The following is a 536,952-nucleotide window of genomic DNA, read 5'->3' as shown; positions in this document are numbered from 1 at the left end:
TGCTTTGTCATGTTTTATACTTGATTTCCTGGCTTAGTCTGCTGAAAAATGTCTCACTGTTGCAGGAGTTTTTGGTCTGTATTATCCTTTCTATGTGATTGCTCTTCTAAATTTGTAAATCCTTAGGTATTGTGATGAGGGTGGGTGGTCTGAATTCAAATAATAACCATTGCTCCAGGCAAAAAGAACTACTGTGTTGTGGAGGAGAACCTTTGCTCAAGTCAAGAACAGGACTTTTACATGGGCAAAGTAGGTTTCATCTTTCTTTAAAGCCTTGTTGTTACTTTCCTCAGCAGCTGGATCCCTGAATTGTTCAGATCTGCTCAGTCTTACATGTAAAGACCTAGAAGATGCAAAGTTGAAATATGCTCAGCTTCTGTTCTGACATGGTCTTCTGTAAAATACTGCTTTGTGTAATCTGATCTGGCATCTCAGCTGTCACAATACAGCTTGTCAGATCAAAACCTTGAATTTCTGGTTTGTGAGAAGCTCTGCGTTCCTGAAGCCTTGATTAAATTCTTAGCAGAAATTAGGCTTTCCAAGGGGGAGTTACACGGCAATTTCCTGAAAATCAAGATACTGCTGCAAGTTGGCCTTCTGGCTGGAACAGAGGACTGGAAGGAGTAGCCTTGGATATCACATCAATTTTCTGTGGCCACAGGGGAAAGTATGCTAACTGTACAACTGCCCAGAAAGTTCCACAGATGCTTCACAAGTCTTCAAGTATGCCAGAAAACACTTCCCCATCTCTTCTACTAAATGAAGAAGTACAGTGAAGACCTAAAGATGTAATCTGAATGTGTCAGAGGAAGAAAGCAGAAGCCATAAAGCATATGCCTAGTTCCTGCATGAGTATTTGCTAAATTCCTCATCTGTACAATCCTACAAGCTGGGCTATGCACAATACAAAAACATACCAGAAAGTCCAATAATCATCCAATTCAAGAACCCTTGAACTCCTGTCCCGGTTCCCCTGCCAACCTGAGGTGATTGGTATTGTGCTGAGGATGTCAGTGGGAGGTAAAGAGCAGGTCAAATGCTGGGAAGTGCACAACCCCACATTGATCTCTGTCTTTTTTCTAACAAGGACCAAATCCAATGCCTTAGAGGAAACTGAAAAGCAAAACAAACCTCCAAGCTGGATCACAACTGAAGGATGGAACAGCCTGACAAGGAGGCTAGCAGAAACCCTGATAGGGGTTTGATGCAAACACACAGTTTCTTTTGAAAGGCCCTTGTATAGGTACATCAAGTAATTAATGACTTCCACAGCAACCTTACTTTCCTCCCCACTGACAAAGCTACATTATGTTAATAAAAATTGCTCATCATTGACATTTGCTTGAATTCACACTCTTGAAACTTTAATGTACTGAAGGTATCCATTTCATTGCACCTGCTTACCCATATCACTACAAAGTGTATACAGGACAGAACCATCTGGATTTGCTGGCAAATGGGTATAAATAAATGTACCGTATGTGAACATTACAGAAAAGGGCAGAAAATCTAAAAAAAAATAAAAATCTGAAGAGTCATAAACAATACCTTGTTTAAGGATGATTTTACTTTATAGTCCTTTTTCCTTTTTGTATTTATTGGTGTTAACAAGGAAGCTAGTTATCAGGGTTAGGGCTGAAGGACTTTGTGTAGGAAATGCTTAACAAGCAACAAGAATAGGCTGAGGCCAAGTCTCAGAAAAACATAGGAGACATATCAGCTCAAAATTTTTTTCATTCCTGCTAGAATTATTGACAGAAGGGACACTTTGGGTGGCTGCCTCTTTGAGAATGTCAGTCATGACCAGAATCGGAAGCAGCTGTTTGATACGTCAAATATAAATAACCCAGATGCAAGCCTAGCAGGGAAGATGTTGGACCCGGCATAGTGAGGCCAAATAAAGTTTGGATGATGCAAGAAGAAGCTAAAAAAGAGACACGATGGACTTTATTCCAAGGAAAGAAATTATGGTTGTTCTAAGCAAATTAATTAAATTAGCAGTGACCTAACTGTTCTGCTTGCATCCATTTGCTTTTCATATGAATGCAAAGTACATTAGTACATCTGTTTCCTATAAACACTTTCATTTTATGTGGTTTTTTTATTGCATATGCATATTTTGTTTAAATATTCCTTAACCTGATCTTCCTCCATCCAGGGTAAGTCTTCCTTGCTCTAGACTCTCCCACTGGTCTTGGGAACCTGGGATGCCTGAAGGTCAGTTTTACCAGTAAAGACTGCGGTGAAGGAGGCATCAAATACCTTAGCCCTTTCCACCACCAGGTCCCCTGTCCCTTTCAGCAGTGAGCACACATTTTCCCTACTGTGCTCCCTATTGCTGCTGAGGTACTTGCACAAGCCTGTCTTGTTGCCCTTCACATCTCTCACCATCACTTCACATTCCGTTCAATGGGATTTGGCTTTCCTAACCTTGCCCATGCATGCTTTGACAGTGTTTCTATATTCCTCTTGGGTCACTGGACCCAGTTTCCACCTCTTGTATGCTTCCTATTTATATCTGAGTTTAGTCAGGAGCTCCTTGTTCATCCATGCAGGTCTCCTGCCACCTTTGCTTGATTTCCTTCTCATTGGGATGGACCTTTCTTGAGCTTGGAGGAGGTGATCCTTGAAAATAAACCATCTCTCCTGGATCCCTCTTCTCTCCAAAACTGTATCCCATGGGGTTCTTCCAAGCAGATCCCTGACAGGCTAGAGTCTGCTCTCCTGAAGTCTAGGGTTGTGATCTTGCTTTTGCCTGGCTCCCTCCTCTCAAGATCTGGAATTCCACCATCTCATGGTCACTGCACTACAACCAAGGCTGCCCCCAATCTTCAGATCCCCAGCTGGTTGTGATCCGTGTGGACTAAAAATGCATTATATGTTATAGTATAGGATAAGCCCTAGGTTACTCATTAGCTGCCTACAGATATGGTGCATACTTAAAAAGAAAAATGTGCACCAAGAATAATATTTAAGAAACTCATGCTCACTGCCACTATGTTTAGACAACCGGAAGAAAAAAACACCTTAAGTGAAAACATTTATGCCAGGCTGCCTTTTAGACACCTCTCTAAAGGCAATATCAGAATCAAAAGAAAAGATTTTAAACGCTTGGAGTCCCAAACAGCTATTATTTCTATCTATTTTATAACATAACTGGATGGCTTATTTGTTTTCTAATATTTATTCTCTTTATACGAAACAGAATTCCAGCCATTACTTTCTGTTTCTGAATGATACTGTAGGATGTTAGCCCTGTCTTTCAGGGCTTCCACCTATTCCTTTTTCACAAAGCACTCTGCTGCAGTACAGAAAAAAATATTGGGATATATTCTCTTTTCCTCCACCTTAATTTCTAGTAAATTTTATCTGGTGGGTTGGAAAAATTATGAGAATAGACCTACTCATAATATTTCTATTTCCTCTCCTGGCAGATACACATATCTGCACTTCATGGTTCATGTATTTATATTTAATCATCAAGTATTTTCTAAATTCAGGAAAGCTTCACGTCACTTGTTATTTTATCCAAACTGCTCCCACTAGAAAAATGCAGATGGAGACAGCAACTTAACAAGCTGACTGTAAATGTTGACCTTCTGCATCCACAGGGTCGCAAGAGCTTTCACTGCATTTGGCTTATGAAATTACTTTTGAATGTAAGCCACAAATATGCTAAACGTTAACTAGGATTCTATAGTGAGCCCTATATCCTGTGGCAGTGGTGGGGAAATCCTAACCACACTAAGGATGTGCACACTGAGGAATGCCATTTCTTATACTGGAAGTAACATGCTTTCCAACACTGATAGCTGTGCTTGCACTGGTACAGTGAAGGGAGTTTTCCCTAGCATTGCCAGGGCAGACAACCAACCTAACAGGAAGAACAAAGGGAAAGGGAAAGATTCCTCTGACTACAGCATTAACCTGAACTTCCAGGCTCTCTTGGCTTTAGCACAGACTTGAACTGTGGGCATGAACTTGGGCAAATCCCACAGTCTCTCCACAGCTGAGACTGACATCTCTAGAATAAGAAAGATAACATTGTGCTTCTATCAACTTTTGTCTGTTCTGTCAAATTAGATGAAAAAATTTGCAGGTAAATTGTTTGGAGGGCAGTGCTTAGCCTAAGAGCATTAGCTGGGGTATCTATACACAACATGGTATTGTAAATATGTATGTTCAACAGACTGTATAAGGCTTCAATGATAGATGCCTTAAAATCATGTTCTATAACTCCCATGAAAAACTATATCATTTGAAGGAAAAATCTAGGCTTTGCTCTCAGTTTGAACTATAATCAATCACATGGCAATACGATTACATGACTTGGAAAAGAGGGCAAGATGGGATAGTGATGGCTTCAGGAAATTTAATATTCAGGGATTACAAGCAAGGCATCTAATTTATTTGTTTGACTGTTACTGTTTGTCTTTTTGGAACTGTGCTGGGGAGCAAGGACTGTCTCATCCTATGTCTGGAGAGCAGTTAGAATAACCTGGCTGTCACCACAGTTCACGAAATAATACAACACATGTCCAGCAACAGAGGGATATTCACTGTGCCATGACACCTTAGCAGATATGTCAGACGGAGGTCAAATTTGTGCAGAATCAGTTAAGTGTGAACAGGTGCGACCAGACCACTGTGAAATAACTCTCTGGTTAAGTCGTTCTAAATGAGGCATGAGACACTCTACCCTAGGGGTATTTGTAACCTTAAACCATCCTGTAGCCACCGAGTATCTGACACTATTCCTAAAGCAAGCAAGCAAGAGAAACAGACACCCTTAATTACTGCTGCATCATGAAAAATATTTATCCTATTAATATTGTGGATTGTACCCTGATGGGGGAGTAGTCAAAGGATATTTTCCTTTCCTACTGTTATTGAAAGAAAGGAGGAAAACTGTAAGTAGTCTGCATGTGGGGTGGCACGCTTTCACCAGATAATTTCAGCAGGGTGGGAGAGAATCGTATAGCAAGAGTATTACTTTGCACTTCACACAACAAAAAAATGGCTCTGAGAGCCCAACATGTAGCTGTCTCACAATCTGCAGGAGGCTGTGCCATTGCTCACTAAGTCTCAGTGCCTTCACACCAACTTAAAAACCCTCTAAGCTTCCCCACTTAACTTAGAAATTAATTCATTCAGACTGTGTTGGCATTGAGCAATGGAGACACAGTGCACACCGAGGCTAAGATCCTTCAGTGGAACAGCATCAAGACATAGCTAAAGCATGCCGAGCTCCCCTCTGCCCCCTATATTCGGTTCCTTCTACTGAAAACTGAGCATAGGAATGGAAAATGAATGTCTGCTTGGGTCCTGCTCTGATCTCAGACAGGATGTTGCCAGGGCATACCCCACAGCCAGAAGCCCAAGAGCACACCAGTTGATGCATAGTCCTAGAGCTTTCCCCTGCTGGAATTGTGGGGCTTGCCTCTTCACCATGCACCTTGCAAAGTGTCACTCAGATGAAAGTGTGCCCACTGTGCCTTGTTTTCTGTGTATCATATAACATGACAGCAAGCAAAATATAAATTACACACTTTTCCATTTGTAGGGCTCCTCTTGCAGTTCTGAAAACTGAATATGGATAAAAAAAAAGTCCTACTGCATCCCTCTCTTCACTGTTAACTTGCATTTGCAAGGTGCATTCTGAAAGCTTCTTTACTACATTAAATCATAACCATTTAGCCCTTGGCATGTTGGAAGATACATCATGCCAGTGGGCAAATCCGAGAAAAGAACGTAAGTTAGTGGCTGACCCACTGGGTAATGCAGCTCTTTCTGGTATAGAATAAAGCTCAATCTATAACATTATATGCATACTAAGACATAAGTATGCACACTTATACAAATAAACCAGCATTGCTAATGCATCGTGGTTTTTAAGAGCTTTCACATCTTTGGGAGCAGGGGGAAATCCTGTTGTGTGGATTCTCTCATGTCTAAAAAAGGCTCCTTTCATGATACAGCCTTTTCTGCATTGGGGGAGCATAGGCATACTAAAAGGGTCTTTCTCTGCTGTCTAGCTGCTTATTTTCATCAAGTTTGTGGCAAGCAGAACTGAGCCATTTACCTGTCCATCAACTCTGACTGAAACAGACCAAGGTTGCCAAAAGTACTTCAGGATCTCACACACATATGAACCCATAGCAAGATTTCCAAACAGCTTTTCTTTAGAAAGCCAGGCTAATTGTGTACTGTGTTGTATCCCATACGGAAGTCTAGGAAGTCAGGCAAAGTATAAATTGATGCTGAATTTGACTTAGTGTTTTGATATTCAGATGTGTGCTAAGTGCAAATAAATTTAAATACTGTGGAGTCCAATTTTGGATTGTTTGTTCATTGTTTCTTAACACATCTTTTAATCTGCTGTGGACAATACTATCTCTTCCTTTTTAGGAAATGTCTAAAAGATATAATTTAAACTATCTTGTAAAAAGTTCATCACTGTCAGGCAGAGATATGTACAATTGGGCTTGCGCATGGCTATTTTTTGGATTCTGTGAATTGTTTCCTTTTAAGGGAAAATCTATTGACAGGGCAAACTTCCACTAGTCTTCATTCAAGGGAGGTAGATATATACTGTTATTTGCATTCTATACCTGCTTCTTCATATCCATTATACTTTCTACCAGCATTACATTTATATTAAAATTATTAGTTGATACATGCCAGCTTTTCAGATCAGCCAAGTCTTTTCATTTATGTATGCAAAAAGTCTGCACATGATGGAGTCAAAGTAGGGAGGACACACAATCTGAAATATTGAACTTCAACATTTTCCTTCTAAAACTCATGCAATAATGAATTCCATCACATTTCCTGATTAAATCTACATTTCTTTTGAACATGTTTTCCTGTCCAGTTAAAGTGCTTTTCTAGTTACAAATGTGTGTATGATGTAGCAGAGTTCAAAAAGGTATGAAGATTTTTTCAGTTTGAAAGCTGTGCTACTGGGAAATATCCTTAGATATTTTAACTGAATAAACCAAGAGTTCATAACTTAAGCTGCAAAAGAATACCTTGAAAAGCAAAATATGACACAGTTTTGATTGTTTTCCTTCTTTCCACAATGTCAGATGTTGCTTTAAATAAGATTTCACATACGTTCTATAAAACTCTGTGATGTCTGGACTTGATAAAAGGAAGAAAAGAAACAAAGATATCTCAAATCCATCCATAAAGCTTTAACAATTTACACCTGTGAGGGATTCTCACAGTACCAATTAGGCTTGAGGAAATTAGGATTTCTCTACCGTAAAACTGTTTAACAAACTGAAAGCTGTAGATCTGACCTGAGGATAAGCGGAGTCCATGGTGCTCTGTGAATTTTCTTGTTGAATATCTTTCAGATCATTTTTACAGTGAAGCAGAGTTTAGCTCCTGTGGAATGAAGGAATAATTATCACTTTAAAATATATTATCTATAGATCTGAGTGGCTGTCAGAAAGCAATCAGAAAATAGAGCTGTCTGTAGGAAGCTATGTGTTTATAACGCTCCAGTGGTTCTGGGTTTGCCCCCTTCCTCTTCCCCCCAGTTCCTTGCAACAAGGCCACAGTAAAGTACTAAGTGTGTCTTTCTTCTGGCCACCACCCCTTGACCAGGCTAGAGCACAAGAAATGCAGGCAGAAATGAATACTGAGTTGGGAAATCCTTCACAGAACCCTCAGTTGTATTTCCAGTAATACACAGGTGGCCTTGGAAGTTTCCCATTCAGCCCAGTTTAGACCATGGATCTGCAATGTAACCATGACAGGATCCTACTCTGGAATAACATGATTCAGTGCTCCTCAGAAAGAATCAAGTATCTCTTGAACTCATAGATAATCACCACTTGTTTTCTATGGTAACTTATTCCTGATGTTTATCTCGGGGGAATTTCAAGATGATCTCATAAATCTTCTTCATCTCATCCATTTATAGGATTGTTTTCCCCTTCTGTTATTTGCATTGCTAGATGCAACTGGCCCAAACCCTCCTTACAGTAACTGCTTTACACCAGAGATCATTTTTTTAATTGTGTTTTATAAATAAATAGTTTAGATCTTTGGGTAAGATTACCCATTAGCTGACTATGCTGAAAGAGAATAACTGATACTTTTATAGTCTGCCTGCAAGCACTTACTGTACTAAATGAACAGTTTCTTCTGATCAGACAAAATATAACAAGGAATTTAAAACCAGCAAATCTAAACCTGATCATAAAGAGATGTGGTTTTAATGCTTTGCTTCTAACTGTCTGTTTAAGACTTGTGAAGAGGAGTCAGTCATTTTAAGACAAGCCACACACCCAGGCAAGGCCTTGCTGTGTTGCACGGAAATGTGGCAGCCCAGTGGACACCTCTGGGTCTCTCTTCATCAACAGGACAGGAAAAAGACAGATTGTCTTTAGAGACCCTTTTTATCTGTTCTGACTAGAGGATCAGAAGGACTTTCATTGATAGCATGAGAATACAAAGCCATAACAAAAGTTATGTATAGTCTCCGGATGTAGTACAACAGAAAGAGAATTCCAGGAACAGTCATAAGCCTGCTCATAGGTAAAGGCAAAGTCTTTTTGCCAAGTTATTTTTTAATACAGCACTGCAAAGCTTAAAGTAGCTCTGAAATTATTTTTCTAAGTTCCTAAGATGTCTAAGAACACATATCCTAGAAGAAACTGCTCTAAGGAAGTGGTGAAGAATTCTTCATTAAAGTTAGACACCTGCCTATGTTTCTCAAAAAAGTTTTTAAAATGAACATTTTATAACAGTTATGAAAATCACAACCACATATTTTCCCCACTCGCTTTCTCTCCCCAGTTGTAGAAATAATGAAAAGATCATTAAAATCAGAACGTGTCTATGTGCCTATAAACCTTACTGTAGGAAATAAAGCAAATCAGTTTTATATTTAGTTATGAATGCAGTGAGAGCTGAAGCTCATCCTTAGTTCTACAAGTAACATATTCCAAATGTAGTAAAGCCAAGTCCCTGTCTCTCTTGCTTGTGAGGGAGCCTGGACTCATTTCATTGTTCTTGTGGAATGCAGCTGCTGTGTGAAGGTCCTGCTCACAGCTGGAGAGGCAATGGCTGGAGTTATTTCAGTACATGTTTGTTTGTAGACTAGGTCTTAAAAAGATAAAACTGCATTAAGTATCACAGTTATCAAGACCAATCTCCCACATCATAGCTAGTCCTATGACATAGACCCTTTCATAGCTAGGTCAAACTCCATCTTAAACCCTTTGTTTCCGTTGCTGCTGTTGTAACTCCAGCATTTCACTCTTGCAGCAACCTTCTCCTTGTTTTTCCACTCTAAAATCATTAAGGATGAGTTTGTACCCTTGTGCCAGTGCTGTCTTTTACCCTAAATAGCTTTTCCTCCTAGTGTTTACCCCTCTTCACCAGTGTATTTATCGACAGTATTAATTTTCTCCCTCGATCTTCATTTTGCTAGACTAAACAAGCTGCTCTATTTAAATCTCTTAAAAGGCCTTTCACTCCCTAATGATCCTTCCAGCTCTTTTCTGCAAACATTCCAGTTTAAGTTCATCCTTCCTGTACACAGATGATTATGCAGTTTCCCAAAAGTGATTTCACAAGTGCCTGGACTTCCCAATTTGTACTGGATGAGCCTGCTAGAGTCTTGGGCCTTGATTAGCATTAGTGATTCCCTATATCCTGCATGAAATGAGAAGCCACTACAGACTGCAAAGCAGCAAAGTGAGATGCTAGTGCTGGCTTTTGTTGCTAAGTAGAAAGCCTGCCATGCGGTGAACCAGTTAGAGGCTACATTAGTGTATGTGTTTTTATTCCTAGCTGAGTGTTATGGTAACACAGTCCTGAATTCCTGAACTTACAGATCACTGCGGTCAGGCCTACTTCTGAAAGGGAAGTCCAGCCTTAGGCATAAGCAGATATTATTTGGATACCTAATAGCACTGAAATGCTCGAAAGAACCTAAAAGTTGTTGAGCACTTCTGTGAATTAGATGTTTTTCCACAGTACTTCCCTCTTCTTGCTACAAGGCCATCTTTGTGTCCCCCTCACTTCCAGCTGGCTGTTCTCAAAGCAGTGGTTGATATTGCTTTGATAGAAAGTTGGAGGTTTGGGCCGTGTGCATCTGAAAGGAAGACCCTGTAGACCTGGATACTATCCACCCATTATTAGTACTCTATGCTGCCTTGCCGCCCACCCTGCTGCACCATGACCCAGACTGTAGCAGCAAAACGGTTGGTTCTCTGCAGGTCTGTTACGGAGCACGGAGCTGTTGTCACCAGTAAATCCTCATGAAGCAAAAGGATGCACCTGAGCAACACCCCTCCTGCACATTTGTGGTGGCAAGAAATCTTGGAGAGTTTTCACACAGTTTCCATCTCATCCGTTATTGACAAGGTGTTGTGGGGTCCCATAGATCTGGGAAGGCTGGAATCTGATAGAGCTGAACCACCGAGGGTCACCCTCAGGAATGGGGGAAATGGATGCATACCACAGAGGTAGCTCTCAACCCTTCTAGAAACAGCGGCTATGAAAGTATTGTGTGGATATGATTCTCATTTTCTGAGAAAATTTCTCATTTTTTCATGTCATTGTGAAGGGGGAAAAAAATCCATCTTGAGTGTATCTAGACATATCTAGTTGCAAAATCTGGTGAAAACTTGGTGTCATTTAAAGTAATGGCAAAACTCCTTTTGACTTTCCTGGGGCGCAGATGGCCTGGATGTTAACCGTAAGGTATAATATCACAGCTTCTATTTGTTATCCTCTTTGGTAAAGCCAAAAATTCTGCACATGACTTATTTTTAATAGATTTTAATAGCTGTAATAATGCAAATATTATTGCAGAGAAGGTGAATTATAGCAATATGTGACAACTGAGCAAGAGATCCTCAGCTGCTGAGAATTGTCACAGCTTCGCTGAAATCACTTTATGTTAGCAAAGAATGTTCCACACACATTTAAAATACAGGAATAGTGAAGGTGTTAGGAACTTTAAATGTGTGGGAAGCAACTTAATGATTCACTTTGGTTTAGTGTTGGGAAGCCCCAGCTTCATGTATTGCAGAAGTTCTCCGGACTATGTTAGAGAAACTGAATAACATATTCAGAATGTAAAACATATCAACTTTGAAAGAAATGAAGCCATTGTTGTATATTACTGGCTGCAAGCACAGACCCACAAGCAAAGAAGTAGTGTAGAAAAATTACTGGAAACTCGTATTTAAAATATGATACCTTCCAAAATAATTTCTACAAGCAGTAAGAATTAATGCATTGTGAACAAAACAGTGTTTTCACTATAAACCTTTAAAAAGGAAAACGGTTCAGCACAAAGTCTGCAGTTAAATCTCTGATGATTTAGGCTTTTTCTTTTTTAAGTGTTAATAATTTATCAAGAAGCTCAAGGGTTTTCAGAAGAATAACTCCATGCTCACTCATTTTGAAGCAACTTCGGGTTTTTCCTTTTGTTTTCAATTTGTTCTAGTTGCATTCCTTCTGAGTGGGAAAAATAAACCAAGTATTTCTAAGATATAAATAGTTTAGGATGAGATGAGTAATTAAGTGAGAAGAAACCAGAGTTGATTGGTGATAGATCTAAGTGACATTACAATGAAATTTCATTCTTTCCTACTAGCTCAGCATTGAGGAGGTGATGATTTTATGAAACAATGCTCCATAAAAATACAATGTATTGCAGAACATTATTACACCTCCTCCCACAATAAAAAGTAACAACAAAAAATAAATACGAAAATTACCTTTTAGTTTACAAAAGACATGCAAACTGTGGCACATTAGGTCATTTCAAGAGTTTTTCCAGGTGTTCTTGCTGCAATTTTGGACCTTGGGAAACCAGCCACCCCCACACTAAATAAGCCTTACTTTTCTCCAGCTGTCACCAGCTCTCACTCACCTGCCTGCTGTGGAACCTGCTCCTTCTCAGCAGTAGGAATAGTAGCTGGTAAGGAGGCGGCACATTTTTCACAGTTTGGCACTCTTCTTATTACATCTTTAATATTTTGATTTTCTTTCCTCAAAGTGTAAGAGTACAAAGCAAAAGACCATCAAATAGTTTATGCCTCTTGTGTACTCCAAAGTTAATAATGCTCACATTCCTCTAATAGGCTCAGTAAACAGATGTAAATACATGTAAAATGTAAATGTAAATACATGTATTTGCTTTATGGAATTAATTGGTTATTTATAGAAGTTATTTTAATCTTTCTTTAAAGAATTATAAATAGACAATGATTGAAATGAAGCACATATTGGCTTTACATTGTCTTGCCATACTCCATTTTTACTTTTACTTCCCTGTAGACGGAGTATCAATGTGTCTATTATGGTGAAATAAAAGAGCTTAAATGAACTGAAAAGAAATTATTAAGGCTTCCTGGATCCTCTTTTGCCATCCACCTACTTAACATGCTTAAATTTTCCTTCAATGTGAAAGATCTGTGCTATTCAAGTATATATTGCAAGCCACTTTACATCACTGATGGAGAGAATATTTTAAATGTTAAAGATCAAAAAGTGAGTCCTAATTTAAACGAGCAGGTGCCAAGTGAAGAATATAACATACCATTGTTACTGGGGAAGGGAGTCACATTCATTTCACCTGGGAGGAGAATGAAGCTCATTGATAAAAACTGTATGCCCTTTCTCTGTATTGTACAACAGTTTTGTAAAGTTAGGTTCAGGGAACAGGGGAAGGGCTTATTGTTTATTATTCCTAGACCAGCCATAGATTGCTAGGGGAGCCTTATCTACACTAGTTTTACTGCTACAAGGTTTTACAGAATTTCCTTAGTGCAGATGAACATGCTTATTCAAATACAGCTTATTCTAGAAGCTGTATTAGCTATTTCAGTGTCATGCATTTACATACGGGTGTCCACCCAACAGCCTTTCCTGCATATAACTATTTTGGTAAAACAGTACACTTCTAATCAAAACAGTAATAACAGTAAAACTTTTAAAAGTATATCAGATTTGAATGACCTTTTGATTCTCAATAGTCTGGCAGTGGAAACTTCTCTCCCTTCCTTTTTAGGAAACACTCGTCAAGATTAATTTATCTCATAGAAAGATCATCACAGGGAAACAATAGATTGGACAATAGCGGTCTTGTGACCTCAGTCACACAACTGATGTGAATGTCAAATCTATTGATACAAAAGTCAATGTGAAAAAACATAAAATTATCAAAACTGGGAATGCTGGAAGGTTAAATGTAAAAATAGTCTTTTTAAGCTCTAAAACAAGCCAAATATTTGTGCTACTTAGAAGCACCATTGAAACTATTCAGTAACACGGAACACTATCTGAGGTAAAGCAAACTTAGGTTCATTTATACTACCTCCTGTTATTGTAAAAGAATACTGTTAGAGAATATACAGATGGTGCTAAGTTCAGAATGATTACCTGCTGAACTTGTAATGGAAGGATTTTATGCCTAGCTGGAGAGCTGTTCCTTGGGAAAGCTTGTGCTCTCCTTGGATTTCTGCTGGTAGTAAGTAGTATTTCTCCTTGCCATTCACAGCAACATTTTCCTTCTCATCTGAAATGAAGATAACTGCAAAGGAAAGGGGAAAAATGGTGAGGTTACCAACTTTTGTCAGTAGGAGCAAGTATAGTAGTTGAAAAGGGCCTTGTAAGTGGGTTTCTGTGCTCTGTCCTGACAAAGACTCCACAGCTTGTGCTTCTCTTTTGTCTTAGTAGCAGAAATATTGCATATATGTCAACTAGTCCATCCCACAGGCTCACTGAAGCAAAAGTGGTCTCCTTAGCAACAGCCTTTCAGATACAAGGAGGAAAATCCCCAGTCTCTCTGACCTGGAGGCTCAAACCCTTCCTCTGGGGACCAGCTGCTGTCTTTTGTCTCCAGCTTCATTTTTAAAACATTTTAGCTTTGATCTGTGTTTATATTGACAAAAAGAATCTGTATAAAATAAAGGAGGAAAGTTCACCTGTATAAACCTGCAGGCTGCCTCAGCAAGAGCCGGAAGCTCCAACGCTGAAGACAGAAATCTTCAGCATATTCCATTAATGTATAGAGACAGGTAAACTGGCATTATTGCTGTCTTCAGCAGTTCTTACAAACACGGTGAAGTATGTACTTCTACATGGACAGAGAGCAAAGGCCACTTACATTCTCTCTTCTGTGCAGACCAATAGTTTTATTGGACCTGCCTTCAACACCAGTCCTTCAAATATTAACTTGTGTTTAATTTCAAATACATGAGAAATCTATTCATGCTAGGTGAACATTTGTAAAACATTGCAAGATCAGGGTATCTATCATATCTGTCTGTTACATCCATGCCAGCCTACTGCAATATGAGGAACTACGTTAATATGCCAGTTCTGCTGCTGCTGGCTTTTTATGTGGAAAAAGTTAGTAGGTCATTGAATTACCACTTTTCTGCAGCTGCAGTGCAAAAAGAGCCTGAGAAAGCAAGTGTAAATCAAAAAATTCACACTGTCATGCTCTGGGAAAGCTTTTTAAGGAACAGGGCTGAATCCCACCTGTATCCAGCTAGCTCCCAGCTGGTAAAAAAAGAAGTGGCATTAAGAGCAGTTGATGGTGCTGCTCATAGAAAAGCTCTAGTCCAAGGAATTCTGACAGGGTTATAGGTCCTGGCTGAGTGACCGAACAGGCTGAGGGTACCTCCTAACAAAGTGGCAGTAGAAGTTTTGCACAGGGCCCTAGTTGTTGCCTTTGCTAGGATTCCTCTCAGTGTTGAACTGTCTGCCACTAATAAATGGATACTTCAGAAAAGGAATGATATGCTATCTCCAGTCAGAGTTTTGATGATGCATTGCACTGGCTGGCTTACATGGCAAGGAAGAAGCCTGGTCCAATGCCAGGCTTGATGGAAAGCTGTTGTGCATATACATGTTTATACCCTGGTTTGCTTTCTGCCCCAACAAGTGACTGAATGAGCCAATGCCTAGGATCAAGTTTGTTTCCCTTGGTGGGAGCACAGCAGTAACATTCAATGTGCTGCTTGTCTCATTCTGCTATTGCTTCACTGCCTGAGAAGACCTACAGAACATGCTAGTTTATGGACCTACTTTTACCTCCATTTCTTCCTACACTGTTATTCATGAGGTGGGAACACAAGGCAGCTTACTCAAATATTCCACTGTGTAAATCAGTCTGGCCCTAAAGCTGAATGCTAAAATGCAACTTGTAAGTAAGCACATCTAAAACTGATATTGAGGTGGAATTACTGCTCTGCTCTAAAATGGTTTTGTTAAGAATGCAAACAAGCTAGTGTTAGCTTGAGACATTTTCATCTCTTACTTGTAAGAAAAAGAAAACATGCTAGTAGTGCTAGCAAACTTCAGAGCTAAGCAATTTCATAGGGTGATTATACAGCAGAGTTCTGGAAACCTTCTGTCTACTGCAGCTCCTAGATATTAACACAAGCAGCAGACTAAACATTTGTACCCTGTTTGTACTGCCAGCTGACAAATGAAGGTAATTAATGGGCAGCTATAAGGTGGAAGAGTCTGGAAAATACCAAAACTTGTCGTCCTGAAATGCATAGCACTGATGCCAGAATATTGATTTAACTGCATTACTGTTGCTAAGTAATCTTGTATAGTTTTACATTATGTATTGATGTTTACAGCTTATTATTTTTTCCTATTTCTTTTCTATCAAATTTTCTCTCTGAACATTTATTGCTAGCTGGACATTAGACAAAAAAAAATATCCCATATCAAGTGCAGCTATTCAAGTCAACTGGTAATAGGACTTGACATTTGTCAGGTTTTTTGGAAGTTAGGTTTCAATTCTCTTCTTTTGTAACATAGACTCTGTTAGTGGATAATTACAATGAATACGCTCAGTGAAATTAAAATCAATGACATGTGTCTTTGCTCTTTGGGGAAATTGCCAATATAGGCAAAAAAGATTTTCCAAATACTGTTTTGAAAGTGGCCAATACTAAATGAAACTGGAAAGCGAAGATGCCTGACTGTATACCACTTGCATTGCTCTGGGCTGATTACTTTCTCTAAAATCCGTAGTCATGTAAGGTGAACTAACTGTATTTGGCTTTAACTGTAGAGTATCCTCCAAATTCACAGTTCTCTGCAGGCCACTCGGGGCATCTACTCTTCAGTGGAATCAGGGAAGGAACACTCCAGCTTCAGCTTTCAAGTCAACCTTGTTAGGAAATGTACTGCTTGCCTGGAAGGCTATCAGCCTATGGCTTGTTAGGTACAGAGGATGATAATCATGTTTTGTAGTAAAAAGGGATGGTTATAATGGTCTGGCCTGACCTGACCTCCTGCCTATCCTATCTGGCAATTCCATGGTTACCCCAAAAACTTCACTAGGAAATATCTTTTTATAACGACAGCCAATTCAAATTTAAGGAGTGCAAAACATGCTGAGTCTTCCATGCCTGTGGTAAACTGCTCCAGTAGTTATGTATCTCAGTGTTAAAAATACATTTTATTTCCTGTTTAAAATTTGCTGATTTAAACTTCAACCACTGCACTGCTATGCCTACATCTTTATACTAGAAACTCTTCAATCTACCTGGGGTGAGAAGAGGGATAAGAGTAAAGCTAAAAAGCAATGGATTGGCTCTCCAGTTTTCCAGGAGAGGCATAAAAAGATATGTTTCATTAGTTGCTAAATTTTATCACACCCAAGAGAGCTTTCCAAGATTATGCCAATGTGAACACATTATTAGATCATGTTATTAGATTAATCCATATGCAGATTATTATGCTTTCTTCTGCACAGCACTTTTCTCATGGTTTTATTGTGTGATTTTTAAGAAAAATATTCACATCCCACTTTAGAAAAGTTACAGGTATTTGTATGAGTGCATTGGCTTGCACAGGGGAAGCTAACATTACTCTCTAGAAGGATGTTTCTCTGAACAAAACCTTGGGGATGTGCACATCTAGCCATTGTGGCAGGTTCTATTTTTCATTCATGAAAGCGGCTCAGGCTGCATTTCAGCCATTGTAGCATAATGGTAAAATCAGTTCCTAAATTACTTTTAAAGTAATTCCTGTCCTAGGAATTTTTTTTGTCTTTTTTTGTCTTTGTCTTTGTCATTGCTGGTAGCCCTTGTGAGCAGTGACAGGAGCAGTGATGGCTGCCTGAGACAGGTCCCAAAATGGTGGCAGCGCTCCATTGGCACGTACCAGTGACTGAGGGGAAAGGCCTGACAATGCCAGACTGATACGCCTGGGTTTCAGAGTTAAAATAAAACAAAGACTGAAATTCAATAAACTGATTAAACATGGTTGAGAGGAGACTTAATCTCTCCTCCCTCCTCTTCCCACTCCTGCTGCTGCTGGCTACACACCTCCTTTCTTACACCTCCTCTGGCACACTCTGGGCCCTGCTGTGATCTAATTTAACTCATTAGTATGACAGCGACCTATTCAATTTTTCATTGTGGGTTTTTTGGGTCAGTTTTTTGCCATTTTAGCTAATGGAATTGGCACATAAGAAGGGCTCTGGCAAGCGCCAGGACCAGCCTGATGGTGAGGAAGGGAGAGGAGGCGGGTGAGCACGCGCACCCCCCTTAGCAGCAGTGAGCTTTAGATCGGCCTGCTGTGCCTTTTGAAACCATACTCTTAAGTTTTAATCAGAGCGTAATAAATACATGTAATACCTTGAAATGAAGAGACCTGTCGCAGATCCGGAAGGCAGCAGGGCAGTGGGAGCCTGGAGAAGCTGGGGCTGCCTGAAGCACGGAGATGGGGAGAGCAGAGGGTTTCTCTCAGGGCTCCCGCTCTTTCTGCGAGGGCCCTGTGTGTATCACTTGCCCCTTCCTGCACACTGAGGCAAAGCAGAGGCAGCTCCGAAGCAGCCCCACACACGGAGGCAGCCCACCGGCGTGGAGACCACTGAGGGGACGGCAGGGCCGCAGCAGCTCAGCCGTGGGTGGCCAAGCCCAAGGGGCCTGGGTGCAGCACCCTGGGGAGAGCCTCATCCTCTGTCTGCCCCAGCAGCTGAGACTGGGCCAGCCTAAATCTGGGGGTTTGCCCACTACAGACAGCGAGTGGTGGCTGAGGGAGGAAAGGCAGCCCCACACCCTGGCAACCTCAGGAGGAGAAGCGGGAGCCCCTGGAAGACATCACGGCAGTAAGAATCTTTAAAATATTTTTTTTTTAAATTCCTTTGAATTTACATTCTCCTTTCCTTCATTTGCTTTTGAACGCGGTGGATGTTTACCCACGCCCGGGGGCAGTGAGGGGAAAGTGTTGTTCCTGAGGGACAGCGTGACAAGACAAAAGAGGGCCCTGCCGCACAGCTCACGGGGGCGAAGCAACAGGTCCCACCGTGGCGCCACTGGCCCTGGTGCCCCCGTGGGCCCAGGTGCTTCGGCACGGCCATGTGTGGCACGGCCGCCCTTCATCACAGCCTCGTGCGGCACGGCCGCCTCTTCAGCCCAACTGAGGGCCTGCCGCACGAGCCCGCTGCCCCACCACATCCAGGCCAGGCTGCTGCCCCAGGGCCTGGCTGAGGCGTGCCAGCAGTGAGAGCTGCGTTTTACCATACAGCAAAAAGCCAAAACTTCTGCAGCTGATGCACATGCGCATCAGATCTGCGAATGGACGCTTGAAAGATGAACATTGTTCAGGCCTCGTGAGTGGTAAGCTGACAGCCCTAACATCACATAGGATCTGAGGTACTTTGTCAGCATGTCTGGATTTTAATGATAGATTCAGCCACATGTAAAGAAATTTTAGAAATTGATTCAGACTTCAGGTGGTCATTTTTATCTTATGTTTATCACATTGACCTGCTGAGTAAAAAAATAGCAGTTATTACAAGAAACATGTAGTTATATAACTTACAAATTACTCCAAAAAACATCCCATGCTATACATGTAGCTATTACAGAAAGACTGTCAGATTGGATTGTGAAAATAGAAATTATTTACACAAATTGCAATATGCTTTTCTGTGTGTCTTCTTGCTTCTGTTCTGTTGCTGTTGCATGCTTAAATTGAAGACCTACATTCCTGGGCATTTTTTATTTTCTCCCTACTCTCTTTTGTGCTGCTACTTATTTTGTGTCAGTCTGTTGTTTCCATTAACTTAATGTTTTTGAGGTAAAAAACTGTATTATTCACTGTTGCTTGATATTTTCATAATTCTATCACTGGGCATATTCAGATTGATTAATCATATTTAAAAGTGTCTATAACCACAATTTTGTTGTAGCAGAGGAAAAACCCTAATTATAATATCCTACATAAATACTGTGACACAGTGCAGTAGTTCTAAGTCATGTGTAAAATGGCTGCTATTTAGTTGTGTGGGTCTGGTGATGAAACAAACCATGAAAATAAAATTGACTAAAACCAGAAATGAGAGAGAATAGTATTCTTATGCCAGTTTAGATAAGGCTGACAAAAAGATATGGTTCTATTTACAGACTTAAGTCTTTACCCTTCGTTGTGTCCTGTACTCAGTGCCCTTTTCACCAGAGTGCTGCTGCTCTCGCAGTGCATGTTTCACTAGTGTTTGCAAACCACCTCCATATGGTTTCTAATGATTTTTGAAAGCAGAAATACCGGAGCATTATACTTGAAATCCAAATTTATCTCTGTTAAATAGAAAATGAATATTATAAACCCTAGAGCTGCTAGTGAGCAGTCAGAGATTAGCTAACATTTATTTTAAATGTTATTTTCAAAGCAGTGGCAATTTTTTATTTTCTAAATTGAAGAGTAAGTACATGACTACTTTGGGATGTTTTCTATTGTCAAAGTAATGACAGCACCCTTGGCTGAACAGACACTGAAGAAAAAGGCCAGGCTGATACAGAGTCGGAGCTGTTGTAGCAAGTCAAACAACTCTGTGAGGTGTTGGCAGGCCTGCCTGAATAAGGCTCATGTGAACTGGGTTTGGCTTGGGAATCATGGGAGCTAAAAGTTGGTAATTCTTTTCGTTTGTTCGGTTACATTCTCAGGCTTTACAGTATGTGTTTTCAAGGTTTTCTCTGCAGTCATGAGGGATATAAACATAAGGGAAAGGAAAGTAAAAGTGCCAATATTACAATATAGCAAATGACTGCAGGACTTAGGGCTTATAGCACCTTTCATACATGGAAGGACTTACAATAAAAGTTATGAGAGTTGGCAGTGCTGGTGAATGGTCTGTTCAATTCATATCTTTTTGCAATGACAGGAAGGACTGTCCAGGTAATGGTCTTTACCTATCTCTGTTGTTCTTAGCTACTATTGCTATCACCAGGTAGGTAATGTAGTATATGGTAGGGAAAAGGATTCTAAAGAAATGCGGGTTGTAAATGGCTACTGCTTCTATGAAATGTTGCTACAGGAGCGGCACCTGTGCACAAAGTCCTGCACATACTTCAGTTTCCAGGCTGGGGCACAAATCGTTTGTTGTGTGTATCCTTACCAATGTTTTTGTTGCCTTTTCCATGTGCTGAGTATGTCTCTAGGATACTTCATCTTTCACAGCCTGACATGAGTCTTAATTTACTATTCACTTGCTTTTCTAATTCTTTGGAATCAAAATGTGGTCGTCAGCATAGATACTTTAATGCTATGTACTTCTATACTCATTCTGTGGTTTTAAAAGGTTCAGTAAATGATTTGGACCTTTCAAGTAGTCTCTGATTCCTATCTCAGATTTGTGCCTGTTTTTTCTTACATGTTCCATGAATGTGGTGTGCAACCAAACAGAGAGACTATGATTTGTCTCTTGCCATTAGTGGTGTAAATAAAGGATAAAATTATTTGCAATCTAACCACTTTGAACACACCTGCATTTAAAAACACAGACACGTCTTCTAGTCAAGAAAGTTCCTCAGCTGCAGCTTGTAGGAACTTGGGGGGGAAGGAGGGAAAGGGTATAGCAGGGCATTTATCATGTCATGCCTGCCCTGCTTTTGTGTTCTTCTGTAGAAATCCACTACCCAGTGCTGGCAGAGATGGCTGTCTGTGGTAAGGAGACAGTGGATCTGGCCCAATATGGCCATTCTTGTGCTTAAAGAAAGATTGAGGGCATTCTGGCCCTCAACAAGATATTTTTTAATACCAGAATAAATACTGACTGCACAGTTAACCTGAAAGAGTTAAGTTTAATTTAGCTTCTTTTACAAACTGCTTCTTAAAGGCTTTTCTGTTTGCTCATCTCCACTGGATCTTAAACAGAGACATTGTGTTGCTATGGAAAATAGTGAGCAAGCAATAACAAATGCTTCCTCACACAGAAGCCAAGCACCCTGTTAACCATCAGCCATGCAGATATGACTGAGAGTGGAAAAGAAAATATGGGGAAAAATATGAAACCAGTTCCAGCTTTCATTCTGTCCTTAAGCGAAATACAACCTCATTTTCTTCTTTCAGCACAGCACAGTGGCATTCATGTGATCCTGGAGAAGAGGGTCATTTGCTGATAGCAATTTCATTGTTCAAGGATACCCACCACAGTCATGACTATCAGTCTGAAACAAGACATTTTGAAAAGCCTCGCCTGAGTTAGTTACAGTATATACTGTGCATATCCTTCACATATGCACATCTTATACTAAGCCAAAAAGAATAAGGGATTTTTCCTTCTCTGATTTTCTTAGTCCCAAGAAATTTCTTCATGAGACATATGTAGGAATATAATACCCTCAATCCAGTCAGACTTCGTCTTGCCTCCAGACTCTGAAAGCATTGGAGAAATATAAATTAGAAGAATTTGACATTGGCCTTGATCTTTGCTTTGCCACCTAAGATGCTTTCCAGGGTCAGCCTTGAAATTCAACACAACACCATTCTGTTGGAAGAAAGCAGAAGTTGCACAGTAGAGCTATTTTATTTTCAAAAATATGACTGTTACAGCTTAATTTTTTTAAATGGTCACATAGGACCCAACCTATTTTTAAACAACTGAATCTTTTCATTCTGAAGTCTCTGCCTTTTTTCCATCTATCTGCAGTTTTCTTTTTATAATGTTCTTTAAGCAAAGTTAAAGTCAATACTCATACAGCGTACTGAAGTTGACATTGTAGGTCTTTTTTCAAGAGGCCATTTGTGTTGTGACAGGCTAAGAACAGACCACAGTTACACTGTTGTTCTTACTGAAGACAGGCAAAACTAGGCCAAATCATATAGGACTTACTTACTCAAGCAAAACTCCAAAAGAAACTTTGCCTCAATTCATCTAAGAACAGTCAGAAATGGAGTTTAGCAGTTCCATAATTTTCACAGTGTGCTCTAAAAAATCCAGACCATCCTTTTGCAGCGCTGCTCATGCATGGTTCAAAAATGTCTAATTCAAATGTAATGCAAATGTAAAAACTCAGCTAAAAATATACATCAGAAATTCCTTCAATATAAAGTTCCAATTATATGTGAGATGAAACCTAGTAAATAGAAGATTCCCCACTAGCTGAAATTAAGCTAATTTGTGTTAATAATGAATGGTGAATAAGACGGTCTGAAAAATGCTAAATGCCTTGTGAACTTAATCTGCAGCAGCAATTGCACATCAGTCTCCCTGAATCAGCAACATATCTATTTGTGAAAAGAATTAAATCATAAAATCCAGAGTCTTTTGTTACGTGTGCTTCCTTAGTCTTTTTCTAGTTCTAGATGCTCATGTAAATGAGTAGCTGACTTTTCTGATTTGTTTCTCCTATCAGGAGGCAGCATTACTTTGTAGGGAGTGCGGTAATCCACCCATGCACATAAACTTTTTTTGGCAATACATCTTTTTTTTTTTTTTACCTAATTTCTAGCTGTATTGCCTGAAGCAGATGAGATCCTGGGATATGCCCATGATTATGTTTTGAGTCAGTATATGAAACAGCATTAATAAGAGACTTTTACTAACTTTTAGTCACTGCTCTCTCTGTAAACAGAAATGTTTTCCAGTAAGTGATTTAGAGTAAGTTCAAGTTTATAAGCTTGGCTCCTTTAATTAGGTTTCCTGCACCAGAAAAATAAATTAATTGTCATTACTTACCAGGAAGGTAATGTACCTGCAACATAACAAGGCGATCCTGCAGAGAAAGTAACATAGACTTCTCTGGACATCAGAAACATGCAATAATATTTTACTTCTCCCTTGGTAGGGAATCAAAGAGAGCCTTGGGTACTCCAGTTCAAACCACATCACAGCTGAAGTGTCCAAAGAGAATCTAAAGTTTCAGATTCAACCACTGCTATGTAAAACAATGCCACAGGAACATTCCCATGTCAAAACCACAATTTTTATAGCCAGCTGAATAGCTCTTTCAGGCAATGAGCAATCAGTTCAAATATATACCTTATTCCAACTAAAACAGAGATCCATTGTGTATCTGTTCATGGAGAGTACTTAGCCTAGACTCTAATCTCTAGAAATTGGCATAATTTGAAGGCACTCAAGAGAACAAACACTCGAATTACAGACTGTTAAAATAGGAAATATGCTGGAGTTCTACTGGCACACTTTGTTGGACACTTCTCCAGTTATGCTGCTGTCCAAATATAACTGCTTAGTGTATTAGTTTGAAAGGCATTAAGGGTCACGTTTTCTATACATGAACTGAGATGAGGGCTGCAGATCTAACTTGCAAAAATAAAAGATGGGAGACCTCAAGATTATGCCCCCTAATCATGTGTATGGAAAGCTCTTCTATGGGTATACCATGATGGCTATAGGGACAGAGCTGGCTTTACATGGAGGAGGGGTAGAGATTGGATCTCTGTCTTCTGTTGATGTCTTGAGCTGCTTCCTGCTTTTCCTCCTTTTACAGCCTAATGCCTCTGGAGATTACCCTAGTTATCCCAAAAAACAGTTCAGCTCCAGATGCGGACAAAACAGGCCAGAATAATGGTAGTGCCTCCTTCAGTCCCTAGAAAAGCTAAGCACGTGTGAAGACAGCTCACATCCATAATAACTCATACAAGTTTGCTCCTTCTTTCTCTCTTCTCCTGTTGCAAGCAGAAGATTTTCCAGACTGTGCAAAGCGGGATGAAGTATCCCATGATTGATGGCTCTGTCCTCCAGTTTCCTGAGTTTTGCTCACAGCTGAATAGGAAAACATTTGTTCTCAGGGTCCTTGCTCTGCAAAGCAACTGAAGTTCCTCTTTTCAATGCTCTTCTGAATCACTAAAGCAGGCTTAAGCAGTCTGTGGAGCTGAGAGTATCAAGGTGAGGAGAAAAAATAAGTTGACTTTGAAGTTCTGTGTTTTCCCCAAGACAAGCAAGAAGGGAGAAGCCCAGTTTCTCACTAGTAAATGTGATCGCATTCTTCAGTACTGTGTTGTTTTTTAAAAGATTATTTCTAGCTGTCTCTTACAGTTTCTGAGGACTGATTTCACTGTGAGTTCACAACACCAGGAGCATCTTAGGAACCTACCCCCTGTGTTTAGACATCCAAATGCCTTGAAAAGAACCTGTCCTGAACAGAGGGAGCAAAAGGTTTAACTTTATGTACTTTAGCAGAAAACTGAAGAATCATCTCCCATCTAAAAATCCTTTATTTTCTCAAATCTTCCTTAATGGTGTCCTTGACTCCTTTTGCCACAGGACATAGAAGAACTCCAGTTTTAGTTTATTGTGCTATCCTTTGTGAGGCTGAAAACAAAGGGTATTTTTCCCCAGCTACATCAGTGTAATTATAGACTTTCCTTACAGATGCTAAATTTTAGAACAACTTTTCAGTTAGCTGTTCTCAAAATGAATTAACTAAATCAAATAACACATTAAAAAAATAAAACAAATTATTTGCTCAGAAAGCATAAGTTGTCTTTACATGCTTGAATTCAGGCTGTACAGAAAAAATACCTTTCTTGTGTAGCTAGGATCCCTGAATGTAAATATCAAGCAATGATAAAGAGTGTATTTTGCTTTTAAAACCTCACAGTTTGGGGAAACCTCACTGAAAATGGTTAAAGGCCTTGAACTTTCCTGACTAGCACTCTCTGCAGTTTCTGGTGGAAGTCCCATGGAAGGAAACAAATGTGTCCCTGTCCTTTGGGTACCAGGGGAGGAATTTATGGGCTGACTTTCCTTCACATAAAGCTGCGCTCCCAATCCTCACACCAAAACATCTACTGCTAGAAAAAGCTGTTTGAATGGTGTTTCAGTAATTTGAATAATTCAGGCCTGCACATTCACCTGGACTCCAGAGCGATTTGAGGCTTGGAACTGGGACATTAGAGCTAAAATAACATAAATGGAATGACACATGTGACCTTCCAGGATCTGGAAGCCCGCTACCCTCCAGGTCCCTAGCTTATTCAGGAAATCATCTTTTTTATAATGTTGACATTTACATACACAAATGGAAATCTGTAGTGTTTCCCAGACCTGACACTGAAACCCACACAAAAGGGAGCAGCAGGCTCAGAATGAAATGAAGTGCTAAAGGAAATAAGAATAATAATCTTGAATTTCATTTATTGTTCTTCTTTAAATCTTTGTTTGGCAATGTTTCTATGAAAAGATTGAAGTTTAGTGTTTCACACATATTTAACACCTGGTTAAACACCATGTAAACCCATGGCAGTGGCCAAATACACCTCATTAAGGAAAACTTGCGACTACTGTCCTAATTAAGTCCCAGACTTTTCTGTGTACTATTGTGAATTGATTCTCTAGAAGCTTTTTCAATAAAGCATCTGTCCCAATTAAGTGTGTCCAAATTAAGTGAAATACATTTTATTGAAATAACCACCTCCGGCTGTGATTCTTTATATCATTTGAAAATGTGTTTCTAATAATGCTGTTTGCAGGACAGCAGAGGGCAAATGTTTTTACAAAGTAAAATAAAAATATTGACACTGTAAAAGAGAATTCTTCTTGACACCTGTCAGTATTTGGTCCTGCGGCTGACATGTCCCCCCTTCTTTGACTTGCTTTATGTACTAATTAACTCTTGCCAGCATCTTGGCAACATTCTGGCTTCTTATCTTTTGCGGAGTGCTACAGGCCAAGTATCTTTTACCTCCCTTCTTTCACCCCCAGAGGTCAGAAGTTCATTTACATCACTTTGGAGCAGCCTGTTTCAGTAACAATTCGTGAAACAAGATTATGTTAAAGAAAGCAATGTTGATTATATTAGAAACTAGAGAGAAGAATTAAATGAAACAAAAGTTGAACAGAACAAACTTTGTATCTGGCAACTGCACAAAGTCTAGCTCACCAGGTTACAATCTCATAGTTATTACTGATATATTCAAGCACACTAGAAAAATGTATCAGTGCTCATCTGACCTTTCTTCTCATAATATGGTCCACAGATCTGTTACAACAGGAACTTCAGCCAGCAGCAACTTCAGGGAAGAACAGTTCTGGCAGTCATGAACAGCAGGGAAATGCTTCACCTTTTGAAGCTCCTTCCAGCTGAGAAAACTCTCCCTTGTTAGGATAACTGAAATCCGATTTTTTTAAGTGGCAGGTTGTCTTAAATATATTTTGAGGACACAAAAACCAAGCAACTGTTTCACCAGCTGCAGAACATGGCTAATTCTACCCAGTGATGACAGCATTTCCAAGCCTTTGCATGGCAATTCCAACTTTCTGCTAGATGTGTCAGAATACATTGTCCTTATGAACTGATAAAAGGAAATCTTTAGCATAGCCCACACACACTTTTGTATTTCTCTTTATGGAAGCTCCACTGATCTGTCACTGGGGAAATACCTTCCTCAAAGGAGAGAAACAGAATTATTCTTTAAATACAGTAATTCATAATTAGGTATATTGTATTTAAGTATGTCTTCAGCAGGCAAACACTCCTGCCATAAGGCAGGAAACTGCACAGGCTGAGGCTGGCTTATCAATGTGCAGAATTTGTTATACTAGTTCGTACATTGTAGTCTTTAATACAAAAGGCAAGGATACTCTGCCTTCAGTTTGTCATTGCTTTTAAAATTGGACTTAGATGCTTCCCTAAGAGTTCAATATTCCTTGAATTTCTTTAGTTGGTGAATGCTAGAAAGTTTGAAAAAAATTGGTTGTCAGAATTAAGAGTATAATAGTTGGTCTCATTATAGAAATCTGTCAACATCAGGTTCAAAAGCCTATCACGCTAAAGAAAAAGTGGTCACTCAAAAGCATAAATCATGGATGGGAAGTGCAAGGGCACCCATTTCCGTGTTTGAGTCTGCACATGGCTCAGAGTCTGAAATTTTACAGGATTGGAGTGAGGTTGGTGGCCTAGGAAATTCTTTAATAATGACACATGAACAAAACTGTTCAGGACAGGGAAATCCAGCTCTAACACAGGGATGCGTTCAGGGGATGCATTCATGTTCATCTTGATTATTAAATCAAACTGTCACATCCAGCACCGGTCTCTTATCCACTGGAGGAGCTGTGCTCTCTCTTTCCAGTGCCTGTTCTCAGAATAGAATTGCAGCAATCTCTTCAAAATGTCTCATTTCCCACATGTGCCGATTGTGAAAGCACACGATACATAACCAGAACTGACAGGAGATGACAGCCGCGCAAAGGAAAGTGTGAGATGATACACAATGTTTTGAAAGAGGAATGAAGGGCCAGAAGTGAGAGCAAGGAAGAGCAGGGAAGAGCAGGCATGACAGCCTTAAGACAGCTTGAAAGAAGGGAGGAAAGCCATGGAAACAGTATCAGACAAGGAGCAGGAAACTGAAAACAGGGAATAGAAAGTATTCACTATATTTGGGGTAGGAAGGGGGGGTTCAAAGACAGTAGAACCAGGAAGGAAAGACATAGGAGAGTGAGAGGGTTATGAAAGTGAGGTTAAAAGTGGTATAATAGAAAACCGTTACAGAGGAAGTAGAGACAGCTAGGGGAGGTTAGAGACTGAAGCAGACATCACTAAATATGAGGAATGCTTAAGGAAGGGAGAGTTTACTTGAGACTTGAATTAACTGTTGATGAAAGCAAAAAGAAATAGAGAATGAGGAAAACGTTTGGGGAATGATAAGGAAAAGAAGGGATGTGAAGACATTGGGACATAGGGAAGAAGACTAGACAAGAAAGGATACTCTGATGCAGACGAGGAGCATAGGCAAAAATAAAAACATAATTCCAAACACAAAATAAGCCAAAAAAAAAAAAAAAAAGACTTTCTTGTCTTAAGCCGTCAAGGTAGGAGAAAGAGATGAGGTGATCCATTGTTCACATATTCTTTCCTTTTGCAAAAGACTGTACACTGTTTGCAAATTACAGAAACAGCAGAGTAACTTTTGTTACCACACTGCTTGCTGCTGCAAAGCTAATCCTCTTCTGGATGCCCATGTTAATTCCTCCAGAGATGACCTTGTCATGCACAACTACATTGAAGGATCAATATAAATGCATCCAAATGTACTAGAAAATTTCCATTTATCCTCCTAATCAGCTTTAGATTAGTCCTGTAATTGTACTGAGTGACACTTGCTTTGTCTGAACCTTTTCACAGTAAACCACTCCTCCAGGAAACCGTTCACCAAACTTACTTGAACACACACCAGTATTAATTGGCACGTTCACATGAAGTAAGAGAGACATAAGCACAACACAATCCTTGCTATGTAATGTAATCCTCAGTGTAACAGATGAAGAAGCTGACTTAGAAAGGCATTTGGGGACAAAGGTGTTTCATTGTAGCCTAGAGATTTAGGCAGATGTCTGTACTGCTTCTGATTATGATTTTGCCATCAATTGGATTCATCGCCCCAGGAAAGTTACTTTGCATTTCAGGTTAGTGGGTATATTTTGATTTCTATGTATTTTATAGGAATGCTGCAAATCTTTCCTAAATAGTAGCTTTATCCTGGAACAAGATAAGAAAATGCAACTTTTAGGTAAGAGTAATGTTAGAGGGAGTGTTTCTATAAAGAACTCTCTAAGATTTGTCTATATTCATTGCCTGTTGAAATTGCTCAAGCTCTCTCCATTGATTTTAACAGGCATTGAATTAGATTGGAAGTTAAAGCCTGACTGAAGCGTTCAGTTAGAAAAATATGATGCAATCTGTGGACCACTGCATTCTCAACATTGTGATCAGGCCACAAAAAGTGTAGCTTGAAACAGGTGCCAGACATTTTTGGAGCAAATCATTGCAATTTCAGATCAGTTTAATGGAGCAGCCATTTCACGAAGCAGTTAACCAGCCGCTCACACATGCCTATTTCACTCATCTTAACAAAATTGTTCAAATATTCATAGAGTTTTCTACTACTCATACACAGAACCACACTTTCAAATGGTCATGCTTTGCCTGTATTTAATCCATTCTTCCTTCAACTGTGCAAACACGTGATACTCATTGCAGGATACTTACTGTGTAGGAGGCCACAAGCCACAAAATGTGCAGCAAAGTTGCCTGCAACCTAATCTGTCCAAACACAGTAATATTATCTGTAAAAAGTAAGCTGTAAAAGGACAAATGGAAGAAAATTACTATAAACTGGGTGTAAGTATATGAACTATAAATTGGGTTAGAGGGAAAACAGGCTCAAATTTCCCTTTCCTCTCCTTAACAAGCTACACTGAACTGAGTGAGGTAACTCAAGGTAGATTTAAATAATTTAGTTCCTAACTGAAGAATCATATCTTATTGTTATTCATTCTTTCTAGGCATGGAACACATTTATTTTTTCCCACTAGAGTGTTTAGTAAACCACAGAGTTATCCAGTTAGTGATCAAACCTTAATTAGATTACTTACATGCTAAAATAACCCCAGTCACTTGTGTGAATCACATTTACTTCAAATAATTTAGAAGGAAATCACAGGCACTGAAACCAGCTCCCTCTCTCATGGATGGGAGAGCAGCTGCCTGTAAGATCACGGTCATGCCAAGGATACTTTATGCTCTGCAGATGGTTCCCTTCCGTCTCAAGTCTGAAGATAGAGATGTGCTGAACAAGCCTTTTGTAACATTCCTATTGAAAAGTTAATAGCCAACAACCAAATCTGAACAAACAAGAACAGTGGAATATTCCCCCTAAATATAAAAATCTATAGATGGCCTTTTAGCAACAGCAACTAATTTGGTATTTCCTAAACAAGGACTTGATTGATGATACTTGGAAGGGATAATGTTTTTAAATGTTAGAACTGGAATGGAATTAAATCATTGTTGATTGTAGTGCATGCCTGCTCACACCAGTTATCATCCTTCGCCTGTCTGAAGATTAATACTCTGTATATATACTGTGAGGGGAGAAAGTTGGAGCAAATTCCTTTCCAGCATTTTTTCAGTTCAGTCAGATTTTTTTTCCCTGGTAAGAAAATTCTATTGCCAGCATTTTATATGCAGCGACTGCAGGAAAATGAGTTGAAAAAACTTAGTCCACAACAAGTAGCACCTTTAGTCACAAAGATGTGAGTGGTGAAAGCCTGATCATGTGCAGCAGAAATTTTCCGTAGTGTCAGTCAGTGCCCGATGAGCAGGGCTACGCACTCTTTTGTGGAGGTATCTTATAGTCAGACTGCATCACTGCAACAAGCTTGGTGTACACCTCATGCAACAGAAACCTTTTAGGGTTGGTGTATAAGAGTAATGAAAAGGCCTGACAACAGGATGATCTTTCCCTGAGGAACTGAAAATAATTATCCCCTGAACGCAGAAGGAGAATTTTAACAGCTGTTCATACAGATTAATTTTTGTCTTGTCTTCTGATGGCCATTTACAAACAAGTGTCATTGTGTAGCACCAATACTTCCTGTGGCTTCAAAATCAAGCAGTTTTTTTTTTTAGCAATGAGAAACACACCACAATTGTAAAATGCCATTGCAGATCTTGCCAGCAGAAACAGGGAAAGAAATTTCTTTAGCGTTCTGTATCAACAACTGTCTATGTAAACTAATTTGTGCTTTGTTTAACATTAAAATCACAGTTGGCTTTAAACAAATAGGTGGCACGAATGAAAGGCACTGGACAGTTGGTAGGGAGAGTGACAGAATGGAGTCTGAGGAGACTACCTGTTCTTAGAAGTTACTCCACACCACTCTCATTTGTCAACCCACAAAGAAATTAACGGAGCCTGCAAACTGCAGGACTCCAAACTGTAAAGTCCTGCTGTTAGTACTTTATTTTACACATATTGAAGTGGTATCCTGATGGGTATTCTTAGTAAGTTAAAATGGGATAATAGTTATAACATGAAAATAAAGTAGTCTCTGCTTCTCTGCAACATGTAGACCTAACTACTTTGGCATTGAAAAGGTTCAATCCATATATAAGCAAGTGATACAGAGATGGCAGGATTTCAATTCTTTGTTTGCTTTGCTGGTCTTTTCCAGCATTTTGTGGATATCCATTTCTTATCAATTATCCCTCCAGTATTATTTCTGATGAGGGCATTGCCTCTGACAGATCTGCCTGTGTACTGCAAGCTTTCATCAAATTGCCAAAATTACTTCACTCTTAATTTGAGCCTTTCCCCACTCAGTTTAGTGGGGAAAGATAAAGGTATCATCTGTGTTCTCCTCTGCATACATACATACATACTGATTTTTTTTCATTATGTCTAACCATAAGGAATATTTTTTGGACTAGCTTTCAAAAAAATCTTCGTTCTGTCAGACCTTAGGGCAACTACAATTGTAGATATAAACTGACAGACACTAACGTGTTTTTTTCAAATGAAAGGATAATGAAATGCTAAAATTGTAGTATATTTTTGTTTTAGATTAGCCTCAACATTTATATATCTCATAATTCTACTAAGCCTATAAGGCTTAGTACCTACTGAGACTTCTGTCATTGATTTTACTCAGTAATTGTCATATACATTCCCTTCAGATAACATGTACCTCATCTCAGGTAAGAAAGGGGGTCTGCTTTTAAAATTTAATAACATGCAAAGCAATGTCTTGTCATAGTATCTAAAAAAAAGTATGTAAACTGCTCCCCTTCTCAGTGCCATAACATAGGATCTCTTCTAATGTTTCAAAAGTCATAAGAAGGGCTTTTGCTAATAGCCCCCCAAAGCAAAAGGGCTATGAGAAGCATCATCCCAAATCTGTGAATAAGCACCTAACATATTTTGCATATATTTTACAGAGTAGACCTCTAAGATAGACATAAATTTTACTTTTTCTTATTGGCTGAGATCTAAGTGTTGATGCCACTAGCAGTCAAACTCTTAATATCTGAGTACAAAGTAGCACCTGTTTCTTTAATAGTACCATTTCTTGACCCAAAGAGAAATTTTGCTTCTGCTTCTTCTAAAAACATTTTGGCTCTATACCTGTGGATGGCTTTTTCAAGCGACTGCCTTGTGAGATGTGGTCAGTGTATTTAGTGCATTAATGAGCTGCATGCCCCAGGCTTTGTAGGCAGTTGTACAACTATGTAAATCTCTCAGTTTTCCATTTCCAAAATCATAAAGAAATACCTGGAGAAGGCAACAATGGGGGTTGCTCCAGATTTACACCATTTAGACAAAGTAAGACTGCTTCTGGCTTTGTTCTAGACTAAGTTCCCCCATGTGCAGGATAGCACATGGTGGGGGGGAGGTTCATAATAAGTTGCACTCTTCAGAGGACAAGATAAAAAGATCTTTTTTCTTATTTGCAATTTATGTTCATGTCTCATTGGCAAAATCCCATCTCTGTAATGTTACGCAACTACATATTTCTAGTGCTTATACTGCTGAATGCTGGGTAGAGCACTCACCAAATCAGTCATCTGTAAAGATACTTGGCAATCACTAAAAATCAGAATAGAACCCCCAGAGGGTAAACATACTTCAATTTAGATTAATACTTCATGTTAAGAAACACATTCTTGTTTTATTTTGGTTTTCAGGATGCCAAAGAACATGTTCTGGGCATGATTTGTACTGAAAACCAGAGAAAATTCCACTTTCTCCTATCCCATAAACCTGCTAATCATTTATAGATAAGATCATTAGAGCAAACTCAAGTTAGAGTGCAGGATCTAAATCTTTGTGTCATTAGTCAACCATTTATGAAAATGTTTTTAAAAGCTCTGTAATAAATAACATAATCAAGTCTAGCAGTGTGTTCTTGTTTTCTTTATTTTTTCTTTTAAAAAAGGCCAGTGAAAAGAAAGGTTAATTAAAAGTCTATTATTTATAAGACATAAAACTACTTTCCAAACAATGCTTATCACACAAGAAATATTCCAGAAAGCTGATTTTTTGATAATTATGTAAAAGTCAACTTGTTCAGAGCTCCCTGCAATTATCGCTCCCAAGCTATGGAAACAAAAATTATTAACTAGAGAAAATTTGTTATGAAAAACTTAGTAACTTTTGCACAAGCAATATATATATGCATGCATACACATGCACAAACACAGGCACGGCGAGAGGGGTGTCCAGCATTTGTGGTTTTATGTTGTGTTTGAGATGATAGATAGAAATCTCTGATTTAATGTATTGGGAGTACCAGCCTAAATTTTTGAAAGTGACTAATTAGCCGAATTCAAGGCACTAAGAAGATTTTGATTTTCAGAGGAAAATTCAGTTTGAAAATTAAGCTATGACCATTTTTTATCGGAGCCACCTTTTCAAAGTGCAAACACCTAAAATACATCTGAATCAGGTATTAAAAATAAGTCTGTGACTGAAAGCTCTGATGCATAAAGACCAGAATTTTGACATAGCGTAGGAGACAAATTATACACTATGGGCACTTTGATGCCATAGAGAATTAACAAAATACCATTAAAATGTTACAAATACAAAATTAATTTTCATCCAAAATCCAGCTAAAATGAAAATGTAACTGTAAAAAGTCTTCTACCAGAAGTCCTTGCTTCATTTTAAAGCTGTTCTTAAAAATAGTAAAGATTCTCTGAAAGATCTCTAGATTAAGAAAAAAGAGAAAGTAATTTTAACCAATCAGTACCTATACAATTATCTTTTCCATCATATCTTGTTTCATACACTTTCTGTCCATTAAACAAAACTTATTATGCTATTAACAGAACTTTTGAACAAAGAGAAGCGTTCAGTGTCCTTCTCCGAATACAGTAGAATTAGTGTAGCACTCAAAGTTAATTTTCACATAGTTGCTGTGTAAAAATGGTGTGCGGTTTGGAGGATTAAACAGAATAAGTTTCTCCCTATTTCTATTCAGCAGCCAAAATCAAAACAAAATCAGAACACAAATCAAATAATTTACAGCAAGTTTCCATTCTTCAATGAGAAGAAGCCAGGCTATTCTCCAGGCTATAATATTCCTGACAGCATGTGGTGTGAAGGCCCAGCCCTAACTACTGCTGCAAAATAAAAGCTCGACTACCACTAAGAAGTACTGGCTGTTGCCAGAGTCTTAGACAGATATTTCAGGGAAAAAGGGGCTTATGCATCTCTCCTGAGTCTTTGTTCTTAAGTAGCTTGTTGCCTGCCTGGTCCCGCAATTCTGTGTCTGTTGTGGGTACTCGGTGCCACAAGTGCTGTCTTCACCCCAAGGCTGAAGGAGAAACAGCTCTAATTTTTCCTTCTTCCATACCAGTGGACAAAAGGCTTTTCACTTGAAGATAGCTGATTAAGGATGCTATTAAGAGAATTTTTGAACAAAGAGAAGCGTTCAGTGTCCTTCTCCGAATACAGTAGAATTAGTGTAGCACTCAAAGTTAATTTTCACATAGTTCCTGTGTAAAAATGGTGTGCGGTTTGGAGGATTAAAGCCAAATTCTGATCTCACTGATGTCAGATGAGATACCCCAGTGATGAATGTGGTTCTTGGCTTCCCAAGCAGCCGTCGGAGTCAATGTGTTTCTAATAAGATGGAGACTCGGTAGGGGCCAGGTGCTCTAATATTTTAAATTGTTAGAGTAGCAGGAGTTGTGTAGAAGGTTAGTAGATGGAAAATGTTTTCTGCCTTCCTTAAACTCATACTCCTGGTCCAGAAATTCAGTTGCTGCAACCCAGCGTTTGTACAGGCTGAGCTTCTGACTGAGGCTTACTTTATAAGCCTTTTATGTAATAGTAATAAAGCAAATACTTGATGTATATTTGCAGGAGAACTCAGTTTCAACTGTTTAATTTCTTACTTATTTTGGTTTGAGGCAGAATTCTACCTGTTCCCTCCTAAGTAATTATTTTCCTTGTATTTTCAAAAGTACTTTCATACCTACTGTTTACATAAATCTTTAGTTCAAAGGTAGCTGATGTTCATTAAATGTACTACTGAACAAAATATTTAATGCAAGCTAAACACAAAACCTGTGGCTGGATAATAATGCTGTAATGGAACAAAATGTTTTATTACAAGATGAAAGTTAAGTGAAGCTTCACACAGTCAGACCTGAGTAATTTCAGACCATGGAGCTGTAAAGATGCTGGCAAGCAGTGGGGTGATTTGCTGTTGTATTGATGACTATCCTGACAGAGAGAGCCCAGTCACATCTTGTAACCATTCCATGAGCACTTCTGGCAGCAGTGCAGCACCCCAAGGACCACTGCTGGGGTGTCCGCAACATCAGCTTCCTGGCACTAGGCTCTTTTTCCAGAATAGGGAAGCTGCTCACCAATAGCTGGACTTCTTCAGGAGGTGCAGCGTATGTGCTACTTGGCACAGCAGAGCAGGGTTTTTTGCTTGGACAGAACCGGCAGCAGTGCTTAGCGCCTCCACCCCCTCAGCTATCATCCCCAGAAAGCCAGGCTGTGCACGTAACAGTGCTATGGCCCTAAGCCGCTCCTCTTGGCTTCATAAATCCTGCACATTTTCAGGGACCCAGGAGAGAGAGGTTGTGGAGAAAGCTGCAATATACCCATAGACAACACAAACTGAAAGAATCCTAGTTACCAGTAAACTCTCTTTTTCTTTGAGTGCTTATTTATACATGTATTCACACAGTATGTGACTTCAGGCAGTACCTCCAGCATACCGCTGTGTAGCTGGAGAAATGCCCTGGTGTCCTTTAAAGGAATCAAGACAGAAGGACTCTTTTTTTCATGACAGAGCAGTCTTGTGCCTAAAAGTATCTGTATTTGTGTAGTGCAGTTACAGAGAGGGTGAATGGAGTCCAGATGGCAGCTTTGCAATTTGCAGAGATGAAAACATTCTACAGAGAGGTCACTAGTACCATCTGAGCTGTAACAGAGTTCAGATCATACTGTGCTGCCCTGCCTTACTGATGCTTAACAGGTTTTAACATCATCTGTGACCCACTAAGACAGTCTCTGTGTGGAGATAACTGACCCTTTACGAGCCTTGAGACACAAATTTCAAAAGACAGGAAAAATGTTGTGTGTTTTTCATCCTGTCCAGTTTTTTTAAAAAAAGGCATGGATTATACAGAACATGCAAGAGTACTTTAGGCAGAAAAAATCATAGATTAATTTTTCAACTAGGATGGAAACTGGACTTTCTCTTGGAGAGACACCCAGGAGGAGTCCTAAGCATGACTTTTTCAGAAAAAAAAAGGGCTATTTTCACTGAGATGAAGGAGGTAGCTCCATGCTGACCTGTTGGGGACAGATTCAGCTCCTCCAAGGACTGGGACTGCTATATGGCAGAGACCCTCACTAACACATCAGTGAATGCCACTGTAGTGGAGCAAGAAAGGCCGAAGCAGCCTCTTACTGTGAGAACTGCTTTTCTTACTAAAAAGATCCGCTGACTACTCCTTGCCTGGGCTGATGGCTCTGATGTTCAGTCCCACTTAACCACAGGTTAGGTGATTTCATGGCAAAAATGTACCAAATGGAACATGAGATCAAGTTGGCTTTGTAGGAATATATAAATATAATCCTTTCTACTACTGTCAACTAAAGCATTTGCCATATGAGGTGCTCATGTGCTCTACATGTGAGAACTAACTAACCTCAGCGCCATCACATATGAGGTGCTGCTGTTCAGGAGTGCAGGTGGTGGACCTGAACTGAGAAGGTCTGGTAGCAAGGACAGGACCAGGACAAGCCACTCGTGTAATAGGAGAGGACGTGGCAGGTGAACGTTCTGACTACAGGTTTTGGAAACAGTGCAGCAGCCCGGCTCCTGCAGCAGGGAGGAAGACCACGATGTGTATGGGCCTCACAGTGTGAGTGTAAAAACAGTCAACTGCTTGAAAAAGAGGAGGAAAAAACCAATCTCACTTGCATGACAAATTGCCAGCGTCCACCACATTAACATATACATTGCTTTTCTTTTGTAGTCTATTTATATTTTTACATGTTTTCATTTAAAAGTAATTACTCACAACTAGTTCTATATCACGAGGGAAAAATTAACTCCCTTCCAAAACAGTTAGCTCTTATGCCAGAAAGTAAAAAGATGGGCAAAAGCAGGAGCAATATATATATCTTTTCAGGAAAGCTTAGTAACCTTTTCCAGTCCACGAGTGTTAACACTAAAAGCAAGCAGACATTTATTCTGCACGTGCTATATTGATGTCTCAAATTCCAGTTCAGTATACAAACTATAAGGCTGTTTTCTTCCCTTTGTTTCTGAACATAGACAAAGTAGGAAATAATTTCATGTTTTCACATGATGCACATCTTGAAAAGTCCTAGGAACAGACAGCCCATATATTGAACTAACTTCATACGCCCTTTTTAAATTGAAAAATACAACAGTAATTCCCCACTCATGATAATCTCTTTTCTGAATAAACCAATTTTTAGATATGGCTTACAGTGGGCATTCATGAAATTAAACAAAGAAATTAAAATTACTTTATTTCTGTATATCAAGTGGCTAGTTAGGGGCAGGGAGAATACAAAATCACAAGAATAAGAATAAAAATAAGAGACCATTAGTTAGTTTTACTCAGTAAAATACTATTTGCTTTGGCAACAGAATTTCTGTTCTTTTAATAGCTTAGAAGCATTTGTGTTTAACTATGTTTTTTATTATGTCTGTATTTGAACATTATTATACACTGCTGTATACTTTGCAGTTCTTCTAATCTCATACTTGCATATAAATGCTAATGTATTTTAATGATTTGAAAACAAGTTAAAATATTACTATTTCATGATTACATACAACTGTAGACTTTTCAAATGTGTTTTTTTCCAGTACAACTTGGTACGCTGTAAATGGAAGGTGTAACTATTTAGTCCATTGAACAAAGCATCTGAAAATCACAAAAAAAGTAAAAGGGCAAAGCCTTGTGAACAACACTGTTATTAACTTCCATTGAAAGCCATTATATAGAATAGTATATTCTCCCTCTGGAAAAGGTAACACAATTATAATTTGGGAGGAAAGAAGGCCTAATTCAGAAGGAAAACATCTATTCAGATAAATCTTCTTACTCGGTATGTGATTATCACACTACCAACACATTACAAAATGGGACAAATTCACTCACCCTTCCTGGAGGAACTGGTATGAAATAAGGAAATCCTATCTAATATAAATGTCCAAGAAACCAATATAGAAAGCAATAGCCCTGCGCTGAATGGTATTACAGAGGTTAGGGTGCCAAAAATTTCAGAAGTAGTCGAGGTTGAAAAACAAGTGCACTTGGAGATGTTTAAGGGACAGGTCAGCTATAGGTTTCCAGATGGCTGAAAAAAAGAGCCGAATAGAGAGAATAAGAACTGATGTCCTTGTAAGAGGCATCATCTAAATTAATCAATCAAGCCTTTTAAAGTTCAAGTTTAGCTTGGAGAAGGTGTTTAGTTCAGGGCTGATTTCCACTTTTTTTGAAATTATTAAGCTGCAAACTTCAGAGTTTACTCTTAGGCTTTCTCAAAACCACAGAAACTACTGTATGTCAAGATCACACACATGCTCTTTGTTGAGGCAAAACAGTTGTCCATTTGTCCGGCTGATGCGAATAAGGTCAAGGGAGTTCAACACCTGCTTTAGAAAAACACGCTCAATAGTTATCACATTTTGCTACAACAGGTGCTGAACTCATCTAACCTTGGTCATGCCAGAAAGACAACTGTTTTCAGCGCTATCTGATGGGAGGAGTAAGCTCTGGTATGTTTATTAGCAATATTTGTACTGTGGTTACATCTTTGCATTATTCTGGAAATTAATAGCTAATGGATTTGGTTAGGCAATTGAAGTCTCTTCGAAGGGACTCCTTTTGGCCTAAAACCTCTGTGTTACTTCAAGATGGGCAAATGAGGCTAGATACTTGTCCATACTCATACTTGTGGAAAATGATTCCTAGAACTGTCTAAGAAGCCGGGCTGCCATCTGAAACAACAAAAGGTGGATCTCAGTTTGTAGCATGATGCTCTAAGCCATAGTGGCACAGCACAGTAAATTGCCTAGTCCCATAAAAAACATGTCATAAAAAAGACAAAAAATTTTGCAAATAAGACCACTAAATTACAGTTAAGCATTGTTACAACCAAATAGCTCATGTACAACTTCATAAACACCAGCTGGTGCTCTTAAATTTCCAGATATATTTACTTTACTCCTCTAAAGCACATTAAAGAAAAAGTGTTCTTTGTTATCTGGGACTATTTGGAATCTTTAGCAGTTCACTTAACACATCATAATGTCTGTCATAGGCTTTCCTAAAACACCAGGGAAAAATGCATACCTCAGGAGAGGAATAAATCTCTTAAAAGGTATTAGTGTAATTAAGTAGGTCACCCTGTAGAGGTGAAGTGCCTGTTAGTATCGGTGGATCTTGATTCAGCAGAGTGCTTAAGCGAGTTCCACTAAAATCTGTAGGCAAATATATGTGCAAGTTCTTTTCTGAGACACAGTCTTTAATTGTTATTATGCTGGTTCTGGGGGATTTTGCCTTTCACTTCCCAGTGGAGAGTCTGCCTTACAGCATGTGACAGAGCCAGATGTCCAAATATAAAGTATACGTCTCTCTTTCAAGTTTATTGCTCTTCTTCTCCTGAGTTGTCTTGGTGTAAACCCATCGTATCCCAAACATACATACTTGAGAGTTGCGTTCAAACCCTTGTATATCCTGTGACAAATCTGCAAGAAAGCAGAGCAATGACTTCAATATTTTCAAGCCTGTGGATGTTCACACAGAATCACAGAGAAGGGTTGAGGTTGGAAGGGGCCTCTGGCAACTGTTTAGTCCAATCCTCCCTGCTCAGAGTGGGGTCAGCTAAAGCAGGTTGCTCAGGGCCGTGTCCCGTCGGGTTTTCAATTATCTCCAAGGATAGAGACTCCACAATCTGCCTCGGCAACCTGTTCCAGTGTTATACCAGCCTTACAGTGAAAGAAGCTTTTTCTTATGTTTAAATGGAATTTCCTGTATTTCAATGTGTCCTCTTGTCCTTTCACTGGGCACCACTGAGAAGCCTGGCTCTGTTTTCTTTGCTCCCCACCATCATATAGTTACACACACTGAGAAGATCCCCCTGAGCCATCTCTTCCCCAGGCTGAACAATCCCAACTCTCTCAGCCTCTCCCTGTATGTCACTGTCAGGAATTAAGATTAGGCTATTGCTGTCCTGTAAGAGGCTGACACTGTTTGCCTGAGGGACCTTACCCTGGAAGCACGTGGCAGTCCTGCTAAGAAAGGTTTAAGTGAAAACTTCTGGCATGCAGAGACAGGCTCTAAGGGGAAACAGCTAATTTTTTCTAGGGAATGCTAATTTAGAGTATGGACTAAGTCATCCTGGAAGAGGGATTCTAGGAGTGGCCACCTGAGGCAGAATATATGATCTGTCTTTTATGGTATAATCTTATCGTGGTGGGTTTTTTTAAATTAAAGACAAACACCATGGAGATGATGAACCAATAATTTTTACATTGCAGGAGAGCACTAGAAGATTGAACTGTCTTTCACATACGTTACTGAAGACTGAAAGATTGCTTGCAAAATATGTCTGTTTCTGAAGCATTTCATTTCAGTACAAGCTTTGGAAACAAAGCATGGATAAAGGGAAGCAACATTCATGCAGCACATAAAGCACAGCTCATCAAAACAACTGGCTTGTGTACTACTATTTTAGCTCCAAGATTCAAAGGGTGTTTGCTACTCTGACTCTGACAACCCTTCGCATGATTCTTACAGATTGTGACATAAATCTCCTGTTTCTGACATTCCCTGGCCAGGTCTTCCCTGGCCAGTTACAGATCTTTATTTGCTACTTTTCATTGCTAAATCTGTCTCATATTGGGGAAATTTTGAAAACAGTGAGGTAATCTGGCTCTGTCATTACAGTTGAGATTAATTTGCCTGCCTGATACTACACTACAATGCTATTTAAATCCATGATAGGATGTGAAGTATGCTTCCTTTACCTTTCTGTGTTCTGGCTCCTCATGGACATGGCAGGGCAATTGGTGTTTCTGATGTCCCTGTAGATAAGAATAGCCTGACAAAAAAGATGGATCCTAAAGGACTGAACAAACAAACTGAATGGTCAGAGGAGCTGACAGACCAGCTGTCACTGCACACAGAAGCCAGTGAAGGAGAAGGTATGTGAACTCTTCACTAGGCTGCAAAATTCTCATAGCTGTTCAGGCAAGGAAATTCTTTCCCTTTTTTGATCCTAAAGATTAAATCATAACCACTCAAATGCAAGCATTTTATATTTTAGTCATTCCAGAAATGGCTGAAGAACACTTTTACTGTCATGCAAATAGGCAATCCCTAATAAGCATGCAGGTATTTCAATTTCCTGCTGTCCCAGCACCTGAGAGCCTGTTCAGGTAGGAGGAGACATGCTCCTGTGTGCTGAGTCACCTCTTTGCAGGGTATCTGCAAAATGCTTTGTGTGCTGAAGTGCTCCAGTCACATGAGGGATCTCATGCAGTTGCATGTTGCAGTTGCAGTTGAGGAATGTGCCTTTTGGTAGGCCTGTTTTCCAGAAAGACCTCACAAAGCTGAGTGAGTGGACAAAAAAGTGTCAAATTAGCATCAGTGTAAAAAAAAGTGAAGTAATTAATCTTGGGGGGAAATAGTCTAAACTGTCCTTATGGGATACTGAACTTGAAATTGGCAGTTACACCTCAGGTAAAGAGAGCTAGCAACCATCACCAGCAGTTCTCTGAAGTCATCAGCTTAAAATACAATAGCAGTCAAAAGGTCAACAAAAAGGTCAAACTTCATCAGAAAGGGCAGTGAGAACATAACAGAAAGCATCATTGTGCTGCAATACAAAATCTCATACTGACATCTTGGGCGCTGTGTGCAGTTTGATCCTCACATCACAAGGAGTCATAGTGGAGTTAGAAAAGGTGCAGAGAAAGGCAAGAGAAGTGATTAAGGACATCAAGCAACTGCATTAAAAGGAGAGACTTAAAGGGCTAAATCTTCAATTTTGAGTGGAGAATGCTCAGTGACAAATGTGAAGGCACTCAGTGAAGTGAATGCAGAGCTGCTGACTCACCAAATGCTTCAGTAATAAAACTAGCTGTCATCCATTAAGACTAGTGGAAAATGGGTTTAAAACAGGTAAAGGTATATATTTTTTCACACAGCAGGCAGTCAAGTTCTGAAATTTGTTGCCACGAATTTTGGAGGCAGGTAGTTTCAGCAGAGGATAAAAGGAATTGGAAACTCCTGGAGAACCAGTCCAATACTGTATTAAAGAAAATAAACAGGAATTCCTTAATCAATGACTGTGGACATGGCAGGATTAGTAGGGAGATAGTGGCCAAGAGTGCATGGTCTCCCTGAATAGCATCTCCTAGCCACTGGTGGAGGCAGAATACTGGTCCAGCACAGTAGGGTATTTCTTACATTCTTATTTTCAACACTGAGCCCTACTGAGACATAATTTGCATCTGCTTCACAGCATCCTTGTCTCCTCCCTTTTCCACAGCCTCGTGTACAAGAGCCAGCTGGTCTGGAGATTACAGAGCAGTAGATCAGGTCAATCTAATACTTCTAGTTTGTGGGGTGACAGAATGGTAGAGAGACTGCAACAACATGTAGTAAGTGCATGAGAATCTCAGGCAACTTCTGGACAGTGCAAGATGTGGTCAAATGATTAAGTCATCTGCTCCATATCATGCCTGGCTGTTGAAGGATTTCTGTCAGAGGAAAGCATTGAGAACATCAGACTGATAGGCAGTAATAACAAAAAATATATATTATTCCTTCTGATTCCTTCTGTTTGCCTTTTGGCTCCTACTACAGGACTTGTTGAGAGTAGGATTATGGGAGGCCATGAACAAGCTTAAAATCTGTGCCCTACTTAACCACCTCCGATTTTGTATGTGGGAAGGAAGTGGCCTAAATCTGACCCATCTAATACATATAATATATTCCATGGCATGTAATGTTTTGACAGCTTAAGTAGATATATGAGCACTGAATTGGTAACTCATTCAAATCAAAATTGGTATGCCTCCTATCTAAGTATTGTAAGTTCTGGTTTTATTCAGATAATTGTGTTTATTTTTTCTTTTCCAACAAGATAATTTTGCATATTACTTCAGTCTCTGGTATGTGTTAGTCTTGTCCAGGTTTTTTCTAATGCACTCTTATGAAATTTTAGATACAGATATCATCTGTGTCAGTAATGGGGAATGTAGGTGCTGGACAGGAGCAGCAGATTGAAAATCTATTTTTCCTGCCTCACAAACACGTTGTTTAGGTCAGAATTTTTTTCCCCCCAAGTACAACACTACATGGACTGCGTGAACACATCATAAATGGGCTGCTCTTCATAATGTGCCTGTTAGGAACATTTCCATTCTATAAATCAGGAGCTAAGACACAGAGAAATTTGTGTTTGTCAGGAGAAGTCAGTGGCAGAGAGATAAGAAATAGCTCTGGAGTGCCTTAACCACAAAGCTGCTATAGATCAATTGAAACGATGGGCCACGGAGCTAGTCTTTTGGTGAGTTTGACACAACTGCAGAGCACTTCCAGGGACATAGTCTGAAGGAGAAAGATGAGTTTTATCTGCAATGTCTAGTCTCCTCTAATAATGATAAAATTTGGCACACATCAGATGATACTTTCCTTCCAACTCTGCCCTTTGGCATGCCTGTAATACAGGTAAGTGGTATAACGGGAATTATACCACTGGGAACCTGCACAGATACAAGGGGAGAGAGGCTAGGTCAGTCATTAGGAAAGGTCTCAATAGATCCCAGAAGCTTGGACCTCCAGTCATTTGCTTTAGTCACGTGAAAATTTGTGACTTACGTTTTTCTTCAGTGCTCCCCTCCTCTTCCCTTTTTCTACATTTCTTTCCTCATCATCGCTTTTTCTTTCTCCAGTAAATGGCTGGTTGCTCTTGATGGCTCAGCCTCTGAGTCTTAAACCATTTTGCGCCCCTGCTAAAGGGGCTGAAGTCTTTTCTGACTCCTGAACCCCTGCTTGTGGACTGACTGTCTGGGAAAACTGTGTTAGCGCTCAAGAACAGGGTTCTCATACTTCACACAGAGAGAACCAAGGGGATCAGGAGTGTCTCCTGATGATGCTTTGTTCATGTGGAAGTCTGACAGGCAAATAGTTGCTGCCATTGCTCACAGACAATGAATTAACAACTTGGAAATAGCGCTTCCCACATTCCCTCATCTTGTCCTCAAGCCTGGGATCAGCATGAATTGTGAGCAGATGTGCTTGCCAGTAGTCTATTCTCATACTAATCCATGTTCTGCAATAATGCTGTACTGTCTAATTATTTTTGGAAAAAAATTGCTACCTGAAAAATGTTGCATATATCTCTCCATAAATGATACCTTTCCCTTTTAAAGGACCATCAGGAATATAGGTGAACAATTTACTGTGGAGATACCAAAGGCTGGGGAACTGGACTGTTACCTCTGTCAGTTGCTACTTTGATGGCTTAGTGAGAAAATAAAAGATATAGACATGATTTTTCAGTACTTAATCCCAAAACTTGAGTTCAGCTGCTTAAAGGAATCTCTGTCTAGATATAGTCTCTGTCTGCCCTTTCCCTCCTGGATCTCATTTCATTGTCCTTTTTCTCCTGCCTTTTACCTTTATTCTCTTCTTTGCCATCTGTATTACTTCTCTTCCCAGAATTTGATAGACGCTGCTATGGAGGTCTTCTGAGAAGCCTGGGAAGGCAAGGAGAGGTTTGAGAGTCATTCTGCAACATATTTAAAACAGAGCTGGGGAAGCCACTGAAGGATCCCTACACTCATTTGGTTTTAGCTTTGAAAGCTCAGTTAAGCTAGTTGTTCCTTTGGGTTGCTAGACCTCAAAGGAGCAACAAAAGTGATTAAAAGGATAAAAAATGAAAAATTACCTTTATAAAACAGGTGTTGCCATAGGTTTCTGGAATAAAACAATCTTGCTATTTCCCAAACCCATGAGAAGAGGAATCGCTGAAGGAACCTTGCTGTCGTGGTTTAACCCCAGCCAGCAACTAAGCACCACACAGCCACTCACTCACTCCCCCCCAGTAGGATGGGGGAGAGAATTGGAAGGGTAAAAGTGAGAAAACTCGTGGGTCGAGATAAAGACAGTTTAATAGGTAAAGCAAAAGCCGTATGCGCAAGCAAAGCAAATTCATTCACTACTTCCCATCGGCAGGCAGGTGTTCAGCCATCTCCAGGAAAGCAGGGCTCCGTCGTGTAACGGTTACTTGGGAAGACAAACACCATCACTCCAAATGTCCCCGCCTTCCTTCTTTTTCACCCAGCTTTATATGCTGAGCATGACATCATATGGTATGGAATATCCCTTTGGTCAGTTGGGGTCAGCTGTCCCAGCTGTGTCCCCTCCCAACTTCTTGTGCACCCCCAGCCTACTCGCTGGTGGGGTGGTGTGAGAAGCAGAAAAGGCCTTGACTCTGTGTAAGCACTGCTCAAGAGTAACAAAAACATCCCTGTATTATCAACACTGTTTCCAGCACAAATCCAAAACATAGTCCCATACTAGCTACTATGAAGAAAATGAACTCTATCCCAGCCAAAACCAGCACACTTGCTCATTCACAGGCTCTAATTATGAGTGCAATTTCATATTGATTGAATGGCTGAGATAGGGTTATGTGCGTCTGTTTCTCCCATTTAATGGCTCATATTAGACTGGTCTATAAACAAGATTCCCATTGGCTTTAATTTTTTTTCCCTATTCTGAGGGAATAATATAGCTTACAGTAAGGTGGGTTGAGTTATTTTGGCAACAGGCTGTCTCGGGTACAGAATAAATCTGGCCCTGCAGCCCTTAGGCAGGTAAGCATATCTTGTAATCTGGAGTTCTGGGGACTCAGAAAAGGTCCCCTTATTTTCCAAGCAATCAAATCCTTGTCTGCATTTTTGAATGCAGTATCAGTACAGGCATAAAGCTGAGCAGTTCAAAGATTACAAATGAAGAGGTGTTGTTGCTCAATTTCTTTTTTTTGTCAACACAAAAATGAAAGAGTAAGTGCAGTGGGAACACTTTATACATGCATATAGTTGTAGCAAAGAGCTTAGGGATACTAATACTTTTCTCATGTATTTGAAATTTTATGCCCTTTACTGGCGACTACTGAAGTCTTTGATTAGGAAAGCCTGGAACCAAAGACAAGAAAACACAAAAAGAACTGGAAAATCCCCTGTGATATGATGCAAAACTGAAGAGGAAAAATTGTAACTCAAGGCAGAGAACATTCCATTCTCTCTGAGGATTTGTGAAGGGACAAATGAGGAACAGTAATTAAGTGTCTAAGTCTGCCTCACTATACGCTCTCTGGGTTATCCTTGTATTGAGATGAGCATCTCTCTGTAGCCACAAAACTACAGTAAAAGGTGAATTCTGACATGCTTGTTAGAAAATATATGGCTGAGCAATTTTTGTTACATCTGGAGAAAAGCAAAACGCACCATCTTTAATGTTAAATCTTTACATCTTATTTCTACACAAGTTCTCTTTGGTTGCACAGGCAAGTAAAAGATCCCTTTACAACTTTCATACTTAGACTTTTGGGTGTGTAAGTAATGAAGTTGTATTGGTCATTCAAATTTTTAACATGGCCAAGGACTCATTAAATAAGTTATATGTTCCTCATCACTTTTTTCTTTTGTTGCCATTTATGAAATTGTTTTGATGTTATTATGAGGATTTTGCTTATTTTCTCCTGCCAATATCAGATCTTATGTTATTACCCTCCTGACTTCGGCCCAGCATAACTCACTCTACTGCAGCACCATCTATGAGGATGAAGATGTAGATGTTTAATATAGGCATCCTGTTCAAAAATCAACAACTGGTCTCTATCTCTCCCTTAAAAAAATCTTCAGAGATCCAGCACATTCTTACATCAAAGAAAATATTATTATTTAGAAAACGTTCAAGCAGAAAACTATTTAGGTGGAAGATAAAATAATGTGATCATTAATGATTTTTTTTGAAGTCACAATATATAGCTGGTCTATATTTTAATTAATCTGTATGGCTTTTTGTTTCTGTGGTTACTCAGTCCTTCACATCAATAATTTGAGGTGAACTGGGTCTGAATCCTTGCATACATAGACTTCCAAATGAGTTACAGCAGCACGTTCAAATGCCACAAGGAAACCATTAGACCTGCCCACACTGTCTGTGGGGCAGAGCACCAAGGCTGTCTTCAAGACCAAATTCACTGTCTGTGCAGACAATGAACCTGAAAACATGGCCCCAGATGTGATGGGACAGTGCCTAATGGAGCACGCAAGCTCCTATGTGCCTGAGCACCCAAAGTGAGTTACCACAATGCCGGCATATCCAGGCAGGCTGGCTGCTGGCTGGCTGCAGGTGTCCACAAGTCACCCACATCAGTAAGAGACAGGCAGGTTGATGCGTGCTCACAGCCACTCCCCAAACTGCTTTTTAGAAGAGGTGCGAACATAGCTGCTAGGGGTGATTCATTGCTGCCGCTTTTCAGTTTATCATTGACACAGTCTCATGTGGTGGGGAAGGGGGGAGCTAGTGGGTAGCATGAAGAATGAAACTGATGTTATCAGAACGATGAGGAAATATGAATAGATAAAGTAATAAGCACATAGCACCTGTGTTTTGTAGTGATGAAAAGGGGGAATCGTGCAGCATGAGGCCAGCTGGGGAATTATAAAACTCAGTATGACAAGAGACACTGAGCATCTGTACAGGGAAGAATGACTTGCACTTGTCTAGGTGCATGGTGTTTTGTACCAGGAGATGCCGGTTCATTAGCATTCCATTAAGAAAGGCACTCAGACTCTGTAAAGTATCGCTTAAAATGCCAGTTATTCGGGTTAACGCTATAAAGAAGAAGAGGATAGGAAGTGACAGGGGAGTTCAGCTTTGTCAAACGTGTTCAGCCTTGGCTGGGCAGGCCAGGAGTGAAGTGTATTTTCTACACTGTATTTTCTCTGTGTGTTGAACATGTAGCAGCGTCATCTGAAAAGTCTTCAGTGCAACCACCCTGGCCCATCTGTGCCCTTCTGCCACCACCTCTGTTATTGATCCTGCCATGGCTTGTACCAAGGGGAGCCAAGGGGATTCTTCAAAGGCAGCCTTATGCATCCTCCCCAGTTTCACAGAAAAAGAAACATAATGTCCCTCTTTAAAAAAAGAGATAGGTTGACTGAACTTCAATTCTTGGAAAAACATAAAAACAGGTATTTTAACAATGTATTTGTAATTACTAGAAGGCCGCAGGGTAATAAGTAAATAGCAGGACGAGCTTATAAAGAACAAGTGACGTAGCACTAATCTAATTTCCTTCTATAACACAGTAATTGGCCATGTGGATACTGGAGAAATAATAAATGGCCTGTCTTAATTTGGTCTTAGATGATATAAGCAACTTGGGGATATATAGTAAAGTAAATCTAATAACATGGTGAATGGAAAACTGGTTAGAAAACTGTACTCAAAGGATAGTTATTAATGTTGCTCTGTCAAAACAGGTGATTGTATTAAGCGCGTTTAGAAAGGTCTTTTGCTAAATCAATATTTTCACCATTTTCACTAGTGACTTAGATGATGGAAAAAAATTAGTATTTTATTTTATTATTGAAATACTAAATAAATAAATTATGTTTCGATAAGGACAAGCACAAAGTAGTACGCTTTGAAATAATGATTTGCATGATTGAAAGATGGAGAACAAACAGCTAGATGGCCTTTCTGGGCAAAACGGTTAGGAGATTTAGTAGATCACACACTGAATATAATGAAGGATGCATAAAAATGTGTAAGATACACCTTAAAAGTATGCTTCATAACTCTCCCAGTTAGCTCTGGCAAGACCTCATCTGCAGCCTTATGCTCAGGCTTGAGCAGCCCATTTTAAGAAATCTATGAACCAGAGGGAAGCAGCAAAGATGATCAAAAGCCTAGAAAATCTGACCTCTGAGATTGAAAGGATGACATTTGTTTAGTCTAGGGAAGAGAGAACTGAGGAGATATGTGAGAGCAGTCTTTAAGCACATAGAGACTGCTGTGGAAAGGATAGAAACAAATTGTTCTTCATGTTTGTTGGAGATCAAGAAAAAATATAATGTGCTTAAATTGCAGTGTGGGAAATTCAGGTCAGACACTAGGGAAGACTTCTCAACTGTAAGATGATTAAGCACTGGAATAGATCCCTCACCAGATACAGGGCCCTTTGATGCTCTTCCAGCCTTCTTACGTGGCATGAAGAATCTCTCCCCAGCAGTTCAGTTTAGGAAATGTTTTGTGTAAGTGGAAATGAGAAATGCCAGAAGGCAAGGTGTGGAGACAAGCTCATATTTTGGATTAGATGGAGAGAGATGGGTCAGAGGAAAGTTCGTGCAGAAAGGATAAGGTGGTGTGAGCAGATGGGATCACTCAGAGGTAGAGGAGAATAAAATGGACCTAAAACCAAATGAGATTTTGGTAGGGTGTGAGCGCCACCGTGACTCCAAGTAAGGAGAATAGGTGGCCTGCTACACTTGAAACTTAAGCAACTACCAGATAAACCCACTGAAACTGTAAATATAACTAAAATATTGTGACTTTCCTAATTTTGTGTCATTGCCCAAATAATGCAATCTAAATGTGGCATAAGACATTTAATAAAAACATCTTCAAACATCCACCATTTGATTAGATGGCTGTCAATGGTGCATTACATTGTAAAGGTCAATTGCATTGTGTTTCATGAATGTGTTTGACAGAAGAGCTGCAAAAAGATTTTATGCAAGAAACGGTGTTTTAAGAACAAAGTGTAGGCTTTTGAAGAAATTCTTTCCTTTCACAGTGCTTAGAGTACATATGCTAGTCTACACGTATGTCAGCTTGCTGTTCTGAAAGATTAATCTCCCATTATCTCGTACATTGTTGAGCCTTTTTGGGAATTCATGGTTTGTGCATTTAGCCGACAAAGCAATCTTTTCCTTCAGGATTCAGTATTTTATGCTGCTTAGTGCTAACCACAGCTGTCCGAGGCCACATGATAATTCTGGTTAAAAAAATCAATTGAATTGCATTAGCAGAATATTTTAGGGACGTTCGTAATGGAATCCTAAACTTGTTAAACTTCCTGGGCAAGTTTGCTTTCTGCCTATTTATCTATAGTGCACTAGAACCAACATACTATTTCACTTATAACAGTGAACTGATAATAGAATACTAGACAAAATTACAGTGGAAAGCTACAGCTGTGGCTAAGTACAGCAGTTACAATGTTTTACTCAAAGCCAGTTAATCCAAAGATCTCCCTCGCAGATGAACATAACCCTTCTCAAAATGTATTTATATGACTAAAATCAAAAAAGCCAGAGTAACATGAATGGAGTTTAGACCTAACTGATGATGTGAAGGTAAATAACCTCTACTGTGAATATGTATTTAAAATGTTATATTGAATGTGTATTGATGTGTGATAACTGTACCTAGAAATTCCCTTCAAAAACGTGTCCTTGGTTAAGTGTGTTTGCACAGCAAGAATAAGTTTCTGCCTCAAAGGGTTTCCAAACTAAATAAATAAGAAAGAAAAGGGATGGAAGTATGCAGAGAAATGAGCATGTTCAAGATTTTGTAGCCAGGGAGTTGGAAATATTATCAGTAATATTTCTGAGTCCCAGCCCAGTGACTCAGTGAAGCACATATTGCCTGAAGAAATCTAAGTTTCACATACAAATACTTCTTGAAAGTCTAACTGTGTCTGGCTTGCTTATAGTATTTGTCTTGTTGATTTCAAAAGGCTACTCATATGAATAAGGTGAAGACAGTTTAGCCCTAGAGTTTTCCAGTCTTTCATTTATTTAGGCTGCTTATATCCCTTCTTTATTTGATAGACGGATCAGCAGATGTTCCCCATAAAGATACCTCATGAACGTAGTAAGTCTTCATCAGACTCATCCCACTTTTCTCTCACTCTGTTCTCCCTTTACACTGTCTATTCTGTGTAAGTAATTATATCAAGTTTCTGGTGACACAGAGAATCTCTCTCTTCTTTATTACGGAAGTCCTTTCAGTGTTACTGTTTCCCTACAAATAGTGCTTTTCCATTCCTAATATTATTTCCTCCTGTTGAATTCAATATGTTTCAGATTATTTTTCCTCAATGTATTAGCTTGTAAGATACGTTCTTTTTACAGTTGCTTTCCACCCATGCTTTAGTTGCAATACTGTTGATCTGTCTACACTGTTATTTGTATCTCCTACCAAATTAGAATCATATTGTAGCCTTTTACCATAGTCTACAGTGGGGATTTTTTAATCCTTAAACAGGAAACATGATGGCTTTTCACTGATCTCATTGGCATAGCAGGATACTCCCTCTTCTCCTTAACCTCCACCTTTGCTTTCTTCCTCTTCCTCTTCCTCTTCCTCTTCCTCTTCCTCTTCCTCTTCCTCTTCCTCTTCCTCTTCTCCCTTTTCTTCTTCTTACTCCTCTTCTTCTTCAAAAAGCCACATACATGCAGACATCACTGTGCACGTTGAAAGAAATCATATCTTGATCTGAACAGTGTTTCTGTATTAGTCACGGCTTTTTAAGTTAAGATCACCTGAAACTAATCTGTTCTGCCAAGGATTAATGTATCACCATTTATTTTAATTCATGCATTGGTCTGTCAGTCACAAGGTGTGCATTAACCCTTTATAATCTCACAGCCCTGAAATGATGACTTTATCTCTGGGTTCTTTGATGGAATGGAGCACCTAAATCTGTGCTCTGCACAGTCATAGATTATGAAAACCTCAGCAGAATCATCAATATTTGTCTTTCGCTGAAAATAAGGCCACTAAGCAATGTCTATGGTGACTCAAATTAAGTACCCATTACTAAGAGTTTCACCCATGAAACCTGTAGCACTTCTGCTTCTGTAAAGCTTTTATAATGCCATGGAAAACAAAGTGTAGGGCTCAAAACAATGCTTGTAGTGACCTGGGGAAGAAAGTCTGATCCCAAAGGTTATCTTTTTTTTCTGTTTAATGTAAAATAATCAGTTGATCTGATGTAAAATATTGCCTCTCCCTGCAAGCTTTGCTTTTCTACAGTGTTTAACATAATAACCTTTCAAACTTCTTGAAGCAAATAAAAGCAAAGGAAACTAATACTGAAGTATTCTGGCATCTCAGACTTTAGTGAGACAAGAATAATTTGTTAAGCAACTACTAATTTATTTGGTAATTGTTGCCCATAACATCACCTCTTGTGAATCTTGTGGTAACTGGAAAGTAAAAAGTTGAATTACAAGACTGCAGTAAGTGTATTCATCATTACTATGATCAGTCACAATTCACACTGCTTGTATTAAAGAGAAAGATGGGTTTGTGTTTAAAGATAAGAGTTGGAGTCAGATCTGGGTTCAACTGATGACTAGATCACGCATTCCTGCAAAACTCAGTGATGTCTCCCTTAGAACCTGATTCTTCCACCTACACATTAAATAAAACTGTCATTCTGGCAGTAATAGCTCTGTTCAATGGTTGCTTAAGGGCATGTCAGCCTGGACCCCATGGCAGCACAGAGATTGTTGAGATAAGACTGAAAAAACTAGTTGAAGAATGAGCACTAATGAGAATGGTGAGTTAATGAGCTCAGGGACCCCACAGTCTTGTTGGGACCCCAAGTGGAATCACTGTACTTCCAGGTAGAATTAGCTCACACAGATCTGTCTCAGGCCTCTTACACAATGCTGCAAAGTAAGGTCTGAGTGGTTAATCCTGGTCTTTCGCATCTCTGAACATAAAGGTTCATCTACTTTGGCACTTTAGTGCCAATCAGGAGTGCACTTGTGAAATGGATCTCCTCATAGCCCCCAGTTGTGCACTTTGGTTTGCATCATGGAGAAACTATGGAGTACGCAAAATGACATCCTTCCAGATAAAGCTTAGGTGGGAGATTCTCCAAGAGCACATCTAATGCATTTAAACTGCTAATAAGCATTCAGTCCATGGGATGAGACTAGTGCTGTGTGTGAAACACATGGTGTTGAGGTTGGATCCTCTGCACTGTGTTTCATTCTGCAGATCCAATTCTATTGCACTGATTGCTAATATAGACATAGCCAAAAAATATACTTGCTCCCTAATTCGGGAGGTTTTGCTATAGCAAATGCATTAAAACAAAACAGTATTGGGATGACTTTATCACTGATGGAACTCCACAGATTTCACTGGCATTACACCTGGAATGATTGTCAACCAATGACATCATAAAATGTGTGAATTTGGATCAAATCATTAATATAGGCAAAGCCGATATAAAATGTCAGCTCTTTAATTGTATATCACCTCAAGAGGGTGAAATAAGTATCTTCCAGTAATAATTTATTAACTAGTGGGAACTACAAAGTACTTGTGAATTCAGACATGTATATATCCTGTTAGATAGAAAGCCTATAACTTACAAACTCTCTTGTGTGAGTCACAAAATTACTGATAAAAAATGAACATATTTCCTAAAAATTAAACCATGTTTAGACTTCAGTTTCATGAATCCTGGTCGTGACATTACTCATTGTCTCCTAGGAAGAAAGATCCTGAATGCAGCATGCAGAGGTTTGATCGACCAAGTGACTGGATTTGGAGCAGATTTACGAGGAAGTTTGCATCCCTTCAGTGAAGTGTCTTGGAGGACGGTAGGAGCATGTCCAGTAGATCTGTGTCAATGCAGAGTCCAGTTCCTTTGTCTCTCAGATATGTGGCCAAGAAATATGCTCACAGCATAGGAAACTAGCTGTACAGCATTTGGCATCTTGGCAAGGAAGGTAGCTTTAAACAGTCTTTGCACATTTTAGTGACACCCCAGAGGCTGGAGAAGTGTTTGGTTTAATTTAGACAGCACTGTCTGTAATTTCCTAAGCATTGCATGGCATTTAACCCCCTTTGAACTCATTCTTTCTGACCTTAGAGTGCTTCTTGTACTTGGAAAGAGGTCCTATAAGAAAAGTTTTATGGTCACCTCTCTATATTGCTCAGACAGTCCTTCCCTAGACAAACACAGACATTTTAGTCTGTTTATACCATCTGGCACTTTTGTTTGTTCTGAATCTTGCATTAGAAAACCTTATCTCCTACACATAAGGTATTGACCACATTAAAAGACTTCTAGTGTTTTGACTAGATTGCATATGCCAGTGGTCCTTATGATGCAGTCTCGGAGGATATGACAGAGAATGATCATCTTTTTATACAGTATTCCCAGGATTGTTTAATGAAGCCTGTGAAGATCTTCTTTGGTCTTAAATTTTTTTGCATTTCTGTAATAGTCTTTGTAAAATCCTATCAGTTTTCTGTCTTCTTACATTTTATGGCTTTTCCACAAGTACTTCCTCAAGTAGGAGAAAAATATTTCCTGGGTGTAAGTTTTCAGGTTTATTAGTGCTGTGTGGAACTATACAAGGATGTTCCACTTGGCCTCACAGAGAAGTCTTAAAAATTTAAATTTAATTGTGGCCTAAAATTAGAAATCATCTAAAAAACACCCAACCTTACCCAAAAAAGATGACTTACTGGCATCCTGTCTTCCCAAATGCTTCTACAGCCCAGTGCTTTGCTCTCCCTTTCAGCTGGCCTATAATTCTCTGTCCTATAAAAGAGGGCTTTGCTGTCATTTTCCTGTGGTTTTTCTCTTTCTCAGGCACCTCCTTCAGCTTTCAGCACTGCGTTGCAAGCTCCAGATCAGATCCTGCTTTCACATGCAGCGCAGTGAGGGGATTACGGCCCCCTCACCCTTTTCCATTCACTACAGTTTTATGAGCAGTGCTTTGTTTCAGTAGAGAAGCGTGCTGGGCCCTATGCACTGTTACTCTGCACCACATTCGGTCATTTCTACCAGGGCAGGTGGCACTGTGACCTGATGGAGTTTTACAGACTTTGTAGCAATGTTACTAACAATGCAAAGGGCAAAAAGCAAGGATAAGTTGGACCCTAGCATACTGAATCCTCTGACTTATATAGCATGTGAGCACACCTAAATTTCAGATTCAAGAAATATATGAAACATTTTCACAGAAGATGAGAATCCACCTTAGGCATGAAACGTCCTTTCGCTTCTTGTGTTTTGTAAAATAAGCCCCTTGCAAATGCAAATGGGATGGCAGTAAATAAGATAATTCAGCAAAACCTAATTCATAAAAATGAAAATGTATACTCTCTTCCCTCTGGCAATATATTCCAATGTTTAAATCAAGCTTCATGTTTCTTTTAAACAGTCTTTAAACCTACCTCAATGGAAAAGTTATTCCAAAGTTTGAAAATATCCTCTATCATATTATTTATGAACTCAAAATATTTTTCCAGGACCATACATTATTTCTAAGCTTGTTTCCCCAGGAGTCCCATTATGAAATGAACTTTAAAGCTACAGTTGGAAGGTGAATTTAATACCGGTCATATAAAATATAAAGTTCCAGTCCTGCAAACACATCTGTGTCTAACTTTAAGCCGATGAATATTTCTACTAACTCAGTGGAAGTACTCCCACTAAAGTTAAGTACATCTATTAAGTGTTTGGAGGCCTGGATCTGAAAGTACCACAATAATAATCATAAGTAAATATTTGTACAGCCTTTCCTTTCTCTAAATGTTTAATTCTCTGAGCATCTTTAGAATTCCTAGCTAAGAAGTCTGTTTTGCAATATTAAAGGTTTTGGAGCAAACCCAAAAGCTAGAACTCTGCAGACCTTGCCAATTTTGATTTACACGGGCATCAACAATTTCTGGGTACTCCGGTTCTGGTTTGTATCCCTGCAATTTAAGATTAGTATGTTGTGTTCCACTTAATACAGACAAAGAAAATTTAGTAACTTCAGTTACAGCATTATGAAATACAAATGTGTTGGTTTTGGTTTTGATTGAAACCAGAAACAGGACAAATAGCTGCTTATTTGGAAATTCTTAAAGGTAGGTCAAATTTAGAAAAAATAAGTTTGTTTTGGAGAGGACAATGTTTCCAACTTGTCTAGGCTAGAAAACCAGACCTTGACTGAAAACATTTAAATTCTTCTTTAGACAGAAATTTGCAGTTAAAAAAGTGTAAACACAATTTGACACCTTTTTAAGTGTGTTTGTGAGCACAAGCCCACATTTCAATTGTAACTGCCACACTTTGTTTTAAATACGGCATATTTTTCTTATCAGAGCCAAAAAGAGACAAGAGGAAGGAAAATGAGTCTTCCTTAACGATACATTTCACAGGCATACAAACATACTAGCAATTCTGCTTCATAAGATTTAAGTCAGAACTGTTGCATGTTACATGTTCAATAGGTTTAGAAATATGTATTCTTTCATTATATATTCCATATTTCCTTGTATTCTGCCTGTGCACATGTGATGGCCACAGCCCATCAGCATTAGAGTTTCAGAGACTGCCAGAAGTTCACAGTAGATGTGTGTAAAGCATCTACAGCCCAGCTTTTGAAGAAGAAAAACAACCACTTTGCAACCAAATACAATATATGAGAAATGAAAGCAAGTACAAGCTTGCCACTGTGGTCCCAGCTGCATTCATGGGTAGATCAGTATCAGCTTCTGTAGAAAGTGCTTTGCAAATACCGAGATGAAGCATATTTCAAAAGGGGCATATAGAGGGTCCATAGATCTGTAGAAATGTCCTTTCACATGCCACAGAGAGTTGTGTGAGTGAGGGTCTGTTGTTAACGCAAAAGTGGTGAGAGAAATGTGTCATTTCGCGCATTTTGGGGAGGGGGAAGCATGGCTGTGGCAAAGGAGCCAACTTCTTTGGGAATAAAAGTCATCTTGATGGCAACAGGATGCATTCAGATACATGTGGAGACAAGTGTGGCTGTCAGAGAGTGGAAGCTAGCTGTACACATCTGGGCAGGATGCACTGACCATCACCAGGGACCAGAGAGGTCATTATAACAGGAATTCCACCTCAGTTTAATTTGCTGAGTGTAACTGATGGGCAAATACTAGGAAGTGATGGAATTTTAATGCAAAAATTACCCATTAAAATTTGAATGGGCTTTGCAGTGTAAACTTGTGAAGATTTACAGTGTATAATTTGTTGTCTTTATTCTTAAGTAAACTTGCTCTTCAGCTCAACATATAATCTCTCCAAAAGATCTCAGAAATGAATTATAATGCTGATATTTTAAATGACAGTAGGAAAGTTAAACAAAACATAAGCACAGAGGAAATACTGCATGACTCCTATTATATGAATTCCACCATCATTTAAATCAAACTCAACTGCCACATCAGTGTCTGCAATAAAGAGAAAAGAAAGTATCCATTTGGATAAATCTAGATATTACTGCATTCTTAAAAAAACAAAACCCAAATAAAACCACATCCCACAATTGCCACGATCTTGTGACAAAAAACCTGCATCTTGAAAGCTACTCTAAAAATAGAATGAATTGTCATAAAATACTTCTACTCAGTGAAGAATTCCCAGCCTCTTGAAGCATACAAATGCCAGTTAATTCCAGATACCCCTGACTCTCCTAGCACAACATCGTATAGAAATCTCCCTTCCCCTGGCACTCCAGTGCTCCTCCCTGCCAGGGTTCTGCCCGCAAGTTGACATTGAGTCTGATGGAGGCATTGTTTTAGATGATCTTTATCCTTTCATCAGGCTTCTAGAAAGAGTCTTATGTTGTATTCGCATACCCAGGGTTGCAGTAGTAGACAAAAAGAGAAGAAAAAACAGCATACAAGTCAGGAGAAGATAGGGTCAACAAAAGTCTTTCTTCTTCACTCCTCACCTTTTCCATGCCGAGTTGTATTAGACCCTGAGATTGGTTTCCTTTCCAAAAATGAGAAATAGAGGACAAAAACTAGGATGCCTTGTGTGACAAAGACTTAAAAAACCCCTGTCAAACCAACAGTCTCTGGGAAATAGCCAGAGAAATATCAGTTCTCCTAGTTTTATTTCTTATAAAGGAACCCAATCTGTAAAAGGTTTGCACGGGTAACAAAATTCAATCTGCTAGAGTAAAACCCTCCTTGGAGCAAAAAAGCTATCTTTTATCCATCTCTCAAATTAATCTTCGCCAAGAAAGTATACATAGCTCAAAAGTTAAACAAGATATTTTTGTTCCTAGCTACCCACAAAAGAACATCCTTCAATATTGTTTTGGAAATACTGCAGCACAATTAAGATAGAGTGTAAATCATAGAAAGAATATTTCCTGTAGCCTTTGAAATATTCTAAAGCAGCCTGAAGTGAAAGCAAAGCCCTTTACTGTTGCTTAATGCCAAGTGAATATTCCTGTCCAAGAAACCAATTTATGATTAAGATCTCACAAAAAAAAAGTTCTCTTGTGTTTCAAAGACAGAAAATATTACAATGGTTGCACATATTCTGTTTAAAGTAAAAGAGCATCCAGAAAGTAATACCCGATAACTGCAAACAGGACTTCATGATCTGCTGGGAAAGTAACAGCTTTGGGCTATGCTCAGATCCCAATTGTCAAAGTGATTTTAAAGTGGAAAGGAAATTTTGGGGCAAAGGAAGGAGAGTCATGAGAGAACTGGGAGAAGGGTACAAAGAGTTTTAATAATTAAGGGCCTCAAAAAGAAGATCCTTTATTTCAACTCTACTATGAGAAAAATGTGGGAAATGAAGCAAGCCTGCATTTTCTCCCCTCTCCACCCAGTCAGGTTGTCTGAAAGAGCTCTTGAAGACAGAGGAAATTGTTCAAAGGTCCTTTTGTGGAGGACCTTGATCTCCCTGACATCTATCAGAGTGCACACTGGCTCAGCTTATTAACACAGAAGCAAAACCATGTTTGCAGTAAAGTCAATAGTCAAATTCCCATTTAATTCCCTGACATTATCAAAGGTACTTCAGGAGTTTATCTCAAGATATTTGGTAGACACACAAGGTTTCCATTCAGACTCTGGAAACTCTTGCTTCTTGTCTCAGCATTTGTTCTCAGAACTGGCTTAGATGTATGTATCTCCCCTTTGATAATGAAGACGTATGAAATGCCACTGAGGTTCCACATACCTACTGATGATATTCTCATTTCTGGTCTTTGCATATGTGGAAGTCTGAATCTTCCTGTCTGAGGTAAGGAGATACTATGTGAGTAAATAGCTGCACTGGATCCACAGAAAGGATGAGATCAAAGGGCAGACATACCTTTTCATAATTTACAAGGTGCCTCCACATCATTACCCCATTTCTTTTAGCTGAGACAGTTACAGAGACAAAAGCAAAATAAACACCTGTGGATAAGAGGAGTTATTTCTGAAATTAAATGAAGTTTTCAATCTATGCAAGATGATTACCAGTGGATAGACCTTCATTTGTTAGAAATGGAGGAAAGTGAGAAAATGAGGATAGACACGGTGTCTCCTTTACTGAATATTATGTAATAGTAATTTGATTTTTTAATAGCATCATATAAACAAGCAATAAAGTGATCAAAGTTCCAATCTTAAAAGACATCAGTATAGAAACAACGTTAATGACACAAGGATTCTTCAAATGAATTTCTACAAATTATCAGTTTAGTAAATACAAATGCTCTAATTTAAGCGCTCCAGTGCTGGAGCACTTGGAAGCTGGACAGCTGAAACACCATTTAGAAAAATATTCATAGCTAAATTCCAGACATTTTGAAATGCAATCTGTTCAGTACTTATATTTGTGTCCAAACATTGCTAACAGTGATTTTTAAAAGGTGTATAAACTGTATAAGATTAAGTTGATTCAAATGGAAATGGCTCACAACCCCATAATGAAATTACCATGTTAGAGCACTCTCTTTCCATGTCTTGTAGTGAACTACATTTTATGCAAAATGGCACATTTCTTTTCCTAATTCTTGAAGAAGGTAAGTGGGATATCAGGAAAGGTACACCTTCTGCAGGCAATGCAAATATCGATAATCTTGTATTTTAAAGGAAACAAAAATTTTCTACTTAGAAGAAGGAGAGAAAACAGGAAACAATGACATAAAGTGGAGAGCATGTAATATGGGTTAAATGGACTAATCTGATAAAGAAGAAAGTTCCCAGAAGCTCTTACTAACATCATTTTCAAGAGGGTTGTACTGATTTCTTTGAGTCAACAATGCTTATTCAGTTTGGGCCTGATATAATCCATTAACTTTGATGGACTGACTCCTGATTAACACAGCTGTGACACTAAAATCCATCTCTCTATACTTCTAGTTATCCATCTGAGTACTGATGACATTAAAAAGTGAAGAAGAAAAATAGGCAACTAGTTTTCAATTAGTTTGACAAATGATAGCAGAGTCCTAAACTCTTAACAAACCCTACAGATATTCCTATGAAGAGTAGATACTACTTTTCTCCAGATGACATGACTGTCATGATGTCTAGTGTCAGGGGATTTTGAAACATAACCAAACCTGAACACATCTGAAATGAGTATCGTGTCAGTTACATCTTCTGAAGAAAAATACACCAGTGAGAGAGCTCTGAAATCGATTCTGCAAAGTATCAAACATTGTCAGCCTAATCCAGCAAAATCTTCAGGGATGAACTTAAATAAATTTTTAGGGTCACTGAAATCAACAGGGCTCATCTAATAGGGGGCAGCATGCTCAGCACCTTGCAGTTTGATATCCCCAATGGGAAATACAAATGCAAAAGTCAGTGTTCACTTTCTAATCCCATCACTCTCTCCTTCATCTTCTTCCATATCTGAGACGAAGGTGGCTGTAGGTGTGAGTGACATTCATAAGCAACACATCTTTTCTTTATCACTGTTTCAAACTCCAAGAAAACTGAGAAATGACATTTGCTGCCCTAGAAATTCTCTTCACTCACAGCCACTTTCCAATACGACCCCATTTTTCTGAATGTAATCTATTAAAGTATCCAGTGCTAGTGGCTGCCTTTATACCTTCATGTGTTTTGCAGCATAAGGATTATGGGGAAGCTGTATGGTCTGAGAATGGAAAACAGCCTGCTCAAATAACTCGATGCCACTTAATTTGTTGTATATGCTATAACTCAGTTCTTTGTCTCTTACCTTCTCTTAATCAACATTTTCTTCACAAATTTCAACTTGAAGTTGAGCCCAAATTAAAAAAAAATGACAGAATAAATAAATCAATGACTAGGTGAAAGATATATTTGCTATGAATGAGATACTCTGTTTTCAGACAATCCTCAGTCACTTTTTGAAAAAACTTGTTAAACCTAAATGCGTCTTCTCTAGCTAAAGACTGAAAGGGAATTGCTTCGTCACTGAAGATCTGCGCTGCATGCTAAGTCAAACAGGAAAAGAAACCTGCATGGAAGTGGTATTTTTAGCATCTATAGTACAGCAGTAAAGCATAATCGTAGTCTTCAACCTCAAGACCCAAAAGCCTCTTTTCTCTTACTGTTCTGCAGGCTCTGCACAGCTTGGTTTCTTGCCTCTTCTTGCTCCCTGGACAGACGCATAGGGAACTGATGAGGATATCATGACCCTTTTCAGCCAGTCCTTTGAACTTACCCATAGTTGAGTCATTAGGCTTATAATATCCAGAGCTTTTTTTCATCTGTGGAGAAAAGGGCTGAATTTATCCTAAAAGCTTCCTCATAAACACTGGTTTGTAGATTATTTTTCTATTTATCAGGAAAGCAGCATTACAAGAGATGATCCCACCAGCCATGAAACTGTAATTTCTTACGACTGTTTATCATAGTATGGCACTTTCATAACAAGTTACTTCAACACTAGCCATTTGAAAATAGTTGCTTTTGTATTTTCCTGGGGCACAGCTGTCTCACATCAGAAATGCTATTTTGTGAGAGGTTTCAGTTGCTCTGGCAACAGCCTTTGACAAGTTCTGTCTGTGAGGCTGCAGGGAAGAGAAATTGCTCAGAGGAGAGGTCCATGCCCTTCTCACTGATGCTCTGACTTTGCTATACAAACAGTACCATGTTTCTGAGAGCCGCCAGTAAATACATATCAAAGAGTACATTCCCTGACTGTCACAGGGTATTACAGGGAAAGGAACTTACGAAATAAATACACTGGCTAAGAGTGAAGTGGCTCTGATTCTATTATACACGATACATGAAGAAACAGAACCATGTTGTTATGCATACTCTTGCCTGAAAATTTCACTTCAAAAATGGTGGTAATGCATCTGCCAAGCCCACCATGTGTCTTTGTATGAACACCATCAGAGCTGAGAGCACACAGAATGTCAATAATAACGAGATTTTGAAGAGGTAATTTCATGCATGTTTATTGTTTACTATTTTTGCTATCAGAAAAGATTATGTTTCTTGCCATTTTCTTTCCTTTTTTTTAGGCAAGATGATAATTACGCATCTGTGTTGCAGTATGTCAATCCAATCTAATTTATTTGTTATTTGGGTCAGACAGATGTTCCTTTCTACCAATTAATCTTAGCTTTGGACAGTGGCTCTGTAAAGTTGCTTCCTCTGTCATGATCATGCCACAGCAGATCCCTCCAGATCACTTCTTTTTCTTTGGATTTTGGGTTGTCAAAAATTGTTTATTTATGGAGCCTCTTGCTACTGAAGTCCAGGGATCTTCTGGAAAGAGGCCCTTGACTTAACCCCTTCACTTGCTGAGTGGTGTGTGCGTGCAGTCCCTGGCCTTCTAAAAGCACTGCCCAAAGATTAGCTGTGACAATCCTTAAAGCTTTTTTCTTACAGAGAGGTGAGACTGTCCCAGATTATACAAAAGCTAGTTTTGGCTAGGTGACTGTACAAACTAGAGATTTCTTCTCTCAATCTTTCATTATACTTCATTTGCTGACAGAGTCGGGAAGCAGATATCTTAAGAAAATTCGAGCTCTCTAGGCTTATAAGGTATCCACAAGATTCTGGTGTCACCTAGTAAGGTCAGTGACAAGATTAAGGAACATAAGGTCAGCAGCATGCTCTCGTCTGACAGCACTAAGCTGCAAAATTAGTTCTTGGCTGGATGGCAAATTTGGGATCAGGAAAAAATCAGATAATTTAGTAAGGAATCTATGGTGTCTAATACCTGTCAAGGCGACTCTACTTACACTGTCAACAGCTTTATGACAAAAAGTTAAATGTAGGATATAAATAGCTACCATTTATAATTTTGTTTGGTGATGTTGCATAGAATGAAAATACGATAAAATTTATAAAATATGATAACAGTGAGAGCAATGAGCAAAAATCTTCTTGCCATTTTCAAAATCTGCTGCCTACCAGACTGTAGCTTCTGTCACATATAATTGCACAGAAGAGTTTATTTGGGATTGAAACCAGTGTGAGCCCACACCAGATGTTACAGTAATCCAGATCCTGCTTCTGAAGTAATGTGATGAAAGGGTTTTTTTCCCCTGTTCTTCTAGGATGAATTCTTTTCCTAACTTGCAGTAACATTCTCAAGTTCTTTTTGCTGCTGTCTTTCAGCGAAGTTTTCTCTTCTGCTTTTAAACTAAATTTCTACCATATAGTGGTTTATGTTTCACAATAAAAAGTCTTGTATCAAACATTCTTATAAAATGTGAGGCAGATCACCCAAAACTGAGACTGGCTTTAAAATAAAATTACAATATAAAAGTATTAATGGATTTCTGGTTCTCTTTAAATGTTTCTTGCTGTCAGCATTTAAAATTTGCATTTTAAAATTTTTCCCTCAAAACTGGAATGCTAGAAATTTTCCTTCCTTTTTTTTTTTTTCTGTAATGCGAACATCTGCAGACTTTAAGTATCCTTATCGTAGCAGTTGAGTATTTCAGGGAACAACAACAATTGCAGGACTATTAAAAAAAATTAAGGATTGAGAGCACTGATAATTGTACTAATTTTATTAGTGCTGAATCCTTACAATTAGATTTCCAATCAGGAGCAAGAATAGAAGTATAATATGGACTTTGCCTCTAAATTTGCATATAAATGAGTGGCACATTCACAGTATGGTGATACACGTTAGTATAAAATCCTAACATAAATAATTCTAGCATTGCTGCTATATAATCAAAGCAGTAAAGAAGCAGCAGAAAGGAGGCCCCAACAATGGGAAAATGTTAGTGCTGACAATGTCTTATAGCATAGCAGCTATAATCAGTGCTGAAAACTGCTATATGCATTCTACCAGCAGATTTTAGGAGATATGTTCTATTGAAGATGATATTCATAGCTCAGCAGTGGTTTCAACAGTGAATTTGTGACAATTGAAAGTCTCAACGAGTGTGGAATTTATGGCAGGCAAAAAGCAAGGTTTGCTTATTCATAGACTTAATTAGATGTAAATTGAAGGCTCCCAACAAAGATTTTGACCCCACCCTGGGCTTCAGAAGCCCAGCTCACGAAGGGCTTTGCAGACTGCTGCTGTGAAAAATCAAGAAAAATGAGCTTCTTTTCAATAGGTTCAGGTCTTGCAAGGCCAGCAAGGATCTAATGAGATCTTTAGAGAAGTCACTAACGAATGCAATGATACACTATGCTGAATGAAATAGGACTCCTGCAGGAAAAAAAACATACGTGATCTTCTAATTATTGGTACTGCATGTATATGAAGGGATGGAATTAAGGATTTATGGACAACATTGTTATTCCTTTTGTCTGAGGCCATCACAATGAAACCTCAATGTTCCTTCATATAATTTTCATATATTTCTTACAGTTCTGTGTAGTAAAGTATCTTCAGTCTAATAACTGTTCTGTCAATGTGGAAGTGAAATTAGAAATTATACAAGAGCAGAAGATTTGTCTATTTTTCATTGTTAGATTGCATATGCTCATAATGATTCTTTAATTATTCCCCTCTCAATCTTATATGTGTACAGGCAGAATAAAACTGTAGGAATGCTTATAACTGACAGAAATATCAAAACAAACCCATATATGTTGTTTGAATAAATCTTAATGACTATTTAAATATCATAACACTGGAGTGAAGTTTTAAGCTCATTAGAACTAACTCTTTCTCTCTATAGGTAGTCTTACAGAAGTTCACAGGGACCGTATGTATGCCCAGCATTTAAATTTGTCAGTAATCACAGTGAAAAAGAACAAATTCAACTCAAGGGTGTCATTCAGCTACGTTGTTGGTCTCTTTCTCATAGACTATGTATTATCTTCTTCCCAAGATATTCTTTCTGGGCTTTTGTAGCCCTGTTAACCCTGTGTAAGTGCTAGCTATATGTCTGCTCTGTCACGTCCCCAGAAACGAGAAACTTCCTCCAACATTATGAACAAACAAATAGAGAAGTGGTGCAGGAGAGGTAAGTAGACCACCTAGGCTCCTTTAAAGCCCTCTGGGTCTCAAATGTTTTGCGTTATTTCATTTTTAAAGAATGCCTTTTCATCATGAATGATGGGCCTAATGACTGATAAAGACAAGAAAGTACCAAGAATACATATGAATTTACTTACTGTCAGCACGTCTAGGGATGCAAGTTTGAATATAGCTGTATCAGGGCTGTTACTTTTCCTGCCCACATATATACTGTATTTTTTTTCCTACCAAAGAAGTGGACAATGAGAAATGCATTGGTGGTTTATCAAATGAAACATCTGAGTACATGCTTTGTACCTCTAGCATATTAAAGCACACACTCATTCAAGTTATGAAAACTTTGCAGCTGTCTATTACAACAGAAGAACACAGCAGGGTCTCCTATTCCACTAACAAGTTAGAACTTGCTGATACATGTCCTTCCATGACATTGGTTCTTGTCAATTATTTTCTTGTTTCCCTGTGCTGAACATAGTAAGAAGTTTTGATCAAATCAGCCAAAAGATTCTAAATGCAGTTGTGATTCTGAGTGGGAATTCAGTCCCTCTGAAAGCATTTTGAGCTTATATCTCCTCTGATTAAATACTGCAGTTTTCCACCATTTTGAGGGAACAGACTACACAAACCTTTGCCACAAACACAGATTTGCGGCATAAATTAGCTATTCCATTTTCAGTCTTAAAAAGGGAAACACGTTGAGGAATTTTGTCTTCTTTTCCAAAATGCTTTAAGCTTATGTTTCAGCTATTTTATTGTGTGGTTTCAGTCTCCTGTTGCTAATTAGAACAATCTTGGATGCCATCTTAAAAAAACAGAAAGAAAGGCTATTTTATGGTTTTCTTTCTGGATGTAGAATCACTAGCATTAAGAGGGAGTGCATTTTTCCATGTGGCTGATAGGACCTCATAGTAAGTTGCTGTGAGTAGTAATTAAGGTTCTTCCTTTAATATTTCCTCTTTTCTTTGCTTGCCGCATCTAGTAACAATCCTAGAAGTGTAACTTACATCAATATCTTCTATCCTAGCAAATGTGAATACAATTCAGTTGTAGAATTTATCCTAGAGATCCCAAAGCAAAAGTGCATGTAGAAACTCTGGATGAGGTGTTTACAGTATTTCAGAGCCACTGATAAATCATTCTGTTAGTCTCATAAAGCTGTGAATGTTCAAAATAAACAAGGCATTGATAAGAGATTAATTTTCTTCTTGCCAACTCAATGCTCTCACATGTAGGAGAATTTATTTTGGAAAATGTCACATTATCTGTAAATGAGTTAACTCTCCAGTTCCCTGAAGAAAAACTACTTGTATTCCATTAACAGAGTGTCAGCGTTTTTCTTTTAGCTAAATGTACTGTTTTCTCAAATATTCCAATTTTATCTCTTACTGTTCCTTTTCCTCCTGTATGTGGAATTCCTTGCTTGTGTGTCAGTATACCCTGTCTGCACCAGCTGGCAAAAAGTTTCCAAACAAAGTTTGGGATTTAGATTTAAGCTACATGAGCCTGCAAATAAATGTGGACCCATTTACCAGCAAAATGGCTTTCCTCCCTGCTGTATTTTTAGGATTGGAATTTAATGAGGCCTTTGAACTTCATCTTGTTCCCTTTAAATGGTAGATTCTGATGTCTTTGCTTTCTCCAAGACAGGCCCTCATGTGTAGAAAACAGCTGAACCTCAGCAGTGCTCTTGGCCAACTGTACACCCTGTTCCTTCTCTCAGGAGCTTGGGGAGAAGCTGGTAGAAGGGCTTACAAAAAAAAGATGTTGCTTGCTCTAAAAATACTGCTCATTTTAATTTCCTGAGGCTTCTAGCATCTCATCGAAGTATCAGGGAATCCAAATAAATAAAGACCTAATGGAGTGCTCTGTTCAGCCAAGTAAAACATAACCCCGTAACACTGTTCTCAGGAAGTCTTTTCTGATGGATGATAGACAACCAAGCATCACCAAAACTTCCACCCTGTCTTTCCCCTCTCTCCTGTCTCCACTTCCAAATACTAGTTAGCACCTTGCTCATACCCAACATCAGTGTCAGCACCTCTTTTTATCAGGTTGTTTGGAAATGAGAGCAGACTCCTTCCTGACCAGACTAATGGCACGCACAGCACGGAGCATTTGGCCCTGGGTGTCCCTTGGCACCACGATGCCCAATCCCACATCCCAGTTTTGCTTTAGAAGGTATTAACGAGCTGCTGGGAACACACTAACATTAAGCAGTGTGGATGGCCAGCAAATCAAACCAAATGGAGTCAGTTATTCAATACTGTAGATATACTGACCAAAAATAGGTTTAGTGGTCACTCGCATTGTCTTCCCCAAATGCCTTTTGTTACCATTGTGTGGTAATTACTCACTACAGTGAGTAATAAGCCACATTCATTGTTCTTCTTTGTATTTTGGAATAAAAATTTGTATGTCGTAAAGCAATATGTGTAGATGTTTAAAACTGTTCACACCAGCCTGCAGGGAGAATTTCAGTCAGGATGAGTAACTAATTAACTCTCCAGTACTCAGGAAGTTGCAGGGTGCTTTTCCACACTAAAATCCACATTTCACATGTGAAAACCCCAGATTGTTGGTTGGTTGAGATGAAATATTCTCTCTCAAGTGTAATTTCATCCTTATTTGAAGGCCATTTTACACCTCTAAAATGGCATCTTTGGAAGACATGGTGAATGGGGAGGAAGGCAGGGCTCACCCCTCCATCCCCAGCATGCAGACTACTCTGGAACAGTCTGGACGTGGGTCACTGGATTACCCCTGGTGCTGCATGACTGTGCTAGACAGCTGTAGCCACAAGGCTTAACTCCTCTCTCTTTTCTTCCATTATTTCCTATCAGCCATTCCTGCCATATTCTGGCACAACATTTTTCCCCATCTTCTCTCAGACTCCTCAGAGATGCCACCAAATTGCTATTCTGGGAACAGGAAGGGTGGTGGACCCGTGGCAGGAGAACAAAGAATGAAAACTAACAGAAAGAGCAAAAAACCCCCATACTTCCTGTCTTGCCCAAGAAATTTATGCCTGCAAAGTGTAAGGCGACCATGGCTTAAATGGGATATGGGCCATTAGAAACTGCAAGAGTTAGTTAGGTTGTCTTTTTTTTTTCTCTCTCCCCACTTAACTCTAATTTAAGCAAGCCTGTGTGTAGCGTTGTCTCTGGGAACGGCATTGGTTCTGGTGAGTTCCACAACTGGAAAATAAGAAACAGGGTTATATGGAAACTTTGATCTAAAATGAGAAAGGAGAAGAGTGAAACTTGTGTTTTTAACAAAATGCCTTTTCCCAAGGATTTCTCAGTAAAGAAGGAGATGCTTGAGAAGAGAAGTTTCATGCCTGGTCTCTTTTAACAGAGGTGTTTTGTACCAATAGAAGTTCATGCAGTATTTACAGTGGATAGAAAATGTGAAAACAGTCTTGCTCTCCAAACCCAAGTACTCTTTGGCATCTTTACTTATTAAAATTATCCAAGAGTAAGAGCCTATTAGAGTTATGCTCCAGTGGCCCACAGCTTCTGGGCCTGATGTGATTCATTTGCAATGGAAAAAATGAAGATTAATATCACTGAGGTAAACAGCGCTATTTTGACTGAAAAAGAATATCAGAACCGAAGGCATTGTACAAACTGTCTAAACTTTAGCTATGCTACATATAGGCAGGAATTTCAAGAAGGAGGTCCAGAAAGCCTACTGCCTCAAAATATTTAATCTTAAAAGTACTTAGAGATCAGAAGTTAGTTAGACACCTAAAGGTAGATACCGTACGTGTTCAGAAGCAACCTAATCTGGGAATTTAGCTCTGTTATTATCTAGCTCTTCATGCCTCTTTACCTATGACCCCTCACAGACCTTATCTGAAAAATACGCTCGAAGGATGCCTCCTACATCACATGTTCAGTTTCTAAGGAGAGGGCTGAGTTGCTGGGCCATGCCGGCAACTTGGGGAGGCATAGTGCCCTGTCACTTAGAGCAAGCAAGGAGAGGCGTTGATTCTGCCCTCTTGTTTAAAGAACTCAGATGAAAAAGAGAAGAGTCTATACCCCAGAAAGAGTGCAATACACAGTGCACTTTTATTGGATGAAAGAAAAATAATTCAAGGAAGCTGGCACTAGAGCCCATACCTGCCTGCTTTTAGGGCTGAAGACGCCTAATATTACAGTCTCTGGATCAAGGTTGGATTTTTCTTGCTCTCTTTCTGGCCCTGGGACTCTTGCATTCTTAGATACTCAACACAAAATAAAGGCAAGACAAAGCTGCTCAGGAATTTGAATGCTCTGAGCAGAGATACTTTGGCTGCATGAGGTGCTAGGAAAAGTATGTGCGAGTGTGTGTGTGTGTGCGCGCCTGTGTGCATGTGTGTGTGTGATATGGCTCGGGGATATGAGGAGTGAGACCACACACTGGAAGAGAGAGAAAAAGCACCTTCAGCAGTCTGAACAGCTCTGCTGTGTAGGCTTGTGGGAAGCCTGGAGAGGTGACTCTTGGATTAAGGCTCTGGCAGAAAGATTCTTGAAAGGGTAAGTGAAGAAGCTGTCATAGGTTGTTTGATTTTTTTCTGCAATCAAAGAAGCGGGATTTGTACATTCCTGTAAGTCAAGTTGCATAAAAGATATGTGATTGAATCCATTACTAAGTTTTCTTCCCAACTGGCAGATCTTAGGAGATCCTGATGTAACAGCTGCTTAGATCAAAACATGCTGCTAATAGCAGTAGCAAGTTTTCCTCTCCACTCATGTGGAATGTGAAGATATTTTTAAGAATTTTCATATTTTTGTGTTTCAGTGCTGTGCCTACTACCTCACTACTGCTGTCCCTTTTTCATGGTATTCAGAGATACTATTATTTTAGAAAATCAGACTTCAGGTATAGTCCACCATTTTGATCCTTTGGTTTTGAAATAACTCAAATATCTCTGAGTTCTCCCAAGAAGAAGATAGGCTGGTTTCCTCTGTTAGCTGTCCTTCTGTAAAGCTTCATCAATTGACACCAATTGACTCTAAGTTTAAGTGAATTCTGCAACTCAGATCCATTGAGTTACTCCAAATTTATATAAGTAATAAGAATTTGAGTCTCAGTTGACAAGTATAGACCATAATGGTATATGTTATCTGCCTTTTCTCACAATCAATGGCTTGGCACATCACCCATTGTCAACAAAGAGGAAGAGAGGCTGACAGGGAGATGTACAACTGAAAGTCCTAAATAGTCTGAGAGGGGCTAAGGCTCCCTTTTTTTAAAGGGAGGAAAGATGGTGGGGAAGTCAGACAGCTTTCTTTTGAAAGGAGCTAGGAGGCTCCTTTCCTGCCTCTGAGGAAACCCTCTGACTTTTGGAAGGAAGAACCTATCTACAGAAACAAAGATGGCTCGAGCTTAAGAAAAGTGAATGAACTGCAGGCTGGCTGCCCTGTCGAAAGCAAGTAGTGCTGGCTTCTGCAGAGACAAGGGAAGTAAGTAAGTACCTTCCCTCTGACCTCAACAACGCAGTAGTACTGACATCTTTTAAGACGTACATTTAATTTATATACAAATGATGCACGTATAAATCCTGCTGGAAGTGAGACAGTGCTCATGATTCACGTTTCCTGCTGCATGAGCATCCAGGTGAAATTTCTCCCCGCTTACTGTCAGCAGTGGCCTGGGTCAGGCTCAGGCTCAGGCTCAGGCTCAGGCTCAGGCTCAGGCTCAGCTTCCACAGCAGTTCTTGGGGCTCGTCCCATCAGCTCCCAGCGATGCGGACCGTGCTCTGCAAGGCTGTAAAAAGCCAACATGGAATTTAACTGAATAAATAGTTTAGCAATGAATATTACAAAGTAACCTTTTACTTGGTCTTTTTTTTTTTAAAACAGAGGATAGATGTTTTGCTGCCAGTTTGTGTGTTTATTTTCCAGTTGCCATAGAAAATAATTGACCTATTTTCTTCCAAGAATAAATATCTTTATTCAAGCTCCCTAAAAAAACAGGCAGCCAAGACTTGCACTGAGGCCCCACCCATGCTGTCTGCTGCTACAGCCCACAGCGGACAGATTAAGCTTTACCATTTTTACTGAGGCTTTTGAACTGTTGGATGAAAATGTGTTTCTTACAGTACATTTATCCTGCTGACTCCTACTGTTTCAGACCAGAGATATGGTTCTAATGAGAAGCCTAAGGAGATGCAAAATGTAAAGAAGGCAAGACACTCACCAGTGTCATTGCCCAATTGTCGTTGCTGTTTCCTCGCTGTTTCTTTAAATCTCCCAAACAGATAACTAAGCCACCTTTCAGAATGTTTCTCCTGGTCATTCCTTTTTCTTTTCCCTGCTCTGGATATATAAGGCTTCATCAAAAGCCCACTGAATTTACGGGAAGAGTTGATGGCATCAGGATTTCAGTGCTAAGTAGATTATCCTTTGTTGCTGGATCATTTTCTTTCTTTTGTTCATGGATGTAAAATGGGGAGAGAGAACCCTTTGGAACTCCTCATGCAGCTCCCCTGTGAGAACCAGGCTATTTGCTCCATTATCCTCTCTGTAACCCCAGAATATGTACTCAGACACTACTCCAGTCACTTTTTCCCCGCATACTAATCCCTGAATATTAATCTCTGTGCATATTGTTCATGTTTGCATACTGCTGTCCACTTGAAATCATTCTAAAATTATTTCTGTCAGATTATAGGCAGTGTTTCTATTTATATATCCTGGATTTGTTTTTTCATTGCTGCTAAGCACTGCACTGAATATTTGAGAGTTTTATCTATTGCTTTGTCCAGCAACATTTCTGTTCAATGTTCAGTGGTGTACATGGCAAGTGAGGCAGCCTTGTCATGACTGAGAGTGTCTGTAGCACTCCTACCTTATTTGCTGAAAATGTGGAAGCATGTGGTAAATGCAGCCCAAGGATATACAAAATGAAAGAACAGTCTTGTAATTCTGATTTGATTTTATGTACCTGAACAGGTAGTTGTTAGGAACAGCAATGGCTGCTGCTTCTGTTCTTCTTGTGCAAAAGAATCGGCATCTTTGCACCCATCTACTAGGCAGTCAAAAATATGACCCAGAGGGAGGACTAGGTAGAAAATTCCCCAGAATCACGGGTGCCTGTGTGTTGTTCATTGGGCCATATTTGAGCCCAGACTTGCTTCTTTTCCTTGTATGAATGCAAGGCCTGACTTGGCAATGGGATCGGGCACATACTAGGGGAAAGAGTCTGGGTGTATCCTGCACCTGAGTGCCAGTTCAAGCACCCATCTCCATGGGTGGGTACCACTCTTCCGTCAGGCCGCCAGGAACAGCCCCGAGCGGCTCTCTGAGCTGCAGGCATGCGGCTGGCGTGCCGCACGCAGCAGGCACTGCAGGTGTGAGCACAGGCCACACACCAGCTCCTCCTCTGCCCTGCAGACCTCCACATGGTACGTACCATGGGGACAGTTGTATGTGGTTCCCAAGCCTATCCATCACATCTGCAGAGGGAAATTGCTGTAATCCACACATCCTGTCTCCCAACTACCCTTACAGAACATCATGTATGCTTTAAAATGCAGTTGTTTAAACCAATCCAGCTTATTTGTAAATTCTTTTTTAAAATATGCAAATATACAAAAATGCTTTCTTAGTGCACATTACAAGATTGTTTCAGATATTAAATTAAATTAAAATTGAGAATAGCTGGAATTCCTGAGGTAAATAAGACTGATGATCACTGGGAAAAGGAAAGGGAAATTATTATTTACGCAGTGTTGGCTGTAACACCAAGTTAAAAAAGGGATGGTTTTGACCTTGTGTCTTCCCACTAAGTTTTCATGTATGTGAGTTAAGTGATCCCAAAGATGCTCACGAGTCTCACCATTCCAGCATGACAAATTACTTCATTTTCTCCATGGATTGATAGCCAGATAAATAGAGGCAGTGTTTATTTTACCACTCAGCATATCTTTCAAATATTATTACTGTGGCATATTTCCTTTGTTTTATTTTATTGCAAGTGGAATTCTATTTAAGACTTTAGGTCACTGCTTTATGCCCTTGGGCCGGGTACAGATCTTTAACCAAGCCACTGTAAATAAACGGTAGTGATTTTCATGCGATTGCAGATCATGACAATGCTGTCGGGAACATTTTCTTTAAATGCCATGTCACTTTCACCTACTGCCTTCAGGCCAGTGTATGACATGCAGTAAGTGTCAGGCGAAATGTCACATCTGGGAGGAAGAGCTTGTGTGAACGTTGAACTGGAATGTGGAAAAATGGTGTCACATACTCTGTAATCTAATATTGTTCTGCCTTAAAAGGGATGTTTTCTCTATGGAGATATGTGTTTAACCAAAATGACTTCTGCTTGAAGTTCAACAGAAACTAAACTTATCTGTTTATCCCCAGCTTTCTTGGGAAGCTCTTGCTACAGTGGTTCAATTCCAGGTCCTTGTATATTTTGCTGACATGATAAGAGCCTTTAACAAATAAACTCAGAAAATGGAAAGGAGAGGAATGAAATTAATTTGTCTTATGGCATGAGAATAGCAACCTTCTCCTAAGACATGAGAATAGCATCCTACCCCTAAGACTCCAAGTCTTAGGAGAGTCCCTATTCTTATAGGAAGAATCCAAGTATAAGAATAGGGAAGGTATCTAGTGATGCTTCCCTGGTACATACTCAGCTCAGGGATTTAAGAACTTGTGATGCATTATGTGAAGTGTCTCTTTTCTCTGTTTTGAATCTGTCACCTGCTAGGTCTATTTGATATCCCTAGTTCTTATATTAGAAAAGACAGTGGACAATTAACTCCTATTCACCTTTTCTTTGCTACTTTCTGTTTACAGAAGTCTATCACAGCATCCCTCCATTGTTTTCTGGGCTGCGTGCCATTCCTCTCAGGGAAGCCATTGTTTAGCTTCAACAGTCCTTCTCGTCCTTCTCTTTATCTTTTCTATTTTTACTATAAACTTTTTGAGATGACGGCGCTGGAAGTGCACACAGTTTTCAAGTTCTGGGTCCACTATGGATTCATGCCATACTCTTTTCCAAATAATTCCCAGCATTTTAGCAGCTTAATTGTTCATTAGTAAGGACTTACCTTTCAAAATCTCTCTCCTGAGTGATAGAAACTATTTCTGAGTCTAACATGTATATAGGATTATTTCTCCCGCAGGCATTACTTTACATTTATGCATTCAGTTTCATTTGTTGTTTTATTACTCCCTTAGCATCGTAAGGATCTCCTGCAAATCTTCACAGTCAGCTTTCATTTTAATTACCCTGAACAATACAGTATCATCAGCAAATTTTGCCACTTCTCTGTTTAACCCCTTTTCCAGCTCACTGATTATATTCTCTACCACTGTTTTTACCAGTTTAGCCAGGGTTTTCAATGGTTCCGAATTCTTATTTCTGATAAATTTAAGAAATTCCTTTCAGCTGGTATCGAGGTGGTTTTAAACAAGAAGTTTAAACAAGAAGTTCAGCTATTTCAGACTTGCGTTCCTTTACAAGTCTGCTCTGAACAACATCTGGGTATGGTGATTTGTTATTATTCACTTTGTTGATGGTTCCACTTCCGCTGACAATTTAGTCTGTGACACATCCTCAGATTCATCCACCACGAAGAAGGAGTCTGATGTGGAAATGTTCCCAAAGTCTCCAAAGAGAACACAGCTACAAAAAAAAATTTTTACTGTTTCTGCTCTGACCTTATGTTCTCTGAGTACTCGCTTTTATGCTTAGCCATCGATTGCCCTGCAAACTTTCTGGCTGGCTTTTTATTCCTAATCTGTTTGAAAAAGAATTTATATGACATTTTGTATCTTTTTCAAGTTGTTCCTCAAAGTCTTTTCCAACCTGCCTTCATATGCATTTATATTTAACCTGCCAGTTTTTATATTATTTTCCATTTTCCTCCTTTCAATGTAGCCTCAGATATTTGAAAGCCTGTCTTCTTACTTCAAATACCTTCCATTAACCTGATATCAAATCATGTCAGTTGATTGCTTTGGGCTTAGGGTGGAGTGTGCTGATATATCTGAAGTCTGTGTGGTAGAAGTCCTGCCATCCTTCTGAGCTCGTCTATAAATAGTCTTCATGTTAACTGCAAACATTTACTCTTTTAGTTGCCCCTTTTAGGTCTTTTTTTCAATAGGAGTTCTCATTTTTATATAGCTTTTTTTTTTAAATCAACTACTACTGAAGTAGATTTTGGAGACTTGCTGCTCCCCAAAATTTTGCTTCCCTAGATTTTAAATCTAGGTGCATAATAGTCAGTGGTTCATGTTCACCCACAGGGAGACTCCTCCTGACAGTTTTTTTTTCTGACACTATGCCATGTACTGTCTTGTCTGCTTGCCTCTCTTGTATCTTGTCCTGTGGCATAAGCTGCATATATTAGAGTTTGGAGCTCCTTGGTCATCTTTTTGCTAAGTACCATTTGCTTTGTCCACCTTTTGACTGATGAGAGCCAAAACTGTTGTTGACAGGAGTCTGAATGACTAGCAGCAAAAAGCTTAAAATGGGTATGGAGACCAAACTGCTCATTGATACCCATCAGTGATCTCTCCAGCACTGATATAACATTCATCGGTATCAAGGGGAACACACATGACAATGCTGTTTGACCTCCAGAGCACCTATCTCTTTATTTTCCATGCCAGAGCCTCTGTCATTGCCTTTGGGACCTTGCTGCTGCCTTCTCACTTTGAATACCTGGCCATAACAGTTTGTCTTTATGTGCCCCTTGCAAATATGATGAGAGATTCTGCCCATGTCCTACTTTCAACTAAGAGGTCATGCACCCAGTAATGCATTGCCTAATTCAAATGGGATCCTCTGCATTGCAACTGCACTTTCTTCCAGTGAAATATTCCCTTCCTGGAACTATTTAACTGGATCAACATTCAACTTGCTCTTTCATTTCTAGGCAGAAGGATAATTATGTAGCGTCATCCCAGACTCTGAAATGAAACTGTCAGTCATGCAACGGTGTCATCACACTACATTTGATAAATCAGTCACAGGACTGTTCATATATGCCAACACATCAGCATCACTACCTCTGCCCTCAAGCTGATCATCTTCTCTATGCACCCTCTTCATCTGACCTCAGAAGCAAGTCTCCTAAACTCAAATTTTCCACGTGATGGTATAGAAAAGGGCAGTGGGCTTACCGACCTCACTTAATACTTTATTAGTGAATAAGTAAATTATTGAAATACAGAAAGAAAGAAGGAGGAAAAAATGGAAACTATGCTAAAAATAGAACAAGCTTGCTGCTTGAGAGTTAAGCAGTCATCCATATTCATCTTCTAAATTATTTAACTCGCTGCTCTAATTCATTAGTTTCTTCCAGTATGAAAAAAATGCACTTGTTTCTATGGCAATCCTCTGAATTTACATTGAACTGAAGATCTAGATAGCCCCTGATATTTTATAGGGTTTTTTATCTGTTTAACCAAAACCTATAAACTCAAGTTTACCTTTATTTTTCAAAGATATCCTTGAGGTTAGCACTGGGTCTATACACTGATGACAGCTACAACACAGTAGAAAAATGAGTAAGGGAGGTTTAAATTGGTTTCATCAGGATGTTGCAGCCACAGTAACCTTGACACAAACCAGCTGCGAGCTTCTCAGGCTACAACAGCCCTGAGATGAATCAGTTTTAATAATACTTCTGGCTTGTGCGCCATTTTAACTGTATCTAAAAATCCTCCAGGTTTATTGAGTTCAAGAGATATTGTTATTATTCAAACAGTTTTATTTGCTTGAGTCCCGTAAAACTTAAGCAATAAGCTCCTCACATGCTATGTACTTTAGAGGCTCCTAAGTGACCCATAAAGAAGTTTGTGGTAAATCCCATATCGCAGAACCGGGCAGATGGGCCCGAAGTGTAACCAGGAAGCTCAGAACAAATCTTATGTCCATGTACAAAAGGCCAGAGAAAGAAAATTCTCATTCTCAGCTGCTTCCTTCAGTTCTGATTGAGGGGTGGGCCTGGAAATGCCTGATCCGTCAGGAGCTGTGCCACTACCGTACCTTACAAACGGTGCAAGGTAACCCCATCTGTCCACAGTTCAGTGAAGTTCACTTTAAGGTCAGTAAATGTAACTATTTTCAACTTGACTTACCTGAAGTGCTGAGTCTAGGAGTGCTTGCTGTTCTGTTTATTTATTGTCTCGAGTGATCAAAAGTATGCATGTTTTAACAAGTTTCCTTAGTGCATAGTGGACTTTTATGGCTGTCACTGTGTTTAATGTTGCTTAAGAGTGGACTGAAAAGTTTTGGGACTGAATCTGCATTATGGCTAGTTTGCATTCAGTCTCACTTTGAAGACAAATCTAAGAGGTAACCAGGTGAAGTTTGACGGTACCAAATTCTTGTTTGATATTTCCAGAATGCTTTGTCTCTCCCCCTCTGGTGGACTTCTTATTTCCTTAGCAATGAGGTAAATCAGAAATAGCCTTGAAAAGCAAGTCCCATTACATTTTGATTTGTCTTGATCCAAGCACTTCTGAGGCCAATTTGGATCATGTCTTTGAATCTGAATTTACTAATCACCTGAAATTTAAAGGATTAAAATCTTATTGCTGGATCTTGGTGATCCAACAATATTGCCCACAGGCCTTTTTGAAACAGGGAACATTTTACATCATTCTGAGACTCTACTCGGTGCAAACCAACAAAATCTGAGAACCTCTGCATGCACGCTCTTGGTGGTGATCTTACCACTAAGGAATGCAGTGTTAAAATCACAGTATCTGTCTGGTACCACAATTCAAAATGGCTAAATAAATAAATAAATGAAAGTCAGAGAGCACTCTGACATTAGCCTATGAAAAAAAGGATTTAGGGGTAGGAAACTGGATATACTCCGTGCCATATCATTAAGAGTTGCATTAGTGGGATAGAAAATAAATATAGCTGATAAAAGCATGTGTAACATAGTAAAACAAATAAGACCTCAGAGGTAATCCTGCACAAAGGGATTCTAAGTATTTGAAGAGAGATGCTCCTGGTGAAGATCCCTCTTAGCAGTATTGCAAGTGTCTCTAACTGCTGGGTATTTGGCGACATGTCAGTTCAATCACAGTATGTGAGTTGAATGTCAGCAAATTCCTATTAGTTCTGTCATTTCCTACCTTACGGCCCCTATTTACCTTCAACCAAGAGACATACGTCCACGGATGTTGCTTCTACATTTGCAGAACAGGGGAGGGAGTGTGTAAACACCCTGATTTCCTGTTATTTGGCTTAAGGTAATCATCTTAACCTTCCTTTCCAAAAATGTCATCAACACTTGCAGTTGGTTGCATTTGAATGAATGATCTCACTATAAACGTATGCCTTTGGTGTTCCTCTTTCTCAGCATCCTGTGATTTTTCCTTCAAGAAAGGGAAATTTGAAATGCAAACAGCAATTTAAAGTAGTGGCGAGACCCTTTGCAAAGTAGAAACTCACAGCTTGACAAAGGTCCTTTTACAAAACTGGATTTGCTGTCTGGCATGACTGGATGATGACCTCATTGCTGTCACTGAACCAGAACGAAGACCTGACTGGAGCTGTTCAGGAATTTGAGGACAAAATGTAATGTCATTGGAAAATGCTGATCTGTCAAAAACAACATATTCTTTGGAAATAGTTTGGTTTCAACAAACTTTTCCCAAATCACAGTCATATTTCCTTTAAAAACTCGTCCAGTTTTCTGACAATTCATATAGCGGGCTGTTCAGGAGTTTGTTTCCAAGGTCCAAAGCTCTGGCCAGCTCTGGCAAAGCTTAAAATGAGTTGAGTTGGAAGGAGTTGAAGACCCAAAGTTTACAGTTTGTGAACAGAAAGGTGGTTTGCAGAAGAGAGCACTTGACAAAATATTCAGAAGAAATCCCTCTAATTGGTTGCTGGCTTCACAGCCCTGCTTCTGGGCTACAGCAGCTGATGACAGCTTCTGCAGAGAGCAAGCAGGGTCCATCGCTTGGCCCTCCTGACAGAAGAAGACCAGAGCAGAAATAATCCAGCACCACAGGCTCCATCCTGGTAGCAACAGGGCTGCTCCTCTCATTTCCATCCCTGCAAAACCTCGCTGGGAAAGGGGAAGGGCCAAACAGCACCTGGCTCTGCCTGGTGTCGGGAAGGAGGATGAGGATGTTGCCATTACAGACTTGGGAGGAGAGAAGCAGCACCTCAGAGAGCAGTTCTTCATAAATCTTGCTTCCACAGGTATAGACCTGATTTGGGGCTTGAGAGATCAAATTCATTTTTGGACAGGGGATGGGCTAATGGCAGATTGATGGTGGCCTCCACATAGATTTACTCCATGCTTACAGAGCATGCAAAGCATGGGTGCCTGCTCTTCAGACTCACCGATGGTTAGAGGTCCCCAGGATTTCAAGTCCCCTGCCTGTCCAGCTGGAGGATTCCCTTCTTGCCAACCCCCCAGGCTGTAACACCGAGCACAGGAGCACTGGGAGCCTCAGTTCACGCAGGGGCTCACAGGACTTCCCCTCTCCCCGCCGGAGGACTGGGTGCCAAATGTAGACACTGCAATTTTTAGTCTGCCTGAGCTGGGGTTAGGAGCCGGGAAGCCAGGACACAGACGGGGGCTTTTGAGTGTCCTGGGCTCTCCGCCAGAGAGCGGAGCGCTGTGCCAGGCTGAAGGGCTGCGGCAGCAAACCCGCCGGGGAGTCCCCAGGAGATAAGTCAGCTTCGTCGCCTTTTGGAAAAAAAAAAAAAAAACAAAGCAAGAAGACCAGCTAAATCTGTGGGGGATGACAATGACTGTAGTTTCCATTCCAGATCAGAGGGGAAATCTTCCATGTTCCAGAGTACAAGAAACTAAGTTTTAGGCAATTCTAGCCACAGCCTCAAGGCCTCAATCTGTGCAACTACTTAGGCATCTACAGACTCACAGAGGCAGAGCTAACTGCATAGTTGCTCCAGCTCTTCACTGGGGAATGTTTCTAATGCGTATTCAGACTTCAGAAGACAAAATACGTATGGCTTACACTAAGCCAGTACTTCTTTCTCTTATTTTCGTCAGGACACTGACCTTCCTGCCTCTCTTGCTGTGATTGATCAATCAGAATATTGTCATTGATACCTGCAGCTGCCTGTCTCTATTATAAATGCTTCAGATATAGCTGAATGTATCACATGAATTTGACACTAAATAAAAAAGCACTTCACCAGCACTTTCTGTCCTTGCTCTGTGGCAACCATAGGAGCAAGGCTAAAGAAATGTTGCATCTCCTATCTTCAGGAGAACCCGCCAGTATTAATACTTTCTGCTCATGCTGGTGTTAAGTCCACAGATACCAGGAGAGTATCACCACGTATTTCTTCTGAGCCTTGCATATGTGTAGCTCACGACAAAAATTACGTGGCAGAATCATATGAAAAAAGACTGTGAGAGGCCACTCACATGTTTGGACTCTCCAGTGAGAACTTTAAAGTATCATGGTGAGCAGGATCCAGGTTCCTTTTTCCTCTGACAGCAGCACCTCTTTCTGCCTCTGCTCTACCCGCTGTCAGTCCTGCAACAACCCCTCAGCCCTTGCTGGCAGGAGCTCAGCGCAGGTCAGCTCCAGGCTGGGCTGGTGCTGGTGAGGTTAGTTTTGCTGTCTCTGTGAGCAGGACACTGATAGCCCTCACTGACAGCCCGCTCTGTCTTGTGAAACCTAAATAGCTGGAGAAGTATTTGGGGGGTGTAATATGTACAATGGTCTGTCCAGAGCCTAAAAGTCATCCTGGCCTTTGCTTCCTCGGTCGGAGTGAAAGCTGTTCGTGAAACACAGGGTTGGAAACCAGAGTTTTGAGCTGTTCTGTGCCACAATAAATCTTTTTAAAATATTCACTGAAGAAGGAACTTCCTTCTGGAGCATATGTTGCTTACAGGCTGAAGTTGATATTTATAGCTACTATGAATCTTTTAAAGGAGAATGGCCTCTAACTGCAGTAAGGTATGAGGCTTTAATAATACAATACGTGCAGAGGTTGGACAAAATGTATGGTAGCCATTTTTTTTGTAGCCAATGCGTTGCAAACAAAGAAATATAAAATGAACTACACCCATGCTAGTGCCAGCAGTCACAACTACAGATTGCATACAAAGCAAACGAAGGATTCTCTCTTTTTCCTAGGGCTACCTCCTAGTTGGCTGCTGTTTTTCTAATCATTGGCTGTTCAATATACAGAACTTGGGGTGTTTTAAGAGTTTTGTATACACGGGAGAATAAGCAACCTGACAGTTCCATAAAAAGGCACAATAATGGTATGTAGTATCTGCAACTGATATGCATTTGTTTCCTTAATCAAGCCCCTTTTAGCTGCATTTGTAGAGACACAGTGACACCCAGTGGTTGCTAATAAATATAATAAACTGACCCATAACTTATTTGGCGCACTGGATCAGATCATTGACTAGCTCATATGCATTCCAGGGTCAGAAAAGTTCCAGTGTATGCTGTTCATTGAAAGAAACATGAGTCAGTTTCTGTTTATATTTTATATATTTTATTGAAGCTCCTAAACTAAATTAAAACAGAAATACACAGCACTAATCATACTAAGGAAAGAATAACGAAAATGTCACAAGTCTCCATCTTTTTAGGTTACATTTTGTACTTTCTTCTGAAAAATTCCTTTAAGAAAAGAAAACCCTACATCTCTGGATTCTTTCAACTTCCCACAGTAACATAAAGTTAATATAATGTTTTCTTAGAGCCTTTGCTAAATAAAATTGTATTGGCTCAAGTACAATATTAACTGTTTTCATTTGCCACAAAACTTTTGCTAATCAAGTCTGTAGCGGAAATATTCTCTATTTTGTCTTTAGGGCAGGAGATGGGATGGTTTACATTCAGTCTGTTATTCCATCTTTATTTTAGCATTTTGGCTAGCAAATTTGCTCTTACAGTTGACAATGTATGAAGACCACTTCATATTTTCAAGAACAAAGCTGGCTTTCCTCTACTTCTAAAGTGCAGATTGAAATTTTATTGATTTTTTGTAGGAGCCAGGTCACACTTCAAAATAGAAACTCGGTGCCAGGTTTAATTAAAAAACACATTGCTCTTGCATCATTTTGATATAAATAAAAAGTTTCCTGCTTGAAATGAAGTGAATATTGTGGAGTGATTCCTCATTTCTAATCTAGCAGCAGTAGAGTCATTGATAGTTTATGTAGAGCAGCGGCTCAGTAATTAATTTCCCTTCAATCTGAAATTTTTGTTTAATCTTTGCTGAAAATTCACAGAGGTTATTCTTATGTTCTTATGGTCAGCAGAAGGAGTACAGCAGTTTAAGGGCAACTCTGTGCCAGGCACAGACTAGCAGTAGTACACTGCAAAAGACGAAACCATGCATGTTCAAGACTCAGGGGAAGCAAAGGAGCAGTGAAGCCCAGGCTGCACTGAAGATAGCAGAGAAACTCCCAGTGACATCAGTGGAGCATACCTGTGCATAACTGCCTATGAGTGTTGGCCCAGATGATTATGCTTTTGCAAATCTGCCAGTGAAAAACCCTCAAGGCTCGGGAAGATATATGCTTGTGAGTTGACTAATATGCTACAACAGTGTAACCCTGACTGTTGTGGTATATTAGTATACTGACTCATTTTCCAGGCTGTGGCTTTAATGAAATACTTGGTTTTGTCCTAAAGCCTGTGGAAAAAACTCCTAGTCACCCTTACTTCTTTTCATGTAGTGCTGGAAAATGTTTGCTTCCTACCAATCACGCAAGTTCACTCTCATCTTCTAATATATTGTTCAGAACAGGGGTTGTTTAGGCCTTTTTTAGGCTTATCTGTGACCTGACATGCCCTTTTGCCCTGAGTGCATGAGCTCCTACCAGAGTTTTCCAGTAAGACACTATTGCTACTAGCAGTGCTGAGCTAGGTATGCTCCACATTCGTACCTTCAAACCTTCAATTGGAAAGCCTTCAATTGGAAAACCTTCAATTGGAAGTGGTCTGGGGTAATTTTGAGTAGAGAACCTAAGGGATTGTGAGTAGAGCTCCTGAGACATCCATGTGCCATGAAGAAGGCCTAGAAGAAGTAGCAAGGTTTCTGCAACTATCTCCAGATCAATGAGATTTCTCTCTGGATACTGGGATATTCATGGCCTTGAAGAGGAACAACCCTTTGCTATTTTCCCTATTATATTTCTGTAATTTGGAGAAATTTTTGTGATTTTTAACACTGACAAATCTATTCTTATTGTTATTTTCTGCCTTTTGGAGGACGGCACCATTTGATCCAATCCTCAAGCTAATTTTTGAGGTCCCAGTCTTGAAAGAATTTGAGCAGTTGCAGCTCCCACAAAAGTAACCTGATCATTCCTATATCCCAGTCAAAATTCACTTAAATACATTTTGTTAAAAATCTCTTTGTAAAAAAAAAGGATGTCAGGGAAGTTTCACAGGACAAAAGGAACGGGAGTAGAAAGGAGTAAAGTTAAAGGAGAAAAGGAGAGCAAATGCAGAGGAGTAAATTTAAAGGATTACTTGCCATATGTGAAGGAATCTCTATGGTTAGAAATAGTCCCAATCTTATTTTCCTTCCACTGGAACCCATTATGTTTTCACACAAGAGAACTAACACAATAAGGACGTTAATGCTCTTCTTGCGTGCTAGCCAGTTATTAGAGACTCACAATAAGGAAGGTGATCAGAGAATACTTGTCACATGCCCAAACTACCCTAATTCAAGGAAATTGCCACCTCAGTGCATCATATGAGGCAGGTCAAGCCTAGGGTGAAGCAAGCTTTCTGTGTAAGAATTTTAATTAGCAATGAGCACAATAAAATACATAAGCTGCTAAAAGTTAACAAGTGCTACTGTTTGAGATTTATGTTCAAATCCATGCTGTGTACTTCCCTTTCCTCACCGCCATAATGGATTAGCAGTATACTGGATAGTAATCAACAAATATTACAATCATCCTTCTAATCTTATTAACAAACTTGTAAGAAGCATTAAGGACACATTTATACCACTTGTGGGAAACAGTCCAAATACAACGAACGAAAAGCTGCTTATCTACAAGCAAAAACAGCATTATATGACTGAAGGGGGCCAAGTTAATCAGAGCTATCAACAGACTAATTCAGATCCAGAGGGCTGGGAAGGCAGATTAAATGATCGTTCATAAATCATTGAAAGCATACACTATACAGTATTGTAGCAACAAACAATGATCTTCTGTAGGGTGCAGTTTCCTGCTTTCTGTATATGTATGTTTTGACATTTTAAGTATCTCATCAGCATCTTTTTATCCCTAAGTTGTGAATGTGTAGCAATAGCATTATAACTCAGCTTGTTAATCATCAGACCTTTAGGAAGGAAGGGGATAGACTGTAAAAACAAACCTAAAATTGTTCATGTTTACAGGCAGCGCTACTGTGCTTACTACAAGGATGTACAAAGTATAAAAGAATATGATCCAAGATATTGTGGAGGAAAACTGGGGAAAGCAACTGAGGGAGTATGAAAAATCAGCTTTATATATGTTTCAGGCTCCTTTGCTTTATAGGATGGAGGAGAGGACACTGCTGGTTAATTTTTCACTTTTAAAATATTTTGCAGAAGTACTGAAATGTGCTGGTTTAGTGAGGAAAACAGCACACTAAAGTGTAGGTTTATTCACTGACTCCACCATGGAACAACTGGGGTCTGGTCTTATTATGCCTTTCTTCAGTAGCCTTGAAGATCGACTCCTCTTTAGAACTGTCTTCCAAAGGCCCAGTTACCCATTTTTGAAAGTGGTTAAAACATTGCTCTTTGGCTGCTTACTTTTTTGCCCCCATCAGCAGTCCTAACAAAGACTTTTCCACTACTTACCAAAAGTAAAGAATTCCTCCAAGGACTACAGTTAATGGCACTTGTTTCTGATCTCACAAGACATGGAACACACTCCAGTTCTCTACACAACATAATCTTCCACATTTCTAGTGCCTGATTTTCCATTGCTATGCACTGTATGTATTTACTTACATCAGCACAAAGTGAGGGCAAAAGGCTGCCAATGCAAAGCACTCTCTCTGGAAACATGACACTCTTGGGATAAAAGACAACACAACACTTTGGAAAGAAGAGAATAGTCCTTTACTTACAATAATTAAATTATGCATGGTTTTGTTAATTTTTTCATAGAAAACAGAAAGGTCTTCAGACTGGAAGAGTAAGGCTGAATAGCATGAGAGCCTAAAAACAAGTGAAGTCAGCGGTTCAATTTGATAGCACTGTCAAACCAAACTTGTACAGATTTGTCCCCAACTATCTGAGCAACACCATTTGTTCATTTTTGTGGCTTTGTGGACTTGTTTGTTAGTTCTTTTCTCCTTTCCCTGTCTCCACTGAAAAACTTCACATATCCCATTTATAGCTCTAGGAAGGTGATTGCCTCAGTGCTTGCATGGTCCTTTCATTTTTGGCGTAGCATCAGACATAAGTCCTCATCTGGCTCTTATTTTCTCTCTCGGCCTTACCCAAATCTGCCTGCTCTATAGCTCAGGTTTCCAGCTTGGTCCTATTATGTCCAAGATGCCAACAGGCAACAAAACTGCACAGCCACCTGGAGTACGAAGTAAATACCTTCTTGGTCATTCTAATTTCTCAGCATCTTGTCTGAGCTCCTGGTTTGCTCCCGAAGTTTCTCCCTAAGGTGCCTTAATTGCAATCATCCTCAAAAAAGGATCACCCATCTCCATTCAAGCTCCAGGACTGAATTTTTACTACCATCTCTCCAAGATCTTGTTCTTACAAGGCCATCTGCCTGGATTATCCCCACTTTCTTCTTCAGGTTCAGCAATAGCTAGTAACCCTTTTCTGTCAGCTGCTTTCTAGATCTGAGTTTTCGCAACTACCTTTAAATGGAAAATGACGTCCTTTGAAGATATGTTGGTTGTTTCAAACACCTATCCGCATCCTAGTACATTAATTATGAGGCCTAATAGAGCTCTTTGGTTCATATGTCTTAACTGTCAGAATGGATTTATACATCTCAAGACAAGAACGCTCAGTATGTTGCAATTCAATATCCACCAGAAAATAGAGAGTGTGCTTTTCTACTTGTTTTTTCTTACAGAACAAAGCTGTGGAGGGCAAGAAATTTGCCTGGGTCTGCAGCATCAGGTGCCAGTGATAAAGAGTAAACAAAGGAATAGGCAGAACAAAAATGGTCTCTTAATTTATTCAGCTTTTCATTGTTTCTACTGTAAACAACAACAACTACAGTCTTTGGTAAGAAGTATAGTCTGCTGAGGGAGTAGGAAGGAAAGAAAGCAAATACAACTGTGGGAAGGGGGATGCAGGGGTTACCAAGAGCTTAGTTATTCTTTCACATTTTGACCAATCTGAAATAGAACTTTGAAGCACAAAGTTGCTCCGCTAAGCAACTAAGCAACTGAAAGGATTGAAATTCATAAATGTTGATGAGACTATCTTTAAACTGTATTATTTTGAGATCTCCTTTCTGTGTCAAAATAAAAAATAAGTATTTACTACAGAAATCCATGTGTCCGTTTTCACAGATGCACCCTAGTACTTTTAAATCCCTTTTTCTATTTTTTATTCAGTTTTCAGTCTATATATTTGATATAGGGTTTTGCTGCTTGGGAAAAAAAAATATTTTCTGGTCTGTGTCAGATTTTGTCAATAGAGATAACAAGCATTTTCACTGAATACAGTGCTTTACTGAATTGGGATCATGCCTTTGAAGGATCCTAACTACAGGGAAAATGCTGTATTTCTTTTCACTAGCAGGGCACAGGGAGATGAATGAAATAATAGTTTTGAAGCACTCTCCGGCACAAAACAGAACTCACAAGTACAAGTGCTTATGAGGAGATAACACATAGTTAATGGGTTCATGACATACAAGCACCCATGGTTCAACACTGCCTAGAGAAGTGAAACAGCAGCTCTAACTGGTCGTCCTGTCCCTTCATTCCAGTGGCAGACTGGAAACAAGAGTCTGCTGTCTTTGGTTGGCCACCACTTTTTACAGAAGTGGCCAAGTGACTCCTCTGTTTCCTTTTGCTGTGTTTGGAGCTGCCTTGTGTACACGGTTCTCTCCCGGGATATTTGTGGACTATGAGGGCCTGGAGACTGCATTCTGGCTTGTCTACACCAGGAACTAAGGGTATCAGAAAACAACCAACTTCCTGTAAAGTGGAACACAGTATGAACTTAAAAGCACACCTGGAACTTTGTTATAATGTCCACATATAAACTTTTGCCACATGTTACATGTGAGGTAGCTTACTGTGAAAGAAAGCAATAAATGCTGACTTCTTTTTACAAGCCAAAATGGTGGTAGATTAAAGATGGTAAAAGTCACTTGAAATAAGCTATCTGGTGTTTTGCTGTGGAGTAAGAATTTGTTTGTGGCTAATAACTGCAGAATAGCTCTTGTTTACATCTCTGTTTAATTCATGGTCACTTGTGTGATCATGCCCTCTTTTGTAGAGCTAATATGCTCTAATCATACTGTTGTTATTTTAGAGGTCTAACTTTTCATTGGCATATTCTGTCTCTGGAATAAGTTTTTCCATAGTGTATTCTAGAGATGTAACTATACTAGAATTGCCCCACCAGTAGGAAAAGCTTCTCTGTGCTTTATAGAGAAGAGCATTTCTCAAATATGAAAGATTGTAAGTGAATGTCCGCTGGGAAAGCTCATTCTGTTTAAGAATGCATTAGCTGAAATTGTTTTCTGCAGTTTATCTTTGCACCATTAATAAGTTCAAGATCATGGCAACCAAACTTCCATCCAGTCCCTTTAATCTCCTTTAAATAATTCAGTGTGGTTAGTACCTGACTTAATTTGCAGGCACCCAGTCTTGTTTGCTGCTGAAATCTACAGATACCAGCTTCTTGAGAGAGATCAGTGGCTGCATGAAGGAAAGCCAGCTATCGCTTGTCACACAATTCATTGCCAAGTCCAAGTGCTGAAGGTTCTGCAGGTGTTCTTTCTCAAAAAAATTGCCTGTGAACACATACTTATTTATGTATTTATTTTTGCTTCAAGCCCTAATGAAGAGAATGATTCCTGTTCAGGATATTGAAGAATTGAGTCTTACTGAATTCAGTTGAACTTCTATGCTTAAAAAAATACCACCCTTAATTGAAAAGGATTTAAACATGTGCTTGCATATTACTTTTTTTTCTTATTTAGAACCAAGAATGTAAAATATAGCAGCCACAGATCATAGATTTTTTTTATATCTAGACTTTCCTTCCTTGTTAAAACTTAACTTGCAGTACGTTGCATACAACAGGATCCTTTTAACTACAGAGAGGTCATTAGCTTAAATGGGCCTATGGACTGCTGCTTATGACCACTCACACAAAAGCATTTCAAGATCAGGCTCATGAAAATTCTCATTCATTTTGACATTTCATTTCTACTGTATCCTCAGAAGGGGTGAGTGATGTGAATCCAGGTAGTTTTTATATCTCCCTGATCTTCAGCTATCTACCTTGATAAAAGTTATACTAATATTGGCATTTTTTAACTCTACTATTGACATACATTCCATAACAGATGTTATGTTAGTGGAAGATTTGATGTAAGAAGAGTCCACTTATATTCCTGTCATGTTTATGGAGGAGATAATCAATCTGTCAATCAGAAAAGATTCCCTCTCAAGGAGATTCTTCACCAGGAATCTCCAGTTGCCTGCAGTCTTCCTTGCACTACTTATGCAGTGAAAAATGTTCCTCGTTGAGTAGAAATGTGGGCATTATTTGGCTTATCTAATGCAATATATATGTCTCTCTATATATCCCCTACCCAGACTTGATGCTATTTCACTTACATTATTAAAAGTTGCTGGGTTTCCTGAACTGTTTTTGAGTTTTGTCTGGGTGTTGTCCTTCATCTTTTGCTCAGCCACAGTACCTTTCCTTACCTAGAATTCTGACCTTCACATCAGTGAGGCTGCATTTCCTCAATCCAAGTTTTGTCAGCTGTGGCATTGTTTCCAGTAGTTCTATCAATTTTGTTAGGCAAACCATTAGTTCATCTCCCCAGGGAAGCATCAGCACTTTCGTCCCAGGTAGGACATGTAAGCCATCAACTAAATGAAAATAAGTGTAATTTTTTTTTTTGTTATAACAGCTCGCTGTAAAATCACTTTAAAAAGTTAAACCAAATCACATTTCAACAGTGAAGAAAATACTGGTAGGTTAAAGACTCCAAGACTGTTGCTTCGATAGCAAAGACAGAGCAGCCAATGGCATACAATATTCCTCACTTTTAAGAACTTCCCATTCACTGAGAGGAAATGGTTCAGGATACCAATTATACCCTACTTAAAAATGAAAGAGGAAAGACTTCTTGAATTTTTGTCTGGATAAGTCTTAGAATTGAAGCTCATTCTGAATTTAAAAGATCTATCTAAAGAAATCTTCTGAATTACCAAGTCTGTGGACAGCATCTTTTCCTTACTTTTCTAAGTAATTTTCCAACAAATCAAGTACATCCAGTTTTAGCAAAGTACAAAGATTCTGAGCTACAGGAGGAAAAAAAGCTTGTTATACATGTTTTCAGTGCAGCATGACTTGTCTTCTATTGCACATCTCTTAGCTTTGTTTTTTAATGAACAGCAAGACAAGATTTTTAAAAGCCTCCAGGTTTTTCTTGCTTTTCTGACACCTCTCTGATGCAAACTGTGCTCTCTTGTTGTTAATTGTGTCTCCAGGAACCGATAAAATGAAGGACCTGGCCAGCCGTAAGAGCTAGAGTAATGGTTCTGTGTAACTTATACTCTAGTGACTAAACGAATCTTTAGTGGCGATGAGACAACTTTAAGATGTCTTTGCAACACAGAAGCAGGGCAAAGCTGTCTGAATACATGGGAGATTCTTTAGTGGTTTAAGCCCTGGAGACTTCAACCTCCTGCTTCACAAAGCTGTCAAGTTTTTTTATTATGATATAAAAATGTATATTTTACAGGATCAGAGAATTGTGGACGAGTGGGACTAGATGGGACCTTAGAGTCTGAACATCTGTAATGGGGCAGGATACTGATAAGCCTAAACCATTCATGATACATATTTATCTATCTTGCTCTCTGAAATTTTCCATATTCTCCCTAGGTGCCATTTTACCTTCCTGGCTTTAGAAAGTTTCTGCCAATATGCAATCTAAATATTCTTTGTTGCAAATTTAGCTACTTTCTTCTCTCAGTGGACAAAAAGAAAGGTTGATTATAATCTCTTTGTAGGAATGTTTAAAGAGCATAAAAAATTTATCATATCTTTTTCAGACTTCTCTCTCAACCAAAACAAAACTAAAGCATTCCTCATAAGTCACATTTTCTTAACCTCTAGCTGTTCTTGGTGCTCTCTCTTGATTTCCCTATACCTTTCTTAAGTATGATACTGAGGTTGGGCACAGATTCGTTGCTCAGGACTCATGAGCACATGTTTTTTGCAATAGCATAATATTTCCAGTCTTCTACAGAAGAGCTCTGATTCTTTCCTGCTACACTATTAAACCTCCATTTTATGTTCATGAAATTGATGTCTCATTCCCAGCTACAGCCCTTTACATCTGTCTATACTGAATTCCCTACCATTGTTTTTGGACCACCTCTTAAATGCATCCAATTTTATTTATGGTTTTGTATTTCAACAGGGCTTGTAAGCCTTCCAAGCTCAGTATCATCTGAAATTTTATAAGCATATCCTCCATTCTGTCATTTAAGCTATCAGTTAAAATATTGTTTAGAACAAGGAAGAACTTAATTGATTGCATCAAAATGCTCTCTCACTTAGTGAAACATTTGTGATAACTCTTTGAAAGTAATTTTTCAACCAGTTGTGCACCCATTTCATTTATATATATTTTATTAGCTTCTTGTTAAGGATGCTGTATAGGATAGTGTTAAAAACCTCATTTGAGTTATGATAGATCCAGACTTACCTTTTCACAATCTTATTACCCTGTTCCCTGGAAAGGTTTGATGTGATTTGTTCACACTACCTTTTATCTCTATAATTTAAGTGCCTACAAAATGTTTATGTGATAATCTATCTCAGAATTTTTCTTGGTATCAAAGTGAGGTTGGCTTGTCTATGATTTCCTCCTTTCAAGGAGAAGATACTGGATTTTCCACTCTCCTGCCTCCACAAATTTTCAGAAACAGTTGTCTGTGCTTCAGTGATTCTTTCAGCTTGTTCCTTACATACTTAGTTGTGAATTTCCCTAAGTTCTAACCTGGGTTCATGTGTTTTAGATAAATAATTTTTATTTATCCCTATTTGTACCACTATGACCTTGTTAAAATGATTTGAGTAGGTACCTGATCAGAATGAATCTTTTTGGTAATGACTGAAACAAAAACAACTTTGAAAACTAGTTTTCCTTGCATCATCCATTATTTGCTTTCCTATTTTGTTTGTTTACAGAGCTATGCAATAGTTTCTCTATCTCTTTTATATAACTTTTATACTTATGATTTATATAAAAGCTTTATATAAACTTCCTTACTGCATTTTATATCTCTGCTAACTGAAACTCATTGTGAAGCTAAGCGTTTCTGATTTTATCCTGATATGCTTTTTTCTTCTGCTATAGAATTATGTTTTGATTTTCAAAACACACATATTCAGTTTGTAAAGTTACTATTACTATTCTTATCTAGAATTTCCACAGCATCACTGGAGATACAGCAGTTGACTAGTTGGATTTCTTCAAGTTCACTTAGTTCATCAGAGACTGATTTTACAATGTAGGTTATGCCATCCCCAACAGCTGTCAAATGATTCACGTATAATAAGCGTAGCTTTCTCAAATTTCTGATACCTTCAGCTATGAATGGAATGGGAAAAAAAAAACAGGTCACATTGTTAGGTGAACTGTTTTAATGTGTTTATAATGTCTTGATCACAGCAAATGGCTAGACAGAATTACGTGTTTACTGCCTGGCATACTACAACTATCTGTATTTTGATGCCATGAAATATATGATAAGTTTTGTTCGCAAAAAAATTATAAACACAGCCTCCTGTTCAGCTACTGTATCATGTAATCAATATAAACTGCCCCTCAGCCCAGTGAAAGTAATTCATAGAGGATGAAATGTGATCTTCCTGTGGAACAAATCCAGGAGAAGTGTTTTTGTACCATGCCATCAAAGAGAGGATGGGTAGACATATGAATTGCCATCTCCATTTCAGTTACTGGGTTGTGTGGCCCTAGCAAACATTATTCAAACTTTTCAACCTTGGTATCCAGTGACTGACCTTGCAGAAAGTCACCAATAGGTCAGGGAAGGGAACTATACCACCTTTGCAACCTCCTGACTTGCAGTTCATGCAGATTAGCCAGTCCTGGGATCAGTATGTTAGATCTGTTTGACTACAGTATGCATTACTAACTTGAAAGGAGCACTCTAATACTTTGTGACAATCAGTATACTGAACATATCAAGACTTCAATGCAAATGTATAAGAAATTACTTCTCTAGATTAGATGATAGGATTTTCAAGTCCCAATAGCGTACAAACTTCAGACCAACTTGTTAAAATATTCACATTCTCAGCACTATATACTTGATTATGGTGTAAAACAGGAGAGAGGAAATTAGATTATTTTTTTGCACCACCTCCATTCATACTTATATTGTCAAGTACAAGCCCTTCAGCATTCACAAATTTCTTTACTCCATCAGTAAGTCCACCTGCCAAAAAAAACCCCATAGATGTATACAGCATGTTAATTTAATACAGGCACAAATTCATTTGTAGAACAGATGATACACTTCAGTGATATGAGGTTCTTGTGAAAAGTAAATAATAGTTTTGTGTGAAAATATGAACATCTAAAAGGGAGAATATGACAGAGGTCTACAAAATAATGAGTGCAAGGAAAAGGACGGGTAGAGACTGACTATTTGTTTTTTTTCTTCCAGTACAAGAACAAGAGGCCACCAATTGAAACTTGTCCAAAACAAACATTAAGGACATAGTCCTTCACGCCCTTTACCAAAAGATGCTGCAGATGCAATAAGTTTACGTGGGTTCAAAGCAAAGACAGACAAGTACTGGCAGGACCTTTTGGGGAGGTCACTGAATAAACAAATCATAAGCACAGGCAACTGGTCTGAGCTTAAAACAGAAGCTGTGAGATTATTAAGAAGAAAGTATTATAGATTCTTGCATTGTTCTTTTTCTTCCTTAGACAGCCACTTATAGGTGCTATTGGAGACAATGAACCAAGGTAGATGGACCCTTCCTCTGAATCAGATGGCTGTTGTTACTATATTCTTATGCTTTTCTCCCTGACAATCTTGGCATATGTGTGCACACAGGAAAGAGAATTAATTAATACATAATTCCAGAATAATCTTGAGATTATATGTCATAGAATGATGGAAAAATTCAGGTTAGGACTTCTGAGGTCATCTAGTTCGATTTCCTGCTCAAAGCAGGGCTGATTTTAAAATCAGATGAGGTTGCTCAGGGCCTTGTCCAGCTGAGTTTTGAAAATCTCCAAGGATAGTGATTAAATGACCTCCAGATCCCTGTTGCAATGTTTGATCACGCTCCTGGTAAAAAACATTTTATGTCCAATTGGAACTTCCCTTGTTACAAATTTGAAATTGTTGACTCTTGCCCTTTAGTTGTGCACCTCTGAAAAGCTCCATCTTTTCTATAACACCCTTAAGGTAATGGAAGACTGCAATTAGTTTCCCCATTAGCCTTTTCTTCTCCAGGCAAACCATGCCCAGTTCTCTTAGCTTCTCCTTGTGTATCAGGTGTTCCAGCTCCCTAGCCACGTTAGTGGCCCTCTGTTGGACTCTAACCAGATTGTTAGTATCTCTTTTATACTGGGCAGCCTAAAACTGCCCATAATACTCCAGATTTGGCCTCAAGAGTGCAGAATAGAAGGGAATAACCGCTTCCCAGGGTACACTGGTACTAATGCAGCCCACTATGCACTTAAACACTGCAAGAGTGCTTTGCTGACTCATGATCACCTACCTCTGAGATTTGGTATCATCAGTACTTGTGTACATTTCTCAAGACAAGATACATTCATGGATAGCTTGAATGATGAAAAGCTCAGAGCACAGTGCAGCAGCAGATGCATCCATCCTCCATCAGTGCCCTGCTCTAACAATAGCGTTGAAGGATCCCATATGTGTGTGATTCACAGCATAAGGAAATACATGTCCCTCATCCTAACTGCAGAATCCTTCACCTCGGGTATGTCTGGAGCATACTACACTATAGTTACTACGCTATTCTTTATTATGCCGTTGTAATTTTAAGAGAAAACAATTATTCAAGCTAGAAGCATTTAATTAATTATGGGAATGACTTATCAAAAGATACTGCAGATTTTCCATCATATTAGGTATTAACATCAGAACTAGATTTCTTTCAAAACAATGCTTACCCAGAAATTATGAATTTTTAATATATTGTGAACCAAGAACCAAGAATATGATGGAATGACAACTTACAAGAATTCAAAGGCCTTTGTGTAGCAAGAACCAAGAATATAATGAAATGGCAACTTACAGGAATTCAAAGGCCAGACCTGACTTACACAACTAAATAACATAAGTAAATTTACATAACTAAGTAGACTGCAGTCACTTTCACCATGAATATAGCATTCTAGCAATATAACATTTCTCAAACTGATCAAAACCAGGCATCTTCCCTATACAAGGCAGCCATGAGCCCCTTTGTTTTACCTTCTCATCCACATTTATCTAAAAGATCTCACTTACTGCCAGTAATACCGTACCTTCTAGATTTTCACTTTGCAGATCTCTTATATGTAAGGTTTTCAGCTTTGTCATTGTTTGATCTGTTGCTCATCTTCCACAGTAAGAGGTGTGCACTCCACAGTAAGATCTTGTAAGTTTTTACAGGTTTCAAGGACTTCATTCAATGTTCCTGTGATACCAGCACTATTGCTGATGTGCAGCTTGAGGCTTGCAGCAGAGAAACATATTTTGCCCGGATATTTAATATCATGTTTCTTTAACTTGTTGAAATCTTGCGGTGTAATTTCTAAAGATCTGAGATTCTAGTTCCAGTTGCAGAATAATGAGACAGCCTTTTCAGGAATGTAAGTTTTAAGTGAACTAATTTGAAGATCTTCCACATTCTCATTGTCTATTTCCTTATTTGGTGAGCAATTTCCAAAAAAGTCTAACTTAATGAGTCCTAGTACACTAAGACAATTTGGTAAGTATCTAAAAAAATCAGAGAAATAAGTTGGGATATTTTGAGTATTAATGTAAATACTTTTATCACAAAAAACCTCCTCAAAATCTCTGCTCAAGGCTGATTTTGAAGAACTTCCATAAAAGAAATTAATGATACACTCTGCAAAAATGTCCTTGTCAGTTCTTTTTAAATCTTCCTTTTCTGTTATATTTTCTAATTTTTCTGTGTATTCTCTTTCCAAAGCCAGATTCTTTAATGAAAACAGTTCAGAAATATCTCTATGCTAATCAATTCTTTTCACTAAGTCCAAAATTATTCTAGTGGCATCTAGAGAGTGCAGAGGAGCAAATTTAAATAAGTATTAGTAATATCTGAAATAGTATTAATTTTCTGTAGATAACTATACCCTTTCTTCACCTCTGCTTCTTGGCAGGATGTCAGTAGTTTGCAAAGTTTTTTGCCTGCAGTGTATTCCTGAAATTATTTATGAAAAAATCTATATGTTGGCTTTAGTCTTTGAGCTGTGTATTTATTTAGAAGACCTAAAGCTAGCAGGACTTCTTCTTCTATGTCAGCTAAATCCTCAGACTGAAAATCAAAACTTTGATCAAATATTCCATCTAAAGCTAAGTCTCCACAATGATTTATGCTCACCATAATATGATTTTCTGTCATTTCTTTTGTTTTGTACCTGTTTTTCTCCACCATCAGGTCATACAAAGTAGAGAAAAGTACAGTCTGGGTGCTTGGATGAAAATTACTTTCACCCATTTGGATGGCACAAGCAATGATGACAAAGAGTGGAGTCTTCATAAGGTTCTTCATGGAAGTGGCCTCTCTAAGCTGGTTTAACAGACCATCAGCCAGCTTATTTGTCAAGACATTTTTAATGAGCTTCTTGCAACTCTCCTCCAATAGATCTTCTGTTTCAGTAATCGGTGACCCAAACTGTCTGATTTTATGGATAGACTCAGTCTTGGTAGCAATAATAACCATGTTCTTGAATTTGTGGTTTTCTTTATTCATTGCTTCTATGTCTGGACAGTTTGGGGGTTTGAATTCATCATATCCATCTAACAGGAAAAGAACCCTTTGTCTTTGTGCTAGTAGCATGTCCTGGTTTCGGCTGGGACAGAGTTAACTTTCTTTTTAGTAGCTGGTACAGTGCTGTGTTTTGGATTTAGTGCGAGAATGATGTTGATAACACTCTGATGTTTTAGTTGTTGCTAAGTAGTGCTTATCTTAAGCCAAGGACTTTTCAGTCTCCCATGCTCTGCCAGCAAGCAGGTGTGCAAGAAGCTGGGAGGGAGCATAGCCGGGGCAGCTGACCTGACCTAGCCAAAGGGGTATTCCATACCATGGAACGTCATGCCCAGTATATAAACAGGGGGGAGTTGGCTGGGAGTCGCGGATCGTGGCTCGGGAACTAACTGGGCATTGGTCAGCGGGTGGTGAGCAATTACATTGTGCATCACTGGTTTTTTTTCCTTCCCCCCTTCCTTTTTTGTTATATTCCTTTTCATTACTATTATTATTATTATATTTCATTATTACTATTGTTAGTATTATATTTTACTTACGTTATTAAACTGTTCTTATCTCAACCCATGAGTTTTACTTTTTTTTCTCTTTCCTTCTCCTCACCCCACTGGGAGGGGGAAGGGGGAAGCGGCTGCGTGGTGCTTAGTTGCTGACTGGGGTTAAACCATGACATAGCATTTTCATGAAATCTTGTTTGCAGATGGGGTATTGTTCAAAAAGAAGCTGATCACAGTCTCATATATTCCACCTCTTGTCCTAGTCAGGCTGATAAAGAAAACCAATTGGAATTTTTTCAAAGCGGAGCAATTTTCAGAAGCCCAGAGTACAGCAATTCTTTTTAGAAGAGTTGTTTTTCCTTTGCCAGCTTCTGCTTCTATAATGCAGGGATTTTTCAATTCCTCCAGAAGGACATTTAGCGTCAGCTGCCCTTTCCTGCTATTATGTATATCTTTTTTCCACAGCAAAGACGTCAGTATAGTCAGTTGCCAAATCAAAAATTATGTCAGTATCACTACCGAGAGGATGATATTTTTGAAAAGCTGAAGATAGATACACATACTTTAAATCCTGAATCAAGTAATTTAATTTATGTTGTTCCACTTGCCCAGTAGTACCTAAGGCAAACAGATCATGTATCAGTGAATTAAATAGTCAATGAGTTTGTCAATTAAAATTTCATTACTTTTGGAAGAACTGCCTGAATGTGCTTGCTAAATCAATGAAAAAGTGGTAAGCAAGAGGCATGAGATGTATTTATTGTCCACTGTCTAGGCAAGACTTAATTGATAAGGGCTGTAGTTACTTCTTGTGCAGAAGATTCATATAGTCTGCAGATACCACTCTGGCTCCACTTTTAATTCATTATTTGAGGGCCTTTTGGACTTATCCTATTCGTGCATTGGATTCCAAAAATGTAAGCTTGCATACAAGCATATGAAAGTTTATATGTGCAAATGCATGATGAGAGTACGAGTTTTTTATGTAAAAAGGTTTTAATATGGAAAGACAACATTTTTATATATATATGAAATGTATTAGAGTATTAAGAGAGAGATTTCTAAATCAGTAACAGCTTTTGACTGTTGGACTGAATGAAATTTTAATCTAGTTCTTTTTTTAAACTATGTCTTTTGCATTTTTGTTACTTTTGGTTAGTCTCAGAGTTGCTTTCATACAGTTTGGAAGTGAGGTTAGTTGAACCTTCCATCATAGACATATAAAATGTAGTAACATCTAGAAAGTCTGAAGCTTACAAAAAAACAGCTTCTAAAGGAAGTCCTGGAAGGTTTGTATGCACTGCTTTTTAAAGTGGATATATGTAGACTAAGGGACAGGGCTGAGTCAGACATGTATTTCCAGATCAGACTTTTGAAGCAGGTGGAGTAAAGAAGCACAGTCCCACAAACTGAAGGAAATCAGGGAAACCTATTTTAGAGGAATGCTTCGGTGACAAATGTCATGCCTCTCTGGGAGTGCCGAAAGATTAGCCTAGATGTATGCATTACATTCATATAATAAGATAGTCCTTTAACAACATAACGAACTTGCAGCCTGTGCACAGGTAGTTTCAACTTCCAGGGAAGAGGTTTATATTTGAAAAACTCATTACATATCCCCATTAAATTTTATATGAATTTTGTCCATAGAACTGATCTAATTCAGTGTTCAGCTCACCCAGAACTCACTTATAAACAAGTGATGGGATGTGTTTAACTGTCTGAACTTCAGCTATCCGATCACAGATGATTTTCACCCTTTCAGAATTTTTCCCTGGATTTGGGTTTCCCCTCTTTGTGTCTTAACGTTTGTAAAATTTCTTTGTGTTCACTGTCTTATTCTCTCAGATGAAACAATTCAGACCATACAAATCAAATTAGAGTTTACTTCACTACAGAATTATAAGACTATTGTAAAAATGAGTGCATTGCAAGTTTTTAATGTTTTTTTCTATAATAATTTAACTCCTCACTAGAAGACAAAAATATAACCAGTAATACTTACAATATCCTTGCAGGTCATGAAAGAGGAAAAAGGGTCGTGTTTCTCAAGTGACTTAACCAAAATATTGCAGGCTTCTGAACCTTTATTCAAAATCATGTAAATCATCATTCTTGAGGCTTCTTGTTCAACCTTTTCACAGGCAATGCTATTCACTTCTTCACAAGACATGACATTGCAGGCCCAAAGGTCATCTGCTATTTGCTTGACAGTGATCATTCCCGTTCTTTGAATGAGATGTACTCTGTTGCTTTCTATAAATTCCACTGAGAAGAGAGAATTCAATTTCTTAGAATAAGTCTAGCTCATACAGAAGCTGACACATAAACTGTCCTTCAGTATTCAATGCACGCTTTTGTGGTGCACTGAGTGGCTAATATCTACACAGGTACAAATAGTGTTCAGGAAATGGTGAGATCTTAGTAGGAATGTAGAAAAGTTTATAAAAGTTTCTGTGAATGGATGGGAAGTTTCTGATAAAAAAAGATGCAGTATGGCATGTATCAGTATGGGTATGAAAGTCATATGATATGTCTGAGATGTTGGCTGGCATTGCAGAAACATATTAAAAGTTTCAGTGGAAATTGCTTTTGAAAATTATATTATTTACTGATATGTCTAAATATGGGTTCATATTTCTGGATCTGCATTTGAAAATCTTGGCAAGTTCATGCAGGTCATGACAAATATAATTTGATTCTTCAAACAAAACCAGTATGAAGTACTTAAACATTATTATACTCATTTTAAGATTAAAAAAGTCAAACGAGTTACACTTAATGCCCAAGCTCATAGGCAGTCCTGAACACATCCCAGGATGAAAACATCCCCAAACAGGCTTCTGTGCTCTGTGGTTGGGATGGCTAAGAATCAGTGTCGGGACATGCAAGCACTCCTACCCAGAAGGAATATATATATGATATTTATTTGTATGTAGCTTGGGGAAATGTAGCTCCCAAGCTAGCCAAGAGTATCTGGCCAAAATTATTTTTTAATAGCCAGTTGAAGGTAGGTAACAGCATTGTAGAGGCAGTAAGGAGCTAAAAGAAAAATGTGATAGGAATGAGGTGGGGCTCTGGCCTGATGTTGGTAAATTGGAGTCATTAGGGACAGCCCCATTTCAGTTGGGCAGCTCTGTTCTCTTTACTTCCACAAAATCCAGGAGAGGTTTGAGATATAATAGTAATAAATATGGCAGTTATGGGAATGTCTTTTGTGGGAAGATGTGTATGTGCCACAAGCATTTCTCCAGAAAGAGCTGCATTTTGAGAATTTTACATTTTTTGCAAATTTGCAATTTCATTGTGTGGATTTTTAAAATAAATGTTGGGGCATTCATTTACCTGCACATGTCAAAATAAAACTGGACTATCATTCCTCTAAGTTTTTTAGACCTTGAATATTACAGTAAATAAGACTTTTTCAGGGATAATTTTATAAAACTTAAGCTTCTGTATAATTGTGGGGGAAAGATTGGATACTCTAGGTATTACTGTCATTTTCCTAGACCAGAAAAAAATTACCTTTTGTGAAATGCTGATATGAAACTAGTCAGATATAACAACATTCTCCCTAGGCAAATTGACTATAATTACTTTGATTTGATATCTTATATATATATTTGATAACTTTAAAGCATGTTTCAAATCAATAAGCAGGAAATATTGATTTAAGCAAGTGATTTTAATCTTCTGTGTTTTAATTCCTAAGAAACAGATCATTCTCATAGACCAGCATAATCATTAAAATATAACCTTTAAAGCAAATTTGGTCGTTACTTTTGACAACCAGAAAGATAAAGTTCATTTTTCACATTGTTTCAGTTCATGTTTCACATAGTTTCATAGTGTAATATATATATGCAGATTCTTATTGTATTGGGTTTGCATGGCAAGGTTTTGGTAGCAGGGGAGCTACCGGAGTTGCTTCTGTGAGAAGCTGCTAGAAGCTTCCCCTATGTCCGACAGAGCCAATGCCAGCCGGCTCTAAGACCTACCCGCCACTGGCCAAGGCCGAGCCCATCAGTGACGGTGGTAGTGCCTCTGGGATAACATATTTAAGAAGGGAAAAAAGTTACTGCACAGCAGCGATTGCAGCTGGAGAGAAGAGTGAGAATATGTGAGAGAAACAGCTCTGCAGACACCAAGGTCAGTGAAGGAGGGGGAGGAGGTGCTCCAGGCGCTGGAGCAGAGATTCCCCTGCAGCCCGTGGTGAAGACCATGGTGAGGCAGGCTGTCCCCCTGCAGCCCATGGAGGTTAACAGTGGAGCAGATATCCACCTGCAGCCCACGGACACCCCACACTGGAGCAGGTGGATGCCTGAAGGAGGCTGTGACCCTGTGGGAAGCCTACGCTGGCGCAGGCTCCTGGCAGAACCTGTGGCCCCGTGGAGAGAGGAGCCCACGCTGAAGCAGGTTTGCTGGCAGGACTTGTGACCCCACGGGGGACCCATGCTGGAGCAGTCTGTTCCTGAAGGACTGCACCCCGTGGAAGGGACCCACGCTGGAGCAGTTCAAGAACTGCAGCCCGTGGGAAGGACTAACGTTGGAGAAGTTCGTGGAGGACTGTCTCCCATGGGAGGGACCCCACGCTGGAGGAGTGTGAGCAGTCCTCCCCCTGAGGAGGAAGGAGCGGCAGAAACAACGTGTGATGAACTGACCAAAACCCCCATTCCCCGTCCCCCTGTGCCACTTGGGGGTGGGGAGGAGGTAGAGAAAATCGGGAGTAAAGTTAAGCCTGGGAAGAAGGGAGGGGTGGGGGGAAGGTGTTTTTAAGATTTGGTTTTATTTCTCATTATCCTACTCTGATTTGACTGGCAATAAATTAAATTAATTTTTTCCCCAAGTCAAATCTGTTTTGCCCGTGATGGTAATTGCTGAGTGATCTCCCTGTCCTTATCTTGACTCATGAGCCTTTCATTATATTTTCTCTGCCCTGTCCAGCTGAGGAGGGGAGTGATAGAGCAGCTTTGGTGGGCACCTGGCATCCAGCCAGGGTCAACCCACCACACTTATTTTTTACATTTTTATCATTAAGGATAGTGAATGAGGCATACGTTACTTATTTATTTGTTTTTACTTTGAATGATACCAAGATACATTTGGATGGAAATGGAAATTAAGGTAATAGCGTACAAAACCAACATTTGAATTAATATATTCATTACATAAAACTAAATAAAGATACCTTAAATAAAATTACTTACTTTTAATAGATACAACTGAGAAAATAAAGTACATTTGTGATAATATGTAGCAGGTCAAATTAAAAGTCCATCTAGCTCGGTATCCCATCTCCAGCAGTGCCTTCTGTAAGATGTTCCACTCCTTGGAATCTTTTCCATTTCCATTATATTCTTTTTTGAGATGGAATGCTAGAGCAGACCATGGTATTAAGATACCATATGGCTTTATGGATGGACACAGTGCCATAATAATGTTCTCTCTTTCCTTCTCCATTTTCTCACAATTCCTTCCATTTGCTTTTACTGAGCATTGAGCAGATATTTTTATAGAGCTATCAATTTTAACCCCCAGCTTTCATTTGTAAATGTTAATCACCATCCTCATGTAAGGAAAAACATGATTTATAAGAGTAACTTAACAATGCACTGAATGAGAAATACTGTTTGCTTAGACAAGCTTTTTTTTAAAAACCTTAAAATACTCAAATATCAAGTGTAGAAGCACAGTCTATTGACATCATTAACTCTAAGCCAAAACTTAAATATTCTAAAGCGTCTAGAATCTACGATAGTCTCCAGTATTACCAGCTTTACTTAGTGATAATCTCATAGTTTGTAGCACACTAAATAGTATGTTAATAGATAGTAGTAATTAATAATAATTGCTAGCATACTAGATTTCTACTTAGCCATAAGTTCTGGAAAACTGCTATGGCTTTACAGTGCTGAAAGACTAATTTGAACTTTCTCCTGTAAGAAGCATCACCTTAAATATTACAACTTTTCTAATAGTTTTTCTAAGCAAATGTCACACAGGCTTTTATTTTTTGTTTAAAGAAATAGTTAAAATAAATAGATGCAAATTCCCCACTGCCAAAGGCATGTAAGGTTTCTTAAGAGAAAAAAAATTATAGCAAAATGAAGTTAAAACATCTCTGAACTTTCTTCTTTACAAATATTCAAGAGGTAAGATAGTGATAAGAAAGAAAGCAGTTTACCCACATCAGTGTGTTCTTAAATTAAAAAGACTCAGTAAGCAGCAAAGTGTCGTAGTGCTTGTCAAAAACTGACTCCATATTTTCTGTAGATTCCTTCTCTGCAAGTTTCCTCCTTGTACAATTATTTAATATCTTGTTTGCTTAAAGTGTATGTTGTGCAATACCTTTCTGTTACCAGAAACATACGGAACTGTTTCTTGATGTAAAGCAAGTTCCAGTTCATAACTATTTGAAATTTTACAATACAGCAGTTATCAAAAACCTAGCCTTCGGTCCAGGGTTAATGGTCAAGTTAGTAAATATTTCTACTACCAGTAGAAATGAGTGTACCTACAATGCATTTACTTCATTCACTCTTTAATGGTTTCATTAAAAGATAGTAACTTTAATACATGAGTGAGATGTTCACTGTGGGGCTTTGTGATATCTAGACTAAACCACGGAGTCTTGCTGTTGCAAGAAGCCAGGGCTCAGGGCTTTCCTCCCTAATTAGAGCAGCACTGACTCAAGCAACCAGATATAGCGAGGCAGGCCCAAAGAGAGCGTCTAACAACCCTAGATGCAAATGCAAAAGTCATGTCAAAGTGGATGATTTATACTATCAGCATAAAGATTAGCCTAAGCTGATATTACTCTGAGACATTAGGAATAAAACTCCCCAGCAACTCTGCCTACTTCCCCTGTCACTGCAGTTGGCTCCAGACTTCCCCCAAGAAATCGGAAGATGACTCTTAACACCAATGATTCCGACTTCCTTTTCACACAGTAAATATTACAAAACATTCCAGTAAATTCACATACTGCATGATTCTTGTATTTCTAAAATTAAACAGGAGCCCTTCCTAAGGTAACCATTTGCAGATAGATTGTATTATTTGTGGCTATCCGACAAAGCATTTGTACACAGCACAGCTTTTTACAGCCTTTTTAAACACTTCCTTTCCCTTTTTCCTTTCCCTGACTACTACACAGTAAGCCAGAGTGCAAGCAAATTGTCCCACTGGTGGCAGGAGTGAAGCCAGCACTTGCAGTTAAGATACATGGAAGGGTGGTTATGCGCAAAGAGCTACAAGACAACTTAAACTTCAGCAGACCAACTGGAGCAATTTATGATTGCTCACATTTTTACATGTAGTCTGGGCCTTAATCAATGAAGGTCGTTTCTAAAGTGCACAGAAAGGGAAAATGCATAAAATGCTGAGAAATCTAGTAGCAGCATCTGGGTGAAACAGGTTACTCAACTGGTTTTGAGCACTTTTCAGAATCCCACCCTGAACTGAAACCCTGGGCAAGGTCTGATCTGGCAAAAGCAGTGCTAGAGTGCCCTCCGCTGGCACAGCCCAGGCAGGGGACAACGAGTTGCTCACTTGCAGAGTCTGAAGGGGAAGGGAAGGGGGCTGAAAGGAGGGGGAGGACAGCCAAAATCTTAATATTTGAGCAAATGCTGAGAAAAATCCAGAGTGCTTGGATCAGGTGTGCTTCTCGATCCTTCACTGTTCTTGTATGTCAGGGCATCAGGAAGAGCAACTCTTGAAAATCTAATCGCTGTTCTTATTTTAGGTAAGCATTGGCAGAATGTCTTTCCTCTGTCTCCTTCAGCATCTCTTCGATACGAAATTCCACTTGGATCTCAGCAGGTCAAAAAGTCCCTAGGAAAAGAAATAATTAAAATAAGTTTCCTTCTATTATCAAAATCATGTTTAAAAAGAAGATAGTGAATGATAATGAATTCTTTAAAAATAAGACTATTGAAAGCAGAGAAACAGAATTACTTACTTGCCCATATTCATACAGAGATCATAGTCAGAATTATAGACAATGAGAAAATATGGAAATTTTCCAAATAGTGAACAAGATCTCTTCTTTGCTAGGCATGCTCAGCAGTGTCACGAAATTGTCTTCTGCTTCACATCAACCTACATGTATTTTAGTTGTACTTAGAAAATCATACAGCACATGCATAGCATTGGGTCCAGTGCATGAAGCCTTGAAACGAGGAGAGAACAAACTAGTCACCCAGCCTATCATGCAACCTCATTTGTCACTGCTCCTGTTTGGCACATTAATAAAATGTGCATTTGTGACTCATCTTATTGCATAATATTCTGCCATTAATTATCACTGTCTCAAGTTTCCTCCTCAAAGCTGATCCAGTGTGGGACTTCATCGCTTTCTCTTTTGTCTCCTCCCACCCTTTTACAGTGCCCTGAGAGGTACTCCTCAAGTTTATCAAGAGGCACACTACTTTTGTGCCACACCTCCAAGTCTTGTTCTAGCAGTGTATGTTGCTGGTCTTGTTAGGAGACAGGCACCAAACTCCTTAAAGGTTTTGAGACCCAGCTTCAATAAATAAGAATTACAATGAAGCAAGTGACAGGTTTGCCTTAAATGCAAGCAATTCCTTGACATGGCATTCGTTGTCATCCCTATATGTAGTTAAATAAAAAGAAAAAAAAATTTGAAAACAAGCAAGCAAGCAAGCAAACAAAACACAAACAAAGAAAGGAGCCTAAAGGAGCCTAGGCTCTATAGAGGGATCTGGACAGGCTGGGTCGATGGGCCGAGGCCAACTGTATGAGGTTCAACAAGGCCAAGTGCTGGGTCCTGCACTTGGGTCACAACAACCCCATGCAATGCTACAGACCTGGGGAAGAGCAGCTGGAAAGCTGCCTGGCGGAAAAGGACCTGGGGGTGTTGGTCAACAGCCGGCTGAATATGAGCTGGCGGTGTGCCCAGGTGGCCAAGAAGGCCAATAGCATCCTGGCTTGTATCAGAAATAGTGTGGCCAGCGGGACTAGGGAAGTGACTGTCCCCCTGTACTCGGCACTGGTGAGGCCGCACCTCGAATAGTGTTCAGTTTTGGGCCCCTCACTACAAGCAAGACATTGAGGTGCTGCAGCATGTCCAAAGAAGGGCAATGAAGCTGGTGAAGGGTCTAGAGAACAAGTCTTATGAGGAGCGGCTGAGGGAACTGGGGTTGTTTAGCGTGGAGAAAAGGAGGCTCAGGGGAGACCTTATCGCTCTCTACAACTACCTGAAAGGAGGTTGTAGCGAGGTGGGTGTCCGTCTCTTCTCCCAAGTAACAAGCAATAGGACAAGAGGAAACGGCCTCAAGTTGTGCCAGGGGAGGTTTAGATTGGGTATTAGGAAAAATTTCTTCACCGAAAGGGTTGTCAAGGAGTGGAACAGGCTGCCCAGGGAAGTGGTTGAGTCACCATCCCCGGAGGTATTTAAAAGACGTCCAGATGTGGAGCTTAGGGACATGGTTTAGTGGTGGACTTGGCACTGTTAGGTTAATGGTTGGACTCGATGATCTTAAGGATCTCTTCCAACCTAAATGATTCTATGATTCTATGATTCCATGATTCTAAATTTGTCCAAAACCAGATGTGTCTGGCATCCTATGGAGGGCACAGCTTTCAGAAGCATCCGCAATATTCCAGCAACAACAGGGAACAGCACAACCATAACAGTGTAGGTAAATATAATCATAGAATCATGGAATATCTCAAGTTGGAAGGGACCCATAAGGATGACTGAGTCCAACTCCCTCCTCCTTGCAGGACTACTTACAAATAATCGATATGACTAAGAGCATCATCCAAAAGCTCCTCGAACTCTGACAGGCTGGCTGTAACAGTGTAAAGAGGAAGAGACATCAGAAATTGAAGGAAGCCTATTGCAAAGGTCTTGTAACAAACAAGTTCCACATAATAAAGAAAATGTTACTCTGACCAGATGTCTTGATTGCTCAACTTTTTAAAGGGAAAATCAAATAACACAAATATCTGTAGGGCTGTTTTGCATTATCAAGAGAGTTTTCAATTAAAAAATAGGTTACATGCAATATTATAGGTGATTTTTTTCTGCTGCTGCAAGGAAACAGATAATCACTATAAAAAGTCCACAGAGAACCTGAACCCCAGTTATATTTGATATAAATGCAAACTTCAGTTATGGTTGGATATGGCAAAGTAGGAACTTTCCAGTCATGCTCTCTTTGAGCATTTACTTGTTCATTTTTTCACATTTCACATGTTTCTCTTTTTCACATTTACAAGCTTTTACTTGTCCAAAATTATTTGAGGTGGAACTTGCAGTGATTTCCTTTAATGGGATATATATGAGAAAGGAGGTTTCTTCTCCAAATCAAACCACTGCTCTAACACAATTTCTCGTCCCCTAACTTTTTCATTTTAAAATACATCCATATTTATACTCCATGGCATTTAATGAGTTCTATGTATGAAGTACTGTTAAATATATGTGGTATGAATACCAAATTTAAGCCTGTTTCCCTGAGACATCAGTAAAAAAAAGTGTCCTCTGAGAATAAATGTGTTGGTATTCAGCAGGGAGCAGAGGGAAGGAGCTAATGGCTAAGCCTAAGCAAGGTTATCTGGAAGCTTTTCTGTTAAATCTAGTAGTCGTTGAACACATAAAAAGTGAGATCCTGGTTCCTGATTCTTCAAAGCAGAGCCATCGTGCTTGTCCTCTTGTTGTAACAGGGACTGGCAACAGCATCTCAATCGTATTATTTTAGAACTTCTTTAGTACTACATAGGTCTCTTTGCAAGTCAGTCAAAAACATGCTTCACAGCACTATCATCACGAACGGACCATTTGGTGATGCTTTGCAGGTTATCAGACTGGACATTAGGAAGCATTTCTTTAGAGAGAGGGTGGTCAAACCCTGGAACAGGCTTCCTAGAGAGGGGGTCGATGCCCCAAGCCTGTCAGCGTTTAAGAGGCATTTAGAGAATGCCCTTAATAACATGCTTTAACTTTTGGTCAGCCCTGAATTGGTCAGGCAGTTGAACTAGATGATCATTGTAGGTCCCTTCCAACTGAAATAGTCCTATTCTGTTCTGTCCTGTTCTATTCATCACTGTTGCTGCTAGCAAGGCCTGGTAAAGGGGCTATCTTGGATGTAGCAGCTTAAACTGTGGGAGAAGTTTTTGGATATGCTAATGCATTTTAATTATGAACTAAAAAGGCAGCCATTCTGGAGTGTACACAATGATGTGCTGCATTCTACATCTGATTTGTGACTGTGCCAGATTTCCTTCTACAGAAGGAAATCGCAGGAGAGCAGTCCAGAAAGCTCAGAACTGCAGGGGACTACCAAGGATACCACTAATATACAGAGACCAGGCATAGCTTAAAAAATACCATGCAAACTGCATATTGATACTGAGAGGGAGCAAATCCAAAAGGAGAGAAAAAAGGATGTAGGGTAAGAGAATAGATTTAGGGTTGTGTATGGAAAACAATTAGCAAAATGGTTGCAGATGACCATGATGATACTGGGAGGTGGAGCCATATAAAATATCGCTGGATAGTAAAGATGGAGGCAAATCCTTCTGAACAGTCAAAAGGAAGGATGCATTTTTTCACATCCATCATTGAAGGAAAACATTTGGCATTATGCTTTCATTCAACAAAGAAAGAAAAAGTACATAGTTGTATTTGAAAGGCTGAGTATTTGCCAGCAAATCTTTTGATACTGAAAGTTCAAAATACTATTTTTAGCAGTATGCAGGAAGCAGATTACACGCAGCACATAGAAAGACATGAAGAAAGTATCTCACTATGAAATGAGAAGCAGATTTACAATTAAACATAACAGGCAGATAGTAGGTGGGGGCAGGCAGAGGGCATTGGCCATGTGGATGAAAACCAGGAAAACTGTTGCATATGGCAGCGAGGGGGTGAAGCCGTCATCCCAGGGTGCTGCAGATGCCGAATTTCTGCTGTCAGCCTTCAGTTCTGGAAGGTCAGACTGGACTAAAACATGTGGCCTCATGTCCTGAATACTGCCCATCACGACGACGGCAGCTCTCTCACCGAAGCAGCCAGCAGGGTCAGAGCTGCCCTGGCAGTCCTCCAGAGCCTCTAGTGCAAGGGGGGTGTCTCTCATCGTTCGCAGAGCCTTGCCAGCCCGCCTTCCATAAGAAGCATTTGCTGGAGGAATACTTTGGGGGGGGGGGTGGTTTGAAAGTAGTGAATTTCCCGGGGCTACCTTTTGGCGTGGCGTTGAAGTACCGTACCGACCCGGCACACTGCTCACCCACAGGTCTCGGAACGTAAGCAGCACAGGGCACTAGCAAGGGGGCACGCTCAGGAGCCGGCAACTCTGGGCTGCAGCCCCCAGCCCGCCATCGCATCTGTGCGCCGCCAAGGGGCCCCCGCGCGGCCCCTGCGTGCGCGGCACCGACGGGCACCCTCGGGGATGGATGCTAACGGCACCGGGGGCAGACCCGGCACCGGGGGCAGACCCGGCACCGGGGGCAGACCCGGCACCAGCGGGCCGCCCTAAAGGCGGGGGGGGGCGGGAGGCAAGGAAGCCGGCCGGCCGCGGCGACCGTTGACGCATGAGCCGGGTGGCGTCACCAGCCCTCGAGGGGGGAAGCATAGGAACGCCGCGACAACACCCGCAGGACAACACCCGCAGGACAACACCCGCAGGACAACACCCGCAGGACAACACCCGCAGGACAACACCCGCAGGACAACACCGCCTTCACCCCTCCCACCGGTAGGAGTCATGCCTTGTCCAATCAGGAGGAACTTTATACCAGAGTCGAAGTGACCTCACTCGCCGACACAGAGCCGGGGAGCCAGTCAGCATTGGCCCTGCGACGACCAATCACGGCGCGCCTTGCAAGCAGCCAATCGGAGGGGCGGTGTCGCTTGTTGTTGCCCCCGTGAGGCGGCTGCGCTGTGGGCGTCGGGTGCCGGCCGCCGCCGCAGGAGGGATCCGGGGAGGCCCCAGGCCCTGGTGCCCGCTCGCCTCTCGCTGCCCCCACCGGCCCCGCAGCCCCCGCGGAGGGCGGGGAGATGCAGCCCCCGGGCCCTCAGCAGCCGCCGCTCTATGCGCCCAGCAACGGGGACTTCACCTTTGTCTCCTCGGCAGATGCCGAAGGTGAGCGCGGGGCCGCCGTTGGGGCCGCTCTCGCTTTCCCGAGAGAAGGGCTCAGCCAGGCCCCGGGGGAGCGGGCGGCTCCCTTGCCGCCGAGGCAAGAGGTGCCTTCCTTGCCCTCCTCCCCCCGCCCCCGAGGTTGGTGGCGTGGCCGGAGGCGGAGCGGGGTGGCTGCTGCCCTCGGGCCGCGGCTCCGGGGCTCCGCTGCAGCCGCGTGCCGGGAGCGGTGCGTCACGCGGGTGCGAGCAGCGGCGTTATCCGCGTGGCGGAAGCAGCAGCGTGGCAGAGCCGGCCGCGGTGTTCCGTTTCTCAGGTTCCCTGAAAGCCGTAGTCGAGGTTGCGCCCGGCGACCTGACATAATCGTGACAAGCGCTGTCACAGACCGCTCCTCTTTCCCGCGTTGCTGGAAGCGCAGTTTGGTGTCTTTTGAAGATTGTACCGTATGTTCACATTGGCTGTAATGCTGTGCCAAAGTCTCTGTGCCCTGTCTCATTTCAGCACAGTAGTGAGGGGGGGAAAAGAAGCCCTGTGTGTAGTTTAGGGGGGAAGTGTGGCCCGCTGCCAAACTGCTGCACAAATAGCTGTGGTGTACCAGCATGCCATGAGGATCTGCCTTAAGACTGCAAAAATGAACATACAAGACTCAATATTGTGCTAACTTATTTTGATGGAGAACGATCTTTTGGTCTCTACCCATTTAAACAACAAGCATTCTACTTCATGTATGTATTTAGTGACTGTTGTAATTGTGGATAGGGGTAGGGAATCATGTAAATCCTGACTCCTGCCCCACCCCGGAAAAGAATTACTGAAGTGGAAAAACTACTGTAGAATGCCTGTTCTTTGGTGAACTTCCCAGTCCTTCTGACAAGGAATACTAATCAACAGGTACAGTCTTGGCTGTGTTTTTTTGTTGTTTTGTTTTTCTGCTCCACCTTGGCCTGAAAAAGGATCCATGTACCTCTGAATGGAAGCTCTCTGGATTTCCCCTGCAAATATTTGTTGAGCAATGCTGAACCCAATCCAATACAGCCACTTTCCAGTAGGATGTGTTGAACTGGACTTGGCTGTGTGTTCTTTATGAACACAAGCAAGGCATGATCTCCTGCCTGTTCAAGCGTAGTCGTGTCTGCAAAGTGCTACATAGACAAACAAAAACATAAGCAAAGTTAAACAGCTTGATATTTCTAAATTGAAATACTACACGTTGCACTCTAATTTCTATTTGTTTCCCAAATCTTGATCCATATGAAAAATAGAAGTATAAGCTCTTTTTATTTTCCCATCTTATTTCCATGAGAGGCAGGAGCTGTTTGTGGGAAAGGATGCTGAAAAGGTGTTCTCAATTAAGTGGACAGATATGGTATAAAGAACTGACTGTTGGGGGGGGGGGTGTGTGTGTTTGCCTCTTGTAGTGCTTGTTCAAAATTGAGAGCAAAAACTGTCTTGAAAGCTGGTTTTCCACAATGCCTGGTTGAAACGAGGCATGTGAGATACCTCAGCTTTGCTTCTGTGGTGTTCTGCCTGAGGCAGTAGCGGTGAAGGCACCCTAACTCTCGCTAGCAAGCATCAGAACCATCGATTCTTGGCAGATTCTTCAGCGCTCGGTTGGCCTGCTGTTAACCATCTCATTCAAAGGAGTCTATAGAAGAGGAGGTGGCGGATTTTTTTTCCTTGGTTTCTGCAGCTTTATGTCCCACCTGAGATGTCTTGCAAAATGGTCTTAAGATCATGTTAATAGGTTTCATGATTAAAAAGTGTGGTTGTAGATATTCACCAATCATCGACTGCTGAAAGGAGTCATGGTAAATAAGACTTGTATAGGAGTTTCCCTGCCTCAGGATGGATTGTCAGCAGTCACTGAGAAAGGAGAAATAAATAGCTGGTTGGACTGTTATATTTACTTGTTTTGACAGCCACGTTTGTGCACAAAGAGTAGCAAGAACCTCTCCTTGCAAAGAAGTGTTATGTTGTAGCATAAACAAATATTTTTAAATGACAAAAGGGTCCCAGTGACAATAGAAAACTTCTGAGGCTTTCTGTACCTTGATGCCCAGGCATTAAGAATACATTTTTCTTTTTTGCTCCCTCTGTAAACAGCAGAGGAAGGCTTTGCTTGTGTCTGGTGAGAACAGTGTATGTGTGCTGATAATGACAGGAGCAAAGCAAAATTCCTGCTTTAAGTCACGGTGATCTTTACAAGGATCCTGTGCAGATGGTGTTCCAAGAATCAAAGCAGTGGATCATTAAACCTCATGATCATGAAATGGTTGAAAAGCATTTATGGAGAAGCTTAAATTTAAACTGATTTGGAAAGGACAATTCTGTTAAATTAATTGCGATACTGAGTGATCAGTGAACACTTCAGACATGCTGGCTGAAGACTGTGTGAGATTCTATCACAGCACAAATTCTGTTTCTATAACACTATGTTGCATTTTGATAGAAGATGTCGCAAATGTAGTCTACAAATATGGCCTGACTTGCCTCTGTGAGTATGTGCTTCAGAAATACTTGCTGTAGCTAGGTGTTTCGGGAAATTTGTGCCTACGAACTTTTTTGTGTGAAGAACACACAACAATGGAAAGGCAAAATAAGATTTTCTTTGGTGAAGTGAAAAGGTGTTTGATGAGAAGAGAGTTTTTGTCTCTCTATGCTTGTAATAAGGGTTGTACAAAAAAAACTACATGTTTTTGTTTGTTTTTTTCCTTTTTAGCAAATAATGGAAATCCATGATTTCCTAAAGGAATAATTACTCCTCTCTTCTATTTTTTTTTTTTTTCTTTCTTCAAGTTGCTTCGTATATTTTCAGTTATGATTTTGTATTTTTCATCTGTATATAACTGAATACAGTGAAAGAATAAAATTAATATTTATTGATGACTTTGACACAGCCAGAACATATATAAATTGCTCTTTGTTTTGTTTAGTGCTGTGGCAGAGCAAGATCATAGTATCTTGAAGAGAGCTCCTTATATCTCTTCTTATTAGCTGAAGCCTAAGGATCTCTGATAGTGTTCTTTTTCTAACATCTTCACCTGTATTAAAGGCAGGCTACAAATGAGAACATCTACAAATGTTTTCCTTTCATGAAAAGTTGGACATAAAAGCAGAGAATGGTTTTGGCTGAAACAATGCCACTGAGCAGAAATGAGTGCCAAAGGAGGTATAGTATGGTCAGCAAAAAAATGGTAAATAATCCACAACTTACAGTATGATGAAACTTTCATTCGTTAACTCCTTTTATGCCTTTAAATGCTTAATGATAAAGCAAAAATTGAAGCCTTTCTGTCATACCATAACACTGTGTCATCAAGAGTTCCATCTAGAAGCTAAAACTTGGTAATTTGAGACCTAAACCAACATTGTTACTATTGCATTAAAACCAGAAGTACCCTTTCAAATTATGTATCTGTTAAAGTATAATTTTACTCTCTAACTTTGAATATTTCATGGTGATGACCAGCACATGTAGCTTTATATGTCTGTTGTTTATCTTCCAGTACTTTTGAAATCAAATGGCTTTTGGCAAGACATAAAAAGGTATATCTTTCTCTCCCTTTTTCTTTAAGATCTTAGTGGCTCCATAACAACTCCAGATGTTAAGCTAAATCTTGGAGGAGAATTCATCAAAGAATCTACTGCAACTACATTCCTAAGACAGAGAGGGTATGGCTGGCTTCTGGAAGTGGAAGATGATGACCCAGAAGATAGCAAGCCACTCCTGTATGTCATAAGTATTTTGGGGTATCTATCTTTATTAGCTGTGTAGGAAAAACAACTAACTTGTAGCCTCTCAAATTGTCCCACAGCCTTTTGCTCCGTCTAGAATTCTCTTTGACAAATTACTTGACCAATGAATGTTTGCTGGTGCAGGACTGAAAACATTAAGTTTCTTATTATGGGTGTTATTTTTAGTGTAAAGAAGAGGCTTGTTATTCTCTGTGGGAGAGGAAGGAAGGAGGAAGTAAAATCCAATTTTATTAATCTCTATGAGTATAAAGCTTTTATGGCTTTTCTGCTCTTATCTGTTGATCTTGTAATGGTTTAAAAAATTAGATTGTATTCTTTCTATGTTTTGCACTGATGTGAGTTTCTTAATGCTGTCAAAGAGTCAAAGGCTAAGACAATCCTGTGGAAAGATTCATGTGAAGTAAATCTAAGTAAATTCTGTCAGTTACTCTGAAGTAAAAGCATTGTGAATCATGCTTACTACAGTAGGGATGCTAGAAGCAAGGTAGCACGAACTTTATAATCTTTGATGGTATCTTATCTTATATAGCTAGATTAAAAAGATGTTAGTGTTGAAAGACAAAAATGTCCTTAAAACTGAAAATCTCTGCATCCCTTGTTCTGTTCACAGAAACATGGTTGGCTGAAGAAAGTTTGTATCTTAAGGTTACTACACTGTGAGTCAGGCAGCCTGGGTCTTAGTCCTTGCTCTGCACCTACCTAAGCAACTTCATTCTCAGTGTCTCAGTGTTTTCCTGTGTGAATTAAAGATAATGATGCTTTAAAAAAATGGAGTGAGCAGGAGAGTGCTCTGGAGAACTCAAATGAGAGTGTTGGGAGAGAACAGATGTCTGGAGAGCTTAATAATGAAATTGCTACTTGAAAAGTACTTTGAAGTGTGCAGAAGTAGCTCCTTGTGTAAATAAATCTGTTCTGTAAACCTCTAACTTTTAATTAAGAAACAGAATGGTTTACTGAGGTAACAACATATGAATTCCCTCTTTTGTGTAACTTTTTGTACCACAAAAACAAGTTTGTGATTCAGAGACAGCTAGGTGTTCTAAGCTGCTGATTGCTGGAAGTGAGGAGGACACGCCAGGGAAATGATCAGTTTGCGGCAAACAAGATGAATATAATCATCCTAACAGAGAAGACCTTAATCCGACTTCCATGTAGCAGTTTTTATGCAGTTCTGATTATTCCCAGAACATGTGCTGTAATGAAGCCTTGTAACCTGAATGCGACTAAGGATTGGAAGTTCACCAATGCGGTGCTACCGTGCAAGCGTTTTGTTCAAGAGAGTGAGATGATTTTTTTTTTTCTTTCTCATTGGGCAGCCTTACTCCAGACACTTGTTTCCTGTTACAGCTACCATCACTTCTTAGGTGAGGTAGCTGTCAGCTTCATGCGAAAGACAGTTTATTCACACGAGAAACTGTCAGAAGCCCTAGGCGATGACAAAGAATTATTTCCAGACAGGAAATATTTGTGTTACACAGTCTTCAGAGTAAAATATAGGAATGCTACATCCTGTTTAGATAAATGGAGGAAAATAGATGCTTCTAGTCTACCCCTTAGATTCAGGGACGTGTTAAAGAACAATTTTTGTTATTTAGTCACAGGTGTTAGTAATACCAGTTCTGAAATAGCTTCAGTAATAGCAATCCTGAAATTGAGAGACTCAGTGAGCAGTATTTAATTTTTTTTTTTTAAAGAGAAATTGTGGTGAATCATGTCTTTGCATTTATTTCTTGCTTCAGCTTTTCTGAGGAAAAAGCCATAAATCAAAGCCTTGTACAAAACTTTCATAAATGGACTTAGGATATGATTCTACATTTTTCTCCACTGCGCTCTTAAATGTAGAGCAGAGGGATATCTGCCGGGAAGTCTCTTGCAGCTCTTCAGAGCTCCTCAGTCATGACTGCATAAGGAAAACACTAGCGTACAGTTCTGTCTTAAGGTTCCACACATAAACTTAAAGAAGTGGAATTGCCCCTTACTTGGAAAGTCTGATTGCTTCCCATTATGCTAGGACAATCAGGGCAAGATGTACCAGTTAAGAGTCTCCTATGCAGAAGAGTCCTCTGGTCAGTTTGTAGCTGCTTACAGATAGTTTGTAGCAGGGAGTGAAGAAGGCAGTTAGAGAAGAGCAAGATCTGTTGATAGAATTTATTGCTAGTTTGATTGGCTTTTATTTATTTTTACCCATATTGGAAACAAGCCAGTAATTAAACAATTGGCATAAACTGGTCTGCTGAAAACTACTATTGTTGAAGCAAGTTAAACCCCATTTTATTTTAAAAAATTGTTTTTACCTGATGTATTTTGAATGGTTTAGGATTAGTGAATGTAAAGGTATTCTTTCTTGTAGAATTTGAAATAAAATGTTTCCATAATAAGTGTGCTCATGGCAAACTGCTCAGCATAGGAATACACAGACATCCTACTTTTGTGTATGCATGTCTTTGACTTTTAAGTAGTTACAATGGTATGAATGTCATGTTATCTGTTTTCTGACATGCAGGAACACCTGTCTTAATGTAGACTGTTCGGGTATGTTGTGTATGTTTTCTATTCTCAGTCAAGTAATTCATTTTTGAATAATTAAATATATCTAACTGTGTCACACCAGTTACTGAATGCGGGATGAAGGTATGGTGTTGCTTTGTTGTGGATGAACTGTTCCTTTGCTAGTCATGGCTTCAGAAGGCCTTATGGGTGACAGGAGACTTCCTCTATAAACCTACTGTTTGCCCCTGCACTTACTTTTTTTATGCTCTGTTTCATTACTGTGGTGTATACTAATGCTCTCTTGCTTTACAATTTCAGGGAAGAACTCGACATTGATCTGAAGGATATTTACTACAAAATTCGATGTGTGTTGATGCCTATGCCATCTCTTGGGTTTAATAGGCAGGTAGTGAGAGACAATCCAGACTTTTGGGGTCCTCTGGCAGTTGTCCTCTTCTTCTCAATGATTTCATTATATGGACAATTTAAGGTAGGTATAAGCCTTCTACCTAAAAAGAAATGTGAACTAAATTTGGGGACATGACTGCTAAGCAATTTGCATTCTTACGTAGGTAGAAAGTCTTTTCTTCACATACTAATGTGGGGCATTTCAAATGCTGTTTCTCAAGTTAATGTGTAGAAAAACAGCAGTAAGAAATGTATTAAATAACCCACAGATAAGTTAATCATGATGAAGTGTCAGGTTTGTTTTTATACAGTAAAACAAAGGAAAGATGTGGTTTCTAGAGGAAACAGATTGATACTAATGGGTTTATAGTCATGTTCGTGAATCTTTCCATTTTAATTGTGACCTTTTGTTAACGTGCTTTTTGTTACTAAAAAATGTTACCGAAGAACATTTGTTTGGATGCCATGAATTTTAATTTCCTGACAAATAAAGCTACTTGTTTAATTCATACTATATCACTGCTGTTATCTGGTATATTTAATCTTCATTAGTGCCATTTGCTCCCTGCTCAATTACAATCAAATAACTTTCCTCTGGTCAATAGACTTTTTCCATAATTCCTTTTGAACTCCAGGGCGAGTTGCTATTCAAAGGCATTGTGCAGATTTAATTGGCCTCCATAAACATGTTAGCTTTTTTTCTTTATGTTCAGATTGAAATAGAGAAGTGGTATCATTTATAGGTACAATTTGAATGTAAGCCTAGGTGATCCTGCTTTGGAAATCTTTCTGACTGTATGTGTAGTTACAGTTGTTTTAAATACAACGTAGTATAGCAATAAACCATATGTAAAGTAGCAGAATGTGCTTATGCAAGGATTTTTGTGAATGGTGAGATAAAATCATTCCCTTTGCGACCTCTGGCTTCCATGTGGTGTACCAAATGCTGACTTAAGAACTCACTCTCAGTATCTTGCTTCTATAAGACTTGAAGTGAGTAGACTAAACCACTGTATTATTCAAGTCTTCTGGGTGGGCCACTTAGCTGTCTCCTAGGCAAAGCAAGGACCATTCCTTGATCCCATGACAGATAAGCTACCTTCTGCAGTTTGTGTACCTACTGTACATGAACAGTAGTCTAACGTTTCTCAGGAACAGTGGATTTACCATACCGATGTAAGAGTGCTGTATATGTGTGAGGAGGGAAAGCTAGTAACTAGCAACAGGATGAGTGACAGCAGCTAGACTAGATGAACTGAATGGTGGGCTGTAAGCTGGAGAGAGATGAGCATTCCTGCTCTAAGACTTTAATCTGGTCCTCTTCTTTTAGACAGTGGAGGAAAGCAGGAAGTAAAAGGAGGCCATGTGCTATTTTCACAAATAGCATAAAGCCATTATATTTATCTATTTTTTTTTAAGTTGTGCTGTGATTTTTTTTTTTTATCTGTTTTTCCCCTATTTGATTGTTCTGGGAATCCGGAACTTTTAATTAAGCAAAATATTGAATTGAGTACTAACTTCAGTTTTAAGTTCAGCCATTGTACATTTGGAAATACAGAGACTGGACTGATATTGTTGTTTTCTTCTAAAAAGGTATTTCAAAAGGGAGAGCTTCACTTCTAATCCTCCCAGTGGCTCAACTCCAAGAGTAGCTAAGTTACTTTGAAGGTTCTGTTAAGCCAGAGAATGATTTTAAGATTTCTTCGTCAGTTTAAGAGCAGAGCAATGAAAGAAGCAAGAAAAAATGACAGACTTTGTCCCAGGAATCTGGGGCTGTTTATTAAGTTGTAATCATCATCAACTTCCCTGAGAGTTAAAGTCCTATGTCTTCTTCTGAGCGTTCTCAGTTTGAGTAAAGAATAAAGTGGCATCTTTATGGATGAAAGAAGCAGAATTCCAACTCCTTGTATTGGTTGGGCTGACTTTTAAAAACTGTCTGAGCCCACATTTTGTAATAGACAGGATGTGAAGACATTTAGCTAGGGTGGTCTTAGCTTTAGTTTTAACTAAACTCTTCCTACTCTGCTACAATATTACAATACTTACAAAACACATTGCATGTGCATTCCATGTTCACGGAACTTACCATTAATGTGATTCTGTAAATGTAACCTCTGAATTTTATTCTCAAGTTGCATTGTGATACTAAGTAAAACTATTCTTGCCGTAATTCAGAATTCAGTTTTGCATAATAAAATCCTTGACTGCAGTGAAAGTGATTAATAGAAATGAGTTTTCCTTTCTCACAATGAAAATGATTACTATAAATGAATTGTTCTTTATCTCTTAAGGTTGTTTCTTGGATTATAACTATTTGGATATTTGGATCCTTGACAATTTTTTTACTGGCCAGGGTTCTTGGAGGAGAAGTAAGTACCTGTATGCGAAAAGGATGTAGAGGGAGGTAATGTAAAGTCTCTTGGCTGCAGTAATAGTTGGGTTTTCTTGATGCTTGGCTTTGAACCTTGTAGCAAACTAAGAATGGATGCAGTTGGTAAGTGTAATGTCTATATTTCAGGTTCTTGGCCTCCAAAATAAAATCTAAAATACAGAGATGGTCAGCTAATCTTTCTGTGCGATGGATGGTGTGCTGGATGTGATAAACAATCTGGAAATTTGTACTATGAGTCCCAGAAATTCTAACAGGTGCCTGTGATCCAGAACTGAAGTCCATTCTTGAGGGACAAGTGCTTACAATTGTTCGGTCACTGAGCTAAACGGGACCCTTTCTCCTCCTTTCCACTGCTCTTGCATGGCCCTTTATTTAAACTTTTTTGTTTTTTTTAAAATGGGGCCAACAGCAGTTGTATAATGTCCTTGTGGGTAGAGCACCTGCCAGTGTTTGTTTTCATCCTTGGCCTGATGCAGTTCAAACCCATTAAAGGATGAAAGTCAGCGCATGTTCTTCAACTGCAAAGCCAATTGAAGTTCTGGCCTACATCCCTCCCTCCAGCTGCCTGCACCAGCAGGGTTGGAATAACTGTTTGAGCTGTTTACAAATTGAGTCACTAAGCAATACAGGTGTAAACAACAAAAAATAACTTACAGCAAGGCCCACAGACAGCTACAGTGGAACAGTGAGGAGATTAGAAACTTCTTAAAATGGCTCTGCAGCATAAAATGCATTGAACTGTGTCATGAAGAACTAAATATTCAGTGCTAGTTGATTTTTGTATTTTTACTATGCATCTTGCATTAATGATGAACTAGTGTTGCAGACTTCCTACATTATTTACATTTACTTTAATTTTTTTAGATTTTCCTTTTAATCATAATTGCTAGCATCTTCTTGTGTGAACACCGTTTTGAAAGAAAAAACTTATATATATGTGATTGCATGGTATTTCTGCATACCAGCATAATCCAGATGCCCTTAAATCAATCTGTTTTGTGGCTCAAAATGTGAAATTATCAGAATGTATAAACTGGCGAGAAAGTATAGGTCTGCACAGTTCACTGTGAAGGATCAACGGCCACAAGAGATCGCTTGCAAGATGGTCACTTCTCGCCACTATTTTTCCTGTTAAATCCAAGAAGCCTAGCTGGGCCCAGGAACATTTCAAACTGTAGTAGGGGAAAATCAGACATTTTAATCCCCATGAAGCTAAAACCAGTTATGGAAATACTTTGAACAAATCTGTTGAAGATAGTCATAATAAATTTAAACTGGAAATCAGAAGGTTTCTGTGCCTTAGAGGGGTCAGGTTCTAGGTCTTCCACTGATGCCAAAAGCATTCATGTACTTTATATATTTCTTTATGTATAATGGATATGAGTATGTTGATGCAGAAAACTATATCTTTGCTGCTTGTGACAGCCAGGACTACAGCTGGTGACTGAGAGGTCTCTTCTAGTTCTGTGCTCCTGGGTATCATATGTACACTGCATGGAGAATGGCAGTTGAGAACCACTTAAGGCAGAACATGAAAATGTGAGGGGTGGGTGGAATTACATATTTTAACCTGTGTAAATACTTCCCTTGGAAGTGATAAAATTGTCATTTACAGTGTAAAAAAAAAAAAAAAAAAAAAGACAACATATTTCTCAGAGAACTGAATGATTAATTACAAAATTCTAGGGGGTAGCATACAAAAACAGTTTTCATACTAGCAAGCTTCCTTTAGCTGAAATGTCATTAATACCTAACACATTATTATCGCTATTCATACTGTTATAACGAGATCAAAATGCGTTTGGTGACAAAGATTGAGTACTACAAAGCTTATTTTTATGTGCTTGAAAATTTCAGGTTGCTTATGGCCAAGTTCTTGGTGTGATAGGATATTCCCTACTTCCCCTGATTGTCATAGCACCTGTACTTTTGGTGGTTGGATCATTTGAAGTTGTTTCTACCCTAATAAAAGTAAGTTCAGTAGCATCTATTGACAATTGTTTGCAGTTACTTTTAAGTCACTTTCCTAACACTTCAAGTATTAATCTGTTCAGGACAACATAACAACGTGTCAGAATATTCAGAACTACAACCTGAGCTCTGTGATACTTTTGGTTAGCATGGTGGACATGACTGCTAAGCGAATTCTGTTTTAAATGTTTCTTTTGAGTACTTGGGGATATACAGTGCTGTTGCTATAACAACACCTGTTGTTATCAGGTTAGCTTCTGTTTAAGTATTTTGCTGTGCTATAATAGTTGCATTAAAAATAAATAGGATTATAATTTTGAGAAGAGGATGCATAATTAAACCTCAAAATGAAGAATCTGAAAATAAGCTGTTCTATCTCTTCCCCCATAATCCAGTTTATTTTTAGTTACTGCAGCATGAATATGACGTTAGTCATTGTTTTGAGACCTTACCATAGCAGTAGCAGTACAAAGCTGTCAATACCCTTTGCAGAGAAGGCAAGTATTGTTCTGATTTTACAGGTGTGGAATGTAACACAGAAAGCAAGAATAACTTGCCTGATACCACCTGCTGTTGGACACCTTTTATGAAACTAGCAACGTTCCCTGATAGGTCGCAGAACTACATAATGTTCTTGAACACTTCCAGTACTTCTTAAAACCCTTTTAGGTAGCCTTTGAAGTTATTGCTGAACTTTTGGAAAGGTTGACTGAAAAAATTCTGTTACTAGCTAAGCTGCACGTTTTTTGAGTTCTTGTTCTGTTGATTTGATTGATTTCTGTCCTTTTAGCTTGCTGGTACCCAGCATAATTGAATTACAACTAACGTCTATGATAAATAACAAAATTGCTGTGTTTGTGATTTGATAACTTGCAATTACTATTAAGTGATACAGTCAGAAAGCAAATCATTAACTTGCCAGTTAACTAATACATAACTTGAAAATAAATATATGTTAATGAAACCTCTGTTATGTCAGGGCGAATCCGTGCAAGGTTCTTACCTTTGCATCATTGGTGTGAAAATGCAGGACAAGCCCCATATGGCCAAAACTACGTATGCTGTGACAAGTACTACTTGTTATGGCTTGAGAGCTCTGTGCTTGGGGAAATATTTCAGAGTCCTAAAGTTGGGGAATTTACAGTGAAACAGTGAAATTCCAGTCAGTTCTTTTCCAGTTGCCATCAGCAAAGTAAACCACTCAAGTAATGCACCTTGATTGTTTTAATTGCTGCAATTTTCCTGACGTATCTGAGGGCATTCAGTCATGATCTTGATTGTCCTTCTTGTCCATCTCTGCAGTCCTGGGTTAGGCAGCAAAAACTGAAGTATGCAATTTTTTTTGTTTGGGTTTTTTCTGTTTGTTTGTTTGTTTTTGTTTTGATTTTTCTTGTGGGTTTTGGTTTTGTTTTTTTTTTTTTACAGTGGCAGTTGAACGGGCCACATAGTCTCTCAAGGGACTTCAGCACCTCTGACAGAACTGTGGAAAAAGTTCTTTGCTGGAGTCCTATTATGTCTGCCCTCTTTGGTCTTGTGTTTTGCAGAAGATTACAGTGGTTTTGCATGCCACTCAGTTTTAAGTATTTTTCCTTTTTTATTAATATTCAGAGTGCTGCTGGAGGGTGATAATGTCTGATTACTTTTTGCTATAACCTTGTTTGAGGTTTGAGTCAAGTTCACTGACCTCAAGACCTTTTTTTAAAAGTATGCATGCTAACTTCATATAACATAGTGGATATTCATAAGTAATGTTACTTTCTACCAGTCTTTTAAACTGGTTCTTTCTTAACTTAGTAAGCAATATAGTTTTTAATACAGATTGTATTTTGGCAGGCTTCTCACTGCACCTGAAAGGAATAGAAATGTGAGGTTCAGTTACCTTGAGGTGGGGGCACCATAATCAAAGAAAAGCTTATGAGCCAGATGAATCCTGAAATAAAAAATGGTAATTCAACCCTCTGGTATATATTGTAGGAGGAAGAGTCAAGTATAGTAACACTTTTCCTTAAAGAAAGGGAGGGGTTAGTAGTTGGGGACAGTCAAGGTAGAAAGAAAAGTTATTAATCCCATGAAGTTTCAAATTATCAGTGTATGTAAGCTTACGACTTGGTTATGGTATCTATACGTCTTACATTAGAGAAAACTTACTGTAGATCCTTAGCTGCTCACTTCAGTAAAAATGTCTCAAACAAAAATAACATGCCTATTTGTTAAACGTGTATTCTTTTTGTGTGTGTGTATGTGTGTAGTTCTTCCCCCCCGAATCTTTTCGGGGGGGTTTCTTTTTAATTATATTGAGAGAACTGATTTTTATCTTGGTATTTGGAGAGATTTTCTTGTGGTGTCAGCTAAGACTGTTCATCTTCTTTTTCAGCTGTTTGGAGTCTTTTGGGCTGCATACAGTGCTGCATCATTACTAGTTGGAGAAGAATTCAAGACCAAGAAACCCCTTCTAATTTATCCAATCTTTTTATTATACATTTATTTTCTGTCCTTGTACACTGGGGTGTGATCTAGTGCAAGATGTGGCCAGAAACCGTATTTTATTCACTTGCAGACTGATAACGCATAAGATTAAGGAGGCTGGAGATAATACAAGTGACTGTTTTATATCCAGTTGTCAAGATGTTTTGAGATCGAAGAGCGTATTTGTGTATATTATTTAATGAAGCAATTGTAGCTATATAGATTTGTATCAAAGTTCTAGGTTTGTTTAAGACTCTTCAGATTTTAATGAACAAAATAAAAGAACCTTGTGTTTTATAAGAAAGTGTAGCAAAACCACAACTCAATACCTGTGCCAAAAGCACTAGGACCAGATTACTATATTCGAGGAGAAAAATGAGAAGTTAACTGTAACAATCTCAAAGTGCAATTTTTCTTTTGAGCTTAAACACAGCTGGCTTTTTTGGCACAGCAAATTCTGTAGATAATATATATTTATGAAACAGTCCTGATTGTTCACAGAATAGTCTGTATAATCAAGACGTGAAGATACTACTTTTAATTTAGTGCCTCAATTACTTTGATTTGGCTATTGAGTTTTTATAAATTCCAATTTGTTTTCAAAACATGTATATACTGTGTATTTTGTATCTATGGCTTGTGTGTAGCGTAAATACTCCTTGGTTAAGGATGTATATTGGGTTTTTAAAAATTGAAGATACGAGTATTTGAAGTCTTCATTTACTATCTCTGACCAAAGGAGCAAGATATTTACTGCGTGACATAATTAATTAAAATGCATATTTAGAGAATCAGATTATTTTACTTAAAAGTATAAATCTACAGAGAAACAGGTGAACACCTTTCTCAACTGTAGTGCTGGCTTAATGTTGGAGAAAAAAGATGATCTATCAAATTTGTGTGATCTTTAAACAATGTTATTTTATGATGACAAAATAAAAATAATGCTTCCCTAACTATGTTTTACAACATCTTGCTCTGTCTTGCTTTTAATAGCATGGTACTTAACATGCATCCATTTTTTTTTTCCCCAGTACTATTAATCCCTTGTAAAGAGAAATAAAGATTTGTAAGGCCAGATTCTCCCTCTGCTAAATAAGGCAGAATTACAGCCTTAGTAACAATTACAGTCTTGCTAATTTTGACTATCCAAGGATTATGTAATAATGTGATGACATGTTAAATATTTCCTGTGTACTGTGTTGATTGCTTATGTAATAGTCCTTATGGTAATGTTTCTTCACAAGGGAAGTCCACTGAAGTTCACTTTGCATGATACTAACTAGGCATTTGCAGTCTTCAGTATTTAGTATTGCCAAATAGATCTTCAGTTTCTTAATATCTTTTTTTGGTAACAGAAAAAAAGCATTCCCCATGCCTTTTTTTTTTTTTTTTTATGCTGCAAATAAACATCAGCCATGACAAGGTAATAGCAAGGGCTGTCTTTGATCCCTGATGGACATATTTCCGTATCAGAACTGTAGTTTTTCAGCTTTTTAGGCTGTGTAACTTGCCATTTTGGTAACTTATTTTTACCACCCATTACTGATGCAAAATATATATTTAAATTCCAACTCTAACACAAGCCTGTAGCTTATTCAGTCTGCTTTTCTCGCTGATGCTTGTGTTAGTTTTAAACAGAACTACTTGAAGTTGATGCTGGACATAAATTGTAATGCAATACTCTAGCTTGTAATACATTAAAGGAGGAAAACTGGTAGAGTGATTGACTTTTCACCTAATTTTTGACTTCTGCAGAAGTTCCGGTGGAATTACTGCAGAGTTGTACTAAACCAATTATACCAGCAGCTTAGTTCTTATCTGCAGGTGTTTTGTGAGCATTCATACCACATTCTTAAAAAAAAAAAAAAAAAAAAAAAAAAAGAAAAGGCAAGTTACAGTGTATTTAAAAAAAAAAAGCATGTTAGCTTTGGAATCTTGCATAATAATCTGGTCTTATTTCTTTTTTCATGACTTACATTTCTTTTTTAACAGGAATATCCAATTAGTATTAGAAGACTTAACCCAGACCCTGTGAATACATGTTTAACTAACATCACCACAAACATGAAGGGCAAGGACACATTTAGGTTACTAGGCTGTCAGAGAGCTTTAAGCTTAATTCCTCTTTGCATAGCTGTTCATTAGATGTCTGTAATGGATCCTGTGCATCTGAAATGACTATGAATATTCAAAGGATGCAAGAATGTTCTATTTAATCTCCAAATATCTTAATTTCCTCTGTACTAATACTCTGTGAAATTTATAGTTGCAGTTTTAACTGTTCCTTTCCACAGACTTGGCACATCTGTAATATGCAATGTAGATATGCACTTAACATAGTACATATTTTGTACACAATTGCAGATTTGCACCTTTTAATCTTAGTATCTCTAGGGTCACCTTTTGCATATGCTGTGCAAGAAGTATGTACAAACAGCTCTCAAATGGTTCTGATAGTTTGTAATAACTTTGCATTCAACAAACTCATATTTTTAGATGAGGTATGTGTGTAAATACAAGATGTATTTTATAAAAATTTTGAATTAAACTTGTTTACAGAATGTATGAAGCTGATTTATATTTACTGAATTAAAACACATCTATATTCCTTTACATGTCACCAATCTCAAGCTTTGAGGCTATAAATAAGTTTTTGTGATAACATATATACTGCTTCTGTCTGTCAAAACTGGAAACTTCGAGCACATCCATCTAGCAAAAAGTTCCCTTTCCAAGATGCAACACCTCATTTCAAGGTAGACAGACGGGTATCATACCTTAATGAGACATCGTCTTTGGATGATCTTCTGTATAGAGCAGCTAGACGCATATATGTGTACCTGTCTTTCTCCCTCTTCTACCCATCAGACCTACTCTGTTGTTGATCAGAAATATTATACCTACTTGAAAAATATATTAAATCAATTGCTTTGATGTGGAGACAACATACAGCTCGACATCTGCTTTAAGTTTTGTCACTACCTTTATTGGTCTTTAATGTTCTGCTTGAAGCAGTGAAGCAAGCTTAAAAGCTGGTTACTTTGCTCTGAGGACAATTTTGATTAGCCTGGGTGGCATACATACCCATGTGGTTTTGTTCTTTTTTTTTTTTTGTCTTTACACAGGCACTGCATTTCTTAAATCATTTCCCTGCTACAGCAACGTGTGCTAATTTGGGTCCTTCTAAGAAAAACACTCTTCTGTAGGAAAACCACATCGTATTTGAAACTTCATTATATATAAGACTATCAGTAGCCTAAAAGCTTTCTCAAACATTTTAGTAGAACATGTCACTTACTTAGATAAAAAAATGCCTACAGGTAGGCTTAGCTGTACAAGCTGCATTGGTATTCCAGTGGGTGAAAAGGGAAAAATCTCAACAAAATACAAAAGGTTTTATTATACTTATGTCATTTTTGAAGCATGGTGAAAACTGCTTCAGAACAAAATGCTTTCATGGGTACAATGACTCCATCCCTACTTTTTTAGGGGGGGGAAAAAAATCATCCTGGAACCGTTGTGTGTATTTACACACGGACACACGCCTCCGCCCGCAACAATCCCGCCCACAGGAGGCGGCGGAGGTTCCCCCCCGCCCCCGCAGGCGGCCAGGGACACCCTTCTCAAGGACCGAGTTTATTCTGAAACGAAGCCGTAGCAGACTAGCACTTCGACTTTTTCACTTGGTACCAAAGCTGCAGGCATCTTAAATAGGGGCTCTCTCACATCACTTTTCAAGTACAGAAAGAAAACCAGTCTCAGAGCCAGGGTATGAAAAATAAATCCCCACTCCGGTTTCCCCGAGGCGGAAGGCGGCAAACGCGCTGTCCCGCTTACGACCCAGTTTTTCTCCGAAGCGGCAACGACACCGCAGCGACGAGGGCCAGGGAAAGACGAAGGCCAGGTGACCGCGCTCAAGCCCTGGAGGAAACGGAGCCAGAACGGAGCCGACTCCTCACAAGAGAGCAACCCTCCGCCCTGAGGCAGAAACCTCCCCCCTCCGGCCTCGGGCGGGGCCCGGCACCGCAACCAGCGCTCTCCCGGCAGGGCCAAGGCCGCGCAGGCCAGCTCCGGCGCACCGCTGCCCTCCTGGAGGCGGCCCGCTCAGGCCTCGCTTGTCGCCGCCACCCGGGCCGGGCTGCCCGCAGGAAGCGAGGCACCCCCGGGGCTGACGCAGGGCTCGCAACCCGCCCGCCCAGCTCGCCCCGAGGCGCGCGCGGCCCTTCAGCGCCCCCCTCCCCGCGCATGCGCACTAGGCCGACGGCCACAGGGGAGGCGGGTGCGCTTTGCGCAGCCCCCACCCGCGGCCGCGCGCGCATGAAGGAGGGGGGAGGAGGATGAGGATGCGCGCGCGCAGCGGAGCCCCGCCCCTCTCTTTGCCTCCCCCCCCCCCCCCCCCCGCCCCTCTCCGTGAGGAGCGGCTGCTAGCTCCCCCTCCCCCAGTGTCAGGCCGGCGGTCGGTTCCGCATCCGGCGCGGTTGTGTCACTTCCTGCTCACGCTGGCGCTCTCCCTTTCCCCTCTCCCTGGACCCGGATGGTGACTGGCGGCGGCGGCGGCTCCAGGGACTGTCAGTGAGCGGCTCCCCCCCCCGGGCCTCTTGTCCTGAGGGCGGCGGCGGCGGCAGCGGCCGGGAAGATGGCTGCGGCGGCCTCCTGCTCTTCGGCGGCGGCGGCGCCGGCTGGGCCCGGGCCCGGGCCCGGGCCGGTGTCGGCCGGGCCGGGCTCCTGCGAGTGGCTGCTGCTGCGGGACGGCTGCCTGCGCTGCGACGCCGACGGTCTCTGCAGCCTGTGCTACCACCCGGCGCTCAACGCCATCCTGGCCGTGACCGCTCGCGGCGCCATCAAAGTCATCGACGGCACCTCGGGGGCCACGCTGCAGGCGTCGGCACTCAACGGTGAGCGCAGGGCCCCCGCGGCCTGCCGGGCCCCTCGGCCGCGGCCCGGGCGGCGGGGGGAGAGGGCCGTGGCAGCCCCCGGGGCGGCTGCAGGGCACGATCGCGGCGCTGCGGAGCCGCGGGGGAGGCGGGCCGGAGGCTCGCCTGAAAACAGGTGTCGTGGCAGGCGAGGGGTTTCCGCGTGGGGAGGCTCGGGGGGGAGAGGCCGGGCTTGGTTCAGGCCGTTGGTGCCGGGGGCTTCCCCTGGCTCTTTTTCACCCCTTCTTGTTTTTCATGCCTGAACGGTTCCTACTCTTCGAGGCAGAGATACTCGTGTAGGCAGCACCGAGGCGTTTTTCTTCTGTAAAATGTATTGGCGTGGTTGCTAAAAGAATAAATGGGGATGGAAGGCTGTGATGTATAGGGCTGTATTTTTTGATTTTAGTTTTTCAGGTGTGCTTGTGGATAGCATAATGTTGAACCTTCCAAAGATTAGAAGAAGCGTCTTATGCAGGATAGGTGTAGTTCTCATTCTTATTGATATGTGATACTGTAGTAATTTATTTATTGACCCTTAATCTGGGTTTGTTAAGAAGGCTTATTTCTTAAAGGTGTCATTTGTCTTATAGTTCAGAATTATTTAAGAGCAGAATCCTTCATAAAGTTTTTTGATGGTATGTTTTTATATATATTTGCATAGTTCTTTAGGCTGCTGAGTATCTTGACTTTCTCTGGTGCTAGTAACAGTATCCCTGCTATTACGTTAAGGAGGCATGATTATGTACTGACTTTGTGGAGGCTAAGACTGTAGCATCTCCATAACTATGAAGCAACTTTCTTTGTTGCCCATTGATGTTTTTGTACTATTTACAAGGTAGCTCTATAGAAAAAGATCCATATGCCGTTAACAGCTTTTGTTCCTGGTTTATTGATGGTTCTTAAACTGTGGTACTTGTCAGAATATTGGCGGGGGGCTTATTTACTATGTCGTGAGACCAGCCCTTGGAATAGAAAGATATGATTCTTACTAGTTGTGTGTTTCCACATTCAGATTCTCCTTACAGTTGGATAGTTGAGTGTTGCTAATAAGATCTAGCTTTGCTGAGTGGTGGTAGTGAAGGGTTGATGTTTGCCACCTGAACATGACATAGTAATGTCAAGAATTGTACGGAGATGCCATAGGCTAGGTAATGTGTATACTTTCACCTTGAAAACCAGCAACTGTATTACAATGTCAAACTGAAGAGAACAGGACAAAAATCTGTGATTTCCTTTCATAAGTTAAAGTCAGTACATTGTAAAGTGTAAAGGTTAAGTGTTTGGGGGAATAAAAAAAAAAAAGTTTTGTGGAATTATTAAGAAGCTGTCAGCTGCTTTTGTTGTCGATTGCTTGTATTGAAAATGAGGCTCTCGTGTGGTGTTTCTCGCTTTGTTCAGAATTCAGATCACTCTGCTTCTGTAATTCCCTTTCTTCTACCATGCTCTCTCCTAAAGTGCTTTTTTTATTAATAACTTCGTTTCTTACTTTTCTTCAAGCTATTGCCGGAATTTGAGAACTGCTTTTAAGTTGTGGATGAAGAGGGCATAAATCGAGGACTTAATCTGTAATTGGTTGTCTATGTAGGAGATGTTTCATTCTCATGAACACAAAAAGAAGTGAACTGTAAATCAAAGCCTAAGCTGTTGTTTTACGCTTTTCTGTGATAGAATCCTTGCAGGGGATTTGATTTAGTATTCAAAATGCTAATGGCAATTCTCCCCTGAATAGTAACTATTTAAAAATAACTTTTTGCTTTGCTTCTGTTACGTACATTCAGTCATGTATACTTCCTTCAGTGTCAGTCTTCTCTGTCACAGCATGACTGTAAAAGATGGATTCTACTCCTCCTCACATGAAACAACAGAATTGCTTGCAATCTACCCAAATTTTATCTGTGCAGTATAGCTAATGATTACGTTACTGGAAAAAAAATTATAACCTTAGTTTAGTTTGAAGAAACTTTAAATGAATGTCCTTATAGATTCAGACTGGCATGCCTGTCAGAAATCTGGTTCATCTCAGCAGTTGGTGTCTGTTGGGGCTGTTAGCAACCGTGTTCACTCTTGTTCTTGCCCTCTTCAGCCCTTCTTTGGGAAGAGGAGGAAAAGGGAATTCAACTGTTCTCTGATGTCTGCCCACTCTGTACAGTGTGAGCTCTTTTCATGTAGGATGGTAGTAGCTGGACACTCAGACCTGTAGACCAACTCTGTCCCTGCTCCCTCCCCTGCCATAAATGACAGGTCAAAGGATATTGTTGCTTCAGGGACTTCTAGTGCTATAACTAAAAATAGAGTCCCTAGGAATTAAAACTGCTTCTCTTGGGAGACTGCTTGTCCTCCTTGGTAATGGGGGCTGCAGGTCTTTTCCCCTGCCAAAAGATTTACGTTGGACAGAAATGCTGTTGCTCCTTGCCTGAGGAAAAACAAAACATAGCAGGCCTCTCTTTCTAGAAAGTAGAGCAAGAAAAAGGATCCCCTGTCAAGGGACGGGGGGAGAAAAGGAAACACCACCAGGCCTCAGTGTAGCTTTTATTTGCAGTCGCAGTTTACTGGGGTAGTACATTAAGCTTTGAGCTCATTCTCAGTGAAAAGACTGAACCTGTGGAATACTGAATCTGGTAGAGCAGTGGAGGCTGCCTTCGTTAGAATGTAAATGCAGATTGCTGTCTTTGGTACGTAAAAGAGCAAGACAAAAGATTCACAGCCAAAAGACAGTTCAGTTATAGATCAGGTCCAAACATTAGGATGTGGTCTCTGGTCTGCGTGCTTCAGTTTCTCATGTGAACATCATTGGTCTGATGTATGTGATGATCCAGGGATTGTTCTTCTGAGCCCAAACTGTACGAATCCAGTAAGGATTATGATTATTATTATACCACACTGAATCTTCATCAGATCTCTCCTGAAAGTGTGTGATCATCTTTAATCTGTTTCCTGCATGGGCACTGTAGGCCTATTCAATAGGGCCAGGTGATCATTTGCAACAGCCCAGAGCGTGGTAGTGAATAAGAGTACCATTGGCAAGGGGAAAATCAGATGATCCTTTAACATTAATCTTTGTCTTACCTGGTCATGAGGTTGTCCTTTTTATTCCACCAGGGCTGTTGCACGCAAACTATGCATTTCAGAGAGCCAGACTGGGAGTGCAAGGACAATTCTTGTGATTACTGGACATTATGCATTTCTGTGTGTTTGCTAGTAGTGGTTAGTCAGGACTAGTTTTGAATCTGTCATGCAAGTCTATCAAGTACTTTATTTTCCCTCTTAGGCATTTAAATATTTGTGTGCTTTCAGTTTCAAGTTGAACACTGGTAGCCAAAGAGCATGAATGATCAATCTCCAAATACAGCGCTAAGGATGAGCCTTTTCCTCTGCCTCAAAAAAACCAAAACATAAAAGCCAGACAAAAAAACCCCAAAGAATCAAAACAAACTTCCAGAATAACCTCGAGTGACTCTCTTAGAGTTCGTAGAGATGTTTGGTTTATCAGTTCCTTATATTTACAAATAAAATAAGAAAACTGCTTGAACTGGGAGTGTGCTGTAATTCCCAGAGAAGCTTGGCCAGGAACACAGTAAGAAACTAAAATGTACTGTCAGATGGACAGTGACCATCTTGAATGTTTCTGTAGGTTTTTCTAGATTAATTTGACACAGCAATAGCTTCAGAGCCTTGTTCGTTAAAATGCACAGTGTTTCATAGCTAAAGCCTTCTAAATTACTATGGAGACCCTAACAGTAATCAAAATACAGACTTCTGAATCCATACAGGGATGGATCTGTTCGTTGTACATATGTACCAGTTCCTGTAGGGGAAATGGAGACTCTGCATTATCACCAGAGGCCTTCAACCGCTGTTCCTTCAACAGAAGAATTTAGAAGGAAATAGATCCCAGTCCAGGAGGCTCACCTGTGGCAGCAAGTTCAACACGATTGTCCATCTGTCAGCGTTCCCTTTTGGGAAGTCCTGTTTGACTTCAGCTTGCTCACTTTGAATTATGGAGCCTTGGAAATCCATCAAGGGATATCCAGTTCTGTTTCTTTTTGATTCCTTTCCATGTGATGCAGGAGGCAAAACAAGAAGAAAAGATTCTCTTTTGCAGCTTGGAAGTCATATTGAGAGTGCACACTCCTTACAATCTCTAGGAAGAAGCCGTTGGGATACTCTGCCATCCAATTCTAGGCTTGAATTACTTGAAGACATCAGCAGCAGTTTCAACTGTTTCAAGCTCACTGTGGTAATACTGCTCGAGCTGCCTCCTCCATTCCTCAAAATTGGGGCAAGTTTCTTCATCTTCTTGGCTCTTATTTTCATTTGTTCAGTTATGAGAAAAAAAAATATTAATAATGAAGGCTGTTGCTATTAATACAGAATTTTCTCCTTGTTTATTTTCTCATCACATGGGGAGTATTGTCAAATATCTAGTGGTCTGCTGCAGCCCACCTTGTGTTTGAGTATACTTGGATGACAATGCTAATCTGGGTAAAATGCTTCTCAAAGAGATCATTCCATTGATTTATGTGATCTTAAGGTCATTCATGAAGAGCCTTAAGCACTTGAAAAAACAGAATAGGAGGATTGTTAGATTTGAGTTCAATGTTTTATACCAATAAAGATTCTAGACTGCTTTGTGCTCCATTTGTCTGCTAGCTTAATCAGAGTATGTCAGATATCCCTTCTTACTTGCCATGCATCTTGCCAGACTGTCAAGGTGCCGTTAATTGATATTTCCAGGCTCTGTGAAAGCACGTCTGGATTATCTTCTGCAGAAGCTAAAATAGCGTAAAAATAGAGATCTCTTCTTTTCACATGCCTTTAAAGGGATGTTTGCATTACTATGTTTATTGCAGGGATCCAGAAGTAACAACAGACAGCGATGCAAGGCATATGTTATGTTGCCAGGCAAGATAGCACAACATTTTTCATTTTATTGACAGATCATTCATATCTGAACTGATGGTTTCATGGCTATCATTGCAACAGTAGCACTGTATTACTAAAGGTTGCAGAATGGTTTAATGTCAGAAATTTCCTAGCCCTCTGCAAATGGACTTCGAAAAAGATCTTCTGCAGGAAGATGTATCTTGAAATACTTATTACTGACCCGAAGAGGAAATACTGTGCTCTGTGTCAGGGATTTGAACTTTGACTTCCTGCCCTATTCCATCTCACAGGTTGTTAAGGTATTTCTCATTGATATAAAGAATCCTCGGGAAAATACTCATTTTCAACCTCAATGCTGATTGTGGTCCAGCTTTGGTCAAGACAGCTTTTAATATGCTTATGTGATAAACCCTTCAGCTCAGCTCCCAGTCATATTGTATACTGTATTATATAAAATGTAGAAGAAACTTGGCAGAAATATGTTCTGGCAGAGATAATTGATTAGTTCAAGTCCAGAACATTATGAAAGAAAGCAGGTAAATCTCTGTTGGACTAGAAGTAATGGAAACATGGAGAAGGTTTTTGCTTTGGATTGCCCAGCCTAGTGACCTTTAGAAGCCCTGATCTTTTTACTATTCTGAACATCATGGTGATCGGTGGTTTGGATCTAGTATACTCTCCTGTCCTATAATTGGTCCTTTCTAGCAGCCCACCATCATGTTAGCTGGCTCAGTAGAACCCCTTTCTGAGTCTTTAGTTATATTGTTTATAACAGTATTTTTATGGTTGCTGTTGCATTGGTATCCATAACTTGAGCTTAAGTGAAATACAACATCTAGGATTTTATAAGACAGTATACGAAAAATCTGTCCTAGACTGAAGATTCACCTTTATTGTTTCTCTCAAGCTTTTAATAACGATTATGTCTGATTTTTTGGTATGGTGTTGATCTGTTATTTCAGGTTTTCTTTCCAAGTTACCTTCAAATCAGGAAAAAAAGCTGTCCATCCTTGCTGTTATGAGGATTCTTTAATTCTGCCTGAACAGTATGACATCTTTCAAAAATGCTTCTTAGGCTGCCTTGGAGATGGAGATAAGGCTTACAACCATGTGGACTCTTGGACAACTTTTGAGCGTATCAGTCTGTCCTAGGTCATGTTATGAGATAGCTTGTTGCATGTTGTCTATTCCACTGGGATCAGTAGCTGCTCACCATTTTTTTTATTTTTAAATAAAAAATTTACATGTGGATCAGTTCACTTTCCTGGTGGTTCTTAAGTGATGCCACAGTATTGCTTTCTGCTGTTAGAAAGCTGTCCTTTAAATAGTTAATGCTCTCTTAATTGCAGTGACTGCTTGCAGTCACCGGATGAGTGGATGACTGGACGGTTCAAGAAAGAACAGCTATTGCCCTCAGTTCTTCCGTTTGTGAAGTACACATAGATACCAACGTTTGCAGCTTCTTTTGGTTTCTGTAGAGTCAAATATTGGATTGTGTATTGGCCCAATTCCTTTGCTGCCTTGTCTTTGGGAAGAGTATGAGGATTTGGTAAGGACCCAGTGCATGCTGCTAGTCAAAAAGTAGACCAGAAGTCTGGTGTATGCAAAACACTTTTTTTTTTTTAAATTTGCATGTATGTTAGGGGAAAGAGCACTCCACATATAAGGATGATGCACAAGAAGTGGGGGAGAAAACAGCTTTTGCTTTACAGCCTAGACTAGAAGTGTAAACTGACGGAAATAATAACTTATCTGTCACATAAATGTAAACACTATTATGTTTAAAATTTTCTTGAGGTATTTTCTAGGGCTGTTCAGTGAGTATTTTATTGAGAATTTTTTTAATGTGTAACTTAAGAGAGGAGGGAATTTGCCTGTCAGTTAAGTAGTCTTGAAAATTAGTAGCATTAGTGAAAACACATATCCACATCTCAAGTGCTGGTTAGTGAAGGCTTGCATAGCATACAATCTGTCAGCAGTTCTTCAGTCCCCTGTACAGTTCGTGGAGGGAAAACTGTTTGATCCACTGCACTTTCCTGACCTGACTGAGTGTGAAGCAATCAGGGTCTCATCTGAGCATTTGGCAGCTGTAGGAGAAGAGTTTGATAAACTCCGTTTACTGGGCAACAGGCTACAGAGACTCTATCATGAAAAACTCCTTATGGAAAGGAAGAGCTGGGAGGGTGAGGGATGGGATTGAGAACTATGATGGAGTGGCTGGATGACAGTGGGGAAAGGGTTAGAAAGGGTTAGGGAAGTAGGAAGCTGGGCAGATGGCAGTGAAGACTGGGAAGATAGGGAGTGTTTTATTGGAGAGCAAGAAGGTACTGTGGTTATTGTGGAGAAATACTGTGATAGTTAGTTGACCTGTCTTCTGCAGGATCCTAGATTCATGTTGTGATGTAAACGATGACTTGCAACACTACTCAATAGACTTTTTTTAATAGTGGTTTTTTTCTGTTCAGTTTTCTATAGCTTTTGTAAGTCAGAATGAACAAGGTTAGCATTTTTCAACAAATAATCTTAAGTTGCCTCTCCATTAAATACAGAGAAAGGAAAAGTCCTTACTCTGAACTTTTGGAGTAACCTGCTTCCCATTACCTATTGAAGGAGGCTGGCAAGACCAGTCTTACAAGGCTTAAGTTAGCCTTTCTGAATGTCCCCTTTTAGTGACAGAACTAAAATCACTAGTCACCATGTTCAAATATTCTTATGCTGCAAATAGGTGTCTTAAACGTACAAGGTCCTTCAAAGAATTTGAAAAGGCATCCTAAGAATAGTTTCACTTTTAAATATAACTTAAACATGAATGGATCTAGTCTGTTCTACTTCAGCTTTCCTATGTAGAAGCAATTATTAGGAGAATGTGAGAATGCATTTAATTAATTTGAAGTACTCATAAGAATTTAGTGGAGTTGGAGCCAGGTGTACTGGACTCTGAACTGACTTAGAATGCCAGAATGAGATCTTGGAATTATGCTAGAAATACGACATACCAGCTAAACGCTCAGTAGTTATCATATAAGCAATTACTAGAGAAGTTGCCAAGAATCTAACTGAGCTATAAGTCCGTTTCAATGCCTGTATGTGTGCAATTTTGATATTTCCATCTCAAAAAGAGTATAACAGAACTAGAAACTTAAGATGTGGGATGGCTTATGTATGTGAGAAAGTATTCAACCTGAAAAAGATGATGATGGGGATGATTAGGAATGGGGAGGTAAGAGAGTGAGAGAGGTTTGCAAAATTCTGGATGTGTGAAAAAAGTAAATTGGGAGTTGATTGTCTCTTCTAGTACAAGAGCTGAGGGTATCAAAAGAAGTAACTGTGAGAAATAGTAAAATATGGAGCCCCTGGCTACAGAACGTTGTGGATGCTGGATGTTTGTGGAATTACAACAGCGTTGGGCAGACTGATGGAAGAACAACCTATCAAAGGTCATTGTATAAAAAAGAAATCACTTTTGGCTCAGAAGGTCCCTGAGCACAAATTAGCAGGGGCTGAGTGTGTTACAGGAAAGTACCATTGTATGCTTACCCTTTCTTAAAGTCTTCACTAACCACTTGGTTTAGACCACTGTCTTGGTCAAAATGTGGGGTTATGCACATTTTCCTCTGATCCAGTATGGTTGCTTCTGTGTTCAGTGTTGTATTTCCGTAAAAATAATGTCAAAAAGAGAAGGATACGTAGTAACTCAGCAGGCTAACATAGCTGTCGAACTACTGCTGCAGTAATGGAAGACTGCTGTTAGATTTCCCCCTTTTTTCTGCAGACTAAACGAGCCCAGTTATCTCAGTCTTTCTTCACGTGTTGTATGCTCCAGCCATCTAACTGTCTTAGTACCGCTTCATGGGACTCTCACGTATGTGCTGATATCTCAGATGGAGGACCGAAGCTGGACATGGTATTCTGGATGTGAGCTCAAAATTGCTGAGTAGAGGAGACTAATCTTTTCCCCTGATCTACTGCCTGTGTGATCCTCTGCGTGGTAACAGCTTGTCGCTGCAGGGATGCATTGTTGCCTCTTGTTCAGCCTGTCCATCAGGATCCCCAAGTTCTTTTCTGTCAGGTTGCCACCTAGACAGTTGGTCCCCAGCTTCTGTTGATGTATGGGGTTATATTCCATACCAGGTGTAAGACCTTGCATTTGTCTTTGTTGAACTTCAGGAGGTTTGTTTCAAGCCATTTCTCTGACTTTTTGAGATCCTTTTAAAAGGCAGCCCTGCCATGTAATGCATCAGTTGCCCTCAGTCGCCTCCCGTTTGGTGTCATCCACAATCTTGCTAAAGGTGCAGTCTGTCCCATCATCCAAGCCGTTGATGAAGATAGTAAACCATATCAAGCTTTGCTGAATGCTGCTCATAACTGGCTGCCACGTAGGTGTTGAATCATTAACTGCTAATTTTGCGCATGACGGTCTAGCCAGTTTTTCACTTGCCTTGTAGCCCACCCATCTGCTTTTGAGAACTTGCTGCTTCTCCCAGCTTGATATTTTAGAAGCTCCTTATAATATTGGGGCTTGGGGTGGGGGAAGCTAAACCATTTCCTGCCAAACAGTCTTGGGAGTTTAAAAAGTGCCATAACTGGAGATGTTTTCTCCTGTTACAGAGGCTGCAGGATACATAATGGGTGAACTCAGATGCTCTAGTCACTTCAGTGACAAAAAGAGGAACTGGTCGTAAAATTTAATCTGGCAGAAGTTCTTTGTTTTGAAATGCTGTGATGGGAATTGCTCTTGAAGAACGGGAACTTCGTGTTACTGAGCTGTGAAGTATTCCTTGCCTGTCTCTGGTTCTAGGTGGATGCTGTGTAATCTGTCTGTCTGCAATTTGTGAAAGACAACTTTCCTGAAAATTGTTAATCATAGTTTTTCACTTTGAAAAAAATTTTGAAGAAGACACTGTCCTCTGTGAGGTGTTTGCAGGAGAATTGCAGGGACTTACATTTTCACGATTTACCTGCGTTTGCAGGAAGGATTGTAGAATACCTTGTGAGATCTTTCATAATTTGTTCTCAGAATAATGGTATAAAGCTCTGTGAGCAATTGGGTTCTGTACGGTGTACAAGACGGCAGTAATCTTAGATACATGGAGATCTGAAACAACATAAAGAGCGTGGGCACAAAGAGCGCACCAGTGTCTTCCTGCTGATTCAGTCTTGGTTTAAGTCTGTAGAGTGGAAGAGGACCCTATGCCTGCAAAGCTAGTGAGATGAACTGCCTTGATCTCAGTGGGTTTTTGTTTATGTTCTGAAACCTTTTAAGTGTTAATGTTAGCTTCTGTTAGTAGTTGCTTGATCAGACACATCTAGTTAATATTCGTGTGGCAGTCTCCAATGCTTTGGCCCAGATGACACATCTTCCTACTCTAATAAGGATTATTAAAACCAGCTATCATATAATGAAACTGATACTGAAACGTTTCTGTCCTGTTTGTTGCTAAAGGAAAAGATAAACTGTAGATCACATCTTGTTCTTGATTAACTAAATACAGTTTTGACAAATAAGGGAGTTTGAAGGCACTTTGTGATTTTAAGCTGGGTATTTCTGCCTCCTTTAGCTTTCTTGCTGTTTAGAGAACGTTTTTAGTTTTCTTTCCTGTTTCAGCTCTGAATGTGTTTTTGCTTTATTCAGTCATTTTGGGCTGCTCTTCCAGGTGATGTGGCAGATGAGGTGTGTGTATATAGTGAAATCTAAAAGAGAAACTGTTGCTTGTCTATAGCTGATTTAAGCCTGTCTACATCATTTGTCTACAATAGCAACTTGAACTTGTTTTCATCCAATAGATTCCTTTCCGTCCTTTCCTCAAGTCTGAGAATGCTTTTGTTTTGGGAAAGGAGGGACCCATGGAGTGTCTTCATGGTGGCAGCAGAATGCTTTGCTGAGGTGATGTTTAGAGCAAATAAGGGTCTGGACCTGGACCTGGAAGATAAAACTGCACTGCTGAAGTTTCCACTGAAGATGTAGGTGAGGAGAAGAGGAGGAACAAGAGAGAATCTATAACTGATAAATTTAGTAATGATGAGCAGTCATGGCCTGGTTTGGCCATGCCTTAGCCATCTTCTCATTACTGTGTTCCCAAATGTTCATAACCACCATGTCTTTATTTCCTTTGGGAGCCTCTGATGTAAACCAATTTAGAGACAGCTTTTTCCTTTTTAAACCAGACTTGCAGGGGTTTGCTTTTTGTCATCTTTTGTGTTAAAATGTTACCCTTTGCAAATAATCCATAGTTGTGATTTTATGTGGTATTAGTTCAAAATAGTTTCCTGCAAATATAGCAAGTTAAGACAATAAGTTAAACTTTAAGACAGGGGTTTTTTTAATTTGTACTGTAGAACTTCCTCAAACTGTAGGTGTTCTGATATGCTTGCCTTGGCAAACTTGTGTTACTTAGGTAGCATACAATGAGATGTTATGCTTGCTAACTGGATTTTTCAGTTGGATTTATGATTATGTGAAACGGTAGCAATAGGAAAGGCACCTTCCTCGCAACAAATGAGGACAACTGGTACATATGTTTTTTTAATCCCAGGTACATGTGAAAAATGTGTGAGAAGTAGCTGAACAATGTTCTGGCAAGAAACATTTTTGTCTCTAATGGAAAGGATAGTTTTGCTGTCCGCTAACCTGGCTTCTGGAAGGAGAATTTCACACAGCATATTACCATGAGTGATAATATCTCCTAAACTTGAAGCTTTACACCCACATTTCACAATAGAAAGGGGAAAATTAAAATCTTATTTTTAATTCTAACAGCAAATTTTAAGGACTTCTGCAATTGTACCATTCCCTTCTCTTGAGTTTTTGGATTCTCTTGCCTTTAAAGAGCTTGATGTTCAAATCTAATGATACAAAGTTAATGGGATAGGTAGGGCTTTTGATCTCCTGAAACTTTATCCATTTAGCTTGCCATGGTTGCAGTATTTTGATATGAGTACTGAGGTATTGTTTAGATATTCTAGTTTAAATTGGAAGTGCAAAAACTGATATCAGTGCACATAATGTATGTGTTTTGCTGAGCTGATGGGATTTCTGTTTCTCGAAAAATGTTACTTGAATTCTTAATCTGAAGACCTAGTTGCATTCATAGATCGAAGTTATGGATGTTCCTTTGAATATTTGATTGGTCTTCAATCTTAGCATTATGGAATTAGTGCAATGATGCATGTGTTTACCACTCACTTCATAGCTGCAGATAAAAGTGTTAGTTTACTGTAATTTAGAAACTGGGTTTTTTGCATGCTATGCATTAGGAACTTCTTGTCAAGAGAATTACTGACTCTGTGATATGGTTTATTGACATTCCTGGCTAGCAGTTTTCAAAGTGAATTAACTTTTTTCCCAATACTAGAAAAGATCAAAGGTGTTACTATCAACAGTAACCTACATCTCTTCATGATGGTGGCCATGCATATTCAGGTGACAGACACTTTCTCTTAAGCTCTAAAGCTCTGAGGCTAAAGCTATCTCTAGCAGAGAAATGGAGACAAGCTTTTTCATTCTTCTTCTTGAAATGCAAGGCTAATTCTCTAATTAGTTTGGTTCATCTTAATGCCTGCAGACAAGGGGGCACAATAGGTGCTGCTTAGACTGTTATGTATTCTCCAAACAAGTTTTCTGTAATATTTTTTTGTAGGTCAGATTTTGATCACAGGAAATTGCTGATCTCTGTTCTGTATTGTTCGAAACAAAGAAGGTGGAGGATGTTCCTTTTCTCAAATTCTTCATTTCTGCAATCTGATGTTTATTTGCTTTTGTTTTAAGTTTTCAGGTTGCTAGTTCTAAGGTTGTTATAGATGACATACCATAATGTAGTATGCTCTTGGGCTTGCACTTCTGGCATGCTAGCAGCCTGCCAGGTTTCCTTACAGGAACTGACAAAAGGCTTAATGACTTTGAGTTGTTTTGTTTTTAATCCTAGACAGATAAGCTGGAGATATTGGGAGAAGTTATGATCCACTTGTGACAAGACTGAAAAGCAAAATTGTTAAAAACTTTGAATGACTATTTCTCCTTCCGCCACCCAAAATAAATTACAGCTGAAGGAATTAGGGCTAAAATGAGAATAACAATTGGGTTTTGATGATCTTGCTTAAGTCATTTAGTGAGTTTATGTGAAACTTTAGAACTGTGATTTGTGAAGATGCAGGTCACTACTTATTGCTAGTAAACTTAGCCAGGCTGGACAGGCAGAACATAATGTTGTCGTGCCACCAGTAGGTTTTTTAAAGGATATTGGTTTGGAGTCCTTTGGCATATTGTAAAATGTTGATCCTGAGTCAGAAAGGACTCTTCTGCCAATGCTTTGAGAATGATTAAACTTTTCTAGGCATTTCTTCTACAGTGATGACTTCTTCTGGAGTGGTGACTTCTAATTTCTTTAGTTTCCTGGTTCTCAACCTACTGTTTTAATCATATGGGCAGCCATATGTGAACTATAATATAGTTTGTGACTAGTAGTAGAAACATCTTGAAATGTGTTTTCTGAACTTCAAAATTAAACTCCTGAGTTCGCAAAATAGCTTGTCAACAGTTCAGAGGCTATTCAAAGTGTAAACCAGTCAGTTGCAGAATGTGTTTCCCAGGATGTTGGAACGACATTAAATATTGATTGAATCGTTTCCTTGAAGCTCTGTCGACTTAGGCTAAGGGAGCTTGTTTTGTTTTTATGTGCTTTGAATAAAATACAACTGGCAACTCTAAATAACTTTCTAGAGATCGTTTGGCCAAAGTCTTTCTGTTAATGTAACCAACCAAAATATTAACCAGCACAGTGAGAATCACAGCTGTTAGGCAATATATTTCTTGTGCTGTAGTTATAACTTCTTGTTTTGTTTCTTAACGGAGCAGAAATATTATGTTGATTAGGCATGTTATCTGCCTCATTAGTAATCTTCATTGGCTTCTAAAAATTGAGACTACTTACACAGAGGATATTAGTTAGCCATTTGGTGGTTTAGACATGAGATGCCACGAACTTCACTACAGAAATGATAGAATAAGAATGGTCTAGCCTGGAAAGCCCAAGGGCTGGGGCTCCTACAGGCTGCTGAATTCCTAGTCATAGGTCATGAGCATACTCCTGTGCTTGACAGGAGATAAGGAAGGTGCAAAAGAAAGTGTTCATGGTGTTGGGACTGCCAGAAAAGGTGAGCTGCTTTTCTCATTTTCTCTGGGGAGGAGGAGAAGTGATGGGTTAAAGAAAGTGTCCTGTAGTGATCCATCACTTGGATCACACTGAATAGACTGCAAATGCCATGTGAATCTACTGAGGTTTCTAGCTTAGGGCATCAGATACTTTCAGTTTATTTACATAATAGTTTCCAGTACATTGTTGAAACTAATACTTTTAAAGATGTTAAAACTTGTATTTGAATTTTTGTCGAAACCGTTATTTTTCTGTAGAATGACTTACTTCCTTGCGTGCAGCTGTGTTGTCTGTAGAAAGTCTTGTGTGAGGAACTCCAATGTATTGGCAAAAATACAGTTTGAAACTAGTTGATTTGCCATTCAGAGGACCCTTTTTTGTTGAGCTAGGACTAACGACTTCACAACTATCAAGTGATTCCAGGGCTCTTGAAGTGTTTCTGACTGTTATAGCAATGATTACTATTGCAGTATACTTCATGAAGGCAAAGGCGTGTGTCCTATATTTTGAGAGTATATGAGTCATTGTTTCCAAAATTTTGGTGAGAAGGGCAACTGACAACTATTCTTGACCTGAGTTTTCAAGAGAGGATACCACAAATGCAGTGTGGTCAGATTGATGTGCCCTATATTTGGAGAAGTTTTCATTTCCATTTAACTATATCAAAATGTGAAGACGACAGGATTATGTAGCTGTCTTTATGTGGATGCTTTATCTGTATGCTAGCTACCTAAATGGTGATTTTTAGTAATTAATAATAAAATCAATATCCAATGTCTGAGGAAAGAGGAGAACAGGGACAGGACTTGATTAATGCAAAATGTAATGAAACTCTTGTTCCTGTGCAACAAGAGATCTGTGTTGATGGTCCAGCAATTTCTGCTTTGCCCTTTGGATGATGTGTCCATGTACTTATAACAGACATACAGTCTGCTTCTGTAGCAGCAGCAGCTTACACTTTCTGTGAACTGAAGCAATTTGCCTTCTGCACAGATAGCATATTACATGGATTTAGTTTTACAGTCCATCCACCCTTAGACACATAATAATGTTGAGTAACATTAAACGTTTCTGGGGATAATATCCATTGCCACAGCCTTTCCTTATTTATCTGCTAACAGTCTTCCTCCACCCCCACCAAGCTTCTCTAACCTGTTACTGACATCACGTGTGCAGCGCTGAGCAGAAATAAGCTACCTTAGTGTCTCAAGGAACACGTGTAGCATTGGCACATGTTATATGCTGTACTTAGTTTTCAGAAGTTTGAGTATTGTTTTGCTTGATAAAATGGTGTTAATCAGCCTTAATGGTAGTTTAGCAATTTTGTCTTAATTTTCATGCTGATCTGTACAATTCTTATTATTGATTGTCAGCTGACATCAAGTACATCAGGCATCTACATTAGGCTTGAAAACACTAGTTTAGGCCTCCTGGTAGGAGCAGGACTTAAATGATGGCTTCCATTATAGGAATAAAATGGTTGTAGTTGTTGATGGGATGTACAGATTTTGGTTGTTTTTTAATGTAGGAAATATAAAAGTTTGGTGAAAGTTGTAGTAGCTAATGTGCTAGTTTTTGATCATCTCAAGAAGTAAAGAATTTGCTGAAGTGTTACATTACTTTCTGGAACAGATATTAAAGGTCTTTTATAAAAATCTGTTTTCTAATTGGATCTTGCTTTTTGTCTTTCCCTTTATAGCTAAACCAGGTGGACGGGTGAAATGTCAGTATATTTCTGCTGTGGATAAAGTGATCTTTGTGGACGATTATGCAGTAGGATGTAGGAAAGATCTCAATGGCATCTTACTGTTAGACACAGCTCTGCAAACGCCTGTTTCAAAACAAGATGACGTGGTTCAGCTTGAATTGCCAGTTACAGAGGTAAGATGTGGAGAGGGAAAAAAAAAAAAAGACTATGTAAATAACTCTGTCAGAAATACTGAAACCAGACGTTTGACCCTGAGTTTCTAGTGTGATATTAACAGCACGTAATGGAAAAGTTTCTTAGTTATTAGCTGTCGTAGGGCAATAGCTTTTTGCAGTTATCCGTATCTCAAACAAATAAGAGCTTCCCTCATCAAGAGCACATTATTTCAGATGAAAGAACTTTTTAGTGACCAGAAATAAGGACTCATTTCCAGAGCTTTGTCAGTGCTTATGTATGGAATCTATATGCACTTCTAGAAGTTAGTCTGGGCTGCTAGGCATCCTTGAATTTTTTTTGTTTTAGGCTTTCAGGGAAAAAAAGACAATTAAAATCAGATAATATGGTGTTGCTACATGTGAAGAATTAATGCTGGAATCTAACTTTTCTAGCTAGGTCAGTTGGCCTAATGAAAGACTTTTTTCCCTGCAAACCTGACTTCCCTTTTATGTTTGGACTATAGCAGCTGTAACGTGATTCCTCCTGGTTTGAGACAATATAACCAAGCATTTAATATCACTTTAAGGGAATCTAACGTATACATTTTTGCTTAGAATTTAATGCTTAGGATTTTGTTGCATTGGTTTACCTTCAGCTAGCATAGCATTTATTAGGTGAGGTAGCATGTACATTCTTATTTTCGAGTGCTGCCTAATACAAGATAGCTAACAGTTGCTTCTATTCTAAGGCACTTGATGATGAGGAAAGTAGCTTTCACCTTTGTAGTGGTCATGAAGTAATAGACCTGGGAAGTAAATCTGTACAACAATTCTAATTACAAGTGAGATTAATTCTTTGTTTGGGAAAAGCATAGAGCATCTGCCAATGGTAATATTTAGAATAGAGCTTACAGTCAAAAAAACAAAACTGAACTACTAGGTCCAAATTCTGAATCTTTAAAGCACTCTGAGAAAAGAGCACTTCCCACTCATCTCTGTGGGAAATAAATTTATATTGAATGATGCACCACCAACAAAAACTTATCCTGAGCATTGATTTAAAATATTTATGTGCTCTTGAAGTATTGAATAATAGGTGCTTATTAAGAACCAAAAATGTGTGTTATATGTGAGGTTTTTAACTACTTGTCTTGAGTAGGAGTAACAGCAATAAAATGTTGCTTCATAGAGGTCTCCGAAGAGAGCTTTCCAGGTTTCTCAGGCTTGCTGCCACTGGCATCATTTTTACACCCTTTGTGGGTAACTACAAAATCTTGGTATGTGTGGCTGAGTGTGAAGAGACTGACAGAGGTCAGCATTTCCTTTCATAAGTTTTGCTGTTGCTGGTTTGCAGTCTCACATGGTTCAATACAACCTATAAGTTTGTGTCAGTTTTAGCTGAAGATTCTTTGGTTCTAAAGAGTTTACAGACCCTTACCTCAAGGTTAAAATAGAGCACTTCTCTGTAAAGGTCCTTCCTGTAGAAAAAAATTGGAAAATATTATAGTTTAGTAGGAACAGATTTGGGGAGTTCATGGCCAGATCAGTGAGGTGGGAGGAAAAACATTAGCAGTCTTCAGTTCTTACTTTTAATTTTAAAAAGGAGGTACCCAGACCTCAGAAAATTTTAGTAAATATTAAGCAAATATCATACAAACGCGTCAGTCCACCTCTTTCACCAAAGGAAGGTCAAGAACCTTTGTCCAAGCAAGAGCCTTTATTTTTTGTTAGTCTCCAAAACTTTTCTGCAAATTTTTGCACTTAACTTAAGTAGTCTTTTTATAGGATTGATCTGCTGGTAATGTAGTACATCTTTATGCGTTTCTAATCGGCAGCATTGACAAGTTAAGATGCAGCCTCTATGCTGTTTTTACTTCCCCATAGAACACTGTAAATTTATGAACTTCCACAATCTATCTGTTGTTCTTCTGTCATCTGCGAGAAACTTGGGAAGTACAAGATGCCACAAGAATTGTAATTGTCTTTTTATTGAAATCTGAGAAACAGATACAGCCTTAGCTAGGGGACTGATTTGCCGTATTTCTGTCTGTCTTCCCCTGAACTCCCCAAGGATGTAACCAAGCGGCTGTTTGGCCCATTCTGTTTGGAGCAGTTTGTGGCTGTTTAAAGGACTGGCTGGCCGTTGCCCTTGGCAAATATTCCCCTGTATTTGTAACTTTTCAAAGATTTCATATAACATTTTTCAGATGTTAGCCCACCTAACAACAAATACAGAATTCTTTGTGGTTTGCACATGAAGCATACCTTTAAATCTTACCTGTCAACATGAAGTTAGCAGACAGAGGGACAAGCTAGAAACAGATGGGACTTGGAAGAAAAAAAGTCTATAAGTGGATGTTTATAGTGTTTTTTTCTAGATGCATTATTTCTGACTTTTAAGAATTTCTAGATTCTAAACTAGCCTGGTTTTTTCTGCCTCTTTTTTCAGCTTCATTATGCTAGCATTGTAAGTAATTTATCTCTAATTTTGTTGCAACGCTGTTTTTCTCATTATCATCTACTTTTTTTAAAGTACAAAGCTACTGAGAAAAATGTCAAGACTTTGTTCTTGCTCTCACTTTTTGTCCCTAAAGCTTAATGAATCCTTTTGACGGGAAAGCGTTGGGCAATAGATGTCTCATTTTTGCTTGGCTTTAATATACGTACTGTTTTAACTGTTTATATGACTGACTTGTTTAACACTTGGTAATATTGCCCTTGAGGGAAGTTGTAGTAATTACTGTCACTATTGCTGAAGTTTATCCATTGATTGGCCTACAAAGTAAAATTTGGAACTGCTTACTCAACTCTGGGTCTTTTATGGGAATTATGCTGATATAATATATGATAAAGTAGGATATGACAAATTACATTTCCCAGAGTAATGAAACAGGTGTAGTTCTTGTCTGTAGTTATTCAACATGGATGCTAACTTTTCTTGCATATCTGCATTTTAGGCTCAGCAGCTGTTATCTGCTTGCGTAGAAAAAGTAGATGTTTCTAGCACAGAGGGATATGACTTATTCATCACACAACTGAAGGATGGTTTAAAAAATACCTCACATGAAACAGCAGCAAATCATAAAGTTGCAAAGGTAAGAATTTATCTCTCTACTGTCTAACATGGATTCCCAAGTCTAATTTGCTTGGCTGCCATTATTGAAGCATACAAAATGCTTGACTTAGTGTGGTGGATTTTGTTTGAAGGGGATGGAATGTATTATGTGTTCCTTAGTTCCTCTGTGTGAAGTTTCACTTGTTAAGAGAACAAACAAGGTTAGTTTCTTGCTGATAAATCCAACTAATAAACCCAACTGAACTTAAAATCTGAAGTTATTGACTTTACTTGCATTATGTCCATGTTGCTTTTGTGTGTCTGTTCTTGTATTATTTCTTGAAGTCAAGAGAGGGTGCAAGACATGCATTTGTTTTTGCTTTTGACACTTTTGTGATCTATTTGTTGTTTAGATGTTAAAATTTTAAAATATAAACTGGGCACTTTTTTTCTTAATTTAGTGGGCAACGGTTACGTTCCACCTTCCTCATCACGTTTTGAAGTCTGTCGCCAGTGCCATTGTAAATGAACTCAAGAAGATAAATCAAAATATTGCTGCCTTACCTGTAGCATCCTCTGTGATGGATAGGTTATCTTACCTCTTACCCAGCGCACGACCAGAACTTGGTGTGGGACCTGGTCGATCTGTGGACAGGTATACTAAGACAAAATGAGTGATGAATTTGACCACTTAGTTATATCAGAATAAGCTCTTAGATGACCTGAATTTATTTGCCAAACGAATTAGTCCTATTCTGTACTTTCTTGCTCTTACACATACTGGTAATTAACTGTTTAATGCACAATGCACTGTACATACTGCTAAACTTAGAGAAACCTTTATGTTGCCACAAGACTGTTTTGTTTGGATTCCGACTTTAATGCCAGGCAAATTGAATTCACTTTGCTCTTAATCCCAACATATACTTTCAGAAAGGTAACAATTACAGCCCTAAATATAGGTCCCTAGGTGGTATTGTAACATGTGAATGTGATATGTTCACCTAGGCTTTACTCTTCATCATGTTTGATTAGGGGTTTTATCTGAACAGTCAGGTGCGTATGACTAGTTACCTGAGTTACTGGCTTTATTCAAACTAGTACTGAAACCTTACTAAGACTGCAAAGTTGAGATCTTCAGAAACTGCATAGCTTTAAGAGCATGTGTACGCTTCCTTTGAATGCAAAGAGAGCACTCATTTGCCTACCAAAGATAGAGCACACATAATATGCTGCATCATGAAATCAATTCCTCTTACTTCATACAAGAAGGACTTATGCCCATATTTTGTGTTTTAGAAGTTTAAGAAGTTGTTACCTTTGCAGAGTATATATATGCTACTTCTGAACTCACTAGTCGCCTGCTATGTGTTTGGAGTCAGAGAAAATTTTACCTCAGACTGTTGCTTTGTCTCTTTCTGATCCAAGTGATAATGTGTACACAAACGAGTGACCCATTATTTTAACCCTCATAAGCCAAGACTATTTAGAATACTTATCTTCTAAGTCTATAAATTAATTCCTTCTTGGAAGTTTCTATACAAATAGTATTTTGCAAGCATATTATCATTTCTTACAGCTCAAATAATTTAATAAAATTGATTTCTTCTCTTACTTCCCCATACCAAGCCTCCAGGTTGTCATGGTTTAACCCCAGTCAGCAGCCAAGCACCACGCAGCCGCTCCCTCACTCCCCCCGGCTCCGAGTGGGATGGGGAGGAGAATTGGGTAGAACTCGTGGGTTGAGATAAGAACAGTTTAATAACTAAAGTAAAATATAATACTAACAATAATAATAATGAAATATAATAATAGTAATGAAAAGGAATATAACAAAAAAAAAAGAAGAGGGGGGGAAAAAAAGGAAAAAAAACGTGATGCACAGTGCAGTTGCTCACCACCTGCTGACCGATGCCAGAGCCGCGATCCGTGCCTCCCGGCCAACTCCCCCCTGTTTATATACGGGGCATGACGTTCCATGGTATGGAATACCTCTTTGGCTAGTTCAGGTCAGCTGCCCCGGCTATGCTCCCTCCCAGCTTCTTGCACACCTGCTTGCTGGCAGAGCATGGGAGACTGAAAAGTCCTTGGCTTAAGATAAGTGCTACTTAGCAACAGCTAAAACATCAGCATGTTATCGACAGTATTCTCACGCTAAATCCAAAACACAGGAGTGTACCAGCTGCTAAGAAGAGAGTTAACTCTATCCCAGCTGAAACCAGGACACAGGTCTACCTGTACCTCGCCATATTGTATTTTTGATTAGAGCTCTCTGAGATCTGTCTCTTAAGATGGTATAATGTCAAGTTAAGACAACCCTTATGTGGGTGTTGCAAGACTAGTTTACTTCCTTGGTAGGAGATGTTTAATATATCCATTCTCTTATAAGACAGCAAAAATCTCCTGAAACTGAGGGGCAGAAACAAGAAGTGAGGCACTTTTCCATCTAGCAGCACTAGTTCTTGGGATGATACTCGAGAACAAACTTCTGTCAAGGAAAAAGAAAAGCTGATAGTCATTTCTTATGTACTATTTCAGACGAGGGACATGCACTGAGTGAAGGTGGAAAAGAGAGGAGCTTCTTTTCTCTGTAGATGTTGAGTTGCAGAGGAGTTCATGTTTTGTGACTTAGTAGTTTATAATTTTTAAGTATTATAGTATGCAGTGAGTGACAAATGTTGGGCGGTTTGTTCCATGTATTCAATTAAGCCTAAGATATTGCTTTGGAGTATTTTAAAATATGCATATTCGCATCTGTTCAACTAATACACCCAAATTTTTGCAGTAGTTGTCATGTTAAAAAAACCAACTCTCTAGCAGTTCTGTTGGGCTAGATTCTGCATGTTCCCTAAATGCAGAGCAGCTTTGGCTATCTGATGCTTTTTGGCAGTTAGACCAAATAGGCTACCTGAAAGCTTATTTTATTAATCTTACTTTTAAGGCCTGTAAGTTGTTGTATTGCTTTTGGTCTTTTACTGAAGATGTACTTTAGGCACCCAAGTGAGAGAACTTTGTAACTTTTCTGTAATTGTTAATTTTAAGTATAAGTTATAGATAACTATCTGTGGTATTTCTAACGGTTACTAAAGCATTGAAAATATCTCATAAATAGTTTACTTCTTTTATTCTAAGTGGCAGTTTTGGGTAATGTAGAATTTTTCACCTTTCTAGGTCTTTGATGTATAGTGAAGCTAACAGACGGGAGACATTCACTTCATGGCCTCATGTGGGTTATAGGTGGGCACAGCCAGATCCTATGGCTCAAGCTGGGTTCTATCACCAGGTAAAAGGTTTAGTTGTTCTTAGTATTTGTTCCCTAGGTGAAGGTTTGAGGAGCAGGGGGAAAAAGTCTTGTCTTTTTTTTTTTTTTTTTTTTTTTTGAATGGATTCCGTCAATGATGCAGAAACCATACTGAAAAAGTTTGTCATTCAGCTCTTTTCTTTTTTTTAAGTTTCAGATTTTTTTCATGCCTTGAGGTTTCTTCGTTTTTTGTACAGATCACAGAAAATAATGTTCTGAACTTCAGCATATAAAACACTTTTAAGTATCAAATTGATCTGAGTTAAACAACAATAATAAAGATGAAGTTGATTGTTACATAGAGTCTCTCTCTCTACTTGTTAGATTTTTGAGTAAATATCCTTTTTATATTGTAAGTAAAGCAAAAAAATCAATAAGCTTGACATTGGAGTTCTCTAACCATACTTTCCTAGTGGGACTTAAACTGTATTGTAACAAACAACGGTACTAGATCACATTACTGAATTATTAAGCTTAGTGGATAAATACAACCTCAACATTTTATTCCACTACTTTTGCTGATTTCCATTTTTCATTCTTTGAAATTATTTCTACTATAAAAAAATTATTTATGGTATGGATTTATATAACGATGGCTAGGCAGTGTGTATCATTTGACATCAATATTGTCTGCCTCATTATGTCAACTGCAAAGCCTGATAGGTGCAAGTGGATAGTTTTTGGAGGATTTCTTAAGCTTGTTCAGGAGGAGAAATGCAGGGAATTCATATGTTAGAATTACATCTGCATATTCCCAAGCATATCTCGGTGACTTGAAATGTGGTCATGAAAATGCTAAATTTTAAGAGAATGGAAATTTCCATTCTTTTTCCTCTGTCACTTCAGCTAGTAATAACTGTTCTTTGCAGAGAAGTGGTATAGAATGCTTTATATTCCAGCAGATTGAAGGCATAATAGGAAATACTTGTTTAACCTGTGTTTTTCCAAGCATGCAGAGGTACAGTTATTCCGCTGAGGTTCTAAATTTTTTGAACCTTGTGAACTTTTTCCAAAGGAAGAAAAGTCTTAGCAGTGATGCTGAGTTGTGTTCTAAGTCTGTGTGGTTTTTTTCCAGTGGCTTGCACAGGTGTTGGTTCTGAATCTCTTCTGTAGTAATGTGGTGTATCCTTTTTTTAATGTGAAATACTGCCACTTTATAGTATGTAATTTGTGGCCTTTTATACGTTTGATGTGGTGCTTTGCTATGCCACTAGAAGAAGGAGAGGACTTGATCACCTAGTTGAAGTGTTTTGTAGTACATAGCTATACAAATTTCAAGTGTTTCTTCTTATTTTTATAGCCTGCTTCATCGGGAGATGACAGAGCCATGTGCTTTACCTGTAGTGTGTGTTTGGTATGCTGGGAGCCTACAGATGAACCTTGGTGAGTTTAATGATGTTTGGAGTAGACTTAATTTTGTGCTGAAGAGGTTAGGAATCTTTGGAGGACAAAGATCAACATTATCTCAATGGGATTTCTGGTGAGTTTAGGGGGTGTCACTGACAAGAATGGATTTCCAGAATGATTCCATGGGACAAATCACAAAATAATTCCCTGTACTATGTCAAATTTCTGTGTAATACTAAACCCAAGAAATAGTAGTTGGCTTTATTTCTTAATTCTGATTTGCTATTTCATTTCAAATTGTTCCATGGCACAGATGGCTGCCAACATTTCTTTGCAGGGATCTAAACTCAGTCTTCTGTATGATTGTGACTAGAACACATCTTTTTTTAAATTCTGAAGCTGCAATGGCCATGCAGTGCTTATTTGCCTTTTATGTGAAGTTGCAAGATCCATTACTAGTTTCCTGAATCAGCTAAAATTGTGCATAGTGGCAGAAATGCAGGACCTTATATTGATTTTAAAAGGGTTCTTAACGTAATTTTTGTCTTCATTATGTGGTAATTTATAATCTTTATTTGAACACCTCCGATTCCTGACTTGCTGGAAACTTTACTTTGTAATATTATCTTCATAGTCCTTGTCTCCTCCTTTCCCTTGTTAGTTTTCAGACATTTTGTAGTAGTGTAATTGCTCTTTGCCATGTCTGTGCCTTAGGTATATATTGAGATTAGAAGGTTTTTTTCATGCTTCTTGGTCAATGTGTCATTCAGGACTGTTTTGAATTTTTATTTTTGTAAGTGTGGGTGTAGAACTAAAGACAGGACATTGCTTCATCTTATTAAGGTTTAATATATCATAACATTGGAATTCTAATGTACATTCTGTAGAATTTACTTTTCTTTATGAGGACACGATGGGCTACTGCCTATAGAACAATTTTTTTTTTAAATGAGTCCGACTAATTATATTAAGAGCACTCTGTGTAGATTCCTCCATTTGACTGTGAATATCCATTAAGTGATCAAAGGCTTTAATACAGTCTGCTATTGAGAAACAGCAGGGAAAGCTGTATTAGTAACTTCAGAACTCTCTTGTGTGGTTGACTGCAATACAGTTCAAACAGTTCAGTTTTAGCTTCACTTCAAGGGCTGAATTTGTATATGATGTGTATATTTTTCACAGTAAGAAATCAATGTTTGCTATGTTTGTTTTTAATATGAAAAGGTCTGAACATGAGAGACATTCCCCAAACTGCCCATTTGTCAAGGGTGAGCACACTCAGAATGTACCTCTTTCAGTCACACTGGCAACAAGTCCAGCACAATTTCCCTGCACAGATGGCACTGACAGAATAGCTTGCTTTGGATCTGGAAGTTGCCCTCATTTTCTAGCTGCTGCAACAAAACGAGGAAAAATCTGCATATGGGATGTTTCCAAACTTATGAAGGTATACAGTATAAACAACCAGTTTTTATTAACTAATTACTGATTAAGTGTATCTCAATATAAATCAAAGACTTCTTCTGTTTTTTGTTGTTATTTCTCAGGTCCACTTAAAATTTGAGATCAATGCATATGATCCAGCTATTGTGCAGCAACTTATGTTATCAGGAGAACAGAGCTCAGGGGTTGACTCAAGGAGACCAACACTAGCATGGCTAGAAGATTCATCTAGCTGCTCAGATATACCAAAATTAGAAGGAGACAGGTATGCCGATCTACAAAATTAGAAATACGAAATGCTGCTGTGTAAGTGGTAAATGCAGTTTAGTTAAGTTATGCTTTGTGAAACATAAGATTGGTAAGATTTATTTTTTTTCATGGAGATAATTTTTTTAAATCACTGTGTATCTGTACAATATTCAACACTTAAAAAACAATAATCTAAATTTCTATCTTTATAGCCAGTTCCATTTTATTCCTGCTGTTTCAGATTTTATACTCCACCAACAGAGAGATACCAAATCTCATTGCTGCCCTGAGCTGATGTTCCAGAGGCAGAGAAAAAAGAGAAAGGAATATAAGTTTTGGAAGAGCTTTTCATTTTAGTTATGGATTATGCATTTCAGGTTTTGAAAGCAAAGGCTACTCATGGACTTCTGGAACATGCTTTTCTCTGATTGCCTCTCTGTAATTTCTGGTTATGTCATTCTGAAAATAAATTATGTGAATGTGCTAGGAATTGCTTTCATTATGTACCTTTAACACATGCATACAGACTCTAAACAGTTAGACAGTCCTGTCACAAGCTTTTAGATAAGGTAGAGGGTGTGCCAGTGCTTAGAAAGTGTCATGTGAGAAAAAGCAGTATTCTTTCGTGTGTGCTTCTTACAGTCTGTTACTGGAAACTCCTTTCTCGTATTACCAAAACTCAAACAAAAGAGTGAATAATTGTTGGAAAACTCAGGACAAAAGGTGTTTGGGGAGTCTTGCTAGTTTTCTGAACATTTCTTCTTAAACTTCAGCATCACGGAAAGTAACACTACTGCTACATGCACAGGAAAATAAATCTTTGGTTTTAAGCTTGGTGTGATTCCTGCAGTACTGCAGACCAAATATGAAGCTTGCTTTTCTGAAGAGGGTATGTAGAAGCGTGGGCAACATCAGAGTGTGGTGCCTAACAGCCACTGGGGCCTAGACTTTTACTGTAGCTTTAGGGCTGTAAACTCCTTGAGAGTTAAAGAACTAAGCCAATTTTAAGAGCTGGTTAAAGGATAGTACAATCAGTACAATCATACTGCTCAGAATTAAGCATCTTTCGCTTCACTTAATCTATATGAAATTTACTATCACTTTCCCGCTCAAGGGGAAGCTGGATATGAATCAAAGTATTGAATTGTTGTTGTCTTGTTGTGAGGTGAAGGTTGATCAGGTTTGAGCCAAAAAAGATATATTTCTTGGGCACGAGGAGGAAACATCCAGTTTGTTGAAATTTGGGAATCCGACTCGGTACTGTGAGTAGTTACACCTGAAGCTGCAATGGCATTACTGTTATTCCTGTATGTAAAGAGCCTGTAGTAGGAAATTGTTTCTTATATTGGAAAAGCCAGATGTGTAAAATCTTCATATATTCTTAGAACTACTGAAGGGCCTATTTCTCTTGAAGAGGTATCTTGAACACAATCTGCTTTTATGAAAAAATGATTCATCTGGTAGTATTTTTAAAAGCAACACACTGTTCATACACCCTTTCTGTACTCGCTACAAAATTGCCTTGGTAGAATTGAAGACTAGTCTGGCAGCTCCACCTTTCAGAGCCTATTTTGAGGAACTTTGAAGAAGGTGTCATCAGTTTTTAGAGGTTTTGTTTGTTTGGTTTTGTTTTTCTTGGAAAGATTCCTGAGAACCGGCTTTCATTTTAATTACATTTATGTCTGAATTGTTGGGAATACAATAGTAGAATGAGGCAAACGGAAAGCTGGTCTACTGGTTCAATGACAAAGGAAAAGAAATCTTTATACTGTTAGTGTCTGTGACCAACTCATCAATGGGATGTACAATGTTGACTAAAAGAAATGCCAGGTTATAATATACATTGTATTTTTCACTAGTTTTTTTTTTTAATGTAATTTTAAAAAAGAATGCAGCTACAGCGTACATGGTGTCATTCATACTTTTTTTTTTTTCCCCCAGTGATGACCTGCTGGAGGATTCAGACAGTGAAGAGCATTCCAGATCAGAATCTGTGACAGGTAGGTTATATCTGATCCATGTAACAGTTTAGAGGTCAGGAGGGAAATTGTTCTTCTCAGGCTTTTAAAAAAGCCCTGTCAAAACCAATGATACTATATTGACTGTATTAGAAAAAAGGAAAAAGATTGACCTTGAAAGCAATGCCAATATTTAAGTCACTGTTTGTGTGGTGGAGAGATTTCATACAGGAGAAAAGAAAAACCCTACTTTGTTGGTTAATAAATGTCTTATTTGACAAGAAGCATTGCTTATCTTGCTGTCAATAAAACACACAAATCAAGTTAAAAGAACTTACTCAGAACGGGAACAAATTACAGCTGTACCGAACCCTTTAAACTCAGGGGATTGCCAGAGAGAGTTCCTGTATCTTGATTGTTTCCCTGTGGGTATGCACTTTGATAGAGTATTTCTGTTCCTGAATAAAGATTTCATATGGAAGCAGAACAGTTCTATGCATGGTGTTCTTGTGTTATTTTCTTAGAGGTTGAATCAGAAATTTTGATGGGAGGGAGGATTACATGCTTATTTTCCATAATCCAGTTTACATCTTTGAGTAAGGATCAGCAAGAGGGGGAAAAAAGAACATGTGCATGTGCATACACACAAGGAAATAGACTTGAGATGTAAAAAGGATTTTTTTTCAACAAAAGTATTGGCAAAGATGGTGCTCTGTCATTTATGCTTAAGTCACCTCTTAATCTGGGTTCGTACGGTGTCCTTTGTAATCTTTTAAATCTCTACGTTATTTAGTGGAACTCTTCTGATTCATTGTTATTCTTGCAGTACTGTTTAATTTGATCAGGCTATCTCTTAAGTTTTTACTAGGTTTTGTTTTATAATAGCTTGGAGTTCTTTCTATTAGGTGGTCTGTTACGTGGTGGGAAGTATCAAGTTTTAGAGTAAAGTGACGTGTTTTTCAACTAAGATTGGAGAATGAATCTGCAGAATTGCAAATTTTTGATGGTACTGGATTGTCTAGGAAGGAAGGGGAATAATGTATGGCAGGACATGAATTGAGTTGATTAGATTAGTTGGATTTCAGTATGGTGGTCTAGCCTAAGTAGAATAATTGGTAGGAAGTTAATGCTGTTTAGTGGGAGACTTGTTACAAAGGCTAATGTCCTGTTCTCTTTACTTTCACTCTTGTTGATAAAATTAGGAGAACCATTAGTCTATGTGGAAGGAATGTTTCTGGGCCTCTTTTATTGTTTCTTGACTATCAAATCTTGAACATAGGGAATGTTTTAACATATTGAAACTGTAGAGCAGTGACTTTTTGCTTAATTATGAGGATAAGTCCATAATATATGCAATATGATTCCTTTTTTTGGAACATATATTATGTTAAACATTTTTTGTTTTAAAGGGCATACATCACAAAAAGAAACTATGGAAGTCAGCCTTGATATAACAGCTCTCAGCATTCTTCAGCAGCCTGAAAAGCTTCAGTGGGAAATTGTTGCAAATGTTCTGGAAGACACGGTTAAAGATCTAGAAGAACTTGGGGCAAATCCCTGTTTGGCCAACTGTAAGAGTGAAAAGATGAAGGAAAAACATCTAGAACAACACAACATTCCCTTTCCTTGTTTATTAGCTGGGGGTCTATTAACATACAAATCACCTGCTACCTCTCCTGTTAGCAGTAACTCTCAGAGGTCATTGGATGGCTTAAGTCGGACTCGAGGTGAGAGTGTCTCGGAACAGGGATCAACTGACAATGAATCCTGCACTAATTCAGAACTGAATTCCCCTCTGGTAAGGAGGACTTTACCTGTATTGCTGCTATACAGCATTAAGGAGTCTGATGAAAAAGCAGGAAAACTCTTTTCACAGATGAACAATATTATGAGTAAAAGTATACATGATGATGGTTTCACAGTTCCACAGATCATTGAAATGGAGCTGGACAGTCAGGAACAGTTGCTGTTACAGGATCCCCCTGTGACTTACATTCAGCAGTTTGCAGATGCTGCAGCCAACCTAACTTCTCCGGACTCGGACAAGTGGAGCTCTATGGTTCCCAAGCCTGGGACTTTGGTTCAGTGCCTGCGTCTGCCAAAGTTTGCAGAGGAGGAGAACCTGTGTGTAGATTCGATCACTCCTTGTGCGGATGGAGTTCATTTGTTAGTAGGACTGCGGACTTGTCCTGTTGAATCTCTGAGTGCAATAAATCAAGTAGAGGCCTTGAATAATTTAAATAAATTAAACTCGGCACTATGTAATAGAAGGAAGGGGGAACTAGAATCAAGTCTTGCTGTAGTGAATGGCACAAGTATTGATGTAATCCAACATGAGTCACCAGCAGATGTACCAACTCCTTTAATAATTCAACCTGAACAAAGGAGTGTTAGTGGTGGATACCTAGTCCTTTATAAGATGAATTATGCCACTAGAATAGTTACTCTAGAGGAGGAACCAGTAAAAATCCAGCATATCAAAGACCCCCAAGACACAATTACCTCAATGATTTTGCTCCCACCAGATATATTGGATAATCGAGAGGATGACTGTGAGGAGCCTGTAGAGGAAATACAATTAACTTCTAAAAATGGCAGTGGGAGAGAGAGAAGATCTGAGATCTCTACTCTTGGGCACCTGGTAATAACTACTCAGGGAGGATATGTAAAAATACTAGATCTTTCGAACTTTGAAATTCTGGCCAAAGTGGAGCCACCTAAAAAAGAGGGCACTGAGGAACCAGATATTTTTGTCTCTGTGATATACTGTTCGGGCACAGACAGATTATGTGCATGCACCAAAGGTAAGACTTTTCTTTCAACAATTTTTTTTAATGCTTGATTTGACTGTATTTGGATTATTTTATAGAATGTTAGAATCTAAGTTTCAAAATAATAATAGGCAAATTCCATTGAATTTATGTACAGTTTAATTCTGTTCTAGGGAGCATGGACTCTAGTTAATTCCTCATCTTAAATGTAGATTTTAATCTCTCAGATGGGAATAACTCTTGGGTATGTCCAGTGTACTGGCAAATTTGTTCTTGTAGAGGCACAGATTGTCTTAAATCCAAAACAAATAAAAGTAATTCTTGTATGTAATTATTTCTGTGCTAGAGATCCACATTTCAGAAAAATGTCTCCTGTCTCCAATTAGTAATATTCAAGAAGGTAGAGAAGATAACGCTTTTATACCTTATTCCAGTGGTCAGTTGTATCTTCTTTCAGATAGGGCTGCTGGTTCTGCTTCAGCCTTTTGCAATTGGGAATGCACTTTCTTGAGCATGACAGCCAGACTATCCATGCAGGATTGTTAAATCTTTTTCAAAATGAACACAGGATATTTTGGGGGAAGGGGGCAGGTAGGAGGGGAGTGTAACTCAAGTCCAGGCAACTGCTACTTCGTAGAAGCCCCCAAACCACCACACACCTCCCCGCTTCCTTGTGTCACACTGGGGCAGTGGAAACAGCTCTGGTGTCATCCAGCTGAGTTCCTCCATGCACCAATGTCTCATTTAGTTCTTCTGCGCTTGAATGCAGCTCTGGTGGAAACGCTTAGCCTCTCAGAGGTGCTAAGCTGATGGGATCGTTCACACATTTCAAATGAACTCCCACCAATATCACCTTGAACTTTATCTCTACTAGAAGAATTTAAATCGACACATTTGCTCCTCTCATGGTGGTGTCATGTTGATTACACAGTCCTCCTATGAACAGTTGTTAAACTCAAATCAGATTGACTTGTTATTTCCAACAGATAAAGTCAAGCTTATTGTAAAAATCTCATGTCTGTTAAGGGCTCTGTGTTTATCACTTACCTACCAAGAGTTTTAGCAGTGGAGATTTTATATTTGCTTTTTTAGTATGCATGAAAACATCCCATGTTAGCAATTAGTATTTATGTTTGCAGATTCCCAATGGAAACATTCATATTTACTAAATTGTTCTCTTTTGATAACTGCTTTTGAAGAAATGTCTATTAAACTGTTTTAGCTTTATTTAATAATGCACACTTTTTCCTAGTTAAAATGGAACTCTAGCTGAAAGGTTAATTGCCTTTGAAAACTTAGTATGTCATATCCATGTCATAATGTTTTTACCTGTACTTTGCTGATCAAACTGCATTACCTCATTTAAAAAAAAACAAACCTTGCTAAGGTTTTTTTCTATAGAATTGTACTGCTATTCATTTCTTTCTTACATCAAATCTATTCTGTCTTTCTTGTGTTTTAAGATTAATGATAAAAGTTAAAGGGCTTATTGTTACTGTGCACGATGCTTTCCTATCCAGTGTTAGCGTGTATGGTAATTATATTCTTGTAGCACTTGGTATTATCTAAACCTGTTTTGGGACTTTGAGTGTAAGATGTGCAGGTCTGTTGAGTAGGGAGCATTTATTCTGTGTGCGTAGGAGTATTTGTCTCTTCTGCCTAGATAACCACCACTTCTGTTACTGACTGGAGAATACTTCATCTTCCTCATAATAGACAAGCACATCATTCTGCTTTTTCAGTAAATATCTCTGTATTTTTTTCTCTCTGAAAGTGTTATGATATCCATCTAGTAATTTATAAATAGCTTTGCTGTGACTTCTTTTGTTCTTGCTGCCTTTAAGATGACTGGGATTTTGGGTTTTTTCTCCTGTAGTCCTACATGCCACAGGTATCCCTCTGCCCTCAAGTTTCCTCTTTTGAATATAGTACTTCAATAACTCTTGATTTTTTTTTTTTTCCTTCATACGTTGATTATTCTTATCTTTCATTTACACCCACTGCACCTCCATTTGGAACTTGATTTTCTGCTCTGTAACCAAATTAGAATGAACTTCAGATTAATTATTTTCATTGTTCAAATGTCTTTAGAAACTTTCAATTTCTATTCCTTTTTTAACATTTCAATCACTTCTGGTATAATTTCTCTCACTTTTGAGAAATTAAGTCCAAAGCCATCGTAAATATTTAGGGACCAATGTCCATTGGAAGTCTGGATTTCAGGATCTGATACTAGATATGTCTGAAGCCTCAGAGTCCTAACGTTTATACCAAAATATGAAGCTTTGTAAAGAATGACTTGATCTTAAATGTTTATAAATAACTGTACTGCATAAAACTCAGGAATACTAAAAGAAAAAGCAAATCAAAAAGCTCAACTATTAATATAACTTTTTTTATCCTATATCTTATTGTACATTTGAATAACTTGCTGTAAGGAATAGGTTTTGCATAATTTTTGTTGTGTTGAATCGTAATCATCCTTTAATGTTTCTGCTGTAAGTCGGTAAAATTGCTTGCTTATCTGCTAGGCAGCTGAGATTTTTTTTTTTAAATTATTATTTTTTCTTAAATGCAGTTTTCTTAGGCTTCTTCCAAAAACACTTTGAGGTCTTTGCTCCTCTATATTTACTACCATGTATGGGATGGTGTCTGCAGTCTGACAGTGTTGGGAAGATATGTCTTGAAAGTAGAATAGCTATATTCACTGATGTATTCAACATTAATCCTTCTAGCAAGTAGATTCTAGTGCAGAGACATAAGTGAAAACGTTAAGTAGAAGATTTGGAACCTACATGCACTGGAAATGCTTGGATGTTGTTGGAAAACTATTCAAGAATATAAGCTGAGCAGTATATTCTTTCCTGTTTACTTGCTTGGATGGTGGGAGTAGGCGAAGAGGTACTTTATGTCTGAAAGTTTTGGATGCAGAATAGCCTTTTTTTTTTCTGCTGTTCCTGCTTGTTCACATATTATTTTCATTGGTAGATCATATAATTTTTCCCTTAGCTGCCTTTAAGATATAACTGAAAAGAAACCTCTGTGTGAATGGGTGTTTCAAGTTTTGAGTGGTTTTATGTAAAGGTGTTTTAGACCTGCATTTGACATCATCCATCTTTGAGTTGGGAATAATTATTCTTATCCCACTTCAAAACGTTATTTCTTGGTATCAGCTTCAGGTGCTTCTCTGTTTCTGCAAGGATTACCTGGAGCTGACCTCTGGGGGAAGTGTGCAAGTATACTCTTGGTTCCAGTTCTGTTAAGCAAACATAGTGGACTTTAATCTCTTTGTATTCTGCTTTCTTCTCTTCGCTTTGGCCAAGGTAGACTATAGTTAATATCCCTCTTAGTAGCGCTTTGTGTGTTATCATATGGGGGTTTTAAACGTTTTGTCTTGTGTCATTAACACAAAACAGCTTAAATTCTGCTTTTGTAGCATCCAAAATAAGTAAATTCTTTGTTATAAAACTATGCAGTAGGCTGACAGGTATTGTTTTTGAATAGGGTTACAGCTGTAGGGTGATCTTCTGATGATGTTTGAAGCCTATTATCTGGTGTTTAAGAGGATCAGATATAGTTTGTTTTGGATGCATAAATTTCCAGAGCTACAGTTGTCACCGCCTTCTTTATATCTCAGTTTTCATCTAATTATATTTCTTTTTTTAAATTACAGACCTACCAAAAATTATTTAAGAAAACAGTCCATAGTATACATTCTACTTTTTTCTTTTGTTGGGTTTGTTTTGGATTGTTTCCTTAGTTTAGCTGTTCAGCTGTGTTTGCCATTCAGGCAATTTTGTTGAACTTTGCTTTAGATTATGGAATGAGGTGGAAAAATGGACGTATCTGAAGTGATCCTTTTTTATCTAACATAAAGGTGCAAAGCTGTGCTTGTATTTTGTTTTGGCAATTTTGAAAATTGTGCATAGTTGTGTTTCTGGGAGTATTTTTAAAAAGATCATTAAGAATTGTCAATTTTCTGTCTTTCACCACTACTGATGTTCTCCGTGGTCAAGTTACAAACTTCAGTGTCTGAATCTCTCCGAAGAAATATTACTGAGTAGGAAAATGAGGTGGCATTTCAAACAAATGCTACAAGAAGTGGAAATGTTCATGGTGTTGTGGTGAAGCAGGTACTTCCCTGCCAGACTGTCTGATTGAGTAGGTGTTAAAGTCTGTATGATCTGTTTGAGTGCTTGAGTTCCTTCTAGTGAGTGAAACATTCCTGGATTGTGCTTACCTGAAATTTGCAATCTAATTCTTTCACAAATCTAGTTTTTGAATGTCTGTGTTGAGTGAAGGTTTTACAGTAAATCATTTCCCTGTTGAGTTCTGTTGAAAATGCTAGTATTTGTCTTTGCATTACATCTAGCAAAAAATTTCTCAACAGAAAGTCAATTTGATTTTTTAAGAAGTGGTTCTTCAGTAGTTCCCTAAATTAATTTAGTTGTATTTTCAGTTTAATTATTGTTTGGAAGTAGTTTGGGGGAAAGCAGGGGAAAAAAAGAGGTTTTCCTACTTATTTTCATCATAAGAAAGAACAACTCCAGTGCTTTTTCATCCTAGCGGTTCTCTTTTCTGCCTATATTGCGTCAGAGCTGACAGACAAAAAGACCCAGCTCCAATTGAAGTTCCATAATCTGCTTCTCACACATATTGACCTCTAGATCACATTGGATCAGTTCTTTTGAATATTGTCTATTTCTGAATTAGTCAGAGTTGGAGGTTGTAAAAGAAGACCACAAACACTGAATGTAACCCATCATGTACATTTGCATCTTACTCATTGTTTGAGGTGTCTGTTTTGTGATCATTCTTTTTTTCATGTTCTTTTCTATATACATAATTCTCCTAAATTCTTGCCTGCAGTGCTACATTATAACAAGAGTTTTTCTAGTCACTCCCCTTTGTTGGAGAAAGTGTTTTTTCAGACTGGAGTTTGGTATGTCGGAAGTGAGTTGTCTGTGCTAATATTTTGTGTTGCAAGCCTGGCAGAACTGGATGGCACTTTCATACATTTGAGAATTGATTCCCCCAAATCTTGTACCTTTCAATTATAACAGATTTCTTGCTCTTGAGTTGTATATAGTGTATTAATTACTCTCTGTAGCTTTTTTCTGGTTTTGTTTGGATATCTTATTTGTCTCTTCCATGCCATTAGGCTTTGTCAGCCTTGCATGCTGGTGTATTTGAAGTTCAGGAATCAATTTAGTGTTTTCAGTTTTCTGCCTTCATAGGCAATGGAGTCTAATGGGACTGGGGAGAGGTCGAGTTTTTTTTCCACATCAGAATTAGTGTTGGAAGTGATGCTAAGAGATCATCTTCAAGTCAGGATCAATTACACTTACCCATTCAGAAGTAGAGTACTGATCAGCCTGTTTTTCAAGATCTTCAACATGGAAATTTAACAGCCTACTCACGAAATTTCTTCTACTGCATGCTGTCCTTGATGATGATTCCCCCCCCCCCCCCCGCTGGTGTTTAGCCTGTATCATCTTTGCTGATGGGAGTCATTACTATCCTTTATGAACATGGCAAAGAGATTGCTTCAGAAAAGGAGGGGAAGACAGAGTTTATTTAGGTACTGTCGTCCTCCTCCAACCATTTATTTTCTTAAGCTGAATATCTCCAATCCTTTTAAACTTTCCTCAGGGGCTTTGGAAGAAAAAAACCCCTTACTCTCCCCTCCCAAAAAACCTGCTCAAGTCAGTCCACATATTTCTTGATGAGATCCCCAAAACCAGGCACAGTAATCCTACAGATGTCTTTGAATGGAACAGAAGAATTCCTTAGCAGCTCTGCAGTCTCTACATACCATGTGTGCGTATACATAGTGGGATGTTTGCACTTTTGAGCAGGAAATTGAATCAGGTTTATCTTCTGACTCACAAGAGCCTCTTTGACAGAACTGCTGGCTAGCTGATTTTTCTTCATCCTGTAATAGTGCATTTAATTATTTCTTGGTAGGCATAGTAACTTTCACTTGTCCCTATTCAATTGCATTCTATTTTTTCGTAAGCCGGGATGGAATTTTACAGCTGAAATCTCCAAGAATAGTGTAAATTCTGTTGGAGTGAGGTTTTGGGGAAACTTTCTTGAGGACATTTTTCAAGTGTTCTGAACTAGTATGTTTAGAGCTAACCCTTTCTCTACAGCCCAGTGGTGAGACAAGGAGAACTATAAGTTGTTTAGTGGATAGTTTCCTGTGGTATGGCTTTGTTTTCTTAATTCCTTTAACTATTCGGGTATTGTTCAACCGTGTCCTTCTGTTGTGATTTGCTGTCGACAATTGTGTCACTCTTCCAGACTCCTGCCAGAGTGCAGGATACATTTGGGATAGTGAACATTTCACCAGATTGACTTTAACTGCAGTGGCCTAGTCTCTGACATGTTCTCTATCTTGCGCCAATGCTGCTTTCCTGGAACTGATAACTGTTTTGCTAGAAGGAAGCTTGGGATTTATTTGGATGGATTTATGATTCTTACGTTATGTTTGTATAACCCACCACGTTCTTGAGTCCAAGCAAATTACAGATTTTAAATACAATTCAGAATTAAATTAACAATGTCTTGAATGTGTTACCTCTTATTTTCGGGAAGTGTAATAATGCTGGTTTCCAATTATTCTCCTTTGTGATCACTGAGTAAGTCAGTGTCAGCTTTCATATCTTCTTGGTAGTGCAACAGAAGCATTTATCGCCTCTGTCAAAGTGATGCAAGCAGAGAAGTCTTCAGATAAACTACTACTTATGATGTTTGCTACCTGGCTAGAATTAGAAAGCACCAGATGAGTCACTGTTTCAGCCTAGTAGTGCATACCATGAGCCAGTAGTAACGCCAAAAAAAAAACCCCAAACCAAAAAAACAGCATTGACTTTTTTCCTGGCACTTGACTATAGGAACTATGGTATCTTTGAAACAAGTAATTAAGTATACATCATCAGAAGGTCGTCTTTGGATGTTCTAGGAGAACAAATGCCTCTTTTGTGATACAGAAGCAAAGCTACCTGCACGTTTTGGAAAGTGTGCATAAGCACTAATATTTTTATAGGCTAATACTGTGTAACTGAAGTTCATGATAAACTTCTTTACAGAAGCTTTTTAAAAACAAATATGAGGAAGTGAGTTCTCTCAAGTTTAGCACAGGCTGTTTCTTGGAAAAGTCCTGGAGTCTTTCAGGAATGTAGGGTTTGTGACTCTCTCTTCCTCTTGTAGTATGGATAAAATGGTAAGGACGTTTTTTGCTGCTGTTAAATAGTGACAGAAACTCAGAAACTTAATTTGAGAACCAAGGTTTTGTTTCTTTAAAATCAAACCCTACCCAACCATCTATGGAATAAGTGAGACCTTGGCATAACTTTCCCTTAGAAAAACTTTATGAAGTTCTTCAGCGTCTCTTCTGCTGTGAGCCAGGAGATGGTGCAAGTCAGTGTATTGAACTTCCATTGCGTGAGGGTGTACTTTATTTCCAGGACAGGAGATTATCTGGTTTTGATCGTTGAGTAGATTCTGATCATTGATCTTTGAGCAGTAAACAGAATGGGAAACAAACTGAGGTTTGGCTTATTACCAAATGAAGCTGTCAAGGTCTGTGTTTTCTAACGTGTTGCTAATTCTCTTTGTTTGAGCAAAATTCTCATTTGTGCTCTGTTTAATTTCAAGGAAACTCATTGTAAGTGTTATTTGCTAGAACTATTTTTTTTTTTTCCCCCTCCACTCTTGAGATCTACTTGGGATGTACTGTTCTGCACCAGGGGTGGATGGGTTGAGGCTGAAAGGGCGGAAGTACAGGCTTCTTACTGGATCTACATGAGAAAGGCCCCACCAACAAATGGCTTAATGGCTTAATGAAATAGCTGTTTTAATGAGATAGACTAAAAAGAGAAATATAGATAGTGAGAAAATCTCATGTCCCTTCAGATGCTGGGAGCACTGCTTTCATGCAGCATCACCCAGACCCTGGCTGGATTTTCCCACAACACACTGTGCAGATTCTTTCCATGGAGAGATTCTTCCTTTTTGGTCATTTGAGCTATTATTTTCCTCTTTTTATTCTGTCTTGTTAAAACAGCTGTTTTATTAAGCTATTTGTTGTTGGGCCTTTCTTATTGAGATCCAGAAAAAAACCTGTACCAGCTCTCTCTGTGCCTCTTGGGCATCTTCTCTCTGTGCCTCTCACACACTCGCTCTCTGCCTCACTGTGCCTCTCTATTGCTGTCTGTTTTGTTCCCCTCACTCCTCACAGTTCAGAACATGTACCTGCTGATTATGCTTTTATCTTGAGTTTTTATTATGTATATTATCTCAAGTTTGTTTGTTTCAGATTACCTTGATAATTTGCATAACAGGGTTTGTCATAATGTTAGTCAGATGCTGAAGGATAGTCTGTAATCAGTTTTCAGAAAAACTATGGAAGGCCTACCCTAGGATTTTCCTATTTCAATCCTACTGATTAGGATTTTTGTAACTTCTGAAACTGTTAACAGTCCTTCCCCTCCCCCCAACCTTATGTAAAATTGAGCATTCCTTCTTGGTGACTTCTTTGTAAATGACAGAATTCATCTATGTATATCTGTAGTGGTGAATAATGGGCAACTTCCATGAATGATTTCAAGCTTCCATCAAAACATTGTGTCCATTGAAAATTTTGGACTTGCTCTTTTGACTGTTGACGTGATTAGTGTTGTAATTCCAGGTTTGTTGAAATAATGTGAAGAGCCGCTCAGTTAGGAGAGTTCAGTGGGGAAGTGATTTTTCAATTCTCAAATATTGAACTTTAAAAGGAAATTTATGCAGCCTGTACAAATGAGGTAGTGTAGGCCTTCAGTTGACATGATGGAATATTTTCTGTTTAAAAGCATAATTTGGATTATGGAAAGCATCATAATGGTTATGATTTTGGGTTTCTATTGAGGTTTCCTTAGTTAATTACCTTGTAACCCCCTCCCCCTATTTTTTTTTCCTTTGATGCCATTCACAACTGCAGTTCTTGTAGTTCTGTTTTGCATTTACCCTGAAAAAATTTGTAGTAGTAAAGCAAAATGAGTATTCCTGTATAATCTACTGGTTTCAGGTCCTGCATAATTACTGTCATAATTGTGTAGCACTTCAACTGCAAGCCTGTCTTGTGAGTTGAGTTTAGCTGTATGCTTGTCTAAACTTTCTTCTTTTGTTGTCTGTGATGATTTTAGGTGGAGAACTTCATTTCCTTCAGATTGGAGGGACCTGCGACGACATAGACGAAGCTGATATACTTGTAGATGGATCCCTTTCCAAAAGTGTAGAACAATCATCAGAAGGCACCAAGCCCTTATCTAACCCTTCTAGTCCAGGCATTACAGGTAAATTGCACATGTTTAAATGTATCATAAGTAAAAATGCTTTTGTAATTTTTTTGAAGTTGCGTATTAAGATGATTTTGAGTTATTTAATAGCATGCTGCTTTATACTTTTTTGCTGCCTGAAGTTGGAGTTCTGTAGTTGCTGTATGTCTATCACTGGTTATGTACAAGCATAACACTTTAGCAGTTCCTGATTTAAAAAAACCCAGCTTTTGTATAACTGATTGTTTTGCCAGTGTCTACATGTTATTTTAAGTGTGGCAGGCAGGGAAAAACAGGTAATTGTGCAGGCACTGAACTTCCCTCATAGTTTAAATAGGCTTGAGCTCTTTATTTGGAATTAAAATCATATGTTCATTATGTAAAATTGCCTTAAAGTTTCATGCAGAAGCTGTACAGCTCTACTTAATAAAACTGTAGAAAACATGTATTCAACAGGTATTGTTGCTCACAGTGAGGTTGATGCTCTCTATACTTCAAGCAGCACAATTGCTGTTGATAAATTAAGCTTATGATGTGAACTCTTGGATTTTTGTTTTTAGCAGTTGGGTTGAGCTATGCTCAAATTCTGCTGTCATTTACCTACTAGTTCCCTTCCTGGAAAGGCTGTCTACCCTTGGACAGCAAGAAATAATTGTTTCTAATTGTCCAAATTCTATTTTTACCCTAAACATCATATTTGGGTCTTGTCTTTACTGCAGTTCTCATATACCAGTCCTGCCACCAGTCTGCTGCCTTTTGTAGTATCGTGGCCCACTTAGGTAAAATAAGGAGTTGGCTGAGAAGGTTGTTCCTTTTGTAGTCAGGTAGAAGGGGAGAAATGTGAGGGTCTCCTCCTGCTTGTAAGGGAGAACAGTGAGTATGCAGGTTATGGGAGATCCTGTGTGGGCCTCTCGATCTTTTCTCAGCCCTCATCCAAAATGCTTTAGTATAGATAACTTGCTACTAGAACTTAACAACAAATCTAATTTTGCTGGTTAAGCCTGAGGAATATTTGAGTCATGCTGAGGTTTTTAAAGTGTGTGTGTGTGTGTGTGTGTATATATATATATATATATATATAGTCTTGCTTTGAGTTTTAAAGGGAATTGTTTATGAGAGCGCTGTAAAACTGTTATGGTTTTCATTTTGTTTTAACCTGCAATTGTTGAAGATAGAGACACAAAGCATAATTATTTTAGTTGGGTTGGAGTTTGGAGGTTTTGGTCATGTCTGTTGGGATAGAAATAGGGATATACTGGGAATAGATGACCTAGAATATGAAATACAAGAATAAATAATATATAGCATGAAGATAAAGCAATGATACAATGGAAATAAATCATTCATGGAGCTATGACTATTTCAGAGAAGCGATGTTAATTTTGTGTGTGCATGTGCGTGGTGGGGAGTGTCTTTGCATGCAGCTGCAGAGGACAAAAAAAGCTGGGAGAGGACTGAGTGGCAGTACAGGGACCGTTTTGGATCATGGCTTCTTTGTTGTCAACAGGCTACTTGCTGTCATTCTCCTCAAACCCCTGCTTGCTGCCAGCCCTGTAACACTCATAAGTTGTGTTGTGTTTGTATGACCCCTGATTTTACTCCACAAGAGGCAATGAAAAGAGGGAAGGAAAAGATGCTTTTTGTCATAAGATTATCTGTAAGCAGCAGTACAGCAGTTGCTGTCAGTCTTCTCTGCTTTGAGGACTGAATTTCTCCCTCTCCTCCTCTTTTTCACCAAAGGAGCCATTCCTGAAGTTTGAAAACTGCTAGGTAATAAACCATTGTACATATGTGAGGGAAAGAAGTCTGGCTTTCTTCTGTACCTTTCTTCTTTTGCTAATGGCAAATAAAGCAATAAAGAGAATATGAGTATCCAGGACATAGACGTGCTTCAATAGATGCATTCCCTGTACAATAGCTTATCAACAGATTTAAGTGACTTGCAATCAAATGGTAACTTTGACTGACCTGATTAATTAAATTGATGATCATGACTGTTTAAATTCTGCCAATACTGTAATAGGCAAAATTTTTTTGTTGTTTGTTTTCTTGTTCTCCTCCCTATCCAGCCTTCAGTATAGGCTTGAATATGGCTTATTGGAACAAGAAAGGGATTTACTTATGTAGAGACTTCAAAGTAGCTGTATCTTTAGATTGTCCACAAGCTGCAGGTCCTCCTTTAAGTAGTCATATAATTTAGTGTAGTATTGCTTGATCGTGGTCTGTAATGGTTTCCAGAGAGTTGTTGGATACACAGTAATGATGAGATAAATTGAGTACTGTTTTTTTGTGGCATCAAACTGAGCCACTAAAAGCTGTGAGAGAAGCTTAATAGTCATAGGAAGCCAGCACTGAAATGAGGGGACTGGAGTGAAGAGTTGAAACCAAATGGTGGTTGCAGAGCTCAGTCTGAACTAACCAGGTTAAGGATACTAAAGTCAATCATACTGGATTCTTAGCGTATAATGTGCAAATGATTGCTAGGACTGTGCAAACATTTTCTAAGTAATGAAGCTGTCAGCATGCGTATGGATTATGATCAGACATTGCCCCCAACATTTATAACATCAGTGTTGCTTCTATTTTGATCCAAGTACTAAACAGCAGAAAAAACGTTTTCTTCCACTATTGTCTTAGTGTGTTTTTCAGAGACATAGCTCAACAGAAAGCTTTCTATTTGGGGAAATGAACTCCTAGGCAGACCTTACTGAGCATAAAGTCTTGATCTATACATCTTGTTCACAGCTGATGGCAGGCAGCAGCAGGGTGTTTTTATGAAATCACTTTGGTGTTCTCTGTAGCTAAAAGATGCTGTAGTCAGGATAGAAAGCACAGCAACAAGCACAAGCTTTTGTCCATATATTTTTAATATATATTGTGGGTTTTGTTCGTGTGTTTATTTTTCTCTGTTGTTGGCATTCTGGAATGTATTCCTTAAATTTTATTTTCTAGCCTGCATGTACAACTTGGATACATTTTAAGTTGTATTGTTTTAGAAGGAAATATGTTAACCTTACTGAGTTGTAAATCTTAGATTAGGTTAAAATTATTATTTCCTTTTTAAGGAGCGGAGGATTTTTTGTGGTGAAGTGATCTAAAATATTTTTTTTAGAAGAAAATTGAAAAAGAATATTAGTTTTCCTGACCAGTTTAAAACTCTTTTTCAAGTTTGCTATTAGAACTTCAGCTTGTCATAACTCACTATTACAATATAACAAAAATCATGTAATTTTGCAAAAGAAGCCGAGTATACTTGACAGCACTGGAAAGTTAAGCCCTTCCTTTTTCAAATTTTAGGGGTTGATACCACATTACATGTGGTTGCTCTGAATACTCTGAATTTGTAATTGTTTCTGTTGGAGAGGGTGGGAGAAAGAAGCAGAAAAAATCCAGTCTACTCAAAGATAGAACTGTTGCACAGTTTGAGCTATGATCTCACTTCTCATTGCAGTGTCATCTAGCCAATGAGGTTCACATTTGGCAGTAAAAAAAGGAAGGTGTTTGCTGTATTATTGAAACTGGAGTTCTAAAGCATTTCTAATTTCTAATCTCTCCAGCATTTTCCTGCCTCCTAGGTTGAAAAGTAGAAAACATAGTTGTTGCAATGAGAGTGAATTTTTTGCCTGACACTGGGTATCTCATCTTGAGCTTCTCCGCTTTTTGGAAAGAATTGCATGTGCCTTTCTACTCTCAAGCTGGAGGATGTAATCTTGTTATTATGGTTTCAACCTGGCTTGCTTTGCAAGATAGTCTCTAGGTTCAGACTTCACTGGGGAGGATGGTGTTTGTGTTGGTGTATTTAATTTTTTTTTTTCTTCTTTTCCCCCTGGGGTGGTGACGGTAGTAGTCAGGTAGCAAACTTTCTCCTTCTGAAAATCATCATTTCTTTACAAGTAAAAGATTTTCTCCAAAATGCATTTTTAAGAGAAAATGCTCGAAACGTAAGAAAATTGACATTGTGCATATCTTATTTTCCCTCAAGTTTTCAATTTTTTTTTTGTCTGAGGAAACCTGGTTATTTTCAGAGTTCCTTTAGGTGTTTGTCTCCCTGGGATATTTTAATTTTCAGTACTTCTTCAATTAGTATCCTTGTTTCCTCAGGACAAGACTTGAATATGAAGACAAGACAAAATACTTGTCTAGGCCCAGTGTCTTTTAAGTGCATTACATAAAGCATGTTTGTTTTTAACTTACCCCTCTTTTAAGCTAAATTGGGAGCCTTCCAAGACATTCTAGTAATCCACCGTAAAACAAGTCTATATTCATAAGCAGGTGCCGAAGTAATGTTTTAAACAGTGATAAAAATGTTACGATTGCATAGTAATTCCATATGTCTGTTTTCATGAAATATAAAACTTTCATGGTTTTTTTTTTATCTGAGTCAATAGAGGTATTAAAAAAATGTTTTAAGCAGCTTTACATCATCAGAGTATAGCTGGCTCATTACTTTTTCTTGATGCTTCTGGTTGAATCCCAGATAGCATGCTCAGAGCTCTCAGTGCTTAGAAAATTTATTCCAAATGAGCTGCCTTCAAAGGATACTGGCTTTAAGGCTAGGGTTGTCTGGTTGCTTGTGTTTGGTTTTTTTGTTGTTGTCTTTTTTTTTTTTTTTTTTTTTTTTTTTTTTTTTTTTAGAAACTTCATATAACGTAGTTACTTTTACCTCTAGCAGTTTGGATATATTTCAAACTGCTTATAGGGTGTTCTGGAAAAAATATCTATGTAGTAATTAATGTATGTTCTGTAATTATTCAGGAGTTGATCTTTTGGTGGACCAGCCATTTTCCCTTGAAACACTGACATCCCTGGTGGAACTGACCCGTTTTGAGACCTTGACGCCACGGTTTTCAGCCACTGTCCCTCCCTGTTGGGTAGAAGTTCAGCAAGAGCAGCAGCAAAGGCGGCATCCTCAGCATTTGCACCAGCAGCACCATGGGGATGCAGCTCAGCATACTCGCACTTGGAAGCTACAGACGGACAGGTAGGTAGGGTAACGGTGCAGAAAAAATTGTGTGTATTTATTGCTTAACTAGTTCATATAGCTGGTATAATCACAAATTTCATGCAATTTAATTGTTTCTAAGTAGTTGCAAGTTTAAGAATGTGTACTTTCAAAGATAATCCCTATTTGGTAGTCTGCATTATAGGTCTTTGTGAGATTGCCACAGTTGTTTTAGTGGACCTTGAAACAAATTGAAAAGTCAAGTTTTGAATTTGTGTATTTTTGTTTGCCAAATGTTGCCATTTCATTATATAATTAGACAAGCACATTTGCCAGATATTCTTGATTGTTTCTATAAAAGTCTGATTCACCCTTCTTATGCGTACACACATTCTTAGTACATTTTTTAATCGGAAAACTCAAGCTGCAGGTGCCAGTATGACTAATTAGTTATCCTAAATGAAATTGTATCATAATTTCTTTTAAAATAAGAAGATAGAATCTGGATTTGTGTCTGTTCATGTCAAGTTAAATCTTTATATGCGAGACATTTACTTAAGCCAGTATAGAGCCCTAGTTGTGCTAAAATTTAGGCAATATTTTCATTGAAATGAACTGCACCGACATGGTATGTGTAGTACTTCTTAGTTTTTTACATGTGGCATGAGAACTTGGAATTCCTCTGGGATCCTAAAGACTAGAACAGCAGTGTTGCAGTCTACTTGAAGGTTGATTAAAACCTACCTGAAGTAGCTTTGCATAGTTTTTCTGAAAAATGCTTGGAGAAACAAAATATAGATCTAAGTTGTGTTGTGTGTTTTATTAAGGGACGTGCGTAATAAGGCACTACAAGATTTTTTTGGGTCAGGCTGTCACACATTTGTCCCACTGGTGTATAAGTTTGGATAGTAATATAGAATCTAAACGCCCATACAGTGGAAACGGTGAAATAGCCAAAGGATGCTAGGGGAGCTAGAGATCATGTGTGGCGGGGAAAAAAGCTTGTCATATAAATAAGTGAAAGCTAGCATGTGATAATGAAGCATTCCAGGTGGGAAGACAGTTCTGGAAGGTAATAGTTGCAGGCATTTCCAGGGCTGACACCTAACACGAGCTGAACTTGCTTTAATTAAATGTTCATAAGGTATGGTTAAAAACTTGCAGTGCATTATAGGCTTTAAAACCTTTATTTATCTTGTGGTTTTGCTTTGTGTAAGTAAAATATTTTGTATGTAACAAGTGGAAAGGAGGTGGTTCCTTGCAAAATAACTTCCAGTTAAAACTATTGATTATCCAGTGTGTTCAGCAACAGTTGAAAAGTAAAAAGCTACCAATATGAAGATACAAGGAAGCAAACAGTGAATGTAATAGCTGTTACTTGGAAGGTGATAGGTGGAACATTAGCTTATGAATATTGTTTCATTAGAGGAAAAGAATTATGCCTGCTGCAAAGTAAAACGGGAACTTAAAGAGGTAAAGTTAAAAGTTTTGGTTTAGTACTGGAAATCTTTGACAGCTGCTAAATGACTCATGATGAAAATGATTGTATTACAGTCCTTTTGTTCATAGGGTAGAATATACAATCTTAAGATTGAGAGCAACGTTAGCTCTGGAAGAAACTTTTTGATTTCTGGATTATTTTGTTGGTCCTTAGTATGAGGTTCCTTTTATCTCCTCTTTGAGTGTCTCTTACTGATTCCTATCAAAATGTAGGATTACAGGGTTAGATGGATGAGTGATGCAATTTGATATGGTAATTCTTTTGTTTCTCAAATAGATAGCAGGAGATAATCCTGTAAATATATTTTAGGGAATGGCATTATATTACACTCATGCTCTTTGAATACTACTTTGTTATTTTAAAAAGGCTGTGTAACAAAGAAAACAGAAAAAGCAGAGTGGTTTACCATATGAATTATCTAAATATCAGTATTTCCCCTTCGATGGTAATTTAACTGAAATGTTCAATTAGGTTAATCCTTTTTTTAAAAAGTACATGAATTCAGAGTGTGCTTTGATAAAACAGTGACATCTGAGTTTCCTGGCTTTTTCTCAAATTTATATAGGAAATATGTATTCATCTTATGCAGACATATTTGAAAATATGTGAAAGAAGGAAGAGCTAGGTACCGATGTGCTTTCCAGTGTTTAATCTCTGGAAATGGGTCTGCAGCTCAAAGTTCAGTTGTGGTGGAAGTTCAAACATTGATGAGATGTTCTAGAAAAGGAATGAAGAAGTGTATTGGAAAAATACTTTGTAGTTGTGAGAATGATGGTATATTTGCATTTAGAACAGTCTTGATTGTGTATGCTTCTTTAAAAAGATACTGTAGATTTAGAAGGGTTTCAAAGGTGAGAAAATTTGCTAAAAGAACTTGCATTAGATTATCAGAGAAAAGTGATATTTAGGATGGATATGCTAAAATATTGAGAAAATAATAAGGAAGTAAATTGATTTTTTTGCCTCTCTGAAACTTTACACATGAATAAAGAGGATGCACTTAAACAGAGCTATGAGAAATTTAAAAAGTGTTTAAAAGGGAGTTTTTCACTCATCACAGAATTAGATTTTGAAGTTCATTGCCACAGGTATAAGAAGGTCTCTTCACTGTTGGATTAATGTGAGACCTTCATGGAGGATCATTATTCCATACATGCCTATTGAGAGATACTTAAAACTTCCTTTGGGACATCTGCTGCTGAATTCTGTCAAAAATAGATTTCTGGAGTAGACAACAGTTGTAATTCGGTACGGCAGTATGTGTTGTATGCAACATATGGACTACAAAAGACTACTGCAGACAAATTGGTTTATTATTCATTTCTGATTTTGTACTAGATCTTTAACTTAAACTGGATGAGCAGAATATTACTTAGTCTTTCAGAAGACTTGGTCCTTTGAATGTCTCATTCAGTCCATGCTTTGCATGACACCTACAGGAATACTCAGACATAAAAAAAAATCCCCAAACCTCTCCCTGTTTTGCACTGGCCTACGTATTCTCCAAGCCAGAGGACAGGCATGAGTGATTCTAAGTTTTTAGTATTATATTTGCTAACAGAGTTTTTTTTTTCCCCTGGAGTTGTAGGATAAATTTTCATTATTTTATTTACCTGAGTTATTTGTACAGTTAGCTGAAAATTCTTCACTGTTGCTTCTTAAATCATAACCACAAGCTCTCTTCTGCCCATCTTTTGCTTCTGTCCATCTTTCCTCCCAAAATCACTGCTTTTCTATGTTGCTTGTTCTGGAAAGCTGGCGTGCCTTTTCATCGTGTGTACCTGGAATCCATTATAAGTGTATTATACTTGCCTGAGGAAGATATGGCCTTCAGGGATATTACAGTAAAAAATGCAAAGAATTAAATATCTTTGTACCAATCCTTAATCTATTGTAAAATGGTTTTCTGCACAATACTCGGTGTAGCATATTATTTGATTTAAAATACCTTTTTGTAATTTAGATATTAGAAAAACATCTAATATTTATAGCAGCATACTCAGTCTCTTAGTGTTCTCAGTTACACAAATAATCACAGGCTATCAAAGTTACTACATTTTAAAAAATTATTTACTGATAAATTGAGAAGATCAGGAAGTGCAGTTATTTTAAAAATGTATACAAATGTGACAATTGACACATGATTAGTTTTATTTGAATTGCTCTTTGGTTTGAACTATTTTTTGCAAACCTTAGTGTGTCAAACTAAGGGATCATTGAGGGGTGCTTATCTCAAGTTTACACTTTCAGTGTAAAACAAAGTTGGCTTCAAAAGGAAAATATGACTCATTAAAAGAAAGCTGCACCCATTTTGCACAGCGCAGGCTTCTGAGTGTGCACCTGGTAAGAAGCACTTCTCATCCTGTATAAATTATCAAATGTATTTTAAAAAGTAATTTGAAACTAGTATTTCGAGTCTTCTGGATGTGGCTGTTCTACCACTGGAAAGTGACGTTGTTTAACACTTACCAATGGAAGAAGCCAACTTAAGAGATTGCAAGGTAGTTACTGTCGTGCTTTCATAGACTTCACTGATTAGTAGATCCTTTTCTAGTGATTCCCCACCCCACCCCCCCCCATTCCTTTTTTCCTAGAAATGAGTAACTGGTATTTATAGTAATATGGAAACAGTACTGTAATGAAGGTAATATGGAATGTTTTCACTGCTACTTTTATCCGAACGTTGATTCACCCTCTCTTATCAATTGGCTTTTAATGTGTTCTTCACAAAATGAATGTGGTTAACTGCAGCTTGAAAGACTTTTACTTCAGAAATTCATGTGGATGTCAACTAATGCAAAATGAGTTTTTCTTCTTGTTAAAGAAAGTGTGCATAGATGGAGAATGCACTGGGTAATGCTGCCTGCTTGATCTGAATTTTCTCTTAACGCTGGGTCATTGTCGTCTTTTTTTCCTGACAGCAACAGCTGGGATGAGCATGTCTTTGAACTGGTTCTACCAAAAGCCTGTATGGTTGGACACGTGGACTTCAAATTTGTTTTGAATTCAAACATCACAAACATTCCCCAGATTCAAGTGACTTTACTGAAAAATAAAGCTCCAGGCTTAGGGAAAGTCAATGGTAAGAAAGAACTTAAGATATCTTTCAGAGTATTATTTATTTTCTCAAACTCATTATTCTCTGTGATGCAAATCAGAAGAATTGCTTGAAATTGTGTAAATAGTTTGGTTTTACTTATTTCCATTTTATTCTATTTCTCAGCATTGTGGTCTGTTTTCACTTACCATGTTTGAATAAATTGGGGAAACAAACTGGGTAAACAGTTTCAAAATCCTGAATTTTATATGAATAAAAGTGCATAACTCAAAAAGGTAGAACTGAATTATTATTCTGTACTGCTTGAATCCTACAGTCATTAAAAAAAATATGCTGTCAATTGTAAATCATCCTAGAGATTGACTGATGAAATAAATGGTGCTCTTTTAAGTTCTTGATATATTTTTAAAAAAATATAATAAATTATTCCAAGTCACAGAAGGAAATTTGACAGTGCCTCTTGGATGCATAAGAGAAAATAGCAAGGCTTTTTTTGATGGCAGTAGATAAAACCTGGCTTCCTTGGGAATTCTCTCATCGTCTGGCTCGTTAACTAAGCTACGTGAAAGCTGCAGTATGATTTCACCTTTTGTTCCTTGCAGCTTTGACAGGGTAGACCAAAGTTATGAATGCTCTTGCCTTGGGAAGACTCCTAGCTGGACCCTGCATCTTACTAGCTCTCAGGGAACCTGTGAAGGGGGTAGCATAAATTGAAAAGCCACTTCTTTGATGTGGAAGAGTTTGTGCCTCCATTGGGATTTTCCTGTGGTGAGAGTGTTCATTGCATGTCCTGCTGCCCTGTCTGCTAGGGTTGGAAGGTATTACATGCAGCACTTCTTTTTATTGAGTCATTAATTGGTTATCTTTATCTGGCCACCTCTTTTTGAAAAGCTTCTAGGAACTTGCTATTTCAGAGAAATCTTGCTGTCGGATATTATTAAATTGGCTGCTGGATATAAAACGTGTTGGGGAGAACAGCAAGCATGATTATAAAAGTTTGGTTTTTTTTTTTTCCTTTTCTATTTTTTTAAATGCTAAGTAAGAGCACCCCACTTAAACAAGGGTAACAGAGCTGTAAATTTTAAAAAGGAATACAGGCATACCAAAGATCATGGACATGCTTTCATACAACTTCTCACTCTGTAGCATCCCCCAGTGTTTAACAAGAAAAAAGGTATGCTGGAGATTCTCCTTAAAGAAATCCTATAAACTGGTGGTTATCCAAGAACAAAATATTCTATCATAGTAATATTCTTGGAGAAAAGCGTATTCTTTTAGGATACAAGATGGTTTAAGAGTCGTAACAGAAGTGCTAGCTGTGACTGCAGGACAGCAGTCAACAGGTGTTCTTGCAGGTTCTGCCTTTGTTTAATGCTTGAAGTAAAACTTCAGTTTTAACATGTAGCAGAATTTTGTTCTATTGAAGCAAAAAATAGGACAGATAGTCCACATTGCTCTTCTGAACAGAGCCTGCTTTGTTTTCAGCATGAATTTTAGAATTCAGTCCATTTGCAGATCTGGATGTCAGAATTAATCTGAAAATCTTCACCTGCGAAACAAAACAGTAGGAAAAAAGCTAAACTTTTTTCCTTAATGTTTCAGTTTTAAATATTTCTGGACAAACAGTTCCATGAGTTGGTAATTCTTTGAAGACATTCGATTTGGCTGTGAAATAGATTGTCACAGCTTTCTGTGGATGCTTTACAGTACAGCATACTGATCATGAGACATGACAGAGCTCTTCCAGAAAGTGACATTTCACTTCCTTTCATGCAATGTAGTGGAATTTGCTTTTTTTTGTTATGGATAGGGTGGAGAAAGCATGGAGTGGAGGGCCAGGGTATATACAGGCAATCTAGAAGGGGCTGGGGGATGTGAGAGCACCTGCGAGGCAACCTTGGCAAGGTCTTTTTTTCTTTTTGATTCAGTAGGGTTAGGGAGCCTCAACTAACCAACATCCTCTCGAGTGTTATTGCATTGCCGTTTTTTCCTACCCTTTTTCAATTTCTTCGGTTTTGGAAAAGGACCTTAATGACATTTGCCTTTTTTGTATGCATTACTGAATGAAGTAATAGGGCACTAATGATTTCATTATAAGGGAAGACAAACCTAGATAATTTATATCTGTGCTGGATATTAACCAAAATGTTCCAATCCCAGGGAGAAGTAATATTCAGGATTGTTTGGTGGCTCTTGAAAATGTATAAAATCTTCAGACTGAAATTCAGTTAACTCCCCCCCGACCCTTCCCTTCCCTCCTTCCATAGGGGGAGAAAGGAACTGAAATTTTAAGATAATGAGACCTAAGGAAGACGTGTAGGGGAGAGTTTATTCAGTCATTTTTTTGTATGACAGGAACCCTGGAACCGGTTAAATATGTAGTGTGTAATAACGGGAAGGCCAGAGGCATAATTCTTCCGGTTTGGAACTAATGTTTTTGATCTGGCAGTTAATTCACTGTATATGCTTCTTGTTCATTTGCTTGCATGTCCTCTTCATCTATGATTCATGAGAACCATTTAATTGAAAAAAGAGCTGTACTTAAGTATTATCAAAGTAATGTCTGAAGTTCACCAGGAGCAATCCAGTTATTTTCAGTTTAAATTATCAAACTTTCAATACTGGAATCTAATTACTTAGGAGTAATCTGCAGTTGATTATTAGGAGAAAATAATTTGGGCAGTGTTAAAGCAAAGCAGGCTGTTTACAGGTCATTCAAAGAAATATTTTTTTAACTATTTGCTGCAACTTCATTTGCAATTCTAATATGAAAAACATGCCTTTGTATATTTGTGGTTCTTATATTAGAAATAGTGTTTTGGGCAGAAAGCTGATAAATTTACTATGAAAACTACTGCTTCTGTTTTCTGTGAGCCTTAAGCAATGTTTATGAAATCTTGCTAATATTTTTATTTCCAGAAGCAGCAGTAGATAGGCAGATCACATTTCCTTTATCTCCAGCTCATAATATTGAAGTGGAGAGAAATGGAAAACCGGGACTGGTTGAATTCAATGAAGAAATGCAGTATATGGATGTAGAGGAACCACAATGTAAGTTTTATTTATCTTGTTATATTTTGTTTAAAATATAAGCTTGCTTTTTTCTTTTTTTAATGATACACTGGAATTTCTCTGCAAAAATTTCTCAGCCATTTAAAATAGACTAATTTCTCAGCCCTCTTCAATGTTGCCTCTCTCACTGGTCTATTTACTGTATGAGTTGAAAGTTTAACACAAACACACCAAAAAAACCCCCAAAATACTGGAGAGTTTTGGTGCTTAAAAGAAGATTAGTATTTATTTGAATTTAGAAATAAAGTAGATTGATATGGCACCTCTCTAACTTAAACTCTTACCCTGTTTCAGCAGTATTTTACTTGGTTTCCTTATCTAGTTTTAATAGAATTTTTCTTTGTGTACGTGGCTTTTGTAGAGATTGCTGCTGTAAATCAAGAAAAATAATAAACAGCTAGTAAAGAATTCATAACTAGTCATGTTGACTTTCAGCCACATCAGACTTGCTGTGCCTGTTTTTGTAACCTTTTTTGTTAACCAGTACTCTTCCACAAAATCTGTTAGAGAGACTCTGAAAGGCAATCAGATTGGATCTGAGTGAGGAGAGCTACAGACTAAAAATTGGTAGTTGGAATGAATCAGTTCCAGGCCTATGATTCTTTTTCTTGGTCCTTCCAACAGTCTTACTTTACACCTTCTTTTCTTTCATGTGGTCAGGCTTATCTAGAGCATGACTTTAAAGGTCCCTTCCAACCCAAACTGTTCTATGATTCTGTGACTCCAAGAAAGGTGTTGCAGAGGATGAGGGGAGGGATCAAAGGGTGATAAAAGAAAAAGTGCTGGAAGGAGGTGTTTCATGCTGAGAGAGAAGCAGCAGATGAGTGAATGATAATTTCAATAATTTCAATATACCACAGGAGAAACAAATTAGGTTTGGTGTGGGGTTTTGTTGGTATGGGTTTTTTTGTTTGTTTTTGTTGTTGGTTTTTTTTTTTTTAAACAGTTCTGTCCTGCTTCAGAAAAGACCTAGTGAGAGTTGTGGATCAAAATATACTGGTTCATCATTTTATCGTGTATTTTGTACCACTGATGAGCCAGTCAACGTACATATTATCCATATAATATAACTGAAAATGCTTTGAACACTGTCATTTACCTTTATTGATTTCACTGGAAAATGGCTAAAAGTGAACCTCAAGTGATTGTTAGTTTTTCGATGTAGAGTTTATACGTATTGGGTGATCAGAGTTTGATATGGTGTATTTTTAACCCATGCAAATGATCAGATTTTGTGACTTAATTATGAGTAATTCAGGTCCCTATTACTCATGTTTTTTAAGGTCTTAGATTGTGTCCGTTTCTGGAGGAACACAAGGAAGATATACTTTGTGGTCCAGTATGGCTGGCTACTGGACTTGATCTATCAGGACATGCTGGAATGTTGACACTAACAAGTCCAAAGCTTGTTAAAGGTAAACCAGTTTATTATGCTATTCACATGAAGTATGCTGCCTAAGTGCATCTCATACTTCTGTAGTCAGACTTTGGTTTGTATTTATTTTCACATTGACAAATTTTGCTTTAAAACACAATAGTGAGTTAACTTTTCAAATTGATGCTAAAGTACTGTAACTAATGTAGTTGAGCTCTGCTTGTACACTATGTCTGTGAAGTTGAAATCTGTTTACAACTTGCCCTAGTAAACTATGCAGATTCTTACCCCCCCACCCCCCCACCCCCCTTTTTTTTTCCACTTTTAGGCATGGCTGGTGGCAAGTACCGCTCATTTTTAATTCATGTTAAAGCAGTGAATGACAGAGGAACAGAAGAAATCTGCAATGGTGGCATTAGACCAGTTGTTAGAATACCATCTCTAAAACCTCAGACTAACAAGGCCATTCCCTTGCTTCATTGTTGGCAAAAGTTGCAGCAGGCAAGGTAATGAATAGCCAAGAAAGGCATCTGTGTTAAAGTTGTAGAATTGGTATGATTTATGTAATCTGAAAACAAAACAGCTGTTAGGAGAATTAAGATCCATTAAAAATTTACTTTTTTAAGAGTTGACACTGTGTTAACACCTTTAAGAATCAGTATTCAACATCTCTAAGTTTTCTTCGGTGCAAATTTAGTTGAAAAGGTCTATTCTGCCACTTTCCCATTCTGAGCACTTGTTTTTGAAACTTCTGTTTCCGTGAGTGTTTTCAGTAGCTGATACATGTCATCCTCTTACAAAGATTTTTGTGTTTGTGTATTTTGCTCTTGATCGTTGTAGTTGTAAGATTGGATGATACAATGTACATCTTGTGGACATTATTAGAATGGTTAGAACACAGTAAATTACAGACCATTGTTAAATTTGATGTTCTGTATTAAAGCAATTAATGAATAAAAGTAGTCTATTTTAGTACAATGCTCAGACTGAGTGAGAGATTTTACTGAACTGTATGCATTTCACTGAACAAGGTATACAAATGAAGCAGTCAAAACCAACGTGATTTATGACATTTTTCCCCCCCCCAAAAAAAAATCAGGAAAAGCCATCTAGCAAAATTGAAGCCACTAATTCTTCAAGAAAATCAGATAATCTGAGAGGCTGTGACTTACTTCAAGAAGTCTCTGTAACGATTCGAAGATTTAAAAAAACTTCCATTTCAAAGGAAAGGTTAGTAGGTGTTTTTTTAATTCTAAAAAACATTAGCTTTAGTTACACTTCTCATAAAATACTTAGTTCTCAAAGTAGCTCAGGTCAAACCACTGTTTCAAGTTGTCATTTCACAAACATGTTTTATATAGAAAATCCTGTAAATTATGAGTTCGAGGGCACTGTGCTGTGCAAGTTGTGGTAGAGTAACACCATGCATGAAATTGTATGTTGAGTGGTTATTTGCCTGACTTGAAAAGGCAAATGTAAATAAGTTTTCTTGGTAAATTAGATAAATTATTTGGACAGATTTTTTTTAAAGGAAGCATCGTTCCTTTCTATTTCCACATGTTGTCTTGTTTCTTACAGCAGAGAGTATATTATTTGTCAAAAAGTTTAGAATCAAATTTAACTAACAAATTATTACTGAAGAAACTGGTTAAAGTCTCTATGGATTGGTGCTACAGACGTAAATATGAATAATATTTTTAAATTTGTATTACCAACTGCCACCCCACAATGGTGGCACTGGCTGTAATGGGCTTAAAGAGGTCAAAGAGGCTGCAAAGAGGTATGTGCAAATGGTTGCCAAAGAGTGTTGTGGATGATGAAAGTTTGTTTAGGTTTAGAAGTTACTAGACAAGTTAGTAGGGAAAAAAAAATCCCTGAAGGTTACTAAATAGACAGTAACCTAGGAAGTTCTGTGAGCAGAAAATAGGGAGATTGGGAATGTGTGCACAGAGAGTATCATATATGCTTGTGTACTAGTTTTACTGTCATCTAGGCATCTTTTTTTCGCCGCTTCTAAGACAGGATGCAAAGCTGGAGGGACACTTTAATGGGAGAATGGCCATATTGGATAATTCTGTTTTTCATTTCCTTCCCCTCCTCCCTAGAGTTCAACGATGTGCCATGTTACAGTTTTCAGAGTTCCATGAGAAGCTGCTCACCACTCTTTGCAAGAAGACAGATGATGGTCTGACTACAGAACATGCTCAGAGTCTTGTACTAGACACGCTTTGCTGGCTGGCCGGAGTGTATTCAAATGGACCTGGCAGGTAAGAGAGAAATTGTGTTTAAATTAGCATGGCTATTTCTCAGTATCAGCTCTGTTAAAAAAATAAAGTTTTATATGTTTCTCTGAAGTGTGCAACTTGTTTTTACAGCTCAAAGGAAGGAAATGACAGCTTGCTTTCAAAAACACGTAAATGTGTCTCTGATATAATACGTGTTTGCTTCTTTGAAGCTGGGCGGAGCATAGCTCACAAATGTGCACGATTTCTTGCACTATGCATCAGGTCAGTGCTAATTATTTATGTATTTATATATTTATATTTTATATATATTTGGGGTTTTTGCATGCAGTCTGAATTGTATATACGTGTTTGCTATTGTTTAACATTGGATTTATAAAGCAACAAGATCTGAAAGATCTTCTGTTGAGGAAAAATGTGTTAGGGTATGACTGCAAAGAACACCAGTCTTTCAACATCATCTTCTGGAGGAGATTTCAGGTTTCATTCTTACTTCATTAAATGTTAAAGTGTCTATGTGTTTCTTTGTAGCAATGGCAGATGTGACCCGAGTCAGCAGGGGTTTGGATCAGTTCTTCTAAAAGCTTTACTTGACAATATGCCTCTTTTGCCTGCTGCTGCAACAGGTGGTATGTATACGATGTTTGTTGTCATACACAGTACATTTGTTGTTTGGCATGTTTTGTTGGACTGCCTTGTGAAATAAGAATTAGGTAATTGTTCAGTTAATACAAACTGCTTCTTGGAGTGCTCTGGTCAGGTGGTATCCAAGTATGAAGTATGCATTTGTAGGTGATGGAATTTTAAGCAAATTAGCTTGCTTAAAACAGAGTGCTAAGGCACTGACGTTTTTGGGAGAGCTTAAGTAAGTTTTGCAAGAATTTTCAAAGGTGTTCAGCAACCACAGGTTCTGTTGACATAAGTGAGAGTCAGGATTGTCTGTTATTTCTGAAAATTAGGATATTTATTCCAGGGAGCCTGGCTATCCAGTTGATGTCCAACTAGCAATCCACCTCTGTTACTTCTGCACCAAAAGGAAATTTTTAACTAAATTAAATTCCTTCCTCATCTACATTGCAGAATAATGGTATGTTAGCACCTTGTTGAAGCCTTTTGAGTGCCAGATAAAATGGGAAGATAACTTCAGCGCTCGTATTTGAGGGTGGCAAGACCTGCTTTGTGTTTTTCACAGTATGACATTGTTGAATTGCATCTAGCTTGGCATGACCAAGGGGTCTTGCAGGAAAATTAGTTTGCAGTCCAAAATGCTTGTTGTGTTACCAGGTAGAATATTTAACACGCTGCTATTGAGGGTATGGAATGCACAGGGGGAGGAGGAAGCTGAGGTTTGTGTTTCCGTACAGAACCACTGCACTGTGCTCCCAGATCTGATCTGTAAGGAAACAGTGCCTCCAGCAAATACAAAATAAGGAGACAGCAGCCAAAAACGGAGGATAAGAGGAGAGGAAGAGTTGAATCTAGAGTAAGGCTTGGTCTGAAGGGATTGGAACCCCTAGCCTAGCACCTTAGTGTATCAAGAGCATTTTGATTGTTGTGCTTAGTAGAAGCAGTAGGCAGAAGTGATGAAAGAAGTATGTGTGAAGCTGTCTCTTGGGAACCTTTTTTTCTTCAATTATGAATTAGTTGATAAGAGAACTTGAAGTACTTGTGGAAACTAATGATTACAGAATGATTCTAAATTGAAGTCTCTCAAAAAAAGGGGAGGGGAAGAATGCTTTCTAGTCTGTATTCAGTAACCATTAGATACTTCATTTGTCACTTCCATTGATTATGCTTCAAAGTATGCTTTCTGAGTGGAAAATTCACATCATGTTTCACCTGAAATTTTTTTTTTTTTTAATGCAGGATCTGTGTATTGGTATTTTGTATTGCTGAATTATGTAAAGGATGAAGATTTGGCAGGATGTAGTACAGCTTGTGCATCATTGCTAACTGCTGTGTCCCGACAGTTGCAGGATCGCCTAACGCCTATGGAAGCATTACTTCAAACAAGGTACTAAGAAATGTGGTTGTTGTAAACTTAACGAAAACAAACATACAAACTGTCTAATGTCATCCTCTGGTGTTTTGAAAAAGGTTTGCTGTTTAAAAAAGATGCATTTTGCCATATTTGTTTGAGGAAGGATTAATTTGATACAGCTCTGAAAAGTAATTTTGACTTGTGCAAAGTTAAAGGTGAATGTAATTGCTATCTTGCAATTTACAGTGCACTTTAAATCAGCAAATGTGTATGTAATGTTTGAAGTCTGTGCAATCCTAGTTAGGATTTATGATTTTTAGTGTCAGGATTAACAAAGCATGTCCTATTTTGAGTATGGGAGGGAATCAAATATACTGAATAGTTTCAGTTCTGTATAATGCTACACAAAATTGTAGTCTCTCTGTAAGCTGACCTTACATTTAATGTATTGCTACTAAAGGCCAGATTCTAAGTGTAGAGATTTGGAGTAATTTACTGGGAATGCAGGTTCTTATTATAAATTATATATCAATGTAATTTCAGACTGTGATGTTGCATCTTTTATATATTGAACTGACTGACCATTTAACTTTGGATTTACTTGATACGTTGTGGTTTAACCCCAGTCAGCAGCCAAGCACCACGCAGCCACTCCCTCACTCCCTCCCCACCCTGCTCCCAGTGGGATGGGGAGGAGAATCAGGAAAGAAGGTAGAAGTTGTGGGTTGAGATAAGAACGGTTTAATAACTAAAGTAAAATATAATACTAACAATAATAATAATAATAATAGTAATGAAAAGGAATATAACAAAAAAAAAAGAAGAGGGATAAAAAGGAAAAAAAACCCAGTGATGCACAATGCAATTGCTCACCATCCACTGACCAATGCCAGAGCAGCGATCCGCCCCTCCTGGCGAACTCCCCCCTGTTTATATACTGGGCATGACGTTCCATGGTACGGAATATCCCTTTGGCTAGTTCAGGTCAGCTGTCCCAGCTATGCTCCCTCCCAGCTTCTTACACACCTGCTTGCTGGCAGAGCATGGGAAACTGAAGAATCCTTAACTTAAGATAAGCGCTACTTAGCAACAACTAAAACATCAGGGTGTTATCAACATCATTCTCACATTAAATCCAAAACACAGGACTGTACCAGCTGCTAAGAAGAGAGTTAACTCTGTCCCAGCTGAAACCAGGACATACCTAAAGGAAATCTCTTGTGGTTCAGTTTTGTAGCAGTTTCCAAAGCCATTATGATGATGGGAACATGCTGCTGTTAGACAGCTCTTTCAGTTGTGATTTGTGGGCAAGAGTTTTCCTCCAAGTCAAGCAAGGTCAAGGTAGAAGAGGTTTGGTAGAAGTTAGTTCAGAATCTTCAGATCAAATGGAAAATGTAGTAAGCTGAGTTTGGAGCAGGGGGATGTTGTTTTATTATTTTTTTTTAAAGGACTATAATCCCAAAATACTTGTAAAAAAACTTGTTCTCAGGTGTTATACCTGGATCCTTATCATGCTCTCTACTACATTCCTCTTCTCAGTTGTTATTGTATTTCACCATCTGTAATTCTTGCAGTTGATTAGAAGACATCGCAGCAATAGAAACGGTGACTGGATAATAGGGAGTTTTGAAAAATGCACGAAGTGAACTGGAAGAATAAAAAGTTTTGTGTTTTCATGTTGAATTTTCTTTAGAAACCAAATGGAAGAGAAAAATGTGAAAATTCCACTTGACATGAGAATGGCATCTTTCTGTAGGAATTGACTCGTTCCTTCATACAGATTGTTTCCAAGTATCTCCTTTAAACAGCATATCTGAAATAGAAGTTTTTTTCCTTTCCAGTTGCCCAGTTTTGAATTTGGCACATGTGACATTTCAGATCACTTAGTGGTGAACACAGCTGTCTGCACCTCAAGGGAAGCTTTCTGAAGTGAGCCCCTGTTCTTGGCATCCTTCAAGCTTAGGTTTTCTGAATGGTGTTTTACTGATGGTGCTCTACTGATTTTCTTCTTGGAACTAAATTTGCTTTCTCTTTTAACTCAGTATCCCCATAGTTAGGATAAGAAGAGCAGCAGACACATCTATCTAATCCCATATTTGATTACTATAGCTCGCTCTATAACAAGGACTATTTCTTGACTTAGTTTACTAATTTAGACAGAATTTACTGGCCTTTTTTTAATATGTCTACAGATCAAGAGAATACTGACATGTCTCCTTTTATGTAGAAGTATTAATATATATATTTAAAAAAAAAAAAAGAATTTAGTAGGCAGCCATTGCTTTACTCTTTTTCCCTTCCCTCTCCCTGAGTTGTATTTTATCGTATTTGTGTGCATTTGTGTTGCAGTTTCTGGTATTGTTTTTTTCTTCTTTGTCATTGTTCCCAGGTACAATAGCCTAACATTTGGTAATCAAATAAAAGCAGATGTCTACTTAAAGGATCTGCACATTCATGTTGTCTTAAGGCAGAGTAGTACTTATTTTACTATCATGTGCTGCAATAAAGCAAGTAAAACTTGCAAGGATAACGCCAGATGAGTGTGTTACATGACTTGCAGTTCAGAGAAAAACAAAAAAGGGATTTTAGGCTGTCCTACAACAAAGCAGGTTGGTTTGTCTCTAGCAAATCTGATTAATTTCTCCAGCCTGTTCTTGAAAGCACTTGATTAAAGTAGTGGTGGAATTTAATTATTCTAAATATTGTAAGCTATTACATGGCTTAATTATTTTTATCATTAACACTTGAACTGTCTCCTTCTGCCCATGTCTAATCTGAAATCTCTCCTGCTGCAGCTAAAGCCTTTTAATGTTTGTGTCCTGTCCACCTTGGCGATAAAGAGCAGATTATTTCATTCTTAACAAATTTTGGATGCCGAGAGGATGTTTGTATCTTGATCGTATTCTCCAAATCTGTAGTCATTCTTAAAGCATTTCCTTGAGCTATTTTCTTTGGTCCTCATCTTCCTTGAATTGTGGTACACAAAATTGTAAACATTATTCCAGTTGAGAACTCTGAGTGAAGCAGAAGAGGTATTTCACATAATTTATATTCATTACTGCATAGACAAATAGGGTGATGGGTTTTTGATGTGACATTGTTGATTCATTCTTTGTTTTTTGTTGATGTAACTTCTATATCCTTTTCTGAAAAGTGTTGCAAATGCAGTTTTAAACTGTGAACCTGATCATTCCCGCTGAAGGATGAGTAAAAGGCACAATGCTTATTGAAATAAATGTGGGTTGGACAGAATATATTTAACTCTCTGCAATACGTTCAAATTCTGATCCTATTCTATAAGCTCTTGTAACCCCTTTTTAGGTTTTATCACCTGCTTACTTAATAAATCAAACTCTTCACTTAAATCGTGGAAGTAATCAGTGTTAATGTTGAGCTGACCTAATTTATTGAGTTTGGAAATCTAAGGTCTAAAACAGGCTGTGAAGGTACCCTACTGAATTTTGTCTGAGCATTTTTGTGTGTTTAGTAACTACTTTACAGTAGCATGTTGTCTTGCTTTGCTTATGGAAAAAAGTGTTGTGGCTTAGGCCCAGCTGGCAAAAAAGCAGCACGCAGCTGCTCGCTCACTCCTCCCTGCCAATGGGATGGGGAAGAAAAAATACCACGAAAGGCTCCTGAGTCGAGACAAGGACAGGGAGGGATCACTCACCACTTAGGGTCCCAGGCAAAACAGACTCGACTTGGGGGAAAAAAAGAAATCAATTTAATTTTGTTACCAATCAAATCGGAGTAGGATGATGAGAAATAGAACCATATCTTAAAAACATACCTTCCCCCCACCCCTCCCTTCTTCCTGGGCTCAGCTTTGCTCCCGATTCCTCTACCTCCTCCCCCCCAGCAGTGCAGGGGGACGGGGAATGGGGGTTGCGGTCAGTTCATCCCACATTGTCTCTGCCGCTCCTTCCTCCTCAGGGGGAGGACTCCTCACACTCTTCCCCTGCTCCAGCGTGGGGTCCCTCCCACAGGGGTCAGCCCTCCATGAGCTTCTCCAACGCGAGTCCTTTCCACGGGCTGCAGTCCTCCACAAATTGCTCCAGCATGGGCTTTCCCACAGAGTCAAGGCCTTCTCCAGGCCCAGCCACCTGCTCCAGTGTGGGGTCCTCCACGGGCTGCAGGGGAATCTCTGCTCCACCATTAACCTCCATGGTCTGCTCCGGCGCACCTCCTCCCTCTCCTTCTTCACTGACCTCGGTGTCAGAAACATGACTGTTTCTCTCACATCCCTCTCCTCTTTTCACGGTAGCTGCTCTTCTTCTTTAGCAGTCTTTTCCCCTTCTTAAATACGTTATCACAGAGGTGCTACCACTGTTGCTGATGGGCTGGGCCTTGGCCAGAGGCGGGTCCGAGTTGGGGCTGGGGAAGCTTCTAGCAGCTTCTCACAGGAGCCACCCCTGTAGCCCCTCCCCCACTACACAAACCCCTGCCACACAAACCCAACACAAAAGGTCATGCAGCAAACACATCAGTCTTGCTAGATGTGCAGTATGCATTTTTCTGTGTAGTACATGCTTGTAGAGAGCAACCTAGATTCATCTAATATGTGTTGTACTTAGTGTAAAGTTGTCATCTTAAATTTGCTACCTTGTAGATGCTTGTAACTTGGTTGGGGAATGTATGTTAAATGGGTTATCTGTAATTCTCAGATTTTCTTTCCCTTTTTTTTTTTTTTTGAAGATCAGTAGCAATTTTGTATAACGTCATTTTCTGACTAGTTACGGTCTTAGTATTGTGTGGCAAAAAGCATTGAGCCCAGCCAACATGGACGCGTTTTAACATTCAGAGAAGTCTAGAACCTGTTCTGCCTTGTTGCTGGTGTTGTAGTATTCATGTAGACATTTATCCTTTTGTGACTACTTGATCAAAAAAGACATTTAAACACTCCAGCCTTCTCAGCATTACCTGTTGGGGGCTTTCCTTGCCTGCTAAAGAACAAAGAAGCTGCTCGGAGGCATAGGGAAAAGGTGTGGAGGATCTTCCTGTCGCTGCTGGTGTGTTCATGGAAATATTTCATATTTGTTCTTGCTCTTGCTAGTCAAAAGGCAAAGTGTTATATGTTCTCACTTTTGTACCTACACAGATGTGTTCTTTCTTTCTACTCCTGCGTAATAATTTTGCCTGACTTCCATTTTTTCTTCTCTTGTCAGTTGCTGGTGATAGGTATTGGTACACAAAAAAACCAACGCTGATTTTGTTATTACTTTGGATTTTCCTTTTTCTTGGCTTATAAAACCCTAATTGATTTGGGACCATCTTGTTACCTGCATGATTGTATTATTTTTTTCCCCTGCAGTACTGCCAAAGTAGGAATAACAAGACTTTCTTCTGTTGAGATATTTAAAGTACTCACAAGTGTTGATTGGTATCCCTAGCAGCATTTCCTTTTTTTTCCCTTACTTCAGCTGGAAGAGCAAGCTGAGGTGGAATTTCTTTTGCTGTTTTGGAAAACAGTACTGTGTTTTTATTGACTTCAGATAAATGTCTGATTTGCCATGTGCAGGCATGCGTATTGCTGTGGCTAATTGTGTAAGGCTTGTAGTTCTAGTTTCCGTGTCTGAGTGTGATTATGTGTCGTGTTTCCAGGGCAGTATTACATCTTCAAAACTATTTAGTAACAAAGAGTTACTTATTTAGCATCATAAGCTGTTTGAAAAGGTCACCTAATAAATGACTTTAATGAAATATAAGTAAATGGTCATTTCTAAGATATGTCAATTGAATGAAAAGAATAGTTTAGAATATAATAAATCTTGATGATTAAATACTTGGCGTTTTTCTGTAAATAATTTTATGTAAATTCTTATTGTTTGAATAGTGCTGTTTCTCTTATTCCGTCTGCAGATATGGATTGTATAGTTCGCCTTTTGATCCAGTCCTGTTTGATTTGGAAATAAGTGGCTCTTCTTGTAAAAATGTATACAACAGCAGCATTGGAGTACAGTCAGATGAAATTGATTTGTCTGATGTTCTATCAGGTACGTATGTTTAACAGTAATGTATTGTGGAAGAACTGTAATTCTCTCCATTATACTGTTCTCTTTTAGTGAAGATGTAGTTTTATACTTTCTGTCTGTTTTATAGCTGTACATAATGAAGTTCAAGATACTCTCTTGCTTTGTGAGATCTGTTACATTTCCTGTAGCCCTTAGGGCAAGAAAAATGCCTCTTTCTGGAATCTGTTCTTTTCTTATCCTGTAGAAGATCTAAGAAAAGGCTAGAGATTAAACAGAAAGGCTGCGATCATTCCCTGGGTCAGAGTCATCTAGGAAGCATCTGTCACTTCTATTGAGCAGCTTCCTTGAGATATGTTATTATTCAGATGGATTTTTCTCAAGTTGGGAAGCTGCCATATGGCACTCTTCCACTTAAATATTACAGATGTAATGAGATATTTTTTTCTGTTTCGGAGGCGTTAAATTACCTTAAAAGCATATTTGTATCTATCCTCTCAGGTTAGTTCATAAGTGAATCTTTAGGCCATGGAATCTCGTAAGAATGAGACAATTTTTACCTGTCAGGAAATTCTTTTCATAGCAAGCATATTCATCAGTCATAGTGACTCCTTTCCTTTTCTTGTATGCTCTTGTCCATCTCCTTTCCATCCCTCCCGCCATACAACACTGTGAATTTGTTAGTATGTTGAATAATAGTCTAGTTTTCATACTAACTTGGTGTATGATCTTAGTCGGTCTGTTATTTTCTTTCTCTTCATTTCCAGTAACATCAATGTATTTTTGCAAGCTAATTCTCTCACAGTGTAGAAAGAGTAGAGCATCCGTATATAATTTATTTCTGGAATTAAGAAGGTTACACTAAGCTTCTGCTGTCACTTTTGATAGTTTGACTTATTAAGATACTCTGTTCAGATTTGGCAGCATTATCCATTTTAAAATATACTTCCATTTATATTGTGGATGTGATAGTGTTAAGGTGTTTGTTCCACAACATGAAGTAATAAAATATGTGGATTATATTTATTTGTCCCTTTCGACTCTTCGTGACTTGAAGTGTCGCTATCAAGAAAACATTAGCTGATTGTGCAGATATTTATTTCTCTTTCAGGAAATGGGAAAATAAGTAGCTGTGCAGCTGCTGAAGGTAGTTTTACTTCCCTTACTGGACTTCTGGAAGTTGAACCTCTGCACTTTACCTGTGTTTCAACAAGTGATGGAACCAGAATAGAAAGGGACGATGCAAGTACGTTTACTGGTATATACAATTTTTCATTTTTTCTACTTAGCATAGTTCCACAGTATGATATTTTTAATTGGACATAATGAGCACTGTTTGACAAATAGATTGCCTGTAGTTTTATAAGTGTTGAAATGTTGGGGTTTTTTTAAGTAGTTACTATATCTGAAGTTAAACTTCTTAAAGCTTAACAAACAAACTGGATTCCAAATTTATTAATTTGAATCAATTTGTTTCTATTGGAGAGTATAACATACAAGCTTGCATCTTTGCCTTGCAGCCTTATGTGGTGCAAGAATTCCAGGGCATTAGGTGGCTCTTCTGTAATGAAAATGTTGCATGTATGATGAGTGTGCATAGTCTATAAACCATACAGACTTTGTAATTCAAGATGATGTTACTTTGTAGCAAGAACTGGATAAAAGGAGATATTTCTTTTGTTTTTAAATTGCTCTTAACAATTAGTAAGGAATTAAATTAAAAGTGTGTTTTATCATTTCTTTTCTACATACATGTTTTTGTTTGGTTTGGTTTTTTGTTTGTTTGTTTCATGCCAGTGAGTACCTTTGGGGTTACCCCAGCAGTTGGTGGCCTCTCTTCTGGAACGGTTGGGGAAGCCTCGACAGCACTGAGTTCAGCAGCCCAGGTAGCTTTGCAGTCTCTCTCTCATGCAATGGCCTCAGCCGAGCAACAGCTCCAGGTGCTGCAAGAGAAACAGCAGCAGCTTTTGAAGCTTCAGCAACAGGTTGGAGGCTATTTGGCTATTTTTTAATGCTGTCTCTAAACTTCAAAAGCTGAGAAAGTAGTTGCAGAGCTAGTTGCCCCTTTTTTTTTTCTTTTTTTCTCCATAGTGTATTTGAGGAAGGAACAGCTCTGCACCGAGGATCACTCTTATTAAGCAAAATACTGAGAGTGTCTCCCATGCTGCTTTGGTCTTTCAGACTTGTTTTTTGTGTATTTTGAGGGTGGGTTGGGAGTTTGTAATCAAAACTAAGTCTTAATACATAAGTGTATCAGTCTGAAATTGAAAAAGCCCACTGAAATGAAAAGCGCAATTGCTGACACAGGGAAGTACCAGTCATAAAGCCATTGTCAGTATGAAGCTTGGCTGTGTTGACTCTACTTTGCTGTTCAGTTGCAGGTTTTTTATTATTTTTTGATTACTCCAATTAATTACTTAATTACTCATGTTCCTCAGCAAGTGAGGTCAAATTGAATAGACTTTCATTTTTCAGCTTATAGTTGGACATGTAACATGCCTATGTTGAAGGTAGCTTGGATTTATTAAATCTAGTTTTATAATGAAAGTTGAACTTGTAGTTCAATACTACTGCTGTGTTCACAAGCAGTATTATCTGCTACATACACTGCTTTCATTTTCCCCACAGAAAGCTAAGCTGGAAGCAAAACTGCATCAGACAACAGCAGCGGCGGCAGCAGCAGCATCAGCAGTTGGTCCTGTTCACAACTCTGTGCCTTCTAATCCAGTAGCAGCCCCAGGGTTCTTCATCCATCCTTCAGATGTCATTCCACCCACACCAAAAACAACTCCTCTATTCATGACTCCACCTTTGACTCCACCTAATGAGGCAGTTTCTGCTGTTATTAATGCAGAGCTTGCTCAGCTTTTCCCTGGTTCAGTCATTGATCCCCCAACAGTTAACCTTGCAGCACATAACAAAAATACAAGCAAGTCTAGAACGGTAATTATTTTTATTTGTTTTTCTTATAGAAACAAGATGCTGTAAGCCTTATCAGGATGTAATTTGTACGTGAGTGCTAGTAAATATCTGTTTATTTGGATGAAATGTGAAAACTGTATGACTGAATTTAGACCATATGAAAAGAAAGACTTATGAAAGCAAGATAGAGTTGTTGTAGTACCTCAAATGGTTTCTTTTAATTGGAGCTAGCCTAACTGTATAAGGAGTTATTAATCCTTTGAACTTAGTAGTTAATATATTTTGATGGTTCATGCTCAAATCTAAATGTAGTGAGGTGTTGTCAAAATTGTACATCTTTAAATCACAAGAGGTTTTCTTACAGTCTTTTGTAAAGAACAGCTTATTATAAATGCATAGATTTTAATGACTTAATTTTACTGATGTTTTACCACTCCTCAGAATCCACTTGGATCCGGTCTTGCTCTTGCAATATCTCACGCTTCACATTTTCTTCAACCTCCACCTCATCAGTCAATTATTATAGAGCGAATGCACTCAGGTAAAACCAGAATTCCTAATAATAATTTTGACACGTTTTCTAATAAGAAGTGGAATATTTTCCAGGATCTTAAGTAAGTTGCTTAGCTGCAATCTCACTTGGCTTTCCAAAGAAAGGATATTTCTCAGTTTGCATTTCTGTTATATCTGGAAGTTTAAGACCCAGCATTCAGTGATGTTTATCAAGTTGAAAAATCCTGGGGGGTGGGAGAATATGTTGGGTCTCTGGACAGAGCAGCTGTTCTGAAATAATGCATAAAAAGCATAACAACTTAAGTTGAAGCCAAAATTTTCTTTTCAAAGGGTGCAAGCTGTAGTGAGAGATTCTGAGATTGTGCAGCTATTTTTAACCTCAAATACACACCTTTTGAACAATATATAAACAATGGCTTTATTGTTTGAGAAGTAATACCTCTTCACTGGTTAGCACGCACTGGTGTTTTAGGCAATCCTGTGTTTTTTGCCCTAGGAGCAAGAAGATTCGTGACCTTAGATTTTGGAAGACCTATATTGCTGACAGATGTATTGATTCCCACTTGTGGAGATTTGGCATCTTTGTCAATTGACATCTGGACTTTAGGAGAAGAAGTGGATGGAAGGCGACTGGTAGTGGCTACTGATATTAGCACTCATTCACTTATTTTACATGACTTGTTGCCACCCCCAGTTTGCAGGTTTATGAAGGTAAAAGGAGATAGGCTGCATACTCTATCTTTTAAACTCTTCATCTTTGTTAGTATGTGAACTTTCTGTTAAGTTCTTTTCAGACCAAACTTTAGTTGGCTATAAATTTTTTATGAATTTTTGACTTGGTGTTTATTTTGCCTGTTTTGATACAATTGTGTTACAGTATAGTTGCATTCTCTTTCAGATCACTGTTATTGGTCGATATGGTAGCACAAATGCCAGAGCAAAAATCCCATTAGGATTTTATTATGGCCATACCTATATTTTACCCTTTGAAAATGAGCTGAAACTAATGCACGATCCCCTCAGAGGAGAAGGTGAAGCTGCAAATCAGCCAGAAATTGACCAACATTTGGCAATGATGGTTGCATTGCAAGAAGACATACAATGCAGGTTAGAAGAAAAAAATATGTGTACTTACTAGTTATTTTAACTTAAAACACTGGGATATCATAATGTTATAGATTTTTTTTTTTCTTCCCATGATATTCTTCAGACCAAAGAAAACTCTGCCTTTGTTGTCGAGTTGTTACAGTGAATATCTTTATAGAAGTAACAAAGACTACACTGTATTTTTTTTCAATATCTGTTTTAACAGTGCATTCAAAATGGACCAGAAGTCATCTTCTGGCAGGGTGACTGTCAAATGTATTGCTGTTTGCTAATGTCTATTGAATTGTGTGTTGGAATGTTTCGCTTTAGGTACAATTTGGCCTGTCATCGGTTAGAAATCCTTCTGCAGAGTATTGACCTGCCACCACTCAATAGTGCTAACAATGCCCAGTACTTTTTACGAAAGCCAGACAAGGCAGTAGAAGAAGATAGCAGAGTATTTTCTGCTTACCAGGACTGCATTCAGCTACAGCTTCAACTCAACTTGGCTCACCATGCTGTTCAGAGGCTCAAAGTAGCTTTAGGTGCAAGCAGGAAAACACTGAAGGAGCAATCTGATCCAAAAGAGTTGATTCAGATGTCATCCACAGAACAGTTACGCACCATCATTAGATACTTACTGGATACTTTGCTTAGTTTGCTTCATTCTTCCAATGGTTAGTATTTTTTGAGGTTTTGATATTTTTGTCGTGTTAGTAGAAACAATTTGCAAGGGTTTGTATTTCTTCATCTGTACTTACCCACTATAAAGCTTTTAAACTATGTTCAGATATGTTTTACTATGATTTTAGTAGCTGGTAACATAAATTGTAAAGTTTCACCAGTGGCACCAAGCTGACCTAACCACCTCCTGCTCCAGAAAAGGATAGGAGAGGGTGTCGAGGTGATTCTCCTTTTTCTGTAGTCCTGGCTGTATATTCCTTTCTTCACATAGTCATCTGATCCTTCTGCGGGCTGATTCAGTTTGCTGAAGTAACAAAAGACTGCCCGGGCAGAATACTCATGTTGTTTTCATAGGTGGAATCAGCTTGTGGAAGGATATGTGAGCATCGAAGCCTGTGCAACACTGGGGATGGATTAGGCAGTTAGAAGTGGGGAGGGGAAGCAGAAATTGCTTGGGGGGGGGGAGCGGGAGGAAGTCATAAAACCAGTATCTCTACTCAGTTCATGATTTTTAATATCCAGTAAGGATTTTTATTTCCTAAATTTGCCATTGAAAGAGTTCTTGGAGAATCGAAATTGAACAGTCTGAGTAGGAGTGGTGGTTTTTTCAAAAAAAAAAAAAAACAAACCAAAAACCAAATAAAAAAACCCAAACCAAACACCCCACAAAACAAAGCAGAACATTGTTCTACTGATAGATAGGTGTGTCTGTCTTGTAATTTTCTGTGTCAGTTTGTTCTTAAGCATAATGATGGTTTGGTTTTTGCTTTGTGTAGATTCCATGGGGGTATTTGCACTGACATGAAATTGATTTGGTTTTGACCAAATGGTCTTTAAGGGTTACCTGCAAATTACTGTCTCCCCATGTGTTCCCTCCTCCTTCCCCCCCCATGCCAATTAGTCTAATCATAATAGTTCTAAAAACTTCCTGCAAACTTTTTTCCTCCTATGTTTTCAAGCCATTGTCTCCTTAAACATAGTTGCTTGTTCTCTTTTCTTAAAAGGGCACTCTGTTCCTGTGGTTCTGCAAAGTACTTTTCATGCTCAAGCTTGTGAAGAATTATTTAAACACCTATGTATCAGTGGAACCCCAAAGATAAGATTGCATACTGGCCTCCTGCTTGTTCAGCTCTGTGGAGGAGAAAGATGGTGGGGTCAGTTTCTCTCAAACGTACTTCAGGAATTATACAATTCAGAGCAACTTCTCATATTCCCACAAGACAGGTAAGGTGTAAGTCTATATTGATATGTTACCTGTGGATCACTTAAGTAATTCCATTGTTCATAACAGTGGAATTGACAAAATGTGACTGAAGAATACTTATCCATCTATTCCATTGATTCAAGAAATAGTCCCCAAAAAGCACTGCAAATGATGAATGTCTGATTGTAGTTACTTATTGCACCTATTTGGTGCCTGCACCACAGTAAGTTGCTATTTTTCCTTGCTTGGAGATCTTCGCATACCTAGCAGGCTTGGTATTGCCTTCTCCTTTATCAGGCTTAAATGTACCCTCATCATAGAGCTGCTCTTCTAATGCATTTGGAAGTAGGATTGAGACTGGAAAGCACACTATTAGCATTTAATACAAAAGATTTGTCTGAGATAAGAGCAAACAAGCGTAGAGTTGAGCATCGAATGTTAGATGTGTTGATTATTTCAGATTATTGATTGAGGTCTTCGATATTCTAAATATTAGCATTTTATTTCAGTCAAACATATTTGCTGTTCTGTGGCTTTCTGCCTTCTTTGGACAGCAACATTTGTATTTTCGTAATTTTTTAAAATGAGTTAATTCAAGGATATAAGAATACGTGGATTTAATTTTCTATCCCTGCTATTCAGTATATCATATGTAATAGGAAATAAAACAGATGAGATCTTGTTTCAGATGTATGAAGTGGAATGCTCTGCTGACCTCTTGAGGGTGAAGGAGAAAATGTTCGCCCTAAAATACTGCATTATCCTTACAACAATAGAAAGTGAAATCCAGTTCACTTGCTAGGCGACAGTACTTCTTTCTGTAGCAATCTGCTTGTGTCTCAGATGAAAGCCTGGGGGAATATTGTTCTGTAAGGGGTGTTTCAGAATATTACTGGATCTGAAAAAGAAATAAAATCTTAAATCTGTAAATTTTGTTTTTAGGGTCTTCATGTTGCTTTCTTGCATTGGCCAAAGATCGCTTAGCAACAGTGGTGTTTTAGAAAGTTTACTTAATCTCCTGGATAACCTGCTGTCGCCACTGCAACCTCATTTGCCTGTGCACAGAAGAACTGAAGGTAGCCCTCTAATTTGGGAAGCTATATTTTCATATTCATTATAAGCTAGAAAATTGAGAGACTAGCTCACAATTTTTGGTGTATTAAAAGAAGAAATTGCTTGTTTACTGTATTTCCAAAACACAGTTGTCTTTTAAAATGTGCTCAAACTTCTTGTTCTTTAGGTGCTAAAAGAGATTCATCCCCCTACCTGCCCCCCTCTCCCCCCCTCCCGCCCCTTAAACCTGAGCAAAATCTATTTGGTTGCTTTTAATTCAGCTAGGAAGCTTTAAACTTTTAACAAAGAGAGGGGAACATCCAATGTATAGACAGCTCTAGTGGCTCTAGTGAATGACTTTGGAATTTAATGTTTTGGAAAGAAGCGCCCCTTTTTGCTCATGAGATCCTTTCTAAGTTTCAAGCTTTTGAGGTGAAACGCGGTTATGAAGACAAGTTTGTTAGATGTATCTGCATGGTTTCTGCAAACAACATGGGGTTTTTTGTAATCACAAGGAATTTACATTTTTTTTCACCCTAAAAATTACTGAAATTATATTATCCAAACTTGATTTTCTTTGAGTGTTTTCTTGGCTGCCCTAAGGTTGAAGAAAATGCTTGCTTTTGAAAACATCAAACTCTGGGCTACTTCATTTGTTACGTACATGTAGCAGAGCATTGTAGAACATATGTTGTTTTAAATTCTTAGCGTTGTAAAGTTGGTAAACGCCAGCAGAGACTCTGTCCTTACTTTTTACCTTGTCTCCTGATGTAAACAAGCCTACAGCTGGTGTCAGAAGCTGTCCTATTGCTTCTCATTGGTCTGCCGTGTACTTTCTCTATCTTGGCCATATCCTGCTGTAGTCTCTAACTAGTTTGAGGCAAACCCAAGCTTACGTCTCCTCTACCTCTGTTTGCACTCTCCCCACAGCTGCCAATTCCTTTCATAGCTCTTGCCTTACTAGTTGTCCTCACGGAGGACTTTAGGAAGCAGAAGTAACTGATACTTCAGAGCTTTATTTGCTGGTCTTCCAGCTTCCTTCCTCCTGGACAGTACAGGTGAGTACTAGGGCATTATTATGTGTGGTGGAAGCATCAAGTACAGCAGAAGAAATTCCTATTCGAGAACTATCATGCATAACTAAGGGTCAAAGGGGTGAAAACTTACTGGGGAAAAAGTCAGAAAACAAAGGACAATCAGAGCAAGAGGTGAGTGTTGTGGGTAGAGAGAAGTTATAAACTTTGAGGCAGAGGGGGAAGAAAAGGAATAAGCAAAAGACACTTGGAGGGAGGGGAGAGAAGCTGAATTTTTTTTTTTTTTTTAAGAGATAAAAGGAAAAGAAATACACTTGTTTGAACAGAAGTATGAAAAGGTATATACCTCACTCTGCAGCAGGCTCCTTTCTTTTTATTCTGCCAACCAAAAAGGTGTGTAGCAGTCACCAGTGCTACTCATTTCTATTCTTGCAATTTAGTCTTCAGTTCCTGTTCAGGTCTTGTTATGGGGAGGCCTCCTGTTCCTCTGCCTGCTTGGGGTGGGCTGCTTTCTGCCCATGTGGACAGGAAACTGGAGTTAACAGTCAGGGCCTGCGTCGTATTGCTTGGGCTGCCAGCAGCTACATATAATTTTGGACAAGTTGTTTCTGTGCCTTAGTTTTCCTGTTTGATCTGGAATTAATAATAGTTTAATTAAAGCTTTTTTGAGGTCAGTGCATGAAAAGTGTAGTGTAGTTAAATGTGGTTCAGCACAGTGCGCAGATATGAAAATGTGCGTATAACCTCTAGTACTAATGACTTTGCTGTATTGATACATAAAAGTATGCCATTTGCATAATGACCGTGATTAAGTGGTCATTAATTGGAGGTTTCTGGTCTTTATTGAGCACTCATGAGTTCACTTTAGAACTGTTCATTTAGATTTGCGCATGCACACAAAGATTTTTCTTGCATGATGTGTAAGATATGTTTATTTTCCCTTCTGCCTGTACAAAAATGCTGCATTTAATGTGTGAGACTGAAACAGGCAATAGCCAATCATTAGTGCTGCTGGCATGGTTCATCTAGTCTGAATTCAGTCTTGGCTCTCCTGCATCTTATTCAAATGACTACATGAAAATACACTAACAAACGAGTAAAAATGAAGGTATTTGGGTGCACGGTTATAACTGTCTTGTTGGAGCCCTGGTTGATGGAATTTCACACCATGGAATTTGAGACGTTTAATTTATGTGCTTTAATGCAAGCAGGTGTCATTCTGCATTTGGTATTTAGGAAATATAGACATAAAATTTTTGCCTTTTTTAAAAAAAAAATGCTGCTTAATTTTTAGCTTTAACAGTATAGGTGAAGCTTTTGACTTCTGACTTAATCAGACTAAGAGAACTGTGACATTTTCTCTTGCACCTGAGTTCTATACGGAATGTTTGATTTCTTCCTTCATTTATGAGTGCTCATCCTCATTTAAAAAAAAAAAAAGGGAGCAGAATCTTTGTGGCTTAGTGAAATGTGTGCCATCTAATGCTTTTTATGATTTCTTTAAAACTAGTTTGTTATGGCTTCAAAACTTTAAGGCACTCAAATCTATTTCTTTTGAAGGAGTTTTAGACATTCCCATGATCAGCTGGGTTGTAATGCTGGTGTCCAGACTTTTGGATTACGTAGCTACTGTTGAAGATGAAGCAGCCACAGCCAAGAAACCTCTGAATGGAAAAGAGAGGGAACGATTTTTGACAGGTATGTAATACCTATTATCAAAACTTGCTTCTATGGGTATTGGTTTGGGAGCTGTTCAAATACTTAAAATGTATTTTCAATTCACTTGAAAAATGAGATTTTAAAAACAGATGTTGTGATCATTTTATTTGCATTGTTGTCTGCTTCTTTACGTCCCCTTCTCCTTAGAAATATGACCTCTTTCATTTTTTTGAAGTGAAAAATACAGGATTGATTTTAGTTTGTAAAATGTCTGTATGTTATCCTGTGTCTCCGGGACCTGGCAATTGAGAGTACACCATGTTGAGACAGTTTGTATTGTGAGAAAGGGCAATAGTATGACTTCATAACTGCTTTGGTATTTACCGTGGTATTTGTATCCAGTATTTTTAAATGCATTTTTTGTCTGTTTATTTTTTTTATTATTAAAGTGGATTAGCTATGGTGGCTTTTTTTAACATCTTTTCTAAAAATGAAAACTGTAAAGCTTTTGTGTTATGGAAGCTGTTCAGGTATTTTTAGTTAGGACAGTCTTGCTTACCTACTTATATGTTTTAAAAATAATGAAGACAAGATGGTACAACTGCATTTTAAAATTACACAGAAATATTACCGTCAGTGGTGTTAGTTGCATAACACTAGGAGAGTTAGATTTTGCTTGTTTCTTTAGTATTTAGTGTATGGAGGTGCTAACCATTGCTGCAACATAAATTATTTTCTCTGGAGGTAAGTGAGATTTAATAAGATGGATTAATATCTCCTTTTTTTTTTTCTATTTCCTTTAGGAAACCAGTGGAGTTTTATAAATAATAGCCTTCACACTCAGAGCCTGAGCAGATCTACTAAAGGCAACAGTAGCCTAGATAGACTGTATTCCCGAAAGATCAGAAAACAGCTTGTGCACCATAAACAGGTGACTTCCAGCACGGTAGTGGCTATTTTCACAGAAGTATATCTCATTTATAGTATATATCATTTCTTGAAAGAACAGCTTTGGCCTTGGGACTCATTCAGCCTTGCTTTTGCATAGGTCTGATTCTGTAGCTAAAGGCTGCCTAACTGCTTTGACATTCGTCTCAAACCGTGGGGCATGGGATCTGCTGGAAGAACAGATATTGGAGTGTACTATTGCACTCTGTGGCCCATATTGGACAATAAATATAATTTACTTTCTAGATAAATCTGGGTACACCTGAGTGCAAGCACCTAAGCTGTGATTTAAAAGTTGGTAATTCTTAAGACACAAAATTTTCATTTCTAAATGCAACCATGCAGGTTTTATGACCCTGGGCATGTATGTCTTGAGCTCCTTTAAAAATACTGTTTCTTCTTAAACTTCATCTGTTCTGGGTCTGCTAGTAGCATCTTATGGTGTCTTAGTTAAAATTGTATATAAACTGTATTTTAAAAGCTCAAGTTACGATTTGAACTGAAGATTGCTATCATATGAACGTACTGATCCTTTTAACATCCTATTGCTTAAATTTTCATTTTTTCCTATTAACATTTTCTTTTAGCAACTTAACTTATTAAAAGCAAAACAGAAGGCTTTGGTGGAACAGATGGAAAAAGAGAAAATACAAAGCAACAAAGGATCATCATACAAACTTTTAGTAGAACAGGCAAAACTAAAGCAGGCTACTTCAAAGGTATGATGCTCTGAAACTAACTGACTTCTTGTCCTTCGTGTGAAAAGACCTGTTCCTGCAAAGTCATTTTTGTCCTACATTGACCTTATTTTAAAAAGTTGTTTCATCATGGCTGCTATCAAGTATATTCTGATGCTGAAAACAGCAGCCATCTGGAAATTTCTTGCACTGTGAAAAATAGTTTATCCTTCTACAGGGATTTTTTTTAAGTAGTCGTGGCCAAAATCACTAATAATCTTGTAGCTTTGGGAGTGCCAGTCATATCTTTAAGCTTTGGATAACGTATACCAAGAGAAATGTAAAATAATATTTTATATGGCTAACTTTTATGCATGATACTCCCCTGGTTGGGTAATCAGAAAATAATCATGCCAATGACTGTCTCCTCAAACTAATAAATATGACTTTTGAGAATGTTTTCTGAGTTTCTCAGAAGCTGCTTAACTTCCTAAAAGTACTTATCACGTAAGTTGTGGCATCTTGCAGTAAGCCCCAGATACTGAGAGTGGATATGATAGTTAAAGAATTATTTTGATTATGAGATGAAGTGCTGAAATTTATGGATTTCTGGAGATGGCAACATGGACTTTGCAGGGAACAAAAAAAAAAAAGTGTAAATCTTTCTAGCTACCAAACTTAGGTATCTCTTTAAATATTTACTCTCTAGTTCCAGACATACTGATGTCTGTTAGGATGACTGAAAGTAGGCCTGTGGCAAGAGATTATAGAATGTTGGACCTTACAGGCAATCTAAAGGGAAATCTTAAAACAACTTCCAGTAATTATGAGGGAAAAAAACCCAACCAAAATTTAAACAACAGCATAAAAATAAAGCCCTAAGTTTTCACTAACTCTGCTTGTCATGAGCTGTTCTTTCCTGCACTGTCTTCTGCTTTATTCCAGCAGGTTATATCAAGGGGGCTACTCCACTGGTGGCCCCCTTGAGACATCTTTAAATGAGTCACTGGCTGAAATATGCTGTCCAGCTATTTAAGTTTCACTTTATAGCAGCCATGTTGCATCAAAAAAGCATGTTGAACTAAAGAGTTTTCCCCTTGTAGTTTCTTAACATCCAGTTATGGCATTACCGTACACTTGATAGTTGCATTCCATGCAGTTTTTACTACTTCGCCTACTAATCACTTTCAGTTATGACAAGCTGTGAGTAACTTAAAACATTTATTGCATTTAGGAGAAAGCTGAAACCTTTGTGTTAGTAAATAGTTCTTTCTCTGGTCTAGTTCGGTAGCTACTACTTAAGTGAGATTATAAGAGGCGTTTGTGTTACCTAATTTTAGATTGCTTGTGTATCTGATGCAATGAACCGAGCTGCTAAATGTGTGCCCTTGGTGGATGGGAGGATTGATAGAAGCACCTTCTTTCTTCCTTTGAATTTGTAGACCCTCTGTCAAAAAGGTTGTAGTCCAGAGCCCTGATCAAGTATCAGACTAGTTCAATTTATGGTGGCTAATGGACACTTTGTACCCTGGAAGCATTAAGAAAGTTAGAAATTAGTGATGATTTATCTAATGAGAAGAACTTAGAAGTCAGCGTTCTTATAAGGGTAAATTTCCATATTAGCTATTTTTATATGCAGTTTGCTTCATGGTAACCATAGTTTTATATGCAGATGTGGAAATATGAAAGGAACTTCTAAAACACATATTCTCAATATGTTTTATGGCAAACATAAAGGCTTAATTGGCACTTGCGCGGAACTGGATAATTTGGTTATGAGTCTGTCACCTGAGATAACATGCTGCCAAAACAAATTTCTGCCAATAAAGCCTTAATTCCATTCCAGATTCTCATATATTCTTAGACTCTTTTTTTTTTTTTTTTTTTTAATTAAAGTTTTACAGTTAGTTATTGCTGCCTCAGATTTTCACTGGGAATAGATTTAGAGGTTAGTCTTAAAATGTAACTGTTGTTTCAAACGTAATTTCTGCAGCACTTCAAGGACTTAATACGCTTACGTCGGACTGCAGAATGGCCTCGTTCTACTTTAGATACAGAAGTGTCAACAACAAAGGAAACTCCAGAAATTGAACCACTTCCATTTACACTGGCACATGAACGTTGTATTTCTGTAGTGCAGAAGCTGGCACTCTTTCTCTTGTCCATGGACTTTACTTGTCATGCAGATTTACTTCTGTTTGTTTGTAAGGTAAACAGAATATGGAACATCACTCTGTAATTGCAATGGAGACCGCATTAAATTAGCTTTCTATTAGTGCTTTTTTGCTGGCTTGATGGTAAAAATTAGCTGCAGCATTAAAATTTCTAGTAATTTCTGGTGAGGTAGTTTTTCTGATCTGTCACCTTTTGTGTAACTCACGATATGAAGCCTTCAAAATTGCATAGAAAAAGTAACTTTAAAAAAAATATTTTTGTATAATTACACTTGTAAAATTCTAAAATTTAAGCTAGTAAAAATACCTGATTTACTTGTAAGCAAAACCTAATAATCATAGAAATTAAAGCTATTACAGATTTTCATAGTGTTAAATATGAATAGGCATATATTTCTTTTTTTTATAGGTTCTTGCTAGAATTGCAAATGCTACAAGACCAACAATTCATTTATGTGAGATTGTAAATGAGACTCAGTTGGAAAGACTATTGCTGCTTCTTGTTGGAACTGACTTTAACAGAGGAGACATCTCTTGGGGAGGAGCATGGGCTCAGTATTCTCTGACTTGTATGCTGCAGGATATTCTAGCAGGTTTGTTTTAAGTTCATATTTTTCAGAATGTACGTTACACTTGAAACTTTCTTCCTTTAATGTTTTAGGGGGTTTTCTATTATTATGTTAGAATCTGCTGACACTATTAAGATAGTAAAAAATAAATTAAAAAATCATAAAATTGAGATTAGTGTGTGAAAAATGCAATTTAAAATTGCAGTTACAGTCAATCCTGAATTAGTGACTTGTGCATTGAAAAGTTAATATTTATATGACCCTGATTATTTGAAAATTATTCAGAACTCCTCCCCTTTAAGAAGTAGCCCTTGAGAATTCAGAGCTAGATGAAGAAAAACAGACAGTTGGCCTAGACACTGGGATGTTAATTTGTAACTGGAATAAAGCTTGAAATGGAGTTGTCTGCTTAATCTAATACATAGGAGAGTTGTTGGCACCTATAGCAGCTGAAGCTATGGAAGAAAGTGCTTTGGGAGAAGATGCTGGAGCTTCGGCTGGGGATTCTGATGACTCCCTCCAGCAGTCCACAGTTCAGTTAGTGGAAACGATAGATGAGCCTTTGACACATGACATCACAGGTAAATTATTCCATAATCTTGACGTATATATGTATACTGAAAAAAGTAAAGAAAACCTTTGCTGTTACTCATCTATCAAAATACCAGTAAAGAATTTTTGGTGATAGGATAATTAGTTTCTGAAAATATAGGCAGAATATGAGCAATTCTTCAACTTCGTTTTACATCTGATCAGTAAAAAATGGTTATTTCTCCAATTATTTAAAAAAGGCAACTTGATTGCATTCATTAACTTTTTCCACTAAGAGCTGTAATATTAAAAGCCTTAAAATTATCCATTAAGTGTATGATATATCCCTGTTTTATAATTTGTACTTGGTAGTATTAATACTTTTTTAATCATTCAAAGGTGCTCCACCTTTGTCATCTTTGGAAAAAGATAAGGACATTGACCTTGAATTACTGCAAGACCTGATGGAAGTTGATATTGATCCTTTGGATATTGATTTGGAAAAAGATCCCCTTGCAGCCAAAGTCTTCAAGGTATGACATACCTGAGTTTTCAGGATAACCTTTACATGTGAAATAGTAAAATCCTTTCTCTGTTACACTTCTTCATTAGTGGCAATTGATGTCTTAGACCTGCTTTTAGCTTTTTATAAAGATCTAATGTAGAATGACAGGAAAGAATGTAAAGATTGCGTTCACATCTCAGATGTATTCATATCTCAGTTGACCACAAAATATTTTGCTTTTGTATGAAGATATGTGTATAAACAAGAGGTTCTGAGTTTACTCATACTTTAGCACATGCTAAAGACAACAAAAGCTTAAGATAAAAGAAAAATAAGATCTAGTCTTGTCCTTTTTTATTAAGAATAGAGTGCCATTTGCTTCTGCAATTGATCTTAAGAGTTAATATTGCTAGTATTGTGTTTAAAAAAAAAAAAAAAGTCACCAGTAGCTAGTGCTCAGACCAGCTTCAGACTATGAAGAGAAGCAACTAACTTCAAAACTTATTTCACTGTGGAACAAGAAAATTATTAAATGCTTTCATACTTAAAATGGAAGCTAAACATATCAGAGGTAGTAAAATTACATTTAGTTGTAGTAGTATATTGTCAAGGTATATTAAAAAACAAAAATATTTTGGTTGTAAAGAAACACGACTGTTCATAATAAAATGTTGAGTCTCTTTTCTCTGTCCATAAGCATGATGCTCTCATTTGGCGTTTTCCTGTTCCTCTCACTATTGACTTAAACCTTCAGCCTCATTTGAATTAACCTAAATTATCTTTCTCACCACTTCCTCAGACAACACTAAATTTTCTTTTTTTTTCCATATTCCCTCATATGTCCTTCCACTGATTATCTATCATGTAAAGATTTTTTTCTTTAAATCTCACCCTACCAAAAATTCCACTTATTCCTTAATTTTTGTGTTACTGATGTTTCCCCCCTCCATTATTCTGCTATCATTTCATGTGGCAGTACTCCTTAGTCCACTTCATCCACAGGTATCTTCATGATCTTATTGCCTGATTGGATGTCCTCTAAAAAACAGCCAGAAAAACACTTCTTCATTCTTAATCCTCCTTAAGATTTGCTTCTGTATCTGTAAAATGGCAGCTGATATTAGATCTTGCCATTAAAAAGACAGGCATACACAAATTGCCTTCATACAGTCTTACATTACTATTTTTTTCTTGTGATCCATATGCTTTCTTAGTGTCTTAAATTATGACACTAGACTAGAGATTATTCAACTCTTTCTTTTGCAGAGCCCAGTACAAATAATCCCTGAGCCTCACTGAGGCTTCAAGGTACTTTAATAGTACAATTAATAATATAGTATTCTGTCTTGATAAATAACTTCTCAAAATATCTTTGTGATACTCCACTTACAAATTTAAAATATGGTACAAATGTGTGGATAAAAACTGATGATAACATTTTCAAATTGGCTTCTTGAATCTTTTAGCTAACTACATTGCTGGATTTTGACAATCACTAAGGATTCGGTAGCTTATACTGCAATAAAAATTGGAACAAAATTTTCTAAAGCTATTGGATCCAATCTTCTGGTTTTAATTTTTTGTAACTTGTTGTTAGTCATTACAAATTTTTTTTTTGTACTTGGGCAGTCTAAAGAGTTGCTGTTTATTTTTTTTATTGTTTTTTTGTTTGTTTTTTTTAAGCCTATAAGCAGCACTTGGTACGATTACTGGGGTGCCGATTATGGTACCTACAATTACAATCCTTACATTGGAGGCGTTGGAATTCCAGTTGCAAAACCACCGGTAACCACAGAGAAAAATGGATCACAAACTGTGAGCGTATCAGTCTCTCAAGGTAAGCAATGAACTAAAGTTCTGTTCAGGGTCTCTTTTCTGTGATACTGTATTTGACACTGTTGCATATCAAATTATGTTAACAATCTCTACATGCATTAAGTGGAAAGAATTAAATTTTCTATATGCCACAGTTTTTCTGTGAGAATATTATGTGACGTTCATATTTAAAACAGCCTAACAGCAGAAAATCTCATTTTCTAACTTTTTTGAACACACACTTATAGGCAATTTTAAATCATTCGTGTTTTCTCAGGAAATTTTGGAAGCTGTTTTCTAGTTGGCTGATATTTTGAATAGTTGGCTCTACCCTAAGGAATGAGGTGGCATACTTGTTTAGTTTGGAGGGGTGCTACTGAACTGGGGTGATAGATCTTTCCTGTGCCACACTGGGGAAAAACAGCTTTTTGGCTCTTGTTTGAGAGCTATTACCTTAGGAAAAACAGGATTAAACATATGCAGATTTAGTCATGTGTGATATTAAAGTGACTGTGTTTCACAGAAATTTAGTATTTTATTAATTATATATTTCACGTCTATAAGAATCTTATGTTCAGTTCAGAGTATAAGTTTCTACATTCTGCTTCCATCATATATAGAAGTGAATCTTCCTGCTAGTGACACTGAGATTTTTTTTCAGTTTAATGTGTCTGTGTATCTATATTGCTTGCACAGAAAATTAGAGTAACTAATTATATATGTCTTTGATATAATTCAGTTTTACCCTGTTTGTTGCCTTGTGTAGCTTTAGATGCACGTCTAGAAGTTGGACTTGAACAGCAGGCTGAGCTGATGCTGAAAATGATGTCCACCCTGGAGGCTGATTCCATTCTACAAGCATTAACAAACACATCTCCTACATGTAACTACATGTTGTCAAATCATTCTCTTCACATAATGACCATGATGCTTTGAAATTTGTACTAATTTTTTCTGCAGTCACTTAGCAGCTTAGAAAAAGTTATATTTTCCTTGAATTTTCTTGTTAGGCCGAGCTTTAGAGATATTTCTTTATTCAGACTTTTGAATTATGTGTATACATATATTTAAGACATTTTGTGAAACTGATCAAATATGCAGGATTTCTTTTACAGTGCATTATACTACAATGGAGGAATTGTTTTCATTTTCCGATCTAGGTTGCTGTGGTTTAACCCCAGCCAGCAACTAAGCACCATGCAGCTGCTTCCCCCTCCCCCCTCCTAGTGGGGTTGGGAGGAGGAGGGGAAAAAAAAAAAGTAAAACTCGTAGGTTGAGATAAGAACAGTTTAATAACTAAAGTAAAATAAAATACACTACTAACTAATAATAATAATTCTAATAATTATTATATTAAAATACACTACTAACGAATAATAATAATAGTTACATTAACAATAATTGTAATGAAAAAGAATATAACCAAAAAAAGGAAATAACACCCAAGAAAAGACAAGTGATGCACAATGCAATTGCTCACCACCCGCTGACCGATGCCCAAGCAGCAATCTGCCCCTCCTGGCCAACTCCCCCCTGTTTATATACTGGGCATGATGTTCCATGGTATGGAATACCCCTTTGGCTAGTTCAGGTCAGCTGTCCTGGCTATGCTCCATCCCAGCTTCTTGCACACCTGCTTGCTGCAGAGCATGGGAAACTGAAAAATCCTTGACTTAGGATAAGCACTACTTAGCAACAACTAAAAACATCAGAGTGTTATCAACATTATTCTCATACTAAATCCAAAACACAGCACTGTACCAGCTACTAGGAAGAAAATCAACTCTATCCCAGCCAAAACCAGGACAAGCTGCAAGTGAATGTTAAGTTTCCTGCTTTTGTGAAGCTTCATTCGTGCATTCATTGTGAGATTTTAGCCATTTGAAAGCTGCTTTGCACTTGACAGTTTCACTTATTCAGTGATGAAAGTGAAAATATTTGAATAGAGTTTTGAACTCAGCTGTTCAGTAAGCTTTATGTTATAAAAACACTCACGATGCCAATTTACTTTTGAACGTATTTTCAGTGAGTTGTACTGCCCATCTTGTTAAGATGTGCTGCTTTGTAGCTTTCCGGGTACCTTAATGTGCATGCAGTCATTAGTTGAATATCTGATGATGGAGTAGGTTTAGTGACATCCTCAGCCTTTATTCTCTGGAATTTTATTATTGACTGCAATAGTTTTATCATAATGCATGAAAGAGATGTTCCAAGTGTTTGTCTTACCACTGTGTTATCAGGACACTCCTGTAATAAGTGTTTAGCAAGAACTGTGAAAATTTATTTGTATGGGCTCACTTTCCAAACAGTTTTTGTGAAGATGGAGATGTCTGATATTCAAGTATGCCTTTTACAGTATGGTAGTCAGTAGTCCAACTCAGCTGAACACTACCTTGAAGATGTTCTTGTAAATTATAAAATAAGTGTCTTTCCCTTAAGTATAAAATGCGAGGAAATAAATATAGGATTACTTTTAGCAACTTTCACAAAATAATCCATGGAAGGATGGTACTTTTTGTTTTGTTTTTTAGTAACCCAGTCTCCTAGCGGAACAGATGATTCATTGCTAAGAGGATTACATGCTGCTAACCAAAATGCCCAGTTGATTGTACAGTTGTCATCTATACCTATGCTGAGCGCATGCTTCAACAAACTCTTTTCCATGCTACAAGTCCACCATGTTCAGGTATAGAATTCTGAACTTTGAAATGTTTTGATAGGATTTCTCTCTAAATTTGAAAGTTGTTTTCCTGTACTTCTTACTACTTAGGATGCAAGTAACCTGTTATGTTATATGCTTTATTGCTTATGAAGCTGTCATGGACAACAGTACCAATAATGTAATAGACAGGCTGCTGAAAGCTTTTATCGAATAAGACAGTTCTTGTTACAGTGAAAAAGTGGGCATACATTTTCATATTTAAAAACAAGTTCATAAGTTCGCTGAAAGATAATTGTTAGCTTATTAGTGAAGAGTGTCACTAAGTGTGCAGTCTGCATCTGTGGAGGTTTTCAAAACCCAGCTGGATAAACCCCTGAGCAACCCAGTCTGACGTCTTCTTTGGCCCTTCTTTGAGCAGAAGATTGGATTGGGTAACCTCCAGAAGTTCCTTCCAACCTGAATTATCCAATGATCCTGAACGTTAAAATTAAAAATGTGCTTTTTGAAAAGTCATTGGTTTAGCAACGCTTTCTTGATATGTACAAAGGAATGCTACGCATGCTATATATGAGTGATTAGGTGCCTGCCTGCCTGTTTGTATTTTAATTGGGTGGCTGACTCATCCCTCAATCGTTCTTTAAATATCTCATCCAAAATACAGTTTGTGGTGTAAAGGACCTTGATGCTTCCCCAGAATATCTAAATAGTTATTTTCCTCAGGGGAGTTATTCAGACTGAGCATCAGTGTCTCTCTGATAGTAAAGGAGGTTTCCCAGTAATTAAATTGGCCTTTTGAATAATTTTGGTTGATTGGTAAACATCACTTGACTATATTGAGACATTCCAAAAGCTTACATGCAAACCAGTGTTACAGGTGTAAGGTTATGATACAGACATTTCTGAGCAGTGTGTAAAGCTGCTTTCTTTTAACATAAGTTTGAAGAAACTTCTTAATAGAAACTTAACTGTATTTAGAAGAAATCAATTACTAAAACATAGCAGAAGCATTTGCTAGTTATGCTGAATTTGCCTTGAATATTATATCAGAATCTTCAAATCCGGTAAAGGAGAGAGAGTGAGTGTGTGTTATCAGTGAAACAGTAGCAGCTGAGAATGTAGGTAAGGCTTTTAAAATCAAAACAGATAACCTTTTATGCTCTGGAGTTCTGGAAAAACGCTTGAGTTTGGTCTGATAGTGGTTTTTTCCCCTTTTTTTCAGCTTGAATCCCTTTTACAGTTGTGGCTCACATTAAGTCTGAATTCCAGCTCCTCTGGAAGTAAAGATAGTGGTGCTGATATTTTCCTTTATAATGCTAACCGAATACCTGTCATTTCCTTGAACCAAGGTAAAATACATTAAATATGGGAAATTTTATTTTCAGGAAGTGTAAGATAAGATTTTTTTTTTTTTTTTTTTAAAGTACTCAATTTCTGCTAATAAGCAAAAAGTATTACAAGAAGTATTCTTGATAAAATCAGTGTTGGGATAGTTTCTGTGTTCTTATTAAAGAGCTCTTGGGCTTATTATCTTCTTAACATGAAAAATGTGTAGCTAGTATGTAACTGAGAGATGATTCCTTGAATTTGCATAATCTACTCAGAAATTAGATTGTAAAATTTGTGGTTCTTAACTCATCATTACTCCCAAGAGGACTTTTTAAAATGCACTTCTTAGTCTAAGGTGAGCTGTACACCCGTATGCACTTCTCTGACAAATTTCTTCTCCTTGTATACCATCCTATAATCTCTTTATTATCAAAGGAGTCGGCGGAGGGTGGAAGCCCTGTTACTTTTTGGCATCAGACTACTAATCTAGTACAAAGACATGTCAAATTATTTTTTTTCTATAATATGTTATACTGTATAGTTTAGAAAATCTGTGGTATCTTGTGGTGATAGTCCAAAACATTAATGCCTGCTATAATGAACCTGTTACGCTGACTTCCATGGGAGCATTTTGAAACTCATTTCTTTGCATAGTCTTCTCTGAGATGTCAGGGTCTGGGCACTGTAGAAAGTTCTGTGAGCCAGTTCCTGTGAAGTGTTGGTGAGGCTTCTTTTCCTAATTTGTCAAAACAAAGTAAATACAACAAACGATAATATTAATAATAATATTAACAATAATAAATGTAGCACCTTACAGTAAAAAATAAGACATTTATAGTAATACCCTGAAGATTAAAGCTTGGAAAAACATGTTTTTCTTGACAGCTTCAGTAACTAGCTTCCTGTCAGTTCTGGCATGGTATCCTAATACCTTACTCCGGACATGGTGCCTTGTGCTTCATAGCCTAACTCTCATGACAAATATGCAGCTTAATGGTAAGTTTTGGGGTTTTTTTATGTTGCCTGTTTGAGGGACGTACAAATGAGTATTGATTCCCATCCAAAAGACTACCAGAATTTTCCTTTTGTCATAGAAGTACTTTTGTTGGTTCTCCATAACTTCAGGCTTTTCAAGAGTGGGCTCCTTGAATTACTTGTACCATGGGAAACTGAAACTCTAGTAGTAAAAGAAAATGTCATTGTAAGAAGGTTGGCAGTGTCTTCTAAAAATGAATTTTAGGACTAGCTAATGATCCTTGGGAATTAGCTTTGTACTATGGGAAGAGGTAGCAGAGAGGAATGATTAAGGTGCTATGAGAGAGATTGATGTTTTTCTGATACAGAAATGATGCTGCCCCTTTTCCCATACTCACTGATAGAACCAGGAGCTACGTAGGTTTAAGAGCCGATCAGATAACTTCTGTGCCAGGATTCTTCAGTAGCTAATAATTCAAGATAATATTCTGTTTCAATGGCACTGAGTTGTCACATTTAAGAAGTGAAATAATATCTGTTCAGTTCTTGACAATTGAAGGTGGGATCCATCAGAGCACTTCTCCAATCAATAATTTTAGTTTCCGTGTGCTTTAGTTCAGAACTGGGACTAATAATAGTCTCTTAAGCCATTACAGACAGTGTCTCACAGGAGTTTTCATCAACTTATAATTTTCAAGATCATGCTTTCCAGGAGAGATAGGTGTTTGGATTTTTTTAATATATACAGCTGGTAGAGAGCGAACCATTTAAAGACAAGTTGGTCCTGAGACTGGTGAAATGTAAGTGACATGTCAGCTTTCTTTGGAGTCAAGTTTCTCTTGTATCCTCTTTAATTCTGTAATGTTTTAAGCTATGAAGTACAAATTGTTCACGTATCTTCACTGTATTGACAGGTTATGGTTAGGGTTTTTTGTTTGGGTTTTTTTTGTTTTTTTTTTTTTTTTTAAACTACTAAGATGTCAATTACAGTTCATTGGGAATAATTTAGGTTAGTCTTGCTAGATGTGTATGGTTATAAAATGAGGTTCTTTCCCCTTTTAATACCCAAAATACAACAAGCCACCAAATGCGTTCATTTGCAGAATATTTTCACTGATGAAAAAACCACCACCACCAAAAATATTTTATTCAGATGATTTCAGGTATAATGAACCTCTTCAGATGCAATAAGCAAGAAGGCACCTCTTCTTGACATAAGCCTCATTAGATAATCATATTTGCCGTTTCAGAAACTGAAAAACAACTTAGAGGTGTAGCCACTTATAGATGATTCACTAAACTCTTTTTGCAGGTGGCCATTTTAGCACTGAGAAAATCCCACTATCGCTATTTTTCTAAACCATTGGATCTCAAAGCCTTCTCAGAGAACCTCCTTCTTAAGTTTGCTTTATTTAGTTGAAATTCGTTATTGCCATTTGATACATATGTTCACATTCAGCCATTCTGTTTTCCCCTGTCTTTCATTTAAAAAGAAGAAAGGAAACGAAAAGGCAAAAAAAAAGGGGGGGGGGCAGGGAAAGGGCAGTGCTTTTTCATACTGTTCCATCCATTCCAGATAAGGGTCTTGCCTTATTTGCATTTTACAAGTAGTCTCTTTGAACCCACTTCTGAACTATTGTACTCTGAAGATTACAGTTTTGGTCACAATTTCTTCAAGAGATCAATGAATTAGAATATCTTGTGATGAGAAATGAGGTGGTTCTAGACATCTCATCCTGATGTTACTTTCAAAGCTGTTTCTTAGTTACTTTTCCAAATCCCCAGATCTCTCCAGTAGTAATCAAGGCTTTTTAGTTGAGTTTTTTTCCCCCCACCCGAGTATAGGGCAGATTCTTTTTGGGAACTGTCCTATGTTGGGATTTAATAAGCAACCACTGTCTAGGGGAGGTCAGTTCATGATCAGAAAATCTTATTTCATTATGCCATTATGTGCTGATAAATGTCTTCAGAATGAGAGCTCAGGCTGTGTAACTTCTGTGCTTCAGAAGCTCTTATCTGAGGACTGCAAGATGTTGTTCAGGGATAAACCCAATACCCCCGCCATTTCTTTTCAGAACAATGACCTTAATTGGTTACAAGATCCAGGGACAAATTTTGCAAGGATGGTGTTTAAAATCAGTATTTGATGGGTGACATCTAGAACCATTTAATGCCGTGTAAAGGAACGTAGGTAGAAGCAAACCTACAATGATACCTGGCTAAGAAAAATTTCTCAGAGCTACAGTTGCTCTAAAGTAAACAGCTGTCATCTGTCAAATTGTTCTCATAGTGCATTTACTCATCTGTTCCCTTAGGAAGAACTATTCGTGCTCTCCTCACATGCCCTTTTGCTTATCTGTTATTGTTGTCACCAGAAATACTGTTTGAGAGCAGTGTTTTGAGCATAAACACTACCTGACAGAGCAGATAATGTAGATGCATCCAGAAATCTGAGTTAGAATGTCAAACAAAACATGTCAGACTACGAATATAATGTAGAAAAAAAGTAGGTTTTTATATGGCAGTGATATTTCCAGCTGTTAAATAGAAAATATAAAAATAAAATAACATAGGAAGTAACGAAGACGTTTTTATTCAGTTATGGCATCAACCCTATCATGGAACAGTAGAAAAACTACGGAGCCTTCTAATCCCGGAAGGAAATGAGTTGAGGGTTAGCATGTGGACTTGGCTACTGCTTGTCAAGAGGAGATGGGCCGGGACTGTCAATTCCGGGGAAGTTCTAACGTAACATCTGCTTGTATTAAGATGTAAAGTCTTCACAAATAGCCAGATTTAATTAAGCAGTTACAGTACAGACCTAACAAGTGAAGGTGAACACAGCAGGAAAAAGCTGGAGTTTTTTAAATAATGTTACCTTCAAAGAAACACCAAGTGAACAAATTAAACGAATTGAAGCTACACCCCAAATGTGCCCTGTTCAGAAAAATGCAAGCATACATATTCTAAAAGCTGTAGTTTCAATGGAGAGTTTGTTTTGTTTTGTTTTCTTTTTTAAAAAAGAAGAACATTGAATAGCAGTCTTGCTTGTCATGCTGATCATTATAGACTTTGTAGGTGATTCAAGGTCTCTGAAGAAAATGAAATACCTTCTGTCTATGAGGGTACCATTCAGGAATGCAGGAAAGCACAAAAGTATGTCCCTTTTTCAAATAAAAATATAAACATTTTGGGCACTTTGTACACTTACTTTAAAATTAATTTGGATACTCAGTACTTCTGGATGAACGCAAGTGACATCTAGCTCAAAACTGAAGTCATACACAAAGTTTGAATGATGCAGTTACATTGAAACAATGAAAAGTTACAGAAAATGAATAAATTCAGATTAACTTCTCATTTTGATTAGTTATGTCAGCCGCAGTTGAATGTAATTTTACTGATAGTGATTTGTCTTAAATTTCAAAATAGTTTATAAGTGGAACTTCTTTCAAAAAAACCCCCAAAAGGCAGTACAATAACAAGTCTAAGTATACATGCAAGAGCTATGAGCTTAACAAGTTAGTGTTCTTAGTGACCTGAGTGTCATTTTCATTTTTAACTTGTATCATGATACACTCAGAAACACCCCCCAAAACCAACCAACCAAAAAAAACCCCCAACAACAACCTACATACCTGGTTTTCTTAGAGGGAAAATCAGTGTATTGTATGTTTTACTTAAGTAAATGTTCAAGGGTGCAGATTCAGCAGGGGAAAATAAACTTGACCAGTACACCCAGACTGATGTTTCCAAGGCACATCCTGCAATGGAAGGCTTCTCTGTTGTTCTGAAATGTTCAGTTTTTCTTTCAGAGAACCTGTGAAATTGTGTGCTTACTTTTTCCAGACTTGTCCCCCACCCAGACAAGACCTAGCCTTTTCATCTTTTGCACTATCAAATGTAAACTAGAACAGGCTTATTGTCTTAAATACACTGGAACTGGAATGCTGTGGGATGCTTTCTTGCTTTTATTCAACTCCAGCTATTGCCATGCCATCGGTCATAGCCATACAGGCTTGTTCCACTACTAATGTTGGTAAATCAATGCAAAATAGTTTGTATAGCTGTACAAGAAACACTTTCAGCATTAGTTTTCTGCATTCATCTAAAGCAAGAAATCTGTTTATAGTTTGAGAATAAAATGGCATTTGATAAGGGGAAAACTTACTGTGAATTATCTTCTCCTTCCATCTTCCCCTAAGGATTTCTTCTTATAGCAAGTGTCTTTCGAATGCTATTTTTATTTCCTTGCTCTGAAAGCTTTTCAACTGAGATGGAAGCAGTCAGGGTTTAATTCTGTTTTTGACGGAGACATTTCCCTCCTGGTTGGGATCTTTAGTTTAACTTTCCTTAGTTTAAGGAAATTATTGTGAATGATGAAGACTCTGCTAAACAGAATGACTAGTAAGTAGTTTAGGATTTGGTTCTTTTAACGGCCTCCCTAATTAAGAATCTTATCTTGGGATGCGAAGGGTTGCCAGCCAAGCTCTTGTACCAGACCATCATTTCCTCTTCACTTAATCTTTTATATATGATGAGATAGTCTGAAAGAGATTGCATCTTCAGCATGTAATAACCTGTAACTTCATTTAGATAGGTGTAATATTATAAGAATACGTACTTTTATTTAGTACGTAGCTATGCTTTTTCAAGTTGTGTTTTGAATTGGTTCAATATACCACTACTGAATCAGTAAGACTTCACATTTAATAAAGCTCATTTGTTTGATCATTGAAGGGTGTATTCTAATTCTGGTCCTCAAAGTTCTTATCTGTTAAGCTCCCTACAGTTTTAGTGAATGATGGGAAGTCTGTGAACGTGCCAAGAACAAAAATATCTTGATTGTTTACAGGATAATAGAACATGTGGTCTCTGTCTGACAAACTAACAAATGCAGTTAAGCCTTATTAAAGTGTTGGACTAGCAAAGAGAAACAAATCAAAATGTCTGTACATATTGCTTCTACAAAATGAAGCTCTACTTTCAGGAATACTGCCTTAGCAAGCTTGGAACACTGATGGAACAGTTTGGGGGAGTTATATCTGTACTTAATGGAAAACTCTACACTCGAAATTGTAGTCCTGAGTAAGCAGCTTTCGGTAGCTGGTTTTGCTGAGAATATTTACACATCATGAAATAAGTATAAGGGATATGCAGTATAAATGTTTGATTTACGCTTAATGCTTAAGATTACAGATTTAATTTTTATGTCTTTATTTTCAAGCTGGTCCAAGCAGTGCCATTGGAGCTCAGGAAAGTACTGCCCAATTGTTGGTGTCAGATCCAAACCTCATTCATGTGTTAGTGAAATTTCTTTCCGGCACTAATCCTCATGGAACAAATCAACACAGTCCACAGGTAACTAGCAATTAAAATAAGAGAAAAACTCTTCTTAATAGGATTTCAATACACCTGACGTGAATATGTGTTATTCATAATGTATTATATCCTTGGCTTGTTTCTTTTTTTTGGTTATAGTCTTAGTTGATTCTGATAAGCAACCATAGGGAAGTTCATGTTGGTGATACGCTCTGAGTAGTGATCGTACATTTTTACAACTATCTGGAGACTTGCCACAGGGAGAGAATGCCATGCGATATGTCAGTGAATGTATTCCATGTTAGGATTCCTTAGTTGCATGCATGAAAAAAGTAATAAAGTTCCATTAGTTTCCTGAAATCTTGTTGGGTTGGGATAAAAATGCCAATGAAGATTAAGTTTAAATATCTAATAATTCCAGAATTTAAAATTATGCTTTTATTTTCTGCCTGTTTCTGAATTCATGTGGTGTCTACTGTTTCTCCTAATTTCAGCTAATTTTTTTTGCTTTTTGCAGTCTTTGAAACATCTGTGAATAGTGATTTAAAAAAACCCCAACTTGATTGTATGTAATATTTGACAGGAGTCTCAAAAACACTTAGTTTAGGAGACAGAAAACACCTGGTATTTCCAGCATTTTCCAGAAAATTTTCCAGAAAATACATAGTCTTTTCCAGAACTTAAACATTGCGCAGTGCCATTAATTTAAAGCACTTATATGTGTAGTTTGTGAAAAACCATTCAGATTAGCACAGAAATGTATTCTGTGTGAAGAGTAGTTTGCATTGCTGAAAAGATAAAGTCTCAAGCTGCAAAATTAGGCTTAGGTAAAGAACTGAATTATTTGCTTTTTGCTCATGGTTAGTAATAGAAAAAACACATAATATAAATTGATACAGAATAGTTCTCCTGTGAAAACCCTGTAAAATTTTTCAGAAAGCAAGTTAAGCTACATAATACTTTTCTGTTGTTAGAAGATGTTCTTGTTAGATACTACTTAATGTGCTCGAAGACATTTCAGTTTTATGTAAAACTTATTAAAATGCTTTTCCCTCTAGGTTGGGCCAACAGCGACGCAAGCTATGCAAGAATTTCTTACTCGATTACAAGTGCACCTTTCTTCAACTTGTCCTCAGATGTTCAGTGAATTTTTATTGAAATTAATACATATACTTTCAACAGAAAGGTAAACCTTAGCTGGTTTTTTTTTCCTTTCATGCCCTCTTTGTCTTTAAAATCTGTGCGACTGTGAATCACAACTAAGATGTGTATGTCCCGCCTTGTCATACTGTCAAGTTATATATGGATAGAGATCTTAGGTGTTGCTGCAGCACTACCAGCAGGATCTGGGCTGCTTCTGGCATGTGGAAGAGTGCAACTGGAATCCACACACAGCTGTCAGTGTGTGAGGGACAGTGAACAGAAGCACTAAACAGTTGTTTGGACTGATTTTATCTAGAGCTAAGATGTAGGCCTTGTTAAAGTAATCCCTAAAATAAGGGCACTGTTGATGAGCTTACCCATTAAAAAGAGAAAAAAGTATTCTGAGAGGCCTGAATTAATGAAAGATTCTAGAAATTATTTGTAGATTGTGAAAATAATATGGATGGCTTTTATAACATGGTAGAATGAAATATGAGATTGCATAATCCTATTTATGCAATATGCATATTTATTGCTTTGTCTTTTTTTTCTCTTCTCCTCACCTGACAGTGGAAAACCTCCTTTGCCCTACTCTCCTTCTGAGGCCTGTTGATGTCTTGTCTCCCCACTAGTGTAGAGAAGTGCCACTGGCCAGAGGAGAGATAAGAGCTTATGACTAGTGTTTTACAGCTCTGCTTCTTTAAGGCTAGGTCGATGGGCACAAGATTGTTGTGTATACAGCAGTAGACCAGAAATGTGGCAATTGTTTGGTCTGAGGTACATTAGGAATTATCATTTATTTCTGGTATTGATGTTCTGCTCATCCCCAGACAAAGGCTTTGTATAATGAGGGATGAGCTTCCTCAGTTTCTGGCTTCCCAGTAGGTGGCACTTTGGTGTTATCTATTCTTTAATCATACAGAAAACAGTTTCGGCCTTCTCTAAGAGATTTTACCTTAGTAACTTAAATTGGATGGGTGGTGTTTATCAGGTTACATTGATGATCAATCACTTATACAAGAAATGTCATAATACAATAAAATCATTAATTCACAATGAATCTTGGAATGCGTGTCTGCATGCCGTAATCTATTTGAAATGAGCTAATGAGATCACTGAAAGGATATTTTTTGAAATGTGTTAGACTTTTTTTGAGACAAACCAAAGGTGGGACTGAAATGTCATGAAATGGAAGCAAAGCACCAGAAAAGGGTTTAGATGGTTATTTCTAAAACCTCAGGTAATTATTGAAGTATACCATGTCTGATCAAAGCATAAGATTGATTGTGAAGAAAGGGAGTATTTTACTGTTAGAACTAATTAAATGCCAAATATTTTCTTCAGGGCTATTTCTAGAAACTGTTTTATTCTGTATTTAATTTTAAAAGTTATAGTAAGATTAATCAATATCAAAAGATACAGAGAAATATATAAAAAATCAGTATCTAAAACTTGAAGAATTAGCACCAGTTTTATTTTAAATATACTGATTCAAAAGGTTCATTTTGTAGTCCACCAGTATATGTGTAAAAGCAATTGGGAAAATAAACTTATCCCTAAAAGAGATCCTTCAATCAATCAACCTACAAGCACAAACCTGTGATAGTTCGAGTACCTTCTCATGGTCTTATGTATAGTTACTATTGAGATAGCTAAAACCTGACCATTCTTCTTACTGTCTCGGGGGGGGGGCGCGGACTATTGGAAGAAAAAGCCCATCATGATTTGCCGTTAGAAAACAATCCTAATGATATTCAAGTATTAGATGACTTCTTCCCATGAAATTTCCCTGCAAACATACAAAACTTTTCATGCACAACTGAACAGGACTGTGTTCCAAGCCTATACCTACAAAATTTAACTGAATGATTAAAAAAACCAGATGGATCCTAGACTTTTTCAAAAGAAACTTTAATCCTTAGCGGCACCAGGAAAGTGATAGCATGAGCAGGTTCTACAGGCTGTGTAATGACCAGTATATTAAAAAGTTATGAATGCTTGACTCATGTGAAAGATCAGATTATGCTTCAACATGCATTTCTGAAATTGGCTGGATTTTTATTTATTGAAAGTCTGGTGTACTTTTTGATTCTTAAAAATCAAGCAAAAAAAAACCCAAACCCAAACCACCAAACCTATTTAACTTGTTAATATTGAACAATGAAATATCTTTTTTTTCTTTCTTTTTTTTTTTTTTTTTTTTTTCTTTCTTTCAGAGGTGCTTTCCAGACGGGCCAGGGACCCTTGGATGCACAAGTGAAACTCTTGGAATTTACCCTGGAACAGAATTTTGAAGTTGTATCAGTTAGCACTATTTCTGCAGTAATTGAGTCTATAACCTTCCTTGTGCATCATTACATTACATGTTCGGACAAAGTGATGTCTCGCAGCGGCTCAGACAGCTCTGTGGGTGCTCGAGCGTGTTTTGGAGGGCTTTTTGCCAATATTATCCGTCCAGGTGATGCCAAAGCAGTTTGTGGAGAAATGACAAGGGATCAACTTATGTTTGATTTGTTAAAGCTGGTCAATATTTTAGTTCAACTGCCACTTTCTAGTAACCGAGAATATAGTGCCCGTGTTCCAGTAGCAAGCAGTACTACAGACAGTGTGTCTGATGAAGAAAAGGTTTCAGGAGGGAAAGATGGCAATGGAAGCAACCCTAATACACAAGGATCAACTGCATATGTGGCAGACTTGGTGTTAGCCAACCAACAAATTATGAGCCAGATTTTGTCTGCACTTGGCCAGTGTAACAGCAGCGCTATGGCAATGATTATTGGTAGGTATTTTGTAAATAAAATGGAAGATCTTTTGGAGTGGTGAAACACTTAAAACTTCTACAAACTCATAAATTGCATGTAGACATGAAAGAATGTGTCCCAGAAATGACAGGAATAAAGAGACTGGTAAGAAGTGAAAGGGGGGACAAGTATGTGAAAAAAAACTAACATGAGATGGGAGACAGTAATTAAAACCAAACAGGAATGTGTTTGCCATTTGAATTTGCTGAATCTCAGAATGGTCAATGTTGAAATGGACCTCTGGAGATTGTCTAGTCCAACCTAGGGTCAACTCAGAGCCTGCCTCAGAGAGCAGATTGCTCAGTACCTCGTCCAGTTGGGTTTTTAATTCCCCAAGGGTGGAAACTCCACAACTACCCTGGGCAACCTGTTACAATGTTCAATCATTCTTAAAGTAGGAAAGCCTTTTTCTTATGTTTAAATGGAATTTCCTGTATTTCAGTCTGTGCCCATTGCATGCCTCTATGCTTGGATTAGGATTAGTCTTCAGTTTGTACTATAGACACGTTACCTCAATTGTTCTCTATGTATTGCATTATTTTCCTTTTTTTTAATCGTTTCTGAAAAAGACAGATTACAATTGTGGCCCTTGCACAGAATACATAAACTTTTCTATTCCTCTGTTTTACCAGAAATCTCATTAACATCATGTTATGGGAGTTCCAGTCATATATTTGTGGGTGGGATCTTCCTGCTACAAACAAGTGAGGAAGCTGATGATACTTTGAACAGCAAAGTCCCTGTTTGTCAGACATGTGCCTAAGGTGCATTTTCTCAGAGAGACTATCTTTATGTGGCTTGCTTGTGAGCTGTGATGATAGCATAGAGTTTATTTGCACAAATTAAACCGCTGGCTGAAATACCATGAATGTTTCTGCATGAGCAAAACTGGAAAAACATTTTGCAGGAGGACAGGCAAAGAGCTTGCACTCCATTTCAGGTGTAATAGTTGTAAAATTTTGTTCTCTTTATAGTGATTCTCTTGTTTCGAAGAAAGTATCTCTGGCCTTTTCTGTGCTAGTCTCTTTTAAGCAGATGTGAAACTGCTAACCAATGCTATTACCAGAAAACAGTATACTTTTTGGATGAGAGCACGTGAATATTAGACCAGTGGTTCATTTTGGCATAAAAGCAATTGAGGAAAAAGTAGTAATCTCCAGTAGTCAAATTAAACAGCAGGCAGGATTTGACAAGCCTGGATTGCGCTGTTGGAACTTTCCTGAAATGAATTCCAGAACGTCTCCTCCTTTACTCTGGGTAGTTGGTGTCATATTGCAGATACGCTGTGAACACTGAAAGTGGTTTGTTCTGGGAATGATGGTTTGTTCTGTTTCTTTGGAGTGAAATTCAAATATTCTTCTCCTCAACTTTGATGTCTCTCTAAACCACCAATTTCTGTCCAGCAGTTGTTTTGCATTTTTAAAAAGGCAATTTGGAAAGATAGTGTTGTTTCAAAATGTTTTTCATTAAATTCAGGATATTGGGCCAGCTGATTCCTTCAGTGGATTGTTTCTCCAAAGGTCTTATAATATAGGTTATTGAAACTAATTTGTTTGTGTGTTTTGGGAAGGTGTAACACAGCTATTTGTGGTTTTATTTCCTTCATGAAAAACTGTATTAAGCGCTCTCCAGACAATCTCTATGAACAAAACATTTCTCCAAGACTGCAGCCAAGGTTATATATGATCCAAAAATATAGTAGTAAACATGTAATAGCTAGTGCAGCATGCTAGCTACCCAGGAAAGATAAACAAGAAGATGTCTGCAGATGTGTACTGATAAGTAGTGGCTCTGGTGTCAAAATTTATGCTAATAATGTTAATTTACTAGACCTGGTGAGCCAGCTGGTCAGGAACCAGGATGGCCTTGAGTAATTCACTTGTCACATGAAGTTAAAACATTTGTTGGATTTTCTTTTATGACTGTTTTGTCTATTTATTTCATTAGGTTTTTATGCTTTGTCATTGACAGACTATGAAAATCGTACAGTATTCCCCTCCTATTCTACCTTCTCCTCACCTCAGAGTCTTCACAGCAAACCCACCTTAGTTGGCTTCAGCTCCATCATTCATTCCATTTACTTTTCCATAACTTTTCTAGACTGCGCAGAGGCTGAGTCTTATGACTTTTCTTTCTCTGTCTCCATGCATCCAGTGCTTATCAATATTTTCTTGACAGCTTGAAAGTGATTAAAGTACTATAGCTGTCAATTCTCTTGCCAAAATGTTTCTCTAAGGCATGTTCCAAAGATCACTTGAACATGTTATTTTTTATTATTATTTGTTCGTATAACTCGAGTTTCTCTAAATGGAATGAGATTATTCCATTGATTTCCCCCCACTCAAATCTAAAAACCACTTTTAAAAGCTCTTCCAGATTGATGTCATATGCTTTGTAAGACAGTTCTATTTACAGAGGTCATCTCTTCCTTGGGAAGACTATTCTTTTGCTTCCATCCTCAATTTCAGCAATGTGTAATCAATATTGCTGACTATTGATATTCAGTAAATCCTCATGAATAAATCCTGAGCTGTAACACTGAGAAGAAGAATTCCAGGAGAGGTATTCCTGATAGAAATATGTATGTTAAATGTTTGGAGTTTTTTGGCTGCACAGGTGCACTTCTATTATTATCTGAAAAAAGTCTTAAATACTTGTTAGTTGCTTCTGGCTAGGAGTGATTCCAATCCTTGTAGTTCTTATTCTGCTTCCTTCACCAATTACACTCATTTTTATGGTCTTATCTAAAATAGGATTTAAATTCCCTGGCTTCCTGGGTCAGGTCTTCCTATTTATACTGTAAAGAAGGTAGCACATATCTGGGAACACTAATAGTAATTTATATGATCCTGAAAACTGGCCCATTTGTAGTTTGTAAAATCCATATAAGCATGTAACTGAAAAGAAATTTAAATGTCCTTGAGTTCTCTTATGTGCTGTAATGGTTTGTTAGGTCTCGGTTTCTGACCTTTGAACTGTTTCTGTTTTCACTAAGGTGCAAGTGGCTTGCATCTCACTAAACATGAAAACTTTCATGGTGGCTTAGATGCGATATCAGTTGGAGATGGGTTGTTCACTATCCTGACAACGCTTAGTAAAAAAGCAACAACGGTGCAAGTGATGCTTCAGCCAATTCTTACCTACATGGCCTGTGGGTACATGGGAAGGCAGGTAAGTTCCCTTAGGTCTGCTGTGCTTCAAGGGAATTAGTTGCTACTGTAACCTATAATAAGTTCAGAAAACTGAACTGGTGCTATGTAAAAGAAATGTTAACATTTTTCCAACCTCACTTCACTTTGGTGCTGAAGTTAGGAACGCTCCCTCTGTTGCCCATGGTAGATGGAGAGAGAGAGTGTTTCTGTAAGGACATTTTGACATTCCCGTAAATGTTCCTGGCTAAAGGCTTGAAGATGGATTGAATATTTTATTGTGTACAGGTGGGAAACACGTTTATTGTGTTCATATTAGTGAGTATTTTAAATGCTCAATATTCTTATTTTCAGCTGCTTACCCCGGTAGTTTGATCTTTTCCTTACCACAAAGACTTCTCCTACATAAGGAGTGAACCATGTGAAACATGATATTGCTATTTTGTGGCAGAGAGGTCAACTGTGGTGGTATTTCCTCTCTGGGATTTTTGCCTACTTTTAGTAGGGGAGGCTAAGAGCAGTCGTGCATATCTCTGTCATATTAATTTTGTATGAAACCGTGTATTTCTTAACTGTTTTTCTTCTAGGGTTCTCTCGCCACTTGTCAGTTGTCTGAGCCACTGCTCTGGTTCATTTTACGAGTGTTGGATACAAGTGAGGCACTGAAGGCTTTCCATGATATGGGTAAGAATGTCTTTTCTTTAGCTGCATCAAGTAGAAGATTTATTGTAGATTTTTTTGGCACTTGAAGAAGTAATACAGATATAAGTCTGGAGGAGCAAATTTACTGAATAGGCCTTTGCTTGTTTAGAATCTATTGCATACTTCTCAACAGTGTTGGGTTTTTTCCCCTCCTCTGCCCACATTATACACAGGTGGTGTTCAGCTTATTTGTAACAACATGGTAACGAGCACAAGAGCTATTGTTAACACAGCAAGAAGTATGGTTTCAACTATTATGAAATTTCTTGATTCTGGTCCCACCAAAGCAACAGATAGCAGTTTGAAAGCTAGAGTGCTAGCTTCTGAGCCTGATAACGCAGAAGGAATTCACAATTTTGCACCTTTGGGTAAGTATACTTCTCTTACATTAATATCCACTGGTCATTTGAATCTTTATCACGTTCTTAACAAAAAGTATTGTGATAGTGTCAAATGTTGCAATACTATTAAATCTTCTAAACAGAAGCGTTGCTGGTGTTTCAAGAAGGTGTTGGGGGAGGAGGTTAGCCCCTCCTCCACAGGTAATAAGACCTTGTGCGAATAGAGGAAAGAAGGAAAGGGAGTGATCTGCATCTGATGTAGTCATGCATCAAGGTGGGCCCCTTCCTCCTCCCCTAGGTCAGGGGATACCCAGTTCCAGCCCACCATCTGCCATAGACACACTAAGACTCATTGACTTCACTGAAGGCACATCAGGTTTGATGGAGCTGTTACAGAAGCATAGCAAAGTCGGATGACACAGAATGAGCCCAAGCTGGGTCAAGCAGAGCAGTAGAAGCTGGAGCGTAGGGCTTATATTGCTGGTGCTGCTCTCACACCTGCACTTAATTGCTCCAATGTTGCCTGCATGAACGTTTGTTAGAATTGCAATGCTGTTTTGGTATCAATGCAGTGGCTGCCAGTTAACTAAAATGCATGTGTTTTAAGATGTAGATGTACTCTAACATCTTATAAAGGCTCTTTTTCACTGCTGGTGTCTTAATGTTTTCTGTTGCTGCCCACTAGCCTAGCAAAGCCCATGAATGTATTCATGCAGTGTGTCTCACTGTCAAGAGGGGAGAAAGAAAGGATTATTTTTAGAATTTCTGGAAAAATTGTCAGATGAGAAATCCATTCAGTCCTGTCATTCAATTTAAGAGTGTCAAAAATAATGAAATTTAAAAAAAAGAAAGAGGCTTATTTGTCAGAACAGGGTGCTATTAGAAGTCTTCTACCTTGCTCTTCACAAATTCCTAAAAGGTAAATTTAAGAATCCTGCAAATGTTGGTACTTGGTTACTTTAAGTAGTAAAAATCCTAAGCATATATGGTGGTGGGTTCTTGCATGCGTTATCTCCCAACTTGCAAAGTGCTGCAGTTCTTGATGTTCTGCTATGAGTGCATCTATCTTAATATTTTACTTTGTCAGGAGTGTGCTTTTGAAATTAACTTCCTGGTTGTCCTCACTTACTACACTCTGATTCTCATCATGTAGTGTTCTGTGAGAGACAAACTCTGTTCATGTGGGATGAAAGTCTATCAAAATGTGTCCAGGAATTCACCTCCAGCTTCTACTAGGCATTCAGTCATGGGGCCAAGCTAGAGCTACTTTAAAGTGAAACACCCCAAGTACCTGTAGTTTGAACAGCACAAATCTGGTCTTGTTGTGCCATACTACTTGTTAAAGAAGACATAGCCGAGATCGTCCTACTTCATTCTTAACTCATGCTAAGATTAGCAAAATAAGCAGCTGCTGTGGTCAGTTTTTTTTTATTCTGGTGTCTTTTTTAGAAAAAGGTTTTCATGTGAAACAAACCTTTTTAAAGAAAAAGGTTTGCAGACTTTAGTTATAAAGTCATATATGTTACCATTGTAATACTTAAACCTTTAAAGCCTTCATTATGTTAACTACGAATTAACTGAGGTCAAGTTCTAAGCATACTGTTCAACCTGCACCTTTTTGGTTGGTTTGTTTTTGTTATGAACTCTTGATAGAAAGTTTAGGATTTTGGTAGCAAGTGTCCCTTAGCAAATTTTCAAGCATGTGCATGTGGATATGTAAACAGCCTATGTAAAACAGTCTAAGAGTAAAAGAAAAATATCTTAGCAGTTGTCATTATTACACATGGGATGCTATCAATAAACTGAAACAGGTGAGAGAGAAAAAAAAGTGGTTTCCACAGTTCAGGTTGTAAATTAATCTGGGTTTTATTAATAAACATTAATAATCAATGTCAATGGTGCTGTTTTTGAAGGTTCAATCACCTCAAGCAGTCCCACTGCCCAGCCTGCTGAAGTGCTGTTGCAGGCTACTCCTCCCCACAGACGAGCTCGATCTGCTGCATGGTCATACATATTTTTACCGGAGGAAGCTTGGTGTGACCTCACGATTCACCTTCCTGCGGCCGTGCTGCTTAAGGAGATCCACATCCAGCCTCACCTGGCCTCTCTGGCGAGTAAGTAGATTCACTGACATTAATGCCAGTTTGAAAATTTGAAGGGTAGAATTTAGAAATGACACAAAGAGTATAATCAGAGGAACTAAAGCTGACAGGTTGTTTGAAGAATGCCTGTAAAATAAATTGAAAAGCTTGCTAATTCTCTTTTCCTTGAGAATGGAAGGCCCTGCCTCTGCTTGGTATCTTCTAGCTTAGTACATGTCTTGTGGCATTAATGTTAAATATGCCAAAAAACCTTGTCAAACTTCTCAAAACTTTCACTATTGAGAATGCAATATTCGTCAGGGGTCTTCAGGCAAAATGGTTTTGTGTGCTAGTTGGAATAAGGCATGAGATTTTCAGCTCGTATTGTTGTAGCCCTGCTAGGGAAACGTGGCATTTACACTGACAGGACTTTTCTTCATCTTAAGTCTTTGAAATAAACTGTACACACCATGTATCAAAATGCTTATGCGTTTTAACATGTACTATCACACAGGTCAGATACTCCAGCTGCAGTTCTGTAGTAGTGTTTGCCTAAGATCATTTCAATCATCTTGTTCTGTATCTTTAACAGGGATACATGTTTAACACTTAAAATTCAAACCAGTACAGATTCTTAAATAGTATTAAAACTTCTTATCTTACTCTGTAGCTTGCCCTTCATCAGTATCTGTTGAAATAAGCGCAGATGGTGTCAATATGTTGCCTTTGTCAACTCCTGTTATCACAAGCGGTCTCACCTATATAAAAATTCAGCTAGTAAAAGCTGAAGTTGCCTCAGCTGTCTGCCTTCGTCTCCATCGTCCTCGGGATGCCAGTACACTAGGCCTCTCTCAGATCAAACTGTTAGGCCTCACGGCCTTCGGAAACACCTCGTCTGCAACTGTCAATAATCCATTCCTTCCCTCTGAGGATCAGGTCTCTAAAACAAGGTAAGCTTCTAGTATCAATGGACAGAGGCATGTTTGTGCCAGTTCATGGTTTGGGGTTTTTTTTATCAAGTTTTCTGCTCTGAGTCTTTCTGCTCTGCTGTCTTTCAGTAGCAAACTGTATTCATGAGTAACTGTTTTTGTAGTTGAATTTTAACATTTACAGAATCTGTTTCAAATATCTTAGAAAACTTGATTGATTTTTTTTTTTTTTTTTAACAGAAGGCAAATACAAGCAGTATTTCTCACTTTTTTGGTAGTATGCTTAATCTGCATATGTAAAAGGACATGTTTCATCTCTGCAATGGTGAAAGAATACAAAGCACAGGAAAGCATTTAGAGTTGCATTCTGTGTTTTTAATGGGTAGGCAGTTGTCAAAAAAACTGAAGTAGCAACATATTTCTTATCCCTACTGAAGTCAACGGAGTTACGTAAGTATTGGAGCAGGAATAGAAATAGGACAATGGGATGTTTTGTGGAAGTCGTATCTAATATTGTTGTTTGCAAACATTTGAGAAATAGGAACTGAATGTTGTTATGATTCTGGCGTATCAGCAAGATTTCTTTTCAAAAGCTTTTGTTTGATTAGGTGGCATCTTGAGTTTCTCACTCATTTTTAAAATAAACAAATAAACTCTTGAGGATTTAAAAAAAAAATGTGTTAAAGTTTTCCAACTCTGAATTTAATGGGTGAATTTTTGAGATTTCCTGGTTCTGAAATTTAGCTTACTAAATTGTAAAATTTCATTAATTTGAAATATTTCATCTTTGAACCTTAATGTTTATGAATTTGAAAAGAGACCATGGGAAAGTTTTAAAAACCTTTCTTCTTTTGCTGGGAAAAATTTTGAGAGAGTAAGTAAATTTAGAGAACATGAATACTGTCCAGTGTATATTTGATAAAAGCTGTATAACTGAAATTGGTCCTTGGTCTTGAATAGCAGTGAAGCAAATCTTCATAGCCAAATTATACTATGGCTATATTTGTACTTCAGAAAAGGTTATCTTAAAGTCACACGAAAATAATCAGTATCTAAAGGAAGAAGGTGAGCGTGCACTCCTCATGTCTTGAAATGTTTTCTTGTGGCTTTCAGCTTAGTTTTATAAGTATCTCAAAAAAGTAATGGTAGTAATATGATAGATATGTTCAATAAACTTGGGTATAATTTTGTTTTAGACATAGCAGAAAACTTGCTCTTTCCTAAAATGATAAATATTTAAGAGTAAATTATTCCTAAAATAAATTGTAAACTTCATTTAAGATCTGTATGCAAGTTTGCCCTTTTTTTGAACTGTGGGAGATACGGTTAGCTGTGAAAACAAGTTAACCTGTTAGTTTATAACTTGTCAGTGAAATGATACCATTTATTTCACATGCAACTTAGATTGCCATCTCATTCATAATACTAGTTTAAACAGCATTGTAGTATATTTTTATAAATAAAGTCTAGTTAATGTGTTTCCAGATTGATTCAATTACAATAGGTTTACTTTTTGAGATTTATTAAAAGGAATACTGAACGATATAGTTAAAGAATAAGAGAGACATGGGGGAAATGCAGTGGCTAACATTTTTTTATTTCTGCACTTTTTCTGTGTGCTTTTTAAATCAGGTTCACTGTAATTTATTGTGGATGTGTATGACACTAGAATTTTGTAATATCAGGGAAGCTGTGCAGGTGTATAATTTTAATGCCAACCACTATTGCAGAATCTTGACCTTAAATATGAATAAATCCAATGGTGCCTAAGTGAGGCAGTGTGCTGTTTCATGATTCACATTTATGTTTTGGCCAGCTCCTTTTTAATGTAAAAACAAACAAACAAAAAAAACCCAACAAAACAAAAAAAAACAACAACAAAACCCCCCCACATCCTCCCCCCTACCTTCGCCCTACCTTCCCCTATATAAACGCCTTCCCCTCCACCTTCTCCCCAGTAGGTTGGCCCTATTGGAGGAAATATGTATGTGAATCAAGAAATCTTGAGAACTTTAGTAATAAAACTTGCAGGCTCTTAACTCTTCCTACCCACAAACCCTGCCTTTCTTATAACCTTAAACCAATGATTACAACAGCATTATTACATTGTGGTTTTACATTCAGTAATTTTAATTTGCTTTTCTCAGATGATGTCTGATCACGTCACAACAGTTTTCTGCAGTACATGTCCTAGAATCTAATGCAGATAGTTATGTTATAGATGAAAAATAAAATAATAAGAAAATGATACATTAGCTCATTTTTATGTTTTCCTTTTCAGTATTGGATGGTTAAGATTATTACACCACTGCCTCACTCACATAAGTGATTTAGAAGGAATGATGGCTAGTGCTGCAGCACCCACTGCTAATCTGTTGCAGACATGTGCTGCTTTACTAATGTCACCTTACTGTGGTATGCATTCTCCAAACATTGAGGCTGTGCTTGTAAAAATTGGGCTTCAGTCCACCAGAATAGGCCTAAAATTGATTGACATTCTTCTAAGAAACTGCTCAGCATCAGGGAGCGATCCTGCAGGTGAGTGCAATGTTTTTCTTTTCAGTTGTTGCTTGAAAACATTGCTTGTGTAAATGTACAAATATACTATATTTGCATGTTACTTTGTGATTCTGAATTTGGGTTGCCAGAACTTGCCATTGTGCTTTGTTATGCTTCTAAGTATCACAGTTTTTGGATGTGGGCAGTTCTACAACAGTAAAGCAGTGCAAGTAGGGTGATTTCGATTTTTATGTAGAATAGATAAGTAGGTGAATGTTTTGAAGACACAAGAGTAGGACGTGCAATATGTCGTGTGTCTTACTATAGATAGTATGTCTAGATGTTTCAAAATAAAGAGCATCCATGAGTAGTGTTAAGGAAAACAAATGCAGCAATATTTGGGCAGTAATAGTCTGTAGGACAGTATAAATTCTGAATAGCACTAAGTGTTGAAAATATTTACAGGTGAAGGTACATAATCAAGACACTTGAACAACTAATCTATGTCCCACAGCAAATTTTGCAGTAGCTCTTTTGTTAATGCACTCGGTTTTTTGTATTTATGATTCCTTACCACTTTGCTTTGCTGTTTTGTGGCTTTTAAATGAAAGAAAACTGAAGTCATATTTTTCCTGTTTTGAAGTTGCTGATAAACAGAAAACACTCTTTTGAAAATGGCTTCCATGACTTATTTTGCCATGAGTTAATGTTTCAATGTAGCCTAGTTTCTTTTGCTGGAATGCTGTTAGATAAGAGAGTAGTTTCCTACAGGGCAGGAGATGAACACAGTGAGGAGATGAATAGGAAATAATCTGAGGAAATCTTCAGCCTTAGTCCTATTGATGGAAATTGGAGTTACAATAAGCTTCCATTTTGAAATAAATGTTTGCTTCTGTGAAGCATGAGGTTTGACAGCTCTGTTAGAATTAGTCATGTGTTTTTGGAATATGTTGAAGAAAATCCTGCTAGTTAAACCTTTAAGTCCTGTATCTGATGAATATTGCAATGATTTTTCATTTCATAGTAAGGCTGAACATTGCATTGAACGTACAAAATGTGCAGTTTCAAAATAGTGGTGTGTATAAGAATTGCATCCTTATGTTAATGGCAAAACTCAATTCAATGTTAATATTGCAATTCTATAATAATTTCATTAGTACTTTGAAAAAATACATATGTAAGTACTTCTATTATTTCCCCTCCCCCCCCTTCTTTTTTTGAATGCGGCAAGATCTGAATAGCCCTTTACTGTTTGGAAGATTAAATGGTCTCTCTTCTGACTCCACAATAGACATTCTTTATCAGCTTGGAACAACTCAAGACCCTGGAACAAAAGATAGGTAATGTTATTTGGATTGTCATGTGGAAGTGTATACAAAAATAATCTGCTAAATAGTGGCTTGATATTACTGCACAGAACCAGACTTTTTGAAATCTGATTGTTATGAGATAGCGTGAAATTGCAGAAATCTGAAGCTTTCCAGCTTTCCCTCCTAGTTCGTGTCCTTTGCAGAGAATGCTGTCCCTCTTTTTTTGCTCTTATAAATGTGATAAAACTTTTGTTGTTCAACTGACTTTTCTCTCAAATACTCAGAACTCAAATACCTGCTATGTTTTCTTTCTCTGTAGAAAGAAAGCTGACATTTGGCTGTCCGAGATAAGTGTTTTTAATTAAGTTTTTCCCCTGTTAGTGGTCTAAGTCTTGAGAAAAAACAGTTTGAGCTCACTCTTGAACTTTGCTTCAAAGGAAGAGATAACTATGTAAATCAGACTACAAAAAGATAGCAAGCTAATTTGTTTTCAAGCTAATTTGTTTTTGAGTGTTTCTTTGACCCTTTATAATGTACTACATCATCTTGCCTTCCAGAATTCAAGCATTGCTGAAATGGGTCAGCGATTCCGCAAGAGTTGCAGCTATGAAAAAAAGTGGCCGGGTCAGCTACATTTGTCCAAATAGCTCAACAAGAGAGTATGGTCTTTTGATGCCATCTCCTTCCATTTGCATTGCGTAGCAGCAATTTTGTGGCATAGTTATGAATTGCTTGTTGAATATGATTTACCAGCATTGCTGGACAGAGAGCTCTTTGAGTAAGTAAAGTTTTGCACCACATACTTTTTGTAACTGGATTATTTTGTTCACTGAAATGATACAACTTGAAGTGTGCTCATTGTGAAATGGTGGTGGAAATGGTCATCCCTGCAGCTAAATGATAGAGCGAATACTTAAAGATATCTAAACGGGTAGTTTTGTAGTTCTAAACACAAAACTGCACTTAATATATTCCAGGTATAATTGTGTTTAAAAACAAAAATCTGAAACAAAACAGCACATCTGTGTATATACTTCCACATATGTGAAAGATAAACTGTTGCATGTTTTTGTTTGTGTTTTAATGGATAACTCTGGGCTGTTCTTGTTGAAATTGAGTGTTTGCAGTAGTTTTCACAGTACCTATAAATCATGATCTTCATTAGTATCCTGTTATATAAGCATTATTTTATTACTCATGGTATCCAATATCTATAACTGATAGCTAAGAGCTAGGGGAGGGGGGGACTGTTTTTTTGGAGTCGCCACTTTTGTTCCGGCCAGTCTGATTTGAAGGAAACAAAGTGTAAAATCTTGAGTGAATCTTGAACTATGGATTTGCTGCATGTTGCTGGATTCTAAAGAAAAGTTCACCCTAAACACCACATGTATACTTTTAGTGACTCCAGATTGAAAATGTATGACCTAACATTCCTAATTTATGTTGCTTAACTATCTCTTCTGTTTAAACAAAACAAAAAAGAGAAGCCACATAGCTTTGTTTCATGCGTATTATAGAAATATAGCTGTTAAATTCCTGTATCTAGTAAAGCGTCTTTCATTTGTACCATTGAATACAATTCCAGTTAATGAAAGGAACTTTGATAGCACATAATTTTTTTGTTGCCCTTAGGAAACTTTCATATTTTTCTACTACTTTCGTGTTTCCTTTAGGCACAGTCAAATATTCAAACACTGGGAAATGTATAAGTTACGGTTATTGGTACAAGCATGTGGAGCTCTTGTATATGTGCAACATGATGGTCTTTAGATACATGACTACAAGCTAGACCTTTTCCAAGGACACTTCAGTGATACTGTCATATAAATAATTGTTAATTCAAAATGAGCTTGTTCATTTTGAGAATCAATTTAACAATTTTAAATTGCAGGTCAATTAGTCCTTTCAGCAATACATTTTAACAGAAATACATTTTCAGGATACATTTTAACAATTTGAACATTTGAAAAGAAAGAACTCTAATAAAAATAGACTTCCTAAAATGGATAGCCCATGTAGATTTATACTAATATAAAAGTGGTTTTTACAAGTGAATTCCTGTCTTTTGGAGGAGAGTATGTTGTTTTCATCACAGGACGAAATGAAGGAATACTAATAAAACTGTTGTACCTAGTTTGAGTATGCATATTGCAATATAGCCCTGTTCCTCTACCTCCTGCCAAATAAAACTATAATTCATATCAGCCAGCATCTGGAGCAAATTATAAAATACATTTTTAATAAATATAGAAGAATTGTTGTCAGACTTATATGGGTAAATAATTTTTCTAGTAAAAATAACTTCTCATGTATTCTTAATCCTCTTTGATATTTTAACTTTCGAAATATTTTCATTGATTCTAGCTATAACTCCTAATTTCTCCTTCATGTGATACTTCACTTTTTTTCTTGGATATATTTTTCCCATCATCCTTATTTTCCATTTCAATATTTCTGCTTTGGCCAATGGATACTAATTTATTCCTTAGTTATTTTTTAATATCTAGTTGGAAAAGAATCTTATTTTTCATAGAGCATGAACTTACCCAGAAGATTTTGGTGGAAGGATTGTGTGAATATATAGTTGGAGAAGAGTTTAAGTGTACCTTTATTATATGTGGACTTTGGAAAATTGTGGCTGTCTTTCCAAAGTTATGGGTCATTTGGTCACTGAGATGACTTTTTAATGTTTTATCTTGGAGAGGGTTTTTTATGAGCCATTCACTAGACTGGTGATAAAGCTAACTTTTTGTTAGACCTATGTTCTGTTCTAGTCTCTTAGAGTCCCTTAGACTAAACATAGACCAACACTTCCATCCAGAAGAGGAAAAAACAATCCTTGTCTTCAAATGGGAATGTGATGTATGATGATACATCCAAACTTATTTAAAAACCTAACATTGAAGTGGCACGAAGTGTGCATTCACTTCTGTATGTGAAGGTTAAGATAATGTAATTTATGTGTGGTGTCAAGGTACTGTGAATGCAGTTCAGAAAACTGTGGGGTTTTTTTAGAAATACTTCACCTACTCTGAACAAGTCTGTATGAAGAAATGATGTTTTCACTATTTTACAAATACCGCTTCTGAAATTTTAAGCTGAATAATAAGAGCTAAATTAGCTTTTGCATTCATATGCCTTGGATTAGCATTCAAGCAGATAGTATTTGGATGGAAGGGAGTTCAAAGGTAGGTGGGAGTTCAGTATCTCTGAGGAATAATTCTGTCGTTAACTTGCATCCTAAGTTCAGGTTGAGTAAGGATAGCGAGGGTAACATCATTCAACCAAGATTGTTGCTGCTTTCATTTTTTTGCGACATCTTTAGGTAGAACTCTAATAAAGCAAATTTTAAAAATTTTGGAAACATGTTAAAATACTTTCAGTTCTTACAAAGGATTAAGAGACCTTTATGTAAATGAGTGTGTGTGTGCGTGTGTGTGTGTGGTCCTAGTAGCTGCAGCTTGGAGAGTTGAAAGCACAAAGAGGTTGCAGTTGGCTCAAAAATGCATAAATTATGTGACAACTGTCAAAAGAGTGAAATCCTGTCTTTCATGTGCAGCATGCCAGACAAGTCAGCTTATACCTATTTTAAATACAGTATGATGAAAGAAATATAAACATACAGTTGAGGAATGCCTGTTGGGTGATGAATGTCCTGCTGATACTGTGATCCAAAAGAGGCTTTCAAGCTCAGCACAGTGTGTTTTACAACAGCTTCTACAATAGTTAATCGTAAATGTGGAAAGATGTTTCACGAACCAATGAAGAAAAGGGAATATGAGTGGCAAACTATGTGTTGACATGCTTTTCTGTCTTCTACAGGTCACTGTTTAACTGGTCCATGTCTCTTCCCTGCAACATGGTTTTGAAGAAAGCTGTTGATAGTTTGCTTTGCTCAATGTGCCACATCCACCCAAATTATTTTTCCTTGCTCATGGGATGGATGGGTATCACTCCTCCTCCAATGCAGTGTCAACACAGACTGTCCATGACTGATGACAGCAAAAAGCAGGACCTTAGTTCATCTTTAACAGATGACTCTAAAAACGCACAAGCCCCTCTTGCACTAACAGAGTCTCACCTGGCTACTCTTGCTGCCTCATCTCAGTCTCCTGAAGCTATCAAGCAATTATTGGACTCAGGTTTGCCTTCACTGCTTGTAAGAAGTCTTGCTAGTTTTTGTTTTAACCATACTTCTAGCTCTGACTGCACTGCACAATCAATGGATATCACCCAGGACAGGCTCAGGAGGCATCATGTTCCACAGCACTTTAATAAAATGCCTATTACGGCAGACCTGGTTGCTCCTGTTCTCAGGTTTTTGACAGAAGTTGGCAACAGCCACATGATGAAGGATTGGTTGGGTGGCTCTGAAGTCAATCCATTGTGGACAGCACTTTTATTTCTGTTGTGCCATTCTGGTGCTACTTCTGGAGGACACAATGTGACGGCACAACAGACCAGTGCAAGATCTAGCTTGCTTTCTTCAACTGTAACAACAGGGTTGACCACTCAGCAGAGGACAGCAATTGAAAATGCAACAGTTGCTTTCTTCTTACAGTGCATCTCTTGCCATCCTAATAACCAGAGACTTATGGCACAGGTGAGAGAGAGAGAAAAAAAAAAAGTTTTAATTTCTTTATTGATAACTACAGCCAACTTTCAAAACTATTTACTTTTTTAATCTTTCTTTAAAGTAACTTTTTTTTGTAAACTCTCATTGACTGGAAAAGTTTGTATTAAAATTGTTAGCTTGTTGGTCTGACTCTGAAAAGTATAAAAATGTTTTGGCATGACTGTCCATTCCTGTGTATAGATTTGTATTCCTCTTAGTTTAGAGGAATAAACTTTAGACCAAAATCCAAAATACTATATTTAATTGGATAGGTCTAAACTCTTCTGAAATGGAATTTGAAAATCAAGCTTCATACACATCTTTTATATTCGTAACTTAAGGAGACTTCCTGGTAAATTTACTTGCACAACCACATACCCTGCGCAATGTGTGAACAGGGGAATATGGGCTATTGCAGAATATGGCTTTACATTTGGCATTCTAGTGCAAATGCAGCTATTTTCCTCACATTTGTTAACCTTGCAGATCTAGTTGAATAAAAGTGTAATTAAAAAAAGATTTTTCAACCTTAAGAATGACGATGCCCTGGGAACAGGTAGACTTCAGTAAAAAATTCAGTACAATTCTCTGTTAATGGTTGGTAGTAATACTGCATTATGCAGTGGGAAATTTTTGCTTTAGGAATTTGAAAGCTATTTTTCTAAATGCTTTATCTTCAGTTTTTTATCTTTTTGAGTAATCTGTGTGTTTGCAATTACTTTGATGCTGTAGTCAGTGTTTTGAACTTTTTTATTAAAAAAACCTTATTTGCTGCTGGTATTTTCTTCAGTGGTGGTCATTTCTGATCTGGTTTGAATGATAACTGGAAGGTAGATCTTAGGCACTGCCTATTATGGCTGTCTAGAGCTGTATTTTAGAGACCTAAATATAGAAATATTTTGAATCTGATGTCATTTTGCATTCCCAGGTTCTGTGTGAATTGTTCCAGTCCTCTCCTCAGCGTGGGAATCTCCCAACCTCTGGAAATATTTCAGGATTTATTAGGAGGCTTTTTTTGCAGCTGATGCTGGAGGATGAGAAAGTGACTTTGTTTCTTCAGTCCCCGTGTCCAGTAAGAATTTTTGATATCCATATGGTGAACATGGAATAAATTTAGCCTAAAAAAAAAAAAAATCTGCATATATTCAACTTTGAAATGTCAGACGGCAGCTTTTCCTACTGTACACACTGCGGAATTTTGGAAAGGAATGTGTTGGTGAATTGTAACTCAGCATTTTAAAAGAAAATTTAAGGCACTGTTGTAAGACAAAGCCATCTTGTTGAAAATATACTGCTTCTGAAAGAAAAGACAACTGTAACTTATCTTACGGAAGACCTTTTAATAGTATCCTTACACATTAGCAGCAAATATAGATACAAGTTCTAGTCCTTCCAGCAGTTCTTCATTATCAGTTTCATTAAGGAACAGTCGTAGTTTTGATGCTTCAAAATTGGCAGAGAACCTTCAGCATTAGTCAAAACACCATGAATAAATTGTTGAGTGACAAATACTTGAATTAATTTATAAAGCAGATGTATGCTTTTATACTTCCACATGCTTCACCAGAACACAGAATTATAGTTAATGACTGAAGTGCTATGCTCTCAATTGAAGGCTGTGAATAAAGAAATATAGGAAAAACAGAAGTTATTAAAAGATCTGGTACTCCCATACAAGGAAAAATTATTTTCTGCTTTGGTTTCTGCTGTTCTGACTACATCTCAGAAGTGAAGTACTACATGAGATATATGACAGGGAAACTGGATCAGGTAGTATAAAATGGAAAAGGAGGAACAAATACAGTTTTAGCACAAACATTTAAATGTTTTGTTTTAACCTGGCTGAGATTAATTGTTAACATGGCTGTTGACAATGTTAAGGTAATGTCAATTTTCTAATAATTTGTTTTACATACAACAGATTTTTACAGAATGTTACTAGATACATAAAAGCAGAAAAAATATCTTGAAAAGCAGTTGTCAGATAATTCAGTTTCTTCTATTAAAAACACCAGGAAACAGTCTGTCTGTTGTTGCTGAGATGATTCTTCTTCTAACATCCAAAAAGAAACCTTAAAAATAATGTGGATGTGCAGCATAAACTTCTAGTATATCCAACAACAGAACCTTTCAAAGATTGGATCCCCATTTTTATCTCTCAAGTTCTTACCAAAACTGTGTTTTAGAAGCTAAATTCTGACTGTCACCAGGTATTAAATTTTTTTGATAATATTGCACAACAATAAATTGGTCCTGCGTGTGAATATTAGTAAACAGTTCTCCTGATGATAGGAGGAAGGGGATAAGTGGCACTCTCATTGCAGAAGAGACTGTAAAAAGTTACTGCAAGCAAAGACTGATACAAAAGGCGAACAGAGCTCAGGCTAAAATATGTTATGATAAAATATTTGAAATGTTTTAACTAGTAGTGACTTAGTTATCCATCATAATAGCAAAAAGTAGATATTAAGTCTAGAATAAACTTCATCCTTAAGTCAGAGCAATGGAGAAATGACATCTTTCTCTACTCCAAGTATATTGTGATTTTCCTAATTTAATTTCAGAATTAAGTTTTAATTTCATAAATAATTGCAAGTCTCACACTCAATTTTTCTCTCATATACAGCTATGTAAAATAATTGGTTTTTTAAAAACAAATATGATATCATACTGTTTCTGATCCTAAAAATAATATAGGCTTTTGAAGCAAATTATTTTGAGTTAAGAAAACTAAACTTGTCCTAATTTGATGCATTTTTACTGTATACCTCCAAAGTTGAAGGATATGTTGGTTTTCTTTTTTAGCACACAAAAGATTTAGCTTTATTTTGCTGAGGTGAGTTTATAAGAACTAGTGTTTTAACTTTTCTGAGTGTTAAAGTCATGTTAAATGTTGACTTTTTTTTCCTTTCAGCTGTACAAAGGTAGAATTAATGCTACTAGTCATGTAATTCAACATCCAATGTATGGAGCTGGACACAAATTTCGTACTCTTCACTTGCCTGTCTCAACAACTCTAGCAGAGGTTCTTGATCGTGTGTCAGGCAAGTTTGCAATAGTTGATGTTTTATTTTTTTGAGATACAGTTTCAAAAATAAACCCCAAAACCAAACCCAAAAAACCCGCATAAGCCAAGTATGTCTAATATACATATTTGCAGTGTTCATCAGTAATTGCCAATATGAAACAGTGGTTTAAGTTGTAAGCTTTTGCATGTGCCTTACATGTTGCATGTAAAATGCACTTTTACTGGTCAAATACTATTTTTTCCTTCTATAAAAATGAGGTGGGGAAGGTGGGCTTTTTGTTTTGTTCTTTCTTTGTTTGGTTGGGGGTTTTTTGGTTGGTTGGTCGTTTTGGGGTTTTTTGTTTGCTTTTTAGTATTAATGTGGTCTCAGATCTCTCATGGAGTATTTGCAAGACCATACAAATGATACTGCAAATATCAGTCTTTAAAACACCCTGTCTTTCATCCAGTCGCTTAAATATTCCCAAATTATGTCAGTTAAATATCCTGGAATTTACAAGTTTATCTCAAGATGGAGATGAAATCATGTTGCTATGAAAAGGATATTAATGAAGGCTCCATCTAATTTCTGTGGATATACATTTGCGTATTGTATAAACATTTGAGTTTGCTTACTAATGGAGATCTAAAACCATAATTTACTTTTAGAGATTAATTTTAAAATTATATATGAGAGGATAATGTTAAGGCATGAATTTGTTTGTTTGTTTTTTAAAGTTCAGTACTTTCAGTTATACTACGTGAATATACATGGAGAGATGAGCCCCTCTGTAGGAAACTCTGTTGACCAGGCCTCCGCAGACCATAATATGAATTTTGACACTGTGAATGGTAGATGTCTTAATCTGAAAATGAATCCCACCTTGAACTTTAGTGTTTATCTAATACTTTAGAAAATAGAACTATGAGATTAGGGTTAGTGATCTTTTTTAAATGTAGTTAGAGTAGTATTCATACTAAAGGTGTCATGTCCATGCCAGAGCTCCCTAGGTAAAACCAGGCAAGATGCAAGTTGATTCTACTCATGTAAGAAATACAACAAAATTCGTTAGGTCACGTTACATCAAAAATCAGTTTTAAGCATGTCTAATTTAAAAAAAAAAAAAAAAAAAAAAAAGGTGGGTGGAAACCCCAGCGCTTCCTCTTTACTCTCAAGATGCGGTTCTCAGTAATAGCAAAGAAAAGTCAAAGATCATCACAGCAATTATGATTTTGCCATATTGCAGATGTGCACTGAAGTGTGTGCACTTAGCTGCACACTCATCTGACTAGGTATGTATGTTTTTACATGTAGACATATCTGTATGTGTAATTTTTTGGAACTCAGTGTAGATCAACTTTTAATTTCTGAAGCAGATCTTCATGGAGTTCAGAGGAACTGTTGCTTTTTTATATCTACTGAAAATCTTTATATTGAAATGATTAACATTCATTAGGGCAATAAATATGTTACCTAACAAGGTGATAGAAATACTGTAATGGTATTTGGCAGAATACTAGACAGAACAAGATGTGCTTTGGGATTTTAATTAAAAAATAGTGAATCCTAGAAAAATGCTTGAAGCTTATTTACCAGGGAATAGTTTACTATTTCTGATAGAATTCTGTATTCACTTACTGTCCAGACACAGTCATGTGTGGAATGTGACTAAGGTCTTTAGATCCTTGTGCAATTTATGGTCAGAATTACTGTAATGGGTGGGATAGTCACTGCATATGAGGTAGGGCTCAGTTGTTGAGCAGTGACATAAACTGTTCTGAATAGCTGCCTTAGTGGTGTATTGCGGTCAACTTGATAGGCAGTGCTAATAGGGACTGGGGAGGGGAATGTGATGATGTGATATACTATAATGTCTGTAATTGAAATTGATCAAATGCTGACTTTGTAGGGCACCATAACTTTGGCTTTTACTACAGAATTGTTATTCCTCAGCTTAACTCTTATTTTAAATTGGAAGAATTAATTCTGGAAAAGTTCAGGTTCTCTTATGTTTCCATCCCTCATCTAATGTGATTTCTCTGATTGTATTAAAATCTTTGTGATACTTGTATATCATTCCATTAAGTCCATGGTTAGGACATAGTAAAGAAGACTTGAATGTATGAGGAGTAAACTGTGTGTTTGGGGTGAGAGGGAGAGAGAAGGGATGGACTGGGGGTGGAAAGGAAGAAAAGACTGCCACCACTGCAACAATAGGAAGTCGTGAAGATCCTGTGTCAGAGTCTGTCCCTTGGATTACCTTCTTTTTCCTTAACTACACTGTTAATGTCTCAAATTGATATTGTCATACTTTCTGCAAAAATAAATCACAATAAGCATGTTAATTTCATACTTTTTCTCCCAGCCTTTTAAAAAAAAAAAGGGGTTGTGTGTCTAAAATCATTGCTAAATCTGCTACTCACATCCCTTCACCATAGGAAGAAAATGTGCAGTATCACTGCAGATAGGATTGTCTAGGATGAGTTCCAGTTGTTTTGTATTTCATTCACCTTAGTCTTAAGTTACTGGTCTTGGCTGGTCAGAAAAGTTGAACAACAAATCTGTGTATCACCTGAGTAGTAAAAATACCATTACTTAAGCTTCCTTAATAATTTTATTAATGACCTTTAAATTCTCCAGCAGTAAGTGGGCATTCAGTGGGGCCAAACTAGAGCAACTCTGAAGTTTAATAATAATAGTAGTAGTAATAATAATGAGAATTTTTTTAAAAAGCCAACACCCAGTCTCATATATATATTTATTTTTATATATAGATATAATATAGTGTGTGTGAGAACGTTGGATCCTGAGTAGCAGCAGTTTCACACTCTCTATCTTCTTTTGGTCTGTATTACTGTCTAACACAGACATAACCAATGTCTTCAGGCACAAATCATAATATATTTCCAAGCAGTAAAACCATACCTCTTTCAGTACCTCGCCCACTGGTGATACACAGTTAAAGGTAGCTGGATGGTACTGCTAGGTCTTGAGTCTGTTGTTATAGTTTAAGGCTGCTGTGACTACGTGGAAACAAGTTACTACTCAGAAGCAGTTAGAGAATTATTTGGCCATTTGGTGCCAGTGTTGTACCTTACAAGGTGTGAAATGATCCATTGTCACCAGTCATCAGTAATTTAATAGTTGCTTGCTGATATTTGTGTTCTACACTAATGATTGAACCAAAACAGTTGAATTGCAGTAATCTAATGTTCGCTTAAGCAAATGGCACAAGTTTTGAATGTCTAATGTACTTTAGGCATCTTCCAGTTTCAAAGGAACAGTCATACTTGCCAGTTCTGAAATTGGGTCAGTATATAACACTAGATACCCAGACCTAAATACAACAATTTATTTAAATAAGTCTGCAAGTGTCCTTAAAAAAAGTTTTGGAATTTTTTTGTTGATTTTTTTGTTGTTTTGTTGGGAGTTTTTGGTGTTTTGTTTTGGTTTGTGGTTTTTTGGGTTTGGGTGGGGGTTTTTTGCTTAATCTCATTTTTGGTTGATTGCAGTGGTGTTTTAACATGAATACACTTGACTCATCAGGTAATGGTTTCAAACTGTTACAGTTTTAAATTGTCAGAGGACAGATTTTTGGGGGAAGAGGGGACCAGAATTATCATAATACCTTTATTCATAGATATTTACAGGACTATTGCTGCCTGGGATGGAACTCTAAGCCACTAAAATAGTTGAGAATAGCCTTGTTAACAGTCTAGAAACTGTAATAAAATTAACTTGATATCTTGAAATGCCTTTCTCTCCTTTTTTTTTTTTTTTTGCCCCCCTGTATAGATACACCCAGTATTACAGCTAAGCTAATTAATGAACAGAAGGAAGATAAAGAAAAAAAGAACTATGAAGAGAAAGAAAAAGTTAAAGCAGAAAATGGATTTCAGGACAATTATAGTGTTGTTGTTGCTTCTGGTATGTCTTTTTCTTCCACCTTCTGAAATATGGATCTTTCTGATGTTAAAAGTGGGGGTGGACTGTTTACCAGCAATTCTTTTTATTACTAATGATGGTTAGAAAAATTGTAGTGCCCAGTTAATCTAACTGGCTGTTAGGCAGCAAAGATTGGTTCGTGGTAGAACTGCTGCCTCTGGCGGATTACGTACTTTGACAAATTTGTGCCTAAATGTGTGTGTCAGTGATATGTTGTGGATGCTGTTGCTAGTGCATTTTACAGGATTTTGTAGAGACACACCTGGAGCTTGGATTACATGGCAATATATCAGTATTTGTGTACTATTACTGTGGTATGGGTATTACGACCTCTACCTTTTTGCAGTGGCTGGTGCATCAGAGTTTAATCACCTCTACTCCTGCAATATGCTTTGGAAATAAAAGGATCCGTATACTTTGCATAACAACTGGGGGTACTCTGCTAAAAACTGTCAGATGGAGATGTAAGCATAAAACCATGTTGTTCCTGTTGGAAACCAAAAATTACAGGATTTTCTTCCAAAGCCGCCTCCTTCTAAAAACTAATGTGAAGACCCTTCTGAAATCATTCATGTAAACCCTTTTCCTCCAAAACTACTATGGAGGTTATAGATTGAACATAGTAATTTTGCAGTGATACAGGATTACAGTTCAGATGATGGCTGTAGAGATCATTAGTCTTTCGGCGTGAAGTTCTGGGGTGTGTGTGAGAGAGATTAATGACCTTCGAAATACTCTCTTCCTGTCTAGCTTTCTGCCTTCATTGAGGTACCTCAATTTCATTTACACTTCATGAAGCATGAAGAAGAGATGCTGATTTCCTTTAACTTCTGGCACCAATATTTCTTAAGCTTTTTATTTCACGTTTTTAGATGTAGATATAACTCTAAACTCAAGCGTTGAATAGGGCAGCAGCTTCATGGCTCTTGGTATATATTTACTGCAACACAGCTGATGTTAATTACAGCATCTGGAAAGATATTTGCAGTAGGTGCTACTTAAACAGGGTAAACATGTTTTGGTAATATCTAAAATACTAATAGGTCCAAGTGAAGGGTTAAAACATGAATAAAGAATCTAGGAAGAAAAAAAATAATATGCCAAGCTTGAAGATAGAGCATAGCATAGTCAGCCACGTCTCATCCCAGTTGCATCTCTGATCATACTGCCTGATATGGCCGATTCTCTATTTAGAAAGAAGCAGACTTCAGTTTTTCCTTCTTTTTGTTTGTATTTTTTCCAATTAAGTAAACCAGTTTAAATGTAAACTTATTTCATTTGCATTTGTTTGTACTACCTGTTTGTGAAATCTTTTCTTCTTTTGTCTTTATCTTTTCATATATTCTGGGGTTTTTTTTAGTGTCCTCAGAGCCTCATGCAGGCAGTATTTAACTTGTTTCCTATTGGTAAAATTAATAGAGAGTAGAGATGGTATTTGGAGCCTGATCTTCCTGAGACAAGCTGGTTTAGTATACTGAGATTATTGGAGAATTTGTTGCTTATTATAGCTGCTCCTACTGGTCAGCTGAAACCAGAGTGTATTATAGCATTTCAGGTGCGGATGCTGTTAGTTTTGCAGCTGCTCTTGGCTAATGATAAGGCAGTAGTTGTATGTGTCTTTCTATCTTGACCTGCTGGCTTTTTCACTTGGTCTGTCACCTGCGTGGAAGGGTACATGATAGTAATATAATTTTAATGTACCTTAAGTCAACTTAAGCTGTCCCAAAATATGGCAGTCTTGCTCTATAAGCTCAGTAAGCTTTTATGTACCTATTCTGCCTTTTAATTTTCATGTAGTGCTTACTTTAAATGTTTTGACCTAGGCAACTTTAAAAGCTTGTGTAAAGACGCCTTTCATCACATGTGGCACTGTCAGTACTGCAGCTGAAGTCGCCTTCATAGGCCAGACAAGTGGTTGTTATCTATAGTCTGTGCTGAAATGTCTGTCAATTTAGAAATTTTTGCCTTTCTTGCTTTCAATTGAAAAAACAACCTAAAAAAATTTTTCTGTAGGGCCTGTTGCTAGACAGGCTCTTTAACTAAGTTTAAGAACAGAGTCAGAATAGCTTTTGGTTTTTTTATGGATGGATGATCTAGTACAGTTATGGTTTGGTTTATGTTTGGGGCTCAGGAGGATGCGCAGCCTTGTAACTGTAAAAATACCGGGGTTATATCCAAATATATTTTATACGTGAATGCTATGCTGATATTTAATTAGCCAGTGCTGAAAAATTCGACTTTTTTGCTGTCATTGAAGGTATTGAGTACATTGCATCTTGGCTAACTGAAGTTATTAAATACTAGAATGACTTTGAATTTTTTACTTCTGTACTAGGTTTGAAATCTCAGTCAAAAAGAGCTGTTTCGTCCACCCCTCCACGTCCACCATCAAGGCGAGGAAGAGTGATGGCAGATAAAGTAGGTACCTCTTCCTCAGGAGGAGAATCTTCCAGCAAGACCATTAGTGTTCCAGTCTTTCATCTATACCATAAACTTCTACCAGGTAACTTTAATAACTCATTTTAGACTTCAAAATTACAGTCTTTTTCAGTGGCTGATATGTCATCAGAAAGTAGATGTAATGCTAACGGACATCTTTATCTTTCTATTGAGCATCTTCAAATGTAGAGCCCTTCTGGGTTGGTAACAGCTTTCAGCTGGAAGTAGAGCATTATAACATCATAGTGGCTTGACAAAAGTAACGATTATGCTGATCTTCCTTGAAGTTTAGTTCCTTGTTCCTACACAAAATCTCAAAAACATTTCCACTTTCACTCAGAAATAAAAGGGGGGTGGGTTTGTAAAGTGACTCACATTTTGTTTCACCTGCAAGGCAGAACTGAACTGGTATTTGTGCCCTGTTACTTCATGTTCTGAGTGGGCAGCCGACTTGCGTTGCTCTCTGGAAGGCTGATTTGCCAGTTCAGGAATATTATTGAATTCCGTAATACTTGTGTTTTCAAAAACAGCATGTCTCAAGCAGCTAGTCACGTTTTACGTATAGCAGATATGTACTCACATTTTATCAGCTATCTGGACAAAGCTGGTAGCAATGTTGTAGTTGGGGCATAGAGATCTTTCTCCTATAGAGAGAGATTGGTGTGACTGGAATTCTTAACATTAGATCAGGGATAAAGGACAGGAGCATGGGTGAAACACTTTAATATTATGCAGAAGAGCTTCTTATCTGTTTTATAGTATAAAAACAAGGAACCGGCTAATGGAATTAAGTGGTAAACTTCAGATCAAAGTAATTTTCACCCGATAAAAAACTAAATTTGGAACTTACTACAGCATTATTGGCTTTGAGGCTATCCTCTGGCAATTATTAGAGGGATCATATGCTTGGATTAAAATATCTAAAATTGATACAGTTAATGCTGCTATTTTGGAGAGGAGGTCAAAACTCAGTGCCTGTTTTCAGTATCTAGCTGGTAAAGACTGACTGTCTGCTAATGGTAATGTAGACCATTCTGTGTTTGTGATCTGGTCGATCACACGTCTTGCACAACAGCCAGTTGTTACAAAAAAAGAAGCCATGGAAAGCGGAATCAGTGATTTTTAAAAAGGGCAGAAAACTTATTCACTTGCACAATGGCAAGACATTTTTAATTTCCATTTCTTAAGACGCCATCTTCCACTGAAGAAACAAGTTGCTACTAAAGACCTTCCTGGAACTTGTATTATATACAGTTAAGATGAAATGGGCATGCTAAGTGTATTATATGATCCAGCTCTAAAACATTTCACTTTTTGTGTAAGTCTACTTGTTATCAGGAAAAATTGTTCTGCCTTGAGAGTAACTTGTAACTTCAGGGAAGAACATATTCTTCGTAAACAACAGAGTGGCCAAAATCTTGATTTGAGTAATCAGTTTGGGCTGTATTGCATGTGCATTTCAAGTCTGCATTGCTGCTGAGAAAAGTATTCCTGGCAGTGCCATTCATTTTTTCTTGCTGAGTTCTGTCCCGACACAAGAGTAGTTAGCTATGCTTGGGACTAATAGGACTGAAAAAGGATTGCAGGTTTCTTTGTTTTCCACTTTTTTTCCACTTCAGCCATTTTACCTTATGGTTACACACCTTTATGCCACCACAGTTCAAGGGTGATGCAGGGGTGGGGCTTAATAGTAGGGGACAGGCAGTACCTGCTTAAAATGCACATCAAATTACAGCCTTAGCCATTTGTTAAATAAGCTAAGTGCTTGGGCTCTCAGCACAGAGCTGCCTTAGGGAATGTTGCCATAGTTCTTTGATGGTTGGTTCCAAACTGATGGGGCCCCTTTTCCCAAAAGAACAAATGGTAAAATTAAGGCCTTGGTTTGGAACCAGATAATATTTGGTCTACTCGGCATCTGTGGTACAGGTAATGAACAGCACCTGGACGTGTGTGTTAAAATAATGGAATCAAAATTTTCCTCTCTGACTTGATGCCATTGTTGTTTAGGCCAACCATTACCAGCTGAAATGACACTTGCCCAGCTTCTGACTCTACTGTATGACCGTAAACTCCCTCAAGGATACCGATCAATAGATTTGACAGTTAAGCTTGGTTCCAAAGTCATCTCGGATCCAAGCTTATCAAAACAGACTCATTTAAACGTCTTCACACAGAAAAAGGTGAGTGTTCTTACTTTTTTGGTATCTTCCTTTTTAAAATGCTTTTATTTTGGACAAAATTGGTTTTGATTTTCTTGGTAAGAAACAGCAGTTTTCTGTATTTTCTTGGATGATGTTCCTGAGCCATTCTCTACAAGACAAGTGCTAAGCTTCATGATAAAGAACAAATTCATTGCCTGTCTTTAGATTGTATCTGTAAGATGCACCAATATGGTGGTTCTGGTTTCACTTTTCTTTCTTCATTGTAATGTTGTATATGATACGATTATATGATTGTATAGATACCGTGTATTTTATTTCTTGACCTGTATACCAGTTCTCTGTAGTAAGTGTTTGTGCTGATAACCAGGGCAGATTAAGTAATGCAGGAGCTGTTTGAAACCGTATGAGTTATAGAAGCCTGTGAAATTTTTTATTGCAGCAACTTGGGTACTTAAATGCTTCTTTGAAAATGGGAATTTTTCTCAAGCCCATCTAAGCAGGTCTTGTAACTCTAGCATGTAAAAACTTTTTTAACATTTTCTAATATGCTCTGTTTCTTGCTAATGTTTTTTCTAATTGCTTGCTATCTACTTACTCATAGTGCTGGGCAAGGGGGAGGGAGAAGCTGTATCCCAGGAATCTGTTTTGAAATGTTTTGATATCATTCCTTTAGGGAAGGACTCAGAGGAATGGGACCTTGAAATTAAGCTAAGGTGATCTGCTGATCACCAGCCTGCTGACACAGCATGGAATTACAAAGTTAATCATTCGGCTTCTTTTAAAAACTCTTCACTTGATAGATCAGTCTCTTTCTAGAAAAGACAAGAAACAGAAGGAAGAGTTGAAAAAAAATATATATCTGTTTTCTTGCTATCTGGTCTGAGCTAAGTATTTTGTGACTCCATGTAATAGCTGGATATACAGATCTCACACTGTTGAGAGGCCTTTCTCTTTCAAATAATATTTTTGTTTTGCTGTTTATTTACATTCTAAACCTACAATAAATATTTTCCTATTTGAATTAAACTCAAAAAACATTAGAGGAGGTTCAGTTTAGTAGTAGAGTTGCATGTGAAATACGTGAAGGTCCTCTTTGAACTTTTATTGAGTTACTAGGCTTTTTTTTTTTTTTAAACTTGAGACTAATACTTTTGAAAATTTGACTTTGTCATTACGAATCCATTGATCTATGGTGCTATACAGCAAAATATTAGTTACATTCAGATGTTTCACAAACACCACTCATCAGTTATGAAGGTTAGTGCTACTGCTTTTTCATGACTAGTTTTTAATATCTATAGAAATCATTCTTACATATCAGTATTTCCTTAGTTGCTACTTAAAGTAGACTTTTTTTTGACACCATCTGTGATGGATAGATTTTATAGCTTCACATGGTGTCTCTAGTGCTGCATTTACTACTACTATACTTGAGGAAAAGTGTTGTTTATTTATATTTTTTTCTGCATGCTTCAATGCCTTTGTTTGAGATCAGCAGTTTTCCACAGCTGAAGTGCATGAGTTTACTGAAAACTTGCAGAACATTCATGGAGGTGAAATGGTTTAAATTGGGTTATAAGAAGATTAACTGAAGCAAGTACTGGAGAAGCATACTTAAGTGTAACTCCTTGCAACGATATTTAAGATGTGAAAGGAATAGCATGATATTTGCACTCATAATAAAAGATCTGCCTATACCCTTACTCACTGATAACATATTTTTCAAGTGTCTTTTGCAGAGAAGCATTTGGCCTTAGTGATCTTTCTGTGCATTGTTAATATCTGTGTGTGTCTATTTTCTTGTTTTCCTTCTTTGAGAAGGCTTACAGCTTTTTATACTGTAAAACAGAAGGGTGAGTCTTCCTTCAAAATCTTTATTTTAAAATTTTCCTTATTAAGGAAATCTAACCTTTCTTGTGGTCTGATCAATTCATGTCATCGCAAGCAATCAAATTGTAAATCATGTTCAGCCTAGCATGGTGGAATCCTCCACGTGTCTGACGGAAGGTGGTCCCTTGCTGAGACCAGCATGTTTGCAGACATCCTCAGCCACTATCTGTGGTGATACGGAAAACTTCCACAGAGGTGGTTTCTGCCTGTATCCTTAAGAACAGTAGACATCAAAGCTGTATGTACTGAAAGTGTTATGTTTGGGCTCTTTCTTACAAGGATTATCCTGCTTTGGAAGTGTATGTGACCTTTTCTGTTTCTCATAGTCAGTCAGATTGAATTAGGGTGAATTGATGTACATACTCCTACATATCGCTGATTTGAGCTTATTAAATCTGATACTTTGATCATATTGCTCCATAGCGACATGCTCCTCCCACAACATATCCACGATGTCCTTGTAACCTGGTGCTTCTTGCACTTTAAAAGTTGAGAATTAGGATGGGGAAAGACCTGCTGTTTCCTATTCCCTTTCAAATTAGGGAAGAAAAGGTTTTAAAAGATAAAGAATCTGCGGTTAAAACTTTAAAAAAAAAGTTTGCTTTGGTAGCTGCGTGAATTATGCTTTAATGTGCTTCTGTGTTTTTACAAGTATATAATAAATGATAGCATGTGTGCATACAAACATTTTAAGTATAATCATGGATTTTCAGCTGGGTGTCAGATTGCTTACAGCGAAGAGATACTGAGACCACTTGATCTATGCTGCCTTTTGATGCGGGTATCCTGTGAAGGCTTTGAGGACCACTGCATTATAGTATTTAACAACCTAATCTGCAATACAGATTTTTTAGATGAAATATATTGAATATTCACTGTGAAGTTTGCCTGTGGTAATGAGCAAAGAGGGTTGATTTTTGGCAAAATTAATTGTGGCAGGGTTCTGTATATACAACCTGTGTGCATCAGTGTATAAAATGATCATTTTTTTGTCTGTTGTACAAGATACTAGGGTGCTTAGTCATAAACTGGGAGGATGGAGTCTAGAAGAAAGTTAAAAATAGAGATCTTTTTTATGAGGAAGTATAGAATTAAATTTCACAGCTTTGGCAGAGGGGCATTTTGACACCTCACAGAGAGGACGTGAGAATGGTAGATGTGGTGAGTGATAGGTGATACTACTTTATGGATGGTGAGTTAAGTGATGGGAAGGGGGAAGCTAAAAAAATTTTTGCTCAGCATTTTTGAGGAAAAAGCAGGACTAAGTAAGGTTATCTTTCCTTTCTTCAGCTATAAACTCTTTATCAGAGAGTAACAAACCTACTCGTATCTCCTAGACGAAAGACAGTGTTAAAAAATGTCGTACTTCCAAAGTTAACAAAATCTTGAAGGCATAGATCAAGTTTTAGTAAAACATAAAATTGTAATAATTAACATGTAACCCTGTATAAATAATCCCAAGTTATTACATGAATCTGCCATCACTGGCAAAAGGTACCACAAATACTTTTATTTTCTTTTGATATTCTTGTACTCATTCATTTCAGATTCTTGACTCAGCTTTTGCTTAAGAAGGAACTGATACTTTTGAAATCCACTTTTAAGTGAGGACAAAGAAATAAACACAATATTGATGATGATGATGATGTATTAATTTCTCTTACCTTTGTGTTTTTGTAGAGCATGCAGATTTACTGGGACCTTGCCCTGAAGATGAAGCCATCAGTCCTGGGGATGAGTGTATGGATGCAGTTCTAGATGAATCGCTTCTTGAAACCTGTCCCATTCAGTCTCCACTGCAAGTTTTTGCAGGAATGGGTGGATTGGCCCTTATTGCAGAGAGACTCCCTATGCTTTATCCTGACGTAATTCAGCAAGTGAGTGAAAAAATCAGTGTAGAAGAACATGCCGAGTGTTTTGGTTTTTGTTTAAGGACAGTGTTTTCCTCATATTTCTCTGTGGTTCAGTTTGACATCTCAGTTATGTGGGCAAGCTGCTTTAAAATAGGCGAGTGCATAACTCCACAGCCCAGTCCAGCTATACATGCCGCTTCCCTATACATGTTATACGCTGCTTGAGTAGCCATGTCCTTGTGGAACAAAAATGCATGAGTTCAGTGTTGCTGCTTGCCTCACTTCTGTTAATTCATAAAATATCTTGGAGGGTGCAGTAACATAAAGTTGCTGATGTACTATGAAGCCATACTTGCTTATCATTTAATTGCTCATGTAAATGTACCCTCAGAGGTTTTTTTTTATGGTTAAGTGAAATTCAGTTCTCAAAGCAGATTATATAATTTTATTTTAGATTTATTATTATAAATAATAAATAACTGTACAATCTTAATTTCTTTATATTCATAAATATATCTAAAATAGAAGTATATAATAATATATAAGTTATTTATTTGTATACTTATTATAATTATGTATAGAATTTCTCTGGAGGCACTGATAGGTGTTTAGTGTGGAATTACTCCTTTGGCTGCTGTTCTAGGTACACAGTCTTTATTAAAAAGGGAAAAAATAACCTGTGAATTATTCAAATTCTATTTGGCTGTATTTTTGAAATTTTTGGCTGATACTCCTAACAGGAAAGATTGTGAATATTTATTCCCTTTGAAATTAAGTTAGTCGTGAATTAAGAGTGCTGTTCAGTACCTTGACTGCAAAACTGTGACAGGAATAGGAACCCTGCAGTGAGACCGGATAATTAGTATGAATCCTTTGTAGATAGTTCTGCAAAGATATTTTAAAGGTCTAGTATCAAGGCAACTTATGACCATGAGAAATTTCGTCCCTTTTTTTTCCTTCCTTTTCTATAGTCCTTGGAAGTTACTTTCTTTTCACAATTTTTAGCTTGAGATATAAGTTTAGATTCAAATACTGAATAAGAATTCTGTGATCCATAAAAACAAATTAAGTACAATAATACTAAATAGAAGATTCAGAGTGAAGACTGAATTCTCCAGACTCTTCAGTCTTTAATTTTACTTTTGTATTTCTCTAAGTCACTGATACTTCTGATTCTCTTAATGTGTAGATGATTGGAATAAATGCAGCTAAACATGGCTTTGACTTTTAGTTAGGAATTTGGTAGTCTGAATAAATTCTTCAAGGGCTTTTCAGATTAATCTTTTCTAGTTTAGATCAGTCTGGAGATAAATACTAAAATTTTAAGTATGATTGCATCAATTCATCTGAATAGCATAAAAGCCTGAAACTTCTGTGATGTTTAATTATGAGAGGGACCTGGGTGTCATACCTTCATTTTAACTGAGTGTATGACTGGTTCCTGGGGAATTGTACAACTGTTGCCCCCTTAAACTCTGATTCCCATCATAATGCCTGTCTGCATAGTCCTCTGTGCAGTGTTAGTTCAAAAAACAGAACTACAGACTGTTGTGTTAGAGCATAATAGTAATAAAGCCTGCCAAATCAACTGAAAGCCCAAAAGGAGCATGAGTTGCTGCAAGACTGCTAAGATACCCAAATTTCTTCTTAGTTTTTAAAGGTATTACGATTAATTGTTCTCCTTTTTGCAATATGTAATTAAAAATCAAGCACTTGAGTTCACACTCAATGTTTAATATTAAAAATAAAAGGGCAGTTTCTTATTTAACAGTCTGATATATAAACTAATCTTTATATTGCTTATTTCAGTGTAATTTATGTCTTCTATGCCTCTAGATTTTAAGCAACACTTTTTAACTGAGGATTTTAGGTTGGCAAAATGCAGTTGCTTGCTTGCGTAGGCAGGACTTTCTAGAATTGTATTGAAAATGCAACAAGTATGCCCTTTTTAGCCTTTTAGCCTGGTCCCCTTATCTGTAAATGGTGATATATTTCATGTGACTTTTTAATGGTGTCCTATATTAAGGCTGTGTCTCCTTTAGATCCTAACTTTAATAAAATTTTTGCCTAGGTGATTACCTGAATGACTACCAAATTTTTTTGCTGTTTTTGTTGGTTAAGGTGAGCACTCCAGTGGTTACATCAACCACACAGGAAAAGCAGAAGGACAGCGATCAGTTTGAATGGGTTACCATTGAACAATCAGGGGAATTGGTATATGAAGCACCAGAAACAATTGCTGCAGAACCTCCACCGATCAAGTCAACAGTTCAGACTATGTCTCCCATACCTGCGCATTCTTTGGCTGCCTTTGGTTTATTTCTTCGTCTCCCGGGCTATGCTGAGGTGCTGCTAAAAGAACGGAAACATGCTCAGTGTCTGTTGAGATTGGTGTTGGGAGTTACAGATGATGGTGAAGGAAGTATGTGCTGCAATTATTATGTTTCTTTGTAGATCACGGCTAGATGATTTTCCTTAAGTTTATTTACACTGTAATGCTTTTAGCAGGAAGTTAGAATTAGTTTGTGCACAACTGTGTTGCTAGCATCTTTGATAGTCTGTTGTCTCTAAATATTAAATTCTGTCTGGCAAAGTTTTGTCACAAGCATCAGTATTGCAGTGTTCTCATCTAGATGTCAGCGTAATTGTAAAATAACTGCTGATAAAACTTACAATGACACTGTCAAGATGACAGTGTGTTCAGACAGAACGATCTGAGTAGCTGGGTATGCTCAACTAATTGAGCGAACGTATAATTCTGCAACCAAATGCAGAATAATATGGATAGGAGCATAGCTACAGCAGATGTAGAATAAACTGTTGAATAATACTGTTTTAGAAAAGGAGAGAAAGATCTAAAGATCACAGTGATCAAATTAGCTGAGCAGGAGCTCTACCTTAATGGGTGTGAGTGCAGAGGGAGAAATAGGGTATTCTTCGATGAATGAACAGATGAGCCAAGAGACAATTTATAGTCTGTCTTTGGAACTGAACCTGGAATTCTGCATATAGTTCTAATATTTGTGTTTGTTAGTGTTTTGAAAAACTGGAAGAGTGTATGTGAAAGATGTTCAGTATTTTTAACACATTTCCTTTCATTATGACTTTGAAAAGAATGCTGATTTTTCTGTGCAGCAATCAACTGAAGTTAGTCTCTATTCAGCAGCCTACAGAGTGGTGGACAACGTGTAGCTCCTAAGACCAATTGAGAAACTAAGAGTCTCGTTTACCAGCCCTTCTGTTTATCTTTCTGTTTCTGTTGTATTTAAGTACAGGACAGTAGACAAGAATACACTGGATAACAAAAATTCAGTCTGGCTGCTTACTCACACCTAATTTGAGTAGTAATTAACTGAAGGACTATATGCAGTCCCTCAGATTTTTATGTCCTTGAGTGGTTCCAGTCCCTTGCTATTGCAAATAATTTTTATATCCCTTTTTTTTTTTTTTTTAATAAAGAGACTAATTCAAACCCGTAAAATTTGGGTTGCTTTCTTTTTTTGTGTGTGCATCCACTATTGCTATTGGAATACAGTTCCAGAACGTCATTTTCCTGATAGGTAGGGGCTGCTATAATTTTCAGCCTAGATTTATTCATATCCAGTTTGTGCCCATTTATCATTGTGCCAGCATTGTTCCTCATCATAAATAGCTCTTCTTTCTCCGATGCATTTGTTGACAGGAATTGTATTCCCTCTTAAGCTTTGTCTTTGCTGGACTAAACAGTCAATTTCTCCATTCCCTAAGCCAAATGTCTGAATTCAGCTCTTTACGAAATGTAGGATCAGTTGTACACAGTAGTCCACATTAGTTCTCTGTATAAAGCATTAATATTTTCCTTTCCTGTTGGAAATGCATCTTTTTATACATCTAGAATCTCTTTACTTTCTCGCATAGTATGAAGAGCTGCACTTATAAATCCATGGCTTATAGATTACACATGGATTCAGCTGTCTGCAAAGGTAGATCATGGGCAAATGTTTAGATTTTCTTTTTTTTTTTTTTGTCTCCTTGTCATTTGGCTACACCTGCAGTTCTGGAAGCCTATCAGATGGGCTTTTTTCCAGAGGTGTTCAGTTTTATTTATGAAGATCCCAGTCAGAGGACTTTTTGCTTCCTTCTTGTTATTGTCTTTACAGAGAGTATCAGATAAATATGAATTAGCTCATGTATGTATGCATGTGTGTGTGTGTAGATACATATACATACAAATAGACATACATATTTGTAATGTATTTCAGTTTAGACCTCTGGATGATGATATAGCTGATAAACTTTAAGAATGAGGGAGAAGATAATATTTAAAAGAAGAAGCAGACTTCTGAACAGAGTTGACTATTTTGAAGTATTTTCAGTTGTCAAATATCTCTATTTACGTATGCACTGGGGAAGGAATGTGAAATGCATTGTTAAATACAGAAAAAATTGAGACAGTTTCCCAAATCTGAGTATGTTGCATTAATAGGTCACTCTTTTATTTGAAATGTGGCTTTGAAAATAAGTAATTTTTGCTCATAATGCAAAAGGGTTAAAAATTTTAAATAATTCTACTACAAAATTCAAACATGCAGCTCAACTAATTAAAATTATGTTAGTATTTCACCATGTATTCAACTTGAATAGCATCACAGCTTGGATTGTGTCAGTGACTTAATTCCCACTTTGGACACAGGAATATGAAAAAAAATTCCTACGTCGTGATAAACTACTGCTCCTTTTCAGCTGAGCTGCTATTAGCTGACCATGTGCATTCTTTAATTTGCTGTAGTTGGAATGTTTTAAAAAAAAAAATTAGTCCGTACCACCTTCGTTTTCTTCATTCATAAAGAAGACCTGAAGTGTAGTCAAATACAGAAGTATACTCACCATTATTCAAAAACTAAGTTTTCTCCCTGGAAATGGCGAATCAGATTTTATAACTTTGGTTCTTAACCAAATCCATAAAGGAAATAAAGAAACATTCTTTCTTCTACACTCTTCTCCTGCTGAAATTTTTTTGTGAAGAGAAACCTAGTATTAGATAGCTTACTATATGCAAATGCTTAAGTCCTTAGTAGATTGCTGTATGTGTTGTTTATAAACTGTTGCAGAGATTAACAGGCTGTATTGAACTATTGAAAGAAAATGTGGTTTTGATACTTTTCTTCTTCAATCTAGGTCATATCCTGCAGTCTCCTTCAGCAAATGTGCTTCCAACTCTACCCTTCCATGTGTTGCGCAGTTTGTTCAGCACTACACCATTGACTACTGATGATGGAGTACTGCTTAGGCGGATGGCACTGGAGATTGGGGCTATACATCTTATCCTTGCTTGTCTGTCTGCTCTAAGCCACCATGCACCAAGAGTGCCCAACTCTAGTCCCAACCAGGCAGAGGTAAGTTTAGCAGCAGAATAATTGCCATTGAGAAGTAGTAAGTTTTAACTATAAAAAAGACAATAATCTCATTGCTTTCATTGTAGTCTAATTTCTGCAGAGTCAGCATTTGAATGAAGAAGAAAAATAAGGAGAAAGTACTTGATTAAGTAATCATCCTTGCATGTTGCAAATAAACACAGTAATCATGAAATTTAACCAACAAAGAAGGCTTGTCATGAGGCATTAAGGTGTAATCAGTTTCTTTCACAGGACCTTCTTTTCATTGCATGAGAGGCATAACGCTCAATGGATGGTGGTTCTTTAATCCTCATTAGATAGCATGACCTCATTACCTTATTTAGCATTCACCATCTAAACTCTACTGGCTGCAAATTATTTCCTCTTAAATGCTTCACAAACGTAAATGAGTTGTGAAAATTAATGATCTAATGCAGTGATTTTTTTTTTTTTAATACCCTTTTTACTGATGGGGAAATGAGATCTAAAGACAAAAATTTTCCACAATGTTCAAGATCCTGAGTGAATCTCCAAAATTAAACTTTTTCAAGGTACTTCCCGTATTATACCACCCTCTATTCAGAACATGTATCCCCTGATTTTTTTAGGATTATGAGTTGCTATTTCTGCATAACATACCAATTGTCTATAGAAGTGTTTAAAAAAAAATTAATGACTTGCCCTCTTTAGCATTGTTGTGGCAGAGGCTTGCATGAAAAAGTTCCTGGTGGCTAAATATGGCTAAGTAGCTGCAAAATATAGGGCTGTCCGTATTTTAGCAGCTCTGATACTGATGAGGCGTTGAGCAAGGAAGAGATGAAGCTGTGCCTGAGAATAATTCACTTTAATGGCTAGTCAAATTTAAGGGGAAGCTGAGATATTCTGCTTTTAATGGGGTATCAGGCTGCTGACACATTAACGCCTTTAGCATTTTTGTGCTTTTGGAGGGAAAGGGCAACCGTTAATTCTTATCTCTGCTTCAGTTCTACCATGACCCCTTAAACAGCTTGCTTTCTCATAATTCATATCTATCAGGTAGATAGATCTGATTTCAAGTTACCATCTATCAGGCCTGCACCGAGGCTTGTATTTGTGGGGCCAGGCTTTCCCTTAAGTGCTTTAAGTCAGTGCTCATGACAGTCCTCTTGAGTGTTAAAGGCACAACATGTTCATAAGTGATGTAATGAGTAATGTCTACATGAGAATAACCACACAGCTGTTTCATCACCAAGATGCATTACCTTCCCAATGTAAAAGTTAAATGGTGATTCCAGACTACTGTCAGTATGGTACTTCATAGGTGGTAACTTTTTTTACCATTGCAGTCTGTTCATACATCATTTCTTTTGCTTCAAGTATAATCTTTAACAAAGTCACTGAAGAAGATCTGAACAGAAAATGAAACTTTTCAGAGCCGTAAATCAACTATTACAAATTAAAGTTGGGCACCTGCTCACATAACCTGGTTTCAGTAAGGCTAATTGTCACTGAGTAAGTCTAATGAAAGTAGCAAGTGTTCATCGCTTCGGAAAATGAGGTCACTTGTTTAGGGTGCTAAATATACAATTAGGAAAGCATTAGTTAAAAAATGCTTATCAGAGTTTTTTTCTGCATCCTTTTCACCAAAGATGTGGTAAACTTCCAAAATTAACTTAAGTACTTAAATAGTTTCATAAGGGCTAAGCAATATAATATTGGTGTTATGTTAGTAAAATGCAGTGAGGCAGACCATTGGACAAAGCACCTTTGGAAAAATGTGATCTCTCAGAACATTTTAAGGACAAGATGTTTCCCCCCTCTTATCTGGAGAGGAAATGGTGTGTGTTTCAGTGACCCAGACAGAGATCATGCATCGGAGCTATACATGTAACTTACACCTTTTGCTATTTTGGAGCATTTATTCAACATCAGCACATGCTTGAGCATCTTAAGATTTCAGTTGTGTACTTTTGACATTTCTATTCCCATCCCCTTCATCTAATTATGTTATTAAACTTGACTAGGTGTTAAACAGTAATAATTACAGAGCTGTGATGTTTAGCATGATATTGATTAAGTAGCATTTTAATACCTTTCATCATTTAAGCAGTGATAGTATCTTAAAAAGAGAACAAAAATGGGCTTACAGTCCTAGTCAAATTGAAGAATCACTTGCAACAATGTAGTGCTGACCTGTACTAGAACTCCATGTCTGTGGCAATCTTACCTATCTAAAGCTTTGAATTTCACTGGATCCTGATGATATCTTTATAAAGATAATAAATTGGGATTACATTCTTTTGCAGAACAAAGGCTTTCTAAAGACAATGTTCATAAGATGAAAAACGTGAAATTATTGTGACTTTTCTTTTAACTTAGCCACAGGTGTCAAGTACACACAACAGTGCATCAACAGAAGAACAGCAGTTGTACTGGGCTAAGGGTACAGGCTTTGGAACAGGCTCCACAGCTTCAGGATGGGATGTTGAACAAGCTTTGACTAAGCAAAGGCTAGAAGAAGAGCATGTGACCTGCCTTCTACAGGTGTGTAATAATGACATTTTGATTAATAATAAGCACTTGAAACATTAGGACTGGATAGTAAAAATGGAGCCTGTATTTTTTTCAGTCATATAGCAGAGTAATTATGGTATTTTGGGCAAAAAATAGTTTGCAACCAGCTGTCTACATGAAAAATGGTATAGATCATATTTTGAGTGAGATTGTTTTCAAACGTCGCTAGCCTGCTGCATAAAAAAAGACCTGTGTGGGTAAGCCTGGGTGACAATTCTGAATAGACAGTGAACCAAGAAGCATTCCAAGGTATTTCCCTGGAGCTGTCGCATATCTCTGTTGACATCGCTGCATTCAGTCAAAAGTAAAGACTGTCCATTAAAGGAGGAGGATGCGGGAACAGGCATTTTGTTTTGTGTGCCAAATAATCTTACCTATTCATGTCTCGCATATTTTTGCTCTGCTTTAAGGAAGTGCCCATAGTTGTTACTGGTGTCCATGAATGTGTTATGCCAATATAACAAAGTCTTACTCAGACATACTATAAAATCATGAGTATGTCAATTAAATAACAATAGTAAATCACCAGTAAACATCCAGATCTTAGTAAAACTCTGATGCCTTCCAAATGCCTCATGCTAAGGAGAAGAAAATCCTGCATAATTAGGCTTTTCAGTCCATTGTGAAATGCGAACAACCCCTGTTATCTTAGGTCAGTGTAGGGAAAATGAGATTCTATCTAGTCATCAAAAATTTCATTCACAGAACTGTCAGCTCAAATGCATTAGCTAACCTCACTGCTGGGGTAGAGCACAAAGGAGATGAAATTCTGAAAATGCCCATGCCCTTACTGATGAAGATATCATTTTGATGTAATCAGTTATTTCAGTCACTGTAGATTACAAGGCACAAGTATCACATCCCTTGCAAAAGCAAAACATATAAAATCCGAAACAATTTTCCTAAGCAAGAAAGAGGAAAATCACCTGAATTACTCTTGGCAGAGCTTCTAGGCAGTATTCTGTATTATGCCATGCAGAGGTTTAGCTATAACTGTGATATGTCATGAGGTAAGGAGGCATTTGCTTTGGGCAGTCAGCAATTGGAGGAAGAAGGAAAAAACCCTTCAGCATTTTGCTGAAGATGTCAGTCAGTTGTACAGCAGACTTTCCCTGGTCCCTTCTCTAGAAAGGTTGTTTAGAAAAATTCTGTTGTACGGAGTGCAACAGATGCTGCAGCAAAATACCACAGGTAACGGGGTTAGAGCAAAGAGGGAGAATGAAAGAAAGAAGAGGCTAAAAAGGTGAATAGAGCCCCTGAGACTTCAAATAATACAGCCTTTCAAGCCTTGAAGTTACTTAATTTGAGAGTACAACTGCACAAATCAGACCCATGGAAGTACCTCAGACCCATGGTTGTACATCTACAACACATGGTAAAGGCCTGTAAACTCAGCCAGAACTACCCTTGGGACGAGCAGGTGTGCAGTCGTGAGGTGACTTCCCCACCGTCACTGAGGGGAAGGCTACTCTTTGTTTACTGAAGCAGGACCCATGCTCACAAGTGGTTGTTCCAAGTAACTGTCATGCTCGCCGTAAGTTGTTGTTTCATCTGTAAACCCTGAAGTCCTATCCAAAAGGAAGTTACAAAGGTTTTTGAAACATTTGCAGTTTAAAAAAAGAACCAAAAAACCCACCTTTGTTGCTAGTTGGTGTTCTAAAGTGAATGGGACTGATGAGCTGCATGTCTCAGTGGTATGAGCTGGCAAACTTCTGCTTCGAGTAACTCCAGCAGGTTTGTCAAAATTCACATTAATTGACCTCTTAAAGTCATTCAGAATTATAACAGTTATTTAATTTTATCATTAGCCGAAGTCGGAATCATGATCTAATACCTGTATAGAATTTCTTCTGAGACATCTTTGGGACTGCTGAAATAAATACCAGTACTGAATTAGCAAAATAGCTAGTGAAGTATTATGGTGTCTTCCTTAAGGGAGGAAAGTCAAAGTTCTTTTGCCTAAAATAAATCAGTTTTGATTAAATATTTCTGTGTATTTCAGGTTCTTGCCAGTTACATAAATCCTGCAGGGAGTACATCAAACGGAGAGACCCAAACTAGCCATGAGGGGAGAGGACAAAACAGCAGTGCTCTTCCATCTGTTCTCCTAGAGCTACTCAGTCAATCTTGCCTCATCCCAGCAATGTCATCATACCTCCGCAATGATTCAGGTAATGTGCTATTGTGTCCTTCTAAATCAAAGTTGGCTTACTTCTGTCAAATACATTTTTATAAAAACAATAGGTAGTTCTGGCTAGTTTCAGTACATTTTCTAATTTAGAATTGTACTAATGGAACATTTACTTGAGCCTTAGAAAACAAAATTATAGTGTTCGTTGAAATACTCATTTGTTGTAAGAGTTTAAACTTTGTTGTTTTAATGTCTTTTTTAAATTTGAAATTTAATTCTTAAACTGTTGAAACTAACAGGAAAATAGTATTTCCATCTGAAAGGTTTACATTTTAGTTCTTCTACAGAAGATACATGGAGAGAGAGTACTTTATTCAAGACCATGAATCTTACTGTGAAGAAAAATGTTAATTTTGTAAGAAAATTGAGCAAGTATATGCCTGAAGTTGGTAAATGTTGCATCTACTAGGGCAATTCTCTTTTACTTTGATCAGAGCTTTTTCTGTTTTATTTAGGAAATACAAAAATAAGCCTCTTATCAAAACTGCAAAATATTTCAAATATATGGGAACAATGAAATTGTTGAGGTTTTTTTTAAAGGAAAAACAAATGAGTTCTATGTTGTCATCACATTTCTCCTCATAATTTTAAAACAAAGGTGTTTTGATAGTTTTCATCCAGTATGTTGCACCTTGTTGTGGAAACCATTTTAGTTATACAAAGTAGTGTCAAGCAGTATGAGTTAAGCGAATGCCTGTGTGGAACTAATGGCAAAACCAGCAGACTGGGTTTGTGATTTATGTTCAGTCTCACTACATGACAGGCTTTAGTATGAAGGTATTGATAAGCATTTGTTCTTCAGATAACTGTCAGCCTGAAGTTTTTAAACATTGCCTGAGCCTTAGGTTGGATTTTTGTTCAGTTACTTTGTTTGTAAAGATGGATTTAATCCTTAAGTAGCAGAAGGAGTTGTTTCAAGTCTGAATAATTTGGGTTTGGCCCTTATTTTGCCTGCCCTGTTTTTCGAGTAACTGATAGATGTCTTGTCACATTACTGCAGTTCTTCTGGATGCCAGTTGTAGGGTGTGGTGATGTGAGTTTCTTGAAACAATGTCATAGCTTCTTGTTGAATTACACAGTGTATTTTATCTCTGAGGTAAAAGAGAAATCATCCATGTCTTAAGTATTTACAAAGCTACATAGGACTAAAACAAGAATGTGGCTCTTTTAATCTGTAGCAACTAGGGCATGAGATAATCTTGTATGATGGAATGGAAGTAGTTCAAAAAGTCTGCTGGGGCCTTACAATAAAAATAAAAATATGAAGATGTTTCACTTGCCAGTCTGCAGTTTGACACCTCTCCCTAATTTTGCAATTAATTTGTTGGTTCTATTTTGCACGTATTACAGTGAGGAAAATGAACTGTGTAGCTTATACACCAGGCTCATTATTGCAAATGAAAATAAAATGTAAAAAAATAAAGTAAACGATAAAGTAAAACAATAAAGTAATCTTTCTAACAGATACTCATAAATTCTTCTTTGTTGAGGTAGAAAGGAAAACTCATTGAAAGACCTGGCAAAAATGCTATGTTATCTAAAGGATGAAGGTGTTGATTCTGAGTTATAGATGAATTGCAGCTGTTGAAATTGCTTTTTGCTGTTTTCAATAGAAAAACGTATCTGCCTGTATAAGTCACCTTTAACTGGGGAAGAACAGTCAGATACTGATAGAAGAGATGAGATATGTGGCTGGTGGCAAGAAGTTCAGACTAGTTTGGCTTTCAGGAACCATTTGTTTTCCCAAAGTACAAAGAAAAGGCAAGGTTTCAGTGGGAAATGTTCATTTTAAGTATGTTTTCCACTGCTGGACTACTGTTATTTGTGGTTGGCAGGGGATGTTGAAATGTTGTGCTTGTGAATTAACAGTTAGTAAAGAGTGAACGAAGCAGATACTTCCTGCTTGTTCATAAATGGATATGTAGCTCTTAATGTAGCAGCTAAATTATATTAAAGCAAAGCAAAACCTTGCTTTTCAGAGAAAAGCTGTTACCTACTCTTCTGATTACAAATTCACAAAGGATGAGGTTATTTCTGTTGGAATTTAGAACTGTAAAATCTGAAGGTTGTTATGCTTTGATTGATCCAAGCTATAGTCTTGAATGTTTCCTGCTGTATTTGTTCAGAAGTCTATACATAAGTTATAATTAACAATGTTCTTCTGGATTTAAAAAAAAAAATCACAAATTTGCAGGCTTATATCAGTCAAGCTTGTCTTTGAAAATGTGATAGGATATCAGTATGAGAGGGAAATGTGCAAAAAGGATGACTTCTGGAAAGAATGTCTTCTCTTCATGAGTATTTGAGTCAGATGCATTTAGTTTGAAAGGAGTCCCTGAAAACAGTTTGTCTTGGTGATAGCCAGGCATAATTCCAATGCAGTAATTACTGTTTAGTTCAAAAGCAGACAGATAATTCTCACATTAATGAGTGTGAGTTGCAGGTGATGCTGGGGCTCTCAGTGTCACTAACAGAGTGTCGGGAGACATAGCTAACAGAGAGCCTGGCTGTCACAAGAGAGACAGAGGTTGAGAAGCTCTGGAGCTATGTTAAGCTCTGGTACAATGGTCATAAGACTGAAAAATTCACTTAACCAATGTGTTTATAGTTGAAACATTTCAAATGTGGAAGTGACTTTTTAAATTACTATTTCTTAAAACCTCGAAGACCAATGCAATATAGTAGAACAGATTTGAGTCTTTCCTGTTAGACCTGATCTAATTTCAGGCTCCTCTGTCTTGAATACCTGTCTCTTCTCCAATAGGGCTGAATGCCTACCCAGAGAGAGTAGGAAAGGGAACAGCATTAGTAGTAATGCTTGTGTGCATGGTATTCTAATTTTCAGACCAGTGTACCTTCTGCTGTCAAAAGGGACTTTCATGTGGAAGAAGCAGGTAACTATATTCTTCCTGTAACATGATGGACTGGGAACTTAGGACGCTGCATACAGAATGCTAATAGACTGTTCCCGGGTTCTGGCATCCCAGCAGGAACAAGCTGTGCCCAGTACAATGCTGACAGAAAACAGGAATTTTCAGCAACTCTCTAACTTTCTCAGACTTGAATGAATGCTGGTGAGACCAGTTAAAGGTTACCTTTATGCTGGAGGTATTCTTCTACTAGATCTTAGGTTTTGCTGTCAACAGTTGCAATAACAGTGATCTTCACATATCTATATATCTATATCTATCTATCTATCTATATATAATCTCTGCCATATGCATAAAATTATGTGGGAAAAATTTTGTATAAAGAAATACGTGCAATGAAGCTGCGGATGTGCTGTTTCCCTTTATTGCACAGTAGGCTGATACCACTGTGGTGATACAAGATAATAAGTATTTTGGTATTGATGAGAATTTTATATTTTGTTTACACATCTCCAGTTAGCTACTGGTATGATACATCCTGCTTGCAAAGTTGTTTTGGCAAAATTCTTGAACAATTCCAGTATCAGAATATAAAATCGGCCTATGTCACAGTTAGAAATTTATCTAGGTTTTTTGTTGCTTTGCTTTTGATGTTTTGCCATCCCTGCTTAATTTGCCCAAAACATACATGGACTATATTGTTATCTAGATTGTTCTAGATAAAAGGAATATTGATCAGATAAGGAGTGCTCACATATCATTTATTCTTTTAGAAACCTAACCTTGAAGCAGATCATTACAAACCAGATTGCTCTGATACATGCTGCAGCTTCATCTGCATCAGAGCAAGGTGATTGTGAAGTCCTTGAAAATTGTGAACTGACCACTTTCATTAATTTCCATAATTGCTTTTTTCTTGTAGAGAAGGAAAGTTTATCTGTCTGTGAAGGACTTCCTTATTATGCAAGGTAGATCCATAGCTTTAGTCACAAGGAACAATAGCTGCTGTAATCCTCAGCCTGTTTCTTGATCATTTTTTCCTGTGTTTGTTTCATAGTTTGTTATGGCATTACTGTGGCTTTTATTATCTTTCATTTTATAAATGAAAAGAGTTTTTCTTTGTAACATGATGAGATTTTTTTATTACACTTGTGCTTATTCCTAAGGACTGAATTTACATTTACATTTGTAAAATTGATGTTGTTCTTAACTTCTGTACATGGAACATCTAGCATGTATTCATTACCACACATTTATGCACATTTCACACCAAAAGCTGTCGTGTAAAACCTTTTCACTGTTGTCTTGTATACAGCGCATTTCATTTGAAAGAATTACTGCTGTAGGAACTCTTTCAAATATATGAACACTTCTCTCCTTGAACAAAATGCACAACAATAAAATTTGCACTGTGCAACAAGAGGTTCCCAGCAAATGTGTGACCATCAGATTCTAACTGGAGTACATGGCTGTCTTGAAGGTCTAGATTTCACTGATAAAAGTAAGAATTACTTGACTGATGGACCTAGGTTTATGAAGACTAATACAAGCTAGTATTTAGAAGTGGGAGAGAAGAAAGCAGTAGTAATAGTAGTCTTCGTAGCTAACAAGGTTTATAGAGAGAAGGCAGCGGAAGGGAATCATGAAACAGAAGGAAAATCAAGTGACTTTTGGGACAGGGACTGTCTATTTTGTTATGGGCTTGGACAGTAGAAAGCCCAGTGAAGTTGGGATTTATCAGTGATACTACAATATTAGGTAGACTCTTCTTGCTTAAAAATATACTTGTACTGGTTTGTCCCTGAACGAGTATCTAGCAAACCCTGAGATGACTTAATCTTGTTTAAAGCCGAAGAGCGAGAGAGGTTTGGTACTATCTCTTCCTTGGAAGACAGACCTCATAGCAAGTTGCAGAATTCTGCCTGAATTCTCTTTGCTTGAATTCCTAGGCTTACAGGAAGCAGGTGATATTGTGATTTTAGCTGGGGTTTTCTTGCATGCTCTCCTCTTAGCTCTCTTGGCCACCCTTCCTTCTTTGGTGGACAAAGACTCCATGTGATGTGGTCAGCCTAGCTTGTGGTGTTAGATTAGCTCAGTCTTCCTTGGGTTTGACTGCTGAGAAGAGATGATGCATATACCTTTGCTGAGAAGAGATGCTATACCTTTGTTAGTTGAATCCATTAAAGTCATACTTTTCAGGCCTCTCCTGCTTACCTCAGAGCTTGAACTACACTAGATTGCGTGCTGAAGTTATAGTATTTCTTTTCTATTAATCATACTTATTCTCAAGGCATTATATGGTGTTGCTTTACTTTTTGCAAAGTAGTCCAGTTCCACTGGACTGAGTAGGCTGAGTACTTTAGGAAGCTTGTGTTCCCTTATGCAACCCTTCTGAAGTTGGTACGCTGAGCTCATTCAGCTAAGAGTACTACATCTTTATTCATCCATTGCTGAAGGTGTGAAGGTACTGCTGCAGTGTAAATGTTGAATCATCATGAAATTCTGCTTTTCCTTAGACTATTGACTTTTTACTGTGTCTTATAAGAGGTAGTGGCTGTTAAGATAATTTTTGTTGTTGAGATTCTTATTGGATTAAACATATAAACACCAGAGCTGTATATTGGAGCTCATTTAACTAAAGTTAGACTTAGGTCCGCATGAGTATAGAGCACAAGTATTACCTGTTAGAGAGGATATTAGACTCCTGTTTTAAAACAAAATATAACTCATATGCTGGGGCAATCTCTAATGATAATATTACCCTGTGCCTTCCTTCAAAGGGTCAAAGCCTTTTGCTATAAGTGAAATTAGAAGTACAGTGGCAGTTTAGATAGACAGTATGTAGTTACCGAAATTAAAAATTCCAATAGTTTTCATTAATGTTAGTGAACTCATTTATTGGTAAAAGAATGATGCTGAACCTTTGCCACATTTGGTTGTTACTTTGGGATTGCTTTTTATCTGTTTTGCTGTTGAAGTGTTTACAAAAAAAGGTGCAGTATCTCACTCCAGTGCTGGAGTACTAGTTGATTCACAACTTCGAGAAGAGAGCTATGCACTGAAATGACATGAAATAAAACTGTTTATTTATTGCACAGAATTGACAAGTTTTAAATAACTTCACGATCAAAATAAACAGCAGTAATTTCTACCTGAATTTTATATTTCTGTTCAGTTTTCAGGTTCTTGTAACCTCTCATTTTAAGACTCATCTTAAATATCCTTGTTTTATGAGATTAGTGCAATAATATCCATAAGTAGTAGATATAAGTAGTACATTGAAAAATTTAATAATGTATTGATTCTATTCTGTAGTCTTAAATAAACATGAATAACCTGCATAATTCCTCTAGAATGTAGCTTAGTTTTACAGAATGCTTTGGTGCTTCATATACTGAAAATGAGTATACAATGCTAGAGACTTGCTGTAGACTATGGATAGTGAATAAATTTTCTTGTCTGCACATGCTTCCTTCTAGTGCAGCCTCAGCTCTGTTTATCATTTGTTCTGGTTGAGCCAGTATTGACTCAGAGTCGCAAAACCAGAATATACCATCTTCCACCTCATTCGTCCATAAATCAGGGTTACAGTGTAGTTTCTGCAACTGACTGAAATATCATTGCCAAATTCATTCTGTTCTAGATCCTTGACCTTATTTTATGCATGTGCTTGTTTCAAAGTGACTTCCAAAGGCTCAGTTGGTTTAGCAGTTATGAAGTTCTATACAGTAATAAGCTGTCACCTATACAAGGGATGTATTTCTTTGCTTGTCATTTTATGGAAGGACTGGACGTAGCTTTGCAGTCTAGGAGAAGGAACTGAGCTGATTTTCAGAAATGCAGCTCCTCCGTTGTTCCTCTGTGGCATATGTAATACTAAGAACGGTATTTATTAAAATCAGTGTTGCCTTTTTTTAGTGTTGTTTTTCTACTGTGTTTTTAATCCTGAGCTCTCAAAAGTAGCTTTTCTATTAGAAGATATATGCGAGATATATTCATGTATACAAAAACTTCTATGATCTCAGACTGTCTGCAGCTTTGGATCTAATTCAAAGACATGCATAGGTTTAATTTAAAACGTGATAATAGTTTCATCAATTTCAGTAGTCTAATTGCATGTTCCATGAAGCATGCATAAGAGTTGCAATTCCAGGCCTCAATCATAAACAGTACAAAAAGGGAAAATGTCTTCAGGGCCTGGTCCAGAAAGAGAGAGTACACTCTTCTGGGCAAAGATTATTAAACCTGTTTTCCATGGAACACCATGAATCCTTGTGTGATATGTTTTATTTTACTTGAAAATAAGCATCAGGATGAAAACATGACAGTTGTATTTGACTTATGTTAAACATATTCTAAAAATGGCGGTATAAAAACATGTAACTTAAGATTTTTTCATTTGGAGAATATGTATTAGTGTGTCATTGTAATTATTAATATTTCTTAAAAGAAGTACCGAAACTATTCTTTATTTTTTTCACACCACTTTAAAGGACTTTTAATTAGAAAAGCACATCGTCAGTATAGCATGATGATTTCAAATACAGATTCAGTAAAGGCAAGAAAATCTAACCTTTTTCAGCTTTCCACAAGACTAACAAAAATGCTGCAGAATATAGTCAATAGTTAAAATTTTATTTATAATATTACAATTTTTGGTATAACAGTGTTCCTGTTTCCACACTTATTATACATTAGTGTCAGTTATAAGCCTAAATTATGGTGATCTAAAAATAAAACCTTTTTGTCTGTTTTCTGGTCTCAGCTATGAAAAGACATACTGCACAAAACCATAGAAAGCATCATGGGGCTTGCTTATATGTATTTATATATTTAATCTCTTTCCATGTTCTGATTGTTTTCAGTGTTTGCTTACATTTCTTGTGTCTTGCATGTTTGCTGGCAATAAAACAATGCCATCTCTGTTTCTGCTATTTGGATTTCATCTGTTATCAATAAGAAGTTGAATATCATCTGCCTTCATTTATGTAATTTAGCACCCTAGCTGCGCTCGCAGATACATTTAGCAGTCATTGATGCAGTGCCCTTAGCCAGACACTTTGCTCTGGAATGTTTTTGATAATCTTTTCAGACTATGGGTTTTTTGCTTTAAATTTAGAAATCATTCTTACCATCACTGGTCTTTGCACTGTGCACTGTGCAATTGATGTTCAAAAATGTCATCAAAGTGTAGTGTAGATGTACACAAAAACAATAACAAATAAATTGAGCACAGTTCCAATAATCCCAAGCAGTGCTAAAATAGATTCTTCTTTTTCCTCTTTCTCCTCTTGCCTTTTTACATCTTCCAGTGTTGTGATGGCAGAGGTCCCCATTTTTCCTGCAAATACCTTCACCAGTATTCTGGCAGCTAGCTAGAAGAAAGAAAGCAAATGGTAAATCTGGTCTGACAAACATGCAAGCTTTGATCTTTTTAAAAACAATTCTGTACTTCTTTACACAATATTTCTTAATGCTATGTTTATTGAGTTGTATTCATCTTTGGTTTTCTTTTTGTATGAACATGTCGATGTTAAAAGTAATTGTTCTGTAGATACAGATTTGATAGAAGGAGTGAAAAATAGCTTGATGCTTCCAGCCAATTAACATGCTTTATTATAAAAGAAATTTAAAATTTGTCTTTAGCCAGCTGATTTGTTTCCTTATGAAACATCAAATTGATGAAAGCAGGTATGTGGGCATTGTCAAATACTCTGAAATGCCTGGGGAGATTATGTGAATTTTCAGCTGTTGTTAAATATTTAACTGTCACAGTACAAAACCAGTTGAAAATATTCATGTCTACTGTTTTGGAACATGGAAAATATGCCTCCTTAATACAGTGTCACAGTCTTTTTTGACCAGTGAGCCCTAAGTAGGCAATTGCAGGTAAGATCTTATCCTTTTACTTGTTTAATAGATCAGCTTTTGGACATCCATGCAACAGTAAACATTTAACAGAAAATGTCTGTCTCTTCAAATATAAAGGTGGTTGTTGTTATTATATATGCTTATTATTGCAGTATGCCAAAGGACAGTATTACTTTTATAGTAACAAAATTCTATGCAATATAAGGATTTGAGCTAGATATTTACACATGCGTGTATGATTTATTACCTTTTTTGTTGCAAAAGTGAGGTTGACAGGTCGTCTCTATTAGCTGCTCTTGTACTCTTAATTTACAGTCAGATATCCTCTAGAAACATATTCCCTGTAAAATTATGTTCATTGGTGGCAGAGATGTTGATATTATATGTAATCTGCTATGCTGTTTTAGCCTTATTGATCAGAAATTTCTAACCTTAAACCAAAATTTGATTGGGATTTCTACTAGTTCAGATAACCCCAATTTACTGAAGATTTGCAATCACATTTTGTAGTGCAATAGCATTTTTCTCTCCTGGCAAACATCCTTAATCATTGGAGATAAACGTATTTCTGCTGCGAGTCTAATTAAAGCCATCAGCTCAGAGCATATCTCACAGAAAGGTAAAAAAAAAAAAAGATGTTTCTTACCCTACATTGCATCAGGAATAAAATGTCATCAGACATGCTTCTTACTCGTCGATTCAGTGGCAAACCAGGCTTTTATCTTCATGAAGGGGCTGCTCTCCTCACTCAGACAGACCAGATAGGAGCATGAACAGTTCCTTGATGAAGAAGTTTATCAGTGAGGATAATAACGTTACAGAATCTTCCAAATGACTGGCCTTCTCTCTCAGTAATCCACTAAAGCAAGTGTAGTCGAAAAACAGTAAAATCCTTTCTGGTAATGATCCTCACTGTTGACTAATTCTCATTAAAATTGAGGCTTTTTTTCCTTAGATGATGCAGAGCAATGAAATGCATGCTGTTCGGTTTTGTCTTTAAAAAAAAAAAAAAAAACAAAACCAAAAAAAACCGAACAGCTCCTGGTTTTATTCAGTTATACTTATTTATTAAGACTTCAGAAAAACCCAGCCTTTGATTTACTCTTTGTGGCAGCCGTCTGAAGAGGCTTTCTCACGTTGACATGCTGTAATTCCAAATGCAGCGAACTACGTGCAGTGACACTATGTAATTTTAGTCCAGCCTGAAAAAGGATGAAAAGAAGTCTGCTTTGCTGGCAATAGTGTGAATGCTGTCACACACCTGCATTCAGAGCCTCTGAAAAGAATTCCAAGGTATTCTTCGGTGCATTGCATAACTTAGCCAGGCAAATCTGAAGAGAGGAATGACAGTGGCTTTAGTTGCACACTGTGGTGAGCTGTGACATTGATTAAACATGCACTTGGCACTTGCTGAATAAAGAAGGAGCTACAAGCCACCCTTGCAGACAGTGAGTTGCATAACAATGTGCGATGGCTCTGCTGTTTCATTGTCAGGCCCGGCACATTTTAATCCTGTACCAACGGAGAAAGTGTGCGGTGTAAAGAGGAGTAGAGTTAACTGTACTTCGGGGTTTTCTGAGGAAGTGCTGCATGACAAATGGTGACATTAAGGCATTCAAGCTGAAACAGTGTTTCTGCCTTTTGTCTTTTTATGCTTTATTTGACAGGCAATTGTTTCTGTGGGAAATACTACTTCTAACACTTTTCCTCTTTTTATTTGCCACCCAAAGAATGCAGGTTAGTGTGTAATTAATGAAAACACAGACTTAAAGAAAAATATTCCTGTTCTGACTTCATAGGAAGCAGTAACTCAATTTTTTCCTAGGTAAATCAGAGGTATTTTTTGTGTGCCCTACTGGAAAGGGGGGGAGCTCTGCGAAGTCTTCTCTTCTTCCCAATCTCTTCAGATAAAAAACCCAGAATTTTAATAACCTCTGCAAGTAGCTGTGTTTTCAAATAATTTTATTTAGTCACTTTGATCTATGAAGGCTGCCAATGCAATGTGTTTTCATTGGTATAGCATAGCTTCTTGATATGAAGGCAACTATTTTTTACATATATTGGAAAACTTATTTTTAAAAAAATACTTGCAATATCAAGCAATTCAGAATTCAAAAGTACAAAAAGCTTATGCATATGAAAAATCAACAGATAATTAATTACATTGAATTCAAACAGTAGGAATGTAACTGGAAACCTTGATCACTTTCCAGAACAGCATATTTTAGAAATTACAAAGCATTGTTTGAAATTCAGTTTTCAATTATCTTTTTGTGAGAAAGCAAAAGAGGGTAAAATTGCTTTAAATACTTCCATTTTCAAATTAATTTACTTGCACATTAAATTTTTTTTCTCATTATTTTTCTAAAGTGTCTAAGTACATTTGTTAGTTTCTTAGTAATGGACAAAACTGCATATTTTACATGTGCATTATTTTAATGGTAAATACCACGTTTGAAGTACCATGAGTTGTACGGTATTTGTACATGATTTGCCCTTTATCCTGAAAGAAATGTTGTCTCAGTGAAATTGTTTGACTCTAGAAGAATTAAGTAATTAGGTTAAGTCTCTCCAGCATAGCTTCCTTAAAATATATTCTAGTATGTGTATATGGTCTTTCCTTTTTAAGCTCTTCCCTTATTCTGAAAAGGCTGCTGCAACTTCAGTTGTTTGTGGAATTGTTTTCTGTCTGTGTATCTTGAACGTATTTCTGTATTCATTTAGATCCATTCAGAGATACAAAGATGGGGAAATTTTCACCTGTGTATTCTGATCATTCACATTGCTGAGAGCACCTAGCAATATCCGAATTTTCAAGCCATTGTACTGTATTAACCCTCACATGTTAAAAATCAAACCCTTTCCTTTGTGAAAGGGGGGAAATTGTGCAATGTGCATCTTTTATTTAAAGATCAATGATGTATTTGGAGGGTAGGTATCTGTCACCTTGTCAACACAATGAGGTATAAAGATTCAAGGGCAGCAGAAGAATTTCTTGCAATATTATCAAGTATAAATAGTGACAATAAAGTAATTTCAGCAGCTCCACTGCAAATAACCAACTAATTAAGATGTGTCCACAGAGAGCAGCAGAAGATTCACAGTATTTCTTGACTTGGTTATTGCAATGGTTGAGGTCTCATAGTGGTCTGCCATTTTCATAGTTGTGACACAACTGGCACTTCAGCGGCTAAGGTCAGCCCAGGGAAACAAATCTCTCTGGGCTCCCTCTGCATGCAGTCAAGGGGGAGCGACACCTCCTGCACACCGTGATTCAGATCCAACGTTTGCCATGGACCTTGGTTTGATGGCATTTCTCCCCTCCCATCCTTCCAGTGTATTGATACGCGTGTCTGTGCAGATATGCCGTGAACTGGTTTGGAAAACAGACCCAGCCAAAAATAAATCTCTTGCACAGCACAATAAGAGGGATGGGGCAGTAGCTGCTTAAGCTGTCAGTGCTGGCAAAGAGTAGCTGTTTGGGAAGAAAAAAAGAAAGGTTGTCACACGTAACATTTCTCAATTATAGGAAACTTGAGGAATTCATCCATGTTGGGTGTAAGCTGGTATTTACAAGTAACTTCCTTATAGCTACACTGCATCCAGTATGAAGAGAAAATTTCATGCAACATTTCTCACATAAGTGAAGTGAGTAGTATAGGTTGATTTGAAAAGGCCTTGATTTATGCATAATATTTGATGATATTTGGAAAGATGGCGAGATATTTTAAATTTTGTGTAAAATAACATTAGAGTCTGGGAGTACGTTTTATACAAGTCAGTAATAAACCCACCTGTTTTGGGGTGAACATTACATGGATATACAGCATTTGGGTTTGGACACTGGTATCCAAAACTGTCCTAAATTTAATTCTGTTACTTCCATCTTAGGAAGTAACTTAGAAAGCTCTTACTAAGAGCTCTCAAGCACTTAGTAAGACTTTGGCAACGCCTTGGTAACTGAGTTATGTAGCATCCCAAGAGCAGAACAAATTCTGTTGATTAGAGGTCATTCTGTTCATTACTGCTGATGTTTGAGCATTTGTATTGCATGGGAATAGACCTTAGGCAATACAAATGTATGTCATATTTTAAAGATATTCATACTCAAGAGGAAGTTGCCAGGCTATCTTGTAAAAACTCAGTGGTATAAATTCAACGATTTACAGTCTTGATCCTTAGAGATCATTACCCTGCTATATGCTACTGCTATGAGTAATGCGGTACGCCCATAACATCACATTTACAAAAGGAAAAAGTACTCTTAACCAAAGTGTAAGTTTTCTTTTTCCTCATGTATTTTTATGGATTTATATAATTTTGATTTTCATGTACTCTAAGATTATTCTATATGCTGTATATTTTTTATTAAAATAGCACGTTTTGAGTCAGATATTGTTTGCCCTTATAGAGAGCAAATGCTCTGAAGAAGATTGCAAGTTCAAGCAGAATGTAAAGGAAGATTTGAAGGAGAAAATGGAAAGAAAAATGTGAAGAGCTGTCTAGACTTAAAAATCTGTTTAGGTTAAAATGCTGTAATGAAATCCAAAAGATCATTCATACATCAGTTGTCCGTAAAGACTGTTTTCCCTTGTGGTTGTTCTGCATTTTCCCTAGGATGCAGGAAACTACTTGAAATGTAGTAAAACATGCATCCTGTAGGTGATGCATTCTAATTTTCTTCTCTGACAATCTCCACAAACTTCTCTTTATGAGATCTGACACTTTTTCAGTTAAATTGCAGAACAATAGAGCAAAGCTGTGTCTGTTGGGAGATGTAATAGTATGCACAAATTAAGATGAACTGGTTCGCTTAGCATAAGTGAGAAGTGGATATCCACGGTCCTTCCTTCTTCCTTAGTTTTTTTTTTCTTTTTTTTTTTTTTCCCCTCTCTCCTGAGAACTAAACACAGTTACTGTTTTCTTTGTGGGAGCTGTTATCCTATTTTTTATGATATAGATGGATGTGTGATGCCCTTGAGTCAGCAGTGATGGGCATGGCCAGTTTGAGCCAGGTTTCAAAGTATTTTTTTACTCTTCTGTTGAAAAAAGAGGAAGAACTCAGATCCTTCATCTGTAGCAACACGAGTTACTTTTAGATTTCTTACTATTCTCATTTACACCTCTTTCATGTGTTTCATCTCAGCATTGACTTGATGATTTTAACACTTCAACTATGTGTCTACATCTTGTTTTCCTTCCGATTGAGGAACTTCAGTGCCTTTTGGCTATTGTCTGGGTTTTTTCCTGATTTTGTAACTTAGTTACAGAATATCCTTTGAAAAATTCAGAATTCTCTCATAACTAACTACCGAAGTTCCTCTAGTTTGTTCCCATCTGTCAGTCTTCACTTACCAGAACTTTACTTGTTCCAGTCTCTCACACTTGCTTTAAAATAGTTCTATGTTAAGAAATCAATTAAACGGACACGGAGTAGTACTGGTTCTTCTGCCACACCCCTTTCGACACCAGCTTCTCTTAGCACTGGTCAAGCTCAACCACTGCTTTATTGTCTGTGAATATGGTCAGAATGCACACCGGTATTTTGTCAAGACAAGTGGTAAGTTTGACAGTTGAGTAATAGTTTAGCAAAAACTGAGCCAATCTGCCTTTGGAGGATGTCAGCTGACATACCACATGTTTGTTTTGAGGGAACTGTTTTAATCACTCTCTTGATGAACTGAAGCAACTCAGAAGTTGGTGACTGATGGATGTTCCTGAGTTAGAGGTGAGGGTTTCAGCCCCAACTGTGTGTGGTGACCTCCTGGATATGGTGGAAGGGAATGATGGAAAAAACGTGAGAGGCTATTTCTGCCCCCCCCCCCCCCCCAGTCTCTAGTCTCACATGGGACATCAAGCAATCTTCATTTTTCTCTTCTTCACCGGTGTCAAAAAGAATCTCTTGTATGGGTATTGTACCTTTAAAAAGCAGTTAGTAACTTTTAAAATGCTTTAGTCATGATTCAGTGCTGTTCTCTGCAGCTCGAGGTTTTTTGTCAGAGACAGCAGGTATCCGGGACTATTTCTTCACATTGGTTTGAGTGTAGGCTGCATGCTTCTGGAGGAGTATTAGGGCTTTCACGTAAAAGGTTTTTGAGCTGTCGTGTTCATCAATTTTGTTTTGTTAGAGGAGTCCATTAAGTGAATACTGGGTCCTTACTGAGCGAGCAAAGGGAAGCAGAGTAGTGAGAACTGATCCTACTCCAGGCAGGTGGCTCTCAGAGAACAACAGTACTAAAACAAGTTCTTCTTTCTCCAAAGCCCTTAAAGCATCTTACCTTGTGAGAAAGAACAAATCTTGTCCGTATGAGTTTCCAGATGACTGATATTAAAAAACAAACCAACTTAGAAGATACCACCATCCCAGCACCTTTTGCCACGTCTTTCCTTGGATTTGTCATCTTTAGTTGGAAATAGTTTTGGAATAAGAGGATGAAATATTATCTCATGAAATCTCTTATTTTCTATTGGAAAAGAATATTAATATATGCTTATTGTATCTTCAAAACATTTAAAGTAGCAGGCTATTTCCTAGTAGATAGTGCTTTTGGAGTAGAACTTTAATAACAGAATTTTTTTTAAATGTCAAAACCGATTATCTGTTTGAGTGGTTAATAATATAAAAGATTTATGAAAGAACAAATTGTAAATTTGTACTTCTAGTTCTACTGTGTTGCAGAAATTTGTTGTAATTTATAGGGAGTAATTATGAAGTATGTATTGAAACAACATGGCATTGAGATCTTTCAGAATTAAAAACCTAGTTGTTACAAGGCACGAAGCAGCTTAGATTTGGTTTGTAATTGGGTACTGGATTGCATGGCAGATAAAGCACTTAGTCTTTTAAAGACTGAAGTTTACTTACTTCAAAGAGCTAATGGAAATATTTTTTTCAGCAAATCATTATTTAGCAGAGATCACTGAGAGACTGTAACTTCTACTTCAATCTTTTCTGTTTCTCTACTGCACGTTGTTTTATATGGCTTTTAAATATAAATCCATTAACTGGAGAGCTCTTCATTGATTTATACAGCTGGTGGTGGATTTTGCAGCTGCATGTACAGAGCATACTTCAGACTAGCCTGCAACCTCTGGCCCTGCTCACTTGATCACAGTGAATTAAAGTGCATGTTAGATTTTCCAGAAGGAAGGAATTTTTGTGGGAAAGATAGTCAAGAAATTATCAGGTGAGAAATAGGAGGGGTAAAGGCTAGATTTCAATGAGGCTTCTCACATCTCACCTTGTTCTTCCTTCTCCTGCTTCTCACCCACATATTCTTTGTCCTGCTACCTAAATAATACAGAGTACTTTTCAGAAAAACAGTATTCTGGAATCAAGATTGGGGTGGGGGGTTTTGTCTGTTTGTTTGTTTTTATGAGCCTTAAATCACAGAAATTTTTCCAAATGATGACTAAGCCACTGAAGGTGCTTTACAGGACAATCCTGAAGACATAAGGAAACAAGGTTTCTTTCTCATTTGGAGACCACTATGAAGTTCTGGACCTCTGTGGTTACAGGATAGTATGACTGTCTTGAAAGCATGAGCAACAGACTGCTTATGTATCTGTATCTGCCTGCCAAGGACCTGTAATTTTTTTTTACTATTCCCCGTTGGATCCACTTAGACATCAGTCTGCTGGTACTAACTTTCTGGTACTAACTGGTACTTTTTTCACAGGCCTTGATGCCTTGCACTCCACTGTCTAATATGTTTTATGTAAAAGGAAACTAAAAAGGAAATTGTGGTGTTTGCCTTCCTGCCTCCCACAGATATCTTTTTTAATAAGCTTTCACGAGAAATGCAGTTAGATGCATAGATCCAGGATGTGTAGAAGCTAACAAATCATACATGAGATGCAGCTGGTGTTCATTTCATTCCTGAAGTTAGTTTCTGTATGTTTATTTTGAATTATTCACTTGAGAAACAAAAGGTAGGCGCTGTTGTCTTCGGAAGTGTTTGGTTTTGGCCATAAGTGTTCCATGAAATTCTCTCTGCCAATAAACTGTCACCATCTTGTGATAGCTGTTTAATTTACAGAAAAGAGTTCAGGTCACTGACGTGACTGTTGAAGGCACAAGGCAGTAAAGCTACTGCCTTGTTTAAAGTGGAGGGAGGCTATACTTAATCTTTCCTGGTCCATTTATCTCATTGCTAAGGCCCATGAGCGTTTCATCCAGGAGTTCCTTTTTTCCCTTCATTAATTGGAAGCCAATACTGGTAGCTATATCCTTGCTTGTAGGACAAGATTGGGAGTCTGTAAGTACTAGACTGGTTTTCCCTCTGAGGGTAATTGATGAAGGCATTCTGCAGGCCCTTTAAAATTTGAGATACCACATTGCATCTTTCAAAATTTCCAGAGTAAATATTACTGGGCATCGCATTTTAGTCAGACAGTACATCTCAAGTGGTTCCGTTTAGACGTGGTAATCATGGTTGGGAATATGAGTGCTGGGTGTCTGGAATAGATTGTTGTGCAGCACCATATGCTACAAACATTCACAGATTTTACTGGAGGCATTAAGAATTAATTTTAAAAATGATGCCTCTCATTACCAACAGACTTTGTCCTTTTTGAGAAGAGAATAGGACATCAGAGGAGAATGTGACACCATACTAGATGTCCTACGGTTCCATATTATATCACAGAAATGTACGATCTGCTTCTTTCCTTTTTTTTTTTTTAAGTCTTATGCCTTCCTGGTCCTTGTAGCTAAAGATACAGTAGCGACTTACGGGGCACAAATGTTTTCTTGGTACACACAAGAGACTCCTGAGGGGACTGTAAGTAATGCATTTTCAATTTTTTTGTCTTTTTCCATATTAGTGGCTTTGTCAGTTAGTGGCAGCCCAATTGGACAAGCTGCTAAAAATTTCTTGACCAAACAAACTAGCAATCCTTTTCTTTCTGTTCATGTACAGAGCAGATTGCCAGGGTTAGTTCTAGACATCTTTACTTTGCCTTTCCTAAGAGCGAGCTCACTGTGCTTTCAGGGAGAGTTTTGTCGGTTGAGGCGCATAGCTTGGCATGCATTTGAAGAGGAACTTACTGGAACATTATGCTGAGGGCCGGCTTTCGTTTTCAGCAGTTGAAAGTCTCATTTGATTTGGTCAAGTGATAGGTCTTCATTATTCCGGGCAGTTAACAGTCTCACTTGTCTTTTATTTCTTTTGTGTTCTTGTTTTCTCTCCTGTGTTTGAACATAAAATATTGTAAAAGTATCTGGCATTTCCCATACTCTTATGGAGACACTTCCCATTCACAGTGTTTCCTTTCTTACTGTTCTCTGAGGGCATTTATAGTATTCAGTACAAGTCAAAGGAAACAGATCTCTGTGGCTGAAGGAGTTAGTCTAGAAAAAGAGTTAATCTATTGTAGGTTATTCCAATACACAAACTCTAGCTTTTTTTAATAGTATTTATATCTTCTTGTCCTCTCTAGAGGACAACTTCAAGATAGTACCGCTCATTAACAAAATAATATTTTCTTTTCTTTTGAGTTAGTCTTTATTGTTATACTGTAACATAATGGAGGATGATCTATTTTAATAAGTGATGTGGGAACTTGCATGAGGTTGCATGGAACGTGCAGATTCTCCTGTTCCACAAGTCTGGGGCACAGAGATGATTCTCCCCATCATATGTGGTACTCAGTTAAACTGGTTGATAAATTACCACATAGCTATTTGCACTCTAAGGCACTTTCAATATGCAGTGAGGGCAAGGGGTTACCTTTCATTTGACCTAGACTCAGGGAAGCTATTAGGCTTGAATTTTTCTCCTCAGCCTGCACTTTGTGTGTTTACCAAAAGCCCATCTTGGTATTTAAACAACCAACTATTCTCTAGAAAATAGGCTGAAGTGATAAAGGTTCTGTATTGCATATGCACAGTGACTCTGCCATCTTGGCCAAGTGAAATAATTAGATATTTAAGGCAGAATGAGATTCCTAAGTAGTCTCCTTTCTGTCCCCTGAGGACATGATCTTGTAGGTGTGCTCACACATATGGAAAGTTTGCCATAAAGCACAGGAACCGCATGTCCTTTCATTCCAGTAACAATGTTGGTATCCTCTGCTGACAGTTAGAACAGAAGACCCAAGTCTTGGTCTTTTGCCATCTGCTGAAGTAATGGTTTAAAAACACCCTACAACTTCATTATCTAATTTTGAATTTCCACATCAATTTCTACAGCATGTGCAATGAAATGGCAGGTTTCCATCTTATTTTCAATTCCCATCTTATTCTAAAATACTAGTGACTGTTTTATGGGCTGGAAGGGGTAACATTCAGACTGAGGACCATTTCAAGGTGGCTGCTTGCCCACTCCTCTGCCAAAAATAGTGAAATCACTATTCCCTCCTCTGGTGCAGGGATGATGAAAGCCAGATTAACTTCCTTAAAAAATCCTGCTTCGTGTTCTTAGAGTAGCGATACCTTTCCTTTCATCTCTGTGGAGAGCCTGCAATTGAGACACTTAACATGAGGTGGTAGGCAAGCTTGCACCTGATTAGTTTTGGTTTTATTTTTACTTTTTCAAGAAAGGTTTTTGTCTGCAGAATATTTAAATCTTTTTTTTTTTTCTCTAGAGAAAATATTTTTCTTATTTTCTTGGCTAAGTGGAAGATTAGTTTGACACTTCTAGCTTACCTTTAATATTAGATTTATTTCATTACATCTGCCTCCAATAGAAATTATTGGTCCTTTTTATCTTACTAAATGCCATAGTAAAGAGTTGTATTAATAATGAAGTGGGGTTTTTTTATCGCCTGACCAGGCAAAAAACTTTATTCTCATGCAGTCTCTGAGTGCCTTTCTTTATATATATATCTTTCTTCATATCTTTTTTTATATCTTTCTTTTATCTGTGCCTTTCTTTATGTCATCATGTATTGTTTGGATAATATGGAGCAATCCTGTAGCTTTACATTAATGCTTCCTTACACTTGTTTTCTAGATGTGGATACAAACATTATTTGATTATAGCTTTATGCTTTAATTATGTTTCTTCTTATTTATTTGGTTTTAAAGAACTGATGTTGTGTAACACCAGCGATCTTTCAGAACAGAGATTCGTAAAAGTTGCAGTGGGGTTGGATCCCATGGCAGTATGGACTTCCTCTGCAGTACTCTGCTCACATTCTTTCTACACTGATGCCTACTGGGCCATTTTTTCAAACAAACAAACAAAACCAATGAATATAGATTTTTGCATTTTTAGTTTTCATTAATTCTTACTTGATGATGTATTCCCCACCCCCCATGTTAGATGGGTCTGTAGCCTCCGAGAAGCATCCCTTCATTACCTGACCACCTTTCATGATTATGTGGAGCACCATTTAATGGCAGAGAGTGATCTTTCTAATGGATTCCATTATCAGGCACTAAAGTGTGGCATGGAAATAGTAATATCTCCAAAACTGGGGACCACACATGGTTTTAGTAGTCACGCTTTAAAAGCTCAGTTTGGTTTTTATGTATTTTTATATTGTTTGAGTTTCTGTTTCCTGTCCTTTCCAAATACAGGAAATTATGTCTGTTTACTCAACTGTACACACCGGCCTAATGAAATAATGCCTCGTGCTTTTTCTGGCGAAGGTTTTTTCTGGATTCATGGATACGTTTGTGACAAGTTTTTAAGTGTTGTTTGACTTTACTTGTAAACAAAACTTTACTGAAAATACTTAACTTCACCAAAATCAAATATTCTTTAAAAATAAGCAAGCCAGAAATAGTTAAGAGCAGTGGTCTGCTCCCTTGAGCCACATTACTACACTAACTCCAGATGACTGACCAACTAACTTGAGCAATGTGTTTTGCTTCTATAATTGAACACAGTTTTCCTTTTATATTGCAGTTGAACTGTTATTTTTTTCCAAGTTTCCTAGAAGACACTTATAAGAATAGCAATGCCAAGACAGACCAAGGTTGTTAGCCCATTACTTTACCACCAATAGTGGACAATGACAGATGCCTATGGGAGAATATAGGGATGGGGCTGGCATACAGATGCTGCCTTGGTATTGCTAGTATGTGGCCAAGGGTGGTGTCTCCTCATTTATTAGCCCTTGATGGCCTGTTCTTACATGAATATACCCAACTACTTTTGAACCTGTAACAATATTTACTGCCCCAGCATTTAGTGCTAAGCTTTTCCAAAGCTTAACGGTGATGTGTTGTGTAGTGTATGTTCTTTTACAAGTGGCACTGTTTATTCTAATGGTGTGCCTATTCCTTTGAATGTATTGATCAGTCAAATTCTATTCCTTTTTTTACCACTCATAATTTTAAAAAAACCTTTATGATACACTTCATTACTCACTGAGGCTGTAAAGTCTTAGTTTATTTCATTTTAGATAGTACAGCAGCTCATTCCATACCTTGGGTTGTTTAGTCACCTTTCTCTCGTCCCTTTTCCAGTTCTGTCCTGTCTCTTTGAGAAAGGGGAAAAACACACATGGTGTTGAAGTGGTACTAATGATTGAGTGCAGTCTCATTAAGTAATTTCTAGTTTCTCTTCACCTTTTCTAACATTAGATCTGATTTTTTTTTTTTTTTTTTTTTTTACTGCTAATGGGCTCAGTGCTGACATCAGAAGAGCAAAATTTTAAGGCTGTATCTGAACAATAATAATAATCAACTTGGAGCCTGACACTGTACACGTTGAATTCAGAGGCCCACCCTTCTTGCATTGTTTTACTGCTCTGACACAGGATTTGTAACTCACGACCTGTAAGGGGGCTTAAACCCTCCCTCTCCTGCTTTATTATGCAAGGGGACTAGTCTTTTCTGATGCCATTTTTTCTGATACTCAAAATGGTACTGTGAAAATGCTTGTGTTATTCCTATAAAGAAAAGTGAAGAAAAAGTCGAGCTAATTAAATTGTTACAAGATTACAATATTTAGAAAGCTTTTGTTTTATTTTTACCCAAAGGCTAATGTTTTCTTAAAGAGATCTGATTTTGAAATACTCTGTAGGCAATCTTTTTTTGTATCAAAACAGAGCAGAACACAGGGTGTTAATTAGGCCTATTATAAAAGAGGCTTGCCCTGGGTTGATTCTGAAACAGAAAATCAAGAGGCAGCAGAGCATGATGTATTTGGAACTGACACTATTGCCTGCAGCATGGACTGCATTCATAGATCATATGTTTGCAAAGATGCAGTAAAGGAGGGCTGAGGAACAGCTCCGGTTTTAAAATATTTAGCAAAAGAACGTGTGGCCTTATTGGAAGGACAGTGTGCCTCACTCATGCTTGACAGTATCTGTGGCCACAAAACTGTGTCTGAAGGTTTTAATTAAAAATGCAAAATGAGTGTTTCCTTTGTGTAGCTTTTTTGAACAGCAGTGTTTGTAGCTACTGAGAGTCTTTAATATGATAATGAGATCCTGAAGTCTTTAATCATGGCTATGAGTTTTAGGTGTGTGAATAACATACTGAGGCATCAAAAATACGTCCTCAGTAATTACTAAGCATGTTTTAGAAATGGTGTAAAATTGACAGAACTTTAAGATCTATATTTAAATTATTTGGAGGTAAAAAAAGGTAAAATAAAATAAAGAAGAAAAATGTAGTGGCAAGCGTGTGTGGTGCTGCAGTCGTGATCTTAACATTAAACTTTTTAGTAAGTAGCGTGGTAATGAGAATGTCTTATTTTACTTTTAGTGTCTTAAATTGGTGAGACCAATGTCCTTTAAACTGTATAACTACAAAAGAAAAAATAGGTGTCTTGGAATACAAAGGTACTTTCTTGGTTTTTTTGCAGGGGAGGTTTGGATACGCTGTAGTAAATTTTGAGCATTTGTGCATGATGTGAATAGAACAGTTTTATAATATAGCTGCTCTACATAACTGTCAGTGGTTTTCTTTCACATTACTTAAAACGGAGGCAGGATTAGATGGCTGCTTCTGGATGAATATTTAACAAAATATAATCATTCATCTTTCCAGGAAGACATAAAGTCTCATTGAAATAGGAGAAAAATAGATCCAAAACAAAATAAGAAATGAGACTTGAAGGCGTCTCTTGGGTCATTGGAAACTCTACCCCATGCAAGAAGGAGGCCTCTTGGAATGGAAGATGAGAGCGTAATTATAAAATCAGAATTCAACTTCATCTTTGATTATAGAGGTCAATTTGTTCATTTCAAGTTTTAACCTGGTTTTTTCCCTCTTCTGATCTGTTAAATGTAAGCCACACTTGTAGCCATTTGCAAGATTTTTTTTGTTTAAATTTACATTTGCTGGTTTTAGATATGCAGTCTCTCCAGAATGCCTTTTTCTTTTCAGTTATTTCCTTTTAATTGTCCATTCATGACCATCCCTCTCACGTTTGCAGTGGCAGATCTCTTTGTGAAAACAAATAAAAGGGCTGTAATTTGGAAGGAGTTTCCAGTGGTGCCTTCTGCTGTGGCTGCCAGCACACCCCTTCCCTCAACAAAGGCAGAAAGTCAGTCATGTATATTGGTCAGAAGTAAAAAGAAATTGCACGTAAGAAAAAATAGTCATACTTTTGTGGGCCTCTAAAATAACTGAAATTCAGGAAGTCCTTAAATGATGTGAGTCTAGTAAATGAGAAATGATGTAGAGGAGAGAGATTGAGAGCATATATATACAGCTTTTCTCATAGCACAGAAGCAAGGAGGGTATGCATCTGGCAATGTGATATATTTAAAACTGGTATAGGTGTTTGGTTTTTTCCCTCAAGTGTCTGTTTTGTTTTATTTTACATCAAGTTTGTAGACTCCTTTGGGGCAGGAATTCCTAGTTTGGTCACAGTGAGAATCACAGTAGGAAGGCCTTCACATTAGATGCAAGTAAAGCAGAACTTCTCATCATTTTCTTACAAATTATTCTTCTCTATTTGTTTCTTTAATCTGCTGTAAAATGTGAAGATTTTTAGATATAATGGATATGCTATATTAATAGTTTCCTTTATTTTAAAATAAATGTGCATATTCTTTGTGATATGTTTTAAATATCCTTTGCAATGGAAATAAGTTTTACAATCTTATTCATAGCCAGTTAAGTTGTACTGAGGATGTTAAATGAATTGCAAAAAAAATTTATTGCTGTTCAGTACTATCTATTTGATGGGCCATTAGGCCTGGCTATTCTTTGTTTGAATATTGTATAATATTAAAAGAAAGCAAAGGAGTATTAGACTCAGTTGGGCCATTATCTTGTTACAGATATATATATATGCAGTTTAAGGTGATACCTTGATCCTATGAAACTACCTGCCCTCATATGCTTTTTCATTATATTAAGGTTGTAATTGCATATGGGTAGTCTTAGGTCTTTGGAAGAAATAGATCTATATTGGTGATGAAAAAATAGATGTGTAGAAAGCAATTGAAATGTTTTGAAATCACACGCACAAGCTCTGAATGTTAATCAATTGTTTCCCAGGAATAAGTAGGCTGTGTCTAGAAGTCTTAAAAAATGTGATCAGTGCCTTAATATCTCATGACCTTTAGACATTTGTGAAAGACTGCACTTTCAAAAGACAGGGTGCTCAGCAGTTTCTGAAAGTCAAGACTTCTTAAAATAACTTCAGTCAGACTCCTCTTCCCTCCACCACCACCCCAAATCAGACTGCTTGTTATTAGCATACAAGGGAGATCTGGTTTTATGAAATGTCTATTTTTTACCTATTTAGCCTTCAGTGTCTTTCTAAATAGCAAATATTGTGGCAAGAGGCTAAGTGAATTGTAGTGATTCCACTGAAACTTGACCTTTATTGCCGAAAGGAATGGGAGGGAGGGATAAGTCCTTATCCCACTAAATCATGAGATGTTTTCCAGATGTTTGCCGTCCCTACCTATCTTACTAAATGGCAGTGACCTTGCTGAGATTTCTGCTTTTCATAAATGCAACAGAATAAATTTAGACCTGAGACACTTTTTTGATGTGAATTGTGAGTATATATGCATGCTGCCTATTGTCCAGAAAGGCTACAGTGAACTTCCTTGCTAATTATCAAGGAAAATAAAACATTGGCCTGTTTTTTAGACATGTCCACTCATCTTGCTAGAACTCACAATTCCTGCAATTGATAAAACAAAGGTGGTAATAAAGACGCTGCTGTTACTGTCCTTTAAATCAGCTGTGTGTGGTAGCATTGGGATTCCAACCTTCAAGAGCATTGCTGTCATCGTCTTGCCGTCCACGCCGTGGTGGTGTTGCCCTGCTGCTCTCTGTCACCTCCCGGCCCCGCTCCCTCACACTGGGCTGTCACAGCTGCCTCCCAGCCACTGGTGAGGGGCCGTTTTACAGGTCTCCTGCAGCTGGCTGCTCATGCTCCAGATTCAGCAGCAGTTTTTAGCTTGTGCTCTGCTTCATGCTCCACTATTTGAGCTGGTTAACTACTGGTATAGCCAAAAGGTGAGACCTTGATGTGTATTTACTGAATGCAAGTTGAGAAGCACATAGGAAACTCGCAGGGGAAGCAGACTGGGTCAGACAGTGCAAAAGCCACATTCCAGGCACTGGTTTTGGAACCTTCTCTGAGACAACACTGTTGTCGCCAGGCAGTCCTGTCCTGCTGGCCCTGTTTAAGGCAGACAAGGAAGCAGGATAAAAACTGAGTACAAATCCCTGCTCTGAGTCTAGTAATAAAATACTTTAATCTTTACCTCTCTTCAGATGTAAGTATGTGGCATACAGTAGTCATTTGAAGAAATGTTCAGGAAACCTAGCAGAAGTTCAGATAGGCTTTCTTGGGCAGCAGTTCTGTTTGAGAGTCAACAAAGGGGAGCTTCTGAACTGGTCCCTGGTACTGGGGGTTGGACCTTCCTCAGCAATTCACTGCCCCGCAGAATCGGGGAGCAATGACAGCACAAAAATGGACAGATGTGAAAGACCCCACGGTTTGTGTGTGCTTAACAGCCAGGACGGTCCAGGTGCACTCAGTGCGGCAGTCTGCGAGCACCAAACTGAGCTGTTGGGAAAATGTATTTGTCATTATTTAATAATGTTTTTGACTTTGGGATAACAGAATCCTGGATAATGTATCCATCTGTCATTTTTACAAAGCCAAGAATTTTAATCTCCCGTTTTCATTTTCTTAGGAATGCTATGTATTTGCAGTTTGGTGTGCTTATGTGCATGCCAATATAAATCAAATGTTGTTAGTGCCTTCTTATACAACTGAAGTACCCATATAAAAAAATTCCGACATATTTAAGATGTGCTAATGCTATTCAACTTACAGCTCTGCTATAAGCAGAAGTATTTGTTCCTATTTTGTGATGTGTTGCATTTTCTTTCCTACACAAGAAGCTACCTTATTTAGTTTCAGTAAAATGTTATGCTACACCTGCATTGCCCAATTCAGTCATGCAGAAAAAAGTTAGATATGTTCCCAAGGAACAGCATACTTTGAAGAAAACAGTGGATTACTTTTACTTGTTCTTCGTTGAAGTTTATATTTGCTTAAAACCCAAATTGCTGGTGTCTTGGTAAGATACCTGTATGTGAGGTTGACAGTCCAAAGGTTCCATTGCTTCTATTTGATGGAAATAGGATTTGTTAATTTTCAGATTTGTATTTTATATTTTTATTCGTGTTTTTACTATTTTAATTCAATTCCTTTAAAGGACTATGTTACAGGATCTAAATTTTTTTTTACAAAGCTGTATCATTTATATTTCTGAAATACTCTCCCCAAATATATACATAATGGTATCTAAATGGAAGACATCTATCATAAGTCCCAACTAACTAAATATGCTACAAACACTAAAAGCAGTAAAGATGATGATGGAGTCTGAGTGGTACAGCCTGAACATTGAGGTTCTAATTTGAATGCTGCTGGGCTTGCTAAGCCTCTGTCAGTCCAGAAAGGTGTTGTTAGGACATCAGTAGATGCAGCGGGCCACACCAGGAGGAGATGGACAGGTTAGCAAACAGTAGATCTGGGCTGGGGGGCGGAGGGGGGAATATTTTACAAAGGAGTGTCTTGTAGACCTAGTGGCTTAAACATAGTGTCTTAAAAATTGAGCATTATCCAATTTGGAACATCTAATTACATGTAAATGTAGAGGTTATAAAAATGCTCAAGTCTTCTTAACCTATTTCAGAAAGCAGAGCTGTATCTTCAGAAAACATACACTGTAGTCAGTTTGGCATTCTCTTTCAATTGAAAGCAAAGTAGGCACAAGGAGTAGATGAACTGCCAAATAAAGGTAATAAACTGTAATTTGCCAATTTTGAGTTCTTTACAGCAAGTTTTTCTGATACTTATCCAGATATCCAGTCTTGAAAAACATTTTTAGGATTTAGGTTGGGGATGGGGGCGGAATTCTGGCATTTTGGACAGACAAACACACTTGCATGGTTCATAACCCTTAATAAGTATAATAAAGGCTTTGGACAAAAATAGTGTAAGACACATAATGGTATCAAGAAATTGAGTTTAGAAGAGTCTAGCGTTAAGGTAAAAGAAATTGGTCATTGTTCCCTGAAAGATTGTTTAAATTGAAACCAAGTGAATGCATTTCATTTGTTTCACATGGGAACAATTGCAAAGCAGAGTAAGGGAGTTGAACCTGCTGAAAAACTCCTATCTTCTGGAAAACATTCCCATTTTAAAGTTATGTCAGTTCAGTTTCCCTCATGACAGTAATTTTGAATTTAACTATCCATTTAGCAAAGGAGAGGGCAAGCAAGCATTGAAGGATTTGAAATTATATATTCTGGCCTCATGAAAATTTCATGGTTAAAATAAATAAATAAAAGCTTTCCAGAAGTGAAATGCTGTGGTTATCTAAGAGGTCGTAGCTCTCCTTCACTCACTATCTTCATAATAAACAGCTATTGATTAAATTTAGGAGCTGCTTGATCTTTAGCACCTCAGGTGGGAGGTGGTTTCTGGTGAGGGCTACACTATGGGGTGTTATGGTCTCCCTTTCTCCCTTTCTTTTGCCTTGCTCTCCCCCCCACACCCCTTTTTTCTTTTTTTCTTTTCTCTTTTTTCTTTTTTTTTTTTTTTTTTTTTTTTAAATTCACACATAATCAGATCTATTTGTGTTTATTTTAAGGCCATTTTACACATTGTGAGGATTTTTCTGTGGGCAGTCGTTCACTAGAGACTAAGCATAAGGAATGGATATATATAAAAAAATATATATAAAATATATAAAATGTAAGAATTGACAGATAATTGAAACTGGTTTTCTTAATGCCAATGTTTAAATTCAATGGAGTTTGCTTCGAATATATGGAATATTTTGACACGGGATATTTTTAGAGCCATGATACCAGGCCTGACAGATTAATGCTTCGTTTCAGTAAATTTTCTTCCTCTTCAACACAACAGAACTTCACCCAGTTAAGAGTTTGTGCCACTGTAATAGTTTCAAAATACGAATAGCAAGCTGTTGATCAAAGAACTCTTAGTAGAGATAAATCCAGCTTTAAAGCTGGATAAACCGGCTGGTTGAATTTTGCTTGGCTCTTTATACTGTCCCATCGTGCTGTATTTAGAGCTAAGGAACTGGTGACAGGAGATGAAAGTTTGTGATCTGCTTTAGCTTGGAGGGTGAGATGTGCTAAATGAAACATTAAAGAGGAGTTCTATGCTTTGTTCTGTCCTAATGCGAGTTGTCAGGGGCTTTTTGTTTGTTGGGGGTTTTTTGCTGGAAAAAGCATAAATTTATTTTATCATAAACTCAGTCATTTGTAAATACTTTGAACTAGAGCAATTTTTTTCTGCAGTTAGATTAAAAATAGCATGTCCTAGGGACAGAGGAAGCAGCTGTGTTAAAGTATCTGCGTATTGCTACGTTTTCAGGATTTCTATTAATGATACAAAGTCAGTTGAAGTGACATCCATTACATATTTGTCCAAGCAAGTGGAAAAGAAAAATAAACAATGTGGTGCTAGAGAATCCATTAGAATTGTGTGTCTCTGTCTTTCATTGTCAGAGGAGCTGATAGCTATATTCTATCCACAGTTACTTCTGTAATACGTATACATTACGCTGAGCAGCACTAAGACAGTGAGGTTTGCCTACCTAATACATATTCTTATTCATCTTTACTGTTTTGTGGTTCATATAGATGCAGATAAAATTTGAATCTTCTTCAGAGCCTGTGCATGCTCTAAAGAACGCATAAGGGTTTTTAAAATTATACTTTCTCCATGAAAAGAAGCAAAGCTGGACTTCTTAGTAGATAACTTCATTTATTTCATGACCATAAATATTCCTGCAATAACGCAGACAGATTTTCCCGAAGGAGACGATAACTATAAAGTGGGTGATATGAAAGTCTTTATGCTATTAGAATCAGCAGATGCTACCCTGCTACACCATAGGTTACAATTTTTCCTCCATAGATATCTGTTTGCGATTGCTGTTGGCATACAACCTGAGCCAGGATTGTATATTAAGCTACTAGAAATGAATATAGCACGTGGTAATCCTGTTCCATACCTTGTTAGCACTTTTGTCCTCTTGTGTCTTTTGCTAACCTTTGTTTTCCAGGTATCTTATCCAATTTTTTTCTGGACAAGTCCATTAAAACACAAATTATAAATGGCTATTACAAAATACTGTACTTTATCATTAAATGTCATTAATATTTTGATTATTAAAACTTAGCTTTTTTATTTAAAACATCTGTACTAAGAGTGGAAGGGTCTTCAATTTTAGTAATTTTTGTAAACTGTTTTTCTCTCTTAGTTTTGGATATGGCCCGACACGTTCCCCTTTACCGAGCTCTGCTAGAATTACTCCGTGCTATTGCATCCTGCACATCGATGGTGCCATTACTGCTTCCTCTGTCGGGAGAAAGTAGTGAAGAGGAGGAAGAACAGTTGGAGTCACAAGCTTCTGTTGGGACTTTGTTGGCTAAAATGAAGACCTGTGTAGATACCTATACCAACCGACTGAGGTAATCACTTTTATCGTCCCTAACCTTCATTTAAACTGTATTTTGTACTTACGAATATAGAAGTGAAAGAAGATTCAGTTCTGTATATTTATCTGAATGGGTGCTGCAGTCCAGAGTGAGAATATACAATCTGTTTGATCTAGATTCATGTTTATATGTACATATTCTGGTTTACTGTACTATTTACAAGGAATTTTTTTTGTATGACACACAGAAGCTGGTAGGTTTGCATACTCTTGTCACTTCATTGGTAACTGCCCACCGATCAGAAAGAGGATTGCTGCTCAAGAATCTAGGAGCTTCAAATCTTTCTTAAATTTCTTTCCCTCTTCAATGAGGTGAATCTTTATTTTGCAGGACTGTGCATTTCCTGCAGTCAGTCTGAAGGCACAAGCATTCCTTGGGAGCTGTTGAAGAAGCCCATTCTGTAAAGAATGAGGTTGAGGAGGGCCAAACCAAATGGAAGTTTTTACAAGAAATGTCCCAACTATCTTCTATATGCTTCTGTGCTGATTTACTCCTTGAGTAAGAACCAGGTTCCTAAATGGTTTCTCCATTGGAGGCTAACCGGTTAGGAGAGAAGCCTTTGGCTTCTGTCAGGAAGAATAAGTTTAAGGAGGCAAAAGATTTGGGAGTTATTATTTCTGGTGAGAACCCTAACTATATAGAGATGGCTGAAAATTTTTGACTAGTGGTATCTGTTGGTGCTACATATGAAAAGCATGTTGCTATACATTGGTGATTTTATGACAGTTAGTTTGTCCATTAGTACAGGCATCAGAGGTGAGCCGGTATGCTGGGGATGATGTGAAATTACAAACGAATGCCTTGGAGCCATCCATGCCAGACTTCGGGATCTTCCAGTCTCCTCTGAGAAACTCTGTGTTTGACAGTTCTTGTCAAACACTTGCAGTCTGGCAGAGCAGTTAGCAAACAAATGGAAAAGTATCTGAATATCCCATCTCAGCTGTGATGCCATCGGGCTGTTGTAAGTGTTGCGGTATAATGCTGTATGAGCTTGTTCTGCACACCTTGCAGAGTTCAGCTGACTTTTTAAGGAAACACAGACAGGCAAACCATGAATGACAGTTTCTTTCAGTAACCATAGACCAGCCTCTAGGTATCTCCCTTTGTAAAATGGTTATAAAGGCGATAATAAACGCAGATTCTCTTCCAGGCCCAGGTTAATTGTTAGCTGGTTTTCTTGATGATTTTGGTGTAGTCCACAGTTACAAGACAGTTTTGCTTTATCAAATCTGATATTATTGTCCTATTATCCCCCAGCTGGTTGGGCCATAGACATTGGAGAAGAATAAAGTGTAGACTGGCAGTCTTTTTCTTGTTCTACTCCGTAACAACCAGTACCCATTCTGCTAAATCAACTTTCTTTCTAAATACTCTCCTTTGACAAAGAAGAACTGCTCTTTCTGGATAAATACAATGCAGCTTTGTATTATTTTAACAGCCAAAGCTACTTACTTCTACCTTCCTGATGTTTCTTTTGCCATTTCTGACAGTTCCAAAGGTCAAATCATCTTCTCAGAGCACTTCTGAGTGATTCATGCAGTGTTACTTTATGCTTGCTTTTATCATCAATTCTCACACTGCAAAACTATGGCTGCTCATCTTCAGAAACGCTGCTATCACTGAGATCTGACTGTCACCTTCTGTGAAATGTTGCTCTTTTGTTATGGCTCACAGGGCGGGATACAAGTCTGAGAGGACCGGGGTTTTAGTCATTTGACCGATTAAGTCGGTGCTGCATGTGGTTGCTGTTTGAAGGGACAGTCAACAGACTAGCACACACAGAAGGAGCCCCGGCATGCCTCCCAATACCTCCTGCCTCTGGGAGGTGCTGTAGTTGATACAGATTTCACAACCAACTTTCCATCTGTTTCTGTATGTCTTCAACCATTCTAGTTTCCAGAACCAAGGATTTGGGGGCTTTTAATGGCTGAATCATCTTTTTCTGCCCTTACTGAGGGAGCTGGAAAAGCAAATGCTGCAATACAAATTTCCATTTCTTTCTTTTAATAATTGGTTTCTTGATTCTGTTCACTTGCTTCCAATTTAAAGATGGCTTGTTAGGAAATAATACCTGTCCTTCCCTGCAAAATTTAGTGCTGTCCCTAAGCATATACTGAAACATCATGAAAAGAAGGTAAATATAATGTCAGGAAAAGGTGTGTATAGAATGTTCTTCCTCCCACTATAAACTGAGAATATTTACCAACCAATACCCGAGAGATTTTCTGAGCAGGAATCCCATTATTGGGAACTTTCTAGTAACTCCTGATGGACTGGACTTTACCCATGAATTTCTCTAATCCTTCTTGACTGAGATTGCTAGTCTTGCATATCAAGCATGTAATGTACCTGTGGTGGGATTTTTTTTTTCTGACTTAATGCAAAAGAAACAGAATTAGGAAGGACAAATAACAGTTATGTTGGATACCCATCTAAAAATGTCAGCTTGTGCTTGCTGGCAATATTATGTAGATCATAGTATATGTAATCTCCTTAAAATAGAAAAGAAAATGTATTTGGCTTCTGTGTAATCCATTTCCAGTGTAGATGCATGTATAAAATTTACCACAATCACTTTTTTTGCTAATCTGGTCATCTGTTAGCCTCAGATTTAATAGACATGGAAACCTGTATCTTCTCATGTCACTTTCCCCAGGTTGAAGTCTAAAAAGTTTCTTTGTGAGAATGGCACATGACTACTACTCATAAGCTCTTTTTAATTTGGTAAAATAAAATACAGTATGAATAGTTCTTCAGTGTCAGCTTAGGATCTGAAAACAGAAGAATTCTAGAAGCACAATCGGTATTATTTTCATAATTGATGAATTTGATAAAAATTCCATGGTTGGTTCAGTTACATTATCTGTACAATTTTCTTGTATTACTTTGATATATCAGCACAAAAAGAAATCTTGTCTTTCACTGGTTGGTTTAAGCATAATACTGTTTGTCTTTAAAGCAGTATATAGACAAGGATGAAAACACCAACAGCCTGGAGTCATTGGGGTGGAAGGTTTTAATTCTCAGCATTTTAGTTGAAGGTGTGCCAGCAATATAAGCAAGTGTTGGCATGAATTTCTTAAATGGGACAATCTGCTGCCCCTTTTAGGTCAAATGTCAGAACAACAACATAATTATGGGATCTACTTTCAAAGACAAAACTTTCCCTTATCTGAACAGCAGTTCTACTTGCATGTCTACCAAATGTCATCTCCATGTTGGAGCGAGAGTGTCCACTTGGATCCAGAATTTAAGGGGAACAGTTTTGGTTTTGGACTCCAGTAAGCATTTGATTTCATTTACTTTCAGAGACCATAATACTCTGTTAGAAAATTGGGAAATTTCTGGATAATGGAGATGACATTTAGGCATGAGATGATTTCTCATGACTGTTTGTTGGACTGCTAGGGAGGCAAAAGCCATCACTAATTTGAGAGTGGTCAGGCTTGTGTAATGGGTTGCTACTAGGGCTGAGTTTGAGACATTTGTTTGCTATGGTGGCTGAGCTCTCTGCTGCAGAGAACTGCTGTTGTGTAGCAAAGCAGGCTCATCTGAACCACCATCTGCTAGGTGAGCTTCATGGCAAATTGTTAAATTTGGCAAGATAAGCTGATGGCTTATTTGTGTAGTGTGGAGTATAGCAAGCCTATGTCTAAAATTCCTAACTGTGCTTTCCCTTTCCACATCACCCCGGCCACCCCCATGATAACTGCTTGAGGGAGATCTGAATTCTGTCATCTTCACACTTCTGTCACTTGTCACACTGCTACTGAGGGTTAATCCTGCACAGTTCCAAGGTTGTCTGAATGTGTCAGGCCCTGCCTATCAAATTGTTTTTATGACCTGGATGTTTTTCTGTTGCACGGGGATGCTAGAATACAACCAGGTATGCCCGAGGCATTTTCCCTGCTATGACTTTTCATTGTCTTCACTGTTATTTTGCAGAACTTCTATGTGAAACAGTGCATTTTGCAAACAAAAATTTTTCTTTATAATTGGGTCCCAAGAATTGAGGCCTAATTTGTTTTAATTTATTTTTCTTTAAAAGACAAAACAACCGTCAGTTTCTTTTGGTGCACTCTCAAGCTCATGTTGGGAGCTGATGGTTGGATGGGAGCAGTCCTGCAGCCTTTGCTGGTTTGGAATGCTTCAGCTTAGTGCCTGTAAATACAGTGCTTGAAGCCCCAAGGAGGAGTAAGCAGAGCCATCTCAGAGGAGGTTACTAGCTTTCACCAGCGTTTATTTGCAAGGGCACGGTCCCTTGCTTGTTTTGCCTGATTTCAGGAGATAGATTTAAGAATCTGTGAATTACTGGAAGGAATGAGCTTCTACTTGGTAGCTTTGGAAGCCTACAGAAGGTGGGGGACCATGAGGGCTAAGTGATACCACAGTTGCAAACCTATGGCAGTTTTATCGCAAGACAGATAAAAGTGAACAGAATTCTGCTATAAGCACTGCCCCTGTAGTACGCAGGGGCTGGACGGTTCATTGGCTTTATTTTGTGAATACTTTGATAAAGGTATCATTCCATATCATCACGTTTACCTCTAAGTATCAGGCATGGGTGAGTAAGTATTAGTATTGGCTTTAAAAATTAAAGTTGCCTTGGGAGTGTATCATTCATTATTCATTTAGCACAGCATGAAGAGAAGGCTGTCATCTTCTAGCACAAGCTAAATTAATGGCTTAAATTATTAGCATGTACACTGCTGTCTCTTCTAGCAAATATATTAGTGACTGTCATCCCTTTAAATATGAGTTGACATGATTTTGTCTGCTTTTTCTTCAATGGTTGAAAAACTGTATGGGGAAGTTTCTAAGTCTAAATTAAATATTTGGCTCCTCCTCCACTCTGAAGATTGTAACGTTTAGATAAAGGTTTGGCCTGTATTAAATAACTGCATTAAATTTGCTTCACAAGCAGAATCTTGGCAGAAGGAAATGTACAGTATAATGCAGACATTTAAATGTTTTCTAAAAATAGAGAAAACATACAGCAAAATACTCTTATGGTTATCTATTTGACCGTAGTTTATTGAGTATTATTGGTTCTCATGTTTCTTTGGAATACCATTGAAAACATACAATTAGAGCTCAGGAGTTTGATAACAGTGTTAGTTTATCTGCATACATAAATTTATATGCAGGCTGCTAGAAGCAGGGAAGGAGCTAAAGGATCTTACTGGCTTTATCACTTTAATTTTGGTATTTCATCTCCTCATTCATATATTTTTGGGAGAGCCTTGTAATTCCCAGCAACTCCCTCTCTCGAGCTGGGACTCTGCTTGTCCCTCTGAAACACTTGCGTATCACACCCAGCTTGGGGAGAGCTCACTGCGGGTCTGAATCCAGGCAGGAGTGCAGCAGCAGTATAAAAGCAGAGATGACACCAAGAAGGGAGGATGACGTTTTCTCAACTAGTAATTTGGTTTGCCCATGTTACACATGCTCACAAGTGGTAGAATGGTCACCAGGTTGCTTTTTCATGTGCACACAAAGTAATACCACGTGTTTCAGATTACACTAAGAAATAGGTTTATGGACCAAAAAAAAATCATCTTCAGTAGTGCTGTAATTTTGTCCTAGGAGTAACGTTTGCACTCCCCTGAAAATCCTGCTTCCTACCTCCAAGATGAAATCCATCAAAGCCTGTTAAAGTATTTATTACTTAGGATGTGTACAGCAGGCTGCAAGGCCACAGCAGCCTTACAGAGGACATAAGTGACTTTGACCTTTGTTTACTTTGCGTGTTCTAAGATTCACCAGTGCATCGGTTATATGTAAAAGCCATTTAACTTTTTCACAGGGCTTTGAATTACATTTGTGTCTCACTCCTTTTATAACCATATCGTTTCGGAAACTGTATAGACTTTTAGATCTTCCAGACCAGGACGTGTCATTACATCAGGGAGATCGGTATATGGACCAGCTTCACACCTCTATCTTCAGTTCCAGAGCTGTTTCACACGAGGTTTTAGTCTTATAGTATATCTAATCTTTTTTTTTTTTCCTTTTAAATTCCATTAATAATCATGATAAACCATGCTTTAAGGATATGACTTTAGAAAGGGCTGCAGTGGTCTTCTAATGTAAAAGAAACATAAAATCAAGTGTAATAGCTCGTCTGCAATGAAGGTCAGTTCTGTCTCAGGTGCCAAGTGATCACAAAACTGTGTGAACTTTAAAAATTATAATCAGTGTGAAAGAACATACCACTGGGGAACCTTTGACAGATTTCCCCATCTAGAGTCTAGGGAATTACTTGATATACCATACGTTGATTGTAAATAAACTGAGAAACTGTAAAGTACTGTTAAGTATCTCCAAATATTTGTGTATAACACTAAATATGTAGAGAATAAGATAATGTAGGAGACATCTTATGAACCATGCAGGATTAATCGCACTAAGTTGGTATTCTTACAGCAAAAGATTTGAATCAAATAAAGGTGGGAAGAAAAAATTGAGGTCATCATTAATAGCAGTCTTGCAAGTTATGGCACTAGCAGTTGGGTTTTTCCCCAAAAGAGGGGGGGGGGGAAATTATCTTTACCCTAACCATTAGAATATACAAGCATGACTTGTGTGAGGAAACTAAATGTTGACAAGGCAGTATGTCTGATTTTGGGGGTTTGTGATGCCAGCTAGCTTATACTTCCTACGAAACTGACTGAAATCCCTGATGAGGCAGAATCAAGGTCAAATATGAGACTTGGGGGAGCGGGGGTTTGTGTCCGAGGCAGAATCATTCCTGCACTTTGCTTCCTAAACTGCTTTTACACAGTTATGGCCTGACTCAGAAGTTAGGCAACTTGGTAATGTAGACTGTCACACAAGCTCCACATAACTACAGGTGACAGGGTAGAGCTGTTCTGCAAACGCTTGATTTAAAAAGTATATTCTGAGGAGAGGGGGGTTTTGTCTGTTTTGCTCATGGTAACAGTGGACAGACTCGTCATATTGGTGGTAAAGGAGACATGAAGAAAATATATTCTCTTTTGATAGTTCAAAAGTGCTAAAGTGTTAACTGTTCTGGACAGCAGGGAGAATGAGAGGAAATTATATTATTGGTACTGAGAATTTGCATTTGAGTAGATGTCTCCTTTTCCGACTGCTTCAATTAGATATATATTTCTTTTCTGCTTAGGCAGTTGACTGTCAGTAACTCAGTATATCTGTAGGAGGTTTTAAGCATGTAGTTAAGCATTTTGTCTAATGAGGCCAACACTTTAATTTTTTTGATTCTAAGACCAAGTAGAAGGAAAAAAACTAGTGGTCTAAATTGTAAAACCATGTGGAAGATGAAAGACCTACAAGGTAACTGTCTTGAAAATAAATTTGTAAGAATTAATTTCACTTTCAGTACCTTCACCAATCACATTGTTATTGCTTTTCACGCATCCTTCTCTTGGATAAGCCCACTGACATTTCATTTTAGCCAAAATTTCTCCAAGGGTTTTGTAGCAAATAGCTTAAGGATTCGACATCAACAGCAAGCAGTTCTAAATCAGTCCCTTTCTTGGGACTGGTGGCTGCTAGCATGTCTGTGATGTTAAAACAGGTTATCACTGAGGTTTAGTGGGCTTAAATATACATTTCTGAGCATGCTTAATAGGTTATTTAAAAAATATTGGCCTAGATTTCCACAAGGGAAAAGGCAGTGATGAGGGTTTTGGAAAGTATGAATGGGAGGGGCAGCTGCTGCTTCTTTGTCTTAAACTGTTCCTCAAATGCTGAATGACACTGTTTGGCTCTGATGCTTTCCTCCTAACTTTGAGCACTTGAAAGCTCAGTATTGCTTGAAGTCAACAAGAGGCTAACATCCTTTTGGATTAAATCTGGAACAGCAAAAACGTACCATGCTGCAGTAATGAATTTTGTTATTAATGCACTCTTAGGGATATTCTCATTTGATTAGGTACAGTACAAAGACTTTCAGTATTACTGTAATCACCTCTACTGAATAGTTTAGAGACTCATTCTTTATGCATGATTCCAGTCTAGATTAGAATACAGAAAGGATATAGCGTGTGGTAGTTGCTAAAATATGTTTGGGACATCAAAGCATTAAATTGCTAATTTTTCTTGTGTCGATAGCTTTCTGTTTTGCTTCTAGGTATGGTAGTGGGAAACAGAAAACCAGTGCTTCTTGGCTGTTGAACTTGTTTGGGTCTTAAAATGAACAAGTGCTATTAAAACAAAACATTTACAGAAATTGCAGTAAAATAATTTGGGGGCTGTTAGCATTAAAATCTCCTATGTTTTGCAGAATAACAATGTAAATCTATGCTAGCTCTTAAAACACAGAAGCTTTTAAATATGCCCATTTAGGTTACAGTGTTATCAAATACCATGTCTTCATTTCAACAGTTGAATATATAAGCTAGTAAAGACTGGGTTGTCACAATCTAAATATTTAAATGTATCTTAAATTACTAGGCAACTAACTTCTGTCAAACAACGGTGTTAGTATACACTGTATTTTCAAATTATTATAAAAATTTGAGGTGTTTAAATTGACATTTTAATTTGCAATACATTGATTATAAACATCCAATATAATATTTGTAAGACTTATAAAATTATGTTACATTAAACTGTTTATTGAAATAAAAGGTCTTAACTTCTGTAGCCCAGAAGAGAACTGCAGAGAGACAAACTTCATTTTTGACCCACTCTCTTGTGATGCCTAGGTTGTCACAGACATGCTGTGAATTTTTACTAGATGTTTTCTAGTGTTTTACCGTTGGTGTATTTTAAATAATTGCTAGCGTATTGTGTAGTAGGAAAGAGTATTTTATTACCTATTTAGGACTTGATTTTGCACAAGGATCTGCATGGGTGGATGAAATGCACATTCATGACATGATCTTTGTTACGTTGATTTTGTAAGCTTTGAAAATGTGCAAACATAAGGTCAGCATGCAGCGTAACAATCAAAAGTATTAAATGGTTGAAGCAGAAACTAGTATACTAGTATCACTGGCCTTGTGTTTATATTTTTACTCTTCATATCAGATGTACTTCTGTTTGTCAAATCAAGACTGTATGTTCAGTATTGTCACAGTTGATTGCTACATTCAGTGATTAACCTGGAGATACATAGAGACATTCCATTTCAGAAGACTTGTTTTAATCTTGATCCTTTAATCTTTGGTATTTTTTCCTGTTGACAAATATGCTGAGCACTGTATGACTGGTTGAAAAATATTCCCTCATGCTATATCCTATTTCTTTGCCCAAAACAGGTCTAAAAAAGACAAAGCTAAAGCAGGAGTAAAACCAGATACTTCTGATCAAGAACCAGAAGGACTGACACTTTTGGTACCAGACATCCAAAAGACTGCAGAGATAGTTTATGCTGCTACCACCAGTTTGCGCCAAGCAAACCAAGGTAAAATAGAAATCCTTTCATAAATACTGTATAGTGTTTATTGGTAATACATTCATTAACAGATAACTTACAAATTAGCTTAAAAGCAAGAAAAAATACTTCCCTCCTGCCCCAACCACTGACTACGTTTTCAAAGGCGGTTGGAACCTTGTGGTAGTCTTAAATGTTTCAGGAAACAGAATAATTCAAGTAAGTTAGAGTACATCTCAGGACTTTCAGTGCAATTATGTGGCACCTTTTTTTTTTTTTTTTTTTTTCCTTGGCAGAAGACAACATACATGACCTTTAATAGTAAAGCCTTTGCTGTTAAACCTAAATCTTATTAATTCGATTAACTATTAACTAGATGAATGCAGAACAAAGATCTAAATCATGGATTGAACCTGCAGACGTCTGAAGGACCATCTGGTTGTCTAGTATAGAAAACTAAAGATTAAGTAGCTTCAGCAGGGGAGTGGATTTTAAAAAGGCATATATAATCAGCTCCTGATTTTGGAGAGTGCATCAAGAATACGTGTGTGAATGTCCATCCACACCAGCGTATGTCATACTTCCTATTTTAAATAAAAAAAAAAAAACTAGAAGCAACAATAAAAGAATATTCATAGCAGCAGCAGTCATGAATTATTTCTGAGCTGAGATTATGACCTTTATTTACTTCGAGCTGTTCAGATAATGAAATATATGGTAGTGAGAAAAACAGATTTGTATATTGTGAGTGATCCCCAGTTTTGAGACTTCTCTGCAAACAATGTAACCATAAAATGTCATTTCAAGTTAAATAATCCCCAAATGCTTGCTGTACTTGTCTCAAAATTACATGGTTAACTACACATAATCATCACATTTTATATAACAGAAAAGAAGATGGCTGAATACTCCAAAAAGGCTGCTGTGAAGCCCAAGCCTTTGTCTGTTTTACGGTCTCTTGAAGAGAAGTACGTGGCTGTCATGAAAAAACTCCAGTTTGGTAGGTTGAGAAGTGGTGAATATGTGTGTTTTAGAAAGCAGATACTGAAGAAGTATGTAATCTGTTGGATGGAATCCCTAATTATTTTTAAGTTACCAGCTTTTTTACATATGTGACCACTGATACTTTTCACATCTGGAAAATTAAGTCTGTATTTTCAGGTTACCAACTAATGCGCTCTTTGAACTAACAAGAAATGTTTTAAGCATATACTAGATTAATTCAAGGGACCAGATGAATTCAATGATGGTGTTCATGTTTTCATTCCAGTAATGATTTGTGAGTCTTTCAGTCCTCAAATTATATTGAAATGTTGGTAGAGTTTTTTAAAGCTCATATATGACTGTATATATATGTTTGTTAATGTAGCTTTGATTTTTTAAATGGAATAGAATTCAGATCAAAATGTGTTTTTTTAAAATGAAACTGTAGTAAACTTCATTGTGTCCTTTCATGGAGTGCAATATGTTGCATTTGGAAAATGCGATGGGAATTGGTGCTTATTTTGGCCATAAAGGGAATGTGTTCAAAAAAAATGCATAAAGAACAAACAGTATCTCATCCAAAAAGAGCTATAAAATTATTGCAAAAACATGTTCTATGAGTATTTTTTGAGTTGCAGTGACAGCATTTGCAATCACATTTCTTTGCTGTTGTATTTGTGAGGGATTTTCCTCACAAATGTTTGTGGAGTGTATGCCAAGAATAGGAGGTAGGGAAGTTTGTAATGGTAGCTTTTCACCCTGGCAGCCATGCTGCAGATTTTGCGTAGTAAGTGATTAAAGAAAACTAGCTTCACTGTAATTTTTTATGATTCTTTAATAACATTGCAACCACCACACAAGTAAATACTGTTGGCACTCTGCTTCACACTGATTCCTTTATTAGCATTATTATGTATTCATAAGTATCATTAGATTCCTGGTCTGGAGTAGCTGGTAGCTTTCCAAATCGGAAATGGTGTATGTTCGACAAGTTGCATATGAAAGCTTGTAAATTTGCTGCAGAAATAAATTCAACCCAGGACTGTTAATGCTTTGTTTTCTGTGATCACTGTTAACCCACAAAATATGTATTTTTTGCACTAGTATAATGCAAATTAAACTTTCCTGATTTTAATACTCTGAATCTTTATCCAAGACTAATACATTATTAACTTCACTGTTTTCCTGATGCATTAAAATTTTCTTCTCTTCTAGATACATTTGAAATGGTTTCTGAAGATGATGATGGAAAATTGGTTTTTAAAGTAAATTACCACTACATGTCTCAGGTAAAAAATGCAAGTGACGCCAACAGTGCTGCCAGAGCCCGACGTCTTGCTCAAGAAGCTGTGACTCTTTCAACCTCACTGCCTCTCTCATCTTCATCCAGCGTTTTCGTACGTTGTGATGAGGAGCGGCTTGACATTATGAAGGTAAAGCAGCAAAGTTAATTTTGTTTCCCTCTTTGAGCTTGGCATATAAATGTTTAAGAAGGTGCCTTAGATCTTAAGAAAAACCACAAGTATTTCATGTGTACTTTAATTGCTGTCCAGACTTTAACGTGTGTAGTAGTATTTTAGAGTCTGATCCTGATTTCTCAGTAACTTGGCGGGGGGCAGGGAGAGTCCATCTACCCCAGGAGGGCTCTGTTAGCCAAGGAGACTTCACAGAACAAGATTGCTTCTTCTTCAGCTATTCTGAAGGGAAAAGTTTAATTTTGTTACTCCATTATGGTCAATGTGTATCTTTGCATACAACCATTTAAGTTGATTAAAAGCAGCAGGTATGGAGAAGTAGACTGAGTATCTCTGGACCTGAAGTTTGAAGAAAAATTCTATTAATAGCATCCAATAGGAGGTAGAGTTTTAGCTCCTTCTGTTTTGCTTTCCATTTGTAATCTGGAAAAATGAACATTAGCAGAGGGCTTCACTTACCCAGAGTATCAAAATGAACAGACTGACAGCCTGCATATGATTATGATGTCTAATGGTATTTTCTGATAAGTAGCATGTGGAAATAAAATGCTTCATGTAACTTACAAAAATCTCAACTGTGTGACAAATGTAAGGGTTTTTTTGAAAACTGTCTTCTTTTTTTTACAATGGTAGGTTCTCATTACTGGTCCTGCAGACACCCCTTACGCAAACGGTTGCTTTGAATTTGATGTATATTTTCCACAAGACTATCCTAATTCCCCTCCACTTGTGAATCTGGAAACAACTGGAGGCCACAGCGTGAGATTTAATCCAAACCTCTACAATGATGGCAAGGTAGGTCGACTTTGTTCTTGTGTATAGATTTAACAAGGAAGTGAAACAGCTGAAACTTTTTTCCTTTTGCAATCAAATGATCAGCTGCTCCTAACATACTGGAGGAAGCTGTTTGGTTAAAACTGGTCTTCAAACAAAATGAAGAGTGATTTAACAGTTTCAAATGGGAATGATCTCCTTTCTGAATAGTCTTGGAGATTTTTTTTAAAGCCTTTATGAGCTGGATTGGACCAAAAAGCAAGTAATTTTGACCTAGAAAAATGTTCTTTTCCATGGTCTTTGCTAAACTAACTAAGCAGAAATCTATTTTGGCTAGCAGAAATACCCTTTCCATGGACAAAGTATGCTTCATATCAGCTGCAACTGAATATGTCTGCCAAGTGCCTTGTCTCTCTTTTTCCATGCAAAAGTGCTTTTTCTTGAGTGAAGATAAAGACTTTCCTTAACCTCGGTATCCTTTAGAAAGAAAATGTAACTCTAAAATACGGACTTAATGACAGTTTTCTCAAAAAACAGTAAAGCTTTTGGAAACAATATTAAAAGTTAAAACAAACAAGCTTTCCCCCTTCCCTCCCCCCATCTCCTTGGTATGTTGTGGCTCATTCTAAAGGCTCCAAAAGGCTAAGAGAAAGTCAAGTGCATATCAGGTAGATGCAACTTCTATTTATATTAAAAATCAGCACACATGAAATTCTCTACAGAGCTATAGAGATGGCTATGTTATGTCTCCACCAAAGCACAGACCCACAAAAAAGCTTTGGCTGTAGCACTGTGGCACTCCTTCAGCTTTTTTTTTTGTGTAAACATTTAATCCATAGGCTAACGTTTTTCCCTTATTCCACTGTTGTTCATGGGTTCCCCATGCTCCCTGTTTTCACAAGCTAGAATACTCCTTTCCAGTACTAGATATGGGGTTTTCTCTTAACATGGACAGAGAATGCAATTCATACTGGAGACTTTATCTCCTTTTTTCTTTGCCGAGCATTAAGTCTTGGCAAATATTTGCCTCTAAATTTCTTCCGTTTATTTTGTCTCTCTGTGTTCCCTCTCTTTGTTCCATTTCATGATAAGGTTCAAGAACTCCATAGACTTCCCTAAAGTCCAGAGCAGTCATAAAAGTTAAGGAATATTTTCAATTCCTTGATAGTCTGTGTGACAGAAACCACTTTTCACATGCTTAAACAGAATGACTGTCTTTAAAAAACACAACAATAAGTGTTAGAACAGTATATAAAGAGGAAAGTAAAGAATCAGATAGTATTCATGATTCATTTATTTTTGGAGCCACTAGAATCCATAGGTTTTCCTTGAAGAAAAGTAATCTACCTTGCCTTGTTCATTTCTTAACATGCTGTTCTTGCTTATCCACATTATTTTTATCTGCTTTCATTTCAAATTAGTATCATACAAAACAAATTTGTCTTTCAGAATGCAGTTATACAAACGTTCATCCAAAAAAATTTAAATGTAATGTTAACATTCTGTTCTGCCCAAGCAAAACAATTTTATCATAATATTTGTCTGTGGTATTAATAATGTCACCTTTTCAGGTGTGTTTAAGCATACTTAACACATGGCATGGGAGGCCAGAAGAGAAATGGAATCCCCAAACATCAAGTTTTTTGCAGGTGAGCTTTTCTTCTTTCTCTTCAGTAGATGTCATTAGGAGTAGTAAGTGGTCTGTCGGTCCTAAGGATTCTTTTTCTAGTGCTTTTAAACCAGAATTTTCTTCCTCAAATAAGTATAAATAAGACAGAAGTCCAGAAAACATCCTTGGAACACTAGAAAAGAAACACTGTAGAGCAGACAAGTTCTTCAAAATGCTCTTTCCAACCAATATTTCTGTTGATCTTGTCTTGGAAGAGTGGCTGTTCATGTGTGCAGCTCATTCCTGCACTGCCTGGACTTTGCTTGGATGATTTCAAATATTTTATTAAAAAAACCCCAAACAAACAAAAACAAAACCTGGAAGATGGCATCACCTCCTCGAACTCTCTATCACAAGCTATTTATGGTGAGGACAAAGCAGGCCCCACATTGTGAGAGATGAGAAAGTGAAGTACACTAGTGTGAACTGTAAAGGTACTCCTCCAAAGTCTACAAGTAAGCTGAACAGAGGAGTAAAGCTGAAGGGAGTTAAAGTGTAGGTACACTGTGTTCAATAACAATTAGTGTTCAATTAGACCGGAATTTATTAGGACATACAGTCCTTATAATTTTCAGCTTTACGTCACAGAAATGCACTGACTAATAAGCACATACATTAAATAAAAGTAAAGCTTGCAATGGCTTATTTCCTATGGCACTTTCTGAATTTATTCCTTCCTTGGAGTAATTACTACATAGCACGAGGTACATTGTCTGTTCCAAATCCCAAAAGGCTATACAGTTTCTGTTTCAGCATAGTAGAATTACAACCCTGGCCTTCAGCAGAACAGATTTCAGCTTGTTCAGGAGTTGGCCTTGGAGAGCTGGTTGATCAGTCTCTTAAAAGTTCAAGAATGGTCTGTTCCAGTGTGTGGAAGTCAAGCAAGAGCGGTAGAAAGCCAGCATGGGTAAACAAGGAACTCCTGCCTAAGCTCAACTGCAAAAAGAAAGTACACAGAAGGTGAAAAGAGGGGATGGGCTACTTGTGAGAAATAAAAAGACATTGGCGAAACATTCAGGAGAGAAATTAGGAAAACCAAAGCTCAGCTGGTGTTGAAAATGGCTATAAAGAGGAACAAGAAGGGCTTCTTGTAAGTATGTTGGCAGCAAAAGAACACATTTTCCTTAGGCTTTCCTGCTGCTCAGTGCGGTCGAGAACCTACTAACAAGGACATAGAAAAGGCAGAGGTCATCTCTGCCTCACGCTTTAGGGGTAAGGTTTGCTCTCCCGTGTCCCTGAGCCCTCACTAGGAAGGTCTGTGAGAATGAAGAATTACCCACAGTAGAGGAAACAGTATTCAAGCTGATTGGACCCACACGTTCATGGAACCAAATCTCATGCATCCAGGCGTGCTGAGGGAGCCAGCCAATATCACTGCAAAGCCACTAGCTCTCATCTTTGAAAGGTCAGAACAATCAAGGGAGCTTCCTGGCAAATCTCACACCCAGCTTCAATATGGGCAAGAAGGAGGATCTGGGGAGCTGCGGACTGGTCAGCAACACCTTCTGGTCCTTGGGAAGATTATGGAGCAAATCATCCTGGAAGCTATTTTCAAGTACATGAAAGACAAGAAAGTGATTGAGAACAGGCAATGTGGATTTACTGGGGGCAAAGAGCGCCCAGCCTGCTTGCCTTCTACAGTGAGGTGACTGGCTTTGCACAAAGGGAAAGCAGTGGATGTAGCTTACTTTGACTTCAGCAAGACCTCTGATGCAGTCTCCCTTAGCACCTTTGTAGCCAAACTGGGGAGATGTGCATTATAAGTGGGTGGAAAAGTGGCTGGACCAATGGCAAAGAGATCCTTACTGCTGTCTTCAATACCTAAATGGGGAAGGTATAGAGAAGGTGGAGCAGGACTCCTCTTAAAGATGCAGAGCACTAGGGCAAGTACCAATTGACGCAAGATGGGACATGGGAAATTTTGATTAAATATTAGGAAAAACTTTTTCACTATGAGGGTGATCAAACACTGGGACAGGTGTCCAAGAGAGATTGTGGAATTTCCATCCTTGGAGATACTAATGTTCCCTCTCCCTTCACGGGTCAATTACGATTCGGAGATCTAAGTTGTGGTTCCTTACATAGTGTAACTCTCCCAAGATACAACTTCTTAAGCGAGAGATGAACTGAAATTTTGGACTGTTAACTATAAAATCAGTGTAGAAAGGTGCAAGTATTAGGAAGTCTTATTTTCACTAAAGTCCTTTTTCTTAGATTAAAGTGTTAGACTTGATAGAAATCTTATGCAGCATTTAAGTTTCAAATTTAAAAGATTTTTAGGGTTTCATTTTGAAAATAGTAAGAAAGCTGTTGGAAACAGTCCCCCCCCATACTGGCAGAAAAACACTTTATAGCTATTAAATGGAAAACAGCTGTAGGACTAAATAAATTGCTTGGAAAGAATTAAGCACTACATGTTTTTTCTGGCTCAGAGATTAAACTATTGTCAGACCACCCAAAATACTTCAGAAATTAACTTTTATAACCCAAATGAAACTGGAAGATCAGTTTAGAGTTTCTCATTCATTACAATTATAATTCAAAGTAACAACTGGTTATTAAGGCCAAGAAAGTACAATGCTGCGTAGTGTCACATTTCTCTAGCATAGCTATTGAAAATATATACATATATCTAAAATATAAAAGTAAAAAAAGCAAACCTCAACTACTTCCAGACACATGTAAAGGCCACAGATCACCAAAACACCTTAGATACCTGAAGCCTTGGACCTGAAGTACTCTGCCTTGGCTTAGCACATTTGCATTAATATTCTGCCTTTTTTAGTGTCATAAGTGGCCATTTTCTTGCTGGACCCTGATTTGCAAGGCACATTCTGTATATTTTAATGCATTTATCCATATTTTAATTTTTAAGTGTAACACAAAATAGCCATGGCTGCTTCCAGTTGAATGCACGGCAGGCACGGGAGACAATGTGATGGTGCACACGAGACCATGTAACAGCAGCTAGCTGGAGCACCTGCCTGAGAAACAGCAAAACTTGCTTAATTTTCCTTCTCAGCCCAACGGGGGATGCTAGTTCACATTTCCCACTGCACAGCCACGTACGAGCCCTATCCATCAGGATAAAGACTCAGCTGCCCTAGATTGCCCTTCTGCGCTACAGTTAAAGCACAGCAACTACACAACTACAAACAAAGTGTCATGGCACCAAAAGGAATAAGGGTGTGTTTCTGTGAGGTGATGGTAGGACTGAGATTAACCTGGGTCATTCAACTGATTCTTGGGCTGTTGCTTTGATGTGAGTTACTGGTTTGGCACTGTGTCTATGGAGTGAGTACACATTGCACGGAGTATGGAAAGCTGGAACGCTTTTGTGCTGGCTTTGCTACAAGAGAAACTCTGAGAGAATGCCGCACTTAAGCACAGAGCACAACTAACTAGTCGTTGGGGCACTGCCCTGTGAAAGAACCAAACTCTTGAATTGTCACTGACACGGTATCTATCTGATGTAAGCTGTACGTTCTGCATGTTCCAAGAAAAAGAAGGACTGTCGTCTTCCATATCCAAATTCACAAACTGGGCTACTGGGCTAAATTAGGGAATGGCTTCAAGCTTTCCATTGTATCTAGGCTGGGAGGAGAGTCAGTTCCAGAAACAGCTGCCCTGACATTTTTCATCTACTGCAGTGGATGTCTTGCACCTAAGTATGCCAGGTGCTGGAAATGCCGTTCTTTGGCATGTAACATATCATCAGTTTTTCAATATTTGAGGAAATGTAAGTGTTCAAATCACCTTTTTAAAATTCTTTACAGTTCTGGAACTAGGCTTGTGTCAGAGAATTGTAATCCCTAAAATTCTTGCTGGACTTGGTCCTAAGTACATAAGAAAAACCTATCCTTCATTTAAAAAAAAAAAAAAAGTCAGTTATGTCTTTCTACCTATATAACAACTTTTTTGCAGTAATATAATTTTGATTAAGTACAACGACAAGTTGACAGGGACAAACATTCTAATACTGGAAAAATTAGCAAGCAAGAAATGATGAGCAATAAAACTCATCAAATCATGAATATGCAATACATATACATTTGGATTCCTAAGCGCCCTATGTATCTATTTAATTCTTTGGTTTATATTAGGAATATTTGGGTATATCATTAAATGCCTTGTATGTATGTAAGCATCTATTCCCACATGTACTTGATAATAAAACTGAAAGGGGGAAAATTGTCATTTCCTTATCACTGAATAGTTGGTGCTTTGTTGATATAGTACTGAAAACATTTTTTTTTCCTATCTTAAGAGAAATACTGAGGGTTTGTTTTAATGGCATATGACACACAGTGTTGTATGTAAAATTTGAAACTAAAGGGCTAAAAACATATGTAAATCAATTGAATGCATTTGAAAGAAAAAATGGGAGAGTGTGTACACCAAGATTAATTTCAGTGGTTTGCATTTCACCTCCCTTGTCCCTTTTCCATCTAGTTCAGAATTAGAAGAATTAGTACGCTCAGCCACAGGAAAAGTTCAAGAATTGTTGACTGAGAACTTGACAAATACACTTTCTTTCACAAAAGGGTGCAATTGGACATTTCCTCCTTTAAACATTTTCTTTTACTTATATTTGTATTTTTGTTATTTTTTTAACTTATATTTGTCATTTTCTCAGTCGTAGGACACAGTCGTAGGACTTAGGTTTTTTATGTGTAGTAACAATTTTGATTCGAAAGCATGGACGTTCCCTGCTTGCATGTAGCCTGTATTACAAATGACAGTACTTTGCCATAGAAGTGGTTTTACAGTGGGACTGAGTGCACCCTCAGCGAATTTGCCAACGACACCAAGCTGTGTGCTGCGCTCGACACGCTGGAGGGAAGGGATGCCATCCAGAGGGACCTTGACAGGCTTGAGAGGTGGGCCCGTGCAAACCTCATGAAGTTCAACAAGGCCAAGTGCAAGGTCCTGCACATGGGTCAGGGCAATCCCAAGCACAAATACAGGCTGGGCAATGAGTGGATTGAGAGCAGCCCTGCAGAGGAGGACTTGGGGGTGTTGGTTGATGAGAAGCTCAGCATGACCTGGGAATGTGCACTCACAGCCCAGAAGGCCAACAGTATCCTGGGCTGCATCAAAAGAAGCATGACCAGCAGGTCAAGGGAGGTGATTCTCCCCCTCTACTCTGCTCTTGTGAGACCCCACCTGGAGTAGTGTGTCCAGCTCTGGGGCCCCCAACATAAGAAGGACATGGACCTGTTGGAGCAAGCCCAGAGGGGGGCCACAAAGATGATCAGAGGGCTGGAGCACCTCTCCTATGAAGACAGCCTGAGAGACTTGGGCTTGTTCAGCCTGGAGAAGAGAAGGCTCCGGGGAGACCTCACAGCAGCCTTCCAGTACCTAAAGGGGGCCTACAAGAAAGCTGGAGAGGGACTTTTTACAAGGGCATGCAGTGATAGGACAAGGGGTAATGGCTTTAAACTGAAAGAGGGTAGATTTAGACTAGATGTAAGGAAGAAGTTCTTCACTGTGAGGGTGGTGAGGCACTGGAACAGGTTGCCCAGAGAGGCTGTGGATGCCCCATCCCTGCAAGTGTTCAAGGCCAGGTTGGACGGGGCTTTGAGCAACCTGGTCTAGAGGAAGGTGTCCCTGCCCGTGGCAGGGGGTTGGAACTAGATGATCTTTAAAGGTCCCTTCCAACCCAAACCATTCTATGAGTCTATATAAGGTAAGCAAAACTATGTATATTTGTAAAAACAAGTGGGTGGCATAATTTTAATACTTAGTTTCTTCTCTTAACAGGTGTTAGTATCTGTCCAATCCCTAATACTGGTAGCAGAACCATATTTTAATGAACCGGGTTACGAACGATCAAGAGGTACTCCAAGTGGTACCCAGAGCTCCAGAGAATATGATGGAAATATACGACAGGCAACAGTCAAGTGGGCAATGCTTGAACAAATCAGAAATCCATCGCCATGTTTTAAGGAGGTAGGTTTTGTGAAATGCAGTAAATATCTTCTTTATTTATTTATCTTGTTTGAGTGTTAAGAATAATGCAAATATTTCGAAACATCGTGCACAAGATGTCCGTTTTAGCCTCCTCTTTATTCCCTGGGGCAACTGACTCCAGAGACTGAAGCGAACAAGGATGCACCTGACTTCACAGATTCTTTTCTGGGAAAGGGGAATGTACACAAATTGGGGCTGACCTGTAGTGAGGCTCGGTGCACAATTTGATAAAACATGGTTCATACAGCTTGGCTCATTCTTAATGCCAGGTGGTACCTCTTACATTTCATGTGAAAACTGCGGATCAGCCCTACAAATGGGCACTCGGTGTTAGTCAGCATAGCTAACAGGAAGTATTTTTCCAAGAAACATGAATTTGAAGCAAGTATTAGGAAGCACTTCAGATACACCAAAACAATGCAAATTGGAAAAACACTTTAGAACAAATACCAGCCTGAATGTTATTTATGGAAGGATCCACAAAGCATCTGTGCTAAACTAGAAATCTATGCCTTTGAAAACAACTGTCTTGATGCTGATAAAAGTAATACTAACCTTCAGGCATTCACACTATCTTAAAAAACTTACTTGAAAGGAATCAAATTTGTTTACATTCCTGAAAATAGACTAACTCACCCATAGCATCATAGAACAATTTAGTTGTTAGGGACTTCTCTCAGTGTCTCTAGTCCAACTCCTTTCTCAAAGCAGGTCAATTAGATCTCAGGGACTTGAACATATATGGCAAAGGATTCAAGGAAAAAAGAGTTGAAGATACACTAAGTAAGAGGATCTGTATGAATATTAATGCAAAATGGTTGGTCAAACGTGAGTCATCTCACAGTACTACCAGCAAATCCTTAGAGAAAAACGCATTTTACTCTGAACTACTAAAACTGTTGCCACTTCTAAATTGAGGTGTGGAACCATCTTGTAGCATCACCTGTGCTTTCAATTGTCTGCATACTAAAATGCTGAAAAAGCGTAATTATTTTAGGATTATGCACATGGCTAAGTGTGGCATCTGAGTAAGAGGGTAGTCTCCCGTCCCTTCCTTGCTGTCCTTAAAAACATCCTTTGCAATGCAAAAACCTTTTTCCATTAAAATTACTGTGTCTTGTGGAATAAGAAACCATAGACACTTCATCTGCATGACAGGAGTTAAATATTTTATCCACATGCAGGTGCAAAAGGATGTGCAGTGTACTCTGGTGTCCTGGATTAATGAAGAAAAACATGGTGGTTGTTCTAAATTACCTCTTAAATGTTTTACTCAGTAAGTTGAAGACCATGGTAAAGATAGTATCGTGACACATAATCAAATAACCTCTGCTAATAGGTCCTTTTTTCCTAGCTAAATGTAACAATTTCACTTTTGCAAAAAAAGTTCTCAAATTACAGTAAGTTTAAAGTAATTGAAGATATCGGAAGGTGGTGGGCTCCCTGACAATGCTGCTCCATCTTTCTTTTCACATATACAGAAATGAAGGATATGCAATATTACAGTATTTGGTAAATTAATCCCAGTTTGCTGTTACTGCACTTTTCAAAAAAATCTCAGCAATATTGTGCTTACTCTGCAGCTTGGCTTTTTTACTACTTGTATGAAAAAGGCAGCTTGTAAGCTGACATCCTGCCCCTCTTCAGGGAGGTGAAGTAATAAGGTGTATCCAAATGGTGGTGTTTCAATGGAAAACCAATCATTCCCTGAGAACAGATGACTTGCACACAGCACATCGTTACCAAAAGGCAGATGTTGAAAACAATACAACTACTAGCTTTCTAAATGTGGTGTGTAGTTAGGACTGAGTTAAGCTAAGCCACACACACACACGTAAATGAAAAGTAGCATTAAGAGGTAGATAGCAGTTTGCAGAGGTATCCTGAACATTTGAAACTCCCTTCTGTTACCTGTGAACAGACAAGAGTTTTGCTGCCAACACTTAAAAGCTCTGCATCCAAATTGTTTTGTTCTGGTTTAGGTAACTGCAGTTTCCCTCATTTCCCAAGATACAGTTTTCTATTTTTCCCTGTGCTGAGGTCTTAAGGACAGTATGATGAAATCCTCAAGATTCCGGCAAGAAATCTGAAGCTATGATAACCTGCTTCTGTAAGGAGAAGTTTGAGGCTAAGATAGCTTGCTTTTGTGTTAAAAACACAATGATACTAGCTTAAGCTTGGGGCCCTACCCAGTGCCTTACCAACTCGTGCAACATGAGAGCTCCCTTTCTACTTCTCGGAACACATATTCCCTATCATTATGTAAAGTGGCATGTATCTTTCTTTACATATCAAAAAATGGAAATTACGCACTGGAAAGCATTACATTTTTCTCTGATGCAATAGCTGAATTTTGGAAGAATGCTAGATTCCATCTGCTGCCCCATCCAAATGAAAATGCATCACTTGTATAGATTATCTGACCACTTCTCTGAGAGACTAGCTTGTTGTTAAGATCTCTAGGTTTTTTGTAGGGTTGTGTTAGGAACCTTAACAACGACGATCACTCAGTAACATAAATGCAAAGGCATCCCGAAAACTGAGGTCTAAAAAAGAACGTACATCCTTCAGCTCCTAAGATCTTCTGTCTTCACAAATCTGAGCTGTCTTCCCTTCAGTGTCTTAGATGACAGGTAGGCCCAGGAGATCTAAAGTGCCAGTCTTTGGGAGTTCTTCCAAGCTCTGTTATGGATATAAGGAATGCATCCAGAACTGAAGTCAATTATGCTTTCAATATGCAGTTTTTCTTTAGACAGATAGCTACATTCTCTAACCTCTAGAGGGAAAGATGATTTTGTCAATTATGTTGCAATATTGCCAAGAACTCTCTGTGCTCAATAAAATTTCTTTGGTTTTATTGTGTCTTTCACCAGGCAGTTTTAGAAAACTGTTTAAGACAAAGCCAACACTAAGTAGAGTTTCACAACTTTGTCTGAGGGTTGATTGGTTGTTTTTTTTAAACTCAAGTCTGTACAGGAATACCAAAATTACTACGTGATCAAATACTGGTTCCCACCCAAACTGTGGGCAGCTCAACTACTATTGCCTGGGAATTCCAGTGTCCCCAGAGGTGCTGCCTCTGCCTAGGGCATGTAACTGTGGGTGCACTTCTTCCATACCAGCTGGTACGATCCTCCTTCTCTATGCAGAAGCATGTTATGTTCCTGTGCTCATACTGTTGACGGTGTTCCTGCTTATCTGTTTTCTGTTCAGGCAGCAAGTGGTTAGTGACAGGGGAGGACACGGTGCTTATACTTCCTGCCTATGCTTCTTTAATAAAATAGGACTGTGAAAGCAACAATAAAAGCCTTAATATTGTATCGGTGTAACCCTGCCCCTATGCAAACATGAACGTCCATACATAGTGCCTGCATAGTAAGATCATCTTTGAGCTGAAGAATGTGTCTGACATTCTGCTATCACTTTTTCTTTTCCCTGGTGTGATACTGTATTTCTGGCACTCGTTTACCCTTCACCCAGATAACACAAGTGAATGCTAAAATGGTAGCCTGCACATAAATTGTAGATTCATACAGACTGGAAGAGATGTCCAGACCAACCACCTCCTCAAAACAGGATCAGCTGAATTCAGACCAGGTTCCTCAGGGCTTTTTCCACTTGGGTCTTGGAAACCTCCAAGGACCGAAATTCCATGGTTTATCTGCAGCCTGGTTCAATGCTGAATTATCCTCATACTGATTTTTTTTCTTCCTTCCTTATATCCAGTTAGACTCACAGGGGTCTTGCAAATTTTGTATTGTTAAAGTATATGGTTCTTAGAAAACAATGAACACTCTGTTCTTTCATTCGGAATGTTTTCTTGCAGGTCATCCACAAACATTTTTACTTGAAAAGAGTGGAGATCATGGCTCAGTGTGAGGAGTGGATAGCAGACATACAGCAGTACAGCAGTGACAAACGGGTAGGCAGGACTATGTCCCATCATGCAGCAGCTCTAAAGGTGAGACTTGCTTTTATAATTTTATGTTCTTTAATCGAAAGATGACAAATGGCAATGAAATTGCTCAGCAGCTGAGTTTTATAATAATAATAATAGAAAACCCCAGCAACTTTAAAACATGTAAACAAACCTAGGTTTCCCGACTGTCAAGAGATAAAGCGTATGTGCACTCCACTTTCTCAGTATTTTTTTCTACAAGTTAGATTTTCCTTTAATGCCTGTCCTGCCTATTTTTCTATACTTATGTAACATATAGAGAGTTTATTTTGTTCTCTCTGAGGGTGGGTGGGAGTTTATGATAAAGTTGTATTACAACCAATTCCTTGCCAGAAAACAAGTTTTTTGAATAGACAAGCACAGTTATTGAACTGTGATCCATTACAATTTTACCCTGTGTTAACTTTTATCAACAGTTAAAACCATTATAAATGTTTTCTTCCTTCCTAGCCAAATACTATCATTTGTGTATTTTGTGTCCACACAGCCAACAGATCTATATTTTTTTATATTTTTTTTCCTTCCCCTGAGGAGCAAAAAAAATTTTTTTAAAGGCTTCTTTTCTCTATTGCTAGACTTGCATTCTTTCAATGTGACTGGTCTTCAAAATGAAGCTACTGTTAGTTACTACAATCAGTATACAACTCTCTGTATATTTCTCTGTAACAGATCTCATCCCTAACTCTTTCTAAATTTACATTTTGACTGTGTGACCTGCCTAGTCCAAGCCAGTTTCTGCTGTGATCACAGAACACAGATACGTCTCAACTGCAAGACCAATAGCGTAGTATTTATATTGATGCACTTGTTTGCTGCAGTTCTGTTTACTGCCTTTATTTGTTCCTAGTAGCACTTGCTAATTATTCCATCACTACAAGGAAAGTACCAATCCTTAAATACAGGGGGAAAGTTTATCCAGTCATTGAAACAGTACATTTAAACCTTTTCTACTTCTTTTTTTTGCCTTATGTTGTCTAACATTGTGAAAAGTATTGTTTTAACTATAGTCTGCCACGCTGACTTCTTTTTGTATATTCAGCGTCACACAGCTCAGCTGCGGGAAGAACTTCTAAAACTTCCCTGTCCTGAAGGATTGGATCCAGACACTGACGACTCCACAGAAAAATGCAGTGCCACAAGCAGCTCAGAAGAGACTATGTTGCACGAACAGGTTAAACCCAGCAGCAGTAAAGATATCCCCGCTGATTTCAAGTTATGAGTTGCATTGACATGGACTTTCTAGACACAAAGGCTTTGAAGCACAAGCCAAATATGTCAATATTTGTATGTAAGAAGCTAATTATGTAATAGGTAATGAAATTGAAACTATACTATGCCCTTAAGGATATACAGTTTAATTCAAAATGATCTTTTATTTACCTGTACAAGAGTGTAAACTTTTTTGTGCTTTTATTTTTCAATTGTGAGAACCACTGATTGGTATGTTTAAAAAGTTATGTATACAAGAAATGGATAAATCACTGATATATAAGGGAAACTACCTTAGGAAAGAATGTTTACTGAATGTTTATTATTTTTTTTTACTTGTAGAGTGAGGGCGGTTGTAACAAAGAATATATATTGGTCATTCTTACAGCTACTATTTAAAGTCAGAAAATTTTCACTGAATTTGATAGATTTTACGTTTGGCCATATATTCATGCTCATATTTGATTCTAAAGAAAACCTCCTGTATACTTCAATAAACGTTAAATGGACATGATCCCTCTTTTATGATTTACTGGTACATTTTTTAAATAAACTGCCATAAAATACGTTCTAGCTGAAGACTTGCACTTGTATGACTGAATTCATTACAGTCAACATATTTAATTTTATGCTTACTAATTCTAAAATGCAGATTAAATAAATGCACATGGTTTTACCTCATGCCAAAATTTGGACTTCTGAATTCATCTTTGGTTTGGCTATTTTATGCAAACTAACAGTATTCTAAATTTCTTAAGGGCTATTCTGGAACAAAGTCTTCTCTCTGTTGAAATGTCCGATTCCTACGTAATCAACTGTACTCCAAGTACTGACAGGGGCTAACGACGTGCCACGCAGGACTCTTAACGTTCTGTGGTTCCTACTGTATAGACTTATTTCCAATTTTATACTTGCAACCACAGATCCCTAACTAAAAAGGATAACGGATTTGCTTGATTTCATAATCAAGTCTCGCTTTTAACATAACATGCATTACTATCACTGTTCTTAATTTTTGAGCAGTCCTTGAAGGACTAAAAAGTTATTACTGGTATTACCTCAGACTAATGATCTGTTGTATTATAAATACTATAAATCAGGCAAAAACAAAGCTTTTTTGTTTTCTATTTGTTCTTTGTTTATAAGTATCACGCTGGAATTTTTTCACTTTTTGTTTTACAATGTATTATTTCTAATCATTAAAAATGGCACCAACTGAGGTTGTGTTCTTATGCTGATGGTTAACAGACTTTGATAGTTGTGACCAGACTACAATTTTTCTGTTATATTGATACGTTGTGTTAATCCAAGGCCTGTCCTGATTGTACATACCTCTCAATACACCAACTTAGGCACGGCTGCGTTACTTCAGGGGATCCTTAATCAAAAAGTAAAACAAGCAGCTCTGTGCCAGAGCTGCTGGTGAATACATGAAACAGAGTTTATGCTACGTCAAAGTGTTAGAACTTCATCAGTGTTAAAGGAGCACTGCATTCTTCTAGATGGGTATTTACTTCCCTGCTATTTACTGAACAAAACGACTGTGATGATACTCTTGTAAAGGCTCCAAAAGCAAAATTACCCACTGACTTCCAACTATATTTAAGTTAGTGGTTTCTATTAAGGCTCTTCATTTAGTGCTTAAACTGTCGGCCTACAGGAGCATAGTCTTTTTATAAAACCCTGGCACTTGTACCAAAACCAAATGTATCAGACCTGAAGATCCTCTTAAACATGAAGGCTGGTTTTTTACCATTAAAAAACAACATTGAAATAGAAAGTACCTAACTTGCATTGATTTGACATTAAGAGGGTGGCTAACATGATTGTACCTTTTTCTCTAGTGTGTATTTATGGTATCATAGCAATGCTAATGTGAAGTTACTGCTGCTTAATGAAGCAGATGTAAACAGCTGCATGGGATATTAAACTCTAATTTGTATCCACGTATCAATTATCATTTTTTTGCTCTAACCTGAGCTAGAATGGTATTGTACCAAACTAATGCAGAGATTCAATCCTTAATAACTTGACAGTCTAGTAAGTAAATTGTGAACTTGGCAACAGATGCAAAATACATATTTTCAGGTTTTTAGCTATAACACACAAGGTAGCTATGTTACTTTGCAGTAAAATCACAGTAAATCCTATGACATATGTAGACAACTATTTTTCTTAACCAGTTCCCCTCATCTTCTACCATTTTATCAAACTGACTAGAAACCTGTATAGATAGATCACAGTTTCTAACCATCATATTATTAAAGAAGTCCTGTGTTTTAACTGTTATGCTGTTTTTGTAGAAGATGTTTTAAAAAATCAACAGAAATTATTTTCAAAAGCGCAAAGGGCAGCAAACTGCTAATTAGATCGTTATGGAATTTTACCCCGTGGTTTTTGGTCCTGCCTTTGGCCCAAGATTCACCGCTGACATGTCACCATGCAGTGTAGAGTGGGATGTTACCAGCCATTGGAATCGCTGTAGCCCCTCTGCTGAAGGAAGAGCGCACCACGTAAGTCAATAGTCTTTCCTGACGCTTCACAGACAATAACGCCAAGCTTTTCCTGACTGATTCAATCTACACTATCTGCTGAAGAGGGAACAGCTCAGCAATCTATGAGACCTTGTGCTCCATGACAGCAAACCACTCATTATACTGATCGCTATGCATAAACAACTGTTCTGTTTTGCAGTTGTAGACAGTACTCTTTGTATACAGACATGAATGATACCTCTGCAAGATTTAGTGGTTTCCTCTGGAATTTCCTTTAGGTAAAAGATGTGCATAAATGTATGGATTAATGCTCCTCTGTAATCCTACGACTGCTATGCAGGAAAAAACAAAGATGACAATCTAGAAAAAAACAAGAAAATTTGAAACAAAGAACCCTGTAAACAACTTCCAAGTTTCACTCCAGTAATTATATGTTAGATGTTTAGGTACTAGCAGAATAAAGCATGTGTGACTACAGATTGACTGGGTCTACAGCAGCCTGTTTGGCATTGTTGGGTTTTGTTACTGTTTTTCTTCTCTAAATCTTTGACATAAGTTCAGGGTAGAGATTGTGCACATCTGCTAGCCTGGTTGAGGAGACTCCCTTGCAACAGGTAAAATCATACCAACACAGGTAAGGTACTGGACTACTGGTAGCTTCTAGGGAGCTTCAGCCTGGGTCTCTCATCAGTACTGTGTGGTTGGATGATGATCTATTAAGCAGCAGTAGAGCTTGAATTCTTTACTTTAAAAAAAAAAAAAAAAAGCACTCCCATACAATACAGGAAATAAATGTAATACACTACTTATGATGGCTTTAACCTCTGCTTGCTACATCAAATAGGGCATTCAGTTTCTGGCAGGAATCACATTGTTAAGAAAACATTACTACAAAACAGTCTTTTTTTCCATGCAACTATGTAATCCTACACATAGGATGTTTATTAGGGGAGCTTTTCTTCCCCAAAATGTTTTGGGTGTTACATAAACAAATGTTCTATTTTACATCCTGAGGCAAACAACTTGATAAGCAAACAACCATATTATTAATTTACCTTGTTTACCCATAAATATCTGAACACAAATCCAGCTGACCTACATTTAAGCTGGGACTATACTATGTTACTCTGATCCCTGTACAGAAAAGTAATTTAGACTTAGGTTTTTAGTTGGAGTTTCTCAGGCACATCATCTTCATTTTTTTTACCTCCATGCTGCCTTTGTATTAGTGTTGTTTAGAAGTGTTCTTTTCTTCTTTCCTTATTTGTTTCTCCAGAAGCCAGTCACCATCACGTGGACTCACCTCCCTAGACTGTCGACTCTCTGTAGTTAGAAAACAGAAGCATTTTTCAATGGAAAGGAGACACAGATTTACATTTATCTTACCATATGGAACAAGTATAAGGTACAGAAGCTACTTCAGATATATGTTCTCAATTTATTTTTTTTACCATGTATATACACGCATACATGTTTATATACATATAAATGCATCAGGTCTGGCAGTTATTTGTCTTCGAAAAACAGTTTTCTGAGCTTTTGTTTTCCCTCTCCTTTTCCACAGATGATAGTGACATCAGGTGGAATGTGCAGGTGTTTATATCGGAACATGAGCTTTCTGAAATACAGTAAGCTGAATGGGGGTAAAAGTAAGTTCCACAATTACTAAAAGAATCACAGGTAAAAATATTTCATTCTCCAGAGATTTTGTTGTTTCCTTTGTTTTACTCTCCTAGAACGTGAATGCAGAAAATGCAATATCTACCCAGTGAATTACTATAGTAGAGCTCTAAAATAATCTCACCACTGCCTATATTTTTAATAAAGGCTCAGAGAAAACAAATCCCAAACCACAATGCTCCATCTTGATTGAGAGAGTTCTGCATATTGTGACCTGTCATCTCTGCAGGCTGCAGTCTCCTTTCTATGCTTCTTGCCTCAGAAGCAACTTTATGGCTCTTGAAAAATGATAACCTGGTCCCATTAGTTCTCCAGCTGTATTAATACTACTTATCCTTTACGTTAAGAGTGCCTATAACATCTGTATCATTTAATAATACAGTATCATCCTCAGATGTCTAGATAATATTAATGCTAGAGTTGGTAACATTTCTGTAATTCAGATAGCAACATTTTGTATTTAAGGTGGTTTAGTTAAATGTCCAGAAAGGAAAGAAGCAGGTTCTTTATCAGTCAGAGACCATGCAGGGCATCTAGCAGCCTAGCTTCTGATGGGAAGATAGCTGAGTTAATCTTGGGAACCAGTGCAAGCAGAGCCCTAAGAAAATCTTCTGAGAGTAAGAAAAGGCATGTTACTGTCGCCCTCAAAGACATTTAGAAATGAGGTAACTGTGGTGAGACTTGCACACAACAGAAGTTGTTAAACCTCAAGAGTAATGCCCAAAATTATACTGAAACCAAATATTAATGTGTATTTGCAAAAATAACAAGCAGGCTGATCTACTAAGGTTGCTAGAGCAACAAGTCAGACATGGTTTTACATGAGGAACATGCTTCTCAAACATACCGTGTCTCACTGTATTTAAAAACCTGCACTTTCCTGTTGCCACTGTTGTGCTCCATACTTCCAGCTTAAACCCTTACTGCATTTTTTTTTTTTACATTTATTTGTCCTGCACCTCCATTCATTGTTTTCTTCCTCACCTACCAACCCACATCCAGACATGCACAAAGCCTTCAGTAGCTCATAAACTCTTTGCATAAAGCTCTATGGGTAGAAAGCAACCACATCCCAGTCCTTTGAAAGCAAACATATGAACACATCTTAAAAAAAAAAAAAAAAGCAATCCCCTCCACCAGAAAACTAAAATCTCATAATAAAAAAATTCAATTTGTCATCATGAAAGACTGCCTCTGTTGCTTCATTAAGCATTTTCTCATTTATCAGGAGAGCAAATGGGAAAAGGAAAATGTGGGTTTTTTTCCATCTATTTTCTTTCAGATATTTAAACAAGTATGTGATTCAGAAAAAGCACACCAACAGAAAACGTCTTCCAACCTACTGCTAAACAATGGTTTGGATGTCTCCAGAAGTCCTGTTCTCTCACCTTGAAACTGTAAGTTTTCAGCCACAGAAAACCTTTGCCCATACCTGAATTAGCAATAACCACATCAGTGCAAACTTCCAGGACTTTGTCAGTCAAAATTCCTTTGTTTGAAACCTCTGGTAATAATTATAAGCTTATTTCTACAATTATTTTAAGCAGCTTGTAAGAAGGTGGCAATGAGTTGGATGCCACACAGCTGTACAGCAGTCTTAGCTGAAGCCCAGCACAGCACAATTCTAAGCCTAGAGTACGACAGCACCTCCTTAACACTGCACAAGGGGTACCGGTGTGGTTCATTTAGGATGTAGCAAGGCCATCATCCTTACATACGCGCAGCCAGCCTAGGCAAGCACCCGCATTCTCACATTAGGGAAGCCAGGGTGCCAGATCCCTGTGCACGCTGGCTGGGGACGGTCCTGTGGGATGTGAGTGTCAGCCTCCATCCTGGCTATAGCTACAGTTCAGGCTGTCCTGAAAACCTTGCAGATGTTTGCTGGCAACGTACTGTGGCAATGATTCAAGAGGAAACAGAGGTGACATGGCAGATCAAAAACTAATAGCCAACAGCAGGATTGCTGGAAAGGAAATGATATGCCTGCCAACAGGACCCATCCTCTCAACTACCAAGTTGTCACTGTGCAAATCTCAACTGGATTTTGAGGCAGTTTCAACCAGTGACACTTGGTGTGATATACGAAATTCACAGGGGCTGGCCTCCAGCTCAGCAGCAGTCACAAGAGAAATCATGCAACCATCTGGCTGGCTGAATTTTGCCGTAGCATGTGGGATTCTGGATAAGTCCCAGAGCATTACAGAAGCCCCAAACTAGGGAAAAAAATTTCTTCCAGATGCAATTCAATACATCTCCCGTCTGCCTCATGGTCACTAAAGGCAACAGAGTATGCAGGCAGGTCACACAGACACTGAAACACCTGCTGTCATATAGCTCCCTGGGAGCTTTAAACATCAACAACATGAAGGGTCTAATAGAGACCACCTGATCCATATGACAGAGCAGGGAAGACAAGGTGGAAATTACCTCCAAGTGATGATTCAGGTCAATACAGATTTCACTCTAGTTTAAAAAGAAACAAACAAAAAACAACACTACAAATGTACACTCAGTCACAAACAATTGCTGTTGATGACAGCAAATGGAGACCGAAGCAGAGTACTCCAGAGAACAAAATATCCTTTTGTATCTGCACTTCCTACTGATGTGTTAAACCTTCTTCCGCTCTTTTCTAGCTGTTCCTCCAAGGGAATCGTTCATGTTAGAAAACAAATAGCCAGATGAACAAATGACACACAGCAGGGAACTGAACATCAATAACCTGTATCAGAGGAGAAGCCAAGCCATTTAAACAAAGAATAGGAGAACAACAGTACATGGCTCCTGATAAACAACTGTGTAATTCAGGAAAGATGGTTCTATCTTGAAGAGCTCTCAAGTCTGTACTGCTAGCAGAAATCAATGAAGGATAGTGCTGAAATTTCAAGATTGCACATAGAGAACTGCAGTAGAATGCTAAATTCAATGTATGCCTAATGCAAGACATGGATTAATCATCTGAATAACAATAACACAGTTAAAATGCTTGTTGTGATACTGCTGTCTTCCTGAAAATGTTAGTATGACTTGCATAAGTGTATTTTTAATTACTACTTTAAATACACTTTTGCTTTTACTTGCAAATGCATTTTCAGGCACAGAATCCAACACCAAGTGATTTTCCATCGCCAAGTGTGCCCTCAAAGACAATTGTCCAGTCAATGTCACTAAGGACAAACCATGACTATAAATTCATCCAGTTTTAATAGTTCATTTTCCACATTTCAACACACTGACCTTCTAGGCATCAAAGCTCCACTGAGGCAACAGAACAGTGCTCAGTGCCCCAGCATTCATCACAGGCTGCAATTAAGCGTCCTACCGGTCAGAATCTGGGGTCCCACAGCAAAGCGCGCTTGATCTGTCGTACAGAAATTATTTGCTATTCATTCCCAAATACTACATCCTGTGACTGATGCAAAGTTTCCATGCAGATTAAATTGCCAGCAGTGTTCACCTCAACCTTTGCTTTCTTTTTATCAGACTGAATTTGTTCCGTAAGCCCTCTGGAAAAAATGCCACTATTTACATTTTTCCTAAATTTAAGTATTTCCAGAGTTGAACAGCTTTTGCCTTAATGGCCTTTGGGTTTTAGTTCAGTTAGCATATGTAAAGAAAATATTTTAAAGTTCTTATTCAGCTTCATCTACACATCTTAGTTTAGGCCTTTGTGTATTACTTGTTATTTATATGACATCGAAGGAAAAAGACAGCTCTGATTGAAGCTAAAGGAAATGTTTCAAGTGTCATTTTAAGGCATGTATCAGAAAAGATGATTTGCTCTTTGTTTTCTTGTTAAAATACTATTTCGCCATTCGTACGACCATTCTGTATACTGAGTTCTCTGCCCAAAGTCCATTGTATCATAGAAATGCTGACCAGGAGGGACAACTGGAGGTGATCACCCTTTTGCCTGCTCTTCTCTAAACTAAACATCTAGCTCCCTCAATGACAACTACTCATGGAATACGTGATCTAGGTCCCCTGCCATCACGACAGTTTAGACTCTGCTTCAAACTAATTGCTTTCTCCCTTTTGTCTCTAGTTCCAGTTATGTAGTGATGTTACCATGGATACCCTGCGTTTATAGCTTACTTCAGTTACAAGACAGAATTGGTACATTTTAATTTACTCAAAACCAAAACCATTTTACAATAGGTGAAGAAAATAAGGACAAAAACTGAGCATAGGTCATGTTTCACTTTATCTTCGCATACAGAAAAGGCCAGCCATTTCCAGTTTCTCCCATACTTGCAGTAAAACCATTAATCATCATAAACTCATTTTGCCTAAAAGCAGAGGTAATACATTTTTCCATGTAAATCACTTCATTGCCATGACAGAATGATGTCAGAGAGTCTAAATAGGTGATCTAATAAATTTTCCTTTTGGAACATTGTTTAGCATTAAAGGTTACTGGGGGGGAGGCAGGGCATGATTGATGTCAGCTGCTGGTTAAGAAAAAATTGGTTTTAATTTTCATAAAATAGACCTAAATACTATATTGACACAGACATACTTTTACAGACTGAGAAAATATACATGTAACTTAATAATGGAGCAGTAACAACCCAAGACCCTTCCAGAATAAAAATCCAGCTCCAGCTAATAGTAAGATTTTCTGAAATTTGTAGAAGACGATTAAAATAAAAATTAACTTTGCAAGTTATATAATTTCATTCCTCTTTTTAAGGACAATTTTTGAGCAACAATTTAGCGCTTCGTGTTCACCATTTGTACATGTACATGTAGTTGAACACACACATTCTTTTAACTGAAATTAGCTTTGCATCTAATTTGGCTATGTGCGTAAGAATTCTCAGACAATGAAACAGTAGCACAGGAGAGAAACAGAATTTTATTTCTCCCCCCAAAAGCAACTAGCCTTGCCTGAATTGCAGTCTATACCTTAACCAAAATGCAACTATTGACTAAAATCCTACAGCAGCATGGTAGAACAAATATATATATGGCATCATGGAAAATGGAAGGACTGTGACAAAACCTAGAAGTCAAAGCTGTTACTCCCTGTTTCTTTGTATAAGATCTCTCCAAGTCAAGCTTTGGAAGAAATTACTGACTTTGGTTTGATTTAAACCATTTTTTTTCTTTTTGCTCTTTTTTCCTTTGGAGAAAATCAATGAAAAAAACATGTTTCACATAGCTTTAATCCCTACTCCTTAATGCGGCAGTGGGTATACTCAGTAACCACAGCCCTGCTGGGTAAGGCATAGCAATTCTCCTTCCACACAGTTGATCTAATCAGAGGTGTGCTACAGCCCACACAGACCAGCTGCAATGAAAGAAGCAAGTCCCCTTTAAAACAGCTATTTCCTATACAGATAAAACAGAAAGCTGGATATCCCCTCAGCATTTATCCAGCTCTTAAAATGGGTTTCACAGCCTCTAATGGTTGCAGGGCTGTAGCTCTATCAGCTTCCTGATCAGCTCCTTTAAAGCCAGCTTTTTGCACGTAAAACTTTTACATCTTCACTTACAAATTAGACACCGCAAAGAAACAAATACCATCTCGCAGAACATCTAGTCTGGGCAAAAGACAACTAACGCTTAAAAATATGGATTGGTTCATTATTTGTTTCTTTTCATGTTCAAATTATACTTCAACACCTGGCTCCAAAGGAGAAGCAATTTTGTCAGGGCAGTTTATTTCTGTAAAATAGTTACGCAGGTTTGATATTTAACACAAATGTTTTAATTATCCATGTCATCCTGAAGCACAGTACAAAGCAATGTGAGATGGCGTGACTTGATCTAACAGATCACTGCTGCGGGAATGAGGATGGTCCCCTTTTCCTCACTTCAGAGCTGCACTCCTACAGCTGAGCTGCCAAATGAGCTCCAGTGCTCATCTGACCACTGCCATCACTGTGACAGTGTCATCCTCAACTTGACAAAAAGCTGCCTGTATAAAGGGGAACCTGTCAGGAACTGCAGCCTGCCAAGGGAAGGGTCTCCTGGGTATCAGAGCAACCTCCAAGGAAGGGACAGGGCAGTGTGGATGGAAGCAAGGCAGGAGGGCAGGGTGGCAAGAGCTCTCATTTTCAGAGGCAGTGAGCTGTTTGGCCAGCTCAGCTGCTCATGCAAGTTACAGCCTCAGCTCTTCTACCTTGCTAATTTTTAAGCTTACACTATAACTGTCAGTTTCCTTCTCTGTTTAAAAAAAAAAAAAAAAAAAAAAAAATCTATTTCTAGATTTTAATAGATCCTTTAAGTAATTTGATTCATTACAACAGGACGGTTCCTTGGTGAATTCAACCTAATCCTTTCACCAGTTATGTTTGTTCATTTGTATTCAGCTTGATTAGCTCACCAATTTTAAATTCCTCTAGAAGTGCTCTGAAATATATTTTTGGGGTAAGACATATCATTAACATGCCCTTGCACCAGGAAAACCTTAGTATATTGTACAGGGGAGGGGGAAAAAAAAAAAACAACCAACAAACCCCAAACAATACATCACCAGTAAAGCATCCTCCTGAATACACACAGAAAACAAATAGAAATCTTTCTTTTTCCATATGTCTGCATACTGTCCAGGAATCCTTCTGCCTCTCACGACACGTCAAAATAAAAACAAGAGACAGATTGTATTTCTGTAGTTGTATCTGTTTGTGAGCCCACTGATCACGACAGAAAAGCAAAATCAAATAATTCTGCTTTGTTCTGACAGGGATGACATGGTCTCTTTCCTTCTGATGAGCTTTGGTAAGCTTCATTAATTTGTCAATACTGATAGGGGAGAAGGGAAAGGAAATAGATTAATGTGCAATATCAATTGCTTTGGATTATCTGTAGCTGCATATTGGTTCAGTGGCATCTTGGAGGATGCCACCTTAAATGAGAACCACCCTTGGTAGCAGTCAGTCAGTATCTGGGCGGTATAACTCCCCAAAATGGAATCTTTACTGCTGACTCTCAAGAGACGCAACACAGAATCAGATCCAAAAAACCACTGACTCAAAACAAGTATGAATTCCTCTCACTAAAACATTTTAAACTCAAACACTGTGTTCTCGAGTGCTGTTTCCCTGTGTGACTCCCTTTATCGATTCATAGATTTTTCCATTCACTTATCTCGTTCTCACTGCAAAAACCATTATCAACTTTTCCAATGTTTGCATTGTTCTTTCCCTTCTATATTCTCCTTGCTCATGCAAAGCTTGACTTCTTCCTTTAAAAAATGGTCTCTTCTGGTAATGTGAGGCCCTTCGCTCCAGACTATTTAAGTAGGGTTTAGTACTCACCTCATACTTGGATGCCCAATTCTCTTAACTCCTATAGTATTTTCTAGGTTAACAATAAAAACGTCACCATTTTTTCCTGAAATGGCACCCTAAATAATTGTGTTCCATCTAGATTATTTTTCAAGCTCTTCACCTTTCTGCCCCTTTTAAAAAGAAAATATAACATGGAATTCAGTAATTGAAACAATGATTCACTTGAGAAATATGTTAATGTAATGTTTAAATGAGAATGACAATAGTAACACAAATGAAAAGGGAAATGTACGCACACATTCTCCATATTGCATTCAATTTAGAAACAGACTGCAGCTGACAACCTTGTATTTACTTTAAGAAAACTGAGTATTCATACTTTTGTGCTCCTTGATGTTGATAAAGGTGGTATGTTTTTTAAATTCATACTGGGGCCCATTATCATCTAAAGCCATGCTAAAAGCTGACAAATTAAACCTGCAAACTATGGATACATTAAATTCTCTCTAATTCCCTCAATCTACTACATGTGGAAACCAATTAAATATTTTTTTAAACTCACAGTACTTTTGTGTGTGTATGTGTCTCACTCTAATAATTTTCTGCCAGGTGCACTGCAGCAAGCCAAAGAATAGCATTAACCAATTCGCAAAACTGTTGTACACAGCATTTGCTGAAGTAAAATTTCTCTTTCCTCCGTTTTTGACATCCCAGTGACTGCACTGCAGAACTGCTCTAACCACTGCACTTACAGGTGACAACACACTGATATCTTATTTAAATTCTGCAAGGGCACCATCTGCCCTGTATTTGAGCTATGAGGCTGAAATGTTCTTTATTCCAAAACAACCAAGAGGTCTTTTGGAAAAAAGGATGTAAACTGTGTGTGGGAGGAAAGAACAAGGACTAGGTTTCATTTGGTTGGAAAATTCTATTGTACTCCAAAGAAACAAAGCAGACTTCAAAATAGTCTTGATCAACTACTGAACCTCTTGTCCAGATGCTTAACCTCTACCAGCAATGCTGCCACAACTTACCAGGCAGTTCTTCCAGAACATTACTCTCAGCATAAAATGCTACCATTAATAATTATTTTCCTTGTCAGTAACAATAATGTATCAGACCTCTTAAATGTCTACCCTTTCCCCTTATTCATCACCTCCTGAACAATATACTAGAGCTCTTAATATATATGTATGTAAATTGGTATAGCCTGATCCCTCACTCAGCTAGCAACATCCATTTCCACTGCCTATTTACCCTTTCCTCCACAAACACATTCATGCTATCTTTCACACTGCATTATGGACAAACTAAAACAAAACCCTTCCAGGCTTGTCTGCAATGCCACTTCTCGACACTCTTTTTCTCATCCTTTTTCAGTATCTACCATGACAGCTCTTGCAACCTACTGATTGTATATACATGGAGGATTTTCAGCAATTTCCATTATTTACATAGCATTCAGATCTTTTCATTAAAAAGATAGCATCAGACAAGATGCAGCTGTTCACGCAGCTGGCTTACGAAAACATTATTTCCTCTGCCTTTTACTACATTAGCTCTCCACAGCATCTCCCAAGTACGTCTTATAACAACTGTACCTTCCTATCTTAAACACTGAAAGTTCTTGCCAGGGCCCCTAGTGCACTAATAGGCCTTAACAGCCCTGACCAGCTTCACCTGGGGCCTCCACACAGACCTCTCTGCCCATGGGCCCAGGAGCTCTATTTAAGCCCAGCCCAGGGCCATCAGTCTCTGCCTGAGCTAGGCTGTGGCAGTGTTGGTCTCCAGCTCTGTTACAGCTGTGGATCCTGTTGATCCCAACCCCTGGGCTGGCTTGACCTTGGACCTGCCTTGTCACTGTGAGTTTGTGTGATGATCTAAACTCAGTTGAACCTGACCACAGCCTATGGGCCTGCCTTGCTCAGGCACTGTGGGTAGTGGGCCCTGGCTGGTGGGGACTCGGCCCTGCCAGCTGTGTGCCTCCCCCCCCCCCCCCCCCCCGCTTGCTGGCCTTAAGGAGCAGCCAGCACTCACTGTGCCCTGCCAGTCCTGTAGCAAGGACTGTTACCCAATTCTTCTGCTGTGATTAAGATTTCTAGGCCCTATTTTAATATGGTTCATTAAAAATGAGAAAATTATTTAATTACCTCCCAGGCAATGAGTAAGCAAAGCAGTTCCATTGCAGTACTGAATTTAGACTACTATTTCTCCGGCAACTGACAAACCTCTTATGCTGAGTTTATATAGTGACTAGCACAGCAGGGTCTATGAGAGGTGCTACCCTAATATGAATAAATAACAACACAACTTTGGAAATTCAAAAAAAAAAGGACCTTATCCTTCATTTATGTGAGTTTGAAAACCATTATTGAAATGTTCTCTGTTCAAAAAACTACATCTACAAATAGGAAAAACTGCAACTGCTCTATTATGTGAGCACTCCATTTGTAAGCAAAGCTCTAGCTGGTGGCACTGAACTGCTCTGTCAACATCAGAGAAAGAACTGTCACTGTTTTCTTACATTTGGTGAATGCAGTTGAATCACTTTTAAGAGAAGTCATTCTTGGTTTTATTTCGTCTTGTGGCTTCATCCAAGCTACTCGCAACTTTAAGATTATCCTGTGCTGAACTTGCCAAGTTTCTTGCATTTGAAATCTAACAGCTGCCAGAATTATACGTAAAACCAATGCCTCACATCACACAGCAATATTTATCAACAAGACATCTCTTTCACTTTTCAACTAGTCATTTGACTAATAGGTATGAGGTTCACTTACAAAAACTGTAAGAAAATTTGAAGGTAGGTATTCCACCTGAGAAATCTGTAAAATTTTCCAAGGGCAGATATCTGACTACAGTAGCACTGAAACGTGTGCTGCAAAAAAAAAAAAAAAAAAAAAAAATGCAGACTGCTGCTGCATTAGCACACAAAGCAGTAAGCTTTAGCACTGGCTTTATTTAAATTTCAGTTATATTTTCATCTTCTTCAAAAAGTGACACATTACAGAAGCTGTGAATTCACCCATGCCTAGCAAAATTATGAAGACTGTAGAAGTACTAGGAGATCATCATTTCTGGGAACTGATTCTTTTTCTGTGTCTCAGACTACTCTTCCATCTTGAACTGTATTCAAACACATATGTGAGCAAGGAATCTATCTCACTTTTCGTTCTGATGTATAGATAAACATCATTAAGGATGAAAAAAATATCAGAACAGGGATAGCTTTTTTTTTTAAAAAGAACCAACAAGACAGACAGCTAACTCATCTTCTAGTCATATTCAGCAAACAATTTTTCCATGAATCCTCAAGAGCTTGCAGATTTCCACAGTATATCCTTTTCAGCAGTTACTTTTGGCCATGGCTGCTGCTTTTTGCTGTATGAAGGAGGAGAAAAGCTTGGCTGGCCCCAAGCTCTTAGTGGGTTCCTTCAGAAGAGAAGTTCTGAATGTCACCTAAAATCATTCTTGCCATCAAAGCTAAATTTCACATTCTCTTGGGTTAAAATGTGAAGCCAGCTACAAACTGATTTAGGAGTCCTGCAAGTTATGCAAATGAATAAACAGGCAGTAACATCTTATTTATGTTTACTAATTTGCTTTAGGTTTCTTTACAGAAAAGCAACAAGACAGAATGTTTTATACTTGACTTCCATTATCTGCATAGCTCTGATGCCCGAGAGAAAGTTTTGTAAAGAAATGTTCAAAGGAAACTCCTTTAAAACTGGTTATTTCTGATTGGCTTTAATCTGTTACCACTGTTGCAAATTATTAGTTGGGTTTTTTTTTTAATTAAAGTGTGATTTGAAAATAACTGTAGCTTCAAAAAAGAAAATTCTGGCCTCAAACACTCATCCAGAGACTGAAGCCCTACCCTCCCTGTCAGCATTTTTTAAATTGTAACTTAGAATTGCGACCTCTTACATAGTGAGGAACAGGAATCCCTTCTTTAAAGAAACTCTGTTCCAGAAATTCACAGCTGTTTTCCTGGGTCCAGACAAAGCATTAAATGTAAAAAGGAAGTAGCCAGTGCTGCTGCAGCTGGGAACCACCATGAAGGTGCCCCTGTGGCAGCAGCAACTTTCAATTTCATTGAAATATACAGAACCTAATGGCAACATTCAGCTGTTCTTTGCAAGGGCAGGTGAGGTGAGGGTATTTTTATGGGACTATTTCATTTTTTCCCAATTTTTTTTTGTTTAAATGATAAACTTTGCGAGTCCATGGACGATACTACATATTGTACTTATAAACCCCTGTTAGGCCCTGCTACCAATCAAAGATATTTCAGTAAGTTTATATATTGCATCCCAAGAGAAATTAAGAAGACACCAAAAGAAAATCATTGTCAACTTTGCAGTCCAAGGATTTTGGCAGACCTGACTCAGCAAAGAAAATGTAAAGCCTTTCCCCTTTCATCTCTCCCTCTCACACTTTCTCTTTAGCTAGTATGTTTTTTAGAAATTTTTTTTCAAGACTGTGCTAGTAACCTGAAGCAAAGCAACACATCCTCCATGTTAGAAACTCTGGAACACATTGACAACAATGAACATTACAGTGACAAACACAAGAACTTTACAAAGAAAATCACAGTACATCAGAATCCAATCTTCCCTTTCCTTCCCCAGAAGACATCAGCATGAGTTATAGTCACAAATCCTGTTTCAGAACTGCAATCTGGAGATTTTAAGCTACACGTTTTTATTGATGAAAGAAGACTTGAATGTAAGCTTGTCATATAATGAAAGAAAATGATACCGCTAATTGCAATACGGGACAAAAGTGAACTATGACAGTAGCTTGCACTGCCAATAGCAGCAGAATTTAGCCTAGATGTAACATGGATGCTACAACACTGGAAAAGTAGTAATAGGTGTAAGTACAAAAAACTACATTATACAAAGAGAAATTAAGAGAGAGAAAAATTTAGTGGGAAAAGTAAATAGTTTCCAAATTTGTGTGCTGTGAGCAGAAATTTTAAGGATCACAGTGACGTAACTAAATCAGGAGTTTTGGATACACAAGAGTTAGTGAGGCCTGGCTTCCAACTGATTTGTGTCTCAGCTGACTGCAAGCTGCAATTGAAGCTTTTTGTGCTCTCAGGGCATTTAATGGTTCCCCATTCCCACCCCTCACCCCCCAAAGTTGAGTTCTCTGTTACATAATAATACAAAAGTTTTCATGCAGGAGACACAAACTGGGGCTGTTATATTTCTCTTCTCCTTATCTATCCAGCTTTCTCACAAACCTAGAAAAAACTTCATAATCTTACAGACAAGTTATGCCTCTGTTTAAGTTTGGCTGAAAGTGGCCCGTGGGTTCTGAATGTACTAAATGAGGACAGTCAGCAAGACAAGACTGCATAGATCTGTTCTCCCTAGGAAATCAGGCTAGGAAGAACAGTAATACAGTGGCTGGATAGTTTCTTTCTGGTCCCTTTTGTTAAGTGCTCTGTTTATTTTCAATCATATGTAGGACTAAGATGTTGGTATTATCCCATTATTGGGATTTGTTAATATATTTTTATGTATCGTCATCATCCAAGAGACTGTAAAATCTATTTATTTAGGCAGTGAGTCTGAACACTCTGTTATTAGTCCAAGCTTCTGGCAGGATCTTTTCCTGGAGGTTAAATGGCATCTTTCCAAATTGCACCTTGGCAGAGATTTTGGCTGTGCTTAGACCTGTGGGATTTCCCTATTTTTGTATTTCTAAGTCATTAAGCAACAATAAAATCTTTATGATATCTAGTGTCTTGAATTTTACAACAATTATTCTAGTAGTATGATGATAACATAGTTTAGAATGTCTTTTAAGTTTTGCTCCCACATGCTGCATTACCTTCTAGCTTATGTGTCAACAATCTCAAGGGTCTACATTGTGACAACAGGTACTCTGTACATTCTGAGTGTGGGACCTTCCTACAGCAGGACAGTGTGTGTATTTTGATACCAGTCCTTACCATAAATAACATCAGAGAATATAGTAACTGCTATAGATTTTTTAAGCTTGTTTGCAAAGGCTGGAATAATGCAATAACATCTAAGACTAACTGAAATATCTGTATACATGCTAAGGCGAGACAGTATTGATTTATAGCAACTTTATAGCAAATTCAAAATATAATTCTAGGTAACACAGGTGACAAAGAATTACATTTTCAATTCTAGGGTTCAAAAGCCAGCTACTGAAATAAGGTCCTCCTCCTCCCCCAAGTGCCCCCTGTGCAAGTCTGAAGCAGTTAAAAGATTCTGTGTTTGGAGTTTAAGTCTGAAGATATTTACAAATGTTTAAAATTAACTATTTCTGATGGCACTAAACTAGAAATGTACTATATACTAAACTAATAAATATGAACCTTCCCTGCTATTAGGCCTATGCACTTCAATGCAGAGACAGAACATGGGGTTTGGAATACCTGAACACTCGGCCATTAGAGGAAACAGGGGACACATTCAAAACTCAGTTCATTTGTCAACCTGACAGCAGCTGGAAGATTTCTGCATGCAAAATACACGAGCATGTGGCTATCAAGAATATTTAAGACCTTACCTATTGATCTCTTTGATCTGCTTAAATTAATTCAAGATGTTAAGATGCCAAAAAATGGTGATTAAAGATCCCATGCATATAAAACTCAAATCCTAATAAGCAGTAAGGAGAAGATGATACAAATACTACTAAACAAAACCAGCAGCAGAGTTCCCAAATAACTGATTGAAAACCAGGAAAGACCAGAAACTTGACTGCCAGAAACGGAGGACAGTACGGCTTATTGAAAAAAAGAGAGACAGAGTACATTTTGTGACTTTGTCAAGAAGGACTTTAAGGAGAAAATTGTTGCAAGGAAAGATAAGGAACTAGAAGATGGGAAAATGTGATTCTACTACATGTTTAGGAAAAAAAAGATCAAGACACAATATTACTTACAAGTATAAGCTAGGTGTAACTTCTCTAACAAGGAAGTCTCTGCAAAACTCAGGTTTCACATACTAAATTCCTGCAGCAGATTCATTTAAGTTAGAAACTGGAGGGCTTCACAACATAAACGAACAGATATTGCTACACTAACTAGGCGACTTAAAGATACAAGCCTTATCTTACCTTTATTTATTCATTTTTAAGAGAGCAGGATGAAAATCAAGTCCCCAACACCTACTGCTATTCTTCCAGAAACAATTCAACTATAGCAAGGACACTATATCCTGTACCTTTCTTCCCTTTTTAGTACTAGTATAGAAATTTTATGGCTTGAAAATGAGATGTAAATAGAAATAGCTATTATTCTATGTCAGGAGCAAAGAGATTACATTAGAGGAGAATCTGTTCACACTGGAAGACAGACTAAATTAAGTCTTGACCTATACCACACTGTGATGCTATCAGAATCTGGCTCCACGCCAGTTAGTCTCAATGTCGCCTCTGCAATCTAAATTCGGCTATTAAAAAAAATATACTGATCCATAGAAAAGGAGGAAAGCAACACACAATTGTTGATAACCTTTCTAAGTTTACAGAAAAGTAATAAAGCATTATTTTAGAAGATGAAACACCTAACGCTATTAAGACTGAATAATACATAACTTTAAAAAACACCAATAAAAGAGCAGCAGCAATTTCCAGTCAAAGCTGTAATTCTACCTAGTCTTTCTAAGGTCATGCAAGTGTAATTCCCGCAATGAGACTTATTATTCATTTTGGGGCTCTGCCTGGGTGCACAGTGGGGACTGAGATAACGAGCTAAAAGAGGAGGGCAGAGGAAGAAGAGGAGGAAAAGTTCTTTGTTGTTGCTGTTGGGTTTTTTTGAGAAGCATTTGACTAAATGCTTTGAATCATTTGTCTGAAATCATTAGACTAAAAAGTATTAAAGTATGATAGAGCAGTACTGCAAATGGAATACATAGTTTTAAACAACACACATGCTTATTCATCAGATCACAACCATCTATGGAAAGATCTCATCTCCCTTTTCCTGACTACACCTTCAACAGAGCAGACCAGTAAAGCTCTATACTGATGAAAGTTGCTTCTATTCCAGTACAGCTGCAGAGTGTATTTTGTAGCCACCAAATGTGAATGCAACCTTCTCCCATCAAGGTGATTCACGGTTCAGAGAAAAACTTAAGAGAAGACAAAAGCACAAGGAAAAAGCTTCATCAGGGAAGTCAGGAGATCATTTAGGCAAAATTCCTACCCTCAGAAGACCACAAAAGTCCAAATGCATGCGCTGAACATCCTGCACATCCTCTTTATAGCAACTATTACAAATGGGAAGACTATCATGAACTCTCCTAAGGCTTCTCTTTTTTGGACTAAATACCATCCTCACTCTTTTCTCATAGGCTAGTTCATAAAGAAAAGAGCAAAATTTGAGAAAGAAACCAGAGAGAAGTTGAGAATTACTGATTAACAGAAAAAATAAAGCTAAGAAATTTAAGTGAAACCTTCTGGTTCCCTAACTCTTTAGCCATTGTCAGGAAAAAAAAAAAAAACCACCACCACCAAACCAAAACCACCAGTCCCTAAGGTTCAAGAAATCTTAATGAATTTGTCTCTGAGCATTCAGAGACCCTGTGATGACACATTTACTTAATTTCATTGAGGAAATTTTTAAGTTATCATACTTGATTTCTGGAATTAAAAAAAAAAATTAATTAAAATGTAAGCATAAATGTATAAATGCATTTTCACCACTCCGAAAAGCTCTTGCTGAAAAAAAGAATTTGTAAATGAGTTCTAAGAAGGATTATTTGACAATAAGGGAAAAACCTAGCTAAACAGTTTTACAAAGTTTAACTGCATTAAAGGTTGAAATGGCACGTGAGCATCCAGCATGGGAACAATGAATTGGCCCTCAGCCTTAGAATTACTGCCAACTCCAAAGGAAAACTTGAATCAAATAACCTAAGCTTCAATTTCCTGGATAAGAGAAGGCAAGACATGGGTTCGTAAAGTTTAAAAAAGTAAATAAATAAAAAATCTGGACAAGAAGATCTGAGAATATTATCAAGACACAGGTAGCAGCAGAGACCTATTCCTTGGAAGTTCTAAGAAAAGATGTTTTATTCAGGAGGGCATTATCACTATGTCTCTTTGGCCTGATCTCTCCTCATCGTGTGCGGGCTTATCAATTTTTAGAAGCAAATCCCATAGGACTTTTGCCAGACATCAACAGTCAAATGCTCTTAGCCCGAGTGTGCGGACAAGAATTTGATGGTAATACTAACATACACCTCAAAAGTCCTTGTGAACGATGCAGTGAGTAACAATTGTAATGACTTTGTGGAAGGACAGATCACCCACTGTGTCACCAAGGTTATAGAAGATGATAAGCATAAGAGGGAAAAAAAAAATCATCACAATTTCTGGAAAAAGGATGTTTTGAGTTCCGTGCCCTGCCCCCCCCAGCATAGATTTGGAAATCTGCCCTGAAAACACAATGTCTCACCTACATCCAGAGAGATTAGAAGAACATATGGCTAGTGAAGAAGCATCTTCTCTGTGTGTGCCATTCCTGGTTCACTTGTTCTAGGACTGATCTACGGTGGGGAAAAACACAGGGTATGTACTGTTTCATCCCAGGCAGGATAGTTCTGAGCTGAGTGGAACTGAATACAAAGAATTCATGGCACTGGTTGATCATCTTATTTTAGAAAGGCTTTTCTTTCAGTGGCTACTCACACTTGCTTGTTTTGTAAGGATTAGCATCTTTATTCCAAAGGATTTAGATGTTAGGTATATAAAGGAAAGGTGTACACAAACAGTACAAATCTGCAGCTGGTGCTTGTGTTACTATCCTCTTGTGCGTTAACATGGAAGGGACTTCAGTTATAGCAAAGCCCCTAGAGACACTAGATAGGATTTTATATTCCTTTTCCATTTGGTGGAGTGAATACTTGCTTCTAACACAGAAATAAATGACCTACTGCAAAACAGCGCCTGTCTTCTCGAAGAAGGCAATCTCAGCTGTAAATGTCTGTAGGAACAAAAACTTCAGTGGGAGGAGAAAACAAAAATGTGCAAACTGAAATTACTACAAGGGAGAGACAGCAGTTCTTTCCCAGCAGGGATGTCAGTATGCAATGAGAATGAGTCATTATGATGCAGCTCTGTGATTCAGGCAATTCAAAGCCACTCTGGGATGTCAGACCACCGACATTTTTGCTCTGTGTGAATCCATACAAAGACAAAAAGTATTCTCCAGCTCTTAATAGACTCCCACATCTGTAACAACTTTCTGATAAGCTTTTTTCTTTTCTCCCCCCCCCCCCCCCCCCCCCCCCCCAATTTGTTACTGCAAATCTGTTTTTAGCCAACTTTTGATTCTTAGTAAAGTGACCACATTTGCTTCAGGCCACTCTTTATCAGTAAAGTCTCTATCTACATAGCCAAATAGAACCTTAGGCAATTCAGACAAATATCCTAAAACCAAGACTCAAGACTAGATAAGGACCAAAAAAAAAAAAAAAAAAAAGAACTTTTGCCTTTAATAATTTTTTACTCATAAAGCTGAACAAGAAAAGGTCTTCCTCTGAGATGCAACATGAGTCTACAGCAACTGCTTTTCTCTCAAGGGAACAGGTTGAGGACAATATGAATATTTTCCCTACTCTCATGTTCAAAATATGGTCACGATGCCCTGTAATTTGTTTTGTGGCAGAACATAAATTAACGTGTAGACATGGACTAATCCCTTACTATTTCCTAATCTATTTTTATTAATAATTGCTACAATCAGCCTTTGAACCAAATGGATGTATAATAGATCAGCAGAGTTCAGGCACGCAACAAAATATAAAAAGTGATTTCTCATCATGTGCATTTCTAGTCTGCTCTCTAGTCATAACCCTACTAGAAAGTTCCTTAACCTACAACAGCGGAAAGCAGAAAGAATTTCCTACAGCAACAAAAGTAAGGCATAATTCTGCTACTAAGAAGAACAGTTGGAAGACCGATGGGAACTTATTTTCATCCTGTTAGCCACAGGAAACCTGGAAGGGGACTGGAATATAACAGATACCACTCACTTTACCATAGGATCTGAAAGATTGTACATAAGTTACACATGTCAATGAAAGTCAAATCCTGATCTCATCGATACCAAGAGTTCTGCCTGTGGAAAGTAAGAGATTGTGAATGACACCAACAGATTTCCTGATGTTTGTGGAGTCTAATGACTAACAACTTTGCAAAACATTGAGTGCATCATGGGTGCTGGCAGTTCACAGAAAATTTGTGAGATTTGAAGAATCCTTTGGTCACCTTCAGGGACTGTAAAAGAATAGGTTGGTTTCCTCCAACTCTCTGGAAGCCTGCTCAGAACATGTCAAGAGTTTCTCCTTTGGGCAGCCAGGAGAAGCAAGAGCTCAGCAGAAGCACTCATGAAGGACAGGGAAATGAGTCATCCTAGTCCACTGTTAATGATCTCATCAATCCTTCACTGTGTCAGATTATAAATATATAGTAAATATGACAGGCATTTTGAGGCAGGTTTTGAAAGAGAAGATTTATCTTGTTTTTGTTCTACCCAGGACAGATAATCCTCAAAGAAGCTAGTAGTTTCAAAGATTTAGGGAGAAACTCATTATGGAGAATATGAAAATTCATTTTAGTGCAGATTTTAGGTTGCTAAAGGCCAGTCAGACCTACTGGTATTTTAACTGTGAATATTCTCTCTCTGTCCACTTCCCTCCACTATAATCTAGTTATTTATTTTGCTAGAACCACCTTCTTTGCAACTTCTAACATTTGCAGTCAGTTTTGCCTACCTCAAACTTTGGAGGACCAACAGCATCCTCAGTGATGCCCCGTGTTATTCAAAATCACATTTGAAAATACTGTAAAACATTAATTTGTCATAAATATTGCTCAAGTGACTATCTAGATTAAATTTACTAGAACAATTAAATTTCTGTCATTTCCAGACGATTCCAGAATTTGAGGCCTCCTGCCTTAACACTTGGTCCTCACACACTCTTTATTCCTCTGTTATCATAATTCTATCACACAGCAAAACTATGCTGAACTTTTACTTAAGCAAATTCAAACTGAGGTGGCAAAAACAGAGATGGCAAAAAAGTACTTCTCTGACACATAAGGCACCACACCCCTAATCACCAAATACCTCCTCATCCAAAACACACATTTCAGAGAAAAGAGTAGAAAACACAGGAAGACACATTTTTGTGCCCCTGTTTAAAAAAAAAAAAAAAAAAAAAAAAAATTGCACCTACTTTGCCCAGAAGTCCAAGCTAAGGGATATTCTCCAAATAGAAAAACATCAAACTACATATTTGTGCTATTTGGCAAACCTGTAAGCAACTGGAAGTTTTGCAGGATAGTACACCTCATCAGGCAGGATGTTCCTGTCTCTCATTATAACTATAACCACAGAGCATTTAAGCTAATACCACCATTAAAGTTAAATCCTTCACACTAATTAGTTGGAAGAATCATATGGGAAGATACATTGTAACTTCTAAGAGTTCAGTGACTGTTCTGTAGATCTAAAACAATTCTGCAATACAATTTTCGTAAAATGCATTAATGCTGAATCACATAAGAATCTAATTTCAGAATCTAAGACAGAAAGCTGAAGAGAACTGCTTATTATATTGTTGTAAAAATAGTCACAAAAACATATCAGGTATTTTTCTGCTTATTCACATGGAATATTCTGTAATTCACACACACCCGTATTCATACACCCCCCCCCGCCCCCATTCACCCCCTACTGCATCTTTGTCTAGTTATTTACTGATCTTGGGTACCATACAAAAAGAGATACAGTAATATTAGTATGTAAAATTTTCTAAATGATCAATGAAGATTAATGTCAGCGCTTTTAAGAGAGTCACCACAGTATCAGAGAAGAGCTGTCCAGGGCTATTTGCAACTGGCCACGTTCTTTGTTGTAGATTCTCAAAGAGTGGTTTGAATCATTTTTTCTTTTCTTGTGTTGTGCAGTGGCCTGCACTGCCTCTCCCTGCTACTGCTTTATAAAGTTGTTAGTAAGAAAAAAGAAGAATTTCCTAACCACTATTATTTTAGCACATTAGAAGCGTAGCTCTTCTACCTCCACCTCACTGACTGAGCAGTGATTGTGTTATTCAGGGTCTGGGGGAAGCAAGAGCGTAAGTTGGCAAACTGGTCAGACCTGAGAGAACCAATGGATACAATGCTAGTTGCTGAATGTAGTGAAGCAAATATATGTTAAGTATCACATCAGTCCCTGTGATTGAGATATACTACTAGTAGGTCGTAAGAGCTGTATCATAATTGTCATTCTTTTGCCTTTGTCACCTCAAGGCTGTAAGTCTACGTTTATTTTTAAATTGCAAATGTAACTGGAAAAGCTGTAGGTATGCTGGAAGCTTTCTGAGGGACCACCTCTCCTTACAGTGAGGGCCTGTGCATTAACTCAGCAAAACTGAAGAATATAGTTTGAACGTTTAGCTGATGTTTTTTGGGGGGCACTAAGCTTCCAACAAGCTTGAAGTATGTTTCTGATGCTGTAACTCAAGATGATGTAACCTTAAATATGGTGAGCCACACAGAATAACTGGTTACTGGGATATAGCTTGACTGAACTAACCGAGCCAAAGTAAGAAAAGCTGACAGAATTCCCCAATACAAGCCTTGCAGCTCCCCTCCTCTCACCAGATACATCAAATAGTCTCTTTACAATTCCAGAAGTTTGATTACACAATCTTGCAAGTTTTCATCCTGCTATACCAATGACTGAGTTTTCTCCTCAACAATTCCTCCTCTTTCCCCACTCCTCAAATAGCACATCAACTACTCTTCAAAAATGGCATACAACACAATTGCTTCTTTCTTCACCAGTACCAGAGACCTGGAACACGGAACTGAGGATGAATTTAAAATTTATGTAACAGCAGCTTTTACAAACAGCAGCTCATTGTTAAAAATGTCATAATAAATGTCTATGCTAATAATAATTACTTTAAACTTACCAAATCTTTTTTTACAGGTAGCAGTTTTTTGGTAGTCCACAATGAGATCATCTGTTTCAAAAGGCTTTAGGAGAAAAAACCTCTGCAACAGAAGATAAATACTGCATCAAAACAGCAGCACAGGTATCTTGCAAGGTGACATTAAACATGCTAGTTCAGATACCACAGTAGCACAACACTTCAAATGGATAATTTTCTTACACTCTTGAAAAAAAGTTAAAGATGAAGGTTATTCTCTGAAAACTCAGAAGATTTGACTATCTACTTCCTGCTTAGAAATAATAAGAAGCACTACACTAAAATCCTGAATCCACACTAGACAGTATTGTAAAAGCCTTGCTTCCCTTTGAGCCAACTGGCAGAAGCAATCCTCAAATGCAAACAAAACCTGTTGACTATTCTTTGAGAAATATATTCTTCAAATCATTTAGGGAAGCAAGCTTAAGCAGCCGACGTCAGTAAGTTTGTGGCAAATGGCAACTGATAAACAATCAAAAATATCTTTTACATCAGCAGTAACAATCAGTCCACTGTCAGTCAGGAGTGCACTAATTCCTGCTGGTGGTACTCCTGCCCACATACCTGCTATAGTTTCTATATGCCTCCAGAACTTAATTGTAGGGGGAAAAAACCCACACATCGGGGGGAACTGGCAGAGGTGAGAAAGACAGCAAAATATTCCTCATTTTCATTAAGTAATTATATTTACCAACTATTTATTTCCAGAAAATTTTACTTTACCTGTTTTCCCTGAAAATAAAAAGCAGAAAATCTCACAACAGGAATTTTTATTTTAATATTATCAACAGACCATGCAAATATATTTTTCACTTATTTACTAAATTCTTAGTTGTATTTTGACAGATATTCTGAGTTTCCTGCCCCCCCTCCCCCCAAAAAAGGGTGGTGGTGGTTGTGAAAAGGAGTGTTATTTTACATTTTAGTTAGACCTCACTTAAGAATTTATCGATTTAATTTTGGAAAATCTACGTACATTTAATGCAGATCTATTACTTGGAAGGTAAAGCAATTTGTTACTGTTTAAGTTATATTTAAACACTAAGAACTAGCCTCATTCCTGACTATTATATTTTTCATACAGAATCACAATTCTATTGCTACACACACAGAGTATAAGCAAGTAGAATTGTTTTGATTTCAGACATTCTACTTTTTAACAGTGAATTTAACAAAATAAACTTCATTAATTTGATTATTTTTCTAATACAGTACATGGAAACTGAATTATTTACTAAGTTTTAAGAACTTCTGTTACACATTACTTCCAGGATGAACATTCATTTTTAGTTTGCAGTTCCTGGAACTGACAGCGAGTTGATGGCTATCTATTAACTATATAATTTTCTATCAAATTTTCTTGTCAAAACTGGTATAAATAGAATGGATTGTTTCAGGTCAGAAAACAAGTTGAAAAGCAACAGTTTTATTTAACTGCATTTTGGTCTTATAAATCTGATTAAAATTAAATTTGAAATTAACAGCCTGTATATTAAAGCCCGAACAGGCAATAACCTATTACAGTCATCTAAATAAAAAGCTGCATTAGGTCTTCCTCAAATTTTAACGATTACATTAGATGTGGAAACATGATGAAAAGACTTATAATTTTTGAAGAATAACAAACTAGGATTGACAAATACTCTATTTCATGATACTGCACCTAAGAGCAAAATGAATTACAACCTTTACAGTACAGTCATCTTCAGAACATTCATCTTTTCATATCAAGAATTTCCCCCCTGCTGTGATGGCCTTTTGGTTTCTGACTTGATTACCTGCAAGTTTCATTAGCAGCTCTGAGAGAACATTTCTATTGTCTCAACTGTTTCATTCAATTTTGAATGAGCAGGAAGGCATGGCCTTTTTTCTCCTCTTCTGAGGTAAATGCACATGATAAAAGCGAAGAGCTCAGAAACAACAGAACAGAATTATGTTCCTATAGGTATCTGGACAGGTGCTGAAATAAATACAGGAACAGACCTGAGCACAGTCCTCACCTCCTCTTAAATCTTACTAAGACAATTCAACCGCACGTCTGTGTCCAAACCACCTATAGGCATGCAGGTACCTAGACCATACCTACTCAAAAGAAATCCTGCCTGGTTACTAATCATGCTTAACGTTTTCTCTGTTAATCTACTTTAAATCTGAAACACTATCATTTTTCTCACCTATGCAGCTGAAAAATTGGTTTTACACGTTCTAACTTCCTGCTCCTGTGCGAACATCGCCTGAAACAAAACATGACGACCACATCAACCAGTAAGTAGGCGAACCCAGTTCGTACGGACAGACACACGGAACCTCCCTACAAATTAGCTGGCCGAGGTGCCCCTGGCGCTACACTCACGGCGACACGGAGCCCGCCCCAGCTACGAGGCCCTGCCCCAACGGCAGCCCGGCCCGGCCCGGCTCGCCCTGAGGACTAGGCACCTCAGCCGGCACCTGCCGCTCTCCCCGGGGATCTCACAGAGGATTCTCCACGCGGAAACGCATAGGCAGACGCCATATACATATGTACACGTACGCGTGCCTATGTCTACCCACGCCCCCCTCACAAGCTATTGCTTCGGGGTCAGCGTCAGCTCCCGCGGGGGAAGGGAAACACCCCGGCTCTTCCCGGCTCTTCCCGCCTCCCTTTCCCTTTCCCTTTCCCTTTCCCTTCCCTTTCCCTTTCCCTTTCCCCTTCCCTCCCTTCCCCTTCCCCTTCCCCTTCCCCTCCCCATGCCCATGCCGCTGCCTCCCCCCCGCCGCGGCAACGGCCCCGCGACGGCGCAGCACCTGGCGGGGGCGGGGCGGAGAGCTCCACCCCCAACACCCCACCCTATCCCCCGCTCCGCGCACGTGGGGTTCGTGCTAAGGCACGAGGCTACCGGCTGCGCCTGGAGCGTGCTCCCTCAGCCCTGCGTCACCCCTGCTCCACCCCCGCGCACCCGCCGCGCGCGCGCGCACGCGCCGCCTCCCGCCTCCCCCGCGCTGACAGGAGCGCGCGCGCGGGGGTGTGCACTCGGGCTACTGCCGCGCCTGCGCGGCGCCGCGTCCTCCCAGCGTGCCCGGCGACAGTGTCATGGCGGCTTCCTGCGGCCGGTTCCTGCACATGGGTTGAGGTGGACGTCGGCAGTGCGTGCCAGCGCAGGGGTCGCGAGCGAGCGAGGCGGCAGTGGTGGGGAGCGGGGCGGGGGCGGCAGGACCATGCTGGCCCTGGAGCGCTCCCTGCTGAGGGGCTTCCTCAGCGCGGCGGAGTCCCTGGAGTGGAAGCAGGGCGAAGTCGCGGCGGCAGGTGAGGGGAGGTCCCGGCTGTGGGTATCCGGAACCACCAACGTCTCCGCCGGCCCCAGGCCGAGCTGGGGCCGGGGCTGGCGGCTCCGTCCACCCGCGCCCGCTCCGGGGGCGGTCGCGTTCCCCCCTCGCGCCCTTTCTGCCCCTTGCCGGGCTCCGGGGGGCTCCTGCCGGCGCCGCAGGGCGGGGGGGGCCCATTGGGCTCGTCAGCCTGGAGGAGGGCGAGCGGCACTGCCGGCAGGGCAGGGCTGAGGCGAGAGGTGCGACCGCCGCGCCGGCGCTCTCCTCAGAGTTTCTCGGCCGGTACCTGCCGGTCCGACGGCTTCTGATGGAGAGGCTGCGGCTGCAGCAGTCCCTGCCCTGCGCCCGGTGGCCGGCAGACGCAGAAGTGCCCGCTTCATGTCGGGGGAATGCAGCAACTTTTAAAATGTAACGTTTGTCATGGAAAGGCACTTACATATTTCAGACAGGCTAGAAATACAGTTGTGCTCAAGTCATGTGCTATGCTGTTTAAAACATCTAGATGTTGTAGCATATTGAAAGACTCGTTTATCCTTACCCAAGCACTTACTGAATTTTGGAAAAGAACTGTACAGAGCTACTCAGCTCTATTTCCTTATTTAACCTTAATCATTGTACAGCCCAGGAATGTTAGGTGATGTGACTGACATCAGTCAGATCTGTCTTATCTCTTCACTGAGAGGTGTGTATGCTGTTTGTGGTGTGTGGTTTGGTTTTTTTTTTTTAGTTTTGGTTTGGTTTTTTTTAAGTAGTGTGCTGCTATAAGATGTGGGGAAGACTTGTTGAAGAAAGGTATCTTGCAGTAGAGATAGAAAATGGTGGGGTTTGTGATGATTCTTAGTCATCACTTACATGGGCCCTTCCTATTGATGATCCTGAAACTAAATTTAAAGACTGTGACCTTGAATTTGTATGGTGTCTTATAAGAAGCTTATAAAAACACAGAATCAAAAGTAGATTTTATGTGCTTACAGATATGTTACAGTGTTACTGGAAAGAGAAAACCTCAATATTCTGCATTAGTGTCCTCACAGCCAATGGTTATTCAACAAACTACAGCATCACCTGTCTGGGCAACTATAATCCAGTATAAAGAAGTTGTCGTTTGGTGAAAGAAAGTCTCCCCAAAGCATAGATTGGAGAAAGTTTCTCGTTATTTCTGTTCTCTATGAGAGTATGGTGTCAGCAGGGCTGCAGAACCATTACTATTCTTTTGCATATGCCCTGCCAGGTACAGCTTAAAGTGTTTTTTAAATCATCTAGCACAAATGATCTCTTACATCATTCAGTTGATCATTGTTGTAAAGAACAAAAGTAAATTGTGGTCAACAGCCTGGTCCAGAGAGATTAGAATGAATGTGTCTCTATCACCCATTCCTACCAAGTCATCCATCGCTGCTGTTGAAGTTGGTTCTGTGCTCAGTCTTCCTTTATGTCTGAAATTTAGAATACTTGTTTTAGCTGGATGAGTTTGGGGTTGGTATTTCGTTCACTTCCTTGCACAGCTGCTGCTTGTGTGGGTCTGTACCTGTGCTAGAGTTAAATTGGCTAGCTCGGGTACTAATATTAGTATAGCTATGGTAACACTGAGTGCATGGGAGCTGCAGTCCCCAACTGGAATCACAGATTAATATTAAGGCACCCATCTATGCAGACCTCTGCATTTCCTCAGCTGCACCGTTACCAGCATCTGCATCAGCTAGTTTAAAGCCAGTTAGTACATCTACATGGGTTGTAGCCACAGCTGCAGTGTAGGCAGATACTGATTTTGCTCAAGAATAGAAGGTTTTGACATGGTGAAGTTGTTCTAACAGCTGCTGGATTGACTGCACTGTAGCATATCTGAAGAAAGAAGGGAAGATACCTTCTGTGAACAAAGTTGTAGCCTGGGTCAAGAACTTGACGGATTTGAAGCTTCTTAGGAATTAAATGTGTAGCATTTCATGAGTTCTGTTTGTCTTGAAAGGCTTCAATGGAGAAACATTCATGGATCTAAATCCACCTTAGTAGTTACTCCTAAGAATCTGACTCCATATGCAGACTTCTCATTGAGATAGTAAACTTATCATAGGAAAATAATTCTTTTATAAAGATAAAATCATATTGCCCATTCTTTGTGAATATTCTAAGCATTCAAAGGAAGGACTGAGTGATTTCTGCAGTTTTACATGAGAATTTATTCACTGAACTCTGCAAATATTGAACCATTTTTATTTGTTGCATTTCCCCTAAAAGGGTTCTCTAGTCTGTGAAATTGTCTTATCTATAGGATTTTACTGTAACACACTCGTATAAAATGTTTTGGAGGAAGAAAACCCTCTTGTGATAATTGAAGTCATCTTCAATAAGTGTAGCGTACATGTTTGGAAGACCATCCATGTATTTCCCCTGAAATTTCAGCGCAAGTTTTTGTTTTACATTCATCTGGCAGTTTGTATTTCACTGTAACATTAATACAAGTTCTGTAAAATTTATTTTAAATGAAGTGACACCTGCTACTGCTGTTCTTTAGTTTAAATGCAACTGCACTTTTCCTGCAAAGTAAATCAAGATGCATTCCTTGAAAGTGGAGTGTTACATGTTTTGGTTTTAATAGGTCTTGTAAGACAAAGTTGTTTCAAAGTTGACACTGATTTCTGTTTTCTTTTTCCTTCCCCCCCCCCCCCCCCCCCCCCCCCCCCCCCCCCCCCCCCCCCCCCCAGAAAGTGGATCATTATTGCAGTTGATTTTTGATGGGAAATACGAGGCAATATTTTCAAATTCAGCCATCCAGAATGTTTTCAGTGCATCTTCTGTGACAGAGGAGAACATTGACAGTTACTTGGAGAAACAGATTCTAGCATACCTGGACTGTTCTGCAGAGGCTGATAACGTGGAAAGGTGAAAATTATTATTTATTATATGGAAGATTAATAGAGGCCATGTTTGATTTTTACAAAAGGCATTTTTTTGTATTTTATAATATGTGACATAGGGCCTCTGAAATTCTTGTTCTGACAGAAAAACAGATTTCTCAAGTTGTTGCCCACACTCCCTTGGGGCGTCTATTCATTATCATTGTTTCTTTCACTGGATAGTATTTTGATATGAGGGTTTGTTGAAAACACTAGCTTTATTTACAGTGATTACCTCTGAAGCTGCTGGTATAAAGAAGCCAACAAATGTAAATTCATGTTACCATGTATCATCAAACAATTTATTAACAGTTTGCTCTCTGAAATGCTGCATTACATTATGTGACTACTTGAAGTACCCTGTAATGTTACTGTCTAAGCAATGCCTATATTTCTAAGTCTGATTCATAGTAAGGTTGTTCTACTCTTCTTAATGTAAGATGAGTAAGGTATTACTCATGGATGCTATTCATTGATTATTTTCTTCACAAGACTTTCTCTGTTTCTCTAATTGTACTGCATATGCTAATTCTTGCTGTTAATGAGTCTGACTTTAGTGTTTACAGTTTGCTAAATAAATAATGAACAGACTGAAATCTATCACGCTAGGGATAGTAGAAGAAGAAAACTATATATGTGTGTGTGTGTGTATATATTTGTTTATGTTAAAAGATGAGGGTGGGAAAAAGTTTTGCCAAAAGACCAAAAGATAAGAGAAGATAAAGGTAAAAAGAAAGTTAGTGGAAGGTAATGTATTGCCAATAAGCGTGGCTGAGTACAAGTGCTTGTGTTTTGGTATGACAGACATAAAACCAAGAGTTCTTGCTAAAATATCAGAGAGAAACAAATAGTTGGCATCTCTAAAATATTGAGCTGAGATTTGTTAGTGATCATAGTGTGTCAAAAGCTTATCTTCTAGTGTGGTACACAGTGCGATGCGCTCCTGTTTTCTGAGTTGGAATGTCCATAGGTTGTTCCTGTGCATTTCATCTCTAGGTGTTTTGGGGTTTTTTTTGTTTCTTACTTTATTGTGCTGTTGCTGTTAAATATTAGCTGGAGTTTAGATTGTGACATAGTCTGGAGAAATTTTTCAGTATTGCTAAATTCTATCACCTTGTAATAGTTTATTGTGAATAATTCAGCAAGTAAAGAAAGATCGGTCAGGGCTTGAAGCAGACACAATCCTCATCTTAATCATTGCTTGAAATATGTGTTGCTGCTTGAAATACATGTTACTGCCTTTGTGAACCATTCAGCTTCCTAAAGATAGTCATAATCTATATCATGCACTCAGTAATACTTTATACGTATCCTGTCATGGTGATGTGTTGCCTTCTCCTGCTCCCCCTGTTAGCTTTTATTGGCCTATATGCCATTTACAGGACTCTACTGCTGCTGTCCTACTGCAGACAGCAAAGCAATTTGTTCCTCAGGTGCTCATACTCCAGCTCTTCGGTCTTTGAGGTTTTTCTTGTTCCCTCTGCAACTCTAGGCAGCATTAGAAGCCCCCTTGCCAGAAGATACAGAGGCAGATCTGCAATATTTAGCCTTTCAGAAGTAGATAGAGGGTTTTCTGCCTAAAATTACAGCCTGGAGTTTTATTCAAAATGAAAGTGTGTAGTCTTCAAAATGTGTCAGTGTCTGCCAGAAACATTTTTGTTTGTAGCAGTCAAGTGAATTTTTCAAGCTCCATTAGTAATAATATAAGAAGCTTTGAATTATATTAGTGCTGAAGGAAGTAAGTTATGACTTTCTCTTGATAGAAAAACTTCTACTGAAAGACAGATGATTTCCTATTTTAGGTAGGCACTGCTTATAGCCCTTAAATCTGTACCGTGTTTGTTTGTCTCCAATGACTTTCTAGGTTAAAATGTGTTACATAGTTATTTTTCCTACCTGCAGGCCCTATGCCCTGTAACTGCCTTATGGAAGGAATTAATGCAACTTTTGCACTCTGACCTTCCATTGCCTATGGTGAAAATGGTTTTGTCTGTTTTTTTAACGGGTAAAATGTCATTTTCTTTTTCCGCTGAGTGATTCAAAGAAGTGCAGCAAAACCTCTAAGTTCTACCTCTGAAAATTCAGTAAGACATTGGTTTTCTTGTGGCTTTTAGTAGATGGGATAAATTCAAATATATGCTTTTTTTCCTGAACTGAAAGTTGTAATTCTGGAGATTAAAAAACTCAATGGGAGTTGAATTCAATTGGAAACAGAAAGTTGGATAATGTTAATCTTATTCTTTAGCACAATATAAACACAGTACAAAGTAAGGTTTTATAATAGTGTTAAAAGAACTCTTAAGGAGTTCTTTTTCTGAAGCTAAAACTGAGCAGCTTGAGGGCAAAACAGCTCAAAATTTGGATCTAGACTGTAATTTCTTTAGACATAGCCTGTAACTTTTTCCACTTTCGAATCCATGGTTCTGTAAGGAAAATATTTAACAGTATTTTAAAATTTGCTGCAACTTTTTCTATCATTTTAACTGCTTCCCTCTTTCCCCTGCCCCAGACATTTTTTCACTATGGCACTGTTAACCTTAATGGCTTAAAAATGGAGTCTCAAAGCATTCCTTACAATAAACTTACTGAATAGGAGATTTTTTTTTTTTACTTTTTTCCCTGCTATTACTACTCACTTCAATGGTTAACAGTTATCTTCTGCAGAAAACGTAGCTTCATAGCTGTTTTAAATCAGCAAATTGTTGAGGATGAAGCAATTGTATATGTGTTAACCATGTAGAGGGGGAATGCCTTTTTATTTTTGCCTGGGCTCCATGTGAAGGAGGTGCATTCATTGCCTGACATACAGTTTGATTCTAAAGACTGGAAGAAAGTAGTGTGCAGGACACAACAAAAAGAATATTTTTGGAGAGCTTGTTTCAAAAGAGCTTGAAGGTCTCTTATTATGTTTGATTCCAAAACCTAAAGGAACAAGGAAGTGAGCCGTAACACTTGTTTTCATTGACCGTGTATTTACTACTTTTACCTTATTCAACATATAAGTGAATACCAAACTTTCAGAAACAAATCCATACAATAAAGCTTGTTATGATTTCCCAGCCTGAACGCTGAATGGCATTTCTGGTATTTCTCTTGGGGCATCTGATGGTTGATTAACTGGTGTGCTATATATATTGAAAAACAAAAATGAAGAAATTCTTGCTGTTTCTGCAGCTTGCTTTGATGTATATGAATTGAAAAAAATAACTATTCTGTGTCTAATTTTGTTTTGACTTCTCTTCTGTAATTTCTGGGTTCACTAAAAAGAAAAGAAACACTCCCAAAACCAAAACCTGTAACCTAATCACATCTTAAGCATAGCCTGGCTATTTAATATTTTCTCACTCTTATATTTTGTTTGTAAATTCTAGTATTATATGCAAATCCATTACTTTTTCAAATAGAAATGCTCTATTATTCTTTATTTTGAATTTGAACGAGATTAGGTATAGCAGTATGTCCTGGCTTTGGCTGGGACAGAGTTAACTCTCTTCTTAGTAGCTGGTACAGTGCTGTGTTTTGGATTTAGTGTGAGAATAATGTTGATAACACGCTGATGTTTTGGTTGTTGCTAAGTAGCGCTTATCTTAAGCCAAGGACTTTCCAGTTTCCCATGCTCTGCCAGCAAGCAGGTGTGCAAGAAGCTGGGAGGGAGCATAGCTGGGGCAGCTGACCTGAACTAGCCAAAGGGGTATTCCATACCATAGAACATCATGCCCAGTATATAAACAGGGGGGAGTTGGCCCGCAGGGGCGGATCACGGCTCTGGCATCGGTCAGCAGGTGGTGAGCAGTTGTATTGTGCATCACTGGGTTTTTTCTTTTTTTTTCTCTTCTTTTTTTGTTATATTCCTTTTCGTTACTATTATTATTATTTATTGTTAGTATTATATTTTACTTTAGTTATTAAACTGTTCTTATCTCAACCCAAGAGTTTTACCTTCTTTCCTGATTCTCCTACCCTTCCCTCTGGGAGCGGCAGGCGGGCAGTGAGGGAATGGCTGCATGGTGCTTGGCTGTTGACTGGGCTTAAACCACAACACAGTATGAGTATTGTAGTGGAGTGTACATAAGCACCTGATTTTACATCATGGATCACAATCCTACTGGACTTGGTGTAAACAGTGTTTAAAAAAAAAAAAAAGGCAGCAAAACCCCCATTCACGTAGAAAAACAAAGGACAAGATGGATGGATACATACATATGTCGAAGGAAATATAAGAAATAAATGAAACTATGTAGATCACCATAGTAAGTGGGACACTAGCAGCAGTCCCTCTGTTGCTTTTCAGGCAGCACAGAAGAGCAGTTTTCAGGCAGCCTTTGGGAGGTGAGCATTTGCAGGTCTGCATTGTAAGTGTGAAGGGCAGTCAGGGAGACAGAATGAAATTTTTTCTTGGAAAAAAAAAAATAGGGGCTAGGCAGGGGAGGCTAGCATTTGCAGGGATTAGAGCTTGGAATTGACTTGCTGGTACAGAATGAGTGGTAAGGAGACTGGAAGTTGGTCACGGATCTGAAAATGGGGAAAAAAAATAAATTGGTGATGACAAATTAGCCAGTGGAAAGACAGTATCCCAGCCAAAGTAATGGAATTGGTTGTCAGTTGTTCCAGAGGCCTTCTGCATGGATATAACTGTGTCAAGACTTCAAGCAAGTTTGTCTGCCAGATAGATAGATGTCAGTAATGTTAAAATAAATAAATAAAAAATTATTAGTAGAAATAATAGTGTAAATGATAAAGTAATGAAAATGCATCTTTGAAAGACTGAACTGCATCTGTCAAATCACAGTGCAGAGATGGCTGATTATTCTGTATGTTATCTTTCCTTTCAGTAGCTTTGAAGCATAATTTATCATGGGAGAGTAATTAGAAAATGTATGTCTATGTGGTTGTTTTGTGTATAATGGTAATAATTTAGTGTACAGTAATTGCTAGTGCTTTGTGTTCTTGAGTTATTTGGAAGTTTAATGGTAATCTTAGATACATATTCAAATAATATTTGCTGGTAGATAGTTACTGGCTGAATAATGACAGCTAGTAAATGTTATCTTGTCTTGTTTGACAAGAACTCTTTATACCAGTCCTTGTTATCTAACTCTCCTGAAGGCTCTGTTCACTTTTTTTTTCAATCAAGCATTCCCCACCCCTGCTTTCTCATTGTTCTACATCTTTTGTCACATTCTTGCCCACCAGCCGCTTGTTTGTATGTGGCTTTTCTATTTGACTTTGGTTTTTTTAGAGGTTGTATAACACTTTATCCTTTTGTTTCCATTTGGAGGACTCTTGCATCTTTGAGTCCCTGTGTTACAGGGTGGGGGGGGAAGAAAAGACTAAGTTTTTCCAATTCCATTATCCTCCTTAACATACCAATTTTTATATCAAACCAGCACAACTGAAACGTTAACTTTTTGTAGGCAGGAGGCATGATATATATGTGACAGGGCCCTTGTTGGCACGTGACTGATTATAACACAATAAGGTTCTAAGTCGTTAAGGAATCATAAATCAAACCAGAAGTTTGTGTAATCCCCTAAAAGTCTACACCTGTTAAATCAACCATTAAATTCTGAGGGATTATGCCCTGCCTTCTGCAGACCTCATAGATTATTTGTTACTGTAGGTGCATAGAGAAATAATATCATAATGATGTTAGATGAGCTTAGTCTTGTAAGTAAGGAAAATTTTACCATACTTAGTTTCAGGAATGAAACAAAGTCTTGTAATTCCATCTTTAAATAAAATATGATTTAAATTAAAAAGCATGATTGAATGGGATAACATTTGCTGCCAAAGTATCTGAACCAACTTGGAGGTGATAGTTTTGAACTTTTTTCAATGTTCATTTAATTGTTTTATTATCAGGGAGTGAAAATAAACGGCTATGTCAACACAAAAATAAACATGCTGTTTTGGAACATATGCTAGTGCAGTATTTTTTCTCTGAAAATGCTGAGGATTAGATGTATCATAAGAAAATATAACAACCGTACAATAGGCAAATATGGGATAATCTGCATCCTATGCTAATCTCCTTCTGATCTCTGATAGTTAGATACAGCCTTAAATTTTGAAACATGAACTAACTCTGCTTCTAAAATGTTTATCATTAATTACAACCATTATAAACAAACATATTTCCAAGCCTTTTAGTTCCCCATGTGCGTTCTTGAATACTACATTCATGTATTTTCCTAACGAGTGATTTTTTTTTTTTTTTTTAACGCTGAGGGTTTTGAATTAGTGCAAGAATTAATCAGATCTTGTAGCCTTAATTAAAAATGTAATATGTTGCTAATTGCTTTTCTTGTCTATGTTGCAGGCAGAGGCTGATTTTTCTACTTGGTGTGGGCAGTTTGCAGCTCTTCGTTCAAAGCAATTGGACTGGGCCTCCTTTTCAGTTAAAGCTTCAGGACTTTTTACCACCTGCATTGTTACAGAAATTCTGTGAGGTATACTTGGATTTTAATAAGCTGTCCTTTTGTTATCACTGCTTTTCACAAATAACCATAACACATGGATGTGTCAGAGAAGGCACATGTGTGAGGCACAGTGCTAGAATGAATTGCCTTGATTGTTGATCCTACTGGCTGCTATTGCAAGCATCTTCAGCTATACCAGTTTTATAACCACTGTCCTAAAAGTAGTTACTCTGTTTCTCTACTTAAGAGATTTCCTGCTGGAGATGTTGGTTTTGGATGGGAAAGATACGTTTATTATATGGAAGCATTTACTCGAAGGGCATTTGCAGTCAATAAACTTTTTATTTATTTATTTTGGGATGTGTTCTTAGCTGGATCAATGAAAGATATTTATAAATGGCTTAGAAATTTTCCCTCCTTAGGGTAAGGTAGAAGCTGTATATCTGGCAAATAGCAGAATATCTGGCACATACTAAGAGAGCAGTAGATTTGGATGCTCAATATTCTGTTGGGCTCATGGACGATGCCAAGTGAATTGTAGTGGTATTAGTACAAAAATGCTAACTCAAATAGAGCTTTTGGAAGAGGAGGTGAAACTGAGGTCTGTCAATTTTATTTGCTTTGGCATCTTCTTATGTAAATAACTAATCAACACCATAACTTCATTTGTGAGATGCATATATTGTTTCTCATGGCAATACCACACTATCTCGTGACTCTCCTGCACCTGTGGTTCAGCACAGTTTCTTGAGCATTAATTTTTCTCTTGGAATTAAAGTTAAGGTGAAATACTGATTACTGCAGTGTGTCAGGGAAGGACATATCATTAGTCTCTGCTAACGCTAAATCTACACGAGTTTTAATCTATAATTTCACTGTGAATAAGGTATGGACCATGGTCAATGTAAATGCTGGGAACTGTGGAATGAGGGGGAAGTTTGAGTATATGAAAAGTTGCACAAAACCATTGGATCTGTGTTGCATTATTGCGGCATGTTTTTGCAAGAATTTCATAATTTGTAAAGTCCTGCCCTAGGTTCGTTTGCAAGGTGGTATTTCTAAATAACTAATTCAGATACAGTATCTCTCCCCTTTTTTAAGTAGGTGTTTATCAGTTTGGTTTATCTTTTAGGGCTGACGTGGTCTGTATACAGGCTTATTTTTGGCTCAATTTTTGATACTAGAAATTCAAATCTCATCTTCTGATGACTAAATAAGAAGTAACAGTGGAGACCAAGTGTATTAAACCTTCTAGGATGTGAAATGAGTTAGCAGAAATTTTAAAGTATGCTATTTCTGCAGGAAAAATGAGTTAAATTTGCCTTTATATATAATAAAAAAATAAGAAATACAAACTCATTTCTTCCATTCTCCTTATAATCTGTTTATAGTCTTTAAGATTATAGTATTATATATTCTTATAATCTGTGGGTTCTGTTTATCGAAGAACTCTAATATTCTGTGTTAGTGTATATGCACAGGCTGCAGTCTAACACAGAGGCTGCAGCCCAAGATGATAGTCATAGAATTGCTGTCATTGACAGAGTTCACAGACCTGTAAAACACAATGTTCATAATTTCTATTAACCATCCCATTTATTGTCTGTCTTAATGGAAGAATGAGATACTAATTGCCTGTTGAATACAGGAATACGTGTTTTCTGTTTAGTTTCAGTTACGTTTCTACTGTGGTTGTGAATGTAATGCATTGAAAGATGTTTGCTTATGCAGAGGTGGTATTCCAGAAACTAAATTGGCAAGAGATTATAAAGGAAAAGAGATTTGAGCATACTTGATTTCTAATGAGTACTGCATCAGACTTTGATATTGCTGCAAGGTTTAGCTATTTATGCATTCAGGCAGAAGTAGTTTACCTTTATTTATATTACTGCTATCTATATTATCTTCTTCTGAAATGTTAGTGGTTTTTTTTCCAAGAGCACTAAACATTTATGTGCTAAAATATAATATCCCGTTATCTTCTTTATTAGATGTCTTAATTCAAAAGCTTTTGTATGTTTTGAATTATATTTATGTACTTACTTTTCTTTCCAAGAATTCTTAATATATAAACACTCTGTAAAAAATGAACATCTTGATGAACTGACATTTTTGTGCTTCTGTTAATCCAGCCTTCCTCTCTTGCATACACAGATATTCAGAAAAAGTGGGTTAAAAATATAGCTCTAATTTTCTCCATCTGTTGTAATCTTCCATATTCTGTCATCAAGACTGATACAATTCCTTTTTAAATAGACCTTCCATTTTTCAGGTTTTCAGACTAAAATGATCTTTTCCCATGTCAAGGTTAAAAAATTATGTCTTCATGTCTCTTTTAGCCTGCTCTAAGTAATACCACTAACTTTCAGCCTTACAACGTCTCATTTATTTCAGGAATATTTTCAGAACTGTTATTCTTATTTTCAGAATACTTTATTGGATTAGTCTTAACTTTATGCTTTCAGGCTATGGAACGGCTGCCATTTCCATCCTTTGAAAGTTTCGCCTCCGGGTCAGTGGCGTAGTTTCATTTCTGCTCCCAGATAACTTCTGAATGCATCATTAATTTCTTATGAGTGCATTAAGACTGCATGACACTATAATTAATTACAGTGAAGAACAAATAAAATAGCCTCTTTTAGATGAGTTGCTGGTGGGGGCCTCTTGGATGTCTTCCATGAACAATATTCATCAGTATGTGTACATTATTTCCCATCCCTCAAATTGATTCCAGCCTTCTCTGTAAATTACAGTTACGTTCATGTACTCTATTACGATTTCTTTTTATGTCCTGCAGAACTGGCTTGTGCTTTTCTCTTTTAAGTCCACACATAAAAGTAGTTCAGTAATTTCTAAACACAAAACCAGATAGCATTTTAGTTATTAGGTGTCTTTCAGTTTTCTAAAATAACTTTGAGACTTTACCACACCAGTTAAATAGTCTGACTGATACTAACTTGAGTTTTTAATAAGTGAATTGTGTTAAAGGAAGATTTAAAAAATACTGGATTTCAGTTAAAATGGATTAGCAGTTTTGGCTTTGAACTTGGTGGGATTAGACTAAAACATTTTTAATGAGCTATGTGCTTATAATAAGTGGGATATAGTAATAGGCTCCTTGTGTCTTAAAGAACTGTCACTGTCTCTCTGCATGTAAGAGAATAAAAGGTACAGAACTGTTGAAGTTGAAGCATGTTTATCCTGCTTTAAGTTTCAGAGTTTCTGAATATTAGCTCATACAATTGAGTTTAGTATTTTCAGTAAATGAACTGGACAAAATGTGTAGTAGGACTAATTAAGACCACTGATGACTGTAAGAATGTTGTGAGGACAAGCTGCTTTAGTTGTTTGTTGTCTGACTTCATATGCCCAAGTAGGATATATTTGGTAACAGTGAGAAGCTCCATCTGGAAGAAGATCCCAATGTGTTAATTGGTAATACATGTAAATAACTGGTAGGAATCCTCTAAATACATGTATCAACAGCTCCTGCTGGCCTTTTTGTAACTTCCAAGTTGATTCCAACTAATGAGTTTTGGAATGCATTTGAATAATTCTTTTTTCCTTATACTTGTATTACTGCTTCTTTTGTGCATTATTTGATCCTTTTGCTGGAAGAGACTGAAATATTACCACACTTCTGTTGATACCGATAGCCATGTTCATAATTCATATGAAAAACACCAATGTGCTATGTAGTACTACTGTCTCAAATCCAATATGATTCCTTAGCCTTGTTAATTCAATCTGTTGGGAATTCCTCTTTTTTCCAGACCCAGGTGCTTGGCTTCCATTAGCATAAACTAGCCAGAAAGAAGAAAGAGTTGAATTTTAGGCTGACTGATGTGCTGTTTAAATACCAGTGACCAGCAAGATACAGGCTTTGAAGATTTTGCAGATTTCTCCCTCTTGTGGGGAATATAAGGATGGATGATAAAGGCGAAATGTGGAGGCAGAGTCTTGTAAGCAGAGATAATCTGCTAAAGTAGCTTACAGTCTTGCCCTACATTCCCTTGCTATGAATATAGAAGGGAGATTCTTAATGCAGCCACTTGGAAAATACTCCCTTAAAAGTGGAGCAAAGTTACTCTCATAGGGAATATGAACAACAGCATTCATAAGTACTTCTACATGTAGCACTCTCAGGGAAGACTTGTTTATGCTAGCTCAACTTTATTATCTTCAGTCTGCAACTCAGCTCTGCATGGATTACCTGTTGCTGGTTTAGACCATGAAACTGGAGACAGCCTCGACTGTAATCTTATCTCCTTTGCAGAAAGTTGGAGAAGCAGTTACAAACAAAACCAGTTGTTCCATCCCCTGAAGTCTAGAGTAAAGAGTGAATTCTGTTGCAAAGGACCCAAATCTTTGGCTAGTAACCTCAGTACATCCTCCGTTATTCTGGAAGATATATCATCTTAGCTTTGCCAAATGACACATTGTTATGCAGTAGTCTTTGTACTGTTTAAAATCTGAGAAGCCCAGTATATAACGCTTAGTAGCCACATACAGATTCCTTATTTGATAGTTTGTTTGTTTCTGCCCCCTCCCCTCCATTTTTTAATTAATTCTTCCCAAGCCTTTAGTCTGGCTTTTTCTACCTCTGTGTGTGTCTGCACTTACCTTTTTAAGATTTAGGGGAGGGATCCCCAAGACTGAGAAAGAGCTGATGAAACGTTAGGAAGGCCAGTTCAGAGCAGTCCCTTATACAAAAGTAAAAGCATACCAAATGCTCACTTTCCCTCTAATCGTTATCATTAGCAAGAAAAGAACACGAAGCCTCTAAACTAAAATTCTCATACTCTCTATTCTCAGAACTATTGAATGTGAATGGCAGAAGGTTTTCTTTCTGATTATCATCATCGTTACTCAGGTGGCAACAGTTGTGCTGGGAAATACTTTTGAAATACTATGAAAACTGAAATAGCCAAGAGTACTGTCCAGCTTGCAGTTGATTTAGGGCTTTAATAGTAGTTACTTAACAGTAGCCATTAAGTTACTGTTTGGAAGTTGAATACATAACCAGCTGTGTTTCAGAGATTAAAAAATATTTATTTAGAGTGAATTGAGCTTCATTTGTCTGTATTTAGTCCAGGAGTGTTCAAATGGAACCACCTGCAGGTCCAACAGAAATTGAATGATTACCTCAGAGATTTCTCAGCATATGTTCATAAAATAATTATCTAGTATTTGTTTCTGTGCTTTAAGAAAATTATTCTTGAATAAAATAATTACACGTTTTGATGGCAAGTCTGGTGAAGAATGGAAAGACTCAACACTTTAACTCAGGTTTACTAGGTCAGGAACATTGTGTTAGCAAGTCTTGGGTTGTGGCCATTTTGAGATACATGAAATTCTTGAGCTGTATGAGATAAGTTCGACACTTTGAATATTTAAGTGTTTAAACACAAGAACACAAGCTCAAAATTTCTTTTTACTCTTAGCTGACGTTTTAGGGATATTTGTGGACTTGATTCCTAACTTTTCAGCCCTTGAAGCTGTAAAAGCTTAAATGTCTACCTTTATATGTAGGTGTTCTCTCATCTTAAAGACTACCTTAGGGCAATGGATTCTGTTGTTAGAGTTCTGCACTGATAATGCAGTGTTAGAGCAGAATTTAGAAGAATGAATGTTGGTTTAGGATTTCTCAGCTAAAAGAAAAGGATGTCTGCTTTCCTGTATGGGATTTGCTTCATGGAAAAGAACATGGATTTGTTAAAATAGAAGATAGCAGTTCTTTGGCTCTGAGACTTGTTGGCTTATTTGTCAAGGTTGTGACATGTCTCCCTTCTCCCTCCCTCATTACATTCCTTGTAATATTACATTAGCTGGACTGAGCTCTCCAGTGGAAGGATTTGAAATGTGAATTTGAGATTAATCGTTTGCTACAGTGCTTAAACAAGTGTAGATTACTATAGCGTAGCAAGGCTGTTTTAGAAAATGGTTCTGTAACAAAGCTTATAGCTTCTTTACTTTCCCACTGAGTATTTTAAGTGTGGTCTACTTTGATTATAGAAAGAATAAAAAAGGAGCAGGTAGAAAAAAAGTTTAAGTTCAACTGAAAATTGTATTAAATGTCCTATTATATGTGTGTGTGTATTTTAAAAATGAATCTTTAAAAGTATTGATTGATGACTTTCCCTCTCAAAATTGGAGTAGGGATGTTGGTAATGCTGTTCCTTTCTGAATCACTAGAGGTGGGAGGGATCTGGTATACTTCCACTTGGCAGTTTCTTTCCTTTATTCTCAAGTGGTTTGTCAGACTATTGTAAACTTTGTTTTCCCCAGTGGGATTGAAATGACTGCAGTGATGTCATGCAAGAATTCCACTTTGAGTAAATAATTTAAAGTCCCAAGTCATTGTCTGCAAAGTAAAAGTATTTTCAACGTTAATGCAAGATAAATAAATAACAAACCTAAGCAAATCAGAAAAAAAAGACTGAAGATTACCCGGTCATTAAAAAGTGAACTAGGGGAATAATGTGGCTTAACAACTTTTGTCTTTAATGTAACCTGTTGGTAAAGGTATTGAAGAGAGTTTCAAATAACTTAGGAGTTACATTATTTGTTTAGTTTAAAAAGCTGAAATGTGATTCAAATAACTTCTATCCTGGTTGTGCACACTGAATAAGAATCTTTCTCAGGCAAGTGACTTCAATGCAAGCTGTCATTTAACCTTCTCTTCTCTTTCCCTTCCATTCCCTTTTCTTGCTCCTTTCATACCAACCGAAAACAAAAGCCGTACTTTTTTTAGTTTGCAAAGGAAACCTGCCATATGAGAACCAGAAATAAACTGATGAACTGGCATCTCCCTGAGTCTGAAGATAAACTGCTTGAATGCTTTCATTGCGTTAAAAGGGAGAGAAGAATAGAGACTGTCATTTGACAGTCACCACTGAGAGACAGATTCACTGGAGAGCTACCTGAAGCCCATTAAGTAAAAGAATTACTGTAGGGAATGTCATACAGGAAAGCATCCAAAGCAGAGAGAGGTTTTTATTTATTGGACAAAGGAAAGAATGGCTCTAATGTTGCTGCCCTGATGCCACTCCAGCAGGAAGCTCCCTCTGGGGAAAGAGGAAAATAACACATATTGACGTCGCTGGAGGAATATCTAGTGTATTTGAGTGCTGTAGAATTAATTTAATTAACAAATTATTTTATTTCTGTGATTACAAATTGAATGGCATAGATTTACCAGAAGCTTTTCTCAGATCATGGGAAGGATTATATTACTGGAATGTGTTTGGGGATAGTGTTGACTGGACATAGGCATTTCAGGTGGGAGGAAATCAGAGTCTTTCAGATCATGTTGATATGGTGTATCAGGACAGCAAGAAACAAGGCAGAATTCACCATGACTTGGTAAAAGGTTGAGACTCCGAGACAGTGATTTTTTTTTTTTTTTTAAAGTTTTGAGCAGACTTCTTCCTTGAATACATGAGTAGTTACTTTTCCTAATTCTATATTGCGTGACTTGTTTATAAACTTACATGTGTTTCCTGAAACTTGTCTTTTTTTTTTTTTCATTCTTCTTTCAGCCAAAAATGCTGCATGCAGCTATTCTGAAGATGCTGGTTCTAGATGGTGAATCAGTCTATACCTTGACTTCTCATCCTATTTTGCTGCTTATAGCCAGAATAATCCTTGTGAATTCAAGACACAAACTTGCATCTCTTCAGGTAAGAAATATGTAACTAATGATTATGACTGCCAGCTACTCGTTAATTGGTTCTCTCATTCTTTTCTTCATACCTCATTGGATCAGTATAACTTCCATTTCTTTTTCTGTAGCTCTGAGGTTTTTCCCTCTAAGAAACAGTTCAGACAAAGTGATTACAATTAAACACAAGTATCTTTTTCTTAAAGATAAGCTACTTTCTCACTGGCTTCCCTAAAAGAGAAGAAAGATGCCTTCATTACCTGGAAAAATTAGAAAATTTAATAGGAAGCAACTTCTAAAAAAGGCACATACTTTGTGACATTATTTGAGGGAGGGTGGTGGGGAATGCCCTATAATGCAGCATGCATATACTATGTCCTTTTTAACAAGCTTTGGGATACTGGTAACCATTACCGTATGAATTCTAAGCCATGAGTTCTAGATGCCAAGGAAGTTCTCTCTTTTGTTTGTCATCGTCCTCTACCTCTTCTGCAGGCATACATGTGGAGGCTACCTTAATTCTCTATTGTACATTAAAAACAAGAAGATAAGATGAACCTCTTCTTGAGAGGGTTTTTGTCTCTACCTCCTTTGTAGTTTAGCAGCAGGCTGGTTGGTAGCAGGACTCTCTGGAACTGGGGGACTTCTAACAGCAGCAATTTCTGTTTATTGCATTCCAGTTGAACAGAATTTGGCTGGAAATCAAAATGCCACATGGTCCCTCTTTATGCTTGGCTGACAACATCCATTCCCAGCTGGGTCTTTGTGTGAGTGATGAATTAAACTGTGTGGGAGATGTTGGCTGTACTGCATTTCTGGAAGCCAAGCTCTTCCACCGTTTTCCCTGTTATTCACAGATGAGTGCTGTTGAATTTCAGCAATTGTACCTGGGACAGAGAATTCCCTTGCTGCCTCCCCTCAGACTGATGTAATGGGGGGCCGCCTTCTACCCAGTGGAGGTTCAATTACTTGTGGCTACATCAAGTTTGGATAGTAGTTCAAAGGCAGGAACTGATAGAAACTACTTTCATCAGCAGGTCAATGTAGCAATTAAAGCTTGCCATTCTTTCTCATTTCAGCTTGATTCAAAGGAAGTCTCTTAATACTTTTGCTTCTTTAAGATCAGTGCAAATGAATTTAAAACAGGGTAAAATACTCTGAAATATATTATCTAAAGCATTAATAAAGCCTTGTTTTATTCAAAAATGCTGTTGTACATGGAAGACTAAATGCTCAAAAATCATCCAAAAATTCTTAACTTGGCTCCCAAAAAACTAACATTGCTGATAGAATATTGTACAGAGCTCAGCTGGCTTACCTGAAACTTTGTAAATATGTTCTCTCTCATTCTAACACTTCTGAGTGGCAAGCATCAGGCCTCAGGAAATTGTATCATTAAGCTGAGTACTCAGTTGTGTGGGAAAATGAATACTTCATTATATAAAGCTAAACTGAAGTAATTTGAAACTTCTTATTTAAATTGCCTTTAGCTTTCTAAGTGCTGAAATGTTGGGATTTGACCTTTTTCACAAAGTCTGTTGTTTGTGTGCTTTTACTCTGTTCAGCTTGATATCAAAAGTCATCTTTCATTGCTTTTTGAAATAGATGCTATTATTCTTTTTGATGGTTCCTTTCTAGGGACATTAGAGTCAACTACATGTGATTGGTTTAGATGTTTATGCTTGAATACTGTACAGCCCTTGGGTCGGTCTGATATAAGCATACCTGTATAAAAAGTTCAGAAGATAGGCGCCTCTCAGAAGCAATCCAACATTTGTTTCATAGAAAATGATTGACGTGCTAACAGTAGCAGAATAACTAGTAATCATTAGAGCTTGTGTTGAGGTATGCCCTACGTTCACAGATGACAATCTTAAGTATAATTTTGAGAATAGAATATTATATTTTCAGTTAGCTTTTCCACGCGTTTCCACCTGGTGCAACTAGAGAGGGATAAGATATGCTGGGGAACTTATGTTTTGTGTACATAGCTGTCTAAAATCAGGTATTTCCTGAGCTGTGATTCAGCTCTACTATAGAATGATTACTTAGTTCAGTAAGGTATTTGCCCTTCTGAAATTCCACATACAAACATTAATACTTTCAATTGTGATTGTAAGGTGTTCTCATGAGCAGTTCTGGTCCTCTTCCACCTCTTTCAGTCTCCTTTCTACCCCCACCTGAAGATTAAAAAAAGATTAAACAGAACAGGAAAAAATGCATAGAAGGACAACACTGGATCATCAGAAATATTGAATGACTTCCATACAAAAAACAACTAAATAGTCTAGGACTCTTCCGGCTGGAAAGATTACTGAAGTGTGAGATCATGGCTGTCTATTAAAATCATGAATGTGACATGAAAGATGATAAGTAGGAAACAGCTTTTTTTTTTGTCGTTTTCTGTTACAAGAGTTAGGAGGTATGAAATCAAAGTAGCAAGTGGCTGCTCCAAAATAAGCACACACAAGTATTTCTTCTATCTTCTGTTCACAGAGTTTCTTACCAGGTTGTGATCCTAAAGATTTGCAGGGTTCAAAGAGCAGCTAGAGAAATTAACAGAGGAAAAGCCCATCAAGCTCTTAGAGCACTGTAGAGCTGCTTGAATATGTTCATCTTTATAAAAAGTGAGCACTAACTTAGCATATAAAACAGCTATTTTGGCTGGGTTTATGTTTTCTAGAAATTAGAATAGAATAGATTACAAAATCTATATTTTAAAGCCATTTACCTTTTTTTTTTTTTCTTTTTTTTTAAAAAGGATCTATAATTGTTATTAACTTGAAGTATCCGTATTTTCTTTCAGACATTATCTTGGTGGACTCTAAGATGTGTGAATATTCACCAGCAGTTGTTAGAGGAGAGATCACCTGAGCTATTTACTCTTGCCCAGACCTGTATAAAACAAGGTATGTTTCTAATTACTCGGTTTATTGGCCTAAAGCATCAGTAGTAAGATATCATGGGAGAGGGGAATTTGTAGGCACACCTCTTGCAACATGATGCTTATCAGACGCTTATGTAACTACAGAGAGTAGAGAGGGAACAGAATTCACTTAAATTGACATGGGCTTGTATGGCACATGCTATTTTCCGGCCTCTAAGATGAAAATGGGAATACATAATTGTAGACAAAGGTTTTCTTCCCCTGTGCTTAGCACTGTTAACTTATCACAAGCTCACTTGAAGCCAATCTGTATAGTTGTTGTTCCTTATTTAACTGAGCTCATTTGGGTTTGAAAAGGGAATGTCCTTGTTCTTCTGTATCTTCATGGGAGAGATAAACTTCTTTTTTCCTGTTTTCCCTATCCCCACCTAAGTTTTGAGATTTGTTACCTCTCTGCATTATATGTAGAGAAAATAGACACCATTAAAACTAAATTATGTAATATATATATATTGATGTTTACAAAAGCGTAATGTAGAAAGTTAAAATGTCAAATGTAATTGTATCGCTTGGGTTTTTTCTAAGAGGAATAAACTCTTATCTAGACTATTAATATCATTTGCTACAGCAACTGATAAAGCTGGAAAAAGGAGGCAAGCTTTTATGTACGTTTACCCCTCACCAGTTAGTTACCTAACGGTTCTTCACTTAATTTCACAAACCTGACATTTCCAACCAATTAAGTTTAAGAAATTTTCTATTGCATTTAGAGATGAGTTGTCATATATGTTTTCTTTTGATGAAGAAGGCAATCTTAAATGCCAAAGTTTCAAGCCTCCCCTCTCCTACCACACTTTAATGGAGCTTTTTTGATCTGAACCATATGTAGGTTCAGGCCATGCAAATTATATGTGAAGTATGAAGTGGGTTTTGGTCCTTGAAGAACTTCCAAATAGGTAACAAAGATGTTAGTACAGTAATGAAATTGAGCAGAAGATTTTATTGGGTCCTCTGCAGTGAAGAAGCAACTGACTTAATGCTCTTACTGGATGCTAAAAGGACTGGAGTGGAAGGGTTTTGTTGCAATGGATGTAAACTAAGATTTTTGTACTTTAATACTTTAGTAGAGAATTTTGAACTAACTTCTAGAGTTACCTTGCACAGGTATGGGAATCTTAAGATTAAATTCTACTTATTCTTTAGTCTGTAACTTTAACATTTCTACTTCTTGAAAGTTGGAAGTGTTGCTGATTTGATGCACGTGTTAGAAAGTAATTGACAGATGTAATTTAAGCACATCATAAACTTGTTGGCATGTTAATTTAGAGGCTAAGGACTGGGGATGGGGGTTGGACTTCAATAGGTGCAAAGAATGAAATCGAAGTTGCATTTTTAATTTCCAAATTAAATTATAGCAAATTGAGTTTTACTTCAGAAATGGGTTTTGTCAGCGTAGTGGGGTTAGTCTTACAAGTTTAGCCTGTTTGTATTGAAAATAAAAATTCCTTAAAATGTGACTTCCAAGGTATGTTGTAAAAGCTGATCTCCCACCTACTTCTCATAGCCACTTTAAAAACAGAGTTGCGTAGAGGCAGTTAGCTGTTCCAGAGAGGGTTATTTTGCTTAGTTTGATGGTTAGGGGTAAGCTTTTTGAGACAAAATTGTTGTTGCTTAGTTTTAATGTAGGAAGGCTTGAATATTTGTATGTTAGGTTGTACAGCACTTCCAGAATGTATATTTTCTAAATATTTACCTAAAAATATCTATACATTTTATATGATGAAATACGTGGTGCTGGTGTGCTTCATTCAGATAAGGAAGGGTAAGGAGATATGTTTGTAATATTTTTTTTTTAAAGCTTAGAAACTGTAAATAGTCTTCTGCTCATTTCTAGGTAATTTTTTTGTTGTTCTGAGTATGTGTTCCATAGATGCCCAGTGTCAAAGATATTTAGATGCCAGTGGTTTTGCAGTTCTATTCGAATACTGCAGTTGTTGTTTGACAGAATAGTTTTATTATGTTAACTTTGGAGAATGCAGAGCACATGAAAACACTTTTGGGTTCTGTTAAGTAGATAAAATCTGTAATAGAGAAATTTGTAGCACATTTATGTGACTGTTACTTTTTATTCTTGGAGAGACCTAAAAACTTGGAACAAAACTAAAAGAGAAGTAATCATAAAATTAATTAAAATTCATTGACTAGATGATACTGGGTAGAGATACAGTAGTTTGTGCAGTCCTGATCTGCGTAGAGGGTGCTCCTGCATATGCACAGATACTAAGTACCAAGATGTCTGTTTTCGGTGACCTGTTTTGAGACTCCTAGATATGGTTTTCAGAGAAGATGATGTAAAGTACACTTGAATCTGTAGCGAGTTTTTCCAGGCAGGTTTTGCTGCTGCTGCCTCTAACAGTTTATTTACTTTCTAGTTAAAGCCATCTGGTATTTCAAACAAGTACCTTCATATTCCATAAAATAAATACCTAATAAACCTTTTAAATAGTCTTTGATTAGGGCTTGAAAAACCCACTCGCTTGTTCTCTATCAACTTGACTAGAAAACTTTGTCTTAATTACTAGAGAAAAAGACCTTCAAATTCAAGAGAAATTATCTTTTCTATTTAAAATACGTTGTTCTCAAGTGTAAGGTCAGTGTCATCACCTGAATAGAGGACAGCTGCAGTGATTCCTTGCTGTTCTGAAGCAGCTGTTGTGCAAAACCAACAGAGCTCAGTGCAGTTTCCCGTGCTTTTGGCCCTGTGCCAAACATGGTATGGGATGCCGGAGGGATGTCTTAAGTTTGGGACATCAGTGTTTCTGTGCAGCTACATCAATATTAGTAATGATGTGAAGCTTTCCACAAAGGTCCTTGAAGTCTCAAATGCCTAAACTTACCAGGTTTTGTGATTAGCACTGTAAGTAAATTATACTTAGGGAGTGGTAAAACTGTTTCTCGATGTATCACTTAGTTCTTTATAGCAGTATATATGGCTTCAGCACAAGTAATTTTATATTCCGATCATTGAAACTTGTTAGCTATGGAAAAAGAAGTAACATATGATTATAGACTATAACTTGTTTTTTTTCTTTGTAATGGAATCAAAATCATTCAGTTGGAAAGCTGCATTTTTGTGCAGTTTCCACATGCGTACCTGCACATTCAGTATCTTGTAAGCTTTGTTGTACTGACAACGACCCTTCAGGATTTAGTGGCTCAAACTACATGAAAGAGTCTATGCAAATCTGTTTGCAGTTGTATAAAACTCTCAGTGAGTTTTTGAGTGCTTTTAATAATACCTCATAGAAAACCCCATTATATTTTTTCCTCATGTAAATACGATTTTTGTCCTTTGGGAAACCATCAGAGTGGCATTGTATATGTATAGAGTGTGAAAAGCATGTAAAGATGGCAGATGTCTCAAATAATGTCCTGAAATATTTTTTTTGGGGGGGGGGGGGAACTTTTGTTAAAGGCAGGTGTTTTATGGTCCTATGGGCATTATTCTCTTTTTTTAAAAAGAGAATGTGTTTAATGAGAAATATGGACAAAAGCATTAAAACCTCAGATCGTTTCTTAGTGAAGAGTATACATTACTTAAATGTGAGGTTAACATTCAGCTGACTTTCTCAGTTTTGAAGTAATGTGTTTGAAATAGGCTTTGTGTTAAAAGCGGTGATTAAATTGCACACTTCTTTTTTTAAATAGTTGTAGTCTCTTCAGGGTTTTTTTTAAGGATTAGGTTGTAACCTGCTGCATTCTCTATCCTACTGTAGTTGAAAACGATTGGAGTAATATTTTTAAATTACCAATTTGCTTTCATTAAACAAATATCTAAATTCAGACTTTGAAAAAAGTTAAGTTACTAGGCAGGCTTTATCCATGCAAATTCTTATTTACTGAATTAAAAAAGAATGTTATAATACTTGTTTCTTTTCTAGCTGTGTAATAATATGTTCAGACTTAGCAGCTTTCTATATTGAAAGATTTTGAGGATTAACAAGTACTCAAAAAAAAAAAAAAAGCCTAGGAGTTTTAAACAATAAAATCTGTTCAGGCTAGAGTTGACTGCCAATCTCTAAATTCAAAAGTCATAGAAAAAAGTTTAAAAAATCCTTGATAATATTAGGTTTTCATATAGTAAGACTTTTTACTAATCTTAATAAAGCATTTTGATAGGTAGAATTTAACTATAGAAGAAATACAAATGCTTCTATGATGGATGAAAAAATATCAAGTCTTCTTTCCTAAAGATTTCAGATTTATTTACGAAGGTATTTTCTCCTGTTCAGATGGAGAACGTGATCGTTATCACTCAGCAAATCAGTAATTATAAAAAAAAAAACAACCACACACAAACAAACAAAAAAACCCCCAAATCCTAGAGAGTCGTAAGTCCCCATTCAGTGCTCAATCTGCTGGTGAAACTTCCTCATTTGAAGCCTGCTACTTAAGGAGGGTATTACCTCAATATCCTGTATTCTGAGTTCCTATGTTCTTTAGCAGGTCCAAGACAGGTAGAGGTGTTTATTTCCTGCAAGAGTACTATATTGCAATTCAGCTTTTCTGTAAAATATTAGAGAAGTTTAAACTTTTGTTGTTGTTGTTCTAGTAGTAATCCTTAGATATAAAACGTGAAAAATACTGTAAATAGTGCATGTCTTTTATACACTGACTGTGGACTTTTAAATGTGTGGAGGTGTGAAGAACAGGTCTGCTTTAAGCATAACAGACTTTCTCTCCTGGTGTTTTAAATGTATTTTTAAAATCTCATTCTCTTGGACTGCATCCTGATAGCTTTTCTTTTTCTTAATTTGCAGTGACAGAAGCAGAAACTTTGTTCACAGGTGGTGAAAGCTGGCACTTAGCAATTCAGTTCCATCTTGAGTGTGCCTATACGTTTTTGTATTACTATGAGTATAAAAAAGCTAAACAATGTTTCAATACAGCTAAAGACATAACGAAACTGCAGATTAATCTGACAGGTAAGTTTTGCTTGTACAGTCTATGAGGATGGTTGGTCGGACCAACCTAACCTACGTTTTGTTGGGGTTTCTTTACGTATCCGAGTGAAAAGAACTGTATTTGGAAAAATCCTGACTTTTAACTGGTACGACTTATTTGTCTTCTAAGAATTAGCATTGCTTGGAAAAGGGAAGAGAAATATACCAGCTGGTTACAATATCATCCCTAATATGGGTGTCTGAGCAGCTGTAGTATTACGATCCTTCCTTCTCCTGTTTCATATCAAATTCTAGGTCTAGTTGTCTCTGTTATGGGACTCCTAAAACTAGTTGGTGTCATGAGGAATAATTTTGTTTGTTTGTTTGGAGACGCTTACAGAGAAGTCTGCATGATGATTTGATGCAGTTTTTCACCTTTTATGCCACTAGCCTAGATCTACTCCATGTAAACAGCATTTAAAAGTCACTTCCAGTACTGTTGTTATCACAGGAAATAAGTAGAAAAGTCACACTTCTGATGAACAGAAATATCAAGGATTCAATCACTATGGAAACTTTATAATTATCCTTTCAGAACCTATTCTTTGGAGTCAGGCAGATCAGACTGCTGCACTTGTAACTTCATTTAAAATTACATGTATAGATAAGGGACTGTTTGGTCTAGCTGGTCCTGCTAGGTAATCAAAATGACATAAAATGCACACTTCTTCGGTGTGAGAACTTTTGATTGTGCCTGAGTAGAAATGCAAAAACCTTTATTTAATTTTTTCTGTAGACTTATTAGTGGAAAGGACTAAGGAACTGAAAATTGCAGCCTCCTTACCTATTACACCACTGTATGTCACAAGGCTAGCTGTTCCTTTATATTTAGATTGGAGCTGCAGCTACCCCTGCTTATATCCTGAGTCAGTTTAATATTTTAGTTTAAAAAAAGAAAAAAAGAAAGGAAAAAAAACCAAACCACAACTTTTGTGGAACTCCATGCTCATTTTTTCAAAGGTTTTAAAGGTTGACTTTGAAAAAATCTGTAATGAAAATCTTGTGGCATAATGTTGTTGCACAACTGTGAATTGATTATATTCAATGGTATCTGATTAAAACATAAGAGGAATTTCCATATAGTTGTTTAAAGAATCCCATGCATTTCAATTGATCCTGCCCTTTTTTCCTGTGTGCAACATGTACTGTATGTGTGACACGTTCCATGCGTGGCATGTACTGCAAACTTGACATTATAAGGTGGTTTTGTTTAAAATTAACCTAAATTTTTCTTGTCTTTTCTTAAAAACATCAGTGCATGTGATGATACTCAAGCTATAAAAATTTAATTAACTAAGAACAAGTAAAATCAAAGTGGCAGGTGGCTATTCACTGATATTCCTCAACTTACAGCTACATGTTGGAGGTTTTTTCCCCTTTAAAGGAGATCTTTAGATTTTGCATGAATAATTTCCTTAAATCTAACCTAAGAAAAAAACTGTTGTTTGGAGGGGAAAAAAAAAGTTTGGAGGCAGTGGAATTATGTGTATTTTTGATTACTTTACCAAGAGGTTATGCTAGTCCCAGAGAGAGATTGTGGTGATATAGTCTCTTGGAAAAATGTTGTGAAACTCCTAAAAGTTCTGTGGTTTATCTCCATAAATCTATTAGAATAGTTATGAAGGATGTCTAACCTGAAGGCAAATGAACTGAACTGAACATGTGGGAATTGTTGGCATTCTAGACAAATTCATTTGACATGCATGTTTTGGCTAAATGGAAGGAATGTTACATCATCAAAAAAGACTTTGCTTTAATGTAAAAATTCAACCCCTAGCAAAGACATTTTTAAGGCTTTTGGAAAGAATTTCCTTTTTAGGAAGGGATTTTAAGAGGTTTTTATTCTTTAATGGTTGTAATCCTTACTAGTTGAACATTTTATTATGGCATGGAAATTTATGCTGTTCTTAAAGAGAGAATTTAGAACCAGTATTTTCCAAAGTTATTTTAGAAATGTGTGAATAAATCATACTTGTTTTGGCTTGTGTACTTTTTAAAGTCCCATTAATCCAGGTCTATGCTGTATTCATCATTTATTAAAAAGCATCCTTATGTCCCTCACAATGAGTCACAAACATCAATAACTCCACAAAACAATTTCCAGTAAAAGAGAAGACTGTGGTCCTTCTTGCATATAAATTTACTAAAATGAAGGTTAGTAATCCAAAATAAATTTAAGATCAATACATTTAAGATTAATTTCTGATTTCCCTATGCTATCTTTCCACCTCCGGGAAGAAAAGGGGGTGACTGCTATTTCAGTGCCTGCGCCAGGTGATTCTTACTGACAGTGGCCTCATCCTCAAGCCTTTGTCACGTGAGCAGTCAATCATCTTTACCTCAAAGATTTTTGTCCTGCAAAATTTTCAAAATTATAATGAAATCAAGAACTTGATCTTAATTGCTTCTGCAAAAGCAACAGTGGATCAGCATTCAGTCCTCTATTTCTGTTATTTGACTTTCACAGTTCACATTGTCTGAGCATCGTATCATAATAAGCAAGCAAACCTCCAGATCTTATGCAGTAATTTTTAGCTCCGTTTTGGCTCTGGTTAGGATTCTGTTATTCTAAGTTACCGTCATGAAATTGTTCTATGATTTCTGATTGCAGCTTGCAAACAGGTTTCTAACAGAGGAAGAACAGACATGTTTTTCTTTTCAATTTGGTATAAATGTCAGTTGCCACCCTAAAAACTAGTAAAAGTTGTCTGAGGGTCAAGTAAAGAACTGAAGAAACAACACTGAGAGGAATTTCACATTGTACATTCTGAATATTGATTAATTCAGTAGGCACCCTTCATTGGTTTGCTGTTTCAGTCTTCCATGCTACTTTTACAGTATCTTATGTGCCGTATTACGGTAACGTCATGTCTGTGATCCCTCTTCATAGACCTAAGTCTTCAAATGAAGATCTGAACTATTTAAAATGATGGCTTGTTAGATATTATGGAATTTTCATTTGCCTAAATGTCTTCATGTTGTCATTAACTTTTGTCAGGCAAATCAAACAACTGTTTGTGGTTTATTGCTAGGGAATAAGTAGGGAACTGATGAAACTTTATGACTATGAGTTTTCAAGAGACAATATGGTGGGTTATGGGGAATTTACCTAAAAGTGACTTTGCAAGACCTATCTAGCTGTGTTTGTATGTTTGTAATACTTAATTCTTTGTATGTCATAGCTAGTAGTGAGAACGCATGTAGTTCGCTGCAGACAGACAGAATTAAACCACTGCTAAATTTCATAGGTTAATTCTCAGTGTGTTTCCCTTTTTATTTTGCTTTTTTGTGAGCAACTTTCTAGTGTATGATGGGATTACTGGTTTTTAGTATTCATTAAAATAAACTTATATTAATTTTCTGTAGGTGCTTTGGGGAAGAGAACACGATTTCAGGAAAAATATGTTGCACAGCTTATTTTGGATGTCCAAAGAACAGACAAATTCCTCCTTCCTCACAGTGAACTAAGTCCAGCTCCAACACCTCTAGAAAACTTAACAATGGTATGTATTTGAGAAGAATTGTTTTAATTTCTTAAAATGAAAATGTTCTGAAGCTTTTCTTGGGTGTCTGTGAGGGAAAAGTGTGTGGTGCTTAGGAGAAACTTACTTATGATTTCTGAAAGCTTTTGGAAAAGACGTGGAGCTGTCGTTTGCCTAATATTAAAGGACATGGGGTAAAACAACATATGACTGTCTGCAAGACAGATGTGGCTACTCAACTAAAAGCATGTTTGCAAATGTGATCTTCTACAGTTTATGTATTAATTTCTAGTGCCTAAGAATGATGGAGTTAGGAAAACAGGTGAGACAGATTTTCAAAATAGCCTGCAAAGCATCACAGAAATGCACAGATTCATAAGGACTCACAGACGTGTTTAGTAACAGCATGAAGATAGGAAATTGGTCTAGGTATTCCTACTGGCATGAATTATGCAACTTGGCCCTACTGGTCCTAAGGGTGTGCATGATGACTTCAATTATAAATTGCTCAACAACCACTGAATTGTTTTGGGATGGTGTTTTTCCTTCATGAGGAGAAGTTTTGGTCGGGATTTAAAGCTATTTGAACTTGCTGAAGAAGCCAGAGATAAATTGAGGCATTATGGTCCAAGATTTATTTTTCAGGTTGGAGAGCCTTTATAAAAAAAGGTTGTGCCTCGATAGACTTCCAGGTCAAGCAGGGATCTTAAGCGAAAGAATTTGACAATACTTCTCTATTTCAAAACTGAATGCACAAATATCTTAGGAGACTATCCTAGCTTTTTTTGTTTGTCCATTACTATGTCCTTAGTGTTCTATTCGACTGCATATATGTCACAACTTGTGCTTATGATAGAACTACATATAGCAACCCATTTAAGGATAGTGAGAGCTCGGAGGTGAGTGTCAGACTTAGTTGTAGACTTCAAGTACAACTTACCTAGAACTCAATTATAGGATGCATTGTTCTCAGAGATTGCCGAACTGGGATATTGTGTCACTGTTTTTTCCAGTTATTCACAACTTTCTGAAGAATTTGCCTTTGTAGTCTATATCTGATAAGTATTTTAGTTTGGAATAAAATAATGACATCATTTCAATAAAAATGGCAATGCTGGTTTAGGCTGTAGGTATAACCTGGAATTAAATATATTATCCTTGGTAATAAAATATTATATTCATATGTACTTTTAGTGAACAGACACAAAGCTGCTGAGAAAGAAAATTGGGGTATTTGGAACCTTTAAAAATTAGTCATGCTTATGTTATCCACACTTTCCTACTAAAATTTTACTGAATGTATCTTGAAAATAATACTGGAGAAAGTAAGCATATCTACTCTTTCTGAAAACTGAAAATGTGATGCTAGAAAGGACTTGAGAGGTTTTTGGCTACAGGGAGGGAGTTGAATTTCGTGCAAGTCTGAGCAACTGTGTCATATAATTCTGTAATAAGTTACTCGGGCTGCCTATTAAGGAAAGCTAGGCTTTCTGTTCCCACAGTCTACTTCTGGGGAAAAAAAAACCCTAAAAAATCAGAACCTTTTATTTTTGCATTTTGTGTGTGTCAGAAATTCTAGAAAATAATATTAGTAGAACCATATGCTGCTTTGAGGAAAACCTGAGGTATTTCAAGTTCAGGTATTTTATTAACATTGTGTGTGAGTGTTCTGTCACAGGCATTAGACCAGGCTTGACTAAGTAGACTCTCCAATTCATGTGTGCGTTGAATTACCAATTCAAGGTTTTGGGGTTTTTTCCCCTTTTTTTAGAATGTCTTTATTGATAATGTAGCATCAAAATACAACTTATTCATGTAATTTGTCAGTGTTAACTTTAACAGTGAGTCCTAGTGTTTCTTTTGCCAGGTCTGGTCTCAAATTTGTCAGCCTTGAGTGTAGTTTGAAGTTCTTTTAGCTAAAATTGGAGTTAATGCTATTCTCCATCTGCCAAAAAACTACCACCATCATCATTGCATCTCTGTCTAAGTTTAGGGCAGATACTTGGTGGTATCTTCTGTACTTTTAAAAGACTATTCATGGCAAATGCATAGAAGCTAAGTCTTGAGAGGTGATGAGAATCTCCACAGAATTAGCTTATGCATATGGAAAGCTAAAAGGCCTGTGATCATTCTGCGAAATTATTATAGGGAAATTTTCTTCCCTTCTCCAGTGTTCTTATTTCACATCTGCCATTTGCAGATAAAGGGAAATACTCTATTTGTCTAAAGATAGGAATTGTCCTGGATGAGTGGAAAATTTTCTAAGAGAACTATACACTCTGACAGTATGTGTAAAGGCCAAGTTGAGACTGGTCACACCTATTTTCATCTCCTGTTTTGGAGTGCTTACTTCTGTGGTCTTAAAGTTCTCGCCCTATTATTGTTCAGTAAGATGGCTGAACAAGTTATTTTGCAATTAAGCAGTCAGCAATTTAATTCCATTAAAAATACAACCAATATAGCAATGTGACCAATTGTTGGACTGGTAGCTTGGCTGATTTCTGGTCAAGTGCTTCCTGCTTCCCTCTGGTGCTGAGGAATTATGTTCTCTCAGATGGTACTAGAAGGAAAACTATTTGCATTTCAAAATAAGTATTTGAGATTGTAAATTTAAAGCTTTGCTCACAGGTCAGTTTCTGTGAAAGGAAAATCTCAGGCTTGAGGTAATGCATAAGGACTCTTGATATGAAATGGTATGTTAAAATAGTTTGATTTTTAAAAATTCAGAGCTGTTTTTATGTTTTGAGGGAATGAGGAATTTCTTTTTAAATCTAGGAACGGAAGTCATGCTTTGAAACTCTAGCGTACAGTTGCAGTACAGTTCAGTTGATCAATATTCATAGTGAAGTTAAAGCAATTAGTACTGTTTATACAGGCTAGATTTTAAAGATTATGTAGACCAGAAGCTGGAAATTTTTAACTAACTGCCTTATAAATTAAATTGTAATTTATGTTACATCTAATGAAGCGGTATCATTATACTAGCATAGCGGTCTGTTCTAAAATCATTTTCATCTGGAAGTGGTAGATAATCCTTCTATATGCTAATGTAGTAAGAGAAGAAAATGATTGTATTAAATATGCCTTTAAGGGTTGGAATATCTTCATTATCCCCTTAAAATAAACTTATTTTCTTCACATTCTCTGTCAAATCACAGTTTAGTTTCATTTGTATAGTGATAAAATACTGGTGATGAATGCAAATAACCCACTTTGAAGCATTCCTGTTTGCTTTTTGTTCTTCTGTGGACCCTCATTTTGACCTTGCCAATGGAAGATATTCATTGGAAACAGCTACTACTAGGACATTGAAGGGAAATGAATAGGCAGTTCGAAAAACTGTTAATATAAATCCATTTTCTGTTTTTAATAGATTATAAAAAATACTACTGGTAACTAAAAACCAGTAGTACAATAATTGGTTTAAGGACTGGGTTTTTTTGTTTTGTTTTGGGTTTTTTTTTTCAAGGGAAGGAGAAATAGTATTACAGCTACCTCCTCCTTGCTTGCAGCCAAAGGAATCTTTTGTTGTTTCCAAACAAACACAAATTCTATGGACATAGTAATTTATACTTTCAGCCACAGATTATATTACTTTCTTCTTTAAGTTAAATGACAGACAATGAACTTCAGGTAGCATACTTGTTTGTGAAAGTTAAACTGAATACTCATTAAACAATTTGTTCCAGAGGAAATTTGATGGAAAGTCACAAGTACTAGTCCAGGAGCAAACTTTTTCAGAATACCCCTTCTTGTCTTTAGCAGGACAAAGTATCTGGAGGTGCTGGCTCAGTGGGATTTTTTCAATCTTTGTTTCTTTAATTTGCAAAATTCCTTTAAAAATAAAAAAAACAAAAACAAAAAGAAAGAAGAGGAGGACCAGTTCCCTGTGTAAGGAATTTAACTATACTGGCAGAAGGTGTGCTTTACTTAGTTGCACTTTGCTGATACTTAAAAAGAAATCCATACATTCCCAGAGGTCCATGGCCGCTAGCCTGAAAACCTGCATGTTAGGAAAGCATTTAATATTAATTTGTTTCAGCTTGTCTGTATATATATAATAGAGGAGGAAATTGTTGATAATACTATGAGCAACAATTTGAAAAGGAAAATCCCCTTCAGCCCTTATTTAAGTAGAAAATCAATATTCGGGTAACCTTAAAGTTGCTCTGAATGCTGTTCCTCCTGCATGACAACCAGTATACTTGTAGCAAAAGTGATTTGGATGATGCTTCCTTCTACTGGCTTAGTCAGTTAGTTATTCTATCATAATCATGGTAAATTACTTTCCATTGTGTAATTTTCTGATGTTTGTATTATCCTTTCTCAAACAAGTCTATATTTTTTGATATTTTGAAGGCATAAATTTCTCTGCAACTGTTTCTATCTATTTTAAAATATTTTTTTTTTCTCCTCCAACAGAATTATGATTTAAATGATGATACAGTGCTTAATGAGATAAAATTAGCAGATGCTGATCAGTACCAGGTACCTGATTTGTGTGCAGAAGAGCTTGCTGTAATCCTTGGGATATGGTAAGTTAGTTCATAGTTACTTAAAAAAAATACTGCATGAATCATTGTGATAATGAAATAATGAAGTGGGTGAGTTGCTGGGACTTTTTTTCCTTCCTTATCATATAGTCCGGCTAAAATGCTAAAAGATTTGCATTATATGTGGATAGCATGTTCAGTTATGTCAGAGTGAACGTTAGCGTCCAGTTCAGAATTTCAGCAGTTTCATTAATTGCTATATTGTTCTTTTATCCTGGAAAAGCTTCTTGTTCTTTGTGCCTCAGGTTAATCATGTTTCAAATGTCAGGTGGCATTAGCTACCATATGGTGATGACACTTTGGTAAATTTTGAAAACATATTTCAGAGTCTGCAATGGTCAGCTTCCTATGAGGATCAACCATGTCTTTCAAGCAAAACACTGCCCTGCTATTCAGTGCAATGGGAATACTTGTATAAATTCAGAGCGTCCATTGCTAGTTACAAGCTATAGTACAAAGTCCTCGTGGTTTTGCACCTAAGTTGCTTTTTTTTTTTTTTTTCTTTTCCTGGCTCTCAGAAATTATATGCTACATGGGTTTTGGAAATGGCACAGAAGAGCAAAAAGCAGCTGGAGATTTGAGGATCATAAGCTGGCTGCTAATGAATATCCTCATTTTCTAATAGAGAAATACTTTTTCTATGACGTAGTGTCATTTAGCCAATGACAGTTATCACACAATTTTTTGTGTGTGATTTGTTTCAGAAGTATTAGTATGTCAAAGTAAAAATGGTGACTTTGATGCAGTAGTCATCTTTCATACCTCTCAAAGCACTTTTCTGATCTGTGAGTTGCAAAATGATGGAATCTGCAGTACTACTGAAATGTTTTGCCCAAGCCAGAAGGGCAGGAGCCAAACAGTGAGTGAATCCTAGTTCCCAAGTCTCAGACCGGTGTTTCCTCTGCAGGGGCACATGGATGTTATAAGACCTATCTTTGTGATAAGGTGACAGCAATAACAGGCCAGCGAAAGGCTAATGAGACAATTCAATGGCATAAGCTAACGACCCAGCATTTGGCAGTAGTTCCTTTGTGGTGTGGGGCTTTTTGCTTGTTTTGTAGCACATGTTATAATATTTCTCTCCCCACTCACCAGAATTTTCAGTTATTTTTCCCCTTCTTGTCCCATAAAGTGCAGTGGAAGTCATTAGTAGAGAGAAGATTGTTTCCTTTCATATGCCCATTTCTCACACTGCAGCTTTTTGAAGGGCCAGACGCTTGGCTATATAGTTGAAGTCAAATGTGAAGTTGCATGTCTGTGGTTTCAGCTATGCCCTTTAACCATTCAGCCCATCCACAGTAATCAGGAATTCATGAGTGGAATATGTACTGTTGCTTCGTATTTTCTTTATTCGCCAAGTCTTAAACTTGTTTTCTTTTCAAGGCCGCATCTAGATCCAGTTTGAGGACAAAGGAGTGGAGTGAACAGTGGGTTGACATATATTCTTGGCCCAGTCACTTTTAGAATTTCACACTGACTCAAGTCAAGGCAAAGCCTTCCCCTTCCTGAGAAGCATTTTCACACACACTTCATTTTTTAACACAGTATTATCTTATATTCAGATTATATCATCCCTCCTGCCTCCATGCTTCTGAAGGAGATTTTAATTTGCCTATTGGTCTCTCGGTCTCTCTCCCTCTCTCTCATGAAAGGGTAGAATTTGAATTTTATATTGGCTGGCTGCACAGTAGGTTTCTTGACCACAGTATGTCACTTTGAAACCACCACTGTCATGCTCTGAATAGTGGCTAGAAACCATCTGGACTGCCATCTGTGTGTGTACATTATAATCCAAGGGGTATGTGAGTTTGGCAGGACTCAAGGCAAGAAGCTCATTTAAGAAACTAAAAACAACCAACAACAAAAAAATTTCGGTGTTGCTTCCCCATAGGAATGGTAAATGCCATTCAGTGGGTGAGATAATGTTAAACAACAGATACTATTTCAGTCATAGATGGAGACAAGATTTGATATCCAGCCATGTTGCAGAAATGTTAGTAGAATGCCAGCTTTGAGAACTGTTCTTCAGAGGGGATTTCAGATACAGCCCTTGTGACTGAGTGGAGTTTAGGCTTGGATTGCTGGCTGTGCCCTTGGTGTCTATACCAGCTATTGGCATATCAATTTGCAAGGAAGCATATACATGTTAAAGCATTTAGCATTCACTTTTAAGCAAAACATACTTCTCAAACCTTAGCTATAGGAAATTCCTTGCTTTTCTTTCATGCTTGAGGACTTCAGTTCTGTAGAATAAATACCTCATTTCATAATTAATAAGTTGGCTTTAGAATTCCTTTAAGTTTCCAAAGCCGTTCTAACTAGACTTTGTTTTAGGTCTAGCACCACCTTAATGGTATCTGTAGTTGACTGCCATTGTCAGCAGTGGATGTTTTTTCTAATGCAAATAAACTTTCAGACACTGACCTGGTTTGAAGAAAGGCAGCTTGCCTGTAAAGAAAAAGAGTGAATGTGACCAAATTTTTTCCTATACATTTCATTGTGCTTGCTAGTATTTGTTTTAGAGCAAAGGTCACAGAAATGCCCCATAAATCAACAGAGATTTTTGTAGCTAAATAATGTTAACTCAAAATCAACAACATGCAGAAATGTTTGTGGATAGCAGAACAAACTGAAAATTGCTACAACTTTCGGAACACTTAATTACAATTACATAGGATCCTGTGGAATTACCTGAATACACATAATGTTTCCTGCTGTGAAGTAAGTTTCATTTCAAGTAGGTTACAATGATGAAATGGCTAAACAAAGTACTATAACAGTATCGGTACAAATATTTTCATCTCTTCCTCCCCAATAACATTTTAAGAGGATATAAAATATTTTTGAAGTGTTGAAATATCTCATACCAGCTGTCTCTAGAAAAATCCAAGCAACATCTCATGCACTATGCTTAAGCCAGCTTGTAAATAACATGCATGAGCCTGAATCAATTACTTTTTTTTTAAACTGCTGTTACACTGATGTAAGGAAAGAACAACTTATTTATCAGTAATCCATTTGTATAAAAAAGTAGCAATGTAAACTGTACCCAGCCAGTTCTCTGTGGCATCTGTAATTTGAGGCAGTTTCCTTTAAAGTGTTTGACTGTTCTGTTTCTTCTCTGCAAATTCCTTTTCTTCCAAATACTGAACAGTCTGCAGAACTAAATCTAAAAGAAAACATGTGCCTCTTATGATAATGAAACTGTAGCTAAAACAAAGTGTAGGGAGGGGGAAAACCATCCCAGTCTGCCTCGCTTACACAAAGGTTTCCTATTCCATCATATCCAGATTTTGTAGTATCTGTATAGGAAGAAAGTGTCTAGAGGTGTCTTCAGATCATCTCACTGCAGGAGTAATGCAACCTAAAGGAAATATTAAAAGCAACTCCTAGGAGTGCAGAAGCATCACTTGGCTAGAACTTTTTTTATATTTCGTATGAAAATAACTAGTCATGATGGTATAAAATTTATTTTATAGTCAAGCCTTAAGACTGTGGCCAAAACTTTGTATAGAGCCTCGAACCAAACTTTCAGAAGCTGATGGAAAAAGATATTAAAGTTCCAATTTAAAAAAATAAATAAATAAATCCCAAGAATGGGCCAATGTATGATTTAAATAATGTGTTAATATAGTATAGATGCCAAAATGCTGAGAAACTGAGAGGGGAGTATGTTTCCCTTGTCACTTAGAAATAGCCCAAATTAGATCACTGTTAGAATAGACAACAGCAGCTCTGTGTCAGCAGCTTGGGAAGAAAATCCCTTCTCATCACTTGATTCACCATTTTTTAACAGGGGAAAGCTTTTAGAAGTTAGAGACGGCTATAGAAAATTCTAAGAAAGCAAAGACAAATGTCCAATGGCTGGTTATTTCTTAATCTTTTGCTGTCTCTCAAGGATCAAATCAGGTCAAAATAGTGTGTTATACTGGAGGTACCTCAGCTCAGCCAAAGGCTATGCACCAGTCTTCAGCTGGTAAGGAAAGCATCAGGAAGCTTAACTTTTATTATACAGTAATACATTGGATAATAATATACAATTTACACAGTGAGCTGTAGAAGCATAGTTGAAACAGCTGCATAAGCACTAAATAGCATTAGGACTAAAGGATTTTTAACAGAATTACCAAATATGAGCTTTTGAATCAATTGAGTAATTAGAAAAAAAAATCCCAATATACATGTTGGCAATGGAAACACCATGGGAAACTTGAGTAGGTGAAACAGGAAAACATACAGCTACTTGAAATTTGAGAATCTAATATTAGCTGGCTGTCTGTTCTCTAGTCAATGGAGAAATCAGCACCTGCAGAGTGATTCATTTCACTTCAGGCACTTATTTTACAATGGATTGAATCACTCTACATTTATCTGTATTTTGCATGGACTCTGAAGGGAGCATAGACAGTTAGCTAGATTACAGGCCTAAATTTTACATGGTTAAAGTTAGGTAAGATGGATCATGTGCTTATTAAGATTATACATATATGATTGCAGCCTTCTTTGCACTTTATAGCAAGGTCATGCTGTATAGCTTATATCAGAAGTAAAAGGCAATGGCAGGTAAACGACTGTTTTCATCTGTTTTTATAAGAGAGAGCATTCTCTCTTCCAACCCATTGAGATGGAAAAAGTTATGTTAAACTGACTGTGGAAGGCCAGAGCTTACACGTGTTGTCCTATGAAAGTAAAAGCTACAAAATAAAATCTTGGACAGCATTAAGGGTGATGAAGGTTTTTCTGTTAAATACTTTTTGGCACTCTGGCCCGTCTTTACAAACATATCATATAAGTGTAAATTATTATTATTTTTTTGAAACAAATCAATTACAGGTGCCAGACAGCATAGTGATCTCACCATGATCAGTTTATTGCTGTTTAAAATCATTGCTACAAAATATATTGCTGTGCACCAGTACATACAGCTGTGTGAAGAGATTCCACTGGGGAAATGAACTTCCTGTCTTGCTCTGCAGAATGCTCGCATAAAAAACATTAGTCACTTGAAATACCTTTGTGAAATTTTGAAAACGCTTGTAAAGTGATCAATTTGGGTTTGGCTCTTTTTCATTCACAGAATTAACACAGCTGGTAAAACTGCATGGAAATACAGCAAACACTCATAAAAATGCGTATGTGGAAAGTCTGACCTATCTATTCTTCATCATCTATCTCATGCTAGTTAACTGTAGTTTTAAGTAGTTACCTGAGGAACTTGAATTTGCATTGTCTGCACTTGCAGAGAGTTAACGTGCCAGGAAACATAAGCAAACAAAACCTCAGCAGTTGTCTTCATCCATCTAATTTTATACTCTGTCTTCAAGAGTGGCTGTGAGAAGATACCTAAGGGTGAATAATAACAGGGCAAGCATGTGTTTCTCCCTTTTCCCTAATACTTTCCCAGCCTCTAAACAGTGATTTCCTGAGCCTAATGTGGCTTGTTTGCGTGGAAGCCCTCAATGGATCTCTCGAATATTTGTTGTCTTCCATTGAGCCCACATAAATTTCTTGCATTGGTAGCGTCCTTTGGCAAAGGTGTCTGTCTACATATTTTGTGTCTACTGTTCAAAAAAAGTCCTCCAGGTAGTTTTGGTTGCCAGTAGCTTCATTTAGTGACTTAACTCTCTTATTTCCTGACAATTTTGAAAACCTCTGCAATGTCCCTCTTTGGTTAGTCCTAGCCTAATCAGACATTCCTTTTGTAGAAATTGTTACATGTTTATAAGGCATAAAAATTCATTATTCATCATCATAAAACAACAGTCATTCTAGCTGTCTGTTTCTGAAATTTTTCCAATATTGAATTACTGTTTTTGAAACGAAAGATCCAGAACAGAACATACTATTCATGGGTGGACAAACAAAGGCTTTATGTCATATTTTATGTAGGCTTTATGTTATTGATTTGTATACTTTATGTAGTATGCCCGAGTACGTTATTCTCTATTACTTTTCTAATTAATTACTCACATTTTGATTTGCCTTTTTAACAGCTACCTAGTACTGAGCTAATGTTTTCATGCAGCTGCAGTGCTAAAGAGTTGCTCCTGAATAGAAATGGTCGGATCAGAGCCTATCATTTTTTGTGAAGCTAGGACTGTGATTCCCATAGTGCATTGCTTGGCATTTTTATTTTATTACCCTTTTGCTCTATCCTGTAAGGTCTTTCTGCAGCTCCTTATTGCCTTTTCACATCCTTACTTCAATGAATGTCATATCATTTGCAAGTTTTCTCACCTCGCTATACATTCTCCTGTTCCAGTTTGTTTATTAATATTATAGCGCACAGATCACAGCACAAAACCTACGCAGGATTACAATGGTGACCTTCTCCATTGGGATGGCTGACTATTTGTCTCATACCATTTCCTATCTTTTAATCAGTTGCTGACCTTTGCCAAGACATTCCCTCTTATCTCATGAATGCTCAGTTTCTTTGAAAGTCCTTGGTGAGGGACTGCTCAAAATATCTTACAGAGATCCAAGTTGATTTCATCAACCAGCTTATGTATATCCTCACGCTGGTTAAAATTTCCAAAAGCCCCCAACAGGTGTGTAATGCAGGATTTTTTTTTTCCAGTAGCCTGGCTGACTCTCCCCATACACATTGTATTTGTCCAGGTATCTCTAGTCCTTCTGTTCATTACATAGTCTCTCCTTACCTGCAACAGATATTATGCTTACAAGCCAGTAGTTACACTGATCCCCTGACGCCAGTTTTAAAGGATGACATCATTTTTGCTGCCCTCCTGTCTTCAGGCACTGAGGAAGTTTTAAATGAGGACTTACACACTGCTTTTAGTGTCTCAGCTATTTCATCCCAAAACTCACTTTAAACTTTTTTTTCTGAATACTGTTTGGTCCTGTTAACTTCTTAGCATCCAGCCTCTTAGTGTGTAACCTCTTTTGCGGCTTTTTAATTTCAGAAATATTCTTCTCTCCTGTAATTCTCTCCCTTACCCAAAAAGGCTCTCTTGTAGGAATTTTACTATGTTCTTCTACAATAAATCCTAACACAGTGAATTCATATAGCTTCTCTGCAATGGCTTTTATACCAGGGCTGTCACTTGATCCTATGGACTCTCACAATTTTTTGTTCCTGCTGTATTAGAAGAAGGATTTAGTACCGGTTTTGACTCTTTTGGTTAGTTGCTCCTTAAACATTTTTTGGACTTCTTAATTATATTTTTAGAGATATTTCTTTATTATTATTTAATATTCCAGAGGTTTTGATCCTTTCTGTATTCTGCTTTTTAATACAACTTCAGCTATTTGAAGAACACTGTTTTATTTTAATAGCTTTTAACAATGTTCTTTAACATTTGTCAACTTCCTCAATCAGTTCTTGAAACAGAAATCTTTAGTCATAATCCAAAAAGGGATACTTCAGAATGATTGCTAGTAATTCCACTGTTACAAAGATTATAGCTTATTAAGTCCCAAACTATATAATTAGTTAGTTAAACTGGATACCTTATCCATTAGGCTGCAAATGTAGGTCTGATTAATCAGATTAAATAATTGGTTGTAAATTGTAAACTATTGGCAATCAGCTTTTGCTGATTTACTAGAAAATACTTTTTTTTTTTTTGCTGCAGAGTAGATCTTACTCTAAGGTTCTGTTTTATCTGTTTAAAGAAGAAAGAATGTCTGTTTCTCTTTGTTTTCTTTCCCTCTTCTATTTCATTCAGCTCCCTAAGATAGGATTCAAGAATGGACAGAAAATACATTGCAAAGCTGAATGGTGTGGTGATTAGTGACTTCTCTTCATATTGTTATGAAAAGATGCCTGATCATAGATCCTACAGCAACAGATCCTAAATTCCACTCTGATTTCAGCTTCTGAAATTCTCTGGGGTGAACTGCTTAACCTGTCCTTGAAATCAGAACAAATACAGGCATAGAAGTGAAATGTTCGTAAAGTACTCTGACGAGAGCTGACACAGTCATTAAAAATGCTTAAAACCAAGCTACAATTCTACTCTAGATTTGGCGTCAGATTTAAAATGTAGCTTTAAATTTTATTTGATTCAGTATGGAAAATCATTAAAACAATTTCATTTTTCTCTTATCTTTCAAGGTTTGCATTACTGTACTTATGTGTCTTAAAGCATTGTATATGGATGTGGCAGAAATTGCAATTAGAGACCTATTTTAGCACTGCTTTCATCTGGAAGAACGACATCTATATGCTTCGAAAAGCTGTGACAAATCTGTCTTGAATAAGGAGAGGATTAATCCTTTCTGCTTGGATCAATATATCTTTAGGATGCTGAAAAATAAGTTCCAATTTTGTCAAAATTTAACTGTCCCTTGGTTTACCCATGCTTTTCAAAAGCTGTGGTTGTGTCACTTAACATTCTGGTTGCGTAGCTGCTGTGGTGTTCTTGTTACAATATTTGAAGTTTTCTTGCTGTCTTTTTTACTTTCTTTTTTTTCCCATAGATAGAGAAACTTGTTATTTTTCACCTGAAGTCACATTTGTATTAGTGACTAGTGTTTAGTGACTTTAGTTGACTATCTCAAGCTGACTATAAGTATTTCTGCTAGCAGCTGACATTGGACAAGGAAAAAAGTAACTGAAGGAGAGAAATTCTTCATTACTTTCCTGTTTTCATGAAAAATTTTCTCAAGGAAGGAAAAAACCAGTGATATATATGACAGAATTGTTTCCTAGCAGTGTTGTCTAAAACTTTCAAAAAAGCCCATCAATAACATTGGGTTTTTTCTGTGGGAAGATGGGGGAAAATGCATTACTGTAGTAGTTAATATACTTTTCTTTTTTTCAACTAGTCTCTTCACCAAAATTCAGAACCACACAAGTTAAATCAGGAAGGAGGAATAATAGTTAGCTTTCCTTATTGACAAAGTCCAACTTTACTGAACATAACAAGAATAAAAGGTGATGTCAAGGTCTTCACTTGCTTTTTGAAGCCCTTTCACATCAGTACTCAACCAAAAGCATAGTTGGTATTTCCTTGTGGCCATGCTCACACAGCTTGCTCAAGCTGCCCAGGTGTTATGAAACATCAGCATAAATGGTGTGAAGCATGTGTGGAACCTCCATCATGGGAGGTCTTTAGGAATATATTGGATAAACATTTGTCTGAAGTTAGAGGTTTGTAGAGCCGGAAGAAGAGTTGGAAGATCTCTCAAGCTTTCTTCTACTGTAGAAATTGTTGTCTTTCAGCTACTCTGGTCATGATCTTCCCTACAATAATGTGAAAATCTTTTTTTTTTTTTTTTTTTTTTTTTTTTTTAAATTCTGGTCAGTAATGCCTTTCCCCTCTCACCCACCCACCCAATTTGCTTTATTAGGTGCCTGTGTTGTTACAGGCTAAAACTAGTTGGTTGATTAATCAAAGAGGTGAAAAAACCCTTTTCATGAAACCTTGAACCTTAAAGAACTGCAATTATATAATTTCAGTTCAGGTTTAAGCAACCTACTTATGTTTATGTCAGTTCACACAGATGTTTGCACTTGCACATAAATCTCTCAATAGTTTTTAAAAAAAAATACATACATTTTATTCTTTTGGCTTATGTTGCTGTGAATAATCATCAGCTCTAAACCTGGTATGCTTTTAGATTGTTTATTATATAACTTATATAACAATTTTAGATGTTACCATTTTAATAAATTGAGAGAGTAGCTCCCATATGCCACTTACTTTCTGTGATAGCTCTTTTTTTTTAAATACATTTTGAAAATTCACTGCACACACTGACAATTTTGTTTACTTCAGTGGGGTTTTGTAGTTGTGTGTCGTCATCATCGTCGTCCCCACACCTCAGAAATTTTGGGGAAAGCTTGCTAAGAAAGCATCAAAAAAAGCACTATTAAAGAGTAGATCTCCTAAGTTACAAAAGAAGAGGGGAAAAGGGATCTTACCTCCTAACAGAAGTAGGAAATTGAATCTCAGAAGGGGGTGTAATTATGCTTTTGCTCTGTCTCAGCCTACCTATATTTGGCTGCAGTCCTCTGAACAAATGCCATTTGCATTGGCAGAGTATAATTTATTTCAAACTCATCCCTTAATTTCCTGAATGTTTCATCTGTATTCATTCCTAGGCTGCTCTAGTTTGATGAATATTGGTGGTTCCTAAAGAATGGCCATTTTAGAAATGCTGAAGCAGTGCCCTCCAGAGAGAACTTTCTCTTCCTGTGGTTTTTTTTTTTTCCTCTGTTCTCCCATGTAATGGGGGTGGAATTTGGAAGAGACCCATGCCATCAGGAAGGAGGCTTGGCACTCTGCTACAGAGATAATAATTCTATTTCTTTTTGTGGGTATGCAAAGATAAAGAGATAAGAGTGCTTGAATGGCATCAATTTTTCTTTTTCCTATCTTGAGTGCTTTGCTTCTTACTGTTAGAATTCTTGTATTATGTCTTAATACTTTATCGTGTCTTTTCTTTAGAGGAAAAAACAAAACACATCAAGCACTCTGGCCTTTTTCCACAGCTAGCAGATAAGCAAGTGATGGGGGAGATAACTTAAAAATAACAAGCAATATAGTATAAAAAAAGTTTCAAAATTCTACACCTTGGTAGAATTTACCAAAAGAAAATCAATGTTTTACCTTTTTTCTATCTTGACCATTTTAGACTGCAAGCACTTGAAGGCAGAGGAAGGTTCTCTACTGAAAAGCAGATTCTTACTTCATTTCGGATATTCAGTCACTCTGTAAATAAACTGCAAATTACTGCATTTCTCAAACTTTTCTCTGTACTGTCTCCTTTCCACTCTCACAGCTTATGTATAGTCTCATTAATTGTACTTAGGTATGAAGACAGTGTAAACTCATTAGACAGCCGCATTTTTAAGTTGTTCCTCAGAGCCTACAGTATGTCCTGGACACAGCACAGGTTACATTTGTTATTCTTCAGGAAGAAAAATGAAACTAAATTAAATTTTTTGGCTAAGATTAAGGGGGAAAAAACCTTACAAAAAAGAAAAGAAAAACAACAAATCGTTCTGTATTCTACATGAGGTAGTCGGAATAGGATGTCAAGAGAGATCAGTGTTATGATACCTGGTGACATGCACAATGTAGAGAGAAATTTTTCAGTACAATGTAAAAAAAGTTAGCTTATTTCTAGCTTTCAGTAAGAAATAGACTCTGTTCTTCCTTTTGTTAACAAAACATAAGGCTGAAAAATGTAAACTGTAGGTATCATTAAATGGAAATTTAATGAAATTGTTGAGGTGGGAAGGAGACCTCTAGAGATCATCTAGTCCAACTTCCCTGCTTGAAAGAGTCAGCTAGAGCAGGTTGTTTATGGCCCTGTCCAATTGGGCCTTCAATATCTCCAAGGATGGAGACACCACAACCTCTCTGGGTAACCCCTTCCTGTGCTTTACCACCCTCACATTAATGAAGATTTTGCTTACTTTTTTTAATGGATTTTTTTGGATTTCAGTTTGTGCCCATTGTTTCTTGTCCTTTCAGTGGGCACCACTGAGAAGAGTCTGGGTCTGTCTTGTTTACTCCCTGCTATCATGTGTTTATACACATTGATAAGATCCCCCTGAGCCTTCTCTTCTCCAGGTTGAACCATTCCAGCTTTCTCATCCTCTCCTTGTATGTCAGATGCTCCACTATCTTAACTATCTTTGTGGCCCTTTGCTGGGCTTGTTCCAGTGTATCCACATCTCTCCTGAACTGAGAAGCTCAGAGCTGATGACAGCATTCCAGATGTGGTCTCACCAGTGCTGAGTAGAGGGGAAGGATCACCTCCCTCAACCTGCTGGCAGCACTCTTCTAATGAGGCTCAGGAGGCTTTGGATGACTTTGCTGCAAGGGCACATTGCTGACTCATGTTCAACTTGGTTTTCACCAGGACCCCAGGTCCTTTTATGCCAAGCTCATTAACAGATGGTCTGCCCCCCAGGCTGTACTGGTGCATGGGGCTATTCCTCCCCAAGTGCAGGACTTTGCATCATGTCCAATCAACAAGGTCATTAATGAAGATGTTAAGCATTATTTGATCCCTGGGATACACCACTAGTCACTGGCCTCCAGCTGGACTTCATGCTGCTCGTCATAAGCCTTTGAGACTGACAGTTCATCTAGTTTTCAATGCACCATGCTGTGCATTTACCTGGTCCATATTTCATCAGTTTGTCTATGAGGATGTTATGGAAGACGGTGTCAAGCACCTTTCCAAAGTCAAGATAAAGTCCACCAATCTAGTTACCTCATCATGGAAGGCTATCTGTTTAGTCAAGCATGATTTCTTCTACCTAAATGCATGCAGACTACTCTGTCACCTTTGTGTCCTTCATATCACAGATTGGTTGAGGTTGGAAGGGACTACTGGAGATCATCTTGTCCAACCCCCTGCTCAAGCAAGGTCAGGACTTGGCATTTCCCTTTGCAGAACTGCATGAGGTTCCTGTCAGCCTGTTTCTCCAGCTTGTTGAGATCTCTTTGGGTGGTAGCACAACCTGCTGGTCTATCAGCTGCTCCTCCCAATTTTGTGCTCTCAGCAAACTTGCTGAGGGTACACTCTGCTCCATCACCCAGATTCCTAATAAAGCTGTTGAACAGTATTGGACTTTGTATTGACCCCTGGGGTACACCACTAGTTATTGCTTTCCAACTAGACTTTGTACTGCTGATCACAACCCTGTGGGCCTACCTGTTCAGCCAGTTTTCAGTTCACCTCACTGTCTGCTCATCAGCTTCTTTATGAGGATCTTATGGGAGACAGTGCTGAAGGCCTTACTGAAGTCCAGGTCGACAACATCTACTGCTCTCCCCAAATCTACCAAGCCAGTCATTTCATCATAGAGGTTATCAAGTTGGTCAAGCATGACTTCCCCTTGGTGAATCTGTACTGACCACTCCCTCCATATGTAAGGAAATGGCTTCAAGGAGGATTTGCTTCATATTCTTTCCAAGGAATGAGGTGAGGCTAACCTGGATCCTCCTTCTTGCTCTTGCTGAAGATAGGAGTGACCTTTGCTTTCTGTCAGTCCTCAGGAACCTTTCTTGATCACCATGACCTTTCAAAGATAATTGAGTTTTCAACAGCCAGCCTCTATTCTGTACCTTGTTCTTGTGGCTGGTAACCAGGTTTTAATCAAAGTATTGACTGTTATTTCTGCAATGGTAATTGTATCATATGTACAAAGAAGAATTAACAAAATAGCAAGAAAAAAGTTAGATTAGGGCAAAGTCTTGTCTCCAAAGTAAGGTATGTAATGTAGGGAGCATAATTTCATTCTGTGACCTATCATCACAATTAATATACTATCTTTGCAATTTTAACCTGTAATATGAAGCCTGCTGCAAAGTTTGAGGAATAGTGTGATGAATTTAAGCTTATGTATATAGCCATTATATAGGTTTGGTGATGATCCATACTCTGTGGTATGATTTAGGATATATTTTTACTTGATATCTTTTTTTTTCACAGGGAGCTTGAATTGTAGCCTTGTTTCTCTTTGTGCCACTTGGAGGTATCTCTTGTAGTATATTTGTAAATGTTGGTGGGCTGTTGTCTAAGGAGAACATCCACCCATGTAGAGTTGTAACCCCAATTTCTTTATCATTTCTGTAAACATGTCCAACTGTGAATAAAGTAATTTTAATTGTCATCTCTGTGTATTCTTCTGGTTTTCCTCCTTTGTGTGCCATAACCTAGTGGTAATGCCAGTTAGTGAGAGACGGACCCCTGTGGTCGTGTTCCTTGAGTGACTAGAGAGTGAGTGTTTGAGATTACCCTTCAGCACTTTTTGAGCGTTAGTGGTTTTTTGCTTTGCAGAATCTGTGTTCAATTAGTCATAGAATTTTAACTGAAAACAGACCTCTGTAAAAACAGAGAATGGATTTAAAACTGCTTAGGATTTGTAAAATTGTTATTCCCAGAAGCTTTAACTGAGTAAGACTTTTTTCAATTTAGAATGGTATTGGAAAGGTACTACTAAAATATCTTAGTCCCCTAAATCGATCTTTTTTTCTCTGACTGCTCCTAGGTCTAGGCCTTCTTCTGCACATACCATGCTCCCATTTGTCATTGTAACAGGTTTCCAGAATGTCTTTTAGGTTTCTGCAACTTTGAAAAATTTGTTCTGCATAGTGGTATTCTAAAGATTAAATCAGCGTTGTTTTATTTTAATTTGTTTTTCTTTACAGTATAGACTTCCAAAAGAACAATCCAATACACAAATTAACTGAAGAGGAACTTCTGGCTTTTACTTCAGTAAGTAACTTATCTGGACTTCTTAGTACAAATGTTTTCACTTAAATATTAAGTTAAGTACCAAGCAGTAACCTGTCAATCACATTAATCATGAAACTGTTTGTAAACCAAATTTTAGTACTCAGTCATTTCATTAACTTTTTCTTATTTCAAGAAATTAAAATGATACTGAAGTTCAACCCGGTTTTCAGCCGTCATCATGCAGGATAAGCTTGACACCTAAAAATTTAATTTCACCTGAAAACACGCACAAAACATTTTTTTACATGTTTCTTTTAGTTTTTATTAACTATATGAATTATAATGTAATATTCAACCATGCATTTTTACGGCAAACTCTTCCTATGGCACTAGTGTTGAAAGTGCTCTTCTTTGAACAGTGTTTAAGTGGAGTTCAAAAGGAATTTTGGCTTTATTCTGTCAGATTTATTCAGTCTATGTATCAGATGTTCTGCTTAGACATGTTTCTTCCCAGTTCAGTGGCTGATTTGCTGCAGAACAATTCTGTAACTTCCAAAGAAGCCTTGAAAATTCTAACTCAGTATTTTTTCAATGTAATTTTTTTACTCAAGACAAAAGAAAATTTGCTTCCTTCCTCGATCTTTTCTGCCTTTGTGTGTTTTTCAACAGTATTTTAGGGGGGGGGGGGGTGGAAGGAGGAAAGGCCAGTGATTATATTGCCATTTTTGCTTACTTTCCACAATGTTAGACTTCAGCTTTGGTGCAGTAAAGAGGGCTTGCTCTCCTACCTGAGCCTTGTAGTCTGAGACCTTTTTGCTATAGTAGTGCCATCTGAAAAAGTAAATTCTTGTTAAGAGTTTGCAGATAGGATCTCAGCAAAAATCCTTTTGATTTCAATTGAGAATTTTATCACTGACACTTGTAGTTATGTGAAAGGACTATGGACAGCAATCTAAGGTTAACTATGGTAATGTTTGGTTGGGGGTTTTTTGTGGTGGTAAAAGGAAGTTCAATCTGTAAAAAAGAAAATCCTAATCTTTTTGTTAGATAAATGTAAAATAGGTTGGTTTTAAAGTAATGTTTGTTTAGGTCTCTGTGCTAATACAGTACATGTGAGATCTGCATGAGGGAGCTGAGTGAATCACTGTAAAACAATTTGGTTTATGTAGATTTTCTATTTGTTGCTACAACGATCATAGTGTTTTCTCATGATATAGTTTCTGAAGTATTTTGTTTTCAACTACAGTTTTGTTTTGTTTTTTTTAAAAGGTGGGAATAGAGAGCAGGAAAAAAATTGAAATGTAGAAAAAATTAGACTGTCCACTCTCACTTCATATTGTAGTAATTGAAGTACCCAATAAGGAAATTAAAGAATGATGACCATTAAAGGAGGTGAAAAAACTTACAGAAAGAATAAATATGTGCAAAGTAAGGAAATGCACACATGGAAAAAGCCATAGGAATGAAAAAAACTGGTGAAACGAGTGCTGCAAACTTTTTTTAAAAATGGTGAAACTGTTACAGGGGGTTTTTTTGCAAAAATAATGGTAATACAAATGTATGAAATTTTAAAACATGCATATAATTTTGTTAAAACAAACCCTGCCATTTTTGTTGTTAAAATAATGTATTTTAAATTGAGGGTTTTCTATGAAAACTTAGAATTTTGCTTCTCATATTTTATTTCCTGTCAAACTCCCAGGACTACTTTTGTATACTCTGTGCTCCAGTCTTCCCACTACCCACTATTGTTTGCATAATTCTTGGGTGGAAAACCAGCCATTATGTACCTGAATCTTGAAATAACTTCTCCATATATTCTATCATTTTAATATTAAATGGAGTGATATTGTGATAACAGAACATCTTTAACAAGATTGGCCCTACTCCTGTAGTGGTGTACTTTCCAGAATAATGAAACTAGAAGTGGGGTTTAGCTGTTTTAACACTTGAGTTTTCAAACATTTAAACACTCTTCAGGTTTTACAGCAGAGGAGAAAAAGTCAAGGTAGCACATATACTAGGCAAGAAAGATAATCGGCTTTAGTGTCATCATTTATCTGACATTGCTTGACAGATCGTATTACCTGTTACCTGAGATGCAAGAGATCTGTTGGGTGAATTCTTCATAATGATGAGAAAATTAAACTGCATTTTTCTGCCATCTAGTGGCTGATTCCTTGAAAATCATGGGACAGCTGATGAACTTGCTCCTTAAATATTTATTGCAGCAACTGTGGGGAGCTTATGTTTTCATTCATTTATTTATTTATCTTTTTATAGAGCTTCTAAATCAGCTACAGCTTGCTTCACCCTTGTAAGATCAGCAGCCACTATCAGGATAGATGTCCAGAGAAACACAGCTGAAACATATGTGTAGGCTTCCCTATCACTTTGTGCTCTGAGTAGCAAAAAAGAAGGGTCTATAGCAATAAACGAACAGAAATGTAGATCTCAGTAGTAGTGCAGAATTCAGTGGACAGCAGTGATGTAAAGAAGTAGCTGGTAGCCTAAAAATGAGAGGAAATAATAAATTTCAATATCAGAATAGTGTTCTTTTAAACTTTTGCTTAATGTTTCCAAGTTAACTGGATGTAGAGACGCAATTCAATCTTACCATTATTTTCTCTTTTGATCTTGACCTATGCTCCCAAGACACAAAAAAGAACAAGTATGAATTGTAATGTTACCATCCCAAATCTTTCCTGGAAACTGAAAGCAGGAATCAGATATTATCTTATATAAGTTCTTTTCAATAAAGGCATCTTTTGTGGAGTTTGCACCTGAGCCTAAAATTGTGAATAGTCACTGCAGAATTGCATGATAAAATCTCTGAGCTCTTTTGCATCTTAGCTCTGAGTCACTGAGGCAAGCAAATCCATCGCTGTGCTCCCTGGCAGTAGGGATGTTCTGTGTGAATGTTAACACAGCCTTGGTTCTTACAGTGTCTGCTAGCTGACATAAATAAGTGGCACCACAAATGTTGTCACTTTTATTTAAGGTATTCACCAAGCTTTGGTACTACCTAGTGAAACAGGCAAATGAGCACTATATCAATGCTGCTCTAGTAATTTCTTTAGCATCATTTAAACTGCTGTGTGTGTGTGTGTGTGTGAGCAGGCATCTTCTCAGCCTACATGTGGATTCCTAAATCTGCAGGCTGGTTAGATGGTTGTCATGCATTCATCTGATACCTGCTGAAATTTATGTTTCCTGAAGAAAGGAGGGCGTTTCAAGATATCTTAGGAAACTTGAGAAATTGTAAGGCGTTTTTAACAGATCAGTGAATCGTCAAGAGATCCTCTTGCTTTGGACATTGCAAAACAAATGCATGTGACCTGCAATTTCTCTCAAGCAGAGACAATTAAGGACCAGGTAGTGTGAGAGGGAAAGGATGATCAAAGTGAACTCAAGTAGATGATGTGGTCCTGCTTCATACTAGGTGTAGTTTGGCAAACAGGCATTCTAAACTCCCTTTTATATCTGTAGCAGTTGAAAATTACTAGATCTGTAAGATAAATATTTTAAACAACATAGCTTACAGTCCTAAAAATAACACTATTAAGTCACTATTAGTCACTGTTTGGTGACTGCAGTCAAATATAAAAGGATTGCTGCTTTTCATTTACTGAAGTCGCTTGGGAATAGTTGCCATTGTCCTAAAAGTACTATTGTAACTAAGAATCACTTTTAGTATTGCTAATTTTTGAAGCAAGGTGTGGGGGTGCATCAGATCCTGTGTACTTGTGTATGTAGTCTGATTGGCTGGGATAGCTCCTCTTGGTACAATAATTTGGACTTCAATGCTTGAGGTGTTCTAGTCAAATCTGTTGACCTATCATCAGCATAATATTTCAACCTTTAAGCTGTTCATCTATAGCTGAAATCAGATACGTTTGATTTTTTTTTTCTACTTATAGTTAAATTGTTGATTTGATATCTTTACATGAGAAGAAAAGCTCACATGCACTTAAGAATAAACACAAAATTAAACATTTGATTTTAAGGGGAATTAAATATTCTTTTTCTCACGTGTAACGGTTTAGGGAAGCAGTTATAATGTTTTTAATTAATTCTATTATGGTAAGCTTTCTTGGACTCCTAAGAAAGCTAGGATCTTATTTAGAAATCAAATATCACACAAGCTGCTTCAGAGACACAGTTATGTATAGGATATTTGGCAAACTTTCTGATTTAGCTAACTGAATATTGCATTTAAAAGACATTTTTAAGAGAGGAAAAGAGGGACAGTAAACCAGTAGTGAAACCCAGTGCTTCTCTGTTAGAATTCCTGGTTTCTTCCTTATGATAAACTTTTTTCCCCAGAGCTTTCTGTATAGGAAGTAGGAAGTATACGATGCAAGAAACCAAAGAACTAACTCAGTACTGCTTTCACATTGAGTTTTTGTAGCTTAGTTTACTCCCAGCTCCCCAAGTTAGTTTTACAATGCCTAAATATGCTTCCTTATCCCGTCTTTAATTTCAATTGATTGTTTTTAATGTAAAAATACAAATGTGAAGTCTGCTGGGTTTTATATTGAGCAGCAGTTTTTCCCTAGAAGTTCACAAGTACATCACTGATCTCTGTATATCAGTGGCCCAAATACTTTTTTTAGGAAAAAAAAAAAAATCCTTTTTGTAAATGAGCAAAAGTAAGGTCTTAACATCACTTCTATTAAATATTTGGTGTTTGCATTATTTTGAATAGGTAATGCCATTAAGACAATATACCAAAGAGGAGATTAAACAAACAACACTGTTATATAAATGTACATGAAATTTCAGTATATTTTTTAAAAGAATTTTTTAAAAATTGCATTTAAAGCTTTATAAAAGATGTCCGTCATGTGAACATAAACTTCAGAACAGGAAATGAAAAAGTATTTCTGAAATGTAAAAGAGTTCCAGGAACATATGAAAGCTCCATGTAAGAACTGGTAAATCTTCCTTTATGTTTTAATTTTAAGGTTGTGCAGTTCTTGCAGGGAAATAGGGGAAGGATTAAATACTGGATGGTGTTACATTTTTCTCTTTTGTAAGAAAAAAATGTTTTTTAAAAAAAACCACTAGTAAGAGTAGACTCTGCAGTACAAGTTCTTAGAGCTTTATAGAAAGCTTATACTATAGCTTATAGTTTACATTCTGGGGAGGCAATTCAATGTTTCACAGTCTGATATGACACTCCAACAGAATATCCAGGATTAAGGAGCTGCAGCTGGTCCTTAACATTACCCCTTGCATCTGTCCCAGCCCAGTCGCTTTGTCCAGGAGAAACGGGCTTTGTGGTAAATGTGATGAGCACTTAGCCCAGTGTGGGAGAATATTACTTTTTTCCCTTATTTGTGTGTTATGATCAAGGTACTTTGAGTGGTAGCAACAGTATTAACCTATAGGGGACTGAGGAGAAAAAATAACCAGAAACTGGGGAAGAGAAGCCTCTTGCTTTGTGCTTCCCACATCTTAGCCCCATATTTGTATCCTTTGGAATCCATAGAAGATGAGAAGAGAAAGAAAAGGGACAGTGGAAAATTTAGTTGCATTGCTTTTGTTATACTCCTGAGATTTGTATCATTTATGGAGAGTAGAGCAGTTGGATTCTTTCTTAAGTGGTGAAAACTGGGAAAAGGAAGCTCTGGCAGCTCTTCTGTCTATCGACACTTTGAACAGGTGAGGATATCTTTCTTAAGGAGGGAAAAAAAAGTGTAATAGCTTTTATTTTGCTCAGAGTACAAAACTTAAAAATTATTCACCATCTTCTAACAAAAATACCTGATCATTCTGAAATTGTTCCAATAATGCCATGAAGCATACCAAGGTCTGATCAAGGACTTGGAGAATGTGGAGGGAGTCTGTCAAAATCCAAGGAATATTGTGTATTCCAAAGATGGACTAGATGGGAATGCTTCATGTCTTTTGTTTTTCCACTCTATTGAGCTACTGATTCCATAAGAGACTGCTTTTTCTAGGGAATTTGAGAATGGTTGGATAGATTTTTTTTTATTATTATTTTTTCTTCAGAGGTGGGCATTTATTGAGTGTAATAGAAACTGATGTTGTATGGTACCTTTGAAAATCACAGCAAAGAATTATAGTGCACATTTTATTGAGTGTGTGTGTATATGCATATATTAATACTTTTTCTGCTTTTCACTGTGGGAAGGGGACTTTGGGAGGAGGGAGTGGAAGGTGGAAATGGGAATGCTTTGTTTTTCTCATCTTTTGTATGGCATTTGTGATATTAATGTGGAACTAGGGAGCAATCAAATCACAGCATATGATATTTTTAATGTTAAGCCTTCCTATCAAAATCTCTATAAAACTAACATGCCAATTTGGTTTCTAAAGAGAAGTTGTTTATATAGCTTAAATAAAAGCAGTGCATTTTTCTCTGCTGAGAAAATGGCTGCAGTTTTCTTTATGTTTTATAACCAGCAAGAGTATTGAAAAGCTCATTAAGAGTGCCATGTGTCTCTACTGCTGTAACTTTTGTGGCTTTATAAAAAGTCTCTTTCACTTCTTTTCTAAGCTGTGTTGCCCATTTTGAATAGCCTCTGTTGGTTACAAGATTATAACACTGCAAAGACTTTCTCTCAGCAAAGCCCTGCTAGTACTAGTATGACTTTTGTTTAAGTAAATGAATTCAAAGCTTTTCTATTCTTTTCTTTCTTTCTTTTTTTTCTTCTAAGCACTTTTATTCAAAAGTCTGAATCATTTTCCAGGAATGTCAGGATCTAAACACTTGCTGCGAATTTAATGTGTGTAGGCTTTCTGGCCCATCACACATTACTAGGAAATCGGATTGAGTACAGCAAAAGAGAAGCTGCCCCTTTCTGCTGGAGTATCATGTGCAAAGACTCAACTAGATTTCTTGGAAGCTTATTCACAAAGCATCTAGTACTTATGTTTACAATGTATTGTGGATAGGAAATTAACCTAGTGTTGTCAGTTATTTTTGCTGCTGTTGTGTTGTATGCATTTAGATGTTTTAGGGTAAAGTAACCGGGTGCTGTAGTACATGTGTTGCAGGGCAGGGGGGAAGCCTGCATTCCATTCCAAAACTGGGATTAAGTAACAGTCTGTTTGAAGTTGTTTTATTTTACAAAATATCAGATTTCAACATAATTGACACTTTTATCCCTTTCAACTTTGTTCTGCTCTGTGGTCTACATTCTTCCCTGAGTCCATGGGATCCACAGCTCTGCTTGCATCATATCTTAGAGGAGATGATTCCTGATTTATTGTGTGCCTTTCTGAGCAGGAAGAAATTTGGGATAGCCTTTCCTTTTTAGAATAGTCTGCTCTTTCGTATAATCTGTACAGAATTACTCAAGCAATAGATTTTAGTGGTCTCACTGAAACCGCAGTGGTAAGAGAACATGAACATCATGTTTAAATATTAATAGATTATTTGCTTGTCTAATGGTTTGAGAAGCTAAGCAGGCAAATTTGATGACAGTTATAACATTTTTTTCCCCACAGCAGCCCTTCTTCTCCCCCTCCTCCTTCCTCTTTATCTATCAGCAGCTCACTTATTTTTTTTCTAGCAACCTCTCTGACAGCCAGTTGACATGTCACAGGCTTCCCTTCCCCCTCTTGTGTCCTTCACCAGTTATAACTATTATAATTTACTTCAGCAAGAAAGATTTCATTGCAACAAGATGAAATTAAACCTCCTATTCAACAAAATGCTGTCTGAAGTATCATCTGAAGGAAATAAGACATTCTCACTACTCTGTGTAGTGCTTAATATTCCCTTTTTGACAATATTCTGATGATCAGTTCAACTCATGTTATCAGTACTAGCAGTCACTTTTTTAATGATTTATATTCTACTGATCTGCCTGTTTGGCTGGAGAGGGGGCAGATGAACTAAATGAGGGGTAAATCCAAGTCTCCCGTTCTTCAAAGTAAACTTACATTTTTGTTCTTTTATCATATGTGAGGAAGAATTTTTCTTCAGGTTTATTTAGCTGTCCTAATGTGTTGCCCTCATCTCCTCTGCCTAGTTTTAGTATTGTCCCTTCATTTGTTTTTTTATCTAACCCAACATTTCAAATATTACTCTAATCTTGCTTGTTCCATAGCATCTGAAAAAATTAAGGTGGTTGAATTCTTGTTTGCTGGTCAACTTGCTACTGTCTTTAAGCAACTGAGTTTAATTTTCTCTGATCATATCATGTCTGTAGTTTGGACTGGAAGTAGAACATTTCTCGTATCAGCACCCCAAACATTCTTTCTGGTCTATATTAAAGATGAAATATCGAAAAAGTAACGGAGTTTTTGTGACTTATTATACAATTTAGGATAGGTTTGATTAGAATGACATAGTCCTTGATTGCAGTCATGAAGTGTGTATTTTTTCTTCCCCCCAAGGTGTCTGAAGTGTGAAAATCTGATAGTGATTTATCATCACTAAAATGTCACTGTTTTGTTGTTTTCTTTTTTTTTAAAGAAAAACAGATGCAGTCAATTCTAGCTATTCTTCTATTCTAGCTGCTTTGGGAAAAATATAAAATGAACTTGATAAGAAATAAATCTGTCTTACCCTGCTTCTGCATGAATTTCTTTTTCTGTTCCACCAAAACTAGGGATGAAAAAATGAAATGTCTCCAATGATCCCCCCCCCCCCCCCCCCCCCCTTTTTTTTTTCCCTTTGGTCTTTTTAATCCTGCACTTCTAGGTAGCCAAGCTACTGGAAGGAATTTCTAATTGGCATTTTCTTCTGGCGATTTATTGATGGTCAATTTAAGATTTTTGTGGGAAAAATTATGTTTAATCAAGTTCTAAGTCTATAAACCATGGGCTTTTGAAAGGAGATGTAAAGGGGAAAGATTTAGGGTTTTTTACCTATTTTTGAAAAATTTTCCTGAACAAACACAGCTTAGATTCAGCAAAATATCCATTTACATGCTTAACTGTCCTCATTTGGGTAAACCCCATTCTGTTCAGCAGTGATCTTGGGTATGTTTTTGCACAGTGTGCTGCCCTTGTATAAGTAGTTAGTTGGCTTCAGTATGTTGTGGAAAAGCATGGTGCCATCTATGTTATAGAAGGACGAAGGTTAAGCAGCTCTGAATCTGGTATTTCTACAGTATTTCCTTTCCTGTCTTTAATAAAAGCAGCAAGTTTAAATAGTAAAGTGGAATTTTCAAGTGCTATTGACCAGAAATTAAGATGTTAAGATTTGTGAAACATTTAAATACACCTGCATAGAGGTTGTATGCACATTTATTTTACTTGTATTTACAGAATGCTTGAATTCTAGTACCGATCATGTACTAAACAGTACATTATGACTAATAGGGGGGGAAAAAAAGCCTGTATTCTTGCCAGCATACCCCATCACTCAGCTTTTTTTTTCTTCCACAAATACATTTTTGCTGGGATAACTTACATACTGATAAGCAAAGTGTTATTTTTAATAATTATTTGTAACATTAAATATGCAAGAAAATTTCATAAGGTAATTTGCATGAAGTGTTTATGAAAACTAATTTCCAGTTGTGCGAATGCATGAATAGGAAAGGGTCATGTTTTGTTTATGAAGGTTAGCTCATTGTATCAGGAAATAGAAACAATGCCAGCTCATTTAGTGGACTGTTCATGCAATGTATATCATAAATGAGTCTCATGATTACTGTGAGAAAATTCAGACTTTTTTTCTGTGTATAATTCATATGCTTAGCATATATGATAATATAGTATGGCATAAATTTGACATGTTTGGATTGGCTGCATTAATCATGGCAAGTAGAGCTCATAGGTATGAAGACTGTTCAAATAAATGGCAATAAAACGTTTAAAAGCATCATGTTCTATTTGTTTCAATTTGCAAAAATGTTTTAAAACTATTTAAACTATTTAATGTTTTTCTATCTGTGAAGCTGAGATTTGAGGCCTTTTCTGAACTGAAATAAAAATCATGACACTAGATACTAGTTGGTGTATTTTGACGTATTTGAGGAGATTTTACTGCCTTGTCTATATTATCCTCGAGCATGTCTTGCATTAATTAAATTGGAGCTTGGGCTTTTTTTTCTTGAAAGACTTCATGTCTTGTGTCAGCTAGATTTTTCTTCAGTACATTTGTCAGAACATGTTGGCCAACACATTCTACAATGACTTCTATCTAGTCTAGACAAAAGATGAGAGAGAAAATAACTTACAGATTTCTATAAAGAGACTATGAAAGATTTTTCTGCACTGTAAAATGAGATGTTTGATTTTAAAATTACAACACTTGGAGAGGAACAGCATATGCATTTGCATTCCCCCAAATTAGTATTGTACCTGGTTTGGTTTTTTATCATTGGCTAAAACTGAGTATGTTTTCTTTGCTTTTTAGTTTAATATTTGTCAGTGAAACCCTTTCAGTTTTAGAATAAAGGAAGGAAATATGTTTAGAAAATTGTTTTTATTTTGTTTTGAACATGTTGTATGGTTTGAAGCTGTTTAATAGCTTAGTAGTAAGATTCAGAAAGCAAACAGGTCGTTTAGTTGCTGGAATAAGGCTGTATTTCTCATCCTAGAGCTTATTGTGTAAGAACTGTAGTGTGTGTATTTATTTGTCTGTATATTCTGTATCTTTCCCTTATCTATAGTAGGCAAACATTTATTTATGTGTGTTGAATCTCTAACAGAGCTGGGAAAACACGAAGCTTGGAGGTGCGTAACTAAAAAGATTACCTCTTTTGTTTGTCTAAGAAAAATATCTTGTAGCTTCTTCAGACTAGATATAAGGAAGAAATTTTTTATGAAGAGGGTGGTGAAACACTGGAACAGGTTACCCAAAGAGGTGGTAGATGCCCCATCCCTGGAAACATTCAAGGTCAGCTTGGACGGGGCTCTGAGCAACCTGGTCTAGTTGAAGATGTCCCTGTTTATTGCAGTGGGGTTGGACTAGATGACCTTTAAAGGTCCCTTCCAACCCAAACTATTCTATGATTCTTCATCCGATTTTCACAGTTATTAAAATAACTGCTGTTATGTGCATAATACAACTAGACAGGTGCTAGACTGTTGTGTTTGAATCTTAATCCATTACAGCTCATGCTTTTAACTTCTTTCAAGTCTAAACACATCCCAGACATTGCCTTTGGTCTGTAATAAATATATTCAGAGTATAGCTTCTCTCTACACAACTCTGCAAATTTAGGAACGTTACTCACTTTTGCCCACCAAGAGAGGATTTTCTTTCATGCTCCCCAGCAGTCTCTCACTCATTTTTTTCAGTATTAGTCACTTGTGCCTATGTCAGCTTCCCTTTTTGTTTACTCGTCCATGCCGTATTCCCCTCAGCTCTCCTTTGTCAGCTCTCGCCTCCTGTTTATCTGACTTTCACTCTTACTCTCATCTTCCCTAATTCCTTTCTTTCTCATATATTTCTTACTCTGTTTTTATTCCTTTCCTTTCTCGCTTTTGGTTGCTGCTTGAGGAGTTAGTCTTCTTTCAGGACCATTGTGTCTTCAGTCTCTGAAAGAAAGGTGGCTCCAGCTTTGTTTTGCTCCTGGAAACTAAGCTTTTGCACATAAGGTGTAGAGCCAGGCTGCTGGTGACCTCCAGCAGGTTGATCCTATTGCATGTAATGGGAAAAATAGCTCTTTAAAGAGACAGAATACTTCTACTGGTGAAGTCAGGAACTGGACGAAATCAGAAATCAAGTAGTTTTTAATGGACATCGAGACTTGTTAATTTGCTGTTTCCTGGGAAACTGCTGAGACCATCCTAGAACTCTCACTGAAATTGTCGTCTCCAGACTTTGACCCTAGCCCACCAAACAGGAATTGAGGCATGCCTCTTGCATTCAACATGTAACACTTATTTGTGAACACCCAGTATTGCAATATGTAGACTGCTGAATAGTAGAGACTGTTGTAGGCAGAATTCCTGTGGTGGATGCTGGCAAACAGGGGAAAACCAGGTATGACACGCTCCCTGTAGAGTCCTGTCTGGCGTTGTGTGGATTTTCCTCTGCTGTGCCTCACCGTTCTTTTACAGACAGGTGTTCTTACAGACTGAAGGTTGTGAAGATATGTTATAGAAATTCTATACTTTGTTCTGACATGGCTTAATAGTAAAGTCAGTGGCAGCCTTACTATAAATCACTGGTTTAGGCATGTAATTCTTCCTGAATTTTTTTGGCTGTTTCTGTTACAGAAAAAAATGTGATAGCTGATTTTGACTAGTTAACGTCATTATAGGATGGGTTCACAAATGGCATTTTTGTAATGTAAAAACTGTATGCAACTGTTAAAGTATTCTTGTTGTGCCATTGACTAATCTCAAAGTTTTGAAATTATGAAAACACTTAAATTGGTTCTTTTACTGAGGATGTGAAGGGAGCTTTTAGGGCTCCACTGTGTTGTATAATTTTTATGGTTATGCTCCAAATCTGTCTGAGAACCAGTATTTTTGCTACCCTACATTTTCTTCCTGCAAAAGATACTCAGTTAAGGTATTTTAAGGATAATTATTGTGAATGGATATTTGTCCTGAAGTTATCATTGCAAAAGTAAAGATAAAAGTTTCTGTTAGAGTAAGAATCTATGCTGCATCAGATAGCAGCAGTATATAAAGCAGTATTCTTCCAGAGGCTGTTGATAGACCAAATAAACAGGAAGCGTCACTGGCAGTCTATGGAAAAAACATAGCGGTGAGCTCATAAATGCGAGTAGGCAGGCAGAACAGACAAATCCCACCACCCCGGGGCAGTTGCATAAGGATGCAGGATCTGTCAGGCCGAAGGGATTTTTTCGGTGGTTCGGAGTGCTGCAAACATTGATTTTGCCCTGAACAGTTCAAACAAGCAAAGAAGCAGAGAAAAAGAAACAGGAACCTTAATATGTAGTCTTACCTGGATTTTGCTGAGTAAGAAGTACTATTTAAAAAAAATAATAATACGCATGCTTAGAAAGAGTTGACCAACATAAAGAAAGTATTGACAAATCATGGTTCTTGTCTGTAGCCACAGGCAGCAGTACCAGAAATGGAAAGATGAAAAGTCATAACTGTCTCCCTCAGGAATAAACTTCTATCAGCAGAGGACAGGATAAATTAACCTGTAGCACTGTCTGTTCCAAAAATGTTCCTTGTCAGAGGAGAGGCAAGGCTGAGGGTGGAGTGGAGCAAGCAAGGCAGAGGATTTAAGAGCCTGCTGTGGTAGTTTCTAAGCAGTGGAAAGCACTTTCCTAGCAGTGAGTAGGACGTGTTTCTTCTCCCACATGGCCGATCTGAATGGAACAAGTTAGAAAATATACTCCATTGGCACCAATTTTCTATCTTTCACCCTTTTTTCAGTCATTTGCTTTGTTTGTCTTGAGGTTAAACAGATTGCAAGTCCTCAGACAGTGTGTACCATTGCATATAGTCCTGAAACTATATCTCTTTAAAATAGGATATCTAGCCATTCTCAAACCAAGTTCGCTGTTTTACTACCTGTGCAGAGAGCAATTTCTTTAACGTGCTTTTCTGTTGTTCAGGATATTATAAAAAGAGCACATGATGTGTTCAGAACCTTGGCATAGATGGTGAAATTCCTGAGGCTGAGCAGTTAAAACAGGAAATTCACTGTTGTTTAATACCTAGGGAAATCCTTATCATTGGTACCAAAGAGTTAAAGTCTAATCTTTTGAATCCAAAAACCTGATTTATTGCTGTTGAGATTGGGCATTAGGAAATAAACGCAATACTGTGATGTGGTGTGGAAGTCTGTAGTTACGCTGTTTCAGGAGTAAGTCCAAACCACAGACCTGAAAAAGACAATGCTACTACAGTCAAATCTGGCTGAAGTTGTTTTCAGCATAACACAGAATAAGTGATATGTTTGGCACAACAGAGTGAGTGTCAGTAATATGGCTGGACTCCATTCTAAGTGAAAATAGGAGCCATATCTTATGTGGTTTACCCTTCGCTAGTCGTTGAAAGCAGATTCCTTTAAATAAAACAGTATCTTCTTTCTTCATGACACTTCCTTTTCTTCTCTAGTTTCTTCCTTCCCCCCCCCCCCCCCCCCCCCCCCCCCCCCCCCCCAAAAAATTAGTTGAGAACCTCCAAGGAAAACTTACTTCTAAACTTAAATAGTCTCTCAGAATGAAAAGAAAAAACAACCCAAAAACTGGCTTAAGCAACAGCATGAAAAATTATTCTTTTTTTAATTGTTACAAGAGGATACAATATGTATACCACTTAGTATCATCGCAGAGCGTTAAGCTCTTAGAAACTTGCTAAATATCAGCTCACCGATGCCTATTAATGTGGAAGAAAATTTAAATAATTTTGGACATCCAGGATAGATCTGCAGTTTGGATGTATAAGTAGAACTGAACGAATAATTTGACACTCAGATAATACCTTGGTACTATTATTAGAAAGTAGAAAATCCTAAGGGGGGAAAAAAGCATTAAAACATTTTCCTAGCAGAACCTGATTTGGGTTGATTTTTCCAATATGTCTAAAATGACTTTGAATTGTGATTTTTGTTCCTTCCATAGGTGTCTCTGAAAGTTACATACCTGCGTGCGTGCAAGTTAAATAACAGACTGCATTATGCAGAATCAAAGAATCATGTTTATAGCTCACTATGTCTCCCTACTTTTAATTTTTGTTCCATGCAAGCTGATGTGAGCTTGCTTTTCTGTGTTTCTGTCATATTTAAATCCATACAAAGCTTTCTTTGAGTCTTTCATTTCCACTGAGAATTCTTCAGTAAGTGTAAATCTTTTTACTCCTTTCACATAGCTTTTTCTGTGAAACATATGAGGCTTCCTTTGCAAGGGAATGTTTTTCTAGCGCTTGTTTTCTTTGACCTTTTTCTCTGTGAAGTGTGTAATGTAGGGGACACTGGGCCACCATTTCAGTTTTATCTGCAGAGCTACATGCACAGCTAGCTGCAAAGAAATCGTCACGTGCTTGTGTTCCTTCTACTTCTGACTAGAGATCAGATTCCAGTATACCTATGTCCGCATCAAATTACACCCTTTAATTTCATTTTCTTAATACAGACGATATTTGCATGTTTCTGAGTCACAGGGTTATGGAGTAAGACAGGAGATTTTCAAGAAAAACCATAGAAACATCCAACTTAAGAGAAAGCTCAGGAAGTTCTTGATGTGTATTCAGAAGATGTAAAAACGATAGCAGGAAGAAGAAGAAATAGATATGGACTGAGCTTTGGACATGAACATTGTTCTAACAAGTGCTTAACCATTTCCCTGTACACTACTGAAAAGTGTGCTTGGGGAGACGGGGAGAGAGTTGTTTTGACTGGTATTCTTTCTGCGTGTGAGGAAGCGTACATGGAAGCTGAAGGAGGGAAAAAGAAAGATGCAGCCTTTTACAGAACAACATATTTATATGTTAGTAAAAGCAGCAGATGTAGACCTTTTGTATGTTTCTTTTCACTCCCTGTCCTTCAAAAATAAAACAAAATTCACTGCAGAGGAGAGCTGGCCTAGGGAGGACTTCAGATTTCAAATGAGATGGTCATGGGGAATGGAAAGGGAAGTTGGATGTTCTCCTAACTAATGATACCTACAAGAACCAGGACCAGAGAGGTAAGGCAGCCTCATTTTACCTGAGTGTTACCTATGTTGCCTTTGCTAGAGAAAACAAGATGAACAAACAAGCTGTGAAGTCTGAAGATATTTTATTTTGGGAAGTCATCCTTTTTCCCCATTGGGACTTCTAGCCACATTGTCAGCTGAGTATGCTGAGTCTGAGTATTGACTGAACCAAGGAAAAGGATGCTAGTGAACATGGAGTAATGTTACTCTTGCTGAGAAGCAGCTATGTTGGATTTTGTTCAACAAAGAATGCTTCTTTTAAGGGTAGGCAGAAGAGACAGCTGAAGAAAGATACTGAATTGTCTTGATATTTCTAATGAGGGTAGTAACACAGTATCTTTGAGCAGATATCAGATTATAGTCTTTGCAATGTTTTGGCAGAGTTGAACTTCTGAAACCAGCAGATGCATTTATTTTGTGGAAAATTCACTCATGATTCTGTTTTCAATACTCCTTTCCAATATCTTCGGTGAAAAGAGACAATGTGTAGTCCTTTTAATGCAAATTATTCTTGACTTTCTTTGGCTGGCTTTTATAGTGCCATCTACAGAAATATGATTAATTGTCTTTCTTTAGAGGAAATTAAGAAGAGTGGTACATGATGGGGTGGTTTGTTCTTTTTAAAGAGACAGTTCACTTTAGTAATGGGACTACTGATTCATACTCCCTTACGCCTATTGCTAGCGTACCAGCTAGTGTAATACTGAAACTGATTAAATCTGTGCAAACACTTACATGTTTCTCAACTTGGTCCTTGCCTTGAGTTAAAAACTATAGCAGGATGTGAGGTACACCTTAAGTTTTTTTCACTTTGAAATCTGTGGTCTCTAAAGTCTCGTTTAGAGCATATCTTTTCCACCACCCAGATGAAATGGTCATTACAGAGGTGTCTGCAGCCCCATGACCAGCTCAAGGGAACTAAATGAGATTTGAGACTGGAAGATAACAATAAAATTATTGAGAACCTGTCTAGAGGATTCATTGGCAATAAGCACCTCAGTTGGGCATCTAACCGATGTGGGTAAGCTAGGAACCTAGTTTCCTTCATAAAAATCAATGGAGAGTAAGAGGCTTTCTCGGGGAGCCCCTAAGGTTGATGCTTGTTCAAAATGTTGGGGTTTTTTTCTAGAAAACCTTCCTGTCATTCCTGCCTGTATAAAAAGACCCGGGGGGGGCTAACTTCCAAGCTTTCCTGCCTGATTTTTTATTCCTTGAAGTCCTAGGTACTGCAGAAACGGCACAAAAGGCAGCACCATTTCCAAGCTGACCTAGCATAAATAATTGCCCAGACGCTGTTCTTTGCAAGGTAGCTATCAGAAGGAGTAAGAGTTACTGCTTAAAACCAGTGCCATGGAGGGGAAATATATTTAGACTGATAAGCAGGATGGAATATGAGGATTCCTTTGGGTGGATGTTATCAAGAGCTACCCATTTGCTACAGAACGCTATTTCAGTGGGGTAAAAAAGAGCTGTGGAAAATACAGTTAAAGTGAAATGACATTAGCCTTCTTGTATACAGTAGTGGAACATTTTGTAAGTCTTGTGAGAAGAAAATTTATTCCAGTCTTCCCTTCTAACTTTGAATTGATTAAGCCAGCTACTGAGTAACTCTTATATTGTATTTAATGTACCTTCAGATGTGATAAATTCCAGAGAGAGTCAGTCACTTGCAAACTGAGATTAAATGAGGTACTCAAGAACTTTAAATTGCATTTAGGTAAGTGCAATGTAATTGCTGCTATATTGAGTCTAGCATTCATTTCTAAATCAGTCTAGTATAGTCTAAATAATTAACTGTTTAACTAAGAGGTTTTTAACATAATTGCATGCATTTTGCTTTATAAAGTGTGGACAGACAAAAAGGAAACTTGTAATGACTTCATAGCTGCAAATGGGGAAAAAAGGAACTGTCCATTGTGTGCGTACGTACATATTTTCATTTTAAAACTCTCAGAATTAATATTTTATTTCAAATGCATTCAATTATCCAAGACTGTGAAATTATATATGTGAAAGAATCTCATTCAAACACATGGAAGTATATAAAAATGCAAATAAATCAGGTAGTGTCGTCTTGTTTTAGCAGTCAAATTTAACAAAAGGTACGCTGTATTTACAATGATGTAATGTTACAACACAAGTGCCGAGGCTACCAGACAAGACTAGACAAAATGAATTTTAAAAATACCATTCTAATTAAACTAGTCCCTTGATGTGGATCACTGATCATGTTTTGGCCTTGCTTTTGACTTTTTAATACTGAGAGTTATTTCTAATGGCTGCAGCTAAGAGCTTTAAGCCCGGCTCTGCTCATGATCAGCTAACACCTGTTGCGGTGAAAAGCTATTTTAGTTGTACAGTCCCAGGATTAGTTTTATAGACCAAAATAAACCCTTGTCATACAGTTGAGTGAGTAGCTTTAGTCTTTGGAAAAGATATGCTGAATGTGTGGTCTAAACCTACTGAAATATATATGGAATATTAAAGCAGTACTGGAAAATGGCACTGTGCACATGCTGATGTCTCAGCCAGTGCAGGAAAGTAAATCTTTTCCTCTGTCACTTTAATACTTTCAGGATTTCTGCCTGTCTCTCTGGTTTACCTAACTGACAGTCAGACACAATTCGTTTAAAAAGAAGGTAGCATTTAATTAATGATAATTTGAAGGGACCTTAAAAAAAATCACAAGTGATCATATGATTGACTCTGTAATGTGCTATCTTGATGTAACAACTCATTAAAATCAATGAAATACCTAATAAAGGAAAATACAGAACTTCTGCTAATGCATGTCATACAGGCTCAAGCATTGCATAATTTTTTGTTTTCTTGTTACAGTGCAAAGGTCTTGGCTTAATACTCTAAAGGTGCCGTGTAGAATTTATATTAGATACTGTTAGGCAAGAAAATATTTAAGACCAAGTAATAACACATTTTCCCCATGCAACACTGAAAAAGAAACACTAACACAGGACTTGGAATAATGCCTGAAATATAATTCATTTTAAGTGTGTAATACAAGTTGTGTTTGCAAAGAAACTGTAAATTATCCTTGTCTTGATAGTTTTGCCCTATGACTGTTTGATCAATTAGTAGTGTGTAACTCCAAAGACTTTGCATATTGTTGGGTTTTTAAAAAATAAATTGTAGTTGTCAAAGCCATATGGAAAAACATGTGGTCATCAGTTGCTGGCTAAAATTACTGTCTGTTTAGTAGGAAAAAACCAGAAATTTTGAAAACAGTTGCTTTTGTGTTGATGTATATACACTTTTAATTTGCAGGACAAGTTGGTAATATTTTGATTTTTCCAGTCCAAATCACCCTTAGAGTGACTAACTGTAGGATAGATTTCAGTGTTTAGTGAAAGTGTGAAATTAAACAAATGTGTCAAGCCATATACGACACAGGTTTTGATAATTGTTAAAACATATCAACAGGGCCTTTGATGTTTGTTTGATGTCTGACCAATTCTTTTGACCTTGAGGAGGAGAGATGCACGTGGAGTAGAATATACACTAATGCAAGTATTCCGTTTAGATCTTTAAAAAAAAAAAAAAGAAAAAAGAGCAATCAGTTACTAAGTCTATTGGCTAGTCCATGCTAGGAACTAGATTTACTGGATAAATTACAGACTGTCTTTTCTTCTCTGCCTTTCTACCTGCTAATCACTAAATATATCCGCTGTCATAAGATTTATGGAAGCCTTGCATTCTCAAGGTATGAAAATACCATTTTCTTTGTTTGTGTCCCTTATCTTGTTCGTGTTGCTCTCTAAGGACGTAATTATGCCAAATATGATTAGAATTTGTCAAGTTGTAACAGGATTCATCTGGAGTGAAATCCTAATGTGATCTTTTTTCTTGTTGGGCCTTAGAAAATATGAAGGTGTTCATAGCTAATAAAATGTGACTGGAGAATATACGGCCTTACATCTTCTAATTGCTTGTGCCTAAAGCAATCCTAATGTTTCTAGAGATGAACAGTTTATTTATCTGAAGGTTTGCTGTCTTGAACAGATGCCCAGAATTCGTTTTTTCAGATTGACACATGCAATCAAACATTTCTTGTCAATAATACTTAGGAAGGTGAGGAATTTATAGGTGCTCAAATTACCACCATGATTAGTGGTGTAAATTCCAAAATTATTATTTAAGAATGTGTTGTCTGCAGTGCCAGTGGTTATAGATGACAGAAGCTGCAATGAGAAGGTGGTTTGAAATCATTTGCTTCAGCATCCTATTTGTTCCCAAGTTAACCATTGTTTTTTGTTCAGAACTATCATGTAGTTGTGATGTTTTATATAAATTGAGGATTGTACTGCAGAATCCATTAGTATAACTTCTCATGTACAAGCAGTGAAGTCAGTAGGCTTGAATTTGGCATATTGTGTTTTGTTGCCACCTTTTCCAATTCACTGTCCAAGAGGAGTTTTTATTTTATATGTCACGTTATGTTTGAATTTTGAACCTAAAGTCAAGTCGTCATGCATTAAGGTGATACTCTGAGAGAAACAGAAAGTATTCTATATATTTTATATATATATATATTTTTATATTTATATTTTATATTTATATTTTTTATATATATATTTTATATATATATATAAAAGAATATAGGAATGGGAGTTGTTTCCATCTGAACTTCAGATTATTCAATTTCAATAAACTGATGATTTATGAAGAGACAAGAGGAGCTCCTCTGTTAGAATGAAAAAAACATAACCTCTCCAAAATGATAGTGTTTAGTCTTTGTCTGGGATGAATTAGGTGGGGATTTACAGATACACATTTTAGTTTAAGGGTTCGATTTTAACACAATTATATAATAATACATATAGAGATTTACATATAGTAATTATATATCATTATATTTAACAATACAAATGATATGTGATGATAGGTTTTGTGTATAATACCATGATGGGAAATGAAAGGGGAAAAATCTTGGGGTAGCATTGAACGAGGACAGCGGTGGATCAAAGACAAACTTTTATTCCAATCATTAGTCAACATTCTGTGATTCTAAGTGCATTTTTAAGTTTATTGGCAATTTAATCTCTGAGAATACAGAGCATGTGTACTATGATAATTATGAAATACAAACTTTTAATTTAAATATAGATAAAAGGAGATAGCAGTTCCTTTAGGTGGTTGCTAAGCAACTCTTTTGCATTAAAATATTTATGTTCAGCAGAACAACAGCATTCTGTGCTTAAAAACAATCCTTTGACATATATATTTAAATCAGCTTAAACATCAAATAATACTTTTTGTCCAGTTAAATACATAGCTTACCTTTTGCCTATTTAGAAAACAGTAATGTATTTTAGTTGTGTATTTATTGTATTTTGAGGTTTTGTGTATGTGCATAGTTATTGTGGTTTCCTCTTAATTTCTGGTCACTGAAGGATTAGTAAACTGTTGAGTGTTGTGATAAGAATAAAAACACTACCAGGAGAAATTTAAGGTCTGTGAAACCTCAGCGTTATGTGTTCGCTGGTGATGATATATAATCAGATGTTCTTTTGATTCTTATTTATTTTTAAATCTTTGGGATGGGCATGTACAGCAGAATTGGTATGTATGGTGGTTTTTAACAGAGAAGCTACTTGCTCTGTTTCAGCAAACAGGAAATATTTACATATTCATACACCAAGCAGAAAAGCAAGAAGTGGTCATATTGACCAGCTTGTTTTGTTGCCAAGCCCTGGTGTCCTGGTTTCAGCTAGGACAGAGTTAATTTTCTTCCTTGTAGCTGGTATAGTGCTGTGTTTTGGATTTAGTATGAGAATAATCCTGATAACACACTGATGTTTTTAGTTGTTGCTAAGAAGTGTTTATACTAAGTCTAGGATGTTTCAGCTTCTCATGCCCAGCCAGCAAGAAGGCTGGAGGGGCACAAGAAGCTGGGAGGGGACACAGCCAGGACAGCTGACCCAAACTGGCCAAAGAGCTATTCCATACCATATGACGTCATGCCCAGTATATAAACTGGGGGAGTTGGCTGGGAGGGGCGGATCGCGGCTCGGGAACTAACTGGGCATCGGTCAGTGAGTGGTGAGCAATTGCATTGTGCACCACTTGCTTTGTATAGTTTAATTCTTTTAGTATTACTATTGTCATATTATTATTATCATTATCATTGTTTTTCATGCCTTTCTGTCCTATTAAACTGTCTTTTTCTCAACTCACGAGGTTTTTTTTTCTTCCTGATTCTCTCCCCCATGCCACTGGGTGGGGGGAGTGAGCGAGCGGCTGCGTGGTGCTTAGTTGCTGGCTGGGGTTAAACCACAACACATGGTTCTACTGCTTAATTGTAACTAGAAATCTAGTATTTTTCTTATCCTTTTGATATTTATGCTTTTCAGTACAACATAAAAAAATGCACTGGTATTGGAAACCGCATAGTCACAAATGTACTTTATTTTACCTCATAGAGTTCTAACAGAACTACTGTTTAGTTACAAATCCCATTTCAACCAGAAGCTGCCCATGCTACTGGAAATCATCTGCATCCGAGCTCAATTAATAGAGGAGTTAATATTCTAAGGACATTTCTCAAAACTTGTATTCTTTTTGCTTCTCTCTGGACCTTGGCTTGCCTTAATCTTTCTTGGGCAATTAGAAATAGTTTTGTAAAGTTCATCTAACTACTTCCCAGGGCAAAGTTTCCTGTGCATACTTTCAGAATTGCAAGGAGTATCTTTTATAAAATACTGTTCTGTTGAAAATATGTAGATTAAATTTCAAGAAACTTTTCCACAGTAATGTGACATCTTCCAGGTTTTTCCATAAGTCAATTATTTTTAATTCTACTTCATTTTACCTTTTTTGTCACCAGTTCAGTGCTAGGAGAAACTTCAAAAAAAAATTCAAATTAAGTGTCATTTGAACATGACTTTTTTTTAATAAAAACTTTCTTTAGTTACACAGAAATGTAAGCGTCATATTATTTGGATGAGACTGTGGAAAACAAAATCAAATCCCCCCGAATCTCATACTAATTTTCTTCTCTCGTTTCTTAGGATTGAATTCTGTAGAACTTTTTATGTCAAAGAATCCTTTGCTGTATGCTTAAAAACAAATTAAGCACTTGTAAGGTAGCTTTCAGTGATAGTCCTTCACCAGAGATTAACAGATATGTCTGCAAAGCAACTACAAGAAGCAAGAATTTTGCCTGTTCATGCCTCAGTCATATGCCTCCAACTAGTTTTTTTAATGTACTCACCTGACTACTGTGCACAATATAAGATGTTGAAAAGAAGCCACAGTATTTTCTCATCTTAGAGAGAAGCATAGAATGAGTTATAAAGTTGTTATTTTGCCTTTGGTTATATTGAAGAAATAAGGTTTTCATGTTAATTATCTGAATGAATTAGTGAAAATCATCATATAATGATATAGTTGGTTATATGAAGCAAGACTAATGATAAATAGACATGAATTAATCCACATAAGTAATTTGGAAATCTTAATTATCTGTGGCTTTTTGGAAAAGCAAACAACAAAGCTGCTGAAGTATGTTAACTGAAATTCGTAATGAAAAGAAACTAGAAAGGGATTTTTCCCCCCCTCCCACTTTTTCTAAATCCCTCCCAGTGTTTTCTGTTTGTTTGTTTGTAACTTAAAATATGTTAGCAAATACCTGAGTGAATGTAAACTAAAGGTCATTTCTTTGGAGGGGGTGACAGAGGAACAGAGCAATCCTGAGGGTGCCTCATGCCTATGCCTTCAAGTAAGTCATTTCACCACATCCTGGCAATTTGGCCAATAGGCAGAATATTTTTGGTTCAGTGATGGAGTGATGTGCAAGCTCTTGGGAATTCCACAACTGGTTGCAATTAAAAGTGCTCAGAGTTTGAAAGTCCACTTTCAAATGATAGCTCCATCATAGCAATCATAGTAGTTTGCAAGGCTACTGATAGTTTATCAGTGAGCAAGGTACAAGAATAAAAGAATGGACTTAAAGCATAGATTTATAATAAGGAAAAATCAGAAAATATTCAAATTATTTAGAACTGCAGTTAACAAGGATCATCTTTACCTTTACAGCTTGTCTAGCATGTCTAATAAGCCCATGTAAGCTCTTCCGGACTTTGATGTCCGAAAATTCCTATAGGAACTCCTACTTTTTAAAATAGTAGATGAAGTCATACATAAGAGTTGCTCTGAACAACCTATACCTTTTGTAAGTCATAGCTGACTGATGCAGTCTTATTCATCTGCCCTTCAGAAGACTTTGGTTTGGGTTGGGTTGTTGGTTGGACATCTTGCAGTATTATGTAACGCTCCTCTGTGTGTCCCAGCTTTCCCAGGGTTCTTCGGTTAACTTTTCTGTTTTATCTTGAATATATTACATTCTTGATTTTTAAGCTGCAGGCTGCTTTCTCTGTGTGTAGTTTCCTTAAAACCAAACATTGTAACTTCATAAATAATATACAGATACATTTGTGTGTGCGTGTGTGTGTGTGTATATGAAATACCAATGGCACAAGCCTCCTTGAAGATTCTTGCTAGCTTGTTCTGAATTTTGTATAGACATTGCAAATTGTGCAACCATTCTTTCTCTGTTTCTCTAACAGAAGGTTATTAGAGTGATCAGGGAGTGCATCACACCTAGGTTAAATTCTGAATAATGATGAGGCTGAATCATTCATTAATGATACCTGAGAGTTAGCCTGGGTTGGGCAGAACTCATGTGGCTGGGTTTGGTCTGGGTGTCATTAGCAATGTGCACCTATCTCACAATTCAGGTATTACTTGCCATTTTGTTCTTACATAGTAACGGGGATATTATAAAGGTATTGTACAATAACAGACTACTTTGTTGTTGACTTTGAGGATCATGTTGTTTCATTCCAATGTCATATAAGGATGATATATTGAATGAAATACTCTGTTTTGTCTAATATTTTGGTAATCTTCTTTTTACACTTTGATATGATGGGAGAGGATGATATAAAGGTTTCTTGTTTGTAGGAAAAAATGTGGGGAAGAATTGGAGAAATGAGTCTTCCCATGTGAAAACATTCCATTCACTGCAGAAAATGTTGCATAACCTTATTTTCTTTCCTTTCTTCTCACCCCATCTAATTTTCCTGTTTTTCTTTTTCTTTATTGTATTGTTCTTTCCCTAAAGTAAGAAGAAAGATGACTTGTGAAGATTCTCAGTAGTGTTTTTGTTTTAGAATTATTTTGTTAATTTTCTTAGCTGCCTTTGGTACAGTACAATAAACTTTCAGATATGTTGACAAAACTTGCATAATCTTTAGTTTTTCTTTTTTCCAGATGTTTTATTTTAACCTGTAGTCTCATTAATAGAGTCTAGATTTAGCTTCAGGCGAAAATATAAAGCTTTGGGACTTACAAGAAAATATTTATTAACTGGAATATGTGGAGATTTGGGGTAGAAGATTAAAGCTTGCTTAATAGTTATGGATACATGTTCTGAAATTATCCTTTACAGCCCTTGAGTATAAACATTTGTGCCCTTTATACATGTATTATTTTGTATCTGTGGTGCTTTAAACATTACAATTAGGCAATAAAAAGGGGAGCATTTGAGTTCTGGCACAGGACTGAGTTCAGTATAAGTATAAAATTACAAGTGTTTCTTAACTGAAAAATAGGCCTGCTTCTCATTGTCCTATGCAGTTGCAGTGCTTTTTTGTATCAATAAAACTGTTAGGGAATTTCAGTTTTTCTTCTGTAATTGTACAGCAGGTATACCTTACATTTTGTTTTATGAATACCTTTAAAAAGCAGGATTGTTATTCAAGATAAGACTGCAGAGGAGTGAAACGTAATTATCTCTGCCTCTCTTCCACCATTTCTCTTTGCTTCTCTTCCCTCCCCATGTGACTTTATACACACCTCATATAGCATGATTGCTTAAATCAGTGCCTAGACAGTGGTGTAGGAGGTATACACAGGGGCAGAGCAGAGGCTTTCCTGAGCTGCCGGCTTTCTTGAAGAGCTGGATGGCATGGACACAGAGGCTTTGTGCTATGCCCTGCTTGTGCCAGTTGCTGAGGTGAACGAGAGTGAGGGGACAAGTACTCTGCTGCTGGACGAGGGCTGTAATTGGACCTGAAAATATCGTTAGGAGCTTTATTAGTCAAGCCCTTTAGTTTTCATTATTCTTTTGAGAGATGTTGTTTTCATTCGAAAAATAAATACTAGTAGCTACCACCATGTAGCAGAGAAAAAATTCCCTTCCAGTAAAAAATAAAACAATATGACAGAATACCAATAGTGGAGAAAATGGGGGGAAGAGTAACCTTTCTCACAAAAGAAGTTTTTAAGCTAAAGTAAACTTTGTTCAAGTGTTTGCCCTAACAATCCCTTAAGGTTTTTCTTAGCAGCTGCCTGGAATGGCCACCGAAGAATAAATTCAGAAACCAGGGTCCTCTGTTAGGAATGCCTTGCTTGTGTCCTGCAGTGGAGGGTTTGTCTTAAGACCAAACAAAAATAGGTAGTAGACTGAACTTCCCATGATGAGACAGGAGAGAGATGAGCTCTCAGAACTAGGATTTGGACCAGTTAACAGATTTACTGATCATAATTAATTTGTAAAAGGGCACTTGAAAGTATACAGAATATAGAACGTTAGGATTGCGTTCCCCTAATACTTCCAGGTCCGTAGAGGACAGTATAGAAGCCTTTGGGTACTTCTTAATGTAATACTGAGTAGAAGTCATGAAAGAATCAGTGCAGAGCTTGTTGGTCACAAGAGGGAGGATCAGCTGATGTTGAAGTGTTTGGTGGCCATACATGCGTTCATACTGCTTTCATTTATGCTTTCATTTGCTGTCGCCTCTCTTCCCATTGTAATTTTGCTTGGAGAGAATTTGTTTTAGCTTGTTTTTCTGCTTCCTTTCCTGTCAAAACACTAGGGAAAAGAAAAACAGATAGATTACAATATGACAGAAATTTGTCACACGTTTCACACAAACCACCAGCGAAGTATACTTTGGGAGATCTTTGAGAGATCTTTGAGAGGAAAGAATAAAACCACTGGGCTTTTTCTCCAGTCTACAAATATCTATAGACAAATCTATTTTCTCAGAGAAGCTGGATCATATTTGTAGTGTCAATAAAATTAGCAAGGAAGTTTTCCTGCTGTCTCCCTCTTCAAAGTGAATATGTAACAGAAAAATGGTATACTGTGTCTGAAACCATACTGGAAAGAATCCAGGCAGTCTGTACCTTATTAAGGGATATCAAAGTTGTATTGGCTACGTATCTCCTATTGGGCCTTCCTAAAAATCAGTGATTGGAGACTGGCACCGAGTTCCTGGCATCAGGGCAGGGTGTTCCAAGTGATAACCTACTATGTCTTTAGGAAAGCTTTTTACCTAGATTATTCTGTATTACCTATGCATCTACTACACATCAAAAATTCTTCCTTTTATTTTCAAGTCATGGCAAATTCTAAATCAATTAATTTTCTTCAGATTCTTAGCAATTTCAGCCTATTTAATGTGGAGGTGCTGTTAATGCAGGCATTGGAGCACCTCGCATATGAGGAGAGGCCAAGAGAGAACTAGTTTTATTCAGCCTTAAGAAGTAGGATCCCTGCTGCTGTCTACAACTATCCAGTATGCAGATGTGGAGAAGGCTGAGCCAGACTACTCAATATCAAATTCTTTATTTTACTTTCATTCTGAGTAGCCATTTTAATTTGTGCAGTTTGGTGTATGCACCCTATGGGTACATGTACACACGGTGCTACAGGAGCTGGGAAGGAGAAAATAATTTTGATGGCTGCCTTTTATATTGAAAATAGATTAAGGTAATCTGTACAGCCTTCAGTTCATCAAATAAGTACTATAACCACATATTTGACTTTCAGAATAGGAAACAGCATTCATGCTTGAGAACACTGTTAAAAACTTTACTGTCTTTAGTGTCTTTTAAAATGAAATAATGAAAAAATGTTATTTTTCTCTGCAGTGCTTGCTCTCTCAGCCAAAGTTCTGGGCCATTCAGACGTCAGCCTTACTCCTTCGGACAAAGCTTGAGAAAGGAAGTACTCGCAGAATGGAACGGGCAATGAAGCAGACTCAGGTAAGACTTCTGAGCTGACTTGTTATAAATAGAGGTTCTTTATATATCAAATGGAAACAGGCAGGAGTTAGGAGCTTCTGCAGTTCCTCTCTGCAAACTGTACAGTGAGATAATTTTCTAATTATGTCTCTAAATTAGACGCATAAACCACAAATCCTTTTGTGTCTGTCAGGCCTGAGATAAAATCTTGTATGTACAAGTAATAAATGATCACTTTCTTTCAAAAACATGACAAGTTTTGGAAGATTGAAATTAAAATCTGTTTTCTTACCTCTAGTTTCTGATTTCTGATCTGAGGAGGTTTTTTATGTAGAAGTTCATGAATGTAAAGCTGCTACTGCTGTCATATTTTTTAATAGTTTTTACTGAATTAAATTATCTGTAGAAAACACTGAAACTTGTAAATAGTCATTGGTACTGTGAGAACAAGAAAACACATTTGTGAATAAAGCAGCACTTTCGATTTACTATTTTGATGTGATACTTAGTGATTAGTATTTTTATTGCAAGACTGCAAGTGTGAGGCAGTGATTAAATAATCTTGCTTTAAACAAAGAGAAGATCAGTTTTCAAACACAAAAAAAATTTTAAAATTCTGAAATGTGTCAGCTAATAGGATTTATTTAAAAAACTAAATTTTTCAAAGGAAAGATCTGTAGGCTATATAAAGATTTTTTTTTTTTCCTTCGTATTACAGAGTTTTGTTAGCCATTTGTCATCTTTATGCTGTTAAGTCTTGTTGTCACACATGAACAGCAGGCATTTCTATATGTCCATCAGGCAACAGTCCTGCTGACTAAAACAGCCAGGAATGTATAAAACTTATGATTATGGTGCTATGTAATTAAATCCTGAAAAGCTAGTGTTTAATTTAAAATCATTATTGATGCATGGATCTTTGAAGTGCAGCTTGAATGTGCTGCTGCATTTTTCTTTTGCTGAGGACATAGAGTTGCTATAGTGGAATTTCCTGGGGTCAGTAGGAGAGTGTCAAGGAAGCCAGGATTCCACGTCTGGGAGATGTAGCATCTGACAGCATTTGGGAAGCAATCTCAGGATCCTTGATGACCTAAGCCATAAAACAGTTGGAGCGTCTCCAACATTTTTGTCTAGCTTGATTAAACCTGAGTACTGGAAATTGTTATACTATACAGTTTGACAGTCTCATGACAAAAGTCTTCGGGAAGGGGTTATCTGACTTCATCGTGTGCTGTAACTGCAGTAATGCAAAGGATTTGATTAGCATGCACTGTGACACTTCAGGAGGCAACCTCACAGTAGACACAGAATCTGTGGTTTTAAATATTACCTTTAATCTTAGTATGTTTATGTTTTCTTTCATTAAGTTTTCTAGATGTTTGAAAATGATGACATATTTGTGTTGATTTGATATGGTATCAAGCTCATTTTTCCAAGAATAGTTAAAAGTTGTTTAAGTACTGTTATGTGCTAAATTAATTAACTAACTTCAATAACTTTCCATTTAAGGTTTTCATTCCTGAGTTCCATCAGATCAGAATTTTTTAATATCATGGTTTCTAACAGTTCTAAGAAGGAATGAGAAAACATAGGGTGAATTATGTTATTTTCATACATAACACAAGGTTTTTTGATATATCATGGTCATGAAGATGCCAAAGAGCTAGCGGGTTCTGCAGCTATTTATCAGTAGAAAATGGATTTCAAAACTATAGAATTTTCATACAAATTGTTTTTGTGGAGTTTCTTTGTTTGTTTGTTTTTGTTTTTACAACTTCATGTTTACTAGTTCAGATTGCTGTAGAAAGATTAGATATTGAAGATTAAGGGAGGAGGTGGGTGTAAATATGATTAGATTCCCCCCATTGTTTGCAATATCAAATTTTTAAAGTAATTATAAAAATTCTTGTAAGACAGCTTGAATAAGAAGTGGTAAACTAAATCCTTTAAGTTACTTTAGGGCTCTCTGAAGAGTGTATGAGCCAATATAGGCTCTGACTTACTGAGGCTGGGACTCTCCTGTCCTCTTCTACTGTAACTCTCCTTCCTTTCCCCATTTCCACCATTACCTGCTTCTACGCTGGGTCTGCAGCTGATAAGCATCTTTTTAGATGACTATCACCAGGCAGGCATATGCTGCTTTTCAGCCTTAAAGCAAGCCAGGCTATGCTGTTGGTTTGTCAAAGAAAGCGTTTTTGAGCTACATGGTTTTTGTGGGCCTGGCTATGTTTGTTTAACTTTTTTTAATTATTAGAAAATAATTGCGGCTGTTTTTTAAATAAGGGTATATTGGTTGGATTTAGCTGCCACACTCCAAGTATTAAATATATCCCTACTTTACGTTAAACAGTTTTTCTGAAATTATTTTGTAAGTATTTTTTTCTAATTGGAAAGCTTCAAAAGGAATTGGAATGATTGTTTTCAAAACCTTTTTCTGATTACCTTAAAAATCTGAACTACAGATAATGTAGTCTTTGGAACAGGTTTTAAAATTATCATTCTGGATACTCTGGAACGTACTTAGCTAGTAGCTAACTGGAAGTGAGGAGGAGAGATTTTTTTCTTTAACTTTTCCTGGATGCTACTGGTTGTCTCTGTCCAGTTTTTGCCTAAATGAGGTTTGGATCCACAAAAATAAGGTTAAAGATTTCTAAAGCCAGTACTTTTTTCAACCATTTTTCTAAGAAAAGGGAACAGTATTTGAGAGCTAAAACAGTTATTTTACATTCCACTAGAATATTTAATCATGACCAGTATAACATCTATTGAAGTCTGGATCAAGGTATTGCCAACCAAAATGTGTCTCTGGATACAGTATGATTTTTTTAAGGTTGAGTGTTTGGGTTTTTTCCATATGGATGTAGGTGAGGGAGGGTGAGAAGTGCTAGGATGGAAAGAAAGGAAAGAGGGGGAGGGAGAAAACAGGAAGAAAAAGGGATAGTTTTTAATAAATAGCTCTCCACATAACCAGAAACCTGCCATTTCTACATCAGTTTTGGGATCTTCACCTACCTTCTATTGTAAGAAAGTAATTCAGAAACTATTAATAGTGGAAAATGGGTTGGAATAAGCTGTTAAACCACAAATTACTGCTGAAAGTGCAGTCAGAGCTCAAGTAATAGGATCGGGGAGAAAAAAGGAATTTTGAGCAGTCTAGGAGCTATGAAAAAAGAGAAAAGGGAGGAGTGATTTAAAAAGCAAAAACAAACAAAAAAACCCCAAACAAACCAGTTTAAAGCACATAAAGGATAGCATCCCACTGTAGTTTTTTGATATATGAAATAAGTGTACTCTTCCATTTCAGTGGATTTTTAAATATTTTTAAGAATAAAGCAAATGAATTAAAATGCCATGCTTTGTACAAAGGGTGGTGGGGTAGAAGCAAGAGCATCGTCACTGCTGGATTATGCCGGCAGTGAAAGAGGTGGAGCTGCCGTGTGCCTGGTACACCAGTAGCCTGCTCAGGCTTACCCTACAGTGGCTTGTTACAGCTACTTCCTGCAGCTTGATCTGGGTGGTTACACTGGCTACCTCTACGCTTGCAGCTTTTATCAGCTTATGTGCCCCTTTTCTGATTGTCTTTTCTGCTGCTCGCTGCACCTCATGATAGCATGCCCCCAAGCTAATCACTTGGTTTTCCTAACACGCAGTATGAGATATGTGGTATTTCATACAGTTCTCTCTTGCTTGCTTTTCTTGGCAGCAAAGGAATTTGCCTGTTAGGGGGAGAGAAATGTGTCTTGAAAGGGTGTTTTTAATAAGACTTCAGGAGAGCTGGGAGCAGACTAGCAATATTATAGGCTAATGATTATGTCTAAGATTGAAAGGTCACATGAGATCTTGTTTTATATCCTTAGTCATACACAGATGTATGTGATTGGGAATTCTGTGTCAACTGCCCTGTAATTTTCACTTAAATAATACTTCAGAGTGTCTTTTTCTCATGTTTTTCTGTGTGTATGAAAAAGGGAAATAGTGATTTGTTGTTGTTGTTTAAATTGTTCTTACTATAGAAACATGCTAGTTGGTGTTCAATTCTTTCAAATCTGAAAAGAGTTTATGTACACCTACAGAAAGAAAAGGCGGGTATAGATCTAACAGAACTGGCATCTTGAGCTCTATGAGCCTGAATGCAACTTTGCTGTTTTGTTATTTTCACATTCATGGTCTTTAAATGGTTATGCAAGAAAGTTATGTCATTTATCTTAGAAACATATCCTTTTTATTTTCAAAACTAAACTGTCACCTCCTTGCCAACTTGCTCCCTGTGCTTTGCTTTATTTGGCAGTTGTTCTACATTGGACAAATTCAACGTTTAAGGGAAGAGTTCAAAAAGGAGAGGGGAGCAGTCTTCCTCCCACTAGGCTGATCTAGAGAGGTTTGAGGCTAACAGATCTTTCCCACTTCTTCTGCTTCTCAAGTCATATATCTTTCTGATCAGGCCTCTCAAGACCATGGTTAGAGCAATATAGAGAGACTTGTAGTATGACCGAGGGAATGACAGCACTTGTCTGTTCAGCTAAACTATAAGATCACTGTACTAGGGGTTCCTATTCCTATTCTTTAACCCCCTTTTGTACTCTAGGAGTACATTAAATAAGATTTTTAATAGTTGCTTTTAGTTGTGTATGGAATGGGAGAGGGGAGGAAGGAAAAGAAAAAATTAATCACTAATAAATTTGTTTCACATGAAGTTGAAAGTTTTATCAGAAAGTTACTGGGATCTGTGAGATGCACTGGTGAACTGAGAGAGATTTAACTCACCTCCTTCAGGAGGGTAATAGGTGGAAGACAGACCTTTTCTATCCTGTAGAGATCTTGCATTGATATCCCGATAGTTCTCAACTATTATGAATTGTATTTATTATTAGAACAAATGTTCCAAAAAGTGTTTAAAAAGAGGAGAAAAGCCAGGTGTCTTAAAACCTTTCTTTAACGATTTCTATGCAAGATCACAAGGTCTCCAGAACCCTAGAAATAAACCTTATTACTTCAGAAAGCAATCACAAGAGAGAGTGACCTCTTGGTGATAGTTACGATTTCAGTCTCAAAACACACATTTGCAGAACGTATTTCATTTTGCTTAAGCAGATGACAGATTTGACAGAAGATGTTACATGACACAAGTGATTCTGGGGATACACTGAAGTCATTAGCACACTTCAAAATAATTATCGTGGCGGTGCTTGGCTCCCTCTGTTTTTCTTCCACTATGCAATTATGGGTTTTGTTGGGGGGGGGGAAAAAAAAATCAGAGATCCAGTCTGCCAAGAGTTATTCAGGAATAACTGAAGTGTTTTTGTACTACTGGCGAAAAAGAGAATATTGAAAAGTATAATTTTCCAGGTAATGATTTCTGCCTAGAAGTTTTCTACTGCACTGTTGTACTTGCCAGTTTGGATCAGCGCTATTAGCTGGTGTGGGGAAAAGAATGAAACCATTCTTTCTGTGCTAAAGTTTCTTCATATTTTCTCAGCTAGTACTTTTAAAGTACAAACCTTTTTGCTCATTTGAGAATTATGTTCAATACCTGATCTGTTCCACTTCTAATGTCTATGCGCTTTCTAAAAGCAGCCAAAAATACTAAGCCTCCCATTTTTTCCAAATGTTTCCCATTGAATCTTAGCTCTGAAGGCATTTACCTTTCTCCCTTTAGAGTCTCTTCACTCAGTGTCCTGACAATTCTAATGATGGTATTAGGAGTCATAATGTCAGATAGGAGAATCCTTAAGCCATATTGAACAGTAATGTTACATTTTTTTTATAGACAAAGAGATGACAGCAAGTTGCAAAGAAAAAAACGACTATCAACAGATTCCAGGACACAACATTCACATCTTTCTGCCTAAGCTTTACCCTGGAAGGCATAAGCATTATAAGCTCAACTTCAACGAACTAAACAATTAAAATTAAGTTCTACATGTAATCAGACCAGATGCAAGGCATGGAGGACACACTATTCCCACCTATTGCTAAATTGAATAGATGAAGCTTTACAGCTGTTGCTAAATTGGAATAGATGAATCTTTACAGCTGTATGTCATAAATATCATTGCAAATCTGGAGATAGGTATTCCGAGGTGAGCTAACAAACCATGTTCTGAAATAGCCCAGTACTAGTAGACAGATTTTCTTGAGTGTCGTGGTTTAACCCCAGCCAGCAGCTAAGCACCACGCAGCCGCTCGCTCACTGCCCCCCCACCCCTGGGATGGGGGAGAGAATCAGGAAAAAAAACTCGTGAGTTGAGATAAAGACAGTTTAATAGGACAGAAAGGAATGAAAAACAATGATAATGATAATAATAATAATATGACAATAGCAATACTAAAAGAATTAAACTATACAAAGCAAGTGGTGCACAATGCAATTGCTCACCACTCGTTGACCGATGCCCAGTTAGTTCCCGAGCCGCGATCCGAGCCGCTCGGCCAACTCCCCCCTGTTTATATACTGGGCATGACGTTCCATGGTATGGAATACCCCTTTGGCTAGTTCAAGTCAGCTGCCCCGGCTCTGCTCCCTCCCAGCTTCTTGCACACCTGCTTACTGGCAGAGCACGGGAAACTGGAAAGTCCTTGGCTTAAGATAAGCGCTACTTAGCAACAACTAAAACATCGGAGTGTTATCAACATCACTCTCACACTAAATCCAAAACACAGCACTGTAGCAGCTACTAAGAAGAGAGTTAACTCTGTCCCAGCTGAAACCAGGACATTGAGGCACGTTGTCCAATGCATATGCCAGGTACTACAAACTAGACTCTCCCTTATCTATTAAGACAGTTGTCTGTTCCTCCTATATTGTAATTAAACTCTAATTTAACAGTGATAGCTTTTCTTCTTTTTATTTTCTCCATCCTTGTCCTTACTTCCCCCTTTAGCGAAAAACAGAAAGCAAAGCTGATGCAAGAAGTCTTTGGATCTATTTTTCAGCATTGAATGCAGTTGTGCCTTCCCCTAGAGCAAGCTGATTTGGGAACTATAAAAGCAGTGTAACCACAGCAGCTTGGAACTTAATGCAGGCTTACTATTTTGAAGAGTATGCAGTTGCTCTGGAGGTTTTGCACCCTGTGCAAAGTGTTTTATAACTACTGTTCGCCAATGGTAGTATCAAAGCTAGCTAGCTACAAACAGGAGACTTGCATCTAGACGTGATGCAGTTGTCCTCCATGGGTGAGTCTCTGCACATATGATTGCATGAGACACATGCCTACTGGTTTAGGGCAGATGTATGCAACTATATCCAGCTGTGACAAAAATGTCAAGTCACCTCATAGGAAAGGGGGAACCTTCAATGCAGATCTCTTTGGGAGAGGGAGTACAACTGCCTCTCCTGTTCCTGACTCATATAAAGACGCAAATTAAAGCTAAGGTCAGCCGGATATATTCGGCATTTGAGACTGCAGACTAAGAGAGAGATTACGATGCTGCACTGCAAACAAATAAGCTGCAAGCATACCAAAAAGGGGGCAAGACGCATGTATGGAAATGGGGATGTTCTTTCCCCAAATGCCAAATGATCTAGCCTGTATTTGGACTAATTTTAAACGTAGCACTGTCATGGTGAATTGATGGATGATATCAGTATTCTTGCTTTTGCAACAGAAAATGAGTGGTCTGGTTTTAAATCCATCCTTCACAAGCTTGTAAATCTAGCTTCTTCTAGAGACTTTAGGGGAAGTTCTGCTTACACCTTTTGATACATCATAAAAATGAATAACATAATTGACAGGTGAAACAGCTTTGAAAACAAAAACATTCAAGAAGGTACACTTGCTTGATAAGGGTAATGTAATAACTATAAAATTATATTTCATATGAGTAACATTAAAAGAAGTAAAAAATAAATGTAAATGGCATAAAGATAAAAAAATACACAGTACTTTTCTGAAGATTTTGTGTCCTCTGTAAGTGGACTTGTCCTGAGGCTTAAGTCATTAACAGGCTTTAACATTGAAACCCATATCCTAAGCACTGGCACTCAGTAACTTTGGGCTCAGTATTTGTCCAGAACAGTAAGCTCATCATTTTGAAAGTCAGTAGTGCTGTTGTGCTATTAGAGGCCTCATTTATTTTACCATGCTTCTTTAGGTGGTAGTGTTTGACTGCAACAAAACACTCCAAATGGCAATTGCATAGGAGATGCTCTAAATTGCCTGGTATACTGCTTGGCTCTCAGTTTCAAATGAAAAGGAAATATTACGTCAGACCTGCATGAATCCAGTTATCTTCTACTCATGACCTTGACCTCTTTTGTGCTAATTTTGATATCGAAATGCTTTGTATTTCATTTGGGATTGTTGGACTCATTTCCTCTTGTGTGCTTTCCTTCCCCACCCAGCTAAAAAAGCCCTATTATAAAGAAAATGAAGTTTGGGTTTTTTTTTTTTTTTAGTAAAATGATACTGACAACCTAAGTGAATATTTGTTTCTTAGTTGGCTAGTATTGTTTTCAAAGGGAAGCACACATTTGCAGGGCCTGATATAACAAACAAAACCATTCACATTAAGAATCTACTACATGACTCATTTTAGAAAAAATACAGACATGCACAGTTCCAGCAGCCTAATCAATAACTTCCGCCCCAGCATACTTGCCCTTACAACTATCAACATCTTCTTGCATCTTAAGTTCACTTGGAGTTATGCAAAAACTAAGTCTTATTGGTAGTCCAGAACTTCAAGCTCTTTTGCATAGATGCCTTACAAATTTTTGGCCTTCCCTCTTTCCTGCCATCAAAGTGATTGTATAGGTGAAACCAGTACCTTAGATTCAAGAGGTAGTCTCTTCCTGCATGAATTTGGAATTTGAAGTCGTTACGATGTGGATAACTTTGGATGATGATCTTGCTTAAACATGTAGGGTATACTTAAGGAATAAGTTTAAAGTGAAGAATTAATTTGTTTGCCTGAGGACAAGGTAGTAGTGGAGTGTGGAAGAATGAATTACCAGAATATCACAAAGAAAAAGGTCTGGCAAATGTTGTATAAACAGTAGGTTTCCAGTTTTCCACAATGTAAAGTAGAAAAAAGAAACTGCTTTAACTGGTACACCAGAGAATTAGACTGAAAAACCTCATAGATAAAAGGCCTACTAAAGGTAGGCAGTAAAACAAGCATAATTTTTCTACATGCTCACTTCCTGAAATAAGGTTAACAAGAAACAATAAATCTATTTTTTTATAGAGTAGGAAGTGTAGAATAATTGTTTAAAATTGGTAATTTAGCTGAATTGTTTAATGCTGAATACTTAAAAATGTTAATATCTTTATACATTCAATATCTTTATTGATGGTGCAGTCACTACCTGAACAGGTCCAAGTGATAATGCAGTTATGACATAAGCTAGGGTAGAGAAAAACTGGTACATCCAATTAATGTTTAGATATTCTATTACAAAATTTATTAAACCTACACTTATAATCAGTAATCTAAAATAATATACCAGCAGGACATGTTTTGATGCTCAGGTTTAAAGACAATTGGATGCATGATCTGGTGAAAATCATTGGCAAAGTACCTGCAATGACAGTATGTTGAAGTGGTAAACCAGCCTTCAACAGCTGCCACGCAGGTGCAAAGGCATGTTTTCTTTCATAGCTCAATACCTAGTTTATTCAGAGTTGAGAAACTCCTTGGGAGCTCATAAGACAAGAAGGCATATTTTTCTTGTTTGCTCTATAAAATTAGGCCTGAAACACTGAGATCTACTAATTTTAATGTCTCATAAAACAGTGTAATCAGAACCTATGCATTTGTAAGATATCTATAAGAAAGGAGCAAATTTTCAGTGCAAAACACATTTTGATAGTTGTCTTTCTGGTTACAAGGCCTATAATTTTATTAAATTGATATAATCATGTACATTTGCTTTATTTGCTAGTCGCACTTCCATTTCCATCTAGGAAAGTCTTAAAACAATGGCAAGTTAACTTCTTTATTTAGGACGTGAAAAATGCCATTCATCATTCTCTAACATTTAAATTTAAAAAAAAAAAAACAACAGGAATTTTGTGCTAAAGATGCAGTTGTCTTAAACATTGGATCCTCCTGGTTTAAAAAAAAAAATAGAAATAAGGCTATGTATAATTGAAGGACAGTCTGATTCTCATGGCTGATGAAAATTAATCTTTTAAAGGAAAAGAACAGAAGTCACAAATGCAAAAAAAAAAAAACAAACCACCAAACCAAACAAAAAAAAGTTTGAAGTTTATTAATTTAAATTGCATAAATTTTTATCAGTTCTCTCTGGCTGAAATATGCTTTATCTTCAATGACACAAATCTGTATGCATATTTCTGTTGATTACGGTGGTAGTCTATTAAAAATATGGAACTATTTACTCCATAAAATGGCTTTTTAAGAGCCAAATTAAGACAAACAGAATGAATTTTGCATTCTTTTCAGATTTTAATAGTTTTCAAGTACAATAAAAATATATGCAGAGCAAGTATAAAATGCCCTGATGATGATAGATTTGCAGTTATAATTCAGTAGTGGTGATAAGTTTATTACAGGTAAGAAATTAAATCAGTTAAATAAAACAAAGCAGTTCTCTTTGTCCTCCTACAGTTTTCTCTGAGGAATATACCACCCATCTTCCCCTACAAAACCTGCCAAATGAATGAGTTTTTTGGCATGATGAGAAGGCACTAGGCGCGTAGGTTATTGTAGTTCAGGAAGTTCCAGGGCCACAGTGAACTGTCCCTCAAAACAAAGAGGATAAATTCAGTCTTGAAAGACTAATTTATAGTCATGCATGTAGTAGCTTCATTTCAGTAAATAAGAAGGCCCTATCTAAGACGTACAAAAACAATTGCTGGGAAATAGTACAATAACAGTGAGACAAATGTTGTTGATAAAGTGTTTGTATCTGTGTGGTTTTTTAATATTTTGAAAGTGATCCAGCATTATTGTGAAAAATTCTTCCATTATAAGGTGTATTAGTGCTGCTTTAACCATTGCAGGAGATGAGACTAGAGGCTGGTTTTAGTTTTAAAAGTATTTAAAGTGAAAGAATATGGAAATAGTGGTGCTCTAATACTTTCAAAAGTTGGAATAGGTAGTAAGTCAAAGCCAGCTTAGTAAATCCCAATAATTAGTGGTCCTTGCTTTTGTCCTTGTATACTCACTAAATAAAGAGAATAAACAGTCTGGCAGTAAGGCTTTTCTTTTCTCCCGATTAAAAAAAAAAAAAAAATTTTTCTTCTTCAGGTCAGCATATAAGCTGTGATTTTAAGAGAAGTCAATGTATTTATTGTCAAAGGAGATTTTCAGTGGGAAATCTGATAAAAGCTGAAAAGAATTACTCTCATTTTAAAGTAGGGGCAAGAAAGTGGTTCTATAGCCAAATCAGGGTAGAGTCTGAGAACATTACATTGGAAGCATTTTACTTTTATTATGTAGGTCAACACCAGGGATAATCAAGGAGAATGCTTTAGGCAATTTGTTTCTTGAACACCAGTTAAGAGTAAGATTTCAGCAGATCAGTTTCTGCAACAAAACTGATGAAGTGTAAGCCTCAGAGATTTGTAATCATTGACCTAGAGAGTATGGATTCACAGAAAGTGGGGTGAAGGCATTTGTAAAAAAGGTCATTAAACTAGTGACAAATCTTTGTGAGATAAATTCAGAAATAGTGAAGAAAAGTAATGCTTCTGGAAAAGATAAAATAGAAAAGAATGGACTATTGTGTAATTAATGAGGGAAAATGTTATTTTTCTTTTTTTAGATTAAATGATTGTATCATTTACAAAAACAAGAACTAATTCCAAAAATGAAAATGTTTGTGCTTTGAAATTAGTTTGTAGCTGTGATGCTGTAGTAGGGAGTGAGAACTGCTCTTTCTGATAGATGTTTCTACCGAAAGAATTTCCATCATGCTAAGGGCCTAGCTCTCCAGTAAGTTACAGGGAGGGTTGGGTTATTAAAAAAAATTATTTAATACCATAACTGTACGTGGTTTCTCAGCGTTCAGAGGTAGGAAATTTTGGGAATCTAGTATGTAAAGAATCAGTTGATTGGAAACTATTGTACTGGAGACAAACTTTGCAATAGTGTGGGCTGGATGGTATCTTCTAACCAAAGAACTGTTTGCTGGCCTAACTCAACTCATTTAGTTCCTGTTCCAGTTATAGTTATGAATTGAGGAATATATTTGGCTTCTGAACTTTCCAAACTGATTTAAGGACCATTGATTCAAATAATCATTTGGATCGGTGTATGGAGAGTTCTATGATGATATGATATTGGCTCTTTTCAATATTTCCATTTGCTTTTGCAGTTACCCAGTTTCTTTGCAGTATTGCTGTCTGTCTGAACATTGTAAATTATAGCACTGTGGTTTTGTGATAAGACTTGGGCGTTTTGACAGATGTGGAGATGTTTTTGTAAGCGATATGACCTACCATGCCTGAACTAGATTTTAAATGGCATAAATATTATTGTTTGTAGCTATTACGCACATTGCTGTGCTATACCTGCCCATTTTTCCAGATGCAGATCTGTGCAAAGATTGAAGTTGCCTAGAAATAGAAACATGCAGTAAATGATTCTACCACAGAACGCTTCATCTCCTGCTTTATTCCATTTTCCCGTGTAAAATGCAGGCAAACAAAGGTCATTAATAATGTTGCAAGTTCAGACACTTAGAAGTTATAAAATGCCAAATTATAGTGCAATCTTAAACTATTTCAGGAGCTCTCAAGCTGCACCTTGCCAGGACAATTCCTCTGGTCTGAAATCTGCCTTTTTCCCTCTGGTTCTCCATTAGAGGTGCAGGCTGAGGGTTGGAGGAATGGCCAGAGGCCCAGCAGACTCCTGGGCTCACATTCTTCTCTCCCCTGGAAAAAATGGTAGCAGGAAGTAGGTGGTGGCCGCTGCTGGTGGAGGAGTTAATTTGTCCTTCAGTCCTCTCCCTCTGGCCCAGGTTAGAGTAACTCAAGTAAAAGGGGGCAGCTGAAACCAAAGTGCATCTGTTCCTCTGGCAGCAGTGTGCTACCTCCTCCTGATCTGCAAGAAAATTGCCTCCAGTGCAAGACTGGTACCATTAGAACTTGCAGCTGATTGTCCTCGGTTGAGTAATTGAAGGCTATTAATGGATTAAAGGGTGTACGTGTTACACTGACTGTCATTTTGTTTCTACACCCCATGGTTTTGTTGGGCAAGGTTGTTAGTATCCTGAGTCCATGTTTAGTTGTAGTTGCTCTTCTGTGAAGTAGCAGAAGATCTGTTCTTGGCCAGTCTCTGTCCCTCAACCAGTTTGGTGCGAGTGACCAGCACAGACCATAAAACTCTATCCAGCTGAATGAAAATTTTATTTTGGTTTGGTTTCTTAATTGGTTTTGTACCAGACAGGCTGTGCCCAATACTGCTATATGATTGTGGAAAGAATTGTATTTCTGTGGATTCCTTCTTTTTTGATAAAGAACTGAGTCTTCAAGGGAGCTTGATGTGCTTCTATTTGAATATGTCATACAATCAGGCATGGGATATTTAATGCATTTAGAGTGTTTTCATTTTTACTGGAAATGGAAGTGATTTCAAGCCAATTGTTGCTGAAGATGCTTATTTTCCTCTTTGGTGAGTAGATCAATCATTAACAGAGAATGATAGGGGGTTTGTTTGTTTTTCCCTGATGTATAGAGAGCTTTCCAGGAACATGTGAGGAACTGCATTGGATGTCTTTCAAGAAAATACATATATTGAAAACAGACCTCTTTATATGTGATTGCCTTTCTTTGGGATAGCTAAAGTTTAAACACTTTGCCTGTGTGTCATATTTCTAATGTACTTACCATCATATACTCCATGGTTGCTGGGTCAGGCTCAGCTACTGGAAGAATGTGTATTTCCTGCCAAGTAATTTTTCAACAGAAACTACTGGGTATCACTCAAGGTTTCACTGTATAGGGCAGCTATTCTTAGGAAAAATATTTTTTTTCTTTTTTTTTCCTTTCTTTTTTTTTTTGTTTGTTTGTTTGTAAGAAGGGAAAACAGTGAGTGTCCCAAGATGTTATCTGAGACATTCTCATCACATTCAGGACAAAAGAGACTGAACTTGTCTGTCTTTTCTCTTCATACTCCTGTTGCCTTCACCAAATAACTAAAGATGTTCTTGAGATTTGCAACTGAATAAGAATAGTTGAAAAACAGATTTCAGCAAAAGAGCACTTTGCTGGTGTAAAAAAAAAAAAAAAAGTTGGCTATTTCTAGTACTGCAAAAAGAGCTGATGGTGATTAGAGCAGCTGAGTATCTGTGGTTTCAGGTTACAGTATCTAGATAAGAGTAGACAATATTTTTTTCCTCCTTACAGGCATCTAAGGACATCTAATAACATGAAAGAATTATGCTTGGTATGATTGCCAGTAAAAAACTGCACTGACTTACCTGAATACATCGCATTTTGTTTTGTGTTTATTCCTTGAGATTTCTGTTTGTGTAACAGAATACCATCCAGTCTCGACCTTAGGTAGGAGGAAGCTGAAAATGTTTATATGCTTGCAATTAATAACATGGTCTTAAGAACTTTTCCTCTGAAATTCTTTATTCTAAGTATTTGTTGTTTACATTCTTCGGAAATGACCATCTAATTCCCAAGTTCCAATTAATTTTTTTGCCATATATAAATGTTTATTTGGAATATTTATAGTATGTTTACTTATAATATGTTTTGTGATAAAGCTTGAATGAGGCTTTTTCTGCTACTTACAGATAACTTGTAATTTTTTTTTTTATTGCTTGCATATATATACACTATTGTACAATTTACCGTAAGCAAAATGCAAATGTGTGGTATATGGTACGTAAACTCAAGTCTGCCAGCAATAGAAAAAGTACAGAATGTTTCCAATAGATTATTCTTCTTGAGCAGGGTGTTCCAGTTGGAATACAGAATAGATTAAATGGGTCATAAAGAGGCATGTATGTTTGAGTATCATACCTAAACTAACAACGAAATACTGCATATAAAAGTTACTAAACTAAAAGGTTCAGCTTGACTATCCCCTTCTGTTTGTGGCTTTTCTGAGGAAGAACTACGTCTCTCGAAGAATATACCTGTTATATATTACAAAACACAAATGTTTGACATAATTTATTCTATATAACACTTTATTGCAATGCCTGACAGGGGCGGGGAGCAAAGATCACAGTACACCAGAATGGATGACTTCTAGCACGAGATCAGTCAGATCTTTATTAAAGGTTACAAGCAAGTTCCTCCTTTGCCGAAAAATGGACACAACCTTTGTTTAAAGAAAAGTTTATTTGCTTATGCTTTTAAAGGGAATAACAGCCTTAAATGCATCAAATTTGAAACATTCTAGAAAATTTTCTAGGCATAATCTATCTTGGAGAGAGTACTGTGTTATTCTCAGGTTGATGTCAGGCGCTGACAATGAAATTAAACCTGTGTGCAAATGCCGCAGAAATGGCTGTCCTGAAAAAGCCTCTACTGGCATTCTTCTCAGCCCAGAAACTTTAAACTTTTAAGTATTTGCTGAGGGATAGCTAATGCCAAGTTTCTTCAACTGTTCAGGGGGAGAAGGAAATAGGAGATAGCAGAGGAGAAGCCATAAAACAAACATTGCATGCTCAATACTATGAGTACTTATGCTCTTGAGAGATGGAGCACCTTAACTGAAGAATCCATCAAAATAAGCTACTAGAAAAATACTGTGGGATGGATAGTGCTGAATCCAGTACAAGAAGGCCTCTTTTCTTTACAGATCAAAGAGACTTCTGTGTCCAATCTAGGGTGGGAGGAAAAAGAAGCAAAGTAGTAGTTGGGGAATTAATCTGCTGTTTAAAAAGGGATTATGCTAATTTGAAAGAATATGCATAGAAAATGTTTGTTTTCATTTCAATTAAAGGAAATCAGCCTTTTTTTTTCTGTGTGTAAAGCTGCTAGGAACTGGGCCATTTTCTTGTGACTTTTTTAAAAAAGCAAGATTTTCTTGTGACTTTTTTAAAATAGCAAATAACCTCGGACACTGAACGTTGTGATTTCTTTCAATGTAGTGATTACGTACAATCAAGAAGTTTTTACCAAAACATTGGGCAAACTAGTTAAAACACCGCTTTGAATGCAAACAGACTTAGCTTTGAAAACTTACAGCCTGAAGCCTTCTCCTTGAATGTTTCAGTTTCAGAAAATTTGTTTCAAGCACTGCTTGTTTTTATAGTTCTAGAGTTGCATTGCCTTGTTGGTAGTTTCTCTCTGTGAAGCATCCTGACATCTTTGTAGCTCCTGTGTTCCAGGTACCCTGTAACCATTCATTTGCAATACAAAGTAGGCAGTCAGCGCTATACAACATTTTAAAGTTAGCTTTAACAAATTTTAAACCAGCTGTTAGTTCCTAGGGAGCAGTGTGATACATAGTCCTCTAATTGGTTTAAATATACACACCATTTGAGGTCAATCTTATCAAGCAATAATTTCATTGGAAGAATGACTGAAAGAGTGAGCTTGCAAAGTGAGCAAAAAGGGAAGTCTTCAAGGCTACAAGATTTTAATGAAATGAAGACTTATATTTGAATGAGGGGTAAAAAGAGGGTAAGATTTTTGCCCTTTTAAGCATTGAACTTCTGCAGAGTTCTCACAGAACATTTTCATCCTCCTGAGAATGTGAATAATGTAAAATCTCCAGTAAGTAGTGCTCTTCATCTTGGCATCTTTGCACAATGTAAGAAATGGTCTTTTTGAGTTTCCATGAATCACAAATCATAATTTATAATAGTGGTTGCTGTAATAAATTTTCCTCAAGTATTCAACGTCATAATTCCCCTTTGAAAATTAGATAAATGAGGAGGAGGGTTTCTTTCTTGATGTTGAAATACATCCTTGCTTAATAGCTTTTGTTTTGTGTTTGAATGCTTTAGTTCTTGATTGTTCAGAGATTTTCATCATTTAACAGAAATGTATCATCTGTGAGCTTTTTAAAAGGATAGCTCATTATTTCCTTTAAGTCATTTTAGTTTCCAAGCAACAAAGTCCTGTCTTAAATGTCAAAATGCTGTTCTGAATAATGGTTGAATGTAGTAAGTCCAAATGTACTGGTTTTATGTCTTTTTATCTAGTGATAAAATTGGCAATTAATAAAGTAATCACTATTTGGTCATAATCTCCCTCATGAAGTTTAGACTAATCTCAACTGTTTTCATTTTTTCCACATTATGTCCATATTTATCAACCAGAAATTATTCTCTCCCATTAAGCAAAACTTTACTGCATTGTTATATGAAAACTGTTTTTATTGCTTCATAGTTTCTGGCATTGCTTCACTGGAAGATTAAGTATTTTGACCATTGGATTTTAGAAGTCTGGATATGTCTCATTTTGTCCCAGTGGTCTTGGTTACAGGAGCTCTTGGGTTGACAAAGAACTGTTGAAACAAGTTTGTTGTTTGGATTGTAAATACAATTTTTTGCCTTTTTTTAAAGTAAAGTATGTAAAGTAAAGAATGTAACTCGATCTAATTACATATCCACAGGGTACTAAAATACTTTTAGTACATTAGAAAAGCTTGGAATATCTGATCTAATTCACAGGAAAGAAAATTTGGAAAACCCTAATTATTCTGTATATTTAATTCTCTGTATTTGTCACCTGCTTTCTAATGTGTTAACGGTTTCTGAATTTTAGACACTGATTATATAACGTATGTTTTCTTCAGAGGGAATGCAGCTTTTATTAGTAATTCTGTATTTATGTATTACTGGGTACACTATCGCAGAAAAAGACTGTGACAGTTATTGTCATAATACATCCCAAATTAATGGACTATAGTTCTTTCTTGTGCAGTGTTTTTCAGGCTTTATTGTTAGAAAATGTAATTTGGCAGAGGACAGTTTAAAAAATAATGAAGCCACTTAAAGTTTTGAAGCTTCAAGAATTATGTAGGTTTTCTTTTAGACAAGTGTTTTCATATCACTGCCTCCAAAAGTAAAGATTTTAAAGCATTTAGAATTAGGTCTTAAGTTGCATGAAAGTTTGAATTAATTTAACAATGAATCTCTGGAAGTTTTACAGAAGTCTGTAAATATTGCAGGGTCCACAAGAGCTTCTTGATGCATAAGCTTAAAAAATTGCTTACTTTTTGTTTCATAAATACTAAGCAGTAGAAACTCTTTATCTATGTGACCAAGTTCTGTGGTAAGGAATCAAAGGAGCTTTTTGATTATAAATTTTCCTGTTTATTCATAATTTGTAAAATAAGCTTATGAATAAAATAAGAACTTTGTAATTGTACAACCACAGAGTTACACATGTAGTTGCTGTTACTTTTACAAAGCTTTCCTCTACTTTGTTCTTGAGTAAATAACATAGGTGAGCCCAGTTCAGTTTGGGCCATACACCTGCCAAATGCTTAGAAACCATAGTAATAATGAGATGAGATAGCAGGATTGTTTTCCCTACAGATACGTTTTTATTTCTTACCCTCTTTGTCTCCAAACACCTTTTTTCCAAGCAGCTGAACAATTCCAGCTGTGTGTTTGCACCTTTGGTGCCTGACCCATAAGTCAAGACCCACCCAGGCAGTCCCAAAACTAGTGTCTATACTTTGGCACTTAAAAAGATATATAGGTTGTATAAGTAAAGGCAGATGGCCAGAGTTGGCCATTTGTTAAACCTACATTATCTATTTAATTTTTAATCTAAAATTAATATGCTAATTTGTTGTTTCAGTATTGTGCGGTTTTTTGCAAGGCCTTCCTTCTCCCTTTCTTTCTGGAGGAGGTACTTAAATTTTTACATACTACTAGTATACTTTTGTCAAATGGGGGGCTAGGATGGTAGGTGTTCAGCAAATACAACAATAGGTTTTACTGCTATGTAGTTTGTAATTTTCATAAGCTCAGCAAGCAGAGCAAAAAGGGGGAAATTTGTATTCATTTTGACATCTGAAGGGAAAGCTTCCTGTTTATGGTATATGCTGGTATATACTTACCTTCTAAACCTAAACATGGGTCAAGAGTGGCCTAAGCAAGAGGCTGAAAAGCTGAGCAGATGGTGACCAAAAGAAGCAGAAGATGGATTAAATGAGTGGAGGGTTAATCTTTTTTTTTCCTGTAAAGAAGATGATGTTGGTGCTGGGGAGTAGCACTGGAAGTGGGACAAAGCAGGGGAAAGTATAGAGATGGATACAGATGGTGGTATTTTCATCATCTTTGAGTACATCAAAACATACAGAGGTAATGGACAGAAATAGAAGAAGGGCAAGGAAAATGGAAATAGGTAGTTAGAGCGTGGAGAGGTCAGGCTGATGTGTGGGATTTTCAGAAGGAGTATTCAGATGTGGGAGAAATTGAAGAAAAAGCACCTGAGAAACACAAGAACATCATGAAAATGTTGTGTAACAGTTTCCGTGTTAGGAAAGACTGAAAGGTACTTTTCCATTCATCCTCTTCTGTCTGCCCGGAGTTAAGGTACCAGCTGCGTAGTATGTGCTGGACCACGGCGATAGTGGGAAAGCGGAACGTATGACAGTATCAGTTTCCTTTGGCATAAATCAAGCTAAACCAATGTTAGATATGGTAAAAACCTGTGAGAAGTGGGACATCTTAGAGTTGTTAGAGGAGGAGGGCAAAAGCAGGGCAAGATAATGCCACAGTCAGCATGTTGGTCGGGGTTAGGTGATAAAGAAACATTGTGGTTTATGGCTGTTGGGAGCATTCATGTAGAAAGGACTCTTGGGTGGACGGTCACCACTGGAGTCCCAGAGATATTAACTAGGGATTCATTCTGGCAGACTGACAAGAACTCTAGACTGAGAAGTAGGAGAAGACTAGCAAAAACTTGTCTAATCTTCCTGCCTACAAAATCATAAAGAACATCAAGTGTACCAGGATAAATCAAAGGGTATGAAGGAATGTAAGATGCTAAAAAGAGTAGAGGTGGTGGTACTGATAAGTGCATAGCAAGTAATCAGGTACTAAAGTAGTAAAAACTAATGTTTTAAATAGGGTGTGGTCAGTGGGAAACAGCTGGATGCCTGGTTAGCAGTGGGAGAAGACAGGAAAACAAAAATCCTTTACAAACTTCATGTACTCAAGTCATGGATAATTACCAGCTGAATTTGTTTAGTAAAGTGATTAGACTGAGGTTGATTAGTAAAGTGATAAAAGCTCTAATGTGATCATTTCAAATTAACATGGTATACTTATCCCAAACACAGGCTACCTATTATACTTTTTAATCTTGTACCAAAGATTTGAGTATGAGAATGGGGAGAATGAATTGTAGTTTCTAGAGCTGTCTTTTCCTGCTTTCATGTGGCAATAATGTAGTCTTTGCTCATGATATAAAATTCCATCAAAACTATCTATGTTTTTGTTGTTTCCAGACTGGATTAATGTATCTCTCTGTACTGTGTTTTTTTGACTTAAGAACTCATTATCTATGGCAGCTCAAGCCTTGGGGAAAGGGTGTGTTACGTGGTGGTGGGGTGATCTGTTAAACTTCATGTTTTTAAATGTTGCATATGGAAGAACTCGTATATCATTTAGAGTTGTGAATGTTAGTTGGTTTCTGCTGTAGTTACATTTAACAACTTCCAAGGCAAGAATTTGAGGCTGGAGTTAAACTAAGACACCAAATCTTATGTCTTTTGACTGTGTTGCAAATACTCTGTATTTACATAGATTTTTTTACACGGTATTTATGTTGAAGATTATTAATGAAAAAGAATGTTCACTCAGCAGTGGTCTCACTCATTTTATTGATTTATTGTTCTGTGATTAGATATTAGCTGTGCAATAAGGTTAGGATTCTCATTTTCTTGCCACTATACAACCCAAATTTTATTTCTTCAAGCATAATTCAGACATAGAATTCAGCAATTTTTGAGTAACTTATTTTCTATACTTCACTGGTAGGCAGAACTATCAGACCTTACTTTTTCTACATATAAGAGACTGCATAAACCATGGATTTTAATAACTTTTAAGTTCATTAGCATTTACTCTTTTTTAGGGAATGTGTAATATTCATATGGTCTACCTACATTTTCAGGTTTTGTTGGAACTCTGAACGGAGTACAGTATTTGTTTTGGGAAGGGGAGAATTCTACTTGCTAATAGTCATATTCTCCTACAACATGTCATTTACATTAGGCTTTTCTGCTTAGGAAGAGTAGAAAAGATATGGCCACAAATTTTCCAATAAAATATATTGCTTTTGAAAAAATGTTTTTCTTTTAATTCCAGTTTTTCTTTTGGAACAATAGAAATTAAAAAAAAAAAAAGCCAAAACAAGAACAAAACGTTTTGATTGACTTAAAACATTTTCTGCCTTCCATCTCCTGGTCTCAAAAAAATATTTTGCAGGACATATTTAGGATTTTCTGGCTTTGCTCAGGCTTAGAGCAATTATTATTTTTAAATTTTCCAACCGTAGTTTACTGCTTTTTCTGGTCTTGTAAAATGATTACCCAAGGAGTTGGACAATTTTTCAGTTTAATTTTTGTTGCAACAGAATATAGAAAAATGTGCTTCTGTATAGCATTAGAACATTTCAGCAGAACAAAAACCGCGAAATATGATTTGTTATGTACTTCGTAGTCAAGTAAACTCTGTAATTAAATAGCATTACTTTAAAGGTTTTATTTGAATCTGACTGCTTTTGGATTGCTTGGAACTGCGTAAAGGAATACGATTTTATTAGTCTGTCCCTTTCCTTACTACAAATACACCTCAGACATTTTCTTGGGGTAGGTTTCTTGATAATCTCTGGGAACAGGTCTCTGGAGATAGTTTTATGAAAGAGAATGTGAATAAGATTGAATATTTTAAATATTAGTATTGAAAATTAGAAGGTTAAGCGTGGATTTAAAGCCTAATTATTGCTGGCTGTTGTGATTTTTTTCTTATTAAAAGAATGAAGCCACCTAATAAATCCCATTAACATCAATAGCAGTTACAAGATGCTTAGCAGTTTAAGTCACATAACTGATTATTTTAATTTTACACAACTATTATTTGCATTATTGATATAGGTTGCGTAGCCAACAGTTGGATCTAGAAAGAGAGAGAAAGAAGTGATCTTATCCAATTTTTCCTTTTGTTTGGGAATCTTTGCATTCAGTTTCCATGCTGAGAAAATTCTGAGAACCTGTCTAGTTCCTTCTATAAATCTTTGACTGAGTTATATGCGAGACTTAGATAGATGAATCATGTGAAGGCAAGTAATTTAATATTCCGTTATTTATACTTCTGGCCTTAAATTTGCTAGTTTAGTGATGACTGGCATTTGAAGAGAGTTTCTCCCTTATCTTAAAATTTCTAACCAACTTTCTGGCTATAGCTACCTTTAATATTTTATTTTTCTTGCTATTGAATTTTGATTTAAATAACTTCATAGGGGATTTTCAGAGAAAAAGTTAGCGCTGAAGCTGCTGCACTTTTGCTATGCAAAAGTTACCATTCTCTTTCAAACGGTTTCAGAAGAAAACATTTCAACAATTTAAAGCTCCACCAAAAGAAAAATAAAGCCTGAATTCAATTGTACTCCAAGTCACAATAATTTATTCTATATTAGAACTGTGTTTCCAAAAGCATGGTCCACTATTATATGTTCGTCTTTCTCTCTCTTTTTAATAAGAAATTTCATGCCTAAAGCACCTCAATACTATCTTAGGGAAAAACTAGCTCAAGGATTGAAATGCATTAGGCAAGGTCACTTTAATATTTGACACAGTTTTACTCTGCAAGTATTTGTTTGGGATTGTAAATTTAATTCTTACTCCTGTTACATGTACTTTGAAATTTGAATCTCTTCAAAGCTTTTTTATTTGTTATTAGCTGTAATAAAGAGTTTTTACATAAATGTTTATTACATTTTCTTACATGGGGTAATAAAAAGACTTGTAGCATATTACGGTGTAAACTTACTGGCATTTAGTGTTATGTTTAATATAATTTCTCCATTATGTCAAGAATGCCTAAAATCCTGAATGCTTTGAATTTTTTTTTTAGGTTGATTAAGTCTAAGTAAATACTAAATCAGAATATACTTTGCATTTACAGGCACTTGCAGACCAATTTGAAGATGTAAATACATCGGTATCTGAACGCATGAAGGTTTTCTACTGTTGTCAGGTGCCTCCACGTTGGGCCATACAGGTGTGAAGCAATCCCATTTCAAGCTTTACTTAAAAGTCTGTGGTTCTTACTATTTTTGATACTGCATGACTCCAAAGTCAAGAGAGTGTGATATGATCTTGAGTTGAAACACTGTAGAAATAAAGACATAACCTAACAACACACCAGGTTTATCTGGAAAGAAATCAAGTTCTACAGTGTTTTGTTTTCAGATGTCTTGTTCTGTCATGCACAGAAGTAATTGCTTGTAGTGCAATTCTTCTTTACTTTCCTTTTTCCTCCAATAAAAAACAGACCAAAACTTACAAGCTTCCAACATATCTCCTGTAAAAATAATCTTGCCACTGTCTTGCTATTTATTACTGGTTTACTTATGCTACTATTACTTGCATATTTCTCATCTTTTAATGACCGCTCACTCTAGGTTGTTTTCAGAAAGTGGATCATGGTCAAAGCAGCCAAGTTAGGAGTCAAAAGTACACTGAAGAACTCCTCGAGCTGAGAAAGTTTTTATTTTTGAGACATGCCCCTTTTTACTAGTGCTGACAGGATTTTTTTTTCCAAAACTACACTGTTTCTCTTGACAATAAACTCTTTCAAGAACAGAAATCTACACATTAGAGTCTTATCTGATGATGCTGTATTTAACAAACTTAAGAAAACTGTTTGCATTGCATACCTCCAAAGGTGTTCATGTTGTTTACTTCTAATGGTGTTTTATTCCTTTTTGATTTCTAACTTCAATGTATGTTGCTTTAACCAATCATATTTTCTAGCATTCTCAAATTAGTCCACACAACCTTTCAACAGGTGCTTGCAATAAAACTAGCAAATGTGGCAGTTCCAGTCGTCAGAGTGGCACTTTTCAATCCAAGCCAATTATCCAAGCCCAAGATAGAAATACTAAAATAGAGATTTATAATGGAAGATGGCTGCAGTCTTCTAATCAAATGAAGAGGCATTGCCTATATAAATTTTACCAAATTTGTCTCTGAGTAAATTTGATAAAACATAAATGAAATTTAGTTCCAGGCACTGACAAATGTAGGGTTTTTCCTAAGCAATTAATATCAAGCTAACAAATAATTACTTTGTTGCAGATTTTCAGAGTTGGTTACATATTTATGTCAAAGAACTGTAGCTAGTTCTTAATTTTTTGACTGTCAGTCTATTCCCGCATTGTAACTCCTTGGATTTGTAATGGGTACTGAACCCAAGCCTATGAAGAGAGGTCCATGACCTCTGTGGAGAACTTCAGGGAATCAATTCAGAATCACCAAAAATACTGCAGAGGTTCACTGTATGGGATCTCTTAGCATAATTAGGTGTCCTTATACAGAATGCTCCTATTTGTTTTTGCAAACCAAATTGTATATCTGTCACACATAGTAAATAAGTTATCCTTTCTTCAAAGATGAAAACCTATACGCGATTTTAATCTCCTCTCAAAAAATAAACAAAAGACCAAAGACAACTTTTCAAAGTCATGAAAACATACCTTGTTTGTTTTTAAATTGAAAAGATTGCTCATTTATTTTCATAAGTACACTGAAATAATAGCTGAATTTGAAATAACAGAGGCTGACTTATCTGTGAGGAAAACTCAACTAGGGAGTTGAATCTGAACTCAAATCCAATATTGATTTGACTAAAAACTAACACCTTTTGGCAGTGGCTGTTTGGGACAATGGTTTCTCACAAGTACCTAACAAAATTGTATCAGAGCTTTCCTCTTCATCTGTGTTTTTTCACAGGTATGGATTGCTATGGCAAACCATTGCTAGAAGAGGCTTTAATGCCCTCCTTCAGCCTCTGTTTCCCACTCTCAGCGTTCCCAACATCCTGCCGCAGCTGCTCGCCAGCCACATGGGCCATGTGCCTCATTTAAGGGGTGAAACTTCAGCTCTGTCAATTCATCCTTGCCATGTCTGTTTCCATTTTTGCATTATGTTATAAACTAGTTCAAAGTAATTAAGCTACTGATGTACAAAATTCAAATCAAAACAATTATTGTTCTATTGATGGGGGGGGGGCGTTGAGGTATATACATTGTTTGAGGCTCCAGCTTGAAGTTTCAAGAGAATAATCCCATGTTTTCTATCTGCTTCTTGTTGATGTCAGAAATGCCTCTAACATCTTATAAAAATGTAAATAGTATTTACTTACCTGTTTTCAGTTACCTGGAATGTCTTATCTTTCCAGCGTCAGCTTGCAAGCTTACTCTTCGAGCTGGGATGCACCAGCTCTGCCTTACAGGTATTTGAGGAGCTGGAAATGTGGGAAGATGCAGTAATCTGCTATGAAAGAGCAGGACAGCATGGGAAGGTAAGAAAAATGTTTTTTACAGCTGAGATCCTGTCTTGAAATAGGATCTGAAGTATGAAGGACTGTCTGGCTTGAGCTGTCAGTTCATTAATGACACTCACTTCTACAGGGGTATCATGAGGAAAGTCTGTTTAGGAAAAATGGACACATGAGATACGAGTCTGTTATAACCTGTGAATGCTAAAAAAAAAAAGATTTGGGGTAATGACCACATGAAAGAGAAGTTGGTAAATAAGAAATAACTTAAGAAGCAAGAAGATTGTGATAGTGATTCTTGAAAACATTCAAGGAAAATTAAGTTAACAACTATGGATGCACAGCAAGGTGTAATGTGGACGTTTCGAGAAGGCTGTAGCAGTCATTCATGATAGGGTCTTGGAGCTTTGTCTGGAGGGAGTAGTAGTTTTCTTTCCCACTTGATTTCAAGCTATTAACTGTAGTTTTTAAAAACACTTTAAATAGAACAACATCGGTGCTTGATGTGTTTAATTACCTAATGTTAACATATTCAAATTACAGAATCAAACATTTGAGACAAGAAGTGGCGTAAGATTAAAAGGCTTTATTTTAAGTCTATGTTGATGTTTTCCTGAACTTGTCCATTGTTTCTTTAACACTGCTGCAGCTATGTGTGATCAGCTCCAGAGAAAGACATTTTAAAGCCATCATCTAAGTCTATGTATCGGTGACAGAATTGTTTAAAAATGCTGGTAGCAGGCTGTAGCAGCTCTCCTATTGTTGATTATTTTGCTATTACTATTAGAGGAATTGATAGGAAGATTTTACAAAATGATACCTGGCAGCAATGCCTACTTGTGTGTAACTTTAGCTGTGTTCTCTTTCTGGTGCAGTCTCTCACACAAAAAGACTGTAACAGGAATTTATGCTATCAAGCATTGTTTTCAGAATTTATATAGCTTTCAGAAATATACACTTTCAGACAAAAATATGTTTTTTCTTTTCTTCTCTGTTCTTTCCCTCTGTTTGGTATATGGTAGCATTAAATATATGAATGTATGTGTGCCTTTATGACACCATAAGCACAAAGACTATGCTTAAACTACTTTAAGCTTACAGAATAGAGAGCTATAACTTCAATTAATAGAAAAAATGCAGAATTTCTCATACTTAACATTTTTTCTAATTATCATACACCAATGCCTAGATTTTGGTCATTATAAACTGACAGATACGTTTTGCTGGCAAATTCTGTGTCACATTATGCATGCCTTGGGCATAGTATGCTAATATCCCAATCTTTTCAGTACAGTGCAGAAATAGAGGTCAATATTTTCCATTTCCTGGAAATGCATTCTGTCCTAGTTACATTCACAAACTGCCCTTAGGGAGTTATGAAAATGGCACTTGGAGAATAGAACAGGATATCTGACACAGGAAACTGCTTAGAAATGCTTTCAGAATGAGGGTTTGTGCTGTGCTTTGAAAAACAGAAAATGCTATGTAAGTACTAAGTAACGGTAGTGCTGGGAGAACAGCTAGCTTCAGACCAAAAAAGCCGGAAAATTAGAAACATTTAGCTGTACACCAAGGGGAGTGACTATTTGTGCTCCTTATCAGAAAGCTTTCTGAGCACGAACTGTTTGTATTTATCAAAAATGTTTTTATGTTTTTAAACATGGTAGTTATTCTTTTAGAAATGCACGAGAATCTACTAGAGCAATATGTCATTCAGTGGATGTTCATGACATTAAAGAACTTGGCATATATGTGCCCAAAAGAACAAACTCTATTAAATAAACTTCTGCATGTTTTTCACTCACAAATGCTTTTATATAGAAAACCTGAATTTAAATACTGAAAAATCTAATAAAACAGCCAAATATCAGCAATATCAATGCGTTTAATGAGTACTTACACATCCAAGTAATACGTTCCTTCCTCCTACTTTTGAATTATGCACTGACAAAGAAACAAAGCATGTAGATAAGGCTATGCGAAGCTCCACATCATGCACTTCGGAAATACATAATTCACTCAGTTATAACAGGGCCATGTAGCAGTACAAATTTTGCAGAGTAAGATGTCACTAAGATTTAGCAAACTTTTTTGTGGATCTTTTACTAGATACAGCTCTATACGTATTTGTTTCATAATCCGAACAAAATTAGTAGAAACTGATACCATAACATGAGTCAAAAGAAGAGTAACAGAGTGCCAAGCGATGAGCAAAACAGGGCACGGAACAAAAAAAAAAAAGTATTATAAAATCTGAATGCACAGTATGTTGATAGTTGCTGTGGCTTTCTCATTCCAATCTTTTACTCGTTGTATTCCTTTAACAGACTTGTTGCAAAAAGAAACACTAGTCTCCATGTATGTAGTGAGAACTGGTGTTGAAAAGTGTCCCTCTCCCTTCTTTTAACTCTGAGGGGGACCCAGAGATCTCGAGAGTATTATTTACGTTGGACAACTTTATTTGGTTAAGGTGTAAGAGGTCTCTTCAACCTCACCGGAAATGGATAATGCACTAAAAATGGTACTGTTTCCCTGCTAAAGAAAAAAGAAAGGATGAACCAGAGATGTGAATTTTCAGCTCTTCCAATTGAAGTGAGGCCTTTCTCCCTTGCAGGAGCTCTAAAGCATGGTAGCTGCTGACCTTTGATAAATTCATGAGATCTACCTTTTAGCATCAACCTGGTATTCCATCTTACAACACTGTTTTCAGCCCTATCCCTGTTCTATCATCTCCTCAGAGTAAACAGCATGGTACACAGTCTGGTTTTAGACCAACATACCCAGTAATCCACAGTCTACATGTTAAGATCTCAGAAGCTCACCTTTAAATTCAGGAAATGCTTCCCAGATGCAAAGTCAAGTAGTACTATACTGATTAGTGCATGAGCTCGTTCAAGAACTTGATTGATTCCCACTACATATCATAACAGATGTAGAAGGCAGGTAAGCACTCCTATATGTAGCTACAAAATTGAGAAAGAGGAGTAAATGGCTTGCCCAAGGTCATGCATGAAGTTACAGGGAAGATGAAATGAAAACTGAAGAGCTTTCCTTTTCTCTCACTACCTCTTTTCATGCTCGTCTGTTCTGCTTCTTCATGCTATTTCTCTGGTAGCCTAGCAAATAACGTGCAAGCAGAAAAGATTAAAGCATTTTAGGAAATACTTTGAACTAGCAAAGGAATGAATTGTCAAATAATAGAACTGGTAATCTGTGAAGAGTGAGGCTAATAGGGTCTTTTAGGAAACAAATAAAAGCATGGGAACATGTGGATGGGACACAAAGTGGAAGTTTAGGGTTGGAAAGCCAAATGCAAGATGAATCTTGAACTTGGTTTCCAGGAGTCTCTGTAGTAAGTAATAAAAAGGCACCACCTTTTATTTAAAACAGAACCCTCTTTACTGATTGGGGATTTTTGTGAAGCGTTGCCTGTTTAATTCCCATACCAACCATACTAGTCCAGAAAGCAAGATGACAGCCTAAATCTTTCTCATGTTTGAATCAACTGACTTTGGAACTGAGTATTGAGTGCCATCCATTGTGGTACAGGCCATTCTGGGAAAAGCAGTGTTGTTATAATTACATCTATTTCAGTCAGCAAGGATTATACAGCTTCATTTTTTTTTCTTTTTAGGTAACTTTTAATTGATAATTTTCTTATCAAAGCTTATTTAATTTAGATGTAATTTTTAGTTATAAAGCATACAAATTAATCATTAGTATCTGTTTAATGGGTAAGAATAAATCTCTAATGGTTGTATTTCTTTTTATGTACATTGCGTGAGCTGTGTGGAAAATGTTTCTTGATAATGTTTGTTTGTTGTTAAGGCATTTGTTTTTTGCAGGAGCAGGGTTCTTACCAAAGAATAATGTGCATTTTTGAAAATAGTTTACTACAAAGGAGAAAGGAATATTTTTCTTCACAAAAACCTAGGCAAAATGAGAAATCCAGTTTTAAAGTATTACCTGGTTTTGTAGAAGACAAATGACAAATGTTTTGAGAATACAGGGTTTTTTTAGTTTGTAGTTATGATCCTTTGTATTAGCCTTTCAAGATTTAAGTAATAAAAAGGTTTGTAACATGCCAGAGAGGTGATCAGATAGCTAATCGGGTGAAGAAAAAGTCAGGCTTGTGGTTATTTAACTCTCTGATTTATCTATGTGCTGAAATATTTACGTTGGCAATGAATTCTTGTAAGCTTAGACCAGAACATGATGGTTTTATGCTCTTAAATGTGAAATACAATTAGTGAATGGTTGGCTTTCTAGTCTAGTGTATGATTAGTACTAGACACTGCCACAGAATAGCAATCTGAGCTTGGGAGTGCCCTGCAGAGGAAGAGGTAAAGAAGCAGCATGCAATGCACTTTTCACCTCATAGCTGCTGTTTACACAGCAACATTTTAGTCTTTTTTCTTTTTCTGAAGGGGAAAAAGAAACTTACCTTTTGGTGCCTAATGTGATTACTGCAATAATAAAGCACCCAGTTCTCTCTGCTCTAGAAAACATCATCTTAAAGATCTATTATTAGTATGTGTTCCTTTAATCTTGTCATAGCAACTAGTGGAGGGAGGGAAGGGGAAGTAAACTGCCCTTTAACCAAACCCTCTGCAAGTGCAGCCTTCTTGTTAGGCGAGGTTTTCTAGTGCTTTGACTGGGCTAATTCTAAATTTTAACTGAAAGTTTCTTTGGCTTTCTTTGGAGAACTGTTCCATAGGCACTTAAAAACACTTGCCATTAAGTTATTTTCCTAATATTCAGCCATTAATTTTCTTCTTAATGGGATTCTATTTTTGTTAGTTTAAGATCCCTTTAGAAATCTAAACAATACATCCCTTCTTCGCATTTGTGCACTTCAAATATTTGTAGACTTTACTGTTACTTTATTTAACAAAAATGATAGTAAGAATGAAGTGTTAAAATTACTATGCATTAAATATTTCAGAGCAAAGTAAAACAAAGTCATTTTTTTAAAGATGATTTTCAGACAGGATCAATGAATTTTACTGATTGGAGGAAGAGTAAGAGACTGATTCTCCAGACATCATCTGAAGGGCAAAGAAAACAGTTCTTATAGAAACAAGAAAAGCAGTAATAATTTAAATACAGAGATGAACTCAGCTGTCTTTTTAGATAAACTAGCTAAGATAGAAGAATAACTAGTGTTACAATGTCAAACTTTAATTCTGTGGTAGGCTGCAATGGATCTTTCTTGGTTCAGACGGTTCAAATAGATCTTTTCTAATAGAAAAATTATACTGAGCTGAATTATGTATGGTACATTTTTGCAGCAGGGGACTGAGGTAAGGGTTTGGTCGGAACAACAGATCATCTGTCCAGTGTATTTATCTTTTCAAAAAGCCACAGAAAGCAGACTCTCTCTTGTTTAAAAGAGAAACAATAATTTTATTGTTAGAGTGAGATAGTGACCCTGAAATAAAGAGCCTTTGAAAGCTGGTTACAGCCCATAATAGATGTCTGGGAGACCCAGCTTGTGTCTTCTTTTCCATAATGCTGTATATATTCTAAATATATTTTATCTCAAACATTTAGATAAATTTATAACTTCTGCATCTTATGTAAAAGAGTAGCATTTCCAAAACCAACAGTATGAAAGTGGATGTGTCTTCAGACATAATAGAATGGAAATAGCTATTTTCAGAAAAGAGCGATTAGAGAAAAAGGAATGACAGTCATTGCAAGGGTACTTACTAGGATATATAAAAAACACAGATGATAAACTATTAGGATTGCACATACCTTAATGGTGCTGATACTGCATTGCTATGAAGTAGGTGTAGGTTTGATGTCCAGGACTGATATTTGCTCTTGGGACAGAATACCACCCCTAAGATATAAAATGAGGAGTAAGCTGCTTCTTGTTTTAATGCATACATTTTCCTTGGTGTGTTAAACCAAAAGCCACCATATAATGTTGATGTTGAAGTGTTTTTTTAAAAAACAGTTTGGAACCAGATTCTCTCTAGACTATCTTTGATGCTGTGTTGGATCAAGATACTGTTTCCTTACTATCTCTACTTAGTCTTCAGCTGATGATTGCAAAGTGCTAAATGGTATTTGTTCAGGTAGTTGATTAACTGAAAATAAATTGTCCCATTATGTATTAATTTCTCTTTGTTCTTTAACAGGCAGAAGAAATACTCCGGCGGGAGTTAGAGAAAAAGGAAACACCAGGATTATATTGTTTGCTTGGTGATGTTCTTAAAGACCACCAGTATTATGACAAGGCCTGGGAGCTCTCCAGGCACCGTAGCGCCCGTGCCCAGCGCTCCAAAGGCCTCCTCCATCTCCGCAACCGGGAATTCAGGGAATGTGTGGAGTGCTTTGAACGTTCAGTGCAGATCAACCCTATGCAGGTTGGGAAATGATACACATATGACTTTGTTTTAGTTGGTGTGTTCAGTTTTGAATGATGACACAGTTTTTTTAAAAGGCAATTCTGTGCACAATTATCAAAGTAACAGCTTATTACTATTCTTAGCAAATTTTTCACCACGTACTTGGAAGCTTGGCAAAAAACAGTAGCGTAGTGAAATGAAGACATCCTTTTGCATTCAGGTCCTTGCACGCAGCTAACTCTTTGCCTGTACAGTTCTTCTATTTCAAAGAGATCAAGGCACTGAAAATTAATAATTATCATCAAATAAATCATGAACAAGTGTCAAGCAAAATAGTTACAAGAAGAATGCTGTACAGATTTTAATGAAATTATCCTTTTGCCTTGTCTGGCTTTGAGTTACAAACTCTGATCTCTGTATTTCACAGAAATCTTTTTCAAGTGTTCTGGTCTGTCCTGCTCTGGAGTCACTGAGAAGCATTGTGTTACACTTGTGATGACAATAGCTTTTATTACAGTAATGCATCAAACTGAAACCACAGTCAAAAGAGTTCTCTTGATGAAGCTGGTTATTTTGACAGATCCTTTGCAAGCTGTTCTGCAGACAATTTTTGTAATCTTGTTTCAGTTTCTCAGCCACTAGATCCCGTCCCAATAAGGTCCACTCTGTGAAAGGTCTTGAGAATTTAAAACAGCTTTGTGGTTGTTTATGTATATAAATTGTGCTCTTCATAGCCATTTCCAGGTCCATGTGAAAGTAGGATATTCCTCCTTCATCCCCTCTAAAGAATACTGCCGAAGCTGCTGTTTTGAGTTCCACATAACTAGCTGGACTTCTGCTTTAGAAAAATTTTAAAGGCCTCCAGCCTTTCAAATCGTTTATCCCGAAGCTTTTTTTGTATGTCAGTGACGTATTTTATTCCAGTGAATCAGAGTCCTGTTCTTATTCAAGTGAACTCCAGATAACTTATAAACACCTTTAGAATGGAAAGCAAAATGAACAAAGATGCTTCCCTTGTCTTTCAGTTCTCTTACTGACTGAGGAAATGCCAACAAAGTATATATTACTCAGATAGGCACCTTATTGAAATCAAGAGGACTCCCGGATAATAAAGGGCTGCAGAAGATGGCCTACAGGGCTCAAAACTGAGAAGTATTCTGCTGGGATGCTTTTTTATTTTGTGTCCTATCCAAAGGAAGCTTCAAATGAAAGGCAATCCAAGAACAATAGGCCAGTCCATATAGGAAAGCAAACATTTCCTCCTCTTGTTGCTCAGGAAGCTCTATTTAAGATTCAGATGAATTGTTTCAAACAAATAGATTGAGCAAATGGATAATGTGGATTGACATATCACTGTCTTCTAAAGTCTATCTGTATTCTGTCACTACAGAAATGAATTGTTTCCTATTCCAGGATGTCTTGTGGACGAAGAGCAGAGAGGAAAGTGATTCTAGATGCAAGGACTTTAATACAAGGAAAATATTCATTAATAAATTGTTCCCAGAATTGTGAATAATTTATCAGGTAAACAAGGACTCCCTATTACAAAGAAATTCTTTTTTCTTTGTGGTTATCAGAAACCTTTTAGGAGGAAGGGATTTTTGGACTGCAGCAAGTGATTCCCCAAAATATCTAATGGATAAAACCATTCTCTGTCAACCCTCCTTTAATCTTGTGTACTCTTTGGCCAACTGGTCAAATTTGGTTGAGGTCTCTGAGGTAGGTCTTTGCAGTATGAGCCAACCACCATATTAGACTTTGGAGAATCCACAAAGGAATGAAAGTCTTACAGTTCAAATATGTCTGAAACTCGTTTTCATTAGCACTGCTGCTCACAGAATTACTTGTTCTAGTACATGCCTAGTGGATGACAGATGCATTTCTGTTGCACTTTCACTGCAAGCATCTTGCAAGGCTGGACTGAGAGAATTCCAGAGATCAAAGAGCTCATGCAGTCAGTTCTCCAGTGGTGAAAGTCTGCATAACAAAACTTACGGCTTGTTAAATTACAGATTTGTTAGTTCTTGTGCTGAACAGTGTATGGTTCTCTATATCCAGTCGCTTCACATTTGAATTTTCCAGAAATAAGTGTGTTGATAGCACCTTTTTTGTGCCCACACCGTTCTCCACCATGTCACAGTCTGCAAGAAAAGAATAATCCTCTTTTGTGCTAGACTGTTTGCCTCATAATTTCTCAGGCTAATTTTCTTGGGTGTCAAGCAAGACAAGTGATCTCTCTCCGATTTGGGAAAACAGTCACACTTTACAATTTACCTTGCCATCAACGACATCTGGAATTTAAAGTTTTGGAGAATGCAATGAGAGCCTTATTCTCAACAATCTCCCTTCTCATTCATCTTGTAATACTAAAAGTAACTTAAACAAGAGTTGAGCTAGAGTCTGTCCTTGGAAATGACGATAAAAGTCTCTGTACTTACTTAAAACTATAGTACATTCTGTCATTGTGTTGTATTCAAAAGAAACTGAATTGTAAGAGAGAGAAACGATGCCAAAAAATGAGTAATTAAAAAGTTACTCAGCTAGGATTTCACTCAACTAGAGCTCTTAAAGTTTTATTGTAATTACTAACTCCAAAGACTAATTTTGCTCTACAAGATATAGATTATTTCTAAACTAACACTGCTGTACTCCTAAGAGTATTGTACTGAAGAGTTTATTGGATTCTGGAAAAAAAAAAATCTGTATGTATTTGCCATATGCAAATAGTAGAAATTGCTTTAAAAATGAAAAAAAGTTTCTTCAGATATATGATTTGGGTGTTTTTCTTTTTTAAGTATTCAGCTATACTGTAATTAACTTATTTTGGAACGATATTCCCACTAATATGAGAGAATTGTTTAGACTTTCTTAAAGCATTTCATAATCATTTAGACTTATTAAAGACTTGCCTGGAAATTCCTGATGGCAAGTTTTAACAGAGTCCAAGCCTAAATCATCTTCCTTTGCTGGTCACTGTCTTCAGTTTTGAAAAGGATAACAATTTACAGCTCATTTTCATGTGTTTTTCCAATCAGTAGCGACATTTGAACCTCTAGCCAATGCACTTTTATTTTCAAAAAAGAACTTTAACCTAGTTCTACAAGCCTTGACAAAACTCTTTTTTGAACTTTGGATGAAGTTTTCCTTACGCTACCTTTCAGTCAGTCACTTTCCTCAGAGCAGTTGTTACATCAGCCAGTGAGATCAGCAGATTCCATGCCTTCACCAATAAAAAGGGGATTCTTACCATTCTTTCCACAAAAAATAGCTTAAGTCTGTTCTTAAACTGTATCCTAAATATATTATTAAAGAGTCACTGTACTTCTTATATTGTGGAAGAAATTCATGCTCCCTGTCCAGATATCTAAGGGATGATAAAATACCATTTCATTGCTATCGTAGAAGGCAATGAACCTTGGTTTTTTGTTTGGATGGTTTAGGGTTTTTTTTACACAGCTACCATGTTTTTTCATTTAACCTGTCAGACTTGTTCTATTCGAGCTTTCTCATTTGTATAGCACACCAGCTTTTAAAGTATGTCCTCTTATTCTTAACAATCTCCTTTATTTTGTTTTTAACTGTTACGATTGTCTAGTCTTTTTAGAGCCTTTTTGAATGACAATGTGCAGTTGCTCCAAGCCTTGAAATGTCTTGTCTTTAAATGTTTCAAGTCTTCTGCAGACCTTTACTCTTTTAGCTGCCCATTTTAGTTTTTAACATAGCTTTTCCATTTTAAGTAGCTCTTAAATTTAACATCCTCTGTATTAAATAAGTTGCCTTTGTTCTTGAAGGCCTGGTGAATCTAATTACATTACAAAGTATCTTTTGTATGGTAACATTTTGAACCTGATCATTCATACTGGTCAGGATCAAGGTAAGTACTGCCTTCTGACTAGCTTCTTCATATCTAAAAAAGTTAGCCTTGGAATTTCATCCATTATGGTATTTACTAAACTATGTGGAATAATTGAAATCTCCCTGTATTTTCTGGGATTTCTACTTTCACAGCCTTCTGATATCCCCCAGCATGTTACCGTCTCCATTTTAGTCAAGTGTTCTGAGATACAGTCTTTATACTGCTTTTTTGCTGAGGCCTGAAAATTTAATCCATACCAGTTCTGTTTGTTTACACAGTTAATTTTCTATATGATTGATGCTGAAGTTTTCTTTAACATATAGTGACATTCTTCCATCTGCACGACCTATTCCATTTTCTGTATAGTTTTTCCTCCATATCATAGCATCTCATGAGGATCCTTGACTTAATTCCCACCCCAGAGACTTTTCATCTTATTCTTCTTGTCTGCTAAAGGATCCCTTTTGGACACCTTTCCCAACCTTCTCCATCATGTCCAGTTCTCACATTTTTTCCGTTCAGTCGAAACCTTCTTACATAGTTACTGCTAGGCAAAATATCTTGTTTCAAATTATTAAGAAAAGAAAATTATTTATCATTCTTTGCAGTCACTGTATGATTTTTACTAGGTACCTGCTCATATAGCTTTTCTCCACAGAAGTAAAGAATCATTTCACTTTCTCCTTGTGCTGTAACTTTTCCTTGAGAAAGGAATTGACAAGCTTAAGCATTGGTAAGCCAGTTCCTGAGAGATGTAGCTGCTCACCATCAGCCTCAAAAACTTAAAATGGTGGAAATTTTAGTCAAATCAGATTCTGGAAGCACAAGCTCAGAAGTGAGACTGTGCTGCTGTTACTAGTTAGAATTATAAAAAATGCAGTGATTGTTTTTCTCTCACCCTTTACAGAAGCACTATTTAACTTGTATCCTGAGCTATAGAGTTGGAGCTAGCCTTCAATTTCATACTTGATTGGTCCTGTCGCTACCCCCGCTTTTCAAGTCCAGAAAGTTATTGATCTAGAAAGAAGATAAAGTGGAGTTAATGAGGTAGCAGCCATGTGGGAGTGCTGGACTTCTGGAAACTTGATGGATAAAAGAGGCTTAAAAAATGAGATTGACTAAATGTTTATTTCCTATTAATTTTGCCCTCTGAAATTTGGGAAACATTGTTTTCTCCTCGTGTGCAGTTTCTTCTTTGAATGATGAGTTTAAGGATCATGAAAGGTGACAGGCTGACAATGCTGAAAAGTAGATTTTCATGTTTGCCCAGGCCAGATGTAATTGGCAGTTCTATCTTCACCTGTTCATCCGTATGCTCTGAGGATGGGCCATCCATGTACACCCTCAAATGCAAAAGGATATCTTTATTGCCAAGCTTGTTCAGTTCTTTTCTTGATATCATGAAGACTGCCCACCAGGGTGCCAGATCTGACAGGGATGAATGTCATACATTTGTATTCTGGGATCTAAGTTTTGAAGCAGATTAACTATGAACTCTATAGCAGGTAAGTCAGGAGCAGATATGTTGTTATTGATTTTAAGTTGGGTCTCAGAAACAGAAAAATAAGCCTGATCTGGAAAGAACTGCAAAAATATCTGCTACAGAGTTTGCAATTAATCTGTAGAGGTAGAAGCTCCTTGCATATGAACCAACAGTTTTATCCTCAACCCTGTAAAATCCCTGTTTTGCGAATGTTTCTTAAGGTAACGTTTTTGTGTTTAAATAGCCGTTATAGTTTCCTATGAAGAACCTGAGTTATTAGAATTGCTTGCTTCAGAACTAGCACCCAAAACACAAGAGGATATAAACATTAATCAGACATCTTGAAAAGTAATATGTTGTTGTGCAATATAAATTAATGTAACCTGTTTTTCCATCTTCCTCTTCCCAACCTTTTTCCCCTCTCTCAGAAAAATTTTCCAAGAAAACCCATTTATGTTTCTTACCTTGGCATTTAGAATGGAGAAATGGCTGAGCTTATTGCAACAGGTAGTTCTACCTGGAATGAGTTTGCAGCACATTATAAAATGTTCTGTTTGATTTTGACTGCATACATTTAAACAGCATAGTGGTGACAGAAAATGTTCTGTCAATGTACTTGGGATTTAATACTTTTCTAAAAGGTAGTACTGCTTAACTTGCAGCTCTGAGAATTAACCGTGTGGCAAATCAGGAACTCGCTATTGGAGAGCTATGAAAATACATATTTAATTTGCTGTCATTTATGCCTATATCTGATATTATTTAGACTAGAATAGAATAGACCATTTCAGTTGGAAGGGACCTACAACGATCATCTAGTCCAACTGCCTGACCAATTCAGGGCTGACCAAGTTAAAGCATGTTATTAAGGGCATTGTCCAAATGCCTCTTAAGCACTGACAGGCTTGGGGCATCGACCACCTCTCTAGGAAGCCTGTTCCAGGGTTTGACCACCCTCTTGGTAAAGAAATGCTTCCTAATGTCCAGTCTAAACCTGCCCTGGTGCAGCTTTGAACCATTCTCACACGTCCTGTCACTGGACAGCTCAGTATGAGTCAGCAGCACGTGCTGGCAGCCAAGAGGGCAAACCGCATCCTGGGGTGCATCAAACACAGCGTAGCCAGCCGGTCAAAAGAGGTGATTATCCCGCTGTGTTCAGCATTGGTGCGGCCTCACCTTGAGTACTGTGTGCAGTTCTGGGCCCCACAATTTAAGAAGGGTGTTAAGAGCCTAGAATGCATCCAGAGGAGGGCAACAAAGCTGGTGAAAGGGCTCGAAGGAATGTCCTATGAGGAGTGGCTAAGGACTTTGGGTTTGTCTAGTTTGGAGACAAGGAGGCTGAGGGGCGACCTCATTGCTCTCCACAGCTTCCTAAGGAGAGGAAGTGGAGAGGGAGGTGCTGAGCTCTTCTCCCTGTTTGAATCTGTATGGATGAGAGGTATTTGGTTGTAACAACTAAAGACTTACAATGCAAGATGATGGAACTGGTAAAGTTCTGTTCTCTACGCAGGGCATTATTTAAGTACATTTCTATCTCTAAACATTGCATTATAAACTAGAGAAGACTGATATTCTGACAAGTAGAAAGAGCTATAATTTTGAAGTGTTCATGTTCAGTCATTAGAAATGTTTCTTGTAAAATGTGATTTCACTGAAACACATTTCCTAGTATTTACCATTTGACCTAATTGTAATACTATAAAGTGAATGTGGATTTTTCACAAGTTAAAGCAAAATATGCAAACTTCTAAATAGCTATCACTCTCTTCTCTAAATGAAGATGTGCTGTTAAAGAGCACTTCACATATGGTTAAGTGGTCTTTATATAGTCAACACCTTTGTTTATCCATATTTATTAAAACTTTGAACCTAAAGTTTTCCTATATTCTGCATAAAGGATATTATTTATTCCAATGCAATACTATTATGATAGCTGAAAATCAGGTAAAATCAATAAGAGTAGTGTGTGTTTGAGCATCCAGGCAAAATTATTTCTTTTGTGCAGAAATACATATGTATATATGTAATCATCCATTTTTTCTCTCCAGCTAGGTGTATGGTTTTCCTTGGGCTGCGCATACATTGCTTTAGAAGACTATGAAGGTGCTGCCAAAGCATTTCAGCGCTGTGTGACATTGGAACCAGATGTATGTACTTTTCAACAAGCGATTCAGATGGCTTATCTAAAAGCAACAAGGATGTTTTCATTATAAACAAGCAAAGCAATAATGAAAAACTTGTTTAAACCTTAGCCCTTTGAATAAATTAAACTCGTGCATGAAGAATGTATTTTTGTCATGAGGCATCATAAAAATACTTGCCCAATACTTAACTTCGTCCAAGTATGTGTGTGAATGTTAAAATATGTTTGAGCAGAAATTCCTTTATGCTTGCATACGTTGCTAAAACAGAGAAAAGGGAATGAGTAGACTGTGAGGAGTGCTAAAGAGAGAGATAAAACAAAAAAATTAAATTAAAATACCTAGTCCTCTAAGTAATCAGATTCTCCTGAAAAAAAAGTCAAATAAGTGGTTGTATGACAGGTAAATTTGTAACTGTATAGTTCATGAGCACAGGGAGAATGGAGCTTGTTAGCCACCTTTTCAGGATGCACGGGGCAAGCATATGTACAATATTGCCATTTGAGCGTGACTGTGCATTGAGATAGCAGAGGCGTCAGCTGGATTACCTCTCGGGAATGCACTGGCAATACTTGTGTCAAAAGGCCTGACTGCCAGCATGTTGCTTGCTTAGAGTTAATGCCACCTACTTGACAGAAACTGTTATTCATTCTTTTCTCTTGGGGAAAAGAATGAGCGAGCAATTAAAGGTGACAGTATTCTTTTTTCTTTATTAATAAAATGAAATAACTTGGGGAAAAAAATGTGCATACAGACAACCCTGTATTTTACTGGAATTTTTACATTATATATTGATTTTTTTTGTTTCAGTACAGTAGATTTACTTCCAAGTAGATACTAAAATTGTGTTCACTTACCTCTCTGGGGCTTGTACTTGATTGTATTCATATGAACAAGCCAACTGACTTCTCAGTGGGTTAAGTAGTATTTCTTTTGTGAGTAAAGGATGCTGGGCTGGCTCTTAGTTATGGAGGCGAAACCAATCTTTATACAATGATCTGCAGCAATGTAATGACTGTTTTCATGAATTAAGCCTCAAAAAGGTTTCCCAACATCATTTAAATACTCCTTAAGCCTGAATATAGCCTTCAGTTGCCAGAGTACATTTCCTTGCAGTACCCAGGTTCTGTTCTTCAAATTTATGCTAGTTGTCACTTTGCTGAATTCAGTGGTGTAGCTTCAAATTTACAGCAGTGTAAGGCGATGGGCAGGAATCATCTCTGTACATGGCTCTCCTGGTTTTACCAGAGGAAGGATTGTCTGAGAACTCTGTAATCCTTTTCAGCTAAAACAGTTGATAAACACTGTTGGAACTAACCCTGGTAGTTTTGCCTGAGATGCATTAGGGGACATTCAGATGATTTTTTCCACTAACAGAGCGGTGCAGGTAAGTAGCTTCCAGCTAGTGAGAAGTGATGAGCTGCTGGGAGCACTGACCTCTCCAGCCATCCCAGGTAGATCCAGAAGAGGATGCCTGTGTACAGTTTAAACTGAAGGCAAGAGCTGACTTTGTGTATTCCAACCAGAAGGCAGTTAATTGATATTTATATACCTGATTGTTGCTGTAGTCAGTAATAATTATTTATGTATTTCTATTTTAATATCATATTTTCTATTTCAATGTAATATTTTGACTGCCTTGTAGAAAATATGTGTTAATATGTGTGATTAGCAAAATCGATGATATTTCACAGTAGTTTCATTTACGTATTTTTATCAAGTAAGCATAATATAAATGAATAATTTTTTTAGTACTTCTCCTTTTATCATTACAGAATGCTGAGGCCTGGAACAATTTATCAACTGCTTATATCAAGTTAAAACAGAAGTAAGTACTTCAAAAGAATTAGAAGATACTGCTTCCAAAATAAATAATTAAGATTTCCTTTTTTTTGATATTGAGTTTTTTATTCATATAATGTAGTTACCTCATATTTTGTAATTCTTATCCCTTCCGTTCTCGCTCCCAGGTTGGATCGTTGATAACGTATTTCATTTTACAGGAAATAGAGTTTCATAAGCTTTATAAAAGTAGCAACCTCTCACCCTACACTTCTTTCTTGTTAAAAGTATTTATGATGTAGTAAGTACAACCAGTGCAAAACAGTCATATTAAAGTTGGAAACTAATTTCACTACAAAGTTAAAAAGATACATCCATTTCAAGCAAACTATATATTCAGACCTATGTCAATTCATACTACGTTAATCTCAGTAGATTTAAGGGAAAAACAGGCAGTTTATTTTTTATATTATGAAAGCAGATGGAGATCTGCATACATACTAGCTTGCTTGGTTTTTTCCCTCCAAATTAACCATTAGTACAAGAATCTTTGACCTAAATGGACTGACTTCTAATTTTGTATTTCAACTAAAATGTAATAAAATTTACGTGTAGACACAGAATACCTGAAAGAACTTAATATTTAAGAAGAATTTTCACATTATAACTTGTCCCCAAAGAATGAAACAAAAGAATAAGATAAATTTTTAAAAACCTTACTCAAAATCTGACATCAGTTTATACAGTTATGCAGTCAGGAGGCAAACTAAAAAAGAGAAAAAGAATAGTAAATTTACATAAAAGTGTAAATTGATAAACATACAAAGGAAAAGTGGGAAGTAATATCATAAATGAATTTAAGAGATGGTTTGATATGCTAATGGGAGCAGGAGGGAGGAGAAAATGAAGGTTAGAATAACTACAAAACTAAAAAGTAATAGAAATCAAGAGCTTGTTTTAATTTTCAGTAGTTCCTTTCATCTTCAGCAGTGCCTTGAGAATGCCCAATGTATTGTCTTAGACTGCGTGTGATAGATTTTTCCTTCTTTTGCATAAAGTTCAAAAGAGTATGTCAGATGCTCAGGGTACTGGCTTATGCTTGTTTCATAAAAGTATCTTTAATGAAAATAATTTTTCTGTCCATCTACTACAAGGCTGAGAAACTGAGTGATTAGTTTCACTTTATTGGTTTAATTTTATTATTGTTAATCTACTCTTGTGATTTAACATGCTAAATACATACAAAACTTGTGACCTATTTGATATTGTATCAAAAGCAGTAAAGGGGGGCATATTTCTGAGCTTGTGTACAGGAAATCTTAAGTCAGTATTACATGCTGATAGCTGAGTGTGGCCTGTATTTGCTGTGGAATAGTAACTTCTTTGATTATTTGTGTAGTCACTTATAGATCAAGACTGTGTGTGAGTTAGTCTAACCCACTCTCAAAACAGAGGATATCTGTAGTAGTGCACTTCAGTATAATTTATTTGGGGGGGCTGAGCAGTGGTGAAAGTGTAAATTCTTATTTTTCAGGCCTGCTAGCAAAAAAAAAAAAAAAAAAAAAAAGGTGGGAGGAGGATTAAAAAAAGGAAAACAAAAAAAGATATTTAAGTTAATTGTTTTCTTCTGCTCCCTCATCAAAATCAAGCTTTACTCCAACCAGGCTCTTAAATCAGTCCCACTCAAGGATTGTGCATTTGGGTAAGGCTTAGCAGAGTCTCATACAGCAGGCAAATATAAAATGTATAAGTCTTTTTGAAAAATGTATGCAAACAACTTGCTGACACCCAAATGAAAGGGGTTTTATTGGGTTTTGGGTTTGTTTGCTTTTTAAGAGTCCACAAGTTTTGTGTATTCTGAATTTCCTCCAGAAAAATTAATTGTGATGAAAACAGACTCTACTGTTCAGTTTACCAGAAAAACTTCTCTGGGTGCCAGGAGACCTTTGAAATCTAGATCTCATATTTGTCAGAACAAACTGGGACTGGCCCTCTGTCCTTTGGGTGAAAGATTCCTGGTTTGCAAGACAGGATGACGCACTGGTACTGCCTACTGTTTCCTGTTTGGATATGAATTGGTTTAACTGTTGCCCTAGTTAAGGGTACTCCATCATTATATGATTTATTAAATACATAGGGAATTTGTTTTGAGAACCTAGAGGAGTTTATTAGCATAGCAAGAGTGATGATTTGAGGAATATGATTTCCATCCCATCCCTCTGGTATATTCTCTGCATTTCACAGTTCCATCTGATTGGCATCTGCCCTCCTGATAACTTATTAACTTTTTTTGAGCAGATGAGGGAGATCATACAGGCTAATCCTGCAGATGTTGAAGAGCAGTTTCAGAAACAGTTTCTCACGGTGATTGGGGTACATTAGTCAGCCAGAGCATCTTCCAGCCTGTCAGAGAGCTGTGGCAAATCCCAGCTTCCATTGTAGCAAAATCCACAGAGGAAGGAACAGGTCTCTGTTCTTTTCTAATATAATCTATCAAAATTGGGGTCTGAAATCCTTTACTAAGACTGTTAACAGTGGAGGAGACCCAACTGTTAGTACATTTACTTGGCAGCATCATGTATATCAGAAGAGAGAGAAAAGGGGAGTGAACATGGGAAGATCCTGCCTGTGGACTATTCTGCCGTAGCTATGCCAAATGACCTGTTTTCCTTCAATAATTTTGCTCTATCAGTCAGCTCTCATTGTGTGTATTTGGTAACTCTTTTAATACTATGGGCTTAGATTGGCAGTTATTTACATTTTTCCCTGAACCAGCCATTCCAAACTTTTAATGGCCTGATCCACTAGTTAGATATTCCCTTTTCCTGGCTGGGATATTTACACTCTCCTGGACCCTCTTTTTGAAACTCAACCAAGAATTTCTTTGAGCTGTCTTTCTTTAGAGACAGCACTTTTAGCAACTTACTCAAGCAGTAGAGCAAGTGAACTGCAAATTTTGATAACAAGCCATCTTTATATGATCTTTATTAAGAAAAGATGTATTGTCATATCTCCCCAAAGAAGATTTTTACCAGCCTGGGAAAACTCTGTTTCAAGTTTTTATTTAGAGGAATTTATTCCTTTGTTTTTTCTACGTATCATGACTGTCCAACTGAGAGTAAGCTTCAATCTCTTAAAGTCCTAAGAACCATATCATTCTGATTCTCTAGCAAAGCTGTTCTTAAAGTTTCAAATTTATTGAAACTTTTGGCAGTACGTTTAAAGCTTTAAACAGTAGGTACCCAGACCTAACCAATGTATGCTTCAAATTGCATTAAGACTTCTTATTCCTTCTGCCTCCTCTCTGGCAGCATTGGTTGCATGTTGTGCAAGAGGTCATACCTCTGTAAACTGTAGGTCAGCTGCTTGCAGCCCGTATTCTTCCAAACTGTCTTATGTTCTTACCAGAGAATGCTATTACTTCTTTCCTTGAGTAAGGGAATAGTAAAGAGTTGCCTGCAGTGGATCCATATGAAAAAATAAAGATGCTTCCTGACTTGACAGTGACTTTATAGGAATTATTCTGCCCACATTTATTCCACAACACTTTCTCCTGCCACTATGAGATGGTTCATTGGGCAGCACCTTTGGTGAAGGATGCTAATAGTGTTTGGGGCCACTCTGACACATTTGTACTGAGCAGCATAGCATCAGAGAACGGAGAGTGTAAGTAAAGCTTCCAGCTGACATAAGAAAAAAATGGTTGAAAATGCTGGGCTTCTGTGCAATGCATATGCACGTTTACCGTGTGCAAATGTTTAAAATAAATCACAAAAAGCTGTTATTTTTAAGTAACCTTCCTTCGTGTGATGAAATGAGTCAATATCTTTCTGCATCTGCCATGAACTCAGTGATTTTTAATTTTTTAATGTGTGTTACAGCTGCAGCATGAGTAAGATTGTTTTCTCATGGTTCCAGTTAAAAATTCAGAAAAGAAAATATTGACATAGATGGCACATTTATAATGAATATTTGGCAAAATGTAATTATGAGAGCTAACATAGAAATTACCTAGTTCAGAGTCTACAGAGTGTACTGTGGAGTGAACTGATAGAAAGTAATTGGCAAGAGAGAGTGAGGAATTATCAGTATTGTAGATTATGAACAATAACTTTTACATTGCACTGTTTTCTAAAGCTGATTTTTTAAATAAGCAGCTTTTTAGTTGATACAATGCCAACTGATTGTAATATAGAAATCTTCTATATTAAATCTTTAATATAGAAACTTCTTTTCTATTATTCTTTTTCATTATTGATTAGAATCAAAGCATTTCGAACCCTCCAAGAAGCTCTCAAGTGCAACTATGAGCACTGGCAAATATGGGAGAACTATCTTCTCACCAGTACAGATGTTGGAGAGTTTTCAGAAGCAATTAAAGCTTATCACCGGCTCATGGACTTAAGAGAAAAGTACAAGGATACACAGGTGGGGAAGTTTTCATGTTAAGTCATCCTATATGTTCATTAATTTTTCTTGTGAGAGAAAGATTTCTGCTGGTAATGGTATCACTAATGATAGTACACATACCAGTGAAGTTTGTAGGCAAGCCATTTAATTTTTTGAGATCTGGACTGTAAGACTAAATATTTAAAATAAAAATGGACAAAAAGGAAAACCTTTGCATCCAGATTGCCTCAGACTTTGTGGAAGGACAAATATGACCCTTGCAGTTTTAAGATCTGTTCTTAACTAAAACACAATGCATAACCCCATCTTTCCATATTGTTCCTGCATATCTTAGTATCAGAAATAATATAAATTATTTAGCCTAAAGAAAGGTAAGCTTTTCCCGTGTGTTTGAAAATTCCACAAATGAGCCTTTGAATTATGTTTCATAGATTGAATGCATTACAGTCAGAACATTGATTCTTAATAATCAGAACAAAGAAAAATAAAGGAGGTATTTTGCTCATCCTTCACTGTAGTTCAGTTAAGTCCAGTTAACTTCTGTGTTTGTAAATGTACGCTCTGGACAAAATCCAGAGAGCCTACTTTAACAGCGTCAGCTGGGATGTTACCTTGCCTAAAACCAGGTCCTGATCCAAGCAAGGCTCTGTACACTCAGTGAAAATAGCAAGGTGAATCTGAAAGGCAAGCGAAAGAATCCCTTAAGCAGAGTAGTGAAACACCTCCAAAAGCCTTTGCAAAATTAATGGGTCTGGTTGAAGAGCTTATGAGCTCTTAGGGAGTTTGTGTGTAGTACCAGGGTAAGAGGACCCAGCTGCTGCTGGTCATTGATCCCAGGAGTATGTTTCTTTTCTTATCCCATAAAATGATTGAAAGTAGCTTTCCTGGATCTTGAGAGTTTGAGTCCAGTGATGAGGAGAGAGAACAGATAGAGTTAATTATGGTTGTGGAAACATCCCATTCGTTCATGGGGGGCAGGGATGTTAAAAACTTTTTTCAGATTACTTTTTAATAAAAAATTGTACATAAGTGCAATACTTACTACTATAAAGCCAGCCATGCACAGGATAACATTCTCTATGCATAAAATCTTTTGAGTTTGATATGGCTGAACATTAAAAGGTCTCAAACTCTCTTTGCACTAAAAAGTGTCTATGGAAAATAGTCTTATATATGGTAAAGATTCATGTGTTTGGCAGCTACAGTATTGTGGTACTGGTGGAGCCTGTGTGTTTATTCGTAAACATCTTCTGGATGGTTGGCTTCTTTTAATGAATTTTTTTCACAATTGTTAATTTAAATAACATTTTTAGGGGTGGTCTACTGTACTACTTTAGTCAGATTGACAGCTGACCAGGAATAGAACTTTCTACATGTATTTGTCCATTTTAGATATTTTGAGATGATACAGACTCCTATTAGTGTGTTTTGTCAAATTTTATGTAGGATATTTTATTAAAATATTTGGGGATATTGCTTGCACTAAATTTCTGGGTTTGTTGTATAACTTTTTTCATGTTGTTCTCATACAACTTTTATCATTTTTACAGAAGTATATATATGCTATGTATCCTAATTTTTTTTTTGCATCCCAATTTTAACTTTGGCTTCTGATATGTAAAGTTCTTTATGGGTTTCATCATATCTTCTAATACAGTTTCCTCAATTAGAAGGATTTTACTAGTTGGCCAAGAAAAACCTCAGAGCCTGATTAAAGAATTTCAGAAAGGCTTTAATCAATAATCTTACAAGGAAGGGAAGAGTATTCCCGTAGCAGAACAAAAAAAAAACACATTAAAAGCTTCTGCTGAGATTGTTTACAAAGCTTACCATTAATTTCTGAGCCTCTCCCATTTGCCAACTGGCCTGTTTTAAATAGAAATGCTCTATAACCCTCTTGTGCAATTGTATTTTAGCAAAGTAAAATCATGGAACGTGAGTAAGTGGAAGCATACACCTCTGTTTCCATGCAACGTAGTATGATCTTCTCTCAGGTTATATTTAGTATTTGTAGTCATCGTAGATTTTAATTGATAGACTATGAAGCTAGATGACATAGTGGTGAGAAAGAAGGTAGGAATTTAAAAATCCAGAAAAATAAATATGTACGGGACTGGAAGAAACAAGTTGAGTCATTGATTCCAGTTCTTTATGAAAACAGAAAGCCAATCACCAATCCCTTTTAGCATAATCATTGTTGCAGAATACCCCTTGTAAGACTGAATGCATCAATTAAGAGTGTGTAATTGAATATATAATTTGAAATGTCCTTGGTTTGTGTCGTTACATCAGAGTTTTTTATTTTATTTCAGCATACTATGAAGTCATATTCGTAAATCACTAATTTCTTCTAATAACAATAAGGCATTCATATCTTCATCTGTGATTTCTGTTAGGCCATTGCTGTCTTTTTGTGCCAGACTTCTGAGTACAGAATGCAGCTTTGGGAAATTTTGCTTCTAAGCTATTCTAGTTATTTAACGATGTCATCCTTGTGGCAAAGGTTCTGAGATCAGGATATCATGAGGCTTGAAGATATGTATGTACAGATTCTGCAGACAGAATTGAACAAGGAAAAGCTGAAGGGCTTTTTATAAATGAGCAACAATGCAATAAAAGATTACAGCAAAAGACATACTTTCAAAAGTCTGTTTCCTAGTATTCCCTTTAAATGTTATAAGCATGCTTTCTTACCTTCCTTCCTTACTGGTTCTAAAAGTCTTCAAATTTCCATATTCCTTTTAATGTTCATGAACCCACTGAGAAATATACCTTGAAAACCTTTGATATAGATGTTATGTAATAAAAGATAAAGGCTCACTGAATTATCTGTAGTTTCCGCTAGTAGATCAGTCACTAAAAAGGACCTGAGGAGAAAGCCCTACCTGTTGTAATCATCAGTTTAGCCTCTGAATTATTAGTCTGAGGTGGTAAATATACCTGAAAGATTTCTGCAACTGCTAATCATACTACTTTGCACCACCTGCATGCTTGTGGAGGCAAGCAATCTTTTTTAGTTGGACAGTTGCAGTTCTGTGAATAAAAAAGTTATTTTGTGGGTGGAAAAGCTGTTTTGCTATGCCGCTTTCAGAAACCAGATCTTCATCCTGTGCTGTCAAAGAATATTAATTCAGAAGTATGCACAAATGGTTCCTCTCTGCAATTCTGTGTTCTTGAGAATCTAGCAAAGTTTTTCCTGTTACCCTTTCCATCAAATACCATCCTCATTTCAGTGGTTTGTATTGCCAGACTGTTTCTAATAAAAGGCTGCAAGAGCATGTTCCAAGGGGATTTTGAGGTGCAAGGGTAGGAATGAATAATTTCTGGAGCTCTGTTTCTTTTAAGTAGCTCACTAATGACAATTGTCTTTATTGTAAAGCTTTAATTTGGGAGGGGCATAGGAGAGCTCATAGACTTCAGATTTGTCATTTTGGACCTGGTATCTGAGGGTTCTCTTCTTACTTGAGCACTGTCAAGTTTGATTAGTATTAGTGAAGCTTCTAAAAATGGTTTGACCAAGTGAATTTTTATATGAAAGGAGCTGTTTGGAGAACAGTTCTGGAATGAGATTAACTGATAGCAACCACAGCATTTAAAAATTATTTGGTTTGTTTTAAGGTTTTGTCCCATGGTGCTTTTAGTAAAAACACATTATTCACAAAAACAAAGGAGAATGAGGAATGCAGATGGTGTGATGTCATACTAAACACAAACTCTCTGCAGTGGTCATATGGAGCCCAGTTCATTAAAAGAGGCATTTAAAAAAAAAAAAAAAAAAAAAGCTTTACTGCTTGTGTGGGATCCTGGGCAACAGAGCATTGCTTTAGTAGTTTAGTATGTATGGCAGTTTAAAATCTCTCAAAGATATAAATTAAAATTTAACACTTAAGACAACCATCTCAAATGGAAAACTCTCTTATACTGCTAATATTTTTTGATGATTGGCACAATTCACTTGCAATTTGAAACAGCTTTATTTAACAACTGGGCACAGTCAAGTAGCATTAATAATTCATTACTGTTTAATGGACCCTTTAATCCAGGCCTTCATACTAGTTTTATTTTAACTGCTGTAGTGCTAAAGCTTACATGATGAATTACAAAAAAAGGAGATAGATTATTATGATGAAAATGTAAGCAAAGTCTGAACTTTATGTGAATATGGGTAATTTTTCAGTTGCTAAATCCTACTGACTGACGAAGCTTTTTTTTTTTTCACGTGCAAACAAAATATCATCGGCTTTAAAACTCTTGATAACTATATATGACATTCATGTGAACTAACTTTTTGGACTTTGAGTAACAATTTTGTTAAACTGAGAAATTGATTGAGAAGTCATACATGTCTGTATGAATCCTCAGGACCAGTTCTAGTTCCTTTTCAAAAGAGAACATAGTTTTAATGTTTCTTCTTACACCTCTTTTATGTTTTTTATTACAATGCTGTAGTAATGCAAATATCAATACTTGCTGGTGTTTTCCTAGCAAATCATTATAGAAGACCTGATTCATTTAGTGATGGATTTTAGTCCCTTAGATTCCAAATCATGAATGTAATATGAATTTCAGAACTTTTGGACTATTAATAGTTGATCATATTTTCTATTATCTTAAGTGAAAATCCAAGCTCTTTAACAGAAAAGAAAACAGTCAGTTTGTCATATCATTTTAGAAGGGCTATACTGTTACGGTTTGGGGAGGAGGAGGGGGGAGCTGTTTAGCTGATGTTCAGATGCTACTATGATTTCATATTGATTCTGAAAAGATACCAGGGAGATGTATAGGTTTTTTTCACTTTTTCTGTTACATAGATTTATTTCATAACATCATCAGCCATTTTTATTTATTTGGGTTGTTTTGCCAAAGATTTCCTATTTCTGATAAAACTCAGTAATTAATTCTTCGGATGCGTGTTAATTGAGTCATTCTATAGAAGAAAAGTTGCTTTAGGAAAATGACATATCACAAACACTAAACTGCATATGTTTTTATTTTAAGTGTAATATACTTTGATACTGTCATAATTTTTGCATTACTTTCTGCCAGTGAACTACATCTTGATTTGTGAGGATGTACCCCGTCCTACTTTTACTAGAGTAGTGGTATATTTGTGTGGTTTGGGGCTTATTCACGGATCATCTTTGAAATTGGTTTTGTTACTGTCTTGATATTAATATTGCTATTAATGTGATTTCACTGTAAGTATTAATATCACATGGACAAAAATGTTGAAGCATTAAAGTTGCCAAATGATAGCCTCACAAGTTAGGAAGTACCAGCATGAAGGTGTTTGTATACCCTTTACCGGCCTATCTTGAATGGAAGCCTTATGAGATTTCCATTTTGTTTTTATCATTATTTCTTCCCCAGTCTCTGTGTCTCATGCACTATGCAGAACAGGTAGTTCTCACGTAATAAGCCAATGCTTTTCTGGGTTTTATTTTCTTCTAATTCACCATATGATCCAATGTCTTAATTTACATTTGCTGTTTCTCATTTTATTGAGAAGGAACTGAGACACAGCAAAACTGTTCTAATTTCCAGTGTCCAGTCTGGGACAGGAAGACTCATGGGTTTTTTTAGGGACACTTGGTTATTATGTAGCATATCCTCCATGCAAAGTCCAGTTCCCATCGAGTTCACCAGCAGCTGCACGTGCTCAGCATTTCTGCAGGTCAGATCCCACATTCTCAAGCCAGTGACTCAGAAAGTACGTCCATTGAATGAGTACTTGTAAAAAGTTTGATTGAACTGACTTGAGTAGTAATTCACCAGAAGTGCATTAAACACAGTTTCCCAAGGTGGTATTCAGTTGCCTTCCAGTTTCCATCTTATCCACTCTACATCTTTCAGTTTCTGCAGGTAGTTAAATAGAGGTCCTGTAAACAACAGTGTCTTCCGTTACCTGAGTTAATCTGGTTCAGCCTGTTTACTGATCTTTTTATAACCATATTATAAGGTGAAAATATCTTTAGGATACTGCCACAATTTCCTATACCATTCTTTTTCACGCTAGCCTGTCCTGGTAACCCAAATTTCTGTCTCAGCTCTTTGGCCTCTTTATCTTCACCAACCATAGAATCTTATAGATGAGGTTTAAATTAGTTGAATTACTCCCCTAATAATGTATTTCTTAGTAAATTCTGTACTTGTCGTATGGTACTATATTTGTATTTTACTGAATTATTAATAGAGACCAAATATTACAGATATCATTATATATACTGATGTTGATTTGAGTTGAAATGAAAACTCTTCCCTGCCGCTTTTTTAAGGTGCTGGCTATTCTGGTCAGAGCAGTAGTGGATGGTGTGGCAGATCGTGCTGGAGAGGTAGCAAGTGGATTGAAGGGGAAATTGCAAGAGCTCTTGGGCAGAGTGACTTCACGAGTGACAAATGATGGGGAGATCTGGAGACTTTATGCCCGACTTTATGGAAATGGACAGAATAGTGGTGAAGATCTTGAAAAGGTAAATGTGTTGTGAGGTATGCGTTTCTATCGATACACACTTCTGGTACAAACCTTCTATTCTCTAACAAACTATAGTGCTATAGTAAGACATGCTCGTGTTCCAGACATGTTTTGCTTTAGTGTTTCTATAAGCTTATTTTCTGCTTTTCGTGTTCCTACAGCACACATTTTTATTATCTAACAGGAGCAAGATGTTTTACATCAGTTTTTGTGGATTTTTAAAAAATCTCTTTTATCAGTATTTCATTTTAAAACATCCTATCACAGCATATGTGCATTGTCTTGGATTTGTATTCTGAAACTTTTCTTGGCAGCAATCTAATGTCTGTAATCTAATGGTGGTATTATTTTTTTTTAATTGGAATCTTTGATTCTGAAGACAAGATATTGCAGATTCTGGAAAGAAGTGGATCTTAATGGCATGATCCAGTAGCATCATAAGCCATCTATATTCTTCTTTGCAGTCACTAAGCGAAAAAGCAGAGAGAGTCTATACCACAGTTACAGTTCCCAGAGTAAAAGTGTTTTGTCCTTACTTAGCTTAAAATGGAATTAAATAATGCTATTTAATTCTTAATCTGTTGAACCATTGGTTTCTCTTTACCCGTCTCTGGTTTTGCTACGTTAACTTCCATCTCTTGTTCCTATCACTTCCCAGGTAATCGAGTTGATTGCATTTCCAAAATAACCACTCTGCACTGCTAGAAGTGTTTACTTTGTTGTATGCTGGAGTGTGCTTTGCATTTGGTATTAGATTTCCAAAATTCAAATAGCCTTCCACACTCCAAAAATACTTATGGGTTATCAGATCTTCACTGAAGCTGAAAATACACAAGGTCAGCATTCAGTATGTGTTTCCTAATGGGGGTATGCCTTTGGCCTGGGCAAAAATGTCAGTCTGGAGGATTGCTTGTCACTTGATGTCAAGCATACTAGGCAGATGGTCGGGCCTAAAAATTGTATGCCTGTGGGGTTAAAGTTATAATTATTTGGGCCTTGCTCATTGTCTTCCTCTTTATGCTCTGCCCTGTGAAATGTCTTGTTTAGTCATTGCTGGTGTCCATTATACCTCCAATTCCTCCCTTTTTTCCTTCCCTATTTTTCTTTACAGCTGAACAATAAAAGGGATTTGGCCTATTTAGAATTCAGAAATACAGACACTGCAATATCCTGTAATATATCCTCAAATTCTTACTCAGACATGCAAAGAAGCAGAGGCCCTGTCTATACTATAAATGTAATCATTTCAGAATCCGGTTACATCACAGTATTTTTCACTAACCCAGTTAAAAACATGGTTTCAATTTGTAGAGTAGACAGGACTTTAACTGTGTTTCCTAATCAGACTGGTTATGGAACACGCTTACGGTCTAGCTTGCCGTGCAAAATGGTATCATGTTTATAAATACTTAAGGTATGCTTATGTGTGTATCCAAGTATCCTGGTATGACGGTACCGTATATATAGATCATGAAAGAGCAAAATTGCCTACAGCCACAGCATATATTAATTTACAGTGTAAAAATTAATTTACAATACACTAGATAATCACTGGTAGCTTTTCTGATATCATATTATAAAGTAAAAATGTTAAAAACAGTATTTATTGGCTTCACTGCCACAAGCACCATCATGTGTCTGTCAGATATTAAGTGAATATAACTATCTGTAGAAAAATTCCAGATGTATTGTTGCAGTTTTCCACCCACATTTATTATGCAAAAGGTCAATGAATTCTCAAAGGGCATTATTTACTATATGTGGCATCATAGGACAAAGAGATGGGAACAGATCTATCATAGTGTCATGTACCTCCTTAGAAATGTAGGGTTTGACCTTTATTCCATAATGTAATACCTTATTTAGTGCGGATTTCATTATATTTAACCAATTTTGTTCCTGACATCGCATTTGAAAGGACAACCCTGTATGCCTGGCTATTGTAAAGGGTGGGTTGGTTGTTGGGTTTTTTTACCTTTCTGCTATGCTGCCATATCTGATGCCATGAATCACTAGAGTCTACAGTTACAATTCACAACAGTGCTTTGTAAATTGAATCAAAGTCAGACAGGGTTTACAAGTCAGGAGTGTAAAACTACTGAAGTGTTGGGTTTGTGGTTTTTTTCTTTAGCTTAGCATATATTTACTCTTACACTTTTATGTATCCAACCTGCCACCTCATTCAGTACTTCATTCTTTCCTATGCTGAATGCAGTCCAGTCCACCCCTTTCCCACCGAGGAATCTTTCCAACCTTCAAGTTTCCTGCTGATCCATACCCAGGCTATGAAACCCTTCTGTTCCTTGAACTTTCCCCAGCTCATAACTGTTTCCTTCCAGGATAAATCCAGGTTCCAGAAGTGCAAACAAACAGCCCGCAAGACTTCAAATTCTTTCCCCTCTCTGACATCTGTCAGCAAAACCCCCCCTAATTTGCTGGTCTGACTCAGACACGTGCAGATTGAAATCAGACTGCTGTAAAAACTGTTGTTCCTTCTCTTTGAAGTTCTTGCCTCTGCTGGCCAGAACTGCTACCAATTATAACCTAGGTTATTATGAAAAAAAATTAATTTGCTCTGGTTTGACTTAATACACCTTTATTGCAATTTACAGCAGCATAAGCAGTTCAATCGTCCGTGCCATAGTGATTGGAACTCCAGTGGGAGAGAGAAGGTAGAAGCTTCTGGCGTGACGACCCCCAAATTTAATCTGTCTGTGTTCAGCAATCAGAAGTCTTTATTGCGCTCATGTACATGTACCGCACTGAAAGTTTTTTATTCCTTTATATGGTATTTAAACTCTTCAAAAAGATAATTGAAGAGTTGTCATTGAACCGAGCCATGTCATTTCTGGCATGTATTTGTTTCATATTTCTGATGCTGTAGAAAGAAAACAAAACTCGAAAGCAAAAATTAAATTCTTCTGCTTAAATTTTTCTTTTTTTTTTTTTAATGGGACCCTCCTTCCATATTGTTTACATTTATTTTTCCTGTTCTCACTGAGAACCAGAGTAGTATGGCAGCTAGTCGCTGCATCTGTAAAATACATTATTTGCCAAGAATACATATACAAAAAGAAAGCTTTGGTGTATTCAGTTATGATTTTTTTAGGTACAAAATTGCTGTTCAAAGTGTGAGTACAAGTATTTTTCCGTTTTTCATGTGCATTTAATTATGATGACCTGGCAAACATGGGTCACATCCATCAGTCTAGACAGATTTTTAAAAGATAAAAATTAGACACATGTTACTATATATGCCTCTCATATTTGAGATGCAATATTGGTGAAGAACATCTGTGTTACAGCTGGTGCTTACCGTTGCAGAGAAGGACACTACTCCAACTCACAGGAAATCAAGCATAGTAAAGATACATTCATTTTCTGGATTAAGCATTAATTTCATAGATACTTAAAACTAAATTAGTGTCCTAGTTTGTTTTCTCACATACTGATCTTTTTTTTTTTTTTCCTCCTTGCAGTCACTGCAGTGTCTCACTAAGGCACATAAATGTGAAATTCAATCAAGTGATTGGGAGAAAGATGTTTCTTCTTTTAAGGAAGTGGTGAAAGGAGCCATAGAGATTGCACGTGGTATGTTATACCTGAAAAGAACTTTTATTATTCATGAAGAGTACAGCAAATATTTATTAAGCTTAGTAACAAAATAATATTATACTTTACCCATTATATATATTCCTACTACTGGGAGTCCTCTAACAGAGAGCATCATCCTGATAGTGCATACAAAAATATACTTGGAATGAGGCAGAAATTGTGTTGGGTGATTCAGTAAACATATGACTGGTAAACATGGAATCAATTAATTTCATGGTCTAGCAATTTCATAATGCAAGTGAAAGTGCATCCATAGTTCATCTCAGTCCTCAAATCATCACGTAAGTTTGATTGACTGTGCCAGTCAGGAGATGGACAAAACTTAGACTCAGTAAGACTATTCACTGTGCTGTGATATTTATGTTTAAGAAGGATACAGATACCTGTTGGGTTTAGTTATCTTCTCAAAATTACTTGGCATTCTTTTTCTTTGTGTTTCTTTTGGGGGATATTACATTAAAAAATTGTCTATGGAAGGTATCAAGATTTTTAATTAAATGTTGTTGTTTAAAGATTATTGCTATAGAAGTAATGCTTTTTTGTTTTGGGGTCCTTTTCTTCTGTGTTTGGATTCTAGTGGCTATAAAATGCAGTAAGAACAAATGTAATCGTCAGGAAGCTTTGCAGATACTTTCTTCAGCTCGGCTCAACTTACGTGGCTTGTCATGCAAAGCAAAGGTAGGAATTTTTGTTTGAAAGCCAGGAATCTTTGTTCTGTTGCCAGAAACCATTTCTGGTTTGAGTCAATTATAGATCAAATAATACCTGCCTGTCCCAGTGCATCATCAGATGGATATTCATCTCTCTGCTGTTAAGGATTCCAGCTTTAAGTAGACTTTTATTTCCCTTCTTCCTGCTAGGCTTTGACAGAAATAAACCTACTAGTCTAAGAGATAGCATTGAAATTTTAGAGTAAGTTAGAATTTTACTTAAAATGTTGGGCAGACAGACTCGAATGTTTGGAAGAAATCAGTTATTTCAAAGACCTGTTCCTTATGTGAGTAGTCATGGGGGGAGCAGGGCAGTCTCAGAAAGAAGGGATGTAAACCTGCAGAAAGGACCAAATCGTATCAGGACTACTTTGCATCACTTGAAGTGTTTTAAAAACAGAGTTATTTATTAAAAGAGACAACTAATTTTTAATAAGGTTTTCATGGATACCTTACCAATTCAGATATTAATTTGTTGGAAAATGTCATCATGTTTGAATCATATGTTTGGGTTTTGGAGTTGTGCCTCCATAGCCAGGCACCCAAAGAGCCGAGTCTGTCTCTGCACCATTAGTATCCTAATTTTACCCTTCATCTTACAACATGAGACACAGCCATTGTTTAACTGAGGACTGATCTGTAATACGTTTTCATTCAAAATACACTTAATGTCTTAAAGTAGTATTCTTCCTGGCTGTGTGGGGTTTAGTAAAAGTGAATTACAGAGCATAACTTTTATAGCATGTGTGCTTGTGTTACAAAGTGTTGATCTGTCATCAGTGTGCTAAACTTGACTCACTCTCTTTTAAGTCCTATAATTTTAAGGATAAAAGCCTAGGAAAGTTGTATAAGCAGACACCAGCTGGTTCTGTAACTGTGATTTTAGATACTGTCTAAGTCTACTGTAAGTCTTCGGAATGTGGTGAAAAAAGCCACAACATGTATGTTTTGTTGTGATTCACAAAATGTTTTTTTAAAAAAAAAAAGTGTGTAGACTGAGTATGACTGTAGAGAAAGCAAGACTACTTGACGTAAATGATATAAATACAAGTACTGGTGGTTTATATTATGCAAGATCATGCAGTATCTGAAAGATTAAGAATAGGTGAGTCTAGTAAATTGTATTCTTAATTCCTGAAGATACTAATTAAATGAACATCTATATTATTGGCAGATAATGGTGCCTCTAAGTTTTATGGCACTTCTGAGAAAACTGACATGTTAGAGATAAAGCTATTGGTGTGACCTCACTGTTTTTGAATACTTTCCAAGATGCCGTCTTATTTTTAATTTAAAGCCATATTGATTTTCCAAAGTGTGTTGTGGTTTAAAAACTCAGTCATCTTCTGTAAGATCCTATGCACAAACAGTTTAGCACTGTTTATGCCTGTCCAAGCTTGACTGCAGCATCTCCTTTTGCTGCCTTGTGAGTCAATATTGGGGGGGGGGGGGATTTTTTTCTTTTTTAACAGAGAAAAGCACTTAAAAAAATGGGCTAAGAGCAGACTTGGTAGTTAAGGTTTAAGAAGGAATAAAGGAACAGTGAAAGTAACTTTTGAAACATAAAATGCCAAAATTTTGTAGTCAGGGCATGCAGTTGGCACAAATCAGTAGTTTTTGTACAGGTGAAACGATGTAACTTCTCAGACTTCTCGCCTTTCCTGGGATCTCCACCTCTGACATTCCAGCTCCTGTGTTGTGCCGGACTCGTGATGCACCCACAGTCTGCTGAAGGCTGCAACTCGAAAATGTGTTGTTAATGGGCTCCTTTCTGTACAGAGCTGCCTGGGCAGTCGCATGCTCTGGCAAATACCATAGTGGGCTCTCTTCTGCTCCTTGCCCCCATGCATCATTTGGATCTGACAGGTGGGGTCTCTGAAAAGCAGAAAGGTCATGGAGCTGTATCGTAAATGCATGAAATGTGGGTACTGTTTTGTGGAAACATGGGGCACAAAGCCCAAAGAATGATGGTGCATGAAACTTCCCCGGGCTGCATCTAGTTGAATAGATCTCTTTAACTGTGTGGAAAAAAAAATGAACAAATAATTATATCATCCTGATTTATTTAGCTGTCTTAGCCAGAAAGAACCAAACTTTTCTGTCACATTTCCAGTGTGAGCTCTTTGGGCTGAAAGTCAGAAAAGTTTCTGTACTTATAGCAGGAACAGGTTCCTATTTTTGTGTAAGATGTTCCTTTTTTCAGTGACAACACTGTTCTGAGGCACATTGAAGACTGTGGTTGGGGCCTTTTAAGTACATTTTTGTTTATATACGTATCTGTATTGTCCCATTATGTTTTGATGATATAATGGTGTACAGATGTACTCCAGAGCAACTTTTGTTTTCTTGGTTTGTTTTTGTCTCTAAATGTAGGCTTTTCCTTTGTGTCAAATGAAGTGTGAATCACTCTCCCTTTACATAATAAAGGGGAAACATATGTTTGGGTGTCCCCCCCCCAACACCATATTTCCGTGGAGTGGTACCTCACACAGCCTCCCTATTACTTGAGTCAAATGACAGGTCCTAGCCTTGCAATAGCAACATGTTCTGGTGCAGCATGCACAAAGCTCCACTCAGAGCTTGCATATCTCAAAGCTTTAGACAAGTCATTCAGCATTTGTCTCCCTTGGCTTCCCTGTAAATACATGAAGACTATGATTGCTCATGAGTTAGCTGCTTTGTGTTTCTGTTAATGTCTTAAGGTCTTTAAGAACAAACTATTTTTATTACTCTGTTATGTTTTGTTTTCTCTTGTATAACTTAATTACACACAGATGAATGTCTCTACCCACGCATGTCTTGACATCAAATGTTAAAACATGTTTATTTGAGGTTTTGGAGAAAATGATGCAACAGAATATGACACTGGGAAAAATGGCCATTAAAATTCACAACTGCTAACTTATCAGCAGGTGGGTTGTAAACTGCAGTGACAGTATGTGAGATGTTCTTACTACTTTGAGTTTCATGGTAAAGTCCTTTACTTCCGATGGGATCAGGAGTCAGCGTAGGCAGTCAGGTCAGAGCAGAAACCCAGCGTCCACAGGAGGATTTGGCCCCTTTAGCAAAATATCAGGTGTGTGGCACAGACCTCAGGTCTATATATGTGTGTGTATACATATGTGTGGGGGTGTGTATATATATATGTACCTTCTGTTTATTAGCCACAAAATGGCCTTTTTAAAGAGAGAGGTACCATCATAGGTACCAAAAACACAAAAGGCAGGATAATGGTGATGAGCTTCCTGTATTCTGTCTCTACACTAAAACGGAGAAACTGCATGTATATTTTAAAGTAATGTATTTCTTTTTGTCATGCAGCAACTTTTTGTAGATGTAACAAGTAATGAGGTTTGCAGTGAGATAGCTGATGAGGTGACAACTATGGACAACATGATTGCTGAACTTCAGGAACTGAGCAACCAGCTGAGAGACCAGTGCTGACATACGGACCAGATTTCGTGACAGGAAGACAATAACGACATGTTTCTTTTGCCACAGCTTTTGCTGATGAAATGGTAACAATTCTAACACAACAACACTCTCAATAAACATTTTTCTTTACAGTGCTGTTCTTGTGGTCAGCTTTCTTCAGAATTCAGACTGCTTTTTAAGGTTCTTACCTGCTCTCGCTGTCTTACAAAGTTCCATGTTCTGGTTCCTCAGGCCCAGGTTTTCTCGAACAGTGCTACTTGTATTTATAAGGCGATTATTGAGGATTAATTCTGCCTGACTGCATCACACCCAGGCACCAGGCCTCCGCGGGACGCCCCACCTATGTTGCAAGTGGGGGAGCAGGAGAGGTGCCAGGGCAGGAGGAGATGGACAAGCACGCAGCAGAGGCGGGAGCTGGGCCCAGCCTATCACCCTCACCAGCGAGGCGCACAGCCAATCGGAGGGTGCGTCTGTCTGCCACTGGCCAATCAGAGGAGCTGTAAGGCTGGCCCGTCAGTGGTGGGAAGCTGAGGTGAGGGCAGGCTGTCATGGCGGGGAGCACTGTGGGCACTGTGGGGCTGCAGGCAGAGCCAGGGCCTGAGGTGGCTTGCTAGGTCGTCAGGCACTTTCTGACTTTAATTCGTTTTTAATTGCTTACAGGGGAGTAGGAGTGGGGTCCGGAGAGTAAGAATTTAGTCTTTTTTGTTATTCTTGTAATACAATCAAAGTAGCAGGATGTTTGCTGCATTAGGATTTACAAACAGTTGTTACTTAAAGCAGTATTATATTATTCAAAAATACATAACTTGTGTCCCATGGGCAATAGACTAGCACTTCATTTGGGTCTTTCACAGGCATGAGGATTCCACCCCACTGAGGCAGCAATAAAACTGCAATCTAATCTAAAATACTTATATCTGACTAGACCTGAATAAGTTATTTTCATGTAGACTATTTTGCATTGTTTCATTTTTAAGCATCTTTGCTACAGCTCTTCTTAAAATGGGATTTTTCCAGGGTTTTCCAGAAATCTATGCAAAATAGTTTCCTCACTCATCATGATTTTGGCTTTCTTCTGTATGAGAATGATGCAGTCTCCAAAAATGTGGTTATCTATATTCTGGGTATGCACCGTCTGTGGTACAGTCATTAAAACTATAATGTTACTAAATGGCAAGAATATTCTCCCTGAAGAGAAAGTCGGAAGGTAAAAGGAAACCAAACAATTTATTGGATTTGAAGCAGCAGTAAAAGCGTGTTATTTTGGTGTGTGAAGGGGGAAACCATCTTGAAGCCTTTGTAAAGATTTGTATCCTTGTAAAGCTTCTTAGAATGGAGAATAAATTATTTGCTGCCAGTATTTTAAAATGAGGTTCCCACAAAAAATATTATCTTAGCAACAGGTGTACCTGCTAGTGAAGGAGAGCCTCCAGAAAGGGAGGAGGCATTAAAGTTTGTGCAGAGTGAATTTGCTGGAGATACTCTCATTTTGCTCATATGTGTAGTGAGGGGCCCACCTGACTGAAAAAAAAAAAACCAGGCTGTGAGTTTTGTGACAGACTCCTACCACTACTGTCTTTTTATAATTATATTTTTATATGATTTGTCTTATTCACAAAGGAAAAAAAAAAATCTTTAAAACTATTATTTTGTTCCCAGCACTAAATTTTATTGAGAAGAAAGAGTTTAGGTGTGGAATCGTTCGGTGGCAGAAAAATCTCCCATTTTTCTTGTGATCTTATGGCAAATTTTAAACCAGAATTATATCCCACTATCAACTTGAAAATATGAGGCTTGAATTCAGTTGTCTTGATTTAAAAGAAAATAATTTCCATTGAGTCTACCTGAGACACTTTTATAACTGAAGTTTGGAGGTGCAGAACATGAAGACGTATTCGTTTTTGTGTAATGGGTTCTGCCTAGCATTTAATAAGGATAGATGGGAAGTTAACATTTCATATAGAATATTAGAGAGGTCTGTGAGAAGGTCTTCCATTTCCTTTCCCTTTTGATTTTTTTATTTTGAAAATTATTTTTGTTTCTTTGCCTAAGGTGGTCACAGAAAAAGTCATTTTGCTCTTCCAATGTCTCTCCCCTGCAGTACTTCACATGTTTTCTCAGCACAGATTTTTTCCTCGTTTGAGCCTCCCTCTCTTAGCACATGTGTGGAATATAAACAACTTTGTCTTTCACCTAATACAGGGAAAGCCTACTATCCACAGACAGTGTGTTCCTGAAGAGCGGGATGACTAGTGTTATGACAGCATACCAATTTTCCTGTCATAATTAATGTAATAGAGGGGAGATATCTGCAGAGACTTAAAAGTACACAATTTAAATATGTACAGACAATATACGTGGTGTGAAAGATGGAGAGGCAGGAGCTGACTCACTGTTCAGGAGACACTGGCTTTTCAGAACAGATAGCCATGCCAGAAGATCTCAGCCATGAGACTGAACACCTGATGTAAATCTCTTACCAGGTATGTTCTTGCTACCTCTTTCTTTGTATTAGTGGCATTTTCATCCTCCTCAGATACAAGGTGAGCCTATACTGGTTCTTTGGACCTTGTCCTCACCAAAAAGGAGGAGCTGGTGGGGAATGTGAAGCTCAAGGGCAGCCTTGGCTGCAGTGACCATGAAATAGTGGAGTTCAAGATCCTTGGGGCAGTGAGGAGGACACACAGCAAGCTTGCTACCCTGGACTTCAGGAGAGCAGACTTTGGCCTCTTCAGGGATCTGCTTGGTAGAGTACCATGGGATACAGCCCTGGAGGGAAGAGGGGCCCAAGAAAGCTGGTTAATATTCAAGGATCACCTCCTCCAAGCTCAGGACCAATGCATCCCAGCAAAGAGGAAGTCATGCAAAAAAGCTAGGAGGCCTGCTTGGATGAACAAGGAGCTCCTGGACAAACCCAAACACAAAAAGGAAGCCTACAGAGGGTGGAAGCAAGGACAGGTAGCCTGGGAGGAATACAGAGAAATTGTCTGAGCAGCCAGGGATCAGGTTATCAGGCTAAAGCCCTGATAGAATCAAATCTGGCCAGGGATGTCAAGGACAACAAGAAAAGCTTCTATAGGTATGTCGGTGATAAAAGGAGGACTAGGCAAAATGTGGGCCCTCTCCAGAAGGAAACGGGAGACCTGGTTACCCAGGACATGGAGAAGGCAGAGGTACTCAATGACTTTTTTGCCTCAGTCTTCACCGGCAAGTACTCCAGCCACGCCGCCCAAGACGCAGAAGGCAAAGGTAGGGACTGGGAGAATGAAGAACCGCCCACCATAAGAGATCAGGTTTGAGACCATCTAAGGAATCTGAAGGTGCACAAGTCCATGGGGCCTGATGAGATGCATCCACAGGTCCTGACGAAACTGGCAGATGAAGTGGCTAAGCCACTATCCATCATATTTGAGAAGTCATGGCAGTCTAGGGAAGTCCCCACTGACTGGAAGAGGGGAAACATAACCCCCATTTTTAAAAAGGGAAAAAAGGAAGACCCGGGGAACTACAGGCTAGTCAGTCTCACCTCTGTGCCCGGCAAGATCATGGAGCGGATTCTTCTGGAAACTATGCTAAGGTACATGGAAAATAAGGAGGTGATTGGTGACAGCCACCATGGTTTCACTAAGGGCAAATCGTGCCTGACAAATTTGGTGGCCTTCTACGATGGTGTTACAGCATTGGTGGACAAGGGAAGAGCAATGGACATCATCTACTTGGACTTGTGCAAAGCATTTGACACTGTCCTGCATGACATCCTTGTCTCTAAATTGGAGAGACATGGATTTGATGGATGGACCACTCGGTGGATAAGGAATTGGCTGGATGGTCACACTCAAAGAGTTGCGGTCAACGGATCCATGTCCAAGCATGGAGCAGTGATGAGTGGCATTCCTCAGGGGTCGGTATTGGGACCAGTGCTGTTTAACATCTTTGTCGGCGACATGGACAGTGGGATTGAGTGCACCCTCAGCAAGTTTGCCAATGACACCAAGCTGTGTGGTGTGGTCGACACGCTGGAGGGAAGGGATGCCATCCAGAGGGACCTTGACAGGCTTGAGAGCTGGGCCCGTGCAAACCTCATGAAGTTCAACAAGGCCAAGTGCAAGGTCCTGCACATGGGTCAGGGCAATCCCAAGCACAGATACAGGCTGGGCAATGAGTGGATTGAGAGCAGCCCTGCAGAGGAGGACTTGGGGGTATTAGTGGATGAAAAACTGAATATGAGACAGCGATGTGCACTCACAGCCCAGAAGGCCAGCCGCATCCTGGACTGCATCAAAAGAAGCGTGACCAGCAGGTCGAGGGAGGTGATTCTCCCCCTCTGCTCCACTCTCCTGAGACCCTACCTGGAGTACTGCGTTCAGCTCTGGGGCCCCCAACATAAGAAGGACATGGACCTGTTGGAGCGAGTCCAGGGGAGGGCCACAAAGATGATCAGGGGGCTGGAGCACCTCTCCTATGAAGACAGCCTGAGAGACTTGGGCTTGTTCAGCCTGGAGAAGGGAAGGCTCCGGGGAGACCTTATTGCAGCCTTCCAGTACCTAAAGGGGGCCTACAAGAAAGCTGGAGAGGGACTTTTTACAAGGGCATGTAGTGATAGGACAAGGGGTAATGGCTTTAAACTGAAAGAGGGTAGATGTAGATTAGATGTAAGGAAGAAGTTCTTCACTGCAAGGGTGGTGAGGCACTGGAACAGGTTGCCCAGAGAGGCTGTGGATGCCCCATCCCTGCAAGTGTTCAAGGCCAGGTTGGATGGGGATTTGAGCAACCTGGTCTAGAGGAAGGTGTCCCTGCCCATGGCAGGGGGGTTGGAACCAGATGATCTTTAAGGTCCCTTCCAACCCAAACCATTCTATGATTCTATGAGTTCATCACCAGGGCGTTTTAAAACTTTACAGATACAAAAGCCACCTCAGTTTTGTATGGTACTCATTTTCTGTATTCATGCCAGCAGCATTTGGTCCAGAATAGCTCCAGGAGACCATTGTCATGAAGACAATGTTACTATAAAAGCTCTGGCTGTCAAAAAAACTTGCTAGCATAGAAAGAGGAAGGAACATTTCCTAAACAGACTGGAGACTTTCCAGATCTCCATCTTATGGGGAGCATCTGTCTTCTAAGATGGGAATGTTTTTCACTCAGATAACTCCCATGACAACTGCAGAATCCTCGAGGGTTTAGCAGAACTGAACAATCCTTTCCCGATGTAGTTGTCACACCTACAAATACCTCTATAACATCTATGTTATTTTCAAGTGCTTTATGTACAGCTATATGATAACAATTACTTAGTGTGGCATGGACTCGATTAAGCAATATTTCGCAGGAATGGCTTACAGTTCACAGTAGAACTTCAGATACTTCAGATCTTTTTTCTTTTTGACTTTAGAAGTATTAGGGATTACCCATTTTGTCATCTGTCTGCTATTAGAGCTAATTTGGTGTGAAACAGAAGTAAAGTGGATGAGTCTAGAATTTTTCAACTTCTACCTACCCAGACAGGGAAAGCAACTGTCTCGGGGTTTTGAAGATGAGTATAAAGCCAGTAAGGCTTGAAAGAAGTATGATGTATGAAAAAGAGTTTACTTCCATGGCCTAAGAGGACTTGTTTATATGTCTTTGACCTAATATGGTTCAATCTACGATGTATTTTCAGCCACTTTTCCACCCAGGGAGGATCTCCTGATTCACCCCAAGGGCTGTGTCTATACAGAGGAAGCATACACAGGTGGGTGTGGTGCTAAAAGGTTTTCTTGGGTTGGGACATTACTCATGAGCAGAAGTGAATGTTCTTAGGGACAGTGAGGCCACACTGACTCAGGCAGGTCATCCCAAATAAATGCCAGTAAATGTGCTCCATGTCACATTTTCCTCAATGTTTCTTCCACAACACTGACTGGTACATTCAGAAAGGCAGGCAGCTCTCATCCCATCACTCATGTAGGGCGCTCTACCAAAAGTGCCTTTAAAAGAAAGAAAGCTTGGAATAATTTTTCAGATCTAAAAATGGTGTATGGCTTATATGCAAATATAGAGGATACATTTACAAGTTTAGCTTTCGGCTATGTACATACATTGGTTAAAACTACACCTCTAATTATTTTCAAAGTAAATAAGGCAGAAAAAACCAGATATTAATTTTATCCTGCTTTGGAGCAGTACTGCCCAAGAAGGTAAAAAGTCACTTTGACATTATTTTGACTTAGCTCTTCTGTTCAGTATTTCTGTCTCATTATCAGTGACTGTATGAATGACAATACAGATGGACATAATGTATTTCAGGGGATAAAAGGAAGCTAAAAAAAATCATGCTGTTTCCGGAGTAATACAAATTAAAATAATATACAAGTACTTAACTTTTCTTCATCTGCATTCATGCAGAGCTCTGTACCAGAAGTGCATACGAAATAGGGAAAAGGTAACAGCTGATAGTGTACAACTTGGGTTCTCTAAACTTAAAAATAAACTGGAATTTGATAGGAAAATCTTATTCTAAAGAGGAAAAAATTGCCATCAACTGTATGGAGTTGTTTTCAGTGTGATTACTCAGACTAAGTGATTTGTGTTTCAAAAACTATTTCAAGAAATTAATTTGATTCTTTTTGTTTCTATTGTGTGTATATATGTAAGCATATATGTATACATGTATAAACATGCACATATAGACATATACATAATCATGTGTGTGTCATAGAAAGAGTTGTTAATTCTGAAGGTGTAAGAGGTACCTTTACAGGAAGGTACATCTCATGAAAGCAGTATATGTTACAGAAACTGGAACACATGTCAGCCTCCTATCTGTGCATTTCTAGTGTGCTTGCCACTAATCTAAGTGCTGACTACAGGATTGATAGTCTTCCTTTTCAAAAATGACTAGTTATTTTGGGTGTACTGTTGAAGAAACCGTTAAAGGTACCTGACTTTAGAAGTGAATGTGTTAAGCACTCTCAAAAAACCAGACAGAGCCTTTCCATCTCTCCTACATTACTCATTCAAAGTCCCTATTTTCAAAGTCCTGTTCAGAATTGACAAAGTTAGGCCTGCATATCAGCCTGAACATGGTTCATCTAAATTTGTTATTAACAGGTAATAACTAGAGACTTTGTGAATGTTCACTGTAGTTCAAGGGAAAAAAAGCTTTGCTTTCATAATTAAATACCTTTAAACACTGTGTGCCTTAACTCTGAACTTCCTGCTCTCTTTGTTTTAACTTCGTTTTCCAGAGAGCTTTTTATTGCTGGTCTACTGGTTAGGTTTAAAATATGTAAACAGATATATTTTAACATATGTTGTTTTCATTTTTTTTATTCACATAAGAGATTTCCATTGATGTCTGCTACTACAAAACTGTGGTTTCATCCATTTATGAAGCATTTTAAATTCAGATAGTAATAGAATTGATTCGTATTAGGGCTGAAAAATGAACAGAGTGGAATTTTAGAAATTACTTCATCACAAAATTTTGATGATTACCTTGAATTAAGGCAGACACGGATAACACTTACTTTAAGAAGTGCTTTAATTTGCATTTCTGAAGGTGTTTTGTGTACACAAGTGCATATAAAAGATGTGCCTGTCCCCTGTTGAGAACTGCCAAACCAGGAACGCTTCTTTTTTTTTGAGCTGAAAAGTTGTAAGCAAATCAGGCCAGATGTAGGAAAGTCCATACTGTACATTTTATATGATAGGTTTCAGAAATATAACTGGCAAATGAGGTGCATTTCACAATGTGAATGGCAATAAAATATTTACTGTTATGCAAAAGCCATTGCAATACTGCAATACAGATAGTTTTTGCACCATTCAGAAGTACTTATAAATAGATAGGTTTCAACCGACAAGTAGCTTATTCAGGCATGTGCTTAAATATAGTAGCTGCATTCATTAGACAAACATTTCTACTAATCCCTCAGCTACACTAATAAAAGAGTAATCCTTTATAGGCTGAACGTAGTAGTAGAGGGTGCTTTTTTTAACTATTAACATCCTTCAAAGACCAAGGTCTAATCATTATTAGTGACTGTATTTGCTTTTCAGCAAATGAGTTGAAAATTGATAACCCTTGGCAGCATGTTAAGTTAGAATTCCTTACTGAAAGTGGAGACACCCTTACTCTTAGGAGCAGCTTATCATATATACTGTATCTTAGGTAGATTTGTTTCTGCTCTTTAAACAATCAAAAATCCCAGAGAACAACAGCAGTCTTGTTGGGCTTTTTGTTTGTTTTACTATTTTTATAGCATTTGCCCTTTCACTTGCTTCTTTCACACTTTTGATTTCATTGTTAAGGCAAGAAAAGTAAGTTTGTGGGTTCAGGTTGACTTCACTGAGCAAGACAAGGATGCCGGGTAGGGACAAGACAAGTAAGCAAGTCACTGCCCTTCTGTACTGGGGTAGATAAAAGACCTGTTACAAATTTAATCCACTAATACTGATCTAAACCTAAATTGGATCTCTGCAAGAACAGGGTGGTTTGAGATCAAAAATCTGTGATAATTAACTCTGCTTTCTGTATAGAACTGTTTTCCAAGTTGACCCAAGTATGAAAGTCCATTTTTCTGTTTCCAGTTTATTCTGACCTGAATGTTTTCTCAGAAGACACCAAGAACCTTTTAATCACCAGTGATGTCACATATCCCTTCTTCTCCATATCTTTTTCCTATTTATTTTAAACCTCAGTGACCTGTGAGTCAACTACAACAGTTCTTGGCCAAAAATCAGTGTAATGAACCAGGCAAAGAAATAGCAGCCAAGAGCCATGCAATGGAAAACCGGGATTAACAACATGAAAATGTTCAAAACTGCAAGTTAGCCTATTAATGACATCACTGCTGAAGTGAAGCAGCTAAATTTTGCAAGTCACATTTAGAAGTTAACCCCTACAATTCAGCTCTTTTCCACTGTCATCTCTAAATGAGCATCATATTCCTTCCGTGTTAAGTGCAATCATTCCATCCACCTCCAAGCCTCTTGTCCTGCCTAATTTTCAGTTTCTGCTCGCTGGAATGGTGATCCTGCAATCGTGGAAACCACCTTTGTGTTTCTCTCTCTAGCTCCTCTGGCACGGAGTTGGCTTGCCCGTCTTTATGTGATCTCTCAGCTCTCTGCCAGTTTTGTGACCTTTGGTCCCTGCAGAAGCACCCCTGATTTTTATAGTTCTCTGTGTGCTTCTGCCCCAGGGCAATTTCATTTTGTCCCTTTCCAGTAGTAGTGCCTCTTCCTCCCCTCCCTGTAGTCTTTCTTCCCCACTTCTTTAAGGTTTCTCTATGAGTTCTGGGTAGGAAAGGTGCTAGGAAGGACCTTAAGGTTGCAATTAGTGTAGAGAACTAGCAGCAACATGAAAAATGTAATTTGTAGTGAGATGACAGTTACTTGAAGGAGTGGAAAAAGGACATTTTTCCCTCTGCCTTGGCTGAGCCCCTTGGGGATGAGACAGAGGGCAAGTACCTTTATGTTTAAGGGGGTAAAGAGCACTGTAAGCCTTTGCCAGAAAACTGAGACTGTGGAGGGAGAACAGCAGCCCAGAGATGGTGATGATGGTCCCAGTGGAACTGCTGAAACAAGGAAAAAAAGATTAGCTCTATTCATCAGGCCAGAAGGCACAAGTCTTTCCTTGAGCAGAGGATTGAGCAGTAAATAACCAGACCAAACTACTGCGTTGCCAGAGAGAGGTGGCAGACCAACCAGAAGTAACAGATGCAACTGGAAAACAAAGGTAAGTCACAGCTTGGCAATAGACCAAAAGTAAAAGAACCAAATTTTAGGCACAAATGCCAGTGTACTGTAGGGCTTGTAACAGCTCATGGTCTGAGAGATTCCGTCTGTTTGGGAATGCTCCAGCCATACCTACAATTTTTTTATTTGTTTTATTCGTAGCAGTCCATCTTGCATGGCTCAGGTTTTGCTGTTGTCAACACTATCACCTCCTATTTTTAGAGGCTTGTAATTTGACTGTAAATTTTATGCAGTCCTAAAACCAGGCATAGTGAACACAGCTTCAACCAGTCTGCATTTTCTGTTTGCAAGTGAAAAACAGGCAAGTAGTTCGTAAGCTTGGCAAGCTACTGGAACCAGATAATTTTTGTAATCTGTAACTGCAAAACTAACTTTACTGTCATGCTAAGCAGAGGGGGTTTTGTAGCTGAAGTATGTCTTGCATTTGGTCTGTACTCCACAAGGGCTTTTAGTGCTGTGGTAATCTCTAAGAAAGCTGATAGGCGAGCAAAGCAAGTTCGGAAGAATTGATATAGAATAACTTAACACAGTTGCAAACAGAACTTCAAATTCAGTCCTGTATAAATTAATGGGGGGAGAAAAAAAATGAAATGGCCTATGGAAACAATTTAAGAAGTGAGGTCCATAAAATGAAATGAAACAGTGATAGTACTGAGAACGCCCAGTGTTGTGACACCATTCAGAGATGGCACGGGCAGCAAGATACTTGTTTCTGTCTGCACATGCTGTTTTACTGCAGAAACAGTTGTCAAATATGATTCAGATTGAGATGTTCCTAATCAGAACTGTAGCAAACTTTTGGCAAACTATTAATCAAGAGGATTGACACTGAGGTCAGTAGGATTTTTCCAAGTTTCCTGAACATCTTGGAGAAAGATTCAATCTCCTGAGGCTAAGCCTTTGCTTATCCTGTTCCTTTGGCATCCTGTGTCTATTATACTCTTATGAGTGCCTCACTCTCTTGGATAATACCAAAAGTTTTGTGCTTTGATTGGGTGACACCAACTACCTAACTTACTGCAGATGTTGCAGACCATTCTTATGTATATGTGTGCAAGGACACACAAATACTCACACACACTTCTCTTGCTTATAGCGGCCCTCTCTCCACCTCAGAGCAAAGCAATCTGGAATGTTCTGCTGCACAAGGTGACATGTCTGGGACTCTCTTTCTCAGTGTTTTATCCATCCTGCACATGAATGCTCCCACTCATTTCTGAAGTGTTTGAGCACCTGCTGCATAACATCACTTACTATAATCAAGTCTCTTGTGGATATCACGGGATCTTTGGATTTCTGCTCTTTCAAGCATTCTGCTTAAGGCAAAAAACATTTGCAGTGTGCAAAATAATTTGCACATTTGCAATGTGCAGAATGGGTCTACTTCCTTGTGAAAGTATTGGAAAGGTAGTGAAGGTAGCTTGCTGTGACAACAGTGAACACAACTAGGATATGTTGTCACACACTGCCTGCGTGTGTTTTGGATCACTGCAGATATGTCCACCTTCCAAGACATAAATCCGAAGGAAAACCTGATATCCTCCCTGATGCTGCTTCTTGCTGTAACGACATTTCTACAAGGTTCTGCATCAGTGAAAACAAATGGGTTCTGTATTATGGGATGCCAAGGTAATATCTATGCAGAAAAGCAATTGCATTTGAGTTGTTGTAAGCATTCATGCTTTGATTTATTGTCACTGAAATTTAATCTAGGGTTTTTTTTCCTTTGGACTTTCTCTGCGAGAGTTCTAGTGAAAATATTGCATCAGCACTTCAGGAATGGAGCAGTAGTGTTATTCTGATCTGTCAAATGTAGAGGCCGTGAACTTCCCCTGAGAAACCCAGTGAAACAGCCTTTCTACTCACTTCAGGACTGGTAGTGTAAAGAATACTTCCTAAACTGGGGCCCCTACAGTAGCCCTCACAACTTATTCTGCATGCAAGCCTGACTTGTTTGCATATTCTTGTTGGATGCAGTGGAGGAAAGTTACTCGTGTGTGTAGATTTATCAGGGTGGATCCCAGCACAGTAGTAAGAGCAGCATCCCTGAAAAAGCAGTGACTCTTCAAACTTACCTGAGCATAATGTTGTCAGACCTTAAATGTGCCTTTCTGCAAGCTTAAACGCGTTTAGCCTTGTGAATATTTCAAAACTTATTTGGAAAAATAATTAAAAATAAAAAGTAGAGATTTAAGAGGAAGATATCTGAAGTAATATTAGACATTTTGAACATATAAATATCCTCACAGCAGTCATGCATCTATTTGACAGAAGCTTAAAAATAACTTCGTCTTTAATGCTTGGCAAAATTGCGTATGTGTGAGTGCATGTATGTGTGCATTTTTGTGCCTTTTAAAGGCAAATGATGCTAATATGTCTTTATAATTTACTGTCCTGTTTGCACTTGATACCATCAGTGATCTCAGCAGAACTCTGGAAATGGTGTTTAATTGTGGCAGAATGAGGGCATGGGTATAAAATTGTTTTGTAAATCTCTCTCCTAAATATTGACTGGATTGCAGCCATGGGATGGGAGTGTTTAAGAAATGGTGTTTGGAAGATCTCAGAGCTCAGCTCTGTGCCAGGGGCTAGAAAGGATGACGTAGCAATGCTTTGACTAGGAATCCTAGTTAGGAGAGATTTGTGGCTTTTGCCACCAAATTCTCCTTTCTAAGGCCCCATAAGAGAAAGATGACAGCCTCCCAGGTTCCTATTGATTTTTCTTTCTCCTCTGTGGACTCAGAGAGGGGCCTTATAGGAGGGAATAACAGCTTCATCTGCAATCACCCCCAGGGGATCTTTGATACTCTGCTCCCTCCAGAGCCATGGGGAGGCCCTCTGAGTAGTACAAGTTCTGCAGCCGCCTGTTCTGTTGCCTCTTCCTTGCTTAAGTCACCACCTCACACATTAACCTTCCCTGTTGCAACTGTTTACAGCTGCCTTGTCTTCAGGATGCTCTTTGAGCAGATCTGTACCTCCCCAGGACCCTCCTTTCTCCTGCAGCACAGCTCTTCTGGAGTCAGGCTCTCTCCAGCTCCCCCTGCTCCAGCATGGTCCCTTAAGAGGAACCCACAGGGTTCACAGGCAGAGTTTGGAAAGAAAGACCCTGGCAGACTTGGCTACTCCCTGTTAACCCTTGAGTCAGCAAAGGTAATTCAGATGGCTCGAGGAGGGGAATGGGAGTGCAGAGACTTCTGATCCTTCCTCTTGGCTTCTCTCAAATGAAAGGGAGATTGGAGTTGGTTTTTCTCCTTACAGTGTCAAGTGAGATGCCTCTGTGCCTTAAGAAAGGGATACTCAAGTAAGGGGGGGGGGAAGGCAAAAATTTTCTTTTGCACTTTCTTGTGCACTCATAAAATCTTAGAAATGGAAAAATACAGCCATTGTTTAGCGATTGAGGTTCAGGAGGCAAGCTGAGATCTCAGTCATGGCTGAGATCCCCAGGGGGATGGGCACTGCACACATCCCAAGCAGTCCCTGTTGCAAGGACTGCAATTTACAGGCACGTCTGGTAGGATGTCAGCCTGCTCCATGCTGACATGGCAGAGCTCGTGTCCATACAGCTAAACACTTTTCTCTCCCAAACAACATTGGACCCGTCAGCTGCCTATTAGGAATGGTCCCTGGCCCATCCTAATGTCCAAACTTGAACTGTGCCCACGTAATGCTTGGAAGAGAGTTAGCTGGCCTAAGCCAAAACCATGCCAAAGGCCATGATACCAATTCAGCGAGATGGGTGACTGTGGTGGGCCTGTGCTCAGACACTATTAGTCTGACCACTCTAGACATAGCTGAAGAGTACAGTTCCTCCTCCAGGAAAACCACAGCCCAAGGACTGCCAAATAGGCAGAGGAATAAGAACATCAGTTTTTAGCACATTAATTTTATGTACAAGTTACTGTGATTTTCTGTGAGTGGGTAGAGATGTGAGGTAAGGCATTGTAAAAGGCAAAGGGCTTTGCAGGTGACCTTAGAGCCATTGGTTTTGGATATAGTTACACATAGGGAAGATATCCCAGAGGCGACCTTGGGGAGCTGACAAAGAGAAGCTTGTTGCCTTGGCAGAACAAATAAGCCACAGATGGAAGGAGCAGCAGATAACAGCAGCCTTGACAAGAAAACATAAAAGAGGACAAGACTGAATTAAGCCAGTCTTGAAGGTCCTTAGTCTCTAAATGACTGATAAGGGAGAATAATTAAACAGGAGAGGGTAAAGAGATGGGAACCATAAAATAATCAAACTTGGTAGTGAGCAGCAACCACTAAAATTAATTACTTTCTTCTGCCCCAGAACAAGGATTTTAATCTTCTGCTTTTATTTAGTCAGCTCCTATCTCCACCTTAATGTTATTTTTATATATTACACTTTCCTGTGAATATAGCAGATGGTGAATATAGCAGATGTAACTTCTATATGAAGTCAAAGAAGCCTCTCACAGCTGCACAGAATAAATACTAATGCCTAGAATATCTTTAGAGAAATATAACCGTAAAAGGGTTTAATTTGTAGGAAGAAATAGAAATCTGAAATTCATGCATGCCTGCTGTCCCCCATGTGCTGTATTCCAGCTACAGATGACAGTACCAGTGGGGCAGCCAGGCCATAGCAGTCATCTTTGCAGAGAACGTGTAAATTCAACAGCAGCTGGACCCATCCTATGGCTGAATGGCAAGGGAAGGTGTAGCTGTTGTTTTCTGTAACTGTTTTATGGATCCCTGGTCATGGAGTGGGACCTTGTTGTGCTAGGCACACTGCCACCATTTCAGTCAGTCTGTCCACATCCCTACACAGAAAGGAAGAGATCTGCAATATTTGACCCTCTGGAATCTTTCCCTGGCTCCCCCTTGCCATCAGCATACATACTGACTGAGCTATATGGAAGGTGTTGGGAAATAAATCCCAGCCCCTACTCTCAGCTGCGTCTAGCGGGGCGCTTTCAACACCATTTGGAAGACTTCATTTTAACTGACCTTCAGGCATGACTTATTTTTGTGCTCTGGGTATTTTTAAGATGAGCCCAAAGGAACTCCTAAATATCTCACTGGTGAGAGTGGAGGAGGACACATGCTGTTGCTGTTTCCAATAGCTCTGAAGGGTCTGGAAAGTCCCTGTGTGGAGGTTTCAGCTTTAAAGAGAATTTTCTAAATGGAGAAAGCCTCAGCCCATAAGTAATCTTTGTTGCCAAAAGACTAAGAGTGAGGGAAAGAGATTTGTTTGTGGCATGTAGTACCTACCCTGTCCAATGTCGCATGGCTGATTGCACAACAGTGAGAATCGCTGTACTTCAGTGTGTGGTGCACACACGCTTGCAGGGCTACAAAGAGTTTGCGTGTGTTATTTGCAACCACACATCAGGGGTGAACAGCTGTATGGGGAGATAGAAAACGGTTGGCTTCCCACTTTAAGTATGGTGGTACTTGCAAATAAACTGGAGTGGAAAGAAACACAAACTGTAGCCTGGGGATGCTACAGCAGGTTTTTGGTTAGACCAAGGTCCTTGCGTCTCAGCTGAGAAGTGGCAGCTCCAGGCTGGAAGCGTGACTGAGCAGCTGCTTCTCTGCCCTGGCTGTGTGTGCTGCAGGTCATCTGCCCTTGATCTCTACTTGGCTGGAACAGGGAAGCTGGGGAAGCTGCTCTTCACCTCTTCCCAGATGGTGTCTCTGGTGTTTCTGTGTGGCTGGCCATCCACGCCACACATCGAAAGGACACACAGGCTCACCAGTGCTGGATGTCTTCCGACAGCCTGCTCCCAGTGGGATTATGCTAGGAGCAATTGCATAAGGGAGGGCTACGAGACTGAATAGTTTGGATAGTCTCCAAGTCTGACTAGTCTCAAGCTAGTAAGCAAAATTAATATACCCCACAAGGCACCCTCTTGGCTTGTTTCTTCCTGGGGAGCAAGGAAAGGAACTGAATTAAGGTTTTGTGCTGCAGGGGCAGGGTATTTAAATGATGTTTCACCTCTCGGTAGGATTGCAGGGGGTTAAGCTTCCCTGGAGAAAAAGCAGCAGCAGAATAAAGGAAGACTTAGACTGCCCAGTAAAGAGATAACTGGTAGTGGCTACAGTCTAATTACTGTGTCTGCATATCTAATTAACTTTTTTCCCTTTTTTTTCTGAAATGTTTTTGGAGTAATCACTGCTATTACTTGTAAACAATCATTTTATAAGGTGTGAAATTCCTATACTGCTGTGTTTATCGTGATTCATGACCTTATGCCCCAGGGGAAGGGTGTAGTCAGCTTGGCGTAAGCAGTCCTGTGCCAGATGCAGGATGGTTCATGTTCAGAAATGTTATTTACAGAGATACAAGGGGCGGCGGGGGGCAGGAATCAGAGGATCAAGGTCCCAGATAGCCTGGAATGTGCAGGATCAGATATCTGCACTGGAGCACTGACCCCTTTAATTCATGTTTCCCAGGATGCCTGACTCTTACAGATCATTTCTCTTCTCAGTGAACATATGCCTACATATAGCTATTTCCATTCCAGTCATAGCCCTTTTTTATGTCACTAACAGACCTCATCACATTTGACTGTGTTATTTTTACATAATGACTAAATCAGTGGAGGACCATGGAATATGCAGTATGCAAATTTTGAAATCAGCTTAAATGTATGCATCAACATGGTTTAAAAAATAACAGAGGGACTTAGAGCAATGATGCTTAGGTGCCACAGAGTTTAGCTGGTGAGGGTTCTGGTGTTAATTAGCCATTTAGAATCATAGAATCACAGAATCATTTAGATTGGAAAAGACCCTTAAGATCATTGAGTCCAACCGTTAACCTAACACTACCAAGTCCACCACTAAACCATGTTCCTAAGCACCATGTCTGCACGTCTTTTAAATACCTCCAGGGGTGGTGACTCAACCACTGAGTTACAGACAAAGATTGATTAGGGAACATATCAGTGAAATTCACCAAAGATACTAAAATAAGAAAAGAAAGAATGTCAAATAATTACAAAATGACTTGATGAATGATCCATAAACACTGAAGAGAGGTATGTATATATCATCTAAGAATCAATAATTGTCTGGGATTCAAGAGACCCAGGTTAAAATCCCCTATCTAAACATCTCCATTAAATGCAAAATTGCATTTAATTGGAGTGATACCAGTCAGCTCTGCCCAGGACATGGAAACTTGCTTCCAGGGCAGAGCATTATGTGAGGCAGAGAATAGTTATGGCATGCCAAGCTAGAAAAAATAAGCAGGTATTTCTTTAGAGGATGTTCATTGTCTTCCCAACATCAGTGTTTCTCCTAGCTCATCTGGTGCTCAGTTATCTCCTGCATTCTGTTGTTGCTCCAGTCACATAAAACCTGGGTGGAGAGAACTGAAAATTAAATATGAAGAAGTTGTGACAAGACATATAAAGCAGGTCCCATGGTAGGGGAATAAGCTGGAAATGGTTCCAATGTCACAGAAAGCGAAGGAAGGAGGTAGCAAGTTGAATCAACTTCTAAGGTGCAAAGAGAAAGATTATGGGGACTTTACTTAAGAAAGGGACAGGGGAAAAAAAGGAGAATTTAAACAAAACAGTGAAGGGAAAAAGTTAATTTAAGTGGGGCTTAAGAAAGGTAAAGAAAATATTATTCTACAGAAGTTTTGATCTGGCTACAGCTAAGAAGTGTTTTCCCGTCATCCTACTAACTGGGAGCAATACAGACAAGGGACTAAACTAAGGAACTTGTTTTGATCCATATCTGTGTGACTGCAGCCCTTTACAAACTATACTTTCTTTGCAAAGATGGGATGAAAAAGTGAGAAAGGAGTAAGTGCAATCACGAGAGGTGTGAGAGAATGAATAAATCCTTCAAGCAACTGCTCTCCAGAGCAGTGGATGGATCTCTGTCCGTACCAATGTGCATATTTCACATATGGGACTGCGGCCACCTTCACCCTCCCTGTTTTCTGAGGCTTTTGAGCCAGAGCCCGGTGAGGCTTATGGTTGTTGTCCACTTGGTTTGAGGTGAACTTGGGTGGTTGTTGTTTTTAAAGTCTGTAGCCTGCTTCCTGAAGCAGACTTGAAAAATGTAAACCAGTATAAATCCACACTAACAGACCACCAGGGAAGAAAGCTGCTGAGCCTTACTTTTTCAGCCTGATGATACTGGGGAACCCAAAAGATTCAATTCTTTGACCCTGACCAAAGTCTCTAGGTTTTTTTTGTGAACGCTGGTACAATCTCAATAGCAAAAGATTTCCAGGGTGTTGAGGGTATTTTGTGTGTGTGTATGTGTGAAATCCAGAATTTGATGGGCAGATTATTACAGTTTTGTAACTTGCTTTAGTGTTTGAAGAGTACCTACTGTCAAGAATACAGAGGGACTTTTGTGACTAAATTTCCTTCTCTCCCAAACAGTGGGAACTCCAAGAAGCAAAGAAGTATACACACAGCCCATGATTAAAAATAAAATCACTGAAGATTTTGCATGCCTCATTTCTGAGTTGACCAGCTATGAGACGTCAAAATAGACTTGGGTTTCTTAGCTGTATTTTCAAAATTTGCTCTCTGATAATAAATCTTCTTTCAGATGTTTTGGCATGCAAAAGCTCTGCTGAAAATTTAGAACACAATATACTGCTGAACAGAAAATTCTGAATTGCTTGATTTTTGGCTTTTCTTTTTCCTCCATGTTCTGCTAAAGATTTACTTGTTAAAAATCAGGCGTGACTTGTTGGTGAAGTAGGCAAGCAGTTTAAATTGTTCATCTTTGTTCTCAGTAGACTTGTGTCATGGTTTGGTTGTGCAAACATTTGCTCAACTCTCGTGTGTGCTTCATACGTCGCTATTTTATTTGTCTTCCTATTTACGGCAGTGAGACCGTGTTTTTTGGTGAGTTAGGTACACAATTTATAGTTTAATAAAGAGAAGCACTTAGTGAAAAAGAAAAAAAAAAAAAAATCCAGACTTGCACATGCCTACAGTACAGTGCTTTTCTTCAAAAATCCTGGAATAGCCAATTTGTTAAACAAGTAATTTTGTGGCAGCAGAACTAATGAAGCCTGGTTTCCTATGGTTTTTTGTCTCATGGGTGATTGACTTTCACTATCTAAGAGGATGTGAGCCCCAGGCAAAGCTTTTCCCATCATTGGGGTGTTTATATAAGGGCTTTCTCCCATGAGGCTTCTCTCATATCTTGAACTCACAACTGCAAGTTTTCTCAGAGCCAGGACTCTGATAGCATCTCTACCCATCTGTCTATTTTCAGTAAAAAAAGCAGGAGGAATTCAGCTATCTTTCACAATTCTACCAGTGTTAGAAGCTGGTTGGAAATATCATTAAGAAATTGTTGGAATGAATACACAGGTGAACACAAAATGAATGATCACACAGGCTCCAATTTTGTAGAAAATTCTACTGAAAATAACTTGGGCATTTCAGGATGCAGTACTGCACAGAGATACTTTGTGTGCTTGAAAACCCTGGTTCAAACTTTTTCTCATAAGAGAAGGGAGATTTGATGGTTTATTTCCTGATTTTCAATCTTATATGCACAACAGCAGATGTGTAATATGTTTCCAAAATGGTGCTTTTGTCCTTTTCTTTCTGTGAGTCCACACAACTACCACCATCAGCTGTTGATTATCTATGCTGTTTAATCCAGACTGCATAGATTTGCACTTTGGAACAGAAGATTTCCATTTTGGCCCTACTATAGAAGCCTGCACTGGTAAATGTTAAGCCTAATTTTTTAGTTTTCACAATTGCCCACTCATTCATAATTGTGTAGGTAATTATCCAGTCAAATACAAAGTATCCACTACTATTTTTATAAGAATGCTGTTCTTCATTGCAGTCCACTGAAACAACTTCTAGCACTTCATGTATATATTTGGATAGTAAAGGCAAAGTCATAAAGAGATAGTCCTAGTGCAGCCAGGATATAGCAATGCCTATATTAAAGTCAGTGAAGTAAAACTCTAGTGTGTATCCTTTGATGCTCTGCCTCAGTGATGCAATGCAAATGTATGTTTTAATGGTGCTTTTATAGTACTTGAACTCTTGGCTATATTGAAATGCAATTTTTCATCCTTGATGTTTTTGGAACGTGTTGAGAGCATAATATCCATGTTTTTCATAGATCCCAGAGAGACCCTCCTCTAATCTTTCTTTTGCCTGCTCACAGCAAACCCTGCCTTGTTTGGGTGCTGGGGAAGTCTTGTGAATTAGTCACCATCAGTGAGGTAAGAAATGGAGTTTGAGTTAGCTGTCTATATTTTAATTAAATGAGAAACTCTCACTAGACAGATTCTTAGGTTTGGACCTTATTTCTTCTGCTTAGAGTCTGAACTGCTGGAAATTTCCTGACTTTTTTTAAATGACCTGTATTTTTGTGAGAGGATCCCGTGCAATTTTAAGAACTGCTGGGGAAATAAGCTAATAATTGTATCTAGAACTTTTCAGTCATCCATTTCCAGAGGCTTTAGAGAGGTATCATTAGCTCCATTTCACATGTGGGGAACCTGAGGCACAGAGGATTGAAGTGACTTGCCCCAGACTGTCCAGCAAGTAAGAAACAGAACTAGAGTTAGGAGCTCTGACTTTTAAGTTGTGCCAAATCCATTCAGACACAAGCTGCAGCCATCATGAGAGGAGGAGACATGTCACACGCTAGCAGTGAATAGTAGAGATTTTAACCTTTAGAAATAGCAATTATTTAACCTCTGTGGTTCACAAAACAAACTGAGTGTCTAAAGAGTAGAAAGAGCTGGAGATTTGCACCTTCTGACATTCAGACAGCTTGGCACCAGTGGGCTAGCAAGGAGAAGCTTGTGTCTCTGCCTGGACTAGAGAGGAGACATGCCTCCATGGCTGAGTCAATCTTTACACGATTTCCTCTCTCACTCAATGGAAAAATACTTTTTTGGGTACAGAATGAGATTCTACTATATTCTACAGTATTCAGCTGTGATGGTAGCTCGGCTCTTAAGCTCTTGTGAGAGAATTATCTTTCCTTTCCTTCTGTGCAGACACCTCATATTTAGATACCATCTGATCTAATGTTTTACTAGATGAGCCATCTGATGCTTAATCATAACCTAAACAAGCTTATTTTGTCCATGTGTATCACAGTAGGAACCTGGGCAGGACAGACCAAATTTTGAACTTCTGTCCTGGATTGTGCTGTCTTACCTGAGTAGCTAGAGGTGGAGAAATACTTGTGCTACTCTTCCTACCTACAATGCCTAGAATTACAGCTTTTCAGCAGCCAGAGGATGAACACATCTGATGTTTTTCTTGCTTCTCTCACAGGCTTCCTCAGACAGAGAGGGAGGCAAGCAGCAGAATAATAGCTTTATATACTCTCCTGCAAAAGGGGAGAAACAGCAGGAAACTACAGATAGAGGAACTCAGTTTTGAAATATTTTGAAATGATCCTTTTTCGCTTATGGCCTTCGGAATCTCAGTGGCACCCATTACATAGCATGGTCACAGCACAGGAATTGAGATGTGAACTCCAAACAAACAGTAGAGAAGGGGAAGATGTGCTCACATCTGTTTTAGAGGAGAGCAGTGTAAACATTACACTGAAATCTTCCTGTTGAATTTTCTTAACAGCAGTGAAGAGTAAGCTTGTGTAAGGACCCGCTGCCCAACAACAGCTTTTGCTTTAAAATGATCCCATATTCCTAAAGCTGTGTACTGTTGTTTTGTACTGGTAAACCATCTTCTGTGTGTACTCAAATTTTTTTTTTTTTTTTTTTTCCACTAACAACCCACACTGTGGGCCAAGGGAGATCAAGACGAGGTTTTCATTTCATTCAGAGCTCTGGAATCCAGCCCACTGGAACTTGTATCTTTTGAAGCTCTAATAATTAACATGCCTTCATTCCTTAAACTGCACCACTCACCAGAATGTGCTTCCTGCAGAGCTGAATGAGGGCGAGGACATTGTCTGGCCAGCAGGAAGAAAAGGATGGTGACCCTTCCTGGAAGGATTCCTGCTGTCTTTGGGCTGATTGGAGGAGAGGATTCACCTGAGATGGGGGTGGCCAGAAGGCTCTTGGCCTCTTTGCACATACAGGAGCTATGTAGGATGTGGCTTTCTCTTTAGTCCTCTTTTTTAACTTACCTAAGAAGCAGGCTCTTTCCCACCACAGGGCTCTGCTTACTGTAGAGATGCTCCAGTTCCTTGTTAATCCAAATTTGGAAGCAGATATAAGAGAATTCTATTGACCTAAAAAAAAGCTGTGATTTCTAACAACTGATGTGAGGATACGACTTCTTTTCCCAGACCCCTTCCTCCCTCATGTGAAAGGAGGCCAAGTGAGGCCCTATCAGTGACTGGAAGACTGTCTTCTCTGAATCAGCTCCCAGATACACAGAAATGACTTGGAAATGGCAAAAGGGAGTGAGTGTCAGTAGGTAATGTTTCACACACAATAGGGCCTGAAATAAGTACCCAAGATTCTCCTCTGAAATGCAAAGGAATCAATTTGGCCTGTCAGTATGGTGCAGTCCTTGCTGACCGTCATTCACATGTGATGTCTTAGGGTCTGTGGTGTGACCATGAGACCACACAGTTTATCTCATTTAGAGTTTTCTCAAGCTATGATCTCAGGAAGGTTATGAAGTCCACTCCCTGCCCCAAGGAAGGATCAGTTAAACCAACATCACTTGTCATAGAGATTTGTCTGATCTGTTCTTAAATACCACCCATAATGACCTCTCCAGACAAACTAGCCAGTGTTTTATTTTCTTCTTTGTTAGAGGACTCTTTTCCCCAAATTTCTTCTACTGCAAATCAAGCATATTACTTCTCATCCTGTCCACACTGGACCTGGAAAACAGTGTGTTTCTTTCCTTTTCTTTTTGCAGCCTTACACACTGAAGATTGTTATCAAGTCTCCTCTCAATCCTTTTCTCTAAACAACTCCAGTTTATTCAGTCTTTCCTTCTACGTCAGGTTTTCTGGACCTAAGATTAGTTTCCATTGCTCTCCTCAGGGCTATCTTCATTTGGCTCCATCCGTGAAGTGCAGAGTCCAAATGGGGCAGAGTACTTCGGCTGAGCTCTTTCCCATGCTGAGAAGGGGAAAGCATCTAGCCTTTCTATATGTTTCACAGTCCTACCGGCATTTGCTATTCCAGCACTTAGGCCAACAACTATTCCTCAATTTAAGGGTAAAGCAGAAATCTCTAGCCGATAGCCAAAGCAAAGCAGGTACTCAAACACCACGTTTTGGTGCACCCCTGGCTCAGGGTGGGCTGGTGGCTGAATCCACAGAGGGCTCTTATTTAGCTCCCCTTCTTCTTTTTCCTCTCTGCTCAGAAAGGGTGACAAGGTGTGGCTTGCCAAGGCAGACTGCCAATAGCTAAAATTTCCTATACAGCTGTAGAAATAAAGAACTATTGAGCATGCCTGGTCCCCACCACACCCTTTCCCTGGCTTTGCTTTGCCCTTTCTAGCTGAAGTACCCTGCTCTGCTGTCTGCATGTGCAGGAAGGCACATGGGGTCGCAGGGTACAATCCCCGTCTCTTCTCATGCCCACTTTCCTTTTTTTTTTGGAGGCAGACACAGGTTCTGCAGGGTCAGACCTATGGCATGTTTCGTGCTGCATGGCTGGGGCCCACCTCCCTTGGTATGCTGGGCTTTTTTCTAGTATTTTAGGGAGATAAAAGCTTCTAGGTTGGCTGGTTTTATTTCACTCTCAGGTAATAGCAAAGGTGCCCCATAAGTTCAGAAGGACTGGGTGGCACATCCCTACCCTGACACAAAGCTTAAGCCTTGCTTTTTTGCCTTTTTTTATTTAACGGAAAGTCGATGCTTTACTTCACTGATGTCCCTGGCAGAAGAAGGGAACAGGCAGTCCTGAAAACCACTTTAAAAGCACCTCGTAGTTATATTGTGACCACGTCTGAAGCTGTGAATGCAGGGGCTCAGTCTTTCAAGATGCTGAGAGCACTCAGCTGCCTGGAGGTCAACAGAAGTTGAAGTCACTAAGCATTTCCTAGGAGGCTCTTACCACCCAGCAGGACAAGAACCAACTGAAATCAGTGACTGGCCTGGTTGCCTGCTTGTATTAAAACCAGTTGTATGAAACTGACCCAGAGAGTAGAAGAAACTAAGAACTTAATCTGAAAAGGGGAGGAGTTTCATTACACTTGGATGTGGGTTTGGGGAGAGTGAATACAATCGGAAGTTATTTTTTTCTGTTACTGATGGTGGGGGTTTTTTATCACCCAGCACAATCATGTATATGTTACAGAATAACATACATGCCAAATATAACGGAGCAGGCATTCCTAGCTGTGCAGAGAAAGGCAAGGAGTTTTTTCCTTCTTCATACAGTAGGAAAAGTGTATTTTTTTCCAACTTTGCATAACTTAAGGAACAGCTGGATATATTTACTTTCAAATTTTTCAATAAAATCTACCTTTCAGATGAGAATAAGCATGAAAAATTTAAAGATAATTTTCAGATAGACAGAGGAAATGTTGGGGTTCTCAACCCTGACTAATGCTACTCTTGATAGGTCATGCTTTCTGAAAATAAGATAAAGACGCTTGATGAAATGATTCAATATGATTAATACTCTGCATTGCAAGAGATCTATGTTATCTTGTCAGGATTGTCTCCCTACAAAGGGAGAGTAAAAGAAAGGTATACTGGGTAGAGCAAAGAGTTTAGTTCAGACAGTGCATGAAAAGGAAGGCTAGAGAAACAGTAGCAGCACACTTATACCCAGCATAGGCATACACTCAGCTATTGCACCTTGAATGATTTGTCATGTCCTGATTCTGTGTCCAATTAAGTCAATGGCAAAACTCCTGAAGTAACAAACTGGTTTGTCGTAGCACCAGGCTCTTTATATGTTTAAAAAAAAAAAAAAAAAAATCTTTACATCTGAACTATTGCATGTTTAGTTACTATAGAAGATTATCTTTAAAGTTTCTTAGCAATAAGCCCCAGTCCTGCTCAGAATCACAAAAACTGTGGCTTGGCTATACATGGTGCTTCACAATGCCAGAGGTAGCCACTCCTATGTCATCTTAGCTAATTAAAAACACAGGGAAAGTGATTGAATGATCGATTTTATAATGCTTTGACTGTCCATGCTGTAGATGCTATCACAGGCTTTAATTCCATAGCAATTGGTTGCAAATATCTAGTGATTAATGATGCAAATATGCCATGATTTACTCTCACCATGGGCTTCATTTAGACACCTAATGTCAGTCTGTGGTACCATACATAGCCTTTGAAAAGCAGCTTTTATAGCTAGTCTTTGCTTTAATGAAAACCAGAATTCTTTCAGGAACTGAACGATAAAATTGTTAGGCGTTTGTTTTTCTAGCTGAACTTCCAGTGACAAAATATTTAAGGCATATAGTACAATTGGTTTTCATCAGAGAGATGGGATGGATGATGTCAGGGTATAAAGAGTACATTATTCTTTATACATACAAATTTGTATTACATAAGTAAACATTTTTTTTAAAAATATATTGGGAGATCTTTCAGTCAAAACAAATGTTTTGTCCTATGTGTTTACGGAATCTAAGAATCTGATCTTTCTGCCTTTTTATTTTAAATCTCTGTGGCTTGAACTTGATTTTCTAAGTTTCCATAGGACTGTCCAAATTGGTTAGCTATTAGAGCCATATTTTAAAGTTTGTTCTCAATTTTTCTTGCTGTCTAGCTAGTATTTATCAGTTCCAGGAAAAATCTTGACATAGAGCCTGGGTCATTTTTCAGTTCAGTGGTTTTTTTAGTGGCTCTTTTCTCCTTATAGATACAGCATAATTCTATATTGTTTAGCTTGCAGATGAGAACTTCACTTACAAGAAAGAAGGTAGAAACACAGAATTCCAACAGCAAACCAAAGCCATAATAATGTAATGAAATAACGCAAATATTGTTGTGATGAAATTACTGCATGAGATTTTATGGCTTGTGTGATTAGCTGTCCAACACTACTTAGGAGGGAGGGCTGAAGACTAGTGGGACCTGCTCACAGGACGTGGCATAGAGACGATGGCTCCTGGGTTCAAGTGCCTGGCAAAGTAGGAGGACTCCAGATCTTCCCCTTCATCAGTGGGGGATGGGGAACGGCAGCAGTGGTTCTTGGGAGGCAGAGGCAACCTTTTGCGTGGAATTAGCCTGCAGCCTGGATGGCACCCGCAAGCAGCAGCTTGGTGTGCAGCAGGTTGGGACTACACAAACACTTTTGTCTTTAAAAAAAAATTTTAAAAATCTATCAGTCACTGCATAGAAAATGGTTTTGTAAGCAGCAAAGCTACTGAAGTCTATTATATAGCTTTCTGTCTTATGGGTAGGTCTTGTCTGATCTACAGTGCAAATGCCAACCAAACCTGTTCCCAGAGCTGGGATACCCACAATGTTTTGTATTCGCTGATGTCTAATACTGTTGTCATTTTTCAGTGGAGCAGTAATAGAAGCTTCTCCTCAGTTCAGTTTAACAACCTTGTAGGAACTGAATATATTTCACATCCCTGTTCCTCTTAAAATGTGACTGAAATTGGCCATGTGCTTAGAAGTTATTAAGGGAAGACACATATCATGATTACACATTTTCAGTATCTTAGGAAATTAGGCCAAGAATAATAATGATATCAATTTGTTGAATAAAATATTGAAACACATCAGGATGTTTTTGCACACGAACTCTCCAGGTTTGGCAGGATCTCATTTGGAAAATGAATTATACATTATAGGGGTTCGCTGGAAAGTCAATTGTTTGCAGATTCCTTAGTAGGACAGATGTCTATCTTCTGCTCTCCCCCATATGAAAGACAGGTGATGAAAGAAGATATGCATTAACTTATTTAGAATGTAGGAAGTCAAAGGGGAAATGAGTTTGGATGGTTTATCTACTTTCAACATTATATAACAGAATAGGTCTAATGTCGGTCAGCCGTGTCAGGGGGAGCTCATTTGTATTCACTATTTGTAAAATTAACTAAATGTGGATTTTGGAGTTTAACTTTAGGATTCTACTTCTTCAAACATTGAGTAAATCTTTAACACAGTAAGTGATGCCTGCAGAGATGTTTAGCACATGCTCCACTTGAAGTATTTGTTGATTGCTGGAATAAGGCCCCTGATTATCTTTGGAAAAAGCTACTTGATTGGTCTTTCAGGATAAAATCAAAGTTAAGCAATTAAAAAAATTCTTTGTAGTATCTTATAATGAATGCATAAAACCAGGGTTGTATCTGAAGTAGGGAAAAATATTTAGTAGTTTAAGCACATCTTTTGAGAAGAGTTTTGTTTTGGGGTGTGGGGGTTTTTTTTCCCCCCAAAAAAGTCAGGAAAATAAAAAGTGGAGCAAACACTAAAAAATAGGAGCATGTTTCCAAAATTATAAAACTTAAAAAATCTGAAAACAATAGATTGGAGAATTCTTCCAAATGTCTTAGTGCCACTCTGATCAGAGGTCAAAGAACTGGTAGGTTTTAAAGCCAGGAGGGTTATTAATATTCATCTTTCAGCTTTCCTTATACAAACTATAGAAGTTCACCCTGCAGTTCTTGGTTTGTGCCCAGAACATTTGAGTTAGGTGTGAAAAAATTCAATATTGACACAGACTTGAAGTCATGGAGAATTTACTGCATCCTTTCATAAGCTGTTTAACTGCTTAATTTCCTCACAGTAGAAATTTGTGTGCTTTACCATTTGAACTTATCTAAATTCATCTTCTAGCCATGGGATCTTGTTATGTCATTACGCACAACATTAAAGCATCTGGTTTTATAATGTGAACACCAGTGCCGGCACTGAGGCAGGGATGTCTGCTCAGCAAAAATGAGGTTAACACTGAAATTTGTGTCACAGCTCTGAGTGCATGAATGTTCTTCCCAAAGTTAGAGTATCTCATTAAGCACAGAAATGGGAAACCTGTTGAGTTGCCAGCAACAGTGGTTAAAGACAAGGCAGTTTTAGTACCAATTACTAGTTTCCCATGTGCCTCTCCTTAGTGGTAATATCCTATGAGAGACTGTGATTTAACATAGCCACCACACTGACACATAAGATGGCAGAGCTACATCTAAGAGGGAGAAAACACTGGTTCAACTGTTTGTCTTGTTGTCTTTCCAGAGCTGAGAATATGTTACCTGACAGAGACCGAATATAGGTCTGGTCACTTCTATCACCAAAAGCACAATCTGTCATTTTTGCTGGGGTCATGAAGGTAATTAACTTGATTCTGTCTCTTCTATGTCTGCCAATACATTTTGAAAAACATGCTTGATATTTCTTGTCTCCTTTCTAGCATACAGAATCAGCATAAATATGAAGGCTTAAGTGAGCAACATATTTTGATGGAAGTTCTCCATCTAGAGAGAGGGAAAAGGCAGAAAACTATTCAAGAAATTGTTATAGTGACATTTTGATTTTGAAAGCTTAGGATAACTATATCAGAGGAAGTCAATGATCTTCAAATACTGCAAATAAAGGTTTGGGGCACACAGAATTTATTAATATTTTCTTTATGAAGCCTGCAATTGATTGGTCTCTGGTACATTAACATTTTAATTTGTACTGTTTGTATCATAAACAGGAATGTAAGGTACTTTTCAGATCAGTTCAAAAAGCAGATTCTGTCCCCTAAAAGCATAGTTTCACAGATTTCCACCAAACACTCAGAGATGTTGCTAAGCTTCTCTGAACAGGCATGTTAACTAATAGACAGTGTTCACTGAATACTGATGTCTTCCGTGTTCAGGCCAGTTCATTTTATGAACTGAATTATATTGTAAATAGCAGGAGAAGTGGCAGTTTTCAAAAGACAGAATATTGAAATTATACGCATCCTTTACCCTCACCTCATCCTTCCATCAAGCTCCAAGTACGCATATTCCTTTTCCTTTGCCTTAAATAGTCTCATGAAAAACAGTTAGTCTTTACAAAACAATTGCTATGTTTGTTTGGATTTTTTTATAGATGTAGTGCTTCATATTATTTGTTCCTTGAAAACAATTTGGGAAAATAGGTTTACAGCATAATTCAGATAAAAGTATTTGTAACAATAAAGCTAGATGGTCAGATTTGAAGGAGAAGCATTCCTGTCTGGCAACACGTGCAAGATATTACTGTGAACTTGGAGCTTCAGGCTCAACCCCACAAAGGGCATAGGTCCTTAAGCTGGAAATACCAAAATACAAAGCCCAAAAGCCCTCATTTTGCTGCCTCCCAGTCCCATAGTCTTCAAGTCCCTCCCTTCTTGAAGTGCCTCGATTTCTATTCTGCACCTCCAGTTGGAGCCTCAGGAGCACTTACTTTTCTGGCTATGCTCGGGGTGGTCCTGCAGCCCTCAGAAGGGACCCAGTGCAATCAGCAAGCTGAGAACATATTTAACACACAGCCAGTTGGATCAGGCCTGCACAAATATGGATATGACTCCCTGAAAATTTAAATAGTGCTCATTAGTACCATGTACCACTTATTACAATAAGCTGAAGGTACCCACCCTCAGCAAATGCTAGACCAAAGCTCAATTAGTTAAATATATATATGCCTATATATGTATATATGCATATGTCTGTTGTTTATTAAAAAGAAGCTACAAATGATCTCTGGCACAGATACCAAGACCAGAACTCTTTCCTCCCAAATGAATGCCCTGACCACTGAGACAGAGGTAAGCTCTCTCCTGGGCTTACTGTAGATGACTTGGCTTTCCTCAACCTGAGGGAAAAACTGAGCTTGTGTCTGACCTCCTTGGCCAGGTGGTCCCAGAAAGAGCGTGCAGGAGGCACATATCAATGCAGCATTGCATGGACATCTGACGTCCTGCTGTCCCTGTTCCTCCAGGTTCATGGGTAAAAGCCTCTCTGGGAGCCAGGATGGCTGGAGGATGCCATGGGACGTGTGGCTCTGAAGAAGCCAGATCAAGTCATTCTGGGCTTGATAGCTCTCCTAGCACGCTGGTCCCATGAGGCAGCTCTGAATCACTGCCTGGACCTCAGCAGCAGGCTCCCAGGACACGTTAGCTGGGGTATCTTGCTGTCCAGGGTCTGAACGCGAGGAGGTTAGCAGCAGCTTTTCTGCTGCCCTCAAGCATGAACACTCCTAATTTCCAAAAAGGAAAGATCAAGTTGTGCAGTTTCAGCATTTGAAAGTGGGGAAGAGGGGGAGCGTAGTGAAAAATGGGGAAATTGTAGTCTTGTTGCATGTGTGGGTCAATCTGCTTGTTTTCAACCACTTAATTAGAAAAGTAAAGGGACACATTAAAATTGTTCAATGATTCCAAGACAATGTGTTCTTCTGTTTTCAGTGGAAGTTTGGAGAAGTTCAGGTGACAAATTAAGTTTGAATTACAGTCATGTGGATTGAAGTCAGGGGGTTTTGCCTCCTATAAGGTAAGTGTCATTATTTTTCTAGTAGAAAAGGGCCTGTTTACTTGGGGACCTTGGCTTTGTGTGTGTATCTGCAATGTCACACATCTGGTGTTGGCCTCTGCAATCGCTTTTTGCTAGTTTTGGTCTAACACATCTACTGATAGCTATGGTATCCACTGTCCTGTAGCAGGGAAACAGGTAATGTTTTTCAGTTTGCTAAATCTGTCTCCTCTTGTGCACATTACTGCTTCCTTTGTTGCTCCTTTAGTGCAGCGGCATTCATGCCAGTATAAAATAGGAAAGCATCAAAATGTCCTAGTGCAGGCAGAGACCTGCACACAATGACTAAACTGGATTTGTCCAAACTTTTGCCATTTCATTCTTTCTCAGATGTTTTGTGGGGAAGTTGTTTGTGCTCTGACAAGCAAACTATTGTGTTTGTTTGTTTGTTTGCTTTTTAAGCGTTAGATATTTTTAAAAGTTCATTTTTATGCTCCAATGACTACACAAATTGCTACTATCCGTTAGTATTTGCCTGGAGGATTAGGACTAACATTTAGAATAACGTACCCGGCATGTCTCTTTGATTATTACAGAACTGCTACGTGAAGTATTATTTGGCGGCAATTTTATGATGTGCCCAAGTGGAATAAAATGTCTGTTTTATTAAAAAAAAGAATGCACCCAAGGACAGTGCAATGGGACCCTGATACAAATGTTTCACAATAGGACATATTCTCATGAAGTGATTTAGTGTCTCAGCTGGGATTTAACTCCCAGGGAGAATTCCAGAATTGTCACTTACTGACACTGGTTTATTTTCAGTGGAGAATGCTGACTTCTCAGAAAAGGAGGAGGGGAGTGAAGAACCATCTCGTTTGTTTTATCCCTGTGTTTGGTGGGTCAGGGCAAAGTTATTTGGGGGCAATTCTGCTGCATTCCTTGTCAGATACTCATTCCTCAAGTGCTGAGCAGGGAATTTTATTGCTTTCACTTGGGGTAGTTAAAAATAATAAATTATATTTGAGAGTAGGAGACGCATTTTATATGTCTCTTGTAACCTTAGCACTGAAAGATCTCCATCAGCTGTGCAAATGCACCAGCAATCCTGTTAACATCTGGCAAGCAGCAAACACGGGAAAAAATCAGTTTTAAAAAAATATTTAGTGTAATATTCCAAAGCAAGTTTTTAATTGGGGGGGGGTCCCCTTATTTTGCATAGGCCTAAAGCAATCAGCAATTTCTTAGTCAGAAAACATGCTGCTTCCACTGACAGTTCTGATTACGGTGTAACTACAACTACTGGACTGTCTTCTTTGAACTGAATTGTCATTGTTGCATTTTGGAAAACTGAGTTCTGAAGCTTGACAAGAGTGGTGCTTGCAGGACTGTGTGTAACTACATGTCTGCAGTCAGCACGCGCCAGTAGGAGACATAAAGCTAAATGACTCCTTGAATTTTAACTGACATGGAATGTAAATCAGGTAAGTAATAGGCAGAAACACTCATTTCATGAGAGCTATATTCATAACTGGAAACCATTTAAGTTCTAATTAACGAAATGCAAAAAGCCACTTTCAGCATTATTTTCCTATAGGAGGATTTTTTTAATGATAAAACGTATTATAACTGCTGTTCTTGTATGTAGGTGTGTCCATGTACACACATACATAGGCACAGAGGAAACTGATCCATTTCTTCTGGTTTTAAGTCATGCTTGAGAAAAAGCCAAATTCTAATGTATAAAATAGACACACAAATGCAACAATGTGTATTTTGTTTTGGTCTGCTAGCAATGACTCTCAGTACTTCATTTCTTGATGAGAAATCCAACTTAGAGTTAAAACATACTTTGAAGTTTTTCAATATTTTTAACATTTTCTGAGAAGCTCTCTATGCTTTATGCTCGGAAAATTCAGAGATTATTTGTGCGCTTTTTCACATGATAGAAAAGACTTTTCAGATGGATGATCTGTTTCATCTCAGGAGCCCTGAAGATTGCCAGTATCTATTTTACTTACGTATGTATGCTTCACTGGTACCCAGAACTATCCATTCCCTTTTCAGTGAATTAATGTTTAATTTTAAGCCCAGCATGAGTATGGCAGGGCTCAGGCTGGACACTCTCCTGAATGACATGCACACCCATGTGTGAGGTAACACACTGCAGTGGTGCCACTCCTTCTAACAGGAGTCACTGCCTGTGACATGCAGGTGGATATTTCTGGCAATCCTAACTTGCCGTATCAATGTGTAAAGTCTCTGACAATTTCTCTTTATGTAGCGATACTTTCTCATGATTTTAAAAGAATTTACTGACAATATGAAGATCGATTAATAGCATTTTAAATGTAATATAATTGCCAAAAGCTATGGACAAGATTATCTCTTGCATCTGTCCTTCAAGGGGATCTACAAAAAGGGATGATTTTGTTTTCTCCATCTGCCTTGTCTTCCCTTTTCAGCCCTGCAGAGACTCTCTTCTTCTCTCCCTCTTGTATGGCTGCACAGGGATGGCAGAACTGGTGACTGCGTGGTGGAGTGCAGAGAGGTTTGAGCAGAAGGGCAAAAGAAGAGGGGGGGCGGGGATTGAAGGAAAGTGAGTGTTACTTCCACTGCCTGCAACCCTCTGTGAGACGGGAAGCATTTTGAGAGGACCCCAGCTCCTTGAAGGTGTTTGACTTCTCTAAAGGCTCCTGAGAGAGAAAGGGAGAAATAGAGAAGACCTGCACATCCCTACCTAATGGGAAGTCTGACCTTGACGTTGGGGGATGTCTCAATTCCGAGTCTCTCTTGGGCAGCTTAAAGATGCTGGAACTCCAGTGCACAGTCCTTAGGGTTTATGGCTTTTGGGTTTTGGAGTAGGGAAACTCCAAACTAAGTAAACTCCAACTAAGCAAACCGCTTGGTGCATGAGTGGTATCCTTCTTTCTTGAAGGTGAACATGTACCTAAATACTCTGATTAATCAGGAGCTAAATTGTCACAAAATTAGTCAGCGATGCTCTTGTTTCACTGGAATGGAATGTGGTACGACCAGTTCAACGTATATTGTGATACACTGAGTAACTGATGGACTGGAACCGCGTAGAGTCAAGTGCTTAATAACTGCAGAGCTTAAAGTAGCAGAATGCAACAAAAGTATTTTGGAGCTGCAGTGCTTGGAAGAAAACACCCTCCAGTGTGTCTGTGTTTAGGCAATTTCTGCTTCCTTTTCTCTCACTATCCACAAGGTTCTGCTGTGATAACTGTGAGGCATCTCTCTCCTTCATTGTCTGCTGCCTCTGCAGAGCCTTCTGAGCATCCAGATCAGGCAGGTACATCTGTGTCAAGTCACAAAATATGGGGGAGTTTAATCAGGACATTCTAAAGGTCTTAGCAGATGCCAAGCAGCCATATTCAGAATTGCCAACACCTTTATTTTTATCTTACTCAGTTTGTTTTCAAGCTTGAACATGTGTGTACACTAAGATTAGAACTATTTGCATGCCAGGTTTCAGAGTTCGGTTATTTTTGAGTTAACTCCCTAAAAATAAAAATTAAAAAAAAAAGAAAGTGGGTGGCATTTGATCAGGAGGAGAAAGGGAGATGATTTTATTTAAGGCAGAAATAAAAGACAATTTTTCTTTCAAATCAGTTAATAAAACAAAGAAAAGGCAAAGCTATGCATGGAGATCAAGCACAGGAAAATCTGATTTCCTGAAGAAAGTATTCTCTCTTCACTTCCTCCCTTCTCCAAAGGTAAAAATTAATCTCATTTCTGCATCCATGAGAGCTGGTCTTTATAGCTGTGTATGGGAGGTTTGCTGCACAAGGAATCTGCAGCACTTCAAGGGAAGTTATGGCCAACTGCACTAATGCCCCATGCTTCTACACCAACACTTATCTTTTTTTTTTTTCTTCCCAGTTCCCAGCTAGATTGAAGTGCATTTGAATCAAATATCCAAGCAAACTTTTCTGATATGTAAGATATTTAAGGGGTAGATTCCCTATGCCTTGCAGTTAACATCTGCTTGCAGACGTAGATTGTATGTTTGTGCATGTAAAAACAGGGCTTTCCACACAACTAATAGATTGCTTAATAAGACTACTGATGGCATAATCTAGCTTTATAAAGTCTGATGGCTATTAATTCTCCTTAGTGCCAATCCTGAATTTATAGCGTTTTTATATGTGAAGGTCAGAAACAGGAAGAAACCTCCTCTGAATTCAGAGAAGCAGTAAAGCCACTCTCTGCAGCTGCTACCCCATTAGCCACACTGCAGTTACAGCCAAGACCCTGTATCTTTCTCTTGGTAGAAAGGGGTCTCAGTTTCTATTTGGCTATTAAAAGCAGTGGTCCAGATGCAACATCTGGCTCAGGAAATCCCTGAACTGCTGATTGTCAGAAACAGGGAGGATATTTGGGGGCGTGGAGGGGTGGAGAGGGAATCACTCTGCAAACACCCTGTTCTTATATTCTTTTCATAAGCATCTGCCCCTGTCTGTTGTCAAAGGCAGGATATTGGGCTGGATGGATCTTTCATCTGACGCGGGATGGCAGTTCCCGTGTGTTTGGGGGTGGAGTGGGGTGTGGCTGTGAACCTCCATCTTCCAGGATCTGAGGATCCCAAACATGACTTTCCCCTCCTGCCTAAACCTTTATGGCTGTAGTGCTTCATCTATCATCTGTTTTCCCCAAATCCTGCTCACAGCAGAAGTGCAGCATAGGCAGAGGGGGAGAGTTGGCCCCCTCCTCAAGGGCTGTGTATTTTTATGTGTTTATGTATTTATTTTGGCTTGGATGGAGATTCTTCCCCTCCCCCTGCGCCTCCCCCAAATAGGGAATTCAGAAAAGTGACATCATTTTTAATCCTTGACAGTTTATGGGCTTTGAAAGAGATTCTGGATAACACTGAGCAATTAAGATGCCATTTTAATAGTTCTTTCAAGTGAAATCAAGTGAGTAATTAAATAAAATTGAATGAGGACCATGTCAGGCCACCCACAAGCTCTCATATCTGCTACAAATAGATGAATAAGTCAGGGTGGGGGACAAATGCTGTGTGCCTAAGTGGTCCTATTTATGTATTATTGGGTGACTCTAGGAATGAGGCTTTCAGCTGAAAGATTTGTTTTCTTTGTACAATGCTTCCAAGCAAGAATATGCAAGATTGTCAATTGCTATTCAAGCAGCAGTAACTTTCCTATCTTTTTAAATTCTCTGTGGTGGTGTTAATGCCATTGTTTTGTATAGATGGCCTACTGTAAAAGTCACAGAACATAAACAGGATTTTTTACATTAAATGCTGGATTAGAATTTCTGCTGCCTTGTTATATATATAATTATATATGGATGCTTGTCGAAAGTTGCTTTAGAGCACAAGCATGGGGTATGGTATTACACATGCTTTGCATTCATTTTACACAGATAAAAAAAGCAAAGTGCAGGCAAAGGAAAAACAAGTGCTTTTGAGATTTATAGTACAATAACTAAGTAGGGATTGATGAAAAATGATATCTCTGTTGTATATCAGTTCATTTTCTTAGGGGAAAAAACCTTTTTTTTTCTTTAAGTTTTTCCACTCTTACATGTTAAATTTTGTGCCAGGATTTCTCACTATAATTAGAAGTATTAACTGGAAACTGTATTTTCGCAGTGTATACTTTGTACTGTAGCTGGGATGCCTAACCCTGTCTTAGATCTATGCAAAATGTCAATAAAATATTGACGATTGAAAAATGTCCCATTTGAAATTAAAACAGAGATACCAATACGATGACATCCCATAACAGTTTTGAAAACTTGACTTGCATCTACAGCATTACTTTTCCTGAAATGAACATGGGGGCAGGCAGTGGTTCAATACAACAGCCAAAATAATCTCATCGTATTTCACATACAGATTCACAGAAAAACTCATATTATTCCTCAAGAATTTCCTCTGCAGGATACCTTCTGGGCACAGCTGATGGAGTGGGTACCAGGCAGCACTCCCTGCTCACCCCACATAAACTTGTTTTCCCTTCATCTCGTCGGTGTGTTACAATCAGCTGATCATCACTCAGTGCCTGTAGGTGCTACCCTAGTACAAATGCATACTTGTCGTTTTCTTCCTCTCCTAAAACATGATTTTCTGGTTTTACTGTGAATCTGGGACAATGCAGGCCCCCTCTGGTGGTCAAAACAACATCTGTACATTTCTACGGGATTTCACTCTAAAACTGTTTTGCTAAGGGGCCAAAATGTCTGCTTTACGTTTTAAAGTCATATGACCATAGTTAGTTCATTTTTCTAAGAAAACCACCAGAATGACCCAAAACTGGAGGAGAAAAATGCGTAGGAGAGGTGTTCCAGTGTGTGTCAGGTCCCAGGAATGTGGTCGGTGACACTGACGGGTTCACACAGAGAGTAGCTGCAAAATTCATTGCACCTATTCTCCCTGCCCGGCTGGCGCACAGGAGCAGGAATGGCACTTGGGCTGCCAGGACTGGGCCCGCTGCTGGAGACAGGACAGAGCATTAGGGAGAAACAGGAAACAAAATCTTACTGCTGAGAAAAAATACCTGCCTAATGTCACAGGCTGCTCTTTCTCTGATCACTGGAAATCACAGGGATACTGGATGTGGCATATCAAGGTACAGAAAGCAAGTATAAGTTGATTTACTGGTTTCTATGGCTCCCTTTTAATTTGGTAGAGTTGGGCTCATAATAACAAAAACATTTGGACTTACACAGAGGATTATGATATGCAACTCTTAAATTTAGAGGAAGACTCTCCTAATCACTTTTCCTTTTCCTTTTCCTCTAATATGTTTCTGTGTGCAAAAGTGTCATTTCCCTTTGCTGTTGTGAGGATGTTTGGTGGTGTCCTCTCTGGCAAGTTATTTCAACAACGTCTGACTTCCTGGAGGTTGAGATGGTTTCTCAAACTGCTGGGGAAACTAAACGATGTTTGAAATCACTATGGCATCTTTAAAAGCAACTATCAGCCATTTCATCAGGAAGATAATCCAAATGGCTGTCCAAAATCAGTCTTATAGTCACTAGCCGGGGTTTCTCCTTCCCTTCTGAATCTGGGTGATTCTCACACATTGCACAAGCTTCCACTGGCATTTCTTAGCCTGTCCCCTAAGCCCTCAACTTGACTTTCTGTCTGCTGCCCGCCAGCAGCAACACATACCATCTGCCACTCAAAGGATAAAAGAGTCCTGTCAACACAACAGCTGACCAAGAAAAAGAGTAATTCACCAATGTGTTTGTTTATTTGCTGAAGAGCACTCAATCAATTCTATCAATGGTGACAAAGAGGATTTAATAGTAACATACAATAATTCTGTTGTTGTTTTAAAACCCCACTAGCCACAATAACGGCTGCTGAAGCGCTCATCGTCATGTGATTCTTATTAGCCTATTCTTAAGGAAGCCAAGAAAGAGGGATTGTGATGTTTCATAAAAATACATTTAATGTTATTTAAGTGTTTGTAATTGAGAGTGGTTTCCCACAATCCCCTGCTTTTCTTCATCTCCTTGTAGTTCTTCTGTATATCTGTGCACTGCAAAAAATGGCTCTGTGCCATAATACACTGTGAAGTTTTAAAACTCTGCTAGCAGGGCTCATCCTGGCCAAGGGCTTCTGAATGGGTTTTTTTTTTTTCTGTAGTAGGTCTGAAGGCCCTGCACAATTTGCTGGTAAGTGTACACTGTTGGTAGCTACACGCCACCATCAGAAAAGAGGCGAGCTGCCAGAGTAGCTGGACTGCTTAGAGTTTAGGGTATATTTTTTTTATTCAAGTTTATGAATTCCTATGTCATAAATAGATATTTCCAAAGTAGAAAGTTAGAAATGGGTATGAGGATTTTTATTTGTTCTTTTCAATATAGCAAAAAAAAAAATTTTTTTTCGATAAGATTTCTTATACAACTACAGCCATTCACCATGTGAATAATGAATGCTTGTGCACAGGATTGTGCAGAGGAGAATGGCTTTAAGAGGGAAGAAGATGAGTTTATGGCTGCCTCGAGCTTTCTTTTTCAAAATGCCAAATGCTAGATTACATTCAAAAAGAGTTTGTTCACCTTAAGAAATGAGGATACTATTCATACGCAACCTTCAGAGTCCTTTTCCTTTGCTGAATTGAACAGTTGTTATCAAAATCTTGTTACTCGTGTATCAGTCTCTGAACATGTCAGTCCTTAACCTTCTTTTTGATGAGCTAAGTAGTCTGAATTCACGGTCTTTCTCATAGATGACGTTTCTTTTCCAGGTGGCTAACCAGCAGTGCTTGAGCTACATGAAATGCAAGCAGTTAAGGTGCAATCTCATGCCAGGACTGTGGCATGGTTACAGAAGGTGAGTCACCAGCCCATCTTCTATCGTGGCCTTGTCTCATCTTTCATGCAGTGAGTGGTGGGACTCCTGGGGGACCAATGGTGTCGTCTTCTGATCGTTCCTGGAGTTCCTCTTTCCTGGCTTTTGATCAAAGATTTTGGTACAGGGCTTATAGGACAAGGAAGATTGGTCATGTCCATGTTAATCACTGTTGTGGCTTTTCTCTGAACTTTCTATAATCTATCAGCATCCCTTTTGAACTGCAGGCACTAAGCCTGGACAGTATTCTAGCAGTAATTGCTCAGGACTGCATGCAGACATACGATAGCCATCCTACTTGATATACTCTTGGGTATATGCTTGTGTATCCAAGAGCAGCATTGTCTCTTTCGCAGTGTGTCACATTGGGAGCTCCTGTTCAGCTGACAAAGCAGCATGACTCCAGTATATTTCCAGCGACCTAAAGCTCATGAAAGAGATCCCTTTTTTTTCCTAGCTGCAGTTAATCATGAAGGGAAACAAGATTACACTGAGGTCTTTTTAACCTTTTTTTTTTCCCTGGGGACCAGCTTCATTCCTGTGCCCCAGAAACAAAGACCTTAGGTATGAATTGCTAAATGGCTGAAAAGACCCATTCTCTTTCTTTGTTCAGGCAATATACAACAGATGCCAGCAAAGGTATTGAAAGAACTTTTGGTATGGGCATGCATTCCTTTGACTGGGTGCTTCCATGCAAGAAAGTTTATATAATTATAATAGCAAGAGCTGATATTTGAATACTATCCTTGGCGCAAACTACAAATTAAAGTTGAACGGGACTACCCTATTCATCCTGCTGCTGATACTGAGAGCCGCTCCAAATTGCTATTCAGAAGATCAGGGAAAAAATCCTAAGAAAAATACAGTATGCAAGAGAGTTGTGGGCAGGTGTAAAGGGCATGTATATCCAAGCTGCTATGCAGTCCCTAATTACTCTAAGATAGTATGTTCATGTGACAGAATCTGGCTAAGATTCTCCATCCTTCTTCCTCATTACTACTGCTGGCAGCTCCCCAGGCTCGTGCCAGGGAAATCCAGCCCCAAGCTGCTGTGTGCTGTACGCCCAGCAGCCTGAACATCAGAGGCTGATAAAGGCATCAGTCAGGTCATGATCAAGGGACGCAAAGAACTAAGTGAGGAATTTCACAGCCACACACAAGCGTGGTGCTGAGGAAGAGAGGATAAACAGGATTTTTCAATAGGAAGAGCTCGGTTTACCTGCAAGATCAGCTGAGGACAGAAAAGGAAGATGAGCTGGTAGATCTAAACAAAACAAGCCAGGAGCTGGGCCATAACATAAGGATGCTCGTCCGTAGCAGCAAGAAAACAGAGGCAAAGAAGCATGCGCAGCCTTCATTGCTTCATTACAAACTCCCTCGTAGTGCTCCGTACTTGGCAGGCTCCTGGCTCACCCTGTGTGCCAGAGGATTTTCCTGGCTAAAACAGTCTGCTGGCAGATGCTCCCACACCTCAGACCCAGAGATACCATCTCCCAAACAGCCTGTGTGACTAAGAGGAGGCTGACTATATTATCATTACAGTATCATGAAAAATATAGATAGGGATGATGGTTACAGGAAAAGCTTTAAACGTTGCCATGCTCGCAGGAAGAGTGCTTTATTGTGTGAGGTTACTTACGTTCAGATTTCCCCTTAAACTGAGGCTAAAATAAAAGGCTTACTTCAAACAATCAATTTGTAATACAAAGGTAGGAAAAAGTAAAACAAAACCCACTATTGAAACTACATTTGGTAAGCATCCTCTCTAGAGTCTCCATGGGCTCATGAAGCTGCAAGCCACTGTGTACCCCAGCCATGGTGTGCACTGGCAGGTGCTCAGAGACCTTACACGTGGCTTTTAGGCCCAGGCAGAGCTGCTGCCTCGGTGGAGACAGCTTTTCCCAGCCAGGATGGCAGGACTGCTCTCTTCCTGTCTGTCTGTCCCATTTTTCAGGGCACTGGAATATAACATGGTACTAAGGGGATTATGTCATGTCTTCCCCCTTCCTCGTGCCTCCTTCCCACCCCTAAGGTCACTTGGTTAATATTTCTATTGTATACTTTAATTAGCACATTCCTGGCTGCAGGCTACCTTCTCCTGTTCCTGGCCTCTTTAAAACACAGCAGTTTATATATTATTTTTAAAATGTTAATTGTGCAAGGACCTTTTAGGATTTGTAATGTTTAGCTTGCTGTGACCTTTGCACAGGATCTGCCCATGACATACACACAGCAAACACTGGCTTGCTGCGGCAGGCTGCCAGAACTCCCCGGCCTCTTATCACCTCGTCCCCTGCCTACAGTTTGTTAAGATTTCTGGGGAACCCTGCCACACGTGTTAATGCAGCGAAACCCTATCTGCATCGGTTCCTTAACACCTATCCTGTGGTGTGCCAAACTGAGACTAAAAGGTTGCCTTTGATTGGCATCTGAGGGAGTCTGCATTTATGGCACAGCAGAGTCTGAGAATAAGGACTAGCCCAGCGAACTGGAGCAGAGGTTTCCATTTCTCAGGAGGGCTGCTCAAGAGGGGCTCACATACCCAGAGGGGCTCGCCAGCCCCTCGAGGCAAGAAGTGCCTCTGATGATCTTCTGCCGCTATAAACTCTGGACTCCTACAGCAGCCTTAGCCACACTGGTGGGTGCAGGTGTCAGCAAGCCCACTGACAAAGCTCATTCCGCTTTGGTTACCACCCATGAAACACTAAAAAGCCAATGACTATCCCTGATCTAAGAGAGATACAGGTGGGATCTTATCTGTAAAGTGAGTACCTATTGAGAGGTATCAGTGATAAAGCAATCATGACAATGACAACTACATAATTTCACAATGTCAACCTAAGCGTGCAGTGACAGAGGCATATCTCAGAGGAGGGTAACCTCTGGCAGGGGAAAAAAGAAAAAACAACAGTGAGCAGCTGGGAGGGTGCCCAGGAGCTTCAGTCTCTGACCCAGTTCAGCTGCAGATACAGCAACACACCCAGGCAAAGCCTCATTAACAGCTTCATAAATTTCTGCAATATCTGGGTGTTGTCTGAAGGTTTCCCTTGAGCACGCCCACGCTATCTGAGCCTCAGTCAGTATGGCTATAGAACATACAGGAAAATGTAACAATGCTTCTTTTTAAGAAACAGATATCAGCATCTGAAATAAGTCACTGTGCTTGACTTAGCCAAACCGAATTCCTCATGTCTGGATTTTTGTCTATCTAGCGATAGCAGGATTAGATACAATATGCATGAATATACTGCGCGACCATGCAAAACCAAATAGTGTCGCAAAGATAATTGTGGTTTAATTAATACAGTCTGCTGCTCCATGCTCCACCAAGTTTTTGATTATTTGTCCATCTTTAAATTTTCAACAAAGCATTCCTGCACAGTCAGATTCCTTCAGAAAAAAGAAGAAAAAATGTATCTTCCTTTCCATTTTGGAAGTTTGGCTTGTTTTCCAGTAATTTCATTCAATAAAATATATATTTTTGGTATATTAGCAACACATTTGGCATGTCCCTTTTTCAAAACTTTTTGAGATTCTAAATTTCTGTGAATTTCATAAGTGAAGAACATGAAATATTTTTACATATGGCATAAAAAACTAAAGCAATTTGGAAAACATGTTTCAGTTAAGGACACAAACGTGTTTCTGAAATACTAAGTTTACTTGTTAACTTTGTTCAACAATTTCACTTTCATGTCTCAAACTCCAGCTTTTAAAAACGTGTATCTCTCATCTACAAGATGGTACTTTTGCCCACTTACAGCAGTTGACAGTGATTATTTTTTTCCACGGTTATTTGGTGCAAAAGACTAAAAATAAAAACATATTGTTCTGAGCATTATGGACAACTTTTCCAGACAGGGAAAACAGAGGTTTTTATGACTTAGGAAAGCAGAGTTCCCAGAGGGCTGGTCTGCTTTTCTTCCACTCTTCCCTTTAGGATTTTCTGAAAACATTTCACTTACTTTTGACTCTGCAGTACATTTATAGCCTCTTATTTTTAGGGTTTTGTGCTTACCTCCTGTGTGCATGTTCCAGCCCTGCCTTCTGCCTGCTTTCCCATGCACCCAGAGGTATCACAGCACACTTGTTTATGTTCACTCACTCAAACGTGACCAAAGATTCAAAGTGGTGGGGGTGCCTGGTTTTGGTTTTCCCCTTCCCAGCTGCTAGGCAGAAATTTGCTCTCTGCTTGTAATGGGTTAGGCTGAGTGTTCGGTCTCCAGGAGGGAGCAGCCCTAGCAAGGAGGGGAGCCCTTGGAGGGGCCCACTCCAGCCTGGGGTGTTCCCTCATGCAGCAGGCGGAGGGGCAGCGAAGCTGGGCTGCAGCCCCTGGCTTCCTCACCCCACACTGTGTTTCTGTCCTGGTCTGTGCCCATGTGGATGAGTGGGCAGGAGCTTCAAGGAAACGGATATCTCTGCCCATCAGCTCCCAGGGGTATCCCCCAGCCGGCAGCCCGTGCCCTCCCTTCATTTCCCAAAGCAAAAGCTAAGCAGAAGCAGTGCAGCAAGGTCTGAAAGGGCAAAACATGCCTTTGTCTGCTCCCTTTGTTATCCTGAACAGCTGGGTTAGAGCCACACGCAACCCACGGCTGTGAATGGCAATATTAACTTTAAAAAGAAAATCCTATTTTTGATTGGCTGTGCCAGCTGTTTGATGGCACAGCTTTCCAGCAACTCAGAATTTCTTTGTAAATAGTGAATCGTTACAAAATAGGGAACAACATTATATGATGACTGAGATTTAAACTGGGATGGCCAAATTTACCTTCTAGTTGCACCTAAATTAATAATCTAATTTTGAAAGGAAATCAGAACCTAGCAGCTGCTGGTGACTTTCTTTAAACTGTTTTAGAAAGAGTCAGATTATGTTTTTTCTGAGTATTTGGATGCATATGCTATAAAAAATTGATAGCCTATTCTTAGAATATACTTCTGTTCATTGTTGATTTTTTTTTCCTGACCTATCAATCTAACTGGTAAATGTACAAATGCATTAAAACTTAAACCACATAAAAAGTATTTTGTACTCAACAGAGGGGCCCAGCGTGTATTTCTTGTTCAACACATGAGCCATGATGAGACTAATTGTCAAGTAACTGTATGCTTCCCAATATTTCATGTTTTTTTAAGCTGATAAGCTTCACTGTCAGACTAAACTCTCTATTATTTGGCGTTTTCTAAAAAGTTATTTAAGTGTGTTGTCTCTAATGTCTCTAATTATTTAAGCCTTAATTCCATGCTATTTAAATGTTTTGTTAAGGCTAAAGCTTAGTTATTTAACTGATAAATCTGTTAGTCTGCTTAATAATTCTTAAACATCACGTGCTTGTTAGTGGTTTAAGTCAAGAACATTGTCTATACCTCTGTAAAGGAAATTAATGTTTTATATTAACAATTGCAAGGTCTTAGGAAGTACACTAGATATATAGTCTTTCTCTTGCATCCAGAACCAGGATCATTTACTACAGAGTCCTGTATTAACATAGCAGTTGTTATTAATCCATAGCTGATGTGCCAATAGACTTGCAGTTAACTTGACATACCTGTTATCCACTCAGGAAAAGCCCCAAACTTTGCTGAGATGGAAAGAAAATTCTCACACCAAAAGCAGGGAGTTGATATAAAGTGGTGATGGATAAATGGAGGCTGGAAATTAAAAGAGGGTGTCAGCCTTACAAAGAAATGGTGGGACAAAAACTCTCCAGGCTATGGAAATGAAGCTTGATATACCTCTGCACCATGGATGATGGGGTTGCTCCTAACGAGGACTGCGCTGTTGGCCCATCTAACCCTGGGATCTTGCCTTACGGTCCATTTTGTTCTCGTGTAATGATAGGGGCTCGGCTTCCTGTTCTGTTAAGCTTTCATTTACCTGAGCATGGTAATCAGGAGAACTGGACTATAAATCTGTGAATGTTTCCAGTACAGGGCAGGAACTTGGACAGATGTCTGTGTGGAAAAATGTTAAGACTGCAAAACTCAGGCACTCAAAAATAGGGAATTCCAGGCTTAAATCTGCCTGCACACCCTTAATTCACATCTTGCCAGGTGCAGGTGCACACTGCACCTCATTTGTATTCCAGCTCCCCAAATTCAAAGGACACTTAAGCGATGCTTAGGTTTTTTGCTGGATCAAAACTTGAGTGTTACGAGGTGGAGAGTGTCCCCCCTCTCCTCCTTCCCTGAATGCACTTGCCCTTGCCGTCCTGGAAGTTTCTGCAGTTTATCCCCTCCTCCTTACACAGTCTCCCTCTCCCCTTCGCCTTTCCTCTGACCCCATGCACCAACCTTTCCAAGGCTGCGTGTCTCCCTCCTCTTTATTTCTGCTTATCGTTGTAACGTGGCAGCAGGCTGTGTTTGGGTGTAGCGGATGTGTTGTGCCCTGAGGCTGCGGTGGGAGGGTGCTGCCACACTTTGGGCTGAGCCCCCGTGCCCAAAGCACAACCAGCTGCACCTGCAGGACATGTGGGAACCCTGCGGGGCCTTCAGCCCCATAAATGGCTGCACGCTTGAAGTCTGCTGTGGCTAATTAAACCCTTTTCCAGCACACCAGAGGAAAAAAACAAGTAATATCCGTCAGCCTCTTGCCACCCAAACTGCAGCATGCATTAGAAAGTCCAGTGTCAGTCTCACTTTCCTTGACTTTTCCCCTGTGTAAAACAGGGGTGCAGCTGTGCCAGTGTGCTGAAGTCTATAAATGAAAAGTGTTGCATAGGTGCGAGTATTATTAGCTGCTTAATAGAACTAGACAGCATTAGAAATGAACCTGAGGCAGACAGTGAGCCACAGCAGTGTCTGTTTAAACCCAGACAGCTGAAGCTTTTGCTGAGAACTACTGAAGTGCAAGGAAAAAAATAATTGCTGTAGCATTCCTGTAACTCTGTCAAAGGCTTCTGTCTAGCTGAGTCAAATGCAGCAGAGACCATGGAGGTCCTGCAAGGCTACAAAGATCACTTTTTGGCTCACATTTTTCAATGTCTTGTATTGGGTTTGCATGGCAAGGTTTTGGTAGCAGGGGAGCTACAGGAATTGCTTCTGTGAGAAGCTGCTAGAAGCTTCCCCTATGTCCGACAGAGCCAATGCCAGCCGGCTCTTAAGATGGACCCGCCACTGGACAAGGCCAAGCCCATCAGCGACGGTGGTAGCACCTCTGGGATAACATATTTAAGAAGGGGAAAAGAAGTTACGGGGTAGCAATTGCAGCCGGACAGAGGAGTGAGACTATGTGAGAGGAACAACTCTGCAGACACCAAGGTCAGGGAAGAAGGAGGGGGAGGAGGTGCTCCAGGCGCCGGAGCAAAGATTCCCCTGCAGCCCATGGTGAAGACCATGGTGAGGCAGGCTGTCCCCCTGCAGCCCATGGAGGTTAATGGTGGAGCAGCTATCCACCTGCAGCCCACAGAGGACCCCACGCCAGAGCAGGTGGATGCCCGAAGGAGGCTGTGACCCCCTGGGAAGCCCGCACTGGAGCAGGCTCCTGGCAGAACCTGTGGACCCGTGGAGAGAGGAGCCCACGCTGGAGCAGGTTTGCTGGCAGGACTTGTGACCCCGCGGGGGACCCACGCTGGAGCAGTCTGTTCCTGAAGGACTGCACCCCGTGGAAGGGACCCACGCTGGAGCAGTTCAAGAAGAACTGTAGCCTGTGGGAAGGACTCATGTTGGAGAAGTTCGTGGAGGACTGTCTCCTGTGGGAGGGACCCCATGCTGGAGCAGAGGAAGAGTGTGAGGAGTCCTCCCCCTGAGGAGGAAGGAGCGGCAGAGACAATGTGGGATGAACTGACCAAAACCCCCATTCCCCATCCCCCTGTGCCACTTGGGGGGAGGAGGTAGAAAATTTGGGAGTAAAGTTAAGCCTGGGAAGAAGGGAGGGGTGGGGGGAAGGTGTTTTTAAGATTTGGTTTTATTTCTCGTTATCCTACTCTGATTTGACTAGTAATAAATTAAACTAAATTTTTCCCTGAGTCTGTTTTGCCCATGCTGAGTGATCTCCCTGTCCTTATCTCAACCCACGAGCCTTTCATTATATTTTCTCTGCCCTGTCCAGCTGAGGAGGGGAGTGATAGAGCAGCTTTGGTGGGCATCTGGCGTCCAGCCAGGGTCAACCCACCACACATCTCTTTCAAAAAAAAGTCATTTTAAACAGCTGAGCTGCCTTCTCCTCCTCTTAGAGCCTTGCAGAGAGATTTCCTGACAGGCTAGTATGTTCTCTCATACTACCGGCAGCTCTGTGCTTAGTGCAATCGCCCCACATAGGTGCTTTCCTTGAGTCGAGATGACAAGGTCAGTTTTGGACACCAGGAAAGCAGGCGGATGACTTCCCATCAAGAAATAAGCTTAGAATGAACATGTCACCAAAATCTTCTGTCTTGTAACCGCTCACTGAGGAGTAGCCGTATGCAGAGGTGGCTAGACTGTGATCCTTGCAGTGTTATGGAGGGAAAACCTGTGAGACCAAGCTGGGAAAACCTTTGGGGTTTTCTGAGTGAACTTCGCTGGGCTGAGGAGCACCAGGATGTGTGCGGTTATACAGCATATATTGCAAGTGCACCCAGCACAGGGAATTGTCTTCTAACAGGGACAAATGTGGGTTTTTTTCTCCCCTACCTTGCACTGTTAGTTTTTGATACAGTCCCCCAACCCCTTTTCCTATGACTCTGTAACACCTCATAAACAAAGTGCTTGGTTGACTTGGTGGTTTATAACAATGAAACTGGTATATGTAACTTGGAGATTTTTTTAGAAAGCCTGTTTGTTTGTTTGTTTGTGTGTTAGTGTTCCACCTGCAGCTTCTGAATCCACAGGCTACCACAGCGTTTCCACTGAATTTCAGAGTTTTGGCCCCAAGTACCAGTGGGTAAGTTGTGCCTAAGCTTTAATTTGAAGTTGGTGGGGTTTTTTTTTACAGTATTATAAGTAACAGCTATATTCAGAAATAATACACTGAATACTTTTCTACAGTACCTAGAGAGGTAATATCGTACCAAAAAATCTGTACTGATTTTTCCTAAAGAACTTGGAAACAAAACAGTGTGGCCATTGTATTTCAAACATTAGAGCAATTGTTCAGTACATGTGGTGCAACCCTAAATTTCTATGTCAGAACACAGTGCCAACTCTGAGTCTCTGTAAATTACGGTACTGTGGGCATGCATGTGTTTAAACAAGTGCTTTCCTATCTCCAGGTTATATAGTCATATTTATGTATATGGTTTGGAAAAGCCAGACAACATTCTAAAGCGATAAAAGGGAACCTAAAACATGTGCTCATTTTTCACACCATTGTACTTTTAAAACAAAGCAAAACTTGTTATGGGGCTTGGATTTTTCCTCTAAGTACATTGGCATTTGTTATATATAAATCCTAATGATGTTTATTCTTGTATACCATAAAACCTGTAGGTAGAAAAAAGAGACCTAGTAAAACAAATACAGATAAACAAAGAATAATTCATTGCCTGCAGTTGAAAGTGTTTTGTGCTATAGTTTGTGTTACTCCAGTATACTCATAAACCTGTGACTCTAAACATCTTTAAATTACAGGTTTAGGCAGCCAAAATATTAGTGTAACTCCTTTTGGATTCAACAGGCTACCTAGTGGCTTAACCTACTACTGAAGGTCAGGAGAATATAATTCATCTTCCACAATGCCTAGACATCACCAGCTACACTTCTGGAGATATCCTGGAAAATGAAACTGTGAAAACATTCCAAGTGCTTCAGTGGGATTATTGTCTATGACAAGATCCTCTTGGACAATACACAGACCTTTGTGCACGTATCACCATAATACCCAATAAAAATCAAAGCTCCCCCTCAGGACCGCTCTGCTTGCTGTGCACAGTATTTCAGATGGGCTGGTAATATGTGGAATCAGCACTATCAGTGATGAAAAGTAACTCACGGCTTCTCACCCACATTCTCAGTTTAAACATTCATTGTTCTTCTGAATGTGTTATTTTCTTACTTTTGAAGAAAGGTTTCCCATGTACCATACATAACACCTGGCCCTAGAAGATGCTAATCACTGTGCTCTATTTCCCTGTTTGGACAAACAGGTTATCCTCTGAGGCTATTTCTGGTTTTTTTAAGTCACAAAGTAAAAACACATTTATTGTTCTTACTGGAATTACCCTGTGGAAACAATGGTTGTATAGAATAGTTAAGACACTGTGCAAGACTAATTGATTACAGGATCAGCCAGTATGCTCAAAGAGCATTATCTTTTCCCAAGGTAAGAATCTTATTACAAATTAGAAGTGGACTGTAACAGGCGGTGCTACCCCTTGAATGCAGGCTTGGTGTCCACTGCCACACTGCTGTGGATTTGAGTCTAAGCCTTATGCACTGCAGTGCCGTGAAGAATGATCACATGCGAACAACGTGATTTCCTAATGCAGATGCAATCAGATAGTATAAGAAAAGAAGAGCATCTCCGTGACTGAAAAACATTAGGAAGACTGGTGGCTGCTTTAGAAATAATCAATATGAGAAACCTAAAAGGTAAGCATGTTGTTTTGATAAGAGAGCCAGACCTAGGAAAACAGCAAGAGGAATGGGAAAGTGAAGAAAACTGCAGATGGAAAGGAGGTGAAAAGTTTGGTTTGTAACTGCAGAGGGCTTTTATTCTTGTTAGTATTAGAGGTTACTATTCTTTTCGGCTATAAAGGATAATTTGGGTTACGCTGATCTTATATCGCTGAGACAAGGAGCTGGACAGATTCTGCAGAAGAGAAGCGTGTGACTCATGGAAAGAGTAACTAGTGAAGAACTTGCTCGACTTGAACTCTTGCTTATAGGGGTTTTATTTACCCCTGGGGAAGGGTGAAATTTTCCAGTTTGGCATAGAGCTAAACTACTTTACCAGTGAGAGAACTTGAAGCCTCCTTTGCTGAGAAGATAAGCTTTCATGATACAGGATAAAGGCTAACATGTACTGAAGATTATTGCACAGCGAGAGAGGAAAAAGATGCCTTAAAGCATGTTTCTTTTAACTGTGAAAACTAGCTAATGGAGTATTCAACACGTACGTAGTACTTAACTAGATGGTCACATTAACTGTTTTTCAATACACAAGACAACCATCATACATCTTTTGCAGCAGACACACTTACCAAAAAATAAAGAAAAATGCTCCCTGCTTTGAGGAACTGAGAATCCCTAGTAGCTCTTTCAACAATACAATACCCATATTCTCATTCATAAAAAGCTCCATTAGAGAATTCAGTCAAAACTCTTCTTTGATTTTTATTCCTAATGTGAATAATAAGCCACCTGCCTGGTGACAACATTATGGGCACTTAAAAAAAATTGCTGTGGAAACATTTGGAAAGAGTTACATTCAAGAAAATTGCTTGCTAAAGAGGTTTAGTTTAAATGCAAATTCAGCCTCAGCTCATCTGTACAAACATGTCTTAAAAGAAAGGGAAAAAAAACCCACTTCCCTAATGTGCAGATCAGAGCTCTTAATAGCAGTCTAAAACATGCATAAGTTAAGCAAAACTCCCCAGTGTCTCCAGAACAGGGCAGAACTTAATCCTCAGGTGCTGCCTGCCTGAAAACTTGAAAATCACAGAGAGGAAAAGAGATGAGATGAGATTTGGATGCAGATTCCAAACAAACACTTTTAATACATGAGTTATGAATATGGATCTTCTTTTTTTTCTTTTTTACAAGCCCTACATCAAATTATGAGGAAATATTTAAACTGCTATTGTGAATCTTTTGTTCAGAGTAACTATTTGTATAGTTTTGTAAAAAGACTTTGTTCTACCTAATTGTGTTGTCAAATCACCTAGATCCTCTCTGCAATAAAAACAAATCTTAAGTCCTTTCAGAAGGAAAAAAAACCACCTAATTTTAAAACTAATAAAACATAATAACAGGTAGTAGGAGTGAAATTTCAGTTTATCAGCCTTATCTCTGAGGGGCTAAATCATTTAGTAGAAATCTATTCTAGTCTTCGAAAGATACATGATAACATAGATGACAAGAGAAGACTGAAGAGCTGTATGATTGTGGCTTGCAAAAGCTGCCTTAAATAATGAAACACTGAAGTTGAAAATGTCAGCATTTGATGAACTGAACTGTAAAGAATCACAAGAGATTCCCGCAGACCCTGAGAATGCTATGTAGTGTATCTTAAGCAAAACTGGCAAACACTCAAAAAAACCCACTGGTGTTTTTGCCAGTCAATGCTAAGGACTTACATATGGTCTTTGTTCAGGTTCTCTCAACTGGAGAGGGTTTCTCTCAATTTAAATAGTTGGCAGTCATAATTTCTAATTTTCATAATTGCAGTTGCCTTTAAATCAACTCTGCTTGAAAAACTCCTGCAAGGGACCTTGCTGGAAATCATGAAACTTACCTTCCTGGAGAAGAATCCCAATCCTTGTCAGCCACAGCTACAGCCCCACAGAAAATGAGGGGCAACACAGATGAATTCAGCTTAGAAGGCATATAGGAATTACTTGATCTTAGGTCACAGATGGCCATTGATGTGCTTTGAATAGGAATAGACAAGAAGCTTCTGTACAGAGGTAGATCATTCTTTTTGTCTTCAGATTACATCTTTTCAGTTCAAGATTGTACATACTCTGACAGGTTAAAACTGTGGTCCTTGAAAATGGCATGCTTGTTTTGAAAGAAAAGGATAGAAATCTGCATTTTTTTTCCCGAAAATTTTAAACTTTAATATGAACAAAGCTAGCAAATTCATCTACGCATGGATCCTGAATCCAGAGAATTTTCTGGATTTTCTGTGTGCTGCTGGCTAGAAGTCAACACAAGTAAAATGAGAAAAAGAAAAAAGGGCTACGTGAGTTGAAACTTCTTGCTACAAATGCTTGCTTTCCTGGATGACCCTAGTCTGGACAGATAATGGCTCTACTCTTCAAACCCCAACTACATTTGATTCAAACAAGAATCTAGCTCACAGACAGACTATTTAGCACTGAGGCACATCTTCAGGTTATTTCCAGATAGGAATACAGATGTGTGTAGCTAAAAGATTCTGTGCATGCTGTTCCTACCTGCTGCATGCGATATTATATTGCCCTGCAAATCTGTGTATTCTAATAAATCAGCCTGCAGATGTGTAGCGGGAGCGCCTGCTTTTGTGTGCAAAAGGCTTCTGAAGAGACTATCAGCACGCCTCTGCGGAGACACTGCCTATGCCGGAGACTGGAGCGCCACTGGGAGAAGTGAGTGAGTGCCTGAAGGAAGGAAGGAGTGAAAGGCTGCCCCTCAGGTGGGCTCCCTTTGCTGGCAGTGAGGAGCTGCGGTTGCGTGACTCACCGACTGGCCGTCATGGGAATGTCTGAGAGCAGGACGATGTCATGGGCATGCTGTGGACGGACCACAAGCCATGCACTGTTTAGATTCATCTGCTACTGCTTTAGGGAAGCACGGTAAATTACGATGGCAAGCTTAAAACAATCTGACAATTATAGAGGCTTATTTTAAACACAGCTGTGAAGGGAGGATACAAATTTATAATTTTCATAATCATCCTTTGTTTAGGCTCTGTGTCCTGAGCCTGACAGGCGAACACTGCAAAACTGGCTCTAACCAACAGGAATGGAAAAAGGATCTGGTGATGTGACAGACTCTGAGGCAGGTTAAAGCCATTACACAAAATACTCTACCCTCCCACATACGGGCTTCAATCCAGAGACCAGCAAAATGAGTAGGAAGTCTTTCCATTGATTGCAGCTCACTGAGATTGAAGCCTTTTGAGAAAAATAGCATATCTACTTGTTTATGCCCCTGCTCCACCCCTTTGTGGAGGGTGGTGGTCCATTGCACACAATTTAGGATCACAGTCCTCACTGAGAACTGCTAGGCAGGTCCTTCCCCCATTCTCCTTGTGTCCCAGGAAGACCACTCTGGAGCAGGGCTTCTCGCTGCTGTCCCTTTGCACAGGAATGCAACAGTATCTGAACTACTGCTGGGCGTACTTAGCCTGCCTCAGGAAAAAAGCCCTTAATTAGGAATCAGACATGAGGCTAGTGTGATAAGGACAAATCAAGTCACTGGCTTCCTCTGACCTCCACATGCCTGTTTTGCTCAGGATCTCGCAGGCTGTTTGGGACAGCTACAGTTCATTGCTTTGGAAGCAGTCACTCACATCACTTTGATTTGGCTGGTTACAAACCATGTTTTAATTATCTGGTGTTGTCAGCCCGTACCAGGCCCTTCTTGGCTAAGCCCCTTTGCTATAAGGCCAGACTGAATTTCTGTTCTCTAAATACAGGTGAGGCTCTGTGCTGGGCTGGTGTGTCTCTCTACAGAACTCTTATGTTACAACCTGCCTGGTGGCAAGATCAGTTCAGGCTGTGCCTGGCATCATGTTTGAGCCCAGGTGTTTAGCCTTTTTCTGGGGTCTGCTTCATCCCTTCTGGCATGTCCTAGCTCTTCCAGTCCTCAAGCTCCTTCCCACCTGCAGCCTACGCCAGGAAGCCTTGTACATTATTACCCGGCAGGCTTACTTTCTTGAAACTGATTTCTGTCCCGCCCAAAATGGGGACAAGCTATGCCTGTTTCGACCTGAGGCTGCTTGTTAGGCACGATGCCACACCTCATCACAGACTCACACAATAACTGAGGGTAGAGGGGACCCTCAGAGGTCCTCCTGCTCAAACCAGGGTCAGTGTTCAAGCATCCTGATGCAAAACACAGACAGACACGCTACAGACTGACATAAAACACCTCTGCAGACACCTTTTGCTATTGGAGAAAAAGTGATGGAAATGAAAGCCCAGCATTTTTCTCCCTACCTACTTTAAAAAAAAAAAGCTTGTAATTTTCATTTCATCACCTTCCACCACAAACCTTGAAAGAGCAGCAGACAGAGGACCTATACACATACTCCCAACCTCTAACATTGGTGTGGCTGGGAGCTGCTCCAAATGCATCATTAGAAGTAGCATTCTGCCCTTTTTTTAATACAGAGAGCCAGGATCTGCTGCTCTGTGTGCCCAGCTGGTCTTTAAACAATTGTTTACCCTGACAGTCAAGCTCAAGTACTAGTTTCTAGCACAGCAGTCCAAGCAGGGCTGGGTGACATGGAGAGCAAGGTTAAAGCAAACAGCAGATACCCAAGCTGTCAGAGGGGGAGACCAAGCACAGACACGGGGGTGAAAACATTACCTTTCAGGTTATTAAGCAGCTGCTGCAGGGGTAATCATGGCTGGTGTTCCCATGAGCCATGGCTCCTCTTTCCATTGTCTCACACCACTTCTGTCTGCTTCTCTTCCACTTATGCCGATGGGCTGCTCTGCCTGGATTATGTATAATTATGAAATCTTTAAGACATTCTTCGATGCTAATTCAAGTCAGGAGGGGCTTTATTTTACACAGACACTTTTTCCTTCAGCTTTCATAAGTCTGACCAGCACACAGTGCAACAGTGAAAAATCAGGATCACTGCTGAAGTTTATTTTTTTAGAGGTTAGTATTCTTGGCATATGACATAGCCATGCTGCAAGAGTTTTCAAATATTAGTTATAATATTTACTTTGCTTTTGTGAAGAATGTGTTAGTTTAAACATGTCTTCGCCTAACGTAAAGTGAAATAATTAAATGTATTTTCTCATTTTTGTGGTCCTTTCCACATAATTTGCTCTGCAGTTTATTTATTTTCAGTGTACACAGGATTGTACAAAGAAACAAGCAATTGCAAGGAATAGTGTAATAAAAAAGTTCAATGGATATTTTAATTGTTTTGTAGACAAGATATATTTATTTCCTTGAGGGGAAGAA

At 38.0% G+C, this 536,952-nt stretch overlaps 4 protein-coding genes and 1 long non-coding RNA gene across 6 annotated transcripts; 3 read left to right on the top strand and 2 right to left on the bottom strand.

The window, feature by feature from the left end:
• Positions 1-87,972: 87,972 nt before the first annotated feature.
• Positions 87,973-109,123, bottom strand: NLRC4 (NLR family CARD domain containing 4). Its single transcript, XM_050893145.1, is given in 15 exon segments — positions 87,973-88,115; positions 88,118-88,273; positions 89,199-89,366; positions 89,709-89,807; positions 91,940-92,107; positions 92,886-92,975; positions 95,054-95,113; positions 95,116-95,817; positions 95,820-96,594; positions 97,201-97,256; positions 97,259-97,490; positions 97,492-97,637; positions 99,025-99,055; positions 99,058-99,287; positions 109,051-109,123. Coding segments are annotated over 15 exon segments (3,129 nt in total).
• Positions 109,124-110,008: 885 nt separating this feature from the next.
• On the top strand, positions 110,009-125,462 carry YIPF4 (Yip1 domain family member 4). Of its 2 annotated transcripts, none has more exons than XM_050894109.1 (6): positions 110,009-110,128; positions 113,698-113,851; positions 116,687-116,858; positions 119,068-119,145; positions 121,026-121,139; positions 123,514-125,462. In XM_050894109.1, exons 1-6 carry the CDS (start codon positions 110,044-110,046, stop codon positions 123,649-123,651), a joined length of 741 nt encoding a protein of 246 aa, XP_050750066.1. In that variant the 5' UTR covers positions 110,009-110,043; the 3' UTR covers positions 123,652-125,462. The 2 variants fall into 2 exon arrangements, with proteins under 2 accessions (XP_050750066.1, XP_050750067.1); XM_050894110.1 differs by lacking the exon at positions 123,514-125,462 and adding an exon at positions 121,661-121,791.
• Positions 125,463-128,244: 2,782 nt separating this feature from the next.
• On the top strand, positions 128,245-320,302 carry BIRC6 (baculoviral IAP repeat containing 6). Its single transcript, XM_050894500.1, is given in 77 exon segments — positions 128,245-128,503; positions 144,254-144,435; positions 147,375-147,512; positions 147,934-148,127; positions 150,644-150,755; positions 152,074-152,156; positions 153,345-153,567; positions 153,668-153,828; positions 155,754-155,812; positions 157,180-158,574; positions 167,733-167,882; positions 172,620-172,845; positions 177,229-177,389; positions 180,285-180,416; positions 181,721-181,852; positions 182,141-182,269; positions 182,272-182,318; positions 182,912-183,042; positions 183,918-184,079; positions 184,188-184,319; positions 184,587-184,684; positions 185,922-186,069; positions 191,896-192,029; positions 193,117-193,263; positions 193,803-193,990; positions 194,634-194,948; positions 195,369-195,468; positions 195,937-196,151; positions 196,339-196,547; positions 196,857-197,203; positions 198,215-198,434; positions 199,357-199,490; positions 202,062-202,199; positions 202,964-203,091; positions 203,696-203,827; positions 205,779-205,994; positions 206,369-206,552; positions 206,954-207,109; positions 207,459-207,592; positions 209,248-209,401; positions 210,146-210,262; positions 211,911-212,065; positions 213,261-213,387; positions 214,253-214,363; positions 219,570-219,703; positions 220,723-220,850; positions 223,024-223,586; positions 226,604-226,779; positions 227,345-227,441; positions 227,633-227,827; positions 229,714-229,914; positions 230,552-230,831; positions 233,092-233,348; positions 234,541-234,649; positions 235,177-235,301; positions 235,304-235,397; positions 238,442-239,222; positions 240,163-240,306; positions 242,149-242,278; positions 246,038-246,169; positions 248,523-248,690; positions 250,634-250,765; positions 250,768-250,806; positions 254,359-254,555; positions 256,653-256,953; positions 259,689-259,906; positions 262,265-262,429; positions 264,462-264,630; positions 294,080-294,290; positions 303,566-303,711; positions 304,571-304,681; positions 305,881-306,098; positions 306,774-306,935; positions 308,486-308,563; positions 314,347-314,535; positions 318,383-318,517; positions 319,554-320,302. Coding segments are annotated over 77 exon segments (14,580 nt in total). The 3' UTR covers positions 319,734-320,302.
• Positions 320,303-323,136: 2,834 nt separating this feature from the next.
• Positions 323,137-347,548, bottom strand: LOC127014866 (uncharacterized). Its single transcript, XR_007766229.1, has 3 exons — positions 347,311-347,548; positions 345,119-345,200; positions 323,137-323,541 (listed from the first exon to the last, which is right to left on the bottom strand). It is a non-coding gene; the product is annotated as an uncharacterized LOC127014866 (long non-coding RNA).
• Positions 347,549-348,331: 783 nt separating this feature from the next.
• On the top strand, positions 348,332-482,917 carry TTC27 (tetratricopeptide repeat domain 27). The gene is made up of 20 exons (XM_050893754.1): positions 348,332-348,419; positions 351,142-351,319; positions 357,653-357,782; positions 365,294-365,434; positions 368,222-368,324; positions 373,123-373,287; positions 376,672-376,808; positions 381,210-381,322; positions 395,482-395,548; positions 423,025-423,138; positions 446,144-446,239; positions 448,421-448,543; positions 454,669-454,896; positions 462,266-462,364; positions 464,134-464,186; positions 468,403-468,568; positions 474,826-475,020; positions 478,502-478,613; positions 479,215-479,315; positions 482,669-482,917. Exons 1-20 carry the CDS (start codon positions 348,332-348,334, stop codon positions 482,789-482,791), a joined length of 2,532 nt encoding a protein of 843 aa, XP_050749711.1. The 3' UTR covers positions 482,792-482,917.
• The last annotated feature ends 54,035 nt before the right edge of the window (positions 482,918-536,952 follow it).

Source organism: Gymnogyps californianus, chromosome 3 (genome assembly GCF_018139145.2).
Source record: "Gymnogyps californianus isolate 813 chromosome 3, ASM1813914v2, whole genome shotgun sequence".
Lineage (NCBI taxonomy): Eukaryota > Metazoa > Chordata > Aves > Accipitriformes > Cathartidae > Gymnogyps > Gymnogyps californianus.
Note: the sequence above shows the minus strand (reverse complement) of the source record. Positions and strands in the feature narration are given on the sequence as shown.

Bases quoted from the DNA above. Each gene is read 5' to 3' on its own strand.
- TTC27 (XM_050893754.1), top strand. From the start codon at position 348,332: ATGCTGGCCCTGGAGCGCTCCCTGCTGAGGGGCTTCCTCAGCGCGGCG. The intron at 365,435-368,221 runs GTAAGAAATATG...ATTTTCTTTCAG, and splicing joins ACAAACTTGCATCTCTTCAG to ACATTATCTTGGTGGACTCT. The intron at 468,569-474,825 runs GTGGGGAAGTTT...CGCTTTTTTAAG, and splicing joins AAAAGTACAAGGATACACAG to GTGCTGGCTATTCTGGTCAG.
- YIPF4 (XM_050894109.1), top strand. From the start codon at position 110,044: ATGCAGCCCCCGGGCCCTCAGCAGCCGCCGCTCTATGCGCCCAGCAAC. The intron at 110,129-113,697 runs GTGAGCGCGGGG...TTTTTCTTTAAG, and splicing joins CTCCTCGGCAGATGCCGAAG to ATCTTAGTGGCTCCATAACA. The intron at 121,140-123,513 runs GTAAGTTCAGTA...CTTCTTTTTCAG, and splicing joins TTGTTTCTACCCTAATAAAA to CTGTTTGGAGTCTTTTGGGC.